We start from the raw sequence: 576,716 nt of genomic DNA, 5'->3' as shown, positions 1-576,716 counted from the left end.
TAGATTCAGAAGGGAGCCTAATGCTGAATGTTTGCCAGCCGACCCGTGGTGGAAAAACTCGGGTTAACCCACTAATCTCTGTGGGAAAGAGGCTATAGTAAAGCTACATGCCATTTACTGCAATTTTTGAACAACGTATAATCACCAAAGGCCATCAATTTAAGAACACACTCTTTAACACAACATATCTACTCACAGAGTCTTTGACAATTACCCTAGCCTGGGTCCCATTCCGAACTAAGTCCCGCCCACAAGGTTTGAGGTCGGGAAGTTCGGTCTGGCTCTGCTCCATAGTAGCGTGAGTCTCTGGCGATCCAATCAAATTTTCAGGGCGGGCTTTATACGATGATGGACAGATGATCAACAGTAACGTAATCAACCACGTCACCAAAGCGCGCATGGGCGACAACAACAATGGCTGCCGCTGGAGAGTTGAGGTGAGTAGATTCTGCTATTAGGTCTGTTCTAGAAGATATCGACAGCAAATTAATTTTAAAAGAGGAACAGAGAAACGCGATCAAGGCTCATCTTCTTATTCTCGGCGTGCAACTGCACGCTTTGATTTTTGTTGACAACAACTATGCCTCGCTTAACATACGTCACGCACTCCGTTGCTCTAATTGGTTGTAGGTCTATCCAATTGAGTGCAGAGGCATTTTTTTTCCTGGTTCGTTCAAAACACGCTCCATAATCACAGCTCTATGGAGCAGTATCAGACTCATATTCTGACTAGAATTGAGTAGGACTACGTCAGGCTACAATTACCCAGCATCTGTACATAAACCAAAGAGATAACTGCTAACCATGTAATGCCATGCGTATTGTATTTAATAAATTACATTTTAAAAACTCTAATTACCAGTGATTTTTTTTTCATTTCATTAAAAAATTTGATGGAACCCGACGCATGTTGTGAACTAAAACGCCTATATCAAAATGATATAAATCATCACTTTTTCAAAAGTTTGCCTTAAAAGTCAATCAGAAAGCTGCAGCTGATCCAAAAAAAAAGTCCTTCCACAGGTTCCCTGTAACTCAGAGAATAGACTTTAAAATCCCTCAGTCTATTGATCACTGAATGGATCAGCACCTCAATATATAACAGATCTGTTGTCAGTGTATCAAACTCCCAGACCACTCAGGTCTTCTAGTTCCAGCCTACTCTGCAGACCCAGAACTAGAACCAAACATGGATAAGCAGCATTTAGTTCCTATGCTCCACCGATCTGGAACAAACCTCCCAGAAGACTGACTGCTGAAAGCCTGAGTTCTTTTAAGTCAAAGTTAAAAACCCATTTGTTTAGAACTGCCTTTGACTGTTAAAGTTAAACTGTTAACTGAGGTATTAGTTTAAGGTTATGGTCCAATAGTTTTATTTGTTTTACACATGTTTTGGCTTTTATTCTGCTTTTGTTGTTCTTCTGTTTTATTATCTATTTCATGTAAAGCAATTTGAATTGTCCATGTACTGAATTGTTCTATACAAATGCCTTGCCTTGTAATTGAAAACAGTAAAAATGTAGAGGTCCTTAAACAAATGTTTAATGAACAAATATCTGTGGAACTATATTGGTATTAATTTGTTAGGAAATATAGTTGTTTTCTTAAAATTCCGAGAGTTAAAACACTTGTCTTCAAGGTAAAGCCACATCTGATTGTCTGGGTGCGGCCCCTTGAGTGACCTCTCCAAATTATTCGACGAACCTATGCTAATCTGACTAGCAAAAACAAAAGTGCCAAACAAAAACACTCGGGATGGCTATTTCTGTGCAACAACAGCTATTTTTCCCTCAGAATGCTGAGGAAGAGCATGCGCTCACATTTCTCATGATGTTTAGTCTGAAACCTCTCATTCAAGACTCATTAGGTCCTTAAAGAGCTTAATTTCTCAGCTTTAAGCCTGAAAGTGGGTGTTTGTTTAAAGTACAGGCACAGCGCAGTTAAGTAGCTGCTTCCTGGAGGGAGCCATGGTATAGAGCCTGTCATTGACATTTTCGTCAGAATCCATCCATCCATCCATTTTCAGGCAGGCTTAATCCCACGTGGGGTCGCGAGGTGCTGGTGCTTATCTCCAGCTGTCTACAGACCAGAGGCGGGCTCCACCCTGGATAGATCGCCAGTACATCGTAGGACAACAGAGACAACCATTCATGCACACACTCACACCTAAGGGGACTTTAGAGAAGCCAATTAACCTCACAGTCATGTTTTTGGACTGCAGGAGGAAGCCAAAGTACCCGGAGAGAACCCACGCATGCTCAGGGAGAACATGCAAACTCCATGCAGAAAGACCCTGGGCCAGGAATCTAACCCAAAACCTTCTTGCTGCACAGCAACGGAGCTACGCACTGCGCAACTGAGCAGCCCTATTGTCAGGATGTTCAATGAAAATTATAGAACATGGAACATATCATTTTTGACAAGCATATATATAAAAAGTAAAAAAAAAAAAAAAACTAAATTAAACGGGGAAAAAAAGTATGAATATGTGTTTAATATTTTGGATTTGACTTATGTAAATTTCATCATCTAATTTGAGGTGACTAATGGGATATTAAAAGCTGTGCTCGAGTTTGGAGAGTTTGTAATTTCTCCAGCATCCCTCTGGAACTCATGTGTTAGATATTATCCCTCCCCTTCACCCTTATAAACAGAGCGAGCCCAGATTGACAAGACAGGCAATTTACTCATTTAACAAATTGGAGGGGAGCTGCTGTGATCTTGCAGCTACTGTGTCCAATTAATGTTGTGTTCTGGGCTCCAAGGCAGACGAGGGCTCAACTAATGGCCCTAAGGTATGCCTTGGCTTTTGCATCTTCTTTCCCAACACAGAGGCACACAGACACACACACACACCAGGCAGTTTGGCACCAGTGTCCGCTGGTGGGGGGGAGGAAAAAGTGCGAAGGCGGTAGAAGGAAGACATCAGCTCAACATAAGTGCAGTTGTTGTAACACAGTGCCCCCTCTCTCTTTTTTCTCTTTTCTCATTTGTCCCCCATTAAAGGGAAGCGTAGCAGTTGCTGAGTGCTACTTATAGACTCTGTCCTTCGGTGATGGGGAAGTTTGTGGTGGTAAACATTGGTCATTACCAATCTCGCCCCAGCCAGAGCGACGTCAGTGTGGCCTGGAAGGCCTCTCAGAAATGTAGGGCTTTTCCTGTCGCTTACTGAACCGGATCGAGGACTCAGGAAGACTCAGAAACGTCCCTGTTGAACTTTTTACTGGTTAATACGCATGTTAAGCGTTGATTTAATGAGTTAATTCCACGTGAACTCCTCAAAGCATATCGGCTTCTTCACTGCTGCGTGCATTTCTTCCCATATGTGTTTACTGTTTGCGGTCAAGCAAGCACTTAGGGAAATGTACGTGTGTGTGGCTATTTGTGTGTGAGTTTGGTAAAGGAGCTTCACTAAAGGGCTTCTGTTTTATGTTTGAGTTTCCATTCGCTGTTTCCCAATCTCGTAAATGAGGTTTATTCACACATACCAAAAAAAAAGCATCATTAAAGCACATCCTATTTTTCCTCGCAAACTTTTAAAAGGGCGAATTTAGCCTGAAAACATAGACAGCTTCTGTTACAGCGATAGATGGCTGACATCTGTGATTCCTTTAGCAGGAGTCTGATGAGTGGGAGAAAAACAGATTTACCAATTGATTGTCCCACTTGATTCACCATCTGTGTACGTTGCTCCAAAACATTATGCACTTGAAATGCTTACCCAGCTGCATATTAGCCAAAGTAAATGTACTTTATTTTGACGTGATCTTCTGTAGCTGCTCATCGTAAAGGTTATGTATCTAACAATGTGAATCCAGAACTCTGCCACATGCGCACAAGTGTGTTGCTCTTACACACTGTTTTGTTCAAAAAACAGTTTTTGAGATCACTAATAGTTTGTCGACTTTGCAAAGGCAAGTACGCGCTGAGCACTACCAATGGATAAGTTGTTTACCCCCCTTCGTCTTCATATTTCATCTTGTTAAATCCAAAGAACAGGGCTTTTTTTTTTTGTAAAATGTTTCTAGTTAATTCAGAAAAAGACAACACCAGCTTTTTTCCCAGGTGAATGCCACATGCTTCCGTAAATGACCAATCAAATGTGATTTATGGTTAGTGACGTAGTCGGTACACACAGACCAAAACTACCATGAATTACTACCATTGTGGGCGACAGTGGCGTTGGATGTAGGAAATTGCCCTGAAATCGAAGGACTGACAGTTCAAGCCCCGGCTCTGACTTTCGTTGTCGTTGTGTCCTTGGGCAAGACACTTCACCTGCATTGTCTACTGATGGTGGTCAGAGGGCCCGGTGGCGCCAGTGTACGGCAGCCCAGCTTCTGTCAGTGAGCCCCAGGACAGCTGTGGCTACAATGTAGCTTGCCACCAGTGAATTCAGTGACTTTTGTTTTAAAATATCCGAACATTTAGAATACAATAGAAAAGAACAGAATAGAATAAAATAGAACAGAACAAAATAGAAAATTCCTTCTTTGTCCGAAAATGGGAAAATTCTTGTGTTACAGCAGCAAAAAGATTATAGAAAAAATGGTCACACAAATATGGAGCTTAGAAAAGTGAACAAATCCCCAAAAAATTTTCCTAAAAAAATTAGATTTATTCCAAATTTCATATGATGGATTAATTAATCCAACAATGATGGCTAATTAAAGGAATAGTACACCCAAAACATGATTAGCCTTCATTTTGTACTCACCCCCATGCTGAACAACACTCTGGAGTACTTTTTTGATATCTCAAATGGATCTGGAGATCTGGGAGGCTTCTTGCTGTCTGCTGACATTCAAATAATGGAGGTCTATGGCGCCTGAGACAGAAAGGTCCATAAAAGTCCACAAAAAACGTGTCAATATTCCTCCATACTGCTCGTCCAATTTATTCCAAGTGTCCTGAGTGGGTAGCATCCAGAATTTACTCTAAACGAAGTCCTTTAGAATGTTTTTATAGCATAAACAGTAGTGTATAGGATTTCCTGAAAGCGCGCACATGCGCGTTCATGACGCTACGGAAGCCGGCCCTTGCCTCGCAGCCCTTGCCTCGCAACGCTGCCAGTTCTGTTAGCTCTACGCCTGCCGGAAACACAGACGTCCATCCCCGTGAACACTGGGATGGAACTCAATGGGAAAGGAAAGGATTCTAATTTCAACCATTGCGTATATTAGCTGCAACATATGAATCAAGATGCTATGACCGAAGAAATTGACAGATGACCATTGATATATGATTGGCCGAATTTAGGTGTGCAAGCTGACGTATGACTAACTGGCCTGCATAAGATAACGAAAAAAAAAAAAAAAGATTTTAAGACAGGATTTTTTTTAAATAGACATTTTCTAACTTTTGGGACAATAGGGTCTGATAAAGAGTACATTTATATACATGTTTAAGCCAGAATGATTTGAAATTTACATATGATTTCCCTATGACTTTAAGGCCTTAATTCTCTTTATGTGTGCTTCAAATAAGTTTGTCTGTTTAAACATTTAAAAGTCCTCATAGGTGGAGCTTAACCACCTCCTTCATTCATGAGAGAAAAATTATCCTCTTTCTATTTCAGTCTTTTCCATTTTCCTCCCTCAGTTTTAATTACAGTATGCACAAGCCATCATTAAGGACGCTGGACTCTCTGATTATAATCTAAGGAGGACAGGATGATGGGATTATCTCGGACAGACAGAGCTCTGGCTGATGATAGGACCATGTGTGCAATGCCAAAACAAATGCTGTTGGCGAATGCAATATTTCACTTCCTAAGGGCGACCTTGTGGGACAGGAAGTGGCCCTCTCTTTTAGGTGCTGTTGTGCTGTATTAAAACTCTGTCCAGTTACCAGGATGTGGACGGCTTTCCTGTTGACTGGCGGCTGCATATTCCGCAGCTGGGGAGAGAGGACAGAGGTTTTTTTCTGCAAACGTGAAACGTTACCAATATCCTGAGTCAACAGTTGCCATCCTCTGTTTGTTTGGATAGCACTTTACCCCGGCAACTGGATATATTGTGGAGAGTACACAGCATCCAGACGGAAGATAAAAGGAGCAGACTTCCTTGCAAACTGGTCGACGCAAAAGAAGTGAGCAGGGGTGAAGCCTTAAAAGTTAATTTGACACGTAGATAAACAGAATGTCAGGCAAGGAAAGAAGGCCAGGCTTTTATTGTTTGCACACTGGGCTTCTAGATGGTGTCACGACGGAGCGGAGCAGCCATCAGCAGATGTTAATTACTACTGCTGTACTAAAAAACCCATTTTATCATCTCGAATAGTTACAAGCAAAGAGCTAGATGAGTAATTTAGAGCAATGTTTTACTGAGGATGAAGGGGAGCCAAAAAACCTCACAGGGCAGGAATGCAGAGTGTGATGTTGTCACCCAGTTTCCATGGAGCAAAGAGGGTGGTGATGGTTTGGGATATTTTCATTTGTGTCCAGGCTTTAAAAATCGAGGGAAAACTGCAGAAAGTGGTTCTTGCTTTTCAAGCTTCATTGATTTACCCGTTTTTTTGCGCGTTTTTTTCTTATACAATCATTCATCTACTTGAGAAGTGATACATTTGTGTGAAGAATTTGGGCGGCGTATCCCAAACGTATTACCGGTAATCAGAAGCACTTATTTGAGACACGCTGGCCGATCCAAGAAAATCAACATGAAACATTTACTTTTGGATTAAATGCTGTGTAGCTCTACATTTGAAATCAGAGCCAAGCATGCTCAGCCCTTTGCTCTAATAGAAGGTAAACATTCAAGTTCCAACTCACTGCTTTCAAACACACTGAACTTCTGCTGGTGTTTCACTCTTTAATTCATGCTGAGTGCTGCGGTGCTGCGATGTATGGTTAGCAATGTTAGCATCACAGCAAAAAGGTCATGAGCTTAAACCTCTCCGTGAATATTTTATCACATCAGACTGATTAAACAAAGTCCTGCTCAGGGTCAGTAATGTATAAAGTGAGTTCTGCTCCATTATTATTGGTAGCAAAGAACACATTCTATAACTGGAAATGCAAAAATAAACAATAGTCGCTTTAAACAAAGTATATATACATTTGTCAATCACAAAACTATTTTGAGAGTAAATTGCCATTTTGTCAGTTTTTTTTTTTACATTTCTTCTTATTATCCAATTTGTTTTCACATTTTTGTTTTTGTTAATTCAGTTTTTCAAGATTATTCCAAGAATGTTGGTTATAGATTCTCTTTTCTTTATTTTATTTTATTTTTTTTATAGATTTTTGATTAAAGGACTAATGTCTCAGCATGATCTCGAAAAACTAATCCATGCGTTTATTTTTAGTCGAATTGATTACTGCAACGGTGTTTTCACGGGTCTGCCTAAAAAGTGGATCAGACAGCTGCAGCTGATCCAGAACGCTGCTGCCTGTGTCCTCACTAACACTAAGAAAGTAGAGCACATAGACTTTAAAATACTTCTGTTAGTCTATAAATCTCTGAATGGCTTAGCACCTAAATACATCACAGACTTGCTATCATTGTATCAACCCTCCAGACCACTCAGGTCTTCTGGCTCCAGCCTGCTCTGCATACCTAGAACCAGAACTAAACACGGAGAAGCAGCATTTAGTTCCTATGCTCCACTTATCTGGAACAAACTTCCAGAAAACTGTAAAAGTGCAGAAAGCCTAAGTTCCTTTAAATCAAGACTAAAAACATTTAAATCAAGACTAAAAACACATTTGTTTAGGATTGCCTTCGACTGTTCTAGTTAAAAAGTTCAACTAAAACATGTTTTCTTTAGTCCAACTGTTTTTAATATTTTTTTTTTTTGTTTCTGCATTTTATATTTTATTTTATTTATTTTTTCATTTTTTCCTACTTGCTTTGATTCTGTTTTATCTTCCTGTATTTTAATAATGTAAAGCACTTTGCATTGTCTTTGTACTGAATTGTGCTATACAAATAAATTTGCCTTGCCTTGCCTTAACAACTGTAATATAATTCAGTTCAATCTATCTATCTATCTATCTATCTATCTATCTATCTATCTATCTATCTATCTATCTATCTATCTATCTATCTATCTATATATTAGTGCTGTCAAACTATTTTAATTTTAATCGCGATTAATCGCATAATATCAACAGTTAACTCAAGATTAATCGCAAATTAATCGCATATTTTATCTTTTTATTTTATTTGGGCATTTTAAAAAATACAAATGTGCAATAATATAAAAAAAAACTTGCTTATACAATAAGTTTTTAATTATTATTTTTTTAAAGCACTTTTAAAAAACTAGAATAAAAATATCCTTTTTTAAATTCCGGCCAATAATTATTCAAAAATTATAAAAAAAAAAAAATAGAAAACTACAGAACAGTAAACAGTACTTCAAAGAACTCCATAAATTTAAGTTTTTTCTCAAACATAGGACAAAAATAAAGATGTACTGTTAAAATAAAGTGCACATTCCATTATGAAATTCAGACTTAATTCAAATAAAATGAAGTTACTCACAAAATAATAAATAAATCAAAGGAATTTACAATAACTGGGCTTCGCAGTCATGTCAACAACATAACATTTTACATGTAGAACATTTTCAAAATGCTTTAATATTCCTTTGGTCTGAACAGGAATTGCAGCAGCAGTGCATTCCACATGACTTAATTTATTTCTTTGTCTTGGTGGCACTAAGCCAGTGAGACGCTCATTTCTTCTGGACAACATAGACATAGGACTCAGGTTTTGTCAAGACAGCCTTCTGGGATAACTTTAAAATGAAACGTATCATTCAGGATACCTTGTCTGCTGGCCATTTTTGCTCACTCAAAGCACGGGTCTGTTATGCTGCGGTCTCTCCCAAAACTTAGCGTTCCTGAAGCTACGGAAAGCGCCGAGGGTAAAACAAACAGTAAAGCGTGCGCTGCGGAAAAATAAAGAACAAAAACGCACGGTGCGTTTGTTTTGATGCGCGATCAATGTGTGTTAAAAAAATGTCGGCGTTATAGTCTAAAGCAGTTAACACGTTAATAACGCTTTAAAACTGACAGCCCTAATATATATATATATATATATATATATATATATATATATATATATATATATATATATATATATATATATATATATATATAATATATTTATTTATTTTTGCCCTGCTCTGAACCTTCCACATCAATGCCCTTTGTAGTATCAGAATCAGACATACGTACTTTAATAATCCCAGAGAGAAATTACAGTTTCAGTACAACCGTTCGTCACAATACATCACATACCTGTACATTAGGGTGGGCGATCTGAGAGGGGGGGAAAGAGGGATTAACTGAGGTCAAGCTGCCGGGTTCCCACCTGTTACCTGGCTGCCCAGGTCCAGGCGGTTACCTTGCGCTGCCATTGTCTCTGTGGAAAGATAGGAGCCACATTTCACACTTTATCCTTGACAGGATACAGTTTGAGATATCAAAAAACCTCGCACAAGAAAGCACATGTAAACACAAGACAGACATTTAAGCAGAGGCTCACATCGGAGGCTTAGTCACATGAAGTCAATCTGACATATTCAGACATTAGTTGTGCGTGTATGATGAGTGCATTCAAGGGGAGCAGTCTTCTCTGCCCTTTCGCTATAACATCCAGGGGAGATTAGACAAAGGGGGTAGGTCGAATCCAGAATAACACTTATTGTTTGGAGAGCAGGCTGCACAGGAATTTCCTTCAGCCTTGAATCTTTGTCTTGCTGGCTCCTTCGTGGCAAAATATTAGATATAAGAGTTCAATCACAGCAGCCAACCTGCGTTCAGTTGCACCCAGCATGCAGGTCATCTCCCGGTCCCGCTCGTTCACAGCCTTTGTGAGGGCGTCAACCGCTGCCGGCAGCCTGATCAATGCCCAAATTGCTGACGAAATCCTGTGGATTTTGAGGATACCTGATGTATCTTCAATTACAAACAGGAGAAATCCAAGTAACAACCCAAACATCTTTGATATCCTCTAATGACAACATTGTGAAATACACCATCCTCCACGCTTTCCATGGTGTATCCCACAAAGTATGTCCCAGCAGGACAGGATGGGTCCCCTTTTCCCTGTCTTCCAGTTAAATAAAATTTGATAAATTGCATTGAGATACCAGCTGACCAGATCCATTTTTTTTTAGTTCGAGTGGTATGAAGAGAGAGCTCCGAAAAGGACAAGACACAGCAAAGCAAGGACAGGCAGGGAGGTGCAGGAGCAGCAGGATAATGCGACCGCCTCCTTCAAGAGTTAGAACACTGCTTACATTTTGATCACTGCTGCACTTTATACATGGAAATGTTCATTTAATGCTAAGCTGCTGCTCATTCACTGACGGAAACCTGTATTTATCAAACTGTTGTTTCGTATACACTCTGTGTATACAAAATGACAATAAAGTTTGTCTAATTCTAACACCATCAGCAAAGGCTAACATGTAATAAAAATCAAATCTGAGGATAATGAACTGCTGTTTAAAGTGACAGTTCATTTTTCAAGCATTTTTCAGTCTTGTTTCAGTATATCTGAGAAAATATTTTGATCCTGACGCTAGCCGTAAACAGCCTCAGTTAGAATCTGGTGTTCTTTGTAAAAGATGAAAACCCTTCTTCATCTGTTTTTTTCTCATCTTCATCACTTCTTGTGATTTCTAAATTCTCATCAATTTCAACGCATTGCATTCAGTGCACTGCAGACTAAAGTATATGTGCGATGTATGTGGAACAATATTTCATTCAAATTACTAGAACTTTACATCGAAAATAAATATTTCTAAAAAAAAAAGCTTTGTTGTTGCAATCATGCATCTGTTTAACAGATATTTTTTTTCTCTCTTAAAGGATACCTTTGATAAATATTACTTTCCCATAAAAACATTTTTTCTTTAGGATGCGTTAATCTTTCCATGGCTGTTTCTGTTTTGTTTCCCTTCTGGTGTCGGTTTATTTTACAATAGATAATTGTATGTTCAATATATTATTATTGTACAAAAAATACGATTAATAATTATACATACATCAATATTAAAAATCAAATTTAATTTTGAAAAAATTTTACGTTTTATTTCCTTAATTTCAGCATGTTAAAAAATACCGTAGAGATGGAGCAGGAACAAGAACAATGATGATTCTATTGTGCATCAAGCTATCCAGAGTGCATTAATGCTGTCTCAGTTCCTCCAGATTGCATCTATAAATGCAGCCTTTGCTGCCTTGAATACGCTGCGTGACTGCATCCACTCAGCGCTGACACAGCATCCGAGTGATGGAAGAGACAAGAGGACGGGCGCCATAAACAACGGAAAGCAGTGGCCTCAATCAGAAGCCACTTATTTCCCACCACTGACTGCGCTGCATTTATTTCATTTCCTGTTTTACTTTGTCTTTGTAGGGAGAAAAAAAGTGGAGGAGAATTACACATTAGGTTTACTAAATGTTGGGAAAAAAGAAAGAGGAGACACTGAAAGGTGTAGATTATTGGTTTTCTCTTTTTGTCTTTGCACTAATGGATCATTGAAAAGGTTCTCTTATTACCCTGTTGCAGATTTTTGTAAAAACATGATTCTGATGATGATTCTGAAGGGAAAACCAGGGTGGACGACTGAAAAAAAAAACACATTTTCATAAATGTGTTAGTTTTAACTCCTGAATGTCATGATGGGTTCACTAAAAGCGACCCAAGAATGCAGAACACCACTAACGGACACAGGGATGAAAGTTTAACAAGTTTATTATGCACAAGCACACAGAATGTACTGGTTCTGGTTCGGGGCCTGGATTCTGGTTCACCGGAGTCTGCGTGTGAGACAGTTCAGTTAGCGTTGCCAACAGAGGTTTGATTTCCAGAAGTCTACTGAGTGTACCTTGAGGGTTCTTGAGGTTAGCTTTGGGAGAGTCACTGTTGAGTCTGGAGAGGAGTTCATCAGCAGAGTCCGTTGCTGCTTTAGCGTCTCACGTCTATAATGAACAGACCTTGGTTTGGGTTTTCCAGCTCTAGTACAGAGCTGCTTGGAGGTTCTCTGAGATTTCTTAGATTCAAGTCAAAAAGTCCAACAAAAATGAGGAAAAACAAAGGCGAACATAAGCCAAGTTTTTAAGCTTTGGTGCTTAAGGATTAAAGGGGAGTCTGAAGTTACGCAGAGGTCGCCAATTTCCTACTACACTGGTAAGTTGGAATAATGGTTTAGTAAGCTTAAGCTTGCCGTTGGCTGGAGAACAATGCAGAACGAAACTAATCTTGAGGAGTTAAGTCTGGTTTATGCTCAGAAACCAGGTCGTCTTTGTGTGTGTCGCAGTTAACGCAGATATGCCCCGCCCCTTCCGCAGAAACTCTGCTGCACCTCTCCAAAATTGTAGGTGACTGCAGACAGGAGGCCTCTGATTGTTCAAATCTACATCCGCTCTACACTATGCGTATTTCCTGTTTGGTACCTTACCACCTTGTTTTGTATAGCCGCCGTTGTGAAAAACAACTTATGAAGAAGGACCAGCTAGAAGAGCGAGGTGTGCGAGAATGCTGGGACCTTTTTTTATAAATGTAAAAAAAAATGTTTGCACTTCCTCAATGCCTCGGCCGTATCTAGACCCACAACTAGTTTGTGATGGTTCCTCTTGCGTTGTGGCGTGGAATAACATAGCGCAGACCACGCGTCAAAATTGAGAAAAAATCAAAAATGCGTCATACATGCGACAAGCTCACTGCGACACACTGCTGCGGGAGTATAAATAGCCCTTTAAATTTGTAGCTATTTCTTCTGAGGGGTATATACTAAAATATACATGTGATGAACTAAGGAAGTAGAACACTAATGATGGAATAATCAGGAAATGAAAAATACAAAACAAGGATTATAACTGAAGAATCCTTGAAAGATCAACAGTCCAACTTCATTATATCCGTTTTTGTTTTAGGAACAAAGATGTTCCAAGTTTAACCATCTCGATCTTGAACAAAAAGAAAAAAAAATGGAACCAAGATACAAGCATAGGAATGGCTGTTAGGCTACGTTCACACTGTAGCCTGAAGTGACCCAAATCCGATTTTTTTGCCCATATGCGACCTGGATCTGATCTTTTCATGGCAGTCTGAACAACACAGATCCGATTTTTTCCAATCCGATCTAGGCCACTTGGCTATGTGGTCCTGAATCCGATACAAATCTGATCTTTTCAAATGCGACCTGTGTCTGAACGGCAAGATCGGATTCATCCGACCTGAACGTAATAAATAAACGACAAAGGTCACTATTCTGCGTCTTGCTATGAAGAAGAAGCTGCAAGAAAAACAACAACCTTGGCAGATGATGATGCGGAGAGCAGTATTTATGTTTAACCATAGTGAAAAGATTTAGTTTTTATGGTTGGAAAAGATCGCTAGATACGCGCCGGCAATACCATCCATGTTTACTTCCGCAAACATAGAGCACGCTGGCCTGTGATGTCATTGCGTCCTCTACTGCTCATGCGGGACACTTGCATTGACTGCAGTTCACACAGGAGATCACATACAAGTCGTATATATTTGGAAATATGAACGGGAACGCAAAAAAAATCGGACTTCATAAAGAAATCGGAATTGAGCATCAAGGCCTGCAGTGTGAACGTAGCCTAAGACAAAACAGCGGATTGGAAAGGAAAATGACTCTAAATTTAAACTGGAAGAAGACTTTGTGTCACTTTTTTTGTTCTGTTCAAGTTTTATCTCTGAGTTTTCATTGATATTATTTCCATTTTTGTTATTTTTGATTGTATATGAGTTTGCCTTCTTGTTTCAGTCTCCTTCTCTCTAGCTCCCTTCTTGCTTCTGATCACACCTGCTCCCAATCTGCTAATTAGCCTGGTCTTTGTTTCTCTCTCCCATATATTCCCCTCCTGTTCAGTCACTCTTTCCTGCTTTGTCGTCATTTCTTTTCCCCCTTGTTGTGAGTTTTTTATTTCGGGATTTTTGCTTCTGTTAAACTTTTTGTTATTAAATTCTGCAAGTAACCACTTTCAGCTTTTGTGTCTGCCTTTGGGTCCTGTCAGACCTCCTCCCCCACTGTGACACGTTGTATGATACTTTTCTTTTATAGCACATTTTGGTTGCTTCACAAACCTGTTAATCAAGCCATATCATCTTGTATACGTACGCTGGTAATCTGCCAAATGCTCCACATTACTTAAATACCATCATGTCATAATCTAGGAGGAATTCTAGGTGGTTAATCCTTTTGTTTTCATGGGAACAAACCCAGGTGTAGCACCTAGCCATGACTTCAGCAATGCTCATATCTTCAGACTGCTCTTCTTTGTCTTTTTGTAGCCGTTTTCCTAACAACAATCAGAGATTTTAGTTTTATCTTAGCGTACAGACATCAAGCAGAAGGATCTGACAGGTAGAAAAATGTTTGTCTGTCATTGGTTTGGTTTTGGTGACCTTGTGGGGAGATCCAGTTAGGAAAAAAAGGGGTGGCAGGGAAGTGGGTAGGGATGTTAAGAAGACAGGAAACAAGGGAGGAAAGAATGCACGAAGGCTGAATGTTTTGACAAATATTGCGTGCTGGTGTGTGCTGCAGCAGATACAATCAGGGGAGTTGACTGTCTGCCAGGCTGCTGTATCTCTGAGATAGTTAATCAGTGCCGTATGAGTCTCACAAGATTGGAGGAGCAAAGACAGAAAAGATATCTCATAAATTCCACCACAAGGAGACATGATGAATGGTATATTTTACTTCTGACAGCCTATATTCCTGAGCCTTGCTTCCTTTTATTTATAAACCATAAAATCGGAAGCTAGCAGAAGTTTGAAAATAGGAAAGTGATTCGCATCAAACAGTCAGAACAATAAGAACTCTGGTAAAAGGCAAAAATGTAAACAAAAATGGGAGGAGGAATTTAAAAGAAAAAAACTGGTGAGACCCTGTGTGAGTGGTGGCTGGAGGTGGTTTCCAGGGAAATGAGGCCATATCTGATTCTCTGTGCTGACACACACGCTGCCAGGTCGAGGCCTGTTCTTAGGAAAGAGCCACAGGAGCCACACCGCTCTCCATCTCTCTGCCGTTGTTATTTGAGGGTTTTTCTTGGCAGAGCTCAGACTCAGGATGGAGGCCATTTACAGCAGGAAAGTATAACCGCATTGTCTGAGCTCGGATGGCCTAATTGCCCCACAACAAACAAAGTGTAAACTGAGGCTGATTATAATTTAAGCCCTTAGCCTCAAGTCCGTTGATTGTCGAGTGCAGTGGGGTGAGGGGGGGGGGGGGGGGGGGGGGGGGGGGTTCTCCAGCATCTATTTCATTAAGTCCCCGGGGCCGGCAGACTGTAGGGTACACGTTTCTTATGGACATATACTTACCCACATTTCTTATGGTGTGTGGTCATATGAGGTTAGATCCAAAATGAAGCTTTCTTTTATTTTTTGTAGACCAGCCGTAAATAAGCATGTAACGTAAGCACTGGCTCACAGACTGTAATAAAGCAGCCACAGTGAGCTAAGCATCTCTCTGCAAAGTAAAAAGTGACACGAAGGAAAAAAATGAAGTCAGACTTTGGCCCTGTTCACCTTAAAACCTCATTGCATCCTCTGTTACAGAGTAGGCATGGGCTAGGTACCGCTATCAAGGCATGCAGCTGTCATAAACAGGTACACTTTTCTCCCATCGTATACAGCAAAGAGGAACGCAGCAGTGCTCCTCACTCACCTGTTGCAGCACACTGCTGGTCACATGACCTACGGCAGGGGTTCACAAACTTTTCAGCCAGAGACCCCAAAAATAACAGGGCCACAGACTGACGACCCCCTGCTAATACATACATTTATCCTCTTGTAAAGGGCTCCACAGCTAGTTTTACAGGTTGTCCTAGATATGTTTTAATGTCAGTATTAGCTTAAAAGTTCCTTTTTCAGGGTTCCCGCGGGTCCTTAAAAAGTCTTAAAAGGCATTGAATTCTTCTAAATAAAACTAAGGCCTTAATTATTATTAAAATGTCTTAAATCAGTCTTTCATAGGTCTTATTTTTTAAAACATCATACATCATTCAAGCTCGGAACGATAGGAATTAGAGGAATAGTACACCCAAAACATGATTAGTCTTCATTTTCTACTCACCCCCATGCTGAACAACACTCTGGAGTACTTTTTTGATATCTCAAATGCATCTGGAGATCTGGGAGGCTTCCCAGATCTCCATTATTTGAATGTCAGCAGACAGCAAGAAGCCTCCCAGATCTCCAGATGCATTTGAGATATCAAAAAAGTACTCCAGAGTGTTGTTCAGCATGGGGGTGAGTAGAAAATGAAGACTAATCATGTTTTGGGTGTACTATTCCTTTAAGGCAGTGGAGTCGCACATGCGAAGCACGAAACACAAAGCGTCAAAATCGAGTTACAGAGAAACAGTTGGTATTTCTCAGTTTAGTTCCACCTTTGTCTCTGCAACGCATCCACTTATCATCAAATCAAACATACTAAGAAAACCATACAAAGAAAAATAGCTGCAAAAAAGACTTAGCACTGGTTATGTTGTGGCTTTAAAACTGATTTGTTTTGTTCCCTGCTAAAACAAAGTTTGTGAATTCAGTTAAATAATTGTTCAAATCTATCTGTCATTTGTGTGTTTTTAGCTTTCTTCCTGTATGGGAAGTTTTTCAAAATTTGAAACATTAGTGCAGTGGTTTATGTTAAAATAAACCTTTGGGTTAAGTTGTGGCAAGTGGGTTTTTCTCATGTTTCTTGTGAATTTGGTCTTAAATTTTTATTTTAAGTGGCATTAAAAAGTCTTAAAAAGTCTTGAATTTAACTTGCCTTATGCTGTAGGAACCCTGTTTTTCCAACTGTTACAGTTAGTACAGAATGCAGCAGCTCGTCTCCTCTCTGGCTCATCCAGGCAAAGACATATTACTCCCATCCTCTCCTCCTGCGCTGGCTTCATGGTCTCTCTCCATTATATTTAACTGAGATGTTGACCGTACAGTACATCGCCCGAGCAGAGCTCTCCGGTCTGCTGATGAAATGGTTCTGGATGTCCCTAGGTCCCAGTATAAACAGTAGGGCGATCGTTCCTTTGGGGTTACCGCACCTAAACTGCGGGTTCTCAAAGATCTGCACTTTTTTAGTCCAGATTAAAGACTCATTTTTTTTTTTAAAGATGGCTTTAAATACTTTGGACACATTGTTTTATGCTTATGATTTTAGTTGCACATTTTTTTTCAATGTTTTTATCTTTCTGTGAAGCACTTTGGTCTTCCTGGTGTTATTGTAAAGTGCTATATGAATAAACTTTGATTTGATTTTGATTTTAAATGTTTTTGATACATTAAAAGAATTATAATTACTTCAAATTACATTTTTCACCTGTGCAATGCATGCTGGGTTGACGACACAGTAAGGCCTTACTGGACTTGAACTTACAGAGTAAACACAGAAAGGCTAACTTCAGCAGAGTTAGTTTTGATCATATTACCTTTGACTGGTGTAACCTTTGACACACTAAAGCTGAGTCCGAACGTCCACCCTAATCAGTAAATCGTGATGATCTTGGCACTGATGGCTGGACTAATTGCTCACTCCATTCACCTGTCTAACTCTGTCTGGCTGCTTATTACCACTCATCCAATCTAATCTGATAAGGGTTTCGTAGACTCTGATATCCCGATCCTGATCTGCCTCTCATTCACTGTTCTCATCCAGGGAGCTTTTTCAATTCAAAATGAATGTTATTCCTGACATTTTTAATTTAAAAAACTTCCTGGATGAGAAGCGAAACGTCTTCAAACTTGGAAACAAAGTCCAGTGGATTGTTTTTAATTTTCTTTTTTTGGAAGTTTAACCAGGTTAGTGACTCACGTGAATAATCACCCTCCGTCAGATTATCATAGTCACTAACCAGTGTTTTTTTTCCCAACAGAGCTCCAGTAATAGACACCCTTGCCGCCTATACCCTGGATCCACAGCCTGCTTCTCGTTTTTGAATTAATGTTTTTTATAACACCACTGTCTGTCTTGCCTGAATACTGGGTCCTTATGTCCTGTGTCATGAAATATATAGTTGTTACACCAAACGTCTAGTGGATGAAAAAGTAACAGAGTTGTAATTTCCCACAATTCAAAACTGGTGATCAAAAAAAAAAAAAGAAAATTAGAGATCATCCATGGTCACTAGATAAGCTCTCCTTGCAAAGCATTATAAGATTTGCTGTCAATGCAGTCCACTGTCACTATAGGCTGTTGCTGACTGGCCGTGGTGACTAATAGCAAAGATGGCACAGGCACCGCGTGATGGAGGAGGAGTTACGTGAACAACAGGGAGCAAAAAGTAGTCATCATCTGTCCGAAGGGTCAGTTAACTGAGTTCACTATAAAGTCCACTACAGTATATAGTCCCCGCTCTATATAGTGATTGAGGAATCTAGGGATTAGGAGAGACGTTTGGACACAGCTTAAGTCTTGGTTAGCATCTCCTAGTAACGACACCAGCATCTTTAGCCAACTCTCCCCTCTTCCTCCTTTCCTCTTGTGATTTTTTTCAGTGTCCTCGTTTTCAATCTACCGCAGTTCAACTGAAATGGTTTAATGTTATTCATAGTAGTTTTGGTTGGACAAAGTTAATGTTACAGGACAAGTTGCTATCTGTTGATGGGAGAAAGGTGCGGTACACCCTGGCCAGGTCGCCAGTCCATCGCAGGGCAACACAGAGACAAACAGGACAAACAACCATTAACGCACACACTCACAGCTAAGGAGAATTTAGAGAAGCTAATTTACCTAACAGTCATGTTTTTGGACTGTGGGAGGAAGTCGGAGTACCCAGAGAGAGCTCAGGGAGAACATGCAAACTCCATGCAGAAAGATATGTAATTTACCGAGAATGCTTTTCACTGTAAGCTACATGATGACATATAATAATATTTCTCAAATAAAGTCTATTGTAACAGCTAATCATGGATCCTTTCCAAGCCTTTCATGGTCTACCAACCATCTTCCTATTTCCTCGCAAAACTCTCAATAACCGTCCAGGATCCCAAGTTTCACAACCAGTGACTTGAATTATCCTCTGCCCTCGCTCTCCCAGAACAACCTGGCCGCTCTCCAATGCCATCACTTCACTCGAACCAACACTCCTCTTTCCTCCCTACTGGCATCTACCTTCATAAACTCAATAAGCCTGCTCAAAAATTGTTTCCAGTGGACATTTTCTTTGTCTTCACCTCTTCAGAGAAACTCCTGCCTTCTGGTTTTCCTGTGAAGTCCAGGACAAAGACTCCGCATCATTGTTTCCCATTAACTTATTAAACTTTTCCTCTTGCTTAGTGTCTCACATGTAGATTTAGAACCCCTTAGCAAAATGACAACAACATAATTAGCTTGTATTATTCTTAGCAGCATAAAACACATCAACCATCAACCAAAACATAAGTTGTGTTTGATGTCATTACCAGATTTAAGCTCTGGCCTCGGATCTTAATGAAAGCACTGTCCTTTTAGTGGTTTCAGTTTGAAGCAATGACCAGGATGCTTCCTCCAACAGCTAATCCCCACGGATGTGGTTTCAAATTCTTAGTGTTATATTCTGAAAAAAAAAAAAAAAAAGTTGGCTGTGTTTTCATTTTTCTTTTTTTTTATGGAAATCGCTTTTTGAGCCTCAAAGTGCAGCACCTACTGTGAAAATAAACACAAAGGTCCAGAAACATAACCACCTCTCTGTGAAGGAATCAGTCAGTATTCTGCCACACTAACAGTTAAAGGATATGATTCTCTTTCTTTACTTTTCTCTAAAAACAAGTACTCTGTCAATTGTATTTCAGGTTTAAACCAGTGCACATATACAGTACATTGTGGCGTTATGTAAAAACACACAAGTTGGATTACTGGGCAATAAGAATAACTGTAACTCAAATAGGTACAGGAAGACTTTTTTAAATGTCCTTATTTAAAAAATGTGTTGGCCTCACTGATCCCTATTTATTCACTGGATTGCTGATAGCCCGAAAAAAGTGAAGTCACCGGCTGGCAAGTTGGTACTCCCCACTCCCATGGAGACGCACAATAAAAATGCCTACATAAGTAGCATTTGGCTGCAAAAACAACAATTTTTCCGTCTCCATAAAGACATTTTACAGGTAATTTTAAAGTCAGTGGATGTACGTACTAACCAAGAAAATTCATATATACACTAATGTATCCCATAGTATATTATGTACTGTACCATAACATTAGTCTGGCTATCTCAGACGGACTCAAGGACATTGCGTTGACTGGATCAGACGTCAGCAGAGAGCCATGAGCCGCCCATCCTCAGTCAGAGGAGGGGGGGCTGGTAAGGCAAGCTGGGAGAAGCACAGGCTACCGTCCCCGGGTCGGGTTCTGTCACTCTGTCCCCCGCCGTCTCTGGGACCAGCCCCAGAGCTGATGGCTCGGTTCGTATTTTGGTGTGTTTCAACTACGTGCTCGACCAAAATCCTGGACGATTTTGAAATTCCCCCCGAACATTTTCTAGGTATGCTGATGAAGATTCTCAGTCATCCAGGTCATAGTCATTCCGTAAAAATTCAAAAAATATCCACTGGACTTGGTTTCCAAGATTTGAAGACGTTTCGCCACCTCTCCAGGAAGCTTTCTCAACATTTGAATTGAGAAAGCTTCCCGGAGAGGTGGCAAAACATCTTCAAATCTTGGAAACCAAGTCCAGTGGATATTTTTTGAATTTTTACGGAATTTTCTAGGTATGAAAAGTAGGACATATCCGGGAAAAAGAGGACGTCTGGTCACCCTAGCTTTACTAAAACAAACTTCAAATGTTTAAGCAGCCCTTAAAGGGATAGTTCAGGTTTTTCGACATAAGGTTTTTTCAAACAGTCATCTGTAGCTACAATGTAGCAGTGTCCCTACCGTCACCGAGCCACCTGCTCTGAGAAATGGTTGGTGACGTACCAAAGAAAAGGTAATCCCTGTACGGTATGGGGGGTCAAAGGTTTTTAAAGCTAGAAAACTATATATCTGTTTTGTTAGATTATTGCAACACTTTATTAGGACTTTTTTTTGTCCGCTATCACTCCACCGCATAGCAGCGGAGGATAGTTTGTGCAAACAGAAAGAAACTAATCAAACTCATGTTGATCATTTTATCTCTTTGCCATTTCATGAATATTTTACTGCAAAACATGTGTGATAAGTAATTGTGATAAGTAATTTTTCTTAAAATTGTTGGGATCTGGAGCTGTACCACCTTCCTCCAGCAGAGTGCGCCGTGGGTCCTCCTGAGCTGAGCCTTCAACACACCTGTGGCCCATCTCATCATCAGAGGATCCTCCAGTATATAACCTGCCTTCAGACCTTGCCTCAACACCGCAGTGTTGATCTAGTTTGGTTAGCAACCTGAGCCTAGTAAACCTGAGAATCTTTGCTATCTCTTGTAGAGATAAGATTCTAACTCTTCCTTGTTTTTCTGCCTCACAGGAATCCTGTCTCTCCTTGAAGCTCTGGATGAGCTTAACCTGCCGAGCCTGCCCTCGTGAGCCAAACCTGAAGACTCTTCTCTGGATTCCCCTGCACCTCTTGGTTAAGAGCTGGAAACCCAAATCAAGGTCTGCCCTCAAAGTCAGAAGTAAGACGCTGAAGCAGTTATTGGACTCTGCTGAACAAACAGTCTCTGGATCCAACAGTTACCTCTCTCAAAGAGAAACCCGGACTCCTTCAAGGTATTCTTCAGCAAACTCTAAATCTCAAAACTCATCAGTCCCTGTGCTAACTGAACTGTCATCCCTGCAGACTCCAGTGAACCTGCCCCCAGGCCTGAACCTGTTCCAGTTGCAATATTCATGTGCTTGTGTTACAATAAACCTTGTTAAACTTTTCATCAGCCTCCGTTTGTGTTCTGCATATTGGGTTTACTCAGTAACCAATCATGACAAAAATAAGTGCATTTTGCCTTGAAGTGAGGAGGTAAGTGAGACCCTTTGCTACTGGAAAGACAAAATAAAAAAGGAAAATTTCTATTTGAATTAAGAAAAAACAATTTACGTTGTCTTATTTAAAGTGCTTATTATCAGATTAGCTTAATTTAAGCAGAACATTTTACTTACCTACTCAAACTAAGGGTAATTACACTTAAATAATTTTTTACTTATTTTTAGAAGGTTTTTGCAATTTAGGTTTGGTTGATGCACTGCAAAAACAACCTGAAATTAAGTAAAAATTTCTTAAATCAAGTGTATTTACCCTTAATTTGAGCAGGTAAATAAGTAGTTTGCCAATGGGATGAGTATTTTTACAGTTAAAATAAGTTAATAAGATAATATGCACTTGAAATAAGACAATGCAATTGATTTTTCTTATTTCAAATGTAAACTGTCTTGTTCCATTGGCAAAGTGTCTCATTTATCTCCTCAAATCAGGATAAAATGCACTTATTTTGAAAAAAAATTTTTAGATTTACATTTTTTGCAGTGTGCCCGACATTTTCTGGTTGACAGGGTCCGTGGAACTGACAGTTTAAAGGATTTTGTTTTTTTCTTCGCTAAGAAACATGTTTGTACAACTCATCTAACAGCAATCTTCATGCAAAAGGTCACTCTGATCTATTTTGGTTTTAATATAATCTGTCATTTGTCATAAATTATCTACAACAAATAGAAATCTGATCAAAATATATGAAAAAAAGTGTCATGCACATAACGGGGTCTGAACTGTCAAAGCAATGATTTGACCCACTGTCACAGCTGAACACCCACATCCAGTTGAATGACTAGTACTTGCAAGTACCAGTCATGAAAGCAGATGACATTCTTTCCTCTAAATCCTCTAAACAGAGGCAAGTTTGCTGCCAAATCAGTATTTGCGTATTTGGCCAAAAACCCAAAGAAGTAGACTATCAACATCCATTGCCCCACTTGGTTGCCACAGTAACTGATCAGTCTTTATGCGAGACATTGCTCACTAACAAGTCAACGATTTATTAGACAATTCAAGAGATGTGGCAAGTGCTGCTCTGCTCTCAAGTGCTTTTGAATCTCCTGCATTTGAAGGAAACTAATCAATGCAAAGTTATTTCACTGTACTTGCCTTAAATATACAGAAAATATACACAAACTACTTTTTCTGATTTTTATATATGAAGTAAAATTAGCAAATGCTAAGAGTTATTCAAAACAAGGCAGGGCAAGGCAAATTTATTTGTATAGCACAACTCAGTACAAAGACAATGCAAAGTGCTTTACATGATTAAAATACAGGAAGATAAAACATAATCAAACCAAGTTGGAAAAAATAAATAAAATAAAATAAAAAATGCAGAAACAGTTTAACAAACTAGCATGTAACTTTTTGTTTTTTATATCTGAGCTCTTCTGTCTTCATTTTGTAAACAACATGCTTTATGTACAAACTTATGATGACAGATTGCTGTTAAAGAAGCACAGTGTGCACTCCTGACCTGGGACAGATCTGTACCAGTCGGCAAGTTCCTCTACTTTCTGGGAGGGAAGATGTTTGCGGATCATGTCACACAATCTGTCACATTAAGATGAAATGCAGGGGGGAATGTTAAGTGGGATGTTGGGAGAGAAAAAAAGAAGGAAAGACTACACTTGAGAATGGAAAACACAGTAGCAAAAAGCTTCAGCCATAACCTTGTGTTTCTTCATGCCCTCTCCAAAGTCCCACCCTCCTGGGGGGGGTTATTATTGTTAATCATCTTATTATGGGAGTCTGAGTCAATCCCAGGTTCGGGGCCAGATGAAAGCTCGGATGCTGAAATTCACAGACAGAGCCGTCAACAGATCAAAGCTGACGCTGTCTGATGATCCTACACCATGTCGCTTTGATACTGTAGCACACAAAGAAAACGTAGGTCTTGGCCGGATGACAAAGTTTGATCGTATTTTCCAACCGATACCTTTACCCTCTTCCTTTCAAAGTCATGCAGCAGACTGCCTCCATAATACATGCCTTTATGAGTGGATGTTTTGTGGTACGTGGGCAGGTCGATGCGCCTCACTCACCTTGTTGTCATGACACAGATCCTGGAATACACAATTCTGAAAGAGCTGGATTGTAAAGCTCTCTGTGTGTAGAGCTTTTGAAGTCAGCACGGTTATTATGCACGGATTAGGCCAATTCTTTCTGAAAGATGTTGTTTTGTGATGGAGCACATAGAAAACCATATATCATCTTTATGATAGTGTAATTGCTCAAAGTGGGAAAAATTCAGTGCATAAAAACTTGATGTTTCAAAGTACAAAATGAAGATTTTATTTCTATAAATGCAGACATTTGTATTCATGGTGCCATTTAAATACAAACTAATGGCTATGCTTTAAATTGCTGGAATTAGGCCTGTTTGTACAAAACCAGGCAAAAGTGAGTTGACATTCTTAATCTATGAAAATACAAGGAAAATTCCTACAAAATGTATTTGATTTAAAAAAATGATAATAATTCTGTTTTGGCTGATCTTATCTAAATTTGATCAAAGCACTTCAATCAACGTTTGCTGCTCATTTATGCTAAGAAAGGTAATTGTAACCACTGAAACACAAAATGAACTTGCATTGCAATATAAATGTGTTTTTGTGAGCTTGAGTTTTTTTGTATTATTGCTGCTTTTAATTATATAATGTAGAACTTTGTGGAATTGCGCTCCTGCATCTTTAATACAATAAATACGTATAAACGTTTAATACACTGGGCACATAAAGTATGTAGCATGACTTACATAGATGTATTTAAAGGCAGAATATCCCACAAGAGGATGCCAAAATATGCTTTACAGATATGGCTGTGTTCCAATTCAGGGCTTTTTTCGAAGGATCAGACTCACATAAAAAGTTCCTACAAATACATGTAACCACCTGCGTAAGGATGAAACAAACTCAGTCCTAAAAATATATGTTCTTTATTAAACAAACAAAAAAAATCCTTTCCCTCTCTTTCTACAAAACTGATAGCCTAGGGTCAGGGGCGGATTTAGGAAATTTGGGGCCCTAGGCAAAGAATGGCAGGGGGCCCTCTGAACTGGGAAGACAACACATAAGAGACCCATTAAACAGATATAAGTATTTTAATAGACATACATTATTTTTTCTACGTTTTGTCCCTCTCTTCTTGTTGTTTTCCTCTTTATGTTTTGTGCTCCTCTGACTTTTCATGCTGTCTCAAGCACTAAGCAGACTTAGCTCGTTGCTCCTTCCTGTTTCCAAAACGGAAATGGCAAAAGTCAATATGAGTCCTTCTTTTCACTGTAGACAAGCCATGATCTGCTTATCTGTTCTCCATTTTTAATTTTTCTGAAATAATAGCTGCATGAATCATGACAGCAGACAAGATAGAGGAGAGCAGGAGGCGGGGTTACCTACTGGCTTATCTACTGGCTCTGGAGAGCAGAGTTCGCTGCTTGTCGCCAAAGTCTCCAGTCGCAAGAAAAAGGAGCTAGATTTGGCACTAGCTATGTTTTAATTGGACTGAATAAAAATAAAGGCTCTAGAGGGGTCTGAAAAGTTGCTGAATATAGCAAGAAAAGCACTAAGTTTCTCAACACTGCTCTTCGCATTGTTTGTTTTGAAATGGTTTGCTTCTGTCTGTTTGAACCTTTCTGAACATGTGCAGCAAATGGACTGATCCAATATGGTGGACACTGAAGGGGGGAGCTGAGACAGAATATTATAAGCTTTCTGATGGCATTTTAGCAGAAGGATGTTTATCAAAAACATAATTAATGTGCACAAATAAGAAATTGTTGTATTCACCATACATGTAAACAGAGTTTTATGTGGCCCCCAGGAACTTGGGGCCCTAGGCAACTGCCTAGTATTGCCTAATGGTAAATCCCCCCCTGCCTAGGGTAGACAATATAATATTTGCACTCTGACATTGGTGGATGGCGGACAAACCCGCATAACCAGAAACAGAACGTCGCACACTTATAAGGCTTCACAGCAATCACAGTAGGCGTGGGAGAGTGAACAAGGAAAAAAACAAACAGATCAATGAAAAAAAAAGATAAGAACCAAAACAGTTAGTCCACCCTCACAAGTGAACAACAGGACCAAAGACATCAAACAGGGTCGGACTAACTAAAAAAAACAAAACATATACCTAAGGACAGCAGGAGCAACAAAAAACATCTCTGTAAACAAACAGAAAACACCAAATTACAAAAATAATGCAATCAAAATATAGTTTTTATGACTACCTTAAAATCTCTAAAAATACCTGTAATGCGTACACCACCCTCATCTGCCCGTATACTGTACGCAGCCTGGTCTAAAAAACCCGCAGGGCCTCCTAACAAGGAAAAGAACGGTTAAAATTTACATTCGTCATAATAAAAAATCAATATAACCCACACCCTAAAAACACTCACCCACATTCTTGACGAATCTATAACGTGTGGAACCCAGATGCGTCTTGGCGTCCCATGGAAACTACGGAGCCCCTCTGATGACATGGTCAAAAAAAATGTTTAATTGTGGCCACGAAGTAGTATTTCGTGCGCACGAAGTAGTATTTCGTGGGCACGGAATAAGTATAACGTGCGCACGAAATACTACTTCGTGGCCACGCAATAAGTTTAACGTGCGCACGAAATACTACTTCGTGGCCACGCAATAAGTTTAACGTGCGAAATACTTATTAATAATATTAATATCATTCCTGGACAACTGGGTAAGCAAATCGAGCGCGCCTTCTCGTAGTGTAAACAACCGCAGCATAGCTAAACGAAGGACTAAAGGCCCGTTTACATAGCAGCCTGTCCAAGATAAGTCATTACAGTTAACATAAGCCTGAAAACAGGGGCGGATTTATTGATATTATTAATAAGTATTTCGTGTGCACGTTATACTTATTGCGTGGCCACGAAGTAGTATTTCGTGCGCAAGACATACTACTTCGTGGCCACAATTAAAAATTTTTTTTGACCATGTCATCAGAGGGGCTCCGTAGGAAACTGACACCTTTTAAGAAATGTTTGCAGCTTCCGCTTTTATACTGCTTGGACCACGCCCACCATACCACCTGTAACATGCAGCAAAAATAATTAAGGCCAAAAATGATCAGCTGTTGACACTTGCCTATTCTTCAGTAAGCAAAGTCGCTGTTAGCTGTCCTAAAAGTTGAAACAAGTTGCTAGATGATGTCTTCCACCAATTTGCATATTTGACAATCCTTTCATAAAGATATAGGAGAGAGGAATATTATTATTTTAACAAAATTAAGATACAAAGTGATTGAAAAAATATATTTAAAACCAAAAATTGTTAGGAATCCAGTTTGTGTGGGTTGTGCTTTTGTTTGTTTTCCCTCCACCACCAGATGGCGCCTGGTTCTGGTTGGCCTCCTGACACACCTGTGGACAGTTGCCTCATTACCGGAGAAATCTTAAGCTGCTGACTGCCACTACCTCGACGCCAGAGTGTTTGCCAGTTTTGGGTACTCTAGCCAAGCTGAGTTTTGCTGAATCAAACTGAGTTTTTGTCACCTGAATTTTAACCTTGTTGTTTTTTGTCTTTGCCTCTCGGCAGGAAGTCATCCTGCAAACTGGATGTTTTGGACCTTCTCCCCCCTGGAAGGATTCTCTGAGCATCAAACTGAGCTGAGGATTCAAACTGGTGGTTTGGATCAACTTTTCCCCAAGGATTGTCTGGGCTTCTCTCTGAGCAGGGGATTCATCTCCACACGAAACTGTTCAAATACCGCAGGAAAATTAAGTGGCAGTCAGCTCCTCCGTTCCTTAAGGAATCACCTCAACCTGGTTAAACCCTGTCCACCCTCCAACGAACAAGTCTATTACTGGAACAACCCACACCGACTGGATTCAACAAAAGAAACCTTTTTTGGAAACATGAGTCCTGTTGCCTGTATTCCCTTCTTCAAATCAAAGACTCTAATTTCCCACTGAGCCTGAACTAACCGCAGAATCTTCCCCTACACTTTTCAGTCCCGGTTATCCAGTGTTCAGAGCAGCACTGGACCTCTCTCTACCTACTCACAATAAACCTGTTAAACCTTTCCCTGGTCTCTCTGTTTGGCTTTCTGCATGTGGGTCAGATCTTTAGATAAATCATGACAAAAATGAAAGCTATAAATTTGTTTCAAGTAAACAATTATATTTTACCTGAACTCCAACTACATAAATCAATCCAGTTATGTTATTAAATTCAACTTTAAGACAGAAGATGGACACACAGTGGACTGTTGTGTGTTAATTAAATGCAGGGGGGGGGCATCTGTTTTTCTGCAACAGTTAAAAGAATGATGTTGAATATTAAAATTTACATCCTGTTTTTTTATCCATGGAGGATCAGTGGAAGGATTGGAGGAGCTTGCAGCAACACTCACTGCTCGCTGAAGACTCTGAATTCCGACTTTAATCTCTGGTTTCTGAGAAAAAAAATGAATTAGGAGAGTAAACGTAGAATTTTTAGTTTTTTCCCAATTTTAAATTATATAAAATTAAATAATCGGTTCACTTTTATATTTTTTTTCCAATCGCTATAATCCTCTTTCGTACGTCAAGGTTAGATATATTAAAAAAAATTCCTGGATAAACTCTTTCATTGATTTGGTTTCTTTAAAAAAAAAAGGAAAACACAAACTTTTCAGCTCTTGTTTTTAAAGCTACAGTGTGTAATAATTACAGGCATATAAATTCAGAAATTTAATATATTATACATAACTATGTTATTTATCATCACCTATGAGCTCAGCCTTTTAACCATAACATTTGCGTTGCCTTAGAATTCGTTATTTATAATTACATAGGAGCGGGTCTCGCAGCCATGGAGGCTGACATCTTTGCGCTACGGCAAGCGCAGAGGCAACAAACTAGCGATTGCGAGATCGCCCATTACGCTCGAAAATAACTACGGCAAGTTGAGAGAGATGAACTGAGACGGTACTGAACAGTAGATGGCAGTATTATGCCTGAGAAGCGTTTAGTCTGCCTGAAACCAAAGAAGAAGAAGAAGCAGGTATACTGCGCCTCGGTAACAAGAAAGGTAAACAAGGCGGCAGGCGTGAGTGACTTTGCAAACTGTTTGGCACTGTGTGGCCAAACATCAGACGAATGGAGGATCATGCCTACTCTGTATCACAACGAATAGCGGCGGACACCGAACCCCCGTCATCTAAGAAGCGGAAACACGACGAGAATAAACGCAAGAGTGACAAGAAACGACAAAAAACACGGATCAACATTGGCACGGCATTTACACGATGGAAGTCACTGATGGAGGAAAAAGGTTTTCAAAGTGACGCTCAAGTTGCCAGTTTTCTCTTGGACAGGTAATTAATCCTATACACACAATTGTCTAATATCACTGCAGTTTTTGGAGTACAGGATGCTCAGACCTGTCTAAAACAATAACATGCTGCGTGATGATGCTGTTACTCTCCAGTATACTTATTCAGCAACGTCCCTGACGTTTCACAGGTAATGATTCAGTAATTTTCTGTAAAATAATTTTCTGGATATATACCTCGGTTACTTCTCTCCGGCTCCTTTGGAGATCTTCAAGCCTTTCCTCCTCTGCTCTCACCCCGCTGGCTCCCCTCTCTCGCCTGGCCCCAGCTGCACGCTCACCCCGGCCTCTCTGCCCTCTTCCTTTCCCTCTTCTTTGCCTTGTAACCCCCGTGCCACAAACAAGACTTGGACTCTGTAAACGGGGAATATATATTCTTCCAGCGAACACAATCTCGCTGTTAAACTAATGACTACAATTACTTCGTCTGTTTATATCACCATGCAAAGCAGCTCACCAAAACGTCACAACGACGTAGAAAAAATAACGGGTATATTTATTATCTTAAGTCTACATGAAATCTATACCCTACACAGACTAATGAAATACTATCTGTAAAATTATCTATGTAAACAAACCTCATCACTTGAGAAGGTAGGTGATGCGGACGTCGTGGAAGACATTTTGTCCCGTAACGCTCGCCGTACTGTTGGGGGGGAGAAGCGGTGGGGGGGAGACGTTCATGTTGCTGCAGTCTGCAGTCTGACCGCTAGATGTCGCTGAAAATTACACACTGTAGCTTTAAGCTCTTTTAAAATAAACAAGTGTTACTAGATAACAGAAAGATTGAGTTCTCTGCATACTTTTATGTCTAGACTCCTAACAAACCTGATATCTGCAGCGATATACAGGTGCTGGTCATAAAATTAGAATATCATGAAAAAGTAGATTGATTTCAGTAATTCCATTTAAAAAGTGAAACTTGTATATTATATTCATACATTACATACAAACTCATATATTTCAGATGTTTATTTTGTTTAATTTTGATGATTACAAATGACAACAAATGAAAATCTCAAATTCATCATATCAGAAAATTAGAATATTGTGAAAAGGTTCAAAATTGATGGCCCCTGGTGCCACACTCTAATCAGCTAATTAACTCAAACCACCTGCAAAAGCCTTTAAATGGTCTTTCAGTCTAGTTCTATAGGCTACACAATCATGGGGAAGACTGCTGACTTGACAGTTGTCCAAAAGACGACCATCGACACCTTGCACAAGGAGGGCAAGACACAAAAGGTCATCGCTAAAGAGGCTGGCTGTTCACAGAGCTCAGTGTCCAAGCACATTAATAGAGAGGCGAAGGGAAGGAAAAGATGTGGTCGAAAAAAGTGTACAAGCAAGAGAGATAACCGCACCCTGGAGAGGATTGTGAAACAAAACCCCTTCAAAAATGTGGGGGAGATTCACAAAGAGTGGACTGCAGCTGGAGTGAGTGCTTCAAGAACCACCACACACAGACGTATGAAAGACATGGGTTTCTGCTGTCGCATTCCTTGTGTCAAGCCACTCTTGAACCACAGACAGCGTCAGAAGCGTCTTGCCTGGGCTAAAGAGAAACAGGACTGGACTGCTGGTGAGTGGTCCAAAGTCATGTTCTCTGATGAAAGTAAATTTTGCATTTCCTTTGGAAATCAAGGTCCCAGAGTCTGGAGGAAAAGAAGAGAGGCACTTCATCCACGTTGCTTGAAGTCCAGTGTAAAGTTTCCACAGTCAGTGATGGTTTGGGGTGCCATGTCATCTGCTGGTGTTGGTCCATTGTGTTTTCTGAGGTCCAGGGTCAACGCAGCCACATACCAGGAAGTTTTAGAGCACTTCATGCTTCCTGCAGCTGACCAACTTTTTGGAGATGCAGATTTCATTTTCCAACAGGACTTGGCACCTGCACACAGTGCCAAAGCTACCAGTACCTGGTTGAAGGACCATGGTATCCCTGTTCTTAATTGGCCAGCAAACTCTCCTGACCTTAACCCCATAGAAAATCTATGGGGTATTGTGAAGAAGAAGATGCAATACACCAGACCCAACAATTCAGAAGAGCTAAAAGCCACTATTAGAGCAACCTGGGCTATCATAACACCTGAGCAGTGCCACAGACTGATCGACTCCATGCCACGCCGCATTGCTGCAGTAATACAGGCCAAAGGAGGCCCAACTAAATACTGAGTGCTGTACATGCTCATACTTTTCATGTTCATACTTTTCAGTTGGCCAACATTTCTATAAATCCTTTGTTTTTATTGGTCTTCAGTAATATTCTAATTTTCTGATATGATGAATTTGAGATTTTCATTTGTTGTCATTTGTAATCATCAAAATTAAACAAAATAAACATCTGAAATATATGAGTTTGTATGTAATGTATGAATATAATATACAAGTTTCACTTTTTAAATGGAATTACTGAAATCAATCTACTTTTTCATGATATTCTAATTTTATGACCAGCACCTGTAGCTGCTGCCTGGACTCTGCTGTCTGGTTCCTCACACAGTGGCTGTGTGAAGCCAAGCAGAGGCTCACAGACACCCGGTAGTAGCTGGCTTACCCCCCTGTGTCGTGCGGCTTTGAGGTGTGAATGAGTTTCTGTTGTGACCCCCTGACCTCTTCCTGTCTCAGGACTGCAGTCAGCATAAGGTCAGGGGGCATCTCTTCCCTGATAAATCCCCCCACTGAGCATGGGTAGTCCCACACCGGCCCAGAATGGATAAGCAAGGAGGATTAGCAGGGCTTTGATCGATCAGGCTCCCAGCTCCAGCAGGAAGACAGAATGTGGATCTGCTGGTGTTTGGATGAAATGTGCTGAAACTCGTTTGCATTGCTGTTTACATTCCCGGGATCTAGACTGATAAAGTAGATATTACTGGTTTCGTTTTGTGCATGATTTTAAATGACAGAAATGCTGTGAAACAAGCTGGTTTGATTGGGAAAAAGAATAAAGCAGATATCACTGGTTTCCTCCGATATGAGCTGCAGCAGCTCTTTCGGATGCTGCCTCAATTTAATACACAGTTTGCAAATGGTATTCTAAGGTTGTAAGGAGCTGGAAAAGCCCCTCTTCTTTCTCCCAAGCAGAGCAAAAGGCCATCTACTGATGAGTGACACCTTCAGGACACAAAGGGGAACTACAGGTTTGATCAGAATCCTGTGTGGAAACCATGAGTCTGCTTGTAATTATTCTTTCAAGGTATGAAAGCTTAATACGCTTATTATTTTTTGGGTGAGCAAGTTTATTTGGGCTGCTAACAGTCATATGGTGGCAAGTCTCATGTCTGCTCTTTTAGTAGAAGTAAAAAATGACTTTTGCATATTTTGTAATATAAATATTTTACAGGGCAGTAGCCTATTCATACCCCAGTTTCAAAAGTCAACAGTTTGTAGAGTTTTTTTTTTTTTTTTTTATCAACCATGACCTCATCATCTGGCTGGCTCCCCGATATGAATATTAAAGATGAAAAAGTCTTAGCCTATATGTCTGCACTGACCAGAACAGAGACTCAGCCTGAGACCTAAGCAGAACCATCAGTTATGACATCAGTTAAACTGACTGTTGGCTTTTGTATTTCTCATACATCTTCACTGCTTTGCAGAGGCGTCAAAATACAAAGTTCAAATACTTAGTTACCTTACTTAAGTAGAAACTTTGGCTGTCTATACTTTAATGGAGTAATTATAGTTTCACAACTTTTTACTTTTACTCTTTACATTTTCTTTTGCAGCTTTCTCTACTTTCTTCTCCTGATATCTTAAAAAAGACTTCTAAGTTTTATTTCATTGAAGCTCATTTTTGTTATGGACTGTTGTTATTTATGAAAAATAAAAACCATCAAAATCATTTGTTTCATCCAGACAATTAATTTCTTTGTGCTTGGACTTGGTACTGCACCAACTTTTTTTTCACCACATGCAAAAATAAATACTTTTCAAGCTGAGACAAAGTTAAATTTCACACGGTTGCCATTAGTTATAAAACTAAGAAAATTAAGCATAAGGAAGTTATCATCCAGAATTATAGAAACATTTTATTTTAATAGGGTAGTGCAGTAAAGTTTCTGTCCTTAACACTTTTTTCCTGCATTACTTTTACTCCTATACTTTAAGTAATTTTAAAAACATGTACTTTTACACTTTTACATGAAAAGTTTAAGTCGACACTAACTTCTACAAAAGGTTTTTAAAACAGTAGAATTTATACTGCTATTTGAGTAATAAACATTAATACTTCTGACACGTCTGCTGCTTTGATAGAAAATACTGAATTTTGGTTTTGCATGAGGTCTGCATTATTTAAAGAAGCTTTGTCACTACTGACATTCAGATACAGGCTGATATTGGCAATACCGAGCAGATACCAGGATTTTTATAAAAGGTGCATGATGCAAAGGAAAAGGAATTTTTCTTTATATTAGGCTGCATAAAAATGATAGAAAATGCAGTGCTTTCTCAGGATGGACCCAAGGGGCAGCAAGTACAATGAAAGGAGAAGGAGTCCTAACACTCAACCCTGTGGAACCCCATAAGGAAGAGGAGCATAGACTCCTAAGTTTTCTTTCATTGATGCTCATTTTTGTTGTGGACTGTTGGTATTTAAGAAAAATAAAAACCATCAAAATCATTTGTTTCATCCAGACAATTAATTTCTTTGTGCTTGGACTCGGTTCTGCACCAACGTTTTGTTCACCACATGCTTAAATAAATACTTTCAAGCTGAGACAAAGTTAAATTTCACAGGGTTGCCATTAGTTATAAAACTAAGGAAATGAAGCATAAGGAAGTTATCATCCAGAATTATGACAATGAAGGAGAAGGAGTGCTAACACTCAACCCTGTTGAACCCCATAAGGAATAGGAGCAGAGCTAGATTTGTAGTTTCCATGTTTAACGCCAACACTTCTATCTAAATAATATCTAAATATTGGAAACCAAGTCCAGTGGCTTTTCTTTTAGAAGTTTTACGGAATGACTATGACCTGGATGACCGAGAATCTTCATCAGCATCTAAATATGTACTTTTATTTCAGTGAAAATTATTTATTCTTTTTATTTTATTTATTCTGTTTATTCTTATTTTTTATCTTTTATCTTTATTATATTGTATAGTTGGATGTGTGTATATATCATGTAAAACTGTAACTAGAGCGTGTAACAAAAGTAATTTCCCTCTGGGATTATTAAAGTATTTCTGATTCTGAAAATCAATTCTTGATTTCTGTGGTTGGATTCTGGATTTTTTTTTTTTTTTGGAACACAGTTTTACATGGACGAAACACAACTGATGACAAATCATATGAGCATTTCAGACATCTTGTGCAATTATTCCTACAAGCAATAAAAGAATGTATTTCATCACTTTATTCTACCTCATTCTTTATACTCAGATAAGGAGTGAAGTTAAAAGTTGTTCACTGATGGAGCAGATATTTAAAGGAATAGTACACCCAAAACATGATTAGCCTTCATTTTCTACTCAGCCCCATGCTGAACAACACTCTGGAGTACTTTTTTGATATCTCAAATGCATCTGGAGATCTGGGAGGCTTCTTGCTGTCTGCTGACATTCAAATAATGGAGGTCTATGGTGCCCGAGGCAGAAAGGTCCATAAAAGTCCACAAAAAACGTGTCAATATTCCTCCATACTGCTCGTCCAATGTATTCCAAGTGTCCTGAGTGGGTAGAGTCCATAATTTACTCGAAACGAAATCATTTAGAATGTTTTTAGAGCGTAAACAGTAGTGTATAGGATTTCCTAAAAGCGCGTTCACGAGTCTACGGAAACCGCGGCAGACCAAACCAGATTAAAGTGCGCATTCAGCTCGGCAAAGAACTCATGCTCTTCCTCAACACTGAAGTCCTCAGACATTTTTCTTTCGTTGTTTCTTTCTTTGCAGAGGTAAACAGCACATTTCTTCTTCTACGCTTGCATTATCGGCAGAGCAGACGCTGAATGCGCACTTTCATCTGGTTTGGTCTGCCGCGGTTTCCGTAGACTCGTGAACGCGCTTTTAGGAAATCCTATACACTACTGTTTATGCTCTAAAAACATTCTAAATGACTTTGTTTCGAGTAAATTCTGGACGCTACCCACTCAGGGCACTTGGAATACATTGGACGAGCAGTATGGAGGAATATTGACACGTTTTTTGTGGACTTTTATGGACCTTTCTGCCTCGGGCGCCATAGACCTCCATTATTTGAATGTCAGCAGACAGCAAGAAGCCTCCCAGATCTCCAGATGCATTTGAGATATCAAAAAAGTACTCCAGAGTGTTATTCAGCATGGGGGTGAGTGGAAAATGAAGGCTAATCATGTTTTGGGTGTACTATTCCTTTAAGTTGGTCAGCCCTGAACAAGCTAAAAAAAAAAGTTTCCAATGGCAATCAACAGTGAATAGCTACCCTGGTGAACTTCCACATCATCTAAACAATGTGACTAGAGAAACCACTGATAAATAAATAAAAATAAAATACTAACAAATCCTCAAGAGTTAAACATTGAAAATCCCTTGGTTTTTCTTAATTGTATTGTTTACTATGGTTGGATCACATCTAACTAACTGTGAAATTTATCTAGGAACAAAAGCAAACAACCCATAAGTGAAAGATTCATGTTTTTTTTTTTTTGTTTTTTTTTTTTCCTCTGTTTGAGAAAAGCACAGAGAAAACCCCAAACTGCCGTGTGATGGAGCGCCACTAAGCGTCCATCCCAGACTCTAAGTATCCGTGCTTCCTCTGGCCCAGGGGAGCGCGGTGCCAGGAGCGCGCGCACGGTGAGAAAGCTCTCCCACGTGAGTGCGCTGCCCGGCAAACAGCTGCGTGCAGGCCCGCACCTCTGTCCCGCGGTCCTGCACAGTCCCAACGAACATTCCCCCCCCGATACAAGAGTTTATCTGCGTCCTCATGTCTTGTATAAAGCCTTCAATCTAATCAAAGACCACTAATGTCCTCACTTGATATAATGGTCATCCTTGTGCCTGAGGACATCTAAACACTCTGTCCCTCTTCACAAGCACACTTTGACTATTTACTGTACAGTCATGCTAAATGTCGCTGTCTGACCACAGACTCCAGGAGGGTTTTGAAGATTCTCAGCCTGACCCGCTCTTCACATTTTCTTCTTCCTCATCTGTGCCCAATTCTTTGATTAATGCATGGCTCTCTTGTTCCTACACCACCCTTTCTCTTCATCTTTCTTCATCCTTCTCAGCAACACAGCAGCTGCAGACATGACGGTATCCCACGCCATATCACCATGACGCCTGACCTCCTGCCTCTCCTCTCCATGTGCTAACCCTAGGACATGATGTTACTATAGCAGCAAGAACAGGACACCAGCTTATATCTTATCTTCTACTTCTCAAGGATAACGCATTCCACTCTGTGGTAGTTTAAGTCACATTTCGGGGCCCCTCTGTGGCATGTCTAACCAGCTTCAAGCACTAAATAGATTTCCAGATTTGAATACTCTCATGTTTGCTTTTAGTTTGTAGCATCTATTGATGAAAACTGACACTTTTCATTTGAAGCTGGAGTTCTGCCAAAAGTACAGAGGGGTAATAAAAAAAATCACAAAAGCAATGTTATTTGTACGGAAGAGGATTAGGGCCACTGGGGAAAAAACGGGTAACTGATTTTTGAATTTTATTTCAGTTTAAGATAGGAAAAAAGTCAGAATTCTGACTTTTTTCTCAGAATTCTGACTTGAATCTCAGAATTCTGACTTTATACTCAGAATTCTGAATTTAATCTCAGAATTCTGACTTTTTTCCCCAGAATTTTGACTTTAATCTCAGAATTCTGACTTTAATCTCAAAATTCTGACTTTATTCTCAGAATTCTGACTTTATTCTCAGAATTCTGACTTTTTTCTCAGAATTCTGACTTCAATCTCAAAATTCTGACTTTATTCTCAGAATTTTGACTTTAATCTCAGAATTCTGACTTTTTTTCTCAGAATTTTGACTTTAATCTCAGAATTCTGACTTTAATCTCAAAATTCTGACTTTATTCTCAGAATTCTGAATTTAACATCAGAATTCTGACTTTTTTTCTCAGAATTCTGACTTTAATCTCAGAATTCTGACTTTTTTCTCAGAATTCTGACTTTAATCTCAGAATTCTGACTTTAATCTCAAAATTCTGACTTTTTTCTCAGAATTCTGACTTTAATCTCAGAATTCTGACAGATAACAAACAGGTTAGCATCAAGCCATAGCCATGTCTGTTTTAGAGACTAGCTCTCTAGTTTTAATGACCTTCTGCTCCTCCATTAATGAGGGGACCCCTCAGGGACGTAAAAAGTTGCCTAATTCCGTCATTTTCCACCAATGTGTCACAGGCCACCTCAAACAACTCACATCTTTGTCAGTGAAGCTGAGTGCTCCCACATCTCTACCTTCATGGTGCCCATCTATATTAAGATCCACAATTCTGCGATTAAAGTCAGAATTCTGAGAAAAAAGTAAGAATTCTGAGATTAAAGTGAAAATTCTGGGATTAAAGTCAGAATTCTGAGAAAAAAGAGTTCCAAGAATCAATTCTGAAAATTCTGACTTTTTTCTCAGAATTCTGACTTTTTTTCCCATATTAAACTGAAATAAAATTTAAAAATTAATTAACTTTTTTTTTTTTTTCCCCAGTGGCCCTAATCCTCTTCCGTATATTTGAAACGCAAACTCCATGTGCATATTTAAAGCTTTATGCATCCAGATTCAATAGATCCCTTTTCATTTGGTAAACATCGTGATGTATTTCTGTGTGGCGTAAAGACTTCCCCTGAGCACTTTAACAATAGTGTCTAACAAGTTTTGTTGACCTTTTTTTTTAAAACAAAATACAGCTTCAGATATTTCTATTTTATTTCAATTTTATTTTGTAGGGACAGAATATTTATGTAAAGAAGTCAACTTTAAAAGACGGAACCAGGTTGGTCGAGCCGTATACCAGTTTAGCAAACACCTAGCAAACTAAAAAAAATAAGGCCAGAAAAAATCCCGGTAGATGGGGGCATTGTCAACAGAAGAAAAAGCTGTATCTTGACAGCAAACTGCATATCTGGGTGAATAATGTTACATATCCAAACAATAAACCATATTAAACAAAGTCAGTATTCTATTTATTTTGCCGTACCTAGTAAGATGTGTCCGCTGCATTTGTCTGCCAGTGGCAGCAGATATGGGATACAATTTCTAGGTGTCTTTACCCTGTCTTTTCTGGCAAACACCAACTAAACAATAGACTGATTTAAAGTCCTTGTGTAGCCGACCCTGCGCTAGTATTTGTTGGCTTCCTCCAGTTGTCCGTCTGCTCTGCCTAAAGTACTGTAATGTACAGTACTGTAACTGTGATGTAAAGGAAAGGGTCGATACCATGAGGCCCCCAGAATGTCATAAGCATGAGTGCATCCTCCTCTGTGATTGTGGCTTCATTTTCACATGTCTGTGACTTTGAACTGACATGTCAACTACTTCAATCACTCAATCAATCAAATGAAGACATAATATTATAGCTTAGTATAACATTCATGAATATGTTCTGAGAACAGTAGCAATATAGTCTAAAATAATGAATGCTAAATTTGGATCTTCATATAGGCTAAGCTAACGGTTGCGTCACTGAATCTAAAGAAAACCAGCTGATTGCATTGACTCATTGACTCGAAGGCAATCCCTGACACTAAGCATATTTATATTGATGATTGAGAGGAAAACTCCCTTTTAACAGGAAGGAACCTCTAGTTGAGCCAAGCTCAGTTTGATCAGCCATCTACCAAGGCCAACTGGGGTTCAAGGAGACAGAAGCAGACATAGAAAAAGAAGATACAGAAGGCAACTGTCAACCAGGTCAAAGGTGGCCCCATCCAGGAAACACACAGCCAGGCAGACAAGCTCCAAACCAGCTCCAATGTCAGAGGATTAAAGAGTGCGCATCCACTTAGTCACAGTCAGAGAAACTGGACTACAATGAAAAAACAGGTAAAGCTCAAACATCTATAAACAAAGGTGTTGATGGCAGCAGCACAACTGTTATTTGCCTCTAGGATGGAGTCACAGCCAAATAGGAACAGACCAGATGAGGCTACTGTAATGAGAAAAAACTGAGAGATTTTAAAGTTAGAGATTGAACTAACAAATACCGCAGAATGGAAGACTAGAGATAGAATGAACGAAAATGATAAAAAGGGGTCCCTATGTCCTCCAGCAGTCTAAGCCTATAGCAGCATAATTATAGAGATAGCTCAGGATAACCTGAGCCACTCTAACTATAAGCTTTATCAAAAAGGCAACCTTTAAGCCTCTCCTTAAAAGTAGACAGGATGTCTACCTCATGGGCTAAAATTGGCAGTTGGTTGCACAAGAGGAGCCTGATAACTAAAATATCTCCCTCTCATTCTACTTTTAGAAATTCTAGGAACCACTAGTAAACCTGCAGATTGAGAGCGAAGTGCTCTTTTAGGAACATAAGGAAAAATCAGATCTCTGATATCAGATGGAGCTTGGTCATTTAAGGCTTTATATGTGAGAAGGAGGATTTTAAATTCTATTCTGGATTTAACAGGAAGCCAATGAAGAGAAGCCAGGATAGGAGAGATATGATCTCTCTTTTTTATTTTCATCAGAACTCTGGCTGCAACATTTTGGATCAGCTGAAGACATTTAACTACAGTCTGTGGACTTCCAGGTAGCAAAGAATTACAATAGTCCAGCCTTGAAGTAACAAATTCATGGACTAGTTTCTCAGCATCAGGTCCAAATCGAAAATAACACCAAGATTTTTCACTTTATTATCTGAGATCAATTCATTCCCATCCAAATTATGGGACTGACTAATCAGCTTCTTTTCCAGGGAATCTAGTCCAAAGTCATCCAGGTTTTTATGCCTTCAAGACATGCCTGTAATCCACGTAATGGGTTAGCTTCATCTGGATTTAGTGACAGTTGCCCTTTGATATAGCTGAGTATCATCAGCATAACAGTGGAAATGAATCCCATGCTGTGCAATAATGCTTCCAATCGGGAGCATATATATAGGAAAGATAATTGGTCCTAGCACTGATCCCTGTGGTACTCCATAGGTAACCCTTGAGCATGAGCAAGATTTGTCATTAACGTGAACAAACTGAAATTGGTCAGATAGATACAATTTAAACCAGTCTAGTGCTGTTTCTTTAATTCCACCAAAATATTCAAGTCTTTCTAAAAGAATATTATGATCAACTGTATCAAATGCAGCACTGAGACCTAACTGGGCGAGTACAGATTCAAGCAACCTTCACCAGAGCTGTTTCAGTGCTATGATGAGCTCTAAAGCCAGACTGAAACTCTTCAAAAAGTTCATTATGGTGTAAGGGGTCGCACACTTGTTTGGCAACTACTTTCTCAAGCATTTTAGATAAGAAAGAAGATTGGATATAGGTCTATAAATGACAAAGAGCATATAAAATAAGCCCTAAACTTATAAAACATTTAAAAAGCATGTGTATAGCAGTTTATGTGTGTGTGTGTGTGTGTGTGTGTGCGTGCGTGCGTGCGTGCGTGCTTGCGTGCGTGCGTGCGCGCGCGCGCGCGTGTGTGTGTGTGTGTGTGTGTGTGTGTGTGTGTGTGTGTGTGTGTGTGTGTGTGTGTGTGTGTGTGTGTGTGTGTGTGTGTGTGTGTGTGATTTAAATAAAAAATCAGACGAGGATTTATTATGTGTTCCCTTTTGGTGGATTTCTGTCTTTAAAGTTTAAAGCCATTATGCAGAGACACATATATTTTATCTTGCTGAGTAAAAACACAGCAGGATCCAAAAAGATGTGCAGGGATCAAAAATAGGGATTCAAATTAATTACAGAATACTTCTCCAACATGAACACATGGATCACATAGTTAGTAAAAACTGACAGTAAACAGTAATATAGTTGTAAACACATAATAATTGACATTAAACGTAGAGTTTTAAAAAGGCTTTATTTAAGATAAGATCAGACAACTGAGATGTGACTCATTTTGATTTAATTTAAAGATGTTTCTCCTTAAAAATGTAGCCCAGAAGGAATTAGTCCAACTGTACCTTCCATTTAAATCTATAAATTATTAATTCAATTTGAATGAAATTGAAAAACCCATTAATAATCAGGCTGATACATTTCACTTGGTTTTCTAGGCTATAAAGCCTGTGATGATACCAAGGCCATGACAGACACTGATGTGGGTGGCAGAGGTAAACAGGGATGAACAGAACAGAGACTGTCTACAAAATTTCAACTGGTTTTATAAACTTTTCAGAATACTTTTAAAGTTTTCAAATTGAACTCTTTTAAAAAGATAGCTTTTTTTTTCAGTTGTTTGAGTTGCTATTCGCTATAGCCAGGAAGAATCTCCTGTGTGTCAGGACTCCTGTCTTTGTGTTTGTGTTTCTGTGTTTGTCTCCCTTTATCCACCAGGAGGCGCCTGGTTCTGGTCCGCCTCCTCACACACCTGCTGATGGTTTCCTCGTTAGACTGAGTATTCCTCAGCTGCTGACTGCCACTACCTGGACGCCCGAGTGTTTGCCAGTTTTGGGAAGTCGTCCTGCAAACTGGAATTCTCTGACCTTCTCTCCCTGGAAGGATCAACTGAGCTTCAAACTGAGCTGGAGTTCAAACAGGAGGTTTGGATCCACTTTCCCCAAGAGATCGTTTGAGCTTCTCACTGAGAAAAGGATTATTCTCCATTACGACCCGTTCAAGTACCGCAGGAAATCTGAGTGGCAGTCAGTTTCTCCGTTCACCAACTATCAACCCCAGTCTGGGTAAACCCTGTTCCGCCCTCCACCGAATCAGACAAACACTGGAATCACGGCACACAGACAGGAGTCAAGGATTCAACAACTTCTCTGGAAACGTGAGTCGGCAACCAAATCCTCTTCTCCAAGTTTACGAATCAAATTCCCCACTGAGCCTGAACTAACCGCTGTGTCTTCCCCTCACTTTACAGTTCCAGTTAAGCAGTGTTCAGAGCAACACTTCTCCCTCTGTTTAACCTCTTCAATAAAACCCGTTAAACCTTTTCACTGGTCTCTCTGTTCGGTTTTCTGCATTTGGGTCTGAACTTTGTTACATCATGACACTGTCTGAAGACCTTTAATTTCATTGATTAGTGTTCTATGGCAGTCATAGAAATGGTATAAAAATGCACATAATTAAACATATAATCTACAAAGTTCAAAAACAGAATTGATTAATACATTATCACTGAAGATAAAATCCACCCTTTTAGCTCTTACCTCACCATATATGTAGTAAATATTACCTTGTGGTGGATTATGTTTACATCCAGCTGATGTTGATTGGAAAGATGGTGGTGGTAGGCTTTACTGTGAAAATACCCCAATAGTATGTAGCCAATACTTGGAAAACCAGGTCATTTAACTCCACTGTGGCCCTTTGGTGAACCTTCATGTCGTTTTTGTTTTTAGATTATTAAATGTTCCTATTAGCTGCCTTTTGACCACATTTTGTTCTGCTGAACTAAAAAAATTACAACACATCCAATGTAACAAACTGAAAAACCGACTGTGACATCTTGTTTTTTTAGTAGACCAGCTACATGTAACAAGACCTGAACTGATTTTAACCCAATTGATGACATGGTGCTGCAGCATGCCAGTATTTCTGCCTTTTGTTTGAGAACAATAACAGTGGAGAATCCAACAGAACCGACACAAGGAGCTGCGTGTGGCGAAGCCGAAAAATAGGCATGAACAGAGGGAAAACTTAGGTGGTCACAGGACAATTTATATACACTGACAGGCGCAACTGCACTATCATTCAAGCATTAAACACACGAGAGAGAGTCGATGGTATTGGGTGCATAGGTTGAGGCGCCTCAGCTGCTGAGGCCCCCAATGGGGTTAGGAGGTCAGGAACATTACCCACCATTTGTAAAAGAGAGAGTAGGCATGTCCAACAAGTTACACCTGCCACTATATTTACCAAATTACTCATTGTAGCATTTGGACTCCATCATACTTGACAGTAGAAACACCAACCGCCTGCTACTCTGGGGCCTCGTCTACAATGAGGTATTGTTGGCTGTTAAGAAACTGCAGAAGTCTAACCCCCTCCACCTATCAGCAGCAGAACATGCTATGATATCAGCAAGAAAATAACACCTACAGAGGGGGGTCAGCAAAACTTTCCGTCCATAAGCTGCTGTTTCTTGTGACAGGTGAGAATATCTGAGGAAGTACATAAAAATTTCAGAGGAAGAAAAAAAAACATGTCATCCAGGTAGCTTGTGTGTGTATTTAAACTGGCAGCTGCTGCTTTTAAGACTAAGGAAAGAAGAAATAAATACAGAAATTCTGGAACATACTTTGGTTTCCAGCAGGAAAAGCCCAAACAATGGCTTTTTTTTTGATAAGCTAAAGCTGTAAAAGTACTCATAAAATAAAAGAGCAAATGTTTAATGGTGATTAAAAAAAATTTAACTATATTGTCAAAATAATGATCCGACTGGATCAGGAGAACTCCATTGAGATGTCAACAAAATTAAAAGCTTATTGTTATTATTCCTTGGATTGGCCACTTTGTTTCAATGAAATAGAATTCATACAATTCCCTAGCTATTGTAACCTAATAATGCAACCTTTTTTGGAATTTACTTAATCATATTTAATTAATTTAACGCAATTGTTTCATGTTAGCAGGGTAGGACATAAAACAATTGTGTTAAAGAATCTAAATGTTAGGACTCCAGTCTGTGTGGTCTGTGTTTTTGTGTGTTTGTCTTCCTTCCTCCACCAGGCGGCGCCTGGTTCTGATTCTCCTCCTCACACACCTGCAAGGGGTTACCTCGTTAATGGAGTGCTCATAAGCTGCTGACTGCCACTACCTCGATGCCAGAATGTTTGCCAGTTTTGGGTACTCTAGCCAAGCTGAGTTTTTGTCAACCTGAGTCTTAACGTTGTTATTTTTGTTTTTGCCTCTCAGTAGGAAGTTATCCTGCTAACTGGATTTTCGGACCTTCTCTTCCTGATGAATCTACTGAGCTTCACACTGAGCAAGGGATTCATCTGCACCACAGTCCATTCAAGTACCGCAGGAAATCTGAGTGGCAGTCAATCTTCTCCGTTCATCTATAGGCAACCACATTCTGGGTAACCCTGTCCACCCTCCACCGTATGAGACAAAACACCGGAACACAGTCCTCACTTACTGGAGTCTAAGAGTCGACCAATTCTCTGGAAACGTGAGTCTGCCTACCTTTCCTTCTCTTTAAGTTTGAGAATCAATTTTCCCACTGAACCTGAACTACCCGCAGTGCAGACGCGCTGGAAGCTGTTTCAAGCAAGGGGGGCTGATGGCTGGGTTGGAAAAAACATGACGTCATTATGTTGAGGGCTGTGGCTGACGTTTTTAACATAATATTGTAGGCCTACATTTGTCGCCAAAAACTGCCATTTAAAATGCATCGGAACAAAGCATGAACATTTTAAACTTTATTTCTTCTCTTTTAATCATTCAAAACAAACAACAGCTCCCAATCAACAGGATCAGGAATACTTGAATAAAACATGGCCTAAATATCGCCTAAACTGAGCATTGAACGTCTTGAAAGTCCATTCGACTATGGATATGGGGAATGATTTCATATCTGAAACAAAAAACACACACAAAAAAAAAACTAATTTCATATTTTATCACTAAATAGCTTAATACAGACATAATATTTAGTGATATGCAGCCTTATTCTAGCTAGACTTCTTCAGCCACAGGACTAAGACGAATAGGCACATAAATAACGCTAAATGCGGCAGTATAGGGGAATTAAAACCATTTCTTACCTCGAAATAGTCAGAAATACGTTTCTGCTGCCTATTGCTAGCCATGCCTAAACGAATGTGAGGTGGCGGAAGCTTCCGGGGGAGTAGCCTAGTTTTTTATGAAATTTTAAAATAATGAATCATTAGTTTATATCTTATACACAGCCCATCATTTTAATCCCATATCAAACACAGTCTTTTAAAAAATAAATACATAAATAATTTCATGTTTTGAAGTACAATATTATGTTACTCCACAGCCCCCCACCATGGGGGGCTGATGCTATGACGAGGGAGGCTGCAGCCCCCGCAGCACCCCCCTTCCCGTGCCACTGCCGCAGTGTCTTCCCCTCAACTTTCAATTCCGGTTGAGCAGTGTTCAGAGCAACACTGGAATCTCCACAAAACTTCTCAATAAACCTGTTAAGCTTTTCCCATTGTCTCTCTGGACTGGTTTATCTGTATGAGGGTCCGAGCTCTTGATAAAATCATGACACTAAATATGATTAAGGAAATGCGAAAAGCGGTTGCATTATTTTCTTAGTGTAATGGAGATGTGCTAAAAAAAAAAAAATATATATATATATATATATATATATATATATATATATATATATATATATATATATATATATATATATATATATATATATATATATATATCATGTTTAAGGAAAAATTAACTATTGTTCCTTAGTAATCAACTTATAACCGCAGTTACATTCACACTGCAAGCAAATTATACCCAAATCCGAATTTTGGCTCCTGTGCAACTCATATCCAACAACGGCCAAATTCTGAACCTTTTTGCGAACATGAATCGTGGCAGTATCATATGTATAGTTTTTAAAGCGTCTGCAGTCATTTTGAATTTTAATTGAATTTCAGGTTTAATCGAGGCTCTGACTTCTCGTTCCTGCAGACCCCATCATAGCAGTAACTTTTCCACAAAAACACATTAGAGACAGATCTACCCTGCATTTTTCTGACCTTGCATTGTCTTGTTATGATGTAATCATCATATTGTCAACTCCATATCATTCAACAACTTAATAGCACAGCCTAATGGCACAGATGCTTGATCTGTATACCTTAAATTGATAAAGACATCTTTCCTATGTTCACTTTGCAGCCTGAAGTTACTCAAATCAGATTTTTTTTTTGCACATATGCGAGCTGTACCTGATCTTTTCTTGACAGTCGGAACAAAACAGATACAAATTTTCCTCATGTGACCCATCCTTCTTGGCTATGTGGTCCTAAATCCAACATATATCTGATCTTTTCAAATGCAACCTGTGTCTGAACGGCCGGTTGCATTTGCTACACAGAAGCGGGATAAAAAACACCAACCATGGCGGACGATAATGCAGAGAACTGTCGTTATTTTCAACCTTGCTAAAAATTGTGCACTAGCTGAGGTTGGGAAAGAAATGAAAGATTGCAAGATGCCACCCAGCACTACCATCCATGTTTACTTCTGTAAACACAGAGCATCCTCGCTTGTGATGTCATTGCGTCCTCTACTGTGCATGCTCGTTAAGTTGTATTAATGTGGTTCACACAGGAGATCACATTGCATATGATTAAGGTGCATATATTTCGAAATGTCAAATACCATACAAAAGAATCAAAATTAAGCATAAATGCTTGCAGTGTGAACGTAGCCTTAGGCACGGCAGAAGTGCATCCAGGGTCCCAAAAATAAGTGTTATCTGAATAGCGGTGGCAATCTTATGCAATCTACTATTTATTGCCTTTCACAGACACAATGTCACACAACTAGAAGGGAGAATAAAATCAGGATAAAAAGCATAGAAAAAAATTAATTTACAAGCCGTAGGAGATACTATACAATCATCGCCTGGCAGAACAAAATAACTTTCAATTGAATCAAAATCTCACAATAATCAGAAAAAAAAAATCCCAGAGGTGGGCTGACTTTAGGTTCCATTGATTGAAAGGCTCTATCTCCCTCTTAGTTTCCAGCCTTGAATTAGGATATTCAGTAAATTATGAATTTGGGGAGAAGAATGTTTAATTAAAGGCTGATATCATAGTCAGTTTGACCATATAGTGGCTGTAGGTGAGAACAAGAATTTTAAAGCCAATTTTGAATTCAACTACAATAAGGAATGTAAGACTGGGTGATATGGAGCATTAACTTGACATAGAAAGAAGTCTGGCTGATGCATTCTGAATAGTTTGGGGGGATGAAATTGAAGATTGATCCAATGCAGTCGTCTAAACGGGATGAAACAAATGCATGAGCACAGGAAACCATGGCCTATATGTTTGAGATGTTTCTCAAATGATAGAAACAGGTGTGGAATGGATCCACTATGTAACTCCATTTTAATGAACAGATAATCAACCAATCTAATCTCCATGTTGGTAAAACAGCCAAAATCTTAAGTACAGCCTGGCACAGTCAGAAAACAGTGGGATCAATGGTAAATATCCTCTAATGCAGCAACAGCCAGTGTGAGGTGGGCCTTTAGACGCACTGATCCTGTTTGACTTGGGTTAATTTAACAGAATCACTAAAGGCCTCTCACCCATGTTCAAACATTTACACCAGCATACACACTCAGTTGGTGTTGCTTGTCTAACACCATATATTTAGGCATGTAATCCTTTGGGGAGCTTAGGGTAAATGGTTTGGCTCAAAGACCCCCGGCTGTGTCTACAATAAGAAAGACTTATGGAAACGAGGCTGGCACTGAGAGGCCAGCTGTAGGGGGAGTGGGAGTAGGGGAATGGGTTTATTTGAAGAATAGCGGGGATCTAGCATAACTTTGATCAGTGCTTGTGCTCCGGTCCTTTGTCTCTTTCTCCCAACCACAAACTGGTCATTGAAGAGAGTCATCCGCAGGAGGGGGGGTTTGGTATCCCGGTAACAAGGGCAAGCCTGACACACAGAACCATATGCTGGCCTGAGGGAGGCCCTTTTTTTGTAGATCTTGTATTATTGCATCCATTGTGAAGTTCCTGCACAGAAATATATTTTTTGTCTTTATGATATAATGGAAATTGTAGACTTTATCATGTTTACCTCAAGGTGTTTACTTTCTCTAGTGGTTGGCCATTTTGGTTAACAGATTGGTGGATTAGATTCTTGGTTAATTGGTGTGCCTTGGCATGTTAGATTTTCATTCTGTGTCCCTACATGTCATGCTCGGCGTCATTCCCTTCAATTGTTCTCAGCTTTTACTCACTTTCCACCAAGCAGATGGTGACAAAAATGCAAGACTGATTCGATTCAGGAGGATATTGCCAAATGAAAAGACTTAAAACTCCACTTATACCAGTGTCATATACCACTGCTATATTCTGGCCTAAACATGTATATAAATGTACTCTTTATCAGACCATATTGTCCCAAAAGTAAGAACATTTCTATTTTTGAAAAAATCCTGTCTTAAAATCTGTGGGGGGGGCATCGTTATCTCATGCAGGCCAGTTAGTTATACGTCAGCCTGTATTGTGGCCAATCATATGTCAAAGGTAATCTGTCAATCAAATTTTTTCGGTCATAGCAACTTCAGTCATATGTCTCTGCTAATATACGCAACTGTTGAAATAAGAAGAATTTATTCTTCATTACTTTCCCATTGAGTTCCGTCCCAGTGTTCACGGGGATGGACGTCTGTGTCTTCGGCAGGAGTAGAGCTAACAGAAATGGCAGCGTTGCGAGGCAAGGGCTCAAACATGGACGGCTGGAAGCCTTCTAGACCAAACCAGGTGCTGGCCTTATTTTGTAATCCAAAAAATGCACTAGATTACTAGCCAGTGATGTAGGATTATCAATGTTAATGGCCTCTGGCAGTAATGGATGGATTTGCTCCGCATATCCATCTGGAAACCTTCCGTTGAAGTAATTTTGGGAAGGTGCGAAAATACTGGTTAGCTGATTGGCCTGTGTTGGTGATAGACGGGCCAAATAAACCAATCAGACCAACGAAGCATATGACGTAACAGTACGATGACGAAGAGGAGCCAATTGATAGATCAAACTCTTGACGAAACCAGTCGGGAGAAGAGCAAAAACATCTTTTCCTCTGAGAAAAACCTCCAGAGCAGTGTTTTGCTCTTCTTTCAGTGAAGAAATACTCTGTAATTCCGATAAAACTGGCTCGATAGCCACGCTAACGCTAGTTTCATCGACTGAAGCTGCCATGTTCTTTAGACTGAACTGTCGCGCTTCTCAACCCGCCTCAAAGCCAACGCTGATTGGACGTTCGTTTGGTGAACGGCTCCAAATTTTCTTTAACGGAGAGTCTCCAGACTGATTAGCAAGTGAAACCTTGAAAGCTCGCGAGATCAGAATGGTCTCACGAGGCTACTATGGCAGTCCATAATTGTTCAGGGCAAACCATGGAGATGAACTTGAAGACTCCAAGCAGAAAGAATCCTGGCTGACCCAGGATGTCTGCCTTATGCAACAGTGCTCCCAACTGTACTACCATGCTGTACTTAAACCTTATTTGTGGCTGAACATAAACAGTTGTACAAAGAATGCTGGTCAGAAAATGCTACAGCCATTGAACACACTCGTAACAGGTTTCTACAAAGGCTTGATTAGTGCTGTTGCTAGCAAGGATGTTCCAAAAACTTATTAGGTTAAGGGATCTTTGGACATTTGATCAAGGTTTGCCTGACATTTTGTATGTGAAAACATTTAGGTGTTTGTAAAATACTAAGGCGTGATCAAAGGAGAAGCTGTTTGGCTTTATGCAGTACTGGAGCTCATGAAGAACTGTTGACCTGGATGTAGTGGTATCACCAACTACAATATTCTTCTTTCAGTTCATATCCAGCTCATAAGAAGCTGCTTTTGACCTTAATGAACTGAGCCATTGTGCAAGCTTGACCTTGTGGGTTCTAACTCCAGCAAAGACACCTTGTTTCTTCCCCAAAGGACAATCTGACAGGTGGGCTTAGCCGAAAAGATACTTATGAGTCAGCGGTTAGCTGAGACACGTCTCATCCAGGAGTTGGAGGAACCAATACAAGGAAAGGTCATAGGGTCAGAACACTCTGCAAAATCCTACAGCCCTAGCAGCAGAGATGAAAGTTAGCCCAAATAATCCGGTAAAGTGCCCAAATGGAGCAGAAATTCCCCTGAGGGGGGAGGTCTGCAGTCTGACCTCAAACCTTTTTTTTTCTCTTTGGCCCTCCAAACCTAAATGGCTACAAACACTTGAGTTCACATCCATTAGGCAAATAAGCAATTAGACAACCAGCAAATGTAACCAACCAGTGTTGAATCAGAGTAAATCACAGGGGCGGAGGCGTGTGGGTGTGTTATACCCAGAAGGCCTCAGTTGATATTTCCAAGCTGGATGTCCCAGATGAGGGTGCTGAGTGACTCGTTTTGGCAAGCAGCTTTTCATCTGCCCCCTCCGCCTACTCTTCCCACTGTTCTAGTCAACAGTTAGATAAACACTCTTAGACATATAAAGGGGCAACTTAAGAGACTAATGGAGCTAAAAGCCCCAAATGAAAAGAAACACCAAGCTAATAAATGTCATGTTTTTAACAACTTGAACAAACAAAGGCATGAGAGCGGCTTGGTTATGTTTACTCTCTTGTACATACAGGACATTGGAATCCATCACACAACACGGAGCCCCCTTAAAAGTCCCATAAAATTTCCTTAAACATTGAATCAGAACGTTTTTTTTTCTTTATATTAGTTTTCCCATGTAGAATATTCTTTGACATGTGGGCTTTTTCTCTGGATCTCCCAAGAAGGTTCCCAGGCCTCAGCCACTGTTTGTAATTCCTTTGGATTCATTATTAATTCATCAAACTACCAAATCTAAGTCCTGATGGTTTCAAAATATGTGAATATATGACTACATTTGTCATCTCATTTTTAGGTTATATGGTTTTAAATTTCTTTTTTCCCTTTAATGAAATCAGTGTTGAAAGAAATGTATTTCATATGAACAGACCCTTTCATACACAGTATTAGGGTTAGGATTTAAAACTCCCTTATGCCATATGGGCCACAAACGATATCTCCTCATACTTACCTCTGAACCTAGGATTAAGTTCACCAACAGTCTTGCCTTCTGTGATGCTCTTTTTCATTTATTTGTAATTAGCCTGGCTAATAAATTACTGCCTGCAACAAACACCAGCCCATCCAGCCAGGACAACGCAAATGAGCTGAGCCCAGTGGAAACCGCATTTCAAATTTTCTCCCGTCTGAAGTTCCCATGACGCATCAATTTACCCTGAACAGAGAAGCATTATTTTGGCGCAGGGTGGTGGAAGCATCATGATGCAGGGATGGTTGTCTTAGGAAAGGTGGACGGAGTTTACTGCCAGATGCATGGGTAGGACAGGTCTAAAAACAAACAAGCAAACTTGTTGCAATATTTAAATGTGTGGTTCTGCTTCACATTTTCTTTTGTTATAGTCCTTAATTTGATATGATCACGCTTTATCTTTAGGTTTCCTTTTTACATTCCGTGTGCCTTTTTTCTTATTCCATTCGATGTGTGTTCAGATTTATTTTTCTTAGTTTTACAAATCCCTTTTCCCTCTCTCTCTCTCTCTTTCTATATATATATATATATATATATATATATATATATATATATATATATATATATATATATTTTTTTTTTTTTTATTTGATTTTCACAACAAAAACATAAACACGGAATAATGTTTCACTAAAAAAGAAAATGTAATGGACAACTGCCCTCAAGGGGCTTAATGAGTGGCAGTCTCCATAAAAACAAATATATTTCACCATTTCAGACATCTGTATGATACTGTGTAAACAAAAAAAAGCATTTCTTTGTATAAAACAATTTAACATATCATTTAGACCACAAATCCATATGGAAAGTTCAGACAACTCAGTAGCAGCAATTTTACTCTCCGTTTAAATATCCCAGTGTCTAATTTGTACTGCCATCCTGGCAGTAAGCTCATGCTCCTATTTGAGCTTGCTGGCTTTCATTATCCTTGCCTAGTTCATTCCGTTGAATTCAGAATCCCAAACTTTTTATCCTTCTTCAAGCTTACAGTGAATATTTTCCCTCCTTAAGGGAGCACATTTCACGACAGCAAGGCTTTGGAGTCCTTGTTCCCCAGACAGGCTGCACTGAAACTGACATTAATACCTTTAGGGATTAACAAAGTGTTATTTATTTGAATGGGAGATACATTTATAAGTTAGCCACCACCCCCACCACACCCACTCTTTTTCATATTTAAATCTGCCAAAGTTATTTCGCACTGCTTTGCATTTGAGGCCTAGTCACTAACCAAGACCATAGTGTAAGTAGTGATAGAAGACTTAAGACTGGCTTTAGAGTAATGAACCAAAACATACTGTCATAGTCAATAAGTGATTCGAATCAAAACATGCTGATGTCTCTGAGTCAAAACCAGACCTACATGCAATAGAAAAAAGACAAAAAAAAGGCGTTGTTCAGAGATGCACTCTATCCAGTCCGACTGAGGCTGAACTCCTATGCAACTGAGAATATCCAAAAGATTCAGTCTCTGATCGTGTTGGGATCTGGAGGTCTGTCCACCGTCCTCCAGCAGAGGGCGCCTCTAGGTCTCCTGGAGCTGAGCTGACGACCACACCTGAGATCCATCAGTCATCAGGAGACCAGCTTATAAGCAGCAGCAGGACTTCTCTCCAGCGCCAGAGTGTTAAGCCAGTTATGGTTAGCTAAGCATGAGCCAACAAGCCTGTCTGATTCTCTGACTCTTAGAACTTTGAACTTGAACCTGATCAGTTTTTTGTCTTCTCTGCCTCCTAGGAAGAAACCTGACTAAACCCTGAAACTCTGGAGGAGTTTCCTCTGCTGAAATCCACCTGCCGGCTCTCAGGAGCTCACCAGCAGAATCAAACTGTCTGAACCTGCCTGCCCGCCCTCAAGAAGAGGATCGAAAGAAAGACTCTGGATCTGAACGCTGTCAAGCCTGAAGTCAAGCCCTGCCGCTGCTTAGCCCTCTGCCAACTCAAGCCTCTGGACCCAACTCGGTTCCCTCCCTCAGCTCTCAATCTGAATGACGTCACAGGTACAAACCTGCACAATTCCACTGACAAGGATCTTCAGCATCCTGACTAACCTAACTGTCCTTCTCTACAGAGAAGCCTGTGTGACCAGTCCCGGATCTGTTTCTCTGATTCCTTCATACATTTTGTGCTTATCTTTAATAAACAGTCAAACTTTTACCCTGTCTCCGGTGTGTTCTGCATGTGGGTTAGAACCCTGAACCCAATCATGACAGATCGTCCACAGCTAGTGAACATACACTGAAAGAGTTAGCTCTCTAACTGGTTTAACCTCTGAATTATATGCTGCTTTCTTTGTGTCTGTCTAGAAACTGAATTTCAATAATTTTGTTCTCAAGTATTAACAAGTATCCTCCCAAAGCATATTACAAATATTCTTTAATAATCAATTCCTTATGATGAACATTTAGAAATTAGCCTAGAGAGTATGCAGTTCCAATAAAATGCATTAAATATTGTGGAAAATACCTTTTAACCCTGTAATACCAAATGTATCATATTTGATACATACAGTTTCTGAAATATTTTGCGTCTGACACCTTTTGCATAATTTAATGGTAAAAACTTTGCTCAAAATCCTATTTTACACAATAAGATATACCTGAAAACAGAGGGCAGAAGACTACACAAAAAATTATCTTGACTTATCGCATAGTAATAAATTATTAATATCAAAAATGTATTTCTGTTTTTTCTTTTTACATATTTTGTTAAAATGCCAAATAAGGACTTCAAACCAAAAAAAAAAGTCATTTTCTGTTTTGTTTTATTCTTGGATCGGGCTTTGAAGGGTTAAATTGGGAATTAGGGTTTATGATACTTTTGAAATGTTCTGAATAGCCGAGCTGTGGGGAATTAGTTTTATTCAATCATCAGCCTCCTCTTTACTATTGAAAAACCTCTTTCCAAATTATTAGGAGTATGTACCTTCCCACAAAACAAGGCTGAAATTTGACATGGCCTTTGACCTCTGCAGCACATCTGCAGCCCAAACAACTCACCTCTGTTGCAGTCTGCCTGGTTTTGATTACAAACGCACAGATACTTCAGGTTTGATGTGAATGGGTGGTTGAAAGGTAGAGAAAAAGAGATGGGGCCCAGATGGAACAGCACTATCGCAGCCTCTCTATTTGATGTCTGCTGGGTGGGCAGGTTCTGTCACTCAGGCCGAGTCGGGTCTTCATTCAGAGGCACTCATCTTCAAAGAGACATACTCATCTTTCTCCTGCAGAGGTCCTATCCCCACTGAGACCACCAGTGAGAAAATACAGAGTGAGGAAAGGGGAAAAGATGGCAACTCAGATTGGACAATGTGGGGCAACATATGAACTGCCCTCTAAAATTATAAAGATAGAAAAAAAGGTAGGAAACAAAGTGTAAACATGAGGCAAAAACAGAACCTGATTGGAACTGATTCATTATTGCCTATTTTAAAGGCTTGGGTTTCTGCACACAAGTATATAAAAACACACCTCAGTGGTTATTATTATCACATTCCATTTAAAGTCTGCAATGTGGAAATCATTGGTATTCTTGTCTCCTGTGGATTTCTTCCATTTCAGGATGAAGACAGTCTTTGTATATGATTTTCCACGGCTAAAAGGAAAAAGCAGAAATGACTCTTGAGGTGATGAGCTGCATCTTGTATGCATGAAAAATGCTGGAATAATAACAAATTATAAAAGATAAAGTGTGTTTTTTATTTTTAACTCAAAAAAGAAACTTACAAAAAATACATGGGTTCAAGTTATAAAAGAGGCCAACCAAAAAGAGAAAATTTAACTCAAGCAAACTGTGCCCAAACTAATTGGCTCCATAAACAAACATAACTGACTTAACAAAGAAATGACACACAAGGGTATATATACACTGGCTGATCAGACCATTAACACAATCGGGGTAATTCAAACTAAACAAACAACCACAAATTACAAACATTGGCAGTACAGTTAGGTTTTTTTGGGGAAAAAAACTAATCTATATCTTTGGAAAATGAAAACACACCAACCGCAAAACAAATCCTAAGTGAAAAATGCCAAAAATTAGAAAAGGAAAATTCAAATCCCCCCCTTTAAGCTGCAGCTGATGGAACAGTCCAATTTCCCCTCCTGCGTTAAGCAGATCTGAACCCTGGCTGCCATCTTTGTCTGGCTAAACTCCTAGGCACCTAGGTTAGAAACATTAGTGACAAAAACAGAAAGAAATATGAATGAGTGCAAACAAATACAGTGAACTAAATGTACATGCTTACAAATAGAACACATGCATTTGAACTAAGAATAAAGTTTTAGTGCAAACTAACGTATGTGTATGGATTAAATAAATAAAGGCCATGGGCTTGGCCATCACATGCAGGCCTGTCCAAAGTCAGTCCTCAAGGGCCGCTGTCCTGCAGGTTTCAGAGGTTCCCCTGCTTCAGCGCAGATGATTCTGATGATTGCAGTTCAGCAAAAAAACTGTTAATCAGCTATGAATGGAAATTAGCTGTGGTAAAGCAGGGAAACATCTAAGACTTGCAGGACAGCGACCCTAGGGCCAACCTTGGGCAGCCCTCTCTAATGTGTTTGACATATTGGATCTTGTACTCAGAGATGGCAAAAGTACTCACTTTCCGTACTTGAGTAAAAGTACAGATACTTGTGTTAAAAAATACTCTGGTAAAAGTGGAAGTACTGATTAAACTTCTTTACTCAAGTAAAAGTAACAGAGTACAGGCTTGTAAATTTACTTAAAGTATAAAAGTAAAAGTAGAAACCACTTTTTTCATGCCGTTGCCTACATTTTAAATGGATGTCTGCCAATAGGACTAGATCTCCGTTGTGTTCATTTTCAATCATCTCGTCGTCCATGCTACTATGCTAACGCCACCGCCACCAAGCTGCAATGATTTGCCAGCAATGAATACCGCCGAATCTGTCGATTCATCTCGTAGTGGTGCGTCAAATGCAACGTAGATTCCCATCCAATTAGATTGAATTTGGTATTGATGACGTGAAAAATAATAACGGTAACTCTATTGAAATGATTCAAAACTAAAGTAACGAGCCAATTTTTTTAAAATGTAAGGAGTAGAAAGTACAGATATTTGTGTAAAAATGTAAGGAGTAGAAGTAAAAAGTCGCGATAAAAATAAGTAGTAAAGTAAAGTAAAGATATCAGAAAAATCTACTTGAGTACAGTAACAAAGTATTTGTACTTCGTTACTTCCCATCTCTGCTTGTACTGAATCTGCAGGTGTAAAACATTCAAAATGTATATGGAGAGTAGAGAGTATGGCCTCCTGGCAGAATTCTGACTTAATTTTTTTGAAATAATTAAGAGTGTAACTTTGCAAAACTATTAATGATCTATAATATAATTGTAAAAAAAGAAAGAAAAAAAAGAAAAGAAAAGCTGGCTGAACAGCAACTAAACAAGCAAACCCAGAAAACAGACAGATTAACCAAAATAAACAACTCTATCTCAGTGGTATAAGTACATTATAGAATCCTCACAATTAAAAAAAAAAACCAACACATCTAGAAACTGGTAAATACTGTCTGATTCTCCACAGTAAAGGACAAACAAAGGACTTTTCTTCTATGCTGCTTTTTTGGACACCACCGTAAAAAAGCATCTCCCAGGGATGTTTTGAGCAGTGTGTTCAGTGCTAAAAAAAAGTCAACTACAAGGTTATAAACTCAGGCTAAGAAAGGCTGCTTTGTGCAGGATGTGGACGATTTTGTATCCAACACATCTTCTACTTAATTTAAAAATGACAGTCGGTTTAATCCTTGAGGTTTGAACCTAAGTGGTTGAAGTCAGAACAAGGCAATGATGTCTGGTCATCTGAGATGGAAACTCGGCACCCTCCATCCTGGGCACAGCTAAACCCACAACCACAACAGGCGGCCTGCACAATGGTCACTTTCTTCTAACCTGACAGGACGGGCGTGGTCGGGTGTGGGGTTAGGACTAAGAGGCGGACGAGGGGATGACAGTGCTGCTCTCAGAGTGTTTTTTGGTTTGGATTGGAGCAGGAGGGCACCGCTGTGGGACAGGGCAGAGGTCTTTATGTCCCATACTTTGAATTCAGATTATGTTACACTGTACATGGCTCCCCAGGACTTCAGACAGAATCTCTCTTTTTTTTTAGAGGAAATTATGAATGATGTGTTTGTTTTGGGGTCATATAAAAGCAAAGGCTTTTGCTTATTTCTCTGAAAGGAATCAAGAAACAGAAATTTATTTTCCTTATTTGGAAACTACTGAATTGATTATACATGCTATGTGGAAAACAGATTTGCTATGTTGCAATACTGTGCTCTTACAGGGTTTTTTTTTTTTATCAACTACAATTTTTAAATTATCAACAAATTGTTAGATCTGATAACCAAAGTAAAAAAAAGAGTTCCTTAAAAATAAAGGTGAAAAAAGATACAGACAGAATGGCACAGGCAGGAAGCAAGGTTTAACTAATTTTAAAATTTTCATAATTTTTTTTTTTTTTTACCTTTAACTTCTAATGTTTAACTCTATTTTAGTTTTACTTTATTTTTGCATTTGTTAGCTAGTTTTTTTTTTTGCATTTGTTAGCTAGTTTTTTTATTTACCTTTAACTTCTAATGTTTAACTCTATTTTAGTTTTATTTTAGTTTTGCATTTGTTAGCTAGTTTAGTTACATTTTTATTCTTTAAAAATGCCTAGTTTGAGATGATTTTTTCATTATTTAGAGATATAGTTTCTATCTTTTGTATAATATGACTTATATACTCGGGGTAAGACTAAAAAAAACTGTTATATAGAAATAAAATACCAGATAAGGAGCAACCACTGCAGCAACACTGCTTTACCATCTGCTAGTGTAAAAACGTAAACAAGCAACAGGAATATTATCACATTATGATAAAGACATGAAAAACTGAGCATGTTATCTCTTAAATTTTGGTTAGTTTTAATAACTTTTATTACAGTTTTAGTGTTATCTAATTTCTTATTACAGTTTGAAGTTTTATTTTTGGTCTTTTTTTGCCTCATTTTTATTTTTCTTTCAGTACATGAAACTTTTTCTTTATTGTGGTTTTTGTTATTTCATTAATTTTAGTTCACAATAATTAACTTAGTTAACACTAGGAACTAACTAGCAGATGTAGGTAGACTATATATACATAATTATAATAAGAAAATAAAACAGGAATGATGAACAGGTAGAGTAAGTATGGCTTTTCTTTGACAGAAAAAGGAAAGAAACATAACTAGGCTGGAACAAAACTATAAGTCCAGTGAAAACGTGGTAAGAACTAAACCAGACTAACTCAGAGAAAACAAAAAACTAGAAAGCCAAAAGTTAAGAAAAATGCGGTAACATAAAAACCTGATAAATGTGAGCATGGAGAAATGGCCTTTATGGCAAAACCCAGTTGGCAAAAAAAAAAATCAAAATATGGCGAACCCAAAACAATCTAAAACCTAAGAATGGGAAACTCCAAGCAGACATGGTGAATCAAAAAAATACATAAAAACCACAGCAAAATAAAGAGAGAAAGGGAAAATTACTCACAAAAAGCAACTGAAAATTTCAAAGAACCTTGGGGTTCAATGAGACAAAGACAAAGAAAAAGAAGCAGAGATAAAAAAAAAAAAGGAAACTGTCAATCAGTTTCACAGGCGGCCCCATCTAGGAAACACACAGCCAGGAAGACGAGCTCCGAGCCAGCTCCCATGTTAGAGGATGAAGAGAGCACATCCAGTTAGTCGCAGTCAGAGAAACAGGACTACACTAAAAAACAGGCCAAGCTCCAACCGCTATAAAAAAAAAAAACAATGATGCCAGTAGCACAGCTTAGATTTTTCTCCATGATGGAGTCTAGGGGTGTAAATAATAATCGTTTTATATCGATGCATCGATCCAACAGCCGACGATCCAATGAAACGTCGGCAAGAGAATCGGTTCATGTTTTTATTTTCCTCCGGTCTATTTTTATCCATTTGCTCCTGGGCGTAATTCTCCCTCCCGTCCTGCGGTGGCGCTAAACCTATTTTGCCCTCCTACCTCGCTTCCTGCTTATACTCTTACAGCAGTGTGTTGCAGTGAGCTTGACACAGACATTTTTAAATTATGCCCAATATTGAAGCGTGGTCTGTGCTACACACTGTGGGTCTAGAGGCGGCGAGGAAGTGGGGGCGAGTTTAGTCCGACAACGGAGGGACATGAGGGCCCTCCAGGTGGAAAAAAGGGTCCCAGCGTTCTCGCGCACCTCACTCTTCTAGCGGGTCAAACTTCACTAGTTGTTTTCCGCAATTTCGGTCATAAAAACATAACAAGCCGGCCTCCTGTCTGCGGCACTGTCTGCGGTCAGCTATAATCTGGGAGAGGAGCAGCGGAGCGTCTGTGGAGGAAGCGGGGCCGTCTGGAGCCGAGGTATTGAATTGCACTCATTGCACTGATTATGTGCAGTATTTCTGCAGGATTTTTTGATGCAACTTTTCTACTTCTGTTATTTGCTGTTGTTTCTAAAAAAAAAGAAAAAAAAGCATAACGATATTACAGCTTTCATTGATTTATTTCAAATTTGAAACTTTGTTTAGCCTGTAAGGTGTAAAAAAAAAATAAAAAAATAAAAAAATTAACCGATTAATCGAATCGAATCGTATCGTTGTGTATTCTTGAGTATCGAAAATAACCGAATCGTTGGGTCAGGAAATCGATACTGAATCGAATCGCCATGATGGATGTGCTTTACACCCCTAATGGAGTCACAACCAAACAGGAACAGACCATATGAAGCTCCTATGATGAGAAAAGGCAAAGAGAGCAGAACGTTAGAGATTGAACTAACAAATACTGCAGGGTGGGAGAATAGATATAGAATAAAGTTGAACGATGAAAAGGGATCCCCATGTCCTCCAGCAGTCTAAGCCAATAGCAGCACAGATGCAGAAAATAGCTCAGGATAAGCTTAGTATTTTGGATGGTAAAAGGTATAATAAAGGTAGAGTTACACCAAACTGTTACATCGAACTAGGATATGGTGGCAAAATCAGTTCTGATTTTTTTCTTTTCTTCTGATTATCTTTTCTTTGATTAAAATTAAATTCATAATTTAGGAACTACATTTTAGATTTATTCAGGGGATCTTTGCCTGATTAGTAATTTTATTTTTAACTGATTTTTTTTAAGTGTGAGAAAGAAAAGCAAAAGAAATCGATAAAGGGGCAAATACTTTCTCACAGCACCAAGATCAACTTGTCTGTTTTCACTGTTAAAGCGTGATGGAAATTACAAAAAAAAGGTTAAATGCTTTTTATCTCTGCAAGCAAAAGGGCCAGCAGGTCAGCAATAATAACCTGAAGCAGACTTTCCCTGATGAGAGGAGAAGATAAGGCCTCACTAGGAAAAAAAAGAGTAAAACCCAGGCCAGCCTTTCTTCCTCTCCTCCACTAAACAATGTCTGTATTCATTTTTTTGAAGCAATATCGCTCACATATGACCAAAGCAAACGCTGAAAAACATTCCATCCAGAAAGGGGGATTTCTACTCAAAAGGCATCACCAGAAAAAAAAAAACAACAACTGAAAAATGGGGATTTATCAGGCAGATATGTTCGCATTCCACACGTCTGAGTGTGTTGTTTTAAAGCACAGCCAGTGAGGGAGGCAGGGGGGCAGCTTGTTGGTTTTTGTGCGTTTGCTGTATATTGAATATTTTTAGAGTGACCACTTGGATTTAGGGGCCCAGCCGAGGTGCTTGATCACTTTAGCACAGCGGCTATTTTAATGGGGTGAGCAAACACGGTCGGGACAAGCTGGCCTTCTTGTGGAAACACCATCGCTGTGAAAATGGTTAATAATAACAGCTAGAACAGAGGCGTGTTCTGGGTGTGTGTTCTTCTGTGGGAAAGTTGCGTCCCTAAAAAGGCACACTTTGTGTTTGATTCTAATGCTTAACTTTTTTTATACCCTTTTTTTTTTTTTTGCACAATTTAGGAGCATAATCCTATTTTCCAACTCAGTATGACTTCTTCCCTCAACAGTCCTGTTAATTAAACTGCTCCAGAGTCGGAGGAATTAGCATGTATCACTTTGAAAGTCCTGCCAGCAGACCTAATGACTGCCATGAAGCATTTCAGAAAAGGCCCTCAACACGTCCCCCTCTCTCTTCAGAGAGAGAAGCGCTTTCAGGTTGCTGACTTTTTTCTTCCTTCCAGTGTTAATAACCTTTAGGCTACGATGGCTTGCAGCCCTGACGACTGGTTTTGCTGTTTAATCACAGGTAGGAATTTGAAAAGGTCGCTGCTCCCCTTGAACGAGATGAATGTGTTACAACTAATAAAACAGTGCAAGTTCAGCAACCCCCTGGAGGTCTTCAGGCCGGAGGGAGCTGTGTGTGGGTTGGCATGCAAAGGCAAGTAGCACGACAGAGGCTGCATTTTCCCTTTTGAACATCTAACACTTTAGTTTTCAGGTCACTTCCAGTTTGTATAATCCATCATAGGTGGAATTTGTGAGTTTAAAAGCGGAACTGTCCAAATACTCTATGCATTTGTTTTGTTATTGATCACAGCCTCCATTAAGGGACCCCTGCATCATCTCATTTTGACATAGAGGCAGAAATATATTAAAGATCCAGGAGAGATGACGGACCCCCACCGGGTAGTCAGCCTGGGAAGGTGTTTTTCCCCATGAGACAAGGTCAGCTGACCTCGTCACTCAGAAACGTGACTTCATGAAAGAGCTGGATTTGATTGTGTGAGGATAAAACAACAGAGATGAAGTGTAAGGTCCATGTGTTCATATAGAGACTGAGATGTCTTTTGGGGTTGGGGACTGGGGCCAGGTTTATAAGGACCTCTAAGAAGGAAATATTGGATTGAACAGAGTCTCTGTCCTTACTGAAGGATTTCATGTCAATTCATTTTATTTTTGTAATTCATAGAACATGTCATCTTAAGGTACTTTACAAAGACCATTCACAAGATCAGTTTAGAGGAAAATTCCCTTAAAATAGGAAGAAACCTCCAGCAGAACAAGGCTCAGTGTGAGCCGCCATCTGCCGAGGCCAACGGGGGGTTCAAGGAGAGAAAAACAGACAAACAAAAGGAACATGGAAGCACTGATCTATTTCTATGTTGGAAAAAATAGCAGTAAACTAGCTTTAGGTTGGCTATGACTAGGGGAAAAAAACAGTTACTGTAAGCAGAGAAGTTCTGGCCCGGTTATGATTCCAAAAGGGATGATAGAGAGCACATGTAGTTAGTCACAGAAAAGTGGAGCTCATAGCTTTGCCTAGGAGAGAAACAGGACGAATCACTGAGAAACAGGCTCAACTCTGTCATCTATGATTGAATGTTGAGAGCAGCAGCAGTGGGAGACATTCCTTTTTCCAACCTGGTGGCAAAAACACTCAGGACCTCACCTATAGAGCCTGCTCTTGCCCTTACCATTGAATATCTATGTATTGATCACAATGAATATTGGCATCAAGAGAGGTAATCCAAATACACACAAAAAAAAATAAATTCGTACACAAGTTAATTGTCACAAACTGAAGAGGTTCATAGGACAGCTGTTTATGGATATTGCATTCACCAAACGAAAAAATAATCTGTCAGCTTATCTCATAATTGAGATCTTATCTTGCAATTATAATTATATTATAATAATTACGAGATGATATCTCATAATTACGAAATACAGATCATGTCTGTAGTGGTCTTATCTCGTTATTATAAGAAAGATATTGTAATTACGAGATCTTGTCCATGTTAGGAATCCAGTTTATGTGGGTTGTGCTTTTGTTTGTTTTCCCTCCACCACCAGGGGGCGCCTGGTTCTTGTTGGCCTCCTCACACACCTGCGGATGGTTGCCTCATTACCGGAGGACTCTTAAGCTGCTGATTGCCACTACCTCGACGCCAGAGTGCTTGCCAGTTTTGGGTACTCTAGCCAAGCTTTTTACTGAGTCAAACTGAGTTTTTGTCAACCTGAGTTTAACTTTGTTGTTTTGTCTTTGCCTCTCGGCAGGAAGTCATCCTGCAAACTGGATGTTTTGGACCTTCTCCCCCCTGGAAGGATTCTCTGAGCACCAAACTGAGCTGCGGATTCGAGCTTGTGGTTTGGATCTACTCTTCCCCCAGGGATTATTTAGGCATCTCTTTGAAGAGGGGATTCATCTTCGCAAGTACCGTTCAAGTATCGCAGGAAAATTAGGTGGCAGTCAGCTCCTCCATTCCTCAAGGGAAAACCGCAATCTGGATAAACCCTGTCCGCCCTCCAACGAGCAAGTCATTCTGTGGAACAACCCACACCGACTGGATTCAACAAGAGACACCTTTTTCTGGAAACCTGAGTCCGCAGCCTTAATTCCCTTCTTCAAATCTTCAAAAGCCTGAACTAACCGCAGTTCCGGTTCGACAGTGTTCTGAGCAGCACCGGACTCTTATCAACAACTCTCAATAAAACCTGTTAAACTTTTCCCTGGTCTCTATCAGGATTTCATAATTACTAGATCCGTATCAAATTATGAGAGTTATCAGATTTTTTTTTCTTTAGTGAATGCAATATGTTTTCATACTTTTAAACTCATTAAGGAAATAATGTGCAAAACATATAAAGTAAAGAAACAGTTTGAAATCTTTCAGAAATTTCCACAAGTGTTTTTGTCATGATCTGGTCTGTTTGCTACCCCTTAATTGGTTATTTCTCTCACCTGTTTTCCCTCCCTGCCTCAATTATAATTTATTCCTCTCACCTGTTTCCTCTTGGTTATATTCAGTTCAGCCTGAGCATTCAGGGGCAGATCATTTCTTGTCTTTCTGTCAGTCTGTCTGTTCAGTTTTAGTTCATGGTTCATATCATGGATCCTAGCAGCCAGTGGAAAGAGGGTTTTTGTCTCGTCCACTGTTCCTCCCCCGCGGAGTCCTCTGGTTTTTGGCTCAATATGTGGGGAGGTTCAGTTTTTACCCAGTAAGCCTGGACCAGTTTAAAGTCCTGCATCAAGTTCCGGTTCCACGTCCTGTCTCGGCTACCCTCTTCCACTGAGCCTGCCTGTCTGCACCTGATCCTGTCTGCACCTGTGCGTGACCACCTGGTCATGCTTTCTGGTACCAGTCAGATTCTGAACCCTCCTGGGAGCCTGTGGATGCCTGGAAGTCTGGATCCTGCCACCTGTTTCTGTTCCTGCCTGATCTGGATCCTGTTCCTGTCTGTTCTGGATCCCTGACCAGGATCAGTTTCCAGCATGACCTCTGGGACTGCAGCACTTGGGGACATTCTTGGACTGGACTGATAAACCAGGTAAGTGGCCAACTCAGATAATCATCTTCTGTCAGATGATCGTGGTCACTTACCTGTGTTTCCCCTGCAGAGTGTCTGTGATTGGGCGGTGCCCCGCTCCCCATCCTGCAGTTTCCACAAGCCACAGCTCCGCTTTTGTTTTGTTTGCTTATTTAATAAACGTTTTGAACTTTCCTACTGACTGTCTCTCCTTGAATACTGGGTCCCTCTGTCCCCGTTTCTTGACAGTTTTATACTAAATATAGTATTATTCCAGTTTTCTGCGCATAACTTAATTTATGGACTGATTTTCTCTGAAGTTTCTTGAAGTTTAGATTGCATATTTAGATTGGCTAGTTATTTTAACATCTGCTGTGAATTTCATAACTGGAAAGATACAAGGAATATATTTACCTAAAAATATGTTGACATATTCAAAGACCTATTTTCCATTGGATAGTTTTGTAAGGAGAGATACTTCCTGGTGGGGAGGATAAGATACGAGTAACATACCCTGGGGTAGATGGCCAGTCAGATACCCGCTCCCGTTGCATATACAGTATTTGACCCTATAACAGTCTTCATTTGTTAGGCATATTTTAAGCTTTGTTAAAATTAACTTTTAGGACATTTTCCAGTCATTTCTTTTTGGGGGAGTGAGACTCAAACCAATGTGTTTGAGCATGCTGCTGTGCCAAAAACACATTTTTTGTGTGTCTAAAATCAACACTTAATTTGTTTTCTTTAAGGTTTCCAATGAAAATAAATCGAGGTCTCAAAAATTAGAAGCAAAAGCGTTAATATGGACTTTTATTCTATGTACGATGGTCACATTGGGTGTTATGATGCAACAACTACAGAAGTAGAAAAAACGCACGTCTGATTTAGTCAACACTATTTATTTCTGTTTTATAACCTTCAATAAGTCAGGCATTGTACAGCAGCCTCACCTTAGGAATATGGATGTCTTTGCTTTCACATTACTAAATAAGCAGTTTATCATATTGCCGTCCAGAGAGAGAGACTCTATCTTAGGATAATGATGCAGCCCACTCTTTGGATTTAAACAAGTTTCCCTTGAGCCCAGACTTGTTTCCTTCCTAGTGTTAATACAATGCAATAGTTTGCCAAAGTTCCTCCACAAATCACAAACCTACGCCTAAATCACACACAGTCCTGAGCTTTAATGCCCTTTGGTCGAAACATAACAGGAAGGAATTGGTTTCAAGGAAGGGATGGGATGGTTCCCTTGTCTGTGGATCATGTTGTGATTTGATCCGTGTTAAGTCCTGGCCCTTGAAAAGGAGTTACTCTTACTTTCCTAAACAGATAAACTGAAAGCCTGGCTCTACAAATGATTACCAGACTGAAGAAATTAGAAAAACATAATGCAATGATTCAGCTGTTGGGATATGAGTGAGTGTCTCCTGGCTACTATCAGGATGTTATCTTCCTCTGTGTTTTGCAGGCGATGAAAGGCTTGACCTCACTGTGTGCAGTTAGCTCTGGCTCATGGAGTAGCCTGCTCTAACCTAGAGAGTGTGCATCCACTTAATTCAAAACAGTCTAGATGAATCCTATATGATGTGATGAAAATTTTGGGAAGCACAAATAAAGCTTTTTATATCGCAATCATGAGTAAATCATCTACGAAAGGCAGCCATGTTTGCTTTTTGCACACCGGGTTAGTGAGAACTTTAAAGATGGGAATTAGTTAATAAGAAGAATGGATATTTTTCAAAACAATGAATGGACAGATATTATTAACTAATGAAATAAAATTGTTACAGATTGTTCAGCTAAATCTAAGAACATGCGATAGCAACCGCCTTAGCAACCGAATGCTTTGGGTGCTGCAACGAAAACCAGTGATGTCACATCGGTGTTCGACTCTTGTCTGATAGGAGTTAAAAAGATTTAGATTTGGTTTCAATCAATTAATTAATTTTTATTTGTAAAGACCCCCAGCCTACCTTTTTGACGACAGCCTTTATTGCTGTGTTTTCCTTTTCTTTAAACTCAGTTCCTCTTATGTTTTTTATATAATTAATCCATCTGCTCTATTAGGAGCATGCTGCAACAGGCTGGTCATGAAATGAGGCTTTGCTTTTTAGCTGTGCTGGCTGTTCTTTCTTTCCGGATAAAAAGTTTTCAAAATCTGACCCAGTCAAAAGTAGGACATAGATTCAATTTGTGAGGCTACTCAGAAACTAAGTTAACTGCTCCCCAAAAAGGTTTAAATGTTGAGGTTTGGAGACTGGCTATGAACCTCCAGGACCTAAAAAGGCTTTTTATAGAGATCCCCCTTCTTTGCCCCATCGGTGTGTTTGGGATCACTGTCATGCTGGAAGACCCAGCCACGTTCTAGCTTCACTGCTCTCTCTGATTGAAGGACCTTTTGACTTAAAATCTCCCCAAGCATGGCTCCGTTTATTCATATCTTAACGCTAATCAAACATCCTTTCCCCTTCGCAGAACAACAGCACCAAAGCATGGTGCTTCCACCCCCATGCCTCACAGTAGGAATGTTGTTCTTGGAATGCAACTCTGCTATCTTCTTCCTCCAAACCTCTAAACATGTGTAATGTTTGGAACAACAGGTCTACTCTGGTTTAATCTTCCCACTTGATTCTTGATTCACTCAATCCTCTCTGGCTCATCTATATGCCCTCTGGCAAATTTCAGACAGGCCTGGACATGTACTGGCCTAAGCAGGGGGACACGCCTCTGGGCTTGGTGTGTTACTGATGTAGCCTTCGTTACTGGTCCCTGCTCTCTGCAGGTTATTCATCAGCTCCCTCCATGTAGTTCTGCGTTTTTCTCTTTGTGTTCTAATGATCATATTGATCCATTGTGTGAGATTTTGCCTGGTACCTCAGATTGAGGGAAATGATCGATTGTCATATGGCTTCCATCTTCTTAAAACTATCCCCACAGTTGATTTATTTACAACCTGTGAGGCTACTGTAAATTTCCTAACACATATCTGTCTGTCTGTCTGTCAACACCAACATTTGTACTGTTTCCCCAGCACTGTTCCAGTCTTATTCCCCTTGAGATGCTAACTGGCTTATGCTACATTCCCACCGAACGCGATTCATGCAGCAAAGAAGCGTCTGCCGCTTACTTTTTGAAGCTTGTACACATTAAGATCAGACGCGCCTCAAGAGAATCTTTGATGCTCCTGAAGCGCATCCAATAAAGTGTGTCCAGATGCGTCTGATGCTTTTGTTGCTCCTGCATTCAATGGCAGAGAGCGGCTTTGCTATATTTGCTGTGATCAGTTGGAAAAAAGTAGTTTGAATATGTTTTTAAGTGAGAAATTCCACCTAAAACATTGTCTGTGCAGTTCATCAAGATTATGATCCCGCCTTAAAATATTTTTTTGCTGTTGGATCCATGTACACCCCTAAATAACGGCAGTGCGCTGTCGCTGGGAATCCCCAGCAGCAGCTGCCTCTAGCCCATTCGCTTTTTGGGGGTTTTCCGCTGCTGTTCTGGCGATTTGAAGTAGATGTTGGCATTTTGTTGGTATGTAGTACAAACTGCAGGCACCAGAAAAATAAAATCAAACATATTTTTCAGTAGGTTTGGACATTTTAAGTTAATTTAGGCATTAATAAACTGTTTTAGAGGAGTGATCATAGTGCTCTGCATCAGCAGCACTGTTTGTCTCCATGCCAGCTTCCAGATCAGCTTTTCTGATTCTGGATGATGTGGCACGTTGAACACCAAAAGTTAAATTTTTCCAACGCCAGCAGCTACAGCTTGTGAAGCTGCTCAGAAGCTCATGAAGCGCTGCTTCCAGTGTTGCCAACTCAGCGACTTTGTCGCTATATTTAGCGACTTTTCAGACCCCTCCAGCGACTCTTTTTCAAAAAAGCGACTAGCGACAAATCTAGCGACTTTTCTGGTGTCTGCCGTGGGGCGCCTCCCCCCGTCCCAACCCCGTTCTCCCACTTCGGCAGGAGTCCCTCTCAGCGCTACAGTCAGAGACACAGCATGTTTACCCTCAGCGTCAAGACAGCAAATGAACCGTGCGCATGCGCCGGGTTTGACGGCACAGGTTGATCACTCTGGAGTCAGCTTCCTCAGTTGCTAAACCTGCCATAGAGAGCCTTGACCAACATGACCATGATCCACTCTTTCTGTGAGCAGGCAAGCACAGCCTGTGTGTGTGCAGGGAATTCTTATTAGTTTAAAAAAGAAAAAACAATAATTAACATTTGCTCACATTGTCATTGATTCTTTATAGTCTTTTTTTTCCATTTAGATTGTTAATGTAATGTAAAAAAAAATGTTATGGTTCAAAATGTTCACGTTTTAGCAGGATTTTTAAGGTCCTTAGTGGACCACAAGGGAAAAAAGAAAAAGTTAAATAAAAAAAAAGTTGAAAAAATATATATATTATGCAAATTAGGCAATGACGTCTTTCAGCGACTTATAGCACAGCCAATAGCTACTTTTCTTACTGAGGAGTTGGCAACACTGGCTGCTTCTGCTGCTCAGATGCATCAAGATGCACTGATGCTGCTGCTTGAGAATCGCTGCAGGGCCTTGTCATGCGCCTTGATGCGCAGCAACCTTTGACTTTGCAGGTAGACCAGGTGCTTCTGCTGCTTCAATCGATGTGAACGTAGCATTAGCTGTTGTAGTCTACTACCTTGTTTACTCCCTGCACACATGCACAATATCGGACTTCTGTCGGTGTTGTAAATATATACAAAGGACATTATTAACTAAAATAAAAATCACATTCAAAGCGTTAATTACAAAAATAACAAATTATACCCAAGCAGGAAATGCTAATCTTCCAGAAAAAAAAAAAAACTTTTCATACAACCAGAGTAAGCTATTGACTTGTATATAAAAAAGATAAGTCACGTAACATGACTGCAGGTTGGGCATGGAAATAGCACACTACACCAATTCAGAACTGAACTGAAGCAAAAAATCAGATTTCAATTAAAAAATATATATAAAATTATCCTAATGAATTGCAGCATATCTTTCAATGAATCTAAGTTCAGTTATATGACAGAAAAGATTAAGGTAGTAAAATTAATTCCCACACCTGGATCAAACCTAGATTTCTCAAAAGCAGAAAGCCCTGAAATTGCTGAATTAGTTTAAATGTGATGGAGACAAGATAAGCAAGGTTTCTGTTTTTACTTGGGAATGCACACACTGTAAATCCATCTGACTGGGATAAATAAGGATAAAACCTCCACACAGAGACCCCAGTTGTTTGCAAGATAGAATGAGACAAACAGCTCTGTGTGTTTTGACGTGTGTGAGCCTGAAAGGAAGACAGCCGTCCCGGTTGGAGCATCAACACCCTCCTTGCGCCCAAAGAAAACGTAGAGCGCAGAATTGTTAGGAAAGGTCAGGACCCCGGTGAGGAAAAAGCAAAGAGCTGAATGTGCCTCACTGTTCGCTTAAGCCTGAGTGTGTAGACACCCTAAAAGAAGGAGGATACGCTGATGAAGAGAGGAAACAGAGGACCAGGGAATATCTGTGGTCTCATTTAGCTGCTTGCCGAGCCTTACTCCGGATACAACCCGCCCAGGATGCTATGTTTCTCCTCTTTTTTTCAAGAGTAAACAGACTTATGGAAAATAACATGAATTAATTAAAAATGTCCGCATGCAGGTGGACGAGAGGTCAGCCAAAGTTTCTTCTGATTCCAAAAGAAACTGGATTAGACAGTAGCTCCTTAATGAGCTCTGGCTTTCATGTTGTGGTCGGGGGCTGCAAGTAAAGCAAAAATAAAAACTGGATTTTTAAAGAAACTGAGAAACTGTCATGATTTTATTCTAAGATCTGACCCACATGCAGCAAACCAAACAGAGAGACCAAGGGAAGGTTTAATAGGTTTATTGAGAACTGGTAGAGGTGGGTCCAGTGCTGCTCTGAACACTGGCGAACCGGGACTGAAAAGTGAAGGGGAAGTTCCTGTGGTTAGTTCAGGCTCAGTGGGAAATTTGAGCTTCGGTTTGCAAAAGGGAATAAAGTAGGGATGCACGATATAATCGGCCCCCTATCGGTATCGGCCGGTATCGGCCTTAAAACTGAATATCGGACATCGGCCACTCCACCGATATTTAACCCGATATTTGATCAGCTTCTGAGTTTCTAAAGTCTAAAAAAATTAAAATAAAAAATACTACTTCTTCTTCTTCCTCAAAAACTTCTTTTTTACAGACTTAAAAACTTCTAAAGATGAGGGAAAAAATATTGATACATTAAAATATCTCAATATCATCATATGCTGATATATTGCCATTTAAAAACACCATATCAATCTCTTTTACTAATGAAATATAGCTATATGTCATCGTTATGCACAGAAACACCCCGAAAATTCACAAAATTTTGCCATATTTTTATATGTTGATATATTGACGCGGTATCAATCTATTTTACTAACAAAATCTCACAAGAATTTGCAAAATATCACGAGAGTTTGTAACAGAACGATGAAATTTCACGAGATTTTGAAAGTAAATAGATCGATACCGTGTTTTTAAAAATCAATTTGATATCAGTATATGAAAATATATTTGAGTATATTATTTTTCAAAGTGTCAGAAATGGATAACAAAACAGCTATTTTCAATGACTACTTATTTTTGTCCAGCTTTAACATCGGTATCGATATCGGTTATCGGCTACATGAGTTTTCAAAATATCGGCATATCGGATATCGGCCAAAATCCCAATATCGTGCATCCCTAGAATAAAGGCAACAGGACTCACGTTTCTTGTAAAGGTGTCTTTCTCTGAATCCAGTCGGTGTGGGTTCCAGTAATTGACTTGCTCGTTGGAGGGCGGACAGGGTTTACCCAGGTTGGGGTGTTTCCTTGAGCAACGGAGGAGCTGACTGCCACTTAGATTTCCAATGGTACTTGAACGTCTACTTGTGGAAGTGTATCCCTGGCTCAGTGTGAAACTTAAACAATTCCTTGGGGAAAAGTAGATCCAAACCTCCAGTTTGAATCCCCAGCTCAGTTTGAAGCTCAGATGATCCTTCCAGGGAGAGAAGATCCAAAACATCCAGTTTGCAGGATGACTTCCCAAAGCTGGCAAACACTCTGGCCCCGAGGTAGTGGCAGTCAGCAGGTTAAGAATCCTCAGGTAATGATCCAAGGAGCTGCAGGTGTGCAGGGAAGCCCAATGAGAACGGGGCACCACCTAGTAGAGGAGAAAAGGAAACACAAAAACAACCCACAAAAACTTGAATCCTGACAGAAACATTAATAAAGTAATCCAAAAGAATAACTGTCCATAAGTCTGATATTTTATTTTGGCCCTCAACGCCACTCAAACTAAAAATGACAGCTCCGGTTAAAAGCAGTGTTCCTGATTTAAGATGAATTCTTATTCATACAGAGTAATTGCTGCATGCGGTTATTATTTTCTCTTGGAAAGCCATCATTCAAAAGCAGTGACAAAAGTTGGAAACAGAATCCAGTGTCTTTCTCTGTCTACTCAAGTTGTTGTTATTTGTCGCAGAAGCTGCTGTGACAGAAGACGATTAAGACGTTTTCCTTATTTAAAAAGCTTCCTCTGTCCCCATGCAGCGCTGATCTGCAGGGACGTGGCTCAGACATGTTATTAAAGAAGATCAGAGGAGCTGCGGTTTGGTCGGAGGAGCCCCACAGGCACGGATGGCAAAGAATAGGACGGATGAGACATGAGTGGAGCTTTGTGAAGTTTGGGTTTATAGAATGGAATCATCCTGCTGTCAGGTCTGCAAGGTTTTGTACAACAGAAGACTTTTATTACTGCTTACTTGAAAACTTTGGTGAGTCAGTTTTCTCTAGAATAAAGGATTTGTTTTCTGTGGAAACTGGAAAAATAGGGCTTGTTATGTAGGTATTTATCAGGTCCAGGACAAATTTCAATACAAAAGTTGCTCTTGTTGTTGCTAAATTTCCATGCAGATTAATAGAAATGTCTTTTTACTCCTCACTCCAGAGGGAAGCCCACCAAAATCCCTAACATCTAATTTTTTGTACCCATGTGGACGTTATTTACCATCTCTGGAAAAAGCAGTTCCCCTCTAAACCAGAGGGTGGCAGCACTGATACCATCAAGTGGAACATCTTAACCTAAAATACTAGACTATTAACTATAAATTAACAATACATTTTTATTCACATCAATAGACCAACATTAAAGATGATAAAAACAGATTTTATGGTCTTTTCAGAGCAGGTTTGGGTTTTTTTTTTCAGGTCAAGTGTCTGTGCATGTCATCTTGGAGTCCTCTATGTAATTAGAGATAAATAACAGTTCAACCTATGTAATGTTTATATTATACAGTACCATGAATTATTGGTTCAGACAGCATAGCTGTGTAAATATGAGTTTAGATTTCTTATAAGGGCATTATGATTTATTTGGAATTTATGTGTCTTGCCTATTTATTTTTTGTTTGCTTACTTATGGAGTGGGTCAGCAAAGGGCCAAAAACAACAAAATTGACAGGCTGTATGACAAAAAATATACATATATAGATTTTTTTCAACAAAATAAATCATTTATATCCTGTCCTAATCTATCACAGTTAGAAATGTCTTCCATTGTTCCTTAATATACCAAAGCATTGTTTATGGTCAATAAAACAATCACCGACATCACCAATCTGTCTAGTAGTGTTTGTTTATTTTATTTTATTTCACCCAATGAGGTTTGGACTCTACCTGACCTTGTCTGTGATATTTTAGCAGCAGATCCTTTAAATTTTGTTAGTTATATATATTCGGGTTCTATTGATTAGACTTATTTGTCCAGTAGAGATTATTTTCATTTGTCTGACATCCAAAAAAGTTAGATGCAAAGTTATCGCCTGAGTTTGTGCTGCTCAAACTTTTTTGCAAACAATGTTGCTACCTAGCAGAGTGAATTATACAATAGAAAGAAAAGACCACAGAAATCATGAAATACTAAATAATCTGTATCAATGCTTATTAAGGCAGCATATAACAGAGACATTAACTCATGGAACCAAAACTCATTCTTTTCCAAAATATCAAAGCCTAAAGCATCACATATTGGAGCGGATTGGGAAACTACGGGATCATATTATTGCAGGGGTGTCAACTTTATATCAGGCCAATTTGGCATTATCAAGTCTTTAAAAGGGTTGCTTACAGATTTATAAATGAAACTTTTGATTTCATGAATAAAAAAGAGCAGACTGCTCTGGAATTATAACTTTACTCCCATTTATTTGCAGCTTTAACAACTTTGCACACTTTAGCTTTATGGAAATGGCTGAAAGGCAATTGCATGCCTTCAGGACTCCAGCAAACCAGGGTGAGCGTCATTATCCTTAAATAAAGAAAACAAGGAACAGTAGGGAACATTCTTTGTAGTGATGAATCAGTGTTCGTGATTCAACAATAATGAATAAATTGGGTTAAAAGTGCCTTCATGGAGATTTCCGAGGCAAACAAAACCACCGCCAACCACAGAGAAAACAAAAAACATGGAGGGCTGACTCACATTTGCCAAAAAACGTATCTTCCCAAGAGAATATTCAATATACAGATGAAGAAAGTGGAACATTAGGCTGATAAGATGTTTTTACTGTTAAATGTAGAGTAAAACCATCAGCATTGCTCGTAAGGAACAGCAGTATATAAATAGTTCATAGGATGGAGACAGAGTGACATCTGGGGCAGCTAGATAAGTAATTTTTTCTTAAAATAAGTGTATTTGTTCTTGGATTGAGGAGGTAAAATAGACATCTTGCCAATGGAGCAAGAAAATTTAGACTTAAGATAAGAAAACACAATTGCATTGTCTTATTTCAAGTGTATTTTATCCAATTACCTTATTCTAAGAGTAAAAATTCTCATTCCATTGGCAAACTATCAAATTTACCTACTCAAATTAAGGGTAAATCTACTTAATTGAGGAAATTTTTACTTATTTCTAGATCGTTTTCCCAGTGTACTTCAGGAACTACTGATGAAACAATAGCCCCAGTTATATTACCATCTGTGTGGAGCTTGGATCAGTTAACCACGCTGAGCTCAGTTCCTTACGACCATTTACAAACCACGCTAGCACGGTTCCTCGCCTCCTAGTGATGATCTACAGTACTGCTCTCTAGAGGTAAAAAGGCAAAGTAAAGTTTACGAAGTTTGTGAAGATTCAATGACACATTCTGCTCAAGCACTTTTTGTTGTCTAACAACTGAGCCAGAATTTAACCACGCCCAGCTCTGCTCATGAACTAGTACCAGTTTAGTGCGGTTCCGTTGTGTCTGGCTTGGTCCGGTTCAGTTTTGCTCGCTATATACACTCAACAGTTATCTTGGTTACGGTTTCAAAAGGGTCATGTAATTTAGGCTTATTAATTCGACTTTCTGGCCAAAAATCCTTGAAATGATGTTGGGCTGCCAGGTTGGACCTTCATCTGAAACTGAAAAAAAAATCTTATCATCTATGAATAAGGGAGAAATTCCAATGTGTTTGCTTTTAATTTGAGCAGTTAAATAAGATAATCAATGGAATGAATACTTTTGTCCTTAAAATGAAATAATGAGAAAGTAGGCGCTTGAAATAAGATAATTTTATTCCATTGGCAAACTGTCTGACACCCACAAGGAAATACACTTATTTTGAGAAAAATGTAATTACCTATTCCTTATTTTGCGGTGTGGTTATGTTCCTGGGAAAGTTCTGAGGAATATTGACATGTCCACTGACTGGTTCAAAAAAGGAGAAAAAAGGAAGGTTTTGGTGTTGCCACGGTCAAATTCTGGATTTAAACCCTGTCTGTAACATTGCAAATGACCTTAAACACCCATTAATGTGTCCAACAGGATGTAAAAGACTCATTGCCAGTTAGAGCAAATGATTAATGGCAGTTGTTGGTGCTAAAGGTGGCAGATATTAGGTTTCAGGAGCAGCTGCTTTGTGGAATGTTGCCAGAATACTTTGGATGGCTTTCATTCTCTTATTAAATTTCAAATTTGACCTTTTCTTATTAACTCAACTTCCCATTGTCTGATATTCAAGTTAGATTGATGATCTAAAAAAAAAAAAGAAGTTATTTTGAAAGACGAAAGCAAAAACAGAACAACTGTGTATGGAAAGTGCCAGTGCCCAGAGTTACTATGAAATGGCATTTGTTCTCAATTTGCGTCTCAATAGGAACCTGTAAGCCACAATTGTTGCTTTGAGACAATCAGCACAAAATGTTTTAAAGGAAAAGAACATTTGGTACTGATAGAATTAGTCTTTGCTATTCTTGTTTGCACTTGTTAAAATCTAATATTAATCCTCTGTTAAGCAGAAGTAGATATAGAGTGGTTAGTTTACCCACTCATAGTGTAACACTATGAATTATTGAGTCTAATGTTTATCCCAATCAGCTTATCTAATTAGGACAGTCTTCTGTCAAGACAAAATAATTATTTTCATTATGAACGTAACAAAGATTCCACAATGTAATGGTGGCCTATTAAGAGAATATATCTTAAAGTGTTGACAACTGATTTCATTGTAATTTTGCATTACACTAATGCAGCAGGACATTACAGGTCTTTGTCTTTCAACTGGAGAAGTTCAAGTATCTCTGGGTCTTGTTCATGAGTGAGGGACGGATAGAGTGTGAGATCGATGGACGGATCGATACGGCGTCGGTAGTGATGCAGTCGCTGTATCGAACTGTTGTGGTGAAGAGGGAGCTGAGTCGGGGGGTCTAAGCTCTGCATTTACCGATCGATCTACGTTCCGACCCTCACCTATTGTCATGAGATCTGGGTAATGACCAAAAGGACAAGATCGCGAATACAAGCGATCGAAATGGTAAATAGCATGTACTTATATAGCGCCTTTATTCAAGTCCGGAGACTTGACCAAAGCGCTTTAGACTACATTCATTCACCTATTCACACACACACACACTCACGGTGGCAAGCTACATTGTAGCCACAGCTGCCCTGGGGCTTACTGACAGAAGCGGGGCTGCCATACACTGGCGCCACCGGGCCCTCTGACCACCATCAGTAGACAATGCAGGTGAAGTGTCTTGCCCAGGGACACAACGACACTGAAAGTCGGAGTCAGGGCTTGAACCATCAACCCTCCGATTTAAGGGCAAACTCCTACATCCAACGCCACTGTCGCCCTTCGCAGGGTGGCTGAGTGCACCCTTCGAGATCCGGTGAGGAGCTCAGTCACCCGGGAGGAGCTCGGAGTAGAGTCGTTGATCATCCATGTCGAAAGGAGCCTCAGGCATCTGTTCCGGATGCCTCCTGGTCGCCTTTCTTGTGACGTGTTACAGGAATGTCGTATTGGGGTGAGGCTCCATGGAAGGCCCAGGACTTCCATGGGGCCAGCCATGGAAGATAATACAACTGCCGGCTGGCAGCCATACCTCTCTAGGTATGGCTAGAGAGGCATGGCTTTTCCCAATCGTTTTTGCTTTGGCACAATGCAAAGGCCTACCTGTATCTTAAGCCATTCAAAAACTTGAGGTACTTCCCATAACTAAATCACCGTTCCAACTCTCAGTCGTTCTCCTGCATTAGTCATACCTGTTTTTTAATCCTGAGGTGTAGATGCAGTAGGGAAAATTACAGGGCTGTGATCGGCGTGTAAAAAAAAGATACGCACAGTTATTGTAAGCATCCAATGGATGCAACACAGACTCATGGAATATGCCTGATGGATATAAGATATATGAGTAAAAGGTTTGCACTTAAGGAAACCAAAGTTAGGGCCAACGGTCCGTGAGAGCACTGGGTCCACATCTGTGACCAAATATACTATGTGTCGAATACATGGTGCCAATTACACTATGTCATCTTTATTCAGGAAATTGTTTGCATTTACAGTGTAAAAGAGGGAGGAGGAAATCTTGTTCGGGACTTCTTTTTCTTTGGATACCAGCACATACAAATTACTCTTTGTAATTTCTCAATTCTGAACTAATCATACCTGGAATAAATTCTGTAAAACTTTTTCTTCCTCTTTTATGTCATTTTTACACATTTCCAATTATTAAGTTTGGTTGAACTTAGTAGACTGCTATCAGGATAAGAACTGGAAGGGAAGCTCTGAGGCACAGACACCTTCAGGGGATGGCTTCCATTACAATAGATGGATGGATGGATAGATGGATGGATGGATGGATGGATGGATGGATGGATGGATGGATGGATGGATGGATGGATGGATGGATGGATGGATGGATGGATGGATGGATGGATGGAGGGATGGATGGATGGATGGATGGATGGATTGACGGAAGGACGGACAGCCAGATATGTAATGAACTGTTTACTATATTTTTTGTTTTCTGTTTTATTTTTTAAACCATTACTCAGAGTTGATGTTCAAACAAAGCGTCTGGGAAAATTCTTGTTTCGTTTTCACTGACTCTAACAACAGATTTGCATGCGAGTGATCGTAACCTCCTCCCCTGCTCTCATCTGTCGAACACGTTTGTTTTGCCCTGACATTTGGTGCCGTGGCCCTTTATCTGCACTTTTAAAAGACGTATAGGAGAGCAGACCGCGCTGGACAAACGGGCTCTTCTTTCAGCATCATCTCTGTTTACCTGCTATTGTTCACAGCTTCTGCGTGGCGATGAAGAGAAAGGAGTGATTTATGTGTGCAGTGACAACAACAAGTGTTTTGGCTGCTGCGGCGCCAGTGCTCTTCTTTATCCTGTGGAATCGTCTGATGCCCAGAGGCTTCGGTTCTGTGGAACTGTTTGGTTTTATCTAATTAACTGTTTTAAGGAAATTAGATACTTTTGCCAACGTTTGTCCTGACTTAACAAAAAGTTTTGGAATAGAGAGGCTATATCCTGTAAAGAAGTCAAGTTTGCTCCTTGACCTTCTCGCTCCTTTCTCCTCCTCTCCTTTGCTGCATCTGATATTGTTGATGTTTTTCTTTCTTTCTTCCTGCAAAAATGAATAGTGTCTCTGTCGTGTCAGGGAGTTAGGGGCTTCTGGGTTGTCTCCATCCTGTTGCCTGTCTTATCTCACCCACAGATCCTAACTTGACCTGCTTTGGTGTCGGGCCTCTGCCTGCTCCCCCACTGTGAAGATAGAGTTCGGTTTTTTTTTTTTTCGTATTTTGTAATTGTTACCCCCCTCATTTTTAGATTCCCTCAAGTTTAGAGCAAGACAGGAACTTCCTACCACCTCTTTCCTGTCTGAGACCCCACTGGGACTCTGGGAGGTTTTAATGGAGAGAGGGAAGATTGGTGGGGGGATTTATGGACGAGAAGTTCACTGTGTGGGGGGGCTTTGCGTGGAAGGCCCCACCATGAGGTCCTCATTTGTTCCAGAGGCCATTACTGTGACAGACTGTTTACAATCAGTGACAGATTGGGTTTACTTAAGGATTTATGTTATTCCTTTAGCTGAAATATATAAACATGGCTGATGCTTTTCCACAGCCCTGCTGTTAGATATGAATATATCTTCTAAGGGCTGGGTTACACTTAAAGCACACAAAAATGTGTAATTTGACTTATTTCTCCAGAGATGTCAAGCTTTCACCAGGTAATCAATGAGGTAGCCTTCCCCTCTCAATTTTTCCTTTACGCAAAATTCCTTTTTTTTAACAGACTTACTCAAACTACATAGTGTAATATAAAGGTGGGTAATGATTAAATTAATGATGTATTCATAACATACCTTTATACAGACAATGTCAAAACGTGTTGCACAAGATCCATCCATCCATCTTCTTCCGTTTATACGGGGTCGGGTCGCAGGGGTAGCAACTTCAGTAGGGAGGCCCAGACGTCCTTCTCCCCAGCCACTTGGGCCAGTTCCTCCGGGGGAATCCCAAGGCGCTCCCAGGCCTGGGTCTGCCTCTGGGTCTCCGCCCATTGGGACGTGCCTGGAACACCTCACCAGGGTGACGTCCAGGGGGCATCCGAAGAAGATGTCCGAGCCACCTCAACTGACTCCTCTCGATGTGGAGGAGCAGCGGCTCTACTCTGAGTCCTTCCTGGATGACTGAGCTCCTCACCTTATCTGTAAGGGAGAGCCCAGACACACTACGGAGAAAAATATTTTCAGCGGTTTGTATCCGGGATCTCGTTCTTTCGGTCATGACCCAAAGCTCATGACCATAGATGAGGGTTGGAACGTAGATCGACCGGTAAATCGAGTGATTCGCTTTTTGGCTCAGCTCTCTCTTCACCACAACACACCGGTACAGAGCACGCTTCACAGCAAATGCCGCACCAATCCGCCTATTGATCTCCCACTCCATCTTCCCCCCCACTAAGGGCAATACATCCTTCCCAACCTGGAGAAGGCACTCTACCCTTTTCCTGCTCAACACTATGGTCTCAAATTTGGGGGTACTGATACTCATCCCGGCCGCTTCACACTCGGCTGCGAACCACTCCAGTGAGAGCTATATATCACGCCCTCATGATATATCATGTGTAACCAAAAGAAATTAGTTGCACAAGACATAAGGCAAATCAAAACATTAAAAGCTAAATAGGTAAGTAGTAAAGGCTAGCACTGACAGCTTTAACATTTAATTCTTTAATTTAATTCAGTTTAGTTTATTTGTAGTCAACAGTTGTTATCAGTCAAAGGTACAGAAATGTGAAACAACATCCCAGCTTCTACAAACGAGTCATCTACATTCAATTAATTTCAAAGGGAAGCAGATCTTTGATCACTAATGTTCGATTATCCTTATCCTGTGAACATTCTTTTTTTTATTTGCTTAGTGAGTGATTAATTGATTTCTGCTGTCTACTTTCTGATTGTTTGATATTTTCTAGCTTTTTATTATTGGGTTGCCTGGGAGTACAGATATAAAGTAGCCTTCAGGACTAATTCTGGCATATTTACATTAAAATGTTTATAACTTTGCACTGTCCCTTTGAAATAAAATAAATGTAAAATAAAAAGTGGTCTAGTGGTTATTGAGCTTTTCTCGCTGAGCTTTTGGAGGCTCAAAAGTTCAATTCTTACTGTCCCTAAAATTAAAAAGGGTTTGGTAACAATCTAAACGAAAAAGTTTCCCACTAAGGTGCAAAAGGTTCTGAATAAAAGGTATACTCACCGGCCACTTTATTAGGTACCCCATGCTAGTAACGGGTTGGACCCCCTTTTGCCTTCAGAACTGCCTCAATTCTTCGTGGCATAGATTAAACAACGTGCTGGAAGCATTCCTCAGGGAGTTTGGTCCATATTGACATGATGGCATCACACAGTTGCCGCAGATTTGTCGGCTGCACATCCATGATGCGAATCTCCCGTTCCACCACATCCCAAAGATGCTCTATTGGATTGAGATCTGGTGACTGTGGAGGCCATTTGAGTACAGTGAACTCATTGTCATGTTCAAGAAACCAGTCTGAGATGATTCCAGCTTTATGACATGGCGCATTATCCTGCTGAAAGTAGCCATTAGAAGTTGGGTACATTGTGGTCATAAAGGGATGGACATGGTCAGCAACAATACTCAGGTAGGCTGTGGCGTTGCAACGATGCTCAATTGGTACCAAGGGGCCCAAAGAGTGCCAAGAAAATATTCCCCACACCATGACACCACCACCACCAGCCTGAACCGTTGATACAAGGCAGGATGGATCCATGCTTTCATGTTGTAGACGCCAAATTCTGCACCTACCATCTGAATGTCGCAGCAGAAATCGAGACTCATCAGACCAGGCAACGTTTTTCCAATCTTCTATTGTCCAATTTCGATGAGCTTGTGCAAATTGTAGCCTCACTTTCCTGTTCTTAGCTGAAAGGAGTGGCACCCGGTGTGGTCTTCTGCTGCTGTAGCCCATCTGCCTCAAAGTTCGACGTACTGTGCGTTCAGAGATGCTCTTCTGCCCACCTTGGTTGTAACGGGTGGTTATTTGAGTCACTGTTGCCCTTCTATCAGCTTGAACCAGTCTGGCCATTCTCCTCTGACCTCTGGCATCAACAAGGCATTTCCGCCCACAGAACTGCTGCTCACTGGATGTTTTTTCTTTTTCGGACCATTCTCTGTAAACCCTAGAGATGGTTGTGCGTGAAAATCCCAGTAGATCAGCAGTTTCTGAAATACTCAGACCAGCCCTTCTGGCACCAACAATCATGCCACGTTCAAAGTCACTCAAATCACCTTTCTTTTCCATACTGATGCTCGGTTTGAACTGAAGGAGATTGTCTTGACCATGTCTACATGCCTAAATGCACTGAGTTGCCGCCATGTGATTGGCTGCTTAGAAATTAAGTGTTAACGAGCAGGTATAAAGTGAGTGTATACCTTTTAAGTAAGAACTGTAAGATTTGTAGATAAGTCGTTACCTTTTCTTAGCACCACTACTTTCACATAGGTTGGAAAAACCAGCAAAAAAAAGAATTTTAAGCTGTGATAACAGAATTCAAAGTCTGGCTAACTGGAAAGCAAAACCTAAATGATTAATTTAGTCCTAAACTTAAAACTTGAAAGTTTTCTGCCCTAACATTTTTTTGCTGTGTGTTTGATACTGTCTTAACAGCTTTGTAAATTAGTGATTCATACTGATTTCACATCTATGCATGAGTTGACAGCAAGGAACAAAGTACAAATATTTATTTCTTCTGATTTTCCTTTGCAAATTCAGATACAAACAATTTTAATATTTACAGTTATTTTTACCCATAAGGAAACATAATTGGTTTAGAAAAGAGACCACTCTCCACAGGATGCACAGCCAAAGGAAGAGATACTTCTTCAGCATGTGGAGAAAAGGCCTTAATGTCTGTTATTCAGCTCTGACCTTCCTGAGGACAAAGACTGAAAAACATTAGCTTTGTATGTGAGCATATTTTTGTTTTTTAAACACCTGGAAGTATAATTGTTTAACAAATGGAAAATAAAAAATGTTACATCATGTGTCCTACATATACTGTACAGCTACAGGCTATCAATGGCTCTACCACCAAACACGCTTTAGTTACTCTTTTCATTGTTTGACCGATGCTAATGTTAAAGGAAAGTATGAAGTATATGATCTCTGACAAAAAATATGTGTAACTGGTTGTTTTTACGCAAAGTAAAAATTAAAACCAGACTTCTGTTGACCCAAAAACACTTCCAGGGAAACGGTCCCAAGCAAGCGGCATTTGAAGTCATGCTTGGCCGGCGTGTACTGTCCGGGTGGTGGCCCCTGGAGGAAAAAGCCCTCACACAGTGAACAGAGGAGAAAGAAAGACAGAGAGCCACAGTTTGAACGAAGACTATGAGGAGGAGGAGGTTTGGATGGGACTGGCAGCAGTGGGGTGCCAACTGAACAATGAGGCCTCCATAAGGCTGCCGTTCTCTGTTTTATGTCAGTCTCAGAAAGATAAAGAGAAACAACCTTGCTGTGAGGTCAGTTTCATCCTGAATGCTCATTTATGTCTCACAAGGAGGTGGCAAAGGTGAAAAACCTTTCTGTCACTGGCATTTATTCATTTGAATCAAGTAGTAGGTGGTACTCCAGATGGGCATGAGAAGAAACTGTAAAGGAAATGGATCTGGAATGACTTTTCCCCCAATCTCAATGTCCCACTGCGACAAAGCAAACAAGCTGATACCTGATGATGTATTATGGTACCATCTGTACAACCGATTGAATAACAAATAAGACCTTCATATTTACACATGCACCTGGTAAATCGAATATTTGGATTTGGGTTGATAGGACTACCTATACATATACATATATATATATATATATATATATATATATATATATATATATATATATATATATATATATATATATATATATATATATATATATATATATATATATATAACATGGGCAATAAGCGCAGTTACTCAGAGCTAGCAGAATATTCTTCACTCAAGGGGATAAAACAGAGTAACCTTTCCCCTTTCAGCCTTCCTGTTACCTGTTCAAAGTCTTGCTCTCTCTCCAACTTTCACAATTTCAATAAACCTGAACATTTGGCAAATGTTTCCTGTCAGATTGCCTCCGACAGATCAGAGCTTCGTCTCACTCCATTTTGACAGCTTTCACTATAAACAGATTTGTCTTTTCTCTGTTAAAGAGCCAACACTGAAGATTGTATCCAATTACTACATGGTAATAGTATGATGGGACTTGTGCACTAAACAGGGAAAACAATTAGAGGTTGTGAGTTTCTAACTGGCGGGTATCCTCTAGTTTTGTTTGCTAGTGAGTTTTTTGTGCCTTTCTTGAAAAAAAAAACCATTCCTTTTTATTTCCATCTTCTTATCTTCTAAAGCCGGGGATACACTGTACGATTTTTTTGCCCTTCACGGGACGATTTTCCAGTTGTGCGAGAACTTTTTGATCGGGCCGACATTCAGCCTGGTTGTGCGTTGTGCATCGTCTAGTGTACAGGGGTGTTAGAAATATTTTATTTATACTCCATTTGTGTTTCATGGGTTGTGTTCTAATGAACTATTATGATGTATAATGTGTGATTCATCTTTTATTAACTATTCCTTAAGATTGTTCCAGATAAAGGTCATGCAACGGACGGGTTGTGAAAGAGGCCTGAACATCCTCTATCACATGCTGGGTGGTAAAAGAGACCTGAACAGCCTCTATCACACGTTTCTTCTAAACATGTGTTCTTGGAACATTCAATTGTAAAACAACCACATGCTTTGTTTTAACATATGTGCTGAGTTTTAAAGTAAGATCCTTTTGTTTCCCTTTCCCTTTAGTTAACCTCAGCTCATGTAATTAGGGACATCCCCTTTTCTTCAATAAATGGCAAGGAGAAAGCTGAAGACTGCAGAGTGGGGTGGAGATTGTAAACTCCGCAGTCTCCTTCCTATTCTCGTCGCGAGTAACTAAATTAATTGTCTATGTGCCTTCTTTCTTTCCCTGTATATATGTATGATGTTTTAGGTGCTTAGACCTGACAAGGGGGTAACGAAGGGTGATCGGCCACTCACAACTACCTCCAGATCAGGAATCGGGAGGTTGGGAGAAAATAAAACATGTTTGAAATTCTGTCGGCCGACGTAAGGTGGTCGTGGGCAATTACTCAGTGGGCAAACAAGGATTCTTCTTTTTGTTCTTCCTCTCAGATAAAAAAACAAAACAAAGTAGCATGGCAGGGGTGCAACGAGTGAAATTGAGTTATTTCTGTAAATTTGACATGCCGTAGTAGAAACATCTGTTCAGCCATTTCCAAATACGTCGTCGCCTTTTCTTCTTAGGGATTTCAGCACACTTTATTGCACAAATTGGCAAGGCAGCGGGTTTCACTCTACTGAGCTTCATATTCTTCTTCTGCTCGTTTGGCTTCCAGTTAGACGAGTCCGAGTGGCGCCATCTCACTGCGGAGCGGAGAGAATTTGTTGCCACTCACGTTTCCAGAGAAGAGGAGACACGTAGACTCCAGTCTGTGTGTTGGTCTTCCAGGGTTTGTTTGATTCGGTGGAGAGGAACAGGGTTTACCCAGAACTCGGACGGAGTGGAATGATGCAGCCGCTGGTTGCAACTCAGTTTTCCTGTGGTACTTGAATGGGTCGTGGTGAAGATGACTTCCTTACTCAGAGAGAGATCTCAGCGTGCTCAAAGGTGGCTGGATCCAAAACCTCCTGTTTGGAATCCGTCGCTCTGTGTAAGACTCAGTTGATCCCATTTGGGAGAAGGCGATCCGAAAAGGTCCAGTTTGCAGGAAGGCTTCCTGCCAGAAGGCAAAGAACAAACAAAGTTGAGACTCAGTGAGAAACAAGCGCTCAGTAAAACTCAATGTGATCTCAGCTTGGCTAGAGGACAAAAACTCAAAATGCAAAAACTCAGAAAGACTCAGCATAAACAAGGCTTGGCTAGAGTACCCCAAACTGGCAAACACTCTGGCATCGAAGTAGTGGCAACCAGCAGCTTAAGAGCAGTCCGGTGATGAGGCAATCGCTTGCAGGTGTGTGAGGAGGCGAACCGGAGCCAGGCGCCTCCTGGTGGTGGAAGGGAGAAACACAAAAGATAAGACAAACAGACGAACACAAAAACTGGGATCCTGACAAAAATAATTGACAGAATTCTTTTTTTTTTTTATTACTTTTAAATGTTTTCTGTTCACTGCATGCATCACATTGTATAAGTCAGGTTTTTTTAAGAATAAAAATATAACACTGATGATGTAGAGGTCTCAAAAGCTTATGTATCAAATATGATACAATTGGCTTTAAAGGGTTAAGTAAGGGATCATCAAAGCAGCATATTAATACATGAAGCTGTGGTCAACATTTCTGTTACCAGGTGAAATGCAGCATAGAAATCCATATATCCATCCATGTTTGACCAGTTTCTCTAATTCCCACGCTTGCTCATCATTAGTGAGAGCTCCACTTCCTTCCATGACGCCAATTAACATTTAGTCCTTATAAGTCACCATTAGTGCGGTTTGATCGCAAGCATACGCCAAATCTTGAGACCAAATGAAATGGTAGAATAACAGCAGCACGATCCCTTGAGTTTATTCCCCCACCACCCCCACCACCCCCACACACCCCGGGGCAGATCTCTTCTTTCTCCTGTATTTATCCAGACAAGCCTCACACACTGTTTCATACAGGAGAGAATAAACAGTTTGCTGGCTTCTTGAGTAGATTTTCATGGGAGAGGAAAAAGTAGGAGGAGGGTTTCTAGGTTTGTGTTTCAGAGAAGGACGCAGAGGAAGTCATAAAATCAACTCACTTCAATATGAGACGATGGAGGATTAAAGCTAAATAAACTGTCTTTTCCAAAGTTTCAGTGGAAGAGCGGTTGGATGTTTGGCCAAATGAAACAGACGCCTGTTTACGAATTTATTAGCATTTTTAAGCCTTCTTGTGAACTTCAGTGAAGTACAGTGACATGATTCAAAAGTTGACTCTGGCGCAGACACAATGCGAGTTGTGGAGCAGTTAGATTGTTTATTGAAAAGTTTTACAGAATAGAGTTCAGCCTGGCGTGATGAAAAGGTAAGAAAAAACCCTAACGCAGCTCAGCACACAATCCAGTGAGCCCAACATACAGAGCCTGCTATTAGCTGCTCTCAAATCAATGTGGCTAAAAATTGTCTTAAATTAAAGAGGGTATTTCCCCCACTTATTTCATGGATCCTGTCTTTAAAGGACGATCTTGGACGGCTTAAATAGAATATTTTTCAGAATTTGTGTTGATACTCAAATGATCATGTCGTTCAAATGACAAGGTAAAGGATAAGCAGATAAATGAGGTCAAATAAGATAGGGAATATTATCTTTAAATATACAATGCCATAACTGAAAAGAAAAAAACGTATAGTAAATTTTAACAATATAAATGTTTGAGAACCTCTGTACAAACATAGAGCACCGAGAAAGTGCATCATCTGACTGCACTAGAAGATTATTTCTCTTAGTTTAGGTAGAATTTTATCAAAAGAAAATTAATAATCTAACAGAAACTGCTTTATCGTTTTATCTCAATCTCCAAGCAAGATTCACTGCATGAAAAGTGAGATTTTCGTCCCCGTAAACCCCCGTAAACTCCCGCAGATCTGCCTGATTTTCGTCAGTTTCCGACAATTTGCAACCCGTGCTTGTCCGCGTTTGTCGTGCCACAAATTGTCGGAAACGTACCGTGACGTATGTGGAGAGCGATCAGCTGTACTAATGGCCCTAATTAGCATATGAATGCAGCAAACCCGCGCGGCTGGCCAGGTCTGGCTTGAATAACCTACTCAGTATTGGCTGAAACCACTATTCTCAAACAAATGAAATCGCTCGTGATTGGCAGCAAAACCACACGTGGCCACGCCAGGCTTTAATTTTCTTACTGAGTATTGGACGGAACCGCTTCTTTTTAAACAAGTAAAGTCGCTCGTGATTGGTTGGCATATATATATATTTACATATATATATTTATTCATATATATATATATATTTATTTATTCATTCATATATTTATTCATTCATATATTTATTCATTCATATGGTGTGTATTTATGTTATCCTACACTACTACACAATTATTATGCTACCATCAAGGACATGAATGAATTTATACAGGAAATGAACATTTGCCAGGAAGCTGTTTATGCAAAGAAAGAGCTTTATTAAAACACACACAACTATATACAACGCGTATCCAAACACATGCGTTTCTAAAAATTAAAACTCCGTGAACGGTCCGTTTGCTTCCTCGGGGTTGGAGGTAACGGGCAGCATTCCCTCCGAGGCAGGTCCGATGTGCAGACGCCTACTGTGCGTGGCTCTGTACTTCGGCATCGCTTCTAACCGGGACTGCAGCTTAACACAGAGTTCAGTGAGATCCGGCCTACGAAATGGTGGCGACCGTACAATCCATCCAGAGACACCGCTGACGACGGCGGACTTCCAGAGTTCCACTTCCTCATCTGCTAGCACACTCTGCCTCGCTTTCAGCAGCTGAAAAAAAAAAACAATGAATCAGCGCACTGCGTATGGACACAACACATCTATTAATGCACCTGAAAAATAGTCACCAAATAAAGTCTTACCCTCTTTCTTCTGGCCCGACTCAGAGCAGATTGCCTCCGCACGCAGCGTGTGGCTGGCTGCGTATATCTGAAGCTCCTGCGTACCGTCTGAAAATACGTCTTACAGGCAGCTGGAAAACAATTAAATGAGAGCGGTATAAATAAAAAATCAAACGCAAGTCACAGTAACAAGGAAGGAGAAAACATTAAAACAAGTCACTTACACACAATGTCGTCTTTATCAACATCGTGCAAATCTGGACTTGCTGATTATGGCTCCGAGCAAAAAGGAGGTCTGTGAAAACAAAATGTAAAGCTATGATCGGTATCCATTACCTTTTACCGCAGAATGAAAGCATATTCTTTAAATCTTACCCTTGCTCCGGTTCATAGCGCCTGCAATTAGTCTCCGAGTTGTTAAGACGGCGTACTGCTTCCTGTAAATCACAAAAAATGCACTTTAATAAAGCTTGTTCTTGCAAGGCTAGGCTAGATAGGCTAATAGCTAGGCTGCTATTAGCCATAGCTCAGGCTAGGCCGCTTTTAGCTTAGCAGGCAGTAATCGAACATGTATTTACCGCTAGCATCTCTTCTTTGAGTTCGTCTTGTTCGATGCAGAGTCGCCATCGCGTCCAAGAAGAGTTTTACCCCGAAATCCCACATACTCCGTCTGCGCTCCGCTCCGCTCCGCCCCGCTGCGCTCCAGACCGCCTGCACAAAGCAAAGCCTACAGCCGCCGCTGTGGCTCCGTCCCCTCCGCTCTGAGTTCCTTGGAGATCGTAGAGGGCATGCGCCAGATGAACCAGGGTTTCCGCGGATCATTAAAAATAATTACAATTCATAATTCTTTTTTTAATCAAGGCCTTAATTGGCACTAAAATTAATTAAATATGTTTATCGTTGCATTTATGATTCTTTAATAAAAATGCTTCTAAAAACAATTTCGTCAGATATTATATCGCTATTAATTTGCGTGGAACTGTTTATAAAGCCGTATGTTCGGAAAGGAAGCTCGAGGCGGAGAAAAAGCTAGAGAATATATATACGTATATATGTGTGTGTGTGTGTGTGTGTGTGTGTGTGTGTGTGTGTGTGTTTACATACATACAGGAGTCATGGAACTCTGCTTGCAGCTCCTTCATATTTCATGTACACTAATAACTTGTGTACATGGTTCTTGTTGATGGCATTAAAATTATTTCAAATAGCATTAAAATAGCATTAAATTAGAGTCAGTCATTCCTGTATGAACCCTGTGAGCGCTTAATTTAATATGACATATTAAAAAAATCCCACCATCATCCAGCATATGTTCAGTTTCTGCCCAAATATATATATATATATATTTTTGTAGATTTTTGTAACAGAGATAAGGATAATACAAAACTGCTTTTTTTTTTTTATGAACTTGTTCTCTACAACTTAGCATCTCTTTTCATTCCTGTAATAAGAAGTTTCTTTTAACTGGATTTGATTAAACTTTAAGTCCCTCGGTATAAAATAAATATTTTAATGGAGATGAGAAATCTGCTTCCTGGTTGGTGAATAACCAATAGTTTGGATCCAATCATTTAAATAAACGGTGTTAGTTTTTTTTATTTTTTTTTAGATATTTATAAGAATTGTGCTATAATTTCTAGTCACCAATCTGTTGCTGCTATATTTTAATTTGACGAACCGGAATTTGTCGATGTTCTTTTTCCTGTTTGGTGCAATTGCAATTGCGGATCTTGACCTGGCCGGACCTTATGACCACAGTGTACCAATCTTCTGATGGCTACTTCCAACAGGATAATGCGCCATGTTATAAAGTGAATCATCTCAGACTCATTTCTTGAAACTTTTCCACTTAAGTAATTGTGAATTGAGCATATTGACAGATATATAATAATTTATTTTTTATCTTAAATGCAAATTTTTTTAAAAATAATTACTGCTCTAAATGTATTGCTCTGTCAGCTAAAGATCTGTTTTGGTCTCTATACTTTAATTAAATAAATAAATTCAAGCTAAAATGTGAGAGGCTATACTAAGCCTGATCTCTTTGTATCAGAGATTTTCTTCCTCAGAAAGATGTCACATGGGGTAAAACCCCCCCTGCAACCCTGGTTTGCATTTGTATAGCTCACAGCATGTTCATTTACATGTTAAAGCCTCCCCTAGAATTCCATGGGGGGGAGGCATGGGGGGAACACTGCCTAAGAAATTCCACGTCAATTTCTGACAATTTACGGGAGTTTTCGACGAAGCCTGCAAATTGCCGTAAACTGCAGCTAACCTGAAGTTCCACGACAATCTACAGTGCCGTATATTGACGAAAATCCCACTTTTCATGCAGTGATTAAGAAGACTTTTTGGGTAGATTTATAATTGAAAGACCTAGTTACATGGGCATTTTATTGTGTCACAGTCTTGGTTTTGTTATGTGTATTTAGAGTATTCAGCTTTACTTTGCTCCTTGTTTTAGTGTTTCATTATTATTTTTGTTGTTTTCTTGTTAGTTGTTAGGTTTTCCATTTGTTGTCCTCTGCTGCCCTCTTGTGTCCTCTATCCCTAGCTCTGTTTTCTGTTTTCCAATCCTCTCGTTAGCCCTCTCTTTGTCTCTGTCCCCTTTAAAAGCCCTCCCTCTTCAGTTCCTGTTTGCCAGATCCTCATCTAACATCTGTCTGCTTACCTCTTCTCTCCCTGGCTCCTAGTGTTTGGTTTCCCCAGATGTCTCCTTGGTTCTGGTTTGTTTGTTATTTTGTTGGATTTTTTCATTCCTGCCTCTGTACCTGTGGACCCCATTAAACCCACCTAAATTCACCTCTGCCTACTTGCCTCTGCTTTTGGGTCCTTAATCCAACATCAAACCGTGACATATTGCAGTGTAAGAAAAGTTTCTATGAATTCTGATCAAAACGTGTGAAAAACAGGCTTCTTTTCAACAGTACCGGTACTCTTTTTTTATGCCACACTCTAATAAAGCCCAGATTTGAGTAGAACAGAAAACTCGACAAATTATTATCAGCTGAGGTGCAAATCTCTGCAGCTCGTCCTAAGTTCTTTGCTTGGGCAGTAAGTTAAGGCGAAGGTCTGTGTTTCGGTGTGTTCATAGTTGAGCCATACTGTTTTAATTCACAGAGGATGGATTAAACACAGCTCTGTGAGATATTCCATACCTGGGATTAACGTCTCTGTACTAACTCTGCTTTAAACTTTCCCAGATCTTTTTCCCTGACCCATCTAATGTGTTCCTTACTGTTTGTTGAATAATGTTCTCTAAGGCCTTCCTAGATTAACTAGACTTATGAAAACACGCAGGGAAACTAAAACAGCCCCGATTTCATGCCTGTACCACAGAAATGCTGCTTGTTTTCATGTGAGGCAACACTGGTGCTGCCCTGGTGTGACTGCACACCCTGGGGAACTTTGGTCCCCTTTATATAAACCCTGCCTGCCCCGTCGCATTGAGAAACCCAGTAGAAACACAGCACAAGCCCTCCAATCAAAGAAAAGCAAACTTTGCCACCACTGGAAATTTCTGTGACACCCAAAGGCACACAAACAGCCCAGATGATGAGCCCCTCTTTGGACTTTCCCAGCTCTACAAGCTCCAGTTTATAAATTTGTATATTGTTACTGGCGCCATTATCTAGTCACAACAGGATGGCTATTTGATGGACAAACCAATAATCTAGATTTCCTTCAAGGCCAACAAACAGCAGAAATTGAATCTTTTTTATTTTGATAACCAAATGTTTCAACATATTCTCATTATCAGTTCCTATGAAATCGTACAAAAAGTTATGCACAGTATTTCGTACGTTTTTGACGTTTTTTCCTCGAAAAAAACCGATCAGTGCGCATGCGCAGCCAGACAGATGAAAAAAGCAGATCCGCGGACGGACGTAAAACTGGGAAAAACTGTGCAATAATTACTTCTTGATGTCTCTAACTAGGTTGCTTGCTGTTTTGTATCTTAGGGTTAGGGTTAATTGTATGTTAAATTCTATGTTATTGAATAAGATGCGCATGCGCAAGGATATCTTGTCTCAAAGCAAGACGTAAAAATACGTCAAAAAAAACGTCAAAAACTAACGAAATTACTGTGTATAACTTTTCGTACGATTTCATACGAACTGATAATGAGAATACACTGAATGTTTTCACATCTATCATTTGCTCAGACCTGACTCCTCTGGAGGCCTTTGCTGTGTGGCATCTCTCTGGATATTACATGTTATTGTTTCTTTAATTTAAAGTCCTCATGAGGACAATAGAGTAGCTTTATTCTGCACACTGCCGGTCAGCTGGCTGATGAGAAGCTACTATGATTTTACAGTGAATAAAAGTTTACATACAGTACATTTCCTTTAAAGATAAAAAAATCAACTGCCAGTAAAATAAATTTAAAATGAAAGAATAGTAAACAAAATAATAAAAAAATGGATATTGTGACATTGATTATATATCTATATTAGTGTGGGTATAGATTAGTCTTTTTAATCTAGATTAATCTCACTGTAATCTTGGAATTAATCTAGACTTAAATGGTTAATTGGAATTCTGTCAGAGGCATCCATGATATGAGTGTGCTACCTAAATAATAAGTAAAATTAAGACTTTGAAAAGGTTTGTGATATATGAAACTCTAGCTCTAAAAATGAAATAGACTCAATAAATACCACAGAACCTAAATTTCAGATTTTGCAATGCATCCTTTTAAATCCCCAGTTTATAGAGGGAGATGGTTATTTACTACGGTTCTGATTCTGCTGCAGTTTACTTCGTGTAATTTGGGGGTTTTCCCTCCCACTGTTGCTATCTGCATCCTCGTAATGAGGAAGTTGTTCTATACTCATCCTGGAGGATTGAATGCCACAAGAAAATTACGTAAAGACCCCCAAACTGATGGCGAGAATGGGCGGGGACCGCCAAATTTTATATTTTGTATGAAATTGTGTTATATCAAACTGGTCCTATAGTCACTCTATTACAGATGGAGTAATGTAACGAAAGTAATTTTGCTTTAAAGTATTTCTGATTCTGATCCCTGGTTGATGGGACAGGTGTTGTGAATGAAACGGTGCCCAGCTTGAAAGAGCTCCTGTGTTTCGCTGAATGTGTGCATTGATGACTGAAAGACATCTTCTGCCTCCATTTATCTGTTTACTACAGTGTGTTGAATCCATGTTAATGTGGATTTAAAGACATTTCAATTAGTGGAAATATTGTGAATTGGTGTTATAAAAAAATAGTTTATGTAAAAAGAAATAGAAAAATGTCTCACGCCAACCAGCCAATGGCCATGTAAAAGGAGGGCCACAGGTAATATCATGTGACATAATCTGAATAAAGTTCAAAAAGTACAAATTTTGTCAAGTCTTAATGGACAGAGGTAAACGGGACAATGCTGTGTTGAACCCATATCCGATCAAGTATGCAAAAGTCAAACATTTTGTGTTGCATACACCTCAAGCATTTAGTGTACACAAGCAATTATCCCTCAAACACGTTTTACAGTTAAAGCAAACAGAGCAAAGCCAATTTAGGTGGGAGCAAATAAACAAGCACGGGCAGGTTTGCATGTTGAACCATTGATAAAACCAACAGACTTGTTGATGGTGTTTTGAAGGAGGCCACAGGCAGGAAAATGAGCCACTTAAAGGAGCACAAAATCCCTGACGGCCATCACGGCCAGAGTAAGCGCAGCTGTTCACTTCATTGATGGAAAAGTGTCTTTATGGCAGCTGTTGAAATGTCCGCAGCTAAGTGGAGCACTCTCATGCCGGAGCTGTCCTGTTTCACAGGCGCAGCTTTGTACAGCAGGCAGAGGAGACCTGGCCCTGCTCTGAATCTGGATTTGAACGTGATGATGGAGTAAGTGAGGCTCCAAGAAATGCTCAATTATAGGACATTTTTTGTTGTTTTTTTCCCCCCCAGTTTTTCAATTATTACTATATCACTGCAACCCTGCAAGAGGGAAACATGTTTAGTTCTCAAACTTAAGTTGTTATAGGTCATTTTGAGTTCACTGACCCAAGACCGGTTTAAACATCTATGAATCCTCTAAGATTAAAACAATAGTTTTGCTCACTTTATGCATGCTCCTGAACAAAACCACCTTCAGATACGCAGTCGCTGAACTGTGTCCAGGTCCACATTGACTTTGGCTGTAAGTCTGTGCGGATAAGCCACAGTTTGCAGAATGTTCCACCTTTCCATCACATGTTTTCTCTGATGTCTAATGCTGAGCTTCCACCTGCCGGCTGTGGCTCTATACAATGGGCACATTGTGACAAGCTGAATTCCACTGGGTGAGATTATACTCATGCAGGCACGATCTCACAGATATAAACAACCATTCTGCCTTGGCTAACCCTTCTAACAAGCTTTCTCACTAATACTGCACACAGGAGCAGAAGCTTGGATTTTTCAAGGTGGTTTAACTTGCTGCCACATTCTCCTTAATAACTTGGTAATTACATATATTGACTACTGTTTATTTGCTTAGTATTAAGTGTAACATTAAAATCTAAATTGATAGCCAACTACAGGTAGAGAAAGTCAAAACCAAGCGTGTAATTGAGGAACCCACATTTTATGTCTGCTCCCAAGTAAGAAACATGGGTAAATGCTGCCCTCTGGTGGACGAAGTCAACACCAACAGGAGGCTACCAGCAGAATCTACCTGGGAAATGGAAAAATTACAGTATATACATTTTAATCCACTCTTTTATCTTTTCAACATTTTTTACACACAGTTCTGCACTTAGTGCAAGATTTATCATTAAGTTAATTTTCATGTCTCTTACAGGATTGGAACCCGTGCTGTGGTCATATCACTTCCATATTCTCTTGTTCTTAGCGGATTCTCAAAGTAGGAAGTACTCGTGCAATGCATTCTGGGTAACGTCGTAATTTTAACACAGGAACTCTTTTGCCTATAGGACTTCCCTGTGAGAATGCACACTAATGCATTTAATGCATATTATATTGTAAATAAACATTTTCTGAGGCCAACAGATCAATATTCACATAACTCAAAATGTCACATGCTAAATCCAAGCAAACACATCCAGGTGGGGCCCATATGGGCCTCACTAGGGCTTCAGCTGGGCGTGGGCTCTGTAGTTGGGACCCACGTGGGAAAAGCCTTGGTTGCCCATGTAGGCTTTAAGGCCAATTTATGCTTCTGAGCCATAGCCTCTGCAACCGTCAAATCTGTCTCTGACTATGGGTCGGACAGTCCCAAACCCACTCAGACCTCAGTTGGAAGTGTGCAGACAAAAAGCAGCTAATTGGTGACCTTTACACTGAAAAAAAATAATGCAACTGCTTTTGGCATTTACTTAAAGCTACAGTGTGTAATAATTACAGGCATATAAATTCAGAAATTTAATATATTATACATAACTATGTTATTTATCATCACCTATGAGCTCAGCCTTTTAACCATAACATTTGCGTTGCCTTAGAATTCGTTATTTATAATTACATAGGAGCGGGTCTCGCAGCCATGGAGGCAGACATCTTTGCGCTACGGCAGCGCAGAGGCAACAAACTAGCGATTGCGAGATCTCCCATTACGCTCGAAAATAACTACGGCAAGTTGAGAGAGATGAACTGAGACGGTACTGAACAGTAGATGGCAGTATTATGCCTGAGAAGCGTTTAGTCTGCCTGAAACCAAAGAAGAAGAAGAAGCAGGTATACTGCGCCTCGGTAACAAGAAAGGTAAACAAGGCGGCAGGCGTGAGTGACTTTGCAAACTGTTTGGCACTGTGTGGCCAAACATCAGACGAATGGAGGATCATGCCTACTCTGTATCACAACGAAAAGCGGCGGACACCGAACCCCCGTCATCTAAGAAGCGGAAACACGACGAGAATAAACGCAAGAGTGACAAGAAACGACAAAAAACACGGATCAACATTGGCACGGCATTTACACGATGGAAGTCACTGATGGAGGAAAAAGGTTTTCAAAGTGACGCTCAAGTTGCCAGTTTTCTCTTGGACAGGTAATTAATCCTATACACACAATTGTCTAATATCACTGCAGTTTTTGGAGTACAGGATGCTCAGACCTGTCTAAAACAATAACATGCTGCGTGATGATGCTGTTACTCTCCAGTATACTTATTCAGCAACGTCCCTGACGTTTCACAGGTAATGATTCAGTAATTTTCTGTAAAATAATTTTCTGGATATATACCTCGGTTACTTCTCTCCGGCTCCTTTGGAGATCTTCAAGCCTTTCCTCCTCTGCTCTCACCCCGCTGGCTCCCCTCTCTCGCCTGGCCCCAGCTGCACGCTCACCCCAGCCTCTCTGCCCTCTTCCTTTCCCTCTTCCTTGCCTTGTAACCCCCGTGCCACAAACAAGACTTGGACTCTGTAAACGGGGAATATATATTCTTCCAGCGAACACAATCTCGCTGTTAAACTAATGACTACAATTACTTCGTCTGTTTATATCACCATGCAAAGCAGCTCACCAAAACGTCACAACGACGTAGAAAAAATAACGGGTATATTTATTATCTTAAGTCTACATGAAATCTATACCCTACACAGACTAATGAAATACTATCTGTAAAATTATCTATGTAAACAAACCTCATCACTTGAGAAGGTAGGTGGTGCGGACGTCGTGGAAGACATTTTGTCCCGTAACGCTCGCCGTACTGTTGGGGGGGAGAAGCGGTGGGGGGGAGACGTTCATGTTGCTGCAGTCTGCAGTCTGACCGCTAGATGTCGCTGAAAATTACACACTGTAGCTTTAATTATATTTAGTTAATTGTCTTATGTCCTACCCTGCTAACATGAAAAAAACTGTGTTAAAGTAACTAAATATGATGAGGTAAATGCCAAAAACGGTTGCATTATTTTTTTCAGTGTAGTTTATGTTATTGTCTTATTGCTGTTATTGTGAGTAGAGTTATAAGTTGTTTTGCTGTTTTATGGTTGTCATTTATGAGCATAGACTTCCAGGCTTAGGTCTACTTTTCTACCAGTCAGTTTGGATATATGAAAGTTCATCATTATAAAAAATAAGAGGCAGTAAAAGGAAAACTAAATGAGACAAGATCTGCATGATCTGAGAATGATGGAGGAATAGAGATAACCACCATGTTTAATCTTCATGTATTAGATTGCTTTTACTTGTAGCTTCAAATATTGTGGTGATTAGCCTTTTTAGTATTTAATCAGATGAGATAACAACAACAACAATAATAATAATGACCATCAATATAAATAAAATAATGTGTATGATGAGATTATATGTGTTTGAAAGGGATTTTGATTGTTTATGTCCCTGTTTTAGATAAGCGTAAGATTGAATGAGTGTGGAGGAAAAGAGGAACACTGATGGAATGAAGAGTTGAAGAGAAAGGAAGAATACTAGAAGAATGAAACAGAGCAGGCAGGAGTCAGCAAAAAAAGATGGAGAGAGAAGAAGACAGAAGGCTGAATGACTCTAATAAACCCTAATTGCATTAATAAACACTATTGATTGATTAATTTTATTAGTCTTAGGAAATACTAACAGCGTGGAGAGGCACATTTCTGGATTTTACACTTGATTTTTGTTATTTAAATATTAATAAATATGTAAAAATGGATGAAAGCATCACTGTCCCCATTTCCTATTTTTATTTTGATTATATGTATTTCTTTTTATCTGTAAGCAGGAAATGTCCGCAGAAAACACACATTTTCTCCTCATGAATATTATATCTGGAATAATGAAGACATTAAATACCAAAATAAGACAATCTTTTATAGAAAATGGTTTGATAGGGGAATACTACTGGTAAGCCAATTACTAAATCCAAATGGTCTTTTATTGTCTTATTCTGACTTTATGTCACTTTGCCAATTTTCGGTTACCCCTAAAGAATATGCTGTTGTGCCCTGCTGAAAAATAAATGTGCTAAGTGTACTAAAATTTAGCATACTTTTGTGTACTTGAAGGCACACTAATCATTACTATACTTTAAGTGTGTTTATGATTAGTTAACTTGAAGGATGCTATTTTGGAACAACTAATTTTGTACTAAATATATTTTAATTGTAATTAAATTGTGGACAAGCTCAACTTGAAGTGTATTTAGTGTACTTTGATGTGCTAAAGTGGAACAACTTAAAGTATATTTTGTATACTTTAAGTATATGAGTTTATATGTACTAATATATGCTTAATTAGTCAAATTAAAGTGCACTATGGTTGTATTATAACTACATTAAAAATGATTTGTTAGTGTCTTAAAAATATATAAGCTTTATACTTTTAATATACTCTTACTGTGGTAATAATATGCTTAATTATACTGTTGGCTTATTCCAATTACTAAAAAAGCATACTTTGCAGTTAATAGTAAATATACTTTATCATTACATTGCTATACTACTTTCTACCTTGCACATTCTTGCAAATGTATTAACAGTATACTAAATGCTGAAAGACTTGTGGATATACTTCCGTGCAGATGAAAAAATATACTTTAATGTATTTGAAACATGTCCAAATTATAGTACATTACAAATAATATAACTTGTACTATCTCAGAATGTATAAACATTTACATATCGACGTTAACCATTTTCATTATAAAACTTACAACACATTTTCAAATATTGGTACTTTAGTACACTTTGTAGAAATATGTCAATTTCAGGCAGCAGACCTAAACATTACAAATAAACTTTAAAGAACGCAGAGGAATACTGAACAATGAAAAACAACATTCCTTATTATTGCACCCCTAAACCCTCCCACCATACAAAAACACGCCCACCACACATTATTTTCCTTTTTTTGGCTGAACTGCTCATTGTTACATTTTCGTCTGATGGCCGTGCGCACATCAGAGACACTTGTCTACGGAAACTCCAGAAGAACAGCGTCTGTTAACCAAACAGAGAGATACTGTAAATTCATAGTATTTTTGAGCAGTACATCAGAAAAGTCTGACAAATTGTATCAGTATGATATACCAGGGTCCATAAGTGCACCAGAAAAAAAAATTGTCCATTTCAGTTGAATTTAAATAAATCTGATGCATCAAGTGGTTTTATCAGATCTGATCAAAAAAATTAAACAAAGTAACAACAAAAATTGTCAGAGATCTCAGAAAAGAAAAAAATTATGAATCCGCAGAAAGAAAGGGAAGAAAAATCCTTAAGTTTCCTTGTTTTTCCTACCACCCTCCAGGGAACCGGATGGCATTCAAATTGGGAACATCCTGCATCAACATCTCTGGTGGAGTCTAGTCCAGTCCATACAATGAACTGCTCAGCTGTAACAGCAGATTCTGCAACTATGTAAAAAAAAAAACAGCCTGCACACAAATGTGCAGAGCAATTACTTCAATTGGAAAATAAATCATGTAATCACCATAATATAAATTGGTTTTTACCACATTTATACAGACAAAAATATAAAGTAAAATTATCAATTTACATGTGGTTCACTGTCTAAGAAATCATTATGGTCAGTAGTCAATACTTGTATCTGGAAAAAACAATCCAGGACACCTATGAAGGGTTAATTTTACGTTAACCCCTTGTGGGGGTTTTACAGCAACATCACACAAGATGTAGCTAGCTTGAAAGTGCATTTTCTTTTTTAGAAGAGCACATGGGGGGTGTGTTAGCCTCCTTCTCACTGTGCTAATGCATTCAATAAATCAAAAGAGCTAGTAAAATTACATATATTACAAAACATTATATCCTGACTGGTTTTACATCTCAAAAAATATATATATTTCATTCACAGGTTCATGTGAACTCACCAGGATATTCTTCAACACAATAATACAGCAAATCTTCCTGCTCAACCGATTACATCTCCTGTTTCTACAATACAAATATAATAATCAAAATCGCGTTTTATACAGATATCTTAAGATTTCAAAACCAAATGGGAATGTTTTGAAAGTTACCTCTCTCCATGCAGACCAAGGCCTTAAAAGAAAAGCACGCTAGCTCTGAGCAGGGAGGAGCCGTGACTAACTGCTGTGCAGGTGTGGTGCATTCAAAGTCTATGGGAATTCTGATATCAGTACTGAACCAAAAACTCCCCAAGACTAAAATTCTTGGGGAGCTACTACTTTACAGACATCAAGGCCAAACAACCTCCACAGGTGTTTGAGGCTCGGTGGATGGTCGTTTGGTGCATGGCGCGTGTTTTGAAGCTGCTTATGGAGAAATGTCTTGGGCCGTGAGTAGTGAGGAAACAGGAAGCGATTCTTGTGGGATGGAAGAGGGAAATAGTGACAATGAAGGTTGGAAAATAGCAACATCAAAAAATGAGAAAAAGCGGAAAAAACAGAGATCAGTTCAAGGGGAATCTAGTTCAGAACAATCCAGTGATGATCATTCCATACATTCCACAGCACAACAAAATGAATTCAAAGTCATATTCAAAGTCGTTAATCAGGCAGACTCTTTTACAAATTGGAATCCGGTTCACTTAACAAAAACCATCAATAAACTTGTCGGAGAAGTCAAAGGTGCCAGAATTCTGTACAGTGGAGACCTGCTAATTAACTGCAGAGACAGCGCCCAGCAAGGCAAAGCAATACGTATCAACAAAATTGACGGGATAAGAGTTCAGTGCAGCCTAATGGAGAACAAAAAGATCAGCAGGGGAGTCATTGGAGGAGTTCCTCTAAAAATTTCTGAAAAAGAGATTCTGGAAAACATAAGCGGTGCAAAAGTAAAAGAAGTAAAACGGTTAAAAACAACAAGAAACGGAGAAAGATCTGACAGTTTATCTGTGCTAATTAAATTCGAAGAAGAGCAATTACCAAGCAAAGTATTCATCGGTTACATAAGCTATAATGTCAAAATCTACAATCCTCCACCATTGAGATGTTTCAAATGCCAAAAATTCGGTCACGTTGCAGCAGTTTGTAAAGGGAAACAGAGGTGTGGAAGGTGTGCAGGAGAACATGAGTACGGAAAATGTGGAAAAGAAGCTAAAATAAAATGCTGTAATTGTGGTGGAGAACATACTGCTGCCTATCGCGGCTGTGAAGCAAGCAAAAGGTCTGAGGAAATTAAAAAAATGAAATTTGAGCTCGGAATAACCTACGCTGAAGCTGCAAAAAGGATCCCATCTCAGTCAGAAAAACCCAAACCTACAGTTCAACACACAGCAAATTCCAAACCTCTAGAGAAATCTCCAAAAATTAATGAAGACTCACTTATTGTTAAAAAGACAAATTTTGTTCTTTTCATGGTAGAAGTAATTAATTGTACTGCACAGACAACAAAAAAAACGGAAAAAATCAAAATAATAGTGAAGGCTGCAGAAAAATATCTGGACATTAAAGATTTGAACTGGGAGATGGTTGGAAGTATGATGGGAGGACCGATGGGACCATCAGAAACTGGCAGAGTTAAGATGACCTAGAGTAAATTAAAATTATATGGGCAAATGTGATTTAGTATTATGTTGGTTTAAGTTACACAGGTTTTTTTTTTTTTTTTTTTTTTTTTTTTTTTTTTTTTTTTTTTTTTGGGGGGGGGGGTGAATCGTTTCCTGTTATCTTGCTTTACTCCATATCAGTTGGTGGCGGTAATGCACAATTCACAAGTCTGCCAACCGCCATAAAATCCCATAAGAAGAAGAAGAAGAAACAACCTCCACATATCACTCCTATATGCATGAAGTGCTGTCAGCGACTTTTAAATATGTGCACTCACCAATTGGTCTTGTTTGCAGTAGCCCTGCTTTGATCCATTAAACAATACTAATGAAATGTTCTTTTTTGAACACTTGAGACAATTGTAATGTGTTAAGTTTATTTCTTTTGCATTTGGCCAGTATTAACTTTTCTGTTGCAATGTGGGTTATGCTATTTGTTAGATCATAATGTAGCACTGCACCAGCTTTAAACCACTTGCTTTTCAGCAGAACACACATTTTTGTGCACCTGTACTTTTGAAGTGAACATTTAGTGTTTTGTTCAATGTGGTTTTGTGTGTAAGATGTATTTCTTTTTCAAAACTTATTAAACATTACATAACAACTGCAATAATTGCTATCTGTGTACTTTACACACAGCACAAAATTGCATAATAGGGTTTAAGTGCATTTTTGTAGTTATACTATTGAACACTTTCCAAAAGAATTACCTGAAGTACAAGCGTATATAACTTCACTTCATAATTAGATTCAAATGTAACTTAAAATGCACTCAAACTTAATATTACAGTGTCGATATTAAAATGTGTACTTTTAAAATATGCTTTCAATGTACGTTACAATGACAACTTTGAGCATACAATTTAAAATATAGCAAAAATATATGTAAAAACAAATTTAAAATAAGTACACTTTAGAAATTACACATAACTTTCACTTAAAGTATACTTTTTTAATAATATATTTCTATAAAGTGTAACATAGTGTAATTATGTTAAAGTGTGTTAAAAGTATTAGCATGAAAGCGTAATGTTAGTATACTTTTTATATATTTACAAAAAGTACAATTTGTCTAAGTACATTTTCAGTAAACTATAGGAAATATGAATATACTTGAAATACAATAAAGCACATTTTTTTTTTACCAGGGCAGATATCTTAAGATTTCAAAACCAAATGGGAATGTTTTGAAAGTTACCTCTCTCCATGCAGACCAAGGCCTTAAAAGAAAAGCACGCTAGCTCTGAGCAGGGAGGAGCCGTGACTAACTGCTGTGCAGGTGTGGTGCATTCAAAGTCTATGGGAATTCTGATATCAGTACTGAACCAAAAACTCCCCAAGACTAAAATTCTTGGGGAGCTACTACTTTACAGACATCAAGGCCAAACAACCTCCACATATCACTCCTATATGCATGAAGTGCTGTCAGCGACTTTTAAATATGTGCACTCACCAATTGGTCTTGTTTGCAGTAGCCCTGCTTTGATCCATTAAACAATACTAATGAAATGTTCTTTTTTGAACACTTGAGACAATTGTAATGTGTTAAGTTTATTTCTTTTGCATTTGGCCAGTATTAACTTTTCTGTTGCAATGTGGGTTATGCTATTTGTTAGATCATAATGTAGCACTGCACCAGCTTTAAACCACTTGCTTTTCAGCAGAACACACATTTTTGTGCACCTGTACTTTTGAAGTGAACATTTAGTGTTTTGTTCAATGTGGTTTTGTGTGTAAGATGTATTTCTTTTTCAAAACTTATTAAACATTACATAACAACTGCAATAATTGCTATCTGTGTACTTTACACACAGCACAAAATTGCATAATAGGGTTTAAGTGCATTTTTGTAGTTATACTATTGAACACTTTCCAAAAGAATTACCTGAAGTACAAGCGTATATAACTTCACTTCATAATTAGATTCAAATGTAACTTAAAATGCACTCAAACTTAATATTACAGTGTCGATATTAAAATGTGTACTTTTAAAATATGCTTTCAATGTACGTTACAATGACAACTTTGAGCATACAATTTAAAATATAGCAAAAATATATGTAAAAACAAATTTAAAATAAGTACACTTTAGAAATTACACATAACTTTCACTTAAAGTATACTTTTTTAATAATATATTTCTATAAAGTGTAACATAGTGTAATTATGTTAAAGTGTGTTAAAAGTATTAGCATGAAAGCGTAATGTTAGTATACTTTTTATATATTTACAAAAAGTACAATTTGTCTAAGTACATTTTCAGTAAACTATAGGAAATATGAATATACTTGAAATACAATAAAGCACATTTTTTTTTTACCAGGGTGTTTATGCCTAGTGGGTTAATAAAGCTTTTATCATATTTACCGACATGTCAAATTCACTCAATGACAAGTTTTGATCCAAACTCCATTGATATTGATTGTGATTGTTATTTTATAAATAAGAAAACAACCAACAAAAGGTTAAGAAATATTCTATTAGGAGAAGATGTTTTTTCACCAGGTTGTATATTTTATTGGTCGCTCACTTTTGAAAATATAAATTGGAAATGGACTTGGTTGCTCCTTAAAAATACTTGATAAACCATAAAGTAAGAGAAATTTCTTTTTAAATTATTCATAAATTTTAGTCTGTTAAACATTTTTGATAAAAAAAAAAAAAAGATATAAATTGGATTTTGACCCATTATTTTGACCCTATTTTTCTTCATTATTTTTTTTGTAAAAAAAATAATGAAGAAATTATGCCAAAATATTCTGGAGAGATATGTCATTTTTTTCTTAAAAAAAATCTTAACATTAGGTCTATTTCAACATATGAGGATAGTTTGTTTGGGAGGGGAAATGTGTTTTTGTCAAAAGGGATTTTTTTATGTTATAAATTTTTATGTATTATTCACACCTCCAAATATTACAACAAAAAACAAATTTCCAGGTCTTATTATCTTCTATTAATATCTATATAGAATCCTTAAAAACGCCATGCAAATAATAACGTCCCTTAAATAAATAGAAATATGGACATCTTACAGTGCTAGCACGTAGGAAAGTTTAAATAAAAGTTAAATATCATGCTATAGGGACGGGAAATTAAATCGTTTATTAATTTATGTTTAATGGTTTTGTTTTTTATGGGTATTAACCAAGTTTCCGTACATTTCTCTTGTTCTCTTCTTAATTCGGTAGAAAAGATGGCCGCCGTTGCTGTTTGATCTCGTTAGGATTGTGTTCGACCTTGTTCGGACCTGTTAGGATTGTGTTCGGACCTTGTTCGGACCTGTTATGATTGTGTTCGGACCTTGTTCGGACCTGTTAGGATTGTGTTCGGACCTTGTTCGGAGCTGTTAGGATTGTGTTCCGACCTTGTGCGGACCTGTTAAGATTGTGTTCGAGCCAGTTAGGAATGTAGAAAAGATGGTCGCCGTTACTTTTGATACCGTAAACGAGACGTTAGGAGCGTGTTCGGACCTTGTCCGGACTATTTTAAAAACACTTCGGTACTTCGTGTTATTAAAGATAAATGTTGACGTCTTGAGGCATCAAGTTGTCGTGGCCGAGTGGTTAAGGCGATGGACTAGAAATCCATTGGGGTCTCCCCGCGCAGGTTCGAATCCTGCCGACAACGAATCACATTTTTCTTTTTTCTTTTGTGTTTCTCACGTTAACTTTTATTTATCTTTAAATCATGATTAAATTAACATTTAACAAAGAATTCGCACTGAAAATGGCATCAAACAAACAGATAAAAACATTTCGGTAATATAGAGCCATTGTTATGAGATACTATAAGCTAGGCATTTCATAACTATGGCCTTTAAAGTAAGAAATTTGACTTTGAATGTAAGTACTTAGACATATTTTAAGTTGGACAATGTTTTGTTAGATTATCCAATATATTGATCAGAAACGGATCATTCCATTCATTTTGGATAAACAAATAGAGTTGATTAACCAAAAAAATCTATTAAAATTGTAACTGATGGTTTACTAATCTTATTGTTTGGCTGTAAAAATATAAATATAATATAAATATCGCATAAGAGAGCGTTAATGCACGCATATGTATGAAACAGTCTTCCTATTAGCACCAAGAGACGCTTACAGCCAAGTTCCACTAGATGGAGCTCTACTAGCAAGAATATTGTCAAGCTCTATTTATTTCTATGTATGTCTTAAGAAATTAAAGTTATAGCTGCACCAATGTGAAGCAAACTAAACACTTTTATTAATAAAACAAGAACAAGCAGTTTAACTGAAAATTTAAGTTATGTTAAAAAAATTTAAAACAAATGTAAATATTGATTTATTTGTGATGAAAACATAGGTTTTCAAGAGTACACTCAGTCTTTTCCTGCGTTATTAAGTGGTTCCTCAGTCACTGTGGTGATCTAGTGGTATAAACTCTCCTTTAACTAAGCATGAATCATACTATGTGGGTTCTGGACTATATAAACATTCCTAAAATCCAAAGACATTTTTTTTGCCTGTGTGTTGGGGCTGAAACTTGTGTTCATGCTTTTCACACTCGTGTTTTTAGGAGGAGATCATCTGTTTTTTGTACCAGCTGTAAATTATAAAAAGAATCAAAATCATTGGTAGTGAGACTCACCCATCTCAGTGTCTTGGCACACTCTCCATATTCACACACTAAAAAATAACAGACATTAAAACTCAACTCTGTTCCACTTATTTAAGTATAAAAATACTATGGTGATTAAAATCCAGTCCGTGTTTTTAATATAACCTTATTGCTAACACACAAGGACCATGTTTTTTTCTCACAAGTTAAATAATTATTGCTCAGTCTAGTTTAATAATCTCCCGTTATGTAGGAGTAATTAAACCAACACAAATATTTTAATTCTTTTGCCTCTCAAACCCATGGGAGGTCCAAAAAGAGAAAAAGAACTATTGCATTTTTTTTGTCTAAAGATCAGCCACCCAAGAAAAGACCAACCACTTTAAGAGAGGATGTGCAGAACAACTCAGATATCCTGGATTCATAAAGGAGAAACCACCAGTGGTGTCAAAAGTACCCACATTTGTTACTTAAGCAGAAGTATAGATACTGCAGTTTAAAAACATTCTGGTAAAAGTTTAAGTATCAACTTGACCTCTTTACTCAAGTAAAAGTGAAAAAGTATGTGTCCAAAAACTACTTAAAGTATAAAGTCTCACCATCAGTTTGGGGGTCCTTGGCTTGGAAAACTTTGAAGACCCCTGATATAGAGGATACATGTTTTTTCTTTAGGTCAGTAATATTGTTGAAATTGTTGAAAGTTTAGTCTAATGTAATGTAATATCCTACTTTAAATGCTTCTACATCTAATTTTGATTTAGATTTAGATTTCATGGGTCTTATATTGTGCGACATTATGTCACACACTATGTGACATCATTGTACATATGTTTTAATGTGTTTCTGTGTTTTCAGTACATTCCTAGAGATCATGGCTTCCAGGAGAGGCATTTACCTGCTTCTTCTGCTCCTCCTTCCCCTTATGTACAGATGTTTTGTATTGAGTAATATTACATGGTTAAACAGAATTTGTGCGATGGTGGTATAGTGGTGAGCATAGCTGCCTTCCAAGCAGTTGACCCGGGTTCGATTCCCGGCCATCGCAGTGAAAATTTCTTCTTTTTTAGTACTTTTCTTCTGACACGTCACAGTTTTTTTTGCTTTTTCTTTTTTATGTACAGTGTAGACAGAAAACACCACACGACTACGGCGTGTGTCAGGAACCAACGAAACCCGGCTTGTCCTCTAAAAGAAAAAATATATATATATATAGTTTCAGCCAAACTTTTAAAAAAGTGTATTTTATCACTTATTTTTCTATCTACATCGAGCTCTGAAATTCTCTCCTAACTTTGTAGTACCCACTGTTTCCACCAGGTGGAGCAATCCAACAACTTTGGAGCCAGCAGCTATTGTATTTGCCACTAAGAGTAGATGGCTTCACAATGGATACATTTCATTAAATTATTTGTTGTTGTTTTTTTTCTGCAACCATTATGAAAATATAAGTGTAATTTTTATAGAATACACATTTTATTCCATTCCAGCTCACATGTAACATCCTTTCCCTCCTGATGACAATGTTGGTGTGATTTTTTTCTCATCCAGCATTAAGTTTTCATGCGATGGTGGTATAGTGGTGAGCATAGCTGCCTTCCAAGCAGTTGACCCGGGTTCGATTCCCGGCCATCGCAAATATCTTATATATTTTTATTTTATAACTCTAGTGGGAATGCTGACACGTCACCACTTTTTTGCCCCAAATGCTCAGATGACGGCACACAACTGCAGTGAAATTCAGAGACAAAAGAAACTCAAAACAAGGATTGCAAATGAGCAGGTTAGTTACTGTGCGACTTTTCTGCATTTTCTGCAAAACCTATTTTTTATTTCAATCAAGACAACAAACATTGAATTCTGATTTTCTCTCAACCAAAGGTGAAATACCTAATATGACCAGCAGATGGGGCAATCCATCAGATTCCCCAGATAGAAGATACCTGCTAATAAACTGTTATATCTTCTTACCTGAAACACTGCAGTTATTTAACAGAATACATGGCATTACAGCATAAGGTTAATTTAATGCAGGCAGATGTTCCAGATGTCCTTGACGGCAACACTGTGAAGTTTCTCACATAGATGTGTACAATCTTAAAAACGTAACATTTATCAGTGTCTGCTGTCATGCCAAACCACTAGAGCATTTAATTTGTGTTTTTATGAGTTCATTGATTGCTAAAAATCCCTTAATAATTACAAGAATATGCCAAATAAAATGTTGAAATATCCTAAGGAAACAAATAAAATGTTTTAATGACAATACAAAGAAACTTTTACATATTATCTGAATAGAAAGACACAAGAACTATATGAGAGAGAAATATTCAAAGATCTATGTACCTTTTCATCCGGGTCTTTATCCAAAAACTAAACAGTTTTGCCTTGCAGCAAGAAGGTTCCAGCTTTGATTCCCAGCCTGGGGTCTTAATGCATGGAGTTTGTTCTCCCTGAGCATGCGTGGGTTCTCTCTGGGTACTCCGGCTTCCTCCCGCAGTCCAAAAACATGACTATTAGGTTAATTGGCTTCTCTAAAATTCTCCTTGCCCTGCAATGGACTGACCTGTACATGGTGGACCCCGCATCTCGCCCATTAACAGCTGGAGATAGGCAACAGAACCCCTGGTGATGGTGCCTATAAGCGTGATGGAAAATGAATGGATGGATTTATTGGTTTAACCCCAGTCACTGTCAGATGCATTGGTGATTCTAGACCATATTTCTTTTTTTTCTTTTTTTCTCAGGGCAAACAACAAAATAGTGAATGATACGGTTTTTCCCTTTTGTGCTTCTTTTTTATTTTATTTTAAATTTTTCTGTTATTTATGTAATTTTGTTTTGCTTCTCTTTGTTTTTTTCTTTTCTTTTCAATTTTGTGTTATATTTAAAGGAATAGTACACCCAAAACATGATTAGCCTTCATTTTCTACTCACCCCCATGCTGAACAACACTCTGGAGTACTTTTTTGATATCTCAAATGCATCTGGAGATCTGGGAGGCTTCTTGCTGTCTGCTGACATTCAAATAATGGAGGTCTATGGTGCCCGAGGCAGAAAGGTCCATAAAAGTCCACAAAAAACGTGTCAATATTCCTCCATACTGCTCGTCCTATGTATTCCAAGTGTCCTGAGTGGGTAGCATCCAGAATTTACTCGAAACGAAGTCATTTAGAATGTTTTTAGAGCATAAACAGTAGTGTATAGTATTTCCTGAAAGCGTGCGCCTGCGCGTTCATGACGCTACGGAAGCCGGCAGACCAAACCAGAAGAAAGTGCGCATTCAGCGTCTGCTCTGCCGATAATGCAAGCGTAGAAGAAGAAATGTGCTGTTTACCTGTGCAAAGAAAGAAACAACGAAAGAAAAATGTCTGAGGACTTCAGTGTTGAGGAAGAGCATGAGTTCTTTGCCAAGCTGAATGCGCACTTTCTGCCGCGGTTTCCGTAGACTCGTGAACGCGCTTTTAGGAAATCCTATACACTACTGTTTATGCTCTAAAAACATTCTAAATGACTTCGTTTCGAGTAAATTCTGGACGCTACCCACTCAGGACACTTGGAATACATTGGACGAGCAGCATGGAGGAATATTGACACGTTTTTTGTGGACTTTTATGGACCTTTCTGCCTCGGGCGCCATAGACCTCCATTATCTGAATGTCAGCAGACAGCAAGAAGCCTCCCAGATCTCCAGATGCATTTGAGATATCAAAAAAGTACTCCAGAGTGTTGTTCAGCATGGGGGTGAGTAGAAAAGGAAGGCTAATCATGTTTTGGCTGTACTATTCCTTTAAACAGACTTATATTTTTGGAGTTACTCTCTGTTGCCCCCTTGTGGCAGTCTCCTTTCCCTTAGCTCCTTCTAGTTACTTCTGTCTACACCTGCTCCCTGTCAGATAATTAGTCCTGCCATTGTTTCTGTCTCCCAGATATACACCTCCTGTTCAGTTACTCTTTTCCTATGATGTCTCCTGGTTTTTGGTTTCCTGTTTTTTGTTCTGGGGTTTTTCTTCTGTTGATCTTTTTCATTCAACCTGCAAGAACTCATCTCTGCATTTTGGTCCTCAACCAACCTCCACTCAATATTGACAGTGAAATAATGTTAAAAAGCATCATAGTCTGAGAACCTTTTGCTGCTCTTTATATGCGTGTTGCAGAACCCTGCTCTACTAAATGCCAATCATGATTTAAATACAGCTAAAGCTAAAAGTGCAACACCTTTATTATAAGATCATGTGAACCTCTATAGGTAAAAACTTGAATTGGTACATAGGACCAATTTATTTAGTATCATCCCATATATCTGGAGCAGCCCATGGTTGATTGGCTAAACATTTTAATTTTTATCGGGACTCAATAAATGAAGTTAATTTTTTTATGATATTCAAATCATAAAAAAGCATCAGTACATCTATATTTTCAGTTAAATGTATGACCAATATGTTTGAGTCTAAAGCATTTCATAGACCTTTGCTTGATTGTCAATGTGTCTCAAGTTGGGTGAGAAAAGAGAGGGACTTTATTTCCTCTTTGCCATCACTCCTACAGCCTGCTTTAAATGATTAATTCAGATTTCCTCCCAGATGTATAATGCAGGATGTTAAAAAACAGACATTTCTCTACTGCTTCAGTGAGATGAAATAAAAGGTAACATTAAAGTCTTTAACCACTAGATACAATAAAACAAGAACTGCTGAAGAAAAGAGAAAAGAATTCAAAACATTAAAAATGAAAACTAAACATTTATAAGAAGCTGCTTAATTCAGTTTATGCATATTTGTTTTATACATAAAAGCTGCTAAAACAGGTCACATTTAAAGGCTGCTGATTCTACATTTAATACCTTCATGAAATAATAAAAATAAAAACTCCTGCTGCATGGGCTGCCATGCTTTGATGTTAACAGAGAGAGAAATCAAAGCTCTACCTCCTTGTGTCTGAATGTGTTCAAAGCAATGATTCAGCTTTTTGATGCTCTTTTAATACTTGTGTGCAGCCGAGGATGGGTGGGTGTTAGTGGGGCTGTCATCCATCATCTTGATCGGAATTTAATCATGTTTATAGATCCTTTCTCCAGTTTTTGATTGAAACCAAACACACTCCAGGCTTTGTGACTTGCACCATCTAAAGCCTGCTCATTTCTGATGTTTATATTTCGATTTTGATGCCAGGTTTATATTAAACACTGTTCAGACAATATTTATAAAAAGAACATCTCACATTTTAGAAGTGTTTGCTTCTTTACAGCGAAACAAATAATAAACAAATATTCGTATATAAAAGATGAAGGTTTGAGTCTTTTCTTTTCACTGATATTCTTTTAGTCAACATTCTAACAAGAAAATTTGTTTGTTGGTTTATTTCTTTTAAAGTGGATGTTTTTAACAGTAAAACTTACAGTGCTTTGTGAAAGTATCGGCCCCCCATTGAACTTTTCCACCTATTTCCATTTTTCCGGACTCAAACATAAAGATATAAAATTAAAATCAAGCGGAACGCTAAATTTTATGGGAGGTGGATCCTTCTACCTCCATCACAAAGTGTTTGTATAGTTTCATAGTTCGTATTTAGTTCCACATTTAGTTTGGTATTTCATTTAGATGTATATTTTCTTATTGGGTGCACACTTTAGTTAATGTCTGAATGGTTTAACTCGCACTTTGAGGTTCTGCTAATGCAGATCAGCTGGAGGTAGAAGCAGCCAGGAACAAACCACTTTCCCAAGAACTGAGGGGGGGATTTTGTTTAAGTTTACTTTAGTTATTTTGTCACCTTAATATTCAATTATTTGCATTAAGTTAGAGAGATGATTTATTTATGTTTTAGTTTTGTATGGACTTCTTTTTTTAATTTATTGCTTCTCTGTTATATTTTGCCTCCCTCATGTGGCACGTTTAGGTTATTCCACCCCTATTTAAGCCGCCTCTGTGCTTTATCAGTTGGTCAGATTTTGTTTGAGTTACTGTTCAGTTGACCTCAATTGAGTTGGGTCCAAATCCATGTTATTTAAGCTATTTTATATTGCTTTTGAGGCTTTGTTAAATATTTTTGACCCTATTAAATGAAAGTTTTTTTTCAATTTCTGATCACCTTTTGTCCAAATTTAAGCTTGGTCCCTCACAGGAACGGAATTTATTGGATATTTTAAATTTTAACAAATAAAAGAATGAAAAACTGCATGAGTCACCATAAAAATGTTTTTTAATTAAAGTTTTTCAGTTTCCTTTCTTGATTTTTTCCCACAAATTCCCATTTGCCAAAGTTCTTTGCTTACAACGATAATGAAACAAACTTCACTCCATATGTTAACAGTGATATTGAAATATAGACATCTAAAAATTGATGAATTGGAAGTAGAAAAAAATGGTTATCAAGGAATTTTTTTACTTAAAAAATGTAGAACCTTCATTTAAAACGTTTTAGATTTGATCTAAATGTATCTGTGGATCTGTTAGGTTTATTCAATGATGATTATAAAGTTAATGTGTGTACATATAGAACATTGGAGAAATTAGATGCTTCACTCTGTTTACTGCAAACTGTCATGCAACGGTGGTGGAAAATTGCTGATGTTTGTGCAAGGCTAATCACAGTTATCAGGAGACCACTCTATTTTGTAACCCACCCCATGTGTTATGATCTGCTAATAAAAAGGCTTCTGCTGAGGAAGCCGGTCAGAGAGTAGATGTGGCTGAACCTAGCTCTCTCCTTCTGCAGAAGCCATTAATCCCTCTTCTGTGTGGACTCAGTTTCTCTTTTATGAACCTACATTTTTGAACGTAACATGATCATCATTATGTACCTTAATTAGTTAAAAAACAAAATTCAGTTTTTGGAGTTTAAATTCTTTGTGTCTTTAAAACACTGGACAAAACAAAAGGAAAGATAACTCATGCAAAGACTTTTATTTATGAACAGTCTGCAGCACGGGTACAACAGCACAGATTTGACTTGATTTCTGATCAGTCTTATTTATCATACCAAGTATGGACAAATACTGTGCCTTCAAAAACACCTCCGCCTTCACAAGAATCTAAAAATACCTTGTTCTGTTTTAAATATGTAGCTTAACATTTGTAAAATAAAATATACATTGTATGAAATATAACAGTTGTTTATCGGATAGACTATATTGTACCAAATGCAATTATTATATTCAAATACACCTTCTCTGTGATTTATTACGTAATACATGCGACAAAATAAAGAGGGGAGGGGGGAAAAGATGTGGCACTTACAAAAAAAGCTGTACATATTTTAGTATGAAAATAGAAAATATCAAAGCAAGATGTGCACCAGTTGTCTAGATTATGTTTCAAGGACGCTGCATTACAAAAAAAAAAAAAAAACCCACAAAGATGAACCAGGTGACATTTTACCTGGAGCACAGAGGTACAGGAATACTGAGCCGGAGACAAAGACCTGACCTTGTTATGAACCTTCCATAGAGCTGCTTCCAAGCCAGTTATTACAGGTTTTACCACACAGTTTAAATACAGCTGGATCACAGAGTCATATGGTTGCACTAGCAAAGTGGATAAAAGTATTTCAGCTTTAATCTTTGCCGATAAAAAAAAAAAAAAAAAAAATCCAATGCATAGCATAAAGTTTGGTTTGGCATGTTTGTCAATTTTTTTTTTTTTCTATTGCTAACCAACTCTTCTACCCGCAACTTTAACAATACTGATATGTCAGCATTAACGTATTAAACACGCTCAGATACTTTGACTAGTATTCCAACAGCAATGTTCTGTACAGCATCGTTACTTAGCATCTTTTAGCTTAATACTATTATTGCCTAAACAGTTTCATATATATCTATCTGTTAAAGTGAAATGGAGTCCGGGTGAAACTGCAAACCGGACGGATGACACACAGATGAGAGAAAATCTTCTGCTGAGACAGTGTGTGCAAGGCACACTGCGATCTATGACGCTACATCCACGTATACCAGGAAAGAGGACACGATAAACAGATTCACAATGAAACATCAACACCTCCAGTTATGGTCAGAAGTTTGCATATACCTATCATGAGTTTCAATACTTTTTGGGCTTTTAATTATTCATCTGAAGCAATATTTTACCACAGGGTGAAGATGATGCAACCAGCAAGTGGAAATTACTTTGATAGCTCAATGCACCATAGATCCAATGAGCTTAATCGTTAAATGAATCACAACCTGGTTTTTTATTGATAAATTCCTGCTCTAATAGACTTAAAATTAATTTTTTCATAATTTTTAGAAAAAAAATAAAAAAAATAGATCTTGCACAAAAACTACTTTTGTGTATGCACATTCATGCAGATGTAGCGCTAACCAACATTAGCAGATAGCCATGGTTTGTTTTCGCACTTAAGGCCAATTTATGCTTCTGATGCACAGCCTCTGCAACCGTCAAATCTGTCTCTGTGTGTGACCACGCCCCCCACGCAGAGGTTCTGCAACCGTCGTCAGTCGCGCACCTAAAAGAAATCCCGACTACACGTCGGACGGTCGCAAACCCGCGCAGACCTCAGGCGGAAGTGCGCAGACAAAAAGCAGCTGTGATTGGTCCTTGGTATGTTTCCGGCTGTCTGTGTGGTCGACCTTCTCCATTTGGTGCCGGGGCACGCCATTTAAAAAAAAAACGAGGATGAATAACAACAATGGGTAACCACGACAAAAGGTTGATCGAGGAGGTTCGGAAGTACAACCACTTGTACAATGCCTCAGACATGGTGTTTTGGAAAACAAACACTCCCGCCGGTGCCGCCAAAGAAGTTCTTGCTAGTTCTCAAATAAGCTTTGCCTTGCGCTTTGGCGGGAAACTGCTGTGCATCCCTAGAAATTCAATTCAATTCAATTCTAGACCGACGTTGCAGAAGCATACCAGCAAAACTGGTTCACGACCAACGAAAGCTACATTTGATGTGTGCAGTTGCAGAAGTTTAATTCGCCCTTTTTGCTACGTTCACACCGGATGCGCTTTGGATAGCAAAAAAAGAGCTTGCTGCTTCAATTGCATCTGGTGTAAACATAGCATTACAAAACAGGTCAGACGCTACTAAAAGCAGCAACATGTATGGAATACCTGCCTTGCAGCTATATTTGCTGTGATCAGTGGGAATAAAGTAGTTTTAATATGTTTTTAAGTGAGAAAATACACCTGAAAACTTCATCAGTGCAGTCAGTTCATCCAGATTACAATCCTGCCTCCCAATGTTTTTTCTGTCGGAGCCGCTCAGACCCCCACATACCGGCGGTGCGCCGACAGAAGGAATCCCTTCAACAGCAGCCTCTGGCCGGGTCGCCTCCTCGCGGTTCACCGCGGCGGCTGGTAGGTGTTTTTCATCTAAATAATCCGATTTGCAGGCACCAGAATAATAAAAGCGAACATATTCTGCCGGCAGATGTATGCATTTTAACTTAATTATGCGTTAATAAACTGTTTAAGAGGAGTGGTCAGAGCGGTCTGTGTCATCAGCGCTGTGTCTCTCTCCCAGCCAGCTCCCAGATCAGCTTCTCTGATTGGTTGACGCGGCGCGTCGAGCAGCAAAAATAAATTTTTTCCATCTCGAGCAGCAACGCGTTTGCGGCGCGTCACGCGCGTCAGATGCTTAAACGCGCTGCTTCAGCTGCTCAGACGCGCTGCGCCTGCTGCTCAAAACGTGCCGCGGGACCTTTTGCTACGCCTTGACGCGCGTCAACCATTGACTTTGCATGTAAACTCGCTGCTTCTGTCGCACCAGCTGTGTCCGGTGTGAACGCAGCATTAGCATCCTTCCTGAATCGAATACAATACAGTGGAGTGACCAAAATTGAGCTTAGTGGACTTTTCTGTGTCGCACAAACAAGCCACTTTCATACCAGACTTTGCAGTATGTTTTAAATGTTTTCATTACACAAGTAAATTCTAAGATAATTTCTTTGTATAATCTGCTGAATATGTTCAATTAGTGCAGACAGTATAACCTGTAAAGACTGCAACTTCTAAAGCTTAAAAAAACAATTGACTTAAAACTATGAACGGCTACAAAAAAATAATAATTACATTTTATCAACTTGAAAAAATACTCACAACAACAACAAAAAAATGAATAAAACATAAAATCCTTAAAAACATGTTGGGAGAATTTTGTTGATTAGACAAAATCTAAGAAAACAGGTGTTACTCTAGGTTTTCTAAAATAGGTTTTCTAAAATTTCTGGACTACATTTTCTTTTTAATTTCATTACAAAATGTGTTCATTACTCGCAACAATAATGGAACAAAATGCACTCCATAAAGCTGAGGGTTTTAAACTCTAAAAACACCAAACCACCTGTTGGGCATTGAGGTGTCCGTCATGGAGGCCGTTCTGCAGAAAGTGGAACTAATGCAACACAGAACAGATGGAAAACGGAAAGAGATACTTCCAAATTATTCACAGGTACCTCTAATAAAACCGCAACTAACATGACAATATAGTCAAACACAGCAAGGCTAGCTTTAAAGTGAAAAAAGGGCATTTAATTAACTTTTCAACTCAAACAGAATTTAAGAATGATTCTCAACCATTCCTGATAACCCAGATGTAGAATATTTACGCAGAATTATGCCATAATACTTTTTGTAGAGCTGTGCTTAAAGTTTCCAAGCTAAATTTTACTAATTAGTTGATTTATTTTAAGCCTATACAAACATAAGACCCTTGTGTCTGATATAAGTTCTCTTTTATTTCTTTAATATTTGAATATATTTACCATAAAATCATTCCTTATGGAAAAAAGTGGTTTAAATAAATAATTAAAAGCCCAAAATTAAGATAGCATGTATGTCAACTTCTCAGCAGAACCGTATATGCAGATCAGTTAATGCAGCACAATACGTGTGGGAGGAGTTTTGGAACAGTATGCGGTTTTAACAAAATACTTTTTTTTTTTTTTAAACACACAGTGTGGCTGCTGATGCTGAGAGCAGGCGAAGGGGAGTGTAATCTCCGAGAACGTGAGGAGATTACCAGGTTTAACATCGAGCCTATAATCTCTCTGCAGTGCAAATCTAACACTTGTACCTAAAGGCAGAGCTTCAAAGGAAATGAGATTAACTCCTTGAAATCGACTTACTACTGGAATTATTTCCCAGACGCTCCGTATATATGACAACTATATTGCTCTGGAGTGAAACTTTTTAAAGAACCACAGTGTTTCTCTTTGCAAAACCGAACTCTTTTTAGTACATTCTCTATCAAACAGGTATAGGAGGAAAAAAAAAAAAAGAACAAAAACAAGTTTAGGAGTTTCATTACTGCTCATACACATAAGGATTACACTTTGAAAAACAAATCTAATCTCTCAACATACATAAGAAAATATACATTTCAATTTATTGTGTTAGAATGTTTTTTTTCATCATCTTAATAAAATCATATAACTCTTTTATTTACATTTGGTGTAGGGTAATACTGATTGTAATGCAATACTGTCACCTTGTGTTTTTTTCTTTTTTTTTTCTGTTACATTTCTTTTGCTCACTTGATAAACAGAAGCACTCTTACATTCAGGTTTGGACGCGGAAGCTCCCGAGAAGTGCAGACGGGAATAATGACACACATTCTTCCAAACAGAAAGATGACTTCTGAGACGAGGGTGAATCGGCTCGCTTGAGAACATTAAGTAGTCTGGAGGCGAAGACAACTGGGTGACACGGCTGAGATGACCTAAAGAACCAGCACCCGGGTGTAGCTTTTTTATTAGCTGTAAAAAAAAATTCTCTTGCAGCACCAGGACGGTCAGTTCAGGGAGGCGTAGGAATGGGAGGGGCTGAGTTGACTGAGCCATGGGGTGAAATGGAGGTCTTTGTTGGTGGAAAAAGCTGTTAACAGGAGAAAGACGGGATTTCCACAGTGGTGAAGGCAGTGGTCAGAGGTCACACCCTCTCTACTCGACTGGGGTCGTACGAGTCTGATGAGAAAAACCAAGAGAGAAGGAGAAGTGAGAGGCAGAGTTTAACCAAACTGGACCTGAAAGGAAGACTTGTTTTCTTTGCCGCTGGAGTCAGTTTAGCTCTAAGAGTCAATACTAAACTCAACTAAAAAAGATCAGATATTTTTTCATTTCATTACATTAACATGAACATGTTTGTGTTTAATAATAATTGAACTTTATTGGTCTCACATTGCAGAAAATACCTCTGCATTTAACCCATCCGATTGGGGAGCAGTGGGCTGCCATTGTGCGGCGCCAGGGGAGCAGTATGGGGTTAAGGGTCTTTGCTCAGGGAAACTGAGAGGCAGTCTGTGGGAGTGGGGTTCAAACTCAGAACCTCAGGAACTTTCGGAACTCTATGCTTTAACCACTAGGCCACCATTCCCCACTTCCTGTGTTTCCAATTTCATGAGGAGTCCGACTTGGGACAGACTTAACCCTTTAAATCCAAGTGTATCATATTTAATACTTGAGTTTTTGAGACCTCTGCATCATCAATGGGATATTTTTGTACTTGAAAACCCTGATTTACAAAATCAGACAGTAGTGAACAGAAAAGTTGTTGTCAACAAAAATCAAAGCGTGCAGTTGCACGCCTAGAATAAGAAGATGAGACTTGATCGCGTTTCTCTGTTCGTCGGCCGTTGGATCGATGCATCGATACCAAACTATTATTATTTACACCCCTAATTAGCACATTGTCACTCTGCTAAAAACCACAGCAAATTGCTTTTATTCTTACGTATTTACTGGTTTGCCGGAAGTTTCCTAGCTTCCTGGAAACATAGGCTTTTAACCAACAGCAATCTACCCAGAAAATACATTTTTTTTAATTAATCATATTTTAAATTAATTTTTGTCTTACAAATTCCTGACTTCACCATGCTACGGAGAACATTGTATTTTAATGTTTATAATTAAGGCCTATTATTGAGGAAAACTTTTTTGGTTTTGCTTTCCAACATCAGAAAATATCCAGGTTTTGTCTCAAATATAAATAAAACCAATCCTGAAGTTTTTACTTTTTGTCCTTTGTTCGTAGCCATTTTTTTATGATCTACTATGATGCTACTGCTTTGTTTTAGGAACACACTCAGATTTCCAGATTCCCTGATAATATGGGGCTGCTTTTCAGGTAAAGGGACAGGGCAGAAGGAACATCTACAGGATATTCAGGAATTTTGTCAGCTCCATCATTATTTTATTATTATTTTAGGAGCAAAAAGCAAAGTTTACTTTAGAAACAGCAGCTAAACTGAAGTACATTGCCAGCCTAATTTAACAATAACAATAAACCCAATCAGCAGCATATTTTAAATGGGTAAAATTATGCAGAAGTATCATTAAAAAACAGAACATTTATATAATGGGGATACATTAGGGAAAAAGATAATACTTTAATGATTTTACACTCACCTGAGCCAGAGAGCATTTCTTCATCCTCCATATCAGAGGTGCCACAGGTCCCTGCACTGAAGCTTAGAGGCAGAGTTATTTCTCTCTTGGGAACGCTGCGGGGTTTGGGGAGCAGAGGAGGTTTCTGGAGCTTGGTGCGCTGCTTTGGTATCGGTAACTTTCCTCCCTCTGCATGTTGAGTGGTCTCAGGTCTACAGACCGATGCTGGGTTATGTTCCTCTTTCACATTGCTCAAGGTCTTTTCATTGTCTTCCACAATTCTTAATTCCATTATTCTCTCCTCAACTCCTAGTTTAAAATTCTCCTCTTCACTCGGCATACTGCTTGCTGTTTGTCTAGTTTCACCGCTCACCTCACAGACCCGTACCTCCTCCTCCTGTCTTTGCTCCTCCCTACACATCTCATCAGTTACTTCTTGAGGTTCTTCAAGATTTCCCAAGTTGACATGTTCGTCCAGGTTATCCTCTTCCTGAGTTCTATTTCTGTTCTCTTCCAGCTCCCCCTCCTCCTTACATCCTCGCTGAACAACATTCTCAGTCTTCTTACAAACCTCCAAAGTCAGGTCTTCTCTTTCTTTAGTTTCAGGTTCCTCTACAGAATCTGGACTTTTCAGGCTAAGGCGTCTTATTCTAGACACCGAGTCAAGCTCTTTGAAACGTGCCATTCTGTCTGTAGTGGAGCCAGTTGAAGTTGCAGCAGAAGAAGCTGCAGAACAATTCAGCTTATCCTGCAGAGATTCGATAAGTTTGCCCGTTCCGCCTCTGCCTTTGTTCTCCCCACTGCATATGCTGAGTGATAACGTCTCGTCTGGGGTGACGGGAAGGGACAGGCAAAGCTTACTTGGTGGGAACTCTGGAATCTCTAGAACTGATGGAATTTCTGGATCCTGATTCTCGAGGCCATCACTATGATCCCTGCTGTGCTTCAGTCTGTTCTCATCCCCTTGTGCCACACCTAACCCTACCTCTTCAATCTCTTGCAAATCTGTATCTTTGACTGTCAAGGAATCCTCATTGACTTGCTCAAACTCTCTTTTCACATGCTGTGTTTCTTCATTTGGACTTTGCTGGTTCTCAGTCATAATAGTGTCTATGTCAGGCTCATCATTGTCTGCAACACATAATGCCTCTACTGGAACTGAAATACCCAAGATCCGTGCAGCCCTCTCCTCTATTGACTCATTTTCCGGGATACCTTTTGCACATTTGACTTCGAATAGGTTGCTGAGGTCCTCTGCAGGCAAAGTGTTGGCCTTTTCCTGAATAAGTAGGCTCTCTAAGTGCTTATCTGCTATTGTTGAGTCGTTATTGTAGGTAAGAGGTTCAGAGAGTGCATATCTCTCATCCCCATAATCATCTACAAGCACATACGAGACCTCCATTGTCTGTCTTGTAATATGTAGTGAACTACCTTTTTTAGGTGATATGCAATGTTCCCTCTCTTTTCCATAAACCCTAGCCTCACCCTGCAACAGAGAGAGATCTGATTTCGAGTGTCCTTTTGACTTATGATCAAGTTCTTCTTTTGAATTGTGCTCAAAACTGCTACTGGTCTTTACGAGTGCTGTCGCTGTCTTACTATGACCTTTATGACTGAGTGGGGATGGGACAGAGAGTGAGCGCTGCATAGGCTCTCCGGGACCACCAGGAGTTTCTGTGTAGACAGTTAGCCCAACGTCCCTCAACAATGACTCTTGAGGCACTGGGATGTCCTGCCTATAGAGGTGGTTTGGCTCATAATTAGAGAGAACAAAGGACAAATGACAGTTGTTGCTGTGGTCTGGGTTGAGAAGCGGGGACTGTTTACCTGTTACTGGCATGTTTTTACCCTGTGGCTTTAATAAAGTTCTACTAATTTCCATGGATTCCAGATCAGCACCAGAGGCAAAGGACTTTGATCTCTGCTTTATGTGTTTGGGCTTTTCTATGTGCATTGGGGGAAGACTAATTGCTTCCCGACCAGGTTCTGGACCATCAGGGAAATGTGCTCCTGTTTTAATCCAGGCTAGCTTTTCGTCAACACTGCCAAAGTCCTTTTTAAATTTACTCACATTTGGTCTCTTGCTTATTGTGTCTTCCATCTCTTTATTAATTGTCTCCAATTCACCAATAGCATCACAGGGTCGTCGGTTTACAGGTTTTAAGAGAAACTGCCCAAAAACCAATTGTTCTTCACTTTCTTGTGGACTGGTCTTCTTCGGAGAAGATAATTGATGTTCTCCCTTATTTTGTGTCTTGGTAGGGGAGGATATGTCCGGTTGTGTGTGCTGAAGGGATGGCGTTTTTGATGGGCTTAGGCTGAGACGTGAAAAGGCGCTATTACTGGATGGATGAAGGTTTTTTTGACCCGTCATTGGGTAACCATAAGAGGAGGCACTATCAGTCCCATTATCAAAATCCATGGTATCTGAGACTGACTGGAGAGTCTCCTGTCCCCTGGTAGGCCTTTGGTTTTCTGGACTTTTAAAATCTGTCACAGGTGAGCCTGTTTGAGTTTCCTGATTACGGTATTGGTTTCCAGGCCAAGACCCACCATAGCCCGCCTCTTTGTCTTCATTTGCTTGAAGTACCCAAGCATCTATGACTTCCTTTCTGAGAGGTGCTCTCTTGTAATTCCTCATTGAGGATGTGCTGGTGGTGTGATAGCGAGAGTAGCATGATTTGATAGGTATCTCATTTACAGACTTGCTACGGATGTTGGGGCTTTCTCTGAGACCTACAGCAAAAGTGTCTGTTTTCGTGACGGTCAGGTTTGGCACTGCCTCATTGTTGTTCTGATCAGCTGCTAAGCCTTTGTTAATGTTTGTTGGTGTGTGAACCGGGACACTCACAAGGCAGAAGATGGTTTCACTCACTCTCCTCTTGGTGTTCCTGTGGATTTCTTGGCCTGACTCTGGTAAAATAGTCTTTACTTGCGTGATGGTTTCAGCAAATACCTGGTCTGAACTAGACCCCTGACGAGAAAAGGTCCTTGTTAAGGGGGGCTGAAACGCTGAGGAAGGGGATAAAGGTGATGGTAGAGTTTCAAGATGTCTATTGTTGCAGTTTTGGTCGGGTGCTCGGTAGTTACTTATAGTTTCTTTGTGCAAATCACTTCGCCACCTTTTATTTTCATTTTCCAAGTTGCTAGAAGACGTCTGGTTGTTTTCATCTGCCAGTTTGGCTGAGATAAAAGGCCCCAGTGGCGGGGGCAAGAAGGCACTGTCGTCGGGGGCAGGCTCCGACACGGTAACACTGGGAAGCTCATTACGAATGTGGCGGATTTTGTCAGCGTCCGTCAAGGAGTTACCACCCAAAGCTGATGAAATGTGACGGATGCGAGGATCATCAAATGAGATGTACTGTACTCCCCCTCCTAAACGCTCCTGGGTTGAATATACAGGGTATAGCTGCTTCTGGGTGGATGTACTTCTCTCTCTATGGGGATTGGGCCAGGAACAAGCAGGATGCCTGATGAACCAATGAGTTCCATCAGGAGCCACTTGTATCTGAGGATACATATCCCCTCTGTACCTAAAGGTCAAAGAAAAGAAGGTTACACAAAGACGAAAGTAACATAAAAACTATCTTTCTTTTCTCAAATACCTTATTTATAACAGTCGAACAGTGAGAACCAGTGCTTTCTTTTATAAAACAAACTCATACATATCTCGTTACTGCTGGCATTGTTGTCATCTAAAAGATTTGCTAAAGCAGGTTCATATCACAGATGATTTTGATCACAACAGTTATTGTAATTCTTGTGAATTAAACAAATAGTAAAGGATGTTTGACACCATCTTTAACTTTGAGCTTTGTTTTGAATCAGTTAAATGACTTATGTTTCAGCTGTGGGGTTATGTAACACTAAATAACAGTCGGTAAAACCGCTTAATAAGAAAAGCAAACAGAGCTGGTCCAACATTTTAAACAAAGTGGGGGTGGGTAAGGCGGCAGCATGGTTTGCTACGGTAGTAGCCATTCAAAATTTCCCCACTTTCCTTGATGGGACCTGGGTTGGTCCTTGGCTGTTCCTCTAGAATTCCTTTTTAAACATCAATCTTTGTACTAAAATATTCTTTCTGTCATGATTTGTGGACATAAAGATCTATAGAGAAGCATAATCTCCTGGTCAGACCCTGTAATTCAGCGAAAGGGTGGAGTCAGAGTAAAAAAAATGCACTTCCTTTAGAAGGCCAGTGGCTGGAAGCTGGAGGGGATTTGGCTGGGAGTTGCAGGGAAGTTTGCTGCCATTTGGCTGGTGATCACAGACTAACAATTACCAGGATTTAAATTTCAAAAGAACTCAGGAACAGCCATTAGAAATATCTACAACTCTGTTGTAGATATTTCTATTGTTGTACAAGTTCTGTTGAAGAGACAGTGTATTCCCCAATGCATTCTGGTATTTCTTCTTCTCATTCCTAAAATTTTTATAGAGGGTATCAGTGGTGTCAAAAGTACACACATTTGTCACGTAAGTAGAAGTATAGATACTGCATTTTAAAAACACTCTGGTAAAAGTTTAAGTATCAAATCAACCTCTTTACTCAAGTAAAAGTGAAAAAGCATGTGCTAAAAACTACTGAAAGTATAAAAGTATAAAGTAACCTTCAAAAAAACATCCAGATGCCACTATATGAATTGAAAGCTAATTTTTTCGACTTTTACCAAAGATTCTCTGAGATAGGGCCAAGGATGAGGGAGGTCTTTTTGGCTTCGTCTCCATCTCCCGATACGCTCTCGCCTGTGTCCGACCTTTCAGAAATTTCGACATCTTTTTCTGAATCCAAAATTCTAGCAATGGCATAGACAATTCACGTTTACAGTTTGAAGAACACCTGCTTGCCTCTGATGATTTCCTTTAGCCAATGATCTGCATTGGATGGAGGGTATTTACTCTTAGCAATTTTTTGTTTGACATCCATCAATTGTTGTTGCTACTGGACAATCAAATATTTGAACAAAGGTGTGAGCTTTTCCACTGGGACCACATTGATGGATCAAAGAGCCCTAAATTATGAATTCAGTCAGAATTCTGCCAAAAGTGCAGTCGCGTATTAAATACTGATATGACCAGTTTGATTTAAAACACATGCATATAAATTACTCTCCATATGTTTGTAAACATTTTTATGCATGCAGATTTAATAACACCATAAGGCCACTCAATATGTCACATGCATTAAGGCATGCTCCTTCCCTACGCTCATAGCCTCTCTCCCACTCGCATTCAGATGTCTTTCTGTGTCCTCGTGTGAACTTTATTCAGTTTGAGACTGGAACCAATCTAATAAATTAAGCTGTCTGTAGCTGTGGCTACTTTTAAAGCAACCCCGCCCCTTGAAACTGTTTTCTTCCCAGATGTGGCTAGCAACGTTAGCAAAGCATCTTCAGGCTAATGGCTGTTCTCTTAACGCAGTAAAAATTGGTTAAGATAAGTCACAATTAAAGAAGTCAGTTTAACACAGTCATGAATTTCTTATGACAGCAGTAGCCATATGCTCTAAAATGACGGTTATTATTTAATTATGATTTTTGTATGAACAGAGCAAGTGTCAGCTATACTGTCCAGGGTAGAATCCGTACCATCAGCTCATTTGTGCATACGCAATCAGATATACATCTGGGTCACCCTCAATTACGTTTTTTTCCACCCCAAAAATAGTAAGCAAATTAAAATATAACGTGTTAAAGGTTAATAATGTATTTCCTAATAAAATAAATGCCTTAAAGTCCTTTCTGTTGTATCACTGCTCTCTGGCCGATATGTACAGGAAATTGGATACGCTGCTACGCTACGCTACTTCTGCGAGCTAACTTTTTGAGCTTTAAATGTAAACAAAAATCTTGTCTTTCTGACTTTCCTTTCGTATTAACATTACGGTTTATAGTGTGTAATCTAAAAAAGTAACAACTAAAATGCAGATAAACATGTTTTAATCGTATTTTGCCGGAATACTCTGAGCATGTCTGACGATGACGTCAGAGATGGAGGTTAAGGGAGAAAAAGCATCAAAATTATCTCAGAAACATTTTTTAAAGATGTGTATTAGCATTCTTTAGTGAGTTACGGATAGAAATTTGTAATTTTAGTACCACAATTACATTATTTATGGACACCCGGATTTATATCTGGTTGCCCATGAGCAAATGAGCTGATGGTACAGATTGTGCTTCTGGAACTTACAGGCAGTTTGAAAGAAAAATGCAACTTGCAAAACTGAATTTAAACAATAAAAGTTTGAAAACATTAAATCTGTGAAAAATGTAAAAGTACCAATTGGAAAAAAAAATTAAAATATAAAATATATAAAAACAAAGTTACTCTCAAAATCTTTTTTCATTAAGACATTTTTCAAACTTCCATTGACAAACATACTGGAAATAAAAAATCACTTCATATTCTTCAGCATTTTGAATGAAATCGCTTTATAGATAAAGAGATGATTATATCAATATTCTAAACTTGTTTTTCCATGTTTAGGCTTATTTAGACTGCAAATAATTTCTTAAAGAATTGATTAAGTAATAAAATGATAACAACCTGTATTCAAAAGGAACATCGCCATATCCTCGGAAGGCTCCTCCCATTAATGGAGCTCTTTTATATGATGGAGGGGGGATATATCCTGGGGGCCCAGAGTCCTGTGCAAAATAATCCAACTGTGGATCTTTAGTTCTTGATGTGGGAATAGGAGTTCGGTCCCTTGCCTGGGGAGTTACTGATTCTCTGCCGGACAGCACCTCACAGCTTCCCCTGATCTGCTGGTGCATCTCGTAAGAAGGAGGTCTGGGGGGTCGGGTGAATCGGGCCTTTGGTGTGATTGAGAGCTGGTTGGCGCTAGCTGGCCTCCCGTTTTCTGGCCACCGTGGGACTCGATAAAAGTCTTGGTTAGACAGAGGGTGGCCGTTGACCCGCCTGTACATTTCCTTACCAGACAGCGCTATGTCGACATACTGAAGGCTCTCGGGTTGCAACATCCTGGGAAGGGATTGAGACTTAGCTTTGGTCCTCGGGTGGACTACCATGCCCTCTGGTGTTCTGGCATGGAGCCGCTGCTGCTCCTGTGCCCAGCGCTCCCCCTCGCTCTGAGACATCTGTCGGCTGAAGCTCACAGCTGGATGCCACTCCTCAGTCCCCAGGCTCTGGCATTTCCTCTCGGTTGCCATTCTCCATTGCTGGAGAGCGGCTTCCCTTTCTTTAGAGCGGCCCTGTGCCTGAGCCAGGGCTTGAGCCTGGGCCTGGGCCGCCCAACGCTGCCTTTCCTGAGCTGCTCTCTGACGGTCCTCAACAGAGAGCTCTTGACCTCTGGCCTGCTGAGGTCCCTCTGGCCTGATATGCCCTGCATGTCCCTTTGCATGTGGTCCCCTGATGTCAGCGTAGTCTAGCAGCACACTGAAGTCCTGGCCTCTCCTCCTCCAGTATGAAACATCCTTGGATTGTGGCTGTGGGCCTCTATTGCTGTCACAAAACCTTTGAGAAAGCAAAAAATATCAGCATGAAATACAAAAAACAGATGTTAATGGATGAAACTCTGTCCTTTAATATATACAATAAACTCTAGTACTCTGACCTCTGTCTAAAAGGTTTAAAAGGTCTAATCTTTAGATTATATTAGATTAGATGAGCTTTATTGATCTCACAGCGGAGAAATTCACTCGTCACATATTGGCATAGAAGTTACTGAAGGTGCAAACAGGGAGGAAAAAGGTGCATTAAGAATAAGCAATATATAAATACAGTATATCCAGGTAAATACAGTATATCAAAATAACAGTATATCAAGATTTAATTTGTATTAATTCATTCAGGGGAAACGTGTTGAGAAAATTACTTTTATTTAGAATAAAGAAGCAATTTTCAGTAATTCTACAACACTTTCACAAAGTTTAAGCATACAGAAAGACAGTTCTTGAACCATTTCACTGAGCAAAACCTTTCCAGATCATCCAATGCGCTGCTTTATCTGATGCACCTTTAGCCCGTCCAAAGGTTTTTAAAAAGATTAAGGACCGGAGAGTAGTGTTAATTTCGTTACCGAAAACTAAACAAAAATATTTTCGTCAAGGCAAATTTTTGACCGAACCAAAACTAGACGAGACGAGACGAAAATCCCCACTAATAAACAATAACTTGGAGTAAAACTTGGAGTAACAGTTTGGTAAATAAAGACTGGACTAAAATCTATGGACATTTTAGTTCACGAACAAAGACGAGACAAAAATTACATATTATTATTTTATGGTCTTTGAACCTTAAAAAGTTTCAAAATAAATATGCAAATATTGTCAGAACATCTTCCATGTCTGCATGTGTTCCTTAAAATTGTGTTTTTTTTTATCAAAAAGATGAGAGAAAATGTGAAATAATTTTAGGAAATGTTAAATATTATCTGCTGACAAAAAAGTAAAAGGTTAAAATTATGTCCTGACTAGAACTAGACTAAAATGTTGACGGTGTTTGTTGACTAAAACTAAACGAATAAAATTATATTTTCTTGGACTAAAATAAAGACTAAAATGCTCGACTTATAGTTGACTAAAACTAGACTAAATAAAAATGGGATGATGTCGACTAAATGTCCTAAAAACTAACAAGCGATGCTGAGACTGGACTAAAACTGAAACTAAATTTAAAAATGGCTGCTAAAATTAACACTACCAGAGAGAAAGATACTCATAGAAGACACTGATTCTGTGAAAACTAAATATTAATTGCTCAACTATCAAGCAAACTTACAGACAAAGAAGGATTAACTCATATTCTGAGTAGGGCTAAACCATTAACTTCAATTAATTGTGAATTATCAAATAATCAGCAACAAATTCCCTAACAAAAAAATCGTTAAGAAGCCATTTGCTAAAATTTACTGGAAACTCCACAATAAATACATCTATGTGGCATTCAAAGTTGAAAACCCTTTGGTTTCTATATATATATAGGCTCTGACAATCTGCCAGTTGCTGCATAAAAGCCATAGCTTTAAATTCACCAGGTTCAAATCTTTTATAAAAAAATATAAAATGAAATAAAATAAATAAAGAACCCTCTGCTATCTGATGATTAATTCACTAATTGTTATGATGTTCTCAACGGAGTACATATTAAGCAAACTGCAGAATGCCTAAGCATTAAATGTTTGACTTTTTTCAGGTAAAAATGCTTGTTAAATTTTTTTATTTAATCTCTTTTTAGATTAATCGATTACTAAAAGAATATATAGTTGCAGCCATGTACCAGTTGGTTTGTGTGTTTAGAAAATTAACTGTGGTCCCATTAACAATTATTATAAATTAATAATAATTCCAGGTTTTTAAAACTAGAAAGATTTTGGTGGGAAAGGGGCTCAGAGCACAAAAATTTCATTTTCCAAATTACCCATAATGCCAAGAGTACAGCCAACAATCTAAGTGGCTGATAGTGTGACGGTATGGCCGAGTGACATACCCTGTTTTATCATGATAGTTTTATAATAAACGTCTCTGTTCAAGTGTTTCACATATTTTACTCATCTATTTGTCATGAAAATCCCAATAAGTTTCTGTGTTGTTACATCTTAAAGGAATAGTACACCCAAAACATGATTAGCCTTCATTTTCTACTCACCCCCATGCTGAACAACACTCTGGAGCTTTTTTGATATCTCAAATGCATCTGGAGATCTGGGAGGCTTCTTGCTGTCTGCTGACATTCAAATAATGGAGGTCTACGGCGCCCGAGACTGAAAGGTCCATAAAAGTCCACAAAAAACGTGTCAATATTCCTCCATACTGCTCGTCCAATGTATTCCAAGTGTCCTGAGTGGGTAGCGTCCAGAATTTACTCGAAACAAAGTCATTTAGAATGTTTTGTTTTCCTAAAAGCGCGTTCACGAGTCTACGGAAACCGCGGCAGACCAAACCAGATGAAAGTGCGCATTCAGCGTCTGCTCTTGATAATGCAAGCGTAGAAGAAGAAATGTGCTGTTTACCTGTGCAAAGAAAGAAACAACGAAAGAAAAATGTCTGAGGACTTCAGTGTTGAGGAAGAGCATGAGTTCTTTGCCGAGCTGAATGCGCACTTTCATCTGGTTTGGTCTGCCGCGGTTTCCGTAGACACTTGAACGCGCTTTTAGGAAATCCTATACACTACTGTTTATGCTCTAAAAACATTCTAAATGACTTCGTTTCGAGTAAATTATGGACGCTACCAACTCAGGACACTTGGAATACATTGGACGAGCAGTATGGAGGAATATTGACACGTTTTTTGTGGACTTTTATGGACCTTTCTGCCTCGGACACCATAGACCTCCATTATTTGAATGTCAGCAGACAGCAAGAAGCCTCCCAGATCTCCAGATGCATTTGAGATTTCAAAAAAGTACTCCAGAGTGTTGTTCAGCATGGGGGTGAGTAGAAAATGAAGGCTTATCATGTTTTGGGTGTACTATTCCTTTAATATTTTTTTTCATAATATTTAAGAAAACATTTTGTTTTGTTTTTGTCCAGTCAGTATATAATACAGCTGACACAATAAATTGTACAAACATATATTTCTTGAATGCAGCATATTGTTTAAAAATAAAGATTTAGTCCTTTATTTATTGGAAATATCCTCTTAATACGTGAGAAAACTCGTATTAATCAATCAATCAATTCATATGATCAATCATTTTTAGATGGATTAATTAATCAATAACTTGCATTCCTACTCAAGTGATACCTGTCTAATATTCAATGTTAATAGCTAAATATGAGCATTAGAAAGGTCTGTAAGGGAACAGCTACTCTTTTTACACATTAAACATACGTCCTAAAGAACATCTAAAAGGCAAACAGATGGAATAAATTAAATCCTCTCCCACTAGATGGAGACAGATGACTTTAAATAGCTGTGTAATGTTAGGTAATTGTGATTTTCTATGGGGGGGCACAATGAACACATTACACAATGACATCCTGTGGCTGCTATCCCTGCAACATCGTCCTGAGCACGCCAAGCTTTATGTGGCGTTTCATTGATAGTCTTTCAGCCAGGATTTCATTATGTGTTCTTAATCTCAGAGAACAAGATGATTTTCAGTTAGAGCTGCTGCTGATGATGCCAATTTTTATGATGGCATACCGAAATGGACAACAATGGGATGCAGACATTTCCAGACTATTCCTGGATGATGCAGACTGACTGAAAATGTAAACAAGACGCAGGCGCACATGTGCACATCCTCCAGAGGCCTCGGCTCTGGAGGATGTGCGTCCTTGACATTTCCATCCGCGATCATTACTGGCCAACGAATGTTTACCGGAAGAGATGGGAGGAGGGGGTTGATGGGGAGGGCTAGCTAGAGCAGTCAGTTAAATTTGAGGGCATTTAATGATGAGTTGCCATCATAAGTCTAATTGGGTTTGAGGAGCGCTGGTCCAGAGGGAATCCAAAGATAGGTCTGGTCCTTATCTAAACTAAAGCTGCCAGGCTAAATGCATTGGCGCCGAGGGGGGAAAAAGATGGATGAACAAACAACAGATTGAAATTGCAGAACATATGTCTTTGTAATTCCCACATTCCCGGTAGCAGTGGTATCCCAGCTACATGAAAATACTGATTACTGCTTTAGGGGACAAAATTTACTACCAATGAAGTTAATTATGGCTATGTGACACGTTTCAGGGGTCTGTCTCAGTAGTTAAAACTGTTTGGAGAGAATTTGCCCTAAAAAAATGTTCGGGGGGGAAATTCAAGCAGCCAAGACTAATCATGTAGACAAGAGAAAAGCTGTATTGACTTTGTCGTAGTTACAGCGCACCAACTCCCACATCTGATGCAAATATACAAGCTCAACAGCTCTGCTTAAAAAGAGATCAACAAACTAAACAGACTGGCTAAACTGGGCAACATCCCTGGAAAATATCCCTCATTCCAGCAGCCCCCCATCTCAGAGAGATTCTAAATATAGCAAATATTCACATTTAAGTATTCCCTATACTACCCCTGTTTTATTGATGACGTGTGCATTATTTAGGTAAGTATTAGACATATTGGTTTATGTGATGGGAAAACATGAAACGGAATCATCCTGACAAACTCGACAATCTATGTAAAAAGCAGGGCATGCTTAAACGAGGGGAGAGGATCCTGGTTTGCCCAAAAGCTGTGTTGATTACAATTCCAAGAGGTCCCACGAGGGAGATTAACACATGAGCATTCATTATCCCTCCCTCTCCTCCTTTTAAAACTGCACAGAGAAGAAGAGGAGGAGATGAGATGAGAGGAAGCTACGCACAAAGGCAAAATTTAGAAATGAGCGAAGGAACTAGCAGCAGCGTTTCAAAGTTTTGTGAAAAGGAACTGATCTCTAAAGCATCTTGCAAAACAATCAACAAACAACCACGTCTTTGATTTTGAGTCAATTTAATGGGTCAATTTAATTGTTATGAGAGAGACCAACGACTAAGCAAAGCCTAATTGTTAAACAGAACAGAATTAAAGGTGTTGAACCCCTTTTAACCTCCGTTGCAACCAAATGCTGTAACCCTAATTAGTAGCTGTCTTCCACCTTTGTGTACTAAATTCTCTGTATGAAACCTGGCTATTCTGTGAGGACCTCAGAGGTTTGCTGCCTACTTTTAAATCAAGAACTAAAGCATTTTATTCTAATAAAGCTACAGTCACAGTGGGCTGGGTTATCTCTGTAATTACAGTATTACAGTGAGCTGCTGGAGGGCATACTGACCACTTCCCCTTACCCTACTACTTTTCTTACTACTCTCGAATTATGCACAATTTGCAGCTATTTTACAGCTATTAACTTTAAGGTTGGTCTCAGTTTTTATTTTCTTAACAGAAGTTGTGTCTGGGCTGGTGTTTCTGTTAAGCCGTGGGACGACCATTGGTTACTATTGCCATTACTGGCGTTTATTCTGTGTTTCCCCAAAAAACCTAAAGTAGCCCAAAGCTACTTCCAGGACCAGACTGCTCTAAAAAAAAAGACAGTCTGCAACATTCTCTCTGAGATACAGGAATAACTTCCAGAAGTGGTACACCACAAGACCCAAGAGAGGACACACCTAGCCTCCCAGCTAGGCATCCGGCATACAACCCACAGAGAACACAGCCTGGGTCAGACCAAACTGTGCTGGACGTAGGAAACTCCCCACAATGGCGAAAGATAGGGAAAGCATTTCCAGCTAAGCAATTTGGATTCTAATTATTTCTGATCCTTTCATGATTTTTACTGTCAAGAAAGGCAAGCCTGCTGACGTTATAGCGACCGCATGGTAGCCAACCCAATGCTAACATGCTATATTGCTGTTTCTCTTTACAGTAAAGAGAAACTTTGCCTTAGCAAGGGTTTAAATTAGTAGCCTCGTGAGACCATCCTGATCTCGCAAGCTTTCAAGCTTTCACTCGCAGATCAGTCTGGAGAATCTCCGTTGAAGAAAATTTGGAGCCGTTCACCAAACGAACGTCAGTTCAGTCTAAAGAACATGGCAGCTTCAGCCGATGAAACTAGCGTTAGCGTGGCTATCGAGCAAGTTTTATCGGAATTACAGAGTATTTCTTCCCTGAAAGAAGAGCAAAACACTGCTCTGGAGGCTTTTCTCAGAGGAAAAGATGTTTTTGCTCTTCTCCCGACTGTTTTCGGCAAGAGTAGCCTGGCTGTTAGTACGTCATATGCCTCGTTGATCTGATTGGTTTATTTGGCCCGTCTATCACCAACATAGGCCAATCAGCTAACCAGTATTTTTGCCCCTTCCCAAAATTAGTTCAACGGAAGGTTTCCAGATGGATATGCGGAGCAAATCCATCTGGCGGAGTCAGGTTATTAAATTAGACCTGCACTGGTCAATTGAGAAAGTTCATAATCAATTTCCCTGGTTCCAGAGCAGCCCAATGTCCAAGAATAAAATAGTAAAACTAGCTATTAATAAGTATAAATAATAAACAAACTAGATAAATGTGCAAATTTAATGATTGTAAATAAGTATGCAAGGTAAATGTAGGAGTCTATATTTTACAGCAGTTGAATATAAAAATGGGGCATTTTGAGTTTTTTTTGAAGAACCGTGGTGAGTCTTGAAGTAATGGCAATTTACCACAGAAAATCAACCAGGTGTTTTAGTCTGTCACGATTTCCAGTCCAGTGCGATATGCTCTGCTCTGTGCCTTCTTGCTGCGTTGAGCTTCAGCATCCGGCATAAATATAAAACTCGTTCAACATCAGACACTGTGAAACCAACTCTGAATGAATGCTTAATTTCCAGCCGAAGACGTCGCTAACGTATAATCTCATAACGGATGTTGATTCAGTCGATGGAAACTGACTGACGAGCGGTACCGGCGGAGTTAAATCAACTTTGGTTAGATGTTCCCTTGCTGTCTGAGTAGCTTGCTGGGCTGAAATATTTTCTTGTAGAAATGCAGTTTTTTCTCACCATCATCAAGAACTTCAACTGCACAGACTTACGAGGATGTGTGGCAGTTACCATAGCTACAGTGCTTGTTGATGATGACTTACAATGATTAAAATATATAAAACACCTTACAGGTTAGTGGGAGCCCAAGATCATTGTCCTACAGTCAGTTTAAGTGTTATCTATTTTAGTTTATATCACTATCTAGGCCACAACTTTGGCGTTGCAATGGTAGTTACTGAATGTACACGAGACAACAGGTGATGCTGTGATGGGTGATCAGTATTTGGCTTCCAGAATCCTAACCGCTGCATGTCCAGTTTAAAAACTAATATATTAATTCAATTCAATTCAATTCAATTCAGTTTATTTATATAGCGCCAAATTCACAACACATGTCATCTCAAGGCACTTTACAGTTCAACCAGATCAAATTGATACAAAGTTTTCTATCTAAGGAAAACCAGTTGATTGCATTGACTCATTGACTCAAATACAATCCCCCACACTAAGCATGCTTGTAGCGACAGTGGAGAGGAAAAACTCCCTTTTAACAGGAAGAAACCTCCAGCAGAACCAGGCTCAGTGTGAGCGGCCATCTGCCGAGGCCGACTGGGGTTCAAGGAGACAGAAGCAGAGATACAAAAAGCAGCTGTAAAAGGCGGCCCCGTCCAGGAAACACACAGCCAGGCAGACGAGCTCCAAGGCAGCTCCCATGCCAGAGGACGAAGAAAGCACATCCACTCAGTCACGGTCAGAGAAACAGGACCACACTGGAAAACAGGCCGATCTCCAACATCTATAAACAAGGGTGTTGATAGAAGCAGCACAGCTGATGTTTCTTTCCAGGATGACGTCACAGCCAAACAGGAACAGACGAGGCAAAGCTACTCTGAGGAAAAGCAGAGAGAGCAGAAGGTTAGAGATTGAACTAACAGATTCTGCAGAATAGGAGAACAGAGAGAGAATGAAGCAGAATGATGAAATGGGGGTCCCTATGTCCTCCAAAAGTCTAAGCCTATAGCAGCATAACTATAGAGATAGCTCAGGATAACCTGAGCCACTCTAACTATAAGCTTTATCAAAAAGGAAAGTTTTAAGCCTAGCCTTAAAAGTAGACAGGGTGTCTGCCTCACGGACTAAAACTGGTAGTTGGTTCCACAGGAGAGGAGCCTGATAACTAAAAGATCTGCCTCCCATTCTACTTTTAGAAATTCTAGGAACCACTAGTAAACCTGCAGATTGAGAGCGAAGTGCTCTGTTAGGAACATAAGGAACAATCAGATCTCTGATATAAGATGGAGCTTGGCCATTTAAGGCTTTATATGTGAGAAGGAGGATTTTAAATTCTATTCTTGATTTAACAGGAAGCCAATGAAGAGAAGCCAGGACAGGCGAGATATGATCTCTCTTTTTAATTTTCATTAGAACTCTGGCTGCAGCATTTTGGATCAGCTGAAGGCTTTTAACTACAGTTTGTGGACTTCCTGATAGTAAAGAATTACAATAGTCCAGCCTTGAAGTAACAAATGCATGGACTAGTTTCTCAGCATCACCCCTGGACAGGATATTTCTAATTTTTGCAATGTTCCTCAGATGAAAGAAGGAAATTCTAGAAACCTCTTTGATGTGGGATTTAAATGACAGGTCCTGATCAAAAACAACACCAAGATTTTTTACTTTATTATCTGAAATCAGTTTAATCCCATCCAAATGAAGTGACTGGCTAATCAGTTTCTTTTTCAGAGACTCTGGTCCAAAGACTATAACTTCTGTTTTGTCTGCATTCAGAAGCAGAAAGTTAAGAGTCATCCAGGTTTTTATGTCTTCAAGACATGCCTGTAATCTATGTAATGGGTTAGCTTCATCTGGATTTATAGACAGATATAGCTGGGTATCATCAGCATAACAGTGGAAATTAATCCCATGCTGTCTAATAATTCTACCAATTGGGAGCATGTATAAAGTAAAGAGAATTGGTCCTAGCACTGATCCCTGTGGTACTCCACAGGTAACCTTTGAGCGTGTTGAAGATCTATCATTAACATGAACAAACTGAATTCGATCAGATAGATAAGATTTAAACCAGTCTAGTGCTGTTCCTTTAATTCCAACAAAATATTCAAGTCTTTCTAAAAGAATATTATGGTCAACTGTATCAAATGCAGCACTAAGATCCAACAGGACGAGCACAGATACAAGTCCATTATCTGAGGCCATGAGAATATCATTAGTGACTTTCACCAGAGCTGTTTCAGTGCTATGATGAGCTCTAAAGCCAGACTGAAACTCTTCAAAAAGTTCATTATGGTGGAAGTGATCGCAAACTTGTTTGGCAACTACTTTCTCAAGAATTTTGGATAAGAAAGGAAGATTGGATATAGGTCTATAATTGACCAAGTCATCTGGGTCAAGAGACGGTTTCTTAAGCAGAGGTTTAATTACAGCAACCTTAAAAGCTTTAGGTACATATCCCTGTAACAGAGATAGATTAATCACATCTAAAATGGAGGAGGAGATCAAAGGGAATACCTCCTTAAATAACCTGGTTGGAACTGGATCTAACATACAAGTTGAAGGCTTAGATGAAGACAATAATTTTGCTAATTCAGAGAGTTCAACTGGATCAAAGCAGTCTAAACCCAGTTCAGATTCCATGACTACCTCAGGTACAATCGCGGATAGAGGAGTGCTTATGATCTTATTTTTAATAAGATCAATCTTATTTATAAAGAATCCCATAAAGTCATTGCTGCTAAGAGCAGGTGGAATGGATGGTTCAACAGAGCTATGGCTCTGGGTGAGTTTGGCAACTGTATTAAAAAGAAATCTAGGATTATTCTTATTCTCCTCTATTAATGAGGAGAAGTATGCTGCTCTTGCTTTACAAAGGGTCCTCTTATACAGCAGTAAACCATTTTTCCAGACTAGGAAGGACTCTCGCAGGCCTGTGGAGCGATATTTTCTCTCCAGTTTCCTAGCATTTTGCTTCAAAGTACGCAGCTCTGCATTAAACCAAGGAGCAAGCTTTCTATTTTTAACGGTTTTCATTTTCAAAGGAGCTGCGTTGTCTAAGGCAATACGCAGAGAACTAGCAACCCCATCAACAAAATCATCAACCTGTGAAGGGGAATAAGCTAAACTTTTGCACTCTGCAGCACTGCTCAGTGACACAGAGGAGAGAGAAAGTGAAGCAGATTCTTTAAAATTTATAACTGCACTATCTGATAAAGATCTACTAAAATTGAACCTTCTTTTGGGGGAGGAGAACTCTGTTAAAGTAATCCTGAAGGTTATTAGAAAGTGGTCAGAGAGGACAGGGTTGTGAGGAAATACTGTTATTTCTTCACATTCTATGCCGTATGTCAGCACAAGATCCAAAGTATGAAGATGAGAATGCGTGGGACTATTCACATTTTGAACAAAGCCAATAGTGTCTAAGATAGCATTAAAGGCTGCTCTTAAGCTATCGCCTTCCTATTAATGTTTCCTAATATGCTCATTACATTTCATTGCTACAAGATGACCAAGATCCGCTCATTTCTGCTAACTACTAGAGTCATTGTTTCACCAGGCCTAGCTATAGAAGCTATAGGGTCCCTTTCCTTAATTATTTCCTCAGGAACAATCACAGGAGGGGAATTCAATTCAATTAAAAAATTACGTTTTTAATCCCAAAAGGGATAATCAATAAGTTCAGTAAATTTAGTAAGAAAAGCCCTAATAGAAAAATAGCCCTGTATTTCTGTTTTAACACTCTTTAGGTCTATCAAATTAATAGCACAACTGAAGGAATGTTATTGTGATGAAATTGCTTGCCTAAACACAAAATGTATGGAAAAAAATGTACACCACACATCACCCCAAACATATCACCCCAATTTTAAAACAAGGAGGTGGCAGCATCAATGAAATGTAATGAAAAATGTGTGTTTTTTTTGTTTGTTTTTTAAACCTGGAAGTGATTAGAGTTGATGCAAAGGTGGAGGAACAAAATACAAGGAAATCCAGGGACAATGGTTCATGGTCCAATAGAGGAGAAACACTGAACATGTAGCCAGAACTACAGAGGAATAATTGCTTGGACCAGACTAATGTCTTTATGAGTTAGCCAACAGTCTAGACCTAAATTTAGTTAAAAATGTTTACCAAGACTTAGAATTTGTAAATGGTATGTACTTATATAGCACCTTTATTCAAGTCAGGAGACTTGACCAAAGCACTTTTAACACTTTACTGATGGTGGCAAGCTACATTGTAGCCACAGCTGCCCTGGGGCTCACTGACAGAAGCGGGGCTGCCGTACACTGGCGCCACCGGGCCCTCTGACCCCCATCAGTAGACAATGCAGGTGAAGTGTCTTGCTCAAGGACACAACGTCACTGAAAGTCGGAGTCGGGGCTTGAATCGTCAATCCTTCGATTTCAGGACAAACTCCTACATCCAACGCCACTGTCGCATTGTCTGACAAGATACACCAGTCTGACTGAGCTTGACCTACTAGTAAGGAATCAGTCAAAAATACTCTAGTTGTGCAAAGCTAATGGAAACACCCCCAAATATAAGCAGCTGTAGGCACATGGTTCTACAAGGTATTGACGATAACATTATTTTTGTTTGTGGTTGTAACCATCAGCCAAAATTCTGTAATGCATTATCTCATAAAAAAATTGTTTTATGAGATTTTTAGAGTAAATAATAATAAATCTAATGTTAGATCCTTAAGCAGTATAGTAATTAACAGCAAAAACTGGTTTTAAACAGTACAGGAAGCCATCACCAGATTGTTTCTTACCCGCTGTCTGAGGTCAGTGACTCTCCCAAGGAGTGGGTATCAGTTTGGCCCCGGTTCTCGCCCTCCTGTTTCGGCTGGCTCCCCTCCCTGGGTTCATTGTTGTTGCTGGGACAGCCGGCGACGTATACCTGGGGCTGCCTTGTCCCACCACTGTTCCCCATGGCCACTGCAGGCCCCCTTTCGTATCCGTTCACTGTTCTGTGACCCGACCTGTTCTCCAAGATTTCATGATGTTTGTTGTAGGATGGTGGCGACGACGAAGGCGGTGGACGGGATGAGGATGTAGGGACAGGCGTAGGGGTGGAGGAGGCGGCATGTCTGGGCAGTTTGTATCCATGTGAGATGAGGAGGTCCTCCACGCTGTACATGGTGGCATTTGTTTTTGCTGGTGCTGGTGTTCCCCCCCCACCCCCTTCTCTGCCTTTAGGTCGCTTGTCAAGGTGCCTCTGCTTCTTCCCTACACACACTGGCAGGATTACCGGCACAGCTGCACAGCAGAGGCCATCACTGGAAAAAAAAAAGACAGGCAGAAAAGAGGATAGCATGAACGCACTAGAAGAAAGACAGCTGAAAAAAGGTGATGGTAAAACCATTATCCTCGCCATCCGTGTCCAAGTTTTGTCAAGACCCTTATGGAAATTCGATACAACGGGAAAAAGAAGGCACCACAACATGAGCCCCCCCCCACCGCCATTTCTTTCCTTCACTCCTGTTCTTTACCTTTGCTCCCCTTCTGTGGGGCACAGAGGAAGATCTGCGGGTTAAAAAAAAAGCTGCATATACTCCAAAGCAGCATCATCTGTTGAAAGAGCAGGAGTACCGCTGCGTTAAAACAGGGCCACTGTTTGCACTGAGCTCCCAACAGCACTCCAGCTGGTAGCAGTATTCCCAAGTCCATGTTTTGCATCACCAAAACTGCTGGAGGACAGTGCGCCTCTGTGTTCACCTCAACATCTCTCAAAGTGTGTCAGCAAGAGCTGTGCTCGACTCTCGGCACAAAGTCGAGCTTGTTCAAAGCGCTGCCCCTTGTCGCTGATCCTGTTTGTGAGGTTCATGGACAGAAAATAACTGTGTAGTTGTAGTGAGGACGGTGTCCTGTTTGAGACCTTAGGGTCTCAGTTTTGCCTTTTGCAGATGATATGGTTCTTTAAGGGTCTTCTAGCAATGACCTTTAGCTTGAACTAAAGCATTTTCCAGAGCAGTTGAGGTAGTGTGAGATCCTGGATCTCGTTTTGTTTACAAGTGATGAGATGATGGGTACGGTAGACAAAAATATGGACGGGGTAGACAAAACCAACGAGTTTGAAGGCATACTCTCACTTTAGATATAACCCTTTCCCACAGGCCAAAGAACCCACTTAAACCTAGGAACAAGCGGTTTTAGTGGCAGTGGGAACAGCTCATTGACTTGTGTCTAACCGGGTCAAACGAATCGGCAAGTGACCCGCATTAAAATCACCTAAATTACGTGATACCATTGAGCGAAACATATGGACGTCAACACCCCGTGCCAGTAACAAACAAAAAAACTGTTTACATTTGATAGACATGGCGCAGCCCTGGTGAGAGGGATTCAGAAAGATAGAAGAGCGAAACAATACAGCCCGCTGACTCTGCCCTGGCTTCTTTACATGTTGCTCTCCACTGTTTACTTCCCTGATTTCTGTTGCACCAGTGACATCAACAAAACACGCGTTAACCCTTTATTTTCAGTGGGAAAGAAGCTTTAGATGATAAAGGAGAATATGGAGGATTTTCCCTGCCAAAAACCAAGAGCAGGACTTCCTCTACTTGCACTCAAAACTTGTAATGCTCACATTCAAGACTTCCTCTTTCTCTCAGATGTATTATTTTCCCCATCAATTATTTATTTCTGCCCTCAGATCTAATGCTTCTAGCACAGATATTTTCTCCTCTCGTCTACCTCCGTCGTCTTGCGCGCAAACCAGTCTGTTCAAGTAAGAGATGCGCTCGCAAACCCGCTGGCTCTGCTTGTGGATTGACTTTTTTAAAATCTATCAGACTGGAGTCAGATCGTCGCCTAGCAACCTTTGCAGTTAATAGAACGACAACCTCAGATAGGGTGCGCTTGTTTTCTTATACTGAGTTTGCCTGTTACTGCTTATTGATAGTAAAATTGTTTCTCAAATGTTTTCTGCTAACCCAGTTGTGTGCAACAGTCTTCATTATGCCAGATATATGAACTCGTAAAATATATGAACTCATTGGAGTTAAACCATCTCCAGGCCTGAGGTGAACACAAAATTCCATCGTCACAGTATGCTAGTCAGGGCAGATGATAATTCTGCCTCCAACAGAAAATTTGTGACTTTTCAGTTTTTGATTTTGGACTCACCCTTTTTAAATTTTCAGGTTTTTATCTTTCCTAATTGTTTTTGTTGTAAGCATGTTATTATATCAGAATTTATATTGCAAAGCCATATAAATAGACTCAAGCGGACTGGTTTGCGCACGAGGAGATGAAAACGAGAGGAGAAAATATCTGTGCAAGAAGCATTAAATCTAACAGCACATAGAAAGATTTAATGGAGAAGAGAATATATATGAGAGAAGGGGGAACTTTTGAATGTGATCATTACAAGTTTTGTGTGGAAGTAGAAGAAATCCTGCTTTCAAATTGAAAATGTGTGCTTTTGTTTTTTGGCAAGAAAAATCTTGAATATGAGAATTTTTTCATGTCTTCTGTCTTTCAGATGCCTTTGCATCCTCCAATATTGGCTAGGAGGGGAATGTCAGGGTTTCCCAATTTGAAGTTTGAGTCCCCAGGACCGCATTTCCAATGAGCAAAAAAGGTACGGGTCGAGGACTTTCCACGGATCATAAAACAGCATAGGCGTTAGTACTCCCACTTTCAGTAATTTACATATCAAGACAAGGTAATGATCTGATTCCTAATAGTAAACTGTAGTGTTCCAAAACACAATCCTTATTCATAGTACTACCACTAAAAAAAAGATAGAAAAACACTAATTGTGACTAAATAGCTGGTAGAACCAGTCACATGGCCACTATTTGCATACTTGATATGAGGGATTGCTCCAAAATCAATGACATGGCATGAAGGAAGCCATCTATGTTAAGAATAAACAACCTTAAACAGAGGGGGTGGACTCTCGTTTCAGCTTTCAAAAACCTACAAAGCGGCAACTGAGTTAATCCCTTCCCGCTGTCATCACAACCCCAGCCCCTGTACAGGTGGGTGGAGGACCCCGTCTATTCAGCCAGGCCAACAATCCCATTTAACAACCCCCTACTCAGACCGTTATGGGGCATTGCAGGCTAACAAAAGAAACCAAACGACCCCCATGCCAAAAGGATAAATCACTTTGTTCGTTTTACTTTGCATGTTTTCAAAACAAAAACAGGGCTTTGTTGGGCTACTGTATAAAACCTCAAACTCTTCAAACGCTCAAATGCTATTCCTGACATTTAGAATTAAAAAAGGTTTCTTGGTTGGGTAGCAAAATATCTTGAAACTTGGAAACAAAGTCCAGTGGATTTTCTTATTTTGAAATAATTCAATTCAAATTCAAAAATCCTTAATTAATCCCAAAGGAAAAATAAATGTTGCAGTAATCAATTTAATTTCATTGATTAAAAGCAAAAACTAAAACATTTCTATTATTTCAAGGGTTCCCAAACATTTCAACTCAGGAGCCCAAAAATAACAATAAGATAGACTACTGACCCATTAAAACTACATAGAGGATTTCATTCTATGGCACATATAAAGCAATAATATTGATTTTTAACTAAATTTATTTTTAATTAAATATAGTAATTTAATTTTCATTTTGAATGTATCTAATTTTGATTATTCAATGTGACGTTTAAACTTTTAAATGTGTATTTTAAAATGTTATGTTATATTTAGTATGCAAATCATTTATTATATCAATAAATAAATCTATAAATGGTACATCTACTTATTTTACATCTACTTTCTTCCACAGAGCATTTATATTCATGTATTTTGATATATTCTGGCCCTCCATATACCTCAGGGATCACATCACATGACCCCTCCACTTGGTGTCTACAAATGAAGCTACAGTAGAGGTATAAAAAGGTCTTAGAAAGCAAATGCGTCCAAAAATGAGCATGGATATTAGCTTGAAGGACTAATACCTGATTGAATTAGGGATACCCAGTGTGCATCGTCTCATGATGTAATGCCCTTGATGAAGTCATGCTTGATGCCTTGTCAGCGGCAAAGATGCTGCTTCAACCCACTCATTCATGCAAACAACCTGGCTGTCCTCAATAAGAAATGGCATAAAAGAAAAGCGCTTTGCGACTCGCTGCCAAAATCAAATGCCGTGCAGACGGTTTTAAAGCCAATCACACAGGGATTGTTAAAAGGCAGAGCCAAATCGCTTGTTCCCCCTCTATGAAAAAACAGACGGCTGACGCAGCCTCGACAAAATGTATTCAGCTGCAAACTGATTAGCATTTGTGTTGCTCTTTCACTGTTTATTTAGCCATCATAGTCTCATACAGGCAGAAAAAAAGAGGCGAACTGAGCTATAAAAAGCCATCCCAGAGGGCAGCATCACTGCCCTTCTCCTTCTTTCCCTTGTACCTGAACCCCGGGGACAGCCTACTAGGTGATTAGATGATTAACGGGATCCAGCAGCATGAAAACGCCGCTCTCTTTGTGCCTCTGGCTCTCTAATACGATTATCTTTTTTTTCTTTTTTTATTTAAAACCTTAAACCTGTTAGTTTTGGAGGATTGACTCTTGGCGCTTAGCCAGTTAATACTTTTGTTGAGTTTAACTCTTCCCGTTTGTGATTTGAGTAATCCCCTCAAGCAGAGGCCAGTTCGGAGTTTCCAAGGACCTTCTGTTAAAGCAATGTCAGTGTGAAGGAAAAATAGGGTAGGGGCGGTAATTAATTTCCTTATGGATGAGTGCACAGACATAGGATGCACAATATTTCCCTCATCATGATTTCCTGAACTTCAGCTGAACTTGGACTCAAAAACCAGGGTGCCGGATTTCTCACATTATGCTGTGGAAATGTTGCAGAAAAAACAATAACAATTGTTCTAATGTGGGGAAAAATAAATGCCGGACTGGATTATTTCCTCAGTAAATGTATTTTTGATTACCTATTAACCAAAGGTATCGCAAAAGAAGCATCTCCTGATAGTTAAAAGCAAAGAATTTCCTTTTGACCCATTGTAAGACATACCTTTGATACTACTTAGGCTTCACTGGGGTGTGGAAGAGACTTAATTACACCATAAAAACAACATAACCAGGATGTTATTCTTTAATTATTCTGGCCAAGGAGGCCAAAAAATAACTAAAAAAGCTATTTAAGAGGAACCTTCAGAAATACCTTGAATTAGAGCGAATAGGGATACAGCATGTCGATCATATGGAGGATAAAAAGTGCCAAAATTAAATAAATAAATACAGCATTAAATAATTAATTGTGGAATTAAATAAATAAATGTGTCATTAATTTAATAAAATACTTCTTCATTTTATTAAAAATATATCTATAATTATTTCAGTGTGCGTTTAATTATTTCATGGTCCTGTGTCGCAGTGCATCGAAACCATTAAAAAAATCTGTCAAACTCACCCATCAAAGTTAGGGGGCGGTTATCTAAAACCTGATTGGTCACCCTGCACATTAAGACGAAGCAAATCGATTACAGAGACTTGATTCGCGTTAACCCCGCCCCCTAACTTTTGACCATGAAATAATATATATATATATTTTTTTAATAAAATGAAGACGTATTTTATTAAATTAATGACACATTTATATATTTAATTCCTTATTTATTTAATGAATTACACATTTAATTAATAGTTTATCTCTGTATTTATTTATTTAATTGTGGCACTTTATATTAGTGACGTGGTTTTTAATTAATGAATGACACATTTATTTATTTAATTCCACATTTAAGTAATTATTGACACATTTAATTATATATATATTTAATGCTGTATTTATTTATTTAATTTTGGCACTTTTTATCCTCCATACGATTAAAGCCTGGCTGTCAGACTAGTTAACATTTTATTCAATCCAAGTCAACTGTACTGTGTTGTCTGTATAATTTTTACTTATTTATAAGGTCAGTACATTTCTGCAGTGCAAGTGCAATAATCCAAGCCAACTACTATGTAGTCTTTCCTTATTTCTCTACTGTGAAGATATTTTTATATCTAAAGGAAACATATTCCAGGAAATAACAACTGTTTTTATGCTCTTTTGTACTATATGCACCCTTTTTTAAATTGTCTGTTGTATTTTAGCTTTAATTGCATCTTGCTTTAACTCTTTGTACTCTATATAAGCTACTGGAACCAGAATTTCCTGAAAGAGTAATCTCAAGGGATAATTAAAGTTGAGTTTAAGTCTAACAAACTAATCTAAAGTTGATCAATTTTATTGACTAACAATTAGTAGATAAGTTTCTATTTCCCTAAAAACTTGAGTTCTCGATTGTGTCAAGAGAATCTTTCCATTACATGAGGGGCTAATATGCTGATTAAAGATAAAAGAACTTAAAGTAATTAATTATATTTTACAATTTATTGTTCCAGCTGTATTAAACACAAAAATATTTTTATTCATGCGGTATCCAATGCAGTATCTGATTATGTCATCACCATTTTAACTGACTTCCTGCTTCGGGTAAAAACAAACCCAAAACAAATAAAACAAAAAATGAAAACCCAACAAAAAATGTTCTTTGCGATTTTAATTTAATAATCAACATTTTAAATTAATTATTTTCTGCTCTTCTAAATTCTAACAAGTTGTCAGTTTCTCCATGAGAAAGCCCAGAGTTTAAAGATCTGCTCCTCACAAAACATCTGGACACTTGATTAGAACCATCAACAGGTTCTTATCTTTAATAATAACTAGGGCTGACACAATCAGATTAATCGTAATTAATATTATTATTATTGAAATAATCGTCAACTAATTTACTGATCGATTTATCATTAACTGCACTGTAGAGACTCTAAATCATGCTTGTAGATGACAGAGGAACCTAGCCTCATGAGACCATCCTGATCTCGCGAGCTTTCAAGGTTTCACTCGCAGATCAGTCTGGAGACTCTCCGTTAAAGAAAATTTGGAGCCGTTCACCAAACGAACGTCCAATCAGCGTTGGCTTTGAGGCGGGTTGAGGTGTGACGCAACGAGAAGCGCGACAGTTCAGTCTAAAGAACATGGCGGCTTCAGCCGATGAAACTAGCATTAGCGTGGCTATCGAGCAAGTTTTATCGGAATTACAGAGTATTTCTTCACTGAAAGAAGAGCAAAACACTGCTCTGGAGGCTTTTCTCAGAGGAAAAGATGTTTTTGCTCTTCTCCCGACTGGTTTCAGCAAGAGTTTGATCTATCAATTGGCTCCTCGTCGTCGTCGCTCTGTTAGTACGTCATATGCTTTGTTGATCTGATTGGTTTATTTGGCCCGTCTATCACCAACATAGGCCAATCAGCTAACCAGTATTTTCGCCCCTTCCCAAAATTACTTCTACGGAAGGTTTCCAGATGGATATGCGGAGAAAATCCATCTGGCGGAGTCAGGTTAAGAGGAACCCACCTTGAGCAGTAATTATGCCAAGATCGTAAAAAAAGTATATAAACATTTTGTAATTACGATAAAAAGATACTATATCTTTTTCAATATGCTCTATTCAGAACTCCTCAACTGTAAACTTTTGGTTTTACCTGAGTTAATTTCATAAAAAGTCTTCTTTAAGGAATATTTAGCTATCCGATTATTAATCGATTAATCAATAAAATAATCAAGAGATTATTACATTTGCAAACTAATCGTTAGTTGCAGCTCTAGTTATAACAAAAGGCTTTACTGCATTAGTAACCGTTATTTAAAGACCCACGGTTCGCTTACTTGTATGTTTGTGATGATTCATTAAACGTTTAATAATCTATAAAATATAAAGAATCTGTAATGACACCCTTTTAATGAAATAAATGTTGAATAAATTATTTACATAAAAAAAATAGATATTAGTATTCGTGGTGGGAACCTTCGTATTTGCCGTTTCTTTGTAAATTTGATGCGCAAGCAGCAAAACAAGTGTTGGTCCACTGGGTGAACTCCAGCTTAATAACCATCTCAAAGCAGCACAGGAAATTGCAACAATAGCATGTTTTCCAGTTGTGGCACAACTAGCCGGCCCACAGCATGCCAGATAACAGGCTTCTAAAACACCATAAAAAATCCATGTCTGGAAAAATAAGTAACTTTCTGGTAAAATATCAGCTGTGCTGCTGCCATCAACACCTTTGTTTCTAGATGCTGGAGATCGGCCTCTTTTTCAGTGTAGTCCTGTTTCTCTGACTGTGACTAACTGGATGTGCTCTTTTCATCCTCTAACATGGGAGCTGGCTCGGAGTTCGTTTGCCTGGCTGTGTGATTCCTGGACGGGGCCGCCTTTTACAGCTGCTTTTTGTATCTCTGCTTCTGTCTCCTTGAACCCCAGTCGGCCTCAGCAGATGGCCGCTCACACTGAGCCTGGTTCTGCTGGAGGTTTCTTCCTGTTAAAAGGGAGTTTTTCCTCTCCACTGTCGCTACAAGCATGCTTAGTGTGAGGGATTGCCTTTGAGTCAACTGGTTTTCCTTAGATAGAAAACTTTTAATCAATTTGTTTGTAAGATCTGGTTGAACTGTAAAGTGCCTTGAGATGACATGTTGTAGATTGGCACTATATAAATAAATTGAAATAAAGTAGGTTGCAACTTGGGTTGTTTTTCATAATAACTGGTTTAAGGAGGAAAAGTGGCATCCCTGGTGTATATGGTTTAAAAATATGAGGTTCATGATGAATAGCAAAAGTTAAGCTCTAAAAGGCAATGATTCTACTGAAGTTCTACTGTCATAGTTCTGACAGTTTTAGAAATTAACTTTTAACTTCTGTTTACAGCAAAAGTTAAAGTCTTAAAGTCAATATAGTATATCATTTTAGCTATGTTTATTGGAAGAAATTGTGGTATAATTAACATTTATGTACTGTTCAGACTTCTAAAGAAATAGTTTTTAAAACACAAATAAAATATCAGGTGTTTCTAAAAAAGAAAAGGTAAATGATTAAAGCTTTCAACCAATCATATTGTTGAATAACCTAAATAAACGATTAAAAACAGTAACTTTTAGTGTTGCAGAGCTCATATGTTTAATTATTCAATACTTAACGAGCAAAGAAAATTTTTGAATTGAAAAGGTGTTTTATTTTGTCGATATATGTCATTAATTCATTAAATAGAGTTCCTGTATTTAAGTCTATTTAGAAGTTCAGTCGAGTCTCTCCACTAATTAAAAGGCACAGTATAGAACCTTTAAGAGAGCTTTAGGCAACAGATCATTAAGGCCTTAACCTGCCGAAACTCAGCGTTCTCTAATCTAGCCCAAACATAAAGCATTTATCTGCGATGTCATCACTAAAGGACAATCACCTCCTATATTCTCAAGAGTTGAGGATTTCCTCTTGTTGTACGCCCTTCCCACCTCCATCTAATCTCCCCCCCTCCATAACAAACTCCCCCCAAACACCGTTAATGCTGTTACACAATGTATTTATCCATTTTATATAAAATAAAAAGCGAGATTCGTGCAACAGTCTGCAACAATGGCCGGCTTTCATTCCCAAAACACAACAACATTGTGTTCCGCTACAATGCCCGCTTGTGTGAAAACAAACCACAGCCGCCTGGATTTGGCAACAGGGATAAAAAAGAAACAAGGAAATGTTGTTACTGACAAAAAACAGTTTGATTTAAGTTTAAATCAAACCATTTTTAGGGGCAGCGGCTTTCCAACAACATTCTGTAGAAGTGGGCTCTTGTAGGTCAGACGATGAAATGTCGAGGGGAGTTATTTAGATAAAGCCAGGTAGAAGCAAGGTTGCGGCTTTGTGTTTGGAATGCTTGCTAATGCTGCAGGGGTATGACAGGTTGCAGGCTGACAGTTTGGTGTCAGCTCTTTATTCCTGGCCCGGCTGAGATGAGGGCGCAGAGAGGAGCCCGGGAGGCGCAGGGACAGCCTGGTAGACAATGCAGCGCGGATGCCTGAATCAGGCCTCAGGGAGGAGCCAGTGCAGAGTTAGAGTGTGTAAGCAAACATCCTATGAATAGACCGATAACAGGCATAATGTGGAGAAGGATGGCTGAGCAGTTTAAGGCAGTGACACTCATGTTGAAATATTGCATAAACTACATGAAAAGAGTCAAGCAGGGCTGACTGAAGCTAAAGACGAACGGTGCATTGAATCTTTATTGAATCATTATTACAACTGTTTTTTATTGGCATCTCATGTCAATAAGGAAGGAGAATTATGTTCGTATTTATCTCCCTTTTCTCTGCTCCTCCTAATATAGCCTAGTGCTTTAATTTCAGTATGAATCCAGCTGTTCTGTAGCCTCGTGAGACCATCCTGATCTCGCGAGCTTTCAAGGTTTCACTCGCTAATCAGTCTGGAGACTCTCCGTTAAAGAAAATCTGGAGCCGTTCACCAAACGAACGTCCAATCAGCGTTGGCTTTGAGGCGGGCTGAGGTGTGACGCTACGAGAAGCGCGACAGTTCAGTCTAAAGAACGTGGCGGCTTCAGCCGATGAAACTAGCGTTAGCGTGGCTATCGAGCAAGTTTTATCGGAATTACAGAGTATTTCTTCACTGAAAGAAGAGCAAAACACTGCTCTGGAGGCTTTTCTCAGAGGAAAAGATGTTTTTGCTCTTCTCCCAACTGGTTTCGGCAAGAGTTTGATCTATCAATTGGCTCCTCTTCGTCGTCGCTCCGTTAGTACGTCATATGCTTCGTTGATCTGATTGGTTTATTTGGCCCGTCTATCACCAACATAGGCCAATCAGCTAACCAGTATTTTCGCCCCTTCCCAAAATTACTTCAACGGAAGGTTTCCAGATGGATATGTGGAGCAAATCCATCTGGCGGAGTCAGGTTAGCTGTTCTGTGACGGCCTCACAGATTGGTTAGAAATAAAAGGATTTGTGTTAACCAATGACACAATGCAGAATTATACTACAATATCGCAGGCTTGGATCATCTTAGAGAACTGTTGAATCCATCACAGATGGAAAGAGTATGTCACAGGGAGGGAATTATCAATAACGTTACCCTGAAGGGACTGCTAAGATGCTCTGAAAACTGGATGAACTTGTCAAAAGGAAAGCTATTGGTTGCACATGTTCAGCCTTTCTGGCGGCATCAGAGAAACGTTATTTAAAGATGGCTTTAGCTTGCCATAAATGAATTTTGCCACAGACGAGACCAAAACTGAGCTTCTTGGCCTAGTAATGAGTGAGTGACATCCATCCAGTCTATATCTATATTTAGATTATTCTTACAGAACATGTTGGCATTTTAAAATGCTGGCTCTCAGTGGCAGAGCTGTGATAGACAGGCATTGCTATTTCTAATGTATTTCTTCATTTCTTTATCTTTATGTCCTTTTGTGAGTGTAATTGATGTGATCGCAATCAGGACATGGCTCTGTCTATTTAATTTACTTGATTTATTTCTAACATTCGCATAAAAGATAGCATAAACAGAACAAATTGTAACAATGGAGAGGATACATAGAGCTTCGGTAGAAGTATGACCTTATATATATCCACTATGTGTAGGTTATTATTATTATATTAGTAAAAAATATGTTTTATAAATACAAATTTTGAAAAAAGGAGAAAACAGTTTTATAAATAGAAGAATGGAAACATGAAAAAATTCCTTGCCGAGATGAATCTGTAAAAAGGTTTTGAGAATAACTGCTGTTTTCACAGATATACTTTTGAATATTTATTTTGTGATTTTTTGTAATATTTTATGTTTTATTTCTTTTTTTCCCCCAGATTTTGTTAAACAAATTGAATTCTCTTCCCTTCTGGGAATAGACTTTCAAGCAGAGATGTATTTCTATTAGTATATGTGGACAATAGCAACAACTATTTTATTGGTTATTATGTTGGTCAAGAACCAGCATTTGCATGAGGCTTGCAGTGATTAAAAAAATGTGTTGTGCAAAACGCTACCTGGAAAACAGAAATTTGAAAAAAAAAAAAAAATTTGGAAAAAATAAAATCATTAAAAAAATAAATAATTGCAAAAATAAGATATGGAGACATGTATTTTTATAGTACATTTGAGAAAACAGCAAAGTAACGTTAGTTTGATCAAACGATTAATTCCTGTATTGCATTTTTTTCCAAATTTCAACTAAACCAAAAGCTGCTGATTCTAAAACAGAACAAAATAAACTCCATACCATATTCCACCTGGACTGGGGTGCAAAACGGGGACTGTCCCCGGAAATCAGGGACGTCTGGTCATCGAATATTACATCTATGATCAGGCTGTGTATAGCCTAAATATTATAGCCCATGCCAGCACATTCACTTCTATGCAGTTCATTTCAACATAAACTCGTAATTAACTAAGTAACGCAAGATTTTTCCAAGCTAAATATTAACAAACACTATGATTATGACAAAAAAGGAATAAGTATTTGTTACGTTCAAACAAATTCAGCTGTTCACTGCAAGCCTGCCCATCCTTTACATCTTTTAAAGGGAACCATGATTAGGTAAACAACAGGCTTTATTTATTTTCAATGTAAATACAGTACGGTAAAAACAAACAAACACTGTAAGCTCTTTAGTTCTAATAGATTTAAATGAAATACTGTAACACAGAGGTCTTCAACCCCCTAGGGGGTCGCGAAAGTCTTGGTTGATTACTTTTTTTTATATTCACTCCTGCAATTTTTTGCAGTAATTAAAATGCCTTTAAGTTCACATTAACATGAATTCAATAAACTGTAGTAAACAGATAAATGGAATAATCCCAGGGAGAAATTACTTTCGTTACATTACTCCATCTGTAACAGAGTGACTATAGGACCAGTTTGATATAACACAATTTCATACAATATATATAATTAGGGGGTGCCCGCTCCATCTCGCAATCAGTTTGGGGGTCCTTGGCCTCGAAAACGTTGAAGACCCCTGCTGTAACAGAGATGTAGCCATGTTGTACATGCTGCAATGCTTTTAGATTAAAGACAAATGCTAGGTCCTGTAGAGCTAGATGTCACTGCCTGATCCGTCAAGGAAGCACGATCCGTTCTGCTCATGAGCGAACAGTACTAAAACTACTTATTTCTATCCTTAACTCACTAAAGAATAGTAATACACATCTGTAAAATAATGTTTTATGACTTTTGTGAGACAATTTTTATGCTTTTTACATTTTCTTCGTTAACTTTTTCGTCTTTGGATTTAAACATAAATCTAGTATTTTTGAGTTTTATGTTTTCATGTAGTTTTAACCTTATGCCATATGGTGCTTAATCTAAATACAGAAACAACTAAAATGCAGATAAACATGGTTTAACCATATTTTGCCGGACTGTGCTGAGCATGTCTGATGATGACGTCAGAGAAGCAGTTTAACAAAGAAAATGTAAAAAGCATAAAAATTGTCTCACAAAAGTCATAAAACATTATTTTACAGATGTGTATTACTATTCTTTAGTGAGTAGTAAATGTTCACCTCCATGGGTGAAAAATATAACAAATTAAGTGGTGGTTTTGAAGTACTTCTGAGTTTGTATGTATCATAAATTTAAATTTTTTAATTGATAAGAAAATTACTATATATCATGGCCAATGTATTCATGGATAACAAAAGATTGACTTAAGGGTCAAATCCCAAAATCTGTATATCCCCTCATTGAATAAAATCTGAAAAACTTTAAAGGGTATTGAGTTTTCCTTTTGAAGACATTTTAGATGCTTAAAAATACAAAGAATCTCCAGGCACCAAAACAACTGTGTTTTAAAACAGCATAGCCTGTTACCAAAAAAGAAAATACAAAGCAAAACAAAAAAAATCCCCAACAAACCCTTGTTCTAAAATAACTTAGAAGAGCCGCACCGCTTCAGCACATTGTTTCCAGTCTCCTCGGATCTCTGACTGACCAGAATGGGTGTGCACTTGGCAGGACTCTGCGCCGCATCTGTTATAAGTGTGCAGGCGTTCCAGAGGCACGACAAGCCCAGCAAACAGAAAGGCTTTGGAAGACTGTTTATCTACGTGACATCACTGTGTCCAGCGGATGGGCCGCCTCGCTTCCTGAGGAAGTGCGTCTGTTTTTAACCAGAGGGCTGTCGCAAGTGTTTCCAATCAGCCACTTGTTTGTCCCGAGGGGAAGAGGTCGAAGGCATGTTTTCTCCTCTCTTTTCTTTGGCCTTAAGGGTTTCTAGTCACATTCTACACAGAGTGACCAGGCATTTTTCCCCTCTACAGGTACGACAGTGACTAAGCAGCAGAGACGCCTGAATTATCCACAGATTCATGTGCCGTTTGGACACCTGCCATCCATCAAGAAAGTCCCATTGATCTTAGCTGACAGCACAGTTTGGCACAGTTACTATGGTGAATTTTGTTCCATTATTGTTGCAAGCAAAGAAGATGTTTGACAAATGGAAATAAAAAGAAATGGAATCCAATGAGATCTAATTAAAAAAAAGTTTTGAGAGTAACTTTGTTGTTTTTCAGATGTTTTTTTAATGGTTTTTAATTTTTTTTTTACAATTTTATATTATCAAATTATTTTTTTTTTACAAAAAAAAATTTTTTTTTACGGATTGAGTTTTACGAATTGCATTTTGTTCCAAATCACATTCTCTTCACTTCTGGAGGTGAGCTTTCATTTGGAGAGAGAAAAAAGATGCATTTCTATTGTTCTGCTGCATGTTAGCAAAAACATTTTCATTGGTCAAAAGTGAGCGCTGCTATTGATTTTGAAGTGAAGAGAATGTTATCTGTTAAAATCCAAGGTTAAAAGAACACAATTCACAAAACTTAATCTGAGCAAGAACAAATTTGAAGATACAAAACCTGTAAAAAAAAACAATTTTGCGAATATTAAATTAAAAAGATATTGGAGACTATATAGTTTCTCTTAAAGCTACAGTGTGTAATAATTACAGGCATATAAAGTCAGAAATGTAATATATTATACATAACTATGGTATTTATCATCATCTACGAGCTCAGCCTTTTAACCATAATGCGTATTGCGTTGCCTTAGAATTCGTTATTTATAATTACATAGGAGCGGGTCTCGCAGCCATGGAGGCAGACATCTTTGCGCTACGGCAAGCGCAGAGGCAACAAACTAGCGATTGCGAGATCTCCCATTACGCTCGAAAATAACTACGGCAAGTTGAGAGAGATGAACTGAGACGGTACTGAACAGTAGATGGCAGTATTATGCCTGAGAAGCGTTTAGTCTGCCTGAAACCAAAGAAGAAGAAGAAGCAGGTATACAGCGCCTCAGTAACAAGAAAGGTGAACAAGGCGGCAGGCGTGAGTGACTTTGCAAACTGTTTGGCACTGTGTGGCCAAACATCAGACGAATGGAGGATCATGCCTACTCTGTATCACAACGAAAAGCGGCGGACACCGAACCCCCGTCATCTAAGAAGCGGAAACACGACGAGAATAAACGCAAGAGTGACAAGAAACGACAAAAAACACGGATCAACATTGGCACGGCATTTACACGATGGAAGTCACTGATGGAGGAAAAAGGTTTTCAAAGTGACGCTCAAGTTGCCAGTTTTCTCTTGGACAGGTAATTAATCCTACACACACAATTGTCTAATATCACTGCAGTTTTTGGAGTACAGGATGCTCAGACCTGTCTAAAACAATAACATGCTGCGTGATGATGCTGTTACTCTCCAGTATACTTATTCAGCAACGTCCCTGACGTTTCACAGGTAATGATTCAGTAATTTTCTGTAAAATAATTTTCTGGATATATACCTCGGTTACTTCTCTCCGGCTCCTTTGGAGATCTTCAAGCCTTTCCTCCTCTGCTCTCACCCCGCTGGCTCCCCTCCCTCGCCTGGCCCTAGCTGCATGCCCACCACGGCCTCTCTGCCCTCGCCCTCTTCCTCTCCCTCTTCCTCGCCTTGTAACCCCCGTGCCACAAACATGACTTGGACTCTGTAAACGGGGAATATATATTCTTCCAGCGAACACAATCTCGCTGTTAAACTAATGACTACAATTACTTCGTCTGTTTATATCACCATGCAAAGCAGCTCACCAAAACGTCACAACGACGTAGAAAAAATAACGGGTATATTTATTATCTTAAGTCTACATGAAATCTATACCCTACACAGACTAATGAAATACTATCTGTAAAATTATCTATGTAAACAAACCTCATCACTTGAGAAGGTAGGTGATTCCGACGTCGTGGAAGACATTTTGTCCCGTAACGCTCGCCGTACTGTTGGGGGGGAGAAGCGGTGGGGGGGAGACGTTCATGTTGCTGCAGTCTGCAGTCTGACCGCTAGATGTCGCTGAAAATTACACACTGTAGCTTTAAATCTTTTATTTATGTTATTATTTATTTAAGCTTCCCAATTTAATTTTTATGGCACTATTGGCTTGTGTTTTTGACAGTAGACTGAAAGGAAAGGGGGAATGAAAGAGCTGGAGAGACATGCAGCAAAGGACCACAGGTCGGATTCGAACCTGAGTCGGCCACATTGAGGACTTAAGGGCGGATTATACTTCTGCGACCGCACACATCAAATGTCGCTTTGGTCTGATTGCAAACCAGTTTTGCTGGTATGCTTCGGTCTGGAATTTCTAGTGACGCACGGTAGTTTCCCGCCAAAGCACAAGAGGGAGCCTATTGGAGAACTCGCGAGAACTTCGGCGGATGGTCACATAAACTTTGGCGGCGCAGACGAGAGTGTTTATTTTCCAAAACAACAATGGCACGTCTGAAAGATATCACGGTCATGGAGATGGATCTAGAGTTGCCAGACATCGAAGAGGAACAAGTTCTGTTAATGGAGTTGGCAAAAAAGCCGATTAACCTTTTGTCGTAGTTGTCCATTGTGTTCGTTCGCCGAACGACGTTTCGCCACCTCTCCAGGAAGCTTTCTCAATTCAAATGATCACTGCGGATCCAGACATTTGAATCGTGAAAGCTTTCTGGTGAGGTGGCAAAACGTCTTCAAATCTTGGAAACCAAGTCCAGTGGATTTTTTTTTTACTTTTACGGACTTTTACGGACGACCACACAGAAAGCTGGAAAGGCGAACCAAGGACCAATCACAGCTGCTTTTTGTCTACGCACTTCCGCTTGAGGTTTGCGTGGGTTTGCGACCGTCTGACACGTAGTCAGGAATTTTTGAGGTGCGTGACGAAGGTTGCAGAATCTCTGTGCGGGGGATGTGGTCGCGCATTTGATAGTTAGAGAGACTATGCATCAGAAGCATAAATTGGCCTCAAATGGCTGGTTATGCTCCCCTCAGCAGTGTGTTGTAGTGAGGAAGTGGGGGCAAGTTTGTGCAACAACAGTGGGGACATGAGGGCAAAAAAGAGCGGGGATCCAGGTGGAAAATGGTCTCAGCGTTCTTGCGCACCTCGCTCTTCTAACTGGTTCATTTTTACGAGTCGTTTTCCACAATGGCGGTCATACAAACAAAACAAACCAGTCAGGTAGCGAACAGGAAAACCGCGGCAGACCAAACCAGATGAAAGTGCGCATTCAGCTCGGCAAAGAACTCATGCTCTTCCTCAACACTGAAGTCCTCAGACATTTTTCTTTCGTTGTTTCTTTCTTTGCACAGGTAAACAGCACATTTCTTCTTCTACGCTTGCATTATCGGCAGAGCAGACGCTGAATGCGCACTTTCGTCTGGTTTGGTCTGCCGCGGTTTCCGTAGACTCGTGAACGTGCTTATAGGAAATCCTATACACTACTGTTTATGCTCTAAAAACATTCTAAAGGACTTCGTTTCGAGTAAATTATGGACGCTACCCACTCAGGACACTTGGAATACATTGGACGAGCAGTATGGAGGAATATTGACACGTTTTTTGTGGACTTTTATGGACCTTTCTGCCTCGGGCGCCATAGACCTCCATTATTTGAATGTCAGCAGACAGCAAGAAGCCTCCCAGATCTCCAGATGCATTTGAGATATCAAAAAAGTACTCCAGAGTGTTGTTCAGCATGGGGGTGAGTAGAAAATGAAGGCTAATCATGTTTTGGGTGTACTATTCCTTTAAGGCTTCCATTCATGGGTCATATACGCAAATCTGTACATTCCATTGCTTTTTTAAATTTACTAAACATGTTCTTTGCTTGCAACTAACAATTATTTAGTAAATCGCTTAATCTGTCGATAATTTTTTCGATAACTGATTAGTAATCGCATAGCCAAAGGTTCCTTAAAGAAGATTGTGTAACGACATTGAACCAAGGGAAATTAATACTTTTCAACTTGAGGAGCTCTGGAAAGAGATATTGACAATTAATTTTTTTATTTTTTTACCTTAATGCAAAATGTTTATACATTTTTTGTACAGTCTTGGTATAATTACTGCTCTAAGTGTGTTTCTCTGTCAGCTAAAGGCATGTTTTACAGTCTCTGTACTCAAGTTAACGATTAACCAATTACTAAATTAGTTTATGATTATTTCAATAATCGATTAATCTTTTTAGCTATATTGGCCCTCCATGCAACAATAATGGAACAAAGTTCACTCTATAAGTTACAGCTTGACCTACTGAGGCCTTAAACAAATTCAACATCACGTTCATTCTGGAAAAGCGTCTTTAATATGAAGCAGAGCTCATCACCACGTTGCAACAACATGTGCAGTCTGAAGAATCCACTCCCTCCTATACAGAGCAGCAAATGAAGGCACCATGAGCTAATAAACACAGATTGAGCCCAAAAAAACATTTAAAAAAATACACCCACTGGCATAATTTTGTAAAACATACTCCATGGCACCAGTTGTTTTGCTTTTATGAACAGCAGACAATAGTGTGTGGGCTGCTGAGATATTCTCTCTTCATCGCTTCAGTCCAAAACTTATTACACTCAGACTCCACTGGCACAGATATCAAAGGCAGGATGGGTTAGAGAAGAGAAGAAAGGCTTGGAGTCAGGGTGTGTTTGCAAGGCTGTGGGTGGGGTAGTTTTATCCCACCATATTCCAACAGCTCACAAGTCTGCAAGATTCATTGCAGGCTTTTAAGGAGCAGCCCAGTCTTATATCTGTCCTCCCCGTTAAACACAGAGTAAAAACAGGAGGAAACTGATGATGCGACGGTAATTGTGTCAGTAGAGTTTCTCTGCCATTGTGCAACAGGGCTTAGCTCCGTTAGGCTCTTACGCAGCGATTTGACGTCAACAGATTTTCTCCATCTGAGCGCATCCTAAAGGGGTGTGTTAAGGCACAGCGCAACCTAAAAGTCTGCAACACATGGTAGAGAAGGTCCTTTTTTATGTTAACAAAAACGAAACCTTAATATTTAATTTTGCATCTATACTGCAAAAAAGCAAGTAATTAAAAAAAAATTGAGGGAGACAAAAAAAGCTAAATTAACAGCTGGAAAAAATAACTTAAAATGTATGGAATCATTTCAAGGCAAAGAAAGAATACTCTAAACTACTCTCTACGTGCATTTCAATCATTTAATGGGTCCTGATTGAATACCAACAGACTCCAGGGTGTCACATACATGAGAGCATGGGCATTCCTTTTCTCCTAGCTTGCTTTTTGAGCCCCCATAGTCTCTCTCCTAGCTCTATAGAGACCTCTTTCTATACACTTGGGTCAACTTTAGTCATTTTGAGGGTGGTAGCCACTAGAGGATGTATACTACCTGTCACTGGCTACTTTTCAGGAAAATCCCGGCTGTTTTTCAATATGTGTTATTGTGCGGTCTCATGTGCTTGTGTACTCGTGAAACGTCATCAGCCTCAGCCCTAGTACCATTCCAATTCACAAGAACAGCAGACCGCGAACAGACAAAGTCCCCGGATGTTATCAATGTTAGGAATCCAGTTTGTGTGGGATGTGCTTTTGTTTATCTTCCCTCGACCACCAGGTGGCGCCTGGTTCTCGTTGGCCTCCTCACACACCTGCGGATGGTTATCCTCATTACCGGAGGATTCTTAAGCTGCTGAATGCCACTACATTGACGCCAGAGTGTTTGCCAGTTTTGGGTACTTTAGTCAAGCTGAGTTTTTCTCTACCTGAGTTTTAACCTTGCTTTTTGTCTTTGTCTCTTGGCAGGAAGTCATCCTGCAAACCGGATGTTTTGGACCTTCTCCCCCCTGGAAGAATTCTCTGAGCACCAATCTGAGCTGAGGGGTCAAATTGGTGGTTTGGATCAACTTTTCCCCCAAGGATTGTTTGGGCGTCTCTCTGAGCAGGGGATTAATCTCCACAAGTAACCGTTCAAGTACCGCAGGAAAACTTAGGCCCCGTCCACACGAAGCCGAACCCTGGCCTAAACGCACAAATTTTTCACCAAACCAGCCTCTCATCCATACGAAGCCGGCATTTCGGGGTCTGTAAACGATCTTTTTTTTATTCAGCCTTCAGAGTGGGAAGATTTTGAAGCTGTTTTCGCGTTTCCATCGTTAAGCTCTAACCGCATTTTGTTTCTTACACGCATGCGTCATAGCGTCGCCTCTAAACACGCATGCGCGACACAGTATCACAACAACAATGGCGCCGTACTGTGTTGAATGGTTGCTGCTAATGCTACTCACCCTGCTGTCGGGCTTACAACATAATCTTCTTCTTCTGGAATATCTCCAGGAAGAACAGAGCAATATCGACGACATAGTTCAGCACCTGAATTTGACTGAACCACGAAAATGGACCCGCAGGGCAACCATGTATAAATATTAGTGCGCATGCCAAACATTTCGTCGCCTATTTTTGCTTTGGCACGACAGGGGCACTTACAGGCCTTACATACATTTTGCAGCGTTTTCATGCATTCGTGTGGACGATCACATTTATTTTACGTCTCCGTCTTTACGACAAATGTTCTGGAAAATATTAGCGTTTCGTGTTCGTTTTGACTTCGTGTGGACGGGGCCTAAGTGGCAGTCAGCTCCTCCGTTCATGAAGGGAAAACCCCAATCTGGGTAAACCCTGTCCGCCCTCCAACGAGCAAGTCATTCACCTGAACAACCCACACCAACTGGATTCAACAAGAGACATCTTTTTCTGGAAACGTGAGTCCTTTTGCCTTAATTCCCTTCTTAAAATCTAAGCCACAATTTTCCTACTGAGCCTGAACTAACCGCAGTATCTTCCCCTTCACTTTTCAGTCCCGGTTCGACAGAGTAAGAGCAGCACTGGACTCTTATCACCAACTCTCAATAAAACCTGTTAAACTTTTCCCTGGTCTCTCTGTTTGGTCTTCTGCATGTGGGTCAGAGCTTTAGATAAAATCATGACAGTTCTCGCCCCTCCCTATTTACCCAGCATGCATCATAGCAGACTTGAGATTGACAGCTGTCCCAGCATGCACTGCAGCAGCAGCAGCTTTCAATGGAGCGCTCGCAGAGCTCAGAGTTTTAAGTTATAAGTCTCTTTTCTATTGCCGTTGTTCTATTTAACTGATATGTTCATTCAATAACATTATAATTTTAAGTGTCACTATATGGCCCATTTACTGATTTAGTGCATAATATTAAAAAAAAGTTCCCATGGTGAGAGGTTCGCGTTAACCAGCGAACCTCCAAGGCTAACTGCAGCCAGGGCTAATTTTAGCCCGTCTGCAGCAGCCCTTTCTCAGCATAGCTGTGTGCGAAGTACCGCTGGCTTTGATGGCGATTTTTTTGGTTTTATTTGGCAAAATAATCACAATCATTTTTTTTTTTTTTTTCGAATGTGGCTGCTGATCACGACTGGTAGTAAGTTTTGGAATTGTTCTGTAGTCTTCTCCTGAATGATAATGAAAACTTTCTAAGAAACGATGGCAAAAAGTTTGTTTTACAGAAATTAAGGGCTGGTTATGCTCCCGCAGCAGTGTGTCAGAGTAAGCTTGTCGCAGGCTATGTTATTCCACGCCTAGATACAGGCAAGGTGGTGAGGAAGGGAAAAACGCAAGGGGCATGAAAAAGGGTCTCAGCGTTCTAGCACACCTCGCTCTTCTAGCCGGTTCATCTTCACGAGTCGTTTTCCACAATGGCGGTCATACAAACAAAACAAACCGGTAAGGTACCAAACAGGAAATACGCATAGAGTAGAGGGGATGTAGATTTGACCAGTCAGAGGCCTCCTGTCCACTGTCACCTACAATTTTGGGGAGGTGCCCCATAGTGTTTGCGGAAGAGGGCGGCGCGTTCACTGAGACTGGGAAAGATCGATATCTAGATAAGTAATTTTTTCTTAAAATAGGAGCATTTTTTCTTGAATTGAGGAGGTGAGACACTTTGCCGATGGAAGAAGACAATTTACATTTAAAATAAGAAAAAAAGTATTTCATTTAGGGATGCACGATATCGGGATTTTGGCCGATATCCGATATGCCGATATTTTAAAACTCATGTAGCCGATAACCGATATCGATACCGATGTTAAAGCTGGACAAAAATAAGTTGTCATTGGAAATAGCAATTTTGTTATCCATTTCTGACACTTTGAAAAATAATATACTCAAATATATTTTCATATGCTGATATCAAATTGATTTTTAAAAACGCAGTACCGATCTATTTTACTTTCAAAATCTCGTGAAATTTCATCGTTCTGTTACAAACTCTCGTGATATTTTGCAAATTCTTGTGAGATTTTGTTAGTAAAATAGATCGATACCGCGTCAGTATATCAACATAGAAAAATATCGCAACATTTCGTGACTTTTCGGGGGATTTCGTAGCATAACGATGACATATAGCAATATTTTATTAGTAAAAGAGATTGATATGGTGTTTTTAATGGCAATATATCAGCATATGAAGATATTGGGATATTTTAATGTATCAATTTTTTTTCCCTCGTCTTTAGAAGTTTTTAAGTCTGTAAAAAAGAAGTTTTTGAGGAAGAAGAAGAAGTAGTATTTTTTTTTTTTTTTTAGACTTTAGAAACTCAGAAGCTGATCAAATATCGGGTTAAATATCGGTGGGGTAGCCGATGTCCGATATTCAGTTTTAAGGCCGATACTGATAGGGGGCCCATTATATCGTGCATCCCTAATTTCATTGTCTTATTTCAAGTGTATATTATCTAATTACCTTATTTTAAGAGTAAAAATCCTCATTCCATTGGCAAATCATCTTATCAACCTACTCAAATTAAAGATTTGATTTAAGACATTTTGACTTATTTCTAGATCGTTTTTGCAGTGAGACGACCTGGTTTCTGAGCATAAACAAGCCTCTATTGGTAAATCGCACAAAAAAATGTTTTTTCACCAAAGGGGGGTCGGGTGAACTTTTAAGAGCAGCTTTAAATCTAACGCACAGATTATCAAGCATGATAATCTCCATGGCTACAAAAGGGTATAAACTCCACCTGCCCTGAAACACTCCCTGCCCTGCGCCGTTCCTTGGCCTGCCAAACAGGCTTCATGGTAATTAGTGTCTATCAAGGTCTGGGGCTTTGCTCGAGATGACAGTGGCATGGTTTATCAGCCAGAAACAGTGTGATCAAAGGGGCAGCACACTCTGCCTTTCTGCTAATCAGATGTGGACTCCTGCTTAGCACCACAGAGAAGGCGGCAAAAAACAATTCAGCATGAACATGTCCTCCCAACACAGACTCCCACTCAACGCCTCATCGGCAGCCTCTTTTATAAACGTTTGGGAAACATGCAGCAGAAAAACAGCTACATAAACTCCTCGTAATGAGCAGGCTGGGTCATATTAAGGTGCACCGTTCCAGCATAAGACCAAAATGAGACGAGCAGGAATCATAAACAGAGACCGCCTCGGCCCTTCCAACAGAATCTACGCTGAGCGGCTCATTTCACGCCTCAGATTCTGCCTCCTCCTGCCGGCAGACGTCAGGAGCTTTCACACGTTTCTGGCTGGCTTCATCCGCCAGCGTCGTCCTTCCTGACTGCGTCACCTCTGCTCTGACATCACCATGCGACATCAGGCAAGACCTCAGAGGGGGGATTCCTGTAGCCGGGCAAAACATTGCATGACTTTCAAAGGCTACGCTAACCCGGTGGCGGAAACACTCATAATCCTGATGCGCCGCTCAGCCCTGGAAGGGAAGGGAGAGAGCAGTTTGCTGCTGTAGATGAAGGAAAACATGCAGGGTTATCATGAAGGAACGTATCAGGCTAATAGGAGTGTTAGTATAAACTGAACCCATGTGATTCCTTTCATAGCTGTACAGGGCCCCCTCTACTTTTGCTGACCAGGCCTTTTTCCTCTCACTGCTGGAAGGAATTAATGAGCTGCTTCCCCTCCTAATACGCTCCCCATGCCAGCAGGCTCCACACCCAACTTCCTCTGGGCAACTCACAAGATCCCCCTTCTAAGAAGTGTGCAAAATACCATCCCCAGAAAATAGCACAGGTGCCCCCTCTCTACTCACCCGTATGCTTTAATTGCAATTTAATATTCGAGAATTCAACCCAGGGGCGCTGATGTGGCCTGCATTTCTGCAGCATTTAACTGCTCAGCTTTTATAGTGCGGAAATACGCTCCGGAGATCAGAAAATGTCTGTGCTGACATTTACTAACGGCTTCTGATGTTGGCTCACTGGGCTGTGAAAGTTCCAGTGAGCAGGAATGGATTGCTTCTGGTTATTAATAGTAATAATTCCTGTTGTAAATACAAACAGGAAACAACAACCTGGAAGAAAGTGGCGCTTTTATGAGAACTATATTGGTGATCGAGTGCGATAGATGTGCTCAGTAATTGGAGCATCTGTGTTATAACAGGCTTGCCTCTAGGGTTCTTCAAGGTTCGAAAAACACCTTTCACTTTAAAATGTTCAGACCTTTTCTCAAACTTCCAGATGCAACAATCAACCAATATGGAGGGAATTTTAATCTATTATTATTGCAAGCAAAGAATGCGATTTGTAAATGAAAATTTGAAAAGAGAAATCTGGAAATGAAACTTTGGGAAACTCCTTCATTTAAAAAAAGAAAGATCTTAAGATGTTGTCAAGTACTCAGATTTATATTTGTAAAGTTCTTCTAAAATTCATTTATTTCTCAGATGTAGAAAATTCGAATTTCTGTTTTTAGATGGATTTTTTTTTCGAATGTCATCCTTTTTAGATTGCATTCCACAGATGAAATTGTCCTCAACTCAAGCCCAATACAAACATGCTGTCAGGTTTATTCAATGACGATTATAAAGTTAATGTGTGTACATATAGAACATTGAAGAAATGAGATGCTTCACTCTGTTTACTGCAAACTGTCATGCAACGGTGGTAGAAAATTGCTGATGTTTGTGCAAGGATAATCAGTCTATTCTGTGATTCAGTCAGAAGGAGCATTTTGTCCTATGACCAGATCAATTGCCTTGTCAGAAGAACTCTATTTTGTAACCCACCCCCTGTGTTATGATCTGCTAATAAAAAGGCTTCTGCTGAGGAAACCCACCAGAGAGCAGATGTGGCTGAACGTAGCTCTCTCCTTCTGCAGAAGCCAAAAATCCCTATTCTGTGCGGGCTCAGTTTCTCTTTTATGAACCTACATTTTTTAACGTAACACATGCTCTCTGGAATATGTTTTGCTGACATCTATGCAGACCAATAGGGCAAACCCAACCCCCACCACCACCACACCATGTCCACCACCCAAAGAAGAGAAGAGAATGTCATCAGGTAAACACAATTTAAAAAGAATGCAATTTGTAAAACTCTATAAAAAAATAAATCATATAAGAATAACATTTTCTCTTTTATAAAACGTGAAAAACAGCAATGTGTCTCTCAAAATGTTTTTCAAATTAAGACATTTTCTAAAAAGTTTCATTTCTACATTGCATTTTATTTTTTTTAAAACATATGGTCTTTGCTTGCAACAATAATGGAACAATATTCACCCCATACACCTTTAGGAGTTTAAACTAAAAGCAAAAGAAAGGGATGGATGGATGGATGGATGGATGGATGGATGGATGGATGGATGGATGGATGGATGGATGGATGGATGGATGGATGGATTGATGGATGGATGGATGGATGGATGGATGGACGGATAAACAGGTGCAGGAGTAAAATACTTCATAGAAAAATTTTTATAAATGTTTGGTCGCATGTAAATTGTGTTTTTTTAGTAAAAAATGTAAACCTGCACAACATCTTTGCCTAGAACATCCTTCATGAAAGCTAACGTTTTATTCCAGCAACATGCAGTCAATCCACTAATCCATAGCATCATGTAGACAACACAACAAAGTCTATGAATAAAGATACCTTTGATATTCCATTACTGTTTACCACACCTGAAAAATGTGTTAGTTATGGAGCAACTCTTACCCCAAATACAGACAAGAGAAGATTTAATCCCAGAGTTTAAAGTGAAATTACATTTTTTTATATAATTGAGCAGGTCAATTTGCCAATGGAATAAGATGATATTCAGTTTAAACAACGGGGGAAAAATAATCTTATTTTAAGGGTATAAACACACCCTGAATTATCTGCTCAAATTAAGGCCAAATTAACTTATTTCTCTCATTTTTAATCCATGATTGCAGGATATTTAAACCAGCAGCTACATTTAAGGCAGAACTCAGTTTCTGCAGACTAACAGCCGGATGGTTATGCATGCAGGAGGCTGCATGTGGATGAAGGAGAGGAGAGGTCAAGCTGCAGCCATCATCATCATCATCATCATCTGCATGCAAACATGCTGCAGGTGTGACACAGTGACAACATGCAAACATCAAAGCAGCCTAAACTTGGCGCACCGTTTGCCAGAAGGCGGCTCATTTCCATGGCCATTTGCTCGTCCTCCAGCTCGCATGCTGGGCTTCTGTTGGAGCTGACAGCGGTGCCTCCATCACAGGAGGGAAGCCAGAGCTATTCCACAAGTTAAAACTGCCTAGTTTGGAGTAATTTAATCTGGGAAGGAAGGGGAAACAGAGGGGGTCGGACGTTTTAATCCCACTCTCCTGCCACTGCGTTCGCCTTGATCTAAGTCTGTGATGGAAAACAGGGGGGTGATTGAACCGTGCAATATAATTTTTTCGACAAAAGAAAGAAAATAAAATAAGAAATGTAGAGCTGAGGCTAGCCTGGTTAGCTCCATCAGCAGTCTTTAACCTTCAGCTGATGGGAGCGCAAAGAGCGGCTGCAAGTTTCTGCAGATCAGATCATTGATCCTAACGTCTGGGTCCGGGGGAAGGAGGTCTGCGCTCCGGGGAAGGTCTGTGCTCCAGTCCCTGCTGGAGCAGCAGAGGACAGCCGGCCAGGCAGAGGCGCAGCAGCTGCCTCCATCCACTCGCCTTTAAGTTGTGGAGAAGAATGTTGAAGGCAGAACGTCTGTCTGCAGCTTCCCTCATCGTTGCATGTGTCGTGACGTGAGAAAAACATGAAAATAAAATAATCCTCCCCACCCTCCCCCTCCTTTCCATCTAAACACATACAGCCAAATATATCAGAATATAAATCGCAGCCCGACTTGGAGCCACTTTTACCTGAGCGATGCGTCGCAGGCTTTTCTCCCAGCCGCTGGTCTGCACAGACTGAGCTGAGCTGGGATCTGCTGAGGGAACAGCCCCTCTTTACTACAGCACAGCTCTGTGGAAACATCCCCTCTGCTCTGAACGCCAGGCAGCTGGATTCTGCCCAGCAATAAGGTCACTTTACTTCCAGGACAAACCTGACTGTGTTTCCATCCATGCACTGATTCAAATGGGCTCCAAACTGCATGGTTCTCACATTGACTTCAACCTCCTGACATGACATTGGTTGAAGCTGATCTATTAAGGTCAGGATGGTGATGATAAAAAATGTTTGCTTGTCACCACAGGATGTTTATGTAATCAGGTTTGGCCAAAGCTTCTAGAAGAATATGACTTCAGAGCCTGCTTTAAGTTATAGGCAGATTGGCAAATCAATAAATAAATAACTGAGCTTTATTGATCTCACATTGGAGGAATTTACCTTTGCATTTAACCCATCCTTTTGAGGAGCATTGAGCTGCCATTGTGTGGCACTAAGGGAGCAGTCAGGGTCGCAGAGTGGCAGTCTGTAGGAGTGGGCATCGAACTCAGAACCTCAGAATTTCAAACAATATGCCCTAACCAGAAGGCTCCCACTCCCCAAGATGTGAGAAACTATTTTTTTGTAAGAAGAATGCAGAAATCTATGGAGTGAATTTTGTTTCATTATTTTTGCAGGCGAAAAACACATTTTGTAAATCAAAATTTTGAACAAAAAATGCAACACGTTTTTAAAGGTGTAGTGGAGGATTTTCTTTTTCAGGGTGGATCTTCTAAATAAGTGGTCCTCCTAATTGTCATTCTGGTGATATGTTTACGTTATCACAGTTTTGGTTCTATTTGAAGTGTTCATAAAATGCAAAACCGAGTTTACATTGCCATAGATGAATAACAATAGTTCGGTGGGTGAAATGGACGTACAGAGAAGTTCAAACCCCATCGACACCTCCTTTCTCAATAAAACGGGCAAATCCAAACAAAGCCCCAAATTGAGGTCGGGGGTTAGGGGGTTTGTACTGTAGCTGACCAAAATCCTGGACGATTTTGAAATTCCACCCGGACAATTTTTTTGTGTATTTTTAGCATTTATTTTTAGTGAGTGCTTGTTGCTACGTTGCGTCTTTGCTCGGCTGCTTCGCTCGTTGTAAACCAACTAAACAGCGCACAGCTCATCTAAATATTTATGAGCATACCATAAAAGTACGCCATTTTCAGCCCAACCAATGTTACACACCCTATTCAGAGCATTAATGACCAGCACCAAATACCATATATAATCATTCTATGACCCGTTTAGGTTTTCTTTATGAATTTTCAGTTTCACTTTGATGCATGTTTTTTTTTTTGTAGTTTAATTGGTTTTATTCATTTTTTGTGGTGTTTTCCGGATGTATTTGAGTTCTTCGGTATTCCTTGTTTGCCCTCTGTTACCCTCCTGTGTCAGCCTCCGTTTCCCTAGCTCCCTTCTAGTCTCCTCTGTTCTCACCTGCTCCCAATCTGCTAATTAGCCTGGTCTTTGTTTCTCTCTCCCATATATGCACCTCCTGCTCAGTCACTGTGGCGGGTTTGTCGTCATTTCTTTGCCCCCTTTTTGTTGTGAGTATTCCTGGTTTTCAGTATTTTTGGATTTTGTGGATTTATGTTTTGGGATTTTTGCTTCTGTTACCCTTTTTGTTCAATCAAATCTTGCAAGAAACCATCTCAGTCTCTGCATTTGGGTCCTGTCAAACCTCTACCCCACCTGACATACGTAAGGCCGTTGTAGGTACCAGATTGACTCGGGCTGCCAGATTGACTCGGGGGCCTGCGCCTTTTGATGACGTCACAATACATAATTGTTTTAACGTTTGCACAATTGCGCAAAACATTTTGATTGGTCTGGACAGCTTACTAAAGTAATTATAGCGGGGTGTAGGTTTTATTCGAAAGCGGGATTGCGGTTTGTAAACGGACAATTTTACGAAGAAATTCTCCATGGTCCCTGCGCCTTCCGATGACGTCACCGAATACGCCATGTGCCTTGCGCCTCCCGATGACGTCACATTATGGCAACGCCACTCAAACAAACTACATTGCGCCCGCGGTCTGCATTTGTAACGAGAATAAATAGAGACCGCGGGCGCAATGTAGTTTGTTTGAGTGGAGTTGCCATATCGTTACGAGTGGCGTTGCCATATAGTGACGGGCGGAGTTGACATATTATGACGTCATCAAAAGGCGCAGGCCCCCGAGTCAATCTGGCAGCCCGAGTCAATCTGGCAGCCCGAGTCAATCTGGTACCTACACCGTCCTAAAAGCTCGTCCCCATTTTCACTTACCAGTGGTGCGTCTAATACAGTGGAAAAATTGTGAACCTTCTTCTGGAAAGTAAGCTTGTATGAGCGATGCAAACAGCAGCTTTTAAACAGAGCGTGCACGAGGAGAAATGGGCTCGTGCACGCTCTCACATGCGTTAAATAGGCATTTCCTCTTGTGAGGGAGTAAAGGGTTTTGCATGTGCATTTTTTTTTTTATTAAGTGGAGAGGTTGTTTTAAATAAACTCACAAAAATACTCCACTTTACCTTTAATAGAAAAATAAAAGGTTTTGAGAGTAACTTTGCTGTTTTCTCAGATTTTTTTTAAATTTATTTTATGATTTCCATTCCTTATAAATTGCATTTTGCAGAGAACATTCTCGTTACTTATTGGGGCAGGATTTCCTCTGCTCTTAACTTACCTTACAAGACGGATGAATTGATGAGAGATCTGTTAATTCACAAACCCCCAAAAATAAATCTAGCCAGAAGCTAGCAGATTAATTAGCCTCGATAAAGAAATAATTCAGACCAATGAAATACAGTGACATGTATGGCGTCAACACATCAACCAGAGGCAGAAGGCTGAATATAAACAGACAGCAGGTTTCAACTGGAATACCATCTATTTGTTTTGAAAAAATAACCACTTTTACGATGCATCAGACAAATTTTATAAAGATGCCAAGGTCTCTCTGCCAAAATTAAGTTCTTGTGCCCATCCGCCGAAGTTCTCGTGAGTTCTCCAATAGGCTCCCCCTAGTGCTTTGGAGGGAGATTGCTGTGGATCTCTAGAAATTTCAGACCGATGGTGCAGAAGCATACCAGCAAAACTGGTTCGCGACCCAAGCGACATTTGATGTGTGCGGTTGCAGAAGTATAATCTGCCCTTTAAATATAGATATTTTGTCCCTTGGGATTATTCCTTTAGGGAAATTCCGGTTCCAGTAGCTTATATAGAGTACAAAGAGTTAAAGCAAAATGCCAATATAAAAGACAATATAAAAAGAGTGTATATGTTACCAAAAAAATATATTTTTTTAAATTCCCTAATGTCCTGGAATATGTTTCTACGGAAGAGGATTAGGGCCACTGGAAAAAAAAAAAAAGTTCCAAAAGTTCCAAGGTAAAGTATTTACCTTGGGAAAAAAGTCAGAATTCTGAGATTAAAGTCAGAATTCTGACTTTTTTCTCAGAATTCTGACTTTTTTTTATTGTCAGAATTCAGTCAGAATTCTGAGAAAAAAGTCAGAATTCTGACTTTTTTCTCAGAATTCTAACTTTAATCTCAGAATTCTGACTTTATTCTCAGAATTCTGACTTTAATCTCAGAATCCTGAGAAAAAAGTCAGAATTCTGAGATTAAAGTCAGAATTCTGAGAAAAAAGTCAGAATTCTGAGAATAAAGTCAGAATTCCGAGATTAAAGTTAGAATTCTGGCTTTTTTCCCAAGGTAAACTGAAATAAAATAAAAAAAATCAGTTAACTTTTTTTTTTTCCAGTGGCCCTAATCCTCTTCCGTATGTTTCCCTTAGATACATGGCTGTGAGCTTTATTTTATGTCTGAAAAAGCAACAATCCGATGCACCCAGAAGTGTTTATTTCATTCTTCGGGTCAGATCCCCCTGATTCCACATCGTGATTACATGCGCTGACCTTTTGTTTTACTTATTTACCGAATAAAATTAAAATCATAATTTCTAAGACCAAGGTTAGGGCTTTATTTTCACACGTGCTCGTCGGCGCCTCTTTTATACAAAAGAATTATTTTGCTGCAGTTAATCAAACCTTTTTTTTTTTTTTGGTTCTCCGGTAGCTTTGCCAAAACTTACTATACGCCCATTTGGCCCCAAGCTCCTCAGAGCTGGAGATCCTGTTCCACCTCTTAAAAAGACAAAGGACCTTGAAGCCCCCATAATATTGACACAGGTGCTTCATATCATTGCATTCCCCCTGCAAACGTAGGAGGGTGGTGGGTTCTCCTCAGTGGTCCACTGCTGACCACTGAGGTCTGTTTGACCTCCCGTTTGACTGATCCCAGCTGGTAATAGGCTTGTTCATAACAATAGAGTTCTTTATATAAACAGGGCTTCACTTTGAATCTCCTGCTACTTGATTTTATCTTTTCCTGTAGAGCCATTGTTCCAGTGGTTGGCTTTTCATGTCCTGTAATAGAGGAAGAAAAACATCCATAATTACCTCATAGAAAAAAAAAAACACAAAGCTATTTGTGTAGTACATTGGTCATTTATTAAATTAAAGGCTGTAAATGCTTTATCAGCACTGTTTGGAAAAGAGGATTTTTGAGTTATCGCAGGCGTCTGTTTTCAGATTTGCTGCTCCCTTGGTTCGTTCATGCCATAAAGGCCTTTCTTCCTGCGCTGCTCGGCGTCCAACGCCCCAAAACAACAAGCCATGTCTGTTTTCCATTGTGCTGCGCATATGCAGCTCATGTGCAGCGTAGTGAAATGTGGTGCAGAGACGCTGATGTCATCGCTCTTTTAGCCAGCTGTGGCTTTTGAGGTTTAGCATTTCGGGGGCTTTGGGAGCAGCCTGGCCCACAGCAGGCTGTTGCCTCTCTCAACGGCCTTGTAACCCCGGTCTACAGCATCCTGACTCTGTGGGTGTGGGACGGGGCTTATATAGATGCCATCCAACGGCAGCACCATCCGAAGAGAAATTAGTTCATGAATCTTAACAGTGACACCACCCACTGAGGCTGAGATTATACTTTCTGTTAATTTCATATGTGAGTGCAGTTTGATGTAGTCAGCAAAATCCATTATATAATCCATTAGTGCAGCGGTTCCAAAAATGGGGGGCGTACCCCCGTAGGGGAGGCTCAGAGCAACTGAAGTGAGGGGGGTGGGGGGTGGGGGGGGGGGGTCTGACAGACATGAATGGAAGAAATTATAGAGGTTGAAATAAAAAAAAAAACATTATAAATTTGGGAGTTTGTAAATTAAAGGGCATTTATTTAACTGGCGGAAGCGAGTTTTTTTTAAACAGAAACAAAAAGTTTGGTAATGACTGAGTTAGTGCGACCAGCCCTGATTGAACTGTCAGAAATTAAAAAATCCCCTTCTTTTTCCTACCATTGAACTCACCACTCCCAAGAGCTCCCAGCTAGAGCTATTAATAACTTTCTTCAGCGTGTAAGATGTTAATTGAGAGAAGACTTTAGGGTATATTTTTTTAACAGTGAGGTATTTCAAAAGTTGTATAAATGACAGAAAATGAAAAAGAAACGTTTTTACTACAGCAGAGGGTTAGCTGTTTATTTTGTTGCTGTAACTGAGAGCTATAGTACGGAAGAGGATTAGGGCTACTAAAAAAAAAAATTTTTAAAGTTAACTGATTTTTTTTATTTTATTTTAATATAGTATGGGGGAAAAAGTCAGAATTCTGACTTTAATCTCAGAATTCTGACTTTTTTATTGTCAGAATTCAGTCAAAATTCTGAGATTAATCTCATAGAGATTATTATAATCTCTATGTCATGTATTTGTTCACCATGTAGTGTTGCACCTGAACCAGGTGAGTCCAACATGCACAGTTCAATTCAGTTGTGCAGATTGGAGTCACCTGGTTCTGTGGATGGAAAGAACAAATACATGACAGAGTGATGACTTGATGACTCCACATCTTCCACCACTTCCTGTTTGTTCAACGTTCTCCAACCAGCTTGAAAGAAGAATACAAACATGGTACATTTCTATTCCTCACAGAAGTAAATAACAAAAAAACAAAAAAACATAACACCAAAGACTGTTACTTGCTTTCTTCTTCACAAGTAGGCAGTAGTTGAAGTAAGTCAATCAAATATCAGGAAAAAAAAAAAACCCAAAGCTTGCGGTTTTAATGGGATAATCTGTCATAGCTCAGGGGGTGTGAATACATTTGCTTCACTACCTTCCTTGTGCAGTATAGACAATAAACAGCATTAAGGACATGTCTCTGTGTGATTTGCAGCCGACAGTGAGAGTCAGCAGCATCGGCTCTCCTACCAAGGCTCGATAAAACGGCTTCTTTGATTTAGAGGACAGTAACGCCTATCGAGAAGTCTGCAGACCCCAGATCCTTAAAAGCTCACAACAGATGCACTCGAGCATACATTGGTTGTCCAGAGTCTTTGGCTATCCTGTCTCTGCTGTAAAACACATTGGTATTGTGTCTAACTCTAAATTTTCTAGAGCCAGAGTCCTACAACTTCTAGAGAGCATCACTGGTCCAAACGCACTTAAATCAATCGACTTAATGTCCTCTTCTCCTCCAAGATCTTTGGTCTTATTTCATTCAGATTTGTTAAAAAGAAGAAAACAAATCTTAAACTTGTAGGAGAAGATGGTGAACTTTTGTTAATGTTTTTCACTGCATCATTTAAACCATTTTGGAGATGAAAGCCAATACTGAACTAAATTCAACTCAGTTGTATTTGTTTCTCTCATTCATTCCCAGTGACGTTGCATCAGAGCTTCAGGCGGTTGTTGTCGGTCATTAGGTTAAGCAGAGAAATAAGCAGGAAAGCTCTTGGTTTTCTCTTCTTCATAATCCCAGGATCGAGTAGCAATCATAATTTAGACAGATGACACAAGCAGCCATAAAATGTTCTAACGTGGATGGGAGGATGGATGGACAGACAGACCGACCGATGGATGGACGGATGATGGATAGATGGGAGGATGGATGGATGGATGGATGGGAGGATGGATGGACAGACAGACCGATGGATGGACGGACGATGGATGGATGGGAGGATGGATGGACAGACAGACGGATGGATAGACGGACGGACAATAGATAGTGTAGGCTTTAGACTCAGTGGTTTGGATTTGTTGACATAATCGAGCTCAGGTGGTTGTAAAAGACATAAAATTATGGATGGATGGACAGACCGACAGAAGGATGGACGGACGGATGGACGATGGATGGATGGACGGACAGACGGTCAGATGGACGGACAGACGGAACGATGGATGGACGATGGATGGATGAACAGATTCACAAAGACTAAAAGACAAAAAAAAAAAATAGTTCATGTTGAAATATAGCCGTATATTCAAAGCGTTCAATCTTATAACACTTGCTTTATCCTTTATGAGCTTGAAAATTATTTTTGCACTTTGCTTTATTAGCGGACATAAACATTATTGGACTCCATCACCATCTACTGGAAATACTCACACATCCATCAGTTTTGTAGCTTTCAGAGCCTTACTGTAGCTCCTGCTCCAGTGTTTATTGCATTAGGAGCCCCACATCGGTCTTAATCCCCATTTGATCTGGACTTTTTCCACTTCTACTGCAGAAATGCTGACTTGCCTGTCTCCATTACTTTATTGTTTACTTATTGTATTTATGTGTAATATTACACCTTTGGTCAATGTGGTGTTAGAGGAAATACACAAAAACACCAAATAGAGCCAAAACAAAGCATGAAGCAAAGAAATAAAACATTTTAGGCCATTAGGACTCCATATTTTAATCAGAAAGCCTTTATTTGCAACCAGTTGTGGTAGTAGCATGTGAATGTCAGATACAATTACTTGAGAATATTTTAAACAAAAATGCACTTTGAGTATTTTTGCTACATTATAAATGAGTTGAAATATGATCAATTACCGCTACTTCTACTTGAGCAGGAGAGATAAACCTAATTTTATGTTTGATTAAAACTTCTTTTTTGTACTCAGTGCTCACTTGTTTGATATTATCTTCCATTTACTAAGTCTGCCGTGTCATTTGGAGCTAAAGTGAAAATACAAATAGTATTCTACAAATATCCATGTTCTAACCTATACAAATAACATACTATTTATTGTATCTATTATAATTAGTTGTTTTTTATTTCATTCTTTGAAAACTTATTCTTTGCATTATACTTATATATAGCATACTACTTATAATAATGTTTTTTTTTTACATTGGCCCCTTGATTTTACGTTATCACATCATGTTCTACTCGCCTATATTAGTTTTGTCTCATTTGGAGCTGTTAAAAAGACATTCGGTTTTGTATTATCCAAGTAACGTCTTCCTATAGAGATGACAATCTGCACACAATAGAGATGACTTAATGGCTTCACATCTCCCACCTATCCAAACAGCCTCATGAAGACCAAGGAAAAGTGCAATCAGGTAAGGAATAAACTTCTGGAGAAGTTTAAAGTAGGGTTATTTCATAAAAAAAAATACAACCTTTGAATATCTCCCAGATTGATCCATCTTCTGCACTTCTGATACGAGGCATTTCATTGAAAACAAAAACGTAAAATACTATCTTTTTGCATTTTATATGTACATATTTAATAGCATGAGGCCCCCAATACACCACACACATCAGTTCATGCTCCTTCTCTGAGCTTGTGGCTTGTTTTTTTATGCGCCTTTTTGCATGCTAACCTGTTTGTGTGCACCTCTTGTCAACTTTCACCACTTTGATGATACAACCAACCCGAGAAAGTAAATTGCCTGTTATTGGCTATTTTTCCAGAAAATCCCGCTTCTTGAAACAGTACCTATTTGTTCCTGGATGTGGCTAGTAACATTAGCATAAAATCTTCAGGCTAATTGCCTCGGCTTTATATAGGTTCATTAAAGGTTTTGGTTTATACCTGAAAATATCTAATGCTTTAAAATGGATGCAGGGTGCAAGAAAATAAAATCAGCCGATATTTCTTATTATATAATACTAGAGTCTTTGTACAAATCTTCCATTATAGTTGTAAGCAAATATACGGAAGAGGATTAGGGCCACTGCAAAATAAAAAAAAAGTTAACTGATTTTTACATTTTATTTCAGTTTAACATGGGGAAAAAAGTCAGAATTCTGACTTTAATCTCAGAATTCTGAGAAAAAAGTCAGAATTCTGACTTTAATCTTAGAATTCTGAGATTAAAGTCAGAATTCTGACTTTTTTTCCCATACTATACTGAAATAAAATAAAAAAAATCTGTTAACTTTTTTTTTTTTTCAGTGGCCCTAATCCTCTTCCATACAAATAACAAGTTTTTGTAGATGTAAATAAAAAAAAGTAATCTAAAAATGAATCTTAAAAAAAAATGTTAATTGGAAAAAAAAGTTTTGAGGGTAACTTTGCCGTATTCTCAGATTTCATAATATGGAATGTCTTTTTTTTCTAATATTTCTCTCATATTTATTTTTTCCAGAATATATTTTTCATGTAATAATTGTACTTTGAAACCCATACAAACATTCGCTCTCGACTCCCACATTGAACATTGAAAATGTTGTTTTTCTATCGTCCTGCAAACCAATAGAAATGGTTCTTCTCCAGATAAGACGACCACAGGCCCCCAGAGTTGAAGAGAACGTAATCTGTAAAATGCTATCTGAAAGTTATCTGATTTACAAACATTTTATTGTCTAAAAATGCTTTAAAATCTGAAAAAAAAAAATTTGAAAACTTACTCCTAAATCTGTTTTTTGATTAAGAATTGTTTCAAAGCATTTTAAATTGATTGCATTTTTTCCCAAATTTCCATTTACAAAATGTGTTCTTTGCTTTCAACAATAAAGGAGCAAAATTGACTCCATAAATACAAGCCACTTTTTCAATGTCTTTGTTAAATCCTTAAGCTACCATTCTGCTACCGTTTTTTTCTGTTTTTACTGATCTGTAACATAAAATAAAACATGTCTGAAACGCTGTTCGGTTGCAGATTGTGGATTTTGGTATGTATAACATCATGCACTAAAGATTTTTGCAGGAGAGAAACAGCAGCCAGAATTTCATGCCCATTTCAGCCTGAATGTCCCTGTTATTATCTCCAATCATTGAGTGTGGGTCACTATTAGCGCCGCTCATATCAAAGGCAGCGTGTGGAACAAGGCTTGCTGGAGTGGCTTTAAATAGATCTGCAGGTAATGGGCTTTGAAGGGCTGTAAATGTAGCAGTCCCAGTGTCCGGAGTGCAGCCACCTTTAAAAGGCTCCAATGGAGGCCAGACAAAGTATCATCGGGGGGGGGGGGGCTGCTTCTGTGCCACCTGGCAAACCCCAACAGCTTCTGTGATGAGCCTAATTTATGACCACCTTATCTGGGATCTGGCATTTGTCTCACCATTTGTTCTAAGATCTGACAAATACCTGAAGCTTTTTTAGACTTTCTCCTTTCCACGGCTCAAAAATAACTCTGCAGCTGAAAAGCAGCAGGGCAGACCTCATCATGATAGCACTTTATCAAAGCGAAGGCCAAAGAGCCCGTGTAGACATTTCCTTTTTGTTTGTTTTTTCATGCAGAAAGAATGTGCTAAACTTGGCTGAAGCTATAATAACTGCACACTTGAGGGCCTCTTGGACCAAAATTGTCCATTTCCCATCAGAATCCATCTCCAGACGTATAATTAGGATTATTTTTGGAACGTTGGCGTATGGAGCGGCCACTGCATCTGCTGAATGGCTCTGGCAGAACTACTGGAGCTGACCCCAGCACCAAACAATTGCACCACAGTGTAACATAAACACAAAACCAATTCTGTGTTACATTCCTCAATCTAATGGGTCAAACGGGAGAGAGACTTTTGCGACGACTGAGCTATTGTTGAGCAGTGATTATGAGCATGTGTTCCACATCGCCGTTGCTCTAACACTGTTGCCTGTTGTCCGCGGGAAAATGTCTAAACAGGCCAATGACTCCATCACTGCATTGTAACCTTGAGGCATGTTTTTCCTCTAATTTGAGCAGGTAGACAAGATGATCTGAAAACAAGATTGAAAAAACCCCAATGGAGTTGCCTCCACCTACATAAATCCTCCTTTTGCAGCAACAAAACAAATCCCTAAAGAGCTAAAAAGTGCCCACTGTAACTCAGGCCAGATGTGAGGAGGACCTCACTGTACGAAGCCTGAGCCCCACACAGAGCTTTCTGCTGAGGAGATCTTAGAAGATCTGTGTGGTATGTGCGTCTTGATCCGACGTTGAGTTCTGGTTATTGTTGTAAGGTAAGAGCTCAGCGGGGAAGAGGGCATCCTGGCCACTCTCAACACATGAGGATCATGTAAAGCCCCGTCACCTCTGAACCGAGCCGTGTGAACAGCTGGACGCTGTTGATACAGAAAATCACTTTGATCCACCTGGAGCTGGAGCCAAGAGGACATCTGAGCTCCTATATCGGGTAGGGGGAGAAGACAAGCTGTTCATCTAACCTGCTTTTATTACCTTCAAGTGGATTTGAAGTACTCCCCCACCACTGCTGGCTTAAAGGAATAGTACACCCAAAACATGATTAGCCTTCATTTTCTACTCACCCCCATGCTGAACAACACTCTGGAGTACTTTTTTGATATCTCAAATGCATCTGGAGATCTGGGAGGCTTCTTGCTGTCTGCTGACATTCAAATAATGGAGGTCTATGGTGCCCGAGGCAGAAAGGTCCATAAAAGTCCACAAAAAACGTGTCAATATTCCTCCATACTGCTCGTCCAATGTAATCCAAGTGTCCTGAGTGGGTAGCGTCCATAATTTACTCGAAACAAAGTCATTTAGAATGTTTTAGAGCATAAACAGTAGTGTATAGGATTTCCTAAAAGGGCGTTCACGAGTCTACGGAAACCGCGGCAGACCAATCCAGATGAAAGTGCGCATTCAGCGTCTGCTCTGCCGATAATGCAAACGTAAAAGAAGAAATGTGCTGTTTACCTGTGCAAAGAAAGAAACAACGAAAGAAAAATGTCTGAGGACTTCAGTGTTGAGGAAGAGCATGAGTTCTTTGCCGAGCTGAATGCGCACTTTCATCTGGTTTGGTCTGCCGCGGTTTCCGTAGCGTCGTGAACTCGCAGGCCCGCGCTTTTAGGAAATCCTATGCACTACTGTTTATGCTCTAAAAACATTCTAAATGACTTTGTTTTGAGTAAATTATGGACGCTACCCACTCAGGACACTTGGAATGCATTGGACGAGCAGTATGGAGGAATATTGACACGTTTTTTGTGGACTTTTATGGACCTTTCTGTCTCGGGCGCCATAGACCTCCATTATTTGAATGTCAGCAGAAAGCAAGAAGCCTCCCAGATCTCCAGATGCATTTGAGATATCAAACAAGTACTCCAGAGTGTTGTTCAGCATGGGGGTGAGTAGAAAATGAAGGCTAATCATGTTTTGGGTGCACTATTCCTTTAAGCTGCTGAGGAGCCATGGAGCAATGTGTTAATAAAGGGGCCCTTCCTGAGCTTAATGGCTCCCATTGGTGACAAGCTTTAGTAGAGTAAATTGTATTAACCTAATTAGACACCTGTCTGGTCAGAAGGCTCAAAGAAGTCCCCTACATTAACTTAGAAACCTATTAAAACATTGGAGAATGGTGACCAACTGGTTAGGGGTGCCCAACCGTTCCATCGTGGACGGAGTTTCAGTCGATGACGAGAAGTTTTACAATGTAGACCTATTTATGGCTATGACAAAAACAAAAACACTAATCAAATCATTGATCACGAGAGGCCAAAGTGTATTTTCATAATAATAAAATTGTTATGGTTCTCATTTGTTGTGACTCTGAGTTTTCTCTTATCAGTTGTTTTGTTTTTATTTTCCATGATATTCTAGCATTCTTTAGTTACTCTCTGTTGCCCCCTGGTGCTTGTTTTCTTTCCCCTTGGATTCCCTTTTGCCAGTTCCACCCACACCTGCTCCTCATTCAGCTCTTTAGTCCATCCTTTGTTTTGTTCTCCTTAAATACTCCACCTCTGCAGTCACTCAGTGCTGGTTCCTTCTCGTTGCTGTATTGTCTACTCTGCCCATCTCTCCCCGGCTCCTCAGACTCGTTTTTCCCTTGATGTTCTTGGTTTGTTTAATATTTTAAGTTGGATTTTTGGATTTCTGCCTCTGCTACCTTTGGTCTTCAATTAAACCTGTCAGAACTATCTTTGCTTCACTCGGCTCTGCATTTGGGTCCTTAAGCAACCTAACCGCCCATTGTTGACAAAAATGAAAAATAAAAAGTATGCAGGGAACCTTTTTTTATGCATGCTGATTGCTGGGCATGGTTTGCCACGGTTGCTAGGTGGTTACCAGGGACTCTAAAGCGCGAAGAGGAATCTGAAGAGATAATGACGTCTATCACAACCGATGGGGCTCCATCTATAGTTGGGCACACTGCTGGATTCGTTGCTCTGTTCAAGCTGTCTGAAACTTTCCCGGATTTTTGAGGCTACCGCTGCATCATTCATCAACAACAGCTGTGTGGCAATATTTTAAATATGAAGCATGTCATGGACGTTGCGATGAAGATTGCTTGCTCTGTTCATTGGACTTACTGTTTATTCTCCACCTGTGCAAATAAAAAAACAAATACTGTCCATCCCTTGTGTTTGACTCGGTAGATCTCGGCATGCCATCAACTTCAAAAGTAGATCTTGGTTTAAAAAAGGTTGGGCACCTCTGGGTTAGGGCATTGTGCTTGGAATCCTGAGATTCTGAGTTCAAACCGAGCAAGACTCTTAACCCCACACTGCTCACTGGGCGCCTTCTCCTGGGCGCTTTAAATGCAGGAATAAATTTCTCCAGTTTGAGATCATCCATCCATCCATGTTCACGAGGGAGCTGTCTATGGGTGAGAGGCGGGGTACACCCTGGACAGGTTGCCAGTCCATCGCAGGGCAACACAGAGACAAACAAGACAAACAACCATTCACGCACACACTCTGACCTAAGTTAGAGAAGCCAATTAACCTAACAGTCATGTTTTTGCACTGTGAGAGGAAGTGGGAGTACCCAGAGAGAACCCCTGCATGCTCAGGGAGAAGATGCAAACTCCATGCAGAAAGACCCTGGGCCAGGAATAGAACCCAGAACGTTCTTGCTGCAAGGCAGCAGTGATACCCACTGCGCCACTGAAATTAAATAGTAAATGGCATGTACTTATATAGAGTACACTACATTCATTCACCCATTTACGCACACACTGATGGTGGCAAGCTACATTGTAGCCACAGCTGCCCTGGGGCTACCTAAAAGAAGAGGGGCTGCCGTACACTGGCGCCACCGGGCCCTCTGACCACCATCAGTAGACAATGCAGGTGAAGTGTCTTGCCCAAGGACACAACGACACTGAAAGTCGGAGTCGGGGCTTGAACCGTCAATCCTTCGATTTCGGGGCAAACTCCTACATCCAACGCCACTGTCTAAAGTCTAATTATTTAAAAGCAGAATAATAAAAAGGTTGCATCATTCTCTACAATAAGCATTTGGAAACTACTACAGATTGACCACTAAAGTTTTTTTTAAGGCTGATACAGATTATTTTAAAATCGGTCTAACCAATCCCTGAATCTTTTGGGCCGACTCTAAGAGCTGATATGACTTGTTCTTTCTCTTGCTCTTCCTTCCCTCACTGGATTCTCATCATTTTCTGACTCTGGTCATGTCATTCTACCTATGACCAGTTAGTTCTACCCGCCTCCAGTCTGCTCAAAACCAGTCGTCAACCTGTCAGCCATTGTTCAACCATTGTTTTCTGCCTGTTCACCCTATTACCAGCTGGTTCCGCCTTCATCTCCCTCCTTATGCTGCCAATATGCCTACCTGCATAGCAGTCAATCATCTTCACACGCTTTCAATAAACCTTTTAAACACAACATCATGTCTGGCTGAAGAGGTTTTTGATCGGACCATCAGGTAATACATGTTCTGTAATCGTGGTTACCACCAATCAGTGGCATTTATGCCTAATTTTATCTATCACAAAGAACAAAACTCTTAGTTCAAAGTGTGGATTTTAATACCAATATGCCTATTTAGCATGACGTATAGAACAGTTTTGCCTGTCTTGGGAGGAATGACTCAGATGACTTTAATACTTTTAATGCACCTCATTGTGTGTTGCCTCTGTCTAATTAGGGCGCTCTAAGTGCTCCTCATTGCTCGGCATAGAACCATTTCAGTCATTTCCGACTCATAGGAAGCCACTTTATAAGAAAGGAATGTCGGCAATGGCAGTAAAACTCAGAAAAATAGATAAGCTTTGCTACAAAACCGTTAAATACACTCGAGTAAATAGAGTGTACCATTTAACTAATATTCTTCTTTGTATTAAAAAAAAAAGTCACAATGTCCCATCATTTGTAATCTACTCTTGGACTCATAGGCAACATAGGGATACATTTACTAGGATGAAACTGTTTTTATTTAGTTTTCACTTACAGAGGGTGAAAAGTGTATGTTTGTGTTTCAGCTGCAGTGAAATCGTCTCCACTTTCCGTTCCTTTGTGCAGGGGACGTGTTAGACGAAGGCCGCATTGTAAAACCGCCTTGCCAGAGTTAGTCCACTTTCTGTTATTGAAATGTGCGTTTGTGAAACGCTTCTCAGTCAACAAGGACATTAAAGCAGTGTGGGGGGAAAAAAGTCAGCGGAGCGCTGAGGAAGGATCCGGCATCAATAAAATCCTTGTAGTTAATTGCTTCTTTCAGTGAATCTCAGATATTTAGCCAAGGACTGCAAAAACAGCGAGCCATCTGGCTGTGGACCTCATCAGCTTTTCTTCCTTGCGTTGCTAAGATTTCATTTAATCTTTTCTAATCTGCTTGTTTTAAAACTGCTGCAGTAATTGGTGGAAGTGGAGCCAATGAAGTAATGATACAAGAAATCCACTCCTCAGTCAGGCCAGCCTGAGACGTTCTTAAGGAGGCTGAGAGGTCATCGGACACTCTTGGTTTAAATCTCTGATTACCACCAACCCGACCCAGAACCCTGGGTTCCTCACTGACTTTGGAGTTGTTGCTATGAAGAACAGCAGATATGACACGTTAGATGAGGCTCGCAACTCTCAGTGAACTGATAAAGCAAAGGGTAAGCATCCGCCGTTCTCCCTGGCCTCATGGATGAACGCGGGACCGAGGAACCCACGGGCGAGATACGAGACCGCTGTTTGCTCATGAGTCACGCTGATAAGTGCTTTCATGCAGCGATTGTGGCTAATTTAGTACGTCCACATTGAGACTCCTCATACCAGAAGTGACATTGTGACATTTCACCAGGGGTTGGTCGTTCATCTGAGCGAAAGAAACCAGGCTTATCTTAGAGAAAGGAATCAGGAGGGTGAAAAAGGGTGACATGTACCAAAGTGGTTCCCGCGTATTTTGGATGATGTTTAGGGCATTACAAGTAAGACTGAAAAACAGCTGAACTTATCACTACATAGAGTCATATTCAATGAATCACATCACTCTACCTGATGAAGCTGATTAGTCAGATTAAATTCAATTCAATTCAGTATTTCTTTAGCACCAATTCACAACTCATGTCATCTCAAGGCACTTTACAGTTCAACCAGATCATACAGTCACTTATCTAAGAAAAACCAGTTGATTGCATCGACTCATTGACTCCAAGGCAACACCTTTTCAAACATACTTTTCACTGAGCCCACGTTTCTGTATAAAATGATTTTCCTTACATTATTAAATGCTGTTTTTTCATGAGCACTAAGGAGAAAATTATTAACAGAAATAGGGATGCAAAAACACTATTGTATTTTTCTATCTAAAGGTTAATTTACATAATGTGTTTCACTTCACAAATTCTGTTGATTTTGAATGTTTGTTACTCGTTAGTTTCTTCAGTTAATTTTTTTTCTCTATAGTGTTAGTATATATTTTAGATAGTTTGGAACCAAAATTATAAAGTCAGAAATGTGCCAAATGGAACATAAGTAATAAAAGCTCATAGAGTATTAGCAGTTTTATTTAAAACACACACACACCACTCTTAGTGCACATTTTTAATGGTTTGTATGTGCAGATTTAATGCAATAAGACCCCTGATATCACAAGTAAGAGTCTGTGCTCCTTCTCTGCACTCATGGTTTGCTTTTTATGCTCCTGTAGATTATCTTCTTTGAAGGAGGAATCAATTGAGAGTTAGCAACATTCCCAGGTTGTTCTAGTTTAACATCTTTAGGCGACTAAAGAATACAGCTTAGAATTTTACCTACATTTCTTCAAATGTCTAGAAGTAATGTTAATGTTTAGGACCCACAGCATAGAGCAAATTTCAGCGTTTTTTCAAAAGTGAGCATGCGAAAATAACACCATTGTCGTGCCAACGCATGGGAGAAGAGAGAAAGAAGCGCAGTCCGCCGCTGTCTCTACACGGTCTTGGTCTTCTCAGGTAAGAAAGTAATAAATAAAGTCATTATTTCGAATGGAGCATCTTGCCTTTTTTAGCAAATTTTTATAATTTCACTGTTGATTAGACTTCAATTAACCCCTTTCATTACTATAAATAAGGTTTAACCCGTTCTGATGTTCTAACTGTATGCCATTCAGAACCAAGCGGTTTGTAGGCGATTATAACCCGAGTCGGTTGCCAAGTTGGTTGTACCCACTGACAATGAAAGTCAATTATTCGCTGGTTTAAACTGGATTTTTGGCCAGTCGGAAAAAAGTATTTGAGTAGGGGTAGAGTGATATATCGGGCTAAGGTGGCGATCTGGCCATGGGAGGAGGCCATAGTGAACACGTATTAAAGGAGGAAGAGGAGTGGTGGCTCTAGTTTTGGTCTCAGGGAATCTAGAGAACAGTGACGTCTGGCCAATAGAGGGCGCAAGGGTGCCACCCTACTCAGCCAATGACCTTGAGTAAAGGTCATTGGCTGAAGTCTGGTCATATTCAGAATAAATTTTCAGGATGTGATCCAGAATGCAAACTCCTGAAAGTACCTTAAGTATGAAATGATTACATACTTTTCAATAAATTATAAGTATTTTTGATTAAGAGTAATTTTATTTAAATGTGCTTTACTGGAGACATCCATGTTTGTCAAAGAGCACTACTGCCTTCTGGCTCTTCTGGCTCCAGCCTGCTCTGCATACCTAGAACCAGAACTAAACATGGAGAAGCAGCATTTAGTTCCTATGCTCCACTTATCAGGAACAAACATTTTCAGAAAACTATAAAAGTGCAGAAAGCCTGGGTTCCTTTAAATCAAGACTAAAAACATATTTGTTTAGGATTGCCTTCGAATGTTCTAGTTAAACAGTTCAACTAAAACATATTTTCTTTAGTCCAACTGTTTTTAATATTCTTTTTTGTTTCTGCATTTTTTACTTTATTAATTATTTTATTTTTTCCTACTTGCTTTGATTCTGTTTTATTTTCCAATATTTTAGTCCTGTAAAGCACTTTGCAATGTCTTTGTACTGAATTGTGCTATACAAATACATTTGCCTTGCCTTGCCTACTGCCACCTGCCGGTTTGTGACGTCACGGCGCGATATCAGCTGTTGAACAAGTCCCAGTGCTGTACCTGGTGTTTGTCACAACGCCCTATCATTCATGAAGGTGATGACCGGTGCACTGTGTGAAGTAGCGAATAATGGATTAATGACGTGTTTTTTCTCTGATTGCAAATCCTCCCTCTTCAAGTTGGCAATCCAACGACCAGGACCGCAGTTACCCGTCAGTGGAGGATCATGAATCAGAAAGGTCAAATAACAATTTTTTTTTTCACTTTTACCCGATATATTCCAACATCCAACTGCCAATGGTGAAGTCCTCTGGAAATCTTCAATAATTGTTGTTGATTGCAGATGTGTCTAGTAGTTCCCATTGATTTTGCTTGTAAAGCGGGGAGAATGGCGCTAGGCTTACCGCACCGTGACATCACTGCTGGAAGATGGCAGGAGGGAGGGGTTACTATATTTGGGCAAAAATGGCCGCTCCCAGACTCGGTGATCGGAACAAAAAATATTGCTTTTTTATTTATTTTTTACTGATTAATGGATTTGTGGCGTATTTCCGCCCTGGGAGGCTAAAATCTTTGCCCATAGACTCAGCAGTAGCTCCTCTTCAAAGTAATAGATAGGACCATCCTGGGGCAAAGCTCTGCTGTGCCCAGAGCTGAAATCAACTTTTATTTGCACACCACCTCCTGCCACAGCTCTGACATCAGAGTCATCTGTTTTAAAGTGTTGCTGATCAACAGGTTTATGTAATTATTTTGCAACAATGCTTGGCTAACTACATGCAGTGAGGCTGACGCTTTATTCTGCTTTCCCTGCTTCCTTTTTCAAACATCAGGATCTGACACAGCATGGATTAAGACAGCTATAAATGATTGAAAGCGCTTTTCAGAAATTTTATGTTGTTTTTTTTTTTTTTTGGCATTCTTGTGTGATACCTTGGCATAAATTTCATTGTTTTTTATGTTTATTTCAGAGTTATAGCCCCCCTAAGAAAGCTCCATCAGCTGCAACTGATTCTTGAGGTCTGTCACCGATGTAAGCTTTGGTTGCATTCTTAGACATTAGTGTAAAATTGAACTGATTAAACTCCATTGTTGGAGTCTGTCTCTTTGCTTTATCCAACCAGCAACACATCATCCTGAAGGAGGACAACTTGATGAAAGTCTATGTGATTGATGGTTGTTCCTTTCTATGCTTTTAGAGAATTTACTGTGCTGGTTGAAGACTCATTGTGATCACCATCTTCTTAATTAGTTTGCAGTATGGAGGGAAAAAAATCTAAAGAAACATCAATTAATTCCTAATTTTAGATTCAGTTCACTACTTTTACTCTGATGACAGATTCGGGGCAAGCAGGGGAGACAAAAGATCTTATTGGGAAAGTGTTTGCCAGAATTGGTAGATAACTCAGGGAAAGTGCCAGCTTTGCCATCCCATCCCCTTTGTGCTCTGCCTTTATTTATTTTTCTCTAGGCATTGGTAGGCTGTTAAAGGGCAAAACAAACAATCACCATAACGCAAACATGTGGTCGGGGTAATATAGCCTGTCTCCTATTTCTCATGGGACTAGATTGGAGTGCAGCAGAAGCACAAACAGCCACAGACAGCCACAGCAGAGAGGGAAGCAGTACAGAAATGAGCCAGAGAGAAAATACAGTCCAATAGTTTGGACAGGTCAGGGTTTCCACTCAGCTGGAAGTTTTATACCTTTCCAGTAATGTGTAATTACACCACAGCTAGGCTAATTACAAGGCTGATTATTGCATGGCCAAGTTGTGGAGGCTTTGAGAGTAACAATCAGAGAGCAGAGTAGAGGGTTTCTTTACTCATGTTAAAAAACATGCATATATTCAGTGATAAATGAGCTCCAACCAGAAGTAAAATGATGTTACAGCCTGGTCAACAGGCTGTTAAAAACATTTCCAAATTTGTCATAATTTAACTCCAGGATGTTTTTATTTAGAATATTTTTAATTTGGAGGCCTCTATCAAAGCAAGCAGCAACAACCCCATTAAATAACCTCAACATAACCTAGTAAGACAGATGCATGGTTATTGGTTTTACTGTATTTCCCAGTATAAAAAACCCATGGTTGGAAAACTGCTGAAGAAATTGATTAAATATAAATTTTATCATACTGAGCCAATAGTTTGTGGGCAAGAAGTGTAAAAATTTGGGAACCTCTGTAATAACAAATACTGTATATAATGGCCAAGCCATCTGGATACAACAGTACCATCCTGGGCTTAATATCATTATTGTATTGTGTTTTTTTTTTTTTTTTGTATACTAGTCATCCAGACTTTCATGCCTCTGTTGACATTTAATTCAAGGACTGTTAAGGGCCAGTTTTCTCAATTTTGAGGAACACTAACTAAATTCTTCCCGTTAAAAGGGAGTTTTTCCCCTCTACTGTCGTCGCGTGCATGCTCGGTGTGAGGTACTGCTCAAGAGCAATTGGCTAACTGCAAGCGAAAATCATCGGCACAAGCTCGTGCATGCAAGTCAATGACTAGATGCAATCAGCTGGTTTCCCTTGATAGAAGTTTTAATGAAACTTCTTTATTTTAATTTGAAACCTTTCCACAATTCCAAGGACCTATGGGAATTCTTGTCATCTGACACCTGGAGATTTGAGGAGCTGCAGGACCACCAGCCTTTGCCTGATAAGCAGCCTTCTTGGTAAACCCACATACTGTTTTCTATCTGTTCCCATGTTGTTTTTCTCAGGAAAGCTCTTGGTTGTTGAATTATTATTAAATGTCACTTAAACTTAAGAGTTTATCAGTTTTGCTTTGTATTTTGAAAAAATTTCATGCACAAGTCTAAAATGTTTTACTTTTATTCAGTATCTTGCTGCATCATGACCAGGACAGTGACTTAAATGGACTAAATCACCATCTTATTATGCTTATAATTAGTATTGTTTTCATTAACATTGTAATCACATTTAATAAAAATAATAATAACAATTATTATCAATATTATTATTGCTATTAATATTGTTCTCATTAACATTTATGAAATATCCAATTACCATCTGGAATGCATTACATTGCTCTATTCGAGCCCAAAGAGGTCAGATAGTGAAATTATTATGAAAGAGTAGATCAGGCTCCTTCTGGTTACGACTCCAATATCGATAAAGTGTTTCCCTACTGAGAGTCATTATTATCTTCACGGTGGGAAAGTAGTCACAGCCCTGAAATGGTGATTACAAACCAGCTGGACAGATTATTTGAAGCAAATCTACACCAGAATGGTGTCAGAATCTGATGCATTGGACTCATAGAGCAGTTGATGATGCTCATTGGACTTAATGATTCATGATGACGACACATCTGGAGCCACATTTGAGAACATTTCTAGCAAAAGTAAAACCCTTTTGATGCAACCGGCCTTCTGTTTGCTGTACCTGGCCTCTTTTCCACTGACTGATCAGTAAAAAAGCTACGGCTCATTTAACAGGAGGCTATATATATATATGTATATATATATATATATATATATATATATATATATATATATATATATATATATATATATATATATATATATATATATATATATATATATATATATATATATATATATATATATTGTACAATGGCTGAAGGGGTGATAATGGCATGTTTGTTGAACCAAAACCAGCAATCATACGTAGGGCTGAGGTGTTTTCACAGATGGTTCATATTTTCAAAAGTTAGGATTTACTCTCTTGTGCATTCCTTACAGTCTCCATTATTGCTCAGAGAGACACACAAAAGCACCAACACACATAATGACATCCATCCTTCCCACAGGAGGCATTAGGGATATGATTTGCTCCATAGGGGCCAACAGGCATGAAAGATGGATGAGCGACAGGGCTGATGGAGAGTACGCACACACACATCTACATTCACACATCTACATTCAGAAACACAAGATGAGCAGAGATGGTTGAGATTCTTCAGCAGGTGCTTTCTCTTCTTGACATGTTGTTTCATTCATTCCCCAGCATTAGCACTTACAAGGCTGGGGGGAAAAAAGTTTATGCTCCACTGTAGATTGCCTCTTTTTTCTTGTCTTTTTTGGGTGAATTTTGATTTGTTATTGCTGCGAACATGGAGCACTTTCTATAAATGGAAATTAAAAAAAGTAAAAAAAAAATCCCCAAAATTTCTACATTTAAAGGTTTCATTATTGTTCTTTTTTAACAGATTTTATATTTTTTATATTCAATTTTTTCAAAAAGCATTTTTTAAATTTTATATTTCCATTTTTTAATAGAAACACTCTGTATTGACCTGCACTACTTCACTCCTCACTCCAGAGATACATATATAAAAATCTGCAATAAAGAAAAAAAAAGACAAAGAATAAAAACAGAAGATCTGTACAAAAAAAAAAAAGCTTTTGAAAAAATACAAATTGAAAACACAACTATTTGAGACCATCAAAGCCCCACCACCAATTAATTTAGTGGGGGATGGGTGGGGATCTAGATGTGAAATTACATAAAGCATATTGACATTATGACGGGTGCATACCTGGCTCATTAGTTATCTGAACATTTTCAAAAAGTTTTGGAAAAGTTTAGGTCTTGGAACTTTTGTGTCATCTTGATGGTGTTAATAAGACAGGTACTGGACAAAAACGACACAAAAACACACACAAAAAAACTATTTTTTTGCCCAAGGTCTCGCCTCTACTAAGGCATATGTGTACATTGTCTGGTCTGGCATCTCCTGACAAGGTCTAATCCTTTCTCCAATTGCAGATAATGGCTCTCAGTGCAGAAAACCTAAAGCCTTTGAAATGAGTTCACCCTGAATGTGAATAATAAAAAATGAGCTAATGACTTAAATGTTATCTCAATGTTAAGGAGCATATTTCACGGATGAAAATGAGGTGTTTTGGGTGGTGCAATTTGGGTCAAGAAGGTGAATAACTTTGTTTATGTCCTGTTAACTCCTGAAACCTGAAAAGGCTGTTGTGCGCCACTGTAACCACTCATCAACTTAACCAGACATATTTCATAACCTTCCTCATATTCAAACCACCTTATGCACTGCAAACAATTAAATCTAAATAAGTCATTTCCTCCTTGAAATAAGTGTATTTTTTCTTGAATTAAGTATTTAAGAGAGACACTTTGCCAATGGAACAAGACAATTTACACTTAAAATAAGAAAAAACAATTGCATTTTCTTATTTCAAGTGCATAATATCTAGATAACTTATTTTAAGAGTAAAAATACTCATTCTGTTGGCAAGTCATCTTATTTACCGGCTCAAATTAAGATAAATACCCTTAATTTAAGACATTGTTGCTCATTTTGAGATCGTTTTTGCAGTGCGGCAACAGATTTCCATCTTCAGACTGATGTTTGTATTTTTGCAAATGATTCCCATTGAGGATGTTGTTAGGTTTATTCAATGATGATTGCAAAGTTAATGTGTGTACATATAGAACATTGAAGAAATGAGATTCTTCACTCTGTTTGCTGCAAACTGTCATGCAACGGTGGTAGAAAATTGCTGATGTTTGTGCAAGGATAATCACAGTTATCGGGAGACAACTCTATTCTGTGATTCAACCAGAAGGAGCATTTTGTCCTATGACCTGATCAATTGCCTTGTCAGAAGAACAGCATTTTGTAACCCACTCCATGTGTTATGATCTGCTAATAAAAAGGCTTTGCAGAAGAAGTCAGTCAGAGAGCAGATGTAGCTGAACGTGGCTCTCTCCTTCTGCAGAAGCCAAAAATCCCTGTTCTGTGCGGACTCAGTTTCTCTTTTATGAACCTACATTTTTTAACGTAACAGATGTGTTGAGGTATGGGGTGTAACACCGGCAGCAGAGATCAGTGCAGGTGAGTCATGCCCGTCTCTAGGAAACCTTGACAGCAGCAGATGCAGAGCTGCAGAGGTCCTGCACGGATCCCACTTGGGTTTAGGATTTCCTCACAGACGTCTATATCCGTTATTTGTGAAAATACAGAACAGAACACAGGTGGCAACCCTATTTCAGCATATTTACATGTTTAATGAGCTAAAACATTTAAAAGTGTCCAAAAAAATCTGCTGGGAAAATGAATAATTTTTGCTTTAAACAAACCTCTCTTTCTTTTTGCAGTGATGGGCGATCCACACACGAGCAATTCAACGCCCATTCAGCTTTAGTGACTAAATGAGAGCCAGGAGTATGAGAGGTACTCCCCAAAATGCAGCAAAGGAACTTTCCTGTCTCCTTCTGAGGCAGAAACAAAAAAAAGGAATAAAAATAACTGACAAGTGCCTGCATAAAAAAAATCACTGGGTTTTGGGAGTACACGTATCCCTGTGGTATAGGAAATATAACATGATGCTTTCTTATGAAGCCTCAAAGTAGGTGGATAGAAAATGAATGAATGAATGAATGAATGAATGAATGAATGAAAGTAGAAGCTGAGCCAAGAGGACTAAACGTACTTGCTGGATTTCAGGATATGATCCTAAACGATATTTAATTTATATGTGTTGTCATTTTCCTGAAAAAAAAAAAAAGATGGAACACACCCCTGGAGCATTAAAGATAAGGTAATTAAAGATAAGATAATTAAAGGTTAAGTCTGCAACCTAACCTCCTCCTACCTTATTGTTTGGCATTTAGCCTTGCAGGCTTCGGGACAGAGCATCTGAGTCAGACTTAACTCCTTACTGTCTCCCTGTTAGCACCTGGTAGTTAGTGTTCTGCAAAAAAAAAAAAAAAACGCAATGCAGATGGTGATGGCACAGCAGGGAGCTCTGCAACTAAATCTGGATGCAGCAACCCAAATTTTGTCTGCTTTCCATCTGCAGCTTGTCTACCTCCTTCCATACTCAACATATCTGCAGCATCTCATCTGTTAACATTATCAGCAATCCCCTAGTTCAGTGAGAGTCCATGGACTTGGACTGGAGGCAGCCTGCAGGGTCAGACACAGTGCTGAATCATCCTTATAGCGGACCAAGGCTGTAGAATACAGATGAAGCCACTTAAACAATGCAATCATATCTACCCTTAACTACATAAGTAATTATTATATAACTACATAAGTAATTAATTACAGTACTACTCACTATCACAGCAGGTTGCAGATTCTTTCTCAGAATTTATTATTATGTGTATTTTAATGGAATCTATGAATGGTCCAGCACAAATAATATTTAAAGCTGGAGAGACTGAAACAAAGAAAAGTCACAATTAAAAAGATTTTTGTTGACATGAATGAAATAAATTGTTTGGGGCTCGGACCAGAAGACCTAATGCTAAAAATGAACATGAGCTCTAATGAATAGTTGAGGAAAAGTATTAGAGTAGTCTTACCTCTGGGGCCCAGACACTGGTGGTGGAATAGACCAGAGGACGAAGGAGACTGAAGATAGTCTGAGAATGAGGGAGGAGATGGGCAGAGGTGGGTAAAATCCAGAGATGGCAAAAGTACTCACTTTCCGTACTTGAGTAAAAGTACAGATACTTGTGTTAAAAAATACTCTGGTAAAAGTGGAAGTACTGATTAAACTTCTTTACTCAAGTAAAAGTAACAAAGTACAGGCTTATAAATTTACTTAAAGTATAAAAGTAGAAGTAGAAACCACTTTTTTCATGCTGTTGCCTACATTTTAAATGGATGTCTGCCAATATGACTAGATCTCCGTTGTGTTCATTTTCAATCATCTCGTCGTCCATGCTACTATGCTAACGCCACCGCCACCAAGCTGCAATGATTTGCCGCCAATGAATACCGCCGAATCTGTCGATTCATCTTGTAGTGGTGCGTCAAATGCAACGTAGATTCCCATCCAATTAGATTGAATTTGGTATTGATGACGTGAAAAATAATAACGGTAACTCCATTGAAATGATTCAAAACTAAAGTAACGAGCCAATTTTTAAAAATGTAAGGAGTAGAAAGTACAGATATTTGTGTAAAAATGTAAGGAGTAGAAGTAAAAAGTCGCCATAAAAATAAGTAGTAAAGTAAAGTAAAAATATCAAAAAAATCTACTTGAGTACAGTAACGAAGAATTTGTACTTCGTTACTTCCCATCTCTGGTAAAATCCAACTGGTATACAGGAGAAATGCTGGATGTTGAGTTTATGAAGACCTTGAATGAGGATTAAGGTGCGTTCCCAATCTTGATTGGCTGGAACTTTGAGCATGGCACATCACAGGTGATCCAGGTCAGGCTGATCATAGTCTTCCAGGTTGAATTTTCACTTCAGCATCATGTAATTTTGAAGTGGAGTGTTACAGCTGGTGTTATAAATTTGTATGTAAATGTAAGCGTGCAGGTGCCAGTTGCTGATTGGTTCCAGGACGATGACGACATGACATCCCATTGGTGGCTTCCCGGAAGTGACAACTATAAAAAGGCTGCTGATGTGGACTTCCTGGTTCCGTCCTCCACTCTTCCCAACTCGCCACACTGTTAGCATCTGAATAATCTGGAGCTTAAAAGAGTGAGCTGCCATTTCTGTTACTTAAGTTTTCTCCTGTTTTCTTAGTTAGGGAGGTAAGGTGACTGTCATTTGGTAATTTATACTGCAGTAGGTAAGTTTGTTATTTTTGGCTTATAGCTCTCTCTGAAGTCATTTGCTCCATTTATGATGTAACTTTAGAACTATTTTCCTTTTTGTAAATAAATCAGTTTCTAAAGATGTGTTAGGATTCCAGTTTGTGTGGGTTGGGCTTTTGTTTGTCTTCCCTCCACCACCAGGGGGCGCCTGGTTCTCTTTGGCCTCCTCACACACCTGCGGATGGTTATCTCATTACCCGGAGGACTCTTAAGCTGCTGACTGCCACTAGCTCGATGCCAGAGTTTTTGTCAGTTTTGGGTACTCTAGTCAAGCTGAGTTTTTGTCTACCTGAGTTTTAAACCTTGCTGTTTTTGTCTTTGACTCTGGGCAGGAAGTCATCCTGCAAACTGGATGTTTTGGACCTTCTCCCCCCTGGAAAGATTCTCTGATCATCAAACTGAGCTTAGGATTCAAGCTAGTGGTTTGGATCTACCTTTCCCTAAAGATTGTTTGGGCTTCTCTCTGAGCAGGGGATTTATCTCCACAAGAAACAGTGCAAGTACAGCAGGAAAACTAAGTGGCAGTCAGCTCCTCCGTTCCTTGAAACCTTGAGGAACCTGGGTAAACCCTGTCCACCCTCCAACGAGCAAGTCATTCACTGGAACAACCCACACCGACTGGATTCATCAAGAGACACCTTTTTCTGGAAACGTGAGTCCTGTTGCCTTAATTCACTTCCTCAAATCGAAGACACAAATTTTCCACTGAGCCTGAATTAACCGCAGAATCTTCCCATTCCCTTTTCTAGTTCCGGTTCGACAGTGTTCAGAGCAGCACTGGACTCCTCCCCACCTACTCTGAATAAAACCTGTTAAACTTTTCCCTGGTCTCTCTATTTGGTCTTCTGCATGTGGGTCAGAGCTTTAGATAAAATCATGACAAGATGTGCAACTTTATATGTGTGAGTTGCTTGGGAAGAGGATGGATCCACTCTTTAATATGTTAGGGTCTGGCAACTCTAGACAGGTCGTAACAGGAGGCAAGCAGATTTTACGATCTAATAAATATTATGATGAGAATTTGTATTGAGCTCAACTGGGTCAGAACTATGTAGAACTTTCAAGTAAACCTACAAGGCCAAAAGTCTTTTTGGTCATTTTTGGCTGAAGCCGTTTTTCCTGTAGTTCTCATGGTGCGTTCACACCAATGGGATTCCAGCCATTTTTGGCCTCACTTACTGTTGCTCGCTTGACATTTCCCCAACAGTTTAGAAGATCAGAGCAATAGAGCCGAGCAGAGGAGTTGAGTGAGAAATGATTTATCCATCCCTAAAGCCTATTGGTTTTTGACTGGAGAAAGGTGACATGCAGTTTTAGTTTTTCCACCACTAATATCCTTTTGCATCTTAATCAAAAAAATAATTTTGGGTCTCATCTGACCAGATTATCTATTCCCATCAATGGGGAAACAAATTACTCCTACCTCCACTGTAGGACTCTGCAGCCACTCCTGATGTACCAATGGCCTCTTGACTGCCTATTATGTCACTATATACAGTTTAGGTGGACATTTCAGTTTTTCCATGCATATATTGTCCCCTTTTTTTACAGAATTAATTTGAATTTTCTTTGTAAAATGCAACTATTTTAATCTCGAACACAAACAGTATATAAACTGTGATGGGGAGCTGCTGACTATTACACCTGAAATTACCATGCTGTATCAAACACAAGCTGTTATGTCAGAGGTCATTAATCCTGCAAAATTAAGGCAATAATTACCTTGAGTCCAAGTCAACATGATTCACATGACCGCTACAAATGCAAATTAATTTTATTGCTACATGAGGATATGCTGCTCTCTTTAGTATGGAAATTTATGCAGTAGGGGATTATTATGCAATCAGATCATCTGTCCTTTAGGGACAAGATCAAGTCGTAGGCCTAATCTAAAGCATACAGCAAGACAGCAGATGATTAATTAACTTTTATTTTCTTTATGTCTTGATCATTTGAATTCCTTGATAAAAAAGAAACAGATGTGCTTGCTACATGCAAAAGCTTTAAATGCAGGAGTTAAGATCTCCACCTTCCAGTTTTTGCAGTTTCTTTCAGCGTTGCAAAGGCCTGGCTCTGGGTAAACATATTGAGTCACCCATTCCTGAGAAGACTGGAAGCACTCCTCGACATTTCCCAATCATGAGTAACAATTGGAGAATAACAGACTTACTATTGTTTTCAGAGAGGTTTATTGCCGAATGAATGGCACCGTTAGCTGGTTTTCTACGATCTCAGCTGTTGTCCATTGCCTGGGATTGTAATGGGTGCCATTTACTTTGCTCTTCTGTCTTGTGTGTCTACTTGCAAACGTTTTAACAAAACATTTAAAGGAATACAATTTATCCACAGCCCATTTTATAGGAATGTTTTTTTTTTTTATCCAAAAAAAAAGAACATAAAAATTGAGTGGAAGTTATAAGATATATTTTTGAATAAAATTAGTTACAAAAACAGAAGGAAACTGATGGGTTTTTCAGATTAATTCTGTTTGCATTCCTAGAAACTAGTCATTTGCATCAAATTGCTCCTGAACGCACCTCTATATAGGGATAAATTGTAAAACGCTTACTCCAGTTGGGTAACGTTCGATTTGAATGCACCAATTAAGAAACGCCCAAATGACCCCAATAAATTACCCTCTTTAATATGAATGACAACTTTCGGTTTTATGTGGATTTATTCTCAAAGAATATTTGATCTGACTCTTTGACCCCCTTTTCTCCTTTAGCTTTTAATTTACTGTGTTCCCTATTTTCAGTAGTGATTAGTGTTTGCGTAGTTATTAGATGCCATAATACAGTAATAGGGATTATTAGTTAACGAATGTACCAATGTTTTAACCAGTGGTCTCTTATGGTTATTTATGGTATGAACAATTAATTGATCTGAGCCAGATCCACCTTCCTTTGGGTAACATTTGAAGAAACTGAGACAATTTCTTTGGTTGGTCAGTAATATCTGAGCTGATTGTCATGATCTTGGCAGCATAGGCTGGGTTTTATTAATTTTTCACGTATCTGCTTTGCTTCACCGCACGCTCATTATCTCTCATCAGTTCCACCTGTTCCTGCTACTATTTATGCAACTGGTTCCTAGCCATTGGTGCCAGATTAGTACGACGAAACCGTAAGGTTTAAAAGTTCACCGCTGACGATGCATGTTTTCACACTGTGCGGCCCGACGCTCTGATGCGATCTACCTGCTCACACTGGATTTCCAAAAACCACACATCGGACTCAGTGCCGGAAGATCGCGCTGGTCGGACCTGTCAATCTGGAAGCTGAAGAACTCTGTTGTTTGCAAATGCACAGTGCAAAAAGATCTGGTAAATCAACTCGTAGACTCACTGTGGGTGACCGGGGTGGTCACCGTACTCGCCAGGACAGCGTTGCGGTTGGAGTCAAGGAAACAAGGATAAAAAGGGATCAGGAATGCAAAAATAGATTTCAAAAATTGCCAGTGTATTTATTCACCAGTGCCAAAAGTTAGTTCTCCACCATCAAAGATAAGCAAAATCCTCCAAAATGACAAAATATAACAAAAGTCCAAAAATAATCCAAAAACAGCAAAAAGGCAAGAATTAGGCACTTAATCAAAAAATAAGATTTCAGATTTCACTAGCCCGCAATTAAACATGAACACTTACTTTCAGAGCTCTCCCCGGTAACCAGCTCTACACCCAAGCAAGCAAACTCACAATGAGGAGGGTTTTTATCCTTCTCTTACTAAGCTTGAAACAAACGCGATTGGCTAACAAGATTATGGATAATTGGGCCATACCATTATCCCACATGCATACAAATATCCTGGTTTAAGTTATCAAACACAGCACCCAAACAACAACAAGAATTATAAACATCCCACTCATCTTAACCCTGCTACCTGTAAAGCACATAGCACATTCCACATTCCCTTGACATACGGTAAAACAAAGCATCCTTCCATACCCCCCCCCCACCATTACCCTCACATTCCCCAAACCCAAAGTCACGATGCCATTGTAAACAATCCAAACGGCGCATGCTTCCGTTTGGAAGTGGAGACTCAAAGTGAAGGACACGAGGTAAGTATGGCGTTTTGTTTGTAATGAATGAATCAGTGCTAGGAACGGTGATGGTGTGTGTAGTGCTACATTACGAGTGGGTACCTCACCCGCATGCAGGAGATGTTTCAGGGGAAACTGTGGGGACTGGTTTGCTACAGTTAGCGCAGCCAGCGCTAACTTCAGTGCTGGTGTTTCAATCAGTAAACTGCGACAGGCAAACAAGTGTCTCTGTTCGTAAGAGGGCAGCGCGTGTCACGCTGCACACTCAGGGCAAACTGTGCAGAGCGATTGAGCAGGTGTGTGTGTGCGCATGGGAGGAGCCCAATGTTTCTCGGTAGCACTCAAGAGTGCGTTGCAGTAAGAGCCCCGCAATTGTCCATGACATTCACAATAGTTCGTCAGGCAACTCACATTCATAAATGTCCACAATCATACACAAGCAATTAGTCTTTTAAAAACAGTGAGGAGGGGAGAAATCGCCTACTCACACTCACGTAGCTCTGCTCCAACGGCAGGATTTGTCCACAAACACTTTACAACGGCCGACTGAATTTCAAACACTGAATTTCTACCGACCTTTCGATTCCTGAATGGCAGGTGGTCGTGAGAGGCTTATCGCCACTCGTTACCCAAATAATTCTACACGACGCAGGATGCTAGATGAGGCTGAAACTTGGCCCGATCGAAAAAATTCTCTCACAACTGGAGAATCAGCCCGAAAAGAGCAAAAAATCTTACAGAGTATGCCCGGCTTAGGTATACCCTATTTACACTACCGTTGAAAAACCGTGCCGAGACCGGTCCGAGCTCAATCACTGAGATAACTTAACGTGTGTAAATGGAAAGCAAACTGAACTGAACCGAGCTAGACACAACCGAACCAAGCTAACTACTACACCAGTTCCAGAGGTGAGCTCGGCTCGGTTTTTTCCTGGCTCGGTTCTCTAATAACAAGACCGCATGAGCAGAACGCGTCATCTCCGTCTGGCTGCACGTCCCGATTCACACTCCATTCCAGTAGTTGGCGGTAATGCCCCTCTGGAAGTTGCTTGCCAACCAACACAAAACAGAAGAAGAAGAACAACTATAAACAACAATCATCAAATCTTCTCCACGCAACATTTTAAATAATAACACCGAAGTACAGCAATAATAATCAAGCATAACTTTCTGGCCGTTTCTCAATTCACGAGAATGCGAGTTTGTACTCGCGTTCTCGTCAAGTCCGTTCTTGGCGAGAACGCAGGAAGATCGGACTTGACAAGAACGCGAGCACGCAAGCACGTATGTGTATTGCAACAGAAGCGTACTCGTGACGTCATCACATGCAACGTTCTTTAGCATTTCTTTAACAGTCAAAACTATTTATTCCCTACACAAAGCATTTTGAAAACAATATTTTTAATTTCTAAAGCTTAAAAAACATTTTAAAAAATTACCGAACCGTGGGTATAAAACTGCTGGTCACTCTGGTCCACTCAACGTCTGACTTTTTTTTTTTTTTTCGCACTAACTCTGTAAACAGACCATACAGGGAGGCTTAAATGTATAATGTTATCGCCTCAAACGGTTTCAAAATGTACTTTTGAAGAACAATAGCAGCAGAAAAGGGAATGTTTAACTTACCACTGTGAGCGCTGTCATGAATCAAGCTGCGGCCGCGGGGCATTCTGGGGAAGCGGTCAGAACGCACAAGTCTGCTCTGATGCATCCTCAATAAAGAGGGCAGGGCGAGAACAACATCCGGGGATTTGGTGCGTTCTCGATCTGGCGTTCTCGAGAATTGGAACGGTACTCGGGCTGAGGCTGATGACGTGTCACGAGCACATGAGCACACGAGCACACGAGAACGCTCAAGAACGCATATTGAGAAACGGCCTCTGAATGTGACGGGCGCCGCCATTTTGATTTGATTTTCTTGATTTTCTCCTTCTTCGTCTTCTTCTTCTTTTGTTTTATGGCGGTTGACAAACAACTTTTGGTGCATTACCGCCACAAACTGCTTCATTTCCTCCTTCAATACTGGCAGTAATACCGCAGGTCGTCACTAGGAGGCGAGGAGTCGAGGAACCAAGATAGCGTGATGTGTAAACGGTCGTCAGAACCAAGCTCGGCCTGGTTAACTGATCCGAGCTCGGACCGGTCTCGGCATGGATCGGTTTTTCAAGGGTAGTGTAAATGGGGTAGTAGAGGCAATTTAGTTAGTATCTGATAGCAGTAGCTGCACAAAGACCAGCTTCTTCAGCAAACTCTCCTCTCCTACTTGCAATTTCTATTATGTCTTCACTAGACTACAAAAAAATAAAACATCTTGCTGTTTAGCTGAACAGAGCTAGCGCTAAAAGACCTAGCAAATGTTATTAACCCAGAAAGCATTGGGGTGTATGTCACTCTGACCCCTCTGCTGGCCCATTGGTGCTGCTCTGTGGGGGTGGATGCCAGGTCGGGTGCTAGCTTATTCCTGGCGGCTGCTTCACTGTATTGTACTTACATAAAAAAATATATATAAATAAAGTCCACTTCTACAGCTAATAGTGAACCCCTTATTGAATCATTTAAAAAAACTGATTCTTTCCCCTCTGCTTTGCTTAGAGGCATGTCTGGACTTGCCTCAGTCTATCCACACACGTTCAGGGGGTAAAGTATGGTGGTTTTTACTGACTTTATTGTGAAAACATTTTTTATTCAAATATCCTACCATTATGGAGATGCTCAAATGCTTACTAACAATTTTGAATTTACATGTTCACAGGATACTTCATGCATTTAAATTGTAATTGATTGCTATGTAAATAAAACTACTTGGTATCTAAGTTGTTGATTGTAGGGTAAATGTTTATGCGTGCAACTTTGCTTTGGTTAATTTAACCAATATTTATCAACAAAACAAATTTTATTTAAATTTATGTGTTTATCATTTCCCTTGCAGCTGGGAAAAGTTTGCATATACTTGGAAATAGACTTTGTAATTGAAAAATTCTGGCTGCTGCTCTTTGATAGTGTCAGGACCAACAGAAATGATGATCATTTCAGCTCTTGGCAGCTGTGAAAGCAGGATTTTAACACACCTTAATTGCTGCTTGGAACACCCCTCTGTGTCCCAAACAGCTCACAAAGAAATAATTACTGCACCAGGAAAATCAAATGAAACTGAGAGCTCTTGTTTCACTGTTTTAAGCAGAATGCATCAGCAAGCCCTTCTTTCAAACAGATTTACAACCAGCCATGATTGCACAGAGATAATCACTCTGCTATGGGGCACATTTGGCAAGTTGCTGCACTAAAAAGACACACTTTGGTAAACAACAAAGATGGCTGCTGCTGTCTTTATAAAATCTGAACTCAAATATGTTCCTGTTAGGTTGGAGGTTTTTTTTTCTTTTTACATTCCTTTAAATGTTTCAATGCACCGACTTGTTAGAAGTGACACAAAATGTATAGCCCCAAAAGTTTAACGCCCACCTTCAAAATGCAAAGCAAGGTTATAATTAGCTTGTTGGACCTTCATGTACCAAAATCACATTTAAGGCCTAATCTATTCAGTGATTGAGCCATGACTGCTGAATATTGACTATTAGCCTCAATATTAAAGGAATAGTACACCCAAAACATGATTAGCCTTCATTTTCTACTCACCCCCATGCTGAAAAACATTCTGGAGTACTTTTTTGATATCTCAAATGCATCTGGAGATCTGGGAGGCTTCTTGCTGTCTGCTGACATTCAAATAATGGAGGTCTATGGCGCCCGAGGCAGAAAGGTCCATAAAAGTCCACAAAAAACGTGTCAATATTCCTCCATACTGCTCGTCCAATGTATTCCAAGTGTCCTGAGTGGGTAGCATCCAGAATTTACTCGAAACGAAGTCATTTAGAATGTTTTTAGAGCATAAACAGTAGTGTATAGGATTTCCTGAAAGCGCGCACCTGCGCGTTTACGACACTACGGAAGCCGGCAGACCAAACCAGTGCATTCAGCTCGGCAAAGAACTCATGCTCTTCCTCAACACTGAAGTCCTCAGACATTTTTTCTTTCGTTGTTTCTTTCTTTGCACAGGTAAACAGCACATTTCTTCTTCTACGCTTGCATTATTGGCAGAGCAGACGTTGAATGCGCACTTTCATCTGGTTTGGTCTGCCGGCTTCCGTAGCGTCGTGAACGCGCATGTGCGCGCTTTCAGGAAATCCTATACACTACTGTTTATGCTCTAAAAACATTCTAAATGACTTTGTTTCGAGTAAATTCTGGATGCTACCCACTCAGGACACTTGGAATACATTGGACGAGCAGTATGGAGGAATATTGACACGTTTTTTGTGGACTTTTATGGACCTTTCTGCCTCGGGCACCATAGACCTCCATTATTTGAATGTCAGCAGACAGCAAGAAGCCTCCCAGATCTCCAGATGCATTTGAGATATCAAAAAAGTACTCCAGAGTGTTGTTCAGCATGGGGGTGAGTAGAAAATGAAGGCTAATCATGTTTTGGGTGTACTATTCCTTTAATGTCTCTGTTATTAGTAGTCTCTTGATAAATCTACACAAATTTACAAGAAAAATCCCAAAATTTTGGCAAACAAATAATATTTGAAAACAAGTCAGTGAATGAGTACAATCAATAATTTATGATTACATTTTACAAATCCCAAACCTACAGGATGGATGGATGGATGGATGGATGGATGGATGGATGGATGGATGGATGGATGGATGGATGGATGGATGGATGGATGGATGGATGGATGGATGGATGGATGGATGGATGGATGGAATCAAATCATGCGTACAATTGAAAATTTAATAGTACAAATCAAATATTTACAAATCACACATTTACAAGGGTGAGTCACAAACTTAGGAGTAAGATTCACAAGTAAAATTTTTGAATTACATCGTTAAATATGTGTTTTGTACTTGTAATTTTGTTGGAACTTCTAAACTTGTATTTTTACAAACGAGGCCTCTGATGTATGTTTCAGTTGACAAAGGACAAATACAAACCTTATGCATATTTATTGACTTACATTTCCAAATTCATTCTTTCTTTATTGACAGTTATCTTTCCACATAGTTAGCTTGCTGTGTACCAAAATTAGAATCAGAGGTTGTGATGCAAGAGTTGCAAATTGAGGAAGAAGTGTCATGATCTAATTGGTCATGTCTTTCACCTGTCATCTTTCCTCCCTTCCTCAATTATCATTTGTTCCCCTCACCTGTTTTTTTGTTTTGTTTATATTCTGTTCAGCCTGAGCATTTGGGGCCAGATCATTAATTGTTATTCTGCTAGTCAGTCCGTTCTGTTAATTTCATGGTTCGTGTTTTGGATCCTGGCGGCCAGTGGAAGGAGGGTTTTGTGTTTGACTCGTCTCCTGCTCGTCCACTGTTCCTCCCCTGCTGAATCCTCTGGGTTTTTGGCTCTGTACGCGGGGGAGGTTCAGTTTTTATCCAAGTAAGCCTGACTTCAAGGAGGAGACCAGTTTAAAGGTCCTGCATTCAGTTCTGGTTCCACGTCCTGTCTCAGCTACCCTCTTCCGCTATGTGCGTGTCCGCCTGGTCACGCTTCGGACTGTGCTGGACTCTGAACCTGCCTGGGAGGTCGACGAGGCCTGGATCCTGCCCGTTCTGTCTGTTCTGGATCCCGGACCAGGATCGGCTTCCTGCAAGACTTCAGGGACTGCAGCACTGGGGACATTCTTGGACTAGACTGTTAAACCAGGTAAGTGACCAACTCAGATAGTCATCTTCTGTCAGATGAACGTAGTCACGTACCTGTGTTTCTCCCACTAACAGAGTCTCTGAGGTTGGGCGGTGCCCCCCCCCCCCCCCCCCCCCCCCCCCACCTGCAGTTGCCGTGTGCCACAGATCCTAGCAGCTCCTCTTTTAGTTTTGTTTTTCAATATATAAACGTTTTCAACTTGCCCACTGACTGTCTCGTTGAATACTGGTTCCATCTGTCCTCGTTTCCTGACAAGAAGAAGATATTTGAAGGTGTTTCAGGACTACATGTTGTGAAGAAGTGTAGGCACCCAACTAAATTTAATGACCAAAGTAGCAACAAAAATCGCACAAGACTGGCTTTTTTCCTCATGCCTTTTTTCCCTCTCAATCAGCGTAGCACTTGAGCAAAACTGCCCCCAAAACAATCCTTTGCAATTGACCAACATGGTCTATAAATGAAATGAAGATTTATCCCTCTCAGCAATCCATGCATCGATCCCTGGACCAGACCGTCATGGTGAATGTGCCCTAAAGGAAGCAGTTTTTCAACGGAGGCATATTAGTGCTTATTCAGCCAGCTAAAGCAGACACTTGATCGTTGTGCTTCTTGCCAATGTTTACTTTTACGGTTTTAAGTTTTTCTGTTCCCAACTATGAAAAGCATTTGTCTGCACCAGAATGTGATTTTTTTTTTTTTTTTTTTTTTTTTTTTTTTACATGCCTCAACAACATTTTATGAAAATATTGACCTGAATTGACAGAGAACAGAATTTAGAGGAGATTTTAGCCTCTTTGGTTTTGTAACCCAAGATTTGGAAATGATGGTAGCATCTTAAATGTCTCAAAGTTAAGGTAATGACCTGTATACCTTCAGAAAAAGACCAATATAATACTAATTAAGCTGATGACTAAACCTCAATTCTAAGTTATCTCACCACTTAATGATTTTTGTGTTTTATTTCAAACAAATGTACCGTGACTGCTTTCACAAATATTTTTTGTCACATTTCAGCATGAGTCAGGACCTAAGGTTTAGAGCTTAACAAAAACCAGACATTGCAGTTATCACAATGGCATGGAAGAGGATTAGGGCCACTGAAAAAAAGACCAAAAGGCCACTTAATAAAGCAAAAAATATACATTTCTGATTTTAGTTTAGATTTCAGGCTTACTTCTCATAACTAATTCTGACTTTAATCTCAAAATTATGATTTTTATCCAAAATTCTGACATTGTTCTTGTCAGGACTCCTGTTTTTGTGTTTGTCTCTCTTCATCCACCAGGAGGCGCCTGGTTCTGGTCCGCCTCCTCACACACCTGCTGATGGTTTCCTCGTTAAAAAGAGTGTTCTTAAGCTGCTGACTGCCACTACTTCAACGCCAGAGTGTTTGCCAGTTTTAGGGTACTCTAGCCAAGCTGAGTTTTTGTCAACCTGAGTTTAACTCTGTGTTTGTCTTTGCCTCTCGGCAGGAAGTCATCCTGCAAACTGGATTTCTCGGACCTTCACTCCCTGGAAGGATCAGCTGAGCTTCAAACTGAGCTGGGGTTCAAACAGGAGGTTTGGATCCATTTCCCCAAGAGATCGTTTGAGCTTCTCACTGAGAAAGAGATTTTTCTCCACTACGACCCGTTCAAGTACAGCAGGAAATCTGAGTGGCAGTCAGTTTCTCCGTTCACCAACTTTCAACCGCATTCTGGGTAAACCCTGTTCCGCCCTCCACCGAATCAGACAAACACTGGAACCACGGCACAATGACAGGAGTCAAGGATTCAACAACATCTCTGGAAACGTGATTTGGCAACCAAATCCTCTTCTCCAAGTTCACACGTCATATTCCCCACTGATTCTGAACTAACCGCTGTTTCTTCCCCTCACTTTACAGTTCCGGTTGAGCAGTGTTCTAAGCAACACTTCTCCCTCTGCTTAAACTTCTCCAATAAAGCTTGTTAAACCTTTTCCCTGGTCTCTCTGTTCGGTTTCCTGCATTTGGGTCTGAACTTTGTAACATCATGACAGTTCTGAGTTTTTCTTTATTATCAGCTATTCAACTTCAATCTGAGAAATCCGACTTTCTTCTCAGAATTCCGACAAAATCTGACTGTAATCTCAGAATTATGAACTTAGTCTAGGAAACCTGGTTTTAATCTCAAATTCAGATTATGATATTGTAATTCTGGATAATTCTGATTTTAATCTGAGAATTATGACTATTCTCAGTATTCTGCCTTCAATGTTAGAATTCCGACTTCTGAGATCAAAGACAGAAATTAATAGCCGTTTTCTTTTCTGTGTAGCTATTTTTGCTTTTTTTGTTGTTGTTTTTTATGGCCCTAATGCTCTTCCGTAGAGTTGTGCATCTGTAACTTCTGTCTTTCATTGTTAGCAACTAGAATTATAGTGCAATTTACTTGGTGTATAATAAAAAATAATCCCCAGTTTCCTCGCCTCTGTGGCTGCTGTTTGGAACTGCTGATTCTCCTCTGGGGCCTGCAGCTATGTGTGTTTTTACACTGAGCAGTGCATTTGAAAATTAGATGTTGGAGGGTGGATCTGGATTCGCCTGGCTGGCACAGTATATTTTTACTCTGAGGCTAGCAGGCGGTCAACCTGTGATCTGAAGCCAGCGTCGAATGATTCAAACAGGCCACCTCTAACATCTTCTGCCCCACCGCTATGATCAGCCGTTTATCCGTGGTCCAGCTGCTGCCCAGGGGCAGAGGTGTTAGTCAAAAAGAGGAGGCACTATTACAGCTGAGGGGACAGAAGTTAAATTATTCCAATATTCCATCTTTGCTCTGTAAAAAAAAGTGTTACTTTTCCCACCAAAACCCTTGCGAGATACAACCATATTTAAGCTGCTTTCATAGGAATATCCCACCTGCAAAATATTACAGCATTCCAATTTAACTTGCCTTTTCTGTCTAGAAAGCTCAGAGAGTTCTGACTAAACTGTGCCGTAAAATCCAGGCACTAAGGACCACCAACGTAGAGAGGCCCGGTTTAGTGGTTGCTTTGTACCCCACCCTCCCCCCGGTTCGGTTGCATTACAGGTCTTCACTGTCCAGCGGCTCCAAAAATTGCTGATGTTTGTGGAAACCAGACCAAGAAAAAGACAAGTATGAAAATATTGATCCAAGTGGTTTGTTCCAGTGGGTGGCAGTCAGGTTGATTTTGTGATAAAACTGCTTCCTGAGCAGCAATTTACTTAGTCTGCATGTTAAGACAGCTTGTGATGAAAATGAGAACGCTTCAAGATGAAGTAAATGACTAATGAACAACATGGAGCGCTGCTCATTATTTTAGAAAATATATATCATAAACAGTTCTTGATACTTTGTTTTTCCTGGTGCTTAGGTTACTAGCTTTCCTATCAACTCTAAACTCTCTCTAAAATGATGAAATACACATCCATCCAACTGCTGGTGCCTCTCTGCACAGATTGGAATTTGGGCAGGTCTTACAATCAGGTCCAACATGCCATATAGCACATAATTTATTGACGTTGAAAAGAGATAAATTAACAAGTGGCACGGTGGGTAGCGCTTCTGCCTTGCAGCCAGAAGGTTCCTGGTTCGATTCTTTCTGCATAGAGTTTGCACGTTGTCCCTGAGCATGCATGGTGTTCTCTCCAGGTACTCTGGCTTCCTCCCACAGTCCAAAAACATGACTGTTAGGTTAATGCTTCTCTAAAATGTTTGTTTGTCTCTGTGTTGGACTGGCGACCTGTCCAGGGTGTACCCTGCCTCCATTGACAGCTGGAGATAGGCACCAGCACCCCTCGTGACCCAACTTGGGATTAAGCGTGTTCGAAAATGGATGGATGGTTATTTTCTATATTGTGGGATGGATGCAGGAAGATCCCAAATCCGGAGTTCAGATGGTAGGCAAAGCAACTTTTTAAAACAAAATTAGAATGTGTACAAAACAAAAATGGCGCCGGGAACGCTTGTGGGTCGTTTTCAGCGAATGTTGGTGATTTTAAAGTAATTTTTATTGATAAATAAATTTTTTGGGGGATCATTGCACTTGGGCAATTGCAATGAAATTTGTATTCTCCCGACAATAAAAACTACTTGCCCCGGGCGATTGGGTGATGGTTAACATCGAGCCCTGTATGGGCTAAGCTAATGTTAGCTTCACTGTTTATAACGAGGAAATTGAAACTTTAATAGGCAGAATTTCCTGAAAAATGGCCAATCACTGACAGCTTACTTTCTCACATAGGTTCCACCCTCAAAGTGACAATAATTGACCATAGTGCATAGAAACAGGTCTACATGTGAATGCATGAATAGCAAACCATGAGCACTAATGCTAATTCTCTGGTATTGAATCTGCACACAACAAAAATTCAAATGTGTGTAGAGAGTAGTTTATATGCGTTTTAAATAAAACACCTCGTATAAGTATTTGTATCTACTTGTGCACTTTTGGCAGAGGTCTGACTTCATATTGAAGGTTAAAAAAACATGCTGTGGACTTTATGGTGAAATGAATGGATTAATGCAAGAGACTCACAAGTGGCACGGTGGGTAGCGCATCTGCCTTGCAGCAAGAAGGTTCCTGGTTCGATTCTTTCTTTATAATGCTATTTTGCTTGATCCATGCCTCTGAGTTTTCTTCATGAGTTCTACTGTCTGACCTTCTCCCTGACGTGTGGAAATTAAGAGTTGGAAAATATCTATGCAAAGGCCCCCTACAGAAAGTGCCTACCTTAACCACACCATGCTGTAAACAAATGCCCACTTCGTCTGTTCAAGGTGGGGTGATGGGAGGCAGAGCGCCCTGATTTCAGCTCAAAGTGGCTCTTTTAACAGCTGATCTGAACAAGGCATCAACATCTTCTTTTGAAGCTAATGTCTAAGTCGTGAAAATCTATTTACTGGCTGTGAGAGTTCCCTGACTCTGCTAAGCCTTCAGAGGTGGTGTGATACAGCAATGTCATAAAATGGGCAGCATCCAGACACCTTGAAGCTAAGTGTTTTTCTTTGGGTTTGGAAGCAAAAAACTGTTGTATAACAAATGAATATCCACATAGTTCTAAAGACATAATTTAATCATATCTGCCTATATGTGACATTAAAAGGCTTAAAAAAGCAAGATACAAGACGTTTTAATGAGTAAAGGCATCCACTGACAGGCATTCAGTGGTAACTGTGGGTAAAGGTTGGTGTGTGAGGTCTGATTCAGCCAGAAAGGAACCTGCATAATAAATAATCTTATGAGTAGTTTCAATTCAACAGATTCAGTACAGTTAGGCCTCTATATGTGACACGCATGAGCGCTCGCTTCTCTGCGCTCACGTCTTGCTTTCATGTGGACCTGTATCTGTGTGCCATTGTTTTAACTTTTGTCACTTTGAAGGTGGAACCAACGGGAGAAATTTAAGCCATTTTTGATTGGCTTTTTTCACAAACTTTCATTCTTTCAGAGGGGGAGTATGGCCTAGTGGTTAGGGCATTGTGATTGGAATCCAGAGGTTTTGAGTTCAAGCCCCACTCCCAAAACTGAAGGGCTGGTTATCATACCGCAACAATGTGTCGCAGTGACCTTGTCGCAGATATTTTAGATTTATGCCCAATTTCAAAGCGTGGTCTGCAAGGCAAGGCAAGGCAAATTTATTTGTATAGCACAATTCAGTACAAAGACAATGCAAAACAGAATGAAAGCAAGTCTGTACTATGTTATTCCACGCCACAATGTAAGACAATCAGGAACTAGCTTTGGGTCTAGATGCGGCCGAGGCGGTGAGGAAGTGGGGCCAGGTTTGTGTGACAACGGAGGGACATGAGGGCGATGCAGGGCGGGGATCCAGGTGGTAAAAGGGTCTCAGCGTTCTCGCACACCTCTCTTTTCTAGCTGGTCCTTCTTCACGAGTCGTTTTCCACAATAGCGGTCATACAAAAAAAACAAGCCGGTAAGGCACCAAACAGGAAAGACTCATAGTGTACACTCACCGGCCACTTTATTAGGTACCCCATGCTAGTAACGGTTTGGACCCCCTTTTGCCTTCAGAACTGCCTCAATTCTTCGTGGCATAGATTCAACAAGGTGCTGGAAGCATTCCTCAGGGAGTTTGGTCCATATTGACATGATGGCATCACACAGTTGCCGCAGATTTGTCGGCTGCACATCCATGATGCGAATCTCCCGTTCCACCACATCCCAAAGATGCTCTATTGGATTGAGATCTGGTGACTGTGGAGGTCATTTGAGTACAGTGAACTCATTGTCATGTTCAAGAAACCAGTCTGAGATGATTCCAGCTTTATGACATGGCGCATTATCCTGCTGAAAGTAGCCATCAGAAGTTGGGTACATTGTGGTCATAAAGGGATGGACATGGTCAGCAACAATACTCAGGTAGGCTGTGGCGTTGCAACGATGCTCAATTGGTACCAAGGGGCCCAAAGAGTGCCAAGAAAATATTCCCCACACCATGACACCACCACCACCAGCCTGAACCGTTGATACAAGGCAGGATGGATCCATGCTTTCATGTTGTAGACGCCAAATTCTGACCCTACCATCCGAATGTCGCAGCAGAAATCGAGACTCATCAGACCAGGCAACGTTTTTCCAATCTTCTATTGTCCAATTTCGATGAGCTTGTGCAAATTGTAGCCTCAGTTTCCTGTTCTTAGCTGAAAGGAGTGGCACCCGGTGTGGTCTTCTGCTGCTGTAGCCCATCTGCCTCAAAGTTCGACGTACTGTGCGTTCAGAGATGCTCTTCTGCCCACCTTGGTTGTAACGGGTGGTTATTTGAGTCACTGTTGCCCTTCTATCAGCTCGAACCAGTCTGGCCATTCTCCTCTGACCTCTGGCATCAACAAGGCATTTCCGCCCACAGAACTGCCACTCACTGGATGTTTTTTCTTTTTCGGACCATTCTCTGTAAACCCTAGAAATGGTTGTGCGTGAAAATCCCGGTAGATCAGCAGTTTCTTAAATACTCAGACCAGCCCTTCTGGCACCAACAATCATGCCACGTTCAAAGTCACTCAAATCACCTTTCTTTCCCCTACTGATGCTCGGTTTGAACTGCAGGAGATTGTCTTGACCATGTCTACATGCCTAAATGCACTGAGTTGGCGCCATGTCGGCTGCTTAGAAATTAAGTGTAACGAGCAGTTGGACATGTGTACCTAATAAAGTGGCCGGTGAGTGTAGAGCGGATGTAGATTTGACCAATCAGAGGTCTCCTGTCTGCAGTCAGCTACAATTTTGGAGAGGTGCAGCAGAGTGTCTGTGGAAGGGGGGGCATATCTACGTTAACTGCGACCTGGTTTCTGAGCATAAACCAACCTTGACACTCTGGGTCTCTGAGCAAAGACCCTTAACCCCACACTGCTCTATAGCATTTAAATGCACCTCTCCAATGTCTAAGAGAAAAAAAATTAAAAATTCTTTAATGTATGACCTGCATATGACAGACTGCCATATAATAGCGCTTTCTAGCTTTTTTGTCGTGTTGGTTACTACATCAAAATTACCGTTAGGTGGACAAAAATCACTCCATCTGGCGGAAAATCACCCGACTGTTTCAAATCACGCACCTTTTTCAAATCACACGAGAATATGTACAAAACAAAAATGGCGCAGGGTGATTTTAAAGTAATTTTGATTGATAAATAATTTTTTTTTTGGGGGATCATTGCACTTGGGGAAATGCAATGAAATTTGTACTCTCCCGACAATAAAAACTATTTTCCCCGGGCGACCGGCCATTGGTTAACATCGAGCCCTGTATGGGCTTAGCTAATGTTAGCTTCACTGTTTATAACGAGGAAATTGAAACTTTAATAGGCAGGATTTCCTGAAAAGTAGCCAATCACAGACAGCTTACTTTCTCACATAGGTTCCACCCTCAAAGAGACAAAGGTTGACCTGAGTACATAGAAACAGGTCTACATGTGAATGCATGAATAACAAGCCATGAGCACTAATGCTAATTCTCTGGTATTGAATCTGCACACAACAAAAATTCTAATAGAGTAGTTTATATGCATTTTAAATCAAACAGCTCGTATAAGTATCTATATCTACTTGTGCACTTTTGGCAGAGGTCTGACTTCATATTGAAGGTTAAAAAAACATGCTGTGGACTTTGTGATGAAATGTGAAATTAATGGATGGATGCAAGAAACTGCAAGAACTGACTTAGACTTAGACAACTTTTTTTTGTACACAAAGGGTTCATTAGAAACAAAATTAATTTAGTACAGCTTTCAGACAATTAATGAACATTTCCATTGTATAAAGCGCAGGAGTGATCAAATGTAAGCAGTTTGAAAGTTTAAGCGATTTGAATACTTTTGTCAACAACCAGGTCTACTGTAAAACAGTGTCTTTGTAAAAACTCTTCCTCTTCGAATTTCAGAGATTCCAAACAAAAAAACTGAAATGCTATAAAAAAAAAAAACACAACAGATTCCCTATTTTATCTTGTAAGCAACAAAACAGGGTCCTGCGCAGAGACTTCAAGAATGAATTTAACATTCACTACATTCATCTACATGTGACTTGTCAGGTTTATTCCACAAATGGAAATGTAGCGTGAGAGAAGCTGCTGTGCGAGGGAGTAATGCTGGCTGAAAAAAGAAATAGCACACACATCCTACAGAAGGGAGAGAGGAGGATGTGATTCCAGCTGGACTTCATTAATATGTCAGCTGTCCTTAATGTGAGAGCTACCTCGGAGTGATGATTTAAGCAACACTCTGCTGTTCCCTGCAGTTTAGGAAACTATTTTATATGTCACCCTTCCCACACACACACACATTCTTGTCTCGCTAGATGCAGTGAGTACTTTGTATTGACTTCCATTGATTTTCAGTCATTTTCAACCCTTGTATGTCCTAAGCCTGACTTTAACCCCGAACCTAATCATTACCAGTGCATACCCACCTTTAACATAAACTCAATTAACACCTTAGCCCTAAAATAAACGTTAGCAAAAAAGGAAGAGAGCACCAGCAAAATGTCTTCAATTTAATGGTGAAATTAGAGAAAAACCGTCCTCACTCTGATACCAAAACAGGAGACACACACAGCCTTTATTTTCAAATTAGGAGATCTCATAAATCGTAGCTCAGTTTTGCAGTCAGACTGAGGAACAAATGTGGATACATTTGTTGGGGCCCGTAGTAGAGATGTGGAAAAAAGCTTGGCATAATTTTCTGTTTTATAGTTAAGGCTTAAAGTTACAGTGTGTAATAATTTCAGGGATATACAGTCAGAAATGTAATATATTATACATAACTATGTTATTTATCATCATCTATGAGCTCAGCCTCTTAACCTTAATATTTGCGTTGCCTTAGAATTCGTTATTTATAATTACGTAGGAGCGGGTCTCGCAGCCATGGAGGCAGACATCTTTGCGCTACGGCAGCGCAGAGCCAACAAGCTAGCGATTGTCAGATCGCCCATTACGCTTGAAAGTAACTATGGCAAGTTGAGAGAGATGAACTGAGACGGTACTGAAATCTATACCCTACACAGACTAATGAAATACTATCTGTAAAATTATCTATGTAAACAAACCTCACAACTTGAGAAGGTAGGTGATGCGGACATTGGAAGACATTTTGTCCCGTAACGCTCGCCGTACTGTTGGGGGGGAGAAGCGGTGGGGGGGAGATGTTCATGTTGCTGCGGTCTGCAGTCTGGACGTTAGATGTCGCTGAAAATTACACACTGTAGCTTTAATCTTTCACTAGAAGTTTTAGAAAAAGACAAAAACCTTTGGTTCAATTAAGATCCCAGAAATAATGTCTGTTCCCCTGCTCTCAATTCCCTCTACTGTCTCCTTCTGCCAACAAGGTAGTATTCCTCTTCTAGGACTTTTAAATTTGTTGAAGAGAGGGATATTTGACCTAACCTGACTCCGCCAGATGGATTTGCCAATATCCATCTGGAAACCTTCCGTTGAAGTAATTTTGGGAAGGGCCGAAAATACTGGTTAGCTGATTGGCCTATGTTGGTGATAGACGGGCCAAATAAACCAATCAGATCAATGAAGCATATGACGTACTAACATTGAGACGATGAAGAGGAGCCAATTAAAAGATCAAACTCTTGTCGAAACCAGTCGGGAGAAGAGCAAAAACATCTTTTCCTCTGAGAAAAGCCTCCAGAGCAGTGTTTTGCTCTTCTTTCAGTGAAGAAATACTCTGTAATTCCGATAAAACTTGCTCGATAGCCACGCTAACGCTAGTTTCGTCGGCTGAAGCTGCCACGTTCTTCAGACTGAACTGTCGCGCTTCTCGTTGCGTCGCACCTCAACCTGCCTCAAAGCCAACGCTGATTGGACGTTCGTTTGGTGAACGGCTCCAAATTTTCTTTAACGGAGAGTCTCCAGACTGATCTGCGAGTGAAACCTTGAAAGCTTGCGAGATCAGGATGGTCTTACGAGGCTGTATTTGACCATTGCTCTTAGCAAAATCTCTTCAGTTATGATAATTTCCTTTAGCTCAACCCAAGTTTTTTTCTTTTTTTTATGACATTTAGGTCTGAGAACCGAGATTGTCATGGAAAAAGGATCATTTTGGTCTTGATAACCATTTCTGTGTTGGCATCGTCATTATCCTATTTAAAGACTCAGTATTGTGCAATGTTCAGTTTCCTGGCAGAGGCTACTGATGTGATCTAAAATCTTATTTTAAGTATGTACTACATGATGATATGCAATCAAACAAGATTCACAGAACCGCTTAAAGAAAACCAGGTATACAGCTACTCAGATACTCCTACTTGTGACGGTAGTGACCTCTTATTTACACACACTCCGTCAGCCATGTGTCCTCTGTTGCAGACAGAAGCCAGTCTTAATCAATGCTGTTACAACTAAAAGCTCTGTTTTGTCCTCCGTCTTACCTCAGAAATAAGGATCCAGTCTATTTTTGACAGGTGACCAAATAAAACATCCGTTTCTATAAACCAGTTGAGCCAGACACAAAATTAGACATGGGAAGGGTAAAGGGCTCATTATGCCTGATGCACCTACAATCAGCACGGACACTGAGCCGTCTGTCACAACGTCTGCAGCATCTAAGCTCTATGCGGCTTTTCCCTTATTCTGATTTGCTCAACACCACACAAGTAGCAAACAACTTTAAACATTTTTCCAAGCCTCTTCTTTTCTTTCCAATAGTTTTTCCACAATCTGTAGAGAGTGGTGATATATATACATTTTTACATTTGCAAACCCATTCCAGCAGGAGCTGCTTCTCTCTTGCCATGTTTTATAAGCAGATTTGTCCGCTGCGAGGTGCATAAATTCTATCACCGATGGCGTGGAAGCCCAAAATGACCTAAGTCATCAGAACTTAGGAACACATCAACCATTGATCAAGCTTTAAGTGGATCAGCTGATAAAAAAGGGGAAAGGGGGTCTAAATCAGGGATTTTTACCCTCAAGACCATTTGTCCTTAATGTTTTAGATGTGTCAATACTCAAGCACACCTGATTGAAATGATTACATTAACTCCTCTGCAACCATCCAATGTTAGTATGGGGTAAAGCAGCTGTACTCCGAGTCGCTCCCAGCAAAATGTCTTCAATTCATGCAAATTAGGAGTTCTAATTCCTAATTTGCATAATTTAGATGATTGTTTAAGTTTAGTTCTGATGCGCAGCTGAAGCATCTATGCTGCTCTAGCTGCGTGGTCAAAATGTGGGTCTGATGCGCGTTTGGCGGAGCTACCCTATCCTTTCTTTGCCTGTAACAATGGCAGCTATATTTGCTGTGATCAATAGGTAAAAAGTAGTTTTAATATGTTTTTAAGTGAGAAAGTCCACCTGAAAACTATCTGAACAGTCAGTTCATCAAGATTATGATCCTGCCTTCTAATATTATTTCGCTGTCGGAGCCGCAAAGACCCCTGTACACCGGCACTGCGCTGTCACTGGGAATCCAGTTCAACAGCGGCCTCTGGCTAACCTGACTCTGCCAGATGGATTTGCTGGATTTGCTCCGTATATCCATCTGGAAACCTTCCATTGAAGTAATTTTGGGAAGGGGATAAAATACTGGTTAGCTGATTGGTTTATGTTGGTGATAGACGGGCCAAATAAACCAATCAGATCAACAAAGCATATGACGTACTAACAGAGCGACGACGAAAACACAACCACAAGCCAGGCACAAGCCAATTGATAGATGAAACTCTTTCCGAAACCAGTCGGGAGAAGAGCAAAAACATCTTTTCCTCTGAGAAAAGCCTCCAGAGCAGTGTTTTGCTCTTCTTTCAGTAAAGAAATACTCTGTAATTCCGATAAAACTTGCTCGATAGCCATGCTAACGCTAGTTTCATCGGCTGAAGCCGCCACGTTCTTTAGTCTGAACTGTCGCGCTTCTCGTTGCGTCACACCTCAACCCGCCTCAAAGCCAACGCTGATTGGACGTTCGTTTGGTGAACGGCTCCAAATTTTCTTTAACGGAAAGTAGCCAGACTGATTAGCGAGTGAAACCTTGAAAGCTCGCGAGATCAGGATGGTCTCACGAGGCTAGCCTCTGGCCTGGTCGCCTCTTCTTGGTTTTCCGATACTGTTCACGGTGGCTGGAAGTAGATTTTAAATAATAAAATAGAACGTACTTTAAGTTAATCTAAAGTGTTAATTATCTCTTCCAGAGGAGTGATCATAGCGATCTGCATCAGCAGCGCTGTGTCTGTCTCCCTGCCAGCTTCCAGATCAGCTTCTCTGATTGGTTAATGCGGCAGGGTGTTTTTATACTGTAGCTTGCAATCGCATTTGGCAGATTTAAACTTTTTTTCACTTTACGTTGAATTTCCATTGGTGTCTGGGTTGAACTGGATGCCAGTTCCTTCTGAGTATCCACAAAATACATCTTGAAAATACCACTTCGATTATTTGCTAGGTCAGACCCATTCGACATGCACACGCTTGACTTGCCATCCCCAGAACCAGCGCAGGAAGGTCCGACCCAAAGCACACTCTGGGAAAATAGGCTACATTGTTATGGATGCATCGGCGCTGAACCACTGAGGTGTCAATTGATGTTTTATTCATGAAGGGTGAAATAACAATGCTACTGTAAATATATTTTTCAGTAAAAACTTACAAAATGTCTCTTTAAGTCAGACCTGTCCCCAATGCATGTTGGACTTTTTAATTTAGGGGCAAAACCATGAATGTAAATGAGATTTAATTATCAGATCTAATTATGTTTATACATCCTATATCTATATATGAATGTTCAATCTATATCTAAATCTTAAATGTAAATATATATGGTATAAACCCAATTTATAGATAGATAGATAGATAGATAGATTAGAAAGAAAGAAAGAAAGAAAGAAAGAAAGAAAGAAAGAAAGAAAGAAAGAAAGAAAGAAAGAAAGAAAGAAAGAAAGAAAGAAAGAAAGAAAGAAAGAAAGAAAGAAAGAAAGAAAGAAAGAAAGAAAGAAAGAAAGAAAGAAAGAAAGAAAAATTATTAGGGATGCACGATATTGGGATTTTGGCCGATATCCGATATTTTAAAACTCATGTAGCCGATAACCGATATCGATACTGATGTTAAAGCTGGACAAAAATAAGTAGTCATTGAAAATAGCAGTTTTGTTATCCATTTCTGACACTTTGAAAAATAATATACTCAAATATATTTTCATATGCTGATATCAAATAAATGTTTATTTATTTTTTATTTTTTTATTTATTATAAAAAAAATAAAAAAAATAAATAAATAAATAAATAAATAAATATATATATATATATATAACAAAAAAAATAAAAAAATAAATAAATAAAATTAGTTTTTAAAAACGCGGTATGGATCTATTTTACTTTCAAAATCTCGTGAAGTTTCATCGTTCTGTTACAAACTCTCGTGAGATTTTGTTGGTAAAATAGATCGATACGCGTCAATATATCAACATATAAAAATATGGCTAAATTTCGTGAATTTTGGGGGGATTTCGTAGCATAACGATGACATATAGCAATATTTCATTAGTAAGTAGATTGATATGGTGTTTTTAAATGGCAATATCAGCATATGAGGATATTGTGATATTTTAATGTATCAATATTTTTTCCCTCTTCTTTAGAAGTTTTTAAGTCTGTAAAAAAGACGTTTTTGAGGAAGAAGAAGAAGTGGTATTTTTTTTTTAGACTTTAGAAACTCAGAAGCTGATCAAATATCGGGTTAAATATCGGTGGGGTGGCCGATGTCCGATATTCAGTTTTAAGGCCGATACCGATAGGGGGCCGATTATATCGTGCATCCCTAAAAATTATGGTAACTTTTCTATAATAGTCACCCAATATTTAAGCTGTTATTTGAAGATGTTAATTGAAATATTTCAAACACAATCTGCACTAACTTACAATTTATTTAATTATAAGTGATTTAAGCAATGTGTGTATGTGCATGGGGGATTACTATTGAAGACTTCTTATGAGCTTTTGATAAATTTAGGGAAACAAACAATGTAAAAAAATAAATATTTGACATAGTGCGATAGTAAAGACCTGAGCAGCACTTTACATAAAACTGTTTTCTCCCAAATTGGAATGATTTTTTATAAATGAAATGAAAACAGAAGAAACTATTAAAGATCATTAGATTTAATCGACTCTGCAGTGCGTAACCTTTCAGTCCCCCTATCTTGACTCTGCATCCAGATGTTGTCCTTCCTTCTGAAACTTCCTGGTAAACTGTGAATTCTGTTGCATCCTTGCTGACTCTGGTCAGCCTCAGCGGTGAGAGAAACATGCCCTCGTTGCCTCTGTGGGAACCATTGTAGTAAAACACATTCCAGGAGATAACACCATGGGAATATTTTTGGCCGCTCTTTGAGCTTAAAACCAACCTTGCACCCTGCTTTAAATAACTGGACAGCTTGATTCTGTCACCATGTACTTTGTAATCTAACAGTGCCTTCTGAAGAAGTACAGTATCCAAATAGCATCCATCATAATCGAAGCAAAAGCTTTTAAGTTTTACACCCGCACGCTGATAGTTTACAAAGCAAAGGCATTCCATTTGTCATGTGAGTTTGATAGGCTACCATGTAGGTCGGAGGAGGAAGCATGTTGCTTCTTGGCTGCTTTTGCGGTAATCACCTTTCTTGGAATAAACTTATGCTCATTACTCACAACAAGACTGTTTTCAGGAGCTAGTTAGCAAAAGTTTGGCATGATAACAATAAGACATTTCTGTAAACAGTGAATTATGGCCGGCATCTCTTTTTTTTTAGCTTTCTCTAGTAAAGAGAGGTCCAGAGCTTATATTTTTTCCCCTGTAAAACTGAATCAGCTGCAATCTGCTTCTCTGGTAAGGTATGAAACTCTGTTTGACGCCCGAGAGGCGAGCAGGAAATTATAATAATAAGCTGCTCAGGGACAAACAAAGGGGAGTCATGTCTGAAAAGCAGAATGCTGGAGTATACTCAAAAGTTCATCTCGGGGTAGCAATCTGAACCGCAGTGTTTGGTCTAACCAAAACCTGAGCCCACGCCGCCTTAAACGTCGGTCTGGCCAACATGCAGGCAGGAAGTTTATAATCTGACTGAAGCTTTGTTATGTCTGTAAGGGGGGATGGTTTGTAGTGAGGGTAGAGGTCAGGGGTTAATCTCAGAGGGGTGAATGTCCAGTTTTGAGGTTGATGCTTAGAAGCGTTTTTGCCTTTAGGGCTTACAGCTTTGAAAGATTCAAGGTTTCTCTAAATGAAATACCACTAAACATTAAAACTGGGAATCAACCTCTAAAGATCACGGGTAGGAGGCCAGAGGCAGAAAGGGTATCATTATGACTTAATTACAGCTCTAGAGCAGGTATGGGAGTACTTCTTCATCCTCTAAGCAAGAAAATGTCATCTGCTTCTACAAACTCCCACACCTTCTGGACTACTCTAACTCAACAGATTGCTCACACATGTTACTGGCTGACCGCCACATGCCAACAAACGCTCAGAAGGCGATCAGGAGCAGCGTGGCAAACCGCGGAGAACATAGGCGGCCCAGATTCTGGCCTATTTAACAGCAAAGATGGTCTGCTCCACAAAAGCATCAGCCAACATCTTTATCCTGACCAGGCGGCAGCGTATCTTCATCTGAAAGGCACAGAGAGACGACATCAGTCCAAACTGTGTTTAGACAGGTTAAAACTGCAATCAGCGATGTGGCAATGTCATTGAAGGACTTTTGCTTCTTCTAAAAAGAAAACCAAACTTCAGTTTAATAGGACATACATAGAGTTCCAAAGTTTTTCAATGTTTACATTTGGACCTTACAAAAAGGGGAGGGACTCAGATTTCAGATTTCAAAAACCTACAATGCCTACAATTGAGTTAATCCCTTCCAACTATCATCGCAACCAGAATCCCTGTACAGGGGAACTGAACACCTCGCCTATTCAGCCAGGCCAACAATACCCTTTAACGACCCCCCCTTAGAGAGACAAAGACAGGTATGGGGCATTGCAGGCTAACACAAGAGGCAAACACTGGAAAAACAACCTAGAAATAAATAAAAAAAAATCTTAAATTAAGTGTATTTACTAGGGATGGGAATCGAAAACCAGTTCCTGTTCAGAACCGGTTCCGTATTTTCCAATTCCATGGCATCGTTTGGCAGCTCGCTGAACGATTCTTTTATCGATTCCCGCAGCACCAGAGCCTAAGGTGCCGGCTCTGGGGAGCACGACTTACGTCGCGTTTTTTACGCAAGTTACGCATTTTTGATTCCCGCAGCACCAGACCCTAGGGCGCCGGCTCTGGGGAGCACGACTTACATCACGTTTTTTACGCAAGTTACGCATTTTCGATTCCCGCAGCACCAGAGCCTAGGGCGCCTGCTCTGGGGAGCACGACTTACGTCATGTTTTTTACGCAAGTTACGCAAGTTACGCAAGTTGGAAGAACTACTCGAGGAGGAAGACAACGAGCTGCGGTCACTTTGTGAATCAAAGCCCCGTCTTTCCTTAGCCCAGAGGGTACATCAGGAAATCCAGCTCTGTAAAAGCTTGCCCTCCATCCCCTGCAGGGATAGCGCCACACTGTGGTGGTGGAACAAGCAAGATACGCTGCAAATGCTATCTGGACTGGCTGAAAACTACCTCTGTGTGCAGGCTTCCTCCACCCCATGTGAGAGTGTGTTCTCCACGGCTGGAGACACCATAAGCCCTGAAAGATCCCGTATCCTTCCAGAAAAAGCAGATATGCTCATGTTTCTGCAAAAGAACTGTTAATTTTCCCTACTACTGTTTTATAATTAGTATTTTTTTTAATTTAAAATAGGTTATTATCCCATCATTTGTTATTAGACATTGTTGGTTATTAAGTTTGTTCTTGTATTCATTTTTCATTTAAACACAGATGTTACTCCAGTTTCACATTTCCTGTGGACATCTTGATCTTGTTGAGTTTGTAAGATTGTGCAATAGTTAAGTAAACAAAGTTGATGCTGATAATCAAACTGTTTGTTCTCCTTTTTTCCCCAAATTGGAATCGAAAAAAGAATCGATAAAGAATCGAAAAGGGAATCGGAATCGTGAAAATCTTTTCAATTCCCAACCCTAGTATTTACCCTTAATTTGAGTAGGTAAATGAGATGATTTGCCAATGCAAGTATTTTAACTCTTAAAATAGGATAATTAGATAAAATGCACTTGAAATAAGAAAATGCAATTGTGTTTTCTTATTTTAAATATAAATTGTCTTGTTCCGTTGGCAAAATGTCTCTTTTACTTTCTCAATTCGAGAACAAATGCACTTATTTTAACCCTTTAAAGCCCGATCCAAGAATAAAACAAAACAGAAAATTACTTTTTTTTTTGGTTTGAAGTCCTTATTTGGCCTTTTAACAAAATATGTAAAAAGAAAAAAGAAAAATTAATTTTTGATATTAATAATTTATTACTATGCGATAAGTCAAGATTATTTTTTGTGTAGTCTTCTACTGGCTGTTATCAGGTATATCTGAATGTGTACAATAGGATCTTGAGCAAAGTTTTTACCATTAAACTATGCAAAAGGTGTCAGACGCAAAACATTTCAGAAACCGTATGTATCAAATATGATACATTTGGCATTACAGGGTTAAGAAAAAAGGACTTATCTAGATTTTGATTTTTTTCAGTGAAACGACCCCCATTCCAAAGGGGTGGACCCGTTCGTCCGGTACAATTCGCATGTTTTCTAAACAAAAACAAAAACTTTGTTGGGCTACAGAATAAAGCCTCAAACTTAACGCATTTCTGACATTTTAAATTGAAAAAACTTCCTCGATTTGAAGTGAAATGTCTTCAAACTTGTAAGCAATGTCCAGTGGATTGTTTTTTAACTTTTCTGTAATGACTATGACCTGGATGAAGGAGGATCTTCACAAGTCCATAGATGGAGAGTTCTTCTTTCGGGGTCCTTCAAACAGGATGACAGATTCTGGATGGCAGCACACATTTCAGAGCCAGGCTTTCTTTTTCATGGTATATTGTGTTTTTGTTTTGTTTAAGAGCTTATATTTTTGCACATTGATGGTTTAAAAAAAAAAGGTTCCCTTAAATTGTGATAGAATGATTACTACTAATACAGGTGAGCATTTTTTGTTTAAAACGAATTGAAAGCGATTCATTTCAATGAATTCTTATTAATATTGCAGTTTGTAAGATAAACACTAAAAATGCAGGAAATGTTGTTGCCGGGGGCGGACAAATTTACATCTTGTCTACTGTTTTTTTTTTTTTTTTCCCCTTGTACTCTTTTTGTTCTACAGAAGCTCCAAAAAAGGGGGCAAAAGAAACGTGTTTTAGGCTAATAATCACAGACAGTAGAATTGCACCAGCGATAAAACCTTACAGATTAAAGAAAGACATGATTAAACACCGTGGGGACATAAGTACTTTAATTAAATTATGTTTTTTTATAAATCTACAATCAGAAATTTAAAACACTTTTCACTCTTTCATTATCATTTACCTCGTTTAATTTGTGTCTCAATGTAATCCCTTTAACAGATACAATGTCAGATATAATGCGGTTTAAATAAAACAGAGACTTAGAACAGGCAGAATAACTGGTGTCATTCAGAGACGTGGAAAATATGCCGCCTTCAGCTGTTTGTTGACAGTGATATATGAAAATGCGACAGTTCTAGACATCATGTATATTTAATCAGCTTCAGCTTGACAAAAGCTGTAAATTCAGGTGAGGATTCAAGGTCACATCCAATATGTTTTCTGGATTTGCTCAAGAGTCTTAGACATCATGTTTTTTACGTTCTTTAATATGCACCATTTAGCAGACTCATTTAATTGTTTTGACATTAAGAGTATTTAATATTTCTTTCAGCTTTATTCTTTGCAGATAAACGTATTGAGGAACATAGTTCATCAGTGAAGGAAAATTAGGAGTTCTTCTTTGGTGGTATATTTATAGAGGCTTCAAGCCTTTACCAATAAACCTGCTGTTTTATCACTTGATAAGCATGGGAGAAGAGCGGGATGAAACTGTCTGTACCTCCCACAAACACCAGCCCTCTCATCCATCACTTACCCCTGATGTGGTTATTGATATTGGCTGCTGTGAGACAAAGAGTGGAGTCACCTCTTGGAGTTTAAGTTCAGCGAGAGGACAGAGACTCTGGGCTGAGTCGACAGCCAGACCGAACGACCCTGAGCAACAGTCCTCACTTTTTCCACCCTAAAAAAAAAAAAGCTTTGGTCTGTCTCTCATCTGATCCAGTTGTTGACCTCCATTTTATCTTACTCTCTTCCATCATGCGCTTTCTCAAAAACTGGCTCATCATCATATTGTTTTTGGAGCTTTTTTTATAGACAAAATATGTGCATGTGTTCAACAGCCAGAATGAAGGATTTCTAGTTCTTCCTCCCTTTCCTTCTATTTCAGAACACACCCTTGTTTTCGTTTGCAGCACAGGGTGGGGAGCAGGAGTCGGTAAGACAGCAGGGGTGGGTTTCATGTAACATAAACTGGTGCAAAAGGGTAAGAGTCACACTTTCTTTACTTCCTGTGGAAAGCTCATTGCAGCACTGTAAAATATTTTCTGTAATAAAGATCACAGAGGAAGTGACTGACTGCTTAGCCTTAAACTTTCCTTTTTGAAAAAGCTACTAGAGCGGTTCAGGTTATCCTGAGCTATCTATATATTTATGCTGCTATAGGCTTAGACTGCTGGAGGACATAGGGACCTATGTTATGTTATCTATGTCATGCCAACAGAAAAACACAAACCAAACAGACAGGAATCCTAACACTGCAACTGAGGGGTTGTTGGTTAAAGCCCTACCTCTGGTGGCCAGAGGGCCCGGTGGCACCAGTGTACTCAGCCTCACTTCTGTCAGTGAGCCCCAGGGCAGCTGCGACTACAATGTAGTTTGCTACCATCTGTGTATGTGAATGGGACTGAATGTAGTGTAAAGCCCTTTGGTCGAGTCCTCTGGCTTAAAAAAGTGCTATATAAGTACAGGCCATTTACCATTTATCTAAATGTGCAATATTTGTTATTTGTATGTTTTCTCTGCTTTACTCATCATATTAGCTTCGTCTGGTCTGTTCCTGTTTGGCTGTGACTCCATCCTGGAGAGATATTTCAACTGTGCTGCTGCCATCAACGTCTCCGGTTAGAAATGATAAAGCTGAGCCGTTCTTTTTTAGTGCTTACTCCTGTTTCTCTCCTAGACATATTTATAGGCTTAACTTTAGACATGACAACCGGCCCAGACCTCATCCACTTAAGTGTTTCTTTCTTAGACAGCGCCACCTGTGGAGCTAGTTTCCTGTTGCATTTCTAATATAGACTGTATTTATGGATCTGAGCAAATATGTTAATCTTTTATGTCTGCTTCTGTTGTCTCAAACCCATGATTGGCCTTGTCAGAAGAATGCTGAGCCTGAGCATGGTTATGCTGGAGGTTTTCTTTCTGTTAAGAGGGACTTTTCCCTCTCCACTCTCCCTGCATGCATACTCTGTGTAATGGATTGCTGTAGAGTCAACAATAACATGCAAGTGAATGTTTACTGTTGCCACATTGCTCATCCAGGAGGAGCCAATCATTCAAAGTCAATGACAGGATGCAATTAGCTGGTTTTCCTTAGAAAACATTGAACCAGTCTTAGTTTGAGACGACTTGTGGTAAATAGGTGCTATATACATAAAGTGAAATGAACTGAACATATATGTTTCCTAACTCTTACATTTGTTTAATATGCACAGTGACGAAATTTTGAAGCACTTTGCTTATTTTGCATTTTTATGTGTTATATAAATGCACTGCTATTAGTAATGACCGAATATCTGAGTGTAGCCTCTATTTCGTCAAAATCTGTGTGCTTTATTTTGTGGCTTTATGCCGTCAGTGGAGTGTTAACAAAGAAAAAAGAAAAGCTGGTCAGTAGATTCATTATCAATTAGTGCTTCATGTTGGGCTTTGTGAGGAATAAAAAAAAAGTCTCTTTGGAATAAAGCCTTTTCCGTGCATCAGTGTGGTTATTATCCAAAGAGATTTCTTTTCCGCTCTGTTCCAGTACTGTGAATAGAAGACCCGAACACTCTCCCAGTATCCGAAATATCAAAGTGTTAGCATAATTACTATTTCAAGCAGAAGAGACCCAACTGTATCCTCGCTCCTCTCCACAGTTTGCTGCAGAAAAACTTCAAAGGCCTGGGTTCCTTTAATAACCCGTCTTTTTCTGCAGTTAGACAAAGGCAGCAGTCACCGAACCGAAGGACAAGAAGTACAAAAAACAGGCCAAGTGGTCGAATACAGCACGGGTGGAGTCGACTGTAAGATCCATCACACCACGAATAGTTGGGTTACAGAACATCCCAGAGGAGGACAGCTGAAACAGAAGCACCAATTTTTTTTTTTGTGTGTGTGTTTTTATGTAACAGCTGTCATTACTCTGTTGGGGGCTGAAAGCCTATTAAAAGCCATGACTCAGCTGAGATTTGTCTCATAATGTCAGGGGTAATGGGCGAACATTGTCTGAACGAGTGTGTGAGGGGGGGGGTAGCGGGGTGGGAGGGGAGAGATAACAAGTAGGGGTCATTCAAGTCAAGATAAATATTCTTTTTCTGCTCTTTGCTCACAGCTCATCCACAGAGAACATTTGCATTTACCCGTCTGTCACCTCTCACCTCCTATTTGTTATCTTCCCATCCTGACGCTACCCCCTAAACAAAGAATTCAGCTTTGCATTCGCCTTTTTTTCCTGCAGCTCCATGTCTTACACCCTGATAACAAACCATACATCTACGGTTTCACGTTGGAGGCAATGGTGGAAAATTCCGCAACTGTGAGACAGCTTCACTTTTTTTATCTGCCTCATTCCAAATTAAAGGCATGTGTGGAATTTCATACCAAATGGGAAAGAAGAAGGTGATGAAGAAGCGGAGGAATGTAGATGTCTCAGTGAATAATGTAGAGGAATCGCAGAAAGAATTACTCCACAGCTCTTTCTTCTGATTCACTCTCACCTCCTCCTCATTCGTGTTCCCTTCCCCCCCCATGTGTTTTCAGAGAATAAAGGCATTATAGAGGATGGGCTGAGCCGCACATGCCCCAAATGCCTATTTAATCAAAAGAAAATAAACCTGGCTAGATTCAAATTTTTTTTTGTGTATGCTTAAGATGACCCGCCTTTCTAAAGGACAAATGAAAACCTGCTGTTGGGAGTATGGAGGCCATGTCTCTACCCCCACTCCTGCTACCTAAACACAGCTGAGGGAGGCACGCCCTGCAGTCACAGCATAAAAATGAAAACTATTATTCTGGTTTTAAATTCTTACCACAGAACGCTCTTTCTCCTCCTGCGTTAATTGAAAGATTCTGAAGTATTTTCCAGAGAAAAGTCACTTTCTAGTTCCCCCGTTGGATAGATTTGCATTGACCCTTCATTCTTGACACCTTTCGAGGGAAATGAAGGCCTCTGTTCAGTAGAAATCATAGCATCAACATCATGCTGGTACCCTGCCTCTGCCTGCATGGCCTCTTCCTCTCTCAACTCAAACAGTGCTATCCCGTTACCATGAGGATCCCCCCTGGACAAAAAGCACATTTCTCTGGCTGCCAGTAAGGCCTCTGTCTCCCCTTCACTTCGCCTTAGAATGTTTTCATTTACTTGACTTTTCTTCCACATACTTGTCATCGTTTGCAGCCCAAAGGGCAAAGTAAAGGACTCAACTAGCAGAAACACAGAGCCCTTTATCGCCCATTTCGATGTTTGGATAACATGAAGTGAATTCTGTTCCATTATTGTTTCAAGCAAAGAACACATTGTTTAAATTTTAATAAAAAACAAAAAACAAAAAGCAAACCAAGAATAGATGGACCCAATATTCAGGCGAGTTAGAGAGTGGGAAGTTCGAAAACATTTACTGACAAAAAGGACAGAAAAGAACAGAAATGCGGGCTGGTGTGGATCATCGCGCATCACTGGCACACTGGTTTGACAGATCAGTCCATCCTCTCATCAAAGGCAGGATCAGCCGATGTCCTGCCAATGAGATGTGGTGCCGGGTTGTCCAGAGAGTTCCCAATGCAGCAGCCCCAATGAGCAGGCAGGAGACTGATCCAAAACAGTTCAGAGCAGGACTGTTCTGAGGTCCAGGAATCCGTAGCCTGACCAGGGGTTCCGATCCACACAGGAAACAGACAGATCCAGGATCCGTGTTCCAGAAATCTACAGAGCGTTCAGGTAGGTTCAGAGTTCCAATGAGTCCAGCAGCGAGCTCAGACAGACATGCTCAGATGGGGACCGCGGAGCCCAGTGATTGAGAGGGACAGAGACAAGACATGGATCAGGACAACTGCAGAACTTTAAACTGTACTCCATCTAGGAGCCAGGATTGCGGGAATTAAAATTGACCTCCCCTTCACGGCGAGCCAAACCCCTGAGGGCTCCACGGAGATCAGGAGACATATACAGACACCCTCTCGACACACAGGCCCCCAAGAGTTAGGACGTGAACCAGGGACTTAATTCAATTCAATTCAATTCAGTTTATTTATATAGCGCCAAATTCACAACACATGTCATCTCAAGGCACTTTACAGTTCAACCAGATCATACAGTCAAATTGATACAAAGTTTTCTATCTAAGGAAAACCAGTTGATTGCATCGACTCATTGACTCAAATACAATCCCTCACACTAAGCATGCTTGTAGCGACAGTGGAGAGGAAAAACTCCCTTTTAACAGGAAGAAACCTCCAGCAGAACCAGGCTCAGTGTGAGCGGCCATCTGCCGAGGCCGACTGGGGTTCAAGGAGACAGAAGCAGAGATACAAAAAGCAGCTGCAAAAGGCGGCCCCGTCCAGGAAACACACAGCCAGGCAGACAAGCTCCAAGGCAGCTCCCATGCCAGAGGACGAAGAGAGCACATCCACTCAGTCACGGCCAGAGAAACAGGACCACACTGGAAAACAGGCCGATCTCTAACATCTATAAACAAGGGTGTTGATGGAAGCAGCACAGCTGATGTTTCTCTCCAGGAGGACGTCACAGCCAAACAGGAACAGACGAGGCAAAGCTACTCTGAGGAAAAGCAGAGAGAGCAGAAGGTTAGAGATTGAACTAACAGATACTGCAGAATAGGAGAACAGAGAGAGAATGAAGCAGAATGATGAAATGGGGGTCCCTATGTCCTCCAGCAGTCTAAGCCTATAGCAGCATAACTATAGAGATAGCTCAGGATAACCTGAGCCACTCTAACTATAAGCTTTATCAAAAAGGAAAGTTTTAAGCCTAGCCTTAAAAGTAGACAGGGTGTCTGCCTCACGGACTAAAACTGGTAGTTGGTTCCACAGGAGAGGAGCCTGATAACTAAAAGATCTGCCCCCCATTCTACTTTTAGAAATTCTAGGAACCACTAATAAACCTACAAATTGAGAGCGAAGGGCTCTGTTAGGAACATAAGGAACAATCAGATCTCTGATATAAGATGGAGCTTGGCCATTTAAGGCTTTATATGTGAGAAGGAGGATTTTAAATTCTATTCTGGATTTAACAGGAAGCCAATGAAGAGAAGCCAGGATAGGCGAGATATGATCTCTCCTTTTAATTTTCATCAGAACTCTGGCTGCAGCATTTTGGATCAGCTGAAGGCTTTTAACTACAGTTTGTGGACTTCCTGATAGTAAAGAATTACAATAGTCCAGCCTTGAAGTAACAAATGCATGGACTAGTTTCTCAGCATCACACCTGGACAGGAGACTTCTAATTTTTGAAATGTTCCTCAGATGAAAGAAGGAAATTCTAGAAACCTCTTTGATATGGGATTTAAATGACAGGTCCTGATCAAAAATAACACCAAGATTTTTTACTTTATTATCTGAAATCAGTTTAATCCCATCCAAATGAAGTGACTGGCTAATCAGCTTCTTTTTCAGAGACTCTGGTCCAAAGACTATAACTTCTGTTTTGTCTGCATTCAGAAGCAGAAAGTTAAGAGTCATCCAGGTTTTTATGTCTTCAGACATGCCTGTAATCTATGTAATGGGTTAGCTTCATCTGGATTTATAGACAGATATAGCTGGGTATCATCAGCATAACAGTGGAAATTAATCCCATGCTGTCTAATAACTCTACCAATTGGGAGCATGTATAAAGTAAAGAGAATTGGTCCTAGCACTGATCCCTGTGGTACTCCACAGGTAACCTTTGAGCATGTTGAAGATCTATCATTAACATGAACAAACTGAATTTGATCAGATAGATAAGATTTAAACCAGTCTAGTGCTGTTCCTTTAATTCCAACAAAATATTCAAGTCTTTCTAAAAGAATATTATGGTCAACTGTATCAAATGCAGCACTAAGATCCAACAGGACGAGCACAGATACAAGTCCATTATTTGAGGCCATGAGAATATCATTAGTGACTTTCACCAGAGCTGTTTCAGTGCTATGATGAGCTCTAAAGCCAGACTGAAACTCTTCACTTAACTGAACTTAACAACTTAACTGAACTCAAAAAACAACAAACATGAATAACTACACAAATAAGTAAGAATAATGATCTGGCCCCGATAGCTGGCCATAACGGTATATATAGCAGAGGGAGCAGGTGAATAGGATGAATGATAATTAGAGAGCAGGGATGAAACGACAGGTGAGTGAAGTACCGGTGTGGCGATCATGACAGCAACATTTTAAGAATAAGATTGTTATTATAAGATTTTTTTTTTATTATTAAAGGGATACATTTTTTTTTCTTTTACAGATTTTATTTTCAAATTTTATTCTTTTGGAAGTTTTTTTTTCTAAATCTTTGATATTTACTTATTTTTTAGATTGTATTTTACTAATTGTATTATTTTCAAATATTGTTTTACAGATCATATCTTTGGGCAACTCTTTCCTCTTGTGAAAGACAGCAAATGCGTTTCTATTTGTCTATATGGACGTTAGCAAAATTCATTTCATTTGGTCAAGAGCGAGCGGTTTTTTCCTGTTTTGCTTTAATGTGACGAGAATGTTTCCTTTAAAACACAATTAGAAAGAATGCAATTCTTAGAACTGAATTTGAAAAAAAAAACTGAATTATCATTGTCATGATCATGGCTCTAATGGCCTTTTCTAATTGCTCATTTATTTCACTCACCTAACTCCGCCCAGTTACCAATTACCATTCATCTTATCCACCTGCCACTGCTTCTTTATATCCCAGCTATTGGGAGCAGATAATTGAGTAGGAGATCATTGCTGATGCAGTAGTTGATGCTCTGGTTCCCAGGCCAGTGGTGAGAGAGATATTTAGTGTTTTGTAGTGTTCCTGTTTTTCTGATCATGTTCTGTCTGTAATTCACTGATCTTGCCTGTTCCCATCTGAACGTTCTGCCTGAACTCTCTGTTGGACTCCTGTAACCCTGAAATCCAGCCTGTTCCTTTTCTGATAGGAACCCCTGACCGGGTTACAAACTCCTGGATCTTTGAGCCTTCCTGTTCTGATCTGTTTCCCTGACCTAGCTTGGACTCATAGTTGCCCTCTGGGACTGCAGCATCTGGTTCAGTCTGGGCAACCAAGTCAGTGATAATCCTCCTCCGTCAGATTATCATGGTCACTTACCTGTGTTTTTCTCCGCCAGAGTGTCCAGTGATGGGTGGTGCCCCTCCAAAACTGTAGCCACTGCAGATCCGCAAACCCACCTGTTAATCTTAAAAATAAACGCTTTGAATTTTTCCACTGTCTATCTCGCCTGTATTCTGGGTTCTATGTTCTGAGCTTTTTACAATCAAATTTAAAACAAAAAAAATTTTAAAAATCTAATTTGCAAACTAAATCAGTAAAATCCAGACAGTTTCAATTCCGGAATGTATATTATTCTAATTTCAATTTACAGTATGCTTTTTCAAATTTTCATTTACAAAATAAGTTCTTAGCTAGTATATATATACATATGTAAATACATAGACTGCGCTCCCACCCCTCGTACTCCTGGGCAGGGTGGGTTGTTCTTTTATCTCAAGCTCGGTTCCGGTACCAGAGACCTGGGTGTAATGATCAGAAAACCCATAATTCAACCAGATACAATGATAGATGTTAAAGCATCTCATCAAAATATGAAACTGGAGGGATTCACCATAGTCAGCGACCAGAACTTCCGGAACAGCTTATTGACCATGCAGGAACATAGGGCAAAGATGAATTGTGGTTTACTCACCGTCTATGGGACAAATTTTGAATTTTTCTGAAGAAGCCGGTTGGAGTGTGATGTTACTTTTTATTTTTAATAGAAAGGCATATGGAGACAAGAATGTTACATATAGGAGATACTGGTGAAAGATTTCTTTCATAGCTGTAAAATAAATGAAAAGTGTAGAAACCAAGAGGAGCTCCGCATGGCGCTGCTAGCTCACCTTCAACCTTTTTGACAATGCACAAGCTCTTAGACCAATTCAATTCAGTTTATTTATATAGCGCCAATTCACAACACGTCATCTCATGGCACAGCTCGACCAGATCATGCAGTCAGATTGATTCAAAGTTTTCTATCTAAGGAAAACCAGTTGATTGCATTGACTCATTAACTTAAAGGCAATCCCTCACACTAGGCATGCTTGTAGCGACAGTGAAGAGGAAAAACTCCCTTTTAACAGGAAGAAACCTCCAGCAGAACCATCTTCCATCTGCCGAGGCCAACTGGGGTTCAAGGAGACAGAAGCAGAGATTCAAAACTCAACTGTAAGAGGAGGCCCCATCCAGGAAACACACAGCCAGGCAGACGAGCTCTAAGACAGCTCCCATGTCTGAGGATGAAGAGAGCACATCCAGCCAGTCACAGTCAGAGAAACAGGACTACACTGGAAAACATTCCAAGCTCCAACATCTAGAAACAAAGGTGTTGATGGCAGCAGCACAGCTGATATTTCTCTCCAGGATGGAGTCACAGCCAAACAGGAACAGACCAGATGAAGCTACTAAGCAAAAAAAGCAAAGAAAGCATAATTTTAGAGCTTAAACTAACAGATTCTGCAGAGTTAAAGAATAGAGGCCGCAGCTATTTCAAACACAGAAAAATGTAAAAAATGTGTTGGCATGCCTCGCAGGGCTTAGAAAAATGGCTGAAAATAGACCCAGCCATTATAGAAGCAGCCTGGTCACACATTAAAACATTCCTGGAACAGAAATATTACAGTTTAGGAAAAAATAAAAATCTGAGTCATTTTAAGAATCAATGGTGGCACAATTGTCAGTAACCCAAACTATCTATTTTTAATTCAATAAAGGTTTCTAGGAACTTCTAATTAGCAATTCATGACTTTAACTGTCATGTGGTTTAAATATGACTCTGATTAGGTTCATTTCCTTGAGCATCTGACCACTAAGCTGGACTGGAACCAATATTTAACAACAACACAGCAATCAAGATTTATGGGAGATGTAGAAAACAAAGGTTTATTAAAATGGATCCATATTCTAAGTCAAGGTATGGGGGGAAAAACTAGTTGTGTCACTTTATTCTGTTTTTGTATTCATGAAGTTCACCACCCTAATTGTTTTTTTCTTCATACTGAGTCACAGAATTGTATTATCATAATGGTCAGCCTAAAGGAAATCCCAACGTCATTCAAAACAGAGCTCAGCTGGAGAGACATAATGAGGAAAAGCTACAGCAAAAGATCAATAAATAGCTCTGCTCTGCGGTATGGCAAGATTTTCAAAAGCGCAGGGGATGCTGTTCATCTGTGGGCGACTTTGAACTGGGATTCTTAATGGCTGTGGGTTTTACGTTTTTTTAATCTAACATTTTCTCATCCAGGTTTCCAAATGTTAATTACAATTTCATAAAATTGCCTAATTAGATTACACTAAAAAAAAGTGACCAATGGGCTTAAGAGAGACTGCCTTGTATTGTTGAAAAAACAAAACAAATGTGCTTCTAGAAACTTCCACCTATGCTAAACCAGCAGGTGGCCAGTAGTTACATAGTTTTGCTGTATTATTTATTTTTTTTATTTTTTATTTTTATTCTCTTTATTGAAATACCACATCATCATAACAAAGATGGTTACAATATTACAACAAAAAAATTTTTTTCCCTTTTTTTTCCCCTGTTTTTCTATTCAGTACAGCTCGCCCATCAAACATAGGTACAAACATAGAACCTGAGGTGTTCTTTCATTTTTGTCAAGAGTAAAGGGGGTTGTTTAAAATTAAATAGACAAAGTATCAAAAATGATTGAAAATTGAATCAATTAGATAAAGGAAGGGCACCTTGAAGAAATGTACGTTTTCCATAAATTCCAATTGTCTTCAAATTTTGATTTCTGTAACCTGATGGAAAAAGTTATTCTTTCCATTATGAATATTTTGTAGATGATACCATACCAGTCCTCAATGGATGGGCTGCCTGGTTTTAGCCATTTCTTGGTGATTGCTTTCCTGGCTGCTACACTAAGTATTCCAAATAAATATTTGGTCTTTGTGTTTGTCGATATTGAGTGTGATATTCCGAAAAGAAGTTCCTCCCAGTTAAAATCAGTTTTTGATCCAAATATAACTCTTAGTTCTGTGCAATTTTTTTGCCAGAATATAGTTACAACTGGGCAACCCCAAAAAAGGTGAAAATGTTGCTGTATTACTTTAACTTGAATAAACAATATGATGATGTAGGGTTCATTAATTGAAGAAAAAGCTTGTCTAAACAAAAATGCAATAGAGAGACCAACAGTTTTAAAAGGTTTTAGTAATCTAAAATTGGGGGGAAGCCCAATGAGATCCGAGGTCAGCTGAGAGACATAGTCCCCCCAGCGTCTGTTGGACCTTCCCTTGGGCTTCCAGGGGAACCAGGGGGCATCTGAAAAAGATGTCCCAGTCACCTCTGATGTAGCATGCCTTCCTCAAGCCGATTATTGAAAAACGCATGCTAAAGACCCCCCCTTGGGAGTCAAAACACATGCTAAGGTCCTCCTTTGGGAGCCAAAATGCATGCTAGATCCACCCCCTTTGCAGATTAATTCCCTCTTTGGAGCCGAACCTCAAGTTAAAGTTCCCCCCGGTGAGCCGAGATGCATGCTAAAATGGACCCTTAAGAGCTGAAACGTGTGCTAATGTGCCCCATTGACTCCTAAAATGCCAGTTAAAGTGACCTCTACAGTGCTGAGGTATACCTTTTTTGTTTTTCTTCACCCCTGCAATTCAAAATGTCTGTGCATGCCACTGCTAACAGTCAAGGTACTTCTTTAACAAAGAATGGATTCAGATTGTAAACTCCATACTTGAGATTGAAATGTTAACACCCACACTAAGGACACAGGAAGAACAATACCAGGTCAAATGGAAAAGTAATAGCTCTCGATTTATCGATAGGTCTTCGTTCCTACCCTAACTTATGATCATAAAATGTGGACCATGTCAGAAAGAACATGATCCAGAATGAAATGAGCTTTCTCTGCAGGGTAGTTGGGTTCTCCCTTAAGCCTGGAGTACACTGTGCTATTTCCAGGGTGATTTTCCAGTCGTGAGAGAATCTTTCGATCGGACCGACTTTCAGCTGGATCGTGCGTCGTGAGTCGTGTAGTGTACAGGGGGGTACGAGCGGCGATCAGCCTCTTACGACCAACTCCTGATCAGGACTCGTGGGGTCGGAAGAATATCAAACATGGTTGATTTTCTCCCGACCTCAGTCTTCTTTTTATTTCTCCTATCAGATGTAAACACAGCAGCGTGGCAGGGATGCAATGAGTGAAATGCAGAATTGATGGACCACAGCAGCCACGCCCGTTTTCCAAATATGTCGTCGCTCTTTCTTTCTAGTACCCTCAGCACAAAATTGCACAAATTGCCAAGGCAATTAGATTAGATTAGATTGATCTTACAGCGGAGAAATTCACTGGTCACATATTGGCATAGAAGTTAAAGAAGGTGCAAACAAGGAGGAAAAAGGTGCATTAAGAATCAATTCAATTCAATTCAGTTTATTTATATAGCGCCAAATTCACAACATAAGTCATCTCAAGGCACTTTACAGTTCAACCAGATCATCCAGTCAAATTGATACAAAGTTTTCTATCCAAGGAAACCAGTTGATTGCATCGACTCATTGACTCAAATACAATCCCTCATACTAGGCATGCTTGTAGCGACAGTGGAGAGGAAAAACTCCCTTTTAACAGGAAGAAACCTCCAGCAGAACCAGGCTCAGTGTGAGCGGCCATCTGCTGAGGCCGACTGGGGTTCAAGGAGACAGAAGCAGAGACACAAAAAGCAGCTGTAAAAGGCGGCCCCGTTCAGGAAACACACAGCCAGGCAGACGAGCTCCGAGCCAGCTCACATGTCAGAGGACGAAGAGAGCACATCCAGTTAGTCACGGTCAGAGAAACAGGACTACACTGGAAAACAGGCCGATCACCAGCATCTAATATACATACAGTATATCAAGATAAATAAGGATTAAGGTGCAAGTGTAAATGTATCGCACACAATGAAAAACAAAATAGAAATAAGAAATAAAAATATGTACAATCCGGATGGCTTATATACAGGTGGATTTACTTTTACGTTAAAGTGTAGTAGGTAAGGAGCAACGATGAGGTAGTGGTATGACTATTCTATTCACATATATTGCATATTCAGCATATTGCACAGAATATTGCACAGTGAATAATTCTGGTTCACTATAGTGAGCTAAATATCCCCCTTTTATTTGTTTGGCTCCAGGACAGAGAGCTACAGAGCAGCTCCGTCTCACTGCGGATCTCAGTCCGACGTGGTTTTTAGTCGTACAGTGTGAGCTGGTAGAGCGCATGAGAGCGTTGGGCCGAACATAAATCGTGAGCTGTGAGCTCACACTGTATGACTGAACGATGCGTTGATTCAAGAGAGGCTCGGATAACAGCCGCTACTCCTCCACATTGAGAGGAGTCAGCTGAGGTGACTCTGACATCTTTACTTGATGCCCCCTGGAGGCCTCTTTCAGTAGGTGTTCCAGGCAAGACCCACTGAGGGGAAGCCCAGGGGACGACTCAGAATACCCTGCATGGATTATGTCTCTCTGCTGGCCTCCACCTCAGGTTTTCCCTAGCACACAACAAAAAATGCCTTCTAAAAAATAAGAAAAAAAATATAGTGTTTTAAGTGAATAATTGCTTATTTTGAGCAAAATAATCTGCCAGTGCAGCAAGCAAATGAGACTTGGTAAGATTTCTTAAAACAAGAACATAATATCCAAATAGTAAGCTTCCAAAAAACTTAAATCAAGTAGAAAAATCTATTTCTTCTTTTACTTCTATTACTTGTGGGAAGACGTTACTTGGATATAACCTAACAGAATATCTTTAGGACGGCTCCAAAGGACACAAAACTCATAGAACATGATGTAATAACGTAAAATCAAGGGCCAAATGTAAAAAAAACGGCGTTCCCCTTTAAGGCAGAGCTTCTATTATAAAAAGCATATGTATGATATACAGTTGTTATGATGTATTGTAAACAGTGAATGGTCCACTGCTAAGGTTCAGAATCTGAAAGCTAAATCATGAATGACAATCTGAATAACCCTATCAATTTGGATGAAATCAGAGTTAATTAGCTGGAATACCTTAATGAGATGGGGTCAGTTCTTAAAAAAGGTTAATATGGATTGTCTTATTGTCTTAAAACAAGTAAAAATGAACTCACAGTCTAAATGTTACACGACTCAGTCCGCAATGTTTGCTATTAAAAAAAAAAAAGCTGCTTAGAATTAGTTGTATTATTTAGTTAGGATGAAAAAAATACATTTTCTTAAAACAAGTCAAATAATCTTTACAATATTTAGTCTTACTAAGAAAACACATTGAAAAACAAGTGTAATAAGACCAAAATGCTGAATTCAAGTTTATTACACTTGTATAGATTTTCCTTTTTTGCAGTGCAGAGCCGGAGAGGGTCTACACTGGAAAAAATCTTAATCTAGATAAGTCATTTTTTCCTAAAACAAGTGCGATTTTTGCTGAATTGAGGAGGTAAGTGAAACAATTTGCCATTGGAACAAGACAATTTACATTTAAAATAAGAAAAACCCTGTTTCATTGTCTTATTTCAAGTGTATATCATCTAATTTCCTTATTCTGAGAGTAAAAATCCTCATTCCATTGGCAAATCATCTTACTTTTCTGCTCAAATTAAGGGTAAATGCCCTTTATTTAAGACATTTTGACTTATTTCTAGATCGTTTTTGCAGTGTATGGACAGAGGTAAGTCTTGGAATTTCTGCTGAAACTTCTGCACCCATGATCCGGTCCCAGATAAAGCGGAAGACGACGAGAAAATTGCAGGGTTAAACTTTACTAAAGGGTCACTATATACTGTCTAATGGTAAATCTCCTCCACTGTTCATTTTGTTTATTTGAGGTTATTTTTGATGTTTGTATTTTTTCCACCATTTGTCAATCTTTTAATCGTATTTTTGAAAATATGAATAAATAAAAGTCAAAAGAATGAAACTAAAAGACACTAATTATTGAACTTTCCAACATTATTTCCTTATAGCTGTCATGATTAGCTAATTGGATTTAGCCTGCCATGCAGCATTTATTTTGGAGGGGAAATGTGCCCTGACACTGAAAGGCAACCAGACCCAACAGACTGTTGGGGTGGGACATAAAAAAAAAGGGAAGGGGGGCAAAATAAGGAAGGAACAAAGTGATTTGGCTGTGCTGTGGTTTTGTTGATGGATGTCAGGCTGATAAGACTATTAGTATGACCCAACCCTTGGTAAAAATCCCAGAAGAAAATCCGAGTAAACAAGGCACAGGATGACAAAGTGAATAAGTATGAAAACAACAAAAACAAACAAAGAATAGGTCAATCATTATGGCCAGTGAGGCAGGCAGGAGATCATCCAATCAGCCAGGCCGTTCCCTATGTCTGTTGATGATCTCTAATGAGCTGGCAGCCTTGGATCCACAGGGCCTCGCCGCATTCCACTGGCTCTAATAGGACCACGTCCCGCTCTGTGAGCTGATAGCAGCTTCATTAACCACACCGTGAACCTGCACAGGAAGCCGATACGGGGCTTTAGAAGGATTTTATTATGCAACAGGAAGCAGATCCAGTTTAATGGGAGCACACGGGGAAGGTGGGAGACGGCGAGAAGAAGGGGGGTGGTGAGCCCAAGAAGCAGTTTGCATTTGATCTCTGCCTTTTTCCTCTGTTCTCCACGCTCTGGAGGTGGAGGAAGAGATTACTAGAAATGTGTTGCAGGAGCAGGATCAAACTCCTGGGGATGCGTTTATGGTTGCTCCTGTTCTCCGACTTGTGTGCAGCTAACCTCCTTTCTGTTCTGCAGAGGGCGTTCATCAGGAGCAGTCTAAGGAGAACAGATGTGATAAATTGACAGAGATGTAAGGCTCCTGAGGTTTTCTCAGACGTTTAGGGAATTTGGGTTAATTCTAAGTATGGATACCTCCACAGTCACCTCATAGGCTATATTTAACCGACCGCTCTGTGGAGACGTCTCACGTCAGAGAGCAAGAGTTGGTGCCAGATCTGTGCTCCCAATTATAGCGGCAGGGATACATTTTAAGCTTTTAGGCATAGTTTTCTGTGACAAAGAGAAACTCAGAGTGACGTTGCAGTCAAAGCGCCGTAGAATCCATGCCCCATTTTTCTTTGAGTGGAAATCAGACTTCCCTCTCATGACGCGCGCTCTACACATCTGGATGGCTTCAAAGGGTCTCTGTGGGGGTGTGACCTGATGCAAGGTCCCTTGGAAGATCCACACACAATACGGGTCTATGCACAGCTTCCAGCAGAGCTACTAACACAGGACTCCTCACACCCATTTGTTCTGGACCAAGCCTCCAGAACCACAGGACTTCATAGAATGTCCCTTATATAAAGGAGTGCTTGAATAACATTGTGAATCATACCAAAACATTTGTTAAACCATGCAAATTTGGGGTCAACTGTTCCACACATTTTTTTTTCACATAAAAATACATGTAGATGACAGACAATTGGAATTAAATCAGACTAAACAATGCCTGTTTTATGAAATAAGTTAAATCTTTGTATAATTGTTTCCTTAAATATCCTAAAAACTCTGAGAATCATGCAACTAATGACGTGTTTCTCATTGGGTGTTGTAACCAAAAGGTGGTTCTTTTAAATGCACAAATGTAACCTGACTCCGCCAGATGGATTTGCTCCGCATATCCATCTGGAAACCTTCCGTTGAAGTAATTTTGGGAAGGGGCGAAAATACTGGTTAGCTGATTGGCCTATGTTGGTGATAGACGGGCCAAATAAACCAATCAGATCAACGAAGCATATGACGTAACAGAGCGACGACGAAGAGGAGCCAATTGATAGATCAAACTCTTGCCGAAACCAGTCGGGAGAAGAGCAAAAACATCTTTTCCTCTGAGAAAAGCCTCCAGAGCAGTGTTTTGCTCTTCTTTCAGTGAAGAAATACTCTGTAATTCCGATACAACTTGCTCGATAGCCACGCTAACGCTAGTTTCATCGGCTGAAGCCGCCATGTTCTTTAGACTGAACTGTCGCGCTTCTCGTTGCGTCACACCTCAACCCGCCTCGAACCAACGCTGATTGGACGTTCGTTTGGAGAGTCTCCAGACTGATTAGCGATTGAAATGTTGAAAGCTCGCGAGATCAGGATGGTCTCACGAGGCTAGCACAAATGTGCCACATCCAACATATAAACGCTGAGAATGTCCACCTTTAATTTCCTTTCAGAAGAAGGAGGAAATAAATTTTGAATGTTTTCAACATAAACAAGGCTTTGTTGGGCTACTGTGTAAAACAGGGGTGGGCAATTCCAGTTCCCGAGGGCCGGTATCCTGCAGCTTTAACATGTGTCTTTGGCCAAACACACCTGAATCAAATGGCTTAATTACCACCTCAGTATGCTGTCAGTTACTTCAGTCCTCTTAATCATCTATTTACTTGATTCAGGTGTTTTGGACCAAGGACACATCTAAAAGTTGCAGGATAGTGGCCCCCAGGAGCTGGAATTGCCCACCCCTGGTGTAAAACCTCCAACTCAACACTATTCCTGACATTTTGAATTAAAAAAGCTTCCTGGATGGGAAGCGAAACGTCTTCAAACTTGGAAACCAAGTCCAGTGGATTGTTTTTAATTTTCTTTTTTGGAATGACCTGGATGACTGAGAACCGTCACCAGTGTTTTGGTTAGATATGTGTAAAATAAATCTCAGCACAAAAAAGCAAAATACTTTTTTAAGGGATCCACAGTTAGTTGTGACAATATCATTTATTTGAGAAATATTTTTTTCTGAAGTAAATACAATAAACATAAAAAAGTAAGTTGTTTAATTTGATCAGATTATATAAAATATAAGCTGTGTCCGAGCGTCTGCCTTAACCCCAAAATCCCTCAATCAGGTTATGTTTTATCTGACCCTGAAAACAAATCCCATGATGCTTTGCGAGTAGAGCTCTTGCAAAGCATTTTGGGATATATCCGCTCACTATGGTTGCACATTACTTTTTGAGGTGCATTGTGGATAATTTGGAGTCCACTACTTTTTCATCCACTAGACATTCAGACATTCATACAAAATGTCATAAACCCTACACAGCCTTGCTTCTGTGAGTGTGCCCCAGGGCAGCTGTGGCTACAGTGTAGCTTGCAAACATCAGTCAGTGACAATGTATAACATACTTATATGGGGTGCTGTTTGTAAAGTTAAGCAGTCAAACATTAGGAGCAATATTTATGGTTATTTAGTGTGTTTTAAGAAAAATTTAGGCCCCGTCGACACGAAGTCAAAACGAACACGAAACGCTAATATTTTCAAGAACGTTTGTCGTAAAGACGGAGACGTAAAATAAATGTGATCGACCACACGAATGCATGAAAACGCTGCAAAATGTATGCCAGGCCTGTAAGTGGCGCTGTGGTGCCAAAGCAAAAATAGACGACGAAATGTTGGGCATGCGCACTAATATTTATACATGGTTGCCCTGCGGGTCCATTTTCGTGGTTCAGTCAACTTCAGGTGCTGAACTATGTGGTCGATATTGCTCTGTTCTTCCTGGAGATATTCCAGAAGAAGAAGATTCTGTTGTAAGCACGACAGCAGGGTGAGTAGCATGAGCAGCAACCATTCGACACAGTACGGCGCCATTGTTGTTGTGATACTGTATCGCACATGCGTGTTTAGAGGCGACGCTATGACGCATGCGTGTAAGAAAGAAAATGCGGTTAGAGCTTAACGATGGAAACGCGAAAACAGCGTTTCAGAATCTTCCCACTCTGAAGGCTTTATAAAAAAAGATTGTTTACAGACCCCCGAAACGCCGGCTTCGTATGGATGAGAGGCTGGTTTGGTGAAAAATTTGTGCGTTTAGGCCAGGGTTTGACTTCGTGTGGACGGGGCTAAAGGGGGTTATTTTTGTCATGATGTGCTTAGAGGTCTGATCCAAAATTGCAGAGAACCACTCAGAGAGCAAGGCAAAAAGTTAAACAGGTTTATTGAGGTAAGGGTAGAGGGGGTTGGATTTGGAACTCGGTGTAATCAGAGGGCTGGTGAACCGGAACTGGAAGGGAGGAGGGAAGTTCACAGTGGTTAGTTCAGGAACCGTGGGAATCTTGAATGCAGTAGGGAATGCTAGTGAGGGACTCACGTTATGTTGAAGAGTGGACTGGAAGACATACATTGGACCCCGAGGAGCACTGGGATTTCCGTGACGGACTTGAACGACACATGTGCTCAGTGTGAACTTAGTAAACAATCCTTCCAGTGGAAGAAGGCCAAACATCCAGTATGCAGGAGGACTTCCTGCCAAAGGCAAAGACAAAAAAAACAAGGTTAGAGTCACAGGGACAAAGACTCATTTTGACTCAGTGAAACAAAGAATCAGGTTAGACTCTGCTAATCTAAGCATGGCTAGAGTACCCAAAACTGGCAAACACTCTGGCGTCAAGGTAGTGACAGTCCACTGCTTAAGTACTCCTCCAGATAATGATCCAAAGAGCCGCAGGTGGGCAGGGAGGACCAACAAGGACAGGGCGCCACCTGGTGGTGGAGGGAGAGACAGACACAAAACATACCACACAAACTGGATTCCTGACAATTTTATTCCAAGTCACTTTTTCACTATATCATTTAATTATTTATAAAAATCTTACTTTATTAAATAAATGTTTAGTATGTGAAATAAATATTTAGCTTAGAGCTAAATATTTATTTAAAAAAATAAATATTTAGTTTGCAAACTAATTATTTATTTAACAAAGTTTGATTTTTATAAATGAATGAAAGACAGTGAAAAAAAAAGACTTGTAAAAAAATAAACCCCTTATTTTCGTCTTAAAACACACTAAATAACCATAAATATTGCTCCTAATTTGTGACTGCTACACTTTCCAGACGACGGCCCATATACTTTAGCTCTACACATTATTAATGTGAGACTGATCCATTTAAATCTGCTCAGGGAAAGAAGGAACATTCAGCAGAACCTCTTGAGGCGATTGCGACACCTAATGCTTGCCTACCAATGTTTGGCCATTCCTTTTTCATAACCCCTCTTTTTAATATCAAATAAACAGAGCTGAAAGGATCTCTGATAAAGAAGATCTACAATCCTTAGTCCATTTTACCTCTTCTATCAGTAAGAAAAAATCAAAATAAGTTTTAAAAAGTATTGTGGTTACTGTACATGGAAAAAGCTCAAAATTGGCTTTTTTTAGATGCTAATATAGGATTAAACTTGCATTGGTTTACTTTTATTAGCATTAAACTTTGTTGTGGCTTCTTCTAATGTGCGTCAGTAGCCCAGCTATTATCAGCACGCTGAGGCTCAGTCAGAGGTTCATCTCTGTAGGTTGCTGGAGGCCGAGATTCTTTTCTCCCTCTCTCTCGATTCATTTCTGTCACTCCTACTCATGCACTGATGTCCATTTTGTTCTTTCTGGTAAAGAATGAAAAAAAAAATGAGACAGAGGCCTAAAAAAAACAAAAAACACACATTTGGTTTTGCAGCCTCCCTATAAAGGACATTAAATCACTAATTCATTATGCACAAAAACTGAAATGCATAAAAGTAACTTTGAAAAACTGGAGGTCTCAGTCTGTGCTGCAAAACTATAAATAATAAATAGAGGAAGTTAAGTCCGTTGTTTTGAGATGAAAAAGATTTACCCTTAAATGAGATAGTTTGCCAATGGAATGAGTATTTTCACTCTAAGAATAAGATAATTAGATAACATGCGCTTGAAATAAGACAATACAATTGTACTTTCTTATTTTAAATGTAAATTGTCTCGTTCCACTGGCAAAATGTTTCACTTTCCTCCTCAATTTAAGAAAAAGGGCACTTATTTTAAGAAAAATTGACTGATGTAGATGAAATATTTTTGCAGTGTACTAAATGATGCCCTGTTTCTCTGCTTTGTTGTGTGAGTGCATGTTTGTTATTCTTTCATTCTATCAATGAACACTGCCCAAAAACTAATAGCTGGTGTTTGTGAATGAGAGCTGTTTACTATTCAGCAATGTCAAACCTACATCCATTTTGATTTTAAATATCATATTTAAGCACTTTAAAACCATTTTATAGGATCAAAGTTTGAACTTGAACTGACTTTCTCACTAAGTCATATGCCGTACGTGTGTCTGCTCAGGCTAGTTGGACCATGCAGCCAAGGCCAGGCAGACATGCAGGCTCTCTAGCAGCTGATAAGGCCCCTCTCTGGATGTGGAGCAGACTGTAGATTAAGCTGTAATGGAAAAAAGGGGAGAAATTGGCCTTCTTGCGGGGTGGGGGGAGCTATTATCACTAGGGCCCTCACAATGCATCCTTCACCTCTTCTCCACTTGAACTCTCCTTGAAACAACCGTGATAATAGAGTTTCCTGGTCACAGATGGCCAAACGGCCTGGACCGCCCAGACGCTGGCTAACTGGGCCAAATCTGCAGGTCCCCTATAATTTAGCAACACTGTAATTAAAATTTCCACAGGGCTGCTGTTGCACATTAGATATTCCAGGCAGTTGAGAGAGTTTTAACTTGAGTTGTGACTCAATCTGGTGCTGAAAAAAACAGCCCTGGAAATGGTTGTACATAAGAGAAAATCTTAAGTCATGTTTCTACGTAAAAAACAGAAACACCGACAAGCAGACTCTGATAATCTAAACCTGTACAGGTGGAATCACACAGACATCCTCCAGTTTTGAGATAAAGACACCCAAGAGATCTGTAAAAATGATCTAGAAATAAGTAAACATTTCTTAAATTAAGTGTATTTACTCTTAATTTGAGTTGGTAAATGAAATGCTTTGCCAATGGAATGAGTATTTTTACTCTTAAAAGGAGTTATTTAGATAAAATGCACTTAAAATAAGACAATGCAATTGTATTGTCTTATTTTAAATGTAAATTGTCCTGTTCCATTGGCAAAATGTCTCTTTTACCTCCTCAATCCAAGAGCAAATGCACTTATTTTTGGAAAAAATAACTTATCTAGATTTCCATTTTTTCCAGTGGGACAGCAGTTTCTATTATCCAAGTCATCTTGAAAACATTCTTCTTCCAAATGTTGGCTACATATTACATGTTTTTTCTCTGGCCAGAAGTTCGATGGCAAATCCTCCCTCTTCAAGTTGGCGATCCAACGACCAACCCGTCCGTGGAGGATCAGGAATCAGAAAGGTGGAATAGCATTTTTTTTTTACTTTTACCAGATGTATTCCAGCATCCAGCTGCCATGCACGTGGGCATTGTCAGTTTCACTATAGCTCTGGTGAATTTCAATGGTGAAGTCCTCTGGAAATCTTCAATAAGTCTTGTTAATTGCAGATGTGTCTAGTAGTTCCCATTGATTTAGCTTGTAAAACGGGGAGAACGGCGCTAGGCTTACCGCACCGTGACATCACTGCCAGACTCAGTGGTTGTGACGAAGATTATTGTTTTTATTTTTTTAATGATAACGAACGTATTAGTTTTAGGTATAAATAATGACCCATTGATTATTCCTTGCTGACCGGACTTTTCTTTTAAGGGGAGGGATCACAGTGTTGCTAACTCAGTGACTTTGTCGCTATATTTAGCGACTTTTCAGACCCCTGCAGCAAGTTTTTTTCAAAACAGCGACTAGCGACAAATCTAGCGACTTTCCTGGTGTCTGCCGTGGGGCGCCTCCCGCGTCCCAACCCCGTTCTCCCGCTTCTGCAGGAGTCCCTCTCAGCGCTGCAGTCAGAGCCACCGCATGTTTACCCTCAGCGTCCAGACCGCAAATGAACCGTGCGCATGTGCAGGGATTGACGGCGCAGGTTGATCATGCTGAAGTCAGCTCCCTCAGTTGCTGAACCTGCCATAGAGAGCCTTGACCAACATGACGAGGACCCACTCAAGCACAGCCTGCATGTGTGGAGGGAAATCTTATTAGTTTGAAACAAAATATAACAATAATTACCATTATTTGCTCACATTGTCATTGATTCTTCGTAGCCTTTTTTGTTCCATTTAGATTGTTAATTGTTGTTGTTCAAAATTTTAATGTTTTACCATGATTTTTAAGCTCCTTAATGGACCACAAGGGGAAAATAAAAAGTTAAAAAAAAGTTGAAAAAATATATATATATTATGCAAATTAGGCAATGACGTAATTCAGTGACTTCTAGATACTTACAGCACAGCCAATAACTAATTTCCTCACAGAGGAGTTGGCAACACTGAGTGATCATCGTGATCTGCATCAGCAGTGCCGTGTCTGTCTCCCTGCCAGCTTCCAGACCAGTTTCTCTGATTGGTTGATGTGGCGCGTAAAGCAGGAAAAAGGAAATGTTTTCTCCTCCAGCATCTGCTGCTTGTGAAATTTTCCATAATTTTAGCAAATTAGGGCGTACCAAAGCCATAAATTGCAAAAACAGGGTGTTCAATTTGTCATTTTTATAGCAAAGGGTTTGCAATGTACTCCCATTGGCATTCCTAGCTAAAGGCCTGCTAGCAGGGGCCACCACAGCAATGGGTTGTTCTAAACAAAGTAATCATTCAGTATGCTGAATACAAACAACACATCACCCTCCTCTGATATATCTATTTTATTCCATTAGACAATTATATACAATTTGTGTTTGTCTACTACAGAAGTCTTAGTAATCTCTCAAGAGTTAAAGCAGAGCTTGCAGAATCAGATTTAGCCAGAGATGGCAAAAGTACTCACTTTCCGTACTTGAGTAAAAGTACAGATACTTGTGTTAAAAAATACTCTGGTAAAAGTGGAAGTACTGATTAAACGTATTTACTCAAGTAAAAGTAACAAAGTACAGGCTTGTAAATTTACTTAAAGTATAAAAGTAAAAGTAGAAACCACTTTTTTCATGCCGTTGCCTACATTTTAAATGGATGTCTGCCAATAGGACTAGATCTCCGTTGTGTTCATTTTCAATCATCTCTTCGTCCATGCTACTATGCTAACGCCACCGCCACCAAGCTGCAATGATTTGCCGCCAATGAATACCGCCGAATCTGTCGATTCATCTTGTAGTGGTGCGTCAAATGCAACGTAGATTCCCATCCAATTAGATTGAATTTGGTATTGATGACGTGAAAAATAATAACGGTAACTCCATTGAAATGATTCAAAACTAAAGTAACGAGACAATTTTTTAAAATGTAAGGAGTAGAAGTAAAAAGTCGCCATAAAAATAAGTAGTAAAGTAAAGTAAAAATATCAGAAAAATCTACTTGAGTACAGTAACGAAGTATTTGTACTTCGCTACTTCCCATCTCTGGATTTAGCCACAGGTGAGAGAATGTCTCTAAAAACAGCATAGTTGCCAACACTTTTCAGGCTGTCTGAGCTGTAAACTCCACTGACTGAAGGCTTTATTGGTGGGTGCAGTTGGTTCTTTGCACCCACACCCACTGTAAAAGAAAAACATGTTTATTCGATGGTTGAAGTGGAGGCTTCAGTGATCCTTTTTCTTGATGCCAGCTCATACCTCAGCATCCTTGCATTCCAGCACACTTCGCTCCAGCTCTTCATATTACCCACACAACTAGCCGTTAGTGGTGATGGTGCAACAGCAGCTGCTGCGACACTCGTCTCCCAGCCACGGAAACCTAAATTCACTCACAACACTGTGAGGACAATTCATGGAACTTGGAGGGGAAGTTCTTTGAAATGAAAGTCTCCACTTGGCTCAGGTCTGTGTGGATTCAGTGAGGGGAAGCGGAAGGAGCGGCGCGCCGATCAGCTGGCTCGATAAAACTACATCTGAAAGTCCTCCAGCTGATAAGGCCTCTACAGCAAACACAAAACTCTAACACTCTGTTCTTTCCTTGAATGCTGAAGCATACTTTAGTGAGGGACTTTAGCCAATATCACACTTCAAATACGTGCCAGGATGCTTCATGCCCCCCACTCTCTACCACCACCACCTTCAGTTTCTTCCGCTTTAAAATGTTTCCTCAAATTCCTCCCATGTTTTTGAAAACCTCAAGCCACGTCTCATATTCTTAAAGGCTCTGAAGGCACATTATAGCAGCAGCAGCAGCATAATCTCTGGCCAGTGGCTGAAAGTCTAGCTCTGTATGGGGTGATCCATCTGGCACTTCTCACCAGTTTTCTTAATAAATCAAAAATGGAGGTGGGTCACATGCAGACAACCTGAGTAGAGGTCATTGCCGGAGAGGAGGTGCAACACAGTTTTGTGGTTTCTCTGCAAAATGAAGTGCTCTATCTCTGGAAGATGGTCACATAAAACCTTGACTTTATGTTTGGAAAGGGCTGGAGAAAAAAAAAGGCTATTAACCTTAACAATGGCACAGGGTAACCTTTTTGGCAAGTTGCCACACTTTCTATCTGTCCCCGTAATAATCTCATAAAGAACTCCATAAACGGCTGAAATGGCAGCAGAGCATGTGGGAAACGGTACGAGAAGCTCCACAGCAGTGGCATCTAGCCTGTTCCGAATGCAGCCCAAAATCACCCTGCAGTCACATTTCATCCAGTTCCCCTGAGGTGATGGTTTCTCCACCCGGGTGCCTCTCTAACCGCCGCATTTCGTAACCAGCAGTCTGAGACGCACTCATGGAAATAAACAAACTCCACAAACCTCAAAGAGGGCTGCCTCTCTGTGAGCAGAGGAAAACAGATGACTGAGATACAGAGAAGGGGCACGCTGAATTCAAAAGTGAAATTTAAGTGAGACGAGAGGAGACGGGGACAGCGAGTGAAGTTCAAAGCAATCCTCTCCTCTTTTTTTTTTTTTTTTTTGAGCCATGGCCCCCGTGGCAAAGGGCGGAGTGGCAGCTGGAGGAGCAGAGGAGGCAGTTAAAAGCCTATCCTCTCACCCTCCCATTGACCTCCCACTGAAATGAGCAAAAAAACAGCTGTGGGCAGCACACTCTCCACTTCTCAACGTTGTCCCAAGGGCCTCAACCGGACGTAGACAAACACACTCAGGCACTCTCGTAGGAAGGGAACCTGTAGATGCACTCATAACACATGAACCCTGAGGTCATTTCTCTCTCCATTATCTCCCACACACGGATGACCTTCCCTACTACCATCAACTCTAATGTAATGGGATATTAACGCACACCCTGCAAACTGCAGTTTTAAACCTTCTTTCTGTCGAGGGAGTTTAAGCAGATTGTCTCGTTTCAGATATTTGAAATGGAAAACCAGCCAGTGGGTTTTTCAGAAGGGTTGATCCATTCAGCAGACGTCACCACAGAGCTGGCCGACTGTGCATCCAACAAACCAACAATCGGCTCTAAAGCTCCGTCGCAATAATACAATCTCCAGCTATTTCCTCTACTTGTTAGAGAACTTTTCTTATTTAAAATATTCATTTTAATGGAATGCTTGAAGAAAAAAATGAAGGTTTTCCAACTAAATCTTTGTGTGCTTTAAAATGCTTTTCCCATACATCACAAACAGAGGCAACCAGACTTAAAGTCGTAGAGAAGTCATATTTAAATTTAAATTTCTAGCTTAAACATGTATATAAAGGTATTCTTTATTAGACAATATTGTCCCAAAAGTTGGAAAATTTCTTAAATGTCTTAAAATCTGTGGGGGATCTAACAGAACTGGCAGCGTTGCGAGGCAAGGACTCAAACATGTACGGATGGAAGCCTTCCACACCAAACCAAGCTTCTGCCGCCCTGGCGTCCTCTTCCACATCTTCGTCCCCGCTTTCCTCCTCTAAATAAAAAATGGATGACGGAGGAGACTCATCCATGACCTCCGACACAAACCTCTCCTTCTCTTGCATGTTTCCGCTGTCCATAGCGTTCCTTGACAGTGTAATTTCTAAAGGGCAGATTAGATTCTGCAACCGCACACATCAAATGCCGCATGGGTCTGGTCGCGAACCAGTTTTGCTGGTTTGCTTCTGCACCGTCGGTCTGGAATTTTTAGGGACGCACAGCAATTTCCCACCTAAGCACAAGGGGGAGCCTATTCGAGAACTCGCGAGAACTTCGGCGGATGGTCACGAGTTGTACTTCCGAACCTCCTCGATTAACCTTTCGTCGTAGTTGTCCATTGCAGTTGTTCCTGGGATTTTAAAAATGGAGCACCCCGGCAAAAAATCGAGAAGGACGACCATACTGACAGCCGGAAAGGCATACCAAGGACCAATCCCAGCTGCTTTTTGTCTGCGATTTGCGACCGCCCAACACGTAGTCAGGATTTTTCTGAGGCATGCAGCGACGGTTGCAGAACCTCTGCGTGGGGGGCGTGGTCGCGCAAAGAGACAGATTTGACGGTTGCAGAAGCTATGCATCAGAAGCATAAATTGGCCTTATGTCAGCAATTTAGTGCTACTTGGTCACAACTAATTTCCCATTGGGAACCTACTAGCACTAGGTTGCTAACTGGTTACTAAGATGCTTCTGAGACACCCGCCACAACCAAACTTTCTTGCGAACCTTCCAGCACAACAATCCCGCCCCCTTGATATTCAATCAATCAAATTCACTTTATCCACTCATGTAAAGTCGGGCACCACTCAGGAGAATTTGGGGGAAACGGTTGGAACAGCTAGCCTGGGTGCCATTCCGAACTTAGTCCCGCCCACAACGTTTGAGGTCGGGAAGTTCGGTCTGGCATTGCTCAGTAGTAGCGCGAGTATGCTCGCACAATATCTGGCGGGCCAATAAAATTGTCAGGGCGGGCTTTATACGATGATGGACAGATGATCAACAGTAACGTAATCGACCACGTCACCAAAGCGCGCTTGGGTGACAACAACAATGGCTGCCGCTGGAGAGTTGAGGTGAGTAGATTCTGCTATTAGGTCTGTTCTAGAAGATATCGACAGCAAATTAATTTTAAAAGAGGAACAGAGAAACGCGATCAAGGCTCATCTTCTTATTCTAGGCGTGCAACTGCACGCTTTGATTTTTGTTGACAACAACTATGCATCGCTTAACATACGTCACGCACTCCGTTGCTCTTATTGGTTGAAGATCTATCCAATTGAGTGCAGAGGCATTTTTTTCTCCTGTTTCGTTCGAAAAACGCCCCATAATCACAGCTCTATGGAGCAGCATCAGACTCATATTCTGACTAGAATTGAGTAGGACTACGTCAGGCTATGGAACAGCCACTTCCCTACGACTTTAAGCTCAGTTTTTCTAAAGAAGTTTCCAAACCTATCAAGGAGTCTTTGTCAGTTCAGTCTGCTTTCGCTAGATCAGGGTTCACCAACCATTTCAAGGCTGAGGGCTATCGAATCATAGGAAGGGCTACCAAAACTGACCTATGAACAAGAGGGGTGAGCGTTCACCTAAACTTCATCCAAATTAAACACATTTTTATTGTTAAATTTTAATTTCTAATTTTCCTTTAAACATTATATTTTTAAAATCTCTATAAATGCTAAAATGCCCTATATGATTACTGTGATGAAATGCTCTATAAATGATTAAAAAGAAGAGTCACAGAATAAAATAAAATTTCAAACTTAGCTCCCTGCTGAGTTGCTGTTTTCAGAAGGCGTTGAGGGCACCCCATGTGGTCCTTGAGGGCCCGTTGGTGCCCGCGGGCACCGCGTTGGCGACCCCTGCACTAGATCAATCTGTAATTGATGTTTTTAAGCACCTGGAGGTCCATCTTCCTGAGCACGTTCCAAGTCAGATGCAACTCAAAGATCCACCCATCTTCCTCCTGGGTCCTTGGAGTCTTTTTTATTTATTTACCATCCATCCATCTTCTCCCGCTTCATCCGGTGCCTATCTCAGGCAGTCTAGGCGTGAAAGGCAGGGTGCACCCTGGACAGCTCCGCAGTCCATCGCAGATTTTGTATTTACTAAGCTGTCCAGCGATGCTGAAACAATATTCACTCCAAATTTCTTTAGATTTAAAACTGTTTGTAAACTGTAGTTCCAATTTTTGATATGTGATAGATTAGTTTAAAAAGGAACATTTAGAAAAAGAAACAATAAAAATGTTAATTCACATATAAAATCTAACATAAAAAGCATTCAGGTACATTAAACATATAGCTTTTATCCTTAAAGGAAGCAATTTGTTGGTAAGATTAAAGCAAATCAATGCAGACTTGCTGAAATGTCGTGATATCTCTCCTATGATGGCTTTGTCTCTATCTCCAGCACACAGGAGAGTCAAAGAATAGTTGAATGCATAGATAAATGGCCTTTATAAGCTGTCCAGGCAGCATATGGTGACTTCACTCTTTGCTGCATTATGATAATTTATCCTTTAGATACCGAAAGGCTTCTGCTGTCAAGGTAAAAAGCATAACACCCTCTCTAAATTCTGGCCTTTTCTTTTTTTTTTTTTACATTTTATATATATTTGTGTAATGATAATGTCTATATCCAGATTCATGGCTTATTTTTCTTCCAGAAAAAGATGGTGGTATGTGTGAACTGTTGCTTTGGACATTGGGATTAGACTTAACCCTGCCCGAAAGCCATATTACAGCAAATGATAATGAAGGATAAGATTTACCTCATGCTTACTGACTTTGGATGTTTTATTTGGATCATTTGTTCTCAAATTAAATCAGGAGAACAAGGAGTCATAGAAAAAGATTCCATGCATATGTTGTAGGTAACTTTGCTTTGGATTAGTTGGTAAAAATAATATCAGCTATCCAATAATTAAAGGTACCTGGATGCTAAAACCAAACAGTTTAAGGGGGATTAGGTGGTTAGGGCATAGAGCTTGGAACGCTGAGGTTCTGAGTTCCCGCAGCAGTGCGGGGTTTAAGGGTCTTGCTCAGAGACCCGGAGTGGCAGTCTGTGGGAGTGGGGCTTGAACTCAGAACTCAAAGCTCTATACCCTAACCCCCAGGCCACCACTCCCCTAATGAGGTGGGTATTGATACGTCCTGTCATGCAAAGGATTGTGGACAACCATAGAGCTCTTATGCTACGTTCACACCGGACGCAGCAAGAGCAGCAAAATCGCGTCTGCTGGTTCCTTTTTGCTGCTTGTACCAGTTTAGTTCTGACGTGCGACTGAAGCAGCTTTGTTGCTCTGGCTACGCGGTGCAAAAGTGTGTCTGACGCGCGTTGGGCGGAGCTACTCTATCCTTTCTTTGCCTTGCAGCTATATTTGCTGTGATCAGTGGGAATAAAGTAGTTTTAATATGTTTTTAAGTGAGAAAATCCACCTGAAAACTTAATCATTGCAGTCAGTTCATCCAGATTACCATCACATACCAGCGATGCGCTGTCAGTAGGAATCCCATTCAACAGCAGCCTCTGGCCAGGTCGCCTCCTCGCGGTTCACAGCGGCGGCTGGTAGGAGTTTTTTATCAAAATAATCCAAACTGCAGGCAGCAGGATAATAAAAGCGAACATATTCTGTCTGCAGGTTTCAGCATTTTAAGTTAATTTAGGCGTTAATAAACTGTTTCAGAGGAGTGATCACAGCGCTCTGTATCATAGCGCTCTGCATGTAGCTTCGCTGCATGCAGTTAGCAAAGCTACATGCATTTAGCCAAGCTACATGCAGTTAGCCTCGCTGCATGCAGTTAGCCAAGCTACATACATTTAGCCAGGCTACATGCAGTTAGCCTCACTGCATGCAGTTAGCCAAGCTACATGCAGTTAGCCTCGCTGCATGCAGTTAGCCAAGTTACATGCAGTTAGCCAAGCTACATGCAGTTAGCCTAGCTGCGGCGGCGTCGAGCAGCTAAAGTTCAGACGCTTGAACGCTCCTGACGCGTTTCTTCAGCTGCTCAGACGCGCTGCACCTGCTGCTTAAAACACGCCGCGGGACATTTTGCTGCGCCTTGACGCGCGTCAACCATTGACTTTGCATGTAAACTCGCTGCTTCTGCAGCGCCTGCTGCGTCCGGTGTGAACGCAGCATTAGCTGCAGCTAGGAACAGCAGGAGGTGTCTATCCTAACTGCATTGGTGCTTCCTGGACTTAGCTCCTTCCTTACTGCCAGAGCACTATTTATTATGATAGCAGTTATTATGGCAATTAGATTAGATTGTGTTCTTACTGATTTATGGTATTCAGATCTGGTCTAAGTCCAAACTGTGTCTTGTAGGAAGCCATCTGAAATGGCAACGAGTTTAAGCTACATATATCAGAATGAGTTGCATTTAATGGAGCCTAGGTGGAAATTTAACTGAAGAAACTCCTTGTTTTTTCATACATCCACCTGCTACACAGCCAATCAGCTTTGAACCACACCTCCACGAAAGCCAATCGGCATCCAAAGCTCATTTTAAAAGGTCTCAGATACGCACCTGTGCGCAGGCGGCAGATGCGCTTAGACTTCATTCAGAATACACCGTTTCAACCCACCTGGGAGTGTCATTCCTCCCGGACTCTTACTGCGTTCCGTCTCATCTTAACCGGTCCAGCAGAAGACCGCCATGTTGAGCCTGGTTCTACCAGAGGTTTCCTCCCAACGGAGAGTTTTTCCTCTCCACTGTCGCTTCATGCTTGCTGATCATGGACAGGTTCTCTCAACCTGTGTTATCCAACTGGACTTCCATATTCCAGGTCCCTGAGTGAAGCCCTAGTATCAGCTCACACAGTCCACTGGATCTCTCCATAAAGCTCAGCAGACCGTCTCACTAACCAGCAGTCTACAGACTGACCAACTTCATCTATCTCCACTTCACCACCAGTTTTAGGCCTGGGGGGGAAACAGCCCAATTCTTAGCTCTTGTCCATGCCTATCTATTAAAATTAAGCTCTATGTTTCCTGCCGAGGTCTGAGCGCCAAAGACAAAGTAATTGTCTCAATAAATTAGTCCTAATTGTCTTTTCTCTTTTTGTGAGTTTTTCAGACTGAAATCAAATATTACCAGCCCCTTTGAGGGCCTGGTGACCTGTTAAGACTGTATCCTGCCCATCCACCCAAATGCTGCTGAAAATTGTCTATTAACTTAAGCAAATAAACATTCCTTTACAATAAGGGAAATGATTAATTTATAATACATATCTGAATATCTACTTAGACCTTTTGCTTTCTTTGGGTTAGGGGGCTATGCAGCATCCTGTATCAGGCCCTAAATATCCCCCACACACTGTGCATTTTGCAGGAGAGTGAAGTCGGACAGGGGTCTCTCTATATTTATATATATATAAATATATTTGAACATAATTTGGTCTAGATTTCAAGTTCTTGTCATTGCTTTGTTGAACAGTGTGATTGCTCTGGGCGGCCATTTTTGAGGAGCTTTTTGTGCTTCTTTTTCACCAGTTAGGTTAAATGTGACAAAAAGTGTTAATATCTTGGATTGCAATATTTTGTCATTTAGTCCAGGTTAGATTTATTATCTGAATGAATCATGAAAATAACTAAAATTTTTCTGATTGGATTTGAAAACTACACTACAATCTGGCTATTTTCTCTAGACTGGAACTAAACTGGGACAGAAGTATTTAAATTTTCACAAAAAACAATGAACATTTTTATCAAAAGACTAACACTTATTTAAACTGCTGTGAAGAAACACCGGTTAAAACTAAAATTTTTTTTAAATACATCTCTGGAAACAAAGCGAGTGAAGAAACAGGTGATAAATTATTACCCATTCAAACTTCCAGCAATGGCCTGCAATCCAGGTTTTTTCTTTTTTTTAATGAATGGTAAAAGTATTTCCCTTTTATTTTTCAGTTACATTTCTAATCTCTTCATAGAGTTTTATAATTAAATACAGCACACGTTCACATTGCGGCACTCCCCCCCCCCCCCCCATAACCTCTATAATCAACTGCAGTCTTCTTATTTGAACGAGATCGATAAAGTTAAACCAGTTTTGCTTTAGAGACATGAAGCAAGCGAGGCGTCTTTTGGTGAAAGCTAGTAATTGTGACCTCACAAGTCGAGTCAGAATTGGGCGTCTAAGTCTGAATTTCTATGATTTTTTTTCTGAAATGCTCCTAGAAAAAAAAAAAAAAAAAGTAATTTCACCAGAGGTTTAAATCGAATCAGAAAGTTTGTTTGGTTTTTGTCTGGATGTCCTGTTTTAATTTTTCCTTGAACATTTTGTCATTACTTAGGAAATAAATCGATAATATTCACATTTAAATTTCTGAAACATTCAAATAAAAAAATAAAAAAAAACATTACATATTTAAAAACATAACAGATTTTTAGATAATTTGAACTAAAAAAAATAAATGTGTCTCATTTAGCAGAAATTAATATCCATATAATCTTTCTATATAATCTTTCTTTGCTAAAAATAAATAAAAGGAAATGTCTTTTGTGGGTAAAGAAATATTCAAAAACTACATTATAACATATTTATTGACTCTGGTACCAGTGTGAAAGCTTGTTTCTGCTAAAATGGGACTTTTGTTTATTAGGTTGTGATCTTTATTTATGGGGTTTGAGGTTTTAGTTTGCAGTAAAACATCACTCAATTCATCTTGTAATAGTGTTTTAAAATATAATCTGAAAAAAATAGCAAACTGATGACATTATTAGAAGTGATCAGTTTCCATTCAGAAAGGTCCAGTCGTCAGCCGTATTGTTTATTAAAACAAAGTAGGAAGTCTACAGTAATGTAAACAGCTAATATCCCTACAGTTCCACTCAGCCTCTAGTCATATAGGGGCAGGATCGCCCCCTGGTGTCCATGTCAGGGACTGCAGCCAGAGTTCTTCAGCTGCTGCCTCTGCAGATGGGTGAAAAGTTTCAAACTCTGCTGTGAACTTCATGAGTCCGAGCTTTTCTTTCCTTCGTTTTTGTTTTTCAGAGATTCCAGTAAGCTCTTAATCCTCTCACTGGCCGGCTCCCGTTTTCGCTTCTTACGACCTTTGATTCCTGCCACCTGAGAGGGCAGGAGCAGGGTGGCGAGGCCCCACGCAGCGGGGGTGTCCCCCACACCTACGCCCCTCGGCGTTCTGGTTTCACTCTGTTGGAGCAGCCACGCGCTCTCCTGACACAAAGCCACGAAGCGGTCCAGCTGGGAGGTGTTGACGTTCTTGCTGACGTTAAGGGACGTCTCAAAAGGATTCTGGATGTGCAGCGGCGCCACCTCTGGTTTGTTCTGCTCTTTGCCCTGAAGAAACAAGACGATAAAAGGTGTAAAAAGCAGACCTGAACATTTTCATTTGATTGGTCAAAAACAATCAGCAATGTTAACGAGACGGATTTGAACTTATTGAGCATGTTAGCATGAGCATATACTGTGCGTTTCATTACGCTCCGGCAGGCTTTGAATGACCCATCCCAGCGTGGGTCAGGGAGAGGCCAACAACCTCCATGGCTGCTGTAACCTGCTGAAGAGGTGGAATGAGCTGAAGACTTGCAGCCCAGTAAAAGTGATTTATGGCCAAAGCAGCAGCGGTGAAAGCCGTGCGCCTCGGTCACGGCCGCCGTCTACCTGCAGGCTTCCTCAGCTGTGTCAAACCTCAGAATAATCCCCGATATTAATCCGGCTGGCCCCTCTGTTCTCACGGGGATCGATTTATTAAGCTCTAATCGGGTCTCTGAATGGCTCGACCACCGCATGAAAAACCCTCCTGGACATTATTTGCACTGAGAATGATTGTGTAATAACCAGTAACAAGGCAGGAGGTTCATCACCCATTGTTCCCATGATAAATGACTTAATTCTTCCTCTAGATGACCTTCCAAGGGGAGAGATGAATATAAAACAGACAAAAAGAAGCTGAAGGAAAGTTACACCATCTTTTCCTCTGTTTACAGTGAGGCAGGACAAGGCTTGACCTAGTGTCGTCGTCATGGTTACTCCAGGTCAGATGTGGTGCTCAAACAAAAATGTTGCGCCATGAAAGATTCAATCCTAGTTGTTGATTCTTTGCCATAAACATTTCCTAGAGATCTGTTTGGGTTTAAAAAAGCAAAGTTAAGTGTTTAAAAGACAGTTTGTGGGTGATGCATACTGACCCCTAGTGGCCAAGAGGAAAATCTGTCAAAAACTGAAGATTTTTTTTTCATTTCTGATAGGATTTTTCTGTGGTAAAAATATATATACCATGGCTGATATTCCCTCAATCTTGATCTCTTAAAGATTTTTTTTTCTCTTTTTGAGCAGGGACTATATGAATGAATGAATCCTTTAGGTACTAATATCTTTATTATTCCTATGGTAGTATGGTGAAACACCTTTCTCATCAGGCTTGAATTGGACGCAACCAAACTGTGACTCAGTTTTTCTGATTCCATATTGAGAAAGACTCCTGAATAGGTGTTCAAACATTTTCTGAAAAACTCAGTGAAACTCCATTGGTTTCATTTTAAAGCCTGTCTTGTTGTTACCATGACAGAGAATATAGCAGATCATACCTTTCTGATGTTTATGGACATCCTGCTGAATGGAAATGTGGCGTAGAACTCAAAAAAGTCACTCAGCAGTTGGTCTGAAACAGATGAGAAGGTGCAGAGTTAGAACTAAGATCAATCTAGTCACTCCATAAAAGCCAACAAGCAGAAAAAAGAAGTTTTAACCACAGCATTATCAACCTGTACGCGTGGATGTGATCCTGCATTGCCAATTCCTGTATAAACCTCTTCTCTATAGTTAAAAAATGCTGTCTGGTATTTTGGATCATGTTTAATGTTAAGCTGTTTTTAAATAGTGGATATATTGTCTTTGTTATTATTTTTTTTATATGCTAAGATCTCTTTAGGATCCAAAATCTTAAACTAGAGAGAATTTTTCTTGATAGTTTTAAAGCAATGAATGTACTGAATGCTGGTGAAGATTCTCAGTCATCCAGGTCATAGTCTTTCCAAAAAAAAAGAAAATTAAAAATCAATCCACTGGACTTTGTTTCCAAGTTTGAAGACGTTTCGCTTCCCATCCAGGAAGCTTTTTCAATTCAAAACGTCTGGAATAGTGTTCCAGGTTTTAAACAGTAGCTCATTAAAACCTTGTTTTTATTTTAAAAACATGCAAATTGAGTTACATGTCCAATATCTATAGACATATATGAGACATTGCAGGCTAACAAAAGAAGCCAAACGACCCCTATTCTGTTTTTATTTGCATGTTTTCTAAACAAAAACAAGGCTTTGATGGGCTACTGTATAAAACCTCGAACTCAACGCTATTTCTGAGATTTTGAACTGAAAAAGCTTCCTGGATTGGAAGCGAAACGTCTTCAAACTTGGAAAAAAATTCCAGTGGATTGTGGATCGTGCTTTTCCATTGCTTTTAGTCCTAATGTGGTTAAAGGTGCACAAACTGATCAGTCTCTTAGAACTGGGTGATCAGCCCATATGAAACCGAACCAATCCAGGTCTGTGAATTAGTACTAAAATATTCAATAAAACACTGAGGCTATACTCTGACCTGATTCGTTCTGAACCTATGGATTATTTTAGGAATTTATTCATCTATAGATGATTTTTCCAGTAAATCTTAAAGATAGACTTTCAGTAAGTTACATTTCTAAATAAACAAACTTAAAAATTTCAATAATTTATTAAAATGGCAAAACTACGGAAGAGGATTAGGGTCACTGAAAAGAAAAAAGAAAAAATTTACTGATTTTTTTTATTTTATTTCAGTATAGTTTGGGAAAAAAGTCAGAATTCTGACTTTAATCTCAGAATTCTGACTTTAATCTCAGAATCCTGACTGTTTTCTCTGAATTCTGACTTTAATCTCAGAATTCTGACTTTAATCTCAGAATTCTGACTTTAATCTCTGAATTCTGACTTTAATCTCTGAATTCTGACTTTAATCTCATAATTCTGACTTTAATCTCAGAATTCTGACTTTAATCTCAGAATTCTGACTTTAATCTAATAATTCTGACTTTAATCTCAGAATTCTGACTGTTTTCTCTGAATTCTGACTTTAATCTCAGAATTCTGACTTTAATCTCAGAATTCTGACTTTAATCTCTGAATTCTGACTGTTTTCTCTGAATTCTGACTTTAATCTCAGAATTCTGACTTTAATCTCAGAATTCTGACTTTAATCTCTGAATTCTGACTTTAAAACAACATTCTGACAATAAAACAAGTCAGAATTCTGAGAAAAACGTCAGAATTCTGATAAAAAAGTCAGAATTCGGATAAAAAAGTCAGAATTCTGACTTTTTTCCCATGTTAAACTGAAATAAAATTTAAAAATCAGTTAACTTTTTTTTTTTTTCCAGTGGCCCTAATCCTCTTCGATACAAAATATATGAATAATAATAAATATTCTTTGTTTTATCATAATGCTGTAAGTAGGTTATCCTTTCACCAAATGGCGTTTTAGAGACTATATACCATAACTAGGTAACGATTCAATTCCCAAAATAGTTAGTTAAACTTAACATTGATTAAATGGTTTACATTCCATTTACATTGATGTCAAATTAGGGTTGCAACAAATTATTATTTTGCAAATCGGTTAATATGTAGATTATTTTTTTAAAAGGTTCCTTAAACAAGAATTTTTACGAAATCAAACTAGGTGACACTAAAACTTTTCCACTTGAGGAGGCTGGATTGTGCACATTGACTGATGAATAAGATTTATTTTTTTATCCTAAATGCAAAATGTTCATGTATCTTTTTACAATTTTGGGATAGTTACTGCTCTGAATGGGTCACTCTGTCAGCTTAAGGCATGTTTTTATTCTCTAAACTCTAGTTAATGATTAATTAATTACTAAAGCAGTTAAAAATTAATTCAACAATCGATTAATCTGATGAAATGTTTCAGCCTTATGTCAAATTAAAAACATTTCTCCATATAATCATCTTTAAAATACACCTTTATTTTGAAAATCCCAGGTGATAAGACTACAGTCAATAGGAGATCTATTATATTCTATAATTTGAAGAAAGTTTTATTTTTTTATTGAAATGTCTGATGTTTGTCAGAGTTAAAATAAAAATGGTCAAATTATGTTTGATTTCTTTTTAAGACGATATCAATGTCAATAAATTTATTGATGGCTTTTAAACTGAAAAGAATCTAAATAATTTTAAGATAGACTTTGCAATATTGACAACATTTATATTGTCATTTCAACCAATCAATAAAACATCTTATAGTGATAAAGATCGTGATTTAACCCCTGACCCCCAAATACTACAGTCAATTATAAACATAAAGTTAATTGCAATTAGCAGATCATGTTAAATATCAGAAATATGCCAGAAAACTGCATAATACATAATATTTACAGCTCAACAACTGCAGGATTAATAACAGAGTTAGGGGGAAGAGATTTTTGTTATGATCAAACATATTTGGAATTAAAGAACTTTGCCTTTGAAGTAAGGATCAGAAATGTAAGCTGTGTTCCTCCAGCTAGCTGAAGAGCACAGCAACAAGTGGGGGGCGGGTAGCACATTTCCCCCACAAATCATTAAACAGTAGAAACGGTGTGAAAGTTTAAGTGAATTTCACTTTTTAAAATCTCGACACCATGGTGATGTTCACTGTTAAACGTGGAAGATGTGTCTCTCTTCCCGTTTATCCTCCCATCCTCTTACTTTGCTTTAGTAAGAAGACGGCTTGGGCTCACATGCCACGAAAACGTGCTTCGTCAATAAAATCCACACGGCCGTCTGTCAAACTGATATGCGGGACCCTGCAGCACTGATTCAACGCTTCTCTGTGCTCACCCAGCGTATCTGTGTTCCTCTGGAGCTCAATCTTGCTGAAGTCTGTGACAAACGTGCAGTCGTTGCCCTCAATCACGCTCTCGTCTTCGGGACCTTGAGGGGATGAGAGCGGGGATACAAGGTAAAAAGACTTGCCTTTACAAGACGGTGATGGCTGTAAACAAGTCACAGATGGATGTACAGAAGAATTATTGAGCAGGAAACAAGTGGAGGAAGTAAGAGAAAGCGCACATTGGTCAGCAGAAAAAAAAAAGAAAACAGCAGAACTGTAAGTCTGCTCCCGGTCCTGGTTTACAGGATGGGGAGCGTGCCTATGGAGGACCAGCTAATTAAAAGAGATACATACATTTATGCCAAACTGTAAATTTTAATTTAATTTTAATTGTTTTGTTAATAGATGTTGGAGATCGGCCTGTTTTTCCAGTGTGGTCCTCTTTCTCTGACTGTGACTAACTGGATGTGCTCTCTTCATCCTCTGACATGGCAGCTGGCTGAGAGCTTCTATTTCCATGTCTGCTTCTGTCTCCTTGAACCCCAGTCGGCCTCAGCAGATGGCCGCTCACACTGAGCCTGGTTCTGCTGGAGGTTTCTTCCTGTTAAAAGGTAGTTTTTCCTCTCCACTGTCGCTACAAGCATGCTTAGTGTGAGGGATTGCTGAGAGTCAATGAGTCAATGCAATCAGCTGGTTTTCCTTAGATAGAAAACTTTAAATCAATTTGACTGGATGATCTGGTGAACTGGAAAGTGCCTTGAGGTGATGTCTGTTGTGAATTGGCGCTATAGAAATAAACTGAATTGAATTTCTACCTACATTTATTTGTTTATTGTATTTTGGGGGGCAATTAATTGTATGCTTATTTATTTATCGAGCATTTTTTTTTTCTGTATTTATTTTTAAATATGGTAGACCTGGTCCTCCATACATGCCAGGGGTGAATTTTGTTCCATATTTGCTGGAAGACGACAATTTGTGAAAGAAAAGTTGAAAAAAAGTGCACTCCAGAAATTCAACTTAGAAAATCCTCTTTTTTTTTAAAGAATCCCTTTAAATTAATAAATCTTTAAGACAGAACATAAAATGCATAACCTCTAAAAACACTGACCTTTATTTTCTAACATTTTTATGCATAATAAATAAATACAATTATCATTAAACCTTTTTTTTTTTCTTCCTTTAGCCTGTGAGTGGAGTTTCACAATCAGGACATTTGTGCTGTGATGTCACTCCTACTTTGGAAACTAGCAAAACACTGTCTGGTGAAAATGTTAAAAAATGAAGTCTTAAAAAAAGTGTTTAAACCAGCTTGGTCTTACATTTTTTGACGTTTTTTTTTTCATTTTCTGTTTACAGTTTTCTATCTTTTTTATAATTTCCATTTGTCAGGTTGAATTTCACTGCTTGCATTATTTTCTAATCTCATTTCATGGATCACAAAGAGCGTTTATATCAGATTTTTCTAAAGTATTGCATCTAAAAGCTGGAAACTGCAAAACTGGCCCCCAAAAAAAGTTTTTTAACTTTCCCAACAGCAACACACTCATTCAAACTTTCCTCCTTTACTCATCTGTGGTCAGTGTTAGATTGCAGCCTCTACTTCCTGTTTATAACAGCCATGTGTGATGACTTAAAGGGGACAGGCGTATGATGACATTATGCTTTATGGTAATTGGTTAATTCACTTTAAACCAAATAGAAACACTGCAAATTCTTTTAAACTTATGCTTAAAATTTATATTTTAGTTGAATGGAAACATGGTTACATTCTCTTTACTTCAACCCCAATACAGAGTCCCCGTCAGCCAATAAAAATGTTATAAATGCATCAATAGAAAAGCGTCTTTTGCTCCTCCCAACAGATGAAACCCTTAAAGTTCATAACCTGACTCCACCAGATGGATTTGCTTCGCATATCCATCTGGAAACCTTCCGTTTAAGAAATTTTGGGAAGGGGCGAAAATACTGGTTAGCTGATTGGCCTATGTTGGTGATAGACGGGCCAAATAAACCAATCAGATCAACGAAGCATATGGCGTACTAACAGAGCGACGACAAAAACACAACCACAAGCCAGGCTACTCTTTCTGCTGCAGGTAAAGGCTCGTTAGCTCAGCAAATAAGCAACATGTCGGCAAAGGATATTATATTTCAGTGAAGAAATACTCTGTAATTCCGATAAAACTTGCTCGATAGCCACGCTAACGCTAGTTTCATCGGCTGAAGCCGCCATGTTCTTTAGACTGAACTGTCGCGCTTCTCGTTGCGTCACACCTCAACCCGCCTCAAAGCCAATGCTGATTAGACGTTCGTTTGGTGAACGGCTCCAAATTTTCTTCAACGGAGAGTCCAGACTGATCTGCGAGTGAAACCTTGAAAGCTCGCGAGATCAGGATGGTCTCATGAGGCTAAAGAGTTCAGGGACTGATCTATATAGCTAGGGATGCACGATATAATCGGCCCCCTATCGGTATCGGCCTTAAAACTAAATATCGGACATCGGCCACCCCACCGATATTTAACCCGATATTTGATCAGCTTCTGAGTTTCTAAAGTCTAAAAAAAAAATAAAAATACTACTTCTTCTTCTTCCTCAAAAACTTCTTTTTTACAGACTTAAAAACTTCTAAAGACGAGGGAAAAAATATTGATACATTAAAATATCCCAATATCTTCATATGCTGATATATTGCCATTTAAAAACACCATATCAATCTCTGTTACTAATGAAATATTGCTATATGTCATCGTTATGCTACGAAATCCCCCGAAAATCCACAAAATTTTGCCATATTTTTATATGTTGATATATTGACGCGGTATCGATCTATTTTACTAACAAAAATTTAACATGAATTTGCAAAATATCACGAGAGTTTGTAACAGAATGATGAAATTTCACGAGATTTTTAAAGCGTTGAAAGCGTTTTTAAAAATCAATTTGATATCAGCATATGAAAATATATTTGAGTATATTATTTTTCAAAGTGTCAGAAATGGATAACAAAACTGCTATTTTCAATGACTACTTATTTTTGTCCAACTTTAACATCGGTATCGATATCGGTTATCGGCTACATGAGTTTTAAAATATCAGCATATCGGATATCGGCCAAAATCCCAATATCGTGCATCCCTATATAAAACCAATTTGAAAAAAAAATCTATAATTCTGAAAAAGAGAATAAAAAAAATGTGTAAAACAATTCAATACATGTGGAAAAAATAAAATATGTAAAAAAATAGATTATTGGAAAAATACTAAATTACTCTTAAAACCTTTTCTAATTAAGAATTTAATCATTTGTTTGTTTCAGGATTTCATTTCTTTGCAAAAATTGCTTGCAAACAATAATGAAACAAAAGTCACTCCATACATTTATGACCTGTTTAACTGAGTCCACAGAGGCTGCTGTGTTTAAGCACTGTTTAAATAGCTCAGGTCTAGAGGAGGCGGGTCGCTGACCTTTCTGGAGCGATGGATCTTTTATTGTCCTGTAAGCACTCCTCTGTGTGATGGAGTCTGACCTAAGCAGGCCGTGGAGGAAGAGGAGGAGGAGGAGAGTCGGCAGGGGTGGGGTGGGGGGGTCTAGATTGCTTTTAGAAAGGCATTATCAGACAGTCAAGGTGACAGAGGACAGCAGAGGTGGCCATGTTGATGTGGACTCAAAGGCACTGCGATGTGCTGCTGAGTCTATTGGAAAATCACTACGTTCCACATTCATTACGCGGATTAGTCCCACAAGCATGCAGGGGGTTAATCTGAACGTTTTTCAGCGCCAACATGCTCTCACCAGCGCTGCAGCCACTATGGCGGCTCCAGGACTCACATAGAGTGCATTATGAAAGCAGCCAAGAATAGTTCAAGGACTGTGATTAGGAGGGCAGATTTACTAAGCCTTCGCTGCTGTTACACAATTCCATTTGAATTCAATTTGCAGCTGTCTGCATACATTATCCAGTGGCACAGGGAAATTAGTGGACACAGTGATCTCTGCATCAGACACATGTGTACGTGGATTACAGATTCCACCGGAAGGAACAGCCTATAAGAGGGTGGGACATTTCAATGAGCTGTGTGCGTCAGATAATTGGACCGTCTTTTACCACTGAGGACAGACACAAGGACAACATTCTGCATAATAGAGGAACTGGAAGCTAATTGGCAGAACAGTGAGGGGTTAGAGGCGTTACTCAATAACCATGAATATATTTAGGATTTTTTATAAGTTTCTCACAAAGAGTACGAGTCTAAAACCCCTGATGAAAAGTCTCTCTTTGATCCAAGAGAGATAAACATGAAAGTTGCTGTTCATGGAAGATGTAGCTGCTAAATTGATAGATGTGTGAAAAACAACCTTATTAATAGTGATACTAGTAGGGGTGTAAATAATAATCGATTTGTATCGATGCATCGATCCAACAGCCGACGATCCGATGCATCGACACGTCCGTAAGAGAATCGATTCATGTTTTTGTTTTTTTACCTCCGGTCTATTTTTATCCATTTGCTCCTGGGCGTAATTCTCCCTCCCGTGCTGCGGTGGCGCTAAACCTATTTTGCCCTCCTACCTCGCTTCCTGGTTATACTCTTACAGCGGTGTGTTGCAGTGAGCTTGACGCAGACATTTTTAAATTATGCTCAATATTGAAGCGTGGTCTGCGCTACACACTGTGGGTCTAGATACGGCCGAGGCGGCGAGGAAGTGGGGGCGAGTTTAGTCCGACAATGGCGGGACATGACGGCGAAAAATAGTTGGGATCCAGGGGGGTCAAACTTCACGAGTTGTTTTTTGCAATTTCAGTTAGGGGTGTAAATCACATCCATCATGGCGATTCAATTCAGTATCGATTTCCTGACCAAGCGATTCAATTATTTTCGATACTCACGAATACACCACGATACGATTCGATTAATTATTTTTTTTTAATTATTTTTTTTTTACACCTTACAGGCTAAACAAAGTTTCAAGTTTGAAATAAATCAATGAAAGCTGTTATATCGTTATGCATTTTTTTTTTTTGAAACAACAGCAAATAACAGAAGTAGAAAAGTTGCATCAAAAAATACTGCAGAAAATCAGTGCAATGAGTGCAATGCAATACCTCGGCTCCAGACGTCCCGCCCCCTCCACAGACGCTCCGCTGCACCTCTCCCAAATTGTAGCTGACCGCAGACAGTGCCGCAGACAGGAGGCCGGCTTGTTTTGTTTTTATGACCGAAATTGTGGAAAACAACTCGTAAAGTTTGACCCGCTAGAAGAGCGAGCTGCGCGAGAACGCTGGGACCCTTTTTCCACCTGGATCTCCACTCTTTTTGTCCCTCATGTCCCTCCGTCGTCGGACTAAACTCGCCCCCACTTCCTCGCCGCCTCGGCCGTATCTAGACCCACAGCGTGTAGCACAGACCACGCTTCAATATTGAGCATAATTTAAAAATGTCTGTGTGAAGCTCACTGCAACACACTGCTGTAAGACTATAACCAGGAAGCGAGGTAGGAGGGCAAAATAGGTTTAGCGCCACCGCAGGACGGGAGGGAGAATTACGCCCAGGAGCAAATGGATAAAAATAGACCGGAGGGAAAACAAAAAAAAAACATGAATCGATTCTCTTGCGGACGTATCGATGCATCGGATCGTCGGCTGTTGGATCGATGCATCGATACAAAACGATTATTATTTACACCCCTAATTTCCACTTAAAACCACTTTTCCCCTTTTATTTAATTGTCCTTATTTTCAGTATTTTTAGTATAGGTATAATAATATAATAATACTGTGTGATTGAGGCTAATAAAGGCACCATTGTATATTAATCCGAGGTCTTTTGTTTATTCTATGCAGTGAAAGGTTTATCTCTCAGGCTGGATTCACTCTTCTTTCAGAAACATCCGAATAAACAGAGACATATTTATCTGGATGGTGATTAATAACTTTGCTGATAGTCTAAATTATTAAATTGGTGAAAGATTTTTAACAGCCAGTCCAGGAGTCCAACCTTTTAGGTAAAGAGGCAAAACTTATAATCATTCTACTGATAATAATTCATTAGTTTTACTCTTGATTTGAATGACATAAAAATTAACTATAACTTCCAGTTCTAGTTATTTGATTTAATGTAGTGGTAAACTTGCATAACATGCACATATTTGCACCTTTCCAGTAGAACTTTTGACACCTCTGGTCAGATTTTTAAGTAAAGAATCTTTTCTTTTAATTGTGGCTCACAGATTAACAAATTATTTGCTGAAAAAACTAAAGATTTCCCCACCTGCGCCCAAAAAGCAGCACCTAATTTGATTATTGGTGTCATTACTTTACCTAGTTTAAAAAAAGAACTATGTAGATTACTCTCTTCCTTTAGAAATTACCCCCCCCCCCACCCTGCTAGCTAACCAAATTACAAACGTATTTAGACTGCACTGAAAGTGTAGTTCCTCTTCTTCTCCCCCTGAAGCCCCAAACATTTATTTTGTCCCTTTCATCTCATCCTGTTGTCATCAAGAGGTAAAATTAAACCTGAGTGGTGAAATCTCACAGAATAAGTACAAACCCTTGCTTATGCCAACCGGGGAATAAAAGCGACAGGATTAGAAGAGGAAACAATAAAAAAAGAATAAAACATCAGATTTCAGGATATTTAAAAAAAAATAAGGAAGTGGCAAAGAAAATCATCTAAATAAAGGCTCATTTTAATCACAACGCGGGGCTTTAGATGAGGATCTAGGAGCGTTCAGTGGTACCTGCTAGATCCCGCAGTTGGTTTAGTGTAGGGATGATGGGAGGGGTCCTCCTCTGGAGGAAGAACAGCACCATGACGGTCAGGGAGAAGTTGGAGATCCAGGCTCCGGGGATGCTGCTGGTGATGCTGTGAGCCCGCGCCCAGCAGCGGATGGTGAATACCAGGCTGCGGACCCGCGGGTCCAGCTCACCGTACAGGTAGAGCAGCTCGGTGCTCTTCATTGCCACCCTGTGGAAACACAGAGGAATGCAATCATTGAGGGTTAAGGTGCTGGATTCAAAGAAACTTTTTCTTTTTTTAATCCAAGCTGCATTCTGAACGATACGACGGAGTATTAGGGCCAGGCTAGAGATATTTTTATCTTCTATTTTGAGAATAAAGTCACAACGAGAATAGTCATAAAATTACGAGAATAAATTTGTAATATTAAGAGAATAACGTCCTAAAATTACAAGAAACAAGTTGTTTTTTTAATGACTACTCCTAAAAGAAGCACTTTTTTCCCTAAAATGAAGAATGTTGAGCATTATGTAAAGTTATACTTTTGCATAATAATAATAATACATTTTATTTAAAAGGCACCTTTCTGGACACTCAAGGTCACCGTACAAAAAGCATAAAAAACTTAATGTCAGAAACAAAATCAAAAAACATTTAAAGTGAAATAGATATTTAAAGAGAATACGCAATCTTAAATAGATGAGTTTTGAGTTGCATTTTAAAATGGAGAACTGAGTCCATGTTTCTAAGTAGGGGTGGTAGAGCGTTCCAGAGGCGGGGGGCTGAATGCTCTGCTCCCCATGATGGTGAGGCGGGCAAAAGGGACAGACAGGTGTAAAGCATTGGTTTGACAAATAAGGAAATCGATGCATAAAAATCAGGGTTCCTACAGCATAAGGCAAGTTAAATTCAAGACTTTTTAAGACTTTTTAATGCCACTTGAAATAAAAATTTAAGACCAAATTCACAAGAAACACAAGAAAAACCTGCTTGCGACAACTTAACCCAAAGGTTAAACCAATGTTTCCAATTTGGAAAAGCTTCCCATACAGGAAGAAAGCTAAAAACACACAAATGACAGATATATTTTAACAATTATTTAACTGAATTCACAAACTTTGTTTTAGCAGGGAACAAAACAAATCAGTTTTAAAGCCCCAACATAACCAGTGCTAAGTCTTTTTTGCAGCTATTTTTCTTTGTATGGTTTTCTTAGTATGTTTGAATAGGTGATAAGTGGAGGCGTTGCAGAGACAAGGGTGGAACTAAACTGAGAAATACCGGCTGTTTCTCTGTAACTCCATTTTGACGCTTTGTGTTTCGCATGTGCGACTCCACTGCCTTAATTCCCATCGTTCTGAGCTTGAATGACTTCTTGCACTAAATCCAGTGAGCCTCATGTATGTTCCCTGGTTTTAGCCATGGAGAAAACTCTTGGCTGGAGACAATTTTGGTTACATTTACACTTGCTCATGTTTTCCAGACAAAAAGTTAATGGTGCGTCTCCCAAATGTCCCGGCCGCAACAACGCTTTTATTGGTTCCGCTATCGGGACGGAACCAATGATGGCGAGCAGTTTTTTTTTTTTTATAAAAAGAAAAAAAAAAACTGGCAATTTTAACGTTTTATTTAGATTACAAAAATAAATCGTAACAAAAATAATCCTATTTATGATGTTTTAAAAATTAAGACCTACGAAAGACTGATTTAAGACATTTTAATACATATTAAGGCCTTAGTTTTATTTTGAAGAATTCAATGCCTTTTAAGGCTTTTTAAGGACCCGCAGGAACCCTGAAAAAGCACAAATAAGGAAATCTTTTAGCGTTGGCATCAAATCGGGCATGATGTCAGGTTGCTGTTTGGTGCTGCTGTGTGGAGCTCAAAGCTTTCTTTCTGAAACGGTTTGTTGAATGATGACTTTATTCTCCTAATTTTATGACTTCATTCTCAAAATAGAAGAAAAAAAAATCTCTAGCCTGGCTCTAATACTCCCATCGTAGAACGATAACTGGTTTAATCTTTTTTTTTTTTTTTCCCCTCTTACACATCACATTGTATTTTTTAAGTTCTATTTTTCAAAATTGTATTTTTTTTTTATTACCGTATTTTCACGACCATAAGGCGCACCGTACTAAAAGGCAGAGTCTCAGTTATGTGTCCCATTTCTGTATTTAACACACACATAAGGCGCACCGGACTATAGGGCGCATTTTTTATATACAGGTACATGTCCTTTACTACCTTTAAATACCTCTACTGCGTATTTAAAAATACAGCGGGCCCACAACTGAGTATGACTGTGCTTTATTCATGTATTTAATAAAAAGTATTAATCAAACCTGCGAGCTGGCCATGAGACAGACACATCGCAGATGACACAGCGCTGTGATTACTCCTAAATTAACTTAAAATCCTGAGACCTGCCGACGGAATATGTTCGCTTTTATTGCCGGTATCCTGGTGCCTGCAGTTTAAATTATTTAGATGAAAAACATCTGCCAGCCGCCGCGGTGAGGCTGCTGTTGAAGGGATTTCTGCTGTCGGTGCACCGCTGGTATGTGGGGGTCTGAGCGCCTCCGACAGAAATAGATAATCTGGATTAACTGACTGCAATTAAGTTTTCAGGTGGCCTTTCTCACTTAAAAACATATTAAAACTACTTTATTCCCACTGATCATAGCAAATATAGCTGCAAGATTTAGATTATTTAGATGAAAAAACACCTGCCAGCCGCCGCGGTGAAGAGGAGGAGACCCGGCCCAGAGGCTGCTGTTGAATTAAGTTTTCAGGTAGAAAAATAGAGCGGGAGCAAAACTGAGTATGTTTGTGCTTTATTCATGTATTTATTACAAAGTATTAATCAAACCCATCAAAGTCATCATCCTCTGTTTCTGAATTAAACAGCTGCGCTAAATCAGACATGCCAATTTCTCCTTCTTCGCTGTCAGAGTCACTTTCTGTGCAGCGCGGCTTTTGCGAAAGCTTGAACAATAGAGCCAGCAGACACGTTAGTCCAAGCATCTACAATCCATCCGCAAACGGTGGCGTAACTTGCCCGGCGCTGCCTTCCACTTATCCTGAAACTGTGGTCTCCGTCTGTCACCCATCGCTCCCACGCCGCTCGCAGCCTTACTTTGAACGGCCGCTTCACACTGATGTCGAGCGGTTGAAGTTCCTTTGTCAGACCCCCGGGATAATGGCGAGCACAGCGTTCATTTGATTCACCTTTTTTTCACATCGGCTGTGAGATGGGCACGCAGCGATGGTGATGCGTGGAAAAAAGCACCTGGTCTCCTCACATACACCTGCCTTTCATCAACTCCTCATCCATCCAGCCTTTTTCATTTGCGTTAATATCATGTCATCAGAGCGCTGTGTCTGTCTCGCTGTCAGCTCCCAGATCAGCTTCTCTGATTGGTTGAGGCGGCGCGTCCAGCAGCAAAACTTCAATTTTTCCATCTCGAGCAGCAGCAGCGCGTTGGCGGCGCGCTCCCGACGTGCTGCACCTGCAGCTCAAAACGCGCTGCGGGACCTTTTGCTGCGCCTATACGCGCGTCAACCATTGACTTTGCATGTAAACTCGCTGCTTCTGCTGCACCTGCTGGGTCCGGTTCACACCGATGTCGAGCGGTTGAACAGCGAGCACAGCGTTAATTTGTTTCCCCATGTTTTTCACATCAGCTGTGAGATGGGCACGCATGGAGTTACATATTAACAGCGATGGTGAGGGGTGGAAAAAAAAACACCTGGTCTCCTTACATTCAGCCACTCTTTCATCATCTCCTCAATGAGGTGGTCTCAAAAGTCGCAGTTACAACACACATAGGGCGCACAGCACCAAAGGGCGCACTGCACATTTTGAGGGAAAAAAAAGACGTTTAAGTGCGCCTTATAGTCGTGAAAATACGGTACATCCTTCTTTCTGATTGAGTTCTATGAATTGCATTTTGTTTAATTTGTGTTTTAAGGATCCCATTCTCTTGACTTGTGGGGCGGGCTGCCCTCTGGGATGAGGAGAATAGACGCATTCCTATTGGTCTGTATAGACGTCATCAAAAATATTTTGCTAAAACATATGTAAGCGCTTCTATTGGGCTTGAAGTGAGGAGAATGTGAAGTGTAAATTTGAATTTATATAAAACTCGATCTGGAAAGAGAAAAATGAAAAAAATTTAACTTTTTTGAGTTTTATTTTTTCCTATATAAAAAAAAATCTGACAAAACGGCTAAAATAATCTAAAACCTTTTTTTGATTGAGAAGCTTTTTACATTTTACTTTTAATATTGTTTTTTCCTTTCAAAGTGATATTTAAAAAACATGTTTTTTACTTTGCAACAATAATGGATCAACATTCAAACCAAATGGGTTTAAATAAAACTGTAAAATGACCACTAGGGGTCAGCATTCGCCTCTAACGTACCTACCGTCACATCGAGCTGCTTTAACCTTATTCGGACACACGCCTGCCTCTCTGCTGTGCCTCACAGATCTACCAACCATGATCTGAGAAAAGTCCCTCTCACATCCACCCACAGTGGGTGGTTCCACTCCAGTTCCTTAGAAGCAGACGAGTGGTTTTCAGTACGTTAGCAGGTGTCTACGTGTTTGTGTCACACGCCAGTTGATGAAATGATATCTTTAAGACCAGAAGGGAAGTAATGGAGCGTGTATACGAGCCCCTGGTTTGGCCATCCTGTTTAGTTTCACTGTGGCTAGAGAGTGAGGGAAACGCTGCAGCACTTCCTGATTAAATCTGGTTTCTGTTTGCGGCTTTTGCAATGCAAATGCAGCTTCAGTGCTAGAGTGGTCTGATAGGGAACACGATTATCACCAATTCATTGATGACATTTCAACGTGAGACCCACTGCTTAAGTGAAATTCTATGGAGGGAAGTTTGTCAACATTTTTATACGTTTTTTTTTCCAACTTTAAAAAAATATATATTTCAGATTCAGAGGGTTTATATATGAATGAGTAAAGTATAAGAACTCTAATTTAATTCTTTTCAGCGGTCTTAGAAATTATTTTAATGCCATCAACCCATGACTTATTTAAAAGACGAGAAAATCCTTCGCCATCTTTACCGTCGTCAGGCTGCAGCCACGTCCCTGTGGCCCGGGCTTCCAGTCACAACTCCAGTCCGCATGCAAGGATGACATCATACATGCGCCACTTTGTTTTTAAAACATATAAATATAAAAAATATAACCGCGGATGTCTGGGGGACAGTGATCCGCCTCCATGTTATGAATACCCTAAAGAATGGCGTACCATAAAGAATAAATTATGAACAGTTAGTTTGTGCCTTCAAGTCGTTGCCCATAGGAAGATGTTACTTGGATATAACCTATCGGAATATTTTCAGGACAGCTCCAAATGACACAAAACTAATATAGTAGAACATGATGTAATATCGTAAAATCAAGGGGCCAAATGTTAAAAAAAAACGGCGATCCCCTTTGGTTTAAAATATAATTATTTAATGACTTTTAATGATTTTTAATGACCCGCAAAAACCCTGATTTAACATTTTTACAGAAATTTTTTTTTTAAGATTTTACTTTTTTTTCTTCTGTTTTTTAGATTGAGTTTTACACAATGCATTCACTCCTGACATGCAACCCATAAAGATGCTGTCGCTAATGTTAATACAGACTAGAGATGTCCCGATCCAGGTTTTTGCACTTCCGATCCGATACCGATATTGTTTTTGGACTTCTGATCCGATACCGATACTGGCCGATACCAGCCTATCCGAGCATGTATTTAAGTTTAAGTTAAAGTATTTAGCCTTAGTTGTAAGACTCATGTTTAAAAGGGTTTTAGTACTCTTGATAACATCTAGCCAACTAAATTAGGTGAGATTGAATAAAACACAATGCTTGGTAACAACAAACTCACCTGTTTATTAAGAGATAAACACAAACTGGAAAAAATTATGAATAGCAATCTGAAATTGCACAGTGAACAGTAAAACCATAAACAGTTAAAGGTGCAAGTATTACTGTAAGTTTTAATAAAAATGCAAAACAGGGAAACACTGGCGCAAAATAGTGGAATGGATCGTTTCAATCGGTGAAACTGGAAAATACGGACCGGATTTTTTTTTTAAAACCTGGATCGGCAGTCTGGATCGGCATTTTACATGCTTTGCCGATACACATTTTTTTGCCAATATCGGCGTCCGATCCGATACGTGGATCGGATCGGTACAAGCCTAATACAGACCAACAGAAATGCATGTTCACTCCTCACTCCAGAGGACAGGCTGTCCCCAGAAGAGAAGAGAATGTGATCTGGGAAATGCAGTGTCGAAAATACAAAATCTGCAGAAAAATCTTTCAAAAACTGATTAGAAAATATAAAATCTTTAAATAACTTTAAAAAAAATACAATCTGAAAATATAAATAGAAAAAAATCTTAAAATCAAAAGTAAAACAATTAAACAAAAAAAGAAAAAAACTGACTTAAAAGCTTTTCTTTGTTAAAAGTTTCTAGAAAATTTAATTTCTGCATCACTATATTTCAATTTACACAATGTTTCCTTCATTTGCAACAATAACTCAATCCATAAACCTGAACTAGTCATCACAGCTTGGTGCAGCCGGTGGGCGGCGTCTCCCTGCTGTTACCTGTTGTTGGCCGTCAGGTCACACTGAAAGCCAGAGGGCTGGTGGGCGAATCGAACCAGAGGGCAGCGAGCGTTGAGAATCTTCTGCACCCCCACACAGCCAGGCCCAAAGTGGTCCACGCACTCCCCGATGACGGACAAGATGCTCTGGGTGACGTGGCGCTCCGAGCTGGTCCGTTTCATCTGGTACTCAAGAGACAGACCCGATTTTGGCTGCAAACATACAGGAAACAAAGATAATCAATGCAACCCTTATGTATATTTTATTTCCTATCCTGCCATGTTTGACATTGGGTTAAACTTTTACATGTAAAGAGAGTCTAAATGTAGAGGAATGATTCAGATTTTCTCCTGCATCCAGGATATTTGTTTGGTGCTTTTGATCGACCCTTAGAGTAATAATGCAACGTCAAAGCTAAAGCGCTTTGTCACTCACCACCATTTTAGCAGGCTAGAAACGGTTGCAGACAACGATAACAAAAGTTGGACATCCGGAAGTATATTTTTTAGGGCTCCAAATAATGATTTTTTATTTTTATTTTATTACACTGGAAAAATGATCTAGAAATAAGTAAAAATGTCTTAAATTAAGTGAATTTACACTTAATTTAAGAAGGTAAATCAGATGATTTGCCAATGGAATGAGTATTTTTGCTCTTAAAATAAGATATTATGATTAGGGATGTACGATATAATGGGCCCCCCATCGGTATCGGCCTTAAAACTGAATATCGGACATCGGCCACCCCACTGATATTTAACCCGATATTTGATCAGCTTCTGAGTTTCTAAAGTCAAAAAAAATATATAAAAAATACTATTTCTTCTTCTTCCTCAAAAACTTCGTTTTTACAGACTTAAAAACTTCTAAAGACGACGGAAAAAATATTGATACATTAAAATATCACAATATCTGCATATGCTGATATATTGCCATTTAAAAACACCATATCAATCTCTTTTACTAATGAAATATTGCTATATGTCATCGTTATGGATAATAAAACTGCTATTTTCAATGACTACTTATTTTTGTCCAGCTTTAACATCAGTATCGATATCAGTTATCGGCTACGTGAGTTTTAAAATATCGGCATATCGGCCAAAATCCCAATATCGTGCATCCCTAATTATGATAAAATACACTTGAAATAAGACAACGCAATTGTGTTTTCTTATTTTAAATGTAAATTGTGTTGTTCCATTGGAAAAATGTCTCTTTTACCCCCTCAATTCAAGAACAAATGCACTTATTTTAAGACAAAATGACTTATCTAGATTTCGATTTTTTTCCAGTGTAATCCATTAACAATCTAAGGCAAAATGTCTCTTAAAGAAGGGTTAGGGAATGCTAAAACTATGCTACCTTATAAGCTCCAGATAGGACATTTTTTACAGAAAGAAAGGTTTGTTATGTTAAATACAAGACATTAATATTTTTTCTTTACAATTTAAGCCCAATTACTGTTCTGACGGTGTTGCTCATAGCTAATGGCATCTGTAAGAGTCTGTATAGATTACTGAATTATTACTTCAATAATAGCAACATTGTGATAAATTGTTTCGGCCTAATTTATCTTATGGGTTAAAGACTGGTTTTAAACGTGCAGACGGTTCAGAAGAGAAAGGTTTTCACTACATCTAAAATAGGAAAAAAAAACAGGAAATATAGAAACCTCAAACGGAGGAGTTTAGTGACAAAGGTCAGCAGGACACAACTGAAATGTCAACCACAAAACCGGCTTTCAAAAACGTCAATAATCTGCTCTAATGACTTTCATTCTGTTAAAAATCAGTCAGAGTGGAAAAAGGTTTAAAGTAGTTTTACTGTGAGAAATGTGTGTGATACTCAGGAGCAGCTATTAGCCCAGAGGTAAAACACAGAAACCACATATGGAGGTTTAGGGCTGGACGATAAGAACCAAAAATCACTTTCTACAGTAATTATCTAAGTTACATTTGAGTAAAAGGCTTTTCTTTTATGTCAACCAGGCAAATTTTTTAACAAGAAGCACTAGAGAAACATTAGAAACAGCCACAGGCTCAGAGTTTATCGGTTTAAATGAAGTGTAACTATTGAGTATTGTTAGGAACCTCCTGATTCAATTTGATTTTGATTATTGTTGCGATTCGATCCGATTCAATTCGATTCGATGCTGATTTTTGAAGCTGTTTGACTGCAGGAGTTTTAAGAGCAGCCTGGGATGCCAAGTTGAGCAAGTGGGCAATGCAGCCAAAATGTAACAGCTAAGTGATATTGACAGCAACTAGCATGTTGGCAGCATTATCTGTAACAACTACTTTTCTGGATATGCCCCATTCGTTTATTGCCTTTATCAACATGTTCGCTATGTTGATCCCTGTGTGCCTTCTGTGGTATTGCGTAGCGTTGTTCCAGTGTCTTTAACATGTTCTTGAAACCCTCGTTTTAAACAACACTGTACGGTTGTAGATCCTTGCAAATGAACACGGCCACAGACTTAGTGATTTTCTCTGCGCAAGCAGAACTTGGCGGCAGTTTAGAGATAAATGATTTATCAATTTGTGTCTGTTTAGAGTCGACAGGCTGTGCTTTAGTTTTTTGTAGCACCTCTGCATGATATCTGATGGTAAAGTGGTTGCGTAGGTTCGTCGTGTTACTGCAATACTTCTGTCTGGCACAGCTTACAAACTACCTTGCTTTCGTAGATTTCCCGAGTTCCGGATTTCAACGGGGGCAAAAAAATAAGCCCAAAAGTCTGACTTAAAAGTTGGTCTTTTGCTGGTGCTCACCATGACTGTTGTGTGCTCTAATTCGGCCTCTGTACTAGCTGAGAATGGTAACCAAACTGACAGCGCCCCCAATGGTCAGGAGGTGAATCGATTCTGAGGGGCTCCCACATCCATTATGAATTTTGCCTGTAATAATTGCGATGCATCGATTCTTCAATTATTTTACCCACCCCTAGTAACTATCATGTTACATGTTTCCCTTCACTTTTCTATCATCACATCTTCGCCCTCGAACACCAAGGAGAAGCTGGTGCTGCTCCACCGTGCAGCACGGCTAAATGGGCACCATTTAGGTGATATCTGGAGAGGTTATCGTGTTTATATTCACAAACCTCACAAAAGTCATTCTACATCCTTGAGCATGCCAGTGACGGCGCGCCATATGATTGGCTGAACGCTGCCACATGATGAAAGACATTGTGGTTGCCTAGACAACCATAATAACAATGCAGCGTCCGTGTGCCGGGTCGGGAGCATCTGTAATGTTAGCGTGTCTAATGACAGATGAACTTTTTTACCCAACTGATAACGAAACTGAAAAAAATATTTTTATGGTGAACAAAGTAACTGCAGGACCTTGATTTAAAGGGGGAGAACTGGGTAGCGCTGTGGCTAGCTGTGTTCAGTAGCTAACAGGTTAGCCTTTTTTTTAGCTTGGTCAGTTAGCCACATTAAGCTGCACAACTTTTAACTTTCTGTCTACAACAACAGTTCATTTTCTACAAGTAGAATAACTTTTTTTTGTTGGTCTGAAACTCTACAAGTCATTTTTAAGATTTGTTTTCTACTTTCTGCTACTTCAGATCGCAGATGAAAATAAAAATAATAGCAAATATGGGTAATAAAATATCGAGATTCCGGAAGAGATTTGATTCTTAAGAAACGGGTGCAATACAGTTTTTCTGAGTGCCGTTGCCGTGTGATCATGTCATAAGAAAGGGCAGGGCTCCGAGCAGATGTGGTAACTACACCGGACTATGTGTCATTACCCGATCCTTCCAAGAAGCACGATCCGGGTGTTCATAAATAATGTTATTGAGGTACTAAAACTACCTATTTCTATCCTTAACTCACTTAAGAATGCTATTACACATCTGCTCTCTGACGTCATCAGCCATGCTGATAGCGGTCCGGGAAAATATGATTTAAACCATGTTTATCTGCATTTTAGTTGTTTCTTTCTTTAGATTACGTACTACATAGCATAATAGGGGTGTAAATCAGACCCATCATGGCGATTCGATTCAGTATCCATTTCCTGACCCAACGATTCGATTATTTTCGATACTCAAGAATACACCACGATACAATGTTAATGTAAGGTTATTTACACCTTACAGTCTAGACAATGTTTCAAGTTTGAAATAAATCAATGAAAGCTGTAATATCGTTATGCATTTTTTTTTTTTTGAGAAACAACAGCAAATAACAGAAGTAGAAAAGTTGCACTCCACCTATTCCTATTAAAACCTAATTCACTGAAAAACAATAATACCCCTGTGTTATAGATTCTGATAGTCCTTGCATCAAAAAATACATCAACAAAATCAGTGCAATGAGTGCAATGCAATACCTCGGCTCCAGATGTCCCGCCCCCTGCACAGACGCTCCGCTGCTCCTCTCCCAAATTGTAGCTGACCGCAGACAGGAGGCCGGCTTGTTTTGTTTTTTTGACCAAAATTGTGGAAAACAACTTGTGAAGTTTGACCCGCTAGAAAAGCGACCTGCGCGAGAACGCTGGGACCCTTTTTCCACCTGGATCTCCGCTCTTTTTGGCCCTGATGTCCCTCCGTCGTCGGACTAAACTCGCCCCCACTTCCTCGCCGCCTCGGCCGTATCTAGACCCACAGCGTGTAGCCCAGACCACGCTTCAATATTGAGCATAATTTAAAAATGTCTGCATCAAGCTTACTGCAACAAAATGCTGTAAGAGTAGAACCAGGAAGAGAGGTAGGAGGGCAAAATAGGTTTAGCGCCACCGCAGCACGGGAGGGAGAATTACGCCCAGGAGCAAATGGATAAAAATAGACCGGAGGGGGAAAAAAAGCATGAATCGATTCTCTTGCGGACGTGTCGATGCATCGGATCGTCGGCTGTTGGATCGATGCATCGATACAAAACGATTATTATCTACATCCTTATGGCATAAGGTTAAAACGAAACGAAAACATAAAACTCAAAAAGACTAAATTTATGTTGAAATCCAAAGCTGAAAAAGTTAGCTCCCGACAGTAGCGTAGGATCCCATTTCCGGTGCAGATCGGGCAGAGACGAGTTTTAAGGATTTTAAGGCATTTATTTTCTCTGGAAATACATTAATTAACCTTTAACACTTTATATTTTAGTACGTTTACTATTTTTGGGGAGGGAAAAATGTAATTTAGGTCTTTTTAACTAAACAAAATCGAGGACGATCCGGATGTACATCTGGATGCGCATACGCAGATGAACCGATTTGTGCAATTGCAGAACGGATTGTGCTTCCGGGACGGATCAGGTACTGACACTTTGGTTCGATTCAAGTTTCTGCTTAAGAATGAACAGCCCCGCCCTCTACTGGCCAACAGTAAAATTACAACACTGATAGGAATTCCCTCAGACCTAATCTAATTTCTTAAATGGATGGAATAAATTTAATATAATAAACTAATAATCTACAGTTAATCGTTAGTTATCTGCAACTACTTCAGGCTTTTATCCAAGTGTCCAAAAAAAAAAAAAACCCACATACAATCTTACAGGCTATAAGCAAAGAGAAAAAAATCATTATTACCCTTTTGAGATTCCAGCCACTGATACTGTCCAGATCGAGGAACATGTCCAGGTCACAGCCGAGCTTCCCGAAGCCGTTCACCGACGAGCCGAATGGTCTGATGGTGCATTCTGGGAAATAAGCTGCAGCGATGTCTTTGAGCAGAGAGCAGACGAGGAAGCGCAGCCTGCTGTTTTCCTCTGTAAGCTGATAAGCCTCAGTTAGGGAGCTTATCTGCTCATCTATCTGAAAAGAGCAGAAGAAAGAAATCCAATCAGTTCTGTCTGACCTGATAACCTCATAAATACAAACCAAAACCCCAACTAGTTCTTCCTGTTGTTTGATTGAGGCATGTGCTTACGCTCTCCTCCCTGGATAGCCTCTGGATGAGCTCATTGATGGGAACCGTGGTCTGAGGCTGGCAGGGGAGGCTGGACGGTTGGCTTGCTGAGTCCAAAGAGCTGTGATTTCTCAGGGCCAGGAGTCTGGATTTAAAGGGCACCGTGGAGTCATGGCTGACGATCGGAATGGCGGCTGAATCGAGCAGAGAGACGACATTATCCCGACTGCCGAACTCCACGACAGCGTAGACGCCCTGAAGGACAAGAGATCCTAAACAAACAGACACTATGAAACATGGTAAAAAAAAACGTATAAACCTGCTGGTCCAACACTTACGTAACTTTCATAAAAGAAGTGCTTCTTGATGTCTCCATGCTTTGATAAAAACTTCAGGAACTTTTTCTCGCTGGTTCTGGACGGGCAGCTGATGAGAACAGATCTCTCCGCCTGTTCTTGTCTGTGTGCCATGAGGTCATACAAAGATTTGGGTGCATCGTTTTCTCCTGGTGACAGAAAAACAACCACAATTACAGATTCCTCACCTCATTTAGGGAGTCGGCTTTATGTGAATTCCCGTTTGAAATAAAAAGCTCTTTGGCAGGAAGCCTGGCTTAAAATATAGAACTTAAAAATGAGTCACACACTCTATAGCGGATCACAAATAATGTTAATTGAAGGAGACAATGCTTGCAAATAAAAGGTTTGGAACATTGAGAGTTCCTGATTTCCCAAAATTTCCCAAAAAGTTCCCAAAATTAAGGAAATCGGGGCTGATCAACACTTCTTTATCAAACAGGTTAAAATACATTAAATCAGCAAATTAATTCAACAGCTGAACCGCTTCGAGACCGAGCAACACAGAATCATACAGAAGTGCTCAATTGTTGAACTGAAACAAACCTGACTTGCATAAAAAAAAAAAAAAAGTTTGGATATGTCAATTTCCTGCTATTCTTTTTATTATGGAATAGAAACATGATAAATTAGTTTAAAGTTGTACATTTAATTCATAGGATCAGATCCTTGGGATTGGAATATTTCCAATGATTCCAACTAAGCTCCTGATCTTCAAAGATAATCAATAAGAGGCGCTTTTTTGCACCTGCAATTAATGGAAATGTTGCAGGTAGGGTTGTCAAAAATATCAATACTCTGAAAAGCACAGATATACAGATGATGTATCTGAAAACAGCACTAATTTATCATGGTATCAACTAGGGCTGCAACAATGAATCGATAAAATCGATAAAAATCGACTTTTAAAAGCGTTGGCAACGAATTTCATCATCGATTAGTTGTGCGCGCGATTAATGCGTCATCCGCCGCCATCGGCAGCTGCTGCCGTGGGGCGCCTCCCCCATCCCAACCCCGTTCTCCCGCAGGAGTCCCTCTCAGCGCTGCAGTCAGAGCAGCAGGATCTTTATCCTCAGCGTCCACACTGCAAATGAAGCGCGCATGCACCGGGATTGACGGAGCAAATTGATCACAATAATTAAAATAGCCTGCGCTTTGTAAAGCGAAAAAAGTCGTAACATGCAACTTTTGTAAAAACAAATTAACATGGCACGGAAGCACCACTGTTATGATGCAGCAACTGAAAAGAAAACACGTTGGAGCCTTCAATGGCAGTGAAGAGAGCTGATCAGCAGGGTGAGCGGCCATGTTTGTTTGGTTTTAAAGTGGGGAAACGTAACGTTAGTTTCTCAGGTAGCTCATCTGATGCTTTCCTTACCGTGTTAGTAGGTTACAGACAGTGATAAGGTTGGCTACTGATTTTACTTTTAATTTCATTTGAATTAGCTTAAGCAGCGTTTATATTTTCTTTATAAATAAATCAACTTGCAAATTATGAGGGCAAGGCTTTTAAAGTTTAAATCTTCTGGCAAAGATAAAGTTAAGAAGATCCTGCAATTTATGGAAGTAAAGCAGAACAAAATCCAGCAAGATCAGTAATATGTCAATTAATTATCTGCCACATTCCCATGTAAATATCTGTCTTTGGAGGATGTGTTTTTTAGCACCCCTAGTTCTCTCATTTTTATTCCAAATACAATTTATAATTTGAATCACAGGGCTATTTTTATCTATATGGTTCAGTATTTTCTCAAGTAGCAACTTTAACTGCTATACTTTCCTGTCTTAAAATGCAGAACTCTTCTAGTCTAAAAAAAACCTAATTTGTTGATATGGGGGGGGCTATTGTTTGAACCCCTTAGGGGCTTTAAAAACAAAAATGTCTTTTTTTGCACTTTATGAAACAAAGTAGCCTATATTTTGTGGATGTATAGCTACATTTCTCATGTAAGTTTGCGTAGTTTTAACACAAACATTTATTTTTCATATTGCACCAGTACAGTTAATGAGCAACCTGTACTTGTGTGCTTGTTTGTTCTGTCTAAAATCTTTATTTTGGAATAAAGAGGTTAATATAAAAATATTTTTTGTCCGATTCATCGATTTTTAAAATAATCGTTAGTTGCAGCCCTAATATCAACAATAAAGACAATTGTTGTTTGCATATTTTTGCTTTTGTTTATTGTAGATTTCTGGATTATTTCCATATTAAAGATTAGTACCCCAAACAACCTTAAAATATTGTCAAACTGAGTTATATTTGGGTTATTTATTTTGCATTTATTTGCACACATAGTATCTGTGATTCCGTTGAGAAATGAAAGCTAAAATTGAGAAATTTTGAGTTTTCCATTTTAATAAATATATCTTTTATTTCTAGAATTATCCGGCATTTTGAATTCCCGTAGTATTGAAAATTGGTATTGATTATCTAAAGTTACGAATGAGGTGTAAATATCCAGTTTAGAACTTAACCCTTTATAAGGCAGTTACCATTATTTAATCACTTGTATTCCTCTTACAAATGAAGCCCCCCCCCCATCCCTTAGTGAGGTCTAGAAGAACAAGATCTATATCAAGCCATTCAGCAAAAATCCTGCTTCATGGCTCTACATCTTATTTTGACATTTGACCAATTAGATAAGCCCTAGAATGATATATTACCTACTGTAAATTAGGCTGAAAAGAAAGTTAACAAGTAAAAAAAAAAGGTAAAAAGCGAATTAAAAAGTTAAAACGCCTAGCTAACAATTATATTTAGGTTTATAAACTAAAAAAATGTAAATGCCAGTATCAACATTAATGCCTCGAAGATTATGTTGGACCAAAAAATGTGTTTTTTTCACTCTAGGGATGTTTTTCATTAATTTCTTATAGAAGCACTTTTATTTTTCTTAATATATCCGGGAAAGTTGGCGTTGTTATTACATTAATTATTACCATCAAAATATCCATATTTTTTTAATTTTACAAAGGTAATAAGGTCTTGCCTTGGATTCTAATAAACACTCTTGGCTTGAAATTTGGATTTTCAAAATATTTCACTGAATGCCCTATAAAGGGTTAAGTATTGTGACAAACGTAATTGCAGGTTATCAACAAAGATTCTGCCCAATTAATTAGTGTAAAAGATAGAAAAGGTTCTAAGTCATATTTTTGGAATTAATCTTTAAAACCACTTATTAAAGAACAAATAATAATTATAATAGCAACTGGTTTTTATAGAACCATTTCGGTAGCCCATCTTTAAGTGCTATGAACAAAGATAAATAAAAACAGTTAAATTTAAAAAGAAAAAGGAGTATCATGCAAGATGACAAATTTTCTTAATCTGTTGATGTCATTTTTAAAAGTACTGTAAAAATGTAAACTGTATAAATATGTAAGTATCACTTAGCTATTTGGAGTCTTTATGGGGAGCATGGAATATATTTTGGGGCGGGGCCAACACAGATCTAAAGAGTTTGATTGGCCAGCTGTGGCTGGTCTGCTGTGGAGGTTAACCAATTGGAAGTTAGGATCTGTAAGATTCAATATTTTAGGTAATTTAATGAGATTCTGATGCTATAATAAAGTAAGACACTATGATATTTCAGGCTTTAAGAAGGTTAAATGAATAATAATAATAAAAATATATTTTAATTATTAAACTCAGTAATTAGATTAATGATTCTGATCATAACAGTGAGCGGCAATTATCATAAACATTACAAAGTCAACTAACTAAATACATATAAAAATAAGTATTTAACAAATAGCTATTGTAAATTAAATGACTTGCTTGGAATTAACGTGGTATGAAATTAGATAGTTCATCCAGAAATATATTTTCTAATACATTTATTTAAATAAACAATTTATGGTGGACGCACACAAGGCCGAATGTCACGTAAAAGCAAATCCAATCTCAGAATATCGTGCAGTTTTTAAAACAATCCAGATCGTGAAAACTACAGCTAAATGAAAATAAAACTCCGGTTTATTCTGCGGAGTTCGTAATGGCGTCCCCTTGGAACATAGCTGATCTGTAAAGAAATTAATTTATCTCTTCTCACTGACCACAATCGTTGTCCTGAACTCCCTCAGTCTGGGCGACTATCGGCTCTGTTCCAACACTCCTTCGGAAAACTGTTTCGACTGTGTTTAGGCATTTTAAAAGACGACTCCTTCCTCTCATATGTAACCTGTGAATAGTAAAGGGAGACGCCATTGCTCCTGGGAAAGATGACGAAATGCGCATGCGCGAGGAGAGACCAAAACTACAGCAAGCGACTAGTACCAAAAATAAGTGACTTAATGCGAAGTGATATTAAAAAAGCACTTTTAAAGTGCATCGATTGGAAATGGCTAACCTTTATTTATTTTTTATTTTATTTTGTTTATTTATGTTTTTTATTTTATTTTATTTATTTGTTTAAAAAGCCTTACAGCAATGAAACATATAAACATCAAAGGCTGTTGCCAAAAAGTGGGTCTCCTGAACTTCACCTGCTGGGACTTTCACTTTGCAATGTTCAGAAGAAAAAAAAATACAGGAAACACAAGAACTTAAATTCAGACTTTGCATGCCTCAATTAGCTTGTTAAACCTTAAAGTTCAAAAATTACACGCATGTCAGCCTAAAAAGTTATTCAAAGAACATATACTTCCAGTTCTCACTGCTAAAGATGCAAAATGTGATACAAATGATTGAATCCATTGATGTGGTCCGCTTAGTTTTCACACAAGCTTTTTTTTTCTGCCTATGGGTTTTCTATAAATGATGACATTGTACTGTGTAAAAAAGCCCACTTAAGGTTTTACATATTTGAGCTTATCCCCATGTCTTTTTAACTGCTGTGATGATTCCGTCAATCACACTTTAAAAAACACTTCTTAAGATAAACATCCCTCTAACTGCAGATACATGTTACTGATTAAGATCATTTGGCTCATTCTCTAGAAGCTGTCACTATCATAAAAATGAATAAAGATAAGTCATGAAAAACGGTTGGGTTGGGTTCATATACCTCATTGATGTTATTTTCTAGATATATCTTTCCTCTTTGGAATTTATATGGTTCTGTTGGTGTTTCATTGAGTTAGTTCAGAGCCGAGAGTGACAGCTGCCGGATCTGAGATCACTGTCCTTAGGAGAAGATGCTCTATCTTTCTCTGAATTAATACAAAGTCTCTGCCAAAGGTGAAGGAATTCAAGAATGTTGATATGTTGCCCGGTACATTTTTAAATGGAAATTTAAATGAAAAAAAAATCCAGAGATTAAACATTGACAAATGTTTTAATTCATAAAAAAAAAAAATAAATAAAAAAAATGACTGCTTATTTTTTGTTTAGCTTATTTTTTAATTCATGTTTACTTTACAGATTGTTACAGATTTTTCATTTTGACAATGTTTTTTATTTTATTCCTTAATTTATTTTTATAAATTTCATATTTTAAATTTTATTTACATGCTATTAGATTGAGTTTTACTAATTGCATTCTTTTTTTACAGATCACATTCTCTTCACTTCTGGGAGTGGGCTTTCCTCTAGAGCAGCGGTCCCCAACCACCGGGCCGCGGACCGCTACCGGTCCGTGGGTCATTTGGTACCGGGCCGCACAGAAAAAAAAAATAAAATTAATTTGAAAAATATAATAAATTGCGGTATTCTCTCCCAGTTACATCAGTTGGTGCATCTCTGCCTCTTGACACAGGTTAATTCAGATCAAGACTCATCCTATCTATAACGTCCTAACTTTGTGAAGCAGGATTTTCTGCAGTTACAGCGACCAAAACAAAGCTACGGAGCAGACCGGACATCAGGAGCATACTTCGTGTGTCAGTGTTTCCGATTACGCCACGATGGGACCGGCTTATTGTCTTATTTTTGTTTTGTTTGTAAAACTCATTCTAGAGTCTAGAGTGAGGAGAGAAAATGCATTTCTAATATTCTGCATAGAAGTCAGCAACAGCATTTTTTCGGGTCAATGTATGCATCAAGTGTATTTGCATGGGGTCTGAAGTGTAGAGAACTTAAGTTACGCAATTTGTAAAAAGAAAAAAAAAATGAAAATATAACATCCACAAAAAAAATTCTGGAAAATTTTATGTCAAAAAATGTAAATATAAAATAAAATAAAAAAGAAAACATAAAAAAAAAAACAACTGAGAAACTAAGAAAATGGGTCATAAAACAATAAAAAGGCAAACTAATTGTAAAGCTTTTTATTTTTAAAATATTTAAAGTTTCATTTCTGGATAACATTTTTTTTTTTTTTTGCAACAATAATGAAAAAAAAAAATCTGCTCCATAGTTCCCAAGCTAAGGACAGAAAAATAGATGAACGAATCATCTGAGGTCCCATCTGCAATATTTGTGATGCATTATTCTATAACTGTGAAGAAGAATATAAGGCAAAAAGCAAAGCTATTGTATTAGTCCTTGCTCTACATTCTGACCCTAGTTTGTATTTAAAAGATCCCGGATAAAAGTGTTTAAAATAGGCTTTCTCAGTAGGGTGCTAGTGTTAAGAAATAAGGATTCAATGGAATTTCACTTTATATTTTTATAAAGACCAGCCCCGCTATTAGAAAACCCCTGGAAAGATGAAGAACCCCTATGATGACCTATAGGACTACCAGCTGGGAAGTGTCTCCTAGGAGAGGAATGCCAGACCTGTTATCCAATGGATGGATGATGGAAGGAGATGCTGATATCTACATATTTTCATTAGCATTAGGGTTTTGTTCCATTAAAAAAATTAGGACAAACTGTTTTAAGACATTAAAAAAATGAATGGTACTGAAATGAAAGGTTTGCGGTTTCAACTTTCTACGTGAGAGTAAATGACTGAAATCAAAGGTGATTTTGACCTACAAAAGCAGAGGATTCCCTCCTATTTCTTGACGTAAAACTCACCACCAAAAAGAAATCTTTGAATCAAAAAGGAAAACCATTTATCTTTCCATCTCTGAATACCTAAGAAAAAGCAACCAAAACCTACAAAGAGAAAGAATCCTCCCCACTCTGCCAGCGTCATCTTTCCTACGTGCAGCAGACCTATAACTTCCTTTGTTTACTTCCGTTCCAGCGCAGTCACACAGCAGTAGACGCTGGAGGTGCACAATGGAGAGAAAGCAATGCTGATGAGCGTTTGCTACACATCTTAGGTAAATGTTCGATGTTTCTATATCTTTTGCTGCTTGTAAAGCCTAAAGATTTACTATTAATACCTTAAAATGTTTACATCTGAGAGGCAACTCTGCTTAGATAGACTTTCTTTCTTTCCTTCTTGCAAAGTATTTTTAGTGTTTCCACAGGGCTTATCAGTATATCCAGTAATCTGTAGCTGTAAATATCTTAGATTCCTCTGTGCAGCTCCCTAACAACTCTCTGTCTGTCTGTAAACGGAGGGCTGAGCTTTGCTGGAGTTTCCCGGCTTCACTCTGAAAAATCTCCCTTGCCTGGAAAACCCTCCTCTGAGCCCCTCCCAGGTGTTTGGCTTCAGTCAGCCTCTTTCAAAGCACCAGTGTAGTTTGCTGTCTGATCACTGAGGAAAAAAAGAATAACGACCTCCCGATGTTTTATTCCAGGCCGTGCAAGAACAGACGAGCAGACAAAGAAGAAAAAAATGGATTACAAATATGACACCGGACTAGAACTGCTGTTGGCTCATATGAATGTAGAGGACATCATCAACGCAGCAGAAACACTGTATCAGCTTGAGGAAGAGGAAGAAGCTGGTTTGTCTTTTGATGAAGAGGGACTTTCCCAGGAGGAGATGGATGAAAATGAGGAGATTCTGGTCAGAGTGGGTCCAGGGAAGGAGCAGAAGGACTATGGTAATGGGGTTGGGGGTGTCCGCTATGGGACGGTGCAGGACCTGCTGTCTTTTGTGAACCTCCTGTCCAACATGCAGACTGCAGCTCTGCAGCACCTGCCTGAGGAGATAGGAGTCCTCCTAAATAAGGTAAGACTTCCTGTAATTGTTCTATTTTGCTGAAGCATTTCATTGTCTTCTAAGATTTAACAAGTTTCTCTTTCATTGCAGAAGGATATGGCCGTTCAAAAAGGCCGCTACCAGATTAACATGGATGTTCTTCTGTTTCCATGGACATTAACCTACAAAAATCCCGGCCCTGGCCTCGTGCCCAAGGGCTCATTTGGGAAAGTCCACTTAGCTCAGGACATCAAGACCAGGAAGAGAATGGCCTGCAAACTGGTGAGCCCCGCTGACTGGTTACTGGAATTCCACCTGTGCATGTCTCCTTGTAACCCTTTGCTCTTTAACTGCCAAATATTTTGGCAGGTTAAGTAAAGCTTGTATGTGAAGCAGTTCAGATATCCTCAGGTTGTGCAAAGACTGGTCATGTGTGCATCAGTCAGCTATGATTTCTTTTGAATTGAAAGAGGAAGAGAGTGCTGTGCTCTGTCGAAAACATAAGGGCAAAGTTTGATGCAAAAATGGAGATTCCACATGACCTCCCTCAGCTGCTCTTAATACTTTTCTGTTTTTTTCAGCAATTTCTTTTAAAATGGCACAATTTTCACAAGAAGTCATGTGACCCATTTTTATGCGCACCGATGTTTATCCGTAGGACTGTGGTTGTGGAGGGGGCGAAGTGTGAGTGCGTGTTTACTCTTTCATGCTTGGAAAATATTGACGAATCAGGAAGGAGCAGCTTCCTACCTTGGTCCGTTTTATCAGAATTTCGTGTTGACTTTGCAAACCGCTATAAATAAACAAGGAAAAACTTCCTGGAACAGGTTTATAGTTGGATGCTGATTATCTGAGTCATAACAAGGATGTCATAAAAACAATATATTTCAATACACTTTGCTCTAATATTATACAATGCAGCAGATGCATTTTGATTAAGTTGTTTTTAATATTTTTAGGTGCTACCATTTGGTTTGTTGGCTATGAAGGCAATGTTTTACCTAGGGATGCACGATATAATCGGCCCCCTATCAGTATCGGCCTTAAAACTGAATATCTGGCATCGGCCACCCCACCGATATTTAACCCGATATTTGATCAGCTTCTGAGTTTCTAAAGTCTAAAAAAAAATACTACTTCTTCCTCAAAAACTTCTTTTTTACAGACTAAAAATCTTCTAAAGACGAGGGAAAAATATTGATACATTAAAATATCCCAATATCTTCATATGCTGATATAATGCCATTTAAAAACACCATATCAATCTCTTTTACTAATGAAATATTGCTATATGTCATCGTTATGCTACGAAATCCCCCGAAAATCAACAAAATTTTGCCATATTTTTATATGTTGATATATTGACGCGGTATCGATCTATTTTACTAACAAAATCTCACAAGAATTTGCAAAATATCACGAGAGTTTGTAACAGAACGATGAAATTTCAAATGAGAAATGAGATTTTGAAAGTAAAATAGATCGATACCGCGTTTTTAAAAATCAATTCGATGTCAGCGTATGAAAATATATTTGAGTATATTATTTTTCAAAGTGTCAGAAATGGATAACAAAACTGCTATTTTCAATGGCTACTTATTTTTGTCCAGCTTTAACATCGGTATCGATATCGGTTATCGGCTACATGAGTTTTAAAATATCGGCATATCGGATATCGGCCAAAATCCCAATATCGTGCATCCCTAGTTTTACCTGCATGGATAGCTGGAAAGTTGTATCATGTGCTCTAGTTGTCTCAGAGGTATAAAACTCATTCTGTTCTACCTGCAAGTTATTTTTATTGTATGCTCAGTTTATTATGTTCTGACTATTCTAACCAATACTAGCAACATAAATGTTTTATGTATCACTGTATGCAACACTGCATCAAAGTATTTAAACTATAATTGATAACCTATACAGAAACATAAATATCACAGTAAAAATGTTTTACTGCAGTTAGTGCAATTCCCTTTTTCAAACTGCTTGTTAAGCATATAGTGCACATGTTGTTTAGCTAAATTTGTTTTTTTCTCTTAGCATAAACTAGAGGATTTGCATAAATACTAGGGAAAACTGTTATGGAACACTATTTAAAAATTTCTACAGTATTTGAAGAAAAAAGGTTTTAAGTTGTAATGTAAGTTAGAAAACAAAAGGAGAAGTGCAGCGTAGGGAACAAGAGAACATGTTGACATTTTGGTTTGTGAAGTCCAGTTAGTGTGGAACCTTTAACCTTCAAAGACATTCAGAGTTCTTGGGACTTTTCATGTTACTTTTACTTGGAATTATGAAGCTCCAAATTTGGAGAACAATTGCAAAGTGTCATTAAGAGTTGTTGCTAAACCAAGCTAAGGTGACCTTGCTTAGCATCCTTCTGCTAATCAGTGTAAAAAAAAACACTTTTCTATGGTTGGTATAAAATATGGAGCTTTGCAGTACAATTGGGCGTTACTTATTTAGGGCTAGTTTATGCCTGATAAGGGTATTTTCTGTGCAGAAATGAGAAAAAAAAGTCAGAATTGTGTGGCTCTGTAATGTGGCTTTTCCCTGTTTACCTAATAATCTATCTGTAGAAGTAGAAAACATCTGTTTTTTAAGTCTCTTCTATTCTCAATGTGTTGACTAATTTATCCTTGCAAAGATTTGGTGGTAGGAGCAACTTTTTTCAGCTTTTTTTTATTGTTATTACACTGTCACAAGTACAGAGTAATACAACTTAAAACTCTGCACTAAACTCATCCCCTTGGGGAGCAGTGGGCAGCCATTGTGGGGTTAATGGTCTTGCTCAGGGACCCAGAGTGTAAGCCTGTGGGACATGAACTCAGAACCTCTGGATTCCAAGTGCAATGTCCTTAACCAGTAGACCACACTCCTTCTTTTTTTGTTTATTTTTTTGGCATCCGCCATGTTTTTCCGAGTAAAGCTGTCTGCCCGGTGTAAACATTGCAGACACGGCAAGCATAAATGAGGATTTAGTTAACTCAAAGTAAGCAAGTTTCTATTTAAACCAGATTCTCTAACACAACACAACATTTACTACATAATCTTTCATGTTATTCCAAGTGTGCAAGTAAACATATTTAGCAAAACATTGCTCTATTTCCTAAATTACTCAAAAAGGTATGTCCTGACAATGATTTTTATTTTACATTTGATCATTTCCTTGCAGATCCCCATTGAGCATTTTAAAGCAGCTGATGTGGAGTTCCAGGCCCGATTCCGCCATGAGAACATCGCCGAGCTGTATGGCGCCCTGCTCTGGGACCAGAACGTCCACCTGTTCATGGAAGCTGGGGAAAGTGGCTCGGTCCTGGAGAAGCTGGACAGCTGTGGACCCATGAGGGAGTTTGAGATCATCTGGGTGGCCAAGCAGGTCCTGCGGGCGCTGGAGTATCTGCATTCACGCAATGTTATCCATCATGACATCAAACGTAAGAGAAAGAGGAAATGTTTTTTGTTTTTTTTGTTCGACGTGCAGAGCCCGTTCATGCTGTTCAGGGACTAATTAGCAATAAAGGAAATGATGTAATGGAGCCTAAAGATTTACCCTCAGATAAGTTTTCTTGTGAGTCATTCTTGTCATGAAGACGTACTCTTATTGCTGGTCAACACTGAACACTAAGAATAAATCTGATAAAGCAGCTGTACTCATTGCAACTGGAACCAAAGCTCTGTTAGGCCGGATGCCTTGAGAGATCAAACAGTGGAAATTCTTTGCTGCTATCAGTTTTCTTTTCTAACAAGGACTCTTTTTTTGCAAAAAGATTTTGCTGAACTATTAATTTAACTTCCTCCTATGCATTCCTATGACACACCCTACCTTGTTCTCATTTTAAATCAGGACAAACACATTCCAGGGCTGTAGTTAGCTTACATACTGTGCAGCAAAAAGCTGAAACTGAAAGAAAAGAAAATCCGTCAAATTTTCGTTCCTGAATCGTTGTTTTTTTTCTCCTCAGCCAGTAACATCGTCCTAATGTCGGACAAGGCCGTCCTGGTCGACTTTGGTCTGACAGTGCAGATGACAGAGGATGTATACACCCCCAGAGACCTCAGAGGAACAGAGGTATGAAACGAAAAAGAAAAAACACAAGTCAAAAAGGCCTGACGCAGCCTTACAGGATGCAAGCATCAGATTCTTGTGAACACAGCCTTTTAGTGCTGCTTCCTCGAATCAGACTTGATGTTTGTTTACTAGAACAGTCAGCAGTCATGTCGTTTCTGACTCAGACTTGTTTTTTCCCCAAAAAAGTTTTTACTAATTGGTCTAGGGACTTGTCAGCACTTGTCTGTCCTTTCCAAGCTCTAAAGCTGGGGATCAGGGGCTGCCAAGAGTTGCTGCATAGCAAACAGCAGCTACTAATAAAACAGTTTGGGTCCGTCCAGGACGCTTTGCTCTAAGCTGCAGGACATTTTAGGAGTAATCCCAGGGATTTCTCATTCGCGTTCTTTCCCACAACCTGTGCTCCTTTTTGCTTTTCAAATGTTTTGGCCTGTTATGTGTGTCACATGTGCACACTGAGGCTCTTGCAATTGGGCTTGCGGAAAGTCCCAGGGCAGACACTCTGTGGCAATAATAACAGAGAGTGAGCCTGCAAATACACCGAGTGGCTCAGACACACATTAACAGGGGGAGAGCAAGCTGGAATTTCCAACAGAGACAAAGATGAATTTGGCTGCTGTGTTTGGCCTTCACTCTCAGGCCAACCGGCTACATTGCACTTTGACACACAAACACACATTTATACAGAGCGTGGGCCTAAAGGTTAGCTTGTTTGTTACAGAAAGCCCCTTCTTGTGTAAGAGGACACTTCCTGTTCTCTCTGATTGTCAGAAAGATAAATGCTTACTAAATGATGAACAACTTTCCTTTCTCACTTTGTCATTTGTTTCTCATACCAACATCTGTTGTTTTATCCCCCTGTTCATATCAAACAGATGTACATGAGTCCAGAACTGGTTCTGTGCCGAGGACATAACACCAAGACGGACATCTACAGCCTTGGCACAACCATAATCCACATGCAGACTGCTAGCCCTCCTTGGGTCAGGAGGTACCCACGAACCGCCTACCCATCTTACCTCTACATTGTGAGTAGCATTTATTGTCCAGTTTTTGTCAGGTAATCACTGACAGACAATAAGTAAACGACTCAGTCAGAAGGGTTTGGGCAAAGTCTGTTACACAATTGGTATGTAAATAATGCAATTTACAAGAAAATGATAGATCTAGAACAGTCAATTATCCAAAAGTGTCTAGTATGGATCAATGTACTTCCAAGTTGTATGGAGTGGGCAGAAGATCTAGTGAGATAAAGGCTAGATCTGAATACATGTTGCTCTACCTCCTGTTCCTAGCCGTAACCTTTCACCTTTCGCTGGGTCAACAATAGAACTATCCAGGGTAGAAAAGGATCTCTGGACTCCAGGCAGCCTTCAACCCTACAGACGTTATTACACAGTAGACACAAGCAAGAATGACACTGGTCAAATTGGGACTACAGACTTCTGGAAAAGAACTACAAAAAACAAAAGTTACACAAATTGAACAAAGTGCTAAAACTCAACTTTATAATATCAAACATATGCATGTGTGCACCTTAGCATATGTCAGAAAGTGTACACAACTGAAGCAATCGTTCCATTTTGTTATACTCCGTGAGGTGGGATGTGCCAATACATTCTGTCATGCAAAGGATTATGGGCGGCCATATTGCTCCTAGCGAGGACTGGGAACGTCAGGAGCTTCCTATGCTAAGTGCAAGGATGCTGTGGTGTTTGGATCAAGCAAAAGACTCCAGGGAACCTTGAAAGACTTGGCGAGCAACATTACAAAATACCTGCTTGAGGGAAAAAAAAAGTATATTACAGACATCTAGAACAGGCAAAACAGGCGGTCAAAAGTATTGACATCTCATGTGGACGAATCAGAAAGGTGTTTGCTCAACCCAAAGTTAGTCAAAACATAGAATGAACGTCACTAAACCCAAAAGATGTTTTGTTTTAGTGTCACACAAGATTATTTGCGTGACAGAGGTCAGTAGGGGTTGTTTGAGGCCAGGTGGGATGTTTTGTGGTTGTGCGGCATGTAGCAAACAACGATGAAACAAGCTTGGTTTTAAAACCAATGATGGGGGCGCCTCTACATGTCCTTTCATCTTGTATCGTGCTAAAAAGAGAAGGTTGTTTTTCTAGAACTCTTTGCTCTGTTTCTATAGAAATCCTTGCAGATATTTACTAACATCATGGAAAAAAGGTCTTTACATGCAGAATCAGTGGTGTGGTATAATACAGTTTGACTATAATGGTACTAAAATCTACCTACCTAAGGGCATAGTTCATCTCAAACTTTCTGTAATTTAAGTTTTATGTGCAATTACACCTGACAAAGCAAATTTCAGGCTTTATTATCACGTTTTTTATCAGACAGATTCTAAATTAGTAATTAGTTTTTCTAGACCAGGTTCTGCAGCAACCATACTATGTTGTTTAGGGTTAATATTTCACCATCCAAAGGAAATGCATGCTCATCCATCTTTTTGTCACAGTTTGAGTCTAAAACTAAACAGCTTCTTTTGTTTTCCAGGACATATGACAGTAAAAGTAGCTTTAATATTTGTTTTAGATCTTTTTTCTTGTCATAAGTAAATTTTTTATATATAATTCTCAAAAAATATATCAACATCTTATGACAGTTTGCTTGTTCTCCGAAAACAAACCTTTTTTTTTCTGCAAAAACTTAATTTTCTTTATTCTTAACCTTTGAAATAGTAATTTCCTTAGATATTCATGAATAATCACGATCTTGTCTTACCTACCCGTTCAAATTAAGTGAAAATACATGCATTTTATGAAAAATGCACTTTCATATAAATGATTGCAGTATGTGAATAAGTCCTATAAAATTTGTTGCACTAAAGTTGTTTGTCTGAGCTTAATGCAATGAAACTCTTTGGATTGTAAAGCTTTCAGGCCCCTTTGCTAAGAGATACGTTTACCAATAATCAAATTTTGCTATCAGTACATATTTCAGTAAATGCAGGGAAAGAAAGTGACGACAAAATGTATTAAGAGAAAGTATTTGCTGCATTGACGTCAGTTTCCATTAATGAGCTTTGGGATTCCAGTCTAGATGTTGAGGAGATAAGAGCAGTTTTAACCTTTGCACATGATGTGAGTCAACAGTGCTTCGGCTTCTTTTAATAGTGTTCCATTGCATGGTTCTGTTTCTTAAATGGATACTTGACTTTTTTAGAACAATATATTTTTTTTTCAGTTACTCACTTCCCCATGAAACTCGTCATGGAGAAGCATTGGTTAGAATTACTTCAACAGTCTGAGTTTTACTTTAACTTGTTCTGTTTTTGCCTTGACCTCATCAAACAGGTTGCTTAGTTGATCACAGCTGCCGGCACAGTGGTTTTGAACATCTGTGCACCAACTGCATCTAAAGTTTGCTTCTCTCACGCGGTTTTAGTGAGTTATCTTTTATCTGTGTGTGCAAACAGATCCACAAGCAGGCGCCGCCTCTGGAGGACATACCGGAGGACTGCAGTGCAGTAATGCGGGCCTTTTTGGAGCGGGCCCTAGAGAGGAACCCCACCCTGCGGAGTTCTGCGTCCGAGCTTCTGAAGGACGAGGCCCTGAATCCTCCCAGGGAAGATCAGCCCCGCTGCTGGAGCCTTGACTCAGCTCTGGAGGAAGCCACCCACATGTTGCAGCGGCAGCCTAGTCAGCACCACGACACCACGCAGGGTAAGCATTTTGGGGCGGAGCTTAGAATCGTCATTAGACACACCACTCATAATAGTTGCTTACTTTCTCTCTCTTTCTCTCTACAGAATCCTCTCTTTACTCTGAAGACTCTGGCCACTTACGGAGGAAGGGCTCTTTGTACATAGACTTGGGGGCCTTGTCAGGCTACAGCAAGCTGGTGGCAGGACCTCCAGCCTCTGAATACGGATAACCGTATTCCTCCAAAAGATTGATCTTAGCAGAACTGTAAAGGCCAGTCGCTCATTTGCTTTTAGCTTTTGAGTTGAAACTTCCAGAGAGCTGCAGGCAATATGACTCATGAATAAAACAGGAGACATGGTGGCCACATTGAGCAGACTCTGTATTTTAGGAGACAGCAGCTGTTGTAACATCATATTTAGGCTCACATTTACCGTTATTTTTAAATGGTCATTCTCTTTAGGAGGGCCTGTTGAAGGATGAAAGTGCTGCATCCACTTAAAGTCATGTGTCAGTTAATAGAGGGAATTTTCTTTCCACGGACTATAATCATGCTCATCTGGGGGAGTTAAATTGATCAATGTTGCAATAAGGACTTGAGGCAGAGCATTTTTAATCAAGCCTTTACTATAACTGCCAACTTGCTTCCTTGTTGGCTTTATCTTTTTATTTAAAGCGGACACATGTATGTTTTGTTTACGTATTGTCATAAGTCTGAGCTGAATTCTCACATCCTTATGTTCTATAAAAAGAGAAATTCATACTGAATTAAAAAAAAAATTTTACAAACATAAATATAAATTGGGATTAAGTCAGACTTAAAGACAATATTTAATTTGTGTAACTTCAACACATCTTAATGCCAGAAATCCCCTTTTTGGTACTATATTATTATAGTTATGTTGAGATTTTTCTGCCATATTGAAAAATAAATTCTTACGTGCTGCTTAGAGTAAATAAGTTCACCTCTTAAAAGAGATTTCCAGTTAACAAAAATAGGCTAAAAACAGAAGGGCCAAAGGATAAATAAAAAAGAGATGTGGCTTTTTCATAGAGTACACAGCAGAACACTGGTTATTGAAGTATCATTGTGTGGAGGAAAGCGTTATATGTTATCTGTACCTCACTGTGGTAGTAATCCATGTACAGCTTCTCACCAGCTCCAAGGCATAGCCTTTACAGATGCAAACTGCTAAAAAAAAGTAGTGAACGATTAAAAGGGATCAACCACTTGCTACACAGGCTGGGCTAAGGATGTTGTACTTTTCTTAATAACTTATAAAAGTGTAATTTGAGATAGGTTAAAACATGGTATTATTTGAATATTATATATTTTTGGTTCTATTTTTCCACCATGGAGGTCACCATTTTTTCCCTTTGCAATGCATGCTGGGTTGATTCATTAGTGTTTTGGCTGGATTGAGCTAGTGCTACAACACCTAGCATATGTGTAGCGGTAGCTACAAAATTTCCGCCACGCCAACAATTCCATCTAGCGACCCCCTTTCAGAGGCATAGACAGGTATTGGGTATTACAGGCTAACAAAGAACCCAAACGACCGAAATTCTTAATGGGTGGACCCGTTCGTCTAGTTCAATTTGCATGTTTTCTGATCCAAAACAAGGCTTAGTTTTTGGTCCGCTCTATAAAGCCTCTAACTCAACGCTAACTCTGACATTTAGAATTGAAAAACCTTCCTGGATGGGAAGTGAAACGTCTTCAAACTAGTGTTGCGCCGGTGCCATTTTTTGTCCCCGATACCGATACCTGGCTATGCAGTATGGCCGATATCGATACTATACCGATACTATCTGTTTGAAATTGATGTGTGTGTGTATTTATGAAGAACTGCGTACTACTTGGATGTAAAATAATTACCATCATGGCTTTGTCAAGCTGCTGCCTACCTTACTAATACAAAGTTAATCCAGTAGAACCTTTTATTGCCTATCTGGAATGGGCGACAATAGTTAAATAAACTTTTGGCTCTCAAAATGGTATCGGTGCTCTATTTGTTGGTACTCGCCGATACCGATACCACCATTTTAGTGCTGGATCGGGGCCCCGCCTGATACTGGTATCGGTATCGGTGCAACACTGCTTCAAACTTTGAAACAAAGTGCAGTGGATTGTTTTTTCTTTACTTTCTTGGAACTAGCATATGTCATTTACCCAGAATGCATTGCAGCTTAAACAACATGACGACATCTACCTAACAATATTCTATTTCTATTTATAAAAACTAAATAGCTAATAGCATTTTTACTGTCTTGTATTTACTTTGAAAGAAAATAGAAAGAATGTTTTTAAAGCTAATCGTGGATTAGCAACGCAACTGAGGATGTTTGTAACGACATAATCTTGCCATTTGCAAGTTATATGTTTCAAGTTATGGCTGTTTAATTCTCCTCCTTTGAATAAACAAGACCTAAAAACAACCTGCAGAGTTATTAATTTGCAGCTCTGCAATGCAAAAGGCTAAGCCACTGGTGTGAAGCTGACCCGAAAGAGATGTCAGTATATCTAGAATGTAAGCTATCTGTTTAGGTATGTATGAATTACACAGGCATGTACTGAATCATCTGTAGTTCATCATGGACTAACTTTTGTTGATTCCTGTGGAATATTTATAGCAACCCCTTTTCTATGCAAATTAAGCTTCTTAAGAATGCATATGTGATTTATGTTGTACACAGCTTGTTAGAGAATGCTTGTTGTGTTCATGCCTTTGGTATTAAGTATATAAATTATGCAGTGTTTGCAATGTATTATTGAATATGTTGTTAATGCAATAAAAACAAAAATCCAATGCTTTGTTTTTCATTATAAATTCACTTATTTTGATAAGGAACTTAATGAGATTGTGTAGGATCTGCTGTTCAACTAATGTGACACAGCTTGTTATACAATTTCCAACTTTGACACCAGGTATTTCTTGAGCTGTAGAATAAATAATATAAATAGTTTTATGTGGGTTGAGCTGAGTTGTATAAACTTTCCCATACCTCACATTAGCACCTATATGGTAATGTGTTTCAGGGGGAAGATGAGTTAAAGATCAACAAATGAAGTGGAAGGAAAATCCTACTCAGTTTTCACAAACTTTTACAAATAAAATTTATAACAAATAAGGTCTGGATTTGCATGAGTAAGTGTTTTTTAGAAACTACTGTTGTTACAGCGAATGATTTCACCATCCTAGCAGATCTACGTATCTATATGATCTGGAGCTCAAACTCAGTCAGACTGGATGGAGAGCTTCTCTGAGCATCCATTTTCAACTTTTTGCCACACAGTCAATATTAGATTTCTGTCTGGACTTTGACTAGGCCATTCTAATTAATTACTATGGTCTGATTTTAACGGTTCAGTTGTTGCTCTGACTGTAGGGGGAAAAAGTGAGCAGTAACTAGTTACCGTACATGTTATGCTGAATCTACTTGAGTGACTTTCAGAGATGGGAAGTAACGAAGTACAAATACTTCATTACTGTACTCAAGTAGATTTTTCTGATATTTTTACTGCACTTTACTACTTATTTTTATGGCGACTTTTTACTTCTACTCCTTACATTTTTACACAAATATCTGTACTTTCTACTTCTTACATTTTAAAAAATTGGCTCGTTACTTTAGTTTTAAATCATTTCAATGGAGTTACCGTTATTATTTTTCACATCATCAATACCAAATTCAGTCTAATTGGATGGGAATCTACGTTGCATTTGACGCACCACTACAAGATGAATCGACAGATTCGGCGGTATTCATTGGTGGCAAATCATTGCAGCTTGGTGGCGGTGGCGTTAGCATAGTAGCATGGACGACGAGATGATTGAAAATGAACACAACGGAGATCTAGTCCTATTGGCAGACATCCATTTAAAATGTAGGCAACGGCATGAAAAAAGTGGTTTCTACTTTTACTTTTATACTTTAAGTAAATTTACAAGCCTGTACTTTGTTACTTTTACTTGAGTAAAGAAGTTTAATCAGTACTTCCACTTTTACCAGAGTATTTTTTAACACAAGTATCTGTACTTTTACTCAAGTAAGGAAAGTGAGTACTTTTGCCATCTCTGGTGACTTTTTTAAAACAAAATATACTTTAAGAAATAGTTGCTCTTCATTTTACTTCTTGCTTTTACTTGAATAACAATATAATGAGGTATAACCACTCTTACTTGAGTAAAATGTCTTACTACTCTATCCGCCATTGTCAGTCACTCCACTCAGTAACGAAGAAGCTTGTTTTGAAACAAAAATGCGATACACATACACACACCAACAGTTTATTTTAAGTCAGAGCTATTTTTTGCACCTGAACTTCATTTGTTTAATGTTATTTTCCATTGGCTTCGTCTGCCTTGTTATTCGGAGGTTGAGTAGAAATACTGTAAACAGTTTACGGTATGTTGATACTGGACATTACTAACACTAATCTAACCTATAAACATTTTGTAAGTTTTATAACAAGAAAATCATAAATATTCAGAAGTGTTTTCCTTCTGCTTAAAATGTTGTTGTTGTTGTTATATTATGTTTACGGATATATCTAAATATATCTCTCTCTGTTTATACATATCTATTGAATGTAGCTTTACACAACATTCAGTCATTCACACCGAACTCACACACTGATGGTGGCAAGCTACAATGTAGCCACAGCTGCCCTGGGGCTCACTGACAGAAACATGGCTGCCATACAGTCTCTCAGACCACCATCATGGCAATGGGGGTAAAGTGTCTTGCCCAAGGACACAACGACACTGAAAGCCGGAGCCAAGGCTTGAACCATCAACCCTTTGAACTCCTACATCCAATGGCACTGTCGACCGACTAGAGTCTGCTAAAAGATATGGGGGTTGAAATTGTGCAGTTCTACTTAAAACAGCTGCCGTCAGCTTCGGAGCTTTGCTGGTTGCCGCGGTCCTCTCAAGTTCGTCACATTTTCTTTTAAATTACGCATTAAATCTGTGAATGGGCCATATGGTGATGCTTAAAAGTATAAGGTTCTCACCTCAAATGGTCTTAAAACATAGTTTTATTGAACAACAGCAACAGAAAAGAGAACATTTAACTTAGTACTCTGAGCTCTGTGAGTTAAGAAGATGGACCGCCAAGCCAACCAATGAGCAGAGGTTGACTCTCTAGGACACACCCCCTCCTCATTTGCATAATAAGACAGAAATGCATAGAGAAATGTAAAAAGGGCAGAGAGAAATGTAAAAAGGGCAGAGAGAAATAAACAGCGGCGAAGAAATAACTAAGGTAAAAAAATACAGAGGAAGAATAAAACAGACAAAAATATTATAACATGCACATAAATAAATACTTAAAAATATAAGTAATTAAAAAATAAAGTTGAAGAATATAAAGGACAGAAAAATAAATAAGGTAAATATTACAAAGGCAAATAAATAAAGAAGCTAATTAAGAGTTATATACATTTATGTCTCACATTTTTGTTATTTCTGTATTTATTTTTAAATATGGCAGAGTTGGTCCTTCATACTGGTCATTTTAATAGGCTGGACCCTTATCTAGAATCTTTGATGATGAGGCCCTTAGTTGAGTTATTTCATGGTTGGCTACTTTTTACTTTTATATGAGTAATATAGCTTACTTGAGTACAATTTCTGGGTACTTTACCTATTTCTGTATTTAGCAAAATTCATCTTCCCATCAGCACTGACCAGATTTCTGGTGCCTGCTAAAAAAGCATCCCGTGAAGGAATGCTGCCACAGTTTTATGGTAAGAAGCTTTTAGTGGTGCAATAATAATAATAATTGAACTTATTGAAATCACACTGGAGAAATGTACCTCTGCATTTAACCCATCCCCTTGGGAAGCAGTGAGCTGCCATTGTGCGGCACACAGGGAGCAGTGTGGGATTAAGGTTGTTGAGGCAGCCAGAGTGCAGGCTGCAGGGGTCAAACCGGGTACTTGCAACCTTCTCAGAGCATAAATGCACTGCTCTAACACACTAGGCCAACACTCAACCACAATAGTCATTTTAATCTTATTTTTCCATAAATATAAAAAAAAATACTTTTAGGTTAAGTGGTTGGTCATTTCTTAGTTATGTTTGCAATTTTTTTGTAAGCTTACAATTTCTATATTGTTCTATGACACAGAATAAAGCAGACTTTCAAATATGCAACACTTCTGATTTTTTTATATATTCTTTTTTCAGATTCTTCTTCAGACAAAATGATCTACTACAAGGATCTCAGTGCGTAGGTGAAATATGGGCTTTATGTAGAGGGTAAGGATCTGCCATTATGGCCTAATTTCCACCCTTAAATCAAAGATATTATTCAAAATGTTAAACTGCTAGAACACCAGTGTAAATGCCTACAGTTAGGTAAGCTGTATATATCGGTATCTGTATATCACCATCTGTTGAAAAACAGAGCAAAAAGCAGCCCCCGAATTGTCATGCTTGATTAAACTTTGCAGCTGCTCTCATTTTGAAACTACAGCTGGCTGAGGACATCAAAAATGATGTTTACAGGATTCAAGGTGTCTTTCTAACCAAAGAATACTACATTTATTATTCTTCACAGCATGCTGCAGGGCTTTCTGCTGCCAGTGGTTCCGAGTTTGTCCATAAAAAAGGATGGTATATCGAAGAACTAAATTTTAACCATTCATTACCCTTAATGGACTATAAGTTGCCAGAAACATGGACAATTTTGCTCTCCTCTACAGTCTGCACCAGAGCTGAGCAGCTCCTTTAAATTGAGACTTTTACACCCGGTTTGTAAAAAGGAGTGCTAACACAGGTCATTCATACCTGCTGCAACCAGACTCTACAATGTGACACTACAAATAACTTGTGCAACATATAATGTGCAATTACTATTTGATACTCTATGCAATAACCTGTTTCTCTATATCTGACACCCAGTGCAATAATTATACACTCACCGGCCTCTTTATTAGGTACCCCATGCTAGTAACGGGTTGGACCCCCTTTAGCCTTCAGAACTGCCTCAGTTCTTCGTGGCATAGATTCAACAAGGTGCTGGAAGCATTCCTCAGGGAGTTTGGTCCATATTGACATGATGGCATCACACAGTTGCCGCAGATTTGTCGGCTGCACATCCATGATGCGAATCTCCCGTTCCACCACATCCCAAAGATGCTCTATTGGATTGAGATCTGGTGACTGTGGAGGCCATTTGAGTACAGTGAACTCATTGTCATGTTCAAGAAACCAGTCTGAGATGATTCCAGCTTTATGACATGGCGCATTATCCTGCTGAAAGTAGCCATCAGAAGTTGGGTACATTGTGGTCATAAAGGGATGGACATGGTCAGCAACAATACTCAGGTGGGCTGTGGCGTTGCAACAATGCTCAATTGGTACCAAGGGGCCCAAAGAGTGCCAAGAAAATATTCCCCACACCATGACACCACCACCACCAGCCTGAACCGTTGATACAAGGCAGGATGGATCCATGCCTTCATGTTGTAGACGCCAAATTCTGACCCTACCATCCGAATGTCGCAGCAGAAATCGAGACTCATCAGACCAGGCAACGTTTTTCCAATCTTCTATTGTCCAATTTCGATGAGCTTGTGCAAATTGTAGCCTCAGTTTCCTGTTCTTAGCTGAAAGGAGTGGCACCCGGTGTGGTCTTCTGCTGCTGTAGCCCATCTGCCTCAAAGTTGGACGTACTGTGCGTTCAGAGATGCTCTTCTGCCCACCTTGGTTGTAACGGGTGGTTATTTGAGTCACTGTTGCCCTTCTATCAGCTCGAACCAGTCTGGCCATTCTCCTCGGACCTCTGGCATCAACAAGGCATTTCCGCCCACAGAACTGCCGCTCACTGGATGTTTTTTCTTTTTCGGACCATTCTCTGTAAACCCTAGAGATGGTTGTGCGTGAAAATCCCAGTAGATCAGCAGTTTCTGAAATACTCAGACCAGCCCTTCTGGCACCAACAATCATGCCACGTTCAAAGTCACTCAAATCACCTTTCTTCCCCATACTGATGCTCGGTTTGAACTGCAGGAGATTGTCTTGACCATTTCTACATGCCTAAATGCACTGAGTTGCCGCCATGTGATTGGCTGCTTAGAAATGAAGTGTTAACGAGCAGTTGGACAGGTATGCCTAATAAAGTGGCCGGTGAGTGTATATATAAATATCAATCTATATAAATACCAATATTATCAGCCTGAGCAATAACCCTCGATAATGACCCTACTATTAAAAAAAGAGCTGCCATATGTGGATTCGCTGTATATACTGCATACATCCCATGCACTTTTTTCTTCCTTTGGTATCTTCTTCTTCTTTAACTATTTGAGCTGATGTAACAAGTAAATTTCTTCATTGTCAGATCAAATATAGTCAATGAAGCAATCAATCTTACCAGCAGGATAATAATTGTGACTCTTAGAAGAATTTGCTTATAAATAGGGCTGATGCAGAAAAAAAATCCAAATTATTCCAACATTTAGACATATGATCAGTGGAAGTGAATCTTTAAATGCAGTTTGTGCTCAACCTGCTGTCAATGTAACTGACATTTCCATCTGATTATCTTGCCTCATGAATGGGGGGAAAGACATGGATTTGATTTTATTTATAGTAGATTTATTCAACTAATACTGACAAATATTAGAAAAGTTATTGGCATCCTGCTGAAAATAAAAACTAAGTTAAAGATGGCTGTTATATGGAATACAAAGCTAACTGTTTCACATTCTGTGGTAATTTGTTAGAAAATGCAATGAGATAAAGGTGGGGGAAAAGTGCTGATTTTCCCGAATTCCCCAGCTGACAGTTAGATTAGAGACCATGCATGAATAACATTTTAGAAAGCCTCTAAACTATGTTTTTTTTTCAGAGGTTCATACTTAGTCATGGCTTGTATCAGCTACTGATTTTGCATCAGGGAAACCCAGAGTTTGAAATGTGGAAAAGGTTTTTCTCTCCTATCTGCTCTCTGGGCCCACTCTTCCTCTTTCTAAATCCATCACATGAGTGTTGGCTTTGAACTCACCACTGAAGGAGGTTGTCCCTAATACCCAAGCAAAAAGCTACTGCAACTTTTACAGCAACCCACAGGGCCCAAATAAATATAGTAGCCCTATTCTGCCACCTGTTGGTGGTAGGGAGAAATACTTCACAGAAGTAGATTTTATATTAAATGTAGTTAATACCTCATCTTGTCACTTTTCTGTGCAAAAACAATTTAATTTTATGGCTGTGTATAAAAGTCCTGACATTCCTTTCAGACAATGTTTAGTTTTTAATGTCTCCTCATGAAAGTTACATTACTTACATAAATCTACAAACAGAAGATTGTAATGGGTAAAGCGTGGGATCAAATCAATAGAATAAACTGAGATCATAAGAGCTTCAGTGATGTAAGAAACTCTTACCGTCTGCTCTTTTCAACCAATAATTCTTACAAAACTGTGCGATTGCTGGGCATTGAACCCAGGTCAGGTACCAGGAAGGGAGCTATGCCTACCACTTTACCATCATCACTGCACATTGCATTTTGATCTATTATGTGAAACAAGGGGAAGCCACAAGCTTGGAAAATTTGATCTTGAGCTAAATCATTCTCATTGCAGTCTTCCAGGCTTTTACTTGTTTGATGCACCTTTCATATTTTGAATTTATTTGGATATATGAAGGTTTATATGAAGCCTAAGGTGAATTCACTGTAGAAAAATGAGAAATATGGGGAGCATGGTTATTGAGAGATGCATATGCAATGACAACTTTCATTGCTTTTAATAGCTTGATACCAAAGTTTTCCAAGATTTCAAAGGTGGCAATACAATGACAGAATTTCATGTGTACAGTACAGACTTTTATGATTTGAATTTACATCAAAAAGGCTTATAAATTTTTTAAACTTTTTTAAAGGCTGGGGACAACTTTTATGAGATTCCAAATATACAGCTATTGATCTGATTGCTTCGGCCAACATTTTTTCCCCCTCTGTCACTGTTTTTTCAGTTGTAGATTTTTAACATCAACATACAGCCCTTGGCAGGTATTTATAGTCATTGCAGGTTTACTCTGTAATCCAAGATTTTCATTCTCTCTTTAGACTCACCTGTAAAGCTTATACTCATACATGCAAAAACATACATTGCATCTAGTACTAGTGACGTATCTATTCTAGGTGTCTTCGTGGTTATATTCAAGGCCAATGAAGGCTGTGTTTATTGAATTTTTTTTAATGAATACAAATGGCTCAAGATCAATTTGTCCAAACTAGGGACTTGCCTTTTTTTCAGATCATACCTGTTTTGAGCAATGTCTGAGCAATGGTGGTATCGTGGTGAGCAGTAGTTGAAAACAGCAGTTTACATCAAAATAGAAATTTTTACAACACAGAATGTGTACTCCACGATAGTAGCTTGATGTTCTCTATTCACACTTATATGCCAAGTTTATACTCACAGAAAAGATACATGATTTGCCACAAGATCAATTTGTCCAAACGTGGGGCTTGCCTTTGTCTCAGGTGATACCTATTTTCAGAAGTATCTGAGCGATGGTGGTATAGTGGTGAGCATAGCTGCCTTCCAAGCAGTTGACCTGGGTTCGATTCCCAGCCATCGCAATGTCTTGTTGCTGTTAATTGTTGACAACAGCAATTTAGATCAAAATAGAAATTGTCACAACACCGAATGTGTAATCCACGATAGTAGCTTGATGTTCTCTATTCACACTTACATGCCAAGTTTATACTCACAGAAAACATACATTGCATCTGGTACTAGTGACGTGTTTATTGTAGGTGTCTTCTAGCTGCTTTGCTGTGGTTGTACTCAAGGCCAACGCAGGCTGTTTTTATAGAAAGGTGAACTACTTGGACACAGAGTTACTTGGAATGGGCACTAATGGGTAATTTTAAAACTCTCCCAGCTTATTCCTATCCATTATCCATCAGAGTCTTCTGATTCCCATTATTATTGTTATATGTAATGGGGTTGCACATTACCAGTCAGCAGAATACAAAAAAATGCTGAAGTCATACTTGAGAAACTCAGTAGAGACATGTTTTTACTGTTGAAATTTCAATGTATGCTTTGGCCACCCGTGGCATTAGTGGATCATGGGATGGATGCTGTAGACTGGAGCTAAATTGCTGGCCCTAGAGGAATTCTTAGTTTGTGTTTCAAGGGACTTGCAAATCAAAAGTTGACCAAAAAAGACAGGAATATGTGTAGGCCAGAATAATTGAGCTTGATAAATGGATTTTAAGCCATTGGAGATTTAGTTCTCTGGAAAATGAAAAACAAGACCATTAATTGATTGTATTTGGCTTGTTTCCAAAACAATCCAACCTATGCAATGTAACTCAAACAACTGAAACCCTAAAGTCCCTAATGGGAAACAGTGATTTGCCACAAGATCAATTTGTCCAAACGTGGGGCTTGCCTTTGTCTCAGGTGATACCTATTTTCAGAAGTATCTGAGCGATGGTGGTATAGTGGTGAGCATAGCTGCCTTCCAAGCAGTTGACCTGGGTTCGATTCCCAGCCATCGCAATGTCTTGTTGCTGTTAATTGTTGACAACAGCAATTTAGATCAAAATAGAAATTGTCACAACACCGAATGTGTAATCCACGATAGTAGCTTGATGTTCTCTATTCACACTTACATGCCAAGTTTATACTCACAGAAAACATACATTGCATCTGGTACTAGTGACGTGTTTATTGTAGGTGTCTTCTAGCTGCTTTGCTGTGGTTGTACTCAAGGCCAACGCAGGCTGTTTTTATAGAAAGGTGAACTACTTGGACACAGAGTTACTTGGAATGGGCACTAATGGGTAATTTTAAAACTCTCCCAGCTTATTCCTATCCATTATCCATCAGAGTCTTCTGATTCCCATTATTATTGTTATATGTAATGGGGTTGCACATTACCAGTCAGCAGAATACAAAAAAATGCTGAAGTCATACTTGAGAAACTCAGTAGAGACATGTTTTTACTGTTGAAATTTCAATGTATGCTTTGGCCACCCGTGGCATTAGTGGATCATGGGATGGATGCTGTAGACTGGAGCTAAATTGCTGGCTCTAGAGGAATTCTTAGTTTGTGTTTCAAGGGACTTGCAAATCAAAAGTTGACCAAAAAAGACAGGAATATGTGTAGGCCAGAATAATTGAGCTTGATAAATCTTAGCTGCCTGTAGCCAAACTGTTGGGCCAAGTTGGATTTTAAGCCATTGGAGATTTAGTTCTCTGGAAAATGAAAAACAAGACCATTAATTGATTGTATTTGGCTTGTTTCCAAAACAATCCAACCTATGCAATGTAACTCAAACAACTGAAACCCTAAAGTCCCTAATGGGAAACAGTGATTTGCCACAAGATCAATTTGTCCAAACGTGGGGCTTGCCTTTGTCTCAGGTGATACCTATTTTCAGAAGTATCTGAGCGATGGTGGTATAGTGGTGAGCATAGCTGCCTTCCAAGCAGTTGACCTGGGTTCGATTCCCAGCCATCGCAATGTCTTGTTGCTGTTAATTGTTGACAACAGCAATTTAGATCAAAATAGAAATTGTCACAACACCGAATGTGTAATCCACGATAGTAGCTTGATGTTCTCTATTCACACTTACATGCCAAGTTTATACTCACAGAAAACATACATTGCATCTGGTACTAGTGACGTGTTTATTGTAGGTGTCTTCTAGCTGTTAGCAGTGAGCATTACCAGTCAGCAGAATACAGAAAAATGCTGAAGTCATACTTGAGAAAATCCGTAGAGACTTGTTTTTACTGTGGAAATTTCAATGTATGCTTTGGCCACCCGTGGCATTAGTGGATCATGGGATGTACAGGTGCTGGTCATAAAATTAGAATATCATGAAAAAGTAGATTGATTTCAGTAATTCCATTTAAAAAGTGAAACTTTTATATTATATTCATACATTACATACAAACTCATATATTTCAGATGTTTATTTTGTTTAATTTTGATGATTACAAATGACAACAAATGAAAATCTCATATTCATCATATCAGAAAATTAGAATATTGTGAAAAGGTTCAAAATTGATGGCCCCTGGTGCCACACTCTAATCAGCTAATTAACTCAAACCACCTGCAAAAGCCTTTAAATGGTCTTTCAGTCTAGTTCTATAGGCTACACAATCATGGGGAAGACTGCTGACTTGACAGTTGTCCAAAAGACGACCATCGACACCTTGCACAAGGAGGGCAAGACACAAAAGGTCATCGCTAAAGAGGCTGGCTGTTCACCGAGCTCAGTGTCCAAGCACATTAATAGAGAGGCGAAGGGAAGGAAAAGATGTGGTCGAAAAAAGTGTACAAGCAAGAGAGATAACCGCACCCTGGAGAGGATTGTGAAACAAAACCCATTCAAAAATGTGGGGGAGATTCACAAAGAGTGGACTGCAGCTGGAGTGAGTGCTTCAAGAACCACCACACACAGACGTATGAAAGACATGGGTTTCTGCTGTCGCATTCCTTGTGTCAAGCCACTCTTGAACCACAGACAGCGTCAGAAGCGTCTTGCCTGGGCTAAAGAGAAACAGGACTGGACTGCTGGTGAGTGGTCCAAAGTCATGTTCTCTGATGAAAGTAAATTTTGCATTTCCTTTGGAAATCAAGGTCCCAGAGTCTGGAGGAAAAGAAGAGAGGCACTTCATCCACGTTGCTTGAAGTCCAGTGTAAAGTTTCCACAGTCAGTGATGGTTTGGGGTGCCATGTCATCTGCTGGTGTTGGTCCATTGTGTTTTCTGAGGTCCAGGGTCAACGCAGCCACATACCAGGAAGTTTTAGAGCACTTCATGCTTCCTGCAGCTGACCAACTTTTTGGAGATGCAGATTTCATTTTCCAACAGGACTTGGCACCTGCACACAGTGCCAAAGCTACCAGTACCTGGTTGAAGGACCATGGTATCCCTGTTCTTAATTGGCCAGCAAACTCTCCTGACCTTAACCCCATAGAAAATCTATGGGGTATTGTGAAGAAGAAGATGCAATACACCAGACCCAACAATTCAGAAGAGCTAAAAGCCACTATTAGAGCAACCTGGGCTATCATAACACCTGAGCAGTGCCACAGACTGATCGACTCCATGCCACGCCGCATTGCTGCAGTAATACAGGCCAAAGGAGGCCCAACTAAATACTGAGTGCTGTACATGCTCATACTTTTCATGTTCATGCTTTTCAGTTGGCCAACATTTCTATAAATCCTTTGTTTTTATTGGTCTTCAGTAATATTCTAATTTTCTGATATGATGAATTTGAGATTTTCATTTGTTGTCATTTGTAATCATCAAAATTAAACAAAATAAACATCTGAAATATATGAGTTTGTATGTAATGTATGAATATAATATACAAGTTTCACTTTTTAAATGGAATTACTGAAATCAATCTACTTTTTCATGATATTCTAATTTTATGACCAGCACCTGTACTATCGTGGATTACACATTCGGTGTTGTGACAATTTCTATTTTGATCTGAATTGCTGTTGTCAACAATTAAGAGCAACAAGACATTGCGATGGCTGGGAATCGAACCCAGGTCAACTGCTTGGAAGGCAGCTATGCTCACCACTATACCACCATCGCTCAGATACATCTGAAAATAGGCATCATCTGAGACAAAGGCAAGCCCCACCTTTTGGACAAATTGATCTTGTGGTAAATCATTGTTTCCCATTAGGGACTTCAGGGTTCCAGTTGTTTGAGTTACATTGCATAGGTTGGATTGTTTTGGAAACAATCCAAATACAATCAATTAATGGTCTTGTTTTTCATTTTCCAGAGAACTAAATCTCCAATGGCTTAAAATCCAACATGGCCCAACAGTTTGGCTACAGGCAGCTAAGATTTATCAAGCTTATCGCGCTCAATTATTCTGGCCTACACATATTCCTGTCTTTTTTGGTCAACTTTTGATTTGCAAGTCCCTTGAAACACAAACTAAGAATTCCTCTAGGGCCAGCACTTTAGCTCCAGTCTACAACATACATCCCATGATCCACTAATGCCACGGGTGGCCAAAGCATACATTGAAATTTCCACAGTAAAAACAAGTCTCTACAGATTTTCTCAAGTATGACTTCAGCATTTTTCTGTATTCTGCTGACTGGTAATGCTAACTGCTAACAGCTAGAAGACACCTACCATAAACACGTCACGAGTATCAGATGCGAAGTATGTTTTGTGCGAGTGTGAACTTGGCATGTAAGTGTGGTAGAGAACGTCAATCTACTATAGTGGAGTACACATTCTGTGTTGTGACAATTTCTATTTTGATCTGAATTGCTGTTGTCAACAATTAACAGCAACAAGACATTGCGATGGCTGGGAATTGAACCCAGGTCAACTGCTTGGAAGGCAGCTATGCTCACCACTATACCACCATCGCTCAGATACATCTGAAAATAGGCATCACCTGAGACAAAGGCAAGCCCCACCTTTTGGACAAATTGATCTTGTGGTAAATCATTGTTTCCCATTAGGGACTTCAGGGTTCCAGTTGTTTGAGTTACATTGCATAGGTTGGATTGTTTTGGAAACAATCCAAATATAATCAATTAATGGTCTTGTTTTTCATTTTCCAGAGAACTAAATCTCCAATGGCTTAAAATCCAACTTGGCCCAACAGTTTGGCTACAGGCAGCTAAGATTTATCAAGCTTATCGCGCTCAATTATTCTGGCCTACACATATTCCTGTCTTTTTTGGTCAACTTTTGATTTGCAAGTCCCTTGAAACACAAACTAAGAATTCCTCTAGGCACTAGAGGAATTCACTTCCAGCACTTTAGCTCCAGTCTACAACATACAGGTGCTGGTCATAAAATTAGAATATCATGAAAAAGTAGATTGATTTCAGTAATTCCATTTAAAAAGTAAAACTTGTATATTATATTCATACATTACATACAAACTCATATATTTCAGATGTTTATTTTGTTTAATTTTGATGATTACAAATGACAACAAATGAAAATCTCAAATTCATCATATCAGAAAATTAGAATATTACTGAAGACCAATAAAAACAAAGGATTTATAGAAATGTTGGCCAACTGAAAAGCATGAACATGAAAAGTATGAGCATGTACAGCACTCAGTATTTAGTTGGGCCTCCTTTGGCCTGTATTACTGCAGCAATGCGGCGTGGCATGGAGTCGATCAGTCTGTGGCACTGCTCAGGTGTTATGATAGCCCAGGTTGCTCTAATAGTGGCTTTTAGCTCTTCTGAATTGTTGGGTCTGGTGTATTGCATCTTCTTCTTCACAATACCCCATAGATTTTCTATGGGGTTAAGGTCAGGAGAGTTTGCTGGCCAATTAAGAACAGGGATACCATGGTCCTTCAACCAGGTACTGGTAGCTTTGGCACTGTGTGCAGGTGCCAAGTCCTGTTGGAAAATGAAATCTGCATCTCCAAAAAGTTGGTCAGCTGCAGGAAGCATGAAGTGCTCTAAAACTTCCTGGTATGTGGCTGCGTTGACCCTGGACCTCAGAAAACACAATGGACCAACACCAGCAGATGACATGGCACCCCAAACCATCACTGACTGTGGAAACTTTACACTGGACTTCAAGCAACGTGGATGAAGTGCCTCTCTTCTTTTCCTCCAGACTCTGGGACCTTGATTTCCAAAGGAAATGCAAAATTTACTTTCATCAGAGAACATGACTTTGGACCACTCACCAGCAGTCCAGTCCTGTTTCTCTTTAGCCCAGGCAAGACGCTTCTGACGCTGTCTGTGGTTCAAGAGTGGCTTGACACAAGGAATGCGACAGCAGAAACCCATGTCTTTCATACGTCTGTGTGTGGTGGTTCTTGAAGCACTCACTCCAGCTGCAGTCCACTCTTTGTGAATCTCCCCCACATTTTTGAATGGGTTTTGTTTCACAATCCTCTCCAGGGTGCGGTTATCTCTCTTGCTTGTACACTTTTTTCGACCACATCTTTTCCTTCCCTTCGCCTCTCTATTAATGTGCTTGGACACTGAGCTCTGTGAACAGCCAGCCTCTTTAGCGATGACCTTTTGTGTCTTGCCCTCCTTGTGCAAGGTGTCGATGGTCGTCTTTTGGACAACTGTCAAGTCAGCAGTCTTCCCCATGATTGTGTAGCCTATAGAACTAGACTGAAAGACCATTTAAAGGCTTTTGCAGGTGGTTTGAGTTAATTAGCTGATTAGAGTGTGGCACCAGGGGCCATCAATTTTGAACCTTTTCACAATATTCTAATTTTCTGATATGATGAATTTGAGATTTTCATTTGTTGTCATTTGTAATCATCAAAATTAAACAAAATAAACATCTGAAATATATGAGTTTGTATGTAATGTATGAATATAATATACAAGTTTCACTTTTTAAATGGAATTAATGAAATCAATCTACTTTTTCATGATATTCTAATTTTATGACCAGCACCTGTAGCTGCTAGCAGTTAGCATTACCAGTCAGCAGAATACAGAAAAATGCTGAAGTCATACTTGAGAAAATCCGTAGAGACTTGTTTTTACTGTGGAAATTTCAATGTATGCTTTGGCCACCCGTGGCATTAGTGGATCATGGGATGTATGTTGTAGACTGGAGCTAAAGTGCTGGCCCTAGAGGAATTCTTAGTTTGTGTTTCAAGGGACTTGCAAATCAAAAGTTGACCAAAAAAGACAGGAATATGTGTAGGCCAGAATAATTGAGCGCGATAAGCTTGATAAATCTTAGCTGCCTGTAGGCAAACTGTTGGGCCAAGTTGGATTTTAAGCCATTGGAGATTTAGTTCTCTGGAAAATGAAAAACAAGACCATTAATTGATTGTATTTGGATTGTTTCCAAAACAATCCAACCTATGCAATGTAACTCAAACAACTGGAACCCTGAAGTCCCTAATGGGAAACAATGATTTACCACAAGATCAATTTGTCCAAAAGGTGGGGCTTGCCTTAGTCTCAGATGATGCCTATTTTCAGATGTATCTGAGTGATGGTGGTATAGTGGTGAGCATAGCTGCCTTCCAAGCAGTTGACCTGGGTTCGATTCCCAGCCATCGCAATGTCTTGTTGCTGTTAATTGTTGACAACAGCAATTCAGATCAAAATAGAAATTGTCACAACACAGAATGTGTACTCCACGATAGTAGATTGACGTTCTCTACCACACTTACATGCCAAGTTCACACTCACACAAAACATACTTTGCATCTGATACTTGTGACGTGTTTATGGTAGGTGTCTGTTATCAGTTAGCATTACCAGTCAGCAGAATACAGAAAAATGATGAAGTCATACTAGAGAAAATCCGTAGAGACTTGTTTTTACTGTGGAAATTTCAATGTATGGTTTGGCCACCCGTGGCATTAGTGGATCATGGGATGTATGTTGTAGACTGGAGCTAAAGTGCTGGCCCTAGAGGAATTCTTAGTTTGTGTTTCAAGGGACTTGCAAATCAAAAGTTGACCAAAAAAGAAAGGAATATGTGTAGGCCGGAATATGTGTAGGCCAGAATAATTGAGCGCGATAAGCTTGATAAATCTTAGCTGCCTGTAGCCAAACTGTTGGGCCAAGTTGGATTTTAAGCCATTGGAGATTTAGTTCTCTGGAAAATGAAAAACAAGACCATTAATTGATTGTATTTGGATTGTTTCCAAAACAATCCAACCTATGCAATGTAAATCAAACAACTGGAACCCTGAAGTCCCTAATGGGAAACAATGATTTACCACAAGATCAATTTGTCCAAAAGGTGGGGCTTGCCTTTGTCTCAGATGATGCCTATTTTCAGATGTATCTGAGCGATGGTGGTATAGTGGTGAGCATAGCTACCTTCCAAGCAGTTGACCTGGGTTCAATTCCCAGCCATCGCAATGTCTTGTTGCTGTTAATTGTTGACAACAGCAATTCAGATCAAAATAGAAATTGTCACAACACAGAATGTGTACTCCACGATAGTAGATTGACGTTCTCTACCACACTTACATGCCAAGTTCACACTCACACAAAACATACTTTGCATCTGATACTTGTGATGTGTTTATGGTAGGTGTCTGTTAGCAGTTAGCATTACCAGTCAGCAGTATACAGAAAAATGATGAAGTCATACTAGAGAAAATCCGTAGAGACTTGTTTTTACTGTGGAAATTTCAATGTATGCTTTGGCCACCCGTGGCATTAGTGGATCATGGGATGTATGTTGTAGACTGGAGCTAAAGTGCTGGCCCTAGAGGAATTCTTAGTTTGTGTTTCAAGGGACTTGCAAATCAAAAGTTGACCAAAAAAGACAGGAATATGTGTAGGCCAGAATAATTGAGCGCGATAAGCTTGATAAATCTTAGCTGCCTGTAGCCAAACTGTTGGGCCAAGTTGGATTTTAAGCCATTGGAGATTTAGTTCTCTGGAAAATGAAAAACAAGACCATTAATTGATTGTATTTGGATTGTTTCCAAAACAATCCAACCTATGCAATGTAACTCAAACAACTGAAACCCTAAAGTCCCTAATGAGAAGCAATGATTTACCACAAGATCAATTTGTCCAAACGTGGGGCTTGCCTTTGTCTCAGATGATACCCATTTTCAGCAGTATGTGAGCGATGGTGGTATAGTGGTGAGCATAGCTGCCTTCCTAGCAGTTGACCTGGGTTCGATTCCCAGCCATCGCAATGTCTTGTTGCTGTTAATTGTTGACAACAGCAATTCAGATCAAAATAGAAATTGTCACAACACAGAATGTGTACTCCACGATAGTAGATTGACGTTCTCTACCACACTTACATGCCAAGTTCACACTCACACAAAACATACTTGTGACGTGTTTATGGTAGGTGTCTGTTAGCAGTTAGCATTACCAGTCAGCAGAATACAGAAAAATGATGAAGTCATACTAGAGAAAATCCGTAGAGACTTGTTTTTACTGTGGAAATTTCAATGTATGCTTTGGCCACCCGTGGCATTAGTGGATCATGGGATGTATGTTGTAGACTGGAGCTAAAGTGCTGGCCCTAGAGGAATTCTTAGTTTGTGTTTCAAGGGACTTGCAAATCAAAAGTTGACCAAAAAAGACAGGAATATGTGTAGGCCAGAATAATTGAGCGCGATAAGCTTGATAAATCTTAGCTGCCTGTAGCCAAACTGTTGGGCCAAGTTGGATTTTAAGCCATTGGAGATTTAGTTCTCTGGAAAATGAAAAACAAGACCATTAATTGATTGTATTTGGATTGTTTCCAAAACAATCCAACCTATGCAATGTAACTCAAACAACTGAAACCCTAAAGTCCCTAATGAGAAGCAATGATTTACCACAAGATCAATTTGTCCAAACGTGGGGCTTGCCTTTGTCTCAGATGATACCCATTTTCAGCAGTATGTGAGCGATGGTGGTATAGTGGTGAGCATAGCTGCCTTCCTAGCAGTTGACCTGGGTTCGATTCCCAGCCATCGCAATGTCTTGTTGCTGTTAATTGTTGACAACAGCAATTCAGATCAAAATAGAAATTGTCACAACACAGAATGTGTACTCCACGATAGTAGATTGACGTTCTCTACCACACTTACATGCCAAGTTCACACTCACACAAAACATACTTGTGACGTGTTTATGGTAGGTGTCTGTTAGCAGTTAGCATTACCAGTCAGCAGAATACAGAAAAATGATGAAGTCATACTAGAGAAAATCCGTAGAGACTTGTTTTTACTGTGGATATTTCAATGTATGCTTTGGCCACCCGTGGCATTAGTGGATCATGGGATGTATGTTGTAGACTGGAGCTAAAGTGCTGGCCCTAGAGGAATTCTTAGTTTGTGTTTCAAGGGACTTGCAAATCAAAAGTTGACCAAAAAAGACAGGAATATGTGTAGGCCAGAATAATTGAGCGCGATAAGCTTGATAAATCTTAGCTGCCTGTAGCCAAACTGTTGGGCCAAGTTGGATTTTAAGCCATTGGAGATTTAGTTCTCTGGAAAATGAAAAACAAGACCATTAATTGATTGTATTTGGATTGTTTCCAAAACAATCCAACCTATGCAATGTAACTCAAACAACTGGAACCCTGAAGTCCCTAATGGGAAACAATGATTTACCACAAGATCAATTTGTCCAAAAGGTGGGGCTTGCCTTTGTCTCAGATGATGCCTATTTTCAGATGTATCTGAGCGATGGTGGTACAGTGGTGAGCATAGCTGCCTTCCAAGCAGTTGACCTGGGTTCGATTCCCAGCCATCGCAATGTCTTGTTGCTGTTAATTGTTGACAACAGCAATTCAGATCAAAATAGAAATTGTCACAACACAGAATGTGTACTCCACGATAGTAGATTGACGTTCTCTACCACACTTACATGCCAAGTTCACACTCACACAAAACATACTTTGCATCTGATACTTGTGATGTGTTTATGGTAGGTGTCTGTTAGCAGTTAGCATTACCAGTCAGCAGAATACAGAAAAATGATGAAGTCATACTAGAGAAAATCCGTAGAGACTTGTTTTTACTGTGGAAATTTCGATGTATGCTTTGGCCACCCGTGGCATTAGTGGATCATGGGATGTATGTTGTAGACTGGAGCTAAAGTGCTGGCCCTAGAGGAATTCTTAGTTTGTGTTTCAATGGACTTGCAAATCAAAAGTTTTTTTGACCAAAAAAAGACCAGGAAATATGTGTAAAGGCCAAGAATTAATTTTGAGGATCGCGATTTTAAGCCCCTTTGAATAAAAAATCCTTTAGCTGCCCCCCCTGTAGCAAAACTGGTTTTGGGCCCAAGTTGGAGAATTTTTTTTAAAAGCCATTGGAGATTTTAAGTTTTTTTCTCTTTTTTGGGGGAAAAAATGAAAAAAACAAGAACCCATTTAATTTGGACAATTTGTATTTTTTTGTGGATTTGTTTTTCCCAAACAATTCCCCCAACCTTATGCACAAAATGTAACTCCCAAACCCAACTGAAAACCCCCTACAGTTTCCCCCCCCCCCCCCTTAATGGAAAAGAACAGCCCAAATGAATTATAACCAAACAAGATCCAAATTTGTTCTCCCCCAAAAACGTGGGGCCTTGCTTTTGGTCCCCCCCCCTCAAGAAATTGAATTTACCCAATTTTTTTCAGCCAGTAACTGTGAGCGATGGTGGGGTATTACAAGGGGCGGTGAGCATAGCTTTGCCCTTCCCCCTAGCGCCAAAAGTTTTGACCCCTGGGGGGTTCCGATTTTTTTCCAGCCATCCGCCAAATTCCTTTGTTGTTTTTTGCTGTTTTTTTTTTTTAAATTGTTGACAACACAATTCAGATCAAAAAAATAGGAAATTGGTCAAACAACACAGACAATGTGGTAACTCCCCCACGATTACAGTAAAAAAGAAGTTTGACCGTTCCCCTCTACCAACACTTTACAATGCCCCAAGGGTTTTTTTTCCCACACTTTCCCACAATAACAACAAACAACATAACTTTTTTTTTGCATCTTGAAAATTACTTGTCTGGCAATGTGTGGGTTTTTATGGTTAAGAGTGGTGGTCCTGGTTTTTTAAGCAGTTTTAGCAATTACACCAGTCAGCAGAAAATTACAAAGAAAAATGAATGAAAGTCATACTAGAGAAAATATCTTTCCCCGTAGAGACCCCTTTGTTTTTTTTTTTCTTTTCTTTTAACTGTCTGGAAATTTCCAAATGTATTGCCCTTTTGGGGCCAACGCCGTGGCAAATTACAGTGGCAATTCAATGGGAAATTTGTTTATGGTTTTTTTTTTGTAAGAACCTGGAGCCCTAAAGTGCCGTTGTCCCCTAGAGAATTCCTTAGGTTTTTTGGGGTGGTCTTTTTCAAGGGACCCTTGCCCAAATCAAAAAGTTTTGGAAACCAAACAAAAAGATACAGAAAATACATGGTGGTCTAAGTGGCCAGAAAAAATAATTTTGGAAAGCCCGCGATAAAGCCTTTGTGATTACATCTTTAGCTGCTGTGCCTTGTAGTCCAAACCCGTTTTTTTTTGGGCCTCACAAAGGTTTTTTTGAATTTTAAGCCATTGGGAAGATTTTTATTTTTACACACGTCTTTTGTTTCTTTTTTCTTCCTCCTGGGAAAATGAAAAACAAGACCTTTAATTGGAACAATTGGGGGGGTATTTTGGATTTTTTGTTTTTTTTTTTCCAAAAAACAATCCAACCTAATTGCAAATGGTTTAACTCCAAAACATTCATGAAAACCCCTAAAAAGGTCCCCTAATGGAGACAAAGGCAAACATAATTCTTTACACAAGAAAACAATTTTTTTTTTTTTGGGTCCCCAAAACGTGGGGCTTGCCTTTTTGTTCCCCCTCAATGATAACCCCATTTTTTTTTTCAGCAAGTAAAAAATGTTGAAACATCGAATGTGGGGTATAGTGGGGGGACAGCATTTAAGCTTTTGCCTTCCCCTAGCCAAAGTTTGAAACAGCCTGGGTTTTTCGATTTCCCCATGCCCATCCGCAAACATGTCCCCCCCCCCCCCCTTGTTTTTGCTTGTTTTTTTAATTTGTTTTTTTTTTGACAACATGCAAATTTCAATCAAAAAAAATAAATAAATTTTTCCCCCCCCACAGAACCTCAGATGTATGTTTACTTCCCACCCGATAAGTTAGAATTTGAAACGATTTCTCTTACCACACTTTTGTACCACATTGCCCAAGTATTTTTCCAACACTCACACAAAACCCCCCACTAACTTCCCCCCCACGCAATCCTTGATTACTTTTTGTGACCCGTTGGTTTATGGTAGGTGGTTTCCTGGGTTTAGCAGTTTTGCCAATTTAAACCAAGTCAGCAAATAAATAACACGAAAATATGCAATGAAGTCCCATACTAGAAGAAAATCCGTAATGAAGTACCCTTTTTTGTTTTTTTTTTTTTTTTAAAAACATGTGGGAAATTTTTTTTTTCCCAATTGTATGCTTTTGGGCCCACCTGGTGGGCCCCCAATTAGTTGAAATCATGTGTGGGTTTTTTTGTTAAAAAAAATGTTTTTTTGTAAGAACCTTGGGAGCTAAATTTGCCTGGCCCCTTAGACGGGGAATTCCCCCCCCCTTTTTTACAGTTTTATTGTCTGTTTTTTTTTTTTTTTTTCAGGGAACTTTTCCCAAATCAAAAGGGGGTATTTTTGGAAACCCAAACAAAAAAAAAAGACCAAGGAAATAAATGTTTTGGGGTAATGGTCCAGAGAAAAAAATGTTGAGCCGCGAATTAACCTTTGATAAAAATCCTTAGCCTGCCGGTATAAGCGCAAGAGAGAACTGGCTTGGGGGTGGTTTTTTGGGGGCCAATGTTGGATCTATTCCGCATAAAATGGGCGGCCGCGGTGAACAAAAGCGAGGGCCTTCGGGCGTCGTTCTTTCGAATTCCGCTACTTTTAGTAGTTTTTTTTTTTTTTTTTTTTCCCTTTACCTGGCCCCTTTTCACCGGACCCTTTTTATCCAAAAACAACTGCAAAACTGGCTTGCTGGTCCCCCCTTACAGCCAAAAAAGGCATGAGCTTTTCTGGGACCCTTTGGAACCAACAATTTATCGTGGGCAAACTTTATCCGCCGATCTCTCCACACACGACCCTTGTCCCCCTTATAGAATCTCCAGAACACCGGAAAGACTGCCCACCCACCTCCCCGGCCGTCGAAAAGTGCACCCGCAGACCCGGGACGAGAAACCGTAAATACCCAAAGGCGGGGGTTATAAACAAAGCGGGCGGAGGACCTAAACGAGCATAGGCTTCCTAAAACAGGCTAACCCACCATTCAAACCCCGGCTCCCCTTTAAAACCCCCGCATTTTTTCACTCGCCAAATGTTTTTTTTTTCGTTCTCGGGGGCCCCAACAAAAATGGGAACCGGAAAATTAGAGGGAAAAACCCCTATCCATCACCAAATTGGGATAAAAGGATTAAATGAAAAACGTTCCCCCTAAATGTCTATATGCACATGTTTTATTTTTTTTCTTGTACCCGAAACATGGAGCCCTAAAAACAAGTAAGCCTGCCCGGACTATTGCCCGAAAATTAATCGCCCACCTTTAAAACTAAACACCGGGAAGGGAAACCCTCCCAACCAAAAACCACCAACCGAGCCCGAACAGGGCCCAGCAGTTTTTTGACCTCATGCACCACGGCCAAAAAAAGACCAGAGATGCGAGTTTTTGTGGTGGGCATTTTTTTTTTATATCAACCAAATAGGGCCCCCTTGGTGGGCCACATAAGACCTTCTGCACGAAAAATAAGTGATATGGTACATAGTGGAAGGAAAAAATAGGAGAAACGTGGGGGGGTGGGAGGGGGTTGGGGGGGGGAAAAATTTCTTTGATTAAGGGTGGTATGAGGAAATAGGGTAGTTGTTTATATGTTGTCAATGAATGAATAAAATGATTTTTTTGTGTTTAATAAATAAAAAAGGATGGCTAATGCCAGGCCTAAGCCCCATGAAAAAGAAAAAACTTTTAATGCCGGCCCCATTAGCCATAAACATACAAAGCCAAAACACCCCTGAAAAGGGGCCCTTTGGTCTTTTTTTTTGATTGTTTGGCGGGTGACTTCCCAACCCCCACTCCCCAAAACCCCTTGAAGACCCCAGTCCCCCCCTCCACCAGATTCCCCACCAACACGTGGTCCTGGCCAAAAAAAACCCAAGAAGGAAAGACAAGAACCCCCCCGCTGGACCATGGTTTTTTAATTCCAACCCTGGGGCCTTTGGAGCCCTATTTTACAAAAGCACACAACCCCTCCCCCCCCACATCGGACCAAACTCAGACCCCCCAATCTCTTTCCCCTCCCTGTTTTTTTTTTCCCTCACACCTCCGGTAAACTCCCCCCCAACCACCTCAATCCCAAACGTGGTGGATAACCTTGTTTTTTTTTTTGTGCAGGACGGTGAAAGGTGTCTGGCCGGAGGGGCCCTCAAGAAAAACCCTTGGTTACTTCAGGACCCGGTTTTTTTTTTTTTTTTTTTTTTTTTTCAAGGAACCACAGACTGGTGAAACCAACTATTTATTCACCACCAACAAGAACTGAACCCCCCATATCGCCACAATCTGTAAACTTGGACCCCACAATCACCAACAACCACCACTAGACACCTGTGCTCCCCCACCCACCCAACACAAACCGCATCACCAATGGACCCCAAACCCAGAAACCCCTGGGGATTGAAAACCGGGGACTGGTCCCCCCCCCCCCCCCGCCTCCCTGCTGGACAGAAGGGCCCCCCCCTCACCAACATCAGCCTTTCAGGTCAGGATGATTCGCAAGGCCCCCCTTTACCCAGTGGCAAAAGCCAGGGACTGAGCTGAAGAAGGGAACATCAAGAAAGGCCAAAACAAAACCCAACCTAACCCAAGAGGAAAAGTGGGAAGGAATCCCAACCTTCCCTCCAACTCTGGGTTCCTTGACCCCTCCCGACGTATGTTGGGCAAAGGCTTTCAGAATTTCCCTCAACCGACTACCAAGGAACTTCCAAACACCTTTTCCCCCCCTGCCTCCCTCTGGACCGTCTCCTTCCTCAACGAGCCCTTTAACCAACATTTTTTTAACGCTTCGCCTTTTGAGGAGGGGAAAGAAAATAATAACCAAAGGCCCCTGCATCCAAGGCCAAGCCAGTTTCCCCCCAGAGAAACCCACCAAGCCCCACTGGACACTCTCCTCTCCAATCCACCGACGCTAGGAAAGCGGTTTTTTTTCTTTTTCTTCTGAGCGGGAAATTAAAGCACAACAAGGGCCCCCCTGGAGGGCGGGCCCCTGTGCATGGCAATCCCCCGGACCCGTGGTCCCCCCTCAGAGGCAATGAGAGCTCTGGGGAACACTGGGCGTGGTGCTGAACAAGACCACACCTAATTCAATCAACCTGTTCCCCTGGGCCACGCGCTGTTGGGTGCCCCGAACCTGCTTTCACAAGACCCACCCCTCCCATCATCCCCCATCCCCCAGGAAACTCCAATTTCCATTTCCCAGAAACCTCAACCCGACTACCCCCCGGTATAGCCCCCTCGAAACCCCCAATCATCACCAAGTGCCTTTTGAGCCGGCTTTTTTACACTGGCGGTTCTTAGCACACCCTCAAAGGATCCCCTGGGCCCCTCCCCCTCCAAACACTGGGACCCCCCCACCCCCAAATTTTTGAGTCAGGCAGAATAGGGAAAAGGCACCAAGATGATGCAGTCCTCCCATAGCGCTGCACTTCTGGTCCTCCGCCCCACCTGGAATACGCAACAACCCACACTAATGGGCCCAAGAAAAATCTTGGTTTTTCTTGGGGAACTTCCAGCTCAGCATTTAACACGGTTTCCCACCCAACATTCCCATCAAACACAGCCTTCAAACCGCCAAACTCCTCCGCCAGACACCTTGCGGCCCATCAGCTCACCTCAATGTGTTGGGCAAAAAAACCTGGCTGCTCCGACTATACCCCCTGGACCAGCCGCCCCCCCAGCCACATGTCCCCGGCCTGGACAACCCACTGTTAATCCAAATCCCACCAAACAAACCATAAACCCAACCCGAGTGCCAACAAGGCCCTTGCGTGAATTGAGTTCCCCTCCCCCTTCCACATATTTCTACTCCCCTTCCCCCTCCAACCCAACGACCTGCAGGACACTGTCATCCCCCATGGCTTCCAAACCGCCGCCCAATCATCAAAGTTTTTTTTTTTTTGCCAGAACGACACCCCATAAAACGGTTGGATCCGCCTCAAATCAAGAAACAAACACCGAATGAGGACCCGCCCCACTACAGGGAGGACAGGTGGAAAAACACGTCCCCCCCTGGGCTCTTGTTGAGTTGGTGCGAACCTCCCAAACAACAACCTTTTTTAGCATGGCCTGAAAAACCACAAGGAGAAGACCAAGGGAGCATCATCGTGGAAACTTCAAGGAAGGACACGCCCGACCCACCAACCCCCCCCCCAAATTCCACAATCAAGGGACCCGGCGGTGGAGGCGTGTGGACACCAGCTTTTTCAACGTTTCCCCTGGGGTTCCCCACCATCCTCCTGGAGGAACCCTGACCTGGAACGTACCCCAAAGCTTGCTTCCCCCAAACTTCCATCAAGTGAAGGCCACCCACGCCTCTTCTTCATAGACGGAAACCCCCCAGGGCCCCGGAAGAGAAACCATCCTGTCTCCCCCCCCCAACAGGATCCTCACGAACTTCTACCGCTGCACCATCGAGAGCATCCTCACCAACTGTATCACAGTTTGGTATGGGAACTGCTCTGCCTCGGACCGGAAGGCGCTGCAGAGGGTGGTGAAAACCGCCCAGCGCATCGCCGGGGCACCGCTTCCTGCCATCCAGGACATCTACAGGAAGCGGTGTCTGAAAAGGGCCGGGAAAATTAGCAAGGACCCCACTCACCCTGCACACAGACTATTCTCTCTCCTGCCCTCTGGGAGGCGTTACAGAAGCATACGGACTAAAACCACCAGGCACCGGAACAGCTTCTTCCCCACAGCTGTCACGCTTCTGAACGCCATACACGAACTATAAGGACTGTACTCCAATCCCCCTACACAACAATAACCATGGACGCTCCTCACACATACCACAAACTGCTTCCTCACACGCATTCACAATCCGTGTATATAATATGTCAACTTGTACCATACATTATAACACCACTAATATATATATTTATATGATCCAGGTAACATCTCTGTATAGTTGTATACATGTACATAGTGTCTATATTCATTTACAGCCTCAATCACTGTTAATGCTGTTATACTGTTTATACATACATTTTATAGTCTATTTATACATACCCTCTGTACACTTGTAATGCATATTTAAATCCTGTATAGCACTTCTGGATAGATGCTAACTGCATTTCGTTGCTTGTACTTGTGACAGTGCAATGACAATAAAGTTGAATTCTATTCTATTCTATTTTAAGCCATTGGAGATTTAGTTCTCTGGAAAATGAAAAACAAGACCATTAATTGATTGTATTTGGCTTGTTTCCAAAACAATCCAACCTATGCAATGTAACTCAAACAACTGAAACCCTAAAGTCCCTAATGGGAAACAGTGATTTGCCACAAGATCAATTTGTCCAAACGTGGGGCTTGCCTTTGTCTCAGGTGATACCTATTTTCAGAAGTATCTGAGCGATGGTGGTATAGTGGTGAGCATAGCTGCCTTCCAAGCAGTTGACCTGGGTTCGATTCCCAGCCATCGCAATGTCTTGTTGCTGTTAATTGTTGACAACAGCAATTTAGATCAAAATAGAAATTGTCACAACACCGAATGTGTAATCCACGATAGTAGCTTGATGTTCTCTATTCACACTTACATGCCAAGTTTATACTCACAGAAAACATACATTGCATCTGGTACTAGTGACGTGTTTATTGTAGGTGTCTTCTAGCTGCTTTGCTGTGGTTGTACTCAAGGCCAACGCAGGCTGCTTTTTATAGAAAGGTGAACTACTTGGACACAGAGTTACTTGGAATGGGCACTAACGGGTAATTTCAAAACTCTCCCAGCTTATTCCTATCCATAAGACCATGTGTACAGAGTCTTCTGATTCCCATTATTATTGTTATATGTAATGGGGTTGCACTTTACCAGTCAGCAGAATACAGAAAAATGCTGAAGTCAGACTTGAGAAAATCCGTAGAGACTTGTTTTTACTGTGGAAATTTCAATGTATGCTTTGGCCACCCGTGGCATTAGTGGATCATGGGATGGATGCTGTAGACTGGAGCTAAAGTGCTGGCCCTAGAGGAATTCTTAGTTTGTGTTTCAAGGGACTTGCAAATCAAAAGTTGACCAAAAAAGACAGGAATATGTGTAGGCCAGAATAATTGAGCGCGATAAGCTTGATAAATCTTAGCTGCCTGTAGCCAAACTGTTGGGCCAAGTTGGATTTTAAGCCATTGGAGATTTAGTTCTCTGGAAAATGAAAAACAAGACCATTAATTGATTGTATTTGGCTTGTTTCCAAAACAATCCAACCTATGCAATGTAACTCAAACAACTGAAACCCTAAAGTCCCTAATGAGAAACAATGATTTACCACAAGATCAATTTGTCCAAACGTGGGGCTTGCCTTTGTCTCAGATGATACCTATTTTCAGAAGTATCTGAGCGATGGTGGTATAGTGGTGAGCATAGCTGCCTTCCAAGCAGTTGACCTGGGTTCGATTCCCAGCCATCGCAATGTCTTGTTGCTGTTAATTGTTGACAACAGCAATTCAGATCAAAATAGAAATTGTCACAACACAGAATGTGTACTCCACGATAGTAGATTGATGTTCTCTACCACACTTACATGCCAAGTTCACACTCACACAAAACATACTTGTGACGTGTTTATGGTAGGTGTCTGTTAGCAGTTAGCATTACCAGTCAGCAGAATACAGAAAAATGATGAAGTCATACTAGAGAAAATCCGTAGAGACTTGTTTTTACTGTGGAAATTTCAATGTATGCTTTGGCCACCCGTGGCATTAGTGGATCATGGGATGTATGTTGTAGACTGGAGCTAAAGTGCTGGCCCTAGAGGAATTCTTAGTTTGTGTTTCAAGGGACTTGCAAATCAAAAGTTGACCAAAAAAGACAGGAATATGTGTAGGCCAGAATAATTGAGCGCGATAAGCTTGATAAATCTTAGCTGCCTGTAGCCAAACTGTTGGGCCAAGTTGGATTTTAAGCCATTGGAGATTTAGTTCTCTGGAAAATGAAAAACAAGACCATTAATTGATTGTATTTGGATTGTTTCCAAAACAATCCAACCTATGCAATGTAACTCAAACAACTGGAACCCTGAAGTCCCTAATGGGAAACAATGATTTACCACAAGATCAATTTGTCCAAAAGGTGGGGCTTGCCTTTGTCTCAGATGATGCCTATTTTCAGATGTATCTGAGCGATGGTGGTATAGTGGTGAGCATAGCTGCCTTCCAAGCAGTTGACCTGGGTTCGATTCCCAGCCATCGCAATGTCTTGTTGCTGTTAATTGTTGACAACAGCAATTCAGATCAAAATAGAAATTGTCACAACACAGAATGTGTACTCCACGATAGTAGATTGACGTTCTCTACCACACTTACATGCCAAGTTCACACTCACACAAAACATACTTTGCATCTGATACTTGTGACGTGTTTATGGTAGGTGTCTGTTAGCAGTTAGCATTACCAGTCAGCAGAATACAGAAAAATGATGAAGTCATACTAGAGAAAAATCCGTAGAGACTTGTTTTTACTGTGGATATTTCAATGTATGCTTTGGCCACCCGTGGCATTAGTGGATCATGGGATGTATGTTGTAGACTGGAGCTAAAGTGCTGGCCCTAGAGGAATTCTTAGTTTGTGTTTCAAGGGACTTGCAAATCAAAAGTTGACCAAAAAAGACAGGAATATGTGTAGGCCAGAATAATTGAGCGCGATAAGCTTGATAAATCTTAGCTGCCTGTAGCCAAACTGTTGGGCCAAGTTGGATTTTAAGCCATTGGAGATTTAGTTCTCTGGAAAATGAAAAACAAGACCATTAATTGATTGTATTTGGATTGTTTCCAAAACAATCCAACCTATGCAATGTAACTCAAACAACTGGAACCCTGAAGTCCCTAATGGGAAACAATGATTTACCACAAGATCAATTTGTCCAAAAGGTGGGGCTTGCCTTTGTCTCAGATGATGCCTATTTTCAGATGTATCTGAGCGATGGTGGTACAGTGGTGAGCATAGCTGCCTTCCAAGCAGTTGACCTGGGTTCGATTCCCAGCCATCGCAATGTCTTGTTGCTGTTAATTGTTGACAACAGCAATTCAGATCAAAATAGAAATTGTCACAACACAGAATGTGTACTCCACGATAGTAGATTGACGTTCTCTACCACACTTACATGCCAAGTTCACACTCACACAAAACATACTTTGCATCTGATACTTGTGATGTGTTTATGGTAGGTGTCTGTTAGCAGTTAGCATTACCAGTCAGCAGAATACAGAAAAATGATGAAGTCATACTAGAGAAAATCCGTAGAGACTTGTTTTTTACTGTGGAAATTTCGATGTATGCTTTGGCCACCCGTGGCATTAGTGGATCATGGGATGTATGTTGTAGACTGGAGCTAAAGTGCTGGCCCTAGAGGAATTCTTAGTTTGTGTTTCAATGGACTTGCAAATCAAAAGTTGACCAAAAAAGACAGGAATATGTGTAGGCCAGAATAATTGAGCGCGATAAGCTTGATAAATCTTAGCTGCCTGTAGCCAAACTGTTGGGCCAAGTTGGATTTTAAGCCATTGGAGATTTAGTTCTCTGGAAAATGAAAAACAAGACCATTAATTGATTGTATTTGGATTGTTTCCAAAACAATCCAACCTATGCAATGTAACTCAAACAACTGAAACCCTAAAGTCCCTAATGAGAAGCAATGATTTACCACAAGATCAATTTGTCCAAACGTGGGGCTTGCCTTTGTCTCAGATGATACCCATTTTCAGCAGTATGTGAGCGATGGTGGTATAGTGGTGAGCATAGCTGCCTTCCTAGCAGTTGACCTGGGTTCGATTCCCAGCCATCGCAATGTCTTGTTGCTGTTAATTGTTGACAACAGCAATTCAGATCAAAATAGAAATTGTCACAACACAGAATGTGTACTCCACGATAGTAGATTGACGTTCTCTACCACACTTACATGCCAAGTTCACACTCACACAAAACATACTTTGCATCTGATACTTGTGATGTGTTTATGGTAGGTGTCTGTTAGCAGTTAGCATTACCAGTCAGCAGAATACAGAAAAATGATGAAGTCATACTAGAGAAAATCCGTAGAGACTTGTTTTTACTGTGGAAATTTCAATGTATGCTTTGGCCACCCGTGGCATTAGTGGATCATGGGATGTATGTTGTAGACTGGAGCTAAAGTGCTGGCCCTAGAGGAATTCTTAGTTTGTGTTTCAAGGGACTTGCAAATCAAAAGTTGACCAAAAAAGACAGGAATATGTGTAGGCCAGAATAATTGAGCGCGATAAGCTTGATAAATCTTAGCTGCCTGTAGCCAAACTGTTGGGCCAAGTTGGATTTTAAGCCATTGGAGATTTAGTTCTCTGGAAAATGAAAAACAAGACCATTAATTGATTGTATTTGGATTGTTTCCAAAACAATCCAACCTATGCAATGTAACTCAAACAACTGAAACCCTAAAGTCCCTAATGAGAAGCAATGATTTACCACAAGATCAATTTGTCCAAACGTGGGGCTTGCCTTTGTCTCAGATGATACCCATTTTCAGCAGTATGTGAGCGATGGTGGTATAGTGGTGAGCATAGCTGCCTTCCTAGCAGTTGACCTGGGTTCGATTCCCAGCCATCGCAATGTCTTGTTGCTGTTAATTGTTGACAACAGCAATTCAGATCAAAATAGAAATTGTCACAACACAGAATGTGTACTCCACGATAGTAGATTGACGTTCTCTACCACACTTACATGCCAAGTTCACACTCACACAAAACATACTTCGCATCTGATACTTGTGACGTGTTTATGGTAGGTGTCTGTTAGCAGTTAGCATTACCAGTCAGCAGAATACAGAAAAATGATGAAGTCATACTAGAGAAAATCCGTAGAGACTTGTTTTTACTGTGGAAATTTCAATGTATGGTTTGGCCACCCGTGGCATTAGTGGATCATGGGATGTATGTTGTAGACTGGAGCTAAAGTGCTGGCCCTAGAGGAATTCTTAGTTTGTGTTTCAAGGGACTTGCAAATCAAAAGTTGACCAAAAAAGACAGGAATATGTGTAGGCCAGAATAATTGAGCGCGATAAGCTTGATAAATCTTAGCTGCCTGTAGCCAAACTGTTGGGCCAAGTTGGATTTTAAGCCATTGGAGATTTAGTTCTCTGGAAAATGAAAAACAAGACCATTAATTGATTGTATTTGGATTGTTTCCAAAACAATCCAACCTATGCAATGTAACTCAAACAACTGAAACCCTAAAGTCCCTAATGAGAAGCAATGATTTACCACAAGATCAATTTGTCCAAACGTGGGGCTTGCCTTTGTCTCAGATGATACCCATTTTCAGCAGTATGTGAGCGATGGTGGTATAGTGGTGAGCATAGCTGCCTTCCTAGCAGTTGACCTGGGTTCGATTGTTACATTATTGTAATTTTTTTTTCAAATTTCCTTTTTTGCTTCTTCTTTCCTTCTCTTGATTTCTTTCGGCCACTTGTTGGGGTGGGGGGGGGGGGGGTAATTTTCGACATTTAATTAAATTTCTTATTATTTGATAGCATCGTTTTACATAGCTTTTTCTTTGCCTCTTTTAACATCTTCCTGTCTAATTTATTTACCTTTTATTTCTTTACTCTTAAGGGGGGGTTTCCTTCTTTTTTAATTTAACTTTTTTCATCTATATTTTGTTTTACTTGTTATTCCTATTTCTCTAATTTCCCTTTGAATCTGCATCGACTTACGTTCGTCTCTAATTTACTCTCTTTTTTCTGTATTTTTATAGCTTTTTCCTTCCGGTCCCTTCCTACCTTGGTTCTCTTCCTTTCCTATGTTCTTTTTCTGTTGTTAGCTCAACAACTAAGAACTACATTTTAATTTTCTATGTTCTTAGTACCTTTTACCAAACCATAATTCACGCTATCATCTTTTTGAATATTTAAAATCTTATATCTTGTTACCCCCCCCAAAATAATTTTACCCTTTATAAATTTGTTTACTCTCTTATTCTACTATATATTCTTTTTTACCATTTTTTAGGTTCAATTCCTCGATACATTTATTTTTCTAGTCTACCTTCAAAAGACTTTCAATACGAAAAATTTTATTTAGTTTATAAAATAAATATCAAAATTTATTTAATTAAAATAAAAGCTCAATATAATTATTCTCAATATTTAAATTCCGTGTTCAGTGTACAAATCATTTTTAATCATACATATACCTCCGACTTCTGTTCTAAATTTCGTAATACACTCTCTATACCTCATTTTATATTTCAATTTTTAACTTACTTTTATCCATATCTAATCTAATCGTTTCTATTTTTTTTTGGTTCTAACCCTTTTATAATCCATAGTTGGGTATTTTTTTATTATCGTTTCCTCTTTACATTTCTTTCTTTTATTTTTAATTTCTTTATCTAATATCACTATCAAAAAACAAATCACTCCTACAAAATACCCACCCATACACAAAATCCTTATAAATAACATTCCTTGCAACTATCTTTATCGTTCATACTATTGCCCACACAATAAACCTCCTGACTCTTATCCTTCCCCTTATACATATCAAACTTCCAAATTTTTGCCCCTATTTAAAATCCCTGCAACTATGCTATCCTTACTCATAATTTAATTTATTAATAAATAAAATTGTCTTAACTAATATAATTTTTTCCATTCCACTACATAATTCCTTTTCCTATACTTTGTAATATTCTTTTATACTTTTTAGACCACTCATATAAGCTAGGAATCTCTCCCTACAAGAAATGGGTTATTCATACACACTCAATGAACACATACCTACACTAAATAACTTCCTTACTAATATATTATTCTAATATCATTATTTATTGCATATTCTGTTTACATTCTATGTTATTTAAAATTTTATAAGATATCCGTTTTTACAAGACTATAAAAAAAATTTATTACTTCTTGATAATCTACAAATATATTTGTAAATTATTCATTTTTAATAATAAATGATATCCAGCAATACAATGACATAGTGATATAAATATCCGAGCCTAAAAACAAATAAAACAACACTCCTAAAGATCAACAAATAATACATAAAAAGCTTAACCAAATATAGTAATTATACACAAAAACATATAATACATTTATCCTTATAAAATAAATAATTCTTAGTAACTAACATTCGTTCTAAACAACATCAAAACAAATATTAAAAATCACAAAACTAAAGATAAAATATACCACACCAAAAAAAAAAAAAAAAAAAAACAATATCTAAGTTCAATAAATACCCAAACAAAAACACACACATTAAAACTACACACAATAAAACCAGAAAAAAAAACAATGAACATAGACCCACACCCAAAATCGTAAACAAACAACACATAACAACAAAATCAAAAAAATACATCAACAAAGAACAAAACACAAAAACTAAATACAACACATAACCACAAAAAAAAAAAAAAACAACATAACACACAAACCAACCCAAAAACAAAAAATAAAACACCAAAAAAACAATACAAAAAACATTAACAATACCAAAACAAAAACCTAAACGAAATAAAACCAAAAACACGCAAAAAACATTATGAAAACAAATAGAAGAACAAAACGCAAACAAAAAACAAAAAGCCATCCAATACGAACTATCAAAACGCCAAAAAAATAAACCAAACAAATAAGCACCCTACAATAAAAACACCACAAAAAAATCAATCAAAACAGAACAATAAACAAATTACATATAAAAAAAAAAACAAAAAATAAAAAAAACAAACATACAAATAAAACAAACTAAACACAAAACAACACAACCAACAAATACACAAAACAAAAAAACGAACAAATAAAAAAAGAAACTAAAACAACTAAAAGAAACCACAACCTACAACAAAACACCAAAACAACGAATATAACAAACCAAAACAAAAACAAAATAAAGAAAAACAAAACCCCCAACCAACAAAAAGAAAAAAAAAGCACAACTACAACACAAATAAAAACAGACCACAAAAACAACACAACCGAACCAAAAAAACAAACCGAAGACGAAAAAAGAGCTAAAAAAAAACAAAAACACTAACAATAACCAAACACAACCAACCACGAGAAAACAACATAACACATAGGATGAGAACCTACAAAACCCAGCAAAAATAAAACAAAAAAGAAAACAAAACCAAATACCAAACCCAAACCACCCTGACCATCCCAATGTCTTGTTGCTGTAATTGTTGACAACAGCAATTCACGATCAAAAATAGAAAATGTCACAACACAGAATGTGTACTCCACGATAGTATAATAGACGTTCACTCCACACTTACATGCCAATATTCACACTCACACAAAACAAACTTTGCATACTGATACTTGTGACGTGTTTTATGGTATGTGTCTGTTAGCAGTTAGCAATTACCAGTCAGCAGAATACAGAAAAATGCTGAAGTCATACTTGAGAAACTCAGTAGAGACATGTTTTTACTGTTGAAATTTCAATGTATGCTTTGGCCACCCGTGGCATTAGTGGATCATGGGATGGATGCTGTAGACTGGAGCTAAATTGCTGGCTCTAGAGGAATTCTTAGTTTGTGTTTCAAGGGACTTGCAAATCAAAAGTTGACCAAAAAAGACAGGAATATGTGTAGGCCAGAATAATTGAGCGCGATTAGCTTGATAAATCTTAGCTGCCTGTAGCCAAACTGTTGGGCCAAGTTGGATTTTAAGCCATTGGAGATTTAGTTCTCTGGAAAATGAAAAACAAGACCATTAATTGATTGTATTTGGCTTGTTTCCAAAACAATCCAACCTATGCAATGTAACTCAAACAACTGAAACCCTAAAGTCCCTAATGGGAAACAGTGATTTGCCACAAGATCAATTTGTCCAAACGTGGGGCTTGCCTTTGTCTCAGGTGATACCTATTTTCAGAAGTATCTGAGCGATGGTGGTATAGTGGTGAGCATAGCTGCCTTCCAAGCAGTTGACCTGGGTTCGATTCCCAGCCATCGCAATGTCTTGTTGCTGTTAATTGTTGACAACAGCAATTTAGATCAAAATAGAAATTGTCACAACACCGAATGTGTAATCCACGATAGTAGCTTGATGTTCTCTATTCACACTTACATGCCAAGTTTATACTCACAGAAAACATACATTGCATCTGGTACTAGTGACGTGTTTATTGTAGGTGTCTTCTAGCTGCTTTGCTGTGGTTGTACTCAAGGCCAACGCAGGCTGTTTTTATAGAAAGGTGAACTACTTGGACACAGAGTTACTTGGAATGGGCACTAATGGGTAATTTTAAAACTCTCCCAGCTTATTCCTATCCATTATCCATCAGAGTCTTCTGATTCCCATTATTATTGTTATATGTAATGGGGTTGCACATTACCAGTCAGCAGAATACAGAAAAATGCTGAAGTCATACTTGAGAAACTCAGTAGAGACATGTTTTTACTGTTGAAATTTCAATGTATGCTTTGGCCACCCGTGGCATTAGTGGATCATGGGATGGATGCTGTAGACTGGAGCTAAATTGCTGGCCCTAGAGGAATTCTTAGTTTGTGTTTCAAGGGACTTGCAAATCAAAAGTTGACCAAAAAAGACAGGAATATGTGTAGGCCAGAATAATTGAGCGCGATTAGCTTGATAAATCTTAGCTGCCTGTAGCCAAACTGTTGGGCCAAGTTGGATTTTAAGCCATTGGAGATTTAGTTCTCTGGAAAATGAAAAACAAGACCATTAATTGATTGTATTTGGCTTGTTTCCAAAACAATCCAACCTATGCAATGTAACTCAAACAACTGAAACCCTAAAGTCCCTAATGGGAAACAGTGATTTGCCACAAGATCAATTTGTCCAAACGTGGGGCTTGCCTTTGTCTCAGGTGATACCTATTTTCAGAAGTATCTGAGCGATGGTGGTATAGTGGTGAGCATAGCTGCCTTCCAAGCAGTTGACCTGGGTTCGATTCCCAGCCATCGCAATGTCTTGTTGCTGTTAATTGTTGACAACAGCAATTTAGATCAAAATAGAAATTGTCACAACACCGAATGTGTAATCCACGATAGTAGCTTGATGTTCTCTATTCACACTTACATGCCAAGTTTATACTCACAGAAAACATACATTGCATCTGGTACTAGTGACGTGTTTATTGTAGGTGTCTTCTAGCTGCTTTGCTGTGGTTGTACTCAAGGCCAACGCAGGCTGTTTTTATAGAAAGGTGAACTACTTGGACACAGAGTTACTTGGAATGGGCACTAATGGGTAATTTTAAAACTCTCCCAGCTTATTCCTATCCATTATCCATCAGAGTCTTCTGATTCCCATTATTATTGTTATATGTAATGGGGTTGCACATTACCAGTCAGCAGAATACAAAAAAATGCTGAAGTCATACTTGAGAAACTCAGTAGAGACATGTTTTTACTGTTGAAATTTCAATGTATGCTTTGGCCACCCGTGGCATTAGTGGATCATGGGATGGATGCTGTAGACTGGAGCTAAATTGCTGGCTCTAGAGGAATTCTTAGTTTGTGTTTCAAGGGACTTGCAAATCAAAAGTTGACCAAAAAAGACAGGAATATGTGTAGGCCAGAATAATTGAGCGCGATTAGCTTGATAAATCTTAGCTGCCTGTAGCCAAACTGTTGGGCCAAGTTGGATTTTAAGCCATTGGAGATTTAGTTCTCTGGAAAATGAAAAACAAGACCATTAATTGATTGTATTTGGCTTGTTTCCAAAACAATCCAACCTATGCAATGTAACTCAAACAACTGAAACCCTAAAGTCCCTAATGGGAAACAGTGATTTGCCACAAGATCAATTTGTCCAAACGTGGGGCTTGCCTTTGTCTCAGGTGATACCTATTTTCAGAAGTATCTGAGCGATGGTGGTATAGTGGTGAGCATAGCTGCCTTCCAAGCAGTTGACCTGGGTTCGATTCCCAGCCATCGCAATGTCTTGTTGCTGTTAATTGTTGACAACAGCAATTTAGATCAAAATAGAAATTGTCACAACACCGAATGTGTAATCCACGATAGTAGCTTGATGTTCTCTATTCACACTTACATGCCAAGTTTATACTCACAGAAAACATACATTGCATCTGGTACTAGTGACGTGTTTATTGTAGGTGTCTTCTAGCTGCTTTGCTGTGGTTGTACTCAAGGCCAACGCAGGCTGTTTTTATAGAAAGGTGAACTACTTGGACACAGAGTTACTTGGAATGGGCACTAATGGGTAATTTTAAAACTCTCCCAGCTTATTCCTATCGATTATCCATCAGAGTCTTCTGATTCCCATTATTATTGTTATATGTAATGGGGTTGCACATTACCAGTCAGCAGAATACAGAAAAATGCTGAAGTCATACTTGAGAAACTCAGTAGAGACATGTTTTTACTGTTGAAATTTCAATGTATGCTTTGGCCACCCGTGGCATTAGTGGATCATGGGATGGATGCTGTAGACTGGAGCTAAATTGCTGGCCCTAGAGGAATTCTTAGTTTGTGTTTCAAGGGACTTGCAAATCAAAAGTTGACCAAAAAAGACAGGAATATGTGTAGGCCAGAATAATTGAGCTTGATAAATGGATTTTAAGCCATTGGAGATTTAGTTCTCTGGAAAATGAAAAACAAGACCATTAATTGATTGTATTTGGCTTGTTTCCAAAACAATCCAACCTATGCAATGTAACTCAAACAACTGAAACCCTAAAGTCCCTAATGGGAAACAGTGATTTGCCACAAGATCAATTTGTCCAAACGTGGGGCTTGCCTTTGTCTCAGGTGATACCTATTTTCAGAAGTATCTGAGCGATGGTGGTATAGTGGTGAGCATAGCTGCCTTCCAAGCAGTTGACCTGGGTTCGATTCCCAGCCATCGCAATGTCTTGTTGCTGTTAATTGTTGACAACAGCAATTTAGATCAAAATAGAAATTGTCACAACACCGAATGTGTAATCCACGATAGTAGCTTGATGTTCTCTATTCACACTTACATGCCAAGTTTATACTCACAGAAAACATACATTGCATCTGGTACTAGTGACGTGTTTATTGTAGGTGTCTTCTAGCTGCTTTGCTGTGGTTGTACTCAAGGCCAACGCAGGCTGTTTTTATAGAAAGGTGAACTACTTGGACACAGAGTTACTTGGAATGGGCACTAATGGGTAATTTTAAAACTCTCCCAGCTTATTCCTATCGATTATCCATCAGAGTCTTCTGATTCCCATTATTATTGTTATATGTAATGGGGTTGCACATTACCAGTCAGCAGAATACAGAAAAATGCTGAAGTCATACTTGAGAAACTCAGTAGAGACATGTTTTTACTGTTGAAATTTCAATGTATGCTTTGGCCACCCGTGGCATTAGTGGATCATGGGATGGATGCTGTAGACTGGAGCTAAATTGCTGGCCCTAGAGGAATTCTTAGTTTGTGTTTCAAGGGACTTGCAAATCAAAAGTTGACCAAAAAAGACAGGAATATGTGTAGGCCAGAATAATTGAGCTTGATAAATGGATTTTAAGCCATTGGAGATTTAGTTCTCTGGAAAATGAAAAACAAGACCATTAATTGATTGTATTTGGCTTGTTTCCAAAACAATCCAACCTATGCAATGTAACTCAAACAACTGAAACCCTAAAGTCCCTAATGGGAAACAGTGATTTGCCACAAGATCAATTTGTCCAAACGTGGGGCTTGCCTTTGTCTCAGGTGATACCTATTTTCAGAAGTATCTGAGCGATGGTGGTATAGTGGTGAGCATAGCTGCCTTCCAAGCAGTTGACCTGGGTTCGATTCCCAGCCATCGCAATGTCTTGTTGCTGTTAATTGTTGACAACAGCAATTTAGATCAAAATAGAAATTGTCACAACACCGAATGTGTAATCCACGATAGTAGCTTGATGTTCTCTATTCACACTTACATGCCAAGTTTATACTCACAGAAAACATACATTGCATCTGGTACTAGTGACGTGTTTATTGTAGGTGTCTTCTAGCTGCTTTGCTGTGGTTGTACTCAAGGCCAACGCAGGCTGTTTTTATAGAAAGGTGAACTACTTGGACACAGAGTTACTTGGAATGGGCACTAATGGGTAATTTTAAAACTCTCCCAGCTTATTCCTATCGATTATCCATCAGAGTCTTCTGATTCCCATTATTATTGTTATATGTAATGGGGTTGCACATTACCAGTCAGCAGAATACAAAAAAATGCTGAAGTCATACTTGAGAAACTCAGTAGAGACATGTTTTTACTGTTGAAATTTCAATGTATGCTTTGGCCACCCGTGGCATTAGTGGATCATGGGATGGATGCTGTAGACTGGAGCTAAATTGCTGGCTCTAGAGGAATTCTTAGTTTGTGTTTCAAGGGACTTGCAAATCAAAAGTTGACCAAAAAAGACAGGAATATGTGTAGGCCAGAATAATTGAGCGCGATTAGCTTGATAAATCTTAGCTGCCTGTAGCCAAACTGTTGGGCCAAGTTGGATTTTAAGCCATTGGAGATTTAGTTCTCTGGAAAATGAAAAACAAGACCATTAATTGATTGTATTTGGCTTGTTTCCAAAACAATCCAACCTATGCAATGTAACTCAAACAACTGAAACCCTAAAGTCCCTAATGGGAAACAGTGATTTGCCACAAGATCAATTTGTCCAAACTTGGGGCTTGCCTTTGTCTCAGGTGATACCTATTCTCAGAAGTATCTGAGCGATGGTGGTATAGTGGTGAGCATAGCTGCCTTCCAAGCAGTTGACCTGGGTTCGATTCCCAGCCATCGCAATGTCTTGTTGCTGTTAATTGTTGACAACAGCAATTTAGATCAAAATAGAAATTGTCACAACACCGAATGTGTAATCCACGATAGTAGCTTGATGTTCTCTATTCACACTTACATGCCAAGTTTATACTCACAGAAAACATACATTGCATCTGGTACTAGTGACGTGTTTATTTTAGGTGTCTTCTAGCTGCTTTGCTGTGGTTGTACTCAAGGCCAACGCAGGCTGTTTTTATAGAAAGGTGAACTACTTGGACACAGAGTTACTTGGAATGGGCACTAATGGGTAATTTTAAAACTCTCCCAGCTTATTCCTATCGATTATCCATCAGAGTCTTCTGATTCCCATTATTATTGTTATATGTAATGGGGTTGCACATTACCAGTCAGCAGAATACAGAAAAATGCTGAAGTCATACTTGAGAAACTCAGTAGAGACATGTTTTTACTGTTGAAATTTCAATGTATGCTTTGGCCACCCGTGGCATTAGTGGATCATGGGATGGATGCTGTAGACTGGAGCTAAATTGCTGGCCCTAGAGGAATTCTTAGTTTGTGTTTCAAGGGACTTGCAAATCAAAAGTTGACCAAAAAAGACAGGAATATGTGTAGGCCAGAATAATTGAGCTTGATAAATGGATTTTAAGCCATTGGAGATTTAGTTCTCTGGAAAATGAAAAACAAGACCATTAATTGATTGTATTTGGCTTGTTTCCAAAACAATCCAACCTATGCAATGTAACTCAAACAACTGAAACCCTAAAGTCCCTAATGGGAAACAGTGATTTGCCACAAGATCAATTTGTCCAAACGTGGGGCTTGCCTTTGTCTCAGGTGATACCTATTTTCAGAAGTATCTGAGCGATGGTGGTATAGTGGTGAGCATAGCTGCCTTCCAAGCAGTTGACCTGGGTTCGATTCCCAGCCATCGCAATGTCTTGTTGCTGTTAATTGTTGACAACAGCAATTTAGATCAAAATAGAAATTGTCACAACACCGAATGTGTAATCCACGATAGTAGCTTGATGTTCTCTATTCACACTTACATGCCAAGTTTATACTCACAGAAAACATACATTGCATCTGGTACTAGTGACGTGTTTATTTTAGGTGTCTTCTAGCTGCTTTGCTGTGGTTGTACTCAAGGCCAACGCAGGCTGTTTTTATAGAAAGGTGAACTACTTGGACACAGAGTTACTTGGAATGGGCACTAATGGGTAATTTTAAAACTCTCCCAGCTTATTCCTATCGATTATCCATCAGAGTCTTCTGATTCCCATTATTATTGTTATATGTAATGGGGTTGCACATTACCAGTCAGCAGAATACAGAAAAATGCTGAAGTCATACTTGAGAAACTCAGTAGAGACATGTTTTTACTGTTGAAATTTCAATGTATGCTTTGGCCACCCGTGGCATTAGTGGATCATGGGATGGATGCTGTAGACTGGAGCTAAATTGCTGGCCCTAGAGGAATTCTTAGTTTGTGTTTCAAGGGACTTGCAAATCAAAAGTTGACCAAAAAAGACAGGAATATGTGTAGGCCAGAATAATTGAGCTTGATAAATGGATTTTAAGCCATTGGAGATTTAGTTCTCTGGAAAATGAAAAACAAGACCATTAATTGATTGTATTTGGCTTGTTTCCAAAACAATCCAACCTATGCAATGTAACTCAAACAACTGAAACCCTAAAGTCCCTAATGGGAAACAGTGATTTGCCACAAGATCAATTTGTCCAAACGTGGGGCTTGCCTTTGTCTCAGGTGATACCTATTTTCAGAAGTATCTGAGCGATGGTGGTATAGTGGTGAGCATAGCTGCCTTCCAAGCAGTTGACCTGGGTTCGATTCCCAGCCATCGCAATGTCTTGTTGCTGTTAATTGTTGACAACAGCAATTTAGATCAAAATAGAAATTGTCACAACACCGAATGTGTAATCCACGATAGTAGCTTGATGTTCTCTATTCACACTTACATGCCAAGTTTATACTCACAGAAAACATACATTGCATCTGGTACTAGTGACGTGTTTATTTTAGGTGTCTTCTAGCTGCTTTGCTGTGGTTGTACTCAAGGCCAACGCAGGCTGTTTTTATAGAAAGGTGAACTACTTGGACACAGAGTTACTTGGAATGGGCACTAATGGGTAATTTTAAAACTCTCCCAGCTTATTCCTATCGATTATCCATCAGAGTCTTCTGATTCCCATTATTATTGTTATATGTAATGGGGTTGCACATTACCAGTCAGCAGAATACAGAAAAATGCTGAAGTCATACTTGAGAAACTCAGTAGAGACATGTTTTTACTGTTGAAATTTCAATGTATGCTTTGGCCACCCGTGGCATTAGTGGATCATGGGATGGATGCTGTAGACTGGAGCTAAATTGCTGGCCCTAGAGGAATTCTTAGTTTGTGTTTCAAGGGACTTGCAAATCAAAAGTTGACCAAAAAAGACAGGAATATGTGTAGGCCAGAATAATTGAGCTTGATAAATGGATTTTAAGCCATTGGAGATTTAGTTCTCTGGAAAATGAAAAACAAGACCATTAATTGATTGTATTTAGAAACCCTGAATTCTCTAATGAGAAACAATGATTTGCCCCAAGATCAATTTGTCCAAACTTGCGGCTTGCCTATGTCTTACATAATACCCGTGGCATTAGTGGATCATGTGATTGATGCTATAGACTGGAGCTAAACTGCTGGAGCTAGAGAAGTTATTAGTTTGTGTTTCAAGGGACTCTCAAATCAAAAGTTGACCAAAAAAGACAGCAATATGTGTGGGTGTTATGTGCTTCGGGCACATTATGATTTTTGTCTATTTCTTTTCTTTGTTTTCTTACAGACTTTAGTTGAAGGATCTTTTGTTAATATATTTTGGGAGTTGAATAATTCTTTTGGTCAGTTAATTACGTTAATTTGTGGTGCTGTTGTCCGCCTATAAATAGGCTGGCTTTCAGCATGTTGGGGCGTTCCTTTCCATCCTTGCCTGGACGCCGCTTTTCACCTGCTTCCACTTGTTCCACCGTGCGCGGTGCGCGCTTGTCTTGTCCCTGCGGCCCGCAGCGGACGTTCCAGCCTGCCATGCAGTATTTTGGTTAGCCGTTGCTTACTTTTTTTCTTGTGGTTTTGGCCTGGTGGGACCGGTTGTCCTGTTTTCGATTTTTCTTTTGCTTAGGTTATTTTTGTGCTTTAGTCCGGTACCAGTAGGGGCTTCGACGGCCCTGTATAGGGTTGGCCCCCTGCTGTACCATTTTGTTCTGTTTGATCGGCCTGCCAGGTCCAACTTTCTGTTGTTACTTTTGGGTTTTTATTTTTTGATTCCTTTGGGGCACGGGATCTGAGGGCCTCTAACTTTATTTTCTTCGCAGAAAATCAGAAGAAGCTGGGCAAAGAAAACTAAAGAGGAGGTAATTTATAAATAAAATACTTTTTTGAACCCTCATCTTTTTGTCTCGTGTCCTCAAATATGTTGTGCCCTTGGTGGACGTAACAGTGGGCCAGAATAATTCCGTGTGATAAGCTTGATAAATCCTAGCTGCCCATAGCCAAAGTGTTGGGGCAACTTAGATTTTAAGCCATTGGAAATTTAGTTCTCTTGAAAATTAAAAACAAGACAATCAATTGAATCTATTTGGCTTGTGTCCAAAACAAATTAACCTATGCGAAGAAATTGTTCTTGTGGCATGACGTTTCTGTCCTGATGGACTGCAGTGTGTTTCTAGAGGGAAGTGTCAAAAGTAGTTTGTTGCAGGGCATAAGCCCAAATCTTAACACCCCTCAAAGTCCTGCAGGCGTACAGATCCTGGAGAGATTTTAGCCAATCAGCTTCCTGCTTACTGGATAACATGCTGCAGTCCTCCTTTGTCCTTGGCGGTAGCACCAGTGTATCAGGTAATGGGGGAGGTGAGGATGGACTCAATGATGGAGGAGTAGAAGTGGACAATCATTGTCCTTATCTGGTTGAATATTTTCAGCTGCCACCAAAAGTACATAGTTCCCAGGAAAAAGAAAGAAACCACAGTATCAATTATGGAGTCACAGAGGTGATGAAGATAGCCTAGAATCATCTCCTCTGTTTTTAGAGCGTTGAGCTCCAGGTTGTTCTCACTGCACCCGCACTGTAGGCCGATTCCTCACCATCAGAGATAAGTCTGATGAGAGTGGTGTCGTCCGTGAACTTCAGGTGAGCTGTGAGTCTGAGACATGTTTCCCCAGCTTCACGTGCTGCTTCCTTTAAGGCAGGAAGTCTGTAATCCACCTGCAGGTGGAGTCAGACACACTCAGCTGGGAGAGCTTCTCCTGAAGCAGAGCTGGGATAATTGTATTGAAGGCAGAGCTGAAATCCACAAACAGGATCCTAGATAGCATAGCATAGATACCAGCAGAATCCAGGTGCTGGAGGAAGTAGTGAAGGGCCAAGTTGAAAGCGTCTGTCTTCTTTTTATGTAAACCCTCCCTTCAACATAAGTGCAGCTTATAGTAAAAAAAGACCAGTTTTCTGTTCTCTCTGTAATTTGTACTAGCTTTCTAAACTAAGAACCCGGGCTTTGAGATGTATGTTCTTCATATTGCATAAGAATTTAAGATTGTGAAATAGGTGTAACGTATATATAAACGCTTAAAATGTCTTAAGAGTTATGAAGGTTTTGTGAGACGGATCATTGGCAGTGAGGTAATTAATCCCATGCAACCAGATAAAGCTAAATATCCATCCAGCTGCTTCACATTACAAAAAAAAAAGGGAAGACATATTTTCTATTTCTTCTATTATTTATTTCTTCCTTTTTCAACCCCTTTGTTTTATCTGTTTAAATGCCAAAAATGTTCTTCAGTTATATCAGCCGGAGAAGAAAAAAGTTTTTCTGCTAAAGTTGCTTCAGAGGACCATTATGTATGCACTGTGACCTTACTGAAAATGTGCATTATGTCATTCTTTTTGTCCCGCTTCCAAACCATCTTAAGCTGTTTTTTTTTTGGTTTTTTTACTTTACAATAATTGTTTGCAGATGGGAGTTTTTCATTTGCTGGCTTTCAATGTGGTTCTCGCTGATCCTAGAGAAAAAGAACCAGAAAAAGGCAAAAGTGTAACACAAACTTTCTCTAATTTAACAAAACATTCTGTATACCTGCCTTTTATTTTTACTTACTGTCCTCTAAAGAGTGACATCATATACAAATGCTTTGCTTTTACATGCTGAATTCCGAGCTAACTGCTAAATAGTGTGATTTATGCCATACCAAACGTGTTTATAAAGCACTGTCAACACCCAACAGCATCAAAGTGCTATACACAATCATAAAATACAAACAAATCATAAAGACAATAAAGTTGTATATAAAAGTTGTAATAAAATAATAAAAGAAACGCAGTAAGACAAAGTCAACATCTCAGATTGTGTTAAAAACCAAGAAAAAGAAAGTGAATAGGCCTGTCTAATGGCCAAGGGGAAGTAATTTCAGCTTAGGGGCTGCAACAGAAAAAGCACGGTCTCCTCTGAGCATGAGTTTTGTCTCTGCCACCCTCAGTACCAACTGGTCAGCTGATCTAAGGGAGCGAGAGTGTGTTTAGGGATGAAGCAGTTCAGAAAGGAAGAGCGGGGCAAGACTATTAAGAGTTTTATAACAAATAAAAGGACATTGAAATGAAAATATGTATTGGCAGCCAATGTAATAAGGGCTAAAATGGGGGGAAATTTATCAAATTTGCTTGACCTGTTAAAAAGACGTGCAGCAGCATTCTGAACCCTCTGAATCTCGGAAATGCAGGAATAACTGATGCCCATATAACATGCATTACGGTAATCCAACAATTGGTTACAAAGGCTTGGATTACTGTTTTCAAAATGCTGACTTGAAAGGATAGGTTTAACCTTTGATAACTGCCTTAAGTGGAAGAAGCTGGATTTTACAACAGCTCTAATGTGAGATTTAAACTTCAGACCAGCATCTGTTTATGTTAATTAGTCGCCTGTAAAAGAGTTAAATATATGGGGAAAGTTTGGTTTTACAAAAAAAAATGACAACAACCAACCTGAATTCATTACAGAAGCTGTTCTCGCATTCATCCCTCAATTAAACTTTCATTTACTTTGATTTGGCACTTCAGACTTATATTCACATGAGAAGAATTTTGCAAACCCCTGCCCACAGGATATTCCTGCTCCTATTGTAGTTAAAATCCAACCAGCTAGTTACTTAGAAGTTTTCCTGTGCAGTTTCACGTTTGATAGTCTTAAGGAATAAAAACCCAATGAAAGAAAATCTCAAGAGGAGCAAGTTTTGCTATTTTAACCTTTAAATAGACACTTTATCTAAAAGTGAACATTTAGGTGTTTGTGTTGGCTGGGCTGGAGCCAAAGCTGTTACCAGAGGCCTGTGAAAGCATGCACTTGTAAAACGCAACAGCATGTGGTGCAGATTTATGGTGTCAGTGAAGAATTAAACTGGAGCAGCTAGGATCCCTCTGACTCCGCTTATCAGAGCCAAAACAGAACCTACTACAATGCAATAATTTTCTGTATGTATAAAGTAAATGACAGTTTGTTATTCTGCACAAATAACAAAAAAGTGGTCGGGCATTAATGAAGTTTTATTTCAACCAAAGAAAAATGGTTTCTATAATCTGGTAAAGAAAAAGCAGTGCCCAGTTCAAATCAACTTGACTTTCTCTATAATCAAAGCCTCTCTTTGTCCCTGTCTTGGTTCTTCTTTCTTTTCAGTATTCAGTTTTACTTTGCCCCATGTTTTCTAGTTTTATTGGTTCAATTCCTATCTTGTTGTGTTTTCTGGAAATGTTTGAGTTCTTAGGTTTTTCTCTGCTTGCCCTCTGGTGTTGATCTGTTTTTCCCTATTTCCTTCTAGAAGCCTCTGTTCACACCTGCTCCCAATCAGCTCGTTAGTCCTGTCTTTGTTCAGTCAGCCATACGGTAAATACTCTCCCTGTGCAGTTCCTCAGTGCTGGTTCCTCGTCTTTCCCGGCTCCTTGTGCATGTTTTCCCTAATGTCTCCATGGTTCTGGTTTGTTTTACATTTTATTGTTGGATTTTTGGATTCCTGCCTTTGTTGCCTGTAAGAACTCAATAAAAAATACAAGAACTCACCTCTGCCTCCTTTGCTCTGCATTAGGGTCCTTAAAAAAACACAACCAAACCCTGACACTGTTACCAGTCCACAATCACATTTATCGGTGTTCTTTATTGATCTTGAATACGCTCTAATTTGGTCATATTCGGTGTCCACTGTGATTAAGGCAAAGGTTACGTTTACACTGCAGCCTAAAGTGAACCAAATCCGATTTTTTTGGCCCATATGCCACCTGGATCTGATCTTTTCATGGCTGTCTGAACAACACAGATCCTATTTTCTCCAATGTGACAGAGAACACTTGGCTATGTGGTCCTTAATCTGATCTTTTGAAAAGCGACCTGTGTCTGAATGGCATGTCACATTCCTCTGACCTAAACGCCATTAATACCTGACCAAGGTCACTATTCTAGGTTTTGCTATGAAGAAGTGGCAAGAAAACAACAACCATGGCAGATGATGATGAGGAGAGCAGTATTTATGTTTAACCATATTGAAAAGATTGTTTTTATGGTTGGGAAAGATCACTAGATGCGCTCCGGCACTACCATCCATGTTTACTTCCGTAAACACAGAGCACGCTGCCCTGTGATGTCATTGCGTCCTCTCCTGCGCATGCAGGACACTTGCCTTGTAAGACTGCAGTTCACACAGGAGATCACTTACAAGTCGCATATATTCGGAAATGTGAACGGAAACGCAAAAAATCAGGTTTCACAAAAAATCGGAATTGAGCATCAAGGTGAATTCTGCTGTGAATTCTTAGTTTTTGAAATTAGCTTTGTTACCATATCAGCAGGTTGACGCTGCTGTTTTCATGCTGGTTATTTTCTTTATGGACGTGGATAATAAAATCCTTCTTTAGGCATTTGAATATTAGCAACTGCCTCCTTAAAAGGCAAAAACAGCTTTAGTGAAAAATATACCCAGAAAAAGGATGTTACAAAATAAAAACTAGAGCTTGAACCTATTTTACTTTTGTCACAAAGATTAATGCTCTTAATTTGAATATTATGAACAGGGAAGGTGTCGGCTGTTTTTTATAAGAGACCCTGCACTGCAAAAAATGTAAATCTTAAAATAAGTGCATTTTATCCTAAGTTGAGGAGGTAAATGAAACACTTTGCGAATGGAACAAGACGATTTACATTTGAATTAAGAAAAATCAATTGCATTGTCTTATTTCAAGTGCATATTATCTAATTAACTTATTTTAAGTGTAAAAATACTCATTCCATTGGCAAACTATCTTGTTTACCTGCTCAAATTAAGGCTAAATACACTTGATTTAAGAAATTTTTACCTAATTTCAGATCGTTTTTGCAGGGTGTAGTTTTTTCAAACTATAATATGATTTTCACCAGGCACACCAGGGAAAAAACAAACTGTATGTAAACCAAAAGCAACAGAAGTGATGGAATCATAGCTGCATGCTATGGAGGGTTAAAGGAGGAACTCAGAAAAATTATTACTTTTTTAAGAATAAAAGAGTTTGTTCTACAAATTTACATAGGCCTCATATGCTTTAAAACAAAAACAAAAAAATCAAATCAGCTTTCCTGCATATATAGCTAGAAACCGCAGACTATAGATCCACCTAAATAAGCAAGAAAACATCTTCCGGATTTTTATTCTTTCAAGTTTTTGAAACATTTGTGTAAGTCTGAAAAATATAAAACGACCCCAACAAAGGCTTTTTTTTTTTTTTTTTTTTTTGTCGTACAACAAAATGTGACAAAGCTCAACAAATACACTGCAAAAACAATCCAGAAATAAGTACAAAATTCTTAAATTAAGTATATTTACCCTTAATTTGAGCAGGTAAATAAGATGTTCTGCCAATGGAATGAGTATTTTTACTCTTAAAATAAGATAGTTAGATAATATTTACTTGAAATAAGACGATAAAATAGTTTTTTCTTATTTTAAAAGGAAATTGTCTTGTTCCATTGGCAAAGTGTCTTACTTACCTCCTCAATTCAAGGAAAAACGCACTAATTTTAAGAAAAAATTACTTATTGAGATTTCTATTTTTTGCAGTGTATCCAAACCTTTCCGGGAAAATTTTACTCTTCTTAACAGCAACTGAATACAAAATGAAAATAATTTTTTGAAGTACCAGCTAGCATGGCTATTAGCAGATAAGGTGGAGTCTGGCTTGGCCAGCAGTACAGAGCCAGCACGAATAAAAGACTTTTTGTTAATAAATGTAGAGCAGCCAGACAATGTTGCTAGCTTGACCTCATTACTGAAGCTTATATTTGTCCCAGAGTTGCGGGGAAGCATAATGGGACCAGTTTAAATGCACAGAAATGTAAACTCATTTGCAGCAACCCACACAAACCCATGTTGGCGACTGCTCTGAAGCCTAAACCTCCTAAATCTAGATTTATTCAAACATGTGCATGTAATGTCAAAGAAATACTATTCAAAGCAGGTGACATACAGTCAAACTATCTCCTTTAGTCATTTGCATAGCCAACTTCCTTGAAACAAACAAAGAAAAAACTTTCAAGCATAACACTGTTCAGTTACATAGAGGTTTGAGATCTCATTTACGTCGCTGTGGATTTGGGAGTTTAGCTTTGAGTATGAAAAGAACTGCTTTGGATACATTTGGTAAGTAGTGATTTTCCGTTTTACCGATAAATGTTTCAACAAACAGACAACCAGTGCTAATACAGATAATTTTGTCTCTACTACAGAAATGTGATGATTTGAACATAATTAGTATGAAGGTGTTGCTTTACGTTAACCGTTTACGTTAATAAAATTAAGTATTTAAAAGATTACTTTGTAGGCTAGATATGTGGAAAACACATCAGACTTCCACCAATTCATGGATATGGAGGGAGATCACATGGAAAAATCTAATACGATTTTTTATCACGCCTAAAGTCAAGAATAATTATAACAATACAAACATGGGGTGTTGGCGGAATTGTGGATCAATGAATGCTGATCATTCTCACATATTCTGGAACTGTCCTAAAATTGTTACATTTTGGAAAAAAGTACATAAAACTGTAAAGAAGATACTGGGATATGACATTCCTATGAACAGTGCAGTGCTTTACCATTGCAATTTGAACAATATCAAAGTACAGGTAAAAGACAGGTATCTGATTAAGATTGTTACTAGTTAGCAGAAAAGCTACCACGAGGAAATGGGGACAGGAAGACCCCCCTTGTCAAGAACAATGGACTGAAATAATAGAAGAAATCTACAATTATGGAAAAGCTGACACATCGTCTAAGACTTCAACAAACTCAAATGGAGGAAAAGTGGAGGAAATGAACAAGATTCAAGACAAAAGGTTAAAAATAAATAAATAAATAAACTAGACGGGACAAAGCGTGTGAAAGTGCGCATTCAGCGTCTGCTCTGTCGATAATGCAAGCGTAGAAGAAGAAATGTGCTGTTTACCTGTGCAAAGAAAGAAACAACGAAAGAAAAATGTCTGAGGACTTCAGTGTTGAGGAAGAGCATGAGTTCTTTGCCGAGCTGAATGCGCACTTTCATCTGGTTTGGTCTGCCGCGGTTTCCGTAGACTCGTGAACGCGCTTTTAGGAAATCCTATACACTACTGTTTATGCTCTAAAAACATTCTAAATGACTTCGTTTCGAATAAATTATGGACGCTACCCACTCAGGACACTTGGAATACATTGGACGAGCAGTATGGAGGAATATTGACACGTTTTTTGTGGACTTTTATGGACCTTTCTGCCTCGGGCGCCATAGACCTCCATTATTTGAATGTCAGCAGACAGCAAGAAGCCTCCCAGATCTCCAGATGCATTTGAGATATCAAAAAAGTACTCCAGAGTGTTGTTCAGCATGGGGGTGAGTAGAAAATGAAGGCTAATCATGTTTTGGGTGTACTATTCCTTTAATGTCACACGATCCCAAAGGCTATGTTGGGGGGCTTGAATGACCCTTGTAGTGTCTCCCAATCAGTTGGTGGGTCAGATAAAAAGCTATTTATTACAGCCTTTATGATGACCATAAAATCAAGGCAAAAGACATTGCCATTTCCTGAGATGCTGGGACCTTACCCTGGACGCAGGCCTGGGTTTTGGGCTTTTCATGAACAATGGGGGTCGGGTAAGATCCTCTCGGGACTTGGCCGGGCCAAGACTGAAAAAATGCTTAGATATGACCCCCCTGTGGGACCAGTTTCTGCAGGGGGAACCATGTGGGACCTGTGTTAAGTTGTACATTGGAGGCAACCTGATTCCCAGGCACTGAGAAATGAAAGTCTGTTTATACCGTTGCCCTGGTGACACAGTCCCAGATAAGACAAGTACAGGTACTTTTTTTGGAAAAGTCGCTTCAATAAAATCAACTACAATTAAATTCATAAGTAATTCAGTTTCTAGTCTGCTGCATATTGATGTTTGATCAAAAACTGCATGAGAGAAAACTATCCCCACAATTAACTGGATCAAATGTGAAAAAGTTCAAAGGAAGTGATTGCTTCTGCATGTCACTGTCAGCCATCAATCAACTGATACTGGCCCAGCGGGAGTTCTGCCTGCCTGGCTGTTTTTAATCTGACTTAAAGCTTTCATATCTAGATTCTGGTATCCCAAGAATGCTCTTTCCAACAACATCACTCTTGTTTCTTCCAGTAAATACAAAAAGCAAAAAGAGCGCTGTGTGTGGCATTCTTTCTTTTTTGAAACAAAGAATCATTTTTTCTTCCATAGTTAACAACCAACTCAGAGCAATAGATGGAATACATTTGCAGCCACCATGATACATAACTCAGAATATTATCTGGGCAGAAAAAAAGGTGGGTTTATATTCCCAGGCCTCACTGAAAACCAGCAGGTCCCGCCCTTTCTCCCACTCTAACTCCTTCCCTTTGTTGTCCATATGGCTGCTAGTGAGTTTCATGTTCACTACAAGCTCATCAGCTATTCTGACTGCGGTCCGGGATCATTTGTTTGCTGTTGGTCTGTTCCCCTTGGCAACGTGCTTTGCAAACCTGCTGCTGTGGAGACTATTCAAAGAAGGCAAAGGGTACAGGTGACGAGTCAGACTAACACTCACATGGTTACCTTTCCACCTCAGCAACCTCTATCTGACAGAAAACTTATAGATAATGCAGCATTGCTTTCAGCAGGGTTTAACATCTGTTCCCAAATGCCTCTTTGCATTTTACAAGGCTGTTAAAAGAGACAGCATCATAGATTGGAGGCACTTTAACTGTGGTTAAGTTGCACGATTGCTGCAGTTTTGTTTTTAATTAACAGGGTATGCACAGAGTTTGCTGCGTCGTTAAAGCAAACTGGGGATTGATTCTCCGTCTTACTCAAGCTTAGCTTGCTTTACACTGCAGAAAAAGCCTTTAACCTGTGATTTTCCTTGTGCACAAACAGGCTATTGATTACCTGGCTAAGCAATGCAAAGTAGTCATATGAGAAAAGTAAACTGAAGAGAGCATTTCTAAATATAGAATGACGTATAGGAAGTTAAAATAAATGTATTTTTACATTGTGCAGCAGGAACATCCTGTTTGTCTGACCATAAGGAGCTACTTGAGGCTGCAGAGGGAATCTGGTTTGTCAAGTGAGGTGGATTTCAGAGTTCAACAGAGATCCTCACATGGATGTGACTGAGATGCACCTTCAAAATAAAAGCTTGATAAATAAGCGCTGACTCCACTGTAATTAAATCCAGGGGTTGCGAACGAGGAGGGGTGAGATGAATTGAAAATGCTTGGAAATATGCGGATATTACATTTTAGATCAATTTTACATACATTCTATTTATATTGGCTCAAATATTACAGTCATATTATGCAATGTTATTTGAAAAAATAAACCAAACGTATTTGAAAATGAATATAGATACTTTGATAAAGAGATGAATAATTAGATGTTTTTTTAAGTTAATAGCGGTGCTGAAAAGATTTATCGGATTAATTGTGATTAATCTATTATTGAAATAATCGTAGACTAATTTAAACATCGATTAATCATTAATTGGAGTATAGAGACTCTAAAACATGACCCACTTAGAGCGGTAATTATTCCAAAATTGTAAAAAAAAAAAAAATAATAATAATAATCTTGCATTTAAGATAAAAAATTATGTTTTCATCTTTCAATATGCTCTATCCGCAACTCCTCAAGAGGAAAAGTTTTAGTTTGACTATTGTTATTTTGCAAAAAAAAATCTTCTTTAAGGAACCTTTTGCTATCTGATTAGAAAAAAATAACTGACAAATTAATTCATTTACAAAATAATCCTTAGATGCAGCCCTAGTTGATAGCAACTTATAAATAAATGTGCACTTAGGGCCATATAGACAAACAGACTCTGGTGTAAACTTCTCCAAGATGATTAAACACATTAGAGACATCCACATTGGTTGTTGCACATATTGACTGTCACATCATATCAGCACATTTTAGGACTGGAAAGCCCAAATCTAAATTAAATAGTCACAGGTTGCTGGTTTCCAGAGATGGGAAGTAACGAAGTACAAATACTTCGTTACTGTACTCGAGTAGATTTTTCTGATATTTTTACTTTACTTTTCTACTTATTTTTATGGGGACTTTTTACTTCTACTCCTTACATTTTTACACAAATATCTGTACTTTCTACTCCTTACATTTTAAAAAATTGGCTCGTTACTTTAGTTTTGAATAATTTCAATGGAGTTACTGTTATTATTTTTCACGTCATCAATACCAAATTCAATCTAATTGGATGGGAATCTATGTTGCATTTGACGCACCACTACAAGATGAATCGACAGATTCGGCGGTATTCATTCGCGGCAAATCATTGCAGCTTGGTGGCGGTGGCGTTAGCATAGTAGCATGGACGACGAAATGATTGAAAATGAACACAACGGAGATCTAGTCCTATTGGCAGACATCCATTTAAAATGTAGGCAACGGCATGAAAAAAGTGGTTTCTACTTTTACTTTTATACTTTACAAGTGTGTACTTTGTTACTTTTACTTGAGTAAAGAAGTTTAATCAGTACTTCCACTTTTACCAGAGTATTTTTTAACACAAGTATCTGTACTTTTACTCAAGTACAGAAAGTGAGTACTTTTGCCATCTCTGCTGGTTTCGAACATTTAGGTCCAAAAATGATTTCACAGTGCCCTGTGCTGGCTCAGATATGAGTTTAAAATCCAATACTGTCTGTCCTGTAAGTCAATATTTGTTAAATTTCTTTTAACATCTTATCACCAAGCCATTTATTTGTTTGTTGTTTTTTCTTGTGCTGCAGATTATTATTATTATTATTATTTTTTTTTTTACAAATTACTGTTGCAGTGTACTTTTAGTAAAAGTTAGTAATTTAAATAGTAGATCATGAACAGCACTGGCAGAGCTGTAATGAGTTCATAGTAGTGTGATTGATCTGATAATTGCACTGTTGGTTGCAGCTATCAAGATCATTCATAGAGTGATTTATTGCTTAAATTTGACCTAACCACTTATGTAGGATTGGGCCGACCCGGATTAAGATGTTCTGAAAATGTTGCTTCTTGGTCTTTTCTACTCTTGGTGAAGATTCTCAGTCATCCACGTCATAGACTTTCCAAAAAACGTTAAAAAAAACCCAAAAAAACCCACTGGACTTTGTTTTCCAAGAAGACGTTTTGGAAGCTTTCTCAATTAAAAATGTTAGAATTAGCGTTGAGTTCCAAGCTTCATAGGGTAGCCCAACAAAACCTTTATTTTGGCTTATGATTCGGCCTTTCTATGCCAAAACAACCCTTAGCAAAAAGTAGTACACTTGAAGTAAATTCTATTAAGAATACTTAAGTATGAGTATAAGTTTAGAAAGTATACTCAACAATGTACTTTTAGTGTACTTAAAGTATTACTAAAGTAATACTTCTTCGAACTAAATTGGGACGTTTTTAAGTTTACTAAAGTAAACTTAAAGTATACTTTAGTAAACAATAAATAATATAGTTTAGAATGGGTAAACTCTTAAGTGCACTGCCTGATTTTAAGTATGTATTTAGTGCACTTTTAGTATACTTGAATAAACTACTTTTTGCTAAGGGAAGGCTTTGTTAGGCTATCCTATAAAGCTTGATATGACTGAGAATCTTCAACAACACTTGGAACTCAACGCTAATTCTGACAGTTTTAATTGAAAAAGCGTCCTGGATGGGAAGCGAAACGTCTTCAAACTTGGAAAACAAGGTCCAGTGAATATTTTTTTTTTAGCTTTTGTTGAAAGTTCTATTCTTGTTTGAAAAGTATTTTACTTTGAAGGTCTGACCGGAAGCAGATATTGTGGAGCCATTGTTAACTTGATGGAGGATCTGTGGAGCTCACAGCTGCTGGGCAGCGCTGGGAGATTGTTTCAGCGTGAAGTGTGAGCGGTTGTGTTCGTGTGAGTTTATGTCCGTTTGCTGGAAGACTTTGTATTTAGTGGTTCAACCTTCAGAAAAAGAAGTTCTTTCCTCCTAGAGACTGGGTCGGTAAGTGTTACCGCGCGTTTAAACCTGGGTTCTGTTATGAAGCGATATGAAGGATCAGAAAGGCTTTGTCATCTCCAAACTGGGCTTGTATAAAGTTAAGGGAGAGGTTGGAAGTTGTTCTGGTCCGTCCTTCTTTAACTACAGCTGTTCGTGTCCTGGTGCTTTGTACTTTCTCGGATATGCGGCGCGCGGAGACCGTTTAAAGAGCTTTTAAATTCATAATTAACGGCACATTAGCTACAGGTGTCCTCCATACGGAGGAGGATTAGGGCCACTGAAAAAAAATGCAAAAAGTTACCTGATTTTTAAATATTATTTCAGTTTAATATGGGGAAAAAAAGTCAGAATTCTGACTTTAATCTCGGAATTCTGACTGAATTCTGTAGCCATGTCTGTTTTAGAGACTATTTTGTTTCAATTACCTACTGTTCTTCCATTAATTAAACAGAATCACCAGGGACCCTTCAGGCACGTAAAAAGAGATTAGAGCCAGAATTCTGAGATTAGAGCCAGAATTCTGAGATTTGAGTCAGAATTCTGAGATTAGAGCCAGAATTCTGAGATTAGAGCCAGAATTCTGAGATTAGAGTCTGAATTCTGAGGTTAGAGTCTGAATTCTGAGATTAGAGTCAGAATTCTGAGATTAGAGTCAGAATTCTGAGATTAGAGTCAGAATTCTGAGATTAGAGTCAGAATTCTGAGATTAGAGTCTGAATTCTGAGGTTAGAGTCTGAATTCTGAGGTTAGAGTCTGAATTCTGAGGTTAGAGTCTGAATTCTGAGATTAGAGTCTGAATTCTGAGATTAGAGTCTGAATTCTGAGATTAGAGTCTGAATTCTGAGATTAGAGTCTGAATTCTGAGTCTGAATTCTGAGATTAGAGTCTGAATTTAGAGTCTGAATTCTGAATTTAGAGTCTGAATTCTGAATTTAGAGTCTGAATTCTGAATTTAGAGTCTGAATTCTGAATTTAGAGTCTGAATTCTGAGATTAGAGTCTGAATTTAGAGTCTGAATTCTGAATTTAGAGTCTGAATTCTGAATTTAGAGTCTGAATTCTGAATTTAGAGTCTGAATTCTGAATTTAGAGTCTGAATTCTGAGATTAGAGTCTGAATTCTCAGTTAAAAAAAAGTCAGAATTCTGAGATTAGAGTCAGAATTCTGAGTGAAAAAAAGTCAGAATTCTGAATTTTTCAGTAAGTTTTTTTGTTTTTTTCAGTGGCCCTAATCCTCTTCCGTACCTTCCCTCCAGAAAACATTGGAAATTAGCTGCAGCTACTGAAGTAAAACTACAACTCCTAATCCATGGTGTGAACCTTTGATCCGGTATTTATGGATTGTTAGTGGGATTTCTTTACAAAGAAGCTGGAAATTGACTGAGTTTTTATCTTGTAATGCTTTTAAGTTGAATGTGAAAGAATTTGAAGCAGCCTCAATGATCTGTAATTATTTTACTTTGGTGTTTTTTTATGTACTTGTCATTTAATTTAATGTATCTCTGTTTATTCTGTAACTTTCCTGCCTCTAGTCCAGGACTCCCTTGAAAGAGGTTTTTATTCTCAATGGTTTAATCTCAGTGGTTAAATAAAAAAGGGACATTATTTTTGTTAAATCAAACATCACAGCATGGAGGATGAAACAACTAACATTTCGATGAAGAAGTGTAGTCATCCTCAGCCCATTCCTGTTTTCTAAAAACGCTTTAACACAAAGCAGCGACCAACATTACTTAAAATGATCATTTGCTTATTAGATACCTGATCAGTTCAAACATCCCTTATTTTCTGTGTCCTTCCTGGCTGGAGTTCGCTTTATTACTTACTTTTTAGCAGAAATCTCCTCTGTTGCCCACCCATCAACTCTCCGTCTTCCAGGTAGATAATTTCAGGCTTTACTTTATTTCTTTTTCATTCTCAAATCTCGTTACTTACCTGCTATGTTAAAGGGAAAATTCCCGTTTAAAGGAAAGGTCCGGTCATATTCAAAATTCAAACTTCTGAAAGTGCTTTAAATATGAAATTGTTACATATTGTTCAATAAATAGGTGTTTTTAACTAGGAGTAATTTTCATTTGAATGTGCTTTACTGGAGGCATCCATGTTTGTCAAAGAACACTACTGCCACCTACTGGTTAGTGACGTCACGGTGCGGTATCGGTTGTTGATCAAGTCCCAGTGCTGTATCTGGTGTTTGTCACAACGCGCTATTATCCAAGTCATCTTGAAAACATTCTTCTTCCAAATGTTGGCTACATATTACGGGTTTTTTCTCTGGCCAGAAGTTCGATGGCAAATCCTCCCTCTTCAAGTTGGCGATCCAACGACCAACCCGTCCGTGGAGGATCAGGAATCAGACTTTTACCCGATGTATTCCAGCATCCAGCTGCCATGCACGTTTCACTATAGCTCTGGTGAATTTCAATGGTGAAGTCCTCTGGAAATCTTCAATAATTGTTGTTGATTGCAGATGTGTCTAGTAGTTCCCATTGATTTAGCTTGTAAAGCGGGGAGAATGGCGCTAGGCTTACCGCACCGTGACGTCACTGCCGGAGGACAGCAGGAGGGAGGGGCTACTATATTTGGGCAAAAATAGCCACTTCCAGACTCAGTGATCGCAACGGAAATTATTATTTTTATCACCACTAACTAGGGTGACCAGACATCCCTGATTTCCTTGGACAGTCCCCGTTTTCGAGCACCTGTCCCCGGCTAAAGCTGTCCCCGAATATGTCCCCGATTTTACAGTTTAATGAATGAGGGGGAAGATGTTGCATTTAATTACTGTGTTTGTTATTATGGTAGAGTGCGTGAGCATGCTGCACATAGCTGTTAAGGTATAGATGAGGAGCAGAGTTAAATCGGACGAGGAAGTTCGTTATCAGAGTCGGCTAAAAGCAGCTACCCTGTGTTACCTCGAAGTCCCCCATCCTCTGTCACCGCCCCGTTCAGCTCCAGACCGCCTGTGCAAGGCCTACAGCCTCCTCTGTTCCTCCCGTGTTGCTGCGATCCAACTTCCACGGAGATCAAGGACAGCATGCGCTTTATTATTATTAAATTCATAGGATCAAAACATGCGGAAATGAACGCTTAATTATGTGCAGTTTCTGCCCAAATATTTTCTTTTTTTGTGGATTTTTGTAACAGGGATAACTAAGAATTTATCTTTTCATTTACATACAATGAAAATAACAGCTTATTTAAAACAAAAAGCACAGCTGTATCTATGCACCCAATACGGACGAGGATTAGGGCCACTGGAAAAAAAAAAAAAACACCTGATTTTTAAATTTTATTTCAGTGTATTATAGGAAAAATCTCATATCTCAGAATTCTGACTTTTTTTCTGGGAATTCTGACTTTTTTTCTGGGAATTCTGACTTTTTTTCTCAGATTCTGACTTTTTTCTCGAATTCTGACTTTTTTTCTCAGATTCTGACTTTTTTTCTCAGATTCTGACTTTTTTCTCGGAATTCTGACTTTTTTTCTCGGAATTCTGACTTTTTTTCTCGGAATTCTGACTTTTTTTCTCGGAATTCTGACTTTTTTTCTCGGAATTCTGACTTTTTTTCTCGGAATTCTGACTTTTTTTCTCGGAATTCTGACTTTTTTTCTCGGAATTCTGACTTTTTTTCTCGGAATTCTGACTTTTTTTTCTCGGAATTCTGACTTTTTTCTCGGAATTCTGACTTTTTTTTCTCGGAATTCTGACTTTTTTTTCTCGGAATTCTGACTTTTTTTTCTCGGAATTCTGACTTTTTTTTCTCGGAATTCTGACTTTTTTTTCTCGGAATTCTGACTTTTTTTTCTCTCGGAATTCTGACTTTTTTTCTCTCGGAATTCTGACTTTTTTTCTCGGAATTCTGACTTTAATCTCAGAATTCTGATCTTAATCTCAGAATTCTGACTTTTTTCTGGGAATTCTGACTTTTTTTCTGGGAATTCTGACTTTTTTTCTCAGATTCTGACTTTTTTCTCGGAATTCTGACTTTTTTTCTCAGATTCTGACTTTTTTTCTCAGATTCTGACTTTTTTTCTCAGATTCTGACTTTTTTTCTCGGAATTCTGACTTTTTTTCTCGGAATTCTGACTTTTTTTCTCGGAATTCTGACTTTTTTTCTCGGAATTCTGACTTTAATCTCAGAATTCTGATCTTAATCTCAGAATTCTGATCTTAATCTCAGAATTCTGACTTTTTCTGGGAATTCTGACTTTTTTTCTGGGAATTCTGACTTTTTTTCTCAGATTCTGACTTTTTTCTCGGAATTCTGACTTTTTTTCTCGGAATTCTGACTTTTTTTCTCGGAATTCTGACTTTTTTTCTCGGAATTATGACTTTTTTTCTCGGAATTCTGACTTTTTTTCTCGGAATTCTGACTTTAATCTCAGAATTCTGATCTTAATCTCAGAATTCTGACTTTTTTCTCAGAATTCTGACAGCTAACAAACATGTCAGCATCAAGCCATAGCCATGTCTGTTTTAGAGACTAGCTCTCTTGTTTTAATGACCTTCTGCTCCTCCATTAATGAGGGAACCCCTCGGACACGTAAAAAGTTCTGAGATTAAAGTCAGAATTCTGAGAAAAAAGTCAGACTTTTTTTCCCATACTAAATTGAAATAAAATTTTAAAATCAATTAACTTTTTTTTTTTTTTTTTTCCAGTTGCCATAATCCTTTTCCCTAACACATAGAGGTTTAGGATTGAGAGAATATAATCCTTTTAGGTTTCACTATAATTTTTTTAAAGGACAGCTTATTTTTCATTCATCTATACGTGTAATGACAAAACATTTAGGTGTAGCTGCCTCAGGCTGCTCATGAGAATGATCCAGATTTATAGATGTGTTTTAATGGTTGTAGTTTAATCTGAATATAAAAATCTAATCTATCTTTTTTAATAGTGACACAGATTTCAATCCAGGCTGCTGAAGGCGACTTAACACACTGCAGCTGCCCAGGATACAGTATAACAATTGGAGGCCATTTCATTTTATAGTTATGATTATGTTGGAAGAAAAAATAGTTTTTCAATTTGTGTCTATAAATAAGAGACGACTTAATGACCAGATGGCACTTTGATTAATATTTTTTATCTTAAGAAATGAAAGAGGCGCATTCCTGGATTTCACACGTGAATTTTGTTTAAATCTTAATAAACATGTAAAAATGGATGAAAACATCTCTTTCCCCATTCCCTATTTTAATTTTCATAAAATATATTTATTTTTATCTATGAGCTGGAAATGTCCCCAGATTAGATTACAGAAATCTGGTCACCTTACGCTAACGTATTAGTTTTAGGTATAGATAATGATCCACTGATCATTTCTTGCTGACCGGACTTTTCTTTTAAAGATTTCTTTTTGCATTTTTAGATCTTTTTTTGCAGTCTGTTCCCTGCTCTTATTTTTCCTCCTGAAAGTTTAGAAGTGTTTGAGAGATTTAGCCTCCAGTTTATAATTGACAGAACTACTTGCCGTTTGATTGGATGCACTGCAGAGCGGTGAACTAAAGCGTTCCCATGAGCTCCACCTTCTGTGTTCCAGAGTTAAAAACTAGCAGCAGAGGTAGGTTACATAAGCCTGCTGGGTGTTGGATCATTACTTTGGGGCCTGGTTCAAAGAGCCATGGCGGGGGCCTCAGAGGGGCCCCCCACAGATTCACACTTCCTGAGAGACGTGGCTCAGTTCTGCTAGAAAAAAAATGCCCCACCTGCATCAAGACTAGAAGTTTTTCCTTTTTCTTTTTAAGGTAATCAGTTTGTTGTAGCTCGCTTGGGTGGGCTTGGTTGTCATGACGCCAGGCTGAATGTTTTAAAAAAAACAGGAATGATTTACAGATTTAGACCCACCTCTTAAAGTTAACACCAGTGAATCATCCACCCAAAATATCAAAAATACCCACAACAAACACGGAGCAAAGATGATTTGCAGTTAGGTCATCTGAATGCCGTAATCTGAAGATTTAGATGAACTATTTCTGGATTTCAGGATATCTGGGATCTTTTCATGTTTTCCTGTGAAAACATGAAAAGCTTGGAAAACTCTGCTTTCATGTGGTTCCTTCGATGCTTCATGATGTTGCAGTCGCCCCCCAGATCTACTTATTTCAGAGTCTGGCTTTTTTTTTTTTCTAAGTTCTCTTTCTAAGCACTCTTAATGTGCATTCCTTGAATATCCAATAAAAGCAAAACAACAGTAAGCAGCTTTAGTTGTGGTCAGATGCAGAGTCCCCACTGTCTCTGCACTGAGCAGTCGTGCATCTGTTGGAGATGTTAGTCAACATTAGGGGTGGAACTAGGGATGCACGATATTGGGATTTTGGCCGATATCCGATATGTCGATATTTTAAAACTCATGTAGCCGATAACCGATATCGATACCGATGTTAAAGCTGGACAAAAATAAGTAGTCATTGAAAATAGCAGTTTTGTTATCCATTTCTGACACTTTGAAAAATAATAAACTCAAATATATTTTCATATGCTGATATCAAATAAATTTTTAAAAACGCGGTATCGATCTATTTTACTTTCAAAATCTTGTGAAATGTCATCGTTCAGTTACAAACTCTGGTGATATTTTGCAAATTCTTGTGAGATTTTGTTAGTAAAATAGATCAATACCGCGTCAATATATCAACATATAAAAATATGGCAAAATTTGGTGAATTTTCGGGGGATTTCGTAGCATAACGATGACATATAGCAATATTTCATTAGTAAAAGAGATTGATATGGTGTTTTTAAATGGCAATATATCAGCATATGAAGATATTGCGATATTTTAATGTATCAATATTTTTTCCCTCGTCTTTAGAAGTTTTTAAGTCTGTAAAAAAGTTTTTGAGGAAGAAGAAGTAGTATTTTTTTTTTTTTTTTTTTTTTTTTTTTAGACTTTAGAAACTCAGAAGCTGATCAAATATCGGGTTAAATATCGGTGGGGTGGCCGATGTCCGATATTCAGTTTTAAGACCGATACCGATAGGGGGCCGATTATATCGTGCATCCCTAGGTGGAACGGTTCACAAAATCCACGGTTCGGTTTCGGTTCACGGTTTCGTGCTCACGGTTTTCGGTTCGGTTCGGTATATGTTTATTGTTACACCGAAAAATAAAAAAATTTATAAAAATGAAAATTTATGAAATTAATGAAAAAATCCCCCCCAAAAAATGAATGAATTGTAATTATTTTTAATGATTCGCGGAAACCCTGGATCATTTCCGCATGTTTTGCTGCTTTGAATTTAATCATCTGGCGCATGCCCTCTACCATCTCCAAGGACCTCAGAGCGGAGCGGACGGGAGCCACAGTGGAGGCTGTAGGCTTTGCTTTGAGCAGCCGGTCTGGAGCGCAGCGGGGCGGAGCGCTGACGGAGTATGTGGGATTTCAGGGTTAGCCTGACATGTTGGTCGTGTTGCTGTTAGCATAAACAAAACGTGTTGCACAATGCTTGCACACTGTTGCACTTTTATCCACAACTTTCTTTCCGCCGTCATCGTAGGTCCCTCTAAATGCAAAGTGGTCCCATACAGCAGACCTATAAAGTGCTGCTGGCGCGTCTTCCAACTCCTGTTCTTTCCCACTCGCCATACCCACACAATTCTCCACAACAACTGATTTTTTTCTGCTACTAATCTGCTTCGCTTCTTCTTCTTCTTGTTTACTACTGGTGGTTGGCTTTGGTCTCAGTACCGCCACCTTCTGCTCTGGAGTGTAAACGCGTCGCCTATGAGAAAAAGGAGCAGCGCATGAACCGAACGCAACACACGCAAACTGAGACAGTCGAGCCGAACGGTTCGGACGGTTTTCATAAACCGTTCCATCCCTAGTATATATACTTTTTTCTGTGCGGCACGGTACCAAATGACCGATGGACCGGTACCGGTCCCCGGCCCGGTGGTTGGGGACCGCTGCTTTAGGCGATAGAAGGCCAACTTCTTTTACTGTATTTATGAAAGTTCAGGTCTGAGTCCATCAATACGCTCAGATTCAGAGTTTGATTAGTGGTTTCTAGCTGGATTGACTGAAGCTGTGTAATAAAACACAATGGTTCAAAAACTGAAACTTCAGTTTTGTTTTCATTCAGATAAAGTGTGTGTTCACATCCAAACGTTGGAATGGGTTCATTGCCACCTGGTGACATGGTAATGTTCAGCCAGGTGTCGTCTGCATAGTTATAACTTCTGTTCATTACTAAGATCCAAGTTTGGGTGGAGCGTGTATATGTTGTATAGGAGGGGTCCTACAATTGACCTTTGGGGTGCCCCACATGTGATTGTTGTGGTCTCTCATGTAAAGTCATCTACTGACAAGAAAGGCCGTGTCATTCAAGCTGGATTTAAACTAGTCCAGTGATGCAACAGAAGGAATGGGTTTTTTCAGGCTCTAAAAATGGAACGATCAACCCTGAACTAGTTGATAAACTAAAGGGCATTTAAAAAATTTAAAAATAGACGCTGGTAAACCTTCACAATAAAAAAAAAACTTAACTGAATAACTCTTCATTCTTAATCAGTATTAGGACGGACCAGCATAAGAATATAAATGTAATAGTATTAATCATAGCTGGATATTGTTTACTTGTTTTTATTAAGACACTTTTAATTTTTTAAAACAAAATGATTTTTAGTTTATCTGGAAAATCACGAGTCACTACACATCTGATAGTAGTTTCATTTGTATAAATGTAGTGTGAAACATGGATAGTTTGACTCTAGTATTTTATTTTAAACCGGTCGATAGATTAAGAGAAGGTAGAAAAGTGAAGCAAATATGTACATGCATAACAAAAACGCAAAACAAAGGTAATCAGTTGCTTTTGTTATGAAAAAAAAAAGTTGGAATAAGTTCAAAAAATAGAAATATGAGCAAATGTTTTGCTTTTAACCCATGGTAAGAAGCAGACCCATTTTACAGAGACTATAAATCTTTGTTTTCATCATAAAGCAAGCCAGACGTAATACATGGTGAAACAGTTGTTTCAGATCTGACATTAGAAAGTTGGGTTGCTTAGACACTCATGATGGGGAATCTGAAACTCCAACCATGTGCTGGCAAGAGAGAAAAGCCACACCCGTTCGGACTTTTACCAGGCTGAATCATCCAATTAAAAAAAGGAAGGGAAAAGCTTTCTAATAGAGCCTGATGCAGCCAATGAGGTGAGGTCACAGCTTGAAGTGGATCCTGCTCTCCTCGTGTCTAAACACTTGCAACAGATCAGAACAGGATTATGAGTTAGAAAGGAGTCCGATCGAGTTGCGGCGCTCTGACCGAGTTAGACATGCATGAACTCACACCTACACCTGGTGCTGCTCATCATTGTTCCTGGTCTGCTGCCACCCGTCCTTTTATAGGAAGGTTAATGTTAGCATGGAGGATGTTTGAGAGGGTAGGATCAAATGGTTGGTTTGGATAACCTTGATGTTCCTGTTGTCTGCTTCACACAGCGATATGCACTAATCTTCCACATCTGTGGCTGAGTTCTGATTCAAATACTTTGGGTCTTACTTCATTTGGGAGTGCCCGCCGCATTTGACTAAGACTAGTCAAGTGTTCCTTTCATAAAGCTCTTTTCCAAAGAATTGATATCATTGTTTTTCCTACAACATCTGGTGGATGCTGACCATTTCAATAGAAGCAAACCCTTAAATAAAGTCAACAAAGATTGCATAACAAGATTCAGGTTTAAATCAGAGAATAAATTGTATAATTTACATTTCTAAGAAACATTTCAGACTAATATGCATCATATTTCTGGCCCAAGTTTTTTTGTTTTTGTAAATGCTTGGAGTTGTCATCTTAGATGGACATCCAGTAAAGATTTATTCATCCGAAAAGAAATGTTAGGAAGCAAAAATTTTATTTTAATACAGATGGTACAGTTTGGTAATATTTAAACATATTTAATGCAGCCATTGTGCTGCACAGAAAGCTTGGAGCTATCTTTTTTTTTTCTGCTCTTGTCACTTGATCAACCAAGTGGAAGAACATGATACAATTAAAGAAAAAAGTCCGATCAGCAAGGAATAATCAATATGTAAAACTAATATGTTTGCTGTGATTTAATGAACTTAGCGTTAATCAGTAAAAAATTAAAAACAATATTTTTCGTTGTGATCACTGAGTCCGAGAGCGGCCATTTTAGCCCAAATATAGTAGCCCCTCCCTCCTGCCATCTTCCAGCAGTGACGTCACGGTGCGGTAAGCCTAGCGCCATTCTCCCCGCTTTACAAGCAAAATCAATGGGAACTACTAGACACATCTGCAATCAACAACAATTATTGAAGATTTCCAGAGGACTTCACCATTGAAATTCACAGGAGCTATAGTGAAACTGACAATGCCCACGTGCATGGCAGCTGGATGCTGGAATACATCTGGTAAAAGTCCGATTCCTGATCCTCCACGGACGGGTTGGTCGTTGGATCGCCAACTTGAAGAGGGAGGATTTGCCATCGAACTTCTGGCCAGAGAAAAAACCCGTAATATGTAGCTAGAGATGTCCCGATCCAGGTTTTTGCACTTCCGATCCGATACCGATATTGTTTTTGGACTTCCGATCCGATACCGATACTGGCCGATACCAGCCTATCTGAGCATGTATTTAAGTTTAAGTTAAAGTACTTAGCCTTAGTTGTAAGACTCATGTTGAAAAGGGTTTTAGTACTCTTGATAACATCTAGCCAGCTAAATTAGGTGAGATTGAATAAAACACAATGATTGGTAACAACAAACTTACCTGTTTATTAAGAGATAAACACAAACTGGACAAAATTATGAATAGCAATCTGAAATTGCACAGTGAACAGTAAAACCGTAAACAGTTAAAGATGCAAGTATTACTGTAAGTTTTAATAAAAATGCAAAACAGGGAAACACTGGCGCAAAAAAGTGGAATGGATCGTTTCAATCGGCGAAACTGGAAAATACGGACCGGATTTTTTTTTTTAAAACTGGATCGGCAGTCTGGATCGGCATTTTACATGCTTTGCCGATACGCATTTTTTTGCCAATATCGGCGTCCCGATCCGATCCACGTATCGGATCGGGACAAGCCTATATGCAGCCAACATTTGGAAGAAGAATGTTTTCAAGACGACCTCGATAATAGCGCGTTGTGACAAACACCAGATACAGCGCCGGGACTTGATCAACAGCCGATACCGCACCGTGACGTCACAAACCAGTAGGTGGCAGTGGTGTTCTTTGACAAACATGGATGCCTCCAGTAAAGCACATTCACATGAAAATTACTCTGAATTAAAACACTTATTTATTGAACAGTTTGTAAGAATTTCATATTTAAAGTACTTTTAGAAGTTTGAATTCTGAATATGACCGAACTTCTCCTTTAAGAAGGGTTGACAAAATGATCAATATTTAAATACCTTAAATATCAATATGAACTGCTCCATTTGACCAAATTCTTTCTCTCATGCCGATGGGATTTCGAATGGCGCCATTCCCCTCCTTGCTGCCTTATGACATTAACCAATTCAACATTCGACCCTCAGAATCATAGACAGGTTTCAGGTATTACAGGCTAACAATGGAACCAAACGCCCCATTCATCGGTTACCATTTGCATGTTTCCAAGCGATACAAGGCTTTGTCTATATAAGACTCAAACTCACTGCGGATCCGGACATTTGAATTGAGAAAGCTTCCTGGAGAGGTGGCGAAACGTCTTCAAATCTTGGAAACCAAGTCCAGTGGATATTTTTTTGAATTTTTACAGAAAAACCACTGAACTTTGTTTCCAAGTTTGAAGACGTTCGCTTTTCAATGATTCCTGGATGTCAAGTGGTTTCAGTTATTAACCTCTCAAAACGTTTTAAAGTGTTTACAACTAATAACTCAGAATGCATGAAAATTACACCGGTAAAATGTTTAACAATATAGACATGTTAGACATCATTATAAAGCTTAGATTCTCCACAATTCAACTACCAAGTTCATTTAATGGGCATAGCGAGCACCAAAGCACAATTAACCCAGATATAGCAGCATGTCAAAATGTAAACAAACAAAGCAGCCACCATAAGCAAGCATGTATTTATTACTGCTGTTGAAAATTAAAAAAGACCTAGTATTTTGGAGACTTTAAAAAAAAAAAGAAAACTGAGTCATGTTTGAACTGATGCAGCTTGGGTCGTGTTTTACTCACCCAATTTTCATGTAATCGCACATGGAATTTGGGCTTACAGTTCTTGCATTATTTGCTTTTCCATTTGGGTATGCAAAATAGGCGAGAATTTCCCAAAATGAGGTGGATGTTAAGAAGTTAACTTTATTTGGAACCGTAATATTTAGGTATTTTCTGCAGTTTGAGATTTCTGTTTTCTTTGCACTGTATAGCTTCAAAGGTAGGAGTCGGAAAACCATTTATCTCCAGACAAAACCAGAATCTGTTATAGTTCCACCACTGAACCTCTAGTTTAAGTTATTTGTTTTTTCAGTCCCTGTTTAAGTCATCAGATTAAATGGAATACAGAGAAATTCTCCCCAGTTTTCTTTCTGCCTTTCCACTTTTTCCTGTTATTTTGTGCTCATTAGGTTCCATTTTCTATTTGATGGTCCATCGTTGTCAGAGAGACACCAGGCGTGCGTCTTCTAGCTGGGATCCTAGTAACTGGCTCTCAGAATCAAATATTCCTAACTGTCGCCCCCCCCCCCCCCCCCCTTTATTTCCTTACTGGGACAACTGGAGTGACACCACCAAACCCAGCCCTTGGTTTTGTGGGTTGTGGTCACTGGTGAGCCGCCTGTCGCCTTGGTTCTGATCATGTGACTCCCAAGTCTATCCAGCCTTCATTCTCTATCAGTCTTTCCTCGCTGAGGTCGTCTCTGTCACTCGTTTTCCATATTTTTCTATTATTGTTTATTGCACTTGGAATATTCCGTTCTGCAAAAACCTAACAGGAAGCAGGAGCACAATGAAAGGTAGAGTCAGTTCTGTTGATTTTCATCCTGTGGATTTAATGATTTTCGGTTAGCTTCTGTTTCTTTTTCTTCCCTCTTCTTTTCATCCGTTATTGAACATGGAAAGCTTTTTCTTTTTGCTGATAGCCTTGGCAGCAGGCTGTAGCATAGTAGGATGGGAGGTCTGCTTAGTGTGACGGTTTATTTGCTGCTGTTGAGCTGACATGTGGGTCAGGGCAGCGAAGAAAGATGGAGGTGAGACCAGCGGGGCAGATAAAGGGAGTCGGAGGCCTGGACGTGTCTTTGATGGCCGCTGTCAAGATAAGCTTGTGTTACGAATGTGACCGTTTAGGCGATGTACATTTTCTTGTGAATTTTCGGATACGTTTCTGAATAGATTTCCATCAGTGATTACCCGTATTTATTATTCTAATCCTCCTTAGGCTACCTGGGACCTTTCTTTCAACACAAACTTCTTATCTGTTCTCTTTGAAGCTCTGATCCACTTGGCCTCTGTTTATTTGTGGCCAGAGAATGACACCTCCATCTCCTGAGTCCTTGAAGTTGGTCATTGAAGATTTTACTTTTTGTGTTTTCAATCAGTATGACAAAAACGCTTTGATCAATCAGGCTCCGATTGAACACTTAACACTCGTTAAAACGCATGTCTGTCATCAACAGGCATGCTTAGAGCAGTCCGTCAAAACCTGATTACACCGCTTGTTTCTGCATTTTAGTCATTTCTCTTTTTACATTAGGTGTTATATAGAACGGGTTTAAAACAAAAGCAAAAAACTAAAACTCCAAAAGCCTATATTTATGAATAAATTCAAAGACGAAAAAGTATTGTAGGATCCCATTTTTGGGACAGATCAAGCACAAACGAGTGATTTTATTCTCTCAATCAGTCCGAGGTGCTTCTGTTTTCTGACAAAACAATACTCCATTATAAAAGAAATAAATTGCATGATTAATAAATCTTTGAATAAATAAAAAATAGGGATGCACGATATAATGGGCCCCCTATCGGTATCGGCCTTAAAACTGAATATCGGACATCGGCCACCCCACCGATATTTAACCCGATATTTGATCAGCTTCTGAGTTTCTAAAGTCTAAAAAAAAAAATAAAATACTACTTCTTCTTCTTCCTCAAAAACTTCTTTTTTCACACTTAAAAACTTCTAAAGACGAGGGAAAAAATATTGATACATTAAAATATCCCAATATCTTTATATGCTGATATATTGCCATTTAAAAACACCATATCGATCTCTTTTACTAATGAAATATTGCTTTTTAAAAATCAATTTGATATCAGCATATGAAAATATATCTGAGTTTATTATTTTTCAAAGTGCCAGAAATGGATAACAAAACTGCTATTTTCAATGGCTACTTATTTTTGTCCAGCTTTAACATCGGTATCGATATCAGTTATCGGCTACATGAGTTTTAAAATATCGGCATATCGGATATCGGCCACACAATTCTCCACAACAACTCATTTTTTCCCCTGGTACACCCGGCTAAGCTGCTTCGCTTCTTCTTCTTCTTGTTTACTATTGGTGGTTGGCTTTGGTCGCAGTACCGCCACCTTCTGCTCTGGAGTGTAAACGCTTCGCCTTTGAGAAAAAGGAGCAGCGCATGAACCGAACGAAACACATGCGAACCGAGACAGTCGAACCAAACGGTTCGGACGGTTTTCATAAATCGTCCCATCTCTAGTCAGTTCATCTGGATTACGATCCATCCTTCAAATATTATTTCGCTGTCGGAGCCACTCAGACCGCCGTACACCATCGCTTCTTTGGGGTTTTCTGCTAATCTTCCTGGCTGCTGGAAGGTGTTTTTTTTTTTTTTTTTTAACTTAGGTTACAACTTTTTGCAAAAGACAGTCGGGAAGAAATACAAAATTAAACGTAATAACCCAATAAAATCTGGTCAACAATTTTAATGATTAGATTTTTTTTTGGAAGGCGTTTTTTACGTATGTAATCCAAACTGCAGGCAGTGGAATAAAAGCAAACATATTCTTGCAGCAGGTTTCAACATTTTAAGTTAATTTAGACGTTAAAGAACCGTTTCAGAGGAGTGATCATAGCGCTCTGCATCAGCAGCGCTGTGTCCGTCTCCCTGCCAGCTCCCTGATCAGCTTCTCTGATTGGTTGATTTAGCGCGTCGAGCAGCAAAAGTTCAATTTTTCCAACTCCAGCAGCTGCTGCTTTTGCAGCGTGTCCCACGTGTCAGAGGCTCAAATGCACTGCAGGACCTTTTGCATCAACCGTTGACCTTACATGTAAACTAGCTCCTCCTGCTGCCTCTATCGTGTCCGGTCTGAATGTAGCATGTTTTTATATTTATCATTTACATGCATTTATTAGCTAACCAGAAATGTAACATTTTATAGATAAATAATTAGAAATCAGTGAAGTCAGTCAGGCTGTTTAAATCTGTTTTATCTGCAGTAGAAAGAAATTGAAACGGTTGATATTTTCATTGTTTTGTCTGATGATCCATCAAGCAGTTGGTTCTCTGTAGACTTTTCCACCTTAAATGTAGCATTTAGCCATTAAAGCAGAAGCTGCTGATGCTGAGTTTGCCTGCATGGCTGAGAGCCATCAGAGAACCCTGCAGTGGGACAAACATTTCCAGTTTTCCTTCATCCGGGAACATGGAACTGTTTATGGAACAACAGAAGTCAAGCCACAGTTTTTTGTTACGCTGACTATGTAGAGTGTTCCTGGCGTGTTGTCAGTCAGTATTTGAATGTTTTATGCAGGAGTTGAGTTAAACTCAAACTCCATCAGTCAATTCTTTGCCTACTTTGGTAGAGCTGTCATTTCTCCAACACAAATCAGCTCTGCAGTGACTGAATCCTGCAGCATGCACCCTGTTTTACAGTTTACTTTACTTTTACACTGAGCCTTGACCAAACCAGCTGCTTTGCACTTAAAGGAATGGTATCAAGAAATGTTGTCAACACTGGGTGGTGCTGTTGGCTGAAAAAAAACTCCGATCTATAGAAGTTTGGTTCCAGTATTTCAGTTCTGATACCAAAAAGCTTAAAAAGAAAAATTTGTCTTTAATGTGGGGTTTTTCTCTTCATATATTTAATACGCCTCCTTAATGCGGCTGGCTGTGTTTTCTTTGTTTTTGTTAGTGGTCAGCTCTAACTTAGGCTCTTCCTCCTTATCATCAGGTCTCTGTCTGTTTGACTCTCTTCCTTCCTCCAGTATCTCTCCATTGTTCTCCATCAGCGTAATGAACCTTGGCACATTATGATGAATGTCTGGTATGTCCGAGAAGTTGTTAGACCTGTTTTTTTTCACCGTTGTTTTTACCTCTGCAGAATTTTTTTTTGTTAAAGGAAAAGTCCGCTCATATTCAGAATTCAAACTTCTGAAAGTTCTTTAGATATGAAATTATTACATCCTGTTCAATAAATAAGTGTTTTTAATTTTGAGTAATTTTCATGTGAATGTGCTTTACTGGAGGCATCCATGTTTGTCAAAGAACACTACTGCCACCTACTGGTTTGTGACGTCACAGTGCGGTATCGGCTGTTGATCAAGTCCTAGTGCTGTATCTGGTGTTTGTCACAACACGCTATTATCCAAGTCATCTTGAAAACATTCTTCCTCCAAATGTTGGCTACATATTACGGGTTTTTTCTCTGGCCAGAAGTTCGATGGCAAATCCTCCCTCTTCAAGTTGGCGATCCAACGACCAACCCGTCCGTGGAGGATCAGGAATCAGAAAGGTGGAATAACTCTTTTACCCGATGTATTCCAGCATCCAGCTGCCATGCACGTGGGCATTGTCAGTTTCACTATAGCTCTGGTGAATTTCAATGGTGAAGTCCTCTGGAAATCTTCAATAATTGTTGTTGATTGCAGATGTGTCTAGTAGTTCCCATTGATTTTGCTTGTAAAGCGGGGAGAATGGCGCTAGGCTTACCGCACCGTGACGTCACTGCTGGAAGATGGCAGGAGGGAGGGGCTACTATATTTGGGCAAAAATGGCTGGTCCCAGTATCAGTGATCGTGACAAAAAATTTATTTTAACTTTTAGTTACTGATTAACGCTAAACTCCTTAATTCACTGCGGACGTATTCGTTTTGGGTATAAATAACGATCCATTGATAATTTCTTCCTGACCGGACTTTTCCTTTAAAGAACCTAGAATATTTCTATGGAGTGAACTTTGTTCTATTGTTGTTGCAGTAAAGAACATGTATGGAAAAAGCTGAAATATAATTTTTGAAAAAATATGAGAACACTCCAAACTTTAAAACTTTTTACTGCGTTTGCCTGCATTCTTAGGCTCTCCATCACTTTGCTTCTTGGTTGATTTTGCACCGTAGCGAGAGAACAGGTGTGACAGTTTGTGGATCAAAGGAACAATCAGCCACAAGTGCAACTCAATCCTCCTTACAGAGTCCACACTAGTAAGAAAATAAAAGTTTTGACTAGTGCAACCAAAACTGGAGTCAGATCAGCAATGGAATAAGACGACTGATGGTGACAGCGATGCTATCCTTTATCTCTACGGTCCAACTCCAAATGAAATTCTACATAGATCCATTTGATTGGTTCTTACCTTGATGCTGATTCCCTGTTTGTTAGGAACAGGAACTTTCTTCCTCCTCGATGTTCTGATAGAGAACTTGGGGAGGATTGACAAGAACTTAGAGTTTCTGTAGATTGATTTTATTTAATAAAGTATTTCTTGATCTTTGTGCTGATCTGTATGGAGGATAAAAAGTGCCAAAATTAAATAAATAAATACAGCATTAAATAAATAAATAAATGTGTCATTCATTAATTAAAACCACGTCACTAATATAAAGTGCCACAATTAAATAAATAAATACAGCGATAAACAATTAATTAAATGTGTAATTCATTAAATAAATAAGGAATTAAATATATAAATGTGTCATTAATTTAATAAAATACGTCTTCATTTCATAAAAAAAATATAATTATTTCAGTGTGCATTTAATTATTTCATGGTCCTGTGTCGCAGTGCATCGAAACCATTAAAAGAATCTGTCAAACTCACCCATCAAAGTTAGGGGGCGGGGTTATCTAACACCTGATTGGTCACCCTGCACATTAAGGTGAAGCAAATCGATTACAGAGACTGGATTCGTGTTAACCCCGCCCCCTAACTTTGATGGGTGAGTTTGACAGATTCTTTTAATGGTTTCGATGCACTGCAGCACAGGACCACGAAATAATTAAATGCACACTGAAATAATTATATTTTTTTTATGAAATGAAGACGTATTTTATTAAATTAATGACACATTTATATATTTAATTCCTTATTTATTTAATGAATTACACATTTAATTAATTGTTTATCGCTGTATTTATTTATTTAATTGTGGCACTTTATATTAGTGACGTGGTTTTAATTAATGAATGACACATTTATTTATTTAATTCCACATTTAATTAATTATTGACACATTTAATTATTTATTTAATGCTGTATTTATTTATTTAATTTCGGCACTTTTTATCCTCCATAGATCTGTTGCTTTACCTTGAGTCATTGCAGGGCGGTCTGTCTCTTGTATGTGGCTGTGAATATTCAGTCTGTTATTTTGGTAGTTCTATAGTACCGCCAGCAGATGGCGCCACAGCTGTTTGTCTGCTCACTATGCCCAGTGCTGGAATCTATTTAGGTCTGTATCTAAACTCTATAAGGTGGACCCTTGGTGTACATATCCTAGTCTGATCAGGTTCTAATGGGTTTTGGTCTTTATTCTGTTCAGACATCTAAGATGACTTTGAACCTGTAGGTGATTTTTCCCTTTGAAGTGTAACCTGATAGCACTAGGGTTAGATTATAGCTTCACATTGACCCTCTACACTCTGACCTGCAGTTAACATGGGTTCTAGAGTTCTTTGTCTATAACCTGCTCTAAAATAGGATTTATTTAGTGACAAACTCAATCTTTCCATTGGTTGTAGCTGTTAGATACGACCCGTTCCTACTTGGATTGACCTCTCGCCTGGAACCTTCTTCACTTGATTGATCTCGCCTGGCGCTGATGGAGTGGGAAAGCACCGCTCTAAATTTATCAGCTGGCCCTACCACCCATCCCCACAGGCTCGTGTCGGCCTCATCTCGTCACAACACTTTGGGGGGGGGGCTGATGGGACCATTGGTCTGTCTTTTTGTCTCAGTGGTCCTGTTTAGAAAGCCGCCGCTGCTCTGACCTCTCAGTAGAAGACAAAACAAACCAGGAAACCCCGGAGGGGGGTTAGTTCATCAAGGTATGTGGCTTTGATTTAATAGATTAATATTCAATCTGTTTTTCAAATATATATTAAGACGATTTAGTAGGAATTTTACATTTATTAGTATAATAAACCTTCAAGTATTTTAGGTTACTTATACAGGAAGCGCTGTAGAAATACGTTTCAATCTGCTTTTTTCTTAAGAATATTTGAGATTGTCAGAATAAGGCTTCTCGTCACGTTGGAAGAATGAAGCGGGACATTTGGGTTCTGAGGCGTTCTGAGCCGCACTGAGTGGGATTGAGCGGCGGTGGAAACTACAGCTGTTAATTGTGCTGCACCTGCTCTCGCTCCGTCAGGACGGGCTGACGGAAATAGATCGCTGCCTGACAGCGCAGCGCACCCAAATATTTGGCAGAAGTTTTTCCATTAATATAAATTGTTTGTGCTTATTTGACTTCTATTTGACTTTTAAACAACCCTTTGAGCCGGTTTCAGGCTCGGAGGGGATTTAGCTTCTTCTGAATGAGCTATCAGGTTATAGAAAAGTTTTTAACATATTAAAGCGAGTTAGGAGGATATGTTTAGCAGTTAATTTTGGAAGTTTAAATGATAAAAACAAGGATTTTTCTTTTGTAGACTTTTAGAAATGGTTTGTTAGAATAGCAGTTGGCCTTTTTAGATGTCTGTCTACTTGGGAACCTACTGATGACTTTCAGTTTAATACCAAACTGCTTTACATTTTATTGCTTGACTGAGGAAAAATATAGTTTTATGACTACCTGATTATTAGTTTCGTACAGATTTGCTGAATATTTATCAGTTTTCTGAGGAAAGAAGGATTTAGCTACATTTTTTTTCTTCAAAATCCCATTACCCATATTTTATCCATGTATTTTCTACTATTAGTTCTGACTATTTTAGTTCTACTATTTTTTTAAAGCTTGTTTCTACCAAGCTTTGGTATTAAGATCTCAAAAATCTCTTTTATTTTGATTGTCAAGATTTAGATCAGATCTTAAATTCAGTGATACTGAATTTCATCAATTATTATGCAGCGCATTAAAACTAGTGTTAATTAACATTTAAAAGTAAATGAGTAAAGTAATTAGGGTTGCATCTTATGATTATTTTCATAAACTATTGTCTTTATTTCAGCTGATCTAAAAAGAGATACTTTGGTAAAAACATTTTTAAGTAAACATATTTGGAATATAGGAAAAAAATATGCATTTAAAGGAGTTGCAACTGCTAAAAGATGTAAAAAAAAATGTGTAATTATTAATGTTTGTATAGATATGTAGTAATAGGAAAACACTGGAAATAAATGGTGGAAAATGTGTTTATTTGACCAGTTTCAAATAAAAAAAATTCAATTTATTTACCGAACTGACAAACATTTCAGCACTGAAATTAATAATAGTTAATGGTGGCTTTAAGGAATGTGGAAAATACACATTTAAATTGATCCGAGTATGAATCTATTTAGAATTGTTTTTTAAATGAATCCCTGGTTTCTACAGCCCTTTCTTTTAATAAACATTAAAAACTTAAATAATCTAGACCAGGTCATAAATTCAGATCCTAATTTGAAAAGATCCCTATAAAGATTCTGTTACGTTCTATATCTCCCTGAGTAAAAGCACGTTTTCTAACTAGTATTTTTGTTACTATTGTTGATTACGTTAACGCCCAGAATAGTTGCATTCAAAGTATAGACATTCAGCGTCTTAGCTTTTATTTTTGGCAGACATTGTCACACACTTCTGTAAACGTCATTTAATCTCAAAGCTCTGAGTGGCGGGTTTATTTTTACCCTCTGCTCTAAATATACCCCAGCCCCAGTTCCCAGTGACTTCATTGGCCGAGGCCTGATCTGATTTCCGAGCTCTGGAAGAGGACGCCGAGTGTCTACCGAGACGATGCGTGATGCACTCTGCTGCACATCTTCACTGTTTGGCTGCGTCACCCTCCGTTTTCTCAGCTGTTCTCAGCTCACAGTGTCAGACTCGCTGCCATTTGATTGGCTGTGATTCAAAGCAAATGAACAGAGTGTTTAAAGATAATAATTTAGTGAAGCTCGACCTCTAAGCTTTTTATGTTTTAAAGAATTAAAATAAAACCCCCTTTAGGCATTTACTCGTTTCCACCTTAGGGAACCAAACCAAGACAGCATGACTGAACAGGTTTGCTGCTGTTGGAAAGCCTGTTTTGGTCTGGTTGTTCTCACAGAGCCTTCACACGTGAAATAAAAGAGAACGTTAACATTGCATGGAATATGTGTTTCTTAGTAATACACAGATACTACTATCAGTATTGGCCTTATACCACATGTACTTAGAAAAACAACCTGGTACTCTGATCTGAACTCTTTCTGTGTTTTGTAAAGATCTAGCTGTGCTGGATCTAAGGTGAACGTCTTATTGTCGCACAGCAGATATGTTTTAGAAATGGAGAAGAAACAAAAGCAATCCCTAAATTAAACTTTAAAATACTTCTTAAGTGAAACAGGTTATAAGATCAATGTCGCTATTTTCCTTGATTTTATATTTTGAATTTTATTTTTAGTTTGTATGTTCTTTTTAAACTTGATTTTATTTTACAAATTGCAACTTCTCTTTTACAGATCACATCCTCTTTACCAGTCGCTCGATCTTGACCAATAAAAATGGTGCTAAAGTCCATTCACACCAGTAGAAATGTGCTTTCGTTAAAGAGAATGTACGGAAGAGGATTAGGGCCACTGGGGGAAAAAAAAAAAGTTAACTGATTTTTAAATTTTATTTCAGTTTAACATGGGGAAAAAAGTCAGAATTCTGACTTTAATCTCAGAATTCTGACTTTAATCTCAGAATTCTGACTTTAATCTCAGAAATCTGACTTTTTTTTCTCAATTCTGACTTTTTTTTTTCTCAATTCTGACTTTTTTCTCAGAATTCTGACTTTAATCTCAGAATTCTGACTTTAATCTCAGAATTCTGACTTTAATCTCAGAAATCTGACTTTAATCTCAGAAATCTGACTTTTTTCTCAATTCTGACAGTTTTTTCTCAATTCTGACTTTTTTCTCATAATTCTGACTTTTTTCTTAGGATTATGACTTTTTTCTCAGTGTTCTGATTTTAATCTCAGAATTCTTAGAAAAAAGTCAGAATTCTGAGAAAAAAAGTCAGAATTCTGAGAAAAGAGTACGAATTGAGAAAAAAAGTCAAAATTCTAAGACAAAGTCAGAATTCTGAGAAAAAAGTCTGAATTCTGACTTTTTTCCCATATTAAACTGAAATAAAATAAAAAAATCAGTTAACTTTTTTTTTTTTTTTTCTAGTGGCCCTAATCCTCTTCCGTAAGAACGTCATCCGCTAAATGTAGTTTGAAAATGTGTTAATTCAATCAGATAACGAGAAATTTTAAGGGAAAAAAAGCATATTTAACTTAAACTCAGATAACGTCCTTGATGCAGGATCCAAAGATCCCTTTGTGAAAACTTGCAATCATACTGAAATAGGATTTGCAAAATGTTACTGCATACTACTCATTATAAAAGGTTAAAGAATTAAATCAGAATTAATTTCCCATCTGTAAGCTTCTAGATTATCAAACATCTTTAACTGTTTAAAAGACTAATAAACAAAAGAAACAAGCTTAAACAGTCGTAAGGGTTTTTGGAAATGATTCAGTTTTACTGGAGTTCTGCCTGGACTTGTCTTGACTTCAGCAGCTCCAGCATTTCAGGTTATCTTTGCAGCCCGTAAATCAGGATTAGAGTTTACATACAGCAGGTGGCTTGAAGCAAAGGTCACAAATTAACCAAAAAAACAACAAAAAAGCCAAAACAAGCTGCCTGATCCATCGCCTGCATTTATTTGGCTGTGAGAAGCATCGTGTTGACAATAATCAAGCTTTTTAAAGTTGAATCTTCTGCCAACATACTGATGACTGCAGCTGTATTTAATATGGTGCAGCAGCTTTGAAGGAAAACAGACGGCCTGTTTATCCTCTTAAGTGTTTGCATACTGCTGGTTGTTTCTTGGGGATGCTTCTCTAGTACTCCATCACGGCTACAAACGTCTTTACATGTGGCTCTCACCATATGCGCTGCGTTTATCACACTATGACCAATGTGTGCTTATTTAACTGCAGAGGTACCGATGGTTCCCAAGGGCTCTGCTTGAATCAGACGAATGAGTCTTCTTGCTCTTCAGGTGCGCGACGTTCCTCTAGGGTCACATCATCGTTGCGGAACAGATGGCGCTGTATTCGCACACAGGAGCGCCCATCAGTCATTGTTGCTAAAGTGTTCAGACAGCTGGCTGTCATGACCTCAGTGTTTGTTAATCCTTAGAAAGGAGACGGCATTACAGTAGCCGAGGCCAGGAGCCAAATTTAAGTCCCATGTTGGATATCAAGCCACGCCGACTCTCATTAAGAAATTCATTTGAAAGCCACACAACAGTCCAAAAAAACCTTTTGTCTGCCTTAAATTTTGGAAAATGTCCGGTGATTATTGATTTCTCAGGGTTTCTTAGTCTTAGGAGTACATCTGTAAATCTTCAGAGAGGTATTGGACGCCTGTAGGACAACACTTGCTTAAGATTAGAATTGAGTTATAGGTTTTAGTCTCAGAAGTAGAGTGCATGACTTGCTTGGCACATCTGAAGAGTTTGGTTTAAATGATGTATGACTTTATCTGCCACTTTAGCCAATTTTTAGGTTTTAGTTTGTCTTTGGTATGGCTGAACAATTTAGCCCAAACTAAAAAAGTGTTCACCTTTTCTATTCCCTCAACCATTATTGCGATTGTTATTAAAGATTGACAGATAAGAGTTAAACTTATTTATTTTGTCATTTTGCATACACAAGTGTAAACATATAAATTTTGTTTAGAACAGCTCTCTAGAGATTTTCATTTTTTAAAGTGAAGCCTTGATAAGGCAAGCGGAAGTTGTTGTTGAGCTGCTACTACTGCCTCCAGCTCCTGAAGCGCTCGCTTCTCCTGGCTCAGGGGAGTAAGAGGACGATTATGACTATGATGGGAGGGTGGCAGCCCGCTGGGTTGAAGAGGCTGACGTGGTTGAAGCAGCAGTGGTTCCATCGGCAGGTTTAGCAGCGACAGAAGATGCTGGAGAAGGTGTGGAAGCTGGAAGATGGAGAGGGCCGGGAGAAGCCGGTTCAGCATTTTGCAGGGAAGCATCTGGAGTGTAACCTGACTCCGCCAGATGGATTTGCTCCGCATATCCATCTGGAAACCTTCCATTGAAGTAATTTTGGGAAGGGGCGAAAATACTGGTTAGCTGATTGGCCTATGTTGGTGATAGACGGGCCAAATAAACCAATCAGATCAACGAAGCATATGACGTACTAACAGAGCGACGACGAAAACACAACCACAAGCCAGGCTACTCTTGCCGAAACCAGTCGGGAGAAGAGCAAAAACATCTTTTCCTCTGAGAAAAGCCTCCAGAGCAGTGTTTTGCTCTTCTTTCAGTGAAGAAATACTCTGTAATTCCGATAAAACTTGCTTGATAGCCACGCTAACGCTAGTTTCATCGGCTGAAGCCGCCATGTTCTTTAGACTGAACTGTCGCGCTTCTTGTTGCATCACACCTCAACCTGCCTCAAAGCCAACGCTGACTGGACGTTCGTTTGGTGAACGGCTCCAAATTTTCTTTAACGGAGAGTCTCCAGACTGATCTGCGAGTGAAACCTTGAAAGCTCGCGAGATCAAGATGGTCTCACGAGGTTATCTAGAGTACGCTCCTCATTTTCACCTACAGAGGGCTGTGCTTCCCTTCTAGATCCCGAAGATTGCCTGGAAACAGTCGGTGCTGTACTTCATCAGCCCCCCCAGGCAAACAGCACCGTCCGGTACTGCTAGACGCAGCCAAGACCTCATCAGAATGATGGCGCTGCAGTTACATATTTCCTATTTTGAAGAGAGTTTGAGTTAAAAATTATCCATTTTGTTTTCCAACGAGCTGACGTTGGAGATCAGAATTGATGGAAAGTGTGGTCTGTGGGGATTTCTATTTAGCTTCGCAGTTAGCCCCCTCTGCAGCCTCGCTTCCTCCGTCCATTATTTTCCGCTGTTGTTTTGTTGACACCCGTCTTTAGCAATCCGCAGCTTTTTAAACGGTCAAAAATGTCAGTATTTAAAACATTTTGTGACCGTAGCTCCAGCAGGTGTTGGCGATCATAGATGTGGGTTTGTTGTCTAGATTGTGAAATTGTCGAGAGGAGCACTTGGCCGCTCCAAGGCAGCAGCCAAGAGCTAAACGAGGAGATAAATGTTGAGGGTCTAGTGGTTAGGGCATTGCGCTTGGAATCTTGAGGTTCTGAGTTCAAGCCCCACTTCTACGGACGGCCACTCTGTGTCCCTGAGCAAGACCCTTAACCCCACATAGCTCCCTTGGTGCAGCACAGTAGCAGCCCACTGCTCTGCAAGGGGATGAGTTAAATGCAGAGAATTGTTGCTCTGTACTTGTGACAGTGTAATGACAATAAAATGCTGGGGGGAAAAAATATTTTGCATGTATGCAATGGTCAAATAAGGAAGTTATGGAGCCCAGTATTGGGCTTTGGCATCAGAGTGAGGACCCTGGTTCAGATTTCACCATTTGTTCCAAAGTGAGGACAATTTTCTGGTCTCCTTTGTTTTGCCGACAGGTAGATTTAGGACTAAAATGTGATTGACATTTAGGTTAAGGTTAGGGTGAAGTATGCACTAGTAATGGTTAGGTGTGTGGTTATTGTTAGGGTATGGGCAAAAACGGATTGGAAATGAATGAAAATCAACACATGATCCTCACTATATATAGCAAGACGAGAACGTGTGTCTGAGCAGTATGAAAGGAGGTCCACAAATTTTAGTTATTTTGGACTAATTCTAAGGAGTAATATTCATAAGCACAAGTTAACCACTGCTAAATTTCAGTTTGAGTCAAACTGTTGGCAGTCCATTCACCTGACTTTTTAAAATGCTGACAAAGTTTCAATAACAGCGATTTGGTGGCTGATATTTGGGTAAGAAGTATAATGAGATGATCTTTTTTCTTTTGTCAAAGAGTCCAAACTCCCAGAGCTGTTTCTCTCTTCGTTGTTGAAAATCATTTAAGTTTACTTAGAGAAGCGTGACCTGTGACGACCAGAATGTGTCTGTCATTTGGTAAAATATAGAGCTACATGTCTAGCTTTGCTTTAGACAACTTACTGTCTAGAAGTTTGACAACTTTGAAAGCAAATCTTTAAATTCTTAAAATTCACTACTTACTAGGGGTGTAAATCACATCTATCAGGGCGATTCGTTTCAGTATCGATTTCCTGACCCAACAATTCGATTATTTTCGATACTCAAGAATACACCACCATACGATTTGAATTGATTAATTGGTTAATTTTTATTTATTTATTTTTCTTTTTTTTACACCTTACAGGCTAAACAAATTTTCAAGTTTGAAATAAATCAATGAAAGCTGTAATATCGTTATGCATTTTTTTTTTAGAAACAGCAAATAACAGAAGTAGAAAAGTTGCATCAAAAAATACTGCACAAAATCAGTGCAATGAGTGCAATGCAATACCTCGGCTCCAGACGTCCCGCCCAATCCACAGACGCTCCCCTGCTCCTCTCCCAAATTGTAGCTGACCGCAGACAGTGCCGGAGACAGGAGGCCGGCTTGTTTTGTTTTCATGACCGAAATTGCGGAAAACAACTCGTGAGGTTTGACCCGCTAGAAGAGCGAGGTGTGCGAGAACGCTGGGACCATTTTTCCACCTGGATCTCCGCTCTTTTTGGCCCTCATGTCCCTCCGTCGTCGGACTAAACTCGCCCCCACTTCCTCGCCGCCTCGGCCGTATCTAGACCCACAGCGTGTAGCGCAGACCACGCTTCAATATTGAGCATAAATCAAAAATGTCTGTGTCAAGCTCACTGCAGCACACTGCTGTAAGAGTATAACCAGGAAGAGAGGTAGGAGGGCAAAATAGGTTTAGCGCCACCGCAGGACGGGAGGGAGAATTACGCCCAGGAGCAAATGGATAAAAATAGACCGGAGGAAAAAAAAAACATGAATCGATTCTCTTGCGGACGTGTCGATGCATCGGATCGTCGGCTGTTGGCTCGATGCATCGATACAAAACGATTATTATTTACACCCCTACTACTTACCTCTACATCCATCAGCACATGGCTCCTAACAGTGCTGCTATAGCTTTTTAAATTTAGACAGTGTTTTCTAGTTCTCTAGCTCAGTTATGTTTCTTATAAAGTAATGATACTTTTAGAGGAGTTTCAGGGTGTGATAGCAGCTCCCTCCTCACATTAAACTTGAATCCAGTTGGTCTCAGTGCTTTCATCCCATCCTGTCTTGTTTTTAACCAGCTTGCTAAGATTCACAGCAGTAATCCCAGATCAGCGGGACGAGCTGTCCTGATTGAATTTTCCTGGACTTTATTATTGTGTGTGTTATATGTATAATTAATATAATTATTGCCAGACACCAAAGCAGGGTTCCTGCGGGTCCTTAGAAAGTCTTAAAAGGCATTGAATTCTTCAAAATAAAACTAAGGCCTTAATTGGTATTAAAATGTCTTAAATCAGTCTTTCGTAGGTCTTAATTTTTAAAACATCATAAATAGGATTATTTTTATTACGATTTATTTTTGTAATCTAATACATTAAAATTGACAATTTTTCCTCTTTTCATAAAAAAAAAAATGGCTTCCAATTATTGGTTCCGTCCTGATAGCGGAAACAATAAAAGCGTTGTTGCGGCCAGGACATTTGGGAGACACACCAAGTGTAAATGTAGCGAGAATTGTCTCAGCTAATTCTCCATGGCTAAAACCAGGGAACATACATGAGGCTCAGTGGATTTTTTTTTTACTAGAAGCGATTCAAGCTCTGAACAATGGGAATTAAGGCAGTGGAGTCGCACATGCGAAACGCGAAACACAAAGCGCCAAAATGGAGTTACCGAGAAACAGCCGGTATTTCTCAGTTTAGTTCCACCCTTGTCTCTGCAACGCCTCCACTTATCACCAAATCAAACATACTAAGAAAACCATACAAAGAAAAATAGCTGCAAAAAAGACTTAGCACTGGTTATGTTGGGGCTTTAAAACTGATTTTTGTTTCCTGCTAAAACAAAGTTTGTGAATTCAGTTAAATAATTGTTAAAATATATCTGTCATTTGTGTGTTTTTAGCTTTCTTCCTGTATGGGAAGCTTTTCCAAATTTGAAACATTAGTGCAGTGGTTTATGTTAAAATAAACCTTTGGGTAAAGTTGTCGCAAGCAGGTTTTTCTTGTGTTTCTTGTGAATTTGGTCTTAAATTTTTATTTCAAGTGACATTAAAAAGTCTTGAATTTAACTTGCCTTATGCTGTAGGAACCCTGCAAAGTACTAATTAGTCTTACTTTGATGTTTTCTCTAAAAAAAGCTAAAGTAAATCCTTTAAATGGAAATCTATTTATCACAATTCTTGTGTACCTTCCTAGACAGTTATTCAGTATGGAGACAAACAAATAAGCTCTTAGATCGTTGTTTTCTTTTATCTTGTGCATGTAGTGCCATTTTAAGCTTGCATTTGGAGAACAGTTACTCCACCAACCTCTCCTGCTCTGTCTTGTTCTTCCTTTGCAGTCACCCCACTGCTAATAACCTAATAACTGGGTAGGAAATGATTTCTAGGACTGATGTCATTCTCTGAAGCTTGAGAGTCACTGAGACAAACATTACGTATCAGTCAGACAGCCAGGTGCTCAGTTGGATGTATCACCGTATTCCTCTGAGTAACAGACTTCCTGTCATCTCATGCCCTGGCATATTGCACTGTTTAGCATTTCTTAATGTTTTTATTAAGAATATAAGGCGTGCTGCTGAGGGGTGCAAACAGTGTGCAAATAGTTGACTTTAACTGCAATTTTAAAAGATCCTGCAAAAATAAAAGCCCAGTTAACACAAAATGACTGACATGCAAAATGCAAACAAAAATGGCAACTGTAAGTGAAGAAAAGTTGCATAAAATGCAAACTTGCTAAACACAAACGCTGCTAACAAACAAAGACATGCAAATGTCTCAACCCTCAACCAAAAGTGAACTTTTTTTTGCATGTAACCTGCATAAACTGGGTAAATTAATCGCGATTGTAATTTTACTGTGGTTTCCTTTGACATTTTTACTTATTTCTTTAGTCCTATATTTGCCTCAGTGTTACCCCAAGTGGTTGCCAATGCAGTTGATAGTATCAGTTGGTTTCAAACATTGTATGCTGGTACTGAAATGAGGCAAAAAGCAAAACGAAACAAAAACTTCCGTTGGTGAAGTGCGGTAAAAAGCCTCCATCCCTAAAATCTACTTATACTGTGACTACCAGCTTCCTTTTGATTATTCCTGCTTCAATAAGGCTAAGCTACACCACACCCATCTATGGTTGTCACGATACTAAACTTTTCAACTCGATACCGATACTAAGGAAAATATTCGATACTCGATACCATTTTCGATACCACAAGGATAAAAACAAAGTTCAACAGAAATATTGTCATTTATAAATAAAATACAATAAAGGTTGTATGCTGTGCACAATATTAAGCAAGCTTGATAAAAAACTTAAAATAAAATTAAAATGAAGTGTTCCTTCCTTGGCTATGCTTTGCACACATAACAATGACACTAGCCAAACCGGTTAAGAAACAAAAATAATTCTCAGCAGCTGCACCTGTTACAAAAAAAAGTCTGAAACTGAAAAGTGCGTAGAATCACACAGTGTTCAGAAAGTGCATTGACCTCTATTCTGCACTTTAGATGAATGACTGCTTAGGTGCCACTGTATCAATACTTTTAAAAACGAGTATTGTATCCGGATACAACGTTTCAGTATCGATACTTTTGACAACCCTACACCCTTCTAAACCCTCATTGCTCATTCCCACACTTAAGGGCTGGTTATCCTCCCACAGCAGTGTGTCGCAGTGAGCTTGTCGCAGATATTTCTTTATTAGGGATGCACGATATTGGGATTTTGGCCGATTTCCGATATGCCGATATTTTAAAACTGATGTAGCCGATAACCGATATCGATACCGATGTTAAAGCTTTTTGTTATCCATTTCTGACACTTTGAAAAATAATATACTCAAATATATTTTCATATGCTGATATCAAATTGATTTTTAAAAACGCGGTATCGATCTATTTTACTTTCAAAATCTCGTGAAATTTCATCGTTCTGTTACAAACTCGTGATATTTTGCAAATTCTTGTGAGATTTTGTTAGTAAAATAGATCGATACCGCGTCAATATATCAACATATAAAAATATGGCAAAAGTTCGTGAATTTTCGGGGGATTTTGTAGCATAACGATGACATATAGCAATATTTCATTAGTAAAAGAGATTGATGGTGTTTTTAAATGGCAATATATCAGCATATGAAGATATTGTGATATTTTAATGTATCAATATTTTTTCCCTCGTCTTTAGAAGTTTTTAAGTCTGTAAAAAAGAAGTTTTTGAGTAGAAGAAGAAGTAGTATTTTATTTTTTTTTTAGACTTTAGAAACTCAGAAGCTGATCAAATATCGGGTTAAATATCGGTGGGGTGGCCGATGTCCGATATTCAGTTTTAAGGCCGATACCGATAGGGGGCCGATTATATTGTGCATCCCTATTTTTTATTAATTCCCAATATTGAAGCGTAGTCTGCGTTTTGTTATTCCACGCCACAACGCAAGAGGGTCAATCGGGAACTAGCTGTGGGTCTAGATACGGCCGAGGCGGTGAGGAAGTTGGGGCATGTTTCTGTGACAACGGAGGGACATGAGGGTGAAAAAGAGCGGGGATCCAGGTGGAAAAAGGGTCCCAGCATTCTGTCATTAAATTACACATTAAAGATGGCTGATATAGAAGATGTTCAAACTAGAAATATGTAGAGTTTACACAGGGGTTATGGTATCACATTAAAGGTATAGAGGAGGATGTTCTTTTTTCCGGCTGGATCATTAAAATAATCGGTCCTTTTAATTGTCAATCATTCTGGTAATATGTTTACGTAAGGCCGTCCTACATGCTAGTCCCCATTTTCACTTACCCGTGGTGAGTCAGAGATCGTGGAAAAATTGCTAATCTTCTTTTGGAAAGTAAGCTTGTATGAGTGATGCAAACAGCAACTTTTAAACAGAGCGTGCACGAGGAGAAATGGGATCGTGCACGCTCAAACGCATTTAATAAGCGTTCCTTCTTGGGAACGGGTACAAGGTTTTGCGTGTGCTTTTTAAGTGCAGAAGGCGGGTCATTTCAAAAATTTGCGAAAAATCCTCCACTATACCTTTAAATATAGCAAGCCTAGCCGAGATGTATTGTAATAGCCTCGTAAGGCCATCCTGATCTCGCAAGCTTTTAAGGTTTCGCTCGCAAATCAGTCTGGAGACTCTCCGTTGAAGAAAATTTGGAGCCGTTCACCAAACGAACGTCCAATCAGCGTTGGCTTTGAGGCGGGTTGAGGTGTGACGCAACGAGAGGCGCAACAGTTCAGTCTAAAGAACATGGCGGCTTCAGCCGATGAAACTAGCGTTAGCGTGGCTATCGAGCAAGTTTTATCGGAATTACAGAGTATTTCTTCACTGAGAGAAGAGCAAAACACTGCTCTGGAGGCTTTTCTCAGAGGAAAAGATGTTTTTGCTCTTCTCCCGACTGGTTTCAGCAAGAGTAGCCTGGCTTGTGGTTGTGTTTTCATCGTCGCTCTTTTAGTACGTCATATGCTTTGTTGATCTGATTGGTTTATTTGGCCCGTCTATCACCAACATAGGCCAATCAGCTAACCAGTATTTTCGCCCCTTCCCAAAATTAGTTCAACGGAAGGTTTCCAGATGGATATGCGGAGCAAATCCAGCAAATCCATCTGGCGGAGTCAGGTTAGTATTGTAAGGCAGTTGAAGGCAAATTAATGTACTTGTATTTAGACAGCAGAGGTTATTGCAGCAGTTAAAACATGATGCACTTTCCAGTATTTTCTGCAAGCCTTAAATAAATTCTAACACATACAGCTGATTGGAGGAGTTTATAAACTTGTACTTGGCTGCAATCTGCCTTCTCTCCACTAGATGGCTCTAAATCCCATTTAGCTCATCCCAAACTGCTAATCAAACCATAATAAAGAGATTTTTGTCTCATGGTGACTTCTCGTCTGCAGCTAAGTGGGATGTGGCAGGTGGGTGACGCATCTCATGAGCTCATCCGTCCGACGGAATCAGACTTTCCGACTCAAAGGGACACAAAGTGTGTTTTTTTTGTCGATCTCTGAATTGGGCTCTGTCTCCACACACCTGGCCTGCTCCAGCGTGCTGACGTAATAAGCCTGATGCGTGTCAGATTTACAGCCAAGAACTTGAGGAGTCAGAAAACGGGACGCTTGGTTCATGAGCCATGGCATTGAGAAACAAGCATGTTGGAGTTGTTCATGCATGTGATTCTTCTTGTTCTCAGGGTGGGGGTGATATCTAGCATTTTTTTTGTCCTCTCCTTTTACATGATTTTTATCAAGAAAGACAGTTAGCATTTTAGAATCTGCTCTAAAACAGCTCAGCTTTCTCTGTTCCTCTCATCAGTTTACCTCTTTTTCTCCCCGTTTTGCTGCCTCTTCCCACCATCTCCTCCCATCCCCATGCTGTTCTTTTCATTTGGTCCCCGCTGAGAGATGACTGGAATTTCTCGTTTGACTGAGAGGATCATTTGAACTTTCTCCTCTCCTCCTCGTTTCCATGCTCTTACTGCAGACCTCGCACGCTGACTTTTCCTCCCTTTCCCGAAGCTCTGCACCGGTTTCTTTGGCACGCTGCCTGCGTGTTTGAGCCAAGGGAAGGCGGTGCTCCCGAGAGACGCCCCTGTCTCTTTGACACTTTTTTCTTCCTTATATTTATTTATTTCCCTCATTTCTGTTCCGATGAGGCTCGCTCCTGAGCATGCATGAAGACGGTGCTTCCTGCTTTCAGTATAAGAGATTCTGATTTTCTTGCCCTGCCTAATGAGCTTACCCTCAGCTGAGCAGCTTTCTGCCCTGCAGCGCGTTGATGTAGTGGCTGCTGGTTTGTGGGAGGAACAAGAATGGAGGAGTGGATCCGAGCGGAGTCAGAGCAGGAATACCTCTGCCTGAGCCGGGACGTTATCTCCCCCTCTGTCCCTCTTTCTCTTTTCCCTCCCCTCCCTCAAACGCTACCTGACTCCCCCTCTTTCTCCCTCTCCCCATCTGTCCTGAGTACTGACAAAGTACTTTTGTAGCTGCATCACCTCCTCTGCTCCTCTTTCTTCCTTCTCTTTATTTTATTTTCTTTTTTGCTTGCCAAAATGTACCGGAATCCCTGGATCTCGAATTACCTGACTCATGTGAAGTTTTGCAGCCAAGGTAAGGGCAGTGACTTGGTGCTCTGCAGCTCAGAGCTTCGCTTAGAGCCTGGAGACAGGTTACACTGGTTTTGTGTGTGTGTGTTGGGAATCTAAGCTTGTGGAAATTGGCAGGCTACAAACTGCAGACTTCCTCTTCTCCTGCTCAGTATCCCTGCGTCCAGTCAGCTGCCTTTGCACTGCAGCTGTAGCTTCCAAGGACACTACGCAGCAATGAAAAGAGCCTCAGAATGCTACTTGCCTTAGTCAGTAGAGGGAGGTGGGAAAAAGTTTGTGAGCAGGTTTATGCATCCATACAATTGATCCTTTAACCAAAATTATAAATATCTGTTTATATATATAATGTATGTACAGTAGGGGGATAATTATATCTCTGTAATCAGATGCCTTTTAGTCAAAGCAGCTTTTAAACATCTCTGTTTTTGCATTAAGACAAACCTAATGATGTATCCATCATGGCATGGGCAGGCGCACCTTTTCTATTAGGTTCACTTAAGCTTAAAATCTATTACTAAAGCAGATTGGTGAGAAAATGTGTGGATTTGAGTCTTAGAAAGATGATATTTTCATCTATGTGGCAGATTTTAGGATCAAACTTTGACTTCTGAGAGCCCCAGAGTCTAACTTAAATGGACATAAAATTCTTGTTTTGGCTTTTTTTTTATGCGTTATGTCCTCGGCGTGGTTTTGTTAGTAATCTGCTTTGGTCCCACCAAAAACTCTCTGAATATGGCCTAGGGATGCACGATATAATCGGCCCCCTATCGGTATCGCCCTTAAAACTGAATATCGGACATCGGCCACCCCACCGATATTTAACCCGATATTTGATCAGCTTCTGAGTTTCTAAAGTCTAAAAAAAAAAAAAAAAAAAAAAAAAAACCTACTACTTCTTCTTCCTCAAAAACTTCTTTTTTACAGACTTAAAAACTTCTAAAGACGAGGGGAAAAATATTGATACATTAAAATATCCCAATACCTTCATATGCTGATATATTGCCATTTAAAAACACCATATCAATCTCTTTTACTAATGAAATATTGCTATATGTCATCGTTATGCTACGAAATCCCCCGAAAATTCACGAAATGTTGCCATATTTTTATATGTTGATATATTGACGTGGTATCGATCTATTTTACTAACAAAATCTCACAAGAATTTGCAAAATATCACAAGAGTTGGTAACAGAACGATGAAATTTCACGAGATTTTGAAAGTAAAATAGATTGATACCGCGTTTTTAAAAATCAATTTGATATCAGCATATGAAAATATATTTGAGTATATTATTTTTCAAAGTGTCAGAAATGGATAACAAAACTGCTATTTTCAATGACTACTTATTTTTGTCCAGCTTTAACATCGGTATCGATATCGGTTATCGGCTACATCAGTTTTAAAATATCGGCATATCGGAAATCGGCCAAAATCCCAATATCGTGCATCCCTAATAAAAAATATCTGCGACAAGCTCACTGCGACACACTGCTGCGGGAGGATAACCAGCCCTTAAGTGTGGGAATGAGCAATGAGGGTTTAGAAGGGTGTAGGGTTGTCAAAAGTATCGATACTGAAACGTTGTATCCGGATACAATACTCGTTTTTAAAAGTATTGATACAGTGGCACCTAAGCAGTCATTCATCTAAAGTGCAGAATAGAGGTCAATGCACTTTCTGAACACTGTGTGATTCTACGCACTTTTCAGTTTCAGACTTTTTTTTGTAACAGGTGCAGCTGCTGAGAATTATTTTTGTTTCTTAAACCGGTTTGGCTAGTGTCATTGTTATGTGTGCAAAGCATAGCCAAGGAAGGAAAACTTCATTTTAATTTTATTTTAAGTTTTTTATCAAGCTTGCTTAATATTGTGCACAGCATACAACCTTTATTGTATTTTATTTATAAATGACAATATTTCTGTTGAACTTTGTTTTTATCCTTGTGGTATCAAAAATGGTATCGAGTATCGAATATTTTCCTTAGTATCGGTATCGAGTTGAAAAGTTTAGTATCGTGACAACCATAGATGGGTGTGGTGTAGCTTAGCCTTATTGAAGCAGGAATAATCAAAAGGAAGCTGGTAGTCACAGTATAAGTAGATTTTAGGGATGGAGGCTTTTTACCACACTTCACCAACAGAAGTTTTTGTTTCGTTTTGCTTTTTGCCTCATTTCAGTACTAGCATACAATGTTTGAAACCAACTGATAATATCAACTGCATTGGCAACCACTTGGGGTAACACTGAGGCAAATATAGGACTAAAGAAATAAGTAAAACTGTCGTTTTTAAAAATCAATTTGATATCAGCATATGAAAATATATTTGAGTATATTATTTTTCAAAGTGTCAGAAATGGATAACAAAACTGCTATTTTCAATGACTACTTATTTTTGTCCAGCTTTAACATCGGTATCGATATCGGTTATCGGCTACATGAGTTTTAAAATATCGGCATATCGGATATCGGCCAAAATCCCAATATTGTGCATCCCTACTTTTTACGTTTTCTACTGATACTTGGTTTTAAACAATTATCATTGTCTTTTTTATAATGTAGACAGCTATTCTCTTTAGAAGTTAGCTTTTGGTGGCCAAAAAAATACATCAGCCGGCTAATATTTTTTGGCCTATACAGTGAACCCTCGTTTATCGCGGGGGTTACGTTCCTAAAAGAACCCGCGATAGGCGAAATCTGTGAAATAGAAACCTTTTTTTTTACAGTTATTATACAATGAAATACTCCATACAACATGGAAATGGAAAATTGTTGTTTTTTTTTACAAATAACTACTGTACTGTACTGCAAAATAATATAGTTATAAATAAATTAAATAAAAATTTTAATCATCAATACGAGCTGACGGGTTAATATTGCGGGGATCAGCACCGCCCCGCCTTGACGGATTGGAACGGGAAAAAATGAAAAATGATTATGAAAAAAAATACAAAGTACTGCAGGACAAATAGTGACTGACGTGTACAGTTCAGTATTTTGATTTGATTTGTTCAGATGTTGTCGCTCCTTTTTCTTCTGGGCCAAAATATCCTTATAAACCGACATGCCACCATTAATATATTTGGCAATAAAGTTTAACAATGCATGATGCAAATCCGTGAAGCAGTGAGACCGTGAAAAGTGAACCGCGTTATAGCGTGGGTTCACTGTATTTATTATTATTTATCTTTTTTCTAAGTATGGGCCGATATGTTCATGTGTAAATAACTGATTGATTAGCTCATCCACCAGCCGCGCCTTAAAGATCACATTGCTGCTTCTTCCATTTGCAATCCCTTGTTAACGTTCAGTTTGATTTGTTAATGTTTTGGGGTTTTTGTTTAAATTCAGACTTTTGTATTAGTTAACAATAAATAATATTAATATTGTAATTTTTTTTATCATGTAGAGGAAGAAAAAGCAACATTGGCTCCAAGAATCATCCCAAAAATATTTTTGACGACTCATATCTGGATTGGTTAAACTGATATTAAATAAATCTGTATCTGCATTGAGCTTGTATTGCAGTATGACCCTTTTTATATTAGTTGATGTTTCACTGTTTTTTGTTTTTTTGTACCTCTTTGAAATAAGGGGGAAGCCAGAAGTTCGTTAATAGGGCTGCAACCAACGATTATTTTGCAAATGGATTAATTAGTCCATAACTAATAATCGGATAGCGAAAGGTTCCTTAAAAAAGATTAATCATGATTAATCCGACTGTTTCAGCCCTAGATTAGAGTTAACTTAAATGATAGAAAATCGTGAGATATTTTGATATACCGTAAATTCCAGACTATAAGCTGCTACTTTTTTCACGCTGTTTGAACACTGCGGCCTATAATACAGTGCAGCTAATGTATGTTTTTTTTTCATGGCGTGAAAACATCCAGCATCACCAGGATGCCGTCACTGAAGTCAGTGACAGCATCAGACACCGAGGAAGAGGACTTTGAGGGTTTTGGTGTAAAAAGTTGCCTAATTCCGTCATTTACCACCAATGTGTCACTGGCCTCCTTAAAGGAATAGTACACCCAAAACACTTTCATCTGGTTTGGTCTGCCGCGGTTTCCGTAGACTCGTGAACGCGCTTTTAGGAAATCCTATACACTACTGTTTATGCTCTAAAAACATTCTAAATGACTTCGTTTCGAGTAAATTCTGGACGCTACCCACTCAGGACACTTGGAATACATTGGACAAGCAGTATGGAGGAATATTGACACGTTTTTTGTGGACTTTTATGGACCTTTCTGCCTCGGGCGCCATAGACCTCCATTATTTGAATGTCAGCAGACAGCAAGAAGCCTCCCAGATCTCCAGATGCATTTGAGATATCAAAAAAGTACTCCAGAGTGTTATTCAGCATGGGGGTGAGTGGAAAATGAAGGCTGATCATGTTTTGGGTGTACTATTCCTTTAAACATCTCACATCTTTGTCAGTGAAGCTGAGTGCTCCCACATCTCTTCCTTCATGGTGCCCATCTACATTAAGATCCAAAATTCTGAGATTAAAGTCAGAATTCTGAGGAGAAAAAAGTCAGAATTCTGAGGAGAAAAAAGTCAAAATTCTGAGGAGAAAAAAGTCAAAATTCTGAGGAGAAAAAAGTCAGAATTCTGAGGAGAAAAAAGTCAAAATTCTGAGGAGAAAAAAGTCAGAATTCTGAGGAGGAAAAAAGTCAGAATTCTGAGGAGAAAAAAGTCAGAATTCTGAGGAGAGAAAAGTCAGAATTCTGAGGAGAGAAAAGTCAGAATTCTGAGGAGAGAAAAGTCAGAATTCTGAGGAGAGAAAAGTCAGAATTCTGAGGAAAAAAAGTCAGAATTCTGAGGAAAAAAAGTCAGAATTCTGAGGAGAGAAAAGTCAGAATTCTGAGGAAAAAAAGTCAGAATTCTGAGGAGAGAAAGGTCAGAATTCTGAGGAGAGAAAGGTCAGAATTCTGAGGAGAGAAAGGTCAGAATTCTGAGGAAAAAAAGTCAGAATTCTGAGGAGAGAAAAGTCAGAATTCTGAGGAGAGAAAAGTCAGAATTCTGAGGAGAGAAAAGTCAGAATTCTGAGGAGAGAAAAGTCAGAATTCTGAGGAGAGAAAAGTCAGAATTCTGAGGAGAGAAAAGTCAGAATTCTGACTTTATTTCCCCATGTTAACTTTTTTTTTTTCAGTGGCCCTAATCCTCTTCCGTAGTTCATAAACCAAAATTGCTCTCTAGTAAATCTTTTAACTTTTAGTAGTTTGTTGATCAACAAAGTGCTTCTGGATGTTTTGCTCCAGCTGGTTTTCTTTAAAGTCAATTATTACACTGCAGAGCAGTGAGGATGGTTAAGTTTACATCCAGACGACTCAGACACGTTTAGCAGCTTTTTCTCGCTGTCTGAGGATTTAGCTTCACGCTACAGAGCTGCTCCTCCAGCCAGAAACAATTTAAAACATTCCTGGAAAACTATTTATTTGGTCCTGGGGTTAAACAGCTTTGTTTGAGATAATTAACAGCAGCATTAATGTGGACTCCACCCAGGCCTGGTTCCCTCAGATGACCCTCTGCTTTCTATGTTCAGACTAAAGTTGTGAAAATGGCATTCTGTCGTTCACCATTTCTGGTTTGCGTGAGATGGATCTTAGTTCCATCATCTGAATGCTTCTCATTCTCTGTAATGTTGTCTAAAGGGGGAGCTGAGAGTTGATCCGTGTGTTTTGTGCTTAACTGGCGGGGAATCCACAACAGGTGGTCTACAGTTTGTAGCTTTTATGTGAGCGCTGAGACCGGCTGGGAAGGTGGAGGGTGTATCCTTCATGACTTTTGGGTAAAAGTGGGTCAGAGGAGCTCCTTTTCAGCCTGTGTTTCACATCCAGAGGGAACAATGCAACACGTTTGGCTTTTTCATATCTGCTTCGTCTACTTTTAGATTTTTCACCCTGAATATAAACACCTTATGATTTATTTTCTCTGTAGGGTTTAATCAGAGCTCCATCTCCAAACCGTTGCAGCAAAACAATACTCTGTTTGTGGCTGGTTTTAGATAAAGTATGGAGTGAATTTCGGTTTCATTATTGTTGCATCATAGAAAAAATTTAAATTCAAATTTGAACAAAAATCCAATCCAGAAATGAAACTCTGTATAACGTTTTTAATGAGAAAGGAAAGCGACTTTAGTGTTTTCCTCTGGTTTTTTTTCTCTCCTAATTTTTCTTTTCTTTTACAGAAGTTATATTTTTTCATTTGTTTTTCCCTTTTTATTATTTTTTTAAGAAAGTTATATTTTTAAATGTTTCTTCAATTTTAACTTTTTCAAAACTGATCATTTTATTCAGAACCTTTAATAGAAAAACAAGCATTAAAAACATTTATACAAAAGACTGGAATACTTCTCCATTGTTACAGATTCTTGGTCAGTAATTCCCGAAATCTATCGCACAAAAATTACATAGTCTGTTCCTATCTTACAAGGTAAATTATAAGACAATAAAAAGCACCATGGCTTTAAACTCAAACATTACCTTCATCAACCTGAATGAGATGCTAAGGATGTAGGAAATTTGTATTTTTCTGCCTCAGCTCTTTGGTTACAATCCTAATAAAAGTTTTGCAAACACAACCAGTCCATCAAATACTTCTGAACTCTTTGTTCCATTTAAATTCTGCTGATTAACCTGAAGAATTAAGGTGCTGCACCTGTATACTGAGCAGCTGTCTTTATTTCATGTTTCTCCCATTATATCCTTCATAGTTCATAATGGTTATGGGTTATATATCTGTCTTTATAATGGATTGGGGTGGAGCGTTGGTGAGTAGACTTTCACTTTCCCCATACTGGGATCCATTCACTTCTTTAAGGACTAAAAATAACAGAATTGGGATCTGAAAAGGGACTGCTTGACATCTTTACAGATTAAGCTAAAGTTGGATGTTGCATTTTTGCTCTACAGAAAGTGTGTTAAATCAAAGAGCTTCACATAATTAAAAACTATATTTATATAATATTTATAATTCATGGTGAAATCTTGCGTTGGGGTTTTACATTAGCGGTGTGAAAAAGGAGGGCTTTTAGGATTAGGCACCAGCCTGTAAGACAGCGCTTAGGGAAAAGGGAGAGACTCCCTGAACTTCTTCCTGCTTTCCTGAGACCTGAACAGTAAAGCAATTGCTGCTTTCACATAAGGTTAAAAAAATCCACAAAAAACACAGAAAAGTCACTGAATCTGTCTCTGGTTACTTTTTTAGAAAAAAAAAAAAAAAACCTTAGAGGCCTGAAAAGTCTCCAAATATGGCTACAAAGTCGCTGACTCGGCAACTCTGTTGTCTGCAGTTCTAATTGCTAGCATATTGCCATACAGTATGTTTGTAGTAGCGCTGAGTAATAAATTAATATCAATATGTTTGATCAATAAGCTGATCAATCAGTATAAAATATGCCAACAAAATTTTCAGTAATCCCCTAAACTCTAACCCTTTAAGCTGGGCGTACACACGCAAACAAAAATTCTTCTTCTTCTTCCTCTCAGATGAAAACACAGAAGCACGGCGGGGGTGTAAGTGAAATGGAGTTCTTTCTGTAGAATTGACAGACCGTAGTAGCCACGTTTGCTCAGCCATATCTTTGTCTAAATACGTCGTCACCTTTTCTTTTTAGGGCTTTCAGCAGAAAATTGCAAAATTGCCAAGGCAGCGCGTTTCACTCTAGTGAATATTCCTCTTCTACTCATTTGGCTTCCGGATAGACGAGTCTGAGTAGTGCCATCTCACTGCGGAGCAGAGTCCGATGTGGTTTTTTAGACATGCAGTGTGAGCTGGTAGATCCGATCAGAGCGCTTGGCCGCACATGCATCGTGAACTGTGAACTCACAGTGTGGGTTTCGTCGTACAGTGTGAGCTGCAGCTGCGTGCAACGACTGAAAAAAAACCGTACAGCGTATGCCTGGCTTAAAGGAAAGGATTTGGCTTCTTAGGCCTTTAAAAGTCCACTAAGAACAGGGTTCCTGCGGGTCCTTAAAAAGTCTTAAAAGGCATTGAATTCTTCAAAATAAAACTAAGGCCTTAATTGGTATTAAAATGTCTTAAATCAGTCTTTCGTAGGTCTTAATTTTTAAAACATTATAAATAGGATTATTTTTATTACGATTTATTTTTGTAATCTAAATAAAACGTTAAAATTGACAATTGTTTTTTTGTTATTATTTTAAAAAAATAACGGCTCGCTATTATTGGTTCCGTCCCGATAGCGGAACCAATAAAGCGTTGTTGCGGCCGGGACATTTGGGAGACGCACCAAGTGTAAATGTAACTAAAATAGTCTCCAGCCAAGAGTTTTCTCCATGGCTAAAACCAGGGAACATACTTGAGGCTCAGTGGATTTTGTGCAAGAAGTCATTCAAGCTCAGAACGATGGGAATTAAGGCAGTGGAGTCGCACATGCGAAACGCGAAACACAAAGCGTCAAAATGTAGTTACCGAGAAACAGCCGGTATTTCTCAGTTTAGTTCCACCCTTGTCTCTGCAACGCCTCCACTTATCACCAAATCAAACATACTAAGAAAACCATACAAAGAAAAATAGCTGCTAAATAGACTTAGCACTGGTTATGTTGGGGCTTTAAAACTGATTTGTTTTGTTTCCTGCTAAAACAAAGTTTGTGAATTCAGTTAAATAATTGTTCAAATATATCTGTCATTTGTGTGTTTTTAGCTTTCTTCCTGTATGGGAAGTTTTTCAAAATTTGAAACATTATTGCAGTGGTTTATGTTAAAATAAACCTTTGGGTTAAGTTGTCCCAAGCAGGTTTTTCTTGTGTTTCTTGTGAATTTGGTCTTAAATTTTTATTTCAAGTGGCATTAAAAAGTCTTGAATTTAACTTGCCTTATGCTGTAGGAATCCTGAAGAACTGGTCGCTTTTTTAAGGTTATGTTTAAATAGGGTTGGGGGTTAAAATTATTGTATTTGGGTGTAAAGTAATACTAATTAATAATTATCGATATCGGCCGAAATGAAAGGCTCATGATACATTTTGTCGTCCTATTGTCATGCTGTAAATTGTTACATTTTCTTCTGTTTTAGTGATGTGGCAGCTTTTATTTTCATATGGCACTGCGCCACAATCGATTACATGTAGAGTGACCCCCTCTTGCATAATTTTTTACTCTGACTCCACCCTTTCACTGAATTACGGGGTCTGACCAAGAGATGATGCTTCTCTTTAGATCTTAATGTCCACAAATCATGACAGAATATTTTAGTACAAAGATTGATGTTTAAAAAAGGAATCTTGGGGGACCAGCCAAGGACCCATCAAGGAAAGTGGGGAAATTTCCAATAGCTACTACTGTAGATGCACTTCTACTCCAGCAAACTTGAATCACATGAGCAGCTCACTATCAGACTTTTCCCAAACTGGGTTACTTCTTTAAGAGATGCTCAATCATTGGATTTGGCCAAATATTGGTGCTGGGATGAACCTCTGGAGGCTCCTGCTTTAGGTGCTCCGTGTTCATGGATCAGAACGAGAAAAGATTTTGGGGTTTCTGATGAGCTGATCATTGTTCAAAGCCGATGAATCAGAAAATCATCGCATTCCTGTCCAACTGTAAGGGACTATTTTTCTTTACAGCTTTAAAGAAAAAAAAACAATACTACAGTAACTCTAACATTTAGGGAGTTTTTCCTCTCCACTGTCGCTACAAGCATGCTTACTCTGAGGGATTGCCTTCCAGTCAATGAGTTGATGCAATCAGCTGGTTTTCCTTAGATAGAAAACTTTCAATAAATTTGACTGCATAGTGTGGTTGAATTTAGGAATGCAGGATATAATCGGCCCCCTATCGGTATCGGCCTTAAAACTGAATATCGGGCATCGGTCACCCCACCGATATTTAACCCGATATTTGATCAGCTTCTGAGTTTCTAAAGTCTAAAAAAAAAAAATGAAATACTAATTCTTCTTCTTCCTCAAAAACTTATTTTTTACAGACTTAAAAACTTCTAAAGACGAGGGAAAAAATATTGATACATTAAAATATCCCAATATCTTCATATGCTGATATATTGCCATTTAAAAACACCATATCAATCTCTTTTACTAATGAAATATTGCTATATGTCATCGTTATGCTACAAAATACCCCGAAAATTCACGAAATTCTGCCATATTTTTATATGTTGATATATTGACGCGGTATCGATCTATTTTACTAACAAAATCTCACAAGAATTTGCAAAATATTACGAGTTTGTAACAGAACGATGAAATTTCACGAGATTTTGAAAGTAAAATAGATCGATACCGCGTTTTTAAAAATGAATTTGATATCATGATATGAAAATATATTTGAGTTTATTATTTTTCAAAGTGTCAGAAATGGATAAAAAAACTGCTATTTTCAATGACTACTTATTTTTGTCCAGCTTTAACATCGGTATCGATATCGGTTATCGGCTACATGAGTTTTAAAATATCGGATATCGGCCAAAATCCCAATATCGTGCATCCCTAGTTGAATTGTAAAGTGCCTTAAGATGACATGTGTTGTGAATACGCGCTATAGAAATAAACTGAATTTAGAAAGTTGAGTTGTTAGTGTGAACCATGCTTGCACAATGCCCCTGGTGCATACTGTACTTTAGTTTAGTTTCCACTGTGTAACACAGAATTAGAAGAAAATGACTGCACACTGTAAGAAAGGGGTGTGATTTATCTAAGCGTTTTAAAACATTCATGGGTATTTAGTTCACCCAATCTTGTCAACAAAGACAAAATAAATGGTCAGCTCAGATAACCTGGATTATTCAGGAAGTAATGAGCTTAGTTTGGCTAAGCAGTATTCCTCCCAGCTGAAACAATACCCTCCTGCCCCTAATGTATCCTGACACAACCTTTTTTCATCTCAAGTGTTGTTTTTGCTTCGCTAAGATGGCTTTAAAGCATCCATCCACCCCAATAAGGCCTCTCGGATCTGGAGTGGACAGGAAAGGTGGTGAGGAGAGAGTGGCCACTAGGGAGAATATAGGAGGTTAGGTTTAGGGTGGAGCAATTTGACGGAGTGGAAGGCAGGTCAGGGGTGAAGAGATGGCGCTGCTTCAGGCGCCCCCCCCCTGAGATAAACTCCTAATGAATGAAGTGAGACCACATGTTGGCTGTGAATTTGCACGACTCAAGCCAAAAGTGCACATTAGTGGTTTAGGTAAGTAAAAAAAACAACAACAAAAAAAGGAAATAGTTTCAGAGAACAACGTTCTTGGAAATAGGCTGTTTGTTCCAAAAAAAAACAATACTCTGTAGACAGGTGTAGGTTTCTGTTTTACAGCTTAAATGTTTAGATGCAAGGCAGGTGTTAAAGTCCAGGCCACAAAAATGCATTTTGATTTAAATACCATTCCAGCTGCAATGCAGCTTCTCTGAAACGATCATGCAGGACACTTGGGACTGATCAGATGGAGAGAGCTGATGCATTGAGCTGCATTGGTAGTTTTACAAAAATATATTTTCTTTTCTTTAACTTTCCTGTTTTACATCCTTGAATATCTACAGTATTTATTTGATATAAACTATTACAAATAAATATATTATCGTAAGGCTGCTCAGTGGTGCAGAGGGTAGCACTGCTGCCTTGCAGCAAGAAAGTACCCTGGTCTTTCTGCATGGAGTTTGCATGTTCTCCCTGACCATGCATGGCTTCTCTCTGGGTACTCCGGCTTCCTCCCACAGTCCAAAAACATGACTGTTGGGTTAATTGGCTTCTCTAAAGAAGCCTGTTCAGACAGCTGGAGATGGGTACCAGCACCCTTCACGACCCCAGCGGGGATAAGCGTGACGGAAAGTGAATGGATGGATGTATTATCCTGAAGTAGAAGGAAACAAGTTTGGAAAAACACTAAAATGCAATGTTCACCCCAGCAAACCATCACAGTGCTAATACATGGTGGTGGCAGCATCAGGTAGCTGAGAATTAATCAACATTTTAAACAATATCATTTCCAAATTGCAGAGCACTTTGTTTTTGGTCTTTTGACATTCACACCCCTAATTACCACTGGAAGTGAAAGCAGTACATGTGCGCTATGGTGCAGCTCCTCGGGATAGTCGTGACTGATCAGTGCTACTCTAATCAGAGTGATTCAGCTGAAAGTGAGGCGCTATCCACTTTACTAGGCACTGTTCTGTTTTTGCTGGTTGTTTCTTCAAACCCGCATCAGCCTAGCCCAGAGCAGGTCATTCAGGCAGGAATCAGCTAATGAAAAACAAAGCAAATTTGATCATATTTACAAGTAAAAGGCTGCATGTGCAGACTTTGGATCACATTTCCTGAACTTAAATGCAAATATATAATATCTTCATCCACTTAATGCAGTCGTGATAATAAATATGGCCATTTAGAATAAAATTATGACAAAATGAAATATGTCGACTCACTTCCACATGATGTATCGTTATTAGGGATGGAACGGTTAATGAAAACCGTCCGAACCGTTCGGTTCGCGTGTGTTGCGTTCGGTTCATGCGCTGCTCCTGTTTCTCATAGGCGAAGCGTTTACACTCCAGAGCAGAAGGTGGCGGTACTGCGACCAAAGCCAACCACCAGTAGTAAACAAGAAGAAGAAGCGAAGCAGCGTAGCCGGGTGTAGCAGAAAAAAATCAGTTGTTGTGGAGAATTGTGTGGGTATGGCGAGTGGGAAAGAACAGGAGTTGGAAGACGCGCCAGCAGCACTTTATAGGTCTGCTGTATGGGACCACTTTGCATTTAGAGGGACCTACGATGACGGCGGAAAGAAAGTTGTGGATAAAAGTGCAACAGTGTGCAAGCATTGGGCAACACGTTTTGTTTATGCTAACAGCAACACGACCAACATGTCATGCTAACAATCGACATATACCGAACCAAACCGAACCGTGGATTTTGTGAACAGTTCCACCCCTAATTGTTATGTAGTTTTAGTTCATGTCAGAGATCAAAAACGCTGCCCATTGATGGTCACTTCTGTCAGCGTGCCCCAAATCAGCTGTGGCTTCAATGTAGCTTACCACCATCAGTGTGTGAATGAATGAGTAAATGACTGAATATGTTAAGGATACAGGATATTCATTAGATCACATTTCTTAATGTGAATGAATGAAATGTAATGTAAAAGTTTATTAATCATCGCTGTCCTTTGGATAATATGAGCCCATCTCCAGTGTGGCAGGTAGTTCACTAATTGTCTTTAATCAATTCTAATACACACGAGAATGTTGCTAGATGAAAATAGGATTGCTCACTCACTGAGGATGGAAACTAGGCGTTATAGAAAACAAACTAACGATTCGGATAAATTTAGAGGTTAGAACCGGTTCTGATCGATTCTGTGTCTGACTCTACTGCTAACAGACTGAACCTCACATTTCCAGCAGATGTGTTCTGTCCATGAAGACATTCAGCTAAAAGGTTGTGTTATTCATATAGGAACTGATGATGAATAGAGATGTGGCTAAATGTTCATCTCTACCCACAGGACTTGGGAGCGAGACCCCGGCCAAAGCAAGTTGTCCAAGGTTTCTACAGAAGCGAGCACTGAGGTAAGAGAAGCACGTTTTAAAGAAATGTATGTTTCTAAAGGCTGGTTTATACTCAGAAACCAGGTCGTCTGAGTGTGCGTCGCAGTGAACGCAGATATGCCCCCATTTCCACAGACACTCTGGTACGCATCTCCGAAATTGTAGCTGACTGCAGACAGGAGGCCTCTGATTGGTCAAATCTACATCTGCTCTACACTATGTGTATTTCCTGTTTGGTACATTGTGGAAAACGACGTGAAGATGGACCAGTTAGACGAGCGAGGTGCGCGATAACGCTGGGACACTTTTTCCACCTGGATCCCCGCTCTTTTTCAACCTCATCTCCCTCCGTCGTCGCACAAACTTGCGTCCACTTCTTTACCACCTCAGCCGTATCTACACCCACAGCTAGTTCCTGATTGTCCCTATTGCGTTGTGGCGTGGAATAACATAGTGCAGACCGCGCTTCAAAATTGGGCATAAATCAAAAATGTCTGCATCATACTTGCGATAAGATCACTGCGCCACACTGCTGTGGGAGAATAACCAGCCTTAAGTTGGACATTACTGTTCCTACTAATATATAACATTAGCTGCCATTATTGAATCCTGGACTTTATCTTTAATAAAAATAATTGGTTCAAAGAACAGAAAGCTGCAGGTTGCTATGGAGTTTATGCTGTTAATAGTTGTGGTTCTAATGGTTCTGTTTCGCCTATTGGAGGTCTATGAAGTCTTAAGTTGGGACACTAACTTGAAACAGCATTTCAGATTCAAATGTTGGAACTTGTTCGGATGAGCAAACAAACACTGTTTTTATATCAAAGGATCTACTGTGTTTTCACAGCTGTTTTAGATAGAATGGAAAACACCACAACATGTTTTTATTTTCCCTGCAGTACTCAACTGTTCCCTCTCGTCGGATTTGTCCTGCCAAGCCTTTTATAGCTCTACTGAAACTTTGTTTGGTTTTATATTCTGAAATGACTTCATTGTGTTTCTGAGAGGGAAAAACTCGCTCCTCATTATTAGACTGAGAATATGACAGTAGAATGCTTTAACACTTCTAGATATAATAGACCTACAGTGGGGGAAATAAGTATTTGACCCCTTGCTGATTTTGCAGGTTTGCCCACTTACAAAGAATGCAAAGATCTATAATTTTAATCGTATGTACATTCTAACAGTGAGAGACAGAATCCCAAAGAAAATTCCAGAGGTTCACAACCATCCGATGAGGAAAAACAAGTATTTGACTCCCTGGACAAACAGCATGTTAATATTTTGTAGAAAAGCCATTATTGGCCAGCACAGATGTCAAACGGTTTTTATAGTTGGCGACAAGGTTTGTGCGCATTTCAGCAGGGATTTTGGCCCACTGCTCCCTGCAGACAGCCTCCAAATCATTCAGGTTCTGAGGTTGTTGACTGGCAACTCGAATTTTAAGCTCCCTCCAAAGATTTTCAATTGGATTCAGGTCTGGAGACAGACTAGGCCACTCAAGAACCTTGATGTGCTTCTTCTTCAGCCACTCTTTTGTTGCTTTAGCAGTGTGCTTAGGGTCGTTGTCGTGCTCGACCCATCTTCAGCTCTCTCACTGAGGGAAGGAGATGTTGGTCCAGAATTCCACCATACATGGCCCCGTCTATCCTCCCCTCAATACGATGGAGTTGTCCCGTCCCCTAGGCTAAAAAGCACCCCCAAAGCATGATGTTGCCACCACAATGTTGACGTTAGGGATGGTGTTCTTTGCCCTCCAAACACGACGAGTTGAGTTGAGGCCAAAAAGTTCTATTTTGGTCTCATCTGACCACATCACCTTCTTCCAGGTCTCTTCTGAGTCGTCCAGGTGGTGAATGGCGAACTTCATGCGGGCCTGCACATGTTTCTTCTTGAGTAGGGGAACCTTGCGTGCGCTGCGGGATTTCAATCTGTGGTCCCAGATTAGCCTGGGTACCATTCCGAACTTAGTCCCGCCCACAAGGTTTGAGGTCGGGAAGTTTGGTCTGGCATTGCTCAATAGTAGCGCGAGTATGATCGGCCACCCTCTGGCGATCCAATCAAATTGTCAGGGCGGGCTTTATACGATGATGGACAGATGATCAACAGTAACGTAATCAACCATGTGACCAAAGCGCGCTTGGTTGACAACAACAATGGCTGCCGCCGGAGAGTTGAGGTGAGTAGATTCTGCTATTAGGTCTGTTCTAGAAGATATCGACAGCAAATTAATTTTAAAAGAGGAACAGAGAAACGCGATCAAGGCTCATCTTCTTATTCTAGGCGTGCAACTGCACGCTTTGATTTTTGTTGACAACAACTATGCATCGCTTAACATACGTCACGCACTCCGTTGCTCTTATTGGTTGTAGGTCTATCCAATTGAGTGCAGAGGCATTTTTTGTCCTGGTTCGTTCAAAACACGCTCCATATAGATGTGATTATGGGCATCAGACTCATATTCTGACTAGAATTGAGTAGGACTACGTCAGGCTAGTCCCAGATGCCTTCAGTTGATTCATCACTTCCCCCCTTGTGGTTTTGGGATGATTCCTCACTGTTCGCATGATCAGGGACACCCCATGAGGCGAGATCTTGTGTGGAGGCCCAGACCGAGGGAGGTTGGCGGTTGTGTGGTGCTTCTTCCATTTCCTGATAACTGCATCGACAGTTGATCTTTTCTTTCCAAGTTGTTTTCCGATTCTCTTGTAGCCCATCCCAGCCTTGTGCAGATCAACAATCTTATCCCTGATGTCCGTAGAAAGTTCTTTGGTCTTGCCCATGGTGGTGATGTTGGATGCTGGTTGTTTGGGTGTTGACAGGTGTCTTTTATACAGGGAACGGGGTGAGGCAGGTGTATTTGATGTAGATAATTGGTTGGGATTGGGGCTGTGTCTTAAATAAAGACTAACTGGCTTGTAGGAGCCAGAATACTTGCTGTTTGGTACTTGTTTTTCCTCATCAGATGGTTATCAATTTTTACAAATTCATATGATGTGAATTTCTGGAATTTTCTTTGGGATTCTTTCTCTCACTGTTAGAATGTACATATGAATAAAACTGTAGATTGTTGCATTCTTTGTAAGTGGGCAAACCTGCAAAATCAGCAAAGGGGTCAAATACTTATTTCCCCCACTGTATGTAGGCTTGAAACTGGACCTTTCCTATATACATGGGTTTTAAAGATCCGGTTGCAACACTAACTCCTTACTAACCACAGTGTCTTTGTTTGATTTAACAGCTCAGTTGGTTTTTCTCCCCTCAGCTTCCAGAAGGAGTTTTCCTGCGAGGACAAAGACGATCCAACCAGAAGCAACAAGGATATAGATGTTAGTCTCCCAAAAGGTTAGTAGATCAGAAAAACAAAAATGTTTCCATCCTAGAAATCTCCAGTGTAGAAGGGTATGGATTTAATAAAACATGAGTTTTTTATTCCAGAAAATCCAATCTTAACATTCTTTCTTTGACAAAGTTAAATTTTCATGTATAAATGATCCAGTCTTGGTTTCTTCCATATGTTTTTGGTTTTTATGCTGTCCTTCTAACAAGTGTGGTTCTAATGCGTTAAAAACTTAAAACTTAAAAAAAACAAAGTCCAGTGCATTGTTGTTGTTTTTTTTTTACCTTTTTTGGAATGACTGTCTTTACCTCAAGATTTCTTCCAGAAAGATCTTGTCTTTCATTTTAAGTTTGAGCTGCACAATTTGAAAGAATATCGTCCAAACTTTGTCAAAACTTTATAATGGGTATTAGATTGAGAGGGCAGATGCATTTTTTTTCCTTTCACTTCTCTTTTAATTTAATATTAAAATGAATCCTTTTTTTTCTTTTCAAGTTTCTGAATTAAGGAAGCGTTTTGAAAGCCTTACCACAAGTGCGAGTGACTTGGAGATGAACAGGTATGACGATGAACTTTGCAGGTTGTGAGAGTTATTTCTAGAAATTATATATTTGGAGGAAATCAAAGGACGACGTTTGGTTTTGTTCCGTGAAGAAAGGAGCGGATCGCTCGGAGACTGGAGGGAATTGACGGGGAAGTCCATCCATCCCTGCTGCCCAACTTGGTGACCAACCGGCTGCTGGAAGAAGACACGCCTCGCTACACCAGAGCATCCGACCTCTGCGAGCCTCACACTGGTTAGTGTCTATCAGCTAAATCACAGAATTATTTGCATTTTATTTCAAATATTGTCACTACGGTTTCTCTCCTCCCTCTGAAGTGACTGTCCAGCGGTACGGCATTGAAGGGTTTGACAACCCAGACGTGCCGGTGAAGCCTCCTGACCGTGAGCCCAGAGATCGAATTAGGTCTGAGCATCAGTCCTCCATCCACACAGAGCCGGCCCACACCGATGCTGCCCCTGAGCAGGAATCCAAAGCTGAACGCATCGCCCGCTACAAGGCGGAGCGCCGCCGACAGCTCGCCGAACGCTACGGCATCTCCTTGGATCAGGACTCCGACTTGGATTACGCCTCACGCCGCACCCGGAAGGAAAACGAAAGCTCGGAGAGGTGTAAAAGAGGAGACGAAGGCAGGGATGTCAGCCTCAGCGTTTACAGCAGCAACATGGTCGGCGGGTCAACACCTCAGAGCCGCTCCGTCTCTGCCTACGATGCGCCTCGCAGCAGAGTAGACTCCTTCTCTGAGAGGGAGAGAATGATGAACCTGGAGAATCAGCGCAGGGCCGTCCCGCCTCCGCCCACCTCCTACATGGACGTAACCTCATCGTTCTCCACCAAGGGTCACGCTAAAGACGCAGTGGCATCATTACCGCCCAGCTCGCCAAAGATGAGCAGACACTCATCGCTTTCCTCTCCCAAACACGCTGCGTCTCCTGGAGATGCGTTCGTCGAGCAGCAGGCCCACGGCGTACTGAACAGACACGGGTGAGTGCTCTTTACATCCCAATGTTCATTCCTCTCCTTTTTGGATATTAATTTGAAGAAAATAGAAATACCTCATTGTGAGACAGTGGAGAGATCCAGGCTTCTTGTGTAGAAATCAATCTTCTTTAAGTTCAAACCTAAAGAAGTTAAGCTGCGCTGGTGTGTCTGTTAGAGAAACATAAACTGGTACCTCTAGATCTGGACTGTAATTTGATAGAGATAAATGTCAATTGATAGACGTGTAGCGCAATTGGAAAAGAAGAGGCTGATAAGTTAAAAAGTTCAGTTTCCTTCATTTTTTATGATAGCCTTTCACATAGCTTCATGCTAAAGTCAGTACTTTATTAAGGAACACAAATAATAATAATGAAATAAGCTGTTTAGTGAACTACTGTCAAAAAGGAATATGAATATATATATATATATATATATATATATATATATATATATATATATATATATATATATATATATATATATATATATATATATATATATATATATATACACACACACTGTTACAAAGGGTCATCTTTACAGAACATGTGAAGATGTTTCATCTAATGTGATACAGTTGGCACCTCTTTCAGAGGAAAAGGGATGAGATTAAAAATACCCAAAAGTGCTGCTTAGCTAAAGGTTGAGTTGATTTATGCTTAAGAAAAAGATGCATGGGATATATGCAGTATATACAGAGCTTCCACATATAACAGCTTTTTTTTTTTTTTGTAAGATCATTATACAGGGTTATTGCTCAGGGTGTTTACACGGATTTATATATATATATATATATTAGGGATGTAAATAATAATCGTTTTGTATCGATGCATCGATACGTCCACAAGATAATCGATTGTTTTTTGTTTTTTTTTCCTCCGGTCCATTTTTATCCATTTGTTCCTGGATGTAATTCTCCCTCCAGTGCCGCGGTGCCGCTAAACTTTGCCCTCCTACCTCGCTTCCTGGTTATACTCTTACAGCAGTTTGTTGCAGTGAGCCTGACACAGACATTTTTGATTTATGCTAAATATTGAAGCGTGGTCGTATCGTGGTGTATTCTTGAGTATCGAAAAGAATCGAATCGTTGGGTCAGGAAATCTATACTGAATTGAATCGCCATGATGGATGTGATTTACACCCCATATATATATATATATATATTTATTTTTTTTTATTTATTTATTTTTTTTGTATTGTCTAATGGCAGCAGGGATGAAGAACCTGCGACAGAGCTCCTTTTTACAAATAGGGTGTAAAAGTCTTTCACTAAAGGAAGGATTGCTAAATACTGAGGAAACAAAAGACACACCTGAATCAGGTGTGTTAGACCATGGTTGGATCTAAAAGTTGCAGGATGCTATTCACGTGGTAGCTACCACGTTTTTACTACCGCAGGCTGGTATTCCCTCCTAAACAAACTCCATTTTTGTTTTTTTGTTTGTAATATTTATTTTGCTCAAAGGATTGTTTAAATATTTAGGTGATTTTTATGTCACTTCAGGCTATTCTTATTTTTTCAGTATTTACTGACATCAAGGCATCTCAGGTTGAAATATTTTTCTTAAAAGAAAGTTGAAATAAATATTTAATCACACTTGGACAACTTTTATTTTCATTTTGTATTCAGAGTGGATACAAAACGAAATTGAGTTTATTTACTGCTTTCATTACATTTCCTTAGAGTGCAGCAGTGATCAAATGTAAACGGTGTGGGAGAAGAAAAAAAACAAAAACATTGATCATTAGAATTTTTTTTTTTTTGTGTTCTTTGTTAGAAGTATCTCATAAAAAAAAATAGCATAAATGGCGATGGCTGAGTTTAAATTTAGGTTTTGAATATTTTGTAATAATTATCTTTGTTAATCCAAATGAATTAGTTTTTATCAGTATGCTTTTTTCCCCCTTATATCATCCAACCCTACTACTGGCATGTGTTACGGTTTTATTTAACTTAGTAAAGTTAAATCCTCAAAGGGAGGCTGCTGAAGTTTTCACAGCTGTTGGGAAGATGCCAGCCTCTGCTTTTATATTCGAGCTATGAAAGTTAATATCTGCTTTTTCATGCATAGCATCCATCCTTTGATACTGCGTCTTTCTCAAGAGACTAGATTTAACCTTCGCCTCACATTCTGTTTTTTCATCCAGGGAATAGATCTGTAGCAGTCAGTTCATTTTGCTGCGTGTTTTAAAAAAAGAGTTTTGAATTGGATCAGGTTGACTTTCCATGCAGACGTAAGTGTAGAAGGAATTTGTGAAACCCTTCAAAGGTCCTAAAGCTCTGTAAGGTCACCCTGACCCTTTCCAGACCTTCACCAGCCTACATCCCCCCTCCCGCTATGTGCGGTTATGAAGAAGCATTCCTTGATTCTACACACAACCAGGCTGTCACTGCTCATCCGTCTCGACGTGTGTCCTCCTAACCCCTCGCTCCGCTCCTTATTGTCCGTCTCAGGTTTCAAAACTTGGCCAGGAAGCAAGTTGCTTTGGTGCAGGGAGGCTCGGTACGAGTCTGCAGTCACACCTCTGACCCACAGCTGGGTTTGATCTAAACCAGAAAGAAACGGAGTTTAGCCTCCTTGCACTGGATCTGTGGCGCTAACGTTTGAAGCTATGGAGAGAATTTTATTCTATTGTTGTTTCAAACAAAGAACATGATTTGTAAATGGAAATTTGAAAAAAAAAACACTGCAAACTAGAAATAAAACTTCTTAAATAAACCAAAAATGTTGAGAGTAACTGATTTCTTAGATTTAGATTTTTGAAATAAAAGTTTTAAGCATTTTTATTATTTACCAAAAAATAGATTTTTTTTTTTCTGATTTTTTTTTTTGTCAATTTAAGTTTTTACTATATATATATTTTTTTTTACATCTGCTTTTCAGGTCGAGTTTTACAGATTTTATCCTTTTCAAAATGCGTCTTACGGATCACATTCTCCTCACTTCTGGGTTGGGCCTTCCTCTGAGGAGCAAAGAAGCTTTTCTATTGGTTTGCAAAAAATTAATTGAACACAATAATCTGAAAAATTGCAAGTTTACTCTCAAAACCACTTGAATTTCTTACATTTCTACATGTTTCAAAGTTTCATTTCTGGATTGCAGTTTAATCAAAATTTAAATGACCAAATGTCTTTGCTTGCAACATTAATGGAAGAAAATTCCCTCCTTTTTGGATGTTTGGTTTGAAACTGAACCTGAGGTAATTGATAGTTTTACACCAAACCCTGAGGAATTGATCAAAACCCTGGAGTGGTGTGAATACCACCGTAATTTCCCTCTGGGATTATTAAAGTATTTCTGATTCTGAATACATCCCAGGTCATATAGTAGAAAAACCAGGAAGAGCGCGAGACGTCAGAACGGGAGAGAAAGGAAAACAAACTAGCATGACGTCATGTATCATTCAGCCAATCATTTCTTTTAAATTGAAACCAACAATAAAAAACTATGAAGCAAAATGGTATAGCTATGGAAGATTATTGCATTCACCAAAGAAAAATCAAACAGCTTATCTCATAATTACCAGATCAGTATCTCGTAATTATGGTTAAAGATCTCCTAATTACGAGATACTGATCTACATATTTGGTCATGATTACTTGAGTCAGTAATGAAGCATCTCTTAGAAAACTGGTCTTCATGATTAGAATTACATAAGGATATTCAAATCTGTTCCACTGAGCAGTTCTCTGTACAGAGGTCTCACCTGATAGACGCTGGAGTTTCGCTCCTGTTTTCCACTTCATCAATAAAATACCCAGCTATAACCCTGTCATTACTACTTGTGGAGTAATCATGCAGCCATATTACCATATGCGAAAATCCTTAAACAGCTCCATTAATACATATTCTGTATGGTTTTAGTTTTTCATATATATCGACATTGTGCATGAAGTTGGGACCTGGTCGTTTTAAACAATTCTGAAGCTTCAGCTGTACTCCATGAGGATCTAGGATTTTGAGAGGGTATCGGCGGACAGTTCTTTTTTACACCACCAAGCTGATGGAATGCATTTCAGATGATTTAATTTATCGCTATAAAGCATCCCGTGCTGGTTTATATGCTCCTGCAGAAACAGAGCCACTTCCAGGCCTTTTCACCTTAACAATTCTAAGGACTTACTGCGCAATGCTGACAAACTAATCATCCACATTGTGGAAACTCGGTATTTCCCAGTGTTGCATACATAAAAGGAAATAAAAGCAGATTAAATCCGACAACCCACTCATTGTTTACGTTTCACGAAGCTCAACAATGAGTCCTTCTGATCTCCTAAATATGACATATTATCTTGTAATTATGAGACAACAATCTCATGTTGAGATTAGGATTATGAGATTTTTTTCTCATAATTACGAGGTTCCGATTACGTAATTATGAGAAAGAATCTCATAATCCTAATCTCAACATGCGATTTTTCTAATAAATATGAGATTTTTTTTCATAATTACGAGGTTCCGATTTCGTAATTATGAGAAAGAATCTCATAATCCTAATCTCAAGATGCGATTTTTTTCTCATAAATATGAGATTTTCTTTTCTCATAATTACGAGGTTCCGATTTCATAACTATGAGAAATAATCTCATAATCCGAATCTCAACATACAAATTTTTCTTATAAATGAGATTATTTTTCTCATAATTACGAGGTTCCGATTTCGTAATTATGAGAAACAATCTCATAATCCTAATCTCAGCATGCGATTTTTTTCTTATAAATGAGATTTTTTTTTCTCATTATTACGAGATTCCGATTTCGTAATTATTATTAGAAAGAATCTCATAATCCTAATTTCAACATGCAATTTTTTTCTCATAATTGAGATTTCTTTCTCATAATTACGAGGTTCCGATTTCGTCATTATGAGAAAGAATCTCATAATCCTAATCTCAACATACGATTTTTTTTCTCATAAACATGAGATTATTTTTCTCATTATTACGAGATTCCGATTTCGTAATTATGAGAAAGAATCTCATAATCCTAATCTCAACATGCGATTTTTTTTCTCATAAACATGAGATTATTTTTCTCATTGTTACGAGGTTCCGATTTCGTAACTATGAGAATCTCATAATCCGAATCTCAACATGCAAATTTTTCTTATAAATGAGATTATTTTTCTCATAATTACAAGGTTCCGATTTCGTACTTATGAGAAACAATCTCATAATCCTAATCTCGGCATGCGATTTTTTTCTTATAAATGAGATTTTTTTTCTCATTATTACGAGATTCCGATTTCGTAATTATTATTAGAAAGAATCTCATAATCCTAATCTCAACATGCGATTTTTTTTCTCATAAATATGTGATTTTTTTCCTCATAATTACGAGGTTTCCGATTTTGTAATTATGAGAAAGAATCTCATAATCCTAATCTCAACATGCAATTTTTTTCTCATAAATGACATTTTTTTCTCATAATTACGAGGTTCCGATTTCGTAATTATGAGAAAGAATCTCATAATCCTAATCTCAAAATGCGATTTTTTTTTCCCCGCATAAATATGAGATTATTTTTCTCATAATTACAAGATTTATGTTTTCTTTGGTGAATGCAACGCGCTTCCCTATATAGCAAAACAAAAAGCACTTTCTTATATACTTATATATTTTTTTGCTTCACCACTAAATTGAATATAGGGGAAATGAACCCAGTAAAGAATATTTAATGGGAAGTTGAGAAGGTTTCGCAGTAACAGAACGTTTCAAAAGTAATAAAACTGTTGTAGTAGTGGGGATAAACCTCTACATGCATGTGGTTAGTGTGGGAGAAAAACAAATAAAATCACAATATTGGTTGCAAAAAAAAAAATCTGGATTTAAAATTTTGGCAGAATTATTCACCCCTATGCATTATAATAATAATTCCCCAGTTAAAACGGCTGTGGATGGTTTAGCATTAGAATTGGTTATGGAACCCAGTGAAGCTTTATTTCAGGCAAAGTTTCTCCAAATCGGCACAAAGTATTGTGAACATGGAGGCTGCAGCTCCTTATTTAACATCTTTATGTTTTATTGTGGATAAGGTCTCCTCTAAAACCATTGAAGCGGTGAACTCTGTATCCAAGCTGGGTTTTTCTAGAAGCTGCTGGTGGCCAGGCTCATTTTGAAACGTACTGGTGTTTGTGTTCATGAAGACTGTTCCTCAATCACACACCTGGTCACTCACTCATGTTCCTCCACTGGGTTTTCTCTGGAGCAGTGCGACAGCGACTCTTAGCAATGATTGGTTCCTCCAGACTGACGCTGAGGGTGATACCCACTCCCTCATCAACTGGCCTTCCAGGTACACCACACAGGCTCTTTGTGTGTCATTTACTTCACCTTCATCAAGCTTGACTAAAAGCCAGACCCACCATCCTTCATGAGCAGAACTTCCCAAACTGCTCACCTTCCTGTGACTCTGGACCATCATACTGCTAACTGCATATGGGTGCTGTCCTACATGGAGGAACGCTGCTGTTTAAGGATGCCTGCATTTAGATTTGGAGTCATCTGACATCATCATCATCCTTACTATACCGTATTTTCACGCCCATAAGGCGCACCGTACTAAAAGGCGCACTCTCAGTTATGTGTGCCATTACTGTATTTAACACACACATCTCACAGAGATATGATGTGGCAAAGGGAAGAAGAATGCACACAGCTCTCTGCCCGATGAGTGGATACTCCCTCTCCACTCCAAACTAGAAACATGAACATGTGGCTGTGTGAATCAAACGCCGTTATTTATTTAAGATAAAACATTTCAAATTCAGTTATTTATGATCAACCTGCGCCGTCAATCCCGGCGCATGTGCGCTTCATTTGCAGTCTGGACGCTGAGGGTAAACATGCTGTGTCTCTGACTGCAGCGCTGAGAGGGACTCCTGCGATAGCGGGGGAGAACGGGGTTGGGAGGGAGGAGGCGCCCCACGGCAGCAGGACAAGAAAAGGAACGATACGTGCTTTCCCGTAACCCCCAGATTCCACATACTCCGTCAGCGCTCCGCTCCGCTCCGCCCCGCTGACGTACGTCGTGCGGAGCGCTTGTCTTTCATGGAAATCAATGAGAGCTGTTCCACATCCACCGCTACTCCTCCGCACGTCTCCGTCCACGTACGTCTTCTCCGTCCGTCACCGACAAATTACGGAGCCGAGCTATTTTTTGCTCCGCTCCGGTCCGGCCAGGTCAAGATCCGCAATTGCAATCGCACAAACAGGAAAAAGAACCTCGACAAATTCCGGTTCGTCAAATTAAAATATAGTAGCAACAGATCGGTGACTAGAAATTATAGCACAATTCTTATAAATATCTAAAAAAAAAAAAAAAAAACTAACACCGTTTATTTAAATGATTGGATCCAAACTATTGGTTATTCACCAACCAGGAAGCAGATTTCTCATCTCCATCAAAATATTTATTTTATACCGAGGGACTTAGTTTAATCAAATCCATTCAAAAGAAACTTCTTATTACATGAATGAAAAGAGATGCTAAGTTGTAGAGAACAAGTTCATAAAAAAAAAAGCAGTTTTGAATTATCCTTATCTCTGTTACAAAAATCTACAAAAAAAAAAAAAAATAAAATATATATATATATATATATATATTTGGGCAGAAACTGAACATATGCTGGATGATGGTGGGATTTTTTTAATATGTCATATTAAATTAAGCGCTCACAGGGTTCATACAGGAATGAGTGACTCTAATTTAATGCTATTTTAATGCTATTTGAAATAATTTTAATGCCATTAACAAGAACCATGTACACAAGTTATTAGTGTACATGAAATATGAAGGAGCTGCAAGCAGAGTTCCATGACTCCTGTATGTATGTAAAAAGACACACACACACACACACACATATATACGTATATATATTCTCTAGCTTTTTCTCCGCCTCGAGCTTCCTTTCCGAACATACGGCTTTATAAACAGTTCCACGCAAATTAATAGCGATATAATATATCTGACGAAATTGTTTTTAGAAGCATTTTTATTAAAGAATCATAAATGCAACGATAAACATATTTAATTAATTTTAGTGCCAATTAAGGGCTTGATTAAAAAAAGAATTATGAATTGTAATTATTTTTAATGATCCGCGGAAACCCTGGTTCATCTGGCGCATGCCCTCTACGATCTCCAAGGAACTCAGAGCGGAGCGGAGGGGACAGCGGCGGCTGTAGGCTTTGCTTTGTGCAGGCGGTCTGGAGCGCAGCGGGGCGGAGCGCTGACGGAGTATGTTCTCCAAAAGTCGCTAGATTTGTCGCTAGTCGCTTTTTTGAAAAAGAGTCGCTGGAGGGGTCTGAAATATGGCGACAAAGTCGCTGAGTTGGCAACAGTTGGGCGCGAAAGTTTATTCCGTTACAAATAATATGCCGACGTCACGTCAATCATCATTTTGGCACTTCAGTTCCAGGTGAAATTTTTCTCATATCTAATGTTCTTTTAATTAGACTGCATGTAGGCTAGTAATGATTACTTTGTGGGTTTGATTAGTCTAAAAAGCGGCAACATACAGCTATAAGGACAGTTTGCTCTCACACGTTATACAGGTGCTGGTCATAAAATTAGAATATCATGAAAAAGTAGATTGATTTCAGTAATTCCATTTAAAAAGTGAAACTTGTATATTATATTCATACATTACATACAAACTCATATATTTCAGATGTTTATTTTGTTTAATTTTGATGATTACAAATGACAACAAATGAAAATCTCAAATTCATCATATCAGAAAATTAGAATATTACTGAAGACCAATAAAAACAAAGGATTTATAGAAATGTTGGCCAACTGAAAAGTATGAACATGAAAAGTATGAGCATGTACAGCACTCAGTATTTAGTTGGGCCTCCTTTGGCCTGTATTACTGCAGCAATGCGGCGTGGCATGGAGTCGATCAGTCTGTGGCACTGCTCAGGTGTTATGATAGCCCAGGTTGCTCTAATAGTGGCTTTTAGCTCTTCTGAATTGTTGGGTCTGGTGTATTGCATCTTCTTCTTCACAATACCCCATAGATTTTCTATGGGGTTAAGGTCAGGAGAGTTTGCTGGCCAATTAAGAACAGGGATACCATGGTCCTTCAACCAGGTACTGGTAGCTTTGGCACTGTGTGCAGGTGCCAAGTCCTGTTGGAAAATGAAATCTGCATCTCCAAAAAGTTGGTCAGCTGCAGGAAGCATGAAGTGCTCTAAAACTTCCTGGTATGTGGCTGCGTTGACCCTGGACCTCAGAAAACACAATCGACCAACACCAGCAGATGACATGGCACCCCAAACCATCACTGACTGTGGAAACTTTACACTGGACTTCAAGCAACGTGGATGAAGTGCCTCTCTTCTTTTCCTCCAGACTCTGGGACCTTGATTTCCAAAGGAAATGCAAAATTTACTTTCATCAGAGAACATGACTTTGGACCACTCACCAGCAGTCCAGTCCTGTTTCTCTTTAGCCCAGGCAAGACGCTTCTGACGCTGTCTGTGGTTCAAGAGTGGCTTGACACAAGGAATGCGACAGCAGAAACCCATGTCTTTCATACGTCTGTGTGTGGTGGTTCTTGAAGCACTCACTCCAGCTGCAGTCCACTCTTTGTGAATCTCCCCCACATTTTTGAAGGGGTTTTGTTTCACAATCCTCTCCAGGGTGCGGTTATCTCTCTTGCTTGTACACTTTTTTCGACCACATCTTTTCCTTCCCTTCGCCTCTCTATTAATGTGCTTGGACACTGAGCTCTGTGAACAGCCAGCCTCTTTAGCGATGACCTTTTGTGTCTTGCCCTCCTTGTGCAAGGTGTCGATGGTCGTCTTTTGGACAACTGTCAAGTCAGCAGTCTTCCCCATGATTGTGTAGCCTATAGAACTAGACTGAAAGACCATTTAAAGGCTTTTGCAGGTGGTTTGAGTTAATTAGCTGATTAGAGTGTGGCACCAGGGGCCATCAATTTTGAACCTTTTCACAATATTCTAATTTTCTGATATGATGAATTTGAGATTTTCATTTGTTGTCATTTGTAATCATCAAAATTAAACAAAATAAACATCTGAAATATATGAGTTTGTATGTAATGTATGAATATAATATACAAGTTTCACTTTTTAAATGGAATTACTGAAATCAATCTACTTTTTCATGATATTCTAATTTTATGACCAGCACCTGTAGTCACACACACACACACACACACACACACACACACACACCGGAACTTGGCGCCCCCCACCTGTCACGTCTCAATTCCCCACCAGTGGGTCGCGCCACACACTTTGAGAACCGCGGCGTTAGCCCAAGCATCTACAATCCATCTGCTAACTGTGGCGTAACTTGCCCGGCGCCGCCTTCCACTTTTCATGAAACTGTGGTCTCCATCGGTCATCCATCGCTCCTTACTTTGAACGGCCGGTTCACACCGATGTCGAGCGGTTGAAGTTCCTTTGTCAGACCTCCCAGAATAACAGCGAGCACAGCGTTCATTTGTTTCACCTCGTTTTTCACATCGGCTGTGAGATGGGCACGCATGGAGTCACAGATTAACAGCGATGGTGATGAGTGGAAAAAACCACCTGGTCTCCTTACATTCACCTCCCTCAGCCACGCTTTCATCATCTCCTCATCCATCCAGCCCTTTTCATTTGCCTTAAAGGTATACTATGCAACCCGTGTTGATTTTCCAGCGAGGCTCCCCCCAAATAGCAAGCGATGCAGTTATCACCTACCACAACAGCAATGTTTAGGCAGCAAGCTAACTAACTTGCTGACTAATAAAATGAACATCCCGCTAGCTACTTAACTACTCAGCAACAGACCACAATCATACAAGTCGAAAAAACGGCAGTACAAACAATGACTAACACAGTGAAAGTATGAACATGCACACAGAGAGAGAGAAACCATTCCAATGTTACTTACAATCGCATCAGTAGAAACGCGAGGTCCGCGTCAGCCTTGCAGCCTTCGTTTTCTTTTAGCTCTCGCCATTCGGAAAAAGCTTGCCCGATGTTCACCCGTGTACGACTCCTCTCTCTGTCCAGAGCCCTTTTCCTCTTTCTTGCCTGCTCCGACATGGGCTTTCGCTGTTTTCTCGCTGGTTCCGCCATGATAACTGCACAAAGATTGCCACTGTGCTAGCAACGAGCATGCCTTTCACTGGGGGCGTTTAGCAGTTCTCGCCGTAAAGCAAGACCGACTCTCACGAGACTTCTGAGCCTGTGGGTGCGGGCCGAGGGCTCCTGCAATTGCAAGTACGGCATTTCCCCTACAGACCACCAGGGCGGCCGAGAAAACCTTTGTTCGACCTGAAATGACTCATTTAATCATCCAAAATGTTATGGAACACATTAATTAACTGAAAAATGTTGCATAGTATGCCTTTAATAACAGCAGCTGGAAAAGTCTCTTTACGCAAAGTCTTTCTCTTAAAAATCACCATAGGCAGCAATTTCTGTCCACGCCCACACTTCCCCCTTTAACGTTCTCATGGGGGTCTCAACAACGTCCGCAGTAACAACACACATAGGGCGTGCCGCACATTTTGAGGGGAAAAAAAGACGTTTACATGCGCCCTATAGTCGCGAAAATACGGTAACTAAGTGCCCACTGGTTTTTAACATCATCTCCCCTTTATCATCCTTTATATAAAACATCACTGAGAAACTTCTACGCTCTCTACATGCTAACGCCCTTTTATGCTGATGACCTGGAATGAAATCCAGTGAATTTCCTTCAAATGACCAGTTTGTGTAGTTTGTAAATGCCTGTATGTTGTTTATTCCTGCTACCCTGGGACTGTTCCACAGGTTTATTGGAAACTAATGAATGAAGACCATGATAAAGAAGGAGAAACACAGCAGACATCTCAAGATTAAAGTTATGGATAATTAGGGTTGCGCTATGATTAGTGGTGGGCCGTTATTGGCCTTAAAGCCAGACTCCAGGGCTGAAAGAATTCATTTGATTAAATGTGATGAATCGATTATTGAAATAATCGTCAACTAATTTAGGTATTGATTAATCCTTAACTGGAGTGTAGAGAGTCTGAAACGTGTCTTTAGCTGACAGGAGGTACTATTTAGAGCAGCAATTATACTAAGATTGTAAAATAAATGTACAAATATTTTGTGTTTTAAGATGAAAAAATGTTTTTATCTGTCAGTATGCTCTATCTAGAGCTCCTCAAGTAAAAATGTTTTGGATTTCGTAAAAAGTCTTCTTTAAGAGACATCTTGCTATCCGATTTTTAATCGATTAATGGGAAAAAATTGTCTGTAAACTCCTACTATCCCTGATTCAGTGCCGTAGCTTCTGTATCCTTCAACTTAACGAGCTTTAGCCTTTTTAACCCATTTATTGTTGGATATGCCTGATACCAGATAAAATGGTGCTTTTTATCAAGTACATTTTCTTCCATTATTGTTGCAAAGAACATATTTTGTAAACATAAATCTGAGAAAACTGCAATCCAGAAATGAAATTTCCTAATAAAGAAAAAAACGTAAAAAAAAAGAGTAACTTTATTTTAGTCACATTTTTTTTTACTTTATTTATATTTAACATATTCTTTATTCACCTTTTTCTTATTCAGATTGAAGTATACCAAATACACTTTACAGATCCCCGTCTCTTTACTTTATAACAATCCAAACACTAACATCCATGCAAAAGATTGGAATTGGAAAAGAATGCAATTTGTAAAACTCTAAAAATAAAAAATAAATTAAAATAAGGAAAAAAAACTAACTGGAAGAAAATAGAAAATCATAAAAAAAAATAACTGGAAGAAAACCAAATCTGAGAAAACATCCAAGGTACTTTTATTTATTTTATTTATTTTTTTTTTTATTATTTTTTTTTTTCCCTAGTTATATTTCTGGACTGCATTTTGTTCAGAATTCTGTTGCAAAAATGTAGTTTTTTTTGTTTGTTTGTTTGTTTGTTTTTTTCCCATTTACAAAATGTGTACTTTGCTTGCAACAATATTGGTACAAACTTTACTCCATACTCTATGTCTGGTCAATGGAAGGAGATGCATGAGACGAACAGGGACTAACATTATAATTTTTTTCCCGGCCATTTTAGGATCCTTAGTTAGACCGACGTCCATTTCTGTTTTCAAACAACACAAGTTTGTATTTGCTGTACTTTGTCTACCATATTGTGCCAAATGGTAACTGGTTTATTTGTTTCCTTAAAGAATAAAAGTTAGGGAGAGGCTTGCCAGGGAGGAGGGGCACCACACTAACCCAGAGCTGGAAAATGTTTCTGAAGTGTCGGGGTACCACAGACGGCTTCACCACGGGCCCCAGATCTCTGCTCCGACCCGCTGCCACAGAGAGCCAGCAGGCCCCCAGAAATACCACGACCCACAAGCTCACTTCAGCAGGTCCAGTCACCAAGGAGGAGAGGATGTGGGTGGTTACCCCAGTTACCTATCCATGGCCTCTGGTCCCGCATCCAGAGCCGAGCAGCAGCAGGAAAAACCGGCGAGTTGGGATGAGACGGAGGAACCTGAGGGGGTGAAAACGGAGGGTCTCCTGAGGAGCAGGAAAGCCGTTTTACCTTCAGAGATCCGCCGCAGGGAGAGAAGCACAGAGGACCTGCAGAGAGGAAGAAGTGAGGAGGAACCTGAGCTGTGCACCGTCTACGGCCTCATCCAGGCTGGAGACGCTGCTGCGGAGGAACGCGCAAGATCTGGAGTCATGGGCCGAGCCAGAGCAGAGAGACCGGACCACTGTACCCCCCTGCAGGCAGCAGAGCGCCGACCCCGAGGGCAACAACACATTTACGTTCACAAAGGACCGACAGCCACCCACATCCATCCCACCGCTTTATACCCGATCCAAGGACCCCCCTCCAGCACCTCTGTAGACCACCCACCATCAGACGTAGGCTTCAATCAAAGAAGCCAACATCAGCAGCTTCAGGACGAGTGCGAAGGCGCGGGGAACGCAGAGAATCCTCCGGAACGCCGTGTGTCTGTGGCCAAGCTCAGGCATTCCTACATGGAGAGCACCAGCACACCTCCGAGCAGGCGCAGGAAGGAGCTGTAGGTGGAGAAGCTGAATGTTTCTACTGCTGATCATCTAACACCGTCTGAATGCTCACTAACAAGAAACTAAACCATATGAGGTCACCACTAAAGCAGAGCGGCTCTAAGCTCTGCGCCGCAGCTACATTCACCTACTAACTACCCTAACATGACTGGCTCCGGTTCTACAAGGGCCCGGGGCCCACGCATGCTTCCACTGCTAACTGTTCTGCATGCCGTTGCTACTGTGCTGGACTTAGCAGGTACCGTTTACTCGTCTCCCTCACCAGACTGTGTTTTCTGTCTCCATTGGGCCCTCCGTCCGACCCTTTGACCTCCTCCAGTGACACCGAGGGTCAGAGCGAACATGACGGCTACAAGGCTCCATGGAGAGGCGCGAGGGAAAGGGGCCCCCACCCCCAGCACTGTCCCCGGGACGGTCGAAAGACTCAGCCAATCCCTTCTGCTGAACGGCAGGAGAATATTAGGTATTTCTGGGTTTAGGAATATGTGGCTTGGTTTGAGGAACGAAAATTAAACGAATAATCAGAAGGTCTGGTTTTGTTAAAAAGGTCTGATAGATTTTCTAATTAATGATTATTTAAATGGAGATTATTTAAATATGATTCAGGTAGGGATGCACGATATGGGGATTTTGGCCGGTATCCAATATGCCGATATTTTAAAACTCATGTAGCCGATAACCGATATCGAGTCATTGAAAATAGCAGTTTTGTTATCCATTTCTGACACTTTGAAAAATAATATACTCAAATATATTTTCATACGCTGATATCAAATAGATTTTTAAAAACGCGGTATCGATCTATTTTACTTTCAAAATCTTGTGAAATTTCATCGTTGTGTTACAAACTCTCGTGATATTTTGCAAATTCTTGTGAGATTTTGTTAGTAAAATAGATCGATACCGCGTCAATATATCAACATATAAAAATATGGCAACATTTCGTGAATTTTCGGGGGATTTCGTAGCATAACGATGACATATAGCAATATTTAATTAGTAAAAGAGATTGATATGGTGTTTTTAAATGGCAATATATCAGCATATGAAGATATTGGGATATTTTAATGTATCAATATTTTTTCCCTCGTTTTTAGAAGTTTTTAAGTCTGTAAAAAAGAATTTTTTGAGGAAGAAGAAGTAGTATTTTTATTTTTTTTTTAGACTTTAGAAACTCAGAAGCTGATCAAATATCGGGTTAAATATCGGTGGGGTGGCCGATGTCCGATATTCAGTTTTAAGGCTGATACCGATAGGGGGCCGATTATATCGTACATCCCTAGATTCAGGCCATAATGTTTTAGTTTATTCAGTCGTATAGAGTGAATCTTTTTTCTTTATTGATGCTAAAATGGAACCGATTGTGTAAATTGAAATTTGGGAGAGAAAAAAGAAACAATCCAGAAATTAAACAAGTAAAAAAACAAGGTTGTGAGTAAACTTTAAGGTTTTTTTTTGTTTGTTTTTTTTGTTTTTTCCAGATAAAATTTTTTTTTCTTTTTTTTTTTTTACAGATTTTCCTATCTTCTTTTTATGATGTTTAACCTTTTGCATTCTTTTGAGAGTGCTTTTATCGGATCAGATTCTCTGTACTTGTTGGGGCGGGCTTTCCATGGCAGTGAGGAATGAACGCTCGTTTCTATTGGTCAGCTTGAACTGTTGCATTTTTGTTTTTGTTTTTGTTTTTTGGTCAACGATCATGTCAGGAGTTTGTAGTGGGATTAAAACGAAGAGAATCTGATCTGTAAATTGAAATTTGAAAGGAATACGGATATTAAAACTTACTCTGGAAATTTACAATGAAATAAATATATAAATTCTTTAAAACCTGTATGAGGAAAATTAAGCTTGAAAAAAAAAAATTTAAATTTTATTTCAAAGAATTATTTATTTTGAAAACATATTTAAAAAAACAAAGTCTTTAAAAGTTTTCCAAATATAAAAAAAAATAATTTGAAAATCTGACAAAATAAGTTACTTTTCATAATTTCATTTTCGTTATTTCCATTTACAAAACAATTTTTGCTCAAATTTAATGGAGCAAAAATAGCTCCATACAGTCTAGGATTAATTTGATAAACGACCATAAAAACGCTCCTCGGTAACAACTTTTAGTAACAAGAAGCTTATTGGCCAAAGGTTCCTCTGATCGGATGTTGGCAGCAGTCTTCCCATGTGACCACAGCACATAGGCATGAATTGTAAGAAATGAGATCCAAAGATCAGAGAATCAAAGGTCCTTAATGCTGCCTTACGCTCCTACTTAGGCTGCTTTGCTGTTTCCTTTTTTTCTTTTCATTTTCTCTCTGCAAAATCGCAGCAGCTAACTTTCTCTGCAACTCCTCTCCTCAACCAATCATCAATTTAGTTGTTTTTTTTTACAGTTTTTAATGATTGTTCTCTCCTCTGTTTTGCTTTTAAAGGTCTTGTGTGAGCTCAGACTTTGCTTCTGCTGAAGGTAAGTCCTGTTTTTGTAAAATGCAATGTAGACTTGTGGCTAAAATTTGCATTTCAAAGTATCAAGGGTAAAGATTTAGATTTGTTTTTGTACCGATTGTGAATTCTGTACCTATTCCCTACGACGACAGTAAACCTTCACATCAGTGCTCTAATATGGGAGAATTATCCTGCCATAATGCAAGAGCACATAATTTCAATTTGAGAAAAGAATTTCATCTTCTTACACTTAAAACTTATAATGCTGACACTCAAAACATGCGCACTCTCTCAAATATTTTCTTTTCTCTCTCAAATCTTTGTTTCTTCTCTCAGATTTAATGCTTCTTGCACAGATATTTTCTCCTCTCGCTTGCCTCCTTTTCTTCACGCACAAACCGCGCTCTGCTCGAGTCTCAGTTACGCTCGCAAACCCGTAGGCTCTGCTTGCGGATTTTTTTTGCTCTCTCTCAGATTGGATCCAATCGTCGCCTAGCAACCTTTCCAGCCAATAGAACGACAGCTTCGGAAAGGGTGCGCTTGTCTAACTCTACTGAGTGTGCCTGTGATAAACCTTACCGACAATAAAATGGCTTTTTAATTTAAAAGCTATTAAAATAAGAAGCTGAAAAACAACAATAATCAGGAAAATAAAAAAAAGGAAATAATAAAGGGCGATTCAAGAATCACCAATGAAAAGTCACCTAATTTCTGCTGGAGGCAGAATTAGCATCTGCCCTGACTAGCAAATTTTTATTTATTTTTTTTCTGACGAGCAACTCTGAGGCGGGAGTTTTCTGTTCACATCACGTCACGTCTGAAAATTGATAGCTTTTAAATTAAAAAGCCGATTTATTGTCGGTAAGGTAACTACTGAGTAAGGTAACTCAGTAGAGTTAGACAAGCGCCCCCTTTCTGAGGCTGTCGTTCTATTGGCTGGAAAGGTTGCTAGGCGACGATTGGATCCAATCCGAGAGAGAGCAAAAAAAATCCGCAAGCAGAGCCTACGGGTTTGCGAGCGTATCTGAGACTCGAGCAGAGCGCGGTTTGTGCGCCAAGAGAAGGAGGAGAAAAGAGAAAAGCAAGAGGAGAAAATATCTGTGCAAGAAGCATTAAATCTGAGAGAAGAGAAAATATTTGAGAGAGAGCGCATGTTTTGAGTGTTACATTATAAGTTTTGAGTGCAAGAAGATGAAATTCTTCTTGTTGCACAGTAGGTTTCCTAAACATACTGTAAACGCCTCACCTGCAGTAGGTGAGTTTTTTCACGTCTTTTTTCGCTCCATCTTGCCATCAGTTTGGGGTCCTTAGCCTGGGAAACGTTGAAGACCCCTGGTCTAATCAAATGTATTTGCGTGGACACAGCAAAGCTAACAAGGATGTTGCAGGCATTTAAACTGCATAAGCAGGATGTCGAGTTAAATAGTATTTACCACATTTTGAAGCTGTAGGGGGATTTGCTTTGAACACAGAGAGTGAGGCTGCTTGTCTCAAAGATCGTATTTTGAAGAAAGAGGAAGTGATGCATCGTGGAGCCGAGTTTGCAGTCATTAACGGCGCTCACAGTAGCATAACGCGGCAGCGAGGGCCAAAAGCAACTCATCTGGTTCTCATAAACACACTTTCAGCGTGGACACTTTGGTACTGACAAGAATTATGTTCAGTGGAGTCAATCAAAGGAAATAGTTGCTTGGTGATGTCATGTGTGTTCAATGTGTGGAGTAATGCCACACACACCTGCAGGTCTTTAGAAGACGTTATTTGTGGTTGTTTAATGGTTCACTCTCTATAAATGTAGATCTTTTTTATGGTGCTATGTGCTTAGAATAAAAGTGCGGATTATGATGCAGCATTTTAAGGTAAAGTTAAACTAAAATGTGAACTGAAATGTAGGGGGTGGCTTCATGGACACGCACATGAGAAAGATGGTGTAAGCTGACATCTGTTAAGATTTACCCAACTTGTGGAGCTGATAAACAAACTGTCCTCCTCCATGATTTATTTTCAGAGGCAGGGGGGGTCTGGGATTCTTAACTTCAGTAATTGGTTCCAGGTCCGACTTTTTTGGGGGGGGGTTTCTCAGCGTTTGGGGGAAACGAACATGAAAGAAACCATCTTGAAAGGGCTTTGAAGTGCAGCTGAAGGAGCTGATTTTACATTAGTTTTTTTTTTTTTTTTTGTTAACACTCCTTTTGTTAAATAAAAATAAAAAGAACATTTAACAATAAGATCCCCAGAGGTCTGATACCAGTAGATTTCTACTTCAGTAAATTTGGTCTGTGACATTCTGGCCAAAAGGATGCAGGATTAGTGATGATGTCATAGACTGAAATGGTTCTAGCATGCTACATTGGCTCATTATGAATATAAATCAGTTTCACTACACAAATTATAAATTGGTAAACTCGGACAATAAACGCAACAATTATATACAGTGTTAGGGTTAAACTGCAAGAACAATGGAGATGTTAAAAATCTACCCGCTTCAGCCGTTGACCAATACTTCCTTAATGACCGACCTTTAACAATCAATAGACAGGTTTCAGGTATTACAGGCTAACGATGGAACCAAACGACCCATTCATCGGTTACATTCGCATGGTTCCAAGCAATACAAGGCCTTGTCTATATAAGACTCAAACTCAATGCGGATCCAGACATTTGAATTGAGAAATTTTCCTGGAGAGGTGGAGAAACGTCTTCAAATCTTGAAACCAAGTCCAGTGGATATTTTTTGAACTTTTACAGAATGACTATGACCTGGATGACTGAGAATCTTCATCAGCATATTAAAAATCTAGACATTTAACGAACACAAAAACAATTACAAGATGAGAGAATCAATCTAATGCACTTTTTTGTTCTTCACAAGTACAAAACTGAAGAATAGGGGGTGTGCAAAATAATTGTCATGAGGATGCATCGTGATTCTAATTTTTGTGATCTACTGCATCGATTCTTGACGCCAAGTATCGATTATTAATTTAAAAAAATAAATAAATAAAATTGTGTGAATGGTTGGCGAACATCCGCCAAAAACAAGTGTAATACAACTTCCAGTCCAGCAGATGTCGCTGCAAATGTGTTGACGCACGCTGCCTTGTGTCACAAGCATTTCCGGCCGCGGGATACTGTGCAGAGTCATTCAAAAACAAAACATGGAGGAGAAAATATTGCAATGCATCGCAATAATTCAAGTATCATGATGCATTGGGATAGAATCGCATCGTGGCCTGTGAATCGTGATTCGAATCGAATCGTTACTTCTTTGGCAATACCGACCCCTACTGAAGAAGCACATTTTGTCTTGTAGCGAAGATTTTATGGAGGTTGATGTGCTGCTTTTCCATTCCAACCTCACTAATTGCTGGACGAAGTAACCTACATCTAGCAATCAGTGAGGTAAATGATATATAGTTCTACTTTTCTTTAACAGATTTATCCCAGGTCTAGTTACCCCAGGTCTAGTTACACCATGTTTGACAAAAGTCTTGAGCCCCATTTCCACTACCCTTGAAAAACCGATCCATTCCGAGACCAATCCAAGCTCGGATCAGTTAACCAGGCCGAGCTCGGTTCTGACGACCGTTTACACATCACGCTATCTCGGTTCCTTGACTCCTCGCCTCCTAGTGACGATCTGCGGTATTACTGCCAGTATTGAAGGAGGGAATCAAGCAGCTGGTGGCGGTAATGCACCAAAAGTTGTTTAACAACCGCCATAAAACACAAGAAGAAGAAGACGAAGAAGGAGGAAATCAAGCAGTTGGTGGCGGTAATGCACCAAAAGTTGTTTGCCAACCGCCATAAAACACAAGAAGAAGAAGACGAAGAAGGAGGGAATCAAGCAGTTGGTGGCGGTAATGCACCAAAAGTTGTTTGCCAACCGCCATAACACACAAGAATAAGAAGACAAAGGAGGAAATCAAGCAGTTGGTGGCGGTAATGCACCAAAAGTTGTTTGCCAACCGCCATAACACACAAGAAGAAGAAGACGAAGAAGGAGGAAATCAAGCAGTTGGTGGCGGTAATGCACCAAAAGTTGTTTGCCAGCCGCCATAAAACACAAGAAGAAGAAGACGAAGGAGGAGGAAATCAAGCAGTCGGTGGCGGTCATGCACCAAAAGTTGTTTGCCAGCTGCCATAAAATACAAGAAGAAGAGGACGAAGGAGGGAATCAAGCAGTTGGTGGCGGTAATGTACCAAAAGTTGTTTGCCAACCGCCATAAAACACAAGAAGAAGAAGACGAAGAAGGAGGGAATCAGCACATCAAAATGGCGGCGCCCGTCACATTCAGAAAGTTATGTTTGATTATTATTGCTGTACTTCGCTGTTTAAATGCCATTATTTAAAATGTTGGGTGGAGAAGATTTCGATTGTTTATAGTTAAAGAAGTTGTTCTTCTGATTCTGTTTCCGGAGGGGCATTACCGCCAACTAATGGAATGGAGTGTGAATCGCGATGTGCAGCCAGACGGAGATGACGCGTTCTGCTCATGCACTCTTGTTATCAGAAAACCGAGCCAGGGAAAAACCGAGCCAAGCCCACCTCTGGAACTGGTCTACAGTTAGCTCGGTTCGGTTGTGTCTTCAGTTTAGTTTGCTTTCTATTTACACACGATAAGTTATCTCAGTTACTGAGCTTGGGTAGTGTAAATGGGGTATATGAGCGCTTATCACATATGTTTGCGCTGTTTAGAAAAAAAGTTTAGTTTTGGAATAATGTGGCCTATATGTTACCTGAATTGTTTTTTATATTTTGTGGAAAAACAGCATTGAACTAAAGGACATACAGAATTAGGAAAAGTCAGATAACAAACCCAACATAAGATTAATTTAACCAAAATGATTTCACTTCAAAATCTAAAAAAAACATGAGAATGACTGCCTTTGGAGTTCTATTTGTTAAAGAGAGCCGTAACCCGGCTTTGAAATTAAGTATAAACAATGTGCCCAAACTTATAAGACTCTGTGTTCAGTAGGTTGTTTATGGAAAAATTACTTCTATTAACCGCCGCCATGTTATAACCCGCCACCAGGACGACCAATATAAACCTTGATAGTTAGACATTCTGTTATTAGTGACATTCGTCCCCCATTGTTATGGGCCTTTGATCTAGTGCCCTGTCTTTAACAAAGGGCAAACCCTGCATGCTCCATATCCTCTTCCATCACTTTATTACTGTCTGGATGAAGCTGTTTGGGGCATTAACACCAACGCCCCAATTGATCAAAGGACTCATGAAGTTCTGATGGTTATTTATAGCTCATCTCCAAAGAAGAAGGTCATTGAGTTCGCCAAAAGACAATAAATCTAGTGTGTTTTGGCTTTAAAGATGTTGTATATTTATATTCAAGGAAAGGCAAGTGGTCCAATGTTCCAGTAACCTCATTATTTTGTGTCTTTTTCGTAGCTGATGAAGAAAAGCTGGATGAACGAGCCAAGCTGAGCGTAGCAGCAAAGCGGTCGCTCTTCAGGGTGAGTTGCAGCTCTTGCCCATTTGGGCGATTGGTTACTTTGGGTCTTCACTTTTCCTGGCATCATAAATGGGAGCAAACTGCATGTTCACACCAGAATCTATAAAGTATTCTACTGAGAAAAATAAGTAGATGCTATGTGTCTCCTATATGGCTTATAACATCAGGCAACTTCGCGTTGCATCTCAGAACTCCCTACTAAAGGTTAGATTCATAGCATGAAGTCAGAATTCTGCCAAAAGTACTAGCAATTTTTTTCAAACACGAAAAGCATTTAAACCCTACACATTTTCAATGTGTAATGCTTGCAGATTCAATACCATGATCTCACCAGTGTATCACCACCATGAGTATTAGAATATTTCCGGGGAGTGGCGGCCGATTTGTTAGGGCATTGCGCTTGGAATCCAGAGGTTCTGAGTTCAAGCCCAACTCCGACAGACTGCCACTATGCGTCTCTGAGCAAAGACCATTATAGACCGACACCTTGTCTGGATTTAAAGCTGCAATCATAACCGAACCAAGTAAACTGGATCGGCTGCTCAGCAGCCAAGCGGGCAAAACAGAAGCAGGATCTAGTAGCTCAGAGCATTAACTTTGGAGAGGCTGGCATCAGGGTTCCCGCGGGTCCTTAAAAAGTCTTAAAAGGCATTGAATTCTTCAAAATAAAATTAAGGCCTTCATTGATATTAAAATGTCTTAAATCAGTCTTTCGTTGGTCTTAATTTTTAAAAACATCATAAATAGGATTATTTTTATTACAATTTATTTTTGTAATCTAAATAAAATGTTAAAATTGACAATTTTTTTTTCTTTTTTCATAAAAAAAAAAAAAAAAAGGCTCGCCATTATTGGTTCCGTCCCGAAAGCGGAACCAATAAAAGCGTTGTTGCTGCCGGGACATTTGGGAGATGCACCATTAACTTTTTGTCTGGAAAATATGAGTGTAAATGTAACTAAAATTGTCTCCAGCCAAGAGTTTTCTCCATGGCTAAAACCAGGGAACATACATGAGGCTCAGTGGATTTAGTGCAAGAAGTCATTTAAGCTCAGAACGATGAGAATTAAGGCAGTGGAGTCGCACATGCGAAACGCGAAACACAAAGCGTATTTCTCAGTTTAGTTCCACCCTTGTCTCTGCAACGCCTCCACTTATCACCAAATCAAACATACTAAGAAAACCATACAAAGAAAAATAGCTGCAAAAAAGACTTAGCACTGGTTATTTTGTGGCTTTAAAACTGATTTGTTTTGCTCCCTGCTAAAACAAAGTTTGTCAATTCAGTTAAATAATTGTTCAAATATATCTGTCATTTGTGTGTTTTTAGTTTTCTTCCTGTATGGGAAACTTTTCAAAATTTGAAACATTAGTGCAGTGGTTTATGTTAAAATAAACCTTTGGGTTAAGTTGTCCCAAGCAGGTTTTTCTTGTGTTTCTTGTGAATTTGGTTTTAAATTTTTATTTCAAGTGGCATTAAAAAGTCTTGAATTTAACTTGCCTTATGCTGTAGGAACCCTGAGCATGCCTTGGCTGTTCACTCACTGGATTGCCTACGTCCTCTGCTGCTGATTAGCACAGATACAGTGGTGTTAGCCTCGGACATGCTGGATAGGTTTTACTTGGTCATCCACTAGAATAGACGCACAAAGCTGACGTTAGCTTAGAATTGCAACTTTTAAATCCAGAAACGTACCTTAGGCATCTTAAATCTGCTCTAGTTTAAAAACTTCATTACAAATACTAATACAAATATGCATTGTATTATTCTATAGTACCATATTTTTCAGCCTATAAGTCGCATCTATTTACACATTTCTGCCAGAGGTTGATTTACCATAATAAAACAATTTCACTTATTTTAAATATTCCCCCCTCACTCAAGGTTGCAATGTTGCTTTAAACTTTACATGTAAATAAAATACACCAGCGAATTAAAGTCCGGTGCGACTTGTTTGTGGTTTATTTTGTTAGTGACTGGTGTGACCTATAGTTGAGAAAATAGGAGAATACATTAAATCCAGCAATAGGTATAATTTTGGCAACAATGCAGTTCCATATATTCTAAGGTGCTTTAGAGGAAAACCCTTAACTTCCTCTCTACCTTTTAAACTGACTCAAGTAATAGTGTAAATTTTAAATGTTGTTGCCTGTAATAAACAATTATTTTAGTCATCCATTATTGTATTGATTGTCACAATAAAGTAATCAGACAAAAAAAACTCACATTCTGCAGATTGTCCACTTATTGCTTAAGCGTTTTTAAAGAATAATACGAATACATGGAAAATGCAAATAATTCAGGTTTTTTTGTTAGAAAACAAAAAGCCGCCTTTGGAGTGAAAATGGACATAAACAAAATATTGTGAAAGCATAATCAGGGCTCGATGTTAACCGCTGCCGATCGCCCGGGGCAAGTAGTTTTTATTGTTGGGAAAGTACAAATTTTATTTAAAAAAATATTATTTATCACTCAAAATTACTTTAAAATCACCGACATTCGCTGAAAACGACCCACAAGCTTTGCCGGCGCCATTTTTGTTGTTTTGTACACATTCTCACGTGATTTGAAAAAGCCGCGTGATTTTCCGCTAGACGGCGTGATTCAGCTCTTGAGGAGAGAATTCTTTTGAGGAGAGAATTTTTTTTAACATTACAATTTATATTTTTCCACACAACAGTTTAAAGCAAAGATTAGTTTGAAAATAATGTGCAGGAAGGATTGAAAAGCATGTTAACACGGTAATGTAGGCTTGAGTTCATTATGACGCATGCAGATACACACCAGGAACCTGGAAACTTACTGAATTATAAAAAAACATTTGAAAAGTGTCGGAGGTCGTGGATGAGTCTCCTCTGTCATCCATTTTTTACTTAAAGGAGGAAAGCGGGGACGAAGATGTTGTGGAATAGCAGGGCTCGATGTTAACCATCGCCCGATCTCCTGGGGCAAGTAGTTTTTATTGTTGGGAGAGTACAAATTTCATTGCATTTGCCCAGCGGGCAAGTGCGACGATCGCAATAAAATATTATTTTTCACTCAAAATTACGTTAAAATCACCGACATTCGATGAAAACGATCCAGAAGCGTTGTCGGCGCCATTTTTGTTTGTTTGTACACATTCTCGCGTGATTTGAAAAAGGCGCGTGATTTGAAAACGCCGGGTGATTTTCCGCTAGATGGCGTGATTTTTGTCCACCTTGCGGTAATTTTTATGTAGTTACCAAAACGACAATGAAGCTAGAAAGCGCTATTGTACCTGTGTTTCTGTATCATTTTATTCGCGTAATCACTCAAAAATCACCCACGTTTGAAGAAAACGACCCAAAAGCGTTGTCTTAAATTTTCAACCTGTCAAGTTTTTATTTTTTATTTCTAACATTACAATTTATAATTTCCAAGCACACAACAGTTTAAAGCAAAGTTTAGTTTGAAAAGAAAGTGCAGGAAGGATTGAAAAGCATGTTAACACGGTAATGTAGGCTTGAGTTCATTATCTGACGCATGCAGATACACACCAGGAACCTGGAAACTTACTGAATTATAAAAAAACATTTGAAAAGTGTCGGAGGTCGTGGATGAGTCTCCTCCGTCATCTATTTTTTATTTAAAGGAGGAAAGCGGGTACGAAGATGTTGTGGAATAGCAGGGCTCGATGTTAACCATCGCCCGATCTCCCGATCTCCCGGGGCAAGTAGTTTTTATTGTTGGGAGAGTACAAATTTCATTGAATTTGCCCAGCGGGCAAGTGCGACGATCGCAAAAAAATATTATTTATCACTCAGAATTACGTTAAAATCACCGACATTCGATGAAAACGATCCAGAAGCGTTGCCGGCGCCATTTTTTGTTGTTTTGTACACATTCTCGCGTGATTTTAAAACGCCGGGTGATTTTCCGCTAGATGGCGTGATTTTTGTCCACCTAGCGGTAATTTTGATGTAGTTACCAAAACGACAATGAAGCTAGAAAGCGCTATTGTACCTGTGTTTCTGTTTCATTTTATTCGCATAATCACTCAAAAATCACCTACATTCGAAGAAAACGACCCAAAAGTGTTGTCTTAAATTTCTAACCTGTCAAGTTTTTATTTTTATTTCTAACATTACAATTTATATTTTTCCAAGCACACAACAGTTTAAAGTTTAGTTTGAAAAGAATGTGCAGGAAGGATTGAAAAGCATGTTAACACGGTAATGTAGGCTTGAGTTCATTATCTGACGCATGCAGATACACACCAGGAACCTGGAAACTTACTGAATTATAAAAAAACATTTGAAAAGTGTCGGAGGTCGTGGATGAGTCTCCTCCGTCATCTATTTTTTATTTAAAGGAGGAAAGCGGGTACGAAGATGTTGTGGAATAGCAGGGCTCGATGTTAACCATCGCCCGATCTCCCGATCTCCCGGGGCAAGTAGTTTTTATTGTTGGGAGAGTACAAATTTCATTGAATTTGCCCAGCGGGCAAGTGCGACGATCGCAAAAAAATATTATTTATCACTCAGAATTACGTTAAAATCACCGACATTCGATGAAAACGATCCAGAAGCGTTGCCGGCGCCATTTTTTGTTGTTTTGTACACATTCTCGCGTGATTTTAAAACGCCGGGTGATTTTCCGCTAGATGGCGTGATTTTTGTCCTCCTAGCGGTAATTTTGATGTAGTTACCAAAACGACAATGAAGCTAGAAAGCGCTATTGTACCTGTGTTTCTGTTTCATTTTATTCGCATAATCACTCAAAAATCACCTACATTCGAAGAAAACGACCCAAAAGTGTTGTCTTAAATTTCTAACCTGTCAAGTTTTTATTTTTATTTCTAACATTACAATTTATATTTTTCCAAGCACACAACAGTTTAAAGTTTAGTTTGAAAAGAATGTGCAGGAAGGATTGAAAAGGATGTTAACACGGTAATGTAGGCTTGAGTTCATTATCTGATGCATGCAGATACACACCAGGAACCTGGAAACTTACTGAATTACAAAAAAAAGCATTTGAAAAGTGTCGGAGGTCGTGGATGAGTCTCCTCTGTCATCCATTTTTTATTTAAAGGAGGAAAGTAGGGACGAAGATGTTGTGGAATAGCAGGGCTCGATGTTAACTATTGCCCGATCTCCAAGTAGTTTTTATTGTCGGGAGAGTACAAATTTCATTGCATTTGCCCAGCGGGCAAGTGCGATGATTGCAAAAAAAATATTATTTATCACTCGAAATGACATTAAAATCACCGTCATTCGATGAAAACGATCCAGAAGCGTTGCCAGCGCCATTTTTTGTTGTTTTGTACACATTCTCAAGTGATTTGAAAAAGGCGCGTGATTTTAAAAAGCAGGGTGATTTTCCGCTGGATGGCGTGATTTTTGTCCACCTAGCGGTAATTTTCATGTAGTTACCAAAACGACAATGAAGCTAGAAAGCGCTATTGTACCTGTGTTTCTGTATCATTTTATTCGCGTAATCACTCAAAAATCACCCACGTTCGAAGAAAACGACCCAAAAGCGTTGTCTTAAATTTTCAACCTGTCAAGTTTTTATTTTTTATTTCTAACATTACAATTTATATTTTCCAAGCACACAACAGTTTAAAGCAAAGTTTAGTTTGAAAAGAATGAGCAGGAAGGATTGAAAAGCATGTTAACACGGTAATGTAGGCTTGAGTTCATTATCTGACGCATGCAGATACACACCAGGAACCTGGAAACTTACTGAATTATAAAAAAACATTTGAAAAGTGTCGGAGGTCGTGGATGAGTCTCCTCTGTCATCCATTTTTTATTTAAAGGAGGAAAGCGGGGACGAAGATGTTGTGGAATAGCAGGGCTCGATGTTAACCATCGCCCGATCTCCTGGGGCAAGTAGTTTATGTTGTCGGGAGAGTACAAATTTCATTGCATTTGCCCAGCGGGCAAGTGCGACGATCGCAAAAAAAATTTATTTATCACTCAAAATTACGTTAAAATCACCGACATTCGATGAAAACGATCCAGAAGCGTTGTCGGCGCCATTTTTGTTTGTTTGTACACATTCTCGCGTGATTTGCAAAAGGCGCGTGATTTTAAAACGCCGGGTGATTTTCCGCTAGATGGCGTGATTTTTGTCCACCTAGCGGTAATTTTGATGTAGTTACCAAAACGACAATGAAGCTAGAAAGCGCTATTGTACCTGTGTTTCTGTATCATTTTATGCGCGTAATCACTCAAAAATCGCCCACATTCGAAGAAAACAACCCAAAAGCGTTGTCTTAAGTTTTTAACCTGTCAAGTTTTTATTTTTATTTCTAACATTACAATTTATATTTTTCCAAGCACACAACAGTTTAAAGCAAAGTTTAGTTTGAAAAGAATGTGCAGGAAGGATTGAAAAGCATGTTAACACGGTAATGTAGGCTTGAGTTCATTATCTGACGCATGCAGATACACACCAGGAACCTGGAAACTTCAAAAAATACTTAAAAAATTAAAAAAACAAACATGTTTCATTGATATATATACAAAAATGAATATTAGGAACTATATTTATCAAACATTATTCTGGGCAAGTAAAAATTGTTTGTGGGCAAATGAACTGTGAAAGTCACTTGCCCAAAGTGCAAGTGGTAAAAATTCTTAACGTCAACCCCTGATTTAGGATCAAGTTTTTAACACTTTTTGGTTAAAAAACAGACATAGAAAAACAATAATACTCAAAAAGGTAAAGTGCTTATTAACATAATTTAGGCAAAATAAATAACTCCTGTCAGATGAATTATTGGAGGAATCATTACAGCTCATGTTGCGTGATCTGTACTAATTGCTTTATATTGTCATAGAAGCAGATTCAGCACATGGTCTTAATTTCTGATACAGGTTATTATGTGGAGTGAAGCTTCACTGATTCCTAATAATCTTCGTTTACCGTTTTTCCAGGAGCTGGAGAAGAGCGTTGATTCAGGCTTTCCCAAACCCCGGTCCAGGAACGCAGCGGTGGACAGAAGACTGAGACGGACACAAGACCGATCGAGAACTCAGCCGGTGACCACAGAGGAAGTGGTCATAGCCGCTACGTGAGTCCTCATGTTTTCCTCCATTTAATACTTCAACTTATCTCAACAGGAAGAAGCCATTAAACTTAAAATCAAAGTTATTCAACATGAGTCGATCAGGTTTTGATTACTACGGAAAAGCAACAAAGTGCTCTAAACGTGTACAGCTTAGCATGATGCAAGTAAGTCCTTATTGTAGTAGGTTACTGAAGTTCACATATCATGTGAAATACTTTGTAATTTAACCTTATTATAATCTGATGTGAGATATATAGAAGTATGAAGCTTTCCTTTGAAAGTCTTCAACAACACAAACAGAAAAACAAATATCTATTGCTTCTTGTTTACAAAATAACTGAAGCTCAAGCAGATCAGACAGAGAGCATCAGTCAGCATCACCTTTTGGAGTCTAGCCTCAGATTTTCAGAAAGTTTAAGGTCTGTACTTTGACTAGACAGTTTTGAACCAGGAAAAAATATTATCCAAAAGTTTTGACATATTTGAGGAAATTGACAGGATGCCAGACTGAGGGGCCATTTTTAATTAAATGAAAGCTAAAAATGTATCCATGCTGTAAAATAAAATAAAAAATTAAGTCTGAAAATAAATTTGTTTATATAAAAGACAATAATGTATTGATTTTTTTTTTCTTTTTGAAAAAAAAAAATCTCTCAAAATATGCAGGTTTTTGTGTTTTTATTACATTCAAGAAAAAAAGCAATCTTAAAGGAGGAAAAGTTAAAAATATATATCAGAGAAAACAAGTTTTCACACTGATGGCTTCTTTGTTATGGAAGAAAAACAGTCTCATTGGAATCTGCCTTTTTTTTAACACCGAATTTTAAAAACATTGAATTGAATTTTATAAACACTGAATTTTTTTAGACATTGAATTCCTTACACTCAATTTTTATCTGGTAAAAATTAATCAAAAAATAATTCCGCTGCAAGAAAAATTCAGCTGCAAAAGTGTTGACCTTTTGGTGAACTTAAGCCAAAGCACTCTACACTCGATAGAGTCGAGCAGCTTCTAGCCAATGAAATTAGCTCATTTGGTCACATGACACAACAGCTGGGCTCAGCGCTGTTCCCGCCTGAATGAGGAATTTTTTTTTTTGTTAAACAGAATTACAACACATCAGTTTGCTACTAACAGATAGCTATCAGAGTTTTTCCTCTTATCAGACTGGGTGAAACAACTGAGCCGATCACAGCTAGTACCCTGTCTGCCAAGGTTCTTGGTTTGATCCGGAAGAAGCGGCCGGCGGCAAACCGGCTGAAATGAAGAAGAAAAAAAGTTTGCCGCCTCTTTAATAAAAATTGTAAGGAATTCAATGTCTAAAAAAATTCAGTGTTTAAAATTTGGTGTTAAAAAAATTCAGTGTTTAAAATTCGGTGTTAAAAAAAATGGCAGATTCCAATGAGACTGTTTTTCTTCCATACTTTGTAGAGTTGCACCGATCCAGCACTAAAATGGTGGTATCTTATCGGCGAGTACCAACAAATAGGGCACTGATATCATTTTAAGAGCCAAAACTTAATTCAACTATTGTCACCCATTCCAGGTAGGCAATAAAAAGTGCTACTGGATTAACTTTGTATTCCTGCTTAACAAAGGAAGGCAGCAGCTTGACAAAGCCATGATGGCAATTATTTTACATCCAGGTAGTATGCAGTTCTTCAGATGGTATGGTATCGGGGCCAAAAAATTGGCCTAACACTACTTCTTTGAGAGAAAATGTTGTGTCGTGGAATAAATAAAAGATAAATAAGATTAGATTAGATGAGCTTTATTGATCTCACAGCGGATAGATTCATTGGTCACATATTGACATAATTAAAGAAGGTGCATACAAGGAGGAAAAAAGGTGCATTAAGAATAAACAATATATATACAGTATATCAAGATAAATAAGGATTAAGGTGCAAGTGTACATGTATCACACACATAAATTAACATTTGGAAAATTAATTTGAAGTAAAAGCAGCTCTCAAAAGTTTTTACTCACAGATATTGTTTGCAATCAGATTCAAAACAATTTCTTTCAAATAATAGATTTTACTGTCATAAGGTTTTTCTTCCCTGTCTCTCAAAGCTTTAAAGAGAGTTTGAGTGTAAAAATCGACTTTTGAGAACTTTTTTCCCTTCAGAAATAATTTTCCAAATGTAATTTTATCTTTTATTTATGATAAATTATAAAAAAAAAAAAAAAAAATCTCTCAAAACGTCTTCTACAGTGTCAAATAACATCAGTTTTTACTATCAGTGTGAAATGATATATTTTTGTTGTAATTTCAAAAATCTTCCCTGCTTCAGATTGCTTTATTCCTTGAATTGAATAAAAAATACCAAAATAACTCCAGAAAAAAGACAGTTATTATCCTATTATTCTTAAGTTTTCCAACTTTTAATTTCGGAATAAAATTTCTTTCAAGTTTCTATTTATAAAACCTGTTCTGTTTGCAACAACAGGACAAAATTCACTCCCTATGAGTGTAACGATAAAGAGGCTTATATGTAAACCATGCATCATGTTCAGCTTGTCGTTCATAACATAACACAATGTCAAAAGTTTTATAAATACCTTGAGGCACTTTATTTGAGCACATTTAATGAATAAACATCTCACCTTCTGTATTCTCTCTGCCACCGACCTTCACTACTATAGTGCCCCCTCCTATGTGCCACACATGACTGATCAGTCTGCTGTTAGCCACTCCCTAGTTTGCAGCAATGCCCTCCCCTCTTACAGGTACACAAATGTGTGTGCATGAGCATGAAAATACCAAGACTGGAATGCATTCTGGTTGAGCTTTTCATGCCCTCCTTCAGGAAGTTTCTCTGTCGCGATTGGTGGCCACTGCTCCTTAAAGGCATCGCTGCCCTGTGGGGTACCACAGGGATCTATTCTCGGCTCGATTTAGTTTTCTTTATATAGGCTACCTCTGGGATCAATTATAAAAAAACACAACCTGTCTTTACACTTATATGCCGACGATTTGCAGATATATTTGCCCTTGAAACCAAACGAAAACACTGCATTCACTAAGCTACTGGACTGCATCAGAGATATAAAGCAGTGGCTGTCGCAGAACTTTTTGCACTTAAACGACAGCAAAACTGAATGCATTTTGTTTAGTTCTCCATCTATTTCAAATGTTCTCACCACAAACTCTACCAATCTGACCCCCCTTTTTAAATCTCATGTCAAAAATCTCGGGGTATCATTTGATAATGCGCTCAAATTTTACAAACTCCATTTGTTAGCTCAACCTTTTTCCAGCTCCGTCTTTTGACCAAAGTCAAGTCCTTTCTCAGTCGGCAGGATCTTGAGAAGGCTGGACTACTGCAATGCCCTTTACATTGGCCTCAGTCACTCATCAATTTCTCGTCTCCAACTTGTGCAGAACACTGCCGCTCGATTTTTGACAAGCACGTCTAGACGTAAACACATTACTCCGGTGCTGTCGTCACTCCACTGGCTTCCAGTCTGTTTTAGAATTGATTTTTAAACTTCTGCTGTTTGTTTTTAACGCCATTCATGGCTTGGCCCCCTCTTACTTGTCTGAGATTTTAACTTTTCGCAATTGTGGCTGAGCTTTGGGCTCCTCGGGTCAGCTTCTGCTAGAGGTCCCTAGGTCAAGACTCAAGCAGTGGGGCGATCGTTCTTTTGCCGTCGCTGCTCCCAGACTGTGGAACAAACTACCCCCTGACATCAGCACCACTACTGACTAGGGGTGGAACGGTTCACAAAATCCACGGTTCGGTTCGGTTCATGGTTCGTGGTCACGGTTTTCGGTTCGGTATATGTTTATTGTTAGGAAAATGTATTATGTCTTGTACAACACGTGTTGCACAATGCTATCTATCTATCAAATCTATCTATCAATCTATCTAGCTATTTAAATATACTTCTATATATCTCTATATATAGATATATATTTAGAGATATATAGATATATATACAAACTTCAGTCATTGAACTGTGCTTACAGCTCCTTATTTCATGTAAACTAATAACTTGTGTACATGATACTTGTTCATGGCATTAAAATGATTTCTATTATCATTAAATTAGAGTTCCTCATTCCTGTATAAACCCTGTGAACGTTTAATTTAATATGACATATTAAAAAAAATCCCCATCATCATCCAGCAGATGTTCAGTTTCTGCCCAAATATTTTCTTTCTGTGGATTTTTGTAACAGGGATAACTAGGATCAAACATAGTTTGTATGAACTCTGTTTGATCTCTGTTTCCAAACTCATCATCTCTTCATCCATTCCTGCAATAAGAATTTTCTTTTAAAGTTATGAGATGTGCTCTAGAATCTCACAACCTCTTCCTGGTCTGTTGAAGCACCAATAGTCTGCATCCAATTATTTAATTAATTGCTCCTAGTTTTTTGGATATATACGAATTATGCTCTAATTTGTAGTTACCGATCTGTTTTTACTATAATTTAATTTGACAAACCGGGTCTTCTCTACATTCTTTTTCCTGTTTGGTGCGATTGCAATTGCGGGTCTTGATCTGGACGGACCGGAGGGGAGCAAAAAAGAGCTCAGTTCCATATTTTGACTGTGAAGGACGGAGAAGACGTACGTGGGCGGTGACGAGCGGAGGATGTGGAACAGCTCTCATTGATTTACATGACAGACAGGTACTCCGCAAGACGTACCTGAGCAGAGCGGAGCGCTGACGGAGTATGTGGAATCCGGGGGTAAAGAAAGACAAATTCACGTCCGGCTGGATGTGGCGACGGACGCCGGACAGTGCAATGAAAATCCGGACTGTCCGCCCTAAAGCTGGACATCTGGCCACCCTACTTCCAACTCCTGTTCTTTCCCACTCGCCATACCCACACAATTCTCCACAACAACTGATTTTTTTCTGCTACACCCGGCTACGCTGCTTGGCTTCTTCTTCTTCTTGTTTACTACTGGTGGTTGGCTTTGGTCGCAGTACCGCCACCTTCTGCTCTGGAGTGTAAACTATTCGCCTATGAGAAAAAGGAGCAGCTCATGAACCGAACGCAACACACGCGAACCGAACGGTTCGGACGGTTTTCATTAACCGTTCCATCCCTACTACTGACCTCAGCCTTTTTTTTTTTTTTTTTTTTTAAAGCTTAAAACCCACTTTTTTAAATAAGCATTTAATTCTGACTAGGATAATCCCGTCTCCTAGATGTCCTCTTTCTGTGTGCTCCTTTCTATGCACCTCTGGAAGGCTTTTAATGTCCTGCAGCGCTGCACCACTACAGCACTTTTAGTTGTATCTGTATGTTTTGTATTGTTTTGTATGGCTTTGTTGTAAAGCACTTTGGGTACCATTTGGCTATTGTAAAGGGCTATACAAATAAATTGGATTGATTGATTCATTATCAGGGATAATTTACACGATTACACGATTAAAGAAAAGGTTGCACTTTATCTGGTCATGCATGGAAAACTTGTCCTTATCCTTAAAAAAACCTGAGGTTGCATTATTTTATCAAACAGCTGCATGTGCCTCTTAACGTTCACGGCTTACCATAAGTGTGCCTTTTCTCCCATGGCGTCCTTCCCCTCAGCCTCCAGGCATCCCTGCAGCAGAGCTCCGCCGCCCGCCAGCCGGCGCAGGGTTCTCTGGAGGCCCGGGGCTCTAAGCAGACACCGACGGAGGCCAAAGTGGAGATGCAGAATCAGGCCCACGAGGAGCCTGATGTTTGCACCCTCAGCCTGGCAGAAAAGATGGCGCTGTTCAATCGACTGGCGCAGCCACCCAGCAGGGTCACCCGCATCCGAGGCGACACCCGTCAGCGCAGATCCAACGCTCGCTACCAGACCCAGCCCATCACCCTGGGCGATATGGAGCAGGTGGGGGGAATCTCTAATTCTTCTAACTAAACATATTTAAGCTGTTTTCACCCAAATCTCTCCCTGCTTTATTTTAGTTCTTTTTTTCCCAACAAGCCTAAAATAAACTTCCCGTCTCCATATTTATACTTTAGTCACCTAAACTGTAGAAAAATGTAACTGTCAGATATCACACAAGATGGACGCTTTAAGAGCTCTTTAAATTAACTTTTAATAATCCCTGGTACATTATTTTAAGATGAAGATTTTTTAATCTGTTAGAAATTAACAACGAATCTGACAAACAATGAAATAACAGTATATAGTGCAAATGTGTACCGCTGTTTAACCTTATTTCATCTGCTGATTAAGTTGAATGAAAGGAGACGATAAACTATGGCAACCACTGGATGCTTCTCTATTAAATTGTATGATACTGCAGCTCTTAGATGCCACCCTTACTTAAAACAAAGTCTAACCTTTTTTTAATTTTCTTTTTTGCTTAATATGCATTATTTGCACACAGCAGTATTTCTAAAACACGTTCTTAGAGCAGTCGATGCTTACATTTAGATATGTTAACATATCTAGATGTAACATAAATTATAAAGTAAATATTCCTGTTTTTCGCTCATGAAATCTGCAGCTTTTTAGTTTTTACAGCATTTCTGTTCCATACTATGGAGGACCAATTCTGCCATATTTAAAAATAAATACAGAAATAAATAAATGCTCAAATAATAAATAAGCATACAATTAATTGCCACCAAAAATACAATAAAAAATAAATGCAAGTAGAAATTAAATTATACAGTGAGAGATAAATGTATATACCTCTTTTAATTAGCTTCTTTATTTATGTCCCTTGTAATATTTACCTTATACATTTTTTTACAACTGGAAGTAGTTTCCTGGAGGACCGTGGAACTTGCAGCAGCGCTGAGAGTGGGCTTAAGGAAAACCTGTTGATTGCATCGATTCATTGACACTTCAGCAATCCCTCACACCAAGCATGCTTGTAGCGACAGTGGAGAGGAAAACACCCTTTTAACAGGAAGAAACCTCCAGCAGAACCAGGCTCAGTGTGAGCAGAGGCCGACTGGGGTTCAAGGATTTTAACCCTTCCACTGGTTACGCTAAAAGTAGTCAAAAATAAATTAATTATAATGAGCTTTACAGCCATGGAAACTGTATTTTAAATACATTTATCTCCTTTTTTCAAAATAAACATGAAAAAAATCCTGATTTTATGTGAACCCCACTGGCTTTACACCTACAGCCACCCTAAGTGGGCGGTAGAACACATGAACTGCCAGCAGACAGAGATTTTAAATGGATGTCTGCCAATAGGACTAGATCTCCGTTGTGTTCATTTTCAATCATCTCTTCGTCCATGCTACTATGCTAACGCCACCGCCACCAAGCTGCAATGATTTGCCGCCAATGAATACCGCCGAATCTGTCGATTCATCTTGTAGTGGTGCGTCAAATGCAACGTAGATTCCCATCCAATCAGACTGAATTTGGTATTGATGACGTGAAAAATAACGGTAACTCCATTGAAATGTTTCAAAACTAAAGTAACGAGCCAATTTTTTAAAATGTAAGGAGTAGAAAGTACAGATATTTGTGTAAAAATGTAAGGAGTAGAAGTAAAAAGTCGCCATAAAAATAAGTAGTAAAGTAAAAATATCAGAAAAATCTACTTGAGTACAGTAACGAAGTATTTGTACGTTACTTCCCATCTCTGAGCCTGGCAGACCGAGCCAGGAAGGGTCAGAGTATCCAAGTTATGAAGCCAAACTGGCCAATGGTCAAAGTGTTTTGATTTTCTAGCCAATAAAGTGCAACAATAAGAGCAATCACTGGGTCAGTCTGATAGTTTGCATAATAAGGAGAGATAAAAAGGTTTAAAAGAAATAAGAGACGGCTTAATTAGCAGAGAGACAAACATTAAAGAAGATATGGGTGCAGCAAAATTAGATTAGATTTAGATTAGATTCTAATTCATTGTCATTACACATGTACTGGTTAGGGGTGTAAATCACATCCATCATGGCGATTCGATTCAGTATCGATTTCCTGACCCAACAATTCGATTATTTTCGATACTCAAGGATACACCACGATTCGATTTGATTAATCGATTAATTTTTTATTTATACATTTTTTTACACCTTACAGGCTAAACAAAGTTTCAAGTTTGAAATAAATCAATGAAAGCTGTAATACTGTTATGCATTTTTTTGTTTGTTTTTAGAAACAACAGCAAATAACAGAAGTAGAAAAGTTGCATCAAAAAATACTGCAGAAAATCAGTGCAATGAGTACAATGCAATACCTCGGCACCAGACTCCGCCCCCTCCACAGACGCTCCGCTGCACCTCTTCCAAATTGTAGCTGACTGCAGACAGTGCAGCAGACAGGAGGCCGGCTTGTTTAGTTTTTATGATCGAAATTGCGGAAAACAACTCGTGAAGTTTGACCCGCTAGAAGAGCGAGGTGCGCGAGAACGCTGGGACCCTTTTCCACCTGGATCTCCGCTCTCTTTGGCCCTCATGTCCCTCCGTCGTCGGACTAAACTCGCCCCCACTTCCTCGCCGCCTCGGCCGTATCTAGACCAACAGCGTGTAGCTCAGACCACGCTTCAATACTGAGCATAATTTAAAAATGTCTGCATCAAGCTCACTGCAACACACTGCTGTAAGAGTATGACCAGGAAGCGAGGTAGGAGGGCAAAATAGGTTTAGCGCCACCGCAGCACGGGAGGGAGAATTACGCCCAGGAGCAAATGGATAAAAATAGACCGGAGGAAAAAAAAAATATAATTCGATTCTCTTGCGGACGTGTCGATGCATCGGATCGTCGGCTGTTGGATCGATGCATCGATACTAGGGCTGCAACTAACGATTATTTTAAAATTCGATGAATCGGCCGATTATTTTTTCGATTAATCGATGAATCGGACAAAAAATATTTTTTTATACTAACCTCTTTATTCCAAAATAAACATTTTAGACAGAACAAGCAAGCACACAAGTACAGGTTGCTCATTAACTGTCCTGGTGCAATATGAAAAATAAATGTTTGTGTTAAAACTACGCAAACTTACATGAGAAATGTAGCTGTACATCCACAATATATCGGGTACTTTGTTTCATAAAGCGCAAAAAAAGGAAAAGCGCAAAAAAAGACAGATATTTACATGGGAATGTGGCAGATAATTAATTGACATATTACTGATCTTGCTGGATTTTATTCTGCTTTACTTCCATAAATCGCAGGATCTTCTTTACTTTATCTTTGCCAGAAGATTTAAACTTTAAAAGCCTTGCCCTCATAATTTGCAAGTTAATTTGTTTATAAAGAAAATGTAAACGCTGCTTAAGCTAATTCAAATGAAATTAAAAGTAAAATAAGTAGCCAACCTTATCACTGTCTGTAACCTACTAACACGGTAAGGAAAGCATCAGATGAGCTACCTGAGAAACTAACGTTACGTTTCCCCACTTTAAAACCAAACAAACATGGCCGCTCACCCTGCTGATCAGCTCTCTTCACTGCCATCGAAGGCTCCAACGTGTTTCCTTTTCAGGTTCTGCATCATCAACAGTGGTGCTTCCGTGCCATGTTAATTTGTTTTGACAAAAGTTGCATGTTACGACTTTTTTCACTGTACAAAGCGCAGGCTATTTTAATTGTTGTGATCAATTTGCGCCGTCAATCCCGGTCCATGCGCGCTTCATTTGCAGTGTGGACGCTGAGGATAAAGATCCTGCTGCTCTGACTGCAGCGCTGAGAGGGACTCCTGCGGGAGAACGGGGTTGGGATGGGGGAGGCGCCCCACGGCAGAGTAGGAACGATACATGCTTTCACGTAAGAGTCTCCAATAGCCGCCAGTGACACCGTAAAAAGTTGCCAGATTTGACGCTAGTCGCTTTTTTGGAAAATAGTCGCTGGAGGGGTCTGAAAAGTCGCTGAGTTGGTAACACTGCGCCCTGCAGCGCTGGCTCTCTCTGCCGTATTTTTTTTTTCTTCCCCCGTTTCAGTCAAGTGGATGTGATGACTGCGGCGGCGGATGACGCATTAATCGCGGGACACAACTAATCGATGATGAAATTCGTTGCCAACGCTTTTAAAAGTCGATTTTTATCGATTTTATCGATTCGTTGTTGCAGCCCTAATCGATACAAAACGATTATTATTTACACCCCTAGTACAAGTACAAGGCAACAAAATGCAGTTTAGGTGAAACCAGAAGTAAAATAGCAGCAGGAGCAGAATAAATAATGGTTCCATAAATACAGGACATGGGTTTTTCTACTGAATGAGTATAGAGATGAATACTATTATAAATAATAAGTATAATATATAGATCACTAGTTTTATGAACTAAATTTACAGCTGGATATGTACCGAATATAATATATGGATGGGTTTTACTATAAAATGAATAAAGTTTGGCAAAGAAATTTTTTGTCATCATATAAATTTGTTTTATCAAACATCGTTATTCATCATAAATTTCTGGTTTCAGGTGATGACGACAAACTCTATTTGGACAGGAAACGAATCGAACAAATGTTGTAGTATATATGTGCGTGTTTTTTCACTCCAGGAGTTCTCAGATACAGACATCAGGGATGATGATGATGATGATGATTATGAGGAGGAGGAGGTGGAGCTGTGTGACAGCCCATTGGAACATCTCCAAGTAAGATTCCCCCTGAGCAGTGGTTGCATTGGCATCAGAGGATGACACGTCGTCTTCTCAGAAATGAGCCCGCCTTTCACCGCATCCCTGGGCCGTGATGGTGTGACTGCATTGGGAATGTTGGGTGCATGACCCGGCTTCTGATAAAGTCCTGTCTCAGTGCTCGTCATCGCCCACCTTACCGTGCATGGATGATGTATGAAATAAAAGCCAGGGGGAGTTTAAAGGCTCCTTCATGGTGGAGAGAGGAGCTGGAAAGTTTAGCTGGCAGCAGCTTTAGGGAGGAAAGAGAAAAACAAAACAAGGTTTAAAGTCCAGATCTGCATCATTGTTTTAGATTTTCACCCTTTCCATGGATGTCTGCTGCTGCCTCTCAGTGGCTGCTCAGCAGAAACGTCAGGTTTGTGCCATGAATGTGGTGTTTTGCAGGAGTTTAATGCAACGTTCGAGGGGATGAATGGCTTGTAATGTGCAGGATGCTCAGGAAGGGCAGTGAATCAGTCCGGATGTGATTAGTCAGCGTGAATCTTCCGGCTGCCTGTGTGTGCTCTCTGCTCCCATCTCTCTCTCAGCTATTTTAGCAAACTGACCCACATTTTCTCCTTTCATCTTCCTCTCCTTCCTGGTTAAACAGCTTCAGAACGGTTCCGGAACGCCGTACGGACACACTTCATCCTCCTCTGTACTCAGAGCAGGAGCCGCCGTCTCCTCTGACCATGCCGGAGACATCCTCATAGCGAGCGCAGCTGTCCGACCTGAGCCCACCCCCCGCCACCCTGACCCCTCGGAACACCAGACTAACCAAAAATTGGACCAGGAGGAAGACCAGACGGACCTAAAAGCGGGGAAGCGGAGGTTGCCTTCCCCTGAAACTGCGGTCAGGCAGGCTGCTCTGCCTCAGCCCCGTTCTGGGAGGGAGAGACGGTGGGAGGAGGAAGAGAAGGAGGAGGAGGAGCAACGCTGGCTTTCCAGGGGTGGGGATGATACAGCTGTTCAGAGCCAGAAGTTCTGTGAGACGGAGGAGCAGAGGAGGAATCACAGGGAGGAGGGACGACCGTCGGACAGGATCAGAACCATCAGTGGAGGTAAGACCTGCAAAGAACCAGCGTCCCCAGACTCTGCATGGTTCTGTAGCCTTATGACCTCTGAATGCAGAGAATTTCAAAGTTATATGAAGAAAACAGCAGGTCACACCTGGAACCTACCTGGAATAAATGTTACATTTTACAATTTGGTTTCTTTTGTACCAGTTTCCTTTTTTCTGTGCAAAAAAAAAAAAAAAATTGGCCTTAAAGATAAAATGTAGAAATGTGTTAAAAACATTTAAACTCAGCTGGATTAAGGTGGCAAACATGGAGCAAAATATACCTACTGAATAAATGAATACTGCTAGAATAATAAGACAAATATAAACATGTTTTGATTCTAACTGGCTCTGCTGGGAAGTTTAAACACAAATTCTGTGTAAAACTGTTTTCTTGGTTTTATTTTACATTTTCAGTATCTTAGGTGTTATATTTACTGTATAACAGATATGCAGTTATTTCTGTTCATCTTTAGTCCTAAGGGATAAGAATTTACTGAATTTGAAACCATTGTTTAGCTCCTATCTACGGAAGAGGATTAGGGCCACTGAACAACAAAAAAAAATTTACTGATTTTTAAATTTTATTTCAGTTTAATATGGGAAACAAAGTCAGAATTCTGACTTTTTTCTCAGAATTCTGACTTTTTTCCCCACACTAAAGTGAAATAAACTTTAAAAATCAGTTAACTTTTTTTTCCGACTGGCCCTAATCCTCTTCCGTACCTATCAGAGTAAAATACTCACGGCCAAAAGATTTCCACAGGTTAGACATTAGCTGAAGAAAAGTTGTTCCCTCCTGCATATTAGCTGCTAAAAGAGACACTTTAGGATGGAATATAAGCGCTCTATCTCCCATCACCCATCCCTGATTAAAGAAAGGTGGTGCTTGTTTACAGTGCTGGGACAGTGCAGTTAAGGAAGGTGCTTCCTGGAGGGAGCCTTCTTAAGTAGATATTCCCTAATCTCTCATTTTTACAGGATGGGAGGGGCGGCTGCTCAGAGAGCTGAACTTATGAAGTTTACTTAGAGATGCAGGAATCAAGAAAAATACATCTTGATGAATGTGTTATATTGTAGATAATAGCTAAAAAAAAAAAAGATTTTGCATGATGCAGGCTCTTTAAAGGTGCACTGCCATGTTTTATACCTATACAAAAATAGACCAAAAACCAAAAAGATTATACAGATCAAGCGTCCATCCTGATGTGTTTAGTGGTCATTTTTTTAGCCTAAATAGATTTCTAGCTATGGACATAAGCAGATTTAAACAGACAGAGTGCCCCCTGCTGGCAGTACAACAGAACTATCAGAAAGCCAGATGGTAGCATATGAGGTAGCTACTAAAAGGAGCCCAGCTGTTCTGAAATACCTCGCTGTAAACAGACAGCTTTGCATGGTTGGAAAGCAACCAAAAATAAATGAAGCTAATCTATAGCAACAATAAGTTCTAGTCAGTCCTCCCCAGATGCTCCTTTAGGAGCAGGTATCAATCATTTCATTTCTAATACAGTTGGTTTTAAGACTGTAGAAACCAAGAATAGCACTGCTGTCACTACCGTCACTATTAAAATATCCCAATATCTTCATATGCTGATATATTGCCATTTAAAAACACCATATCAATCTCTTTTACTAATGAAATATTGCTATATGTCATCGTTATGCTACGAAATCCCCCGAAAATTCACAAAATTTTGCCATATTTTTATATGTTGATATATTGACGCGGTATCGATCTATTTTACTAACAAAATCTCACAAAAATTTGCTAAATATCACGAGAGTTTGTAACAGAACGATGAAATTTCACGAGATTTTGAAAGTAAAATAGATCGATACCGCGTTTTTAAAAATCTATTTGATATCAGCATATGAAAATATATTTGAGTATATTATTTTTCAAAGTGTCAGAAATGGATAACAAAACTGCTATTTTCAATGACTACTTATTTTTGTCCAGCTTTAACATCGGTATCGATATCAGTTATCGGCTACATGAGTTTTAAAATATCGGCATATCGGATATCGGCCAAAATCCCAATATCGTGCATCCCTAAATGTCAACTAACTTAGTAATGGATTAATTAGTTAATTGGAGTGTAGAAACTCTGGAACATCCCTTTAGGTGACAGAGTTGTTCACTTAGCGCAGTAATTTTTCGAAGAGGGTAAATGTTCATATAAATATTTTGCCTTTAGGATAAAAAAAAAACAAAAACAAAAAAAAAACTTTTTCATCTGTCATGCTGGATCCAGAACTCAAGTGGAAAATATTTAAGTTGACCTGGGTTGATTCTATTAAAAAAATCGTCTTTAAGAAGCCTTTAGCTATCCAATTATTCATCAATTAATCTTAAAAATAATCAACAGATTAATCGATTAGCAAAATAACCGTTAATCGCAGCTCTACACTTTTCCATTTTTATCCCTCTTGAAATCAAATATTTTCTTTTTTCCTATTCATCCTGGACCTTGGACTTTTCTTTATTATTTCCTCTCTTCACTGGGAAGGTGCTAACTCTGCTTGTTCCTCTCTTATTGTAAACCTAGACGAGGTGTCTTGTTTACCAAGAAAATGAACAAAAGCAAAGTGTAAAACACAAAAAAGGAAACGATTCACCAGCATGACGTGGCGATCTTTCAGAAAAACTTAAAAATTAACTATAAAAATTGCCTAATAATGTGACTATTAATCAAAGTTTACTATATAGCACTTTTGAGCAATTCCTGTGATGCATAAAGTGTTTTACCAGCTAATAAACAAATAAAAAGATTCACGAACAAAATAGATAAAATATAAAACGGTAAAGGAAAATAACAGGATAAGAGATAAAAAACTAAAAAGAACATAATGGCACAATTCAAAAAAAGTTTTTAAGAGCTATATACAAATAAAGGCTAAATACAGAGACTGCACCTTTAAAAAAGAATACAATAGAATAGAAAATCCCTTAATTGTCGTACAATAAAACAATAAAACACCAATTCTGGTGTTTATTGTAGAAAAAAGATTTTAAACTTTATAAATGTCTTAACTAAATTCTGGACCCTTTGTATCATACTGGCTTGATTTTAATTAAAATTTTAAATTGTTTTAAATGTAAAATCTTTGTTGGTTTCTCCATGAGGAGAAATGCATGATTGTGATGAAGCTGATGTGTCTGCAGGAGTTCAGCAGACGGAGCCTTTAGATGGCAGCTTTTAACACCCTTTGCACCACGACGTGGAGATTTAGCAAAATAAAGTTTTCCTCCAGTTGGAGCTTCTGTTCACATTGTGGAGAGGAAAGATTATAAGCTTTGTTTGTGGTGTTTACATAATCTCTAAAACACTGTATGTGTTAGAAACCACGTTTCCGTCTGGGGTCCATAACCAGGCTACTCAGTAGTTGTGAAACTGCTGTTATGATGAAAGTTTGACTTTCATTTTATCAAACTCTTAAGAAAAACAAAATCTCAAACAATACAGAGAGCCTTAAGTAGATGTATAAAGCCTTTTTTTTTGTTAACAGGCCAAAGTGAGACAAATCAAATGCTGCTAAGCAGTCATTTTCCAGTCAAAATTCTCATAATGTTTTGAGAAAATGTAACATTTAGACGGTGGTTTTTAGCCTTAGCAGCTGTCGCTGTCAGCCAGACTCTTGGTGTCTCTCAGGGTCTTCATGCAGGAAGTCAGATAAACAGCCTGTCAGGCCTGGAAGTTGTACTTAAAGGGGAAAAACTCCGGGTTTCTACAATGTGGGATATTTGATTACAGCTTTGGCAGAAACATGAAACGTAATGAGCGTCTTTGCTTCTTTAGACCGCCAGATTGGAGCCATTTGGTAGGAAAGAAAGAAAATAAAACCCATCAGCTCCTTTAACTATTCATTCATCTGTATGATAGCGACCGCTATCCAAAGGTCTCTAGTTTCTGCTATGGTGTACTTTTTCAGACATCCTTAGCTCTCAGAAAAAAAAAAAAAAAAACTGTTTCAGTTCTCGAGAAATTTTTCCAGATTTGGTGAAATCTTTACCAACCGAGCAAATATGAAACAACAGCTGTTTTTTGCCTTCTAATGTCTCCCACTTTTTCTGGATTGAAAGGATTGACCCGACATGAATTGTAGGAAATGGAAGCCCCAATTGATACCCAGGACCAAAGCCAGTCCGTCGCCTACAGCCAACGATGTTGGATATCAGTGGCAAACATTATGAAAAACTAAAACATCTATGACCCAAAACAGATTTTTAAGATATTTTAAGGTCATAATCAGTGTTGGGCACGTTACTTTGAAAATGTAATTAGTTATAGTTACTAGTTACTTCTCCCAAAAAGTTACTGAGTTAGTAATTGAGTTACTCCACAATAAAAGTAACTACTTAGTAGTAAAAGTAACTATTGAGTTACTTTTGCGAGTGTATGAAATTAATAACTGGGGATGTCTAATTCTGAAATCCTGTGTTTGGGTTGTTATAGATAAAGCAACATGTAGCTATATCTATCTATCTATTCTATCCATCCATCCATATTTCTCCCTTTCTCCGTAGTTCCCCTGTGGCGCGAGCACAGGGCGGCTGTTACACGCCTTTAGCGAGCATGGGCGTTTCCTGTCGTTTGCGCAATGAATCGTGCCGCCGCGCTGTCTGGAGATGCAGGGTAAACCGTATCTGATGGGGAAACGCAGCTCGACGTAACACCGGTATTTCCATCTGGAAAGCGCTGTTTTGCTGCTGGAGTCCTCCTCACTCTCCATCCTATCATGAAAAAAGGTTAATTGTGCGACCTGAGTAACGTGCAGTAACGGGGTGTCTGCAATTGTAACTGCGTTATAGTTACAGTAACAGTAATCATTTTTGATTACTCGTTACTAAAAAAGGTAGCGGCGTTAGTAACGCCATTACTTTCAACGCCATTACTCCCATCACTGGTCATAATGCAACTCTAACTGAAATAGCTGGTGAGACGGCTGGCTAGGCTTAGTGCAAACAGGAGGCCTGGGTTTGTACCCCAGCTGGGGGGAATGAGCTGCCAGAGTGGGTCCTTAGGCAAAACCCTTCACGCTAATGCCTACCGTAATTTTCGGACTATACAGGTGCTGGTCATAAAATTAGAATATCATGAAAAAGTAGATTGATTTCAGTAATTCCATTTAAAAAGTGAAACTTGTATATTATATTCATACATTACATACAAACTCATATATTTCAGATGTTTATTTTGTTTAATTTTGATGATTACAAATGACAACAAATGAAAATCTCAAATTCATCATATCAGAAAATTAGAATATTGTGAAAAGGTTCAAAATTGATGGCCCCTGGTGCCACACTCTAATCAGCTAATTAACTCAAACCACCTGCAAAAGCCTTTAAATGGTCTTTCAGTCTAGTTCTATAGGCTACACAATCATGGGGAAGACTGCTGACTTGACAGTTGTCCAAAAGACGACCATCGACACCTTGCACAAGGAGGGCAAGACACAAAAGGTCATCGCTAAAGAGGCTGGCTGTTCACAGAGCTCAGTGTCCAAGCACATTAATAGAGAGGCGAAGAGAAGGAAAAGATGTGGTCGAAAAAAGTGTACAAGCAAGAGAGATAACCGCACCCTGGAGAGGATTGTGAAACAAAACCCCTTCAAAAATGTGGGGGAGATTCACAAAGAGTGGACTGCAGCTTAGACTTAGACTTAGACTTAGACTTAGACTTCTTTATTTGTCATTTTGTATGCACAGGGTGCATACAGAACGAAATTGCGTTACATACAGCTTATGAACGTTGCATTGATATTTCACAATGGCACGAGTTATAGAAAAATACAAAAAGTGCAGCAGTGGTCAAAGTGTGAACAGTGCAGAGGATAAGAGACAGTGTGCAAGTTGCAGTGGTTCAGTGCAAAATGGCATTTGTGCAAAAAATGCGTTATTGAAAAATACAATGAGATGAACAATTTAAAGGGCTAAAAGTTAAAAGTTCAGCAGCATTTGATGCCCGATAATGTGCAATAGGTGCAGAGTTCGGATTGTGGATCAAAGGTTCAACAGTCTGATGGCAGTGGGGAAGAAGCTGTTGCACAACCTGGTGGATCTGCAGCGGATGCTGCGGAACCTCTTTCCAGAGGGCAGCAGGGAGAACAGTCCATGGTGGGGGTGTGAGGGGTCTTTGATGATATTACGGGCTCGGGACACACAGCGCTGTGATGAAATGTCCTTAATGGAGGGAAGAGGAGCCCCAATGATTCCTTCCGCTGTCCTCACCACCCTCCTCACATTCTTCCAGTCAGAAGCTCTGCAGCCTCCACACCACAGAGAGAGACAGCTGGTCAGAACGCTCTCTATGGTGCTTCTGTAGAAGGTTGTGAGGATGGGCGGGGGCAGGCGGGCTCTCCTCATCCTCCGCAGAAAGTACAAGCGCTTCTGTGCCCTCTTCACTAGAGATGAAGTGTTTACAGTCCAGGTGAGGTTGTCCGTGATGTGCACCCCCAGCTGGAGTGAGTGCTTCAAGAACCACCACACACAGACGTATGAAAGACATGGGTTTCTGCTGTCGCATTCCTTGTGTCAAGCCACTCTTGAACCACAGACAGCGTCAGAAGCGTCTTGCCTGGGCTAAAGAGAAACAGGACTGGACTGCTGGTGAGTGGTCTAAAGTCATGTTCTCTGATGAAAGTAAATTTTGCATTTCCTTTGGAAATCAAGGTCCCAGAGTCTGGAGGAAAAGAAGAGAGGCACTTCATCCACGTTGCTTGAAGTCCAGTGTAAAGTTTCCACAGTCAGTGATGGTTTGGGGTGCCATGTCATCTGCTGGTGTTGGTCCATTGTGTTTTCTGAGGTCCAGGGTCAACGCAGCCACATACCAGGAAGTTTTAGAGCACTTCATGCTTCCTGCAGCTGACCAACTTTTTGGAGATGCAGATTTCATTTTCCAACAGGACTTGGCACCTGCACACAGTGCCAAAGCTACCAGTACCTGGTTGAAGGACCATGGTATCCCTGTTCTTAATTGGCCAGCAAACTCTCCTGACCTTAACCCCATAGAAAATCTATGGGGTATTGTGAAGAAGAAGATGCAATACACCAGACCCAACAATTCAGAAGAGCTAAAAGCCACTATTAGAGCAACCTGGGCTATCATAACACCTGAGCAGTGCCACAGACTGATCGACTCCATGCCACGCCGCATTGCTGCAGTAATACAGGCCAAAGGAGGCCCAACTAAATACTGAGTGCTGTACATGCTCATACTTTTCATGTTCATACTTTTCAGTTGGCCAACATTTCTATAAATCCTTTGTTTTTATTGGTCTTCAGTAATATTCTAATTTTCTGATATGATGAATTTGAGATTTTCATTTGTTGTCATTTGTAATCATCAAAATTAAACAAAATAAACATCTGAAATATATGAGTTTGTATGTAATGTATGAATATAATATACAAGTTTCACTTTTTAAATGGAATTACTGAAATCAATCTACTTTTTCATGATATTCTAATTTTATGACCAGCACCTGTAAGCCGCGACTTTTTCCCCATTTTCCGACCTTGCAGCTTATACAACAATGCGGCTTATCTGTGGACTTTTAAAGCTAACGGCCACTAGGGTAATACCTGAATCTATGGATTTTACCATCCACCATGATGACGTCACATTTGCTTCAACACACAAGTACGGTAGCCGCGCGCACGGGAATGCGGAGGTCTTCCGGAAGCAGACTTCTACCGCGAATGGTACGAGACAGAACGACAGCGAGAAAGACGGACATTGCGAGCGCAAGACAGTTTGGGTGTAAACATAAAAAACCTGCGGCTTATAGTCCGTTGCGGCTTGTATATTTACAAATCATGCAGTTTAGCTTATATTCAGGTGCGGCTTATAGTTTGAAAATTACGGTACTTTAAGGAATGCCGGACTAGTGGTAAGGGCCATTCTTAGTTCAAGCCCCCACTGTCACTCTGGCTCTCTGAGCAAAGACCCTTAACCCCACATTGCTCCCCGGGCGCCGCACAATGGCAGCCCACTGCTCCCCAAGGGAATGGGTTAAAAGCAGAGAGTTCATTTCATTGCTTTGTACTTGTGATAGTGTAATGACAATAAAAAAAAAAAACACTAAAAAAAAACTGATTTGTTCAGAATTTCAATTAATTTGAAACATTTGTTGACCTCATAAGACCTCAGAACTAATTATGTTTTTATTTATCATTAAACCTGACACCTTTGTTTCCACAATAAGACCAAATGTTTGATGATCTTGGTGGTGTTTTATCATGCATGCATCAATAAGTCATTGATCTCCCTTCCTCTGCCTTGTCTGGTTACAGAGCTCCCTGATTCCACTGTGGTAACATCCAGAGACCCGTTGGGATCAACCTTAGATGACGGTCGGCCTCCTGCGGGGGGAGAGTCGGTCTGCCTGGTTCAGCCTGATCCAGAGGAAAACATGGGTGAGGTGACGATTGGACGCCACATGTCCATCAGAGAGAGGTAAAGTGGTCACAGTTGATGTTTTATCTACCCAGCCTGATTCTCTAGATTATTTTAGCTACTTTGGATAAATTAACATATTAGTCACTCATTATTCTTGCTTTAGGCTTCATTAAGTTTGGCACAGAATTGAATTCAAAGGCTAATATTTATATAAGTGGAGTTATGTCACATTGAGGCTGTTGTTTAGAGGATAAGCAAAGACAATCAGGCTCTAAATTGATTGGTGACATAACAGAATTACGTGCTACCATTGGTTGAAAGTAGCCCTCTGTCCATTGTTACACATTTCACTCTCTCTTTGACCACTTCATTACCTCGTAGGCCGCCCCCTTTTCCAAATCATTTAGCTGAAGGCAGTGGCAGAGTCCGTGCTATTTAAGTCCTGATGTAGCATTGATTAGGGGGGTCAGGGACAGAACAGGATGTGTTCTTATTCTGTAACAGAGGGCTGGTTGTGAGGCGGATGCTTTACGTCTCTCAGTATTAAAAAAAATCCAAATAAAACTGCCTCTGTTGGCTTTTTCTTTAGCACGAGTCAGCATTACGTTCTCTGGGTCAAATAATTATGGTATTTAAACAATTTAAAATTTCTACGTAAAGTAACATCTTGTTGCATTCATTTAGAATAAGAAGTAAAGTTTTAATGATCCTGGATTATTTTACTATATTTGTTCACTCCAATCATAGACGTACATAGGGCCGGATCTATCAAAGGTTTGCGTGTATAAAAACGTGAGCTATTTCACTGCGCACGCTAAAAAATGTACAAACTGATCTATCAACAGCGTGCTAAAAGGATTTGGTCTTTAAAACGTGCTAAATAGCGCCTCTTATCCATTTAGTACTTTTTCTGCAATGAATATGCAATATGGGGCGTTTACACGCAAAAGTGCGTCTTGTGGGAGGAGAACATGTAAATATATTAATTTAGCACTCGCAAAGTGATTTATTAAACCTGAAAGCAATTTTGCTAACGGTATCTGACTCTATATTTAACACGTTTCAAAAGAAGGTGCAAATGGTCTGTATGCGTAATTGCGCACACATGGCAGCGGTTATTGTCGCAAGAAGGAGACATGGAAATGAAGCAAGGAGATGCAGAGAACGCATTTTTTCACTCCGTGTGAATATTTTTGGAATGAACGAGGAAACGATCATCAAAACATATCGTTTATCCAGCATTGCCATTTTGGAGCTGTTGGGGAAACTCTGAATGGATTTGGAGCTAGCCACAAGGAGGACCCACGCAATACCCCGGATATCACAAAACTCCTTGCAACATTGCACTTTTTTGCATCTGGGATCTCCCAATCTTGTTTTTCACAAGTGCTGTCCGACGTTCTAAATGCCATGTCGCCCCAACGCCCTACCAGAGAACCCCGACCTCTGCGCCTGTGGAGCAACATGCCAATACTGCAGTGAAGTAGAAATTCAGCCACATACCACCTTAGGAAATAAAGGTTGCCAAAGTTTATATATATATATATATATATATATATATATATATATATATATATATATATATATATATATATATATATATATATATATATATATATATATATATATATATATATATAATTTATTTTCTTTTTCTTTTTTTGGAGTGGGTGGGGGTGTCACTGTAAGATAAAAATTTCTTAATGCACTAGTTTGTACTTAAATAGGGTGTATTTAAATAGAGCGTCTCCAACAGTTTTGCACCTGCCACCAGTTACGCAATCGCTCTTGTTAAATCACCCGCAAACCATGGTTCAGCCCCTCGCGCAAAATTCCAGTTTGCGAGCGCAAATTACTGCACGCAAAATTGGATCTTGATAAATCCGGCCCATAATGTAGTGCAATATAAACACCTGCTAGGATCAGTAAATGTCAACCCAAGGATTCCTGGAGGTTCTTACGGAAGAGGATTAGGGCCATTAAAAAAAAAAAAAAGTCAACTGATTTTTAAAATTTATTTCAGTTTAATATGGGAAAACTTTTTTCTCAGAATTCTGACTTTTTTTCCCTCAAAATTCGGACCTTTTTCTCAGAATTCTGACTTTTTTTCTCAGAATTCTGACTTTTTTTCTCAGAATTCGGACTTCTTTTCTCAGAATTCGGACTTCTTTTCTCAGAATTAGGACTTCTTTTCTCTAAATTCTGACTTTTTTCCCCTCAAAATTCTGACTTTTTTCCCCTCAAAATTCTGACTTTTTTCCCCTCAAAATTCTGACTTTTTTCCCCTCAAAATTCTGACTTTTTTCCCCTCAAAATTCTGACTTTTTCCCCCTCAAAATTCTGACTTTTTCCCCCTCAAAATTCTGACTTTTTCCCCCTCAAAATTCTGACTTTTTTCCCCTCAAAATTCTGACTTTTTTCCCCTCAAAATTCTGACTTTTTTCCCTCAAAATTCCGCCTTTTTTCTCAGAATTCAGACTTTTTTTCCCCTCAAAATTCGGACTTTTTTCCCCTCAAAATTCTGACTTTTTTTCCCCTCAAAATTCTGACTTTTTTCCCCTCAAAATTCTGACTTTTTTCCCTCAAAATTCCGCCTTTTTTCCTCAGAATTCTGACTTTTTTTCCTCAAAATTCTGACTTTTTCCCCCTTAAAATTCTGACTTTTTTCCCCTCAAAATTCTGACTTTTTTCCCCTCAAAATTCTGACTTTTTTCCCCTCAAAATTCTGACTTTTTTCCCTCAAAATTCCGCCTTTTTTCTCAGAATTCAGACTTTTTTTCCCCTCAAAATTCGGACTTTTTTCCCCTCAAAATTCTGACTTTTTTTCCCCTCAAAATTCTGACTTTTTTCCCCTCAAAATTCTGACTTTTTTCCCCTCAAAATTCTGACTTTTTTCCCCTCAAAATTCTGACTTTTTTCCCCTCAAAATTCTGACTTTTTTCCCCTCAAAATTCGGACTTTTTTTCCCCTCAAAATTCGGACTTTTTTTCCCCTCAAAATTCGGACTTTTTTCCCCTCAAAATTCTGACTTTTTTTCCCCTCAAAATTCTGACTTTTTTCCCCTCAAAATTCTGACTTTTTTCCCCTCAAAATTCTGACTTTTTTCCCCTCAAAATTCTGACTTTTTCCCCCTCAAAATTCTGACTTTTTCCCCCTCAAAATTCTGACTTTTTCCCCCTCAAAATTCTGACTTTTTCCCCTCAAAATTCTGACTTTTTTCCCCTCAAAATTCCGCCTTTTTTCCTCAGAATTCTGACTTTTTTTCCTCAAAATTCTGACTTTTTCCCCCTCAAAATTCTGACTTTTTTCCCCTCAAAATTCTGACTTTTTTCCCCTCAAAATTCTGACTTTTTTCCCCTCAAAATTCTGACTTTTTTCCCCTCAAAATTCTGACTTTTTTCCCCTCAAAATTCTGACTTTTTTCCCCTCAAAATTCTGACTTTTTTCCCCTCAAAATTCTGACTTTTTTTCCCCTCAAAATTCTGACTTTTTCCCCCTCAAAATTCTGACTTTTTCCCCCTCAAAATTCTGACTTTTTCCCCCTCAAAATTCTGACTTTTTCCCCTCAAAATTCTGACTTTTTTCCCCTCAAAATTCCGCCTTTTTTCCTCAGAATTCTGACTTTTTTTCCTCAAAATTCGGACTTTTTCCCCCTCAAAATTCGGACTTTTTCCCCCTCAAAATTCTGACTTTTTTTCCCTCAAAATTCTGACTTTTTTTCCCTCAAAATTCTGACTTTTTTCTCCTCAAAATTCTGACTTTTTTCCCCTCAAAATTCTGACTTTTTTCCCCTCAAAATTCTGACTTTTTTCCCCTCAAAATTCTGACTTTTTTCCCTCAAAATTCCGCCTTTTTTCTCAGAATTCAGACTTTTTTTCTCAGAATTCAGACTTTTTTTCTCAGAATTCGGACTTCTTTTCTCTAAATTCTGACTTTTTTTCTCTAAATTCAGACTTTTTTTCCCCTCAAAATTCTGACTTTTTTTCCCCTCAAAATTCGGACTTTTTTTCCCCTCAAAATTCGGACTTTTTTTCCCCTCAAAATTCGGACTTTTTTCCCCTCAAAATTCTGACTTTTTTTCCCCTCAAAATTCTGACTTTTTTCCCCTCAAAATTCTGACTTTTTTCCCCTCAAAATTCTGACTTTTTTTCCCCTCAAAATTCGGACTTTTTTTCCCCTCAAAATTCGGACTTTTTTTCCCCTCAAAATTCTGACTTTTTTTTCCCCTCAAAATTCGGACTTTTTTCCCCTCAAAATTCTGACTTTTCCCCCCTCAAAATTCTGACTTTTTCCCCCTCAAAATTCTGACTTTTTTCCCCTCAAAATTCTGACTTTTTTCCCCTCAAAATTCTGACTTTTTTCCCTCAAAATTCCGCCTTTTTTCTCAGAATTCAGACTTTTTTTCCCCTCAAAATTCGGACTTTTTTCCCCTCAAAATTCTGACTTTTTTTCCCCTCAAAATTCTGACTTTTTTCCCCTCAAAATTCTGACTTTTTTCCCTCAAAATTCCGCCTTTTTTCCTCAGAATTCTGACTTTTTTTCCTCAAAATTCTGACTTTTTCCCCCTTAAAATTCTGACTTTTTTCCCCTCAAAATTCTGACTTTTTTCCCCTCAAAATTCTGACTTTTTTCCCCTCAAAATTCTGACTTTTTTCCCTCAAAATTCCGCCTTTTTTCTCAGAATTCAGACTTTTTTTCCCCTCAAAATTCGGACTTTTTTCCCCTCAAAATTCTGACTTTTTTTCCCCTCAAAATTCTGACTTTTTTCCCCTCAAAATTCTGACTTTTTTCCCCTCAAAATTCTGACTTTTTTCCCCTCAAAATTCTGACTTTTTTCCCCTCAAAATTCTGACTTTTTTCCCCTCAAAATTCGGACTTTTTTTCCCCTCAAAATTCGGACTTTTTTTCCCCTCAAAATTCGGACTTTTTTCCCCTCAAAATTCTGACTTTTTTTCCCCTCAAAATTCTGACTTTTTTCCCCTCAAAATTCTGACTTTTTTCCCCTCAAAATTCTGACTTTTTTCCCCTCAAAATTCTGACTTTTTCCCCCTCAAAATTCTGACTTTTTCCCCTCAAAATTCCGCCTTTTTTCCTCAGAATTCTGACTTTTTTTCCTCAAAATTCTGACTTTTTCCCCCTCAAAATTCTGACTTTTTTCCCCTCAAAATTCTGACTTTTTTCCCCTCAAAATTCTGACTTTTTTCCCCTCAAAATTCTGACTTTTTTCCCCTCAAAATTCTGACTTTTTTCCCCTCAAAATTCCGCCTTTTTTCCTCAGAATTCTGACTTTTTTTCCCTCAAAATTCTGACTTTTTTCCCCCTCAAAATTCTGACTTTTTTCCCCTCAAAATTCTGACTTTTTTCCCCTCAAAATTCTGACTTTTTTCCCCTCAAAATTCTGACTTTTTTCCCCTCAAAATTCTGACTTTTTTCCCCTCAAAATTCTGACTTTTTTCCCCTCAAAATTCTGACTTTTTTCCCCTCAAAATTCTGACTTTTTCCCCTCAAAATTCTGACTTTTTTCCCCTCAAAATTCCGCCTTTTTTCCTCAGAATTCTGACTTTTTTTCCTCAAAATTCTGACTTTTTCCCCCTCAAAATTCTGACTTTTTTCCCCTCAAAATTCTGACTTTTTTCCCCTCAAAATTCTGACTTTTTTCCCCTCAAAATTCTGACTTTTTTCCCCTCAAAATTCTGACTTTTTTCCCCTCAAAATTCTGACTTTTTTCCCCTCAAAATTCTGACTTTTTTCCCCTCAAAATTCTGACTTTTTTCCCCTCAAAATTCTGACTTTTTTCCCCTCAAAATTCTGACTTTTTTCCCCTCAAAATTCTGACTTTTTTCCCCTCAAAATTCTGACTTTTTCCCCCTCAAAATTCTGACTTTTTCCCCCTCAAAATTCTGACTTTTTCCCCCTCAAAATTCTGACTTTTTCCCCTCAAAATTCTGACTTTTTTCCCCTCAAAATTCCGCCTTTTTTCCTCAGAATTCTGACTTTTTTTCCTCAAAATTCGGACTTTTTCCCCCTCAAAATTCTGACTTTTTCCCCCTCAAAATTCTGACTTTTTTTCCCTCAAAATTCTGACTTTTTTTCCCTCAAAATTCTGACTTTTTTCCCCTCAAAATTCTGACTTTTTTCCCCTCAAAATTCTGACTTTTTTCCCCTCAAAATTCTGACTTTTTTCCCCTCAAAATTCTGACTTTTTTCCCTCAAAATTCCGCCTTTTTTCTCAGAATTCAGACTTTTTTTCTCAGAATTCGGACTTCTTTTCTCTAAATTCTGACTTTTTTTCTCTAAATTCAGACTTTTTTTCCCCTCAAAATTCTGACTTTTTTTCCCCTCAAAATTCGGACTTTTTTTCCCCTCAAAATTCGGACTTTTTTTCCCCTCAAAATTCGGACTTTTTTCCCCTCAAAATTCGGACTTTTTTTCCCCTCAAAATTCTGACTTTTTTCCCCTCAAAATTCTGACTTTTTTCCCCTCAAAATTCTGACTTTTTTCCCCTCAAAATTCTGACTTTTTCCCCCTCAAAATTCTGACTTTTTCCCCCTCAAAATTCTGACTTTTTCCCCCTCAAAATTCTGACTTTTTCCCCTCAAAATTCTGACTTTTTTCCCCTCAAAATTCCGCCTTTTTTCCTCAGAATTCTGACTTTTTTTCCTCAAAATTCTGACTTTTTCCCCCTCAAAATTCTGACTTTTTTCCCCTCAAAATTCTGACTTTTTTCCCCTCAAAATTCTGACTTTTTTCCCCTCAAAATTCTGACTTTTTTCCCCTCAAAATTCTGACTTTTTTCCCCTCAAAATTCTGACTTTTTTCCCCTCAAAATTCTGACTTTTTTCCCCTCAAAATTCTGACTTTTTTCCCCTCAAAATTCTGACTTTTTTCCCTCAAAATTCCGCCTTTTTTTCTCAGAATTCAGACTTTTTTTCTCAGAATTCGGACTTCTTTTCTCTAAATTCTGACTTTTTTTCCCCTCAAAATTCGGACTTTTTTTCCCCTCAAAATTCGGACTTTTTTTCCCCTCAAAATTCGGACTTTTTTCCCCTCAAAATTCTGACTTTTTTTCCCCTCAAAATTCTGACTTTTTTCCCCTCAAAATTCTGACTTTTTTCCCCTCAAAATTCTGACTTTTTTCCCCTCAAAATTCTGACTTTTTCCCCCTCAAAATTCTGACTTTTTCCCCCTCAAAATTCTGACTTTTTCCCCCTCAAAATTCTGACTTTTTCCCCTCAAAATTCCGCCTTTTTTCCTCAGAATTCTGACTTTTTTTCCTCAAAATTCTGACTTTTTCCCCCTTAAAATTCTGACTTTTTTCCCCTCAAAATTCTGACTTTTTTCCCCTCAAAATTCTGACTTTTTTCCCCTCAAAATTCTGACTTTTTTCCCTCAAAATTCCGCCTTTTTTCTCAGAATTCAGACTTTTTTTCCCCTCAAAATTCGGACTTTTTTCCCCTCAAAATTCTGACTTTTTTTCCCCTCAAAATTCTGACTTTTTTCCCCTCAAAATTCTGACTTTTTTCCCCTCAAAATTCTGACTTTTTTCCCCTCAAAACATTCTGACACTTTCTTTTTCACCCTCAAAATTCTGACTTTTTTCCCCTCAAAATTCTGACTTTTTTCCCCTCAAAATTCTGACTTTTTTTCCCCTCAAAATTCTGACTTTTTTTCCCCTCAAAATTCGGACTTTTTTCCCCTCAAAATTCTGACTTTTTTTCCCCTCAAAATTCTGACTTTTTTCCCCTCAAAATTCTGACTTTTTTCCCCTCAAAATTCTGACTTTTTTCCCCTCAAAATTCTGACTTTTTCCCCCTCAAAATTCTGACTTTTTCCCCCTCAAAATTCTGACTTTTTCCCCCTCAAAATTCTGACTTTTTCCCCTCAAAATTCTGACTTTTTTCCCCTCAAAATTCCGCCTTTTTTCCTCAGAATTCTGACTTTTTTTCCTCAAAATTCTGACTTTTTCCCCCTCAAAATTCTGACTTTTTTCCCCTCAAAATTCTGACTTTTTTCCCCTCAAAATTCTGACTTTTTTCCCCTCAAAATTCTGACTTTTTTCCCCTCAAAATTCTGACTTTTTTCCCCTCAAAATTCTGACTTTTTTCCCCTCAAAATTCTGACTTTTTTCCCCTCAAAATTCTGACTTTTTTCCCCTCAAAATTCTGACTTTTTTCCCCTCAAAATTCTGACTTTTTTTCCCTCAAAATTCTGACTTTTTTTCCCTCAAAATTCTGACGTTTTTTCCCTCAAAATTCTGACTTTTTTTCCCTCAAAATTCCGCCTTTTTTCTCAGAATTCTGACTTTAATCTCATAATTTTGACTTTTTTCTCAGAATTCTGACAGCTAACAAACATGTTAGCATCAAGCCATAGCCATGTCTGTTTTAGAGACTAGCTCTCTTGTTTTAATGACCTTCTGCTCCTCCATTAATGAGGGGACCCCTCGGGCATGTAAAAAGTTGCCTAATTCCGTCATTTTCCACCAGTGTGTCACTGGCCACCTCAAACAACTCACATCTTTGTCAGTGAAGCTTAGTGCTCCACATCTCTACCTTCATGGTGCCCATCTACAGGTGCTGGTCATAAAATTAGAATATCATGAAAAAGTAGATTGATTTCAGTAATTCCATTTAAAAAGTGAAACTTGTATATTATATTCATACATTACATACAAACTAATATATTTCAGATGTTTATTTTGTTTAATTTTGATGATTACAAATGACAACAAATGAAAATCTCAAATTCATCATATCAGAAAATTAGAATATTACTGAAGACCAATAAAAACAAAGGATTTATAGAAATGTTGGCCAACTGAAAAGTATGAACATGAAAAGTATGAGCATGTACAGCACTCAGTATTTAGTTGGGCCTCCTTTGGCCTGTATTACTGCAGCAATGCGGCGTGGCATGGAGTCGATCAGTCTGTGGCACTGCTCAGGTGTTATGATAGCCCAGGTTGCTCTAATAGTGGCTTTTAGCTCTTCTGAATTGTTGGGTCTGGTGTATTGCATCTTCTTCTTCACAATACCCCATAGATTTTCTATGGGGTTAAGGTCAGGAGAGTTTGCTGGCCAATTAAGAACAGGGATACCATGGTCCTTCAACCAGGTACTGGTAGCTTTGGCACTGTGTGCAGGTGCCAAGTCCTGTTGGGAAATGAAATCTGCATCTCCAAAAAGTTGGTCAGCTGCAGGAAGCATGAAGTGCTCTAAAACTTCCTGGTATGTGGCTGCGTTGACCCTGGACCTCAGAAAACACAATGGACCAACACCAGCAGATGACATGGCACCCCAAACCATCACTGACTGTGGAAACTTTACACTGGACTTCAAGCAACGTGGATGAAGTGCCTCTCTTCTTTTCCTCCAGACTCTGGGACCTTGATTTCCAAAGGAAATGCAAAATTTACTTTCATCAGAGAACATGACTTTGGACCACTCTCCAGCAGTCCAGTCCTGTTTCTCTTTAGCCCAGGCAAGACGCTTCTGACGCTGTCTGTGGTTCAAGAGTGGCTTGACACAAGGAATGCGACAGCAGAAACCCATGTCTTTCATACGTCTGTGTGTGGTGGTTCTTGAAGCACTCACTCCAGCTGCAGTCCACTCTTTGTGAATCTCCCCCACATTTTTGAAGGGGTTTTGTTTCACAATCCTCTCCAGGGTGCGGTTATCTCTCTTGCTTGTACACTTTTTTCGACCACATCTTTTCCTTCCCTTCGCCTCTCTATTAATGTGCTTGGACACTGAGCTCTGTGAACAGCCAGCCTCTTTAGCGATGACCTTTTGTGTCTTGCCCTCCTTGTGCAAGGTGTCGATGGTCGTCTTTTGGACAACTGTCAAGTCAGCAGTCTTCCCCATGATTGTGTAGCCTATAGAACTAGACTGAAAGACCATTTAAAGGCTTTTGCAGGTGGTTTGAGTTAATTAGCTGATTAGAGTGTGGCACCAGGGGCCATCAATTTTGAACCTTTTCACAATATTCTAATTTTCTGATATGATGAATTTGAGATTTTCATTTGTTGTCATTTGTAATCATCAAAATTAAACAAAATAAACATCTGAAATATATGAGTTTGTATGTAATGTATGAATATAATATACAAGTTTCACTTTTTAAATGGAATTACTGAAATAAATCTACTTTTTCATGATATTTTAATTTTATGACCAGCACCTGTACATTAAGATCCACAATTCTGAGAAAAAAGTCAGAATTCTGAGATTTTCTTTTTTCTCAGTGGCCCTAATCCTCTTCCGTAGCTTCTGGTATGTCTGCTCATTTATTTTTGTGTTTTTAAATTCAGAACAAGTAAAAAAAAGTTGGTTTTGGTCTTTTTAGACTTTATTTTACCTTCCTTCATCTAGAGCAGAGAGTCCCAATGTATAAAAGAAAGTGGTTACTTTTCTGAAGCTAAAAACTTTTTTGGGGTGGCTGTTTTACAGCCTGGACCCTTTAAGGAGCCCCTGGTTGAAAGATATACAACTAATAATTCTTCAAATATGCAGCAGACTTGAGTTTTAAATATTAGCAACCTGGTTTTACCATTTTAATTCTTTATGTTTGATATTTCGTCTAAATCTGTTATCTAAAAATCAAAATAAGACATTTTATTTATATTTTTAACCACTTTTATTCAGTTGAAATTGTGTTTCTTAGATTGGTTCAGGTTAAAAAGTTAATGTAAAATAGTCTGTTTTTCATTTAAGAGTTTTTTTTTAGTTTTGAAGAGCAGAATTATTTTAGTCTTGATAAGAAGTTTTAAAAACCTAATTTAATTATTCTCAAGACTCCTTGGGAAAAAATGACTGGAAACATTAAAATGAAGAGTTGGATAGAAAAGTTTTAGAGGTTCAGCAGCAGTTTGATAAACATTTTTAGTTACAGGTAAGCAGTCCAAGCAAAGCACTTGGATTTGTTAGTTTAGTCTTTAATTACAGATACGTGTCGGATTAATGTTGTCCTGTTGTGTTCATTTGGCTTCTCCCAGTGTGCAGCTTTAGCAGCTTGTAGATGACATGGTTATGCAATCTGTCATTTATCCTGCTGTAATGAGACCTAAAGCCGTGTAGGAGTGTCCCTGTTTATGTTGGCACTGGCCTGCTGACAGCTTGGATTAGATGCTTCAGGGAAGCAAGGTGGAAATTCTACTGACGGAATCATTTAGCTTCATGTTTAACCCACTTTTTTCTGAAGAAGTAATTTTCTATGAAGTGAATTTTGTTCCATTATTGTTTCAAGCAATATTATTGCTTAAATCCTACCAGTAGTGAGCTAAATATGAAAGGTTCTGTCTTAAAAGGGAATCTATATAAGCTGAACTAATACTACACACTTTTAAATCTTAATAAGTAATTTTTTTCCTAAAATAAGTGCATTTTTAGTTGAGTTGAGGAGAAAAAAAAACAAAGAAATCTCTTTCCACTGGCAAATTAACTTATTTATGTACTCGAATTAAGAGAAAATAGGCGTCATTTTTACTTATTTCTAGATAGTTTTTCCAATGGGCTTTTTATTTCTCTCCCATCAGAGTTGCCTTGTTAAAGAAAAGTGGTGAGAAGGACTGGAGGGAGAGGATCAGTAAGAAGCAGGATGTGGCGAAGGTTGCAGCGGATGAGCAGCAGGCCCAGATGTGGGAGATGGAGCAGAGCTTCAGGAAGAAGGTAATCACCTCACTGCTGAGTTAGCGCCGCACGCGGCTGACCGCACACATCATACGCACCATTTGTCTGAATGCTGTTCAATCTGTATGTGCGTACAGTTATTGCAGCAGTGACATTTAGTAGTGCTACTGTCTAAAGTGACTCCAACATCATCAGCCGGTATAGACTGGTCCGAACAAAGCTTTGAAGAGGTTCTCCAGGGTTCAGAACGTTACGATCAAAGAAATATCCCAGCCTTTTAATAGTCGTTTGTGGAACACAATTCAGGATTGTCATGCAATGATAACTTTATATACCTCCAAACAGTTAGGCGGTCATCTGATCTGTTTGTTTTTACATTTTCTCTGTTTTATGAGCCCGGTGGATGTTTTGTTGTTCCTGGACTGAATGAGCATCTAATCTGCACAGATCCCGCTGCAGGAAAACGGATGCTATAGTGTCTCTTTATCAGCTTGTCAGCATTTCATGGCCTGACCCCTCTCACTGGAAAAGTACGGAAGCCTGTGGGTGCCAAAACTGAAATTTGGACAAACTGGAGAAATTAGGGCAGCACACATCAATAGTTCATGTTTTAGATAAGAAATTATGATTTCTGTTAGGAGTTAAGTAAATGAAAAATAAAAACGAAGTGCTCATGCATCATGTTTAAACACTTTTACAGTAACTTCTGAGGCTAGAAATAATAAAATTGGCAAGATGGCTTTTTTGTTTTGTAGTTTCAGTTAAGAAAATCGAGAGAGCAGGTTCTTTAAATTTTTTTTTTAAATCTCCATATTTAAATATTAGCCCAGACTGTCAGATTTAAGAATGTAAAAACATGTTTTAATTTTCAATTAGATAAAAATATTTTATCTTCTAACTTCTGTTCTGAGTCGAGACACATTTCTGTTGGTCTGCATGGATGTTAGCAGCATTTTATTTACTCACTGGTCAGGAGGAAGGTGTTTGTTTTGGACTTAAAGTGAAGAGAATGTGATATGGAAAAAAACAATCTGAAAATCACATATTTTTTAAAACTCAATCTGAAAGAGACATTTTAAAAGATGAAATTCAAAACTATAAAATGTGTAAAACTAAATTGAAAAGAAAATTTGAAGAACGTTTTAAGTTTCTAAAAAATATCTGAAAAAACGTCAAAGTTTCGTTTTTTATTTTGTTTTTTTTTTCCATTTACAAACTTTTTTTTTTGCTTTTAACAATGATGGAACAAAACACAAAAAACAGCTACAGCCTTGTTTACGAAGCGATAAACAGCTGTTTCACATATTCAGTCCTTAAGAAATTGCCGTAATGTTCATGTCTAATGAGTTCTAGATGAAGGAAAATAAATGGCGTATTCAGAGCACTTTATTTCCTGTGAAAGTCAGATAGACGGTGAGCATTTTCCTGAAGTGGTCTTGGATTAGGATCTTTTGTGTAGGGCTGAAACCAATAACCAGATCAGTCGTGATTAATTTACTATTATTGTGAACTAATTTGCTAATCAGATCATAATTTGTATAAAGGCACACAGACTGTTAAACAGGCCTTTTGCTTAAAGAATAATTAAATCAACCTAAATGCCACTCTAAAGTCAGAACCCTACGAATTATAAACTAATAGGTTGCTCCTAAACATAATAAATTTATGGAAGAGGATTAAGGGCACTGGAAAAAACAACAAAAAAAAGACAGTTAACTGATTTTTGAATTTTATTTCAGTTTAGTATGGGGAAAAAAGTCAGGATTCTGAGATTAAAGTTAGAATTCTGAGAAAAAAGTCATAATTCTGAGATTAAAGTCAGAATCTGAGATTAAAGTTAGAATTCTGAGATTAAAGTTAGAATTCTGAGAAAAAAGTCATAATTCTGAGATTAAAGTCAGAATCTGAGATCAAAGTCAGATTTCTGAGATTAGAGTTAGAATTCTGAGATCAAAGTTAGAATTCTGAGAAATAAGTCAGAATTCTGACTTTTTACCCAGACTAAACTGAAATAAAATAAAAAAATTACTTAACTTTTTATTTCCAGAGGCCCTAATCCTCTTCTGTATAAATTAGAGAATTAAATTCCTGACATTTTAAATATAGAAAAAGATTAAAACGCAAAACGAAGAAAAAGAAGCGATTACATAAAGGTGCATAAATGATATTGTAAAGATCTACTGTCATGTTCTTGGTTTTGTTATGCTTTACTTTGCTCCCTGTTTTCTTTTATTGGTTTATTTCACATATTGTTTTTTCTGGATATATTTTAGTTCTCAGGTTTTTCTTTGTTGTCCTCTGTTGCCCTCTTGTGTGTGTGTTCCTTTTCCCTTGGCTTCCTCGTTGTCTCCACTCACACCTGCTCCTTATCTGCTCGTTAGCCCTGCCTTTGTTCAGTCAGCCATAAATATTCTCCTCTGCTGTCACTTTTTGCTGGTTCCTTGTCATCGCTGGTTCCTCGTCGCTGTTGCTGTTTGTTTTCCCCTGATGTCTCCATGGTTCTGGTTTGTTTTACATTTTAAGTTGGATTTTTGGATTCCTGCCTTTGTTTACCGTTTTCACCAATTAAACTAAGAAATCCCCTCAGCCTCTCTGCCTCTGCATTTGGGTCCTCAGACCTCAACCAAATTCTGACATCTACACATCGGCGTCGCCAGACCCCATTTACTGGGGCACGTGCCCCAGTATAAATGAGCTGTGCCCCAGTATAAATCTCATGAATATTTGCAACAGTATTACATTTTTTTAATGCATCAATTTAGATATTTCCAACGGAAGGAGACGTATATTTCTACTCAAATGCGCAGCAAGTGTGTTGGTAACTCCAAATTGAGGATGTATTAGCGCCCCCACGTCAGCGCATGTCACTGCATGAACTGCAGGTAAACTAACACGCCGCTCTCAACTGAGTTGGATGGGACACTGTGCAGCCACGACGCATTTTTAGTTCTGGTAATGTTTCTTACCTGTCAATTTTATTATTTTCCCAGTGAAACCACATGATTTATAGGCTACTAACTGAAAATTACTGCATTGGTTTGTAGATGGATAGCAGGAAATTCCTCACACGAAGCAGAGACAGGGAAGCAGTAAAACAAGATGAGAGAGAGGGAGGTAAGGTCCCGTAATGAATTAGTGATTTAATGTAACCAGTTACATTAGGAACGTTATAAGTAATATGATAGATATTTACATAATTATAAATTTGCGTTTTTTTTTATGTTTGCTGTAGAGAATGAGAATGCAGGTGCTGGAGTAGGAAAGGGAGGAGGAGGCGAGACTGACTGGCAAGAGACAGGAGAGACAGGTGAAGGACAGGAGAGACGGGACCATGAAGGTGATGAGGATGCAACAACCAGCTTCCACAAACAAGAAGGGGACATTAGGGACTTAGGGGGAAAGCATGATGGTCCTAAACAAGTGAAGTTGTCCCACTATCCCCTGGGGCAAATTTGGAGTAAAAAAACGTTAATTTAATTCAAAATGGTTTGAGCTTTTCCTGGTTAAAAAAGAAAGCCTTGTTATCAAGGATATGCAGTGTGTTTTCAACTTGCTTGATAACATCATATTCCCAACACTAAAGCAGGTCATCCAGATCTCCCTCACCATCCCAGTCTACAGCTGTAGTTGTGAAAGGTCATTCAGTGTGTTGAGAAGGATCCACACTTGGCTGAGGAGCACAATGGGACAAGATAGGCTCCATCATCTTGCTATTTTATCAGTTGAAAAGGAAGAACTTTCTAAGCTGAGTCACAAGTGATTGACCACTTTGCAAAAATGAAAAATAGGAGGTACACTTTAATGCTAAAAAAATAAAAGGAAAACTTAGTTCGGGTTGAGTTAAACTTTCCCCTGAACTAAAACTCGGAAACCTAGGAATTAATGATTACTTCAGAATGTGTATAAGGAAACTTTTTATTTTTAAAGTTGTTGATGTCTTATTTTTTATAGCTGCAATGTTGAAAATGTTCATGTTTGTTAAAACAAATATGCTCTTATACTCATTAATATCTCAACTGGTAATTTTGGTAGGAATGTATCAGGGTTGGGCAGTGTGCTTGTCTGTATTTATGTATGGAAGGAGGGGCATATGCACTAGGGGGCCAGTGCCCCAGTAAAGCTTTGTGCCTAGCAACGCCCCTGCATCTACATATATAAACATCTTTTAGATTTTTTAGGTCACTTTACCTACCAAGTAAAATCAAGTTTAAATACACTCATTAAAAAAACAAATGTGTTGTTTTTTGTTGACGTTCTGCAGTAATATGTCAGAATCTGACCCTTGATCCAACAAACGATTCGACTATGATTTCCCCTCTGCTGGTAGACCGCATTTATTTAAAGTCTCATAATCACATTTCCTCAGACTGTCAGAAGATCGCAGAAAATGTACGTAATTCTCAGTTGCCAAAGTGTTTTTGTAAAATCCCTGATGTTGATATGAACTCAGGCTGGTTTGGAACGGGCACAGAACAAGCCTGGCACCGTTCTTAGAAACGTCATAGAACAAATTATTATCCTCATAAAAAATGAGACTCTTCACTGTATTTTGCATCTTATATTTCACTGTCAAGTTTCTGTTTGCATGTTTTTTTACATTATAAGAATAAACCAGTTATCTATCCCTGCATGTTTTTCCATTTCTCCATCAGCAGCTGTTTTTAAAGGCAGGCGTTAGGACGGCTGCCGTTCATGTTCCTCTGTTTGGACGTCTTCTCTCCAGCTGCTACTCTTCATGTTTCCAGCTGCTTATCGGTGTTTAGCCAGTCGCACCGGCAGCTCTGCAGGCAGAGGGCTGACGTTCAGATGATTTAATGTCAGGCTGTTGTTCTTCAGACGCTGGGGGAAACGGATAAAATTTAATTTACGCAGATGGTTTAGTAATTGATGGAGGTTATATGCAGGATAAAGAGAAGTACAGTCCGACTTGTTTGACTTGTTTTATCCTCCTTGTTCAGCCAAACCTGTGGATGACATTTTTAGGTTTCCTGAGTTAGATCGAAGAAGAAAAGTGGGGATGAGGTGGAAAAAAAGCAGAATGATGCAGGACTTGCTGGGATTTTGACCAATGAATAAAATGCGTGCAGCAGCAGGAGAGCTTTCATTAAATGTCCCTTTTCTTTGGCTGTTTGTCTGTAGGATGATGAAGCACTGATGATGACTGAGGACCTGTTTCGGGTAAGGCCCGACTGAAAGCCCTCTGTCATGCAAGCACTCTGGTGTTGTTTGGTCTATCACCTTGATTCTGATCAGAAAAGTGATCAAAAGTTTAGATCCTTCACCGCCGATGTGATGGTTTGGTTTGTGCGCGTCTCCATGTGGTGGTGGTGCCATTTTATTCATTTTCTGATAGTGGGTTACACTATCTGGTCTGTGTGTCTGTTTTCATCCAGATTTCTTTTCAATGACTTCTATGTTGTACATTTTGCCCCAAACTAATCTTTTTATCTTCAATGAAAATGAAAAACAAAACAAAAGACTGGCTTAAGGTCGGTTTCTGCTTAATGGGGCTACAAGATCAGCTTGACGTAGTCACCGCTGCACTCCAGACCGCCTGCCCAAAGCAAAGCCTGCAGCCTCCACGGTTCCTCCCGCTTAGTTTAATATGATGCATTTAAAAAATCCCCATCAGCATTCAGCATATGTGCAGTTTCTGCCCAGATATTTTATTTTTGTTGTAGATTTTTGTAACGGACAAATAGGATCATTCAAAACTGCTTTTTTTTATGAACTGTTTGTTCTCTACTAAAAGATGATTTATTATTTAAATTTTAAAACCTCTCCATTGGCTTATTTCAGTAGGATAATATCTAATCATCTTATTTTATCTGTAAAATTAGTCATTACATTGACAGATGATCTTATTTACATGCTGAAATTCAGGAGAAACACACTTATTTTAAAGCTACAGTGTGTAATAATTACAGGGATATACAGTCAGAAATGTAATATATTATACATAACTATGTTATTTATCATCATCTACGAGCTCAGCCTCTTAACCTTAATATTTGCGTTGCCGTAGAATTCGTTATTTATAATTACATAGGAGCGGGTCTCGCAGCCATGGAGGCAGACATCTTTGCGCTACGGCAGCGCAGAGCCAACAAACCCGTGATTGCGAGATCGCCCATTACGCTCGAAAATAACTACGGCAAGTTGAGAGAGATGAACTGAGACGGTACTGAACAATAAATGGCAGTATTAAAATTATCTATGTAAACAAACCTCATCACTTGAGAAGGTAGGTGATGCGGACGTCGTGGAAGACATTTTGTCCCTTAATGCTCGCCGTACTGTTGGGGGGGAGAAGCGGTGGGGGGGAGATGTTCAAATTGCTGCAGTCTGGACTTTAGATGTCGCTGAAAATTCCACACTGTAGCTTTAAGACATTTTCACTTATTTTATTCCCATATTTTTCATGCCTTTATGCTCGACATTTATGGGTGTGTTTTTTTAGTGGTTGCATGCTAAGAACACAAACAATCCTCATGACGTTTAAAGTGCATAGCTTTATCAATCATTTTGGCTAATTGAAATAAGAAATGATGGTGCTGTACATACAGGCATAGACCATTGCAGAGTTTTCAGCATACAACCGTTATGAAGGGGTTACACTTTTATTTACTAATCCAAAGCTAAAAAAATTAGCTGCCAGAAGTTTTTGTGGAATTGCATATCTGGAAGAGATCAGGTATACATGAGTGATATAAAAGAATTTGTTTCTTAAAAAAAATTATTAACCCTCTCAGGCTCAAATTAAGTTGTAGTTGCTGGAAAATTCTGATATTTGGACTAAATGATCATATGGGGTAGTAATATACAATTCAGACTTTTATTTTGAAAGAGACCTTCACATGCAATGAATTCTGGGATGTTGCAGATTTGCAACAGTGGCCCGGAGTGGTAAATTAACACTGAAGACTGAATCTGATATGAACGTTAACTTTATTTGAATGTCACAAACAAAATTAACAAAACAAAATTCGAAAAAAATTCCAACGACATCTCAAAACCTCTTGAGAAGTACGTTTCTGTTAAACTGTTGCTCAAAACATAGGCAAACTAGTAGATAAAGCATGTAGCATCCATTGGTACCTGTTTGGGCACACGTTGCAAATCCACAACATTGAAATCAAGATGCCTCTGGTGAAAAACTCAGAGGAGATAAAATCTACTAACTGGCATGTGTCATATCTATACACATTCATGATACATCTGATGTAGTATTAATTTCAAAATAATGGAAATTGGTATTGATACTTACATGAAATTGGTGCTTAGAGAATCTTTTCCAGTGACACCAAGGACTCAGCCATGTTGAAAGTGAGTCAGCAGTGCCATCTGGTGAGCTGGAGAGAAACTGTTTGTTGCAAATGCACAACTAAGTCCTTCTGTTGTACTTCTGAGTAACAAAAGCTTTAAAAATATGGATGTTGAGTAATTAGCTAAGTAGCATTTAACTGTTGCAAATCTGCAACATCTGCCTGGAGAGGGTTAGCCTTTTAAACAATGTGGAGGACTCATGAATCATTCATAATTCATCAACCTCTTGTCGCTCCAGAACAGGACTCATCCAGCTGCCCTGCCCTCTGTTTTGCTCCAGTCTCTGTCCATTTTCTCTCTCCTATCATAAGGTAAATTCCAATTAACTCTGTAGAATCCAGGTGTGTTATGCTTAGTTGAAACCAGCCAGCAGCAGATGGGAGCTCCTTGTAGTTGATCATACAGTGAGGCAGCAGGAAGGGCGCTTAAAGATCCAGGGGCAATCAGGAGACACGCAAATCTAGGTTAAAATAATTTCTTTCCATCCATCCATTTTCTGACACGCTTATCCCTGCTGGGGTCATGAGGGGGGCTGGTTCCTATCTCCAGCTGTCCATGGGTGAGAGGCGGGGTATATCCTGTCGTCAGTCCATCTCAGGGCATCATTGATTATGATTTACATGATTAAGATACATTTTTTGGCAATATTGATACATCGTTTATGAATAGTCCTCCTGTAAATATTCTGCTTTTGACCTAATAAAAAACACTATCCATTGCACGGTCTACACGGTCTACGTCCCTCCTTATCTGCTCACCAATGTCGCTTATAACTCTGTAATCTATCCCGTTTTTCCTGCTTGAACTCGTTAGCTCGGGTTACAGGGTTCTGACGACATCCTGGCTTTCCTCTTTATCTTTCTATACACGTCAACCTAAAGTCTGATTAACTTTTCCGCTTGCACAGACTTGTTTTCATGCTAAGCTGTTAGCCGAAATGCTAGGCTAATGTTAGCATGCTCATTTCCCGATTTTGACACGACTTTAATTTGTAAAGTCTTTTGATGCATCTTCAGCTTTTAAAACAAAATTTCATATCAAAGGTTGATTTCATGTCTCTTCAATTTTTAAACGTTTGTTTTGAACATCATAAAATGTAATAAATATAATTTCAGCTGCTTTCCTCTTGTTTTATCGGCTGTGTAGCTAATTGCAAAGGGGAAATAACCATGCTGCTTTACTTTTTTGTGTAATACTGAAGGAAAAATGCACCATGCCCAATTTTATGTTTTTGCTATCCAAATCAAAACACTAAATGTTTTTTTATTTTATTATTATTCTATTGATGGTTGTTTTTCAAGGAAATGATTAGCGAGACGGGTGCAGGTTAAAATTTGTCAATAATTAATTTATTTGACAGACAGGTTAGGAAAGACTTCATCATGATGACTAAAATACTCAGGAGTATTAAACAATTTAAATATGTAGGGTAAATAATAGCGTACACAGAGTTTTAAAAGCTGGCAATACTGATTAGTTTTTGTTGTGACGCCATTTTTTTGTCGCTTCAGTAGGAAGACTGTAGAGATTCCTGAGGATACTGGTGATGGCTGCACTTAAACTCTATTCTGCATTGATTGGAGTCTTTTCAAAATGGGAAAAACCCACTGTGAAATGATTAAAGCTCTGTCGTCATGGAGATACACATTTATTCTCTCTCTGCTGAACATCAAGCACATCTTGTGAAGAAGCAACCGGTTGTAACGTGCACATCGCTCCACGTATGCTTTTACTTTTAAAAATAGATTTTACAATGAAGACAGGAAGTGCTTTTAAGGGTTGTCTGGTAACGACGGCTGGAATATCAGCTCATTTGTGCAAACAGATATATATCTGGGTGTACATAAATAATGTAATTATGGTATTAAAATTAGTTATTTTTTATCCTTAACTCACTAAAGAAAGCTATAACATCTTTAAAAATGTTCTGGGACTTTTTCTGAGACAATTTAATGTTTAATTTCTTATAATATTAAGCAGGTCTTTAATTTAATGTTTAAAATAAAAAAGGCAGCCTTTTATGTCTTTGTTTTGTGTAATTAAATTTTAAAAACTTAAAGGAATTAACCAGCGGTTCATTGTTTTTTTTTTTGTGTGTTTTTTTCTCCATTTTGAAACTGAAAACCAGAAATGAAACCATACAGGAATTTTACAGCCAACGCTTTTAGAATTTCCTGATTTTCACTAGAAGTGAGGAATCAAACTTTACAGATGAGAGATGATAGACCAGCAGAAATAATCCCTTTTTGGTTGCGCTGTCAGGATTTAAATTATTAGCTGTATTTTTCCCCTGCTGTCCACTACTGTTTTACCACTACTGTACATGTTTGTAAATTTCCTCTTTCTGCTCCTGATGTAGGAGCCGGTTTCTGCTGTGACTCTCTCTCCTCCCGATCCTTCTTTCCATGCCTCTTCCCCCGACGACACAGCCAGCCAGGTAGGAAGCATCAGGTCCTGCAGTCTGCATGTTTTTTTTTTTTTTGCTTGACTGCCTCACTACATGCTCAATATGTTTAATTGAACTAGCATAGCCATACATGCCCAAACAAGTTTTAAAACTCATCAGTTTAGGGATAAAATTGAGAAATAATCAACTGATTCTCAGTGATTAACTGGATTTGCTCTGTCAGGTTTTCTGCTTTTATTGCACAAAGCATTGCTGCTAAAGCACATAATGATCGTCCGTCTTTCGTTATCATTTTAATTCCATCCATTAATGTCTGTAGTGTGTGGCATCGCAAAGCCAGCATCACACCGCCTGCAGCTTTTGCTTCTCATGCAGATATTTTCCCCATATTTTCATCCTCATTCGTTAATGTCATCCTTTCTCATCCTTCCATCCATCCGTGTGATTGTGAAGGCCACCAGATCACCCAGACCCTTGCAGGTGGATGACAGACACCCCTGGAGAAGGAAGGTGACCCACTTAATAAACTTCATGGTGCTCTAACAAAGTCGACGCCCCCTGTTATGTCATTCAGCACTGATCCGGTTCTGCCCAAATAGTCCTATAGCTCAGCCTGATTAACTAGACTAGTGTGAGGTTAAATGTGTATTTTAGTCTGGCCCCGTTGAATGAGACATTGGAAGATTGTTGATGAGAACAACCATGTCGGTGCCCATTGGCCAACGCTCTAACCAATGAGCGCAACTGACTGTGACGAAGTAAGTACGACAGAAAGCTGGTGGGGGAGTGTAAACAGACTGTCGATAAAACGGCGAATACGTCCTTCTCAAAACTGACTGAGCGTAGAACCTCTTCCTGCTCACGTTTCAACGAAAATCCCAAGTCTAATCCTTCCAAAACTACGGAAGAATACGGAGCCCCTCTGATGACATGGTCAAAAAAAATTTTTTGATTGTGGTAGTATTTCGTGGCCACGCAATAAGTATAACGTGCGCACGAAATACTAGTTCGTGGCCACGCAATAAGTATAACGTGCGCACGAAATACTAGTTCGTGGCCACGCAATAAGTATAATGTGCGCACGAAATACTTATTAATAATATTAATATCATTCCTGGATAACTGGGTAAGCAAATCGAGCGCGCCTTCTCTAAGGTCTAAGGTGCGCTCGATTTGCTTACCCAGTCGGTCTCCGCCAGTCACGTGACATTTGTTGCTAAGACACCATTTTAGGTGGAAAAGGCGTAGTGTAAACAACCGCAGCATAGCTAAACGAAGGACTAAAGGCCCGTTTACATAGCAGCCTGTCCAAGATAAGTCATTACAGTTAACATAAGCCTGAAAACAGGGGTGGATTTATTGATATTATTAATAAGTATTTCGTGCGCACGTTATACTTATTGCGTGGCCGCGAAATACTACTTTGTGCGCACGAAATACTACTTCGTGGCCACAATTAAAATTTTTTTTCGACCATGTCATCAGAGGGGCTCCGTAGAGAGGATTAGGGCCACTGACAAAAAAAAAAAAAAGTTAACTGCTTTTTACATTTTATTTTAGTTTAACATTGGAAAAAAAAGTCAGAATTCTGACTTTTTTCTCAGAATTCTGACTTTTTTCTCAGAATTCTGACTTTTTTCTCAGAATTCTCAGATTTTCTCAGAATTTCTCAGACTTTTTTCTCAGAATTCTGACTTTAATCTCAGAATGTTGGATCTTAGTGTAGATGGGCACCATGAAGGAAGAGATGTGGAGCACTCAGCTTCACTGACAAAAATTTGAGTTGTTTGAGGTGGCCAGTGACACATTGGTAGAAAATGACGGAATTAGGCAACTTTTTACGTTACCGAGGGGTCCCCTCATTAATGGAGGAGCAGAATGTCATTAAAACAAGAGAGCTAGTCTCTAAAACAGACATGGCTATGGCTTGATGCTAACATGTTTGTTAGCTGTCAGAATTCTGAGATTAAAGTCAGAATTCTGAGAAAAAAGTCAGAATTATGAGATGAAAGACAGAATTTTGAGATGAAAGTCAAAATTTTGAGATGAAAGTCAGAATTCTGAGAAAAAAGTCAGAATTCTGAGATGAAAGACAGAATTTTGAGATGAAAGTCAGAATTCTGAGATGAAACTTAGAATTCTGAGATGAAAGTTAGAATTCTGAGAAAAAAGTCAGAATTCTGAGAAAAAAGTCAGAATTCTGAGATGAAAGACAGAATTTTGAGAATTCTGAGAAAAAGTCAGAATTCTGAGAAAAAAGTCAGAATTCTGAGATGAAAGTCAGAATTCTGAGAAAAAAGTCAGAATTCTGAGAAAAAAGTCAGAATTATGAGATGAAAGACAGAATTTTGAGATGAAAGTCAGAATTCTGAGATGAAAGTCAGAATTCTGAGAAGAAAGTCAGAATTCTGAGAAGAAAGTCAGAATTCTGAGAAGAAAGTCAGAATTCTGAGAAGAAAGTCAGAATTCTGAGATGAAAGTCAGAATTTTGAGATGAAAGTCAGAATTCTGAGAATTCTGAGAAAAAGTCAGAATTCTGAGAAAAAAGTCAGAATTCTGAGATGAAAGTCAGAATTCTGAGAAAAAAGTCAGAATTCTGAGATGAAAGACAGAATTTTGAGATGAAAGTCAGAATTCTGAGAAAAAAGTCAGAATTCTGAGATGAAAGTCAGAATTTTGAGATGAAAGTCAGAATTCTGAGAATTCTGAGAAAAAGTCAGAATTCTGAGAAAAAAGTCAGAATTCTGAGAAAAAAGTCAGAATTATGAGATGAAAGACAGAATTTTGAGATGAAAGTCAGAATTCTGAGAAGAAAGTCAGAATTCTGAGAAGAAAGTCAGAATTCTGAGATGAAAGTCAGAATTTTGAGATGAAAGTCAGAATTCTGAGAATTCTGAGAAAAAGTCAGAATTCTGAGAAAAAAGTCAGAATTCTGAGAAAAAAGTCAGAATTCTGAGAAAAAAGTCAGAATTCTGAGAAAAAAGTCAGAATTATGAGATGAAAGACAGAATTTTGAGATGAAAGTCAGAATTCTGAGAAGAAAGTCAGAATTCTGAGATGAAAGTCAGAATTTTGAGATGAAAGTCAGAATTCTGAGAATTCTGAGAAAAAGTCAGAATTCTGAGAAAAAAGTCAGAATTCTGAGATGAAAGTCAGAATTCTGAGAAAAAAGTCAGAATTCTGAGAAAAAAGTCAGAATTATGAGATGAAAGACAGAATTATGAGATGAAAGACAGAATTTTGAGATGAAAGTCAGAATTCTGAGAAAAAAGTCAGAATTCTGAGATGAAAGTCAGAATTTTGAGATGAAAGTCAGAATTCTGAGATGAAAGTCAGAATTTTGAGATGAAAGTCAGAATTTTGAGATGAAAGTCAGAATTTTGAGATGAAAGTCAGAATTTTGAGATGAAAGTCAGAATTCTGAGATGAAAGTCAGAATTCTGAGATGAAAGTCAGAATTATGAGAATTCTGAGATGAAAGTTAGAATTCTGAGAAAAAAGTCAGAATTCTGACAAAAAAGTCAGAATTCTGAGAAAAAATTCAGAATTCTGAGAATTCTGAGAAAAAAGTCAGTATTTTGAGAAAAAAGTCAGAATTCTGAGATGAAAGTCAGAATTCTGACTTTTTTCCCCATACTAAACTGAAATAAAACTTAAAAATCTGTTAACTTTTTTTTTTCAGTGGCCCTAATCCTCTTCCGTACAAAACTGATTCCAAATCCGAGTCCAACGAGAACTGTTCAACAGTTGTTGCCATGTTCTTTGTTGTGTTTTTTCCAGTGTCTTGATGCTTTGTCGTCACACCGTCAAAACCCCGCCCGCTTTGCATCCAAAATTCAAAACACATCACTGCGTTGTGATTGGCCAGCCAGTCCTAGGGCCTGGGGCGTTGATCGAGGCTAGACCTCTCTAAGGCAATAATGATTTTGGCCACTGGCGGATAGGGGTAGTTTACTAGGCTACTGCAGTAGCCTAAATTAAAAAATTCAAATACAAATATTTCAATGAAAATCTGATGATAGACTGAATCTGAAGGTAGTTTGTCTGAATTGATTTTTATTCTTAAAATAAATTGACCCATTCCAGCCTCAGCGCCCCTGATCTAAAGCTTGGTTTATGCTTGATGTGTCCACTCAGCCATTTTTAGCTTCCACCTCTGTCTATGCGGCGTCTGTTGGGAAGGAATTTTCACGAGTACCTAGGAAAATTGGTAACTACACGGACAGATCAGCGTGGAAAAACATGGTTGGCAAATGTATACATTTTGAGACAGTCTGTAAATCAGCCAGTATCAACAGATTATGAAAAAACTCCAGGGAAATGCTCTTGGACAGCATGAAGAAGCTTTGGTGAAGTTATAAAAGACTGTGTTTCCTGTTATATCATTTAATGGAGTCGGGTTAGTGTGTAGAGGTGTAGAACACGCCCCCCCTGGAGCCGCAGAGACTATAAATGAGGGAGCTACAGGAGCTACAAAATTTAAACTTGACTAAGTCAATTTTTCTTGTAATAAGTGTATTTAAGACAATTTACCAAAGGAATAAGATGATGTACAGTGGAAATAGTGAGAGACTATCAAGAGCTTAATTTCAAATTATCTGATCATTTTTATCTGCTCAAATTAAGGGCAAATACACAGATTTTAAGAAATGTTTGGTTAATTTTTGATCAGTTTTTGCCGTGTTGACTGAACTGAAATCAGGGCAGTTAGGCAGCCAGCCGCATTAGTATCAAGGTGAGGTTCTTTACCAGGAAAGCCTTAAAGTGTGTAGTTACTCAGCCTAGAGTACGATAGGTTTAAACAGTATCACTGCATGCCATCTTTTATTGGTTTTACCTAAACCCTTAAATGTTCTTTGTTAGAAACAAAGATGTGAGATCTAAGTTGTGTGTTTGCGTTCCTTTATTATGCGGTGAAGATTAGCTGTGATGGAGTTCATGCGATGAGCTGTTCCTCCATATTTTTCCAGAGAACAGCAGAGGCTGAGACGGAGAGCCAGAGCATGGAGGCTCACATGTCCATCCAGGAGAGGAAGCAGCTGATCGAGGCTCGGGAGGAGGCCTGGAAGACCAAAGGCCACGGAGCCGCTAACGACTCCTCCCAGTTCACAGTGGCTGCGCGAATGGTGAAGAAAGGTCAGAGGATGAACTGAGCGTATAGATCTGAGAGAGGAGGGATATTTTTTTCCATACGCCCAGATTATCACGCTGTTTTTAACCATCTAGATCTTATTTCTGCAGGGCTGGCCTCTCCCTCTGCTCTCCTCTCCCCCCTCCAGACCAAATCAAAGAACAGTCTTGCTGTCTCCAAACCTCAGGAAGGTACGTTTTATTACCTTTTATTTAACACTGATGTACTGAATTTCCTTAAGTTAATTTAATGGAATTAGTGATGCCTTCAGGCTCTGTTGGATAAATAACATCTCTTGAGTCCTCTCCTGTCATTAGACACACAAAAAAAAAAAGGAAATAGTTAAGTGTATTCGGATATTTAACTGCTCTGAATCCTTCAAGTTTCAGAGGCATTTATTAAGATTTCCAAAAACGGCATTAACCGTACTTTCCGTTGCCTTCATGGCAGCGCAGTGGCGGTTCTAGACCAAATGTACCAGGGGGCCAGGAGGGGGCCAGTGTTGTTTTCAAGGGGGCACAGAAAAAAGTGAAAGAAAAAACATGGCAAGGGATTCAAATAAATTAAGAGAGCTGCATAAAGTAAAATTTCAATTCAATTAGGTTCAATTAAAACTCTATTTCTTATTAGGTCAATATATTTTACATATGGGATTTTTACATATTTTTGACATAATTTAAGTTCAAATTACCTTTTTTTTTTATAAAATCTGAATTAGAACTGAAGAAAAGCTGATAAATTCACCTGTAAAAGTAGAGCATTAAGAAAAACATTTAATAGATGAAAACTGGGATCCTGTCTCAATACCACGGAAGCCTCATTATCACCTTATTGTTTTTAAATTATTAGTAAAACAGAATTTGTATTATGTCTTCAGTGCAGGGGCCAGGACATGAGCTACAGGGGCTCTGGCTGCCGTTGGCCCCTGTCTAGAACCGCCCATGTGGCAGCGACTTGTTTTTATCCTGAGTGAGATGAGTCGATGCTTCAAGTGTGAGAAGCAGTTACTGTTTACAGGGATTTATACAAGTTCTGAATCAATAATTGATGAGCTGACATTTTCAGAGACCCAGCTTCACGATTTTTATTATCTTTTTCCTTTATTTTACTCCAATTTTCTTCCGCTGTCCTTAGCGGTGTTGTATGGGTGATACGTTGCAATGTGTGGATCAGTCATAAATTCTGAGTTTTATTGTGAATTTTGCTTTTCAGTATTCTTTATGCTTAAGCCATTATATTAGATTAATACAGGAACATTAGTGTAACTCCGTCTATGTGGCCGTTATCACTTCAGAAATATTTCCTTCTGGATGTAGAGGTGCAAATGATAATGGATGCTAAAGGTTTTTCAATTGTTTTCACATTTTAGGTTTTGTCTTACAAAAAAAAATAATGTTTTTTGTTTAGATATATAATATTTGAATATGCAAGCTTAATTTTTATGTAACAGTAGTTTGTTTTCCACATTTTTAAATGTTTGGATTTCAGTTTGAGACGATTGCTTTAGAGTCTGAAGGCTCGATCTGAATAGCTCCTACCTCATGGTCCTTGTGCCTATTCCTTCACCTTTTGTGAGGTCAACAGTAAGAAAATGATCCAGGGTAGGAACGGCTGTGGTGAATCCAGATGTCATTACATGGAGCACACACACATGAATAATGCTGGTCAACAACCTTCTGGAAATGACTACAAAAAATACCCAAACAAAATAGTTTTTTTCAAAACCCAAAACATTTGAAGGTGGTTACATTAGCATGTGTCACAAAGAAATAATGAATAATGTGTTGTTGTTAAACTCCAGGAGGTCGTCTGTGCCCATACATCCTCTCGCACAAAGGATTATGGGTAACTTTATAGCTTCTAGCGATGGCTAGGGAAGGCAGAAGTTCCTAATGCTAAATGAATCAGTACTGTGAAGCATCCTGCTTCCTTTTTATACCTCCTTCCTAACTGCCAGCTCTATTCTGATAACTTTTATTATGGTGACACTGGAGTTTCGCCGTGGCTGAAGTGTCATTGGCTGATTAAAGCTATTTGGATTGAGCCATTGTCTTATATTTTAATGGGAGTGGCGGCCTAGTGGTTAGGGCATAGAGCTTCCTGAGGTTCTAAATTCGAGCCCCACTCCCACAGTCTGCCACTCTGGCTCCCTGAGCAAAGACCCTTAACCCCACAGTGCTAAACATATTTCTCCAATGTGAGATCAATAAAGTTTAGTTATTATTATTATGATTATTGGAGATGCAATGTGGCTAGCGCACTAAGCATTGCTAAAATAGCAGTCTACAGGTTCATAACTGTTCAGTCTATGTAGCCTAAAATCCCATCACATCCTCTAAAAGCGGTGTATTAATTCGGTTGTGCTCTAAAATAAACATGATATTTTATATGGGTGTTCAAGCCAAAAAGAAACTAACCTATGGGGGGGTGTTCTTCATGATCAATGTGCTTAAACCTCTAAAGTAAAGAGAAGCTAGTTTTTCATTCTGACCAACATTGTTGTTCATCTGGCTCTGTCATGGTTTACAGACGGCCTCCATTTTCCAGGAAAATCTGACTTGTGTTGTTCGATTGAATCGAATGTGTGTCTCTAACGGCTGTCTGTGTTCTAAGCAGAGATTAAGGCGGTCCCAGATCTCAACCTGGAGTCGGACACAAAGCTAGAGAAGCTCGAGTCGTTCCTTGGAAAGCTTAACAGTAAAGGTACGTCATTAATGAGATAAAGTTTTACATCCAGGTTGGTAAACTGTGCCTCAAAACAATGAAACATCCAAAAACTTGTAAATATCTATAATACTAAAGAATTTTACATTTTAATAGGAAAAACATTTTTTTATTTACTTACAGCCCAGTCTATGCTGCATGCATTATAAAGACTTTTATTTTATCAGAGAGATCCTGACAATCTTTTCAGTCATTACAGCTTTATTAACATTTTTGTTTTCAGGAAAACAATCAAACCAGTGCAACATATCACAACAGATTTGATAAGTTTTTGCGATAATGAACATGTGAAAACATTCGTCTTGTCTGTAGGGTTAATTTTGTTGCATTATTATTGAAATCTAAGCACATTTTTTGTAAATGTAAATAAAAAAAAAGCAGATTTTGAAAATGAAAACAAAATAAGAGAGGCTATCCAGGAATGATAGCATGACTAAAAAAAACGTAAAAAAAATAATAATTTCTGTTTTTTCTCAGAATAATTATTTTTCTATATATTTTTTTCATATTTTCTTTTTCTTTTACAAAAATATTTCCCCCAAGATTTTATTTTTTAAATTTTTTTTTATTATTACATTGAGTGAACTGGATTCTCCAATTTGCCTTTATATACCAGTCCTATTCTCTTCACTTTGGGTGGAGGGCTTTCCTCTGGAGTGAGGAGCAAAGTCTAATTTCTATTGGTCTGCATCGACATTAGCAACTTTTTAATTGGTTGATTATAGAGTTTTTGTATTTGGCAGAAGTAAGGAGAATGCAATCTGTGAAACCCAATTTGAAAAGAGTGCAATTCATATAACTTGATACAAAAAAAAAGTATGTGTGGACTCTGTGGTCTTAATAATCCTGAGAAAAAGAATATCAAAATGTATATGTATATAGCTCTTAATGAGTAATCATCAAACTTGGATGCCTGGCCTTAAGTTATGGTATGTATGGTGAGATATCAGCTTGTTTGATAGATATTTGCTCACAATGTTTTATATAACACATTTGCTCTTGTCACCTTATTAGAAAAGTGACCTTGTAAGCCTGCAAAATAGGAAAATATGTTTTTTTATGTTCCGAAAAAATGGTCAAATCCATATAAGAGAATCTGGCACATTTGTACACATTTGGCACAATTTGCCTAATGAAATCATTTCATGCAAAAAGACTCATCATCATCATAGCATGCACATAGATTTATGATACGAAGAACATTTTTAAACATGCAGTTTAAATTTTGTAACATTCATTGTTGGGATGTTTATCACCAAAACCAAGAAGTTCTGGAATTTATAATGCATCCATTTGCAGACATGTGGGATGTAGGATGTGCTTGTAATGCGCAATAATTTGGGTTTTTCCAACGTTATAAGCTAAAGTCAGGCGGGTGGTAAGAGGTTAAATAATTTGATATTTACTACCATAAAAACCAAAATCAAACATTTGTCCTGGTTTGTGTCCTCAGTGCCCGGACTGCCAGAGGCCACCATCACAGTGACTCAGCAAAAAGTCAAGGAAGTGATGAGCCTTGAAGATGAAACCTTCTCCAAGTTCTACCGTCATGTGGACGAACTCCCCACCAACGGCAACAAGGTGGAGATAGACGACGACTTCGACGCCATTTTTGACCCCGAGGTGCCAAAGTAAGCCTCGACCTTCAGACGGCAAAGATAAGAAACACAGAGAAAAAGCCGCCAGTCCGAGACGCTCTGACCTCATATCTCTGCTCTTCCAGATTGATTTCAGTCATGGTCCAACACAAGAGGGCGGTGCGACCGAACCGCAACGTTCAGTCCTCCAGGAACCCGCTGAAAAAGCTGGCAGCCAGAGAGGATATCAGGCACGAGTACACGGAGCAGAGGCTCAACATCGGCCTGCTGGAGAGCAAAAGGATGAAGGTGGAGAAGAGTAAGGAAAGATGAATCATGGCTTACTGGGAGATGGAAACAAAACTTCCCTGTTTATAATCTGATTTATTCTAATTCTAGTCAGCATGCTCACCTTGTCTGGACTATATTGCAGTGTTGTATAGTAACGAAGTAAAAATACTTCGCTACTGTACTTAAGTATATTTTGGAGTACTTTATACTTTCCAAGAGTATAGATTTTTTTGAGAACTTTCACTTTTACTTCACTACATCTACGAACTTAATTGCATACTTTTACTCCGATACATTTTCAATGTTTGGTGTAGTTGCTAAGTTAAAAAAAATTAAAAAAAATTGAGAAACGCAAATGTTTTGACCCCGCCTACTGACTACAAAGTCGGGTCTTGCCTGGGCTTGTTCATCAACACCAATAGGATGCGTCTGTTTCGCAAATCCAGTCTAAATTCATCCTACACTTGGTTGTTTATATTATTTTAAGATAATTTAACCTTCAAAGTTTACCAAAATGTAAAAAAAAAAATGTCATTCAAACTGCACTTACTTTTTACTTATACTTTTTACTACATTACTTGAGTACATCTATTTTTACAGTAATTGTTATGCCTAAGTACAAGCCGTTTCAGTTACTTTAATACTTTTACTCAAGTAGCATCTCAGTCAGTGACTTGGACTTTTACCAAAGTCATATTTTGGAGATGTATTCTAAGATTTTAGTACTTTATACAACACTGCCATATTGTATCACAAGCTAATCAGAAAATAATGCTTAGACAGGAAGTACCCTACTAATATAATCGCTCTAATTGATTTTATTACCTTCATTCATTAAACAAAACTATATTTCTATTAACTGTGATAAGGGATGGTAACGTTAAAGATTTATCAATACGGCTACTCTTAACAATACTCCTGATCTATTCAATATTTGATCATTTTATCTTTTATGTTTTCATTCATCAGTCATTTTTTTTTTATAAAAAGGCTCAAACACTATCTTTAAATACCAATTGTGATATACACTGCAAAAAATAATATAAAGATAAATCGATTCTTCTTGAATATGTGTGCACTGCAAAAAATCTAAATCTAGATAAGTCATTTTTTTCTTAAAATAAGTGCATTTGTTCTTGAATTGAGGAGGTAAAAGAGACATTTTGCCAATGGAACAAGACAATTTACACTTAAAATAAGAAAACACAATTGCATTGTCTTATTTCAAGTGCATTTTATCTATTTATGTTATTTTAAGAGTAAAAATACTCATTCCATTGGCAAACTGTCTCATTTAACTACTCAAATTAAGGATGAATACACTTAATGTAAGAAATTGTTACTTATTTGTAGATCGTTTTTGCAGTGTATTTTCCCTTTTTAATGTATTTAGATGATTTACACCAAAAATAAGAAAAGGACAACTCTGTTATCTTATTTTAAGGACAAAAACACTCATTCCATTGGCAGATTGTTAACCTGCTCAAATTCTGGGGAAATATGCAGATTTAAATTTTTTTTTGCATGTTATTGGGTCAGTTTTACCAGTATATTATTGTAGGAGAGAGATTAATACGCTTCAGAAATTATCCATATAACCAAGTCTTACATTCTACCCAAAAAAGTTATTTAGATTTTGTTTTCTGATCGATATACGAAGAGCAGATTGGTTGGATTATTAATCTTTTGAGAAAATTTTACTCAAGTGCAACAATCTGGCAGTGAAGGAAGACTTCTGGAAATTAAGATATATTTATTCAAAACAAATTTGGCTCTTATTTTCACTTATTTTCATTAGGAAAGGCAGGTAATGGTAGTTATGGAAACATTTAGGTGAATAAAAATATTGAGCCAAATAAAAATGGTAAAATAGATCCAACTTCTTTAGGAATAGTTATCTTAAGTATTACAAAAGTAAGCGTATATATTTTATGGTCTCTGATTTTCATCCTTATTGGAATACAAGTGTTTTTCTCTGGGGAAGAAAAAAAAAAAGTTTATTTCTTTAAAGTGCCAAAGTTGCTAAGATTTCTGTCCCTGAGCTGCATATTACTGTAAAGGCCAACATTTCTTATTGTTAGTGTCTCAATCCGTGTATGGTTCGTTCTTTGGTTTTTTTGGTTTCCAAACTAAAACGAAAAAACTAAACAAGCATGTGGTTTTTCTGTTTTTCCGTTTTTAAAACCTAAATCGAAAAAATGAAAAATTGAATTAATAGAAAATCAACAGTGTTTGAGTTTTGTTTTGTTTTTAAAATACAGTTGCTGTTTAAATATGTAGCGGTACCAGAAATGAAGTAAGTTGCCAAAGAAAAATCATTTACGGCGGATGAAGACGGCATCAAAACAAACCATTTCTAAACAAAAGGCAATGGCTGCACTTGAACCGTTTTCCGCTTTGATTATCGAACTTTTTGAGAGGGAAAACACGCTCTGAAATCAGTGATGCTTTGAGCCGCCATGGAGCTCCACATTACTCGGTAATGAGTGTCAGAAGGTTTTGTATGGAGCACAACTTGCGAAGACACAACGATGTGTCGGACGCCGATTTGGAACTTGGAATATTAAAGAGATGTTGTTGACGGTCAGATCATTAGCTCTCAATGAAATGCGCCGATTCCCTCTAAATAACGCAAACGTTTCCATGTTGGTAGCGCTAACTGAAAAAGTTCTTCTTCTTGTGGATTGTAATGGCAAGAAATTTAAGGCGTACATTACGTTATGTGTTGGGAGTTCAGGTCTTTATTTCCGGTTCTGCCATAAGGTCCGTTGAATTAACAACAAAATAAAAGTTTGTCTTTGGTTTAACCATTGCAGTTAAAAAAAAAATAAAATGTACCCTTTTTTCATTTTCGCAAATGCCGTTTTTCTTATTTCGTTTTAAAAAAGGACAAACAGAAAAACCACACGCTTGTTTTGTTTTTTCGTTTTTGTTTTGAAGAAACTAACCATACACTGATTTGTCTCATATTGCTTTATCCAATGTCTCTGCTTTGTTCTCTGCAGTGAACAAGAACTCTGGGTTTTCTGAAGTGGCTCTGGCCGGTTTGGCAAGCAAGGAGAACTTCAGCAGCGTCAACCTGCGCAGCGTCAGGGTCTCTGAGCAGACGTCCAACAACAGCGCCGTGCCATACAAGAAGCTCATGCTGCTTCAGGTCAAAGGTCAGTCATGTGGCTCTGAATGCACAAATAAACCTGCAATGATAGCATCCGCTTGGCCTGCTGCTCAGGTTGATTATGCTGCCTGGATGTTTATCCATCTATATAAACATCCTACTTTTCTTCCAGGTCTTTTACTTTCTGCTATAAACACTTTTCTTTTTTTTCTTTCATAAATAGGCCTAAAGGACTGAGAACTCTAGCTAGCTTTGGTACCATAAACCTTAAACATATTATTAACACGGAAAAATGATGTGACCTCAAAGGGTCGTTACTGTCGTTTTCAGATGATATGTAAAGGAGAGATGGGGCTTGCCTTATATAGGCGTCTGTTGTTAACAGCTGTGGCTTTAAATCATTCTCCCCAGGTCACCTCACGCCGTCCTGGGCGGCTTTGATCCCCCAAAGCCCCACGTCCGTAATCCCAATCAGCTCCAATGCAGCACAGGCGCTACTCTGTTAGCTCAAACTTTCACAGCTTCAAATTTAGACCACTGGCTTCCATCAGGTTTAAGCTCTATAAATTGTCATATTTACAGCGTCGCTTCACGCGATGTGGGCCTGATGGTTCTGGTGTGATAATCCAGGCGATGAGTAGCAGCGTAGCCACTGATAAGCCACCTGTCTGTGTTTATGTGAAACCAGGGAGACGACACGTCCAGGTCCGGCTGGTGGAGCCCAGAGCGTCCTCTCTGAACAGCGGAGACTGCTTCCTGCTCGTCACTCCGCACCACTGCTTCGTCTGGATCGGGGAGTTCGCCAACGTCATAGAGAAAAGCAAGGTAAGAATCGGGCCGCAGAGCTTCGATCACTGCCTGCTGCGTGGACGATAATCATCCCTCCACTTAAAGGCGTCAGAGTTGGCCAACTTCGTCCAGAGCAAGAGAGATTTGGGTTGCCGAGCAGAATACGTCCAGATGATAGACGAAGGCGCCGGCACACAAAGCCATGCTGTCCAGGAGTTCTGGAAGTGTCTCGGAGGACAGGCAGATTATCAGTGTGAGTTCAGGAATAAGTCTGGTCCAGAGGAGAACCCCTCCTCCTGAGATTAAAAACAAACCGAGTTGTTTTGCTCTTCATCCTGCAGCAGCAGGAACCCCGGATGAAGACGAGCTGTACGAAGCAGCCATCGTGGAGACCAACTGCATTTACCGCCTGATGAACGACAAGCTGGTCCCAGACGATGACTTCTGGGCCAGGATGCCCCGCTGCACTCTGCTCAATCCCAAAGAGGTTGGATTAGGATTCTAATTAGATTATATGTTAATAAATCAAAGTGCAGAGGTGTTTGGTTTGTTTTTTCTGGTGATGAGAGCTCACCCTGTCTGCCGCAGGTTTTGGTGTTTGACTTTGGCAGTGAGATGTACATCTGGCATGGGAAGGAAGTGACTCTGGCTCAGAGGAAGGTCGCCTTCCAGCTGGCCAAGCACCTCTGGAACGGCACCTTCGACTACACTAACTGTGACATCAACCCGCTGGACCCAGGAGAGTGCAACGTACTCATTCCAAAGTATGGAAACATTCGCAGGATGTCCGTACCCATACATCCTTCCTCTTTACTCATGCTGCATTCAGAATGAACATCAGGTTTACATGCAAGGTCTCTGTTGGACACAGACCACATCTTTATGCGTTTCCAGCGTCAGTTTTATGATCTTTCAATCGGCCATCAGTTCTGAACATTTGTTACTCAACACAGTGCATCAACCAATCAGAGAAGCTGATCTGCAGGCACCAGGGAGACACATTTTTACTTAAATACAAAGAAAGTTTCCAGTGTCAAATGTTACTAAAAAAAATAAAACGTAGTGAATAGGGGTGTAAATAATAATCGTTTTGTATCGATGCATCGATCCAACAGCCGACGATCCGATGCATCGACACGTCCGCAAGATAATAGATTTTTTTTTTTTTTCCTCTGGTCTATTTTTATCCATTTGCTCCTGGATGTAATTCTCCCTCCCGTCCTGCGGTGGCGCTAAACCTATTTTGCCCTCCTACCTCGCTTCCTGGTTATACTCTTACAGCAAAGTGTTGCAGTGAGCTTGACGCAGACATTTTTAAATTATGCTCAATATTGAAGCGTGGTCTGAGCTACACGCTGTGGGTCTAGAGGCGGCGAGGAAGTGGGGGCGAGTTTAGTCCGACGACGGAGGGACATGAGGGCCAAAAAGAGCGGAGATCCAGGTGGAAAAAGGGTCATTGATTTATTTCAAACTTGAAACTTTGTTTAGCCTGTAAGGTCTAAAAAAATTAAAAAAATAAACATTAATCGATTAATCGAATCACATCGTGGTGTATTCTTGAGTATTGAAAATAATCGAATCGTTGGATCAGGAAATAGATAATGAAATGAATCGCCATGATGGATGTGATTTACACCCCTAGTGGTGAATATCTATTTAAATAAATATTTTTGTGAGCAGAAGAAAATCCCTTTGGTCTATTCTATCATGGAATAGATAAGTTATTGTCTTAAACTGTTAAAAATTTTTTCATAAAAGAATATAAAAAAAAAAACAGCTGGTTTATGTAGCGTTAAGTCAAATTGTGATTGCTAATTAGTAAATGTAACTACTATTGATGTGAAAGGATGGAGTCACTGGGAAAGGAAAGAAATAGTTGCAACTTTTTTTGTGTGTTATTGTTTGAAACTGCAGTTATAATTTTTAAATTACTCTGTCCTAAAATCTGAATAAGATGTGCGCCTTTAATATCAAAAAGTGTCAGAAGCTTAAACGGTTCCTTTTCTGTGACTAAATTAACGGACTTTGTCGTCGTCTGTGTGTTAGAAAAGGCCAAGGCCGGCCGGACTGGGCCGTGTTTGGCCGACTGACTCAACACAACGAGACCACCCTGTTCAAGGAGAAGTTTCAGGACTGGAGCGACTCCAGGAAGACGCCCAGCCCCACCACAACAAACGATGTCATCGCCGACCACAAGGTATCAGATTCCTCCCATGAAAGTCCTCCTCCTCACAGCAGAAAACACAAACTCTATGGACTTAGCTCAAAACATTTTCATTTGTTTAATTTTATTGTCATTTGTAATGACAATAAAACACTGGGAAACTGTTTACTTTGATTTTATTTTTTTTCCCCAAATGTTTTTATTTGATTTTTTTAAATTTCTCCTTTCTTTTTAAATTGCGCTTTACAGGTCAATTGTCTTCACTTAAAGTCCGGTTCAATTCCTCTTAACGCGCAACTTTACCAACAAAAATGTTGCTAACACCTACCTAACCTGACTCCGCCAGCAGGATTTGCTCCGCATATCCATCTGGAAACCTTCCGTTGAAGTAATGTTGGGAAGGGGCGAAAATACTGGTTAGCTGATTGGCCTATGTTGGTGATAGACGGGCCAAATAAACCAATCAGATCAACGAAGCATATGACGTACTAACAGCCAGGCTACTGTTGCTGAAACCAGTCGGGAGAAGAGCAAAAACATCTTTTCCTCTGAGAAAAGCCTCCAGAGCAGTGTTCTGCTCTTCTTTCAGTGAAGAAATATTCTGTAATTCAGATAAAACTTGCTCGATAGCCACGCTAACGCTAGTTTCATCGGCTGAAGCCGCCATGTTCTTTAGACTGAACTGTCGCGCTTCTCGTTGCGTCACACCTCAACCCGCCTCAAAGCCAACGCTGATTGGACGTTCGTTTGGTGAACGGCTCCAAATTTTCTTTAACGGAGAGTCTCCAGACTGATTAGCGAGTGAAACCTTGAAAGCTCGCGAGATCAGGATGGTCTCACGAGGCTAACAGCTACCCCCACAAAGTGAAAAGAACGCAAAATGAGAAACTCAGTCTGAAAAAAGAGACATTTGAAAAATGAAAGTAGAAAATCTCAAATAAAAAAACAAACCAAAAAAGATTTTAAAATTGAGATCCAACGATCAGCTGTTGCTCACTGTTCCAATGGGATTTTTTCCTGGTTAAATAAAGGTTAAATAACGAGAAAACAACAAAGTTGATCTGAAAACCTTTTTTTTTTTTTTTTGAGAAGTTTTTCAAAGTTTCATTATGGTATAAAACGTATTCTTTGCTTGCATCAATAATGGAACAAAAAATCACTCCATATATTTTTTTTTTCTCTTTTTTTCTGCAGCAGCCGACGTCTGACGCCCCTCATTTGTTCAGTGCCTCCTTGATGCTGCCCCCCCACCGAGCTGCGGTCTGCACCATCTTAGACGGGCTCAGCGTGGGCCGGGGCTACGGCGTGGTGGAGGCGGAAGAGTGGCGGAGCTATGTGGTCAGCACTCTCGCGGTGGAGGTGTGGCACATCCTGGAGTTCGACTATAGCCGGTTGCCTCGCCAGAGCATCGGCCAGTTCCACGACGGCGACACCTACGTGGTTAAATGGAAATACATGGTCAGCGCTGCAGGTCTGTACCCCCCCACCACCACTGGTTGGTCTGTTAGATAAAATAATAAAAAGTCATGTTTTTATTTTATTTCCTTCCATCAGTTGGAAAGAGACAGAACCCAGAGCAGCAGAAGACGGCAGGAGCTGGAAAGGAGAAGTGCTGCTACTTCTTCTGGCAGGGCCGCAATTCCACCGTCAATGAGAAAGGGACGTCAGCGCTCATGACTGTGGAGCTGGACGAGGAGCGGGGAGCACAGGTGGGCCGCCTTTCTGTTTTTAGCCCCTCTACACTCACACCGGGAAAACTCCAACCTAAGTAGGTAAATTAATTTACTTTATCTCGGTTTGAACTGGTATTAGGAGAATATTCCATTACAATAAGAAGAAAACAAAAAACTTTATATCAAGTGCATAATATATAAAACACTCGTTCCATTGGCAGATTTCATATACCTGTTCAATTTTATGGAAGATTTAATTTTGTCGTGTACAGTTAACCCATTTAGGCCGGGAAAGCATTACCGCATTTCTACCATTCAAGCCGGGGGCGCTGTTGCGTCATTCTACCATTGACGCCGGGAGAGCATATAAGTCAAGCAAGAAGAAAGAAGTTTTTTTCAAGCAAACATGGAGGAGTTTGACAGAGAAGAGTTGTCGGAAGGCAGTGATTTTGAGGAGTGTGTCGGCTTTGATGACGGTATAGATGAAATGATGACTTTGAACGCGCTGAACCAATCGAACTACCACCGCAATGCACGGAGTGTTTTCAACCGCACACCTGGAGTGAAAGTTGATTTGCCTGCAGACGCCACACCGCTGCAGGCATTTGAGCATATTTTTAATGAAGAACTTTGGATGCATCTAGTTACCGAGACGAATAGGTACAGTGACCAAACAAACCAAACTCCAACAAGAGCAAAGATGGCAAAGTGGTCACCCGTGACTGTGACGGAGATGAAGACATTTATTGGGCTGTGTATGTAAACCTCTCTTCAGGACGCAGTTCCCCCAAAATATGTCCCGGGACAGATTTGTGGCCATCTGGAGGTAGGTTGCATGCAATTTATAACACAGACATATGCATTATTATGCATAATAATACTGTTAATAAGTAATCATAAGATAGTTATTTATGTAATGTTTGTTCTTTATTTTGAAAACGTTTTATATTGCACATTCTCAATGAAGACATGATCACATATGGAAAAAATAAAAGGTTGAATTTTTTTTTTTTTTGATTACTGCTTTTCACATTTTTTTTTTGGAAGAATTTCAAAGATAAAATATATTTTGAGTTCTATCTGCTACAGAAGCTGAGATATCAATAATTAAGGCGTTGACACAGTTGCTGAATTTACAGAAAAACTTCAGGTTTTAGGGGTATTTTTTAAAATCGGCCATAGGTTTTTAAGGTGTTTTTTCCAGGCGTTTTAGGCCTAAATGGGTTAATGTGTTAACATGTCTTAGTAGCTTCACGCTAGTGGTGAGCAGTAAAGCCTTCAAGCCCTTCACTGCTGATCTAAAATCAATCAAACACTAACCTACATTCATAAGCTAAACTTATTTTATTCTATCCAGCTGTATTAAAGGTATTTAGAAGGATTTTTTAAAAGACTTTCTCTCCACTTTAAAAAGAGTGTGCGTGCAAGAGCATGCACAAGCCCATTTCTCCTTGTGCACAGTTTGTTCTCGTAGCTCATACAAGCTTACTGTGTCTCTTTGAACCCCAGTCAGCCTCAGCAGATGACCGCTCACACTGAGCCTGGTTCCACTGGAGGTTTCTTCCTGTTAAAAGTAGGGCTGGGTACCGAACATCGGTTCTTTTATGGTACCGACCGAAATGCTTCGGTTCTACAGAGTATCGAAACATGCCTCGTCTTTCGGTACCAAGTTTCGGTGATCGGCTGTAACACTTAACGTGATTGCGTCATCCAGGAAAAATACACAGGTGGTCACGCCTACAGCCAGGGTTCATGTGTATCTGTTGTGAACTGGTTGCAGCGTCGCGGAACACCTTTAAAATGCCCCCCAGGTCAAAAGTGCGGCTTCACTTTATTAAGACTGATGCCAGTAGTGCGCAATGCAATACATCGTGCACGGAAACAATTTAAGAGCAGAAAGTTGCTCGGTGTTTGACTGCAAGAAGAGCGGACCGCAGCCGGCGCGACCATCCTCCTCTCAGCAGCCCGTGGGCAGAGCAAAGCCAGAGCGGAGTGAATCATGCTGCTTTCAAACTGGACGCAGCAGGAGCAGCAAAATCACGTCTGCTGCTTCATTTTTTGCTGCATGTACCAGTTAGTTCTGACGCGCGGCTGAAGCAGCTTTGCTGCTCTGGCTGCGCGGTCGAAAAGTGGCTCTGACGCGCGTTGGGTGGAGCTACTGTATCCTTTCTCTGTGCAGCTATATTTGCTGTGATCAGTGGGAATAAAGTAGTTTTATTATGTTTTTAAGTGTGAAAATCCACCTGAAAACTTAATCAGTGCAGTCAGTTCATCCTGCCTTCCAATATTTCTGTGGGAGCCGCTCAGACCCCCACATACCAGCGGTGCGCTGTCAGTAGGATCCCATTCAACGGGCTGGTTTGTCAGACATGGTAATTTTTCTAAAGGAAAACTGCTAAGGAAAAAGGTCCTCACAATGTAACAGTGAATATTAGACACTGATTTTTTTTTATGTAAGAGGAAAAATGTAAATTGAAAAATCAGAGTTTAAAATAAAACTCAATATTTGTACTTTTTTATGTTGTGTAATTTTCTTTTTTTTTTTCGAATTGACATTATAAAACTGGTATCAAAAAAAGTATCGTTCAGGAACCGGTATCGAAGTGAAGGTATCGGTATTGGTACCGGAACCGGAAATTTTTGAACAATACCCAGCCCTAGTTAAAAGGGAGTTTTTCCTCTCCACTGTCTCTACAAGCATGCTTAGTGTGAGGGATTGCATTCGAGTCTGAGTCGATGCAATCAACTCGTTTTCCTTAGATAGAAAACTTTGAATTAATCTGACTGGATGATCTGGTTGAACTGTAAAGTGCCTTGAGATGACATGTGTTGTGAATTAAACCAAAATGAATTGTGTCCACATACAGCTGGGACTATATGGTGGACTTTATAGCAAACTCAGGCTGTTTCTCAATTCACAAGAACAGGAGAACGGACTTGTGTCCTCGCCAAGTATGTTCTTCAACAGGGGGTCCACGGAGGTACTGCATGGGGGTCGCGAAAGTCTTGGTTGATTACTTTTTTTTTATATTCCCTCCTGCAATTTTTTGCACTAATTAAAATATCTTTAAATCCACATTAACATGAATTCAACAGACTGTAGTAAACAGATAAATGAAAGCAGAAGATGTCTTTCAGTCATCAATGCTCACATTCAGCGACACAGGAGCTCTTTCAAACCTGGGCACCGTTTCATTCACAACACCTGTCCCATCAACCAGGAATCAGATTCAGAAATACTTTAATAATCCCAGGGAGAAATTAGTTTCGTTACATGACTCCATATGTAATAGAGTGACTATAGGACCAGTTTGATAGAACACCATTTTATACAATATATATAATTAGGGGGCCCCCGCTCCATCTAGCAATCAGTTTGGGGGTCCTTGGCTTTGAAAAACGTTGAAGACCCCTGTTCTAGAGAAGAACACAGGAAAGTGTGGACTCTGGGAGAACAGGAGCACGCAGCATAAATATGCGTCAATCAGGACAGATGCGTACTTATGACCACATGCTCGTCTGGAGCTGCATTTTAACCTCCTGTTATTAATAGTCTCTACACTGCAAAAACCATCTAAAAATGAGAAAAATGTCTTAAATTAGGTGTATTTACCATGAATTTGAGTAGGTAAATAAGATGATTTGCCAATGGAATGATTATTGTTAGTCTTAAAATAAGATAATTAGATATTATGCACTTGAAATAAGACAAGGCAATTGTTTTTTCTTATTTTAAATGTAAATAGTCTTGATCCATTGGCAAAATATCTCAATTACCTCCTCAGTTCAAGAAAAAATGCACTTATTGCAAGAAAAAAATGGCTTAGTTTTCAATTTTTCACAGCGTAGATAATTTTAAATTTAAATTTTTTTATATTTATTGGGGAAATAATTGTGGGCATAGTCAGATAAACACAAATCAAATGAACATTTTGCCAAAAAAAAAAAAAAAAAAACTAGGCATCATAGCCAGCAGTCCTTCACACACAGCTATGCAGAGAGACGGCTGCTGCAGACGGGCTACCGTTAACCTGGCTGCCTCAGCCTGCAGTCCTCTCAGCTTCGTCATTTTTTTCTAAAATACGCAATAAATCAGTAAATTGGCCATATAGTGAAGCTTAAAGTATAATGTTCTCGCCTCAAAAGATCTTAAAATGTACTTTTATTGAGCAACAGAAAAGAGAACTTTTATCTTAATACTCTGAGCTCTGTGAGCGCTAACCTGGAAGCTGCTGCTGCGGTGCATGCTGGGACTGCTGTCAATCTTAATGCTATGTTCACACCGGACGTAGCAAAAGCAGCAAAATCGCGTCTGCTGCTTCATTTTTGCTGCTTGTACCAGTTAGTTCTGACGGGCGGCTGAAGCAGCTTTGCTGCTCTGGCTGCGCGTTGCAAAAGCGGCTCTGACGCGCGTTGGGCGGAGCTTCACTATCCTTTCTCTGCCTTGCAGCTATATTTGCTGTGATCAGTGGGAATAAAGTAGTTTTAATATGTTTTTAAGTGAGAAAATACACCTGAAAACTTAATCAATGCAGTCAGTTCATCCAGATTACCATCCTGCCTTCCAATATTATTTCTGTCGGAGCCGCTCAGACCCCCACATACCAGCGGTGCGCCGATAGTAGGAATCCCATTCAACAGCAGCCTCTGGCCGGGTCGCCTCCTCGCGGTTCACCGCGGCGGCTGGTAGGTGTTCTTCATCTAAATAATCCAAACCTCAGGCAGCAGGATAATAAAAGCGAACATGTTCTGTCGGCAGATTTCTGCATTTTAAGTTAATTTAGGAGTTAATAAACTGTTTCAAAGGAGTGATCATAGCGCTCTGTATCATCAGCGATGTGTCTCTCTCCCTGCCAGCTCCCAGATCAGCTTCTCTGATTGGTTGACGCGGCGCGTCGAGCAGCAAAAATTACATTTTTCCATCTCGAGCAGCAGCGCGTTTGCGACGCGTCACGCGCGTCAGATGCTTAAACGCGCTGCGCCTGCTGCTCAAAACGCGCCGCAGGACCTTTTTCTGCGCCTTGACCGCGTCAACCATTGCCTTTGCATGTAAACTCGCTACTTCTGTCGCGCCAGCTGCGTCCGATGTGAACGCAGCATAAGAACGGACAAGTCTGCTCTGAGGCATGCTGGGTAAATAGGGAGGGGTAAGAACAACTTCAGGGGACTTTTTCCGTTTTCTGTCTTCTTGTGAATTGGAACAGTACTAGGGCTGAGGCTGATGCTGTTTCATGAGAACACACTCGCGTTCTCGTGAATTGAGAAACGGCCGATAACGATATTAGAGAGGAACGTTTTCTTCAACCAATCAGATTTCAACTAGTGACAATCTGCATTTTAGATGACCTTTTGCTCAAAGTTTTTCTCTCCATTTAATATCAAAGTCTGATGCTAAACGGCGATACTACAGTAAGACTTCCTTCACAAAGACAGAAGGATGGATTTTGTTTAGAAGTAATCAGCATCTCTGAGCGTGATATAGTTTATTTTCATGCTTCATGCGCCATTTTATCTTATAATTAGATGCATATTTAATCTAAACAGGTCCTGATGATGTAAATATGGCGTAGCTGCGGTTACAGAGGATTATGGTTGTTTTAACTGGGCTTCTTCTCTCACACTACAATCTTCTTATTGGTTATACCAGAGCTTATTACATTTCCTTTTTGAAAACTATTGGTGATGTTATTAGTGATATTAGTAGGTTAAGTTGAGGGATGCCCGCTGAAGGCTTAGTTACCATGTGCACCGCTGCTTCACGCTAACGTTCAACTTCCTGTTTCAGGTTCAGGTCCTGCAGGGGAAAGAGCCACCATGTTTCCTGCAATGTTTCACAGGGGGAATGATTGTCCACTCAGGGAAGAGAGAAGAGGAGGAGGAATGCTCACAAAGTAAGGCTGGTCTAACAAATTGATCCAACTTTTTTTAATATTTATTTTTAAGGTGATTTATTTGTTAATTTTTGTGACTGCATCCTGTCTCCTTTCTCCCTCACAGATGACTGGCGTCTTTACTGCGTGCGAGGGGAGATGGAGGTGGAGGGCCACCTGCTGGAGGTGGCCTGTCATTGCAGCAGTCTGCGCTCCAGAGTTTCCATGGTGCTGCTGGGAGTCAGCCAGGCCCTCATCTACCTGTGGCACGGCTGCAAATCCCAGACGCACACTCGGAAGGTGGCGTGTGTCGCCGCCAACAGGCTCAAAGAGAAGTGAGTGGATTTTTCTGCTTTCCTTCAAACATTTCCCAACGAGCCGTTTTGAACAGGTCCAGTAGTGCAGCTGGTGTTTTTCTCGCCCAGCTGTCCTCTGGAAACGGGGCTGCACAGCAGCAGCAGGGTGACCATACGGGAGTGTGACGAAGGAGCGGAGCCCATTGGGTTCTGGGAAGCCCTCGGCAGGAAAGACAGGAAGGTGTACGACTGCATGCTTCAAGGTGAGCCAGTGAAAACCGTTACTGGTAAAAGCAATCGGATAATGGTTCTGGATTAGAATATGACCATAAAGGCTGTTAAGGCTGCAGGCTGGTTTCTCTGAACGTGAGAACATCTCTAATCCACTGCCCCTGTCAGGGGACTCAGAATATTTTATCTCAGATTAGGATTAGTTCAGACTTTTTCTCTCTCATCTTCCAGAGATCTACCATTTACGGAAACTTTAATGGCTCAGTGTAATCTTCAGCTTCCTGGAAAACATGTAAAACCTTTAGGATCAAAACTGATGGTTTCATCCACTTTTTCCCTCAAATGTCTTGGTCTATCACAGGAGTCTACAACCTTTCATATCCAAAGAGCCGTTTTGCCCAGAGTACGACCAAATAAAAGTTGTTTAGAGCCGCAAAATATACCATGACTTTAACTAGAAAACCTTTTTTTTAAATCTTGTATAGGAAATTAGTTGTTGCCATCTCAAACAATCAATTCATCTATTTTTTTTATGTTAAAACGTATAATTTTCAAGCTAATTCATAGAAAAATGTCTCTTAAAACATATTTCTGGTTCTTTTAATCTCATTATTTTCCATCTTATAAAAAACGCTAAAGCTATTGTTACCGGTATATATTATAGTACATTATTTAGCTCTTTATGTACATTTTAGCCACTATTAAGAGCCGCTGGAGAGGGTCCAAAGAGCCATATGTGGCTCCGGAGCCGCAGGTTGCAGACCCCTGGTCTATCAGATCAGGCTGCTAGCCATAGGGCTTGTTACACACACAGCAAGAACAGAGATTTGTCGTTTTCAAAGACGAAAGAACAAGAAAATATATTTTTTCTATGTTAGAAAAAGTAAACTGGCTCCACAGGTGGCTCTGTGTAAGAAAGAAAAATGTTGAGCAGATGAGGACGTACAGTTAGTCGCATTAAAAGCTGAGCTCATAGGAGAGTAACGGGACTAAACACTGAAAAACAAGACCAACCCTATCATCTATAACTGAAGTTTGTTGATGGCAGCAGCCCAGCTGACTCCTCACTGTAAATAGAGAACCAGATTTGGCTAATTTAAAAACTATAAACTATAAAAGATTTAGCTAATATGGCTAGAAACAGTAAGAAATTATCACTTTACTTGGATTTAGTTTTACATATGCATATACACTTACCAGCCACTTTATTAGGTACGCCTGTCCAACTGCTCGTTAACGCTTAATTTCTCAGCAGCCAATCACATGGCGGCAACTCAGTGCATTTAGGCATGTAGACATGGTCAAGACAATCTCCTGCAGTTCAAGCCGTGCATCAGTATGGGGAAGAAAGGTGATTTGAGTGACTTTGAACGTGGCATGATTGTTGGTGCCAGAAGGGCTGGTCTGAGTATTTCAGAAACTGCTGATCTACTGGGATTTTCACGCACAACCATCTCTAGGGTTTACAGAGAATGGTCCGAAAAAGAAAAAACATCCAGTGAGCGGCAGTTCTGTGGGCGGAAATGCCTTGTTGATGCCAGAGGTCAGAGGAGAATGGCCAGACTGGTTCGAGCTGATAGAAGGGCAACAGTGACTCAAATAACCACCCGTTACAACCAAGGTGGGCAGAAGAGCATCTCGGAACGCACAGTACGTCGAACTTTGAGGCAGATGGGCTACAGCAGCAGAAGACCACACCGGGTGCCACTCCTTTCAGCTAAGAACAGGAAACTGAGGCTACAATTTGCACAAGCTCATCGAAATTGGACAATAGAAGATTGGAAAAACGTTGCCTGGTCTGATGAGTCTCGATTTCTGCTGCGACATTCGGATGGTAGGGTCAGAATTTGGCGTCTACAACATGAAAGCATGGATCCATCCTGCCTTGTATCAACGGTTCAGGTTGGTGGTGGTGGTGTCATGGTGTGGGGAATATTTTATTGGCACTCTTTGGGCCCCTTGGTACCAATTGAGCATCGTTGCAACACCACAGCCTACCTGAGTATTGTTGCTGACCATGTCCATCCCTTTATGACCACAATGTACCCAACTTCTGATGGCTACTTTCAGCAGGATAATGCGCCATGTCATAAAGCTGGAATCATCTCAGACTGGTTTCTTGAACATGACAATGAGTTCACTGTACTCAAATGGCCTCCACAGTCACCAGATCTCAATCCAATAGAGCATCTTTGGGATGTGGTGGAACGGGAGATTCGCATCATGGATGTGCAGCTGACAAATCTGCTGCAACTGTGTGATGCCATCATGTCAATATGGACCAAACTCCCTGAGGAATGCTTCCAGCACCTTGTTGAATCTATGCCACCAAGAATTGAGGCAGTTCTGAAGGCAAAAGGGGGTCCAAATCTATAATTACAGTTTGTACTGAAATGGCATATAACAGGGAGGGTTATAAAACAAAACAGGCTTATTGAAACCCAAATAGGAGGGAAAAAAGGAGAGTAATGGTACTAAAGTATTTCGTACTGCACGATCAAAGCATATCACAGTAAATTGTAATTGTGTAAAAATATAAAACATCCTCCTATATTGAAATTTGTTGTCCTTTTTTTGCATAATGACAAATACATTTTTGATTAAGGCAAGCTCACTCATCCAGGAGTTTTCGTTTTCGTCTGTTTGTACGCCAATAAACATATTCTTTGGGATATATAAGTTCTATGACATTGTTTCAAGATTTCACTCCATGTAATTTGATGCGACTCTGGTAACAAGAGGCTTTAGTCAAAGATAATTGAACGTTTGTCACCTATTGAGTCTAGTAACATTGGAAATGGTTAATCTGAGCAAAATTATGTTTGTGTGAAGAATATTCAGTATCCTACAGAGTCTAAAAATAAATGTAAAAGTCGCTAATATATTTATATGAAGGCTATATGATGCAGAGATGCGGATTGAGCACAATGTTTGGAAAATGTTGCACTTCTATCAACTTTTTTTGGCTGAATGAAGCAGAGTGAGGAAAATCCATCTTCATGTCCTCCATCAGTCTAAGCTTATAGCAGCACTACTATACAGAGACTCTGTCACAGCCATCTTATTTATCAGATATGTTAGATCTTACTTCGGGTGTTATGCTGCAGCCTTGGACATCAACACTTGTAACATTTGTGTCTTAAAATAAAATTTAAAAATTTATTTTATGCAAAAAAGACGCGTTTATTTTATCAAAAACAAAACCTAGAAGGAAAAAGCGTGTGCAGAATCACGAAATGCACAAAAACACTGAGGAATACAGAAAAATTTTAGTACCTCATTGAAAAAAATGTTTGATAATTGAGCTTTTATTTAAAATTTTACAGCCTTAAATTGAACACAAAAAATTTGATTAGGCTTTAGTTCCTAAAAGAATAGTTCATATAAACAAATGTATAATTTTTTTGCACTAACAAAGCCTGAACTTTGAACTGGACTCATGATAGTGGACCTAAATGTAGCTGCAGCTTCTTTGCTGTCAGTCAGCCAGCAGATGGAGCTATTGAGGTGCATTATAAACACTAAGAACAACATGCACTGGTTATACTAGCATCAGTCAGCACCCAGCCTGCATGAGGCTGTTACTGTCTACAAACTTTATTATATCAAGACCCATTTTGCTCCAGGTCCAGCTGAATAAAGGTTCTTTAAAGCTGCATTACAAGACTTTTTAATAAAACACAACTTATTATTTTTTTGTTCAATATCTTCTATAATCTATTGATTTTTTTTTTTTTTATTAATACAATTTTAGTTTGTATTTCTATATTAACAGGAGGTACATATTTTGTTTTGTTTTACAGCTAATGAAAAGATAAGTGGATATAAAAACACATTTCTGGTTATTTTAATGTAATTTTGTGAAAATCTGATTAAAATATTCTTTATAAAACAAAAGCTAAAGCTTCTAAGGCTGGAATTTATTGATAAATGATATTTATAACTTAATTTGTTATGGTTTTATCCATAGAGGGTCCAATGAATAAGGATAAGGAAATTAATGACGATCTAGAATCACAAGAGGTAATGGAGATGAGGACCAAATGGAGGAAGAGTTTTTCTGGCGCTGCTAGGAGTTAGCATCTGTCATTAGTGCTAGCAGAAACCTTCCTCCTTATATCCTCCTCATCTTCATCACCTCTTGTGACTCTGCGTCATTAATTTCCTCGTGTTCCGGTTTAAACTGCAAAGGATTAATGTTACTCATTTCTGTTTAAGCTGGACAGAGCTAGTGCTAAGAGACGTTAGCATACATCATTTATCCAGAATGCATTGCAGCGTAAACATTGTGACGGGATGCACGATATTGGGATTGTGGCCGATATCCGATATGCCGATATTTTAAAACTCATGTAGCTGATAACCGATATCGATACCGATGTTAAAGCTGGACAAAAATAAGTAGTCATTGAAAATAGCAGTTTAGTTATCCATTTCTGACACTTTGAAAAATAATATACTCAAATATATTTTCATATGCTGATATCAAATTGATTTTTAAAAACGCGGTATCGATCTATTTTACTTTCAAAATCTCGTGAAATTTCATCGTTCTGTTACAAACTCTCGTGATATTTTGCAAATTCTTGTGAGATTTTGTTAGTAAAATAGATCGATACCACGTCAATATATCAACATATAAAAATATGGCAACATTTCGTGAATTTTCGGGAGATTTCGTAGCATAACGATGACATATAGCAATATTTCGTTAGTAAAAGAGATTGATATGGTGTTTTTAAATGGCAATATATCAGCATATGAAGATATTGGGATATTTTAATGTATATATTTTTCCCCTCGTCTTTAGAAGTTTTTAAGTCTGTAAAAAATACGTTTTTAAGGAAGAAGAAGAAGTAGTATTTTTTTTTTTAGACTTTAGAAACTCAGAAGCTGATCAAATATCGGGTTAAATAGCGGTGGGGTGGCCGATGTCCGATATTCAGTTTTAAGGCCGATACCGATAGGGGGCCGATTATATCGTGCATCCCTAATTGTGACGTCTGTATCATTTTATATAGATTTATAAAGAATAAACATTTATATCAAAACTAAATACTTCCTAAAGGAAGTTAAGTTATATTTATTGATGGATCCTTTGAGGCTGATGCAGATTATTGTGAATTTGCTTTTCTTAAATTTCCTAAATGCCCACATTTATTAATCAAGAAAACAAAACATTATCAATAAAAGCAGTGGTGATGCATACGCTTCATGCGATCTCAAGGCACAGCTGTTGTATGCACTAACGAATTGGCTAATGCCAATACAAGCAAATGTTGAGATCGGCTCATTAACTCTGGATGTTCAGATCCCGGCAGGTTTAACTTCACGCCTCGCCTGTATCAGCTGACCAGCAGTTCTGGGGAGTTCACTGCTGTGGAGTTTCTCTACCCTGCCAGAGACCCCGAGCAGGTCAACTCCATGCCTTTCCTGCAAGAGGACCTCTATGGAGCCTCACAGCCAGGTATCCGTGAAGTTCTGGGAATCAAAGAGGATTTCTGTTATCGTCTGACTCTATTTGTTCTGCTGTATTTGTCGTTCAGCTCTTTTCCTGGTGGACAACCACCATGAAGTCTACTTGTGGCAAGGCTGGTGGCCTCCAGACAGTGAAAGCACGGGCTCGGCCCGAATCCGCTGGGACTCTGATAGAAAGTGCGCCATGGAGACGGTGCTGCAGTACTGCAGAGGTATTTAAAGAAAAACAATCTGCAAGAGATGTTAGAAATGATGCCGTTTTAGGACTGCTCTGAACCGGTGGTGTTTGTTCATGCAGAGAAAAACGAGAGGAAACCTCCCAAAGCGTACCTGATCCACGCCGGCTTGGAGCCGCTCACCTTCACCAACATGTTCCCCTGCTGGGAGCACAGAGAGGACGTGGCTGAGATCACTGAGAGGGTGGGCTGAAGCCTCCCTGAACCAGAGAAACCAAACACCTGCTGAGATACTGAATGAAATGTCCTCTGTGTCCGCAGGAGGCTGAGGTGTGTAACCAGATCATCCTGGTGGAGGACGTGTTGGCCCGCCTGTGTCAGACCACCTACCCTCTGGCTGAGGTCCTGGCCCGGCCGCTGCCTGAGGGGGTGGACCCTCTGAAACTGGAAGTCTACCTCTCTGATGAGGACTTTGAGGTGAGAACCTGCGTTCTAACCCTAAATCACTGACGTTCATTTAGAAATCCTACAGATTCTTAGCCTGGACTTGGACTAGGCCGCTCCAACACATGCATAAGATCTAAAGGTTTTCACTGCAGCTTTCCCTGAATGTTTAGACCTAAAAGTCCAACTGGAAGATAAAGTGATGGATTGAAAATTCAAAGCTTGGGACATTTCTCTGTTGTCTAATCCTGCTTATAATCCTCCACTGCTTCCTCCCTGACCTGCCTCCTGTGCTCCTTCATTTATTCAGTAAAAATAGGAGTTAAAAATAACCTCAGCTCCCTGGTTTGTGCTGGGGTTTATTTATGGGAATCAAAGTGAAAGGGGCTGAATTATTTTAGAGATGTAGCTTTCTATACAGAGTAAATATATTCAAGTGTCTTAATATGTCTATTTTCCATTATTTTAAGCATCTAAATCAAATGATCTACCAATGGAATGATAGTTGTTTCCTCTAAAATACCATGATGGAGCTTAATTGTTTTTATTTGAAGCATAACTTATCCTATTCCAAATGTTCTTAATTACCTGCTTTAGTTAAGCAAGTAAAATGTACATGTGCTAATGTTTTAGTTTTGGCAGTAAATGTCCCATATCTTGTCTTAAAGCAGAGGTGCAGTCCGTGTCACAGAACCACGGTTATAGGTATTATGGAGGATTTTTTAAAAGACCCGTCCTCTCCACTTGGGAAAGAGCAAGAGCGAGCACAAGCCCATTTCTCTATGGAGGATAAAAAGTGCCAAAATTAAATAAGTAAATACAGCATTAAATAAGTGCCAATAATTAATTAAATGTGGAATTAAATAAATAAATGTGTCATTCATTCATTAAAACCACGTCACTAATATAAAGTGCCACAATTAAATAAATAAATACAGCGATAAACAATTAAATGTGAAATTTATTACATAAATAAGGAATTAAATATATAAATGTATCAATTTAATAAAATACGTCTTCATTTTATTGAAAAATATATATCTAATTATTTCAGTGTACATTTAATTATTTCATGGTCCTGTGCTGCAGTGCATCGAAACCATTAAAAGAATCTGTCAAACTCACCCATCAAAGTTAGGGGGCGGGGTTATCTAACACCTGATTGGTCACCCTGCACATTAAGGCGAAGCTAATCGATTACAGAGACTCGATTCGCGTTAACCCCGCCCCCTAATGGTTTCGATGCACTGCGACACAGGACCATGAAATAATTAAATGCACACTGAAATAATTATACATATTTTTTTAATAAAATGAAGACGTATTTTATTAAATTAATGACACATTTATATATTTAATTCCTTATTTATTTAATGAATTGCACATTTAATTAATTGTTTATCGCTGTATTTATTTATTTAATTGTGGCACTTTATATTAGTGACGTAGTTTTAATTAATGAATGACACATTTATTTATTTAATTAATGCTGTATTTATTTATTTAATTTTTGGCACTTTTTATCCTCCATATTTCTCCTCTTGCATGCCCTGTTTAAAATGTGCTGTTCTCATTCGGACAGATGTTCACTGCTTTTTGTTCCGTCGATCACACAAATCCTCCACTGCGCAGTTCCTGCGCCATCTTTGTTGTTAATCGCCGCTCTCGGGTAGCGGCAGCCTATGGTAACAGCGGGCCGCTGTGACAGCGTGAGGGGCTCTCTGCGCAAAGCATTCTGGGATATATCCGCCTCTTCTGAGGCCTTTCTTTTCGTCTCATACACTTCGTAGACACTTTTTCTCTTACGACTCTCGTCGTTTTTAAAAAACCCCAGTGAGAAAGACGAGCTACAATGACTGTCTGAAACCGTAGCTCACTACATATATACGCCTGAAACTGCACATGCACAGAAAAAGTTAGCTAACGGAACGAGAACGAAGGACGGCCTTACGTAAATATATCACCAGAATGATCGACAATTAGGAGAACCACTTATTGAGATGATCGACCGGGAAATAAAAGATCTTCCTCTAAAGCTTTAATGTATATCCAATGCAGAGCTAACCTGACTCCGCCAGATGGATTTGCTCCGCATATCCATCTGGAAACCTTCCGTTGAAGTAATTTTGGGAAGGGGCGAAAATACTGGTTAGCTGATTGGCCTATGTTGGTGATAGACGGGCCAAATAAACCAGATCAATGAAGCATATGACGTACTAACAGAGCGACGACGAAGAGGAGCCAATTGATAGATTAAACTCTTGCCAAAACCAGTCAGGAGAAGAGCAAAAACATCTTTTCCTCTGAGAAAAGCCTCCAGAGCAGTGTTTTGCTCTTCTTTCAGTGAAGAAATACTCTGTAATTCCAATAAAACTTGCTCGATAGCCACGCTAACGCTAGTTTCATCGGCTGAAGCCGCCATGTTCTTTAGACTGAACTGTCGCGCTTCTCGTTGCAGATCAGGATGGTCTCACGAGGCTAATGCAGAGCCCCACTTCATGACCAACCTGCGCATATTGCTCTGAAAATACAACAGCTAAAGGATTTGAATGCCAAATATCAGGAAACAAACATTTTTAAAATCGGGGACACCAGACAAACGTTACGGTCAGAGAGCTGTTTGTGCATTTTGCCCAAATTATTTTTCACTTCCATAAAGAAAGCAGTGAATTAAGCCGTGCATGTATGAAGAATTGTATGAAGTCAGAATTTACCCCAAAGTGCACAAGCATCACTCATCTAGCAGTTAAAACACGAACACATAAACTACTCTCTACATAAGTTTTTTTATGCAAATCATTTTTTCAACTAGTGGAAAAGTCAACTTTTTGGTGAATCAAATAGTGGACACTAGTTTATGTGCAGAAGATTTAAATAAAACTGCTTATATTGTTTTTTTATTGCACTTTTATTAGAGTTCTGACTTCATCCTTTTTAAGCTCAAAGAGGATCACCATTTTACTTTATCTCTTTTCTGCACCCCTGAACTCACACCATGGTTAAAGTACTTTTTAATGTTTTATAGATATTTTGAGTCCCGTTGCCCTGTTTGCTATATACTCTTAGTTTACAAATGGGGCGAGTCTGGCTGATTTACCTTGTGATTCAGATGTGGATTACTGTACTTTCACCGTGTCTCTTTTCCTCTCTGACTAGTGACATTTCAGCTGGATTCCTGCATAGCTCCAACCTAAATAGACCAGGGGACCTTCTCTGTCGACGCTACCAGGCGCAGTTAGAGAACCGTGTGCCGTCCGACCATTCCCATTCATTTTCAATAAGCTCTAAATGCCACAGCTTTATATGATCCGATATCCCGTCAGATCAGACGCTAAATCCTGTCTGGTGTTTTCAGGCCTTTACAGAATCAATTCAATCAAATCATAAACACAGACTGGATAAAAGTTTCAATTCAATTCAATTCAGTTTATTTATATAGCGCCAAATTCACAACACATGTCATCTCAAGGCACTTCACAGTTCAACCAGATCATACAGTCAAATTGATACAAAGTTTTCTATCTAAGGAAAACCAGTTGATTGCATTGACTCATTGACTCAAATACAATCCCCCACACTAAGCATGCTTGTAGCGACAGTGGAGAGGAAAAACTCCCTTTTAACAGGAAGAAACCTCCAGCAGAACCAGGCTCAGTGTGAGCGGCCATCTGCCGAGGCCGACTGGGGTTCAAGGAGACAGAAGCAGAGATACAAAAAGCAGCTGTAAAAGGCGGCCCCGTCCAGGAAACACACAGCCAGGCAGACGAGCTCCAAGGCAGCTCCCATGCCAGAGGACGAAGAGAGCACATCCACTCAGTCACGGTCAGAGAAACAGGACCACACTGGAAAACAGGCCGATCTCCAACATCTATAAACAAGGGTGTTGATAGAAGCAGCACAGCTGATGTTTCTCTCCAGGAGGACGTCACAGCCAAACAGGAACAGACGAGGCAAAGCTACTCTGAGGAAAAGCAGAGAGAGCAGAAGGTTAGAGATTGAACTAACAGATTCTGCAGAATAGGAGAACAGAGAGAGAATGAAGCAGAATGATGAAATGGGGGTCCCTATGTCCTCCAAAAGTCTAAGCCTATAGCAGCATAACTATAGAGATAGCTCAGGATAACCTGAGCCACCCTAACTATAAGCTTTATCAAAAATGAAAGTTTTAAGCCTAGCCTTAAAAGTAGACAGGGTGTCTGCCTCACGGACTAAAACTGGTAGTTGGTTCCACAGGAGAGGAGCCTGATAACTAAAAGATCTGCCTCCCATTCTACTTTTAGAAATTCTAGGAACCACTAGTAAACCTGCAGATTGAGAGCGAAGTGCTCTGTTAGGAACATAAGGAACAATCAGATCTCTGATATCAGATGGAGCTTGGCCATTTAAGGCTTTATATGTGAGGAGGATTTTAAATTCTATTCTTGATTTAACAGGAAGCCAATGAAGAGAAGCCAGGATAGGAGAGATATGATCTCTCTTTTTCATTTTCATTAGAACTCTGGCTGCAGCATTTTGGATCAGCTGAAGGCATTTAACTACAGTTTGTGGACTTCCTGATAGTAAAGAATTACAATAGTCCAGCCTTGAAGTAACAAATGCATGGACTAGTTTCTCAGCATCACCCCTGGACAGGATATTTCTAATTTTTGCAATGTTCCTCAGATGAAAGAAGGAAATTCTAGAAACCTATTTGATATGGGATTTAAATGACAGGTCCTGATCAAAAATAACACCAAGATTTTTTACTTTATTATCTGAAATCAGTTTAATCCCATCCAAATGAAGTGACTGGCTAATCAGTTTCTTTTTCAGAGACTCTGGTCCAAAGACTATAACTTCTGTTTTGTCTGCATTCAGAAGCAGAAAATTAAGAGTCATCCAGGTTTTTATGTCTTCAAGACATGCCTGTAATCTATGTAATGGGTTAGCTTCATCTGGATTTATAGACAGATATAGCTGGGTATCATCAGCATAACAGTGGAAATTAATCCCATGCTGTCTAATAATTCTACCAATTGGGAGCATGTATAAAGTAAAGAGAATTGGTCCTAGCACTGATCCCTGTGGTACTCCACAGGTAACCTTTGAGCGTGTTGAAGATCTATCATTAACATGAACAAACTGAATTCGATCAGATAGATAAGATTTAAACCAGTCTAGTGCTGTTCCTTTAATTCCAACAAAATATTCAAGTCTTTCTAAAAGAATATTATGGTCAACTGTATCAAATGCAGCACTAAGATCCAACAGGACGAGCACAGATACAAGTCCATTATCTGAGGCCATGAGAATATCATTAGTGACTTTCACCAGAGCTGTTTCAGTGCTATGATGAGCTCTAAAGCCAGACTGAAACTCTTCAAAAAGTTCATTATGGTGGAAGTGATCGCAAACTTGTTTGGCAACTACTTTCTCAAGAATTTTGGATAAGAAAGGAAGATTGGATATAGGTCTATAATTGACCAAGTCATCTGGGTCAAGAGACGGTTTCTTAAGCAGAGGTTTAATTACAGCAATCTTAAAAGCTTTAGGTACATATCCCTGTAACAGAGATAGATTAATCACATCTAAAATGGAGGAGGAGATCAAAGGGAATACCTCCTTAAATAACCTGGTTGGAACTGGATCTAACATACAAGTTGAAGGCTTAGATGAAGACAATAATTTTGCTAATTCAGAGAGTTCAACTGGATCAAAGCAGTCTAAACCCGGTTCAGATTCCATGACTACCTCAGGTACAATCGCGGATAGAGGAGTGCTTATGATCTTATTTTTAATAAGATCAATCTTATTTATAAAGAATCCCATAAAATCATTGCAGCTAAGAGCAGGTGGAATGGACGGTTCAACAGAGCTATGGCTCTGGGTGAGTTTGGCAACTGTATTAAAAAGAAATCTAGGATTATTCTTATTCTCCTCTATTAATGAGGAGAAGTATGCTGCTCTTGCTTTACAAAGGGTCCTCTTATACAGCAGTAAACCATTTTTCCAGACTAGGAAGGACTCTCGCAGGCCTGTGGAGCGATATTTTCTCTCCAGTTTCCTAGCATTTTGCTTCAAAGTACGCAGCTCTGCATTAAACCAAGGAGCAAGCTTTCTATTTTTAACGGTTTTCATTTTCAAAGGAGCTGCGTTGTCTAAGGCAATACGCAGAGAACTAGCAACCCCCTCAACAAAATCATCAACCTGTGAAGGGGAATAGGCTAAGCTTTTGCACTCTGCAGCACTGCTCAGTGACACAGAGCAGAGAGAAAGTGAAGCAGATTCTTTAAAATTTATAACTGCACTATCTGATAAAGATCTACTAAAATTGAACCTTCTTTTGGGGGAGGAGAACTCTGTTAAAGTAATCCTGAAGGTTATTAGAAAGTGGTCAGAGAGGACAGGGTTGTGAGGAAATACTGTTATTTCTTCACATTCTATGCCGTATGTCAGCACAAGATCCAAAGTATGAAGATGAGAATGCGTGGGACTATTCACATTTTGAACAAAGCCAATAGTGTCTAAGATAGCATTAAAGGCTGCTCTTAAGCTATCGCCTTCAATGTCAGCATGGATGTTAAAATCTCCCACTATGATGACCCTGTCAGTATTTAATACCAAATCAGAAAGGAACTCTGAAAACTCATCTAAAAATTCAGAGTAAGGACCTGGTGGACGATACAAAGTTACAAAAAGAAGAGGTTTTCTTGCCTTGAAATTTGGATCAGGGAAATTAAGGGTTAAATGTTCAAAAGAGTTGTAGGAATTAATTGTTTTGGGAGTAATCAGTAAGTCAGACTCGAAGATTGTTGCTACTCCTCCTCCTCGCCCAGAACTTCTGGGGATGTGAAAATTTAAATAGCTTGAAGGAGTTGCCTCATTTATGCTCACATAATCCTCTTGCTGCAGCCAGGTTTCTGTAAGGCAAAACAAGTCAATGTGATTATCACAAATCAAGTCATTAACTAGTAGACTTTTAGAGGAAAGCGATCTTATGTTAAACAGACCGCATTTAATTGTTTTAACTTTTTCCCCAATTGGAGTTATTTTGATTTTAATTAGATTATCATAATTTACTCCTTTGGGAATCTTTGCTAATTTATTAGATTTTGGTCGTGGGCAAGACACTGTCTGGATGGAGTAAAGAGTGGGTAACAGTAGAGAAGCTGCAGAGATGTGTGTTAAACTACAACTCTGCTTCCTGGTCTGCACCCTGGGTGGTCAGGGTTTTGGAGGACTAATAAATGTGGCCAGATTCCTAGAAAGAAGAGCTGCACCATCCAAAGTGGGATGGATGCCGTCTCTCCGAATCAGACCAGGCTTTCCCCAAAAGGATTGCCAATTATTAATGTAGCCCACGTTGTTTTCAGGACACCACCTAGACAACCAGCGATTGAATGACGACATGCGGCTAAACATGTCATCACTGGTCAGAAGTTTCCTGGTCAGAGTTTCCTGTCTAAGGGAAGCACAGCTGGTTGCATGAAGTCATCAGCGTCTGCATGGCAGCAATGCTGCAAACACTGTTTACATAAGCTTTCATCAATGCTGTGTCTTCCACACATTGTTTTTGTTTTTAATTATCCATTAAAGCATATTTTTTATGGTTTTTATAGTTTTTATAGTAAACAGTTTACTGTTCTTTGGATAAAAGAAAATTATAACATACTGACAGAATAACTGCAGACACCTTTTTATAACCCTTAGAGCTAAAAACGGTAATTAGTTTAATATCAGTCAGAATAAACTCATTCAGATCCAACCTTCAGGCTCTTAAGGCTGATTTTACTCAGAAACCAGGTCGCTCGTGTCATGTTTCCCTCCCTTGTCTCCGAAATCAACCTATTTCACTCATTTCACTTCTGCAGGGTGCAGGGGCTTATGGGAAGGTGAGTCCAACTGCCCTAGCATGGAAGACCGATTGGCTCCTCGCTTCTCATTTTTGCAAAACCACAAAAAAAGCAAATTTCCATTAACATGTTCAAAAAAGCGTCTTCATCCGCATGCCACCTAACAGACATTCACCGATGCACGAGTTTCTCACTACAGGATTGATTGTATTCAGGCATTCGATGTTCTGGGAGTTTTGGTTGGTCGGATAACCGTCATTTAAAGCAAAGAAGTAGATTTCTGGATTTGTAAATGAAATGAATAATTTTTAAGAAGTTTAGGTTTTGTGAGTTTTCTTTTCAACTCAACAAGAACAATTGAATTCAGAAATTTATCTCTGAGAATTTTAGAAATTATCAATACAGGTTAGAAAGTTTCCCGTTTCCGAAGCTCAAACCAAATATTTAACAGTATATGAGTACAAGTCACAAAATTATAAGTTTGTGTCACAAGTTTGCAAGAGGAAATCACACGTTTCTAAGTAGAAATCGAGAATTTAGAAATGGTAATTATGAATTTACGAGTATGAATAACAAGTTTGAAACATGGACTTAAAAATCTGAAATATGTGTTTAGAAAACGTATTAAAGCTTGAACCAAATTTATAGTAGAAATCTCAAATAATGGAATTGGGATTAAGAATTCACAAATTCAAGGCTACCTCTAAGATTCACATTTTAAATTCAGAAATTTGCCCTACAAATCTATAGACTAATTCCGTCTAAAATCGTTGTAGATTTGGGATTCATATTCATAAATTCATCAGTTTGATTTCTAACTTAAGTTCAGCATAAGTTCTCACAGATAAAGATCTGATGTTACATGAATCGAGCTGCATTGACAAGAAAAAAACACAAATCCTAAATGTCTTTACGTTATTGACTTTTATTCACACATTCAGACATCGATGCATTCATTTTTTGTTATCTGATCCTGATAGTTTTTTTTCCCCACAGAGAGCCCTGGAGATGAGTAGAGAGGAATACGGCGCTCTGCCTGCATGGAAGCAGGTGAAGCTGAAGAAATCTAAAGGACTCTTCTGAAAGAGCAGCATTCAGGATTTCTGTTGGGTTTTTTTAACAGCGGAAAGTCAGAAGCAGCTCGAACTTTTTGATGGAGAACCTCTGAGATGTGCAGTAGTGGTGTGCGAGCTTCTCACGCTGCGGTGACGAGTGGGGAAACGTGGGTGTAGGAACCTTGTTTATGGTTATGATTGTACATAGCTAGCATAAAGAAAGCAGCCATCTGCTGGATTGAAGCAGGTCTGTAAGCCTGCTGGACGCTCCTCTCTGCTCATGTTTGTGCTACAAAAATCATATTTTTATTAAATCCACAGAATTAAATAAAAAGAAATAAACTTTGTCTAATAAAAACAAAAATAATTGAACTTTATTGATCTCACATTGGAGAAATTTACTCTGCTTTTAATCCATTTAATCCATTCCCTTGGCCACACAATGGCAGCCCACACAGGGTCTTGCTCAGGAACCCAGAGCGAAGGCTTTGGGGATCAAACCAATTACTGCTCCAACCACTAGGCCAACACTACTCCAAAATAAAAGTCCAATGATTAATGTGAAGAGAACGGCCTGAAGAGGTGCCTTCAGTGTATAGTGCCTTGCTACATGTACAGTTTATATACAGAACCTGTTCTGGTTTGTCAAGAGTTTTACGATGAAAATAAACCGATAGAGAAATGAATAAAGTTTGATATCCAGTTTGTTTGTTGCACCTTATTGCTCTAAAATATGAGTTGAGCTGGTGGTATAAGGTTTTTTATAACTGGTTGTCACCCAGTTTAACCCATCAGATGGCAGTTCTAAGCTAAAGGTTTTTACACTGCAAAAACTGGCTTGAAAATATGTTTGAATATTTTAAATTAAATTAAAGCTGTTTTATATGAACAACTTGCAAACCAGCTTGGAGAACCATCAATTTATGGAAAGGTCCTTGAAGGACTGAAAAAAAAAAAAAGTCCTCTTTGGTTCATCCAGAGATTTGGCAGTACTTCCTTGTACCTGAGCGAAGTTGGCCCCCCACCTTCTTCAAATCAGACGAAATGGGTGTCGATTAACTCGGCTCCATTTGTGCAGCAAAAACGGATGTTAACTGACCTTTGATGACCTCTACAAAATATTAATATCATTGAAATGATAGTACAAATGAAAATTTTTGCCATACAAAAATATACAATTTTAAAATTGATTTTAAATATAAAATATTTAAAATATATTAGATTTTAAAATGTATAAATTTTTTTGTACTGCTATCATTTTAATAATTGTTTGTAGAAGCCATCAAAGGTCAGTGAACATTTGTTCATTCTGAAACTCTGAATTTCATAAAAATTATAAGTTGCTAACCTATGATTATATAATTTTAAACTAAAAAAACTATAAGCTAAAAATCTTTGCTGCACAAACGGAGCTGAGTTAATTGACACCCATTTCGTCTAATTTGAAGAAGGTGGCGGGGGCTGGTTGACCTTTGACCTCTAGAAAAAGGTCAACTAGCAATGACGGACCTGGCTCTGTTCTTGAGGGAAGGGAGAGTGTTGAACAGTCCTTCTAGTACTAAATCAAAACGTCTTTATTAAAAGCCTCATGAAGACCTCTTGAGAGCTTTCCTTACTTATCCTTTAATTAACATTATTTTCTGTTTTCCATTTTAAATGGAAAAAGCTTTTCCTGCAACCATTTGCTGATTGGCTGCCTTGTCGCCATTTCATTGAAAAGTTCAGCTCTTTTCAACTTCTGCCATTACCACACTGCTCTCTCAAAGCGGTGCTGCTGTTTGACAACACCTCAGTTCTATCTAGTAGCAGGAGGTGAGACAGAACGCCCTTACCGCATTTCACAATTGACCGCTTCCCCATCCTCCTGTGCAGATTGCATAAGGATACAGTGCATTTCCACCTTAACAGGAACACTTTTAGATCACGATCTTCTCCGCTCCCCCCACTAAGAGGAAAGGTGGTTTAACTCCCATTAGTGAAATCAGATTTTAAGATAGTAGCTTGAGTCACATTATTTGTACTCCATTCAGACTTAAAGGAATAGTACACCCAAAACATGATTAGCCTTCATTTTCTACTCACCCCCATGCTGAACAACACTCTGGAGTACTTTTTTGATATCTCAAATGCATCTGGAGATCTGGGAGGCTTCTTGCTGTCTGCTGACATTCAAATAATGGAGGTCTATGGCGCCCGAAGCAGAAAGGTCCATAAAAGTCCACAAAAAACGTGTCAATATTCCTCCATACTGCTCGTTCAATGTATTCCAAGTGTCCTGAGTGGGTAGCGTCCATAATTTACTCGAAACTAAGTCATTTAGAATGTTTTTAGAGCATAAACAGTAGTGTATAGGATTTCCTAAAAGCGCGTTCACGAGTCTACGGAAACCGCGGCAGACCAAACCAGATGAAAGTGCGCATTCAGCGTCTGCTCTTGATAATGCAAGCGTAGAAGAAGAAATGTGCTGTTTACCTGTGCAAAGAAAGAAACAACGAAAGAAAAATGTCTGAGGACTTCAGTGTTGAGGAAGAGCATGAGTTCTTTGCCGAGCTGAATGCGCACTTTCATCTGGTTTGGTCTGCTGACCTATTTTCTTAATTCAATTCAGTTTATTTCTATAGCGCCAATTCACAACACATGTCATCTCAAGGCACTTTACAGTTCAACCAGATCCTCCAGTCAGATTGATTCAAAGTTTTTTATCTAAGGAAAACCAGTTGATTGCATCGACTCATTGACTCTTCAACAATCCCTCACACTAAGCATGCTTGTAGCGACAGTGGAGAGGAAAAACTCCCTTTTAACAGGAAGAAACCTCCAGCAGAACCAGGCTCAGTGTGAGCGGCCATCTGCTGAGGCCGACTGGGGTTCAAGGAGACAGAAGCAGAGACACAAAAAGCAGCTGTAAAAGGCGGACGAAGAGAGCACATCCACTCAGTCACTGTCAGAGAAACAGGACCACACTGGAAAACAGGCCGATCTCCAGCATCTATAAACAAGGGTGTTGATGGAAGCAGCAACCAGGTGCATTGCCATTGCTTTTGCATTAAAGTTTAATTAATGCGACAGCTTGATGTTAAATTTCTTCCGGTGTCTTACAAAGAAAAAGAGACGGTAAATCCAAAATTAAAAAAGCTTTGCCATCATTTTCTAAGTCTTAGTGTTATCTTGAAATATACTTTCTTTTTTGTTTGTTTTCCATTAGTTTTTATATTTCTCTGCGTCATGTTCCTACCTTTTACACCAATGACTCGGTACTTGAATCAGTGACATGGCATCGACTCCACTTGGAAATATCTGATATTCTACTCTGAGTTTAAAACCCCTGTTATTTGTGCTCCATTAATTCACTCATCCCATATTAAAAATGCAGACTTTATTTCTGTATTTCAATACTCTGGACATATGTGTGAGTGATCTGCTGGACAGCCAATCAGATTGACTCGGCTTGAGGATAAAGACTGCTTACTTGAGACTTGCAAAGCAATGACTTGGTCCCACCTCTGCTTATTTTACATGACTTTGTGCGCATTTATCACAGACTCCAAGCGAAAACATCTGAATGTTATTTTACAAGCTGGCAAGCAGCCCCACCAAGTAGTCAAGCAAACCTGGGAGTGGATAAACAACCAAGCTGCTTGCAGATTTTTATTTTTTCGGGGCTTTTTTTCTTTTTACAGTATCATGCGATTCCCGGAGGCTGAAACATGTTTAAGGAACGGTCGCAGGGCTAGAGGTATGTATATACTCTTCAGGTCATCGGCTGCATGAATTTGGTGAAACGCTCTGATGCCTCCATGAAGCAGCAGATGAAAGCTCCATTCAGCACCACGAAGCTGAATTTCCAGGCCCCTTTCCAAAAGTTTGCACTGAATGCTCTCAGATGTTCCTGTTGTGTGTGTGTTTACTCCCTGGCCCATCTGGAAGAATAAGCACAATTAGAGGAGATTTCATGCAATCACAAAGGAGCAATATACAGATCTTTCGTGTCCATCTGCAGGAGGAAGGAGTCGGATGCTAAACTGGGATTATTCTGTTTCACATCCCACCTCTGAACTCCTCTGGTCTGTTTGAGGAGTTTGATGTGGCAAAACGGAGCAAATCCACCCACCTCCTCCTCCAATCCCCTCTGCATCTCCAAGGTGAAGGTGGGATGTGCCATATTCGTTACTCTGGTGCGTTTTTGACTCTGAGCCCAGTTTCTTTGCAGAGCTCCAGCGAGCTTTTCTCTTCACACATGCAATCTCTTTGTAGGACACGGTAAAAGGAAATCAGAGAAACTCCAACACACCCATACAGTATAAAGCCAATGTAAGATGATTTTATGCATTATTGGTTAGAAAAATCTTTAAAAGCTCTTTAAAGAAAAACAAAAGGGGATGGCAATACCTATTCTAACCAAAGGTTTAACAAATGGTAGGTAATAAAAAAATAAATTTGAGAAGCTCCTGTAGCAACAGTCATCCTTACTAGCCTCAAACATCTTATGCTACGTTGACACCTAAAGCAGCAGAGGCTAGTTTACATGCAAAATCAATGGTTGACGCGCATCTTGGTGCAGCAAAAGTACTTGCCGTGTGTTTTAAGCAGCAGGAACAGCACATCTTGACGCATCTGAGCAGCGCCTCAAAAGCTTCCGAGCATCTGATGCGCGTGACGTGCTGTGAAAGCAGAAGCTGCTCGAGTTGGAAAAATTTAACTTTTGCTGCTTGAGGCGCCGCATCAACCAGTCAGAGAGCTGATCATGGAGCTGGCAGGGAGACGGACACAGCACTGCTGATGCAGAGCGCTATGATCACTCCTCTGGAACAGACTATTAACGCCTAAATTAACTTAAAATGTCGAAATCTGCCAGCAAAATATGTTCGCTTTTATTACTCAGGTGCCTGCAGTTTGGATTACGTACGTGAAAAACGCTAACATCTACTTCCAGTCGTCATGAACAGTAGCAGCAAAGAGGCGACCGGGCCAGAGGCTGCTGTTGAAGGGGATTCCTAGCGACAGCGCACCGCCGATGTACAAAGCAGGAGGGTAAATCTTGATTAAGTGACTGAACAGATTATGTTTTCAGGTGGACTTCCTCACCTAACGACTTACTAAAACTACTTTTTACCCCCTTATAACAGCAAATATAGCTACCATTGTTACAGGCAAAGATAGGATAGGGTAGCGCTGCCCAACGCGCATCAGATCCACTTTTCGACCGTGCAGCTAGAGCAGCTAAGATTCTTCAGCCGTGCGTCAGAACTAAACTTGTACAAGCATCAAAAATGAAGCAGCACCCGCGTTTTTGCTGCTCCTGCTGCTTGCGGTGTGAACATAGCACCTGTTTTTCGCGTTGGCGTTCAAACACTCGCACAACATTTACAATTTTAGCTCTCTGCATCACGACTTGCACAGCATTAAGGAGTAAAAAAAACAGCATTCGACTTATTCATGGGACTGGAGGATGGATGATGAGATGGATAGCTGTAGGGGGGAAGCTGTCCTTGAGCTTGTTTGTTGCTGTCCTGATGGTTCTGTACCGCTTTCTTGAAATCTAGGTCTGATTTATAGTAGCATTTAAACACAGGATGCTCAGGGGCGGAGCTAAATTGAAGGCCACCACTATGTGATTCCTCTACTTTCAGTTAATTTAAGTGCAATTAGAGGAAGAGAGGAAATGAAAAATAAGTTTTATTGACACTGTCTCACAGAATACTGACACCTGCTGGACCTTTAATGACACTACAGGCAACTGAACTGATTTGATGACCTAGTAGAGTGATATACAGGTGCTGGTCATAAAATTAGAATATCATGAAAAAGTAGATTGATTTCAGTAATTCCATTTAAAAAGTGAAACTTGTATATTATATTCATACATTACATACAAACTCATATATTTCAGATGTTTATTTGGTTTAATTTTGATGATTACAAATGACAACAAATGAAAATCTCAAATTCATCATATCAGAAAATTAGAATATTGTGAAAAGGTTCAAAATTGATGGCCCCTGGTGCCACACTCTAATCAGCTAATTAACTCAAACCACCTGCAAAAGCCTTTAAATGGTCTTTCAGTCTAGTTCTATAGGCTACACAATCATGGGGAAGACTGCTGACTTGACAGTTGTCCAAAAGACGACCATCGACACCTTGCACAAGGAGGGCAAGACACAAAAGGTCATCGCTAAAGAGGCTGGCTGTTCACAGAGCTCAGTGTCCAAGCACATTAATAGAGAGGCGAAGGGAAGGAAAAGATGTGGTCGAAAAAAGTGTACAAGCAAGAGAGATAACCGCACCCTGGAGAGGATTGTGAACAAAACCCATTCAAAAATGTGGGGGAGATTCACAAAGAGTGGACTGCAGCTGGAGTGAGTGCTTCAAGAACCACCACACACAGACGTATGAAAGACATGGGTTTCTGCTGTCGCATTCCTTGTGTCAAGCCACTCTTGAACCACAGACAGCGTCAGAAGCGTCTTGCCTGGGCTAAAGAGAAACAGGACTGGACTGCTGGTGAGTGGTCCAAAGTCATGTTCTCTGATGAAAGTAAATTTTGCATTTCCTTTGGAAATCAAGGTCCCAGAGTCTGGAGGAAAAGAAGAGAGGCACTTCATCCACGTTGCTTGAAGTCCAGTGTAAAGTTTCCACAGTCAGTGATGGTTTGGGGTGCCATGTCATCTGCTGGTGTTGGTCCATTGTGTTTTCTGAGGTCCAGGGTCAACGCAGCCACATACCAGGAAGTTTTAGAGCACTTCATGCTTCCTGCAGCTGACCAACTTTTTGGAGATGCAGATTTCATTTTCCAACAGGACTTGGCACCTGCACACAGTGCCAAAGCTACCAGTACCTGGTTGAAGGACCATGGTATCCCTGTTCTTAATTGGCCAGCAAACTCTCCTGACCTTAACCCCATAGAAAATCTATGGGGTATTGTGAAGAAGAAGATGCAATACACCAGACCCAACAATTCAGAAGAGCTAAAAGCCACTATTAGAGCAACCTGGGCTATCATAACACCTGAGCAGTGCCACAGACTGATCGACTCCATGCCACGCCGCATTGCTGCAGTAATACAGGCCAAAGGAGGCCCAACTAAATACTGAGTGCTGTACATGCTCATACTTTTCATGTTCATACTTTTCAGTTGGCCAACATTTCTATAAATCCTTTGTTTTTATTGGTCTTCAGTAATATTCTAATTTTCTGATATGATGAATTTGAGATTTTCATTTGTTGTCATTTGTAATCATCAAAATTAAACAAAATAAACATCTGAAATATATGAGTTTGTATGTAATGTATGAATATAATATACAAGTTTCACTTTTTAAATGGAATTACTGAAATCAATCTACTTTTTCATGATATTCTAATTTTATGACCAGCACCTGTAATTGTAGGTTATATCGTATTATTTGATATCAATGTTTAAATTGAAAAATATGTTTAAAAAAAAGAAAACTATCTTGGATATTGTTTGATGCAGCCAATAAATAATATGAACACATAATGTGAAATTCTAGGGGGAATTGTGAATGAGGATGCTTTTGGACAAGGATATTAAATCATATTTTTTAAAACAATAAATACAGAAAAACAGTAAATGAACTAAGAGTCAATTTGTGAGTGATAACTGAGAGGAAAGCGATGACACGAGAAAATGAACATAAAAATGCTGAAACGTTCGTATTCCTTTTAGGCTGCTCCAAAATTCTTGATCATTTAATGATAAACCGCATTTTTTTTGCAGAAGCATCATGCTGACCGATATGTTTTTAAACACAGTTTGGTGAGTGAGTCAGTCAGTTCATTGACTCATGTAGACACGATTCAGTGTGTTTTCCCTTTGCTGGTAGTTCAGTGGGATTCAGAGGCGGCAGTGAAAATCATCTGGAGATGCTAACCCAACAACAGAAAGTCTGCAGGGAAGCTAATGTCCTTTCTTCTCGTATGCTTTAGACAGCATCCTATTTATGTTTTTGAAACTGAAATGGCATGCTGTCTAAATAATCCACAGCCCTTAATTCATTGTAATCTCATTGGTCTGGTCCTATATTAGTTGATTATAGCAGCCTCTCCCCAGTGGTCCTGAGTTACAGTAGCATTTTTTCTTTTGCATGTGTTATGGAGCCTAGGCGGAAGTTCAGCTGAAGAAACTCATTGCTTTCCTACATCCATCTACGACGCAACCAATCAGCTTTGAACCACACCTCCACGAAAGCCAATCGGCATCCAGAGTTCATCTTAAAAGGCCTCCGATACGCACCTGTCTGCTCTTTTGCGCAGCCCCCCTCCAGCCCCTCCTCCAGCCCCTCCTCCACCTTCGTAGCTAAAGCTTCATCGGTCATTCCTCCCGGACTCTTACTGCATCCCCTGTCTCATCTTAGCCGGTCCAGCAGAAGACCGCCATGTTCTGCCAGAGGTTTCTTCTCAACGGGGAGTTTTTTCTCTCCACTGTCGCTTCATGCTTGCTCATCATGGACAGATTCTCTTAACCTGTGTTATCCAACTGGACTTCCATCTTCCAGGTCCCTGAGTAAAGCTTTAGTATCAGCTCACACAATCAACTCGATCTCCAAATAAAGCTCAGCAGACCGTCTCTCTAACCAGCAGTCTACAGACTGACCAACTTCATCCATCTTCACTCCACCACCAGTTTCAGGCCTGGGGGGGAAACAGCCCTATTCTCTGCTCCTGTTTATGCATATCTATCAAAATTCAGCGCTATGTTTCCTGCCGAGGTCTGAGCGCCAAAGACAAAAGTAATTGTATCAATAAAAAGGGGTGGAAAGTAACGAATTACATTAACTTTTTATGAGTAATTTGTAATTTTCTGAGTAGTTTTTGAAATATGTAATTTTTACTTTTACTTGAGTAAATTTTAACCTAAGTACTGATCATTAAAAAAAAATTAAATGCGGCCGGAAATTTAAACCCCTGTGTCACGGAACCAACACTTAATCGCCATTAAAAAAGAGAAGACATTTGACTTTTAACAGCACTTTATTTACACAATTCAAATATGTAAACAATTGATGTAAAAGCAAGCGTCGGTTAAAAATCACTATTAAAGTAAAACAAGTGTTAGTTAAACCATTAAATGAGGAGCTTGTTAATAACAGTGGCATCCTGCTGCGTTTTAGTTTGATTTCTGGTATCTTTTGGGCATTTAATTTTGTGTGCATTTTGAAAACTTTAAAATGTAGTTTAAATTCCTTTATTGCATCATGGTGTCTGTTGGACAGTAGGATTGAAAATAGTTTGCACTTTATGGTTCAGGTAGTAACTGTCCTTGTGCTGTGAGGAAGTTTGTTCTTTAGCCCAGCTGATCTTTTGCAGTGTGGATTTCCACTGAAATACGCCTTAAAGTCGATTAAAACACCTTGTGCTCAATTCCATTCATGACTCATCCTTTTTTTGCATTAAATAACTCAAAGTAACTGAGTAACTTTTACTCAAATTAAATTTTAAATGAAGTAATTTTGTATCTTTACTTGAGTAAATTTTGAGATGGGTAATTTTACTTTTACTCTGAGTAAAATTTAGGCAAAGTAAAGATACTTTTACTCAATTACAATTTTTTAGTACTCTTTCCACCTCTGTCAATAAATTTCTCCTAATTGTCTTTTCTCTTCATGTGAGTTTTTCAGATTAAATTATGTTAGCAGCATGTACGTATTTGCAGCAGGATTTTGTTTTTAGGGCCTGTGTCCACTATGCTGCTCACTATTTTTTGTTTGTTTGTTTTTTCATTTGTGTGTTCAAACCATTTTTGCATTTGAAGGATTTTATGAAATTGCTTTCAAATCCTGTATTTACAGGGTTTGGTTCCCTCAGCAACTCTACCTGGTCCATCACAGAGATATTACAAATACTCTCAGTCCATCTCAGAGGCCTTTTCTGGAGTGTACACTGGAAATCCATACAGACTGGACTTTATTATGGAAAAACTGAGCCTCACACAGGACTTTATTTGACTCCTCTATAGTTGCCATTAAAAAGATTGCATGAAAGTTGGACAGAGATGTCACACCTTTGGCTGTAATAGAATTAGTCCTCATTAGTAGGTGATTCTGGAGGCCTCTAAAGTGGCGCTGCTGGCGTAGAGGTGAAACACTAATGTTTGTCATTCGTTATTACATTATGCAGAGGGTAATTAAAATATCCATCAATATTTGCTGGGCCATATGCCACAGCTTCCTCTGCTGAATTCTAATAGCCAAATCGGGGGTGAAAAGCGGCCTTTGGCAGGTATCTCCCTAATGCTCTTAACCATCTGTAGACGCTCAGCCTGCCGCCACTCTGGCATAATGTTTTGTTTATGATAACAGTCTCCATTCAGCGCCGGCTTTGGTGCAAAGTGGCAACATTCAGCCTCAGCGCTGTTTTTATTCCTTAATATTTGCAGCTGGCAGCGAGCCCGCCCAGCAGCACTCCATCCTTCCTTCTCCTCGTGATGAGACCAGCAGACAATGAGGGAGCAAACTAAGCTTAGCGCATGTTCCCCCTGCACGCGACATGTCCCTTTTTATGTGTGGATTATTACATATGTTCCCTCTCTGGGCTGGAAAAAAACCTCTAAGCTCAACGCTTCTTGTCCAAAGTCCACAAAAGCCACTTCAAAGGCTCAGGGCTCAGATGATTTATTGGAAATACATTTCCAACAGAAAACTTTCCCCCGTCTTTTCTGCTGCCCTGGGCTCTTAGTGGTGAGCTCTGCTTGTTAACCCAGATTTAAATCTCCATCCTGATGGAGCCCATAAAAGAATCCTAGATTTATATAACATAGGTTGCAGCCACGTGCCTCAGGTCTGTCTCCTGTCCAGTTTCCAGTTGGACGGTGGCTTTAGGAGCCAAAAGGAGGCTCCATCAACACCTGGGGCTCCTCATCTGGACCGATGATTGGACCACACACGCCACAGGATGAGATGTCCAGAACTTGAGACTTCATACTTTAGATTTATGGCGGAATTAACTTTCCTCCTTTGCAGACAATTTGACTTTCAGATGGAAAGTCATAGACGCAGAAACTTAATCCACAGAGTGTTAGCTTTTATTATCCTATCTGATTTCAAGCTGCTTTTAGTCCTTGTTTCATGGACCAACACTGAAACCGCTGACAGTGCAGGAGTCCCACTGATGTTCCCGGTTACAAATATTAATGGGGAAAAATGAGATGTAGTAAAAACTAAATCAAACACTTTTGCAAATTAACTGAAACATGAGCCATGCAGATCCTTTGAGCTTCATAAATTAACTCCTTAAATTTTCTTTAGAAGTTACCTGATTCAATAGTTGAGACTAAAAGCTTTAATGACAGAGCTGAGTAAGATGGTGATAAGAAGTGCTGCTGGCTCCTCCACACTAACTCTGGAGAGGAAACAGAAAAGAGGAGGCCGAGGCCCACTGCCATTCTGGATTAGCCTGAATGCATCATTGCCCCGGCAACACATATATGATATGGGACTGCTTTTCCTACAGGAGCATTAGGGCCATTGTTAGGTTTATTGAAGACAGTTAGTGTGTGTACATATGAAACATTGAAGACCTGCCTCCAGCTGATTGCTCATTCTGTCTTAAGTCCCACCCCATCCTATTGTGATCTGTTAATAAAAGACTGCTGTTCTGGTGGGGGGGGGTAGAGAGGTGCTGAAATGTGAGCAGGCAGCCTTTCTCCTCCTGCAGGAAGCTATGTTTGGAAATCCCTTGGTGTGCCAGATTCATTTTTTGTCCTATATGAACTCACAATTTTTTGAAGCTAACAGCAATACTAAGACTTTATTTTTAACCATGAGAATAAAATATGTATATCACATACATTGCATTATATTATATAATATTATTGTTATAAATTGGGGCTGCTCAGCGCTGCAGTGGGTAGCGCTGCTGCCTTGCAACAAGAAGGTTCCGGGTTTGATTCCAGGCTAAGGGGTCCTGTTTCATTGGGCGTTTCTTAATATGCGTTCTTGAGCGTTCTCGTGTACTCGTGATACGTCATCAGCCTCAGCCCGAGTACCGTTCCAATTCTCAAGAACGCCAGATCGAGAACGCATCAAATCCCCGGATGTTGTTCTCACCCCGCCCTCTTTATCGAGCATGCATCAGAGCAGACTTGTGCGTTCTTCAGACTGACCGCTTCCCCAGAATGCCCCGCGGCCGCAGCTTGATTCCAGACAGCGCTCACAGTGTTAAGTTAAACATTCCCTTTTCTGCTGCTGTTGTTCTTCAAAAGTACGTTTTGAAATCGTTTGAGGCGATAACATTATACATTGAAGCCTCCCTGTGTGGCCTGTTTACAGAGTTAGTGCGAAATTTAAAAAAAAAGTCCGACATTGAGCGGACCAGAGTGACCAGCAGACCTCAGAGGGTAACCGCAGCCAGGGCTAAATTTACCCCGTCTGTAGTGCACTTCTCTCGGTCTAGTTATGTGTGAACTACCGCTCGTTCTGATGGCGGTTTTTTGCGGTTCGGTAATTTTTTTAAATGTTTTTTAAGCTTTAGAAATTAAAAATATTGTTTTCAAAATGTTTTGTGTAGGGAATAAATAGTTTTGACTGTTAAAGAAATGCTAAACAACGTTGCATGTGATGACGTCACAAGTACGCTCTGCTCCAATACACATACGTGCTTGCGTGCTCGCGTTCTCGTCAAGTCCGATCTTCCTGCGTTCTCACCAAGAAGAGACTTGACGAGAACGCGAGTACGTACTCGCGTTCTCGTGAATTGAGAAACGCCCATTGTCTTATTTCAAGTGTATATCTTCTAATTTCTTTATTCTGAGAGTAAAAATCCTCATTCCGTTGGCACGTCCTCTTATTTTTCTGCTCAAATTAAGGGTAAATGCCCTTTATTTAAGACATTTTGACTTATTTCTAGATCGTTTTTGCAGTGCAGAACTTTGTTGGCGCTCCTTTTGCATGAATCAGAGCATCAATGCGGCGTGACACGGAGGCGTGTTGAGATTAAACAGAAGCGCAGGTTAATTTGGTTGCTGTCTTCTTAGCAAATACCGTACAGATTCTCAATGGGGCTCAGATCAGGTCAGTTTAGAATAATAACACCATGATGCAGATTGTGCTGCTTTTTACTGTGTGTGATGCTTCTAAGTGCTGCTGAAAGCCTGAAATGCTGATTGATTGGTTGACTGCGGACATCAGGAATCCCAGCAACATCTGACATCACCGCAAACCGTCACTCACTGTGGAAAAATGTTTGTAGATTACTTTAGATTTTTCAGTCATGTTTAGTTTCATTTAATTTTAACAATATTTTTCTCCAATTAAGTTAATTTTAATGAGATTTTTTAGTTTAATTTTAATGCTTAGTTTTAATTTTCTTTAGTTCTAGTATTAGTTTTAGTTTTTTCATAGTTTGGTTACTATGACTACTTTAACTTGTGTAGTTTTCCCTTAGCTCTCTACTGTGCAGATAGTTTTATATCTAAGAAAAACATATTCCAGGATATTACAACTTTTTTCTTAATGTTTTTTTTTTTGTACTATATATGTCTTTTTATAGTGTCGGTCATATTTTTATTTTTTATGTCATCTTTCTTTAACTCTTTGTTCTCTATATAAGCTACTGTAACCAGGAGAAATCCAAAGGGATAAAAAAAGGTAAGTCTAAGTCTATTAAATCACATTAATTAAACAATGTATATATGTCAAAGAAAATAAACACAAGATACTATTTTAAAAATTGAACAATTACAGCTGCCTTTAGCATAGACTTGCCTCACATCAGTTTGAAAAAGACATAAAAAGAACTAACAAACATAGGAGCAAATGTTTTACATGTTTTACTTTAGTGGATTTTAGTTCATTTTTAAATAAATAATAATATCTTCAGTTATTTATAGTTTTTTTCCCTCACAGTTATTGGATTATATTTATTTCAGCTAACCAAAATGTTTCCTCCCTTTTAGTTTTTGATTTTTCATTAATTTTAGCTAACTATCATAACCCTGCTGCAGATGCATCTTATCTTACCACATTTTTTCCTTCCACTCAACTTTTTATACCCATACAATATTCTAATTTCCTCTCTATTTAAGGTCTTTACTATAAGTAAGCCCTGATCAACACACAAGTACCAAAGGCTGGAGACATCTAATATCTGCGTAATCATTTAGTTTATTTTATGAAAACGGCAACAAAATAGAGTCAATTCTATTTTATTTAAATTCTCTTTCTTTTTAGCTGTACTTGAAAAAAAAACAGACATTTTTGAACTAAAATCTGCCAAAAGCAAAAAAGCCTTGAAAGTGGGTCAGAGATTCACCATCCAGCAGCTAAACCAACCTAAACACGCAGCCAGACCTAGAGTGGAAAGATTTAGGTAAAAGCTTTTTCATGTGTCAGAATGACCCAGTTCTCAATTTGAAGAATGTGTCCAAGACTTTAAATGAAAAAATGTAAAAAAGGTCGACTCTTTAGTTTCTAGGTGTGCAAAGCAGCTTCACCACTTCCAGGGAAAAGAGGCTGCAGTGCAGCATCATTGGCTCTGCAGAGAGCTGCAGTCTCTTCAGGATCTGTTCACCTCCAGCAGGTCAGATTGCAGCTGACCTCTTTCACCCTGAACACAAACTCTCCTCTCTGACAGGAGGCTGCAGTCCATCAGAACCAGAACCTCCTGCTACAAAAACCTCTTCTTCCCGTCTGCTATTAGCCTCATAAACAAGGCCCGGCTACTCCTCTGACTCTTTTCCCATTAGAGCACAAACATTTTTTAAAATATCAATCATATTTTATTTTGTACTGTTTAACGATATGAATAACTGGCGTTTATTATACGTTTTTATGTTATTGTTTTTGTTGCAGTGGAGCCTCCAGAAATGCTTCATAGGAATGGCCACTAAAAATCTTGGGGTGGCCACTGAAACTAAAAGCCCTAATGTCAGAATTTCAATCTTCTATTGTGGTAAACCTGCCTGTAGAAAACTATGATAAAGAAATAGTGGAGGATGTTCTTTTTCTGGGTGGATCATCAAAATAAGTGGTCCTCCTAACTGTCAATCATTCTGGTGATATGTTTACGTAAGGCCGTCCTACATTGGAAAAAAATTGAAATCTAGATAAGTTGTTTTTTCTTAAAATAAGTGCATTTGTTCTTGGATTTAGTAGGTAAAACAGACATTTTGCCAATGGAACAAGACAATTTACACTTACAATAAGAAAACACATTTGCATTGTCTTATTTCAGGTGCATTTTATCTAATTTTCTTATTTTAAGAGTAAAAATACTCATTCCATTGGCAAACTATCTCATGTACCTACTCAAATTAAGCGTAAATACACTTAATTTAAGACATTTCTACTTATTTTTAGATCCTTTTTCCAGTGTACGTGCTCGTCCCCATCTCGTCTGACATAGTGGAAAAATAGCAGATCTTTTTTAGAAAGTAAGCTTGAATAAGCGAGGCAAACCGCAACTTTTAAACAGAGTGTGCTCGAGGAGAAATGGGCTTGTGCAAACTCTCGCACACGTTTAATAGGCGCTCCCACTCGGGAGCAGGTACAGGTATGTTCATGTGCATTTTTTCTTACAACAATAAACGGTTTATACATTTTCCAGTAAAAATGCCCCGGTATAGAGAGTGCACACATTTCAGTAATTAGCATTTACCTGAGGCTTAATCCCTACAAGCAACAAATCCTCTGAGATTAACACTGAAACCTCAAACAGCCACTAAATAGCTTTTGAGCATAAACAGGTAACTGTTTCCTCCAACATTAGAAATAAATACATTTTCAAATTACACATATTTCATTTTAATTTATTCGTTCAATTGTTATAATTTATTGGTAAATTTGATTGGTAACAAATTTACATTTTATGATTTAGTGTCACATTAATGTAATATTTGGATCAATATAAGTAGAATGTCTATATATTTTATGGTATAATTATTTATGCTAGGGATGCACGATATAATCGGCCCCCTATCGGTATCGGCCTTAAAACTGAATATCGGACATCGGCCACCCCACCGATATTTAACCCGATATTTGATCAGCTTCTGAGTTTCTAAAGTCTTAAAAAAATAAAATACTACTTCTTCTTCTTCCTCAAAAACTTCTTTTTTACAGACTTAAAAACTTCTAAAGACGATGGAAAAATATTGATATATTAGAATATCCCAATATCTTCATATGCTGATATATTGCCATTTAAAAACACCATATCAATCTCTTTTACTAATGAAATATTGCTATATGTCATCGTTATGCTACGAAATCCCCCGAAAATTCACGAAATTTTGCCATATTTTTATATGTTGATATATTGACGCGGTATCGATCTATTTTACTGACAAAATCTCACAAGAATTTGCAAAATATAATGAGAGTTTGTAACAGAACGATGTAATTTCACGAGATTTTGAAAGTAAAAAAGATCGATACCGCGTTTTTAAAAATCTATTTGATATCAGCGTATGAAAATATATTTGAGTTTATTATTTTTCAAAGTGTCAGAAATGGATAACAAAACTGCTATTTTCAATGACTACTTATTTTTGTCCAGCTTTAACATCGGTATCGATATCGGTTATCGGCTACATGAGTTTTAAAATATCGGCATATCGGATATCGGCCAAAATCCCAATATCGTGCATCCCTAGTTTGTGTCATGTGAGAATCACATGTAATTATTTGTCATCCTAAATACCTCAGGGATCTGATCAAAACAAGTGAATCTCATCCTGCGACCCAGACATTGTGTTTCGTGAACCCACCCCACCCCACCCAGATGTTCTGACCCCCACTCTGGGAACCCCTGCCCTACAAGGACCCCACCTGACGGATAAAGCTCTATCCTGCTGGAAATGTGAGAATAATTCAGATATTTAACCCTTTAAAGCCCGATCCAAGAATAAAACAAAACAAAAAATAACTTTTTTTTGGTTTGAAGTCCTTATTTGGCCTTTTAACAAAATATGTAAAAAGAAAAAAACAGAAATACATTTTTGATATTAATAATTTATTACTATGCGATAAGTCAAGATTCTTTTTTATGTAGTCTTCTACTGGCTGTTATCTGATAGGATTTTGAGCAAAGTTTTTACCATTTAATTATGCAAAAGGTGTCAGACGCAAAACATTTCAGAAACCGTATGTATCAAATACGATACATTTGGCATTTAGGGTTAAGGCAGAATAAGTTTTGCCTTTTTCTGTACTGTGAGGGAAACGTGTTGGACGAGGTTTCAGGGTCAGGTGGACGATTTGAGGCCCTGCGGATACAAACACAGAGAGGAGAGAGTGAGTCAGCCTCGGGACTCGCTCTGCAAAACCCAAAAAGTTGAGGGGGAAACAAAACCACAGCTTAACTCCAAACCCGATTCACTGAACTTTAAACCTGAACCCAGCAGCACTTTTCTATCCATGTCAAGGCATCAGAGAAAAACAGGATCATTTCTAAACATATAACCCCTGATGCAAACGCTGGAATACATGCTAACCAGGCAGGAGGCGCTGTGTGCAAACATCTGGCTCCTGTCATAGTGTAATTAGCGGTTAATAAAAGAGGCTAATAAGGACGTAGCAGTGAGGGGCTAAATGAAACGAGCATCAGGAGTCACAGATAACAGCTTTGACCTACAGCTGCCTTCTAAAGCTGCTCCAAACTTTATCTTCACAGCGTAAACCGATGGGCTTTGTGCCGCATGCTAACAGGTTATATATTTTATTAGTTAGTTAGTTAATTTAGCTCTAACTGCATATGCAGGGGCAGATTTCATTGCAACATCAACAGAGATGAGAGAGCCAGTGACCCAACAAAGCAGAGCCGATGAGTAAAAACTGCATCAACCACAGAGTTGGAAATCAGTTTCCTTTGAGATACTTTAAATATTAAACACGTTTTAAACAACGCGCCTCCTTTGATGCGGAACTTTATGCCGTTCGGTTACAGGATGTTTTACTCTTTAGTTCAAAGTCAGGTTCCTTCTTAAAGATAAACAGTGATTCTGCAGAATTCCTATTTCTTTATACAGATTGTTTGCTACATGAGGCGACATTAGAGGAATCAAACTACAAACCAGCCATGTTTGTTTGCGTCCAGGCTTGGCTGTGATCAGGTTTTACCAACATCAAAATAAATACTTTTGGAGTTTCTTTTTTTTTGTTCGTTTTGTTTGTTTATCTTCTGGGTTTTACATGTAACAGTATAATTTTACAAGAGATACGCACATAAAAATCTGCTTATAATCTCCTCCAGGGGAGGATCTAGGATCCTAGGAGATCAGGGGCTTAGCCCCAAGGGTGAAGATGAGAGAGTAGACTTTCTTCTAAATCCCGTTCTAATGTAAAATATGACAGATTACTGGATTAAAGAAATTTCTACTATAGTACATGCTATCACACATAACAATTCCCCCTCGATTACATGGGAAGAAATTAATTCACCTGCAAGTCTTTAACTGTGTTTATCCCTCTCTTCATCAACAGCAAACTCTGTGGATTTGGTCAAATTTGATCATTATTTGCCAAAGTTATCAGAGGGAAATCATATATTTTAGCCGCCTGATAGAATCCGTTTCCCCATAACATGGGGAAAAAAATAAACAAATCCAGTGAAACTGTCATTATTTTTCATATATCATGTTTAAAACATTTATTATTTTATATTTTTCAATCCAAAATAGTTGTTGGATTATCTTTATTTCATGTATTTTAATTCTCAATTCCAAATGTCTGGAGCAATGCTATTGCAGACATTTGGAATTAAGAAACATCTTCAAACTTGGAAAACAATGTCCAGTGGTTTTGGTTTGAACTTTTTTTTTTTGAATATTTATGAATTGTTAGATAAACATTTAAACAGAAAATATAATTCATAAAGATAATCAAAGGGGGAACGGATTCTATCAGGGGGCTAAAATATACGATTCCCCCCTCATAACTTTGGCAAATAATTATCAAATGTCACTAAATCCAGAGGATTTGTTGTTGATGAAGAGGAATAAACACAGTTAAAAATGTGCAGGTAAATTAATTTCTTCCCATGTTATGGAGGAGGAACAGATTATTTCAGGCAGCTGAAACATCAAGTCTCTCCTCCTCCCATATCTTTGGGAAGTAAAAAGCATCTGTTTCCAGATTCTCAAAAATTGTTTGTGTGATATCATGTAGTATACTAGGAATGTCCTTAATCCAGTAATCTGTCATATTTTACATTAGAACGGGATAAATCAGAAAGTCTACACTCTCATCTTTTCAGGAATATTTGTGTCCTGCTATCAGCCAGTTTCCATCCTCTGATATCAGCAATGAAAAATGATTAATACTCACTACTGTTGGAAAACTGTTTGGTGACTGACTTTTATTTCTGTCAGGTTTAAGTGACAGAAGTTGGAAAAAGACGATTTTCTTGGCGTTTAAAATAACACAAAATAGCTTTAAAGCACCTCGTCTATTTATTTATTTTACAATTTTGTAAACAACAGCCGCTGATTAAACTGGATGTTGCAACCTTGACATGATTATAGCTGATTTTAGCGAGAAATCGATCAGACGCGTCGTGAAAATGGTCCCATCCGCCATGTCCGCCTCTCTGGCTTCAATACGATTCTCGAAATAAGGGGAACAGAATTTCATACACCACCGGGACAAACAACGTCTGGAAGTCAGTCAGAGCTTCACATCCCTGGAACATCAGTCTGTTTAGCAACAGCCATTGGTGAGAACTTCTTCTTCTGCACGGGAATGCTACGGGCTGCTTTCCTGCCTTTGCTGCCCCCATCTGGTGAAATCCAGTACTGCACATTTTACTCAGATCAGCTCAGAAGCGAGATCCGGGGCTCTAGGGGAAACATCCGGGGCTGCAGCCCAAGTAGCCACCCCCTAGATCCGCCACTGATCTCATCCCTGTGAACTTTTACCCCTCCAAACTTTTAGCAAATTGTTTGTCCACAGACTAAACTCTTGAAATAAGGTTTTACTGTTCAAGCTTTTGTTTAAATTGTACAAAAAAATCATGAATCTTAGATCTAAATTTTCTGTCCTAATCAACAACTGAAGATGTAGAAATGACGAAAATCTTAACTACTCAGATCTGGATCTGAAACCTGTCAGGTGTGAAGCAGTAAATTAATATTCTTTTTCAAAAAGCTCAGTCAATCCGTTCATTTTAGGGTCAAAATTTGCTTCTCAACATCAGAAACCATCTGGATCTCCTTCCATTCCAGGTCAGAGGAGGTTTGTCCTGCTGGCTGAAACTCCACCTCAGCTTCTAGTCCTTTTCTGCCTGGTTTTCATTAAGAATTGGCTCCATTTAGCTTCATTTATTTTTCTTCCCCTGCTCAAGGAAAGCATCATGATGCTGCCACCACCATGCATTATCATATTAAATATTCCCATGAAGGTTAATGCAGTGTTAACAGACCTAAAGAGATGGGCAGGGGCGGAGCTAGAAGGAGACACCGCATCCCCTCCTCCCCTTCCCCCTATCATCTCCTATCATCTCCTATCATGCAGGTGAAGATTCTCCATCATCCAGGTCATAGTCATTCCAAAAAAGTAAAAAAAAAACAATCCATTGAACTTTGTTTCCAAGTTTGAAGACGTTTCTCTTCCCATCCAGGAAGCTTTTTCAATTCAAAATGTCAGGAATAGTATTGAGTTTGAGGTTTTATACAGCAGCCCAACAAAGCCTTGTTTTGGCTTAGAAAACATGCAAAGTGAACCGAGAGAACGGGTCCGCCCCTTAGGAATGGGGGTCGTTTGGCTTCTTTGTTAGCCTGTAATGCCCCTTACCTGTCTATGTCTCTGAAAGACGGGTCGTTAAAGGGAATTGTTGGCCTGGTTGAACCCCTGTAAAGAGGTTGGGGCTTCGATGATAGCGGGAAGGAATCAACTCATTCCAGGTTTTTGAGACAGCAAAGAAGAGTAAATAATTAATTCAATTACAAGTACATTTATAACTAAAAAATGTGAGTCAAATAACCGTAAAACTTACCAAAGCAAATTTTAACTTTCATTACAAATTAGTTACTTTTTTGTTAGCACAAAACACTTGATTTCTGGTCAGTTTAATAGAGGAAAAGTGGAAATATTGGCTGTAAACTGTAAATCAACAGTTAACATTTGCCATTAAGAGAAAGAGAAAGGAAAATAAAAAAACAAACAAACATTGAAATAATTTTATAGCAGCGATTTTTAATGCTGGAAAAAAAAAAAAAAAAAATTCCGTAGAAGTACAGACCTTTAAGTATTCTAAGATATTTAATCACAAATTCTAGAACAAATTAACAGTGAGATTATGTGTTCAATTTTGTTTTTGTGCGTAAATAGTAAATTACAGGCAAAAATATTATCTCCCTGTATGGAGGGCAAAGTAATAAAAATATTTAATATATGAAATACTTGTTTAAATGTGTCTTTAATTTATTAAAAGTTGAACTAAATATGGAATATGTTTAATAAATATATTATTAATTATACAGCCCTTAGTTAAATATATCTATTTTCTTTAATGTGGTAAATATAGTTTTTGACTAATTTAATAAATAATGTAATTAAATCATTAATAATTATTAGTTAGTTGTTCACTCAATGTGTTATAAATAAATGCCAACGTTTTTTAGAAATGTATTTAAAACTTCTCTGGCAAAAATGTTGACAGAGTCAAAGAAACCCAAGAAGTTCTCTAACGTTGCTCGGTGAGAAGCAGCCAATCAGATGTCAGGGTTTCTATGGAAGCGACCCGCCTCTTTGACCGTGACGGCTGTGTGACAGTTTGAAAGCAAAATAATATGTAACCGAGTCCAAAATAATTAATTACATTATTTATTTATTAAATACATGTTTTAATTAAGTAAACACACATTTAAATTATTTCATAAACTATTAATTTATTGTAATGCGCCACTCAACACACTCCATACATTTGTACGGAGCCCCTCTGATGACATGGTCAAAACAATTTTTTAATTGTGGCCACGAAGTAGTATTCGTGCGCACGAAGTAGTATTTCGCGGCCACGCAATAAGTATAACGTGCGCACGAAATACTACTTCGTGGCCACGTAATAAGTTTAACGTGCGCACGAAATACTTATTAATAATATTAATATCATTCCTGGACAACTGGGTACCCAAATCGAGCGCGCCTTCTCTAAGGTCTAAGGCGCGCTCGATTTGCTTACCCAGTCGGTCTCCGCTAGTCACGTGACATTTGTTGCTAAGACGCCATTTTAGGTGGAAAAGGCGTAGTGTAAACAATCGCAGCATAGCTAAACGAAGGACTAAAGGCCCGTTTACATAGCAGCCTGTCCAAGATAAGTCATTACAGTTAACATAAGCCTGAAAACAGGGGCGGATTTATTGATTTTATTAATAAGTATTTCGCTCGCACATTATACTTATTGCGTGGCCGCGAAATACTACTTCGTGCGCACGAAATACTACTTCGTGGCCACAATTAAACATTTTTTTTTTGACCATGTCATCAGAGGGGCTCCGTACATTTGTGCCTAACCTGTAGTTAAATATATCTAATGTTTGAAAATTCATGTTGGAAATAATAACAGAGCTCCACCGCTGCAAATGGGGTCTGCATGTAGATCAAATAAGATCAATTACATCTGAGGAGAGAACCTTCTCTCACATGATTACCTGCTAATGTAAAGAAGTTTATTAGACATGAGGACTTTTGTAAAGCATGGCGGCATACGTTTCAGCTCATAAATTCATCCGACTGAGGGTCTCTCTCGGTTTCCCGGAGATCCAGGTATATTTAGGTTTATACGCCTCCCAGAGAAAGGATCCAAAGTCTTTGCATTAATAACTGTCCTGCTGGGTTTATCATCTCATGTTACGCAGCCAGAAACCCCTCCCCCTACCTAATGTTACCCTAACGATCCTGTGTAAGGATGACATCAACTATATCGACTCCTCCGAGGTCTCATCTTTCCGTTTGTGCAGCCGCCGCAGTCCGACATGAACCTGACCCCGTCCACTCCCCTCCGTCCTCAGAGACTTCCTGCCTGTTCTGTGTGTGTTCGGCTCCACCTGCGCCCTCGGTTTCTGCATCCTGAGGAATGACTAACAGACCACAGGGATATAGATTTAAAACCTGCAAACTCCTACCAGCCATAAAAATTATTAAAGCCCCTATTTTGGTTAACTGCATGCCCTCCCACCACAACTGGCTTTGATTTGTCAGTGGAAACCAGATGCAGGTGATGTTCCTCTCTCTGTTCCAAGAAGGCAGTAAATCTAAACCAGGTCTGGATCAGGTAAGCTCTGCAGCGAACCTGATACCCACTCAGGTCCAGGACGGTACCTGCAGAGGTACCTATGAGCTCAGAAGAAACCCGTTTCCCCTGCAGCAAGGATCACGCTGCACCGCACTCAACCTGAACTCCATGTTATAGCTCTCAGTTGTTTTATTGCCACCTTGTAAGCACTAATTCAGCCAAGGATGCGAAATGATGCAAGCCAAGGCAATCGGCTGAGTGTGGGTAGCTTTCATCGCATTTCCATTTAGCAGATAGCTGTGATCCTGCCCTGTCAGCTTAAAAAAGCTTATCAGGTGGAGAGGCACCGGTGTACCATTGGACTCGACACACAAAGAGCACAGTTTAATAGCCCTGCAGGTCCTGCCTGGCAAACAGCTCATTGGATGTGTTTTTATTTTTGGATTGCTTCATTTTACCACGGAAGATATAGGAATTTCTGTAAAATCAACAGGAGTGTATTGGGAAACCCACAGGAAACTCATTTTCTGGTCTCATATTGCTTTTGCATGCCTGTAATCCCACAAAAATTCAGTAAATTCCTGTAAACCTGAATTTCCTCTCGTATCTAAAGATGTCAGTTATTGTCATAACCTTCAGGAAGGAGGAACAGGGAACTATACCCCCTCATGTTTTAGGCTAATATATCAGCTTAATATAAAAGAAAAAATATATAATCAGGAAAAAGTCTTTAAACCGGTTGGTTTGCTTTTGGTTAAATATATTTCCGGTTACAACTTTCTGTGTACCATGAGTACCCCTCTCAGTCAAAAGTATTGATGATTGTCCAAAAGTGGAATGTACAATGACCTAAATAAAGACTATTTTACTTAATCTTTTAATCCGAGCATTTAATAATAATAAAAAAAACATAAATATTTTTGCCTGGATGTTAGTAAGGATTCAAACAAATACAAAATTAAATCCTTTTATTAACCTGTATGTCAACATGGGGGGGGGGAGGTTGGTTGAGGACCCAAATGCAGAGATGATTTTTGCTTATTTAATCAAAAAAATCAACAGAAACGAAATTTAAGAACCAAAATACGGGAAACCAAAAACCAGGAGACATCACAGGAAAACAAACATGGAGATGCAAGTAGCAACAAGAAAACAGTAAATACTAACTGAAGAGGCGGGAAAGAAAAATGGACTATTTAGCTGATATGGAGCAGGTATGGATAGAAGTAACTAGAAGGGAGCTACTGTAGGGGGAAAGGAGACTGGTACACCGGGGCAACAGAGAGTAACGCAAAAAATGCAAAAACAGGTTGACAAAAAAATGGAAAAGAAACCAGTGACCAAAAAAACAAAATGACACAAATAAGTGAAAAAAAGGGGAGAACCATAATGCTGTATTTATAATATTGGAGCTCCTCTGAGTAACTTTAAACTTGATGAATTGGGAACAAAATACTGAACAAAAATTACAGTCAGACTGACTTGATTAGTTTTACTTTGTTTTGTTTAAGACACCTGAGCTGCTTTGATGAGCTCCATTAGTGTGAAAAACTGCTGACACCAAGCTGTTCTCTAGCCTCGTGAGACCATCCTGATCTTGCGAGCTGTCAAGGTTTCACTCGCAGATCAGTCTGACTACTTTCCGTTAAAGAATATTTGGAGCCGTTCACCAAACAAACGTCCAATCAGTGTTGGCTTTGAGGCGGGTTGAGGTGTGACGCAACGAGAAGCGCGACAGTTCAGTCTAAAGAACATGGCGGCTTCAGCCGATGAAACTAGCGTTAGCGTGGCTATCGAGCAAGTTTTATCGGAATTACAGAGTATTTCTTCACTGAAAGAAGAGTAAAACACTGTTCTGGAGGCTTTACTCAGAGGAAAAGATGTTCTTGCTCTTCTCCCAACTGGTTATGGCAAGAGTTTGATCTATTAATTGGCTTGTGGTTGTGTTTTCGTCGTCGCTCTGTTAGTACGTCATATGCTTCGTTGATCTGATTGGTTTATTTGGCCCGTCTATCACCAACATAGGCCAATCAGCTAACCAGCATTTTAGCCCCTTCCCAAAATTACTTCAGATGGAGCAAATCCATCTGACGCAGTCAGGTTAGTAAGTCTCCTTACTAACCTGCTTACAAATACCAATGGGAGGTATTTGACAATACACTGCTACCAATTGTAGCTCAAATAAACCCAGTGTAGTTCTCTACATCGTCAACTCAAACATATAACAAAAATTTACATTTTGGTGAAGAAAAAGGGCTTGCATAATTTTTTAATTGGGTCAGCAAAACAGATTCCAGGGCTATTTTATTTTAATACCTAAGAAATAAAATATTTTCATGTACCCACTGCAACGCACTCACGGACCACTAGGTGTACGCATACCCCCAGTGGGGATTAACTGCCTTAAAACAGGAACTGTCCTATATTAAGAAATGAGATCATAGGGTCACATTTAGCTCAGCTTCAAATTAAATTTACACACAAGAAAAGACAAGAATAAATTATTTTAATCAGTCGAGTTTAGGACAATGCCTGGCCAAGAAATGTCCCTTATTTCATTTTCACAAAGTTGGAAACACTATAAGTAACAACGATGGCTTTTTAATCAGCGAAATCTAGAATTACTATTATAAATATAAATTTTACAAAAGTCTAAAAACATCACATTAAACATAAAAGCATTATCATAGCTTAGTATTTTAACCAAGAAATGTAAAAGTAAAAAACTATGTCTTACTTCTGCTTCAACCCTTTATTTCTGTGTCCTTAAGTAAAAGTTGTATGAAGTTTATTACATTTTTTAAACTGCAAATTGTAATTTTATATTGTAATAACATAAATCACCACAAGAAATAGAAGAATAAATTAACACAAGAATAATAGAACACAAGAATAAATTACTTTCCATACACAAGGTCCAAAAAGAAGGATCTAATATACAAAGTGGACAAACAGATTTCTCAAAATGTTTATTGAAAACTGAATCAGAGGAAGCAGCGATGGCGTCTAAGGCAAGAACCTCTATGGGTGGAGACAGCAGGTTAGTGACCACGTCTTTGTGGAAGTGGATGATAAAGAATATGTGAGTCGCTATCCTTGTCTTATAGTTCAGTCCATGCCCAGAGGGTGAGGTTAGCTTCTGCCAGTTGGATCCAGTCCATCTGCCAAAGCGAAGCGGTGGTGGTTGCTAGTTGGTCCCAGACGCTGATGTATCGGTGGTCGGAGGAAAGACAAGAGATCAGAACAGAGCAGATGATACAGAGGGCGAAGCCAAAGCCTATTTTGGTGATGTAGAAGGTTGTCAGAGCCAGGAGGTCAGAGATCCGGTGAAGCGCCGAGGGCGAATCCAGTTCCAGGTACGGTGCACAAACAGGTAGAGATCTGGCAGGAGTCAGAAGATAGGTCAGGGAAAGATATCAGACAGGAACAGGCAGGCTCAGAGGTCAAGAGGCAGAACAGGTCAGGATCAGGTAGTCAGAACACAGGTACACTAGAATAAGTCTCACCAACGGCTTGAAATAATCTGGCACTGATGACTGGTCTGAAGGCTGGTTAATTATTGACTAATACAAGAAGATAAGATAATGGGTAATAAGAACTGGGCAGAGTTAAGCACTCTCTTCATTATCTATTATCTAAAAGCAACACTGTCTGATATTTAGCCACTAGACCTGTAACTGGCTACATTACACAGTCTCCCTCCGTTAGCAGTACTTTAGACTACAGGATTAAGTAGTCATGGATTTACTAGTAAAGATGAAGTTACAATAATACAGATTATAGATTAACTACTATATCAGAGAACCATAAATAAGTCTGATGGGGTAAGGGTCATACTGTGGCCTATTTTAGGGGGATGCAACAGAAAAAGTTTTGCCCCCTTCTTGATATGTTTGTTTTTTTGCATGTTTGTCACACTTTGGCGTTTGTAGAACACCTAAAATATTAATCAAAGTATGTGAAACCTGTTTATAAATTACTGTCAACCTGCTTTCCCCTAATTAAAGACAAGAGATGCTTTGCTAACGTCGCTAGCTGCAACTAAGAAAACAGTAGAGGCAGGATTTCCAGAAAAGTAGCCAATCAAGTTTATTCTCCCAGCTTAGTTCCTCCCTCATGACAAAAGTTGACATGAGGACGCAGAAACAGATCGATATGCGAGCAGGAGAGAATTTACCGGAGCATAAAATACTGGGGGCCTCATGGTATGAATATATTTCGAAATGCCCTTGATGGGTAGTTCAGGTGCATGTGTTTTAAATAAAACTGCTCATATAACGATGTATTATGTTCAGATATGGTAAGTTAAATAATACAGCATTTTCTTGTACCACAAGGTAACGGGTAAATCTATTTCAAACCTGTCCAGGACAGAACCACTGAATCTGGGGAGGGTAGTGCTGTTGCTTTTTTTGCAGATGATGTGTTTCTATTTTGGCCATAATCTTCAGGGTGGACCATAGCGATGCACAGCTGAGTGAAAAGCAGCAGGAGTGAGAATCAAGCCTGAGGCCATAGTTGGCATTACTTGCTCTATTTACCTTTTGCTGCTGTAACGCCACAATTTCTCCATTGTGGGACAATAAAGGGATTTTCTATTCTATTCTGTCTTTTAGGATTCATTTTCTACATCATCACTGCTCCAAGTAATAAGGCAAGTTACCCAGATTAATACTTACATTTTCATAGCAAACCAAATGGCTCTTATATTGATTGAAAAACAGACAAAATATACAGTGAGCTTAAATGATAAGCTTCAGTCTCAAGCTTATTTTACCTTTGATTACTTTTCTTGTCCAGATAAAAACTCTCTAAAATATAAAGGTAGGACTAGCATAGCCCTGTTGAAATGAAAATTAAACAAAACCTGGAGTTAAAGACTTCCTCTAAGCTGTACATCATCAATGAGCAGTTATACAAGGTTTATAATAAACCTGGAGGGGATCTTGAGGGTGTGCTGCTCAGCTCAGTCTAATTGGAGAAATCCTACATAAAAGAAAGATGTCAAACTGTTCAAAGGAATCAGGAAGGTTTCCAGGATCAGAACCCTCCAATACGAATCAATCCTGTTCCTTTACCTGTTTTTGACATGAATCCCTGACTCAGCCTCAGAGTTGTCCATCAAAGCCTCATTAGATATTTACTAAGACATATCAGATGATACATCAGACACGGTAAACACTACGGCTTCCTGTAATGAAGGAAACGGGTAACAAGGAAACGTTTCTAAAAACATGTCAGTGTGGAGAGAAAAAAACAGTTTAATGCAAAATGACAGAGAACTCCTCAGGCGTTAGGCAATAGCATGCCCAAATTAACATAAGCATCACTTTGCTTGTCAAGCCTACTCCCCAATTCACTGGTATTTTTAAGTCAGGATAAACCTGAGGAATGGAACAACCATCAAAAACAAACAATGACTCTGTTTTCTCTGGCACTGCGCTGTGCTTCACAAGAAGCAGAGAAGGGAAATAAAACCAGCGCAGCTGCCTTTCTGGCATAGGCATTAGATGCACTGGTAGGGAGCCGAGAACGGCGTCTCATGCCAGCACATCCACATGTCATCTCTGTTTAGACACACCTTGGAGAATGTGACCCCTTTCCAAGCTTGGCCTGGCAAGCGGACTGCAGAAAGAAGGAGAAAAAAACTCGTATTGTGGTGAACCTGCGCCAGGAGGCTGCCTCCCACTGTGGGCATGTATTAATGTGTGCGCTCATGAGTCACTACAGAACATGCATGATTTGTGCACATATGCATGCAAGATCGCAGTTCAGAGACACTGGTTCTGGAAAGTACAAGGCTCACTGGATTGAGGATTTATGGGTTTCTTGTTGGACCAGGACATTATCTGCTCATCTCATTTTCCAAATGCCTTCCTTGTACCACTGTAAGCTCATAGTTATTCACCGGCAATCTCAGATCGAGATGTTTTGTACTGACAGGTTGAAGTATTGAAATTTTGACATGCTTAGCCAAAATCGGGATTTGAATCTGATAGAGAAGCTCTGAAGAAAGCCGAAGATCAGCATAAAAGAAAAGAAGTTCCTCCAATCTCTGTCCCCATTTACAGTAAACAGTTTCACTGATTATCGAGAGGAGAAAAAACTACCAATAATGTAATTTGTTGAAATGTTGGGTAAAAAGATAAATGGTTTCTCATTTTTAGGGGTTTAAGAAAGAAATTGAATCTGCCAGAGATAATATCTATGTTGGTTAAAAATACCATTATCACAATATTTTTGTTGACCAATGTTGGTGTTCCTTCGTAATAAAAAGCTGAGATGCACACCTCCCTGCACACCTGCGGCTCGTTGGGTCATTACCAGAGGAGTATTTGAGCAGCAGGCTGTCACCACCTCGACGCCAGAGTGTTTGCCAGTATTGGGTACTCTAGCCAAGCTGAGATTAGCAGAGTCTAACCTTAGCATTGTTTTTGTTTTTCTGCAGGAAGACTTCCTGTGTTACTGGATAAGCCTGGACCTTCTACCCCTGGAAAGATTTACAGAGTCTCACTGAGTAAGGGGAAACCTCCACATGATCCGTTCAAGTCCACTCCTGGAAAACCAAGTGACAGTTCGCTCCTTTACTCCTCTAGGTCCAACGTATGTCTGCCTGTCTTCTCTCCGAGTTCCCTCTCCCCTGGATTAAACCCCCACAAACTGGATCCAAGGATAAACCAAGAGCCCCCCAAGACTGAGTGCCTCTACAGAAATATTCAAGCCTCTTTTTTCCCACTGTCCCTGAACTGATCACTCTGATCTGCCCTTCAAAGTTTCCGGTTCCGGTTCACCAGTCCGCTGAGTTCCAGCATTGTTTCAATCTCCATCAGTGTTTGCTAACCTACAATAAACTTGTCAAACTTTTACCTTTCGTCTCTGAGTGGTTCTCTGCATGTGGGTCAGATCTTTAAAGCCTATTATGACAAGATGAGAACATTCAGAGACCTCGGAACAGTTAGATATTTTTTAAAGGAACATATTGAAATGAAAAGGGAGCCATTGGCTTTCAAAGAAAGGAGTTAACACTGTTGTCAGCGTCCAGTTTAAAAGCGAACTGTTTTTTTTTACCAATATTACTGCCGATATTCTGCTATAACATATGAAGTGTAGAATAAAATAACAACGTTCATCTTTTATAAAGATATAACATCTCAGGTGTCACATTTAATAGGTTGGAATTGAGGCGGAGTGAACTTGATCAGCTCTTCCTACTCCGTGCTCGCTCCCGGCGAGGGGATAAAAATTCTGGCGGGGAGAAATATCTTGGCATGACACCCACAGGAAAGTTTTCTTTTGGCAACTTCTTCCTCTTCTAAATAAGCATGGGTGGAAGTTTCTGGCCATTATCCTGGCAGACGTGAACTACGGTGAAGGATGACTCTTCATTCCCTGTGCTGCGAACATTTACCGTACACTCTCCCGTTTTATCTACAGTGGTTCACAGGAATATCAAAGGTGAGTGGAACCTCGTCCATGTTGATGGTGTCCTCTGGATGGATTTTGCAGAAAGAAGCCGGTTTTCCTTGGTAGTCTTTTGGCATTTGTTGCAAAACAGCAGTTTGTGTGAGGATGGAGAAATAACTCTTCATAAACTGAAAGCACCAATAAGGACCGCCTCTAAAGTCATTGACGTTGAATTTGCAGGCTACAACTGTTGCCGTCATTCGAATAGTTACTGTTGAGACACTTCTAATTGCTGCTCTTTGTTCAATAATTCGCTGTTCAAGTTTATCCTCCAACAGCCTCCATCCTACTTTGTTCCTTCGGAAACTCTATTCTTGCTTCCACTTCCGCATCATTGACGGATTAATCTTTAATTCTCGAGCTGCTGCTTTATTCCCATGTTTTACTGCATAACTGATGGCATTGAGTTTAAACTCCACGTCAACAAATGTCTCTGGAAAGGGACCATTATTGGGTCTTAACACACAAATGGAAATAAAAATTCCCTGTATGCACCGCGCACTATTTCTTCTACGGGAGAAAACTGAGTTGGTAGCTGCTGCCCGTATTTGCGGGAACTGTTGAAGCTTAATCTTAAACTATACATATGGCGCACTGGATTATAAGTGTAATGTTCAGACCGGGTCAAGACAAATGGGAGGCCTTATACACATATGTCTCGGTGTCCAATGGAGGTGCAAGGGATCTGAAAAGCCACCTGGACACCGAAAGTAAACATATCTATTGATATGTTTGTTCGTTTTTGGTACATTTTGAGTTATTTTTGCTACACAAGAGGTTTTCTTTTGTTAATTAGCTCATTTGTTAATTTAATTTTCCAATAGCCTACAGAACAGACATTATTTCGTTCATTGCTGAGGCTGAGTATCATCTGTTATTGGGCGTTGAGTTATTGTTAACTTCTATTGTTAAGTGAGGGATTTACATTATTTCTTTCACTGTGCTATTCATTCATTACAGGAATTGTTAAGCATTTTTTAATAAATAAATTTTGAATGAAATTATTATTTGTTATTGGAGTTATTGCTGTTGACTTTTACTGAAAAGCATTTTTAATAAACCAACTGTAAATATCATGTTATTGTCACTGCATGAAAAGTGGGATTTTCGTCAATATGCGGCACTGTAGATTGTCGTGGAACTTCAGGTTAGCGGCAGTTTACGACAATTTGCAGGCTTCGCCGAAAACTCCCGTAAATTGTCAGAAATTGACGTGGACTCTCTTAGGCAGTGTTCCCCCCATGCCTCCCCCCCATGGAATTATAGGGGAGGCTTTAACATGTAAATGAACATGCTGTGAGCTATACAAATGCAAATCAGGGTTGCAGGGGGGGTTTTACTCCAAATGAAGGTAAGAATACAAAGAGATCAGGCTCAGTAGCCTCTTACATTTTAGCTTGAATTGATTTATTTAATTAAAGTATAGAGACCAAAACAGATCTTTAGCTGACAGAGCAATACATTTAGAGCAGTAATTATAAAAAAAAAAAAATTTGCATTTAAGATAAAAAATAAAATGTTGTCTGTCAATATGCTCAATTCACAATTACTTAAGTGGAAAAGTTTCAAGAAATGAGTCTGAGATGATTCACTTTATAACATGGCGCATTATCCTGTTGGAAGTAGCCATGAGAAGATTGGTACACTGTGGTCATAAGGTCCGGCCAGGTCAAGATCCGCAATTGCAATCGCACCAAACAGGAAAAAGAACATCGACAAATTCCGGTTCGTCAAATTAAAATATAGCAGCAACAGATCGGTGACTAGAAATTATAGCACAATTCTTATATATACAAAAAAAAAACTAACACCGTTTATTTAAATGATTGGATCCAAACTATTGGTTATTCACCAACGAGGAAGCAGATTTCTCATCTCCATCAAAATATTTATTTTATACCGAGGGACTTAAACTTTAATCAAATCCATTCAAAAGAAACTTCTTATTAAAGGAATGAAAAGAGATGTTTGGGAGAAGAGAACAAGTTCATTCAAAAAAAGCAGTTTTGAATTATCCTTATCCCCGTAACAAAAATCTACAAAAATATATATATATATATTTGGGCAGAAACTGAACATATGCTGGATGATGGTGGGATTTTTTTAATATGTCATATTAAATTAAGCGCTCACAGGGTTCATACAGGAATGAGTTACTCTAATTTAATGCTATTTGAAATGATTTTAATGCCATCAACAAGAACCATGTACACAAGTTATTTGTGTACATGAAATATGAAGGAGCTGCAAGCACAGTTCCATGACTCCTGTATGTATGTAAACACACACACACATATATACGTATATATATATCCTCTAGCTTTTTCTCCGCCTGGAGCGATATAATATATCTGACGAAATTGTTTTTATAAGCATTTTTTATTAAAGAATTATAAATACTTCGATAAACATATTTAAATAATTTTAGTGCCAATTAAGGCCTTGATTTAAAAAAAAAAAAAGAATTATTTTATAATTATTTTTATTGATCCGCGGACACCCTGGTTCATCTCGCGCATGCTCCCTACGATCTCCAAGAAACTCAGAGCGGCGGGGCTGGATCCACAGTGGAGGATGGATGCTTTGCTTTGTGCAGACGGTCTGGAGCGTCTGGATTTCGGGGTAAAACTCCTCTTGGACGCGATGGCGACTCTGCATCGAACAAGACGAACTCAAAGAAGAGATGCTAGCGGTAAATACTATGTTCGATTACTGCCTGCTAAGCTAAAAGCAGCCTAGCCAAAGCTACGGCTAATAGCGGCTAATAGTAGCCTTGCAAGAACAAGCTTTATTAAAGTGTATTTCTTGTGATTCACAGGAAGCAGTATGCCGTCTTAACAACTCGGAGACTAATTGCAGGCGCTATGAACCGGAGCAAGGGTAAGATTTAAAGAATATGCTTTCATTCTGCGGTAAAAGGTAATGGATACCGATCATAGCTTTTACATTTTGTTTTCACAGACCTCCTATTTGCTCGGAGCCATAATCAGCAAGTCCAGATTTGCACGATGTTGATAAAGACCACATTGTGTGTTAATGACTTGTTTTAATGTTTTCTCCTTCCTTGTTACTGTGACTTGCGTTTGATTTTTTTATTCATACCACTCTCATTTAATTGTTTTCCAGCTGCCTGTAAGACGTATTTTCAGACGGTACGCAGGAGCTTCAGATATACGCTGCCAGCCAACACGCTGCGTGCGGAGGCAATCTGCTCTGAGTCGGGCCAGAAGAAAGAGGGTAAGACTTTATTTGGTGACTATTTTTCAGGTGCATTAATAGATGTGTTGTGTCCATACGCAGTGCGCTGATTCATTGTTTTTTTTTTTTTTCAGCTGCTGAAAGCGAGGCAGAGTGTGCTAGCAGATGAGGAAGTGGAACTCTGGAAGTCCGCCTTCCTCGGCGGTGTCTGTGGATGGATTGTACGGTCGCCACCATTTCGTAGGCCGGATCTCACTGAACTCTGTGTTAAGCTGCAGTCCCGGTTAGAAGCGATGCCGAAGTACAGGGCCACGCACAGTAGGCGTCTGCACATCGGACCTGCCTCGGAGGGAATGCTGCCAGTTACCTCCAACCCCGAGGAAGCAAACGGACCGTTCACGGAGTTTTAATTTTTAGAAACGCATGTGTTTGGATACGCGTTGTATATAGTTGTGTGTGTTTTAATAAAGCTCTTTCTTTGCATAAACAGCTTCCTGGCAAATGTTCATTTCCTGTATAAATTCATTCATGTCCTTGATGGTAGCATAATAATTGTGTAGTAGTGTAGGATAACATAAATACACATCATATGAATGAATAAATATATGAATGAATAAATATATATATATATATATATATATATGAATAAATATATATATGTAAATTTATATGTAAATATATATATCTGCCAACCAATCACGAGCGACTTTACTTGTTTAAAAAGAAGTGGTTCCGTCCAATACTCAGTTAGAAAATTAAAGCCTGGCGTGGCCAAGTGTGGTTTTGCTGCCAATCACGAGCGATTTTACTTGTTTGAGAATAGTGGTTTCAGCCAATACTGAGAAGGTTATTCAAGCCAGACCTGACCAGCCGCGCGGGTTTGCTGCATTCATATGCTAATTAGGGCCATTAGTACAGCTGATCGCTCTCCACATACGTCATGGTACGTTTCCGACAATTTGTGGCACGACAAACGCGGACAAGCACGGGTTGCAAATTGTCGGAAACTGACGAAAATCAGGCAGATCTGCGGGAGTTTACGGGGGTTTATGGGGACGAAAATCTCACTTTTCATGCAGTGTGTAGGATTACGTAGGTCTATGTTAAGTGAGTGCATGCCACAGACCTCTCTATGCATGGGAACAGAGATCCCCAACCCCCCCACCCCCCCGCTCCAAGGTGTCCTGATTTTCCCAAATTAAAATATGGTCACCCTATTTTAAGATCAAAAAAGCTTTTGCTTTATCTGTTGTCTTCTTTGTTATTTTATGTTGTATTTTTGTATACATTTATGTATTTTTATGACAAAAATGTAACAGCTTCCTGACATTGTTTTCATTTATAAGCAATTCTATATTTGTTTCTGGGGGAAAAAAGGAAGTTCAAACACATGTTTTGTGGTCTTCAGCCATTTAAAAAAAAAACAAAAGCAAATAAAAACATAAGAAAAGTGAAATCTTAAGCTTGAACTCTTTAGGCTCACAAAGAAGCTGCAGGATGTCGGTGCGGAAAGGTATGTCTGTTAATTAATGAGTCACAATTAATAGGTCCATTAACTTGCATAACCTGAAGTTAACAGATTGATCTCTAAATCTTGAATATCAAAGATAGTATTTTCTGTTTTTTTAGACCACTGGCCTTCTATACATAAATGTTTGTGCTATTTTGAGCTTTAGGTACCCCACAATCGTGATGGACTGGTAAAATTCCCGAGTCGAGATCATGTCAAAAATAAGCCATCACAACACAGAAATTTAAGATGACAGATCAGCAGCAAGAGAGAAGCCTGAACGTTTGGAGGTTGTGTGAAAACCGAGGGGGGGGTGGAGGCGGAGAGGAGACAGGCTGGGGAAAAAAGACGTTCACCTGTGTACAGGAGGATAAGCAAAGCCGGCAATCAGACAAAGCATGGACGCAGCAGAATGCTACTCCCCGCCTGGCGTTTGGCCTAAGGCAGAGAGGAATAACTGAATTACAGCGGCAGCAAAAAGCTAATCTCACTTCCTCTGCGGGGGTCACATGTGGGTACACTTGTCATCCTTTCTGTAGGTTATTCTGTGCGCTCCTCTGTTGGCCTGTGCACAGATGCTCAGGCTCAGAATGGCTTTTTGAAAGCGTGTCAAGCTGACGGTGAGAGAGCATGTTTACTCCACGAGGATGAAGGCTCAAATCCAACTGTCCTGCAGGGAACAGAAGGTGAGCAGTAATAGAGGTGAGAAACATCAAAATGGTGTGTGCTGTTCGGGTTTTATTCAGTACGCCTGTTCATGTGTTTATGGACCCCTGAGTTCATAACGCAGTCCGACAAGCTGCCATCCAAACAACACATGGAAAAAATAAAGCATTTTCGAAATGAAAAGTTGAGGATAACCAGAGACGTTTTAAAAATGTGTATTTTAGAGATTTCCTTTTAGCTTAACTCTGTGGCATTTCTAAAGCAGTGATATTTTCATGATAGATATTGGTTTCCATAGTATTAGGAAGGAAACATCAGCCAGCCTTGCTGGTTAACTCAACATTATCAGCATGGGAACCTTTAAGAGAGCAGGAAGTTTAGAGATGTATGTGAAAACAATACGGAGCAGGAAAGCATTAGCTTAGAGGCAAGGCAAGTTTATTTGTACAGTATATCACATTCTATTAACAAGACAATTCAAAGGGCGGTACATGAACAAAGCATAAGAAAAGAACAACATACAGAGGAAAATACATTGCGTTTAAAGTATATGGAGGGAAATTTGTTCCAATATTGTTGCAAGAACATGTTTCATTCAAATAAAAATGAAATCCAGAAAGGTAAACATATTATTTTAAATAAAAGCTTTTAACCTTTTTTTTTTATATTAGAACTATATGTTAGAACTGTAAATTTACAGTCATATGTTTATATTACTGTTTTTATATATTTTGTTTTACTATTTTTCAAGGCTGCACGTTTAAAAAAGATGAAATTGTCCAGAGAGCTGTTCCAAACGAAAAACTTTTTTGTTTTACACTTGTGCAAACAAAATGACAAATAAATCTATCTAAGTCTAATTCATATACATATATATATTATGACGAGTTTGGTGGAATTTAGTTTAAGACCTAAATCCAGAGATGAGATTTGCTGATTTAATGAAGGTTCCAAAAGGCAACAGAGGCAACATCCAAGAACTAAAAATACAGATAAATAAAAACCAAGCGACGCCTGGGGGAAAACACACAAGATGAGCCATGTAACGATGCAAAATCAACAAAGAGTAACTGAGCATGAGGTGTATATATGGGAGAGAGAAACAATGGGAGGTGATAGGGAGCAGGTGTAGACAGAAGTAACTAGAAGGAGCTGAGGGAATAACCTGACTCCGCCAGATGGATTTGCTCCACATATCCATCTGGAAACCTTCCATTGAAGTAATTTTGGGAAGGGGCGAAAATACTGGTTAGCTGATTGGCCTATGTTGGTGATAGACGGGACAAATAAACCAATCAGATCAACGAAGCATATGACGTACTAACAGAGCGACGACGAAGAGGAGTGAATTGATAGATCAAACTCTTGCCGAAACCAGTCGGGAGAAGAGCAAAAACATCTTTTCCTCTGAGAAAAGCCTCCAGAGCAGTGTTTTGCTCTTCTTTCAGTGAAGAAATACTCTGTAATTCCGATAAAACTTGCTCGATAGCCACGCTAACGCTAGTTTCATCGGCTGAAGCCGCCATGTTCTTTAGACTGAACTGTCACGCTTCTCGTTGCGTCGCACCTCAACCCGCCTTAAAGCCAACGCTGATTGGACGTTCGTTTGGTGAACGGCTCCAAATTTTCTTTAACGGAGAGTCTCCAGACTGATCTGCCAGTGAAACCTTGAAAGCTCGCGAGATCAGGATGGTCTCACGAGGCTACTAAGGGGAAAGGAGACTGGCACAAGTGGGCAACAGAGAGTAAGGCCCCTGTCACACCATGACGATTTAGACCAGCGTATGCCTGACGTATGAAAAATCTGGCAAAAACGCTGGCATACGTTGGATAAATTATGGGTACGTTTTGTATAAGCACGCTGAAGCATGCTGGAACACGTTGGCACACGTCGACAGACAGTGAGTATGCCAGCGTATGCTTATATGTCAGGAATAAGTTCCATCTAAGTTATCTGATTGTTGACATACGTTAAGTGTAAGTTACTCATAAGTCGTGGCGTCTAGCTTACCTGAAACCTATGAGTAACTTGTGCATATTTTATGCGTAACTTATCAAGAACTTCTCTCCAGTGAATATCAACGTATTTGGCGTAATCCAGACACGTCAAATTACACTTTTTTTCTCACTCCCAACTTGGTGGTTGGCTTCAAATTTAGCATGCCTTCCCTGGAAATGGCTTTTTCAAATTACCTGGTTTATTTTTTGACTTTTCTCATTACAAAGCAAAAATGCAGGCAATCCTTCGGTCATTTCTTCTTCTTTTAATTCTCTGTGTTAATCAGCTATCTTCTTTTTTTCCCCTTTGGGATTCACGGTCTGAGACAAACCCGCCGCCTTGTTTGCCTAGCACCGGACCACGCTGAAATGTGTGTTGCAGGCTATGACCACTGATCTCTATGGCTATGATGCAAATTTTCGTTAAAAGACATGTTTATATTTATTGTTTAAATTTCATTTTTATACAAATGTATAAAGTTTACTGTTTGTTTGACCTCCTGCACACCATATTAAAACAAACAAAAAAATAACTTTTCATAAATCTTTGAAAAAGCTTCAGTGAGCAGCAAGGGGGCGCTAAAGAGCTGCGAGTTGCCGACCCCTGTTCAAGTCCTAAACCTAAAGTGCTGGTTATCCTCCCCACAGCAGTGTGTCGCAGTGAGCTTGTCGCAGATATTTTAGATTTATGCCCAATTTTGAAACGTGGTCTGCGCTGTTATTACACGGCACAACGCAAGAGGGTCAATCAGGAACTACCTGTGGGTCTAGATACGGCCGAGGCGGTGAGGAAGTGGGGGCAAGTTTGTGCAACAACGGAGGGACATGAGGGTGAAAAAGAGAGGGGATCCAGGTGGAAAAAGGGTCCCAGCGTTCTCCCGCAACTCGCTCTTCTAGCGGGTCCATGTTTACAAGTCGTCTTTCAAAACAGGAAATACGCGAAGTATAGAGCGGATGTAGATTTCACCAATCAGAGGCCTCCATTCTAAAGTCACCTACAATTTTGGAGAAGTGCGTCAGAGTGTCAGTGGAAGCGGCGGGGGCATATCTGCGTTCACTGCAACACACACGCAGGCGACCTGGTTTCTGAGTATAAATTGGCCTTAACAATAACCTAAAGAAGAGAACTTTATCATATTGGGGCCAGTTGAATATCCTCATTTAGAGCTGTAAGTCTCTGGCCTCGTGAGACCATCCTGATCTCGCGAGCTTTCAAGGTTTCACTCGCAGATCAGTCTGGAGACTCTCCGTTAAAGAAAATTTGGAGCCGTTCACCAAACGAACGTCCAATCAGCGTTGGCTTTAAGGCGGGTTGAGGTGTGACGCAACGAGAAGCACGATAGTTCAGTCTAAAGAGCCGATGAAACTAGCGTTAGCGTGGCTATCGAGCAAGTTTTATCGGAATTACAGAGTATTTCTTCATTGAAAGAAGAGCAAAACACTGCTCTGGAGGCTTTTCTCAGAGGAAAAGATGTTTTTGCTCTTCTCCCGACTGTTTTCGGCAAGAGTAGCCTGGCTTGTGGTTGTGTTTTTGTCGTCGCTCTGTTAGTACGTCATATGCTTTGTTGATCTGATTGGTTTATTTGGCCCGTCTATCACCAACATAGGCCAATCAGCTAACCAGTATTTTCGCCCCTTCCCAAAATTACTTCAACGGAAGGTTTCCAGATGGATATGCGGAGCAAATCCATCTGGCGGAGTCAGGTTAGAAAGTCTCCATAATGGGAGGTATTTGACGTTTCACTGCCACCAATTGTAGCTCAAATAAACCCACACACAAACACTCTGATCTTCTTATACTGTATTGAGGACCATGTGTTGACTCCCATTGATTTGCAGTCATTTTCAAGCCTTTCTGTGCTCTAACCCTAAACACAACCCAAAGTCTAACAGGTTTCATGTCAGACTTTACATTTTGCTGACATGTCTGGTCCAACATGACTGGAATTTTTACCATCAAACAATACTTTTCCTGTTTATCATAATCTAGTATATAACATCCAGCTTCAGTCTCAACCAATCAAGATCACCATCAGTCTTTGCTTTAATCACTTTTTGTAACCAAGAGAACACAAATAAACACATGAGGTTTGCTTCTCTTTCAGCCAAAATGCTTTAAAGTTGAGCACGTTTTTGTTCTATCCTACATTCACTCTTGTCTATTTTTCTTTTTTTTCTTTTTCTGTAGAAAACGGTGTTAAATGCTCATCTAATAGCACCAGTTGTATACTTTGGCTGTTCAAAGATTTCTAAGGAAAACCTGCTAAAAAAAAACATTAAAAAAACAAAGAAAACTGGACTCCTAACAAAAGGGCATACCTTTCATCACCCCTCCTTTGGCTCCACTCTCACCTTGGAGCTCAGACAGAAAAGTGTAGCTGTTTCCCAACAGCAGCATGTTAAACGCTGGCTAACCGGGTTAGGCTGGAGCCCAGGTTTCTTCAGCAGATACCTCAAAAGCGTAGCATGACGGCGAGTAGTTTATTCCTGGCATCCTGGTGGGTGGATGCCTCTTCTGATTAAGACTTGGACCCCTAAACTACTGTATTCCCCGCACTATGAGGCGCACCGGATTATAAGGTGCACCTTCAATGAATTGCCTATTTTAACATTTTTTTTTCATATATAAGGCACACAGAATAGAAGATACAGTGGTGACTGAGGTTGCTTTATGCATCCACTAGATGGTGCTGCACTGAAGAGAATGTCAATAAAATCATAAGATAATTAATTATAATTTTATTAATATATTACGTATTTACAATATGAACATGTTTTACTGCGTAACTGTTAGCATTGAGTTAAAACTCTGTGCGTCTCTTGAAAGGAGCCATTATAGGGTCTTAACACACATAAATGGAAATAAAAATTCCCAGTATGCACCTGGCGTCGGCAGCTGTTCCGACCTTCGAGAGCCATTGAAGCTTAATCTTGATCCATTATAAGGTGCGCTGTAGGGGTGTAAATGACATCCATCATGGCGATTCGATTCAGTATCGATTTCCTGACCCAACGATTCGATTATTTTCGATACTCAAGAATACACCACGATTCGATTCGATTAATTGATTAATCTGTAAATTTTTTTTTTCTTTTTTTTTTTTACACCTTACAGGCTGATCAAAGTTTCAATTTTGAAATAAATCAATGAAAGCTGTAACATTGTTATGCTTTTTTTTTTTTTTTAGAAACAACAGCAAATAACTGAAGTAGAAAAGTTGCATCAAAAAATCCTGCAAAAATACTGCAAAATCAGTGCAATGAGTGCAATGCAATACCTCGGTCCAGACGTCCCGCCCCCTCCACAGACGCGCCGCTGCTCCTCTCCCAAATCGTAGCTGACTGCAGACAGGAGGCCGCTTGTTTTGTTTTTATGACCGAAATTGCGGAAAACAACTCGTGAAGTTTGACCCGCTAGAAGATTTTGATTTGATTTTAAAAACTCATTTATTCACTCAATGGTGATCCAAATAATTATTCAACACAGCTTTAAATTAACACATCCATAAATGAAAGTTCAGAATTAATTACATTAAACAAAACACCTTCATAGTCCCAAATATTATGAAAAGTATTTAGTTCATCCATTTTTAGATAATATTTAAATTCTAACATAACTCTTGCCCTAACCATACTCTTAAAGAGCATTACGCAATCCATATTCCGTCCATTATTAATTTTAAATTTTCTACTCAAATAAATTGCAAGCTTTGCTTGACCCAGAAAAAAATGTAACAATCGTCCAATTTTCTTCTTTCCTTTGCCATATAAAAACCCAAAAATAAAAAGCTGCTCTGTGAAATTTTCTCCAAATCTCTTCCAAATATCTCTTAGAAAAGCAAATAAATCCAATAATCTAAAGTACTGTACAAAACAATGAAAAATGGTTTCTCTCATTAAACAAAGGGGACATTTATCTGAAACACCAGGATTAATAATAGAAACAAAAGAATTAAATGCAATAATACCATGCAAGATTCTCCATTGTAAATCACCAACATTTTTAGTCAATGGTGGTTTATAAAGTAACCCCCATGCAGGTTTCACCTCAAGTCCAACTTTAAAAGCTAGAAGAGCGAAGTGCGTGAGAATGCTGGGACTCTTTTTCCACCTGGATCTCCGCTCTTTTTGGCCCTCATGTCCCTCCATCGTCGGACTAAACTCGTCCCCACTTCCTCGCCGCCTCGGCCGTATCTAGACCCACAGCGTGTAGCGCCGACCACGCTTCATTATCGAGCATAATTAAAAAATGTCTGCATCAAGCTCACTGCAACACACTGCTGTAAGAGTATAACCAGGAAGCGAGGTAGGAGGGCAAAATAGGTTTAGCGCCACCGCAGCACGGGAGGGAGAATTACGTCCAGGAGCAAATGGATAAAAATAGACCGGAGGAAAAAAAAAACATGAATCGATTCTCTTGCGGACGTGTCGATGCATCGGATAGTCGGCTGTTGGATCGATGCATCGATACAAAACGATTATTATTTACACCCCTAGTGCACTGTCGGGTTTTTGAGAAAATTCAAGGCTTTTAGGTCCACCTTATAATGTGGAAAATACGGTAGACGAAAGTACGACTTCTTAGTGAAATAAGACATTCCTGTATGTTTTTGGTGTGTGTGGTTTTTAGACTGGTGACCTCTCCAGGTTGACCCCACTTCTTACTGCTGGAGATGAGCACCTGGTACATTTCAGGAAACTAGAACATCGTTAAAAAATTAAACACGTTTTCTTACTAATTTCAGGAAACGAAAGTGGTATGTCACTGTTTATAGATCTATAATCATTCCAGGATCTATTTCTTTTGATTTTTGTAACTGTGACTCACAGTGAAAACAAAAATTATAAAAAGATAGTAGAATAGAAAAATCCCTTTATTGTCCCACAATAGGATTTTTTTTTTATATATATATAAGACAACATATAATTTTATTTAAAAGATAGATATACAGTCCTGAAAACCATCCATAAGGAGGGTAAGACACTGAAAATCATTGCTAAAGAAGTTCAGAGTTCTGTATCTGAGCCTATTCATAAAACGTTGAATGTTAGGAAATGGGCTGTAGGTACAGGTGCGTCTGATACAGGGAGACCTGCCGTCTTTAGAGAATTGATCTAACAAAACCCATTTGAAATCTTTGTTGGAGTTCCTCAGGGTCAGAGACTGGAGCCAGCGCATGTAGACCCCAATCACACAGATGAATAAAAGGTGAATACCTTTATTTTTTGTAGCATACAGTGCAAAAACGATTTAGAAATAAGTCAAAATGTCTTAAATAAAGGGCATTTACCCTTAATTTGAGCAGAAAAATAAGAGGATTTGCAAATGGAATGAGGATTTTTACTCTCAGAATAAGGAAATTAGATGATATACACTTTAAATAAGACAAAGAAACAGAGTTTTTCTTATTTTAAATGTAAATTGTCTTGTTCCAATGGCAAATAGTTTCACTTACCTCCTCAATTCAACAAAAATCACACTTGTTTTATAAAAAAATTACTTAGATGAAGATTTCTTCCAGTGTAGAACATATCTATACGTCAGAGCTTCTGTGTTCCTCTTGTTTTTCTTTTCTGTCACTCGTTGAACCCCAGTATGTTTGAACCAGAACCAGAGCCACCCTGGGATGAAATGATCCCCCTAAAGGGGGGCCCCGGGGCCCAGGACACAGAGATCAAACACATCTGCATTGTGGTTGCACGTGTTTTAAATGTAAATATCACCTGGAATGCCAAGTCATTTTTTAAAGGATTTATCTTATCATTCTTTAACCTCAGAAATACTTTAAATACTTTAATAACCCCAGAGGGAAATTACTTTTGTTACACGCTCCAGTTACAGTTTTATATATATATATATATATATATATATATATATATATATATATATATATATATATATATATATATATACACACATTCAACTACACAATATAATAAAGATAAAAAATAAGAATAAAAAGAGATAAAATATATACACATATAGCTCTTCTGTATATATATCTGTAGGTATATCTATGCATACCGTAAATCCTCTAATATAGGCTGGGGCCTTTATTTCACTCCGGTACATCTTGGTCCAGGCCATTATTGGAAGGAGGCCAGTATTAGAGGCAGGCCTCTATTTCTATTTGATCAAAACAGACTACCAGGGGAATAAAAAAAAAAAACGAGATTTTGTGTCTCTTTGAACCTATAAAATACTAGGTTCATTTATTGAAAAAGTACAGTTAAAATAACGGTATACAGAACATTATTAAAACATCTTCCAGCAGCTGCAATTTTTCTGCACGGCAATACAAAAAAAAAGAAGACACAGAATGGAATCTTGGCCAAACTGAATTGCGAAACAAAGAAAAAAAAAATGCAAACTGTTCTGCCATCACAGCGAAATTTTATTTGAGGCAGGCTAAGTGGAAGTAGGCTGCCGGTATCATATATTTCAAGAAAAATTCAGAACAACGAAGGCCAACAAAATTCTGTAATTTTAACGCTGCCTGGTTACCACCAGACCTGCTGGTAATCACATCTGTCTTTCAGATCAGAATGATTGTGTGACTGGTTATACTCCTGCAGCAGTGTGTCACAATGAGCTTGACACAGAAATTTTTTATTAATGCTTAATATTGAAGCGTGGTCCACGCTATAATAGACTGTGGGTCTAGATACGGCCAAGGCGGTGAGGAAGTGGGGGCGAGTAGTCCGACAACGGAGGGACATGACGGCGAAAAAGAGCAGAGATACAGGTGGAAAAAGGGTCCCAGCGTTCTCGCGCAGCTCGCTCTTGTAGCTGGTCAAACTTCACGTGTTGTTTTCCGCAATTTCGGTCATAAAAACAAAACAAGCCGACCTCCTGTCTGCGGCACTGTCTGTGCTAAGGATGGGACTTCCCATGCTAATGGCTTGGATTCGTTAGCAAATATGTCCCCCCTGTAGTACTTGTATGTTACTATGACAAGTTGTTGAGGACTGCCCAGGAACATTGTTGGTTCTAATTATAGTCCCGGTCTGTATAAGAGTCCGGCCAGTATTTACCTCCGCCGACAGCCAGACAGGCCATTATTAGAGACCCGGCTGCTAATGGAATCCAGGCCAATATTAGAGGATTTACGGTATGTAAAAACTAAATCCAAATATAGTGAAAATCCCAGTAAAGTTATACTTGGCGTGCAAAAATAGTGCATACATGTCAATTACAGGGGGGGGGGGGGGTAATAGAGGTTAATGACCACAGGTAGGAATGATTTCTTGTGGTGGGTAAGAGGAGTCTTCTGCTGAAGGAGCTTGTCTGCTGAACCTGATTTTTTTAGTTCAACATGGTCAGGCTATCATTTTAAAAACGCAACGGGAAAAGAAAATCTGTTACAGCACAGCAAACTTTTGGACCTACACAAAGTGTTACTTAACATCCCAACACAAGTACAATAGCAGCCATTCACAATGGCCCGTCCCAGTCTAAAGCCAGCCAAATGGCAGCAATATCCCCTAAAACTTCCAGCCACTGGCCTTCTCCTGGGACAGCTGGGTCAGATTATTATTTTCTTTTACTCTGATTTCACCCTTTCACTGAATTACAGGGTCTGACCAGGAGATGACGCTTCTCTTTAGATCTTAATGCCCACAATTCATGACAGAAAGAATATTTTAGATGTTTAAAAAGGAATTATAGGGGACCAGCCAAGGGCCCATCAAGGAAAGTGGGGAAATTTTGAATGGGTGCTACTGTACATAAAACATTATGTAAAGACAGCTCTAAGTTTCCATTCTTTTCAACCAAACCGCTAACCTCTACCTGACCTCTGTTGTTCACAACTTTCTTTATTTCTATAGTGCATTTCTCTATATCTTGCAGTCTATTTTTAACCATTCATTTCTCTTTCCAGCCAAACTTTTTTTACAGTCACAGTTCCTTTCTTCAGGAGCTGATAGCAGGCAAAGAGTTTAGCTCACAGAGGCCTTCTGTGTTCTTCAAACATCCGGACTGAACCCCGTGCAGATAAAAAATGTCCCGTTAATCTAACCTTGAAAGCCGCAACGGAGGGGAGCCTCCCCCTCAGAAAGAGAAACAGGCGGATTATTTCCATTTGAAAGAACATGCCAAATTACACAAAATCTGTTTTCAGACGCTCTTTTCAAAAGTGGCAACAGATGGAGGTCGCTGTGTGTTGCAGGAAGGTTGGAGATGATGGTGTGTTGCTGCAGAATGCTGCGTGTTTATCTGCACACACAGGTAGCCCAAGAACCCATTATACGGAGCACAGATCTTATTCATCCAAACACTATAAGAGATAGCTGCCATCTTTCACACATTTTTTTTGTTGTTGTTTTGTTTTGAATACAGCCAATGGATGTAGGAGCTGCTGCAGAACTTATCTTTGCTGTGAGTGTGGAACAAAAGCCAACGAGTGATTAAAAAAAGTAAGGAGGGAAAGCTGGGAGGATTCGTTTAAATCCGTAGGTTTAATTTAACTTCAGTTGGATCAACAAAACATGCTTTGATCAGCAGCTTTGACTAAAAACTGTTTTTCATAGAAATATTGATTTTATACCATACCAACTTTATTTATGAAGCACTTTATACACGACAGGACCAAAGTGCTGTACACAATCATAAAATACACTCACCGGCCACTTTATTAGTTACCCCATGCTAGTAACGGGTTGGACCCCCTTTTGCCTTCAGAACTGCCTCAATTCTTCGTGGCATAGATTCAACAAGGTGCTGGAAGCATTCCTCAGGGAGTTTGGTCCATGTTGACATGATGGCATCACACAGTTGCCGCAGATTTGTCGGCTGCACATCCATGATGCGAATCTCCATCTAGCCATCAGAAGTTGGGTACATTGTGGTCATGAAGGGATGGACATGGTCAGCAACAATACTCAGGTAGGCTGTGGCGTTGCAACGATGCTCAATTAGTACCAAGGGGCCCAAAGAGTGCCAAGAAAATATTCCCCACACCATGACACCACCACCACCAGCCTGAACCGTTGATACAAGGCAGGATGGATCCATGCTTTCATGTTGTAGACGCCAAATTCTGACCCTACCATCCGAATGTCGCAGCAGAAATCGAGACTCATCAGACCAGGCAACGTTTTTCCAATCTTCTATTGTCCAATTTCGATGAGCTTGTGCAAATTGTAGCCTCAGTTTCCTGTTCTTAGCTGAAAGGAGTGGCACCCGGTGTGGTCTTCTGCTGCTGTAGCCCATCTGCCTCAAAGTTCGACGTACTGTGCGTTCAGAGATGCTCTTTTGCCCACCTTGGTTGTAACGGGTGGTTATTTGAGTCACTGTTGCCCTTCTATCAGCTCGAACCAGTCTGGCCATTCTCCTCGGACCTCTGGCATCAACAAGGCATTTCCGCCCACAGAACTGCCGCTCACTGGATGTTTTTTCTTTTTCGGACCATTCTCTGTAAACCCTAGAGATGGTTGTGTGTGAAAATCCCAGTAGATCAGCAGTTTCTGAAATACTCAGACCAGCCCTTCTGGCACCAACAATCATGCCACGTTCAAAGTCACTCAAATCACCTTTCTTCCCCATACTGATGCTCGGTTTGAACTGCAGGAGATTGTCTTGACCATGTCTAAGTGCCTAAATGCACTGAGTTGCCGCCATGTGATTGGCTGCTTAGAAATTAAGTGTTAACGAGCAGTTGGACAGGTGTACCTAATAAAGTGGCCGGTGAGTGTATTTTCCAAATAAGGAAAAATTAACTTACTCATATTTTCTTTATTGCAGTTGAGGGCTGCATAAATTGTCATTAAGGGGTGGATTTGGCCCACGGGCCATGGGTTTGGCACACAGGGTATCAGATCATATCCACCTAAAATCCACTGAATTGTGTAGCTTTAAGGGGGCAACATGTTTCAAATTTCAGGCACGTTGAAACCGTAGCAGATCACCTGCTAATAAACAGGGTAAAACTTCTTACATAAAGCAACATTTGTGTGAAAGTAGACAATATCAGAATGAGGGCGGGGCCATGAAGAGGTTAGTAGGAGGATGAGTCAGGACTGGTGGAAACTTCGGGTCGGACCGATCAAAGATTACAAAGAAGAAGAGGAGAGAGGGTCGAATTATGTGTGGAGGTGTTTGAGGGGTACTTTCCATCCAGCATGAAAAACCTCAGAAGGCTTCCTCTGCCAGTTCTCACCACATGCAAGCCATACACTCACATGTAAACAGGTATTCACAAAACGTACACACACACCCACAGAGCTTCAGCTTCTAAGCCTAATTTGCATCGTTCCTCTGGAAGACTTTACCTTTCTCTTTGCGGCGAGTCCAATTTCCTGGATAGCGGGGAAGGGTTCTTTTCAAGCCTTTTCAAAGCTTTTTCGACACGCACTCCATTCAGCCGGAGTAACACATTGTCTAATAAATGGTGTGTGTGTGATGAAAGCAGGTTGTAACCTGACAGAGGAAGCGGAGCAGAGGAGGCTGGGCCGGCTTATATCTGCCTTATTCTGATGTCAACGAGAAAGTAGCCACATCTGAGCAGAGGTGGTGATCCAGAACCACCATATGGCTTCTCACGGCACCTTTGGCCCTGGAGAGGTTCCAGCCAGCCGTCATGACTTCCTGTATAAGTGTGTATGTGTGTGCCCATGAGGACAGACGAGCTGTAACAGCTGTCTCGTGAGCTGGGCCACTGGGAATTGGTGACCTTATGCCTTTCAGGTGATCGTAGCACACAGCCATTTTTGCTCTGCCTCCCCATCAAAGAAACAGCTCCACCATTTTTAACACATTTGGGCAACATTTGTTTTTCAGGAAACTGCAATTGTTGTAAAATTGCACTCTTTGCACAACAGGTCTAATATAAGCTGCATTTTGCACCCAAAATGTATCTTATTACATAAGCAGGAATGCAGTTTTATTTAACCTTTAGCACTATGGAGGGAATTTTGTTCCGTTATTGTTGCAAACATGTTGAGAACATGTTAAGTAAATGGGCATTTAAAAAAAACTGCAATCCATAATTTACACTGTGAAAATCTTTATTCAAACTTCAGTTTTTTTATTTTTTTTATTTTAAAAACTATAAATATTTTAGTTGTACATTTTTCACACATTTTTTTAATTGACAGACTTTTATTTTGTTGACTTTTTTCCTTTCTCTGTTTTAGATTGAGTTTTACAAATTGCATTCTTTTCAAATAGCATTTTAAAGATCACTTGCTTGTCCTTGCAGACTAATAAAAATCTATCTTCACTCGAAAGGAAGGCAGAGGTGAAGAGTATGTGATCTGTTAAAAGCAGTTTTAAACTCTCAATCTCAATTACGGATTATTTTTGTTGAAATAAAAGAAGGATTTAAATGCTAGGAGGCATTGCTTTATTGTGCTAGTATCGGTTTCCTGGACAGGAAAACATGCAGAAACCATAATTTTTCATCAAAATCAAATGTTCTGTAATCATGTAAATGGACTTCAGATCATTAGCATTCTACAGACTTGTAGAACTTAGTTAAGACCTAAAGTTTTCACTTAAGTCTAAAGAAACATCAATGATACGTGAAACAAAAATGGGAAAAAAGGTCACTATAACAGTATTTGAGCTGGAATAGATGATATGGAGGGAATTCTGCTATAAGAACCTGGCTAGGTTTTCAAAACCTCAGTCCAATGGAGGGAATGTGGAGGACAAGAAGCAAACCAATTACAACATATTTTGTGGTAACATTCAATTCAATTCAGTTTATTTATATAGCGCCAAATTCACAACACATGTCATCTCAAGGCGCTTTACAGTTCAGACAGATCATACAGTCAAATTGATTCAAAGTTTTCTATCTAAGGAAAACCAGTTGATTGCATCGACTCATTGACTCAAATACAATCCCTCACACTAAGCATGCTTGTAGCGACAGTGGAGAGGAAAAACTCCCTCCACATTGAAAAATGGAGTAGGTGGATTGAGTTGATCACAACTATAAGGAAATATTTGACTTAAATCTGTCATGTTTTCATTTTTATAAGCATAAAAAAATAAACAAACAAACAAAAAAAATAAAATAAATATATATATATATACAAACTGGTGAACATCAGTGACACCCCCCTTTTGTTATATAAGGACTTTTAATTAAAATAAACAATTGAAAAACCAAAATGTTGCAGGAGGTAGACACCCAAAGAGCAGCAGAAATTTCTTATATATCTTCCTGATTGTTGGAACAGCTTGAAAATTATCACAAAAATGTGAGGACATCCTAAATGGAGCCCAACTCATCTAAGTAAACGGACTTCAAAATAAAACTACCATGAAGAAAGAGTGAAATCCAAACATTTTCCAGTAGCAACTTTCCAGGCCCTCCTCAATGATTACCGGTGTATTTTCCACTTTATCAGAGTAGAATGACACAAGAGGAAACCATGTGGAAACTAAACTCCTGAGATGGTATCCCCACTGAGAAGCTCTTGTTAGTTCCACACAAAAAAAAAACTTCTTGGTTCCCCTCTTGGTTAATCAAAGAAAAACCTTGTTGCACTGAGAGGTGTGGTGTGGAAGTAAAAAGTCAGCAAAGTTGGTTGGAGCAAAAACAAAAGGTGATTTATTAGCTGTCTTTCATCAGAGCATGGTTATACTTAAAACAAAATGGCAGCTTTCCCATCAGACCCTTACTACAGCCAGCAGTCCACCTATATACTGTTATCCCCGCCTTCTCAATTTACCCTCAGCCAATCAAAGATCAGCCATCATGGCTCCCTCTATAAGAGAGCTGGGTTTGAGGCGGGCCTCCTCCTTAGCAAGGTTCCAAGATGGCTTCTAAAAAGAAAACACCCACAAAGGCAACAAACAATTCAAAAAACAAAAGGATTATATAAACACACATTCTAGAACCCGAAAATTACAGAAAATCTTATTGCTTCTTAACAAACCTATAATGGCCACAGAAATAAATAATTCTAGCAAAAGTCATAAATACAGTTTCTATAAAAATGTAGAAAGACAATGCCTTTGAACAAGGATTTATTCAAAAGAATGATTAAAAAAAAGAATAACTAATAAAACAGACATAGACAAAAATAAGTGCCTCAGAAAACACTAAATAATCTGACCAAATGTTTGTTCACATGGTGTGTACCACACTCAACATGGACCAGAGAAAGCCAGGGAAAGAATTGTCTTAGCAGATTATGAAGAAGGTAAAGGCTATAAGAACGTCTCCAAGCAGCTTAATGTTTCTAAGACTACAGCTGCACCTTTTCAGAAAGTTGAGATCAGTGGGACTGTAGAAACCTCAGCAGTAGGGAAAGTGATGACTAATCAAACAGACGGACATATGAGTGGTAATAAAAGAGCCAAGAAAAAAACTTCTCAAGAAATTAAAGGTGAATGTTAAGCTTAAGGAACATCATTGTTAGATCACACCATTTATCTTTGTTTGAGCCAAAGTGGACTTGATGGGAGATAATCAAGGAGGCACCATTGTTGAAAACAATGATAAAAAAACAAGACTACAATTTGCCAAACTATATTTTTACAAGCCACTAAGTTCATGGGATAATGTCCTATGAACATATGAGACAGAAAATTTTACTTTTTTTTTTTTTTACCAAAGCAGCTTAGTTCTATGTTCACAGATGGAAAAATGAAATATATTTAAAAAATAACCCTGTTACTACTATGAAAAATGGAGGAGGTTCCGTTATGCTATGGGTCTGCTTTGCTTCTGGCACATCCTATTGAGCATCTTTAAGGAGTTGAAAAGGCAGCCTTTACACCTCATGAGAGTTGCAGCGATTGCCTCCAAAAGGTTTGGCAACAAAATATTAAGTTAAGGGTGCCATTATTTTCATCCTGGCCTGTTAAAAAATGTTTATTTGTCTAAATCATTCTCCTGAAGCACGACTGAAAAGCTATGTCTTACTCTCATTTGCTCATTTTCATAGACTTTAAAAGTTTAAAAAACAAGGCCCTGTGTATATAAAGCCTCAAACTCACTGTGAATCCAGACATTTGAATTAAGAAAGCTTCCTGGATGGGAAGCGAAACGTCTTCAAACCTTGGAAACCAAGTCCAGTGGATTGTTTTTAAAACTTTCTATTCAGAACTCATGAAGTAGAAAAGTATTTCACCTGGTTTGATTTCATAAAAAAGTCTTCTTTAAGGAACCTTTGGCTATCTGATTATAAATCGATTGATAGAAATAATAATCGAAACTAATAGATTTGCAAAATAATTGTTACTTGCAACCCTATTATTTATTATACTTTTCTCAGATTATTATTATTTCTTAGACTTAGACAGATTTATTTTGATTTCATTTTTTTAACTGCTGCCTTGAAAAACAGTAATAAATACATAAAAAAATAGTAACATAAACATATGCCTGTATATTTACAGTTCTAACATTAATTATTTTTTTTTGTGACCACTGTGAGCTTTTCTTTCATTAAATGAAGGATGCCGACATTTCTGTCCAGGTGTGTTTATGAAAGCAGAGGTAGAAACAGGAACTATCAAACTGATCAACTCAAAGTGTTATTAGGAGAAGAACGGGTCGCAGTCAGTCAGAACTTTGGCCCAGACATTGAAGGAATAAAAAAATAGCTGAAATTCCAAAACAAAAAGCAACCAGAGAACCTAATGTGTGTTGCTGCTTTATTTTGGTTCCCGTCTGTTGATCTGAACTGAATCCTTTTGCAGGCTGATTGTGTTTGCTGCTCCTGCTCAGGCTGTATTGTGCCACCACAGGGTGTCTCTGTGGTGCAGCCCAGGAAGCTGCAGAGATGCATCAGCTGTGACCTCCTTCCTCTCTCTTCCTTATCCGTCCATCAGGCAGGAGACTTACAAAAGTGCAATAAATAGATTCTAATCAACATAGACATAATTCACACCGGCAAATTCAGACTTTTTTCACTAATAAATTTAAGTTTTAGAGACGACATTCCTTAAAAAGATAAAAACTGTTAAAAAGGAAGCTCAGATTTGAAAATAAAACAAAACTGTCCTGGTGTTTGGTGATAAACTGCACTCATTGGCTACTGTCTGCGGCTCTAAACTCACCTGAATATAAAAACAATAAAAAGTTGTCATGTGCATCACAGCCGTAAATGTAGAGAAATAGGAGTTATGGTTCAAGTGCCCAACAGTCACCTGTTGTTGTGTCAGCGGGTGCTGTTTGCGAGAGGAGAGGAAAACTCTTTAGGCCCCGTCCACACGAAGTCAAAACGAACACGAAACGCTAATATTTTCCAGAACGTTTGTCGTAAAGATGGAGACGTAAAATAAATGTGATCGTCCACACGAATGCATGAAAACGCTGCAAAATGTATGCCAGGCCTGTAAGTGGCGCTGTCGTGCCAAAGCAAAAATAGGCGACGAAATGTTTGGCATGCGCAGTAATATTTATACATGGTTGCCCTGCGGGTCCATTTTCGTGGTTCAGTCAAATTCAGGTGCTGAACTATGTCGTCGATATTGCTCTGTTCTTCCTGGAGATATTCCAGAAGAAGAAGATTCTGTTGTAAGCCCGACAGCAGGGTGAGTAGCATGAGCAGCAACCATTCAACACAGTACGGCGCCATTGTTGTTGTGATACTGTGTCGCGCATGCGTGTTTAGAGGCGACGCTATGACGCATGCGTGTAAGAAAAAAAATGCGGTTAGAGCTTAAAGATGGAAACGCGAAAATGGGGTTTCAAAATCTTCCCATTCTGAAGGCTGAATAAAAAAAAAGATCGTTTACAGACCCCTGAAACGCCGGCTTTGTATGGATGAGAGGCTGGTTTGGTGAAAAATTTGTGCGTTTAGGCCAGGGTTTGACTTCATGTGGACGGGGCCTTAATGTGTTTTTTTTTAGGAGATCTGACTGAAACTGTGTGGATACAGAGACACAGATGTGATGTTAGGGCAGAGATTTTAATAACTTCGCAGAGGTTGAAATATAATGATATATATGCAGATGGAAAAAGTACTCACTTTCCGTACTTGAGTAAAAGTACAGATACTTGTGTTAAAAAATACTCTGGTAAAAGTGGAAGTACTGATTAAACTTTTTTACTCAAGTAAAAGTAACAAAGTACAGGCTTGTAAATTTACTTAAAGTATAAAAGTAAAAGTAGAAACCACTTTTTTCATGCCGTTGCCTACATTTTAAATGGATGTCTGCCAATAGGACTAGATCTCCGTTGTGTTCATTTTCAATCATCTCGTCGTCCATGCTACTATGCTAACGCCACCGCCACCAAGCTGCAATGATTTGCCGCCAATGAATACCCCCGAATCTGTCGATTCATCTTGTAGTGCTGCATCAAATGCAACGTAGATTCCCATCCAATTAGATTGAATTTGGTATTGATGACGTGAAAAATAATAACGGTAACTCCATTGAAATGATTCAAAACTAAAGTAACGAGCCAATTTTTTAAAATGTAAGGAGTAGAAAGTACAGATATTTGTGTAAAAATATAAGGAGTAGAAGTAAAAAGTTGCCATAAAAATAAGTAGTAAAGTAAAGTAAAAATATCAGAAAAATCTACTTGAGTACAGTAACGAAGTATTTGTACTTTGTTACTTCCCATCTCTGTATATATGTTAGCTATTCTCCTCTCAGCCCTACAGGCAGGAAACTTGATGCCATCAAATGGATCCGACTGCAGCAAAAGCAGATCACCACATGCTAGTTATATAGCATTTTGAAAATCCTCTGTTTCGATGGTTGTATACCAAAGTTACAATACAAACCATTTCCACACCTTTGCTTGTAGAAGTTGGAGCTCTGCCTGTTTTCCAGTGTTGTCCTGTTTCTCTGACTGTGACTAACTGGATGTGCTCTCTTTATCCTCTGACATGGGAGCTGGCTCGGAGCTCGTCTGCCTGGCTGTGTTTTTCCTGGACGGGGCCGCCTTTTACAGTTGCCTTTTGTATCTATGCTTCTTTTTCTATGTCTGCTTCTGTCTCCTTGAACCCCAGTGGGCCTCAGCAGATGGCCGCTCACACTGAGCCTGATTCTGCTGGAGGTTTCTTCCTGTTAAAAGGGAGTTTTTCCTCTCCACTGTTGCTACAAGCATGCTCAGTGTGAGGGATTGCTGAAGAGTCAATGAGTCGATGCAATTAACTGGTTTTCCTTAGATAGAAAAACTTTGAATCAATCTGACTGGATGATCTGGTTGAACTGGAAAGTCCCTTGAAATGAGGTGTTGTGAATTGGTGCTATAGAAATAAACTGAATTTAATTGAGTTTCCCTTACCTTGATGTTCACCATAAGCCTTTCATTTAGGCCTGAGTAAAGTTTGACCTCTGTTTATTAATGAGCTCTATGAATGAGTTCACTCTTCTTGAAATAAGTGAATAAGTAAGAAAATTAGCAGCAGTATTAGATGATTTACACTTAAATAAAAGAAAACAACTCAATTATCCTATATTCAAGTGCATAATGTGTAATTATCTTACTTTAAGGGAATAAAATACTGGTTCCATTGGTTAATTATCTCATGTACCTGCTTAAATGAAGGGAAAATACTAATTCTTCAGGAAAATGTTTAGATCTGTTTGCTTTATTAATCTCCCAGCTTCTATTCAACTGTTGCAGTTTCCTGCTAGGCGGCTAAATATCCGACAAATTAGATGAAAAGTGAAGTTAAAGTCACATATTTTGAAAATGTCTCATTGGTTACGTTGTGTTTCACTGTGGAGCCGTTAGAACTTTCCGGAGCTTTGCTTTCATTAGCTTGTTTTTGAAGCAATCTTGCATTTGTCATCATGTCGTTTAAAAGGGCTCCATGAAAGGAGGGGAAACGTTTTTCAGAAAAGCTACACCCATGTCCAGTTATGTCTGATTTAAGCATGTTTTCTGTTTGCCATGACTTGGATTAATTAGAATCAGCACAGGTAACCAAAGCTTTAAAGTTTAACGTTAGCATAAGTTGCTAAATTTGGACACAAAATTATATTTCAGATGCAAAACTTTAACTGTTGTTTCTACAAGCCTGCTGACAGACGTCAGCTTTGCTAAGCGGATTTTAATTGTTAATCAAATCAGTAAATAATTGTCTTTCTCGCTCTTATCTGCTGGGTTAAGAAAATACCAATTTACATCTTCAGTTAAGTTACATACTTGTTTACATCTGAAATCCTTTTACTAACATCTAATGCCATTTTTTACTGTGTTTCTGCTCACTTTTAAGATGTGAATAATGAAGTAAAGAAACTGAAACTGGTGCTTTGTGTTTTTCTAGAGTTTGGCTCCAGTTTCCCAGACTGGTAGAAAACAGGTGCGGATACCAGTTGCTCTTTGCAGCATAACACTTCTCCCCGACTGAAAGTGGAGCCAACACCTGTTCGCATTCCTCACTGGTATATATATATATATTTATATATATATATTTATAAATGTATATACATATGTGTGTATATATACATATGTATGCATGTATGTATATATATATATATATATATATATATATATATATATATATATATATATATATATATATATACATATATATACATGTATACATATACATACATATATATGTATATATATATACATATATATGTATATATATACATATATATGTATAAATGTATATACATATGTGTGTATATGTATATACATATGTATGCATGTATGTATATATATATCTATATATATATCTATATATATAGATATATATATAGATAGATATAGATATATACATACATATATACATACATATATATGTATATATATATACATATATATATATACATATACATATATATATATGTATAAATGTATATACATATGTGTATATATATATATATATATATATATATATATATTTATAAATGTATATACATATGTATGCATTCAAAAAACCGTTCAAAAGTTTTGGGTCACATTGAAATGTCCTTATTTTTGAAGGCAAAGCACTGTACTTTTCAATGAAGATAACCTTAAACTAGTCTTAACTTTAAAGAAATACACTCTATACATTGCTAATGTGGTAAATGACTATTCTAGCTGCAAATATCTGGTTTTTATTGCAATATCTACATAGGCCTATTTCCAGCAACTATCACTCCAGTGTTCTAATGGTACAATGTGTTTGCTCATTGGCTCAGAAGGCTAATTGATGATTAGAAAACCCTTGAGCAATCATGTTCACACATCTGAAAACAGTTTAGCTCGTTACAGATGCTACAAAACTGACCTTCCTTGGAGCAGATTGAGTTTCTGGAGCATCACATTTGTGGGGTCAATTAAACGCTCAAAATGGCCAGAAAAAGAGAACTTTCATCTTAAACTCGACAGTCTCTTCTTGTTCTTAGAAATGAAGGCTATTCCATGCGAGAAATTGCAAATAAATTGAAGATTTCCTACACCGATGAGTGCTACTCCCTTCAGAGAACAGCACAAACAGGCTCTTACCAGAGTAGAAAAAGAAGTGGGAGGCCGCGTTGCACAACTGAGCAAGAAGATAAGTACATTAGAGTCTCTAGAGTCTGTATAAAAGGTGTCATTATTTGGATTATTATAAAATACTCTCTTACTGGCATCACTTTGCTTGTGTTTCTCCTTCCACTGTAGGAAGGGGAGGGCATGTTCTGACCATTACACTGCTTTGGACACAGCTGTGCACAACTGTCCAGAGGCTCTGATGTCATGCATAGCAGGAGTCCACAGGGATGCAGGATCAAGGGGAATGGGGAGCTGAAACCCGATCCAAGCTCTACATCCTGCCATGCTGCTCAGACTGCAGGGTGAAGGTTAATGTGGGGGCCACCTGCTGCATGCACACCACACATCTGACACCATCCTTCGAAGACGACTTGATTGTCTCCTGAAAGTATAGTTTGTCTACATTATGCTGGATCAGACTGCAGGTAACAAGAGTCTGTGTACATGATAATTTATGCAAAGTCACACAGAGGCTTCAACAAATTATTCCGCGGCTCTATTTTCTGCTTGCGTACATCTTTTTACGTTTAGTTTATGTTAAATCCCTTGTAACCTGCCTGAAAAAGACAGCTTCAACTAAAGACAAAAAAAAAACAAACCCAATGAAGATAATTCAAGGCTGAACTTTAGTGCCAGTAATTTATATATTTTTTTTTTTAAATGTGTGTTTCTGTTCCTGTTGTTTGGGCTCTTTGATCAAACCACAAGGTGCTAACATTAGATGGCCTTTCTATTACCACTCCAGTCTTTAGTCCACCTAAAACAAATCAGATCCAGCAAACAGAGAGCAACCCCCAGGGAGTCTCTAAGTCCTCCTGGTTGTGTCTATGTTTTTACTGATTAAGTAAAATCACTGGCACCATGGCAACTGCTAACGCTAATAATACATCTACATGAATGGACGCTTACACACCTGTCAGTGGAGCAGTGGGTAGCACTACTGCCTTGCAGCAAGAAGGTCCTGCGTTCAATTCCCGGCCTGGGTTCTTTTAACATGGAGTTTGCATGTTCTTCCTGAGCATTTGAGGGTTCTCTCTGGGTACTCTGGCTTCCTCTCATAGTCTAAAAACATGACTTTTAGGTTAATTGGCTTCTGTAAATTCTCCTTAGGTCGAAGTGTGTGCATGAATGGTTGTTTGTCTTTGTGTTGCTCTGCGAAGGACTGGCGACCTGTGCGATCAGCACCCCCGTTTGGGATAAGCTTGATGGATAAAACAAAACGGGCCTCAATTAAGTATTGATTTAAAGTTATTCTAGCTTTTTTTTTTTTTCCTTTACCTTTTTTTCTAAGAGAAAGCAATAAAATTATATATTAAATATCAATGATTTTTTTCATGGAAAACTATGTTGAAAACATGTTTATCTAATGTAATATAGCTAAAAAAAACAGCTGCATGGATTTATTATCTAATTTAGATTTGTAAATATTAGAAGAAGATAACTTTAATTAGAACAGTAAAAGAGGTAAAAGAAAAGTTTTTCACGGTTGATTTTTGCTCTTTTCTTCCAACAGGTTTTCAAGTGTTGACTTAAAAAAATGTACTAAATGTCTGCAAACAATTAAACAGGGTGGTGCTGTGGTAGTTAGTGGGCGATGGTCTCATCCACATGTTGGCTACTAAATCATCCTCTGTTTTGGGCCCCCTGAACCTTCGGCCGGCCCTGTGTTTATGCCTGGGTGAGCGCAGGGTGGGAAGCACATGGAATGAGGGCGGACTGACAGTTATGGTGACTTAATACCGCTTGATATTTCATTGTTCACTTTATGAAGCTGGCCTGGATTATATAGCAGGACGGAGTCCCGCCCAGAGGGACAGCTGAGTGATGTCATGCAGCTCAAGCACAAGTTGAGGAGGAGTTATCGTTAAAAGCTCAAATAAAGACCTTTCAGTGGTTTCTTTGTCCCTGTGGTTTATACAGAAAGAATTCTGAAATCATTCTCCAAATCCTGGTTTTAAAATATGAGATAACTGGAGTAACAGATTGTACTGCAGACTTGAGCACATGTAGCATGAGTGTTCTTGTTTCCGAGGGTTATGAGTCATGCATAGTGCTAATAGACTGTTGAATGTGTATTATGCCTTTGGATGAAGGCTGGAGATTTTTTACCAACCCCCAAAAGGCTATGCAAGGATAATTGGTTAGAGATAATAGAGTATGAGCTACAAACTTGGGGTAGTTAGCCTTAGCCATGCCCAGGGTCTTTAATTTTGGAACTTTGATAGAGTTTATATCAAGTAAATGTAGGTATAACAGTTGCTTTATTGAAATCCAACCCATTGTGTTAAAAAAAAACAATATAAAAACAGAAAATCTACCATTTTAAACAATTATTCAGAGTGCTGATGAAGGTTCTCAGTCATCCAGGTCATAGTCATTCCGTAAAAATTCAAAAAATCCACTGGACTTGGTTTTCAAGATTTGAAGACGTTTCGCCACCTCTCCAGGAAGCTTTCTCAATTCAAATGTCTGGATCCGCAGTGAGTTTGAGTCTTATATAGACAACGCCTTGTATCGCTTGGAAACATGCAATGGTAACCGATGAATGGGTCGTTAGTTCCCACGTTAGCCTGTAATATCTGAAACTGTCTATGATTCTAGGGGTCGGTCGTTAAAGGGGGGATTGCCATTAAGGGGGGGATTGTCTCCTGTAATACCTGAAACCTGTCTATGATTGTTAAGGGTTGGTCGTTAAGGAGGTATTGTTCACCGGCTGGGGCGGGGAGGTCCCTCGTTCCTCTGTGATGGGGTGGGGGGTTTGGTGATATCTGGAAGGGATCATGTCTATGATTGAATTGTATGTTTTTGGAAGCTGGAATCTGAGTCCACCACCTCTTATTCAGAGTACCTCAGCTAGGGCCTCAGTTTGCCGGTAAGCTGAGTCAGTTGCATACATGTTTGTTTGTGCGTGCATGTTTTCCGTTTGCACCCATTAATCTCTGTCTCCAGCCTTAATGGATAGAATCAGGTTCTTTCCTCCTCTCCTGCTGCTAGGAGAACAAATGCTTTAGCATGCAAGGCCCTCTCCTCCTCATAAGACCCTAAATATGGAAACGGTGATTGGAAATTGTTTAGACAACCTGAAATGGTTTATCCCGGGGCTGTGCTCAGGCTCCCAGATCAAAGCGGAGGAAACATGAATCATAGAGAGTTTCTGTGCGGAAACAAACCCTTCGCCTTTCTTCCTTTTGACACACACACTGCCACAAATGAGAAAGTGAAGGAAAACAAAGGGAAAGAAAAGACTGTCTCTCTCAGTACTTGTGTGAAGAACTTCTCTGTTTGATCACAGTCTACATGACATGCTTCTGCTGCCACTTCACTCCCACCATTAAGCTGCCTTGCATTAATAAAGAGTGCACAGGCTCCAGTCCTGCTTGTGGAAACTGTCAAAATTCTTCAGAGAAAAAAAATAGACCCTGAAATCTCCTATGGAGCAGATTGTTCATCGTCGCCTCGGAGAAAACTGATCCATCGTCTAAAGAGAATCACTGCAGTCTTATTCGGTCTCTCGGGATTGGGTGGAAGACATTGTTCACACGACGGATTACAAACCGCTAAAAGACAAGCCCTTAAGACAGTTTGAGTGGGCCAAAGTATGACAAAGTGTGAAAAATGTTTCTCTCCTGCTCTGCAGCCCTGACAAAAAACCCTTTCTGTCTTCTTCTATGGCTTGCATTGACGTGGTCCGCCCTGTTTCAGAGTACAGTGCTGTGGATAACACTCCGCCTTAAGAAGTTAGTCATAGAGAAACTTCAATACCAGACCTGATTTATTAAAGGTAAAAAGTGTTATGCAATTAAAGGCTTTTTTTGACGTATGTGATTTAATTAAACAACTTCTGGACTGTCATATGTTGTTCTTTGAACACACACCCAACTACAGTAGCAGCCATTCAAAACTTCCCCAATTTCCTTGATGGGCCCTTGGCTGATCCTTGGTTGGTCCTTGGTTGGCCCTTGGCTGGTCCTTGGTTGGTCCTTGGCTGGTCCTTGGCTGGTCCTTGGTTGGTCCTTGGTTGGTCCTTGGCTGGTCCTTGGCTGGTCCTTTGTTGGTCCTTGGCTGGTCCTTGGCTGGTCCTTGGTTGGTCCTTGGCTAGTCCATGGCTGGTCCTTGGCTGGTCCTTTGTTGGTCCTTGGCTGGTCCTTGGTTGGTCCTTGGTTGGTCCTTGGCTGGTCCTTGGCTAGTCCTTGGCTGGTCCTTGGTTGGTCCTTTGCTAGTCCTTGGCTAGTCCTTGGCTGATCCTTGGTTGGTCCTCGGCTGGTCCTATGTTGGTCCTTGGCTGGTCCTTGGTTGGTCCTTGGCTAGTCCTTGGCTGGTCCTTGCTTGGTCCTTGGCTGGTCCTTTGTTGGTCCTTGGCTAGTCCTTGGCTGGTCCTTGGCTGGTCCTTAGCTGGTCCTTGGCTGGTCCTTTTTTGGTCCTTGGCTGGTCCTTGGCTAGTCCTTGGCTAGTCCTTGGCTGGTCCTTGGCTGGTTCTTGGTTGGTCCTAGGCTGCTCCTTGGCTAGTCCATTGTTGGTCCTTGGCTGGTCCTTTGTTGGTCCTTGGCTGGTCCTTGGCTAGTCCTTGGCTGGTCCTT

The 576,716-nt window shown here is 39.3% G+C and overlaps 5 protein-coding genes, 2 long non-coding RNA genes and 27 other non-coding genes across 37 annotated transcripts; 28 read left to right on the top strand and 6 right to left on the bottom strand.

The window, feature by feature from the left end:
• Positions 1-98,620: 98,620 nt before the first annotated feature.
• On the bottom strand, positions 98,621-102,967 carry LOC119793567. Of its 2 annotated transcripts, XR_005282111.1 has the most exons (5): positions 101,458-101,792; positions 99,752-99,944; positions 99,602-99,665; positions 99,012-99,148; positions 98,621-98,714 (listed from the first exon to the last, which is right to left on the bottom strand). It is a non-coding gene; the product is annotated as an uncharacterized LOC119793567 (long non-coding RNA). The 2 variants fall into 2 exon arrangements; XR_005282112.1 differs by lacking the exons at positions 99,752-99,944; positions 101,458-101,792 and adding an exon at positions 102,440-102,967.
• A 1,819-nt stretch (positions 102,968-104,786) lies between these two features.
• Positions 104,787-104,868, top strand: trnas-aga. Its single transcript has one exon. It is a non-coding gene; the product is annotated as a tRNA-Ser (tRNA).
• Positions 104,869-106,795: 1,927 nt separating this feature from the next.
• Positions 106,796-106,867, top strand: trnag-ucc. Its single transcript has one exon. It is a non-coding gene; the product is annotated as a tRNA-Gly (tRNA).
• A 517-nt stretch (positions 106,868-107,384) lies between these two features.
• Positions 107,385-107,456, top strand: trnag-ucc. Its single transcript has one exon. It is a non-coding gene; the product is annotated as a tRNA-Gly (tRNA).
• A 9,736-nt stretch (positions 107,457-117,192) lies between these two features.
• Positions 117,193-166,082, bottom strand: jcada (junctional cadherin 5 associated a). Of its 2 annotated transcripts, none has more exons than XM_038300771.1 (5): positions 165,871-166,082; positions 138,356-138,862; positions 125,711-126,640; positions 119,186-122,697; positions 117,193-117,745 (listed from the first exon to the last, which is right to left on the bottom strand). In XM_038300771.1, exons 2-5 carry the CDS (start codon positions 138,721-138,723, stop codon positions 117,711-117,713), a joined length of 4,845 nt encoding a protein of 1,614 aa, XP_038156699.1. In that variant the 5' UTR covers positions 138,724-138,862; positions 165,871-166,082; the 3' UTR covers positions 117,193-117,710. The 2 variants fall into 2 exon arrangements, with proteins under 2 accessions (XP_038156699.1, XP_038156698.1); XM_038300770.1 differs by lacking the exon at positions 165,871-166,082 and adding an exon at positions 165,142-165,279.
• Positions 166,083-255,122: 89,040 nt separating this feature from the next.
• LOC119793568 (mitochondrial poly(A) polymerase) lies at positions 255,123-284,050 on the bottom strand. Its single transcript, XM_038300772.1, has 9 exons — positions 283,864-284,050; positions 279,787-279,953; positions 279,470-279,703; positions 279,130-279,354; positions 273,586-273,797; positions 266,950-267,176; positions 260,212-260,304; positions 256,924-256,997; positions 255,123-255,673 (listed from the first exon to the last, which is right to left on the bottom strand). Exons 1-9 carry the CDS (start codon positions 284,042-284,044, stop codon positions 255,326-255,328), a joined length of 1,761 nt encoding a protein of 586 aa, XP_038156700.1. The 5' UTR covers positions 284,045-284,050; the 3' UTR covers positions 255,123-255,325.
• A 2,853-nt stretch (positions 284,051-286,903) lies between these two features.
• map3k8 (mitogen-activated protein kinase kinase kinase 8) lies at positions 286,904-298,289 on the top strand. The gene is made up of 8 exons (XM_038300765.1): positions 286,904-286,959; positions 287,383-287,759; positions 287,841-288,011; positions 290,902-291,163; positions 291,692-291,798; positions 292,671-292,823; positions 295,241-295,487; positions 295,574-298,289. The coding sequence occupies exons 2-8, from the start codon at positions 287,421-287,423 to the stop codon at positions 295,696-295,698; spliced, it is 1,404 nt and encodes a 467-aa protein (XP_038156693.1). The 5' UTR covers positions 286,904-286,959; positions 287,383-287,420; the 3' UTR covers positions 295,699-298,289.
• Positions 298,290-305,999: 7,710 nt separating this feature from the next.
• Positions 306,000-306,071, top strand: trnag-ucc. Its single transcript has one exon. It is a non-coding gene; the product is annotated as a tRNA-Gly (tRNA).
• An 859-nt stretch (positions 306,072-306,930) lies between these two features.
• Positions 306,931-307,002, top strand: trnag-ucc. The gene has a single exon. It is a non-coding gene; the product is annotated as a tRNA-Gly (tRNA).
• An 894-nt stretch (positions 307,003-307,896) lies between these two features.
• On the top strand, positions 307,897-307,968 carry trnag-ucc. The gene has a single exon. It is a non-coding gene; the product is annotated as a tRNA-Gly (tRNA).
• Positions 307,969-309,999: 2,031 nt separating this feature from the next.
• Positions 310,000-310,071, bottom strand: trnag-ucc. Its single transcript has one exon. It is a non-coding gene; the product is annotated as a tRNA-Gly (tRNA).
• Positions 310,072-310,801: 730 nt separating this feature from the next.
• Positions 310,802-310,873, bottom strand: trnag-ucc. The gene has a single exon. It is a non-coding gene; the product is annotated as a tRNA-Gly (tRNA).
• Positions 310,874-313,449: 2,576 nt separating this feature from the next.
• trnag-ucc lies at positions 313,450-313,521 on the top strand. Its single transcript has one exon. It is a non-coding gene; the product is annotated as a tRNA-Gly (tRNA).
• Positions 313,522-314,260: 739 nt separating this feature from the next.
• trnag-ucc lies at positions 314,261-314,332 on the top strand. Its single transcript has one exon. It is a non-coding gene; the product is annotated as a tRNA-Gly (tRNA).
• A 722-nt stretch (positions 314,333-315,054) lies between these two features.
• trnag-ucc lies at positions 315,055-315,126 on the top strand. Its single transcript has one exon. It is a non-coding gene; the product is annotated as a tRNA-Gly (tRNA).
• Positions 315,127-315,834: 708 nt separating this feature from the next.
• Positions 315,835-315,906, top strand: trnag-ucc. Its single transcript has one exon. It is a non-coding gene; the product is annotated as a tRNA-Gly (tRNA).
• Positions 315,907-316,615: 709 nt separating this feature from the next.
• On the top strand, positions 316,616-316,687 carry trnag-ucc. The gene has a single exon. It is a non-coding gene; the product is annotated as a tRNA-Gly (tRNA).
• Positions 316,688-324,556: 7,869 nt separating this feature from the next.
• On the top strand, positions 324,557-324,628 carry trnag-ucc. Its single transcript has one exon. It is a non-coding gene; the product is annotated as a tRNA-Gly (tRNA).
• Positions 324,629-325,538: 910 nt separating this feature from the next.
• On the top strand, positions 325,539-325,610 carry trnag-ucc. Its single transcript has one exon. It is a non-coding gene; the product is annotated as a tRNA-Gly (tRNA).
• Positions 325,611-326,319: 709 nt separating this feature from the next.
• On the top strand, positions 326,320-326,391 carry trnag-ucc. Its single transcript has one exon. It is a non-coding gene; the product is annotated as a tRNA-Gly (tRNA).
• Positions 326,392-327,115: 724 nt separating this feature from the next.
• On the top strand, positions 327,116-327,187 carry trnag-ucc. The gene has a single exon. It is a non-coding gene; the product is annotated as a tRNA-Gly (tRNA).
• Positions 327,188-327,910: 723 nt separating this feature from the next.
• Positions 327,911-327,982, top strand: trnag-ucc. The gene has a single exon. It is a non-coding gene; the product is annotated as a tRNA-Gly (tRNA).
• A 722-nt stretch (positions 327,983-328,704) lies between these two features.
• Positions 328,705-328,776, top strand: trnag-ucc. Its single transcript has one exon. It is a non-coding gene; the product is annotated as a tRNA-Gly (tRNA).
• Positions 328,777-333,072: 4,296 nt separating this feature from the next.
• On the top strand, positions 333,073-333,144 carry trnag-ucc. The gene has a single exon. It is a non-coding gene; the product is annotated as a tRNA-Gly (tRNA).
• A 903-nt stretch (positions 333,145-334,047) lies between these two features.
• Positions 334,048-334,119, top strand: trnag-ucc. The gene has a single exon. It is a non-coding gene; the product is annotated as a tRNA-Gly (tRNA).
• Positions 334,120-335,022: 903 nt separating this feature from the next.
• Positions 335,023-335,094, top strand: trnag-ucc. Its single transcript has one exon. It is a non-coding gene; the product is annotated as a tRNA-Gly (tRNA).
• An 859-nt stretch (positions 335,095-335,953) lies between these two features.
• On the top strand, positions 335,954-336,025 carry trnag-ucc. Its single transcript has one exon. It is a non-coding gene; the product is annotated as a tRNA-Gly (tRNA).
• Positions 336,026-336,884: 859 nt separating this feature from the next.
• trnag-ucc lies at positions 336,885-336,956 on the top strand. Its single transcript has one exon. It is a non-coding gene; the product is annotated as a tRNA-Gly (tRNA).
• A 903-nt stretch (positions 336,957-337,859) lies between these two features.
• trnag-ucc lies at positions 337,860-337,931 on the top strand. The gene has a single exon. It is a non-coding gene; the product is annotated as a tRNA-Gly (tRNA).
• An 859-nt stretch (positions 337,932-338,790) lies between these two features.
• trnag-ucc lies at positions 338,791-338,862 on the top strand. Its single transcript has one exon. It is a non-coding gene; the product is annotated as a tRNA-Gly (tRNA).
• Positions 338,863-339,721: 859 nt separating this feature from the next.
• trnag-ucc lies at positions 339,722-339,793 on the top strand. Its single transcript has one exon. It is a non-coding gene; the product is annotated as a tRNA-Gly (tRNA).
• A 13,549-nt stretch (positions 339,794-353,342) lies between these two features.
• Positions 353,343-403,944, top strand: LOC119793563. 2 transcript variants are annotated; one of them, XR_005282110.1, is made up of 3 exons: positions 353,343-353,495; positions 400,542-400,605; positions 403,850-403,944. It is a non-coding gene; the product is annotated as an uncharacterized LOC119793563 (long non-coding RNA). The 2 variants fall into 2 exon arrangements; XR_005282109.1 differs by lacking the exon at positions 353,343-353,495 and adding an exon at positions 372,536-372,708.
• Positions 403,945-404,419: 475 nt separating this feature from the next.
• svila (supervillin a) lies at positions 404,420-515,415 on the top strand. Its single transcript, XM_038300767.1, has 40 exons — positions 404,420-404,483; positions 404,579-404,721; positions 404,805-405,471; positions 411,682-411,765; positions 418,664-419,515; positions 419,842-419,985; positions 421,946-421,980; positions 427,373-427,437; positions 434,344-434,480; positions 437,129-437,212; positions 440,037-440,322; positions 444,920-445,015; positions 445,650-446,100; positions 454,402-454,564; positions 466,041-466,173; positions 471,274-471,312; positions 475,820-475,897; positions 476,321-476,377; positions 480,838-481,003; positions 481,109-481,189; positions 483,615-483,701; positions 485,176-485,353; positions 485,446-485,618; positions 488,596-488,751; positions 489,394-489,530; positions 489,600-489,747; positions 489,836-489,981; positions 490,083-490,258; positions 491,541-491,691; positions 492,853-493,129; positions 493,213-493,367; positions 499,117-499,222; positions 499,329-499,536; positions 499,627-499,760; positions 505,040-505,195; positions 505,275-505,418; positions 505,505-505,626; positions 505,704-505,859; positions 513,677-513,697; positions 514,655-515,415. Exons 1-40 carry the CDS (start codon positions 404,476-404,478, stop codon positions 514,739-514,741), a joined length of 6,687 nt encoding a protein of 2,228 aa, XP_038156695.1. The 5' UTR covers positions 404,420-404,475; the 3' UTR covers positions 514,742-515,415.
• Positions 515,416-540,812: 25,397 nt separating this feature from the next.
• Positions 540,813-563,447, bottom strand: LOC119793561. Its single transcript, XM_038300766.1, has 3 exons — positions 563,288-563,447; positions 563,012-563,186; positions 540,813-541,284 (listed from the first exon to the last, which is right to left on the bottom strand). Exons 1-3 carry the CDS (start codon positions 563,445-563,447, stop codon positions 541,005-541,007), a joined length of 615 nt encoding a protein of 204 aa, XP_038156694.1. The 3' UTR covers positions 540,813-541,004.
• Between the last annotated feature and the right edge of the window lie 13,269 nt (positions 563,448-576,716).

Source organism: Cyprinodon tularosa, unplaced genomic scaffold, assembly GCF_016077235.1.
Source record: "Cyprinodon tularosa strain WSP-4 unplaced genomic scaffold, ASM1607723v1 ctg456, whole genome shotgun sequence".
NCBI lineage: Eukaryota > Metazoa > Chordata > Actinopteri > Cyprinodontiformes > Cyprinodontidae > Cyprinodon > Cyprinodon tularosa.
Note: the sequence above shows the minus strand (reverse complement) of the source record. Positions and strands in the feature narration are given on the sequence as shown.

Coding starts and splice junctions, on each gene's coding strand:
- LOC119793568 (XM_038300772.1), bottom strand. CDS start 284,044: ATGCGCATTTCGTCATCTTTCCCAGGAGCAATGGCGTCTCCCTTTACT. Junction 279,954..283,863: donor AGTTCAGGACAACGATTGTG/GTCAGTGAGAAG, acceptor TTCTGTCACCAG/GAGAAAACGATGCACCCAAA. Junction 273,798..279,129: donor GTGGCTGGAATCTCAAAAGG/GTAATAATGATT, acceptor GTATGTTTGCAG/CCAAAATCGGGTCTGTCTCT.
- LOC119793561 (XM_038300766.1), bottom strand. CDS start 563,447: ATGGCTGTGTGCTACGATCACCTGAAAGGCATAAGGTCACCAATTCCC. Junction 563,187..563,287: donor GAACCTCTCCAGGGCCAAAG/GTGCCGTGAGAA, acceptor AAGCCGGCCCAG/CCTCCTCTGCTCCGCTTCCT. Junction 541,285..563,011: donor GACTCGCCGCAAAGAGAAAG/GTAAAGTCTTCC, acceptor GACTCCTGCCAG/ATCTCTACCTGTTTGTGCAC.
- jcada (XM_038300770.1), bottom strand. CDS start 165,197: ATGCGAGCTGGAGGACGAGCAAATGGCCATGGAAATGAGCCGCCTTCT. Junction 126,641..138,355: donor TCACTGACCTCAGACAGCGG/GTAAGAAACAAT, acceptor GCTTTCTCAAAG/GTTTTGTGACAGCAATAGAG. Junction 122,698..125,710: donor GATGTTCCTTTTGAATACAG/GTTGTTATCATT, acceptor TTTGACCTTTAG/GTACAGAGGGGATATGTATC.
- svila (XM_038300767.1), top strand. Junction 483,702..485,175: donor TGGAAAGCTTAACAGTAAAG/GTACGTCATTAA, acceptor TTGTGTCCTCAG/TGCCCGGACTGCCAGAGGCC. Junction 490,259..491,540: donor TGCAACGTACTCATTCCAAA/GTATGGAAACAT, acceptor TCTGTGTGTTAG/AAAAGGCCAAGGCCGGCCGG.
- map3k8 (XM_038300765.1), top strand. CDS start 287,421: ATGGATTACAAATATGACACCGGACTAGAACTGCTGTTGGCTCATATG. Junction 288,012..290,901: donor AGAGAATGGCCTGCAAACTG/GTGAGCCCCGCT, acceptor ATTTCCTTGCAG/ATCCCCATTGAGCATTTTAA. Junction 291,799..292,670: donor GAGACCTCAGAGGAACAGAG/GTATGAAACGAA, acceptor CATATCAAACAG/ATGTACATGAGTCCAGAACT.